This window comes from Canis lupus, chromosome 25 (assembly GCF_003254725.2).
Source record: "Canis lupus dingo isolate Sandy chromosome 25, ASM325472v2, whole genome shotgun sequence".
Taxonomy (NCBI): Eukaryota; Metazoa; Chordata; class Mammalia; order Carnivora; family Canidae; genus Canis; species Canis lupus.
The window spans coordinates 49335231-49901267 of NC_064267.1; the positions used below are offsets into that span (position 1 = coordinate 49335231).

Below are 566037 nucleotides of genomic sequence, written 5' to 3' on the forward strand. Positions count from 1 at the left end.
CCCGGGTCCCCAGGATCACGCCCTGGGCTGAAGGCAGCGCTAAACCGCTAGGCCACCAGGGCTGCCCCATTTTTTTCTTTAAACAAGGGCATCCGGTCATCTGTCCCCTCATCACTTAGGAGAGCACTGCATTCCGGCTCCATGCCGCCCTGGTGACCTCCGTAAGAGAGAAAGTTGCCACACACCCCGAGGTGCTTCCCCCACCGGACTTCGTCGATGTGTTTTCATATTTAAGATATCATCAGAGTTTTGACACACAAGTTTGATTCTAAGTTTATTCCTTAAAACATTTAAGGTCAAACCTCTATGTTTATTCAGGTAAGTGTTTCAGGAACCTCAGTCAAGATCTCAACTAATGAACTGAAAGTTTTCCGAAGAACATTTTTAAACATTTATATAGTCTTAATTTAAGATCTGCTAGAGCTCAAAAGTGTCATGTGGCAGAGAGACCATAATTTCTAATAATAAAGTATTGGGGACGATAAATTCACATGACCTTCTCAGGAAAGTTTATGACCAGGTCACAACGGGGCAGGGACTTTACGAGGGGTCGGGGCATGTGTGGTCACCAAAGGCTCCCCTGCACATTATTTAGACAGATTAAAGAAAATCGCACTCCCCATGCCTTGGAAGCATCTGCCACCCTTTCTAAAACGCCACTAACATCAAAGTGTGCCTTGAAGCTTAAGTCCCCAGATGGAGATTTTATTTTATTTTATTTTATTTTATTTTATTTTATTTTATTTTATTTTATTTATTTTTTAATTTTTTCATAGGAGTTCGATTTGCCAACATATAGCATAACACCCAGTGCTCACCCCGCCAAGTGACCCCCCTCAGTGCCCGTCACCCAGTCATCCCCACTCCCTGCCCTCCTCCCCTTCCACTACCCCTTGTTCATTTCCCAGAGTTAGGAGGCTCTCATGTCCTGTCTCCCTTTCTGATATTTCCACACATTTTCTCTCCTTTCCCCTATAATCCTTTTCACTATTTTTTATATTCCCCAAATGAATGAGAACATATGTTTGTCCTTCTCCAATTGACTTACTTCACTCAGCATCATACCCTCCAGTTCCATCCACGTCGAAGCCAATGGTGGGTATTTGTCGTTTCTAATGGCTGAGGAATATTCCATTGTATACATAAACCACAGCTTCTCTATCCATTCATCTTTCGATGGACACCAAGGATCCTTCCACAGTTTGGCTATTGTGGACATTGCTGCTAGAAACATCGGGGTGCAGGGGTCCCGGCGTTTCACTGCATCTCTATCTTTGGGGTAAATCCCCAGCAGTGCAATTGCTGGGTCGTAGGGCAGGTCTATTTTTAACTCTTTGAGGAACCTCCACACAGTTTCCCAGAGTGGCTGCACCAGGTCACATCCCCGCCAACAGTGCAGGAGGGTTCCCCTTTCTCACATCCTCTCCAACATTGGTTGTCTCTCGTCTTGTTAATTTTCCCCATTCTCACTGGGGTGAGGTGGGATCTCCTTGTGGTTTTGATCTGTATTTCCGTGATGGTCCGTGATGCGCAGCATTTTCTCATGGGCTTGTTGGCCATGTCTATGGCAGATGGGGATTTTAGTTGCAGAAAATAGAACCTAGACATCATTGTGTTAAGGAAACCTTAGGGTTTATTCACCCAAACCATTCTCCCTCAAGAAGGGAAAGTGAGTCCCATGGAGAGGAAGGGGTGTCATCCCCTGTCGTTGGCAGAGCACAGGGTCTTGACCTCACCATCCGGCTCTGTCTCTGCCCTTCTGCACAGCAGCCTGGTGTAATTGTGTTTTAACTTTTTTCTTTTTCTAACATGATAGAGCAGTGTTTAAATTGCCTGCGTTTCTCATTCTCAACGAGTCTATCTCAAGGTGGGAACATAATTATGTACAACAAGAGGAGCAATGGGTATAGGGAACCTCTCTACTATATTCCAAGCCTAACTTTGGGGGATTCACAACCATGATGAGAGAAGTCAAATCCTGCATCTTCTCCTTCTTAATTCCCACTTGTCCCCCTCCAATCTCATCTTAGCACTGACGGTCCCTGGTTCTCTGGTTCCCTGGTTCCATGGTTCCCTGGTTCTGTGGTACCCTGGCTCCGTGGTTCTGTGGTTCTGTGGTTCTCCAGTTCCATGGTTCTCTGGTTCTAAGATTCTGTTGGTTCTATAGTTCCCTGGTTCTGTGGTTCTGTGGTTCCCTGGTTCTGTGGTTCTGTGGTTCCCTGGTTCCGTGGTTCTCCAGTTCCTTGGTTCCATGGTTTCATGGTTCCCTGGTTCCGTAGTTCTGTGGTTCCCTGGCTCTGTGGTTCTGTGGTTCTCCAGTTCTGTGGTTCTCCAGTTCCCTGGTTCTCTGGTTCTGTGGTTCTCTGGTTCCCTGGTTCCATGATTCCCTGGTTCTGTGGTTCTCTGGTTCTCTAGTTCCATGGTTCTCCAGTTCCCTGGCTCCATGGTTCCCTGGTTCTGAGATTCCCTGGTTCCCTGTTGCCTGGTTCCATAGTTTCCTGATTCTGTGGTTCCCTGGTTCTGTAGTTCTCTGGTTCCCTGGTTCCATGGTTTCCTGGTTCTGTGGTTCTCTGGTTCTCCAGCTCCATGGTTCTCTGGTTCTGTGGTTCCCTGGCTCCGTGATTCTCTGGTTCCCTGGTTCCATGATTCCCTGGTTCTGTGGTTCTCTGGTTCTCCAGTTCTGTGGTTCTCCAGTTCCCTGGCTCCGTGGTTCCCTGGTTCTGAGAATCCCTGGTTCCCTGTTGCCTGGTTCCATAGTTCCTTGGTTCTGTGGTTCCCTGGTTCCGTGGGTCCTTGAGTCCATGGTTCTCTGGTTCCCTGGTTCCGTGGTTCTCTGGTTCTCTGGTTCCACGGTTCCCTGGCTCTGCGGTTCTCTGGTTCTCCAGTTCCCTGGTTCCATGGTTCCCTGGTTCCCTGGTTCCATGGTTCTCTGATTCCCTGGCTTTGAGATTCCCTGGTTCCCTCTTCCCTGGTTCCGTGGTTCCCTGGTTCTGTGGTTCTCTGGTTCTCCAGTTCCCTGGTTCCCTGGTTCCCTGGTTCCATGGCTCCATGGTTCTCTGGTTCCCTGGTTCTCTGGTTCTGTGGTTCCCTGGTTCTGTGGGTCCTTGGATCCATGGTTCTCTGATTCCCTGGTTCTCTGGCTCCATGGTTCCCTGGGTCCATGGTTCCCTAGTTCCCTGGTTCTGAGATTCCCTGGTTCCCTATTGCCTGGTTCCATGGTTCTCTGACCCTGTGGTCTCCAGTTCCCTGGTTCCCTCATTCCCTGGTTCTGTGGCTCCTTGATTCCGTGGTTCCCCAGTTCCAGGTTCTCCAGTTCCCGGGTTCTCTGGTTCTCTGGTTCCCTGGTTTTGTGCTTCCCTGGTTCTCTGGTTCCATGGTTCCCTGAGTCCATGTTTCCTGGTTCTGTGGCCTCATGGTTTTTAGTCCGTGGTTCTGTGGTTCCCCAGTTCCTTGGTAGGCTGGCAGGGCTTCTGCAACAGGCTCCTAGTTGGCTTTCCTTTTCCAGCTGCTCTCAAAGTAAGTCGGTCACCACCTCTTTCCTTAGACCTCTCCTTTGGTTCCCATTGCCTCCACCAGGAAATCTAAACTCAGTATTGTCCTATAAGATCCTTGAGAGCCTGGCCTCTACCTCCTCAGTGGGACCTCCTCACACCACAGTGGACACTCCTTGTTTATCCAGCATCTCTCCCAGTGGAAACTTCCCCACCTTCATGGCCCAGCCTGCCCTTCAGGTCCCATCCTATCACAAGAGCAGTGATATAATCCAGCTGGTTGATTAGGGTCCTTGGGCCCCAGGACACATGGTGAAGTCCAGCCAGTCAGGCTTCTATGCCCGACATCTCTGCTGGAGCTAGAGAAGATGCTATTTATTTAGCATTGCTGTCCCTGGAGGATAAGACCCTGGAGCACCTGTCATCTTCACGCACAAAGGGAAAACCTCCTTGTATCGAGAGAGTGAGCTTCCTACATAGAGGGAAGCAGAGCTGAAGGATGGAGAAGGAGAAAAGAGACACAACAGCATGGAAACTCCTGGATCCAGCTAAGCCTGAAGACAGCCTGAGCCTGACCTTCCTAAGTAGCGAACCAACAGATTCACTTTTTTTGTTAAGCACATTTAGGGTGTATTTTTGTCACCTGCAACCACAACCAAGAAAGTGCTGGCCACCGATCCCTGAGATCCCAGCCACAGAGATGTCCCCACTGCAGGGACACCTTTGCATTTCACCCTCGTGGGCGTTGACACACTTTCATCTCTGCCTGAATGCTCTTTTCTCTCTTCTGATGGTAGATTTGCTCTGTCTTTGCTGCTGTCTTTCCCAGCACCCCACACCCCCTGGTCTCTGTCCCCAGGCTTCTCTGAAATCTGGTTCATACTTTTCTATATCCTGCAAGTGGCTGCACCCTGGAGTAGCTGTTCACGGGGCTCCTACTCCATGCCACTTCTCAGCATCATACTAAACACACAGTGATTATTAATTAAAAGGCTCTTTGTTAGTAATCTCCTGTCTTCGATTATCTTCTCCCCACAGGGCACAGCGGGGTGGGGTGTGTGTTCTCACGGGGGTGTAACCAGAGTATGTGGTGAGGAGAGACGTCCACCAAGAGTCCCACCTCTTTGTCCCCATCAGTCAACAGCACCTGCTGGGCTCCGTCTGAAAGTGTGAAGTTTGAAGAGGAGTGGCTGGGGATGGGATGGGGTGGGGCGGGGAGGAGAGGAGAGGGCACAAGATGTGAACGACAAATTTGAAGATTAAAAACAAACAGGGCGGGACAGCAAGAGTTTTTATCTATTTGAGCCAACTATTCAAATTATATTAAACAACGGAAATGAGGTTTCCATTTGGGTAACCAGGACTTGCATTTATGGGTTGCATTTCTTGCAAGGGGCTCAGGGGGCAGAAAGCATGCCTTCCTGATTCATGAATTAAAGTGAAGCTAAATGAAATCCAGCAACTGTGGATGATAACCTTGCAATCCCCACAGCTGCAGGGCCTCTGGTGGAGGAGGATGGGGAGGCAGGCTTGTGGGGGACCCAGCCCCACTGGGCACATGAGTGCTTGTCAGGAGAACAGAAACAGGAGAGAGGAGCTAGCTTTCACAGCCTGGGTTCCTGGGTCACTAGGTGGGGTTTCACCCCTGACCCCAGCCTGCTGTGGGCCACTGGGTCTCCTCCCCTGAGGGATCAGCAGAGAACAGCTGCCCACCAGAGGCACAGAGACGGAGGGAGGCACAGGCCAACACGGGCACTGAGCCCCTCCGGAGCCCTGCAAGGTGTGCAGCAAGAGGGCCCAGCAGCCTCCTGCTCTCTGCACTTGCATTCAGCTTCTAAACAATGATGTCCAGCAATTTCCAACTGACAATGTCGGCTTGCACATACACGCTTATTTCTGCTCTCTCCCTTGAATCCATCTACATTGGGCTGAAGGAACAGAAGAGGCAAAACCTAGGTCTCAGAGGAAGCAGGAGAGGAGTCCACTGCAGGCATGCTTGGGCAGGTGGAAGGAGGCTGGAGGAGTGGCGTCCCACTCCACGGACGGTGGAGGCCCGGACGCCAGAGCCCAGGTCGGGGCACGGCCCGGACAGCAAGCTGGCTGGACCCCATGCAGAAGTATCCCCACCTCTCAGCCAATGTCAAGAGCAGATGCATCGGGACGCTGGGTGGCTCAGTGGGTGACCATCTGCCTCCGGCTCAGGGCGTGGTCCTGGGGTCCCGGGATCGAGTCCCGCATCGGGCTCCCTGCATGGAGCCTGCTTCTCCCTCTGCCTGGGTCTCTGCCTCTCTCTGTGTGTCTCTCATGGGTACATACATAAAATCTCTAAAAAAAAAAAAAAAAAAAAAAAAAAAAAAAAAAAAGCACATGCATGGTCTGGATCTCCTCCCCCATCCCAAAGATGCCAGGTGCGAGCCTCCCCCCTCCCTCTGACTCTGAAGGCAGAATGTTACCTTGGAGAATTCTAGCCAGAGCCCGTTCAGATGAGGGTGCCCGGGAGTGCAGAGGAGAGGAGAGGAGAGGAGAGGAAAGGAGAGGAAATGGGAAGGCCTGTACTGAAAACAGAGAGAATGTGTGGACATCCACATCCTGCATGATGAGAGCTCCTCCTAGGCCTCTTCCCCACCCTGGGTGCCGGGACCCTGGAAGGGAAAGTCTATGCTCCAGGTCAGGAGGTAGAAGAATTCTTCTCCGGAGATAGTTCCAGTCACAAAGAAAACACTGGCAAATAGTGGGGATCCAGTATTGCCCTGTCCCAGGGCAGACAGTCCATGAGCCCATGCGCTGTTGGGGAGGAGCTGCCAGTGACCCGAGTGACGGGGTGGAGTGAGTCCGAGCCCCAGGACGGGGCGTCAGAGCAGTGGCGGGGCACTCTCACTGCCAGGCTGGACAGCCTTCCAGAATATGGTAAAGACAGGCCTTTACAAAAAGTGAAACGAGCCCTTTTGGGGTTCTGAGAACAGGAGAGTCAGGTCTGATTGCATCCGCATGGCACCATTTAACTTGTCCAAGTAGTACGTGCTGGATTTCCTGGGACTGGCTGCCAAGTCCAGAGGCTGGTGATTTGGTAGGAATCCCTCATGTTAGTTAGCACGGATGAGGTTTGCAAAATGGTGATGTAATCCCACCATTCCGCCCTCATTTATTATCTGGAGTACATCTGCGGAGCAAGACATTTCCTCAACTCTTCTGTTACTTTGAAGTATAATTTGGTAAGAAAGGCTGGTTATGTGCTTGACTCTTTCCCTTTACTTACCAATTTTCAGAATCATGACTCAATTTCCCATCATCAGCCTAAGATGACCAGGAATTTTTTTTTATTTGATTAACATTATAAACTCATGGATTTTTTTTTAACCCTCTGATGTGTCTCCATCGTTGTAGTTTTGCTCTGAATGATGCTTACCTTGCACCATCTTTGGCCTGTGGAGGCATTTTTCAGTGCACTCCTGGGTCCTGCCATGACTCAGCAGCCACTGGCCGCTTCCTCGCTTTCCAGCACAGAGAGATAGACGCTTCAGGCTTATCTTGCACAGGTTTTCCCCTGATCTGAAGTCAGCCCTTTCTTCCAGGAGAGAACACAGCTTGAACACTGGTGGTGCTCCTTGCCACTGGATCCATCCAAGTTTCTAGGTCTTTCCAGGGGTCAGGGCCAGGAAATGCACCGTTTAAGAGAAAATACATCACGAGTTGATACTGATACTTCCAACAAGTTTAGAACTACACAGTCATGCCTAATTCTTCTCATTTCATATTTGTATCTCTTTTCTTCCAGGATAGAAATTTTGATTTCTCAAAACTGAAACATAATAACTGACTTGCCTTAGCTCACAGTTTCAGAATGACAATAGCAATATTGTTACTAGAAACATACATTTTTTGCAGTTCCTCTGGCCACCCTTGCAGTGGATCCCCGCAGGGTCGAATGACAGTGTTTACCGTTTTCAATGATTCCTGGGTGCTGTGGAAGCCCTGAGGGGGAAAAATTAGGTACCTTGTCTCATTCTGCTTTTGACTGTTAGGGTTTTTTTTTTTTTTCATTTTGATTCAGTTTTCTAAGTAACTTTGTAAAACATTCGTATGATTCTGAAGCCAAATCTATAAAACAAAGTTTATGCAGAAGAGCCTGGCTTGCATAGCAGACCCCTGCACTCTGTTCTCTCTCTCCCATTCTATATGCCATGGTTGCTCTTCTCACTCTTGTTTTTACCAAAATTTGGTATATATTCAAAGTCAAAAGAATCATAATAGGAGTTTGTGGCAAGGACAACTTTGATTTGACCTTAAAGGCATCAAAGCGTGTCAAAGGCCAATGTCAGTCCACATTACAAGCGAATGTTTGTGATGTCAAGAAGCTGCACACCCTGAGGACAGCCCTCGCGTGCACCTTCTAGACCCCAGTCCGGAGGCGGGGTCTCAGGCAGGGTCCCTTTGCAGAGAACAGCCCACACCAGCTGCTCCACTCAGGAAGCAACTTATCAGAGGACATGATAAAATTGCTGGGAGCTGAGCAAACAGGCTCCGGGCAGAGCTCACGTCCAGATCACACAACAGCACTGGAGTTGCTGCCTCGCTGCACCAGGAAAACAGTGGTTCCAGAACCATCCTGGGGTGGCGGAGCTGCTGCCACTGCACGGCCGCTCCTGCTGTGCTTACTCCTGAAAACTGATGCTCATGCCCTAACTCCAGACATCCAGAGACCACACACTGTGCTGCCGAGCAAAACCAAACACATCCACCTCTGGACTTAAAAGGGCAGGGCAGGGTGGATGGCCCTCTTTCCCCTACACATCCCAGGAGAGCACTCTTACAGACCAGGGCTGCCACAGTCTGAAAAGGGTCATCTTGGCTTTCCCTGCCCTGCAGTGCTGGAGGGAACAGAAGAACGATGGGCAGGACAGTGGGCACCCACCCACCCGATGCACGGGGAGGAGCTGTTTTGGTAACATTAGATGTGCAATAGTAGAACCGTTACTATGAAGACTTGTCCTATGCCTTCCTGAGCATTTTTTCTGGGTGGTGGTGTGTGTGGGTGTGTGTGTGTGGGGATTTTAAGGGGATTTTTTTTAAAGGCGACTCTTGCTTGTATGTGATGTGTGGCTTGGACATTAGATTTCAGCCTTTTGTCGGTATGCCTCTACCCTGCCAGTGTTATTGCTGTAATTTAGGCAAATGACTGGTTTTTAGATCCGACTTCCAGAAATTGTTCTGCTGCCCATCATCAGCAGGGAAGACAGAGATGGGGGCGTGGAGCAGAGCGGGGGTGTGGGGGGGCAGGATCTGCACCTCCTTAAATGCCCTCCAGCCTCGGGGAGCAAGTCTATCAACCACATTCATTTAAGCTGGGCCCAGACACAAGCTGAGAGACACACGGAGTTGGTGAAAGAGCAGGGGCGCACGGTCCAAGGCGCGGCGGGGAGGGCGCAGGCCCCTCGGACGGGCAGCCCAGGGAAGGCTGTGCCCCAGGCCGGGAAGCAGGCTTCCCTCGCCGTCTCCATCATCCTTCCATACGTGCATTTTCGAAGTCTGGAGAAGGATACAGAAAGCCAGATAAACCGCGAGCCTTCTCAGAGCAGGGGCGGGTGTTGCTGGGCGCGGGGACCCCCCAGGACCCTGAGTCTAGGATCCCGAAGCCCGCGGCGGGTTCGGTCTGCGGCCGGCGCTGTTCCACGGCCACCTCCGCCGGAGGGCCTCCAGGTGCCCGGCTCACAGCCGGGGAAGGTCCCCGGGAGCGGCCGGGCTCCGACGCGGTGGCCGCGGAGGCCGAGCGCTCCCGGCCCGGAGTTCAACTTCAATAAAAGGGCCCAGCCCGCCCTTGATCACGCGGCTTGCCTGACAGCCCGGCTCAGGCCCGGGCCTAATTGAGCCCGGGTCACCTGGGAATAGGTTCAAAGGCATCAAAGCCGTAAACCACCTCCAGGCCCCGAGCCAGAGCGGCCTGGCGAACAAAGAGCCCCCCCCCTCCAACCACTTCAAACGCGCCCGCGCTCGGCGTCCAGATGGCGCGGGGCCGGGGTCCGCGGTGTCGCCCCCCGCCCAGGCCAGGCCCCGCGCTCCCGCCGCCCCGGGCCCTCCGTGCAGCTCCCCGCCTGCCCTCCGGGCCCTGCCGACGCGCGAAGCCGCGGGGCGCGCCAGCCGGGGACCCCGCACCGGGCACCGCAGGCAGGGCCAACAGGTGGGCGCCGCGGGCCCCCGCGCTCCCGCAGAGGCTCGCTGTGCGCTCACGTTTGAAAGCGCTTGGAAGGAGGGTCTGCAAAGGGCGTCGGGGCTGGGGATCCTCGGAAAGCTGCGGTGAGAGACGACACCCAAGACAAAGCCCGGGCAGAGGCTTCGCGTGTGCGCGGGTCCCCGCGCGCGTGCGTGGGCAGCGGCGTCTCGGGGGTCTGGGCGCCGCGGTCTGGGCGCGGGGACCCCCGCCCACGCACATCCTCCTCCCGGGACTGAGTGTTCGGGCCCCGGCGCTGACTCGCGGCGCTCGCGGGGGGCTGGGGTGCCACGGAGGAGCACCCCGGGGCTCCCCGCCGCGTGCTCACCTCCTGGGAGCGCATCTAGGGTCGGACTGGGCCCCCGCGCCCCCGCGCCCCGGGGAGCTCCTGCAGCCGCGGCGGGGCCCGAGCTCCACGTTGCGGAGCAGACAAAGCGGGTGGGCAGTGCCCGCGCCCCGGGCGGCCGGAGAGCGGCCCGAGCTCCCGGCGGGGGCGCGGGCGGCGCGCAGGGGCCCGGCCTCCGGGGTGCCCGCCGCGGCCGGAGCCGAAGGGGGAGGCAAAACTGAAAGTGCCGCGCCGGGGGGCGGGGGCGGCCGGCGGAGGCCCCAGAGCTCGCCCAGCCCCCGGCCGCCGCGGCCAATCAGCGCGCCGCCCTCGCTCCTGACAACTATTTAGCAACCCAGCCCGGCTAGAGTTTCCAAAAAAGTTAGAATAACTTCCTCTCCCGGAGACCTCGGTTTTGCACAAGCCGGCCCTGAAACCAGAGCCTCGCGGGCAGCCCGGGGAGCGTGTGCTCGGCGGCCGCGGGCTTGGCCAGCGGCGCGCGCTCGGCGCCCGGCGCCCCCAGCCCCAAGCGCGCCGGGCGGGCGCCATGGAGGAGGGCTCCAGCTCGCCCGTGTCCCCCGTGGACAGCCTGGGCACCAGCGAGGAGGAGCTCGAGAGGCAGCCCAAGCGCTTCGGCCGGAAGCGGCGCTACAGCAAGAAGTCGAGCGAAGATGGCAGCCCGACCCCGGGCAAGCGCGGCAAGAAGGGCAGCCCGAGCGCGCAGTCCTTCGAGGAGCTGCAGAGCCAGCGCATCCTGGCCAACGTGCGCGAGCGCCAGCGCACCCAGTCGCTCAACGAGGCCTTCGCGGCGCTGCGCAAGATCATCCCCACGCTGCCCTCGGACAAGCTCAGCAAGATCCAGACGCTCAAGCTGGCCGCCAGGTACATAGACTTCCTCTACCAGGTCCTGCAGAGCGACGAGATGGACAATAAGATGACCAGCTGCAGCTACGTGGCCCACGAGCGCCTCAGCTACGCCTTCTCCGTGTGGCGCATGGAGGGCGCGTGGTCCATGTCCGCCTCCCACTAGCGCCGCGCCGCCCACGTCCGGACCCGCGCGCCAGGGTAGGTGCTGCGCGCGCGCCCCGCGCCCTCGGCAGCCGTGGGGCAGGCGGGCGGCCCGGCCGCGCATCCCTCCTCGCGGGTGGGGTGGGGTGGGGTGCGGTGGGGGGCCGCGGCGGCGGGGTGCGCTCTGGCTCGCAGCCGCGGGGCGGGGGGCGGGGGGGAGCGCCCGCGTCCCCGGGGCCCCGTCGGGGCCTTCTGCAAGCTTCCCTGCCCGGGGGTGCCAGTCGGGAGCGGGGGCGACGGGTGACAGCGTCCCTCGCATCCTCGCCGCTGCTGCGGGCGCCTGTGGGTGCCGTCGGGCGGGGGGCATCGCCGGGGCCGCCCGCAGGGGCAGAGGGAGGGGAGCCCGCTGTTCCCCGCGTCCCCGCTGCCGGGCGGGCCTGGCTGCGGCCGTGCGCTCCTCCCGGGGAGCCGCGGAGCGCGTGCGGACGCTCGGTGTGCGCGGACGGCTGCAGCAGGGCGTCCAGGCCGGCGCTCCGGGGGCCGAGCGGGCCGGGTGGGCGCAGAGGAGCGCGCCGGCGGCCAGGTGTGTGCTGGGGAGGGCGCGCGCGGCGGGGTGCGGGGGACGCTGCCCTGCGCGGGGGGCTCCCGGGCGAGCCCGGGTCGGCCGTGCGCCGGGAGCGCGGCAGCCGGAGCGCCTGGGCCGGGGCTCGAACCGCGCTGCCCGCAGGCAGGGGGGCCGATCCGGGGCTGCGAGCCGCTGGCTCGTTCTGGAACCCGGAGGGTCTGGGAGGGTGCGAGGGGTCCAGGCTGGGAAACAGGTTTGCGGGAGCCGAGGCGGTGCGGGCGGCCCTGCGCGGGGCCAGGCGAGGGGCTCGGGCTGCCGAGGGCATTTGGAAAGTCGGGTGCGCTCTGGGAGAGCGCTCGGGGCGCCCTGCACCCGCTCCCTTCCACCAGACGCCTTGGAGGGCCCTTCAGACCAACTCTCACCCCGGAGGCGCCGTCCTTTCCAGAAGGCTCTGCGAGGCTGGTGGGCATCTCCCTTCCAAGGGCTCTCCAGGGCAACGCCAGATGTGTTGGGGGGGAGGGGGTAGAAATCCTTACTACTTCGTATGCTGTAGTTTCTCGCTCATCTTGCAATGTTTTTATAAGTCTCTACTTCACACAGAAGGAATTTAGATTAATCCAGAGCGTGCCCCCGCCCGTTCTCCCAAACATATCTATTTCTTTCTTCTTCTTCTTCTTCTTCTTTTTTTTAATGTGGTTCTCTAATATCTGCAAATGTTTTTGCTCTGGTCGCACAAGGCAGATCTAGCGCAGGTGAATTTTGTTTTTAAAGTTTTTATTTCTGTGCCACTGAAAATTCTTTTGACGAAATTGCACCCCCGTAAGATAATGATCGTTTTATAGGTTTTGTTTTGTTTTTTTTTAAGAAAGAATTTTTTAGCAGAGAATAACTTATGGGAATCTCCTCCTATCTTTGTCAAAAACAGATGGAAAGTATCTCAATCACATATTTCTCTAGGAAAGAAAGTTTGGATTGGCTGAGTAGTAAAATGCTACAGGGGGATAATACATTAATTCTGGGTTTTGCTGCCTAAATTATGAGCTTCCATTAGTTAATTCCATTTACCCTTTATACCATCCATAGTTTACAGGACATCTGAAGTAAGGACAAACAGATGAGGAATGTCATCTTTGTAAAGCATACATGTATAGCTTTGTTTAAGAAAAATGTCAACAGAATTATCATTAAGACTTCCCTCCAGAAAATTATTTGAAAACAAATACCAGGAGATAGTACCTTAATGTAAAATTTAGTAGGATCATTTAAAAACCATTTTTAAATAACCACATTCCTCAAACTTAGAGAATCAGAGCTCACACTTAAAGATTATATAAAAATAAAAGGCAATACTTAATTATGTGTTGAGAATCTGGGGGGAAAGTCCTTAAAATATAACAGATAACATATTCAGCTGGAGAACGAATGATCTCTATGGGGGTCTATTTATTTTTATTTTTATATACTTGAATATAACAAATTCCAGTAAGCCAGTTTCTTTAGGTAGGTTGGTAACCACTCTCTACAAGAAGAGAAGGGAAATGTGGACATTTTTGATACACCAATAATTCTAGACACGTTTTGTTTTTACTGACCAGGCACGTTGGGCAAACATTTTTGTATTTTTTTAATCACATCAGTCTCTGTGAATATAAATACAATCTTGATTGGTCTGATTTCATGAAAATGTCACTAAATGGCATTTGTTATTTACTCGTAATATTTTAAAGAAGTGCTAGTTATACGTACCAGCAAAGAATTTCTAGACCTTTCAGTAAATTGCGTGTGATTTTAATGTATTAATATGAGAAGTTTTCACATATATGACAAAAGCTGCTTCCAGACAAACAGCAGCAACCGTAAAAAGCCTAAATTGTCCCTTGATATAAAGAGAAGCACAGAAAATGGTGGAGTTCGGCTGGTGCTAATATTTAGCCTGACTTTCTTCTTTGGCCTGGTTTTTAAACATACACGTACACAATAAATCAGGTGTCGTTGGGCAGTCAGCTGGGTTCATCTAATTGGGGAAAAAAAATATCAAAATAAGTTTTTAGTATTCTCATTAAGTGCCTCAGCTTTAGGATCAGGGTCAGGGGCACCTGGTTTGGAGGAAGGTGACGATTATCAGACATTTTTCCTATTCTCTGCTTTGTTGTTAAAGAAAACAAATCTTCCCTAACTCCTGCAATATGCACAGATTTTTTTTTTAGTAGGTTACTGTACTCAACAAACTACTTTTTTTTTTAATCCTCTGAGAACTTTATTACTTTGGAGAAAGGAGTATGATCCTCTCACCCTCTAAAAAGTGGGTAAGCCTGTTCCTGAACATTTACTTCTTGGAGGTATTTGTTAACTTGCTGTATTTGGAATGCTAGCTGGTCTCAAAAGCAAAGTAATTCTCCATGAAGAACGCACATGCAGAATCCCAGGAGAGATTTTGATTGATCAGAAGATGTGGAATGAAAGTCTGAGCTACCTGAAATGCGAGTATTGCTTTGTTATAAAATACCCGTCAATGAGATCCAGTATAGGGAGCTGATCCCCGTGATGTGGGTATTTTCTTTAAGTGTCTGTGGTTATTCTTTCAACCTTGCATGAAGACGTCTTGCTACGCATCTGGCCAGCGTGGGGGCTGGAGGGATGGGACTTTGAGAGTGGCTGTTTGAGGTCATTTGAAATATAGTACTTTATTGAAGTTTTCTGAAAACTGTACTATTTTCAGACAAGTCTTGAGCCTGAAAGAATTGAGTTTCCATCATCTTTGCTTCACTGTATTCTGGATGGACGGCACAGATGCCAGATTCCTCTTGCCTGGCAAAAAAGACCATAAAGTAAACTCTTTCTGAGCAGAGCACTATAACTCATAACTTTAGTTTAAATCTGGGCTTTAAAAAAAACAAATATTTTAATAAGCCAATTTTAAAGGCTGAACTTTTATGACAGTTTTTAAGCTTAGTATTTATATTAATCTATTCTCACTGGTGTCTTTAAAAACTCTGTGAATTCGTGCTGGAATGTCTGTTTATGTTTGTGTCTTTTCCTGGGAAAGGATAAATGTGCTGCAAAAAGCAAACCAAATACAAAGCTCTCCACCAGCAAAGAGTTCACGAATGAGGCAATAAAACTCAAAGAAGAGGTGAATAAGTTACTGTAGCCAAGAAGCGGCCATAAAGGAGAAGTAGAATCTAAGGGACACGGACAGGATGCATTCACAAGAAAAGCCAAGATGGAGTAGTAAAAACAAGGACTGTTTAAAAAGAAACTCTGCAGGGTCACCTGAGTCTACACGTGTGACAAGATTGTAGTGAATGAAACACACACACACACACACACATACACACATGAGTGCATGTAAAACTGGTGAAGTCTCAGGACTTCTGGAGATCATATCAGTGTCACTTTCCCGGTTGTGGCCTCGCATCAGAGTTTTGCAAGATGTTACCATTGGGAGAAACTGAGTAAAGAGTGTAAGATACTCCCTGTTATTTCTTACAACTTCATATGAATCTACAGTTTTGTCAAAATAAAAAGGAAAGATATTCCACAAGAATTTAAAATCTTTTCTGTATTCAAACTAGCAAATTATGTAAGGTATTATTATGCCTCATGCAGGAGTAATCAACTAAAAATGTGGTTTGAACCCAAATCCACCTTTTTCTCCTGATGTCATTTGCATGTTGTCCTTCTTTTCAAAATACGAGGAATCTCAAAATATTTCCACTATATAATTAAGGATGGCTCCTTCTTATTCTGAATCCCAGAAATCTGAGAGGAGAATTACCAATTAATACATTTTTTCCCTATACTAAGAAACAAAATATTTTTCAAAGAAATTTCAAAACTGACTGAAGATTAGCTTTTCAGATACTAAGTCGACCCTGACATGCACACACAATTCTGAAGCCCACGGTTTGAAAAAAATTATTCACCAAGAGGTTTAGAGATGAAAGTTTTAGTATTTAGAGCCATACATGCACCTCGAGGTGAGAGAGAATGAGAGAGAGAGAGAGAGAGAGAGAGAGAGAGAGAGAGAGAGAGAGAGGGAGAGAGAGAACAAACCCTAAATTCAGTCACGGTTATTTTAAAGTAATATTTGTTTGTCCTGGGAACATATTTTGTGTTTGGTTCAGTAGTAGACCTTTGAATGCAATTTAGCTATATTAAATGTGCCTTAATTTAATGTTTGTTTTGGAATGTGATACAGTGATATTAACGATGTGATTTTCGTGCTGATGTAAACTAGGTCACAATGGGATTTGTCTCCAGTGATTACTAATGGTGGTCATGCTCAAGGAGAATTGAGTCAGGAACTGGAAAAGCCTGACTCAATTCCAACATGAGAGAAATTTTTAGTAGTTAATTGAAAATAGAGTCATTTTTGAACCCAAACGGTGTTATTTTACATGCTTCTAACGTCTGTATTGTTTTTGTACATCTCGATTGTTCGGAATAACATGAGCCTGTGATTATGTGTAAGAAATCGGTGGCTGAGAGTGCTCAGGGCACGGGGTCTGTGGAGTCTGTTGCTTAGCACCCACTTCCCATCCCCAACGCTTTCCTCTGTCCCTTGACCAGGGCAAGGTGTAGATGACCCCAGCTTCTCATGACAGCCTCTGTAGAACTGTAACTTGGCTTCTTAAATCCTAAGATTGCTACCTTTAAAATTGGCACATGCCAGTCTGGTTCTGCAGATCAGAATTTCCCCCATCAGTTAAATGAAGGATAGCCCAAAGAGCTTTCAGTTCTCTAATTCATCTATTCTGGAAAATGCTTTTTCTTTTTAGCTCACATCCAGCCTTTAAAACAAACAAAAAAAAGTCATCTGCACCTTTTGGGGGAGAATTGCAAATTTAGTCACGTTGTCTGACATTAGTTTCATATTTCCCACTGTTTAATTTTGACAGAGAGAGTTCACATTTGTTTTTCGGAATGTATAGATTTGGTACATGACTGACAGGAGAGGTTTGGGCAGAAACCTTGATTTTAATTAACCCTTTGATGGTGACCAAACACCAAATCCCAACCCCATAGCTGAGGTTTGTGGTGTGGTCACAGCCAGAGCCTTTCCAGAGCGCCAGGCGGAGCCACTCAGCACAGGACAACCTAGGGCAGGTTTTCAGCTTTTTGCTTCAAGAGGGGAGGAATAGGGTTCCTTTATCTCACTTCCACTTGGAGGGAAAAAAAATGACCACACTTTTTGTTGTTAATGCTGTTTTTTCTACTGCCGTACAAATAAAATGCCACACCGACTTCTCTGTTAAAGTCTCTGAGTTTGTCCCTCTTCTTAAGAGATTCAAGGGATTTTTTTCTTTTTTTTTTTCTTTTTTCTTTTTTTCTTTTTGCCTGCTTCAGCGGCAAGTGGGGCTCCAGGAGGGACAGCTTGTAAAATAAACAAACTCCCTAAAAGAAAACACAGGCCAATAGTTTATAGTCTCTGACTCTATCTACTGCCATGGTGGCTTTCTTTGTGTGTTCTACTTTGATTTAACATTCTGGAAGTCAAAATGCAAGCAGGCAGCGTCTTCCTTCAATCAAGAGCTCTAGAAATAAAGATTGAGTTGCTATTTCCTTTCCTTAATCTCAGTTCTTAAAGTAGATTTGGCTTGCAGGGAGCGCGGAGGGATCAGAAGTCAGAAGCCATTTGCCTTGTTTGGCTTTTTGGACCTCGAGGTGCAAAGTGCCTGTTAGCTAGAGAGGCCTGGCCCGGTGGAGGGATAGAAGGCAAGCCGGCCTTCGGGCTCAGCCAGATCCCCACTGACTTCCAGAAAGCTGTGTGAACTTAAAATCCAGCTCTTTATGAGAGTGCCTTGATAAATATGTAGTGAGGTGCGTCTCCTTTCTTTGGGAAATGCCTGAATTATTGCAAATTGGAACGGAAAGAAGGGAGGGAGAGGCATGATTTTCCTGGAGACCTGTCCCTTTCATGTGATTGAGTTCCACAGATGAGCAACGTCTCCACTGAAGATTGATTTCCCCAAATTTAAACCATTCCAAGTTGCGTACTACGTATATATTGGTTCCTAAGTAATCAAAACCGACGTTCCTCTCTTTCATGGTGTCTGTGTGCCTGGGTGGGAGCCCGAGAGAGAAAGAGCTGATCTTTGCACGTTGTTTTTTTTTTTTTTCTGCCCAGAGAGCATTTCTTCTGCAGCCATGCCCCCTGCCACCCACTCCTACAGCCCGCACTCCCTCTCGTATTCTTTAACTGAGAACTCATCTGTGTTATTATTACCATTAGCCGAAACCCATGTCAGTTTTCATATTATAATCAGTAAGGAAGGATGAACAAAGAGCCTGTCCTTCCAGGAATAGCACCATCACGCCCAGGGGATGAACACACCATCTCAGGGTTCTCCAAGTTGAGTGGTTCCAAGTGTTCGGGAAGCTCAGCGGGGCTCAGTGAACGATGTACACCCAGGCCCCCTGGCCCCCCCCTCTGTGCTGGGTGACTCCCTCTCCTTAATTGCCCCCGTTACTACTTTCTAAGAAATTGTTGCACTGATACTGGAACAGAAGTGTCCCAAACAGATGTCTGTACCCTAGGAAATCTGGTGGGTCCTGTTTCTGTTGGTTTCTCTTGTGCAACAGGAGCGGCCTCATCCACCTATAGCTGCCGGGGGACCAGGTGGTGACCCCGTGGACGCGCCCACACGGGGATTCTGTGGCGTCTTCATAGGGTGGGGCAGATCTCGTGGAGTCGTGGGGTGTGATGAAGAGCCCTGCACAGGGAAGGATTTTAAGGGCAGAATTGACTTGAGGTGACTTGGTTGGATGTTAAAGTATTGCCAATTCCAAAAACTCTCATTTAGACTGCTTTTCGGGGGGTAGAGATGATCTTTTAACTAAACGACATGCGTAAGGTGGGGACTATGATATATTTATCGGCTCATCTCAAAGATTGCTATTATGCTACATTCGTTTTTGTTTTATGACATTTCCAAAATGAACAATTCCCTATCATTTCATTGTTGAGCAGTTTAATCTCCTTGTGCGTCTCCAAAGACTCCATAAACATTAATCTATCATCTTACAATTTATAATACGGAAAAGGTAACTCTTTCAGGAGTGACAGAGTAGGAGAAAATGAGGGTGTGCGCAGGAGGCGTGCTGTGCGGAGACCCTCACAAGGGACGGGGGCAACCAAGGAGACCGGGGCCCCTTAGTAAGAAAACAAAAGGATCCAGGCTTCTGTGCCGGCGTGCACCTCCCAGTGCTGGCTGCCGATGGATCACCTCTTCCCTCAGGGTCCCCCAGAAACCGAAGAAAATGCTTTATCAGAATAAGCATGCTGCCTGCCTTCCCAGAACAATGAAACCCAGCAAGGTGGCCTCAATTCTTCTGCCTTAATGCCCCAGGCAGGAGGCCACGGGGCCAGAGTGACTGGAGAAGGACCTACAGGGCTCTTGTGTCTTATTTGTTCCCAGGGGTCAACGTGGCTCTGCAAAGGGTATCAGAGAAGTGCCAGGGTGGCTCCTGCCTTGGAGGAGGGCCCCCACCCCTGTCACGAGATGCTTCAGGTGTCAGAGCAGAGGGCCCTGACAGGTGGTCAGGGATGGACACACCTGCTTGACACCGGGGCGGGGACCCAAGGTCAGCCTGGGTGGGCTGGGCTGTCCTGGGCTGCTCAGCGCCCCTGTGTGGCTTGGAGGGACCCTCCGAGGACAGTGCGGGGGAGCAAGAGGAAAGACCTCGAAGATCATTTATTTGCAAAGAGCTGCTCACTGCTCTGTGGTTTTCTGGGCCTCCGGGCAGGGCAGAGGCGGGCCGGGAGCTGCTCGCTGACCCCCACCTGCAGCTCATGCTGCTGAACTTCCCAGCGAGGTGAGCCCAGGGCTGACGAGAGCGAGCGGTGGCTCAGCATTTATTTCCTCCTCCTGGGGTTCACACTGTAGAAATCTCCCCACCGCCAAATTCTGCATGAGAGGCCTCTGCTCATCCACAGTCGGCTTCCAGAAGGAGACGTCAACCTCCCACCCCCGAGGTCGGCCCGCAGAGCGCTGGACGGTGATGGGACATTACTTCCCAGGGGGTCACACCAGACGGGCCTGCTCCTGCCTCCTTCCCCGGAAGTGTGTCCGTGTGCAGGTTCTCCGAACCCCACCCTCGGACAGCAGGCGTGTGGCCAGCGTGTCGGGAAAGACCCAGCGCGCACCCTTTCATGTTAATCACACAATCTCACTTTCCCGGAGCTGCGAGAGGGAGGGGAGCGGGGGTGGGGGGGCGGGTGTCCCTGGCCCCCCAGGGCGCTCCCCACCTTCTCCCGCGGGGCTGTGCACGCTCCTCCGGGCATCCCCAGGGCTCCTCCTGCCCGTGACTGCGCGCCACCCATGGGACTCTCCACGATGGATTTTGCAGTTTGTCGAAGTCTCTGCCTCCAGAATAAATCGTATGGAAGTCTTTCCCTTGGGAACCGTCGCCTCCACGGTCTTTTTCTATTTTGGGGAAATTTTAATTAGACAGAAACCGAAGCCTGTTGCCTTTGCAGGAAGAGGCGAGGCTCCCAAGTTAATCTATTGGGCAAACCCGTTGTCCTGCGTCCAGCGGGCCTTGGGGTGGAGAACATTCCTGCCCTCAACCCACGGTCGTGTGTGGCTTAGCAAGTTGTAGCCTCTCTGGGGACTCGGTTTCCCTCTATGTAAAGTGATGGGGTGGGTTCCTGACACCCTGCAGCTGTCCGTATCGTGGGAGTCGGTGTGACCCGGGCACTCCCCACTAGCTGTACACCCCGGAGGGATTGAAGGCAGGGGCTCCGGGGAACAGGTGTGCGCGTGTGTTTAGGGTAGTGCTGCTCACGATAGCCTCAAGGTGGAAGCTACCCCAACTGTGCCAGCTGGGGGAGAGCGAGAGCTCAGGGTCGCCCCACATGCTGTTCTGCTCAGCCAGGAGCGACCGCGGGGACAGCCACCGGCGCAGCGTGCTGCTGGCGGACGCGACGCTAAGTCAGAGGAGTCAAGACACAGGAGGCCACGTGTTGTATGAGTCCCTCTAAACGAAAAATCCGGAATAGGCAAAAGTGGATTCGTGGCTGCCAGGGCCTGGAGGAGGGGGATTGGGACATGATTGCTTAATGGGTGTGGGATTTCTGTTTGGGGTGATGAAAAAGTTCTAGAAATAGATAGTGATGATGTTTGCACAATAGTGGGAGCGCCGGGCACTTAATTCCACCGGATTTTGTACTTGAAAATGGTCAAAGTGACAAAGATCATATTATGTGTATTTTACATCCCCCAAGACGTGGACCGTGGGCCCCTCTGCTGCCCAGTAGGACGTGGGGGTGGACGTGGGCTAAACCCCCCGCTTCTCTCCGCTTTCCAGAGGCGCTGCCCGCGTTCGCCACGTGACTCTGTGTTTATCAGATGATTCTCCGCCTTGGGGCGGCCCTGCCTGGAAATGTTTCTCTTTCTCTTTCGTAATCTGTTTCCTAATGGGGACCCCCCCCGAAAAAGCACTCTGATCCCCCCCTGCCATTTATCCCCACGCTCCGATTTTAGCGGCATGTGGATGATTCCTCCAGAAGCCCCTCCACGTGGACTGAGCTCTCACGTGCTCCGGGGCGATGGGCCAGGGGTGGGGGGCCCGGGTTCTGCGTGGTCTGCGGTCCACCCAGCGGCCCAGAGAGGGGGCGTTTCCCCATCTGTGGCGAGAGTGGCCCATGAGCTCCCTGGAGCCTGTCTGCGGATCGGACCCTTTGAGGCTCAGAGGAAACGTCAAGACACTGATGCTGACTTGATGGCTCCTGAAACGTGGGGCCTCTGGCTCGGGGCTGCTCCTCTCAGCGGACCCCTCTTTTTCTCTGGTATCACTTAACCCAGGGCTGGGGACGGAGCACAGCGCAGTGAGTGTGCTTTTGAGTGACACGCTGAGTGCCGTGCCAGAGATGGGGTACAGGCCGGACCCTGGCATGAAATCAGTCCGGGCCAATTGGGCGGTTTTCTCTTTACTTTTTTTTCTCTTCTTCCTCCCCTGATCGCTTAACCCTTATATGCCTCCTGAGCCCCCTGTGGGACCCCGGGGACCCACACAGGAGCGAGGGGCAGCGGAGGGGCTCTCCTCTGAGGGGTCCTCAGCCACGATCCAGTTCTGTTTCTTTTTTAAACACTACCACAATCAGCATTTTGAGACACTCACAGGAACCCCAGAGATCGTGTTGGGCTCGTGGATTGCGTGTGTCTTGAGAATCCAGGCACATGGGCTCAGAACTGGGAGCAGACCCCGAGGAGTCTTAACCAGGAGAGTCAGGTTGCCCAAAGCACAGGATGCTGTTGTGTCTCCATTCCTGGCCCTCTGGCCCCCCCGGAGGGAAAACCTTCGGGATGGAGGGAGACAGAGATCCCCCAAACCCTGACACAGAGGACTCCACGGAGAGACAGCAGGGTGGGATCTGCTTGTCTACTCCCCTCGTTATGCTCCTGGCCTCACAGGAGCCGGAGTCACCTCCACCAGCCAGGTGCATCCTGTCTCGGGGATCCCATCTGTCGACACTCAGCTGCAGAGTGGACACGCTTTGATATATTAGTGTGGTGCTCACATTGACAGCATGGCACTCTGCTCTTCTCTCTCGTCACTTCTGCTTCATAGTGACCGAAGAGGAGGCATAGGTGTGCCCACCTGGGCGCTGTAGGCCGTGGGACATTGGGGCCAGCACTCCAGTCAAGACGGGGTACAAGGGGGGGGACGTCCATCCCTTGATTGTGCAGTTGGTTTTCACAAATACCATCCTGGTGACATGAACTAGGGTTGGCACCTTTGGGTGCACAACACACAGGGTGCTCCCTCCCACCCTGTCCCCTATCCTTCTTACTATCCCCTGAGCAGTTTAGGCCTTAGTATCACAATGACCTCAGCCTCTCCCTTAGCACATCTGCTGACAAAGCTGACAGAAAATCAGGCTTCCTGGTGAATCCCTGGGCATGCATCCATTTTACCCCATCCAAGCCTCATGGTTCGGTGGAGCATCAATCACCTATGACGTGTGGCCCCCCAGATGGAGGGCAGCAGGGACACCCGGGTCACTGTTCCATAGAACCCATCAGTGAACGTTCAGGGAACTTAAGTGACATTTGCTGATGGGAACCCTTCACAGCCTCTCATTCCTGATCTTTCAAAGTAGAGTAAGCATAAATTAGGAAGGAAAAAAAAATCTCTGATTAAATTAAAATTTGAAACTCTTGTATACCAAAAAACTATGATAACCAGAACTTTGAAACGAGCCAGGAAGGAAGCATTCACAATGTGTTGTGCAGTGAGTCAATATTCCTACTACACCAAAGCTCTTAAAAATCCGAAGGAAAACAAAATAATCACCCAGTAGGAAAAAAAAAGGGTGGAAATATGAATTCACAGGAGAAGAAATTCAGTTGCCCAATATACCTAGGAAAGGTGTTCAACTTCAACAGCAACCCAAGAAATTAAAAACAAACAGGTGGATACTTTTTTTTTTTTTTTTAAAGAAATTGGAAGAAAAGGTAATGATAATCCTGAGCATTGAGGCAGGTGTGAGGAACGGGGCCCCCTTGTCTTTGACCTGCGAAGATGAATTGTAAAATCTTTACAAGGAGACTTTGACAATAGATAAGGAAAGGTTGGAACATGGGAAATCCTGTATGAGCCAGGAATTGCACTTGCAGTCACTATCCTGGGTGAATAACGGTGGGTCTGGCCAGCAACGACGAGATTCCTATCGGCTTTGCTAATATTAGCGACACGCTTCAAATGTCCTGGGGGGTTGGTTGAGAATAAACTGTGGTCCGTCCATAGACTGGAGCACTATACAGTCAGCAGATTTTGTGCCGAAACACATATTTGATCATTGAGGGAAACGGCCCCATGAGGGATCTTAAGGATCATAAGTCCCCAGGGTTGAACATTCCTAGTGGGCTTGCACGTGCGTTTAGCATGAGAGCGGAAACCTCTGGACCAAGATGTGAGTCAAAGAATCTCCTTTTCCTTCTTCTTCTTGTGTTTCTTTATTTTCCAAATGTTCTGCAAATGCCCTGTCTTGCGTTTGCAGTTTGAGAAAACAGCGCTTTTTAAAGATAGAGGGGAGGGTGCACACCCACCGGTCGCTGGTCGGGACTCTGCGCGCCCTCCCCACGTCCCCTCCGTGAAGCTCCGCTCCTGCAGGACAGCCTGCTCCCCTGGCCCGACCTCCCTTTCACTATTACAGCTTTGGTTCTGCCCGAGGTCATATGAGAAAGGGGCCTTAGAGGCCTGCGTGGCTCAGCGGTTGAGCATCTGCGTTGGACTTGGGGCGTGACCCCGGGGTCCTGGGATCGAGTCCCGCATCAGGGAGCCTGCTTCTCCCTCTGCCTGTGTCTCTGCCTCTCTCTGTGTGTCTCTCATGAATAAATAAATAAAATCTTTAAAAAAAAGAGGGGGGTCCTTTAAAAACCTATTCTTGCACCTCCCGGCACTGTATGGCTCAAGACCCCGACCTGTTACTTTAATTTCATACATTTTTCCAGAATGTATCAACAGGGCCCAGCCTGGCTCCCTGGCTTTGGGCGACCGGGCTGCCTACGCCTTCCTGCAATTCCAGGAATTAGCGCGTCCTCATCCTTGTCCCCGCGTGGCCCCCACCCTCCGTGGGCTTTCTGTGTTCCCCTCGTCTTTGGTTTGTGAACTCTTCTCTCTCTATTTGGGGATAAATGTCCTTAATGATAAAGCACTCCCAGATTTCTGGATTAAGTGAGTGGAGAAAATACGATGAGTTTAGTAACTGTCCTCCTAACCCGAACTGGGAGGAGGAGGAGGAGGAGGAGCAGGAGGAGGAGGAGGGAGGAACCGCTCCTCACCTCTTGGAGGCCGTTGGGATTCACTGATGATTGGACCGAGAAGCTAGAATCAGTCATCCCAAGCTCCTGGCCTTGTGCGATGACCGGGAGTGCTGGGCCCGGAGGGGCGGATGGGCGTGCCGAGGGGGGGTTGCGGGGGGCGGGCAGGGGAGTGGGTTCGCCGCCATCGCTGCAGGCCAGGTCCTCCAGAGCCCGGCCCGCTTGCTTCCAGCCTCCTCCGGTGCCTGCGTCCCACCTGCGCCCTCCCGGGGGCCCCACGGCCACCCGTGTCCCCAGGCGGAGCCTCAGGCTCACATTTCCTTTCAGATTCTCAGCCCTAATCTAATTTGCACTGGGCCTGCCTTCTTTCACCCCTGGGCTGCATTTGATGCATACTTCTGGCAAAATCTGGGACCACCCTTGCCAGATGATCAAATCCTTTTCAGAAGGCTGACCGAAGTGTTTGTGAGTTTCCACGGCGAGCGCGGGGTGTGGGGAGCAGGAGCCCCGGGCACGCGTGCTCGCGGCTACCCCTGCCCGCGACCGCCCGTCCCGCGCGGAGCCAGCTGCGCTTTAATCCCCAGCCCCAAACCACAGATACCTTTTGCTGTCAAGACATAAAGAAACCAAGAGGTTAACGGCCGGGTGAGCCCCGCCGTGGGCCTCCTGCATGAATCAGCGCCGACTGCGGAGCAGAGCGGGTGACTCACACGGATGGCTTTTTGTCTTCTGGCCGCGCACATCAACAGCAGGAAGGCTTGAATGGGAGGCCGGGGTGCGGGGCAGAAGGTGGCCCCCGGCTCCCGAGGGCGGCCCCAGGCGGAGGGAGCGCAGGCCCTTGGGACCAAGACGCGGTGCCAGCAGAGCAGAGGCCAGTGCCCGCATGGGCACTGTGGGCCCAGAGGGACCCGGGGGGTGGGGGGAGGTGAGTGAGCCCCGGATGCTCTGTGGGGTGCTGGGCCCGGGGCCACCGGGGCCTGAGGTCAGCTCACCCTCCACGCCGCTCGTGCCTGCAGGCCGCTATCCTTCCCTGAGCTCCTGTGCACCGGGAAGGCGGCCCTTGGGGTTCCCCTCCTTTGGGACCCTCTGCGAGGTCCAGGGCTCCAGGCATATGTCAGGGCCTGGCCTCAGATGCATGGGGAGGCTGGGGGCTCTGGAAAGCCCACAGGGTGCAGCTGGGGTGACAGCAGGATTCAGCAGTGACTCAGTGAGGCCTCGGTGGCCTCCCCCCAAGCAGACCTGGCTTCAGAGTGGTCTGAGGAGCCTCCTCCTCTCCTGCTCCCAACCAGTATCCGGGGTAGAGAGACTGAGACAGAGCCGCTCTGCCCGGGGGCAAAGATGCTGAGGGCTGACAGCTGAGACTCTGGCACGCCTGGGTCACTGAGGGACCACAGCCCTGGGCCAGTAGGGTTATTTCGATCCTGGAAACAGCTCAGTGAGGTTGGTACGCTTATGCCCATTCCCCAGATGGGAAAATGCAGGGACCCAGGGGGTCAGCTAAGGGCGTCCAGTTAGCAGTGGGCAGAGGCAGGACTTGAACCCAGGCAGTCTGCGCCTTCAGCAGATGGTCTAGAAAGGGAGATTCCCCTTTGCCGTCAAATACGGCCCAGCTCCTGTTCTCGGAACGTGCCGTTCCCCTGGACGTGTCAGGTTCAGACGAGGTGGTGGCAGTTCTTGGAGAGAGAGGGAGAGGCCTGTGCCTGGACCCTGGCTGAGCATAAGTGGCATTTCCTACGCCCTCGGCCCCTGCCTGTGGGTGGGCAGCCTGTGCACTGCCAGCTGGAGGCTGACCTTGCCTCCCCGGCTGCCCCACGCACCTGTGCAATCTGGTATCAGGATTCAGCGAGGCAGGCCGAGCACTGTTCAGCCCAGACACAGGAGTCCCCGGGTCCAGAAATGGGCAGATCGCCCCTCCCCTCTCCCCTCCTGGGCATCCATTGGCTCTTAGTGCCCACAGATTAAGCCTTGGAATTGACGGGGCCCAGGGAACAAGATGAACCTCGGGTTATGCTGGTTGGGGGCTTGTTTTCCTGCTGTTATATTAGAAACACACTCCTTCTAATCCAAGGAGCCTCGCTACCTTTATAAATGGGTGGTGTGAATAAATGAGCAGGTTTGGTGGTCTTGGTCCGCAGGGAACACCCTCCACGGTCTGTCCAACGGGCAGCGTGTGATCATGTGATTCCCAACGATGGGACGGTACCCATCCCTCCCGGCGGTGCCAGCAAGGGACACAGGGGCCCTTCTTCCTGGACCGTCAGGACCTGCAGTTTCCTCTCTCCAGGTCATTCTTTAAAAAAATTTTTTATTTACCTGATTTATTGCATTTTTTAATATTATTATGACTTGTTTCTTTTCCAGATCAGTATAATCTCCTTCACAGCAAAATTGAGGGAAAGGAGGGAGATTTCCTGCGTCCCCCCACCTCCACACATGCGCAGCCTCCTCTGTTGTCAGCATCCCCCACCAGATGGTACATGTGTTCCGGCCGATGACCCCACACAGGCACAGCATCATCACCCAAAATCCGGGGTGCACATGAGGGCTCCCTCCCGGTGTTGTGCACTCTGTGGGTTTGGACCAACCTATAAGGACGTGTATCCATTACTATGGTATCATACAGAGTATTATCACCGCCCTAGGAATCCTCCAGGTGCCACCTGTTCATCCCTTTCTCCCGTCACCCCCTGACCCATGGTGACCACTCATCTTTTTACTGTCTCTATGGTTTTGCCTTTTCTAGAAGGTCCTATAGTTGGACTCATACAGTATGTAGGCTTTTCACCTTGGTTTCTTTCACTTAGTGATACACATTGAAAGATCCTTCCTGTCTTTTCATGGCTCAGGAGCTCATTTCCTTCCAGTGCCGAGTGATGTGGCAACGTCTGGATGGACCACGGTCTATCCATCCACCGACTGAAGGGCATCTCGGTTGCTTCCGAGTTTTGGCCAATTATGAATAAAGCTGTTGTAAGCATCTGCATTTAGGTTTTTGTGTGGATGTGAGTTTCCAGCTCCTCTGGGCAAATCCCAAAGAGTACTGCTGCTGGAGCGTGCGGTCAGAGTGTTCGGTTTTGTAAGAAATGTCACGCTGACGTTCCAAGCGGCCCCCATGTGCCTTCCGAGCAGTTCCTGTTGTCCCCACAGCCTGCCAGCCCTAAGAGTTGTCGGCGTTCCGGGTTTGGGTTTTTCTAATGGGCATCTCACTGCTCTTCAGGCCATTATTACACTATCAGCCAAGGCACCTTTCCAGGTCACCAGTGGGATCTAATCACGTAAGCTGTTAGTGGAATAATGTGTGTAATGTGCCCTATGCAGTGTCTCACATCTCCGGGCCTCTTGAATACGTTTTTTTTTTTTTTTGTGCCAACTCCGCCATGGTGCTGCCCCAGGTCCTCAGTGGCTGAGGGCCCTGCTTGCTCTTCTAGCTGAGCTGCCCCTCTGAGCGCCCCCAGATGAGCTCTGCAGGGTGGAGAAGGGGCCTTTCCCTTGCTGACCGTGCCCAGCACTGCAGCAGGGGCTGCCAGGGAGCAGGGGCTCTGCAAGAGGGGGAAGAGTGAATGAGTGATCAAGTGCCTGCCTCCCTGAACATCGCTTCTCGGCACCTGCACCCCCCCCCCCGCCAGCATGCCCCCACCTCCGTTCCTCCCTCCAGTACCCTAGCCCAGCATCTCCTCCTCGGGGGCCTGTGGTGGTCCTCCTGCGGTGTTTCGTGTGACCCCTGAGCTCCCCAAGGCCTGATACTGTTGCTGTCAGTGTCCCCAGACACATCCGCCTTCCCGTCTCCCTGTGAGTGGCCTGGGGACCACATCTGGGTTGTGTGTACGCCTGCCCGGTCCTGTCCACGGCCAGGCACCTGGTCCGTACACAGGACGTGTTTGCAGGATGCACAAATGCAAGAGTTGTTGGGGGGGGATACGCTGTGTCTGTGCTACGAAACCACATTTTCTCTGTGACAGGAAAAAGTATTTGTGATTTATAATTCCCTGGCTGCCTTCTGAGGAGAACACTCCTGGCAGTGTGGGGGTGTTGGGTTTGCAGCTGAGAGCAGAGTGAGCCTCGTCTTCTAAGGGCCTCTTCCATTCTGTGAGCTGGGGCCGTTTGCAGACGGGAGCTCTGGAGCTGGAGGGGCCACATCCCCTAAATCGCTGTGTGCAGAAGGGGGGAGAGAGAGAATATGAACTTCCACAGCAGTTGGGGGGGAGGTGGTGGGGAAAGAGGTACACGCGGATCTGGGGTGTGGGCCACTGTGATTTGGGGAGTGAAATATTGTATTGATGTTACTCCTGTGGCCTGAACACACACACACACACACACACACACACACACACGCTCTGCAGTGAAGTGCCCGTGTCTCTTCAGGGCTGGGGGCACAGCTCCGGGGGTGCACGGGCCCTGATGGGAGAGTCATGCCTGGGTACCTTTCAGTAAAATGGAACACAGCATGGTCTCCTGGTCTGCCCATCAGGTGCCGGGTGCATGGGGCTGGCACCGAGTGAGCTGCTGGCAAATACCCCCAGATGCTGAGAGCGGCGAGGGGTGACGGAGCCCCGTGCACAGGCTCGCTGCCCACTGTGGGCGCCACGTGGTCCTGTGTTACAGACGAAGTGCCTGAAAACCAGACGCAGAGACGTGTGAGGCGGTCCTCACCAGAATGAGGCTGCTGGAGGGGCTGGGAGGGGCCTCCCGGGGTCCCTGGGTGCAACCCCAAAGGAGGAGGACCAGTGGGGAAGCATGGGGTGGGGGCTCACACAGCTGGGCGGCAGGGTGGGGGCGCGAGGCCGGCGGGAGGCTGTCCCGTCCACAGGGGGCAAGCCCCCCAGGTGATTGGATGGAGGGATGGAGATACTGGAGCTCCAAGAGCGCTGCACCGGGAGGTGGAGACACACCTGGGCGCGTCCCTCCCACCTGAGCCCACACCCCTGGGGCGCCCCGGGTGCACCTGCCCGCAGCTCTCAGAGGACTAGGGGCCCTCGGACGTCCCTGGGACAGCTGTTTCAGATGAAGCTCTGTGGCCCCGGGCCCTCTCTGGGTCGACCTGAGCCTCAGCCTTGCCATCTGCCCGGGGCCGCCTCTCCCCTGATGCACACCATGCTTCCCGTGATTCTGCAGCTGAGCCAGAAGCAACTGGTGGCTGTGGGCTCCGGCTCTGGGGAGAGGTGCGGAGGCCTCTGTGCCCAGCCCCCACCGTGTCGCTGTGTGACACTCCCACTCAGCTGGACCGCAGGTCCCCTCGCCGCCCCTCCGTGGCAGCCCTGGCCGCAGCCAGCGGGACCACCTGTTCCAAGCTGGTGACTCTCTGGTGATACCAGGGCCCCACCCTGTCCGATGTGGCCGACTCACGCTGATACGGCTAGCCGGGCTCAGTGTGGTGATCTGCACAGTGTGGACGGGCCATGTCCTAACGGCTCCACAAGTACTGGGGAAGCCCCGCGTGCCAGGCCCAGGGCAGGGGCCTGCACAGTAGGGGTCCGGGATGGCCCAGTGACTGGGACGGGGGTTATTCATGGCATTTTCTACACCTGGGTGTGGGTCTCAAAGGGGTCATCACCCATCAGGCCTGGTTCATGTGCTGGCCCTTGGCTGGGTCGGGATTGAATTTATGACCTCTGACCCTATGGTGGTGTCTCTTTCCCCGTCTTCAGGGTCCTGTGATCTTGAAGAGAGGATGGTCCCCCTCCTGTGCTCTCAGGGGTGTCTGATATTTGCCAGGTTCCGGTTGGCTTGGAGACGTGTGGGGTGGTAGGGAAGAAACAAATGCGAGGGCTCGGCCCGGCCACAGCTGAATGCTCTGCGCATCTGCGCAGGGGTCCTGCCCGCTGGGAGCGGTGGTGGCGGCAGGGACCGACGCAGTGACCCAGGGCGTGCCGTGGGACGAGGCGGTGATGGACGAGCTGTCCGATCAGGTTAGAGGGGGAGAGCAGGGTGCAGCCTGGCAGTTCCAGCCCTTTCCTGCAAAGGGCGTGGCCGGGGGGAACCCGCAGGAAGAGAGCGATGTGTACCAAACTCACTTGAAAAGTGAGCGACGTGGATTGTTTGCCCCGGGGTGGGGAATCACGTCAAGTGCGGTGAGGAGCACTTTTCAAGAAGCGATTTCACAAGAAGCCCTGGCACCGGCTACTGCTGCAGCTTGTTTACCACCACTGGGACGGAATTTTATACTTTCAGAAAGAGCTCTCCGGGCTCTCTGGGGAAGTCTTCAGAAGGCAGGCAGCAACAGCAAAGATAGACAGACGGGACTCTGTCGAACTTCAGGCACAGTGAAGAAGGCCGTCTACAGGATGGGAGAAATATTCGCAAATTCTGTATCTGAGAAGGAAGGAGCTGACATCCTGAACGTGCAAAGAATGTCTGCAACGTGACGACAACGAACCCCGGATGATCTGATTTTTATAAAGGGCAAAGCGTCGGATGGACGCTTCTCCAGAGACGATGTACGAACGGGCACGAAGAGCCGCTCACCATCACTCGTCGTAAGAGAAATGCAAATAAAGCCACAGTGAGCTCTCCGTGCACACCGTCGGGGCAGCTCCTGCCGCGGAACAGACAGGTGAGGTGCCGGCGGGGCCGTGGAGAAGCCGCCGTCGGGGTGCGAAATGGTGCAGCTGCCGTGGAAGCCGCTGAGGTTTTGCAAGAAGTTCAAGGTGGGATCACCCTAGGATCCGGCCATCCCAGGTGTGTGCCCAGGGGATCGAAAGCGGGGTCTCTCAAGGGAATCTGCACGCCCGTGTTCGTAGGTGGAAGCAGCCTCCCCGCCCGCTGAGGGCCACGTAGCAACAAAACGTAGTGCGCCCCGTACAACAGAGTGCGTAGAGGGAGGGGCCTCTGGCACCTGCCACGACAGGGGTGGACCTGGAGGACATGATGCCTGGTGAGACAAGCCGGTCACAGCAAGACAGACACTGCACGGTTCACTTACGTGAGGTCCCTGGAGGAAGCAGAGTCACGGAGACAGGAGCTGCAGAGGAGGGAGATGGGCGATGTTTACGGGGCACGGGGGTCAGTTTTGCAAGACGAAAAAGTCCTGGAGATTGGTTGAGCGGCAGCATGGACGTTCTCAACACCATTGAACTGAACACTTACAGATGATGAAGTTGGGGGCGCCTGGCGGCTCAGGGGGTTGAGCATCTGCCTTCAGCCCAGGTCGTGATCTCGGGGATCTGGGATCGAGCCCCGCATCGGGCTCCCTGCTCAGCGGGGCGTCTGCTTCTCCCCTGCCTTCTGCCCCTCCCTGGCTTATGTGCTCGCTCGCTCTCTCCTCACATGAATAAACAACATCTTTTTAAAAAGCTAATAAAGATGGTAATTGTTACGCTGTGTTTTTTTAAGGTAGGAATATACGTTTTTTTTTTTCAGTCCAGGTACCTTACATACATCATCTCCTTTGACTTTTGCACCTTTCGGAGGTAGGTCTTTTCTCCTTTTCTGCTGAGATGTAGTTGACGTAGAACATCGTGACAGTCTTGGGTGCACAACACAAAGCTTTGATATTTGCGCATATTTGGAAATGGTCGCCACGGGAAATCTAGCCAACCTCACTCGCCGTAATAGTTACAAAGCTTTTTCTTCTTGTGATGAAAGCTTTTAAGATCTTATCTCTTAGCAAGTGTCAGACACGCGGTGTTCTTAACCGCAGTCACCACGCCGGGCACTACATCCGCAGGACTTGAGTGTCACGTAATTGGGAGTTTGTACCTTGGACTTCCTTTGCCCCTTTTGCGTATCCCCTTCCCCAACCACCGATCAGCTCTGGGTACCTGTGAGGTGTTTATTTTATTTTATTTTATTTTTAGATTCCACAAAGAAGTGAGATTATGCTATTTGCACCTTTCTCTTTCTGACTTATTTCATTTAGTGGCCCCAAAACTCATCCCTGTCATCAGGAATGGCAGGATTTCCTTCTTTTTATGGCTGAGTAATACTCCATTGTGTATACACGCCACATTTCTTTCTTCATCCATTTATCATCGGACACTTCGGTGGCTTCCGGGTTTTGGCGCTTGCAAATCATGGTGCACATGTGTTTTTTATTACGATTAAAACAAAACGTTGAGGAGGTGTTTCTTTTTTTTTTTCTGTCTTTATGATAGTCACAGAGAGAGAGAGAGGCAGAGACATAGGCAGAGGGAGAAGCAGACTCCATGCACCGGGAGCCCGACGTGGGACTCGATCCTGGGTCTCCAGGATCGTGCCCTGGGCCAAAGGCAGGTGCCAAACCGCTGCGCCACCCAGGGATCCCGAGGAAGTGTTTCTTACCATAGCACCAGGAAGAGGAGTGGCTCTTGGACTGGGCGTTCCCACCACAGGTCCTCTCTGCCCCCACTCCCTGAACAAGCTGGCCAACCCTGGGGGGCTTGACAGGCCCGAGGAGGGGTCTCAGGAGCACAGGCTGGTGCGTCAGGGCTTCCAGCATCTCCTCCCAAGTGGAAGTGATTCTCACAAATTTCAAAGAGGAGGTTGAGTCCAAACTCTCAGAGCACCAAAAAAAAAAAAAAAAAAAAAAATCAGAGCACCTGTGTGTCTTTTCATTTGTCTGTATTTAGATGTAGTAATTTCTCGGCCAGTCTGGGGAGGGGAGGGTGATAGTCTTTTCTTTTCTACGAGTTGGATTACATGCCTGTTAATTTGACTAGATGTGTGTCTTCAAGGTCATGCAAAATAAAGCTTCCAGATGCTCTAGAAACTGTGAATTATGAAAAAGCACATGCATGGGAGAGAGGCAGGCCTCGCCAGGGACGGGGGCATGTCACACCCAGCAGATGCCCATTGAGCCTTATGCACCTGGGCAGCTCGGTGGACAAGTGACCAGTGTTTCCCCCTTTTGCAGGTGGAAAATCTAAAGGTTGTGGACATACCACCAGAGGCACACACGCTCAGTGCAGGTGGGGAGTTCAGAATCACTGGTAGCACGAGACGGAGTTATTCCTTCTGCGTGTTTCTTTTGTGCAGTACACACATTTATTGAGCACTGACTGTTTGCAGTCTTCATGCTTGGTGCTGGAGACATAGAGGTGGGGTTATTTGCATTGTCCTATGGAGGATTTGCCGTCCAGCCAGGGAGACAGGTAGGTAAGCAACCAGTTAAGATACTGCAGGTCAGTGTTGGCTAATGGTGGTTTGCAAACAACGAAGAGAAGGATTCGTCTCCTGGACACCACGGGGAAGGCCAGGGGAAGGCATGGCGCTGAGGTGGATTTGCTCAGTCATGCAGCTAGTAGTTGTCATGTGCTTGCTTTGTGCTGGGCTCCACGTCACAGGCTGTGACTGGGTGAGGAGAAGGATGGTCCCTGGGTCACGAGCTCCCCCTGGCAGGGTGGGGACAGCAGACCAGACACACACCGCAGGTCAGCAGGCACAGGTGCTGAGGGAAGGTGAGGCGGGGAGCGGGCATGGGAATGGTGGGCGACTGGGGCTGGGCTTCTCTTGAGCAGGACCGAGAGCAGTGAGGACCCTGCCCTGCAAGGGTGTGCATGGGGTCGGGGTGGCTGGGGCGCCTGGTGGGTGTGAAGGAGACAGGCACTCTACAGACGGCTGGGCGTCCCTATGTGCACATTCCTAAGCACAACTCAGTGTCCTGCTGAACCACCCTGCCAGGGGAGGACAGAAGCAAAACTTGACCAAAAGTCACATTGTCTGGAAAGACTTGATAAGTGAGCCTGTAAAGGAATGTTCTGGAACATCTCAGCTCCAAAAACAAAATAATAAAATGTGTTTGTTCAGGTCTTGCTCAAGAGAAGCTGGAAGCCTGTGATTCATCTCTTTGTCTACTGTCCCTGACCCCCCAACCCATCCTGGGCCGGGGACTGTTATGCATCGGCTCAAAACCGTATCTGTAACTCGCTCTAAGTTTACCGATCCATATTTCCTCAAGAAAAAAAAAAAAAAAAGATTCACTTGCAGGTCTAACACCTTGCTGACACACGGGCCGTGTCCTGGAGACGTTAGTGGCCTGTCTGGACGACACCAGGCACAGAGGATGGGGAGCCGGGGCCCAAGGCAGGATGCTGGTAGGTGGGGACCATCTTCCCAAATAACGAGGGCCCGGGGGAATCGCAGACCACGGTGGCCACTCGGGGGGTTGGCAGCCATCCTCTGTCAAGGGGGTGTTCTGTTAAGTTGGGAGTTCCCCGATTCCCTCAGTTGGGGAACCCAACTGCCCAGAAGCTTAGTGTGTGACTAAATCCAGAAAGTGGAAACCAAATTTGCTTAAAAAACCTTGACTTGCCTGCTGCGGTTATCTTAATCACACATAAAGTGTTTTTCTTCCTTCCCACGTTCCTGGAGCTTATAATGTCCGACACAGCTATTTCATGTCTTTCTTTTGCAAAAGAATTGGGGGAACATGTAAGGATTCGGGCAGATGAGATGCTCCAATGCCCCTGCGCTCCTACGACAAGTCGCTCAGGTTTCGTGATGATTTGTGTCCTCTTTGGACAGCAGCCCACTGACTTTCTCCCTCGGATGCTGGTTCCCTTCCCCCCACCCCACCCCCACCTCCAGCTGCCAACAGGTATTTTTCTAAAGACATAAATCTTAGCCCTTTCCTCCTGTTCTGGAGCAGAGGCATCTCTCCCCAAGAGATGGAGGTGAGCATCTTGTGGGCGGCAGCTGTGATTCAGGTAGGGGGGCCTGCCCAGCCCCCCCACCCCCGGCTCCTGCGAGCTCCCCAGGTGCAAGTGAGGCTACACGAGGGGCATTCTGGGTTCCATTCTCTCTCTCTCTACCGCACTGGAGCTCCCCGCCCCGCCCTCCACGGGGCACCTGCAGTGGACTACGCTCTGTCCGTGACTTCATGTAGAACGCACGAAGGAACAAAAATAAATCAAGTCCATCGAGGAAGAAGCTGGTTGGAGCGCTTGGAAGGACGGCTCAGGATTTCCTTTCCCTTGCTACCCACAAGACTCAGGAAACAATGCAGAGACTATGGAATACGCTCAGCGGCTTTCCCGCCTCTCCAAATGCTTTGACCTAAGTAAGCAAACCCTGGCTGGAAAGAGGGGACATCTGGAGGCCGTCTGTCTCAGGCCACAGCGGACAGACTGTGGAGGGGGACACGGTGGACACTTGGCCGGTCAAGGAGACCTAATGACAGATGAGAGGGAAGGCCCAGCTGCAGGTCCTTGCCAAGAACGAAAAGGCCACTTCGGTGTGACCCACTGGGACAGGCTTCTTGCCGTTCTTCCAGAAGCTTCCTCCGTGGGGGGAAATGAATTTAGCTCAAAGATCTAAGAAGAGAAGAGAAGAGGAAAAAGAGAAAGATTAAGCATATGTGATAGCAGCCAAGCATTCTAACACAGGGTTCATCCTCACCCCTGATGCTTTATTTTTCACGTGGCTGGCATTGGCTGCGTGTTAGGAAACTGCAGAGTTGCACATCACCTTGAAATAGGGATTGGCTTCCACTGAGCTGGACATTTAGGGATAGATGGGAGCCAAGAAAATGCTGTGAACTTCAGCTCCCTGACCAGGGTCACGGGCGTGCTATAAATCAGGCCGGACAGCTTCCCATGATGTGGGCCGAGCTGCTGGGGGTCAGGGGTCTCTGTGCATTTCTCCCCTGTCCCCAAGCACCCAAACATAAATAAACAGATGGGAAGGCTACCTCACGGATCCTTGGCACAGACCTCTGGAATAGCGAAGCTCAGGCCCGAGTGAAAGTTGACTTCAGAAGATCCTGATGCAATCGAGAAAAAAATAAATAAAAGACAAAAAAACTGGTTTCTCGCGGGGCTCCCCCCTCTGGCAGGGCTGGAGGGTTGGGGCGGCCCCTGCGGCCCGCAGGGCAGGGCTCAGGTCCTCACCCACTGACCCAGCACCGCCTGTGGGCCTGAGGCCCTGGCTGGACCGCGTCCCTGGCCTGCTGAGCCGAGCTGGCTCCATCCCGGCCCCGAGGCTGCGAGCCTGAGGGTGACCCAGGCCCCGGGGACAGGCAGCGGCCGCTGGCCCTCCCAGAGGGAACGAGACGGGGGCTTTCCGTGGCTCATGACTTTCAGACTCCTAAGAGTTTCAAAATCGGGAAAAGCAAACGCCTAGAGGGGAAGGACTATCCAACGTTTGGTGAAGTGCGTCTCTAAGTGGCGTCGGCCTGCAGTGTGGTTTTTCTGGATGACTGTGTTCTTCTGTCAGAGATCACTCAGGCCATGGTGAGGAGCCCCTGGGGTGTCAGCTCCCCCTGGGGACCAGGAAAGCCCCCCTGCCCTGGGGACAGCCCCCAACATGCAGAAATGAGTTCAGAAGAGGAACACCTCGCAGGGCCTTTGTCATAGCGTGATACCTAAACCTGTCAAATGTTCAAAAAAACAAAACACACACACACACACACAAAGCAAGCAGACCCATCCCATTAGGAACTTAGATCAAATTCTAGATGAAGAATAAGAAAAATAAATTCTGTAATGTATCAAAAGAATAAGGCACGTGACGTGGAGGTTTTACTGATGGACTGTGGGGCCAGTTGAACGTTCAGGTACTTCCCTGGGGGGTTGACACACTCGGGCTAGATGTGTCCAAAGCATAGAAATTGTTCGTAAGCTTCATCTCGGTTTTGCAGTTCGGCTCATCTACGGTCAAAAAAAAAGAAAAAAAAGAAAAAAAGAAAAATCTATCTCAGTAAATACTAAAAATGCCTCTGAGGAGATTCAGCGTATTTCTGGTATCAAACCCTCTTTCGTGTATTTAAAATTTTCATAAGCTGGAGGGAGAAGATGCTTCCTCCCCGTCATGGAGTGTTAATCTCAGAAGCTGACGTGGCATTGGAGTCGTCGTTTATGTCAAAGTCAAGGCTTTTCTCACCAACATACTGCGCCAGGACGTTGCCTTGAACTTTTTAAACGATTCCGTAAAACGGGAAAAAGGAATTGAGGTGAGGTCTACTGGAGAGCAGAACAATAAACAGTATTATCTTCCAGGAATCTTACCTTTTACCTCATCTCCCCCGCCCCACCCTCCAAAAAAAGAAAATTCATTCAAAGCCATTACAACTGGGTAGTTCAGTGGTTGAGCCCCTGTCTTTGGCTCAGGTCCCGGGATCGAGTCCTGCATCGGGCTCCCTGCATGGGGCCTGCTTCTCCCTCTGCCTGTGTCTCTGCTTCTGCCTCTCTCTCTCTCTGTGTGTCTCTCATGAATCAATAAATAAAATCTTAAAAAAAAAAAAAGCCATTGCAACTAATGAGACAGTTTAGAACGGAGGCCAGTCACTAATTGAAGATATTTTTAAAAAACCCCTTCATGCACGCTAGCGATAAGCCATTAGATCATGTAATGAAACCCAAAGATGCCATAAAGCAAAAAAATATATATAATAGCTCATAAACACTATGAGAAGGGCGGGGGACCTTTCTTAGCTGCGGAATCCAGCAGAAAATGTCTTTGAATGAGGAGCTCCGTTTATTGCGAGGCTGTTTGGAATTACTCCTAATTGCGACCATGACATTTATTTCCCTCAATTAATTCAAATATTTAATATAATTTTTAATTCAACGAAATTCTTCTCGGGTCCACACATGAGACGTGCCCAAGAGTGTTTGACGAAAGGCGGTGGGGAGGAGGGGCTGTTGCTGGCAGCTGTGCCATCCCAGGGCCCTGGTGTCGGAATCTCTGGAAGGGGGCGCAGGTGGAGAAATAGTGGAAAATGGGATGAAGGACCCGAATGTCTGTCATACTCAGGTCCAGGTAAAGGGGACGGCTCTTGTGAGTGGGACACTATCCTGAGGGTAATGCCCGAGAGGCTGGGGTCCAGCAGGTGTATGCAAGAACAGCCGTCGAGGCTTTAAAGACTGAAGTTCTCCATGAACCACTGAGACCCCCCCCCTCTGGCTCTGGGGTGCCTCTCCTTCCAGATCACACCCCTCCCTCTCCATGAGCCAGTGAGCGGGGGGTTGATGTCGGGGTCTCGGCCCCACAGCCTGGCCGTGTCCCTCCCTCCGAGGCCATGAGCGCACCTGTAGGCAGCGTGATGGTGGCCTGCGGTGTCCTGATCTGGGAGTTAAAGGACCGCAGGAGACCTGAACCCCAGAGCAGCTTAAAGGGAAAGATGTGGGAGTCCCCGCCCAGACCCGGTGGCCTCGTGGGTGCTTAAGGCCAGGGGAATGTGCATCCCGGGCACATGCAGAGCAGCCCACGGGGCGCGGGTGCCACAGGGACACGGGCACCACCTCCTGCAGGCTCTCGGACCCCAACACCTCGCAGGTGGCAGGAGGTTGCAACACCCCCCAGTTTAGTGTGGGGTCTGTTCCTCCAGGAGGTGACACACATGGAGACGTTTCCGTGGGACAATAGTGACTGGGCAGGTTGAACGTCGCAGGGCCGCCGAGCTGCCTGCCGCAGCGGGTGGGGGCCCCGAGGGGCCGGCTGCCCACTCCGCAAGCTCTCCCTGCCGCCCACCCGCCGTGGCAGCTGGCTCTCTTCGGGCTGTTTCGTTAGACGTTCCTGCTGGAGGCCACGCCGAGAGCCCGTCTGTGAAACCCCCACGCAGGGCCGCCGTCGTGTAGAGAGGCTGACACCCAAGCGGTGAGAAGCAAGACGGTCATTTAGCGAGACTTCAACGGCGCAGCACGGCAGGGAGGGCTGCTGTCCCCGGGAGGGGCGGACACCCATTCCCTCCCCCTCTGGGCCTGTGCGCCCCTCAGGGTGGGGGTCTGGCCTCGTCTCCCCCGACCCGCACGTCCAGGAGACACGCGGGGTTCGTGGCCTCGGGGGGAGATCCGTGACCCGGGCTCGAGGGGCTGAGTGGGGGCAGGCGGGGCGGAGCGGCCCACGCGGACAGCTGCCCTGCCGGTGAGGTGTCCGCCCTGCCGTCTTCTAGGACTGTCCTGCGTGTTGCTGTCGCGGAGCCTCGCCGTCAGCGCTGCCCCTGTCGCTCTGAGAGTGGCTCCTGAGCTCTGGGCATTGCCCTGCGTCCCCTCCCCATTCCAGCGTGGCCCGCCCGGGAGGCAGGCGTGAAGCCCCCGCCCCACGACGTTGGCCCCAGAGCCAGGGGCCCGCTGTCCAGGTGCGGCCTGTGGGGCCGGGCAGGCAGGACTACTGTTACCCAGGAGCTGGGCACCGCTGGCTGGTGCCCTCTCGCCGCGAGCCCTGGCTCAGCAGACCCACGGCACCTCCGGGGCGGGCGCAGGGGGCAGAGTTCGGGTCCCCGTCGCGTTGTGCCCCCACGGCCCCTGCCCTCACCCATGCCCTCCGCCTGCAGGCACGGCCCCTCCCCGGCTGGGCTCACCTGTGCGGGCGCCGCCCCGGGACCGCCGCTGCCTGCTGCCCTGAGCTCACGCCCGTCCCGCCCGCTTCCGCTCAGCAGCCGCTCGGGCACGTGGCCGTCCGTGTCAGCGGGTGCTCGGGGCAGCGCCGCACGTCCCAGGGGTGCCCGCCGCCTCCTGGCCCGCTGCCCGCAGGGAGCCCTCGGGCCACACAGCGCCGCCCCCGGGCCCTCCGACTGGTTGTGGGTCTCACACACGCATGTGCATTCATGCACACGCCCGTGCTCGTATGCACACACGTCACATATGCGCGCACGCCCACCACATACACATGCACACGCCTACACTCGTATGCGCACATATCACATACACATGCACACACACCATACGCACATCCACATGCACACAGCTCGTATGCACACACATCACAAGCGTACACGCCCACCACATACACATGTACATGCACACACTCATATGCACACATGTCACATACACATGCACGCACACCATACGCACATCCACATGCTCGTATACACACATCACATAGGTGTGCCTGCCCACCACATACACATGCACACACTTGTATGCACACATGTCACATACACATGCATGCAGAGCATTTACACATGCACATGAACACACTCGTATGCACACACATCACATACGCATGCACATACTCATATGCACACACATCACATATGCACGCACACCACATACACATGCACATGCTCATATGCACACATGTCACATATATATGCACGTACACTATATACACATGCACATCCACACTCATGCAAACACTACATACACACACACACCACATATACCACATACACATTCATGCACACACCACACATATTACATACATACATATTCATGCACATTCACACACCATAACACTCATGCACACGGACACACACCACAAACAGCATACACAAGTGCATGCACATGCATGCACACACATGCACACACCACAATACCACACTCACTCATGCATATTCACACACCATATACAGTCATGCACACACACTCCCATACACACTCATGCACACACACCACATACACACATACCACATGCACATACGCGTACTTGCTTGCACACACACACCATATACACACCACATGCATGCACACACTCACATGCACACACAGCACAGACACACTCACGCACACACACAGTGCCATGCTCATGTGTCAGGATTGCACCGGGAGTCAGGTTTCCAGTCCAGGCCTCTCTGGCTCCGAGTCTGCTGTCTCGAGGGGCTCCTTCCCCCCTCCCAGCAGGAGCCGGGCCCCGGCGGCGGTTCCCAGTTCTCAGCCGCCCTGCCTACCTGCCGCAGGGCCGGCTCCCACCGCGGCCCCAGTAAATAAGACGTCAGCTGGGAATCACATCACCGCTGTCCTCCCGTCTGTGCTGCGGCCCACGGAGAGGCAGAAGCCGTGGTCACTGGCCGTGCCAGTGTGCCCTGCCTTGCAAAGCAGACAGCGCTCTCGAAGCATGTGTAAATTTAATTTGGGTTCGCGTTGACTCATGTTATTATAATTTCAGAGCCTCTTTGCCTCTGCAGCCACCAACACGCAGCTCCGCTTCCCCCCTGCCCTGGCCTCGCCACCAGGAGTTAACGATCTGTAAAAACACTTGGGGAGAAAGCTCCTTGCAGGGCAGAGCTGTGTGCAACTCACGGGGTCAGGGGTCATTGCCCCGGGTGACACCTTGAGCCCACAGGCCTGGATACCTTGTGGTCAACGTGGTTCCACTTTCCGCCTGGGGCACCTTGGGGACCTCGGAAGAGCACCATGGTGTCCCCTGGAACATTGTGAGGATGGGGCCGAGGACACTTCCCGCCCACGGGGGCCACCTCTGGTGGCCCAACAGTCCTGGCTGTCCCCAGAGCACAGGCGGGGGCCGGCGCAGGCCCGGGCCAGTGTAGACGGGCCCTTCACCACGTTACTCAGGGCAGGCATTCTCTGCTGATGGGAAATCCACTTCTGCTCCCTTCTGCAGCTGCTGCTGCTGCGGAGGAGCCCGGCAGGCCCACTTGACATTCAACAGGACAAATAAGAAGGGAAAACAGGAGGGGGAGGGCAGGAGACACCAGAGGAGGGACGGAGGCGGCTGACCTGGCCCCTCCATGGTGCACTGCTTCGGTTCCAATGGGAGGGAAGGATTGGGCTTTTGAAGACAGAGCAGGAAAACATTCAGGGTGAGAAGGGAAGAGTTTTCTAGAAGCCTGGCCAGGGAAGACCTCTGGGCACAAGAAGGGGTGGAGTAAGGTGGACCCCAGCCCCCTGGGTGTTCAGAACGGGGTGGCAGACACACGGGCTGTGCCTCGTGCGGAGGCAGGTGGCCCTCTGGGGCGAACAGGTGAAAGGGGCCGGGTTCTCGCTGGCTCCCAGCGGCACGGCGCCCACCACCGTGGCTTCCTCTCCTCGATCGTCTGCAACACGTCAGGAAGCGATGGCCAGGGAGGGGCGGCCTGCGGAGCCCGAGGGGAGAGCGGCGGGTCTGGATCCTGTCCATGCTTCCTCCAGCAGGACCTGGGGGACGGGCCTTCCAGCTGCTGTGGGCCTCCTGCCCTTCGGAGACCCTTCTGTTAACAGCAGCCCCTCCCCAGGACGGTTGCGTGAGGACCCTCGGTGCTGGACATCTGGGGAAACACAGCCTTGCTCGCCTTGGCCCAGTTCTTCCAAAGCACATTTTCAGAGGCCAGCTGCGCCCCCAACAGAATGGGTGAGCCAGCAGGGCTCTGGTCTCCTCGAGATTCTAAAAATCCATGAGGCCCCACCCCAGGGACCATGGAGACACCTGGGCCAGGTCCCCCTATTTCCACCTAGTGAGGAGAACCTTGAAGACAAGGTGTGACTCAGGTCACTCAGCAGGCTGTGGAGAGGGGACAGGAGGGCTTCGCCTGGCCGTGCTGGAAGCTTGTGAGGCAGCCTCATGCCCTATGGCAGGTTCTACAACTGGAGTTCTGAAATCCCTCTTGGTGTGGGGGGACCCCCACTCTGTGCTGGCCACACCACAGGTGTCCAGGGGTGAGCCCTGGAGGAGCTTCCTAGGCTGAGGGCTGAGCAGTTAGCAGGCCGGAGGGGTGTGGTTACCGTGCACATGCCCCCAGACAGGGCAGGGCTGGGGTGAGCAGTGCTGTCGCCCCCGCCCGGGTACAGAGACCTGAGACAGGGCTGAGGCTGGTGCGGTGTCACCTTTCTTGCAGATAAAGGCTGAGATGCAGGGTCCCGGGGTGGGGCAGCCTCACCCGCAGTGCCGGTGCAGCGGGACCAAGGTGGGCCTCCCTTCAGGGTCTGGCAGGTGGGGAGCCCACTCCCTGCTGCCGGCCGCAGCTCCCGGAGGAAGGTTCCAGAGCCTGAGCTGAACACACCCCACTTTCTCTTCCTAAATCGGTGATTGGCCACTCCAACTCCCTGGTGGTGGATGAGGAAGCAGAGGGAGGCCAAGGGTTTCATCAACGGAGCTCCGTCTCCGTGGAAGAGGACGTGGCAGTGAAGGAGACGCACGGAGCTCACGCAGGCCCACCCTGCCTGTCGGGAGCCCCGGCGGCCTCGTGCTCAGGCCGTCTGAGGCCCGCCCGGCGCCCCCCCGAGGCCCTGGTTCGGCCCGTTTCATTTCGTCCAGGCGAAAAGGTGGGAAATGAAGTGAAAAACCGGCCGCTCGTGGGTTTGTTGTGCACATTTGACCAAGGGAAGAGCATTTGATTTGTGACTCTGCCCGTAGCGTCCGTACTTACGCCTGCCGCGTCGGCCCGGGGCCCAGCAGGACGTGCCTGGTGTCAGCAGAGCAGGTGGGATTCCGTGTGGGGATTGGGAGTGAGGGCGAGAATTCCCCATCGAGGGCTCCAGGAATCCCACAAACCGCGCTGTAACGGCTCCGGACCGCCCCGGGGGGAACGAAGGGGATATTGGAATATGTTAGGATCATTTTCGAAAGGCAGCCAAGGTGGTTTTTACATTCCTCAAGTATGCTGGTAATCTTAGCCTACAATCATATTGCTAATGAGTTTCCCACTAAGACATAAAATGTGTAGTGAACTTTGTCCCGAAGACCAGCAGACCGGCGCCCCTGGTGCACGCCTGCCAGGAGCCTCTCCTGGGGTCCGCGTCCCCTCTCGCCAGAAGCGGCATTAACCCCACGACCCCCGTAAATATCCAAGGTCGCAGCTTTGCTTAGTGTTAATTATGGCTTTGGCTCAACAATTAATACCTACCTTCGAGCCAGGCTGTATCGGAGGGGACGTGGTTTCTGTCCACATCCTCCCATTGGTCCATGATATAAGGTATGCAGGAGAATTCAGACTTCTCCTGAGAGGATGCCGTAGGGCTGCTGGTGCTGCAAACGTGGGCACAACATGCACGGTGAGGCCCCATCCCGCCCTGAGTCCGCCTTGCTCACAGTTTGAGGGGCACACTTCTAGCTGTTTCCTGGGCCCACGGGCACGGGGATGCTGGGGGTGTGCAGGCTCCCGGCCGCCGTCCTGCTGTGTGACTCTGGCGCCTGTGGCTGAGCAGGGGCAGCGGGTCCAGGGGCAAGGCAGGGAGGCGTGTGACCCTGGAGGGGCTGTGTGTTTGCTCAGCGGGAGCTCTGTCTTCAGCACGGAGTCCCAGCAGCACGAGAAGCTTCTCCGTGACAGAGGCGTCAAGTGACGGCCCGTTGCCCAACCTGCCCCTCAAGGGTGGAAGCGAAGTCACGGAGGGAGAACCACCAGGAAAGCGAGGGAGAAGCGTCTCGCCCAGGCAGCCTGGAAGATGAAACTTAGTGCATTAGCGACACCTGAGAATACGCGTGAACGATGCACGGGAACCCCGGGCACAGGTGCCAGAGGACTCCGAGAAGGACCCGTCCGCTCAGGCGGGATAGGAGCCTCCCCCAGAAGCCTGAGCCCTCAGAGAGCCACACCGCCGCGCGCCCCACCGTGGCGAGCCCCCTGGAGTCACGGGTCCCTGTGGAGCTGTCACACCGGGGACCCCGTGCTGCCGTCCTGGGAACCGGGTGGCCCGTCACGTTGAGGACGGAGAGGAAAGTGAGGCAACACCTTCCAGTAATACCCGCCTACCCTCAGTGCCCCACATCGCCTCACTCAAACCGGGGTGCAAGCCAGGGGCCGAGGCCCCACTGGCGCTTATTGATTACATGCCGCTGTGCTCATCCCACTGGTTGCCTTTCTGTCTGTTTTAATGAATATTTTTAAAGAGCTTAGTTCTTTCATGGGTCCCCTTCCCCGCCATCAGTCCCCCGGCCATTGCTTGTGCTACCTGTGAATTTTCAGGAGTTTGAGCCCAACCTGTGGTAGAGGTTAGTGAAGTTAAATGACAGTTTCTTGAGGGACTGTCTGCTAATTATTTTGTGTTTTGAACCAGCCTTTATGAAAACAACCTGGCCTTGGCCCGTGGGGTGGACTCGGTGTAGCACCCGGATGTTGAATGTCTCCCTCCTGGCCCTCAGGACCCCTGCACCTGGGCAAGGCCATGTGACTAGTCCCAGCCAGTGAGCTTTGGGAGCAGGTGACAATAGCATTTCCAGGCCAAGTGCTGGAGAACCTGTGTGTGACACTCCAGTGTCTCGTCTGCTGCCCCCAAGGGACCAGGAGACCATATGTCCCAAACGATGCCTCTACAAGAGGGCGAGACTCCGCCAGCCTGAGTCCTGAGTGGCCGTGTGGAGAGGTGCCCCCACCACTCCGAAGGGGTGGGAAGAAGGCGCAGGACGGAAGCGGGTCTTGCGTTGCGCCCGTGAGATGTGGGGGCCTGTTTGTTGTCGCCGTAGAGCCTCTCGTGCCCTGACGGAAACGCTCTGAGAGGAGAAGAAAGACAGTCTCGTACCTCACGGGCCCTGGAGCCTTGGACAGGTGCGCTCTGCGCCGTAAAACGGATATTTGCTTAGAAGCATTGTCTGACGTGCATCATCTCCGACTCATTTTTCGGGGAGCTCGGTTCCGAAAGGCACTTTTCACTCAAGTCTTTGGCAAATCATAAAACTTTTCCAGGGTGTAACCATGGCTTCTGTTATTTGTTTGCTAAATGTGGATCTCTGTCTACACCAGATTTCCTTAAAGTAACTCACATTCGATGGTGAGAATGTGCGGTCGTTTCACGCTGCCCCTTAAGCATCGCTTGACTCCTTATCTTTGGCTCAAGATGTATTGGCTCGTTTTCGAGCCTCTGCCTCCGTTCCGAGTTTGGTCGGAGCTTTCTTTCCTCCATATGTGCTTGCAGGGTAGTGTTTTATTTTAAAGTGGATTCGTCCTGAATTCCTTGAGACTACACAGAACATCTGTATCACATCTATTTATTGACAAAGCTTGATTAAAGAGCATCTAGAGGGGAAGGTGGATTTCTGGATGTAGGATTGAAAGTAGAAGACTGGTTTCCCTTATAAACACTGACGTTGACACCGCTCTCTGGATTCGTGGGGCCTTCCTTGGCAAAAGACGTTATTATGGAATGTTAAGTCAGAGTCCAAATGATAATTAAATGCATTAAAAATGTGCAGATAAGGGAGAGGAGATTCGCACATGAGAAATACCCAGCAAATATCTGGACCCTTCGGCTGCTCAGCTCTGACACTGGTTCCTTGGTTTTATTTTCTGCCTCTGGATCTCTGCTCTGCTGTCTTTCAAATAGAAGTAATCGCTTCTGGCTTCCAAACTCAGGAACCTTCTTGCAATCCCTGGAAAAAAATACACAGCTACACGATCCCCATGTGCACCTGTGAGCCCCAGCCCATCAACCCAGGCGGATGCTGCGAGAGAGGAAGAAGCCAGGAGTGTTCTTTGACATGTGAGTGATCAGAAATGTTCTTTTAAGAAGAGGGATTCCAATGCCTTCCTGGGGTACCTCCCAGCTGCCTACTTCCCAGTGCTGTAGCAGGCCCAGGGCGCCAAGAGGTTCCGCATCCATCCGCTCTCAAATCCCCGCCATCCCGGAGCTCCTGGATTCAGCAGAGGGTTGTGGAGGCAAAGAAGGAGGCCTACAAGAGTAGCTGGGGCTGACCCAATGGTCACTGGATGCCCTCAATGGGCACTGGCTTCTGTGTGATGGGCCGGTTAGAAGCAACATGAATATCTAATATCCACCCCCAAATGGTGACATCAGTAATGGCTGGAGCAAACTTGGGACAAAGGTGACCCTCCTTAGAGGAGAATGGGTGGGGGTGTGTCTGCGTTTATACGTGGTGTACGTACATATGGTGTATACGCTTGCAGCATATATGTGCACATCTGTGGTATGTGATACTATGAGACACACACACACGTTTATTTATTGTATATGTGTCCAGATATATAAATACGAAAGGCACTAAAGTCACTGCCAACCTGGCATCCCTGTGTCTCCTGGGTCTAGACAGAGCTCCGTGCACGCTCTGCAGGGTAGATATTTTTCCCAAGCATTTCAAAGGAAATTCTATTTGTATTTGTACCATAAAATCAGACCATTTGATTTATTTATTTTTTTTTAATTTTTTTTTTATTTATTTATGATAGTCACAGAGAGAGAGAGAGAGAGAGAGAGAGAGGCAGAGACACAGGCAGAGGGAGAAGCAGGCTCCATGCACCGGGAGCTCGACGTGGGATTCGATCCCGGGTCTCCAGGATCGCGCCCTGGGCCAAAGGCAGGCGCCAAACCGCTGCGCCACCCAGGGATCCCCATTTGATTTATTTAATGTGCAATATACAGACACCCCGAGTCCTGATGAAGTCAGTACATGTGACATGGAGCAGGGTTTTGTTCCCTCCCACACCACTGGCCTCCTTTGCGACTGAGTGCACTTGGGGCAGATCTAACACTAAGTGAGCATCTGCCGTGTGCCAGGTGGTCACTCCCCTGTGGGACAGGTAAAACCAGCCCATTTGGTAGGTGAGAAAAGTATTGGAAAGGAGACATGGCCAGGCTGCACGCTCGCAGACACTGGCCACGGAGCATTGCAGGACGGGATGGCGTCTGGCCGGGGTCACACCTGCTGTGCAAGGCAGGAGCCCTCCAGAGCCAGGCAAAGGTCGGGACTCCCCCATCACGACATCCAGGGAACGCTTTAGTTTATTTTCCAATGCCTCGCTCCCAGAATCCCCTTGGGGGAGGGGTCCTGAAGAACAAGCGATTTCACGAAGCCCGTAGAAACACATTCTGTATACCGTGCAAAGAAATGGTGGCTCACTTAGAGTTTTTTTTTCCCCAGAAATGTGTGTGCATGCTCATCATTTCTCATTTTTTTTCTTATCCAAAAATATTTTGAAAAGAAAAAATGGGTTGCAGGGATTTATTGGAGTAGATTGTAATTCATAAATGCAGAATTTCAATCCAGGGATATTGAGTTTTTTAGAAATTGGGCAATAAAGAGCATGTTCCTGTATCTCGTGACTTGAGCCTGGGGGCGGAGAGCCGTCTGGGAGGAGGGCAGTGCTCTTTAAACCGTTGCATCGCGGGCTAGGCCGGGAAGGCTCTGGGGAGTACCTGTTCTCCCAGGCTGTGCCCTCCCATCGTCCACCGCTGTCAGAACTGCACCGGGATGGGTGACTCCTTTTCAGGCCTACAACGCACACCCCCCGAGGCAGGGGACCGTGCTGCTTCTTTGTGGGCTGATAAGACTCTGCGTGGGCACCCGCGCTGGCAGAGGCTTCGGGATCCCATGCAGACCAAAAGCGGATCGTGCACTGACGGATCATGAAATTAGAAGTATAAGCCTCAGAAATGAAATGCTGGGAATCACAGCTCTTCGTCTGAAAGATTCCGGTGGACACCCTTTCGGGAGAAAATATAACACACTTCCCAGAGGCAGCGCCAGTGTCAAGGGCTTCAAGATCAGTGGGGTAACCCTGACTGAGTCCGGAGGGTCAGGGCCCCTGGGTCACCCCCCTCGGCCGACAGCAGAGCCTCCCTGTGACACCATGGGCCCTGCTCCCTCGCCCGGAGGTCCTGGCTGCCTGGGCATCTTCCCAGACCTAACGCCCGCCTTGTTGCGTTCACGCGGGGGCCGTAGCCTCTTTGCCTTGCCAGCGTGGCTCTCGGCCTGGACTCCCGTCTGTGTGTCCTGCCCCGGTGATGCAGGAGGGTGACGACGTCACCCTGCAAGAAGGAGGTGGGGTGGTGAAAGGCATGGAGACAGGCCCAGAGATAGAAGTGAAGTTCAGAGGTCGGGGTGACCCTCGGCGGGCTAAGGCCGCGTCACCCGCGGAGCAGGGAGGCCAAAGACGTGCACGTTCTCCAGGGGGAGTGACCGGTCCAATAAGCCCCGCTGTCCTGGGTCTTTGCCGCCTCCGTCTCTGCCTGGCTTGTCCCTGGAGGGACCTGCGTGCCCCCGGGCACCTGCGCGAGTTAACAGCCGCTCACTGAGTGCGGGCGCCGCGTACCGGGCGCGTGAGGTGGCACCGCGGCCAGGTCAGTCCGTGGGCCCCTGACCCATTCTTCCCTCTGTCCGTGAGGCTGGCCGTCTCCTCATTCTCCAGCTCCTGCCCCCGAGGCGCCCCAGGGTGGCTCACGGCCCACCCGCACCTGCCCACGAGCAGGCCCTAGCTGAGCGGAACCACGTCTTCAAGCTTGCGTGCGTGCGGCCTGCTTCCAAATACGCCGTGTGTCCCAACAGAGGCCAGTGTGAGTCCCCGGGGGCTGGCGTTCGAGAACGTGCAATAGATCCGAAGTCACTGAGTCCCGGGCTTGGGAAGCGAATGTCCCTGCGGCTGAAGGGGTTGCTTAGCCAAGGCCACGTCCATGTCCACGTGCCCGGGGCGTCTGCAGGGCGCTGCTCCCCACTGGGCCCCCCGTGTGCTGTTGGATTTTCCAGGTGCATCGCCCGTGCCAAGTGTCCGCCGAAGCCAGGGTTCCCAGAGGTGGGAAGGACTGAGGATCTGAGCACAGCAGGTGTCCTCCCATCACTTAGGAAGGATTTGGGATTCTTCTGAATATGTCTGAACATACGCCTGATGTTACTACAGCCGTGTATCTTCTCCGGGTCACTCAAGGAAATCGATTTAGGTGTGGTCGTTTCTGTAAACGGTTTTGCATTTTGAAAGTTGCCTGCTTCTCCGGAGGTTAATTTTGGGAACTAAACGCTGGTGGCAGTAGTTTAGGGAAAGCTCATCGTCAGAGCTGATCCGTTCCTGGAAACGGGTTTATATCCCCGTTTTTCACTGTCCAAGGGAAGTCGTCTCAGGAATGTTCTCTCATGGTTAAAATTAGAACTACCCTAGAATCCCGCAATTGCACCACTAGGTATTTGCCCAAAGGATACAAACATACAGATTCGAAGGGACACCTGCACCCCAATGTTCATAGCAGCATTATCAACAGTAGGCAAACTGTGCAAAGAGCCCAGAAGGCCACGGGCTGATGAATGGATGAAGAAGATGTGGGGTGTGTGTGTGTGAGTGTGTGTGTGTAATGGAATATCACTCAGCCGTCAAAAAGAATGCAGTCTCGCCATTTGTAATGACGTGGTTGGACCTAGAGGGTATTATACTAAGTGAAGTCAGTCGGCCAGAGAAAGACAATCATGATTTCACTCACATTTTGAATTTAAGAAAGAAAACAGATGAACACAGGGGAAGAGGGAAAAGGGGAAAAAAAGGAGAGGGAAACAAGGTATAAGAGACTCTTAGTGACAGAGACCAGACTGAGGGTTGATGGGGGCAGGTGGGTTTCAGGTGGGGAGGGGACCAGGTGTGATAAGCACCAGGTGTGTACTAAGTGATGCATCACTGACGTGTACTCCAGGAACGACTATCGCACCATGTGGGAGCTACCTAGGATATGAATTTTATTCTTATTATTTTTTAAAGATTTTATTTATTTATTCATGAAAGACACAGAGAGAGAGGCTGAGACACAGGCAGAGGGAGAAGCAGGCTCCATGCAGGGAGCCCGACATGGGGCTCGATCCCGGGTCTCCAGGATCATGCCCTGGGCCAAAGGTGGCACTAAACCGCTGAGCCACCCAGGGATCCCCTTTTTACTATTTTTTAAAGACTTTTTAAAAAGATTTTATTTATTTATTCATGAGAGACAGAGAGAGAGGCAGAGACACAGGCAGAGGGAGAAGCAGGCTCCCTGCAGGGACCCAGACGTGGGACTCCATCCCGGGACCCCGGGGTCATGCCCTGGGCCAAAGGCAGATGCTCAACCACTGAGCCACTCAGGCGTCCCACAGAATTTAAATTTTAAAAAGAAATTTAAGAAAGAGGGAAAGGTTCTTTCACACGTCTGGAGTCTGTGGTTCCCCCCAGAGACAAGGTGGGGCACGCGGCGGACACGGGGAGTCTGGGTGGCACCCCCAGGTCTTGGGTCCTCTGCTGTGTGGCCAGCGTGGTGTCTGCCTCCCGAGCCTCCGAGTGTTCGTGTTGAAATGTGGCTGCGGGGACAGCTCCGGGAGGGCATGTTTGGGGGCTGGGCGGCGTGGGGCCTGGCCTGCAGGAGCCTAGGCGACATTCCTAAGGCGCCCGCCTGCCCCTGACGGTCCTTGGCCTTCCCGAGCTCACCTGTGACCCCACCTGCCAGGTGCGACCCAGCTCCTCTGGGGGGGCGGGCCTCCCTCCCGCAGGGCTGCTGCCAGCTGGCGCCCCCCGTGGGCTCTTCAGGGACCCACCTGCCGCCTCCTCTCCCTCTGCTCCCCCAAGTGTCCACATCCAGTCTGTCGTGGACAGGGAGCACAGAGCTGGGGGAGTGAGCCCCGGGTCTGGGTTCGAATCCAGCCAGAGCCAGTTGGCTGTTTCCTCATCATCCCTTAGAGGGCAGGGCGACGTCAGCCTCTCTCAGAAGCTGGGTGTGAAGCTCCCCGCCCCCTCCCGGGGGTCGGGGCTGGACATCCTGCTGGGTGGACCAACCCGACCTCGGGGTGTCCTGCAAACACCTCCACCTCGGCCTTGCCAGCTCTGCTCTCGCTGTGCCCCCACCCTGCCAAGCAACTTCTCTCCTTTTCTCTATTTTGTTCCTGGGGTCACGACCCCTCCTGTGGTCCCCGTGCCCTGCCCGGGGCCCCGCTGGTGGGCGTCTCGCCTTCTAGCAGTCCTTGAGGCCCACCCCACAGCTACCCGTGCAAAGCAAGCCTGGTCACACCAGCGTCCCCGTCACTTCACACCGCCCCCCCATCGTGGCCTTGTGGGGTCCTGCCCCCCAGACCCCTCCCCAGAGTCGCAGCTCTCCATTGCCCCCAAAGCCCCCTTTCCTCCCCACCTAAAAGTGTCCTGGGGTCCTTTCACCCTTCCTCCCCCTGGGGGACTAGAGGTCCTGAAAGCCCCAGCCCCAAGCCCCCTTCTGTGAGGAGCTACCCCCACCCCGGGCCCGCCCAGAGGTGTAACGTCGCCTCCTCTGCCTTGACTACGTACGTCCTCATACCTTTATCCTAGCACGCGTTAGACCTTGCTGTAATCATTAGGTTTGTCACATATGCTTCTCTCGTACGGCCGATAGTTGTAGATCTCGTGTACTTCCGTTACACCTTTATTAGAACATTTATTACGTATTTGTTACCATAGCTTCTGTTGTCGTCCCACGAGGGCTGGTGTGGGACAGGCAGCAGGTTGGACTCACGACATGCATCCGACTGGCAGCCTGACATCAGCGGACCTTGGGTTCCTTTGCCCTTGAGCCGCCGCCGCCGCGGTCCCCGGGGAGGGTTGTGTCCTCAGATCCTCATCTGTCAAGTGTGCAAAGACATTTATTAGGTCAGTGTTCCTTGGTCTGGACCCACGTGACAGGTGTAGGAATGAGGTCAGTCGTACGGGAAGGGATTTCTGTCTCGGGCCTCGGGGCTGAGCGGACCTGAGTTCCGGGGCGATTCTGCGCCTGCCTGGTGACTTGGCCCAAGTCACCTCCGGCCGCAGGTCCCAGCTCCTCATCTCTGCGGTGACGTCACCGGGTGGGTCAGCCCCACAGGCACTTCTTGCGGCACCAGCCTGCAATCGGGCCCTGCAGGCTCGTTTTTCACACCACCTTCTTTTGCTAGTGGGTTTTATTTGGAAGCTAAAGTTAGTGACATCTGGAGAAATCATAATTCACCGGTCGAGGTAGTTCCTGGATTTATTTGGAGGCCCCGAGGCCCGGGAGGAGGCTGCCCCCTCCTATGACCTGGTTACTCGGGACGGCCTCTGAGCTTGAGGGTCTCCTTTGCAGTGTCCTGTGACTCATGGAGGAGGAATGGGAAGGCCTCCCCCAGAGGAAGGCTGGACAGGATCAATACTGGGAGTCACTGGCGTGGACACGGGGCTTCCTGCCACAGCTCCCTCGGGAACTGAGAGAGCCGGCCTGGAGCGCCCTGGAGCCCCATCTCCCCGAGGCGGGGACCCCGGGGGCACCACGCAGAGGGAATCCGTAGGCGGAGGCAAGCTGCTCTCAGAAGCACTTCTCCTTGGCAGCCGGGCCATCCCAGACACCGTCGGCTCCGATCCCCGAAGCCAAGGCCAAGGACAGAGATGGAGACAGAGATGGAGAGAGCTCTGCTTCCAAGTTGGCGAGAGACTCCTACGCCCCCGAAGGAGCCAGGCCAACAGCTCGCCGCCGCCGCCGGGGAGCCGCGCAAGATGAGCCCCGGCCCCACGAACACGGGCATTCCAAGCGGGATTCCTCTTCCTCACGCACGGCAGGCGGGCCAGGGGTCAGACTCCTGAGCCGTGGAGCTAGGGGCGGGGGCACAGCCTGGGCTCGCCCTTCGGCCCCCGCCCCCGTGACCCCGGCCCCGGGCCCTGAGCGCAGGTGCCCCGCACAAGGGGCGTCTGTAAGGCCGGGCTCCCGTGGGAGCGAGAGCGGCCCGAGGGCACGGCCTGTGCGGGCCTCCCAGCAGTCTTCCCAGACGCCTCAGCACAGCCCGGACCAGGGGACACAGGGCTGGGCTCCCGGAGGTCCCTCCGGAGATGCGCCGCTGCCCTGGCAGCAGAAGCCCGTCAGCCCGAAGGTGTCCCGGGAACCTTGCGGGTGCGACAGGGGCGCCCCGGCCACCAGCCATCCCCAGCAGAGAAGCCCCTAGATCGCGCCCCTGGCCTGCTTTGCGGAGCGCTGTGGCCTGTGAGAACCCGTGGCCGCGGCCTCCCTCCGACTCTGGAGACGGAGCCCCGGCTTGGCCCAGGGACTGCACAGGCCACCCCGTACCGGACGGGGACCCTGGGGCGGGGGTGGGACCCAGGCGGGAGGGCAGGGAGCCAGAGGAGCCTTGTACAAATCTTACAAGATTTGGGTTTGCCTCAGCGAGGACAGCTTGCCTTTTACCGCCCCCTCGCAGCTCCACCATCATCCCCCAGGGGTGCTCACTGGGTCCTCCGACGCTCCTCAGAAAATCCAGGTCAGGCAACAGAGTGTGACCTGCAAGGGGACAGCTCGGTTCCTGCCCTCTGACTTAGAAGCGGATTCTTTGTTGTTTGCCATTGAGACTTCTCTATCCTTCTGCCCCTCTGGACCCTAGAACAGGTGCACAGAGGTTGGCAGGGAGGGGAGGGGGCCTGAGCCTTGAGGTTAACCCCCTCTGCCCCCTGAGGACCCCCGTGTGCTGGACCCCACCCAGCAGCCAGCAGCCAGCAGGGGCGGCTGCATCTCCACCTTTCAGGCCAGCCAGGTGAGCCTGGCACCTGCCCCTGGCAGGTCTGGGCTCCTGTCTGCCAGGGTTGGTCCGTTTGCACCTGACTAGAGCCGCCCGCAGATCCGTCCCGGAAGGAAGCAGCACATTCTCTCCTCTGAAAGCAAAGCCTCTTATATCCTGCATCTCGGGATAAGGCATTTGTCACAGGGACAGCCACCGGGGCAGGGCGGCGCTGGGGAGTGGGCTCGTGCCGGCCCCTCACTGGCACAGCTCATGCTGGCCGGGCTGCCCAGTGCCACCCTGCACGCACAGCCACCCGCACCCAGAGCCCAAATTCTCTGAAGGCGCAAAGCCCCTCAGCTGCGCAAGTGACCTCAGAGCCTCCAGGGCCTGTCACTGGCACCCCTGCTGCCCTTCCCTTAGGGGGAATGGCAGTGGGGGTCACAGGCCGGCTGCACAGCTGTGTCCACTTTGTGTCCCCCCAGCCCCTGCCTGTGTGTCTGGGGCTGTCAGGCGGAATTACAGGGACCTCCAGGCCTGGCCACCTGCCGGGGGGATGGCCCCCAACAGGGAGCATCAGGGTGCCCGCATCCTCTCCCAGCCTGGTCCCTGACCAGCTGCGTCTCTGCGCGTCACGGCGGGTCTCGGCTGCAGCAGGTGACCTTGCTGACCTGGGGCGTGCACGCCGCAGCCTGGGCGTGCTCAGCTGTTCCTGATTGTCTAGGGGCATCTTCGAAGAGCTGGGGATTTGGCAGAGGATAGACGTTGATTCCTGCTTCTGCGTCCTCGTGAGCTCCGGTGCGATGCGGGTGCTGCTGGCAGAGACTTGGAAGGCATGAGTGGAATGGAACCCGGTAGAGAGAGGGTCCTAGACGGCGGCTGGCACGTCACTCCCGCACCAGCATCACGCTGGGGACCATCCGATCTCTTCACCGCGGGCCTCTTTCCTGAGTGTTTATTGAGCACCTACTGTGTACCAGGCGGGGACCCAGCTGGGGAAGAAACAGCAGCCGGCCCTCTCGGGTGACCACAGTGTTGGACACGAACCAGGTGAGGCCCCAGGCCTCTGTCGTGCTATGGCTCCCTGAACCCCCACAGCACCGGGGGGGTGGGCATTTCTACAGATGCACAGGCTGAGGCCCAGAGAGCTGAAGCCACTTTCCCAAGGCCGCAGGGGCCGTGGGTGGCAGCGCTGGGATTCAGCTCGAGGCCTGAGCTCAGTTCCTGTCTTCCCAGGAGCTTCTAGAATGTTCGTGGCTTCACACTCCATGCCTCAGGATCTCCGGAGCTCCGAGCTCCTGACCCTTTCTTGCACCACATTTCCGAATACTAACAGACCAGCATTCCTGGAGTAAACCCTTCTGGGTTATAAGGAGGAGATTCTTCAAATCCACAGCTTGGCTTGGTTTGCTGACGTCCTACTGAGCGTCTCTGCATTCGGAGTCACGGGTGGCAGGACCTGGCCTTGGGTTCTTACGCCCTGTGGACAGGAGTCAGAGTGGTGTCTCTTCGGCATTTTATGGGGGAGGCTGTGCATGGTGGGGGGGGGCGGGGCCGCGTGGAATATTTTCTACCCGCCTCGCAATTTTGCCTTGACTAAGACTGCTCTTAAAAAAAATAGCCCTCAGCAAAATAAACAAACTGTAAAAATAAATAAAATAAGATGAGAAGTGTCTCCTCATCTGCAAATTCTGGAACAGCTTAACCAATACCGTCAGAAATGACCGGGTTCCGGAAGATTCTCCTTTAATGCCTTTGTAAAGCCTCCTGGTTCCGGATTCTTCGCAGGGCAGATACAGATCTTCCACAACCTGGTCAGCTTGCCTTACAGATGTTGGGAGGTCCGACTTCTCCGTGAGCCAGTTTGGTGAAGAGTGGGAAGCTGGCGTGGCAGCCGCGGCTGCCTCGGGCGGCCTGTGTGCGGTCCTGCCGCCCCCACTCGCCCCCCCGGGGCCCTGGGCTGGCCGGAGCGTGGGCTCCTGGGGCCCCGCAGAGACGGCTGCGCTTTACCCTCAGCCTCCGAGGCGTCTCCTACCCGCGCTCGTGCCTGCTGGTGTGGCGGTGGGACCTTGGGTAGGTGACCGCCTGCAGAGTCAGAGGCCCACGTCCTCGTCTGCGTGGAGCCCCGTTCCCGGGAGTGTTGCCCCGGAAGTGGCCATGGGGGGTGCGTTTTCCGAGGCCCCGACCGCCTTCCCCTGTTTCTTCTGCTCCCCAAACGGTCCCGGGGGCCTCTCCACGGAAGCGGCCCGGGCCTGGGATGGCCCGTCGGCAGGTGGCCGCACCCAGGAAGCCACCCGGGGCTGCTTCTGCGTTGCTTCCTTTCCCGTGTGGAAGCGCGGGCGGCATTCGGAGCTCCCGGGGCCCAGAGGCGCCTGCTGGTGGGGCACGGCCGCCCGCGTCGTCAGCTGGTGGACCAGGACCAGGACCCCTGTTCCTTTGTGTCTGGGACGGTCAGCCCTCCCTGAGCGTGGGGACACTTCCCTCGGCTCCTCGCTCGTGGCTGCGTCTCCTCCTTCCACATTCTTGGCCTTTTGCTCAGAGGCTGGAGACCTCCGTGACTCAGGGTCTGGTTTATTGATCGCTTTTCATCAGTGGCTATTTATTCTGCTTCCATTGCTTAAAACACATTCTACTTCCCTGCTTTCTGCCATTTCCCGAGCCCTCTCCTTGGTTCCTGCTTGGTCCTTCCCTCCGTGCAGACGTTCCTGGCGTCTCTCCGAATGACAAATCCCGCTGCTCCGAAAGCTTGTGCCCGAGCCCCAGGCCATTTGGGAGACGCTCAGCCCACTGTCTCCCCGCCGTGGTCCACACCCACCTGACGTGAACCATCCCTGGTTTTCTTCTCGTATTTATGGCCCGTAGGATAGATGTCAGCGAGTGGGAGCCGTGCCTCCAGCCAGCTCCGGGGAGCCGTGTTCAGATGGTCAGGAGGCTGTGTCCAGGCCCGGGGAGGGGACCGAGGGCCCCGCTGAGGAACGGTGCTGGGTGACTGTCCGGGCGCCGGGGGTGGGGGGGGGGTCTGGCCTGTGTGGGATGGGCAAGACCCACCAGGGTAGGTGGCAGTGCTCCGCTCCCCTGCTGGCTTCATTACTATTCATCTCCACAGGGCACATTCCCCACCCCCCAGCACCCCTGCCGAGTTGGGGGCTGGTCTTTGTTTTTGGCGTAGTGACTGGGAGGAGAGAGACCACAGGTGACAGCAGGAGCGGACTGGCAGGTGGTGGCCCTTCGAGTGACCTGGACAATGTCAGGGCCCTTGGAGGCAGACTCCTCCACTTTCATGCTGAAGGGGGCAGTGAGGGCCAGGGCAAGTCCTCAATGGCCAGGCCCCGGGTTTCTGTGGGCAGTTCCTGGCTTCCCGAACCTCCCCATTCTTCCCCTCCAGCCTCCACTGGCAAAATCACAGGGCAGTGTGTGTGTGTGTGTGTGTGTGTGTGTGTGCGCACGTGCACACGTGAATGCTATACTGACCAGAGATCACACATCTGTGCCCACTTCCCTCCACCCTTATTCACTGCCCTGCTTTTTTTGGCAGCCCAGCAAAGTTCAAGGTACTGGGTCCCTTCCCTTTCTGGCAGCAGAGGCTTACTTGCATTTCCTTTAAAAACATTGTCCCTGTCTACACTGGGTTCTAGTTGTTTTCAAACATGTTTTTTCTCCCCTGTTATATTTCTCTGGTTCATTTCTGGGCTTTTTAAACAACTAGTAGCATTTATGGCACATGATAGATGCTCAATATATGTTAGAAAGATGGATGAAAGGATGGATAGAAGGAAGGAGGGGCGGATGGGTAGATGGATGGAATGGTGGGTGGATGGAAGGGTGGGTGGATGAGTAGATGGGAGAATGGGTGGGGAGATGGAAGGATAGATGGAAGCATGACTGAATAGATGGAAGGATGGGTGGATGGAAGGATAGGTGGGTGAGTAGGTGGAAGGATGAGTGGATCGGTAGATGGAAGGGTAGGATGGAGAGATGGAAGGATGAGTGGGTAGATGGAAGATGGGTGGGTGGGTAGATGGAAGGAATGGTGGGCAGATGGAAGGATAAGTGGATAAATGGAAGGATGGATGGATGGGTAGATGAAAGGATGAGTAGGTAGATGGAAGATGGGTGGGTAGACAGAGGATGGATGGCTGGGTAGATGGAAGGATGAGTAGGTAGATAGAAGGATGAGTAGATAGATAGAAGATGGATGGGTAGATGGAAGGATGGATGGGTAGATGGAAGGATGAGTGGATAGATGGAAGGATGGATGGCTGGGTAGATGGAAGGATGAGTAGGTAGATGGAAGATGGGTGAGTGGGTAGATGGAAGGATTGGTGGGCAGATGGAAGGATAAGTGGATAAATGGAAGGATGGGTGGGTGGGTAGATGGAAGGATGAGTGGATAGATGGAAGATGGATGGGTAGATGGAGGATGAGTGGGTGGGTACATGGATAGATGATAGGTGAATAGTTAGATGGAACGGAAGGGGGAGTGGTGGGTAGATGTGTGGATGGACGGTGGGTGGGTGGGTGGGTGGATGCGTGGAAGGCCTTATAAGACACTCTTCCCCCTTCAGCCCCCTGCCTCACTTTTTGGAGAGTTTGCGTTGGTGTTTCACTTCCTGGGTCAGGTCCTGGAAATGAGAGTCAATGCAGACCCTTTCCTGTGCGTTCGTGCCCAAGGGCGTGGGCGAGAGGAGTAGAGGCGCCCTCCCAGGGTAGCCGCTGCTCTGCAGCTCTGCCCGCCACCCCCCTCCCCTGCAAGGCAGGCAGATGCAGGGACCGGACTGCACACAGGTCCCAGCGCACAGTTTCGGTGGCTGGTCTATGCGGGAGGCTGTCCTGGGCCCCAGCTGTTTCGTATTTGCTGCCGAGAGCACTGCCCATGTCCGCCCTGGGGTCAGGGCGACATCAAGGAGGCCAGGCCCACGGGCTCCCAGTCAAGAAGACTAGGGAACCTGCCCCTTTCTGCCTGCGCCCGGGCCCCGCGGGCGAGCACGCGGCACACCCTGAAGTCACCACTGCTGGGGGACGGACGGCCTCTGTCGTTTCTTGCTCTTCATGGACGGTCCGTGTTTCCCCTTGGAGGGTTGGCGCAGCTCATATATCAAAAACTGTTGTAATTATTCCCTCCCTCGGAGGAAGGCTCCCATTCAGCTTTCTCTCGCTGCCCCCCGAGTCATTATCTAATTACAACCACATTCTCCGAGAGCGGCCGTTGACTTTGTGCCGGGGCCGCTCAGGAAGGCCCGCGTAGGTGGGGTGCTGGGGGCTGGAAAGAAGGGAAGTGTGCGCGGAAGCACGCCGCGTGTCTGGGGGGCAGTGTCTGAGCGTCCTGGGACCTTTGTCCTGGCTCAGCGGGGGCTTCTGGAGGTCTCTGGGGCTCTGCGGGGAGGGAGCTGGGGGGACAGGGACAGGAGGAAAGGGCGTGCTGCCCCCTGCACAGGAGCATCAGGGACACCCCCCCACCCCCGATGGAGACGTCACTCACCCCTCTATCCAAAACCCTTCGTGTTTTGGTGCCTTTACACATCGTGGTCCCAGGCCGTGGGATGCCTGTCCTCCACCTCCACCGCTCCTGCAGGGACATTCCTCATGCTGACCCTTCTCCTTGGTAAAGCCATTCCTGACTCCTCCCGACCCCAGGCCCCTGCCGGCCTCAGGCAGCCCTCCTTCCTCCCCGTTCCTCCCCTCCTCCTCATCTCCTCCTCCCTTCCTCCTCCTCATCCTCTCCTCCTCCTCTCCTCTCCCCCCATCTTCCCCTTCCCCTCCTCCTCCCCTCCTCCTTCACTTCTTCCCTCTTCCTCCTCCTCTCTCTCCTTACCCCCCCCTCCCCTCCCCTCCCTCCTCTCCTCCTTCTCCTTCTCCCCTCTTCCTCCTCTTCTTCCTCCTCATAGTCCTCCTCCTCCAGGCTCAGCCCTGAGGTCTGTAGCCGCCCCCCACGGTGCATCAGGGCGAAGGCCCGTCTCATGGGCCAGCTCACCCCCACTTCCAGGGCAGCCCTGGCACAAAGGGGGCCCTTGGGGGGCTCTCGATGCATCAACTTGTCTCGTCTGGTTGTGACGTTGATCTGGCCCCGTCTGTCCACCCTCCTGAAGTGGAAGTGCACACCCTGTGCGTCAGGCCCCGGGGGAGGCACTGAAGGCGGGACCCAGAGCACCCCGCAGCCAGCCTTAAAGACTCCCTAACAGGGTTCAGGGGCTCCTGGGGAGGATGCCATCCTGGGGTCCCGCAGGGCCAGGCCATCAGCAGCCCCCCGCCCCCAGAACGGCCGGTGACAGGTTGGAAGTCGCTGGAGCCACGAGCCACCACCCTGGGGCAAGGTGTGGGCCGCCGTCCTCAGGCTTCCCCATCGGCACCCGGATGCAGGATGTCTCCAGCAGGCATAGGGTCCTTGACCGAACACGCCGGCGGGGGTACCCCCTGGCCCCCATTCCCCGTCTCTGCCACCCCCCAGTCTTCCTCTGACCCCACCGCCCAGGCTGCAAGGTCAGCTGGGCAGGAGCAGCAGGGGTCTGGGGGAGAGCGTGGCCCCGTCTGCACCACTCCCGACCCGAGGCCTCGCAGGCCATCCCCACGGGCCATGCTGGGGCGGCGGGGCTTGTGGGCGGGATGCGCTGCACGGTCACCCGCGGGCCTGTGGACGCCCCCCACAGGGGGGTGCCAGAGGCACGAGTGACCGCGGGATGAGATGGCCTCGGCCTGCGCGCACACCACACGCCACGCACACCCACATACACACCACATGTGTGCCACACACGTACCCACAGCACACACACCCCCACCCGTGCGCAGTGGGGTCTCACCTGCCTCCTCCGTGTCTTGCAGGCTGTCCTGTGGGGCCGAGGCTCAGCGGAATTGGGACGCCTCCTCGTCTGTCACTTCTGAAACCTGAACGACCTCAAGGGGGCCGCCCAGCCCGCTCTCGGCACAGCGTTCAGACAAGGGGACGGCAGCATGGAAGGGAAGACCCCGGACCGCGCCACCTCGTCCCCAGACACGGTCCCCACACAGGGCATGCCACTCGCGGTCCTCCTCGCCGGTGACATGCTCCTTGGCATCCTCGCCACTGTTTGGATCTTTTCTTCTGGGTTTTATTTTTTGTTGTTGTTGTTGGGGGGGAGGGGTGGATGTATTCTTTCTGAAAATCTCTAGATTCAGGAACATATTTACAAGGATTTAAATTTTGGATTTGTATTTCCTTCCAAGTGCCTTTTTAATGTATATTTTTTTAATAAAACAGAAATGCATTCCTGTACAATTCTGTTTAAACTGGACCAAGGCTCTCAGAAAAAGAACCTCGCGTTCCCCGCCCCGCAGCCTCTGCATGACTGTTCCACGTAAGCCTGGAATCCTCCTCACACCTCGCCTCTTCTCTTTCTCCTGATTTGCTCAGCTAACCATTTTTAAAATATTTTCTGTTTCAGTGTATATGTTGCTTATTTGTTTTATTTATTGAGATATTTTTAACGAGCTCGGTGACTGCAACGTGGCTGTGTACCCCGCCCCCCTCCCAGGAATAATAAAGACGTCCGTGCAGCCCGGTCTTCCCTGTCCTCTTCTGTACCTCGCAGCACGGAGTCGGCCCGGGAAAGTCGGGAAAGGGACAGTCGTTTCGCTTTAGAAGGGACGAGAAAGGATGTGAGGTCGTTTATGTCGTGGGTCGTTGTAAAACGTTCTAGAAGCCGCCGTCCCTGACGCCGCGGTCCGAGTGGGACGGGCCCAGGCCTGGGAACGCGGGTGAGGCTGGCCTCAGCCCCTCCGTGGGTCCGGCTCCTCGGCGGCTGCCTCCCCCGAAGCGCCCGCCGCTCTCCAGACCACGTCCCGGTGGTGAGATGGAGACCGTGTCCCTCGGGTGTCCCATCGCCATTGTCCGGGGTCAGCGCTCCCCCGCTGGCTCCCCCAAGCCTTCCCCGCCTCCTTGCCCTGCACTCATGCTACGCCGTCGTGTTCTCCGACTACGGCTAAGCCCTGTGCTCACCGTGGGTTGCACATGCACCTGTCCAGCCCCCAGAGCCTTGTACGCACAGCAGGAGGAGCACCTGTAGGTACAGGTAAGGCTGGGGTCCTTGCGCAGAAACCCCAGGAGGGCCGCGGTCTGCGGCTAAGGAGGAGGATCTGGCTGGGGGCTGGGTCCACGCGGGCCAGCTAATGGTGCAGACACAGGTCCCCAAGGGGCAGGGCGTCCCAGGCCCCACCTGCTGGCCTGTGAGCCCTTTGCCATATCTGCGGACACCAGCAGGGGGTGCGAGTGGCCTCCAGGTCAAAGGCTTCCAGCCTGGGAGCTGCAAGTCACCAGGTCACAGCCCTGGGGCGCGGGCGGGGGGACAGCTGATACAGAGCTGTCCACGGACGAGGGGCCAGCAGAGCCCCCCCCAGCTCCCACACAGGATCCTAGGGAGCAGGACCCATGAATCTCTCTCTCGGCTGGAACTACTGCCCGGTGCCCCTGGAAGGGCCGGAGCTCTTGGGACACCGGCCAGACCTCAACTCCATCGCCTGGCTGGCTCCTCCTTGAGGCAGCACCAGCTTCCCTCGGTGTTGGCACCACCCGGAGAGGCCTCGTGCACCCGTCTCGGGGCCTGGTCCCTCCGGCACTGACGACACATGGGCATGCACACCTGTGTGCGCACCTGTACACACACACGTACCCCGTGTAGAGGCTTCGGGAAGACCGAGCTGGGCAGCCGTGGCCCCAGCAGGCAGGGTCCAGGTCTGCCCTGTGCTGTCCTGCGGGGTCCTGCAGAGGCCTTTAGCCACGCCAGCACGTCTCCTTTGGGCAATTCCAAAGAAAAACGACACGAGATGACAGCACACAGTGTGCAGACGGGGTGTCCATGGGGAGCTGCTTTCTTCGCTTCCAGATTGCAAAATTCCCAGATGCCCGGCCTGCCCTGGGGGAGCCAGGGGTCGATCGAGCTCAGGGCCTCCAGCAGGAGACCCCAGGCCTTGAGTCCACGGAAAGAGCCAAGGTCATCTCCTGGGACCTGGACACCCCCTCTGCCCCTGGATCCCATTCCCCACCGGACACAAACACTCTGGGAGGGGTTCTCTCCACCTGCGGGCCTGGCCCTTATGAAGAGGACGGTCCTCCCCAGCCCGAGGCCTCAGCCCACCCCTCACCTGTACGCATCTCCCTTCCTCGACCAAATCAGCCAGCTCCTGATAGAACGGGAACGGCAGCCCCACAAGTTTACACTGAAAAAGGTCATAACACGTAAATCATGGGAAACATTATCCAGAAGGCACGACAGAGCCCATCTGGGTCCGTGGGAGATTAGCGTCTCGGGAGATGGACGGGACACACGTCCTGGGAAGGGCGCCCAACAGAGCCTTCACGTTTCCAGGATTCCTGTACAAACGAGCGGCCCCGGGCACCGGGCTCCTCCCCGCCAGCTGCTCCGCCCCCCCCACCCCCAAGGCACAGGAGCCGCTGGCCTCACTGCGCCCCCACGCAGGAGGAGGAGGCAATATTAATATTAATCATCGGTATTTGAGGAACTGCGTGGCCAAGGATTTATACTCCAGCTAACACTGTCACCTCTCCACTTCCTGCACCTAGCGTGGTGGTGGCACGTTGGCTCCATCCCATTCTCGTCGCTGCCCACGCGCTCCGGGTCCATCTGCCTACACGCTCCCGGGCCGACCCGCTCTCTCCCTCCGACTGCGGCCCAGGAGGATCAGAAGCGTTGCCGGAGCCCCTCCTCCCCAGCCTGGGCGTGGGCGTGGGCGTGGGGCGTGGGCGGGAGGGCCAACCTGCAGTCCAGAGCACTCAGGCCGTCTTGACTCCGTGACCCGACCCACCCCCCTCCCCAAGCTTAGACCGATGGAACGGGTCTGTCGCCTTGTCTGGGACATGTCCTGGGTGTTGTCGGTGTCTGGACTTCATGGCAGGGCGGGTGGGGAGACAGAGAGGTGAGGGAGGGGGCGTGGGCTCGGGGCGGCAGTGGTGATCACTGCCAAGAACCCTGCAGGTGGCCGGGGACCGAGCAATGTCAAGGTTCTTGCCACAGGTGGAGGACGGACACAGCCGCCAGGGTCTCCGCCGGCGATCTGGGTTATTTTGGCCTTGGGGGGCGGGGGCTCTGCATGAGGCGGTAACTCTCCTATCACCGGTAAACCCTGCGGGCCGTGGGCAGGCGCTCGGCTGGAGGCGCACAGGGCCTCGACAGACACCTACCTGGTGACCCCGGGGAGCAAAGGAGAAGCGGGAGCCGGGCTGGGCCCTAGAGAAGACCTCAGGGAGCCAGCACCCCACAGGGAGCTTAACTAAATGAGGGGACGAGCAAGCGCTAAGCACCCACATCCAGGGACTGGTTTCTGCTCCCCGCCCTTCTGGCGGGTGACGTCCTCATCGGCATCACGGATGCCCACACACCTGCCTCAGGGGTGGGCGTCGGGCTTGGGTGGGCCACGCACGAGCTACGCGCAGTTCAGTTCCTGGCACCCAGCGAGCGCCTAGAATGGAGCGTCCCGGGATGGGAGCTGCTGTTGCTGCCCATGTTCCCGCTCCCTGCCTCAGTTTCTCCCATAAACCCCGGTGGTGGACCCAGTGCCCTGGAAAAGCCCTGCAGGTTGGGTTATGGGTTGAATCGTGTCCCCCTTTCTCCTACGTTGGAGTTCAGGCCCTGATATTTCAGACGGTGACCTCACCTGGAGCTGGGGTGTTTGCAGAGGTAAAAGCGAGGTCATTAGGGTGAGCTCAGTCCCACGTGACAGGTGTGCTTGGAAGGAGAGATGAGGACACGGATCTGGGAGGGGGGAGCTGCGTGAAGACACAGGGAGAAAACAGCCGCCGGGAAGCCAAGGGGGGCAGCAACAGGTTCTCCCTCGGGCCTGGAAGGAGCAACCCTGCCGGCGCCCTGGGCTCGGCCCGCCCCCTCCAGGACTGGGGGAGAGCGAGCGAGCAAGCACACACATCTGTGCTTCAGCTGCCCGTGCGTGTGCGTGGCGCACTGTTGGGGGGCCCGAGACCAAGGCCCTGCCCGCGTGCCTGCTTGGTGGCGAGTGAAATGACGGCAGAAATGCCCAAGAGCAGCGGGGCGGGCCTGAGTGCCCGGCCGAGGAAGGAGGGCAGGGTGCTGTCGAGGCCACGGGGGCCCCAGCTTAGCAGCCACGGAAACGGAGGACACGGGGAATGTTTCCCGTGTTTCCCGGCGCCCCCAGTGGTGCTGACCCCGGAGCGAAGTCCCCCGTGGACGCGAGGCAGAGTGGCCGCTCCTGTCCCCGCCCCCCGACGGCAGGACGGGGAGGCCTCGCAGCCCGCCTTGGACTCTGCCCGCAGACACCCACCCTCCTCTTGCTGGAAAGGAGAGGGGGCTCTGGCTCATTGCCGGATTCCGGCCCCAAGGGGAGGCGCTCTGTCTGGGTCCCCACCCCACCCGCGAAGTTGTGCCGCCTGGCTGGTCGCCCCCCCCCCCCACGTCGAAGCTAGAACAGGGCGGCTGTGCCATAAACCATTCACAAGCAGGGCTTCCGCTTCAAAGTGCACCTCGGGGGTGGGGGGCAGAGGGCCGGGGTCCCCCCCTCCCACACCCAGTTGGGCCTGACCTCTCAAGTCTTCTGGAAAGTTCGCCGAAGTTCAGGAGCTCCTTTCCGGAGGTGGCGAGCAGAACGGGCCCCTGCCCTCGCCTGCCGGGTATCCCGGGCCGCTGAGGGACTCTCGTCTCCGCGTCCATCCTCGCCCGTCGGGGCCATTACATCTCCTGGCCTCCAGGCGGCACGACAGGGTCTGGTGTCGCGGGCTCCGTAGAACTTCCACGCTGCCAGGTCCCAGGCTGTCGGGGGGTGGGGGGCGGGGGGGTCTGCTCCAAGGGCGGTCCTCCAGCGCCGGACCCCAGCCGCCCGCCCTCGGGCCTTTATGCACTCGGGATCTTCCTAGTCCGAACCAGGCAAGTTGGGGCCGTCTCCTCAGGCAATAACAGAATCAAGGGCGTTCAGACCCGATCCCGAGGTCTCCCGTCAGGGGAGGGAGAGGCGCCGTCTGCACCTGCCGCGAATGTTAGCACCTGCCCCGTAGCACCTGCCCCAAATGTAGCACCTGCCCCATAGCACCTGCCCTCTAGCACCTGCCCCACAGTACCTGCCCTGCAGTACCTGTCCCATATGTAGTACCTTCCCTGTAGTGCCTGCCCTGTACATAGTACCTGCCCCACAGTACCTGCTCCGTAGTACCTGCCCCATACGTAGCACCTGCCCTGCAGTACCTACCCCGCAGCACCTGCCCCACAGTAGCTGTCCCATGAAGCCCGCGCTCTTGGACAGTAACCGTCCGTCTTCCTTGTATGAGAACTTTCTCCGCAGCCGCTCCCCAGAACACGCCGGCTCCTCCTCCTAAGGAAGGGGGGTGAATTGTCAGCATCGTGAGCCCTCCTGGACGGGATGTCAGATGCCGCTCCCCATTTAGAGGTCTGTTTTAAGAGGTCTCCAGACATAATTCACAGAAAAAGAGGCTCAGCATGGCGCACCAGACGGGCGTGGGCTGGAACCCCTCCGAGAGGGCCTGGCTGGGCGCCCCCGTGTCAGCAGGGGTCCCTGAAGAGTGGGGTGGGCTAGTCGTCCCCCCATGGCTGTTCCATGCACACGCCCTGGGCCCTCCTCCCCAGCGGCCCGGCCTCGGTGCCGGGTGGAGGGGCTCTACCCCCGCAGGTGCTCGGCTCAGCCGCGGCCACAGTGTCCCCCGGGTGGGAGGACGGGCCTGCCGGCACCCGGAGCTCTGCACGACGCTGGCCAACTGCACCAGGCCACGCTTCTCGCCCGCTCGATGTCGGCCCGAGTCCGCGTGCTTGGGCCAGGTGGCTCCACTGCGCAGCCCGTGTGGGCGGTGAACCAGGCTCATGAGCGGCCCTGGGGGACTGACACGGGGGACCCTCCTCCCGCCTCTCCATGGAGGGAGGCAGCTCTCACGGCGCTTCCATCCGGGCACAGCCCGCCGGGGCCAGGAGGCCGGACTGCCTGGGTCCCGAGCATCTGAGGCCTCCCTCCAGGGCCCAGAGTCACACTCCCCGGCAGCGGCCAGAGAGGCCGGGGATAAAGTAGGACCAGCGACCGTCCCCCGAGGACAGCCCGGCCCCCCCACTGAGGCCTCCCCACCCCCGCCCCCGAGCCTCCGAAATGTCCGCCGGCTGCACCCCACGCTGCCAGTCCGAGGCTCTAAGAAACACGGCTGGTTTCAGTTCTGCTTTCACCAGCAGCTTCTTTCTGCTCTTTCAGTTGCTCCGCAGCTGTCATTTGTGGTATGTGTCACGCCGTGTTCCCGGAATGAGCGGGACAGAGGCCCCGTTAAGGCCGCACTTGCGCTCTGCACCTCCAACTCCCGGCGGACCTTCCTCAGGGGCTTCATGACAATAAGCAGTCTACGCAGACACGTTTTCCCGGTAGTCTCACCGTGACTCGACCTGTTATGGGGGTTCTATGGGGCCTCTCATAGTAGGGCCACCTGGGCAGGAGAGCTGCCCACGGAAGGGGTGACCTCACGCAGCCTTCAGGTGGCCTGCAGGGACGGTGTGACCTGCTGCTCTGAGCTCAGACACGTGCTGAGGACACGTGCTCCCTGCGGTGACTTCAGGGCTAATTTGGAGTCCCCAGGCCTCACGTTCGCCCTTCGCAAGCCTACCCACCCACTCAGCAGGGAGATGTGGGGACGGTGCTTTCTCTGCACACACCCCAACTCCGTAGGATCTTTGGTTTCTCTTTGAAACAGTGAGCGCCCTGTCCGCAGAAGCCGGGCTCAGCTAAACGTCCTCGGCCCCCAAGGGGCAGCGGTTTCAGGTGAGGATGGGAAGGGCCAGCAGAGGCATCTCTGCCTCCCACGCCCCTCGGCTGCCCCCCCACATCCTCTCCGCCTCCCCCCATTTTCCTGGCACCTCCATATTCAGGGGAGCATCCCAGCAAGCCTCCCCGAGGGTGTCTTCAGCCGTCTAAACGATCGAGGAAATTGGGGCTGTGCTCAAAGGAGGTGCTTAGGAAGAGGGTCATCCGATGCTCCCAGGCTTTCCCAGGGGTGCCCCAGAGGAGCTCCAGCTCAAGGAGCTGCAGCAGAACGACTCCAACACTGCCCTGTGCTCAGGGAGGGCCGGGTCCTCGTGGTGGCTGGGACACGAATGGGCTCAGGGGAGGGCAGTGATGGGACCCTCCGTCACCGGGTGCTGAGCGCCCGGACATTAGAGCAGCAGGTGCTGGGGGGCGGGGGCAGGGAGGCCAGTCAGAGGTGCAGCGCTCTGTGGCGGTGGGAGAGAAGTGCACAGGGGCCGGGGTGCTCCCGCTCTGGACGGTGAAGGAGCCCCCCAGCGGGAGCAGCCAGCCAGGGCAGGTGACATTCGAGTCCAGGAGGGGGCACGCCTGTGAAGTGTCCAGGAGGCACTGGGGTTTGGATCCAGAACCTGGAATGAAGGGTCAGGGGAGGCTGTGCAGCTCCCGGCGGGGGTTGGGGGGGTGCGTGGTGGGACCAGGCCAGGTCGCCGAGGCACCTGACAGTGCAGTGATGCTGAGCAGGACGACAGGTGAGGAGGAGCGGCCACCACTCTGCAGGGCAGGGTGCATGGAGGGAGGGGGGCTGGTGCCCTGTGACCCCAGGGAGAGCCCACCAGCGGCTGGAATGTGGAGGGCACGGGGCGGCCTGACTCCAGGAGGAGGGAGCGCCTTGGGGACAGGGAGCCGCAGGGAGGCCCCGTGTGCTCAGGGATGGGGGAGCCTGGAGCCCCGGGCTGCGGTGTGTGTGCAGGAGAGGCAGCCAGGGGGACAGACACACAGACAGTAAGGGGAGGGGAGGGCACAGAGCTCCTCCAGGAGGAGAACGAGGGCCCTCTGTCAACCACTGCTGCACCGGAGGAGCTCAGGGGGTGCTAGGCAGGCGGGGAGAGGTGGCGGGCCTGACCACGGAGGGGGGCGGGCAGCCGAGTGGCCAGGTGCAAGCCCGGCGTCTCAAGGACAGGGACAGCAGGCCATGGGCTTGGGGGCAGCTCCCGGCCTTGAGGTGCTGCTGAGTCCCTGCTGGGGACCCCCTGAGCATCTCTGACCCCCCACACCCAGGGGCAGTGGCGGTGGGAGGCACCCCCCTTCTGAGCCAGCCCAACCCACGGGGCTGAACCTTGGACCGCTCGGGGAGCCCTTCAGACAGGTGCCTCCCAGTGCATGGCCCCCTCCACGGCTGTCGCCCAGGACCCCGGGGCACTTGAAGAAAGTAGCTCCGGTGAAGAAGACACAGAAGTGGCTCAGGGAACCTCAGGAGTCCCGCTGGAGATGACTCCCTTCCTTCAGGGCGGGGACAGTCAGCCTGGGGTGGGGCCAACCACGAGGGGAGCAGGGCTGAGGCTCCTGTCGCTCTGCATTACAGAGCTCCTGGATCACACGGCTCCTGAAGGCGGCTGACCCCCCCCCCCCGTCATTTGCATCCCTTTGAACTGGATTTCCTGTCTGTTTAGACTGTAAAAAGTCCTAAGAGAGTCCAACAAACAGAAATGAGATCACTGCTTGCCAACGATCCACATGAGCGCAGAATTTTATGAGGGGAAAAGGAAAACCTGTTTTGACATATAAGCATCAGAATAATCCACATCCAAGTAGGAACCTTTACAATGACTATGAGGAAAATAGAAACAGCCAGGTGCAAGGCTCTGGAAGTCCAGGTGAGCATGAGGGTAGAGACCACCAGGTGCAAGGCTGGGGGAGTCCAGGTGAGCATGAGGGTAGAGACCATCAGGTGCAAGGCTGGGGGAGTCCAGGTGAGCAGGAGGGTAGAGACCACCAGGTGCAAGGCTGGGGGAGTCCAGGTGAGCAGGAGGGTCGCCGGCTCCGCGCCCAGGCTGGAAGGGCCTGACTGTGATCCTGTTCCCGCCGTAGAAGGAGAGGAACAGAGACCCTGTTTTCTTTTTTTTTTTTTAATATTTATTTATTTATTATTTATGATAGACATAGAGAGAGAGAGAGGCAGAGACCCAGGAGGAGGGAGAAGCAGGCTCCATGCCAGGAGCCTGACGCGGAGACCCCGTTTTCTGATCCGACCTAACAGCCCCAGCCCGTGGCCTGTTTCCACCGCTCTCGTCCAAGAGGAAGGAGTCACTGAAGCTGCCAGGGTCCCAGGCCGACCGCGGAGCAAATCACCCCCACAGCCGCGAGGGCGGCCCAGACTCCTGCTGTCCCCCGGGGGACCTGCCCACGGGCCGCCTCTTCGGGGCCCAGAGACCGGGAGCAAGGTCAGGTGAGAGCAGCTCAGTCCCCGGCGTCCGGGCCCCTGGACGGACGTGTGGTCCCAGCGGAGGTCAAGTGACCTGGGGTCGGCAGCCTGACGGGTGGGCAGCTTGCGTTTCTGACCCACACGGTGAAAATAAACCCTCTCCCGGGGTCAAGGCCCCAACAGCCTGTCCTCACGCCCCTGTCGCTCCGGGGGTGACGCTGCCCGCAGCCGCCCTCTGCCCGGAGGGTGAGAGCCGCACAATCCAGAGGTGAGCTCGAGTGACCAGGACCTCGGGTGACACATCCGTCTCCCCCATGTCCCCCCTGCACAGCTCGGACCAAAGCCCTCACCCCTCCCACAGCGTGGGGTTACACGGTCACTCAGCACACAGCAGACCGCCTTTTCCCCCATTGATGTATTTTTTTTTTTTTTAGCAGATTCCCCAGAAAACGGTGTGTTACTTCTCTAGGCTTCCTCCGCTGACTGGTTACTTCTTTGGTTTGGTTCAGATTTTGAAAACACATCATTTCAATGCCAAGATTAACAAAAGCTGGCGCTTTATGATGTTGGAATTGACCCAACAATTCACAGATTAAAAACAAAAAACAAAAAAACTTCAGAGCCAATCAAGTTGGAAAAAGCTGCACATTCTGTTCGCTGGATGGTCCTGCCGACCCTGCAGACCCAGGTCCTCCCACTGTCCATTTGGGGAGTTGTAAGAATTCGTAAGAAACAAAAGGAAAATCTCCCTGCCTTCATTTTTATGTCTCCGGTGTTGATACTATCTCCCTGCCCACGGCTCTGCTGAGTAAACAGCCTCATCTCTGCGCGGCCACCCCCACCGCAGCGCCCTCCCCCGCCGGCCCGAGAGGGTGGAGGCTGGACCCGACTGGACGCGGCCGACCCCTGAGCTGCCACGACCTACTGACCCACCGTGGCCTGGGTGGCCCAGGTGGCCTGGTCGAGATGATGAGCAGAGTCCCCTTGGGAACCGGGGCGCATAGAGATGGATCTCAAGGGGCGGGAGCTGAAGCCAAAAGGATGTGTAACTGGAGCTGCAGCGGGGGCTGGGGGCTGGGGGCCGGGGGCTGGGGGCATAGAGCCCTGGGGAAGCAGGAGGGACGCTGACCACCGTGCATGTGAACACAGCAGCACTTGTCAAAAGGGGATGGCCTTCAGCTGGTCACCACCCCACTTGGGGTGTCCCCTCTTTCCATGAGAGAGATGCAAGACCTCATGATTTCCAAGCCTCTGAAACCTTTGAATTCTTTTTTCTTCCATGTTGGAAGCACAGTTTAGGTACGTGTGCTTGTGGATGTCTCAGCAGCGTCCACATCAGGGCCTGGGCTGGTGACATCCCAGAGCATCCGTATGTGGCCCTGGGCTGGTGACATCCCAGCAGCATCCCTATGGGGCCCTGAGCTGGTGATGTCCCAGCAGCGTCCACATCAGGACCTGGGCTGGTGACGTCAGAGCAGTGTGTCCTTATGCTGTCTGGTAAGGCACAAAGGGACAGGGGTGGACCTTGCCCTTGCCCTTCTCCCTCCGTGCCTGTGTCAGGCGCAGGGAAAGCCCGAAGGCCTGGCCGGCGTGTGTTGCTCCCACCGCAGGCCCGGCACTGGGCTGGCACCTGGGATCGGCGCATCCAGTGTGGAGTCAGCTGCCGCACGCGCATCTGCCTTGGGCGGGGTGCTGGCCCCCACTGCCTCCCCAAGTGAAGGGCGCAGCCCCTCCCAGGAGAGCTGACAGCCTGCGGGGGGGGGGGGGCCCAGGTGTGCGCCCCCCGCCTGTGCCACACCTGGACCAACAGCCCTGCCCCCATGCCAGGGTGTGAATGGGGAAATGACACACAAGTGGCAAAGGCCCATGGGTTCCTCCCTCATCTGCCCCAGCGCGCTAGAGTTTGACCCCAAGTAGGCAGGAGCTGAGTGCCAGGTGCGCGGGCCCGGGGAGTCCTGGAGGAACAGGTGGTGCAGCTCATGCCCTGGCACCCCGAAGTCCCCGTCCGACCCCGTGTGTCTCAGGAGCGCTTCCTCTGCGCTCTCCACCCTGGCCCGTGACTCAGCGGGGTCGCATTTCCCAGGCCCTTCCCATCAAGCTGCCTCCCCCTTTTAAAGGTAAAGTCCTACATTTACTGTAGTGTTTCTGGACAGGGGTTCTCCAGAGAAACAGGATGGACGGGGTACACACAGGTACATCGTTACAGGAATTGGCTCGCGGGATGCGGAGGGCCTCGAAGTCCCACGATCCACCATCTGCAGACTGGACTCCCCAGAAGGCCGGGGTGACGCTCCGTGCGAATCGAGGCGCATCAGCGTCCCAGGGCGGGAGGGGACGGCTGTCCCGGTGCACGGTGCACGCAGAGACGGAGCTCACCCGCCCTCTGCCTTCTGGGTTTATGTGGCCCTAACGGATGGGCTGGCGCCCGCCTGCCCTGCTGAGGCCACCTACGCGGTCTGTGGACTCCAGAGCTGATGTCCTCAGAAATGCCACCAAACAGCCCCCAGAAATCCTGTTTTGCCAGTTAGCTGTGCTTCCCTTGTCCCGGCCAAGCTGACGTGCGACATCAACCATCCCCAACTTCCTTTATAGGTGGAGAATCCAAGGTGCCTTGGTCACCGTGCTGGCGTTTTTTATTGTGATTTCTGTTCCTGGGTCGGTGCTCTGGGTGCAAACTGGACAAGGTTTTTGAGTCTGGGACATGCGCCCGTGGGGCTTCTTGTGACCTGGATGACGTGACCCGGACGCCCTCCACCGTCCCCCCCTCCCCCAGAGCAGCAGCCACTGTGGGCGGGCCATCCCCTCATCCACTCCCTGCCACGGCTCCTGTGGCCCCTGGGCAGGTCCCCCCCCCCCGCCCCGCCCCTCTCTGTCTTCCAGGGTAGGATTGCAGCCACCCCTGGCCCAGAGCTGTAGGGCGGGCAGAGAGCGAGTCAGGGCTCTTGCACTTGACCCTCCCATTTCCCCGGCTCTGCGTTGAACACGCGCACACACACCCTGCAGCTGTGAAAGGGGCATCCACGCCTTGGTCCTTCGCAGGTTTGGAGAAGCATATTTCCTCCGACCGGCACGCTGGCTCTTATCTGCTCTCAAACCGTTGCACAGGGACCTGGGGTGAAGACAAATTGCCCCAAGCAAGTGTAGTGCACTTTACACAACCCCCTCGAGGTCCGGGCGTTCCTGCGCACACGTGGGTGCCTCCTTCCGCCCCGCGCCGAGAACAGGGAGTGTGGGGGATCCCCACCCTGTGGGTTCTCGGTGGCCCAGCCGGGTGGCCCTCAGCTCTGCAGCCGCACGGTCTGGCCACAGCAGAGCCTGAGGCCCTTGGATGGAAAATGCACTCTTAGGTGCCCTCCCGTCTTCTTCGATGCCCCCACCTCTGCGCCAGGACGTGGATCCTTTCTCATCCACGTCATCACCACGCTCCGGGGGTGGCGCCTCCGTCCTGCAGCACAGGAGCCTCAAGAAGAGCTGGGGCGGCCAGCAGGGCCTGGGGGTGCTGCTCCAGCTGGAGGGGCGATGCGGTGGCCGTCGAGGGGCCGGGGAGCCCGGCATCGACGTGGGGGCCCTGGCTTCCACTGCTTTCCTGGGAGTCGGAACCCTGAGCGCTGGGAGGTCCCATCAGCCTCCTGCAGGGTGACCCTGCGGGGAAGCGCTCCTGCCAGGCGGCCCTGCCAGCGTTTCCTGGGAGCACACACCCAGAGCCTGTGCACGTGTGTGCATGCATGCGTGCACGCACTCTCTCACACACACACACACACACACACGCACACACACCCATTAATCAGAGCTCTGTCTCCATTATCGTCCTGACCTCGCGCCAGAGCTGCCTTGATCAAGGCGGTGCTCGCCTTGAGGACCGCGGATGCTTTCCGAGGGCTGGGAGGGTTTCGTCAGTTGGGCCCTTTCCAGCGTGAGTCACTGTCCGCCTCTTCGCCTTAATTAGTGTTCGGGGAGTTGCTGGTGTAACTCTGGTGAAGTCTAGAGAAATTAATCAAAGTGTATCTTGCACTTGAAACACACTCAGAACCACCATCCGGCCAAATCCCCCGGCACTGGCACCCGGACAGGCCAAGCCCCCCCATCTCCCCAGCTCAGCTTGTTTTAAATTAGTTTGCAATTTCCCACATGCTCAAGACTGGCCTTCCTCCCTCGATCTGGCACTTTCCTCTTCAGTATTTTCTTCTGGAAGGGTTTTTTTCTTTTTATTGTTTTCCCAACCGTGGCAATTTCTCAATCCACTGCATACCATCTGTCTCAATAAAACGGTTCTCACGGAACCTGGGCCCAGGAGGCCCCGGGCACATGCGTCTCTTGGCACGGTCCTTGCGCCCCCGTGCTGCCCGGACACGTGGCCACGCCGTGTCTAAGACAGAGGAGGTTTCCATCGGCCGCTGGGCTAGGCCTGCCCCCCTGCAGCCTCGCAGGTGCTGGAACACGGGGTGCTCGGTGCGCTGCCTCCAGGGTGAGCATCGTCATGTCCATAATGCCACCACCACCACCACCCCCATTTCACTTGGGAGACAGAAATACAAACGGACAACGGCCAGACCGTGCGTACACAAACGGCAGCCTGACCCACACCCTGTGCAAACCGGCCGGAAGCCAGACGCGCAGGAAGTCACAGCATCGTCCCTGGTCACAGCCCCGGGAGCCTGACGTTGTCTGGGACAATGGGGCCCCAGCGACCAGGCCCGGAGTAACCACTGACAGCTCCCCTACCTCCAGCCTCAGAACCAACCACAGTGACGGTGGCCGACCCCTTGCACAGCAAACTGAGTCACCAGCCCTTGTCTGTCTCCTGTGTCTTTGCGCCTGGCCACACGCATCACGTGTGAGCGAGCCCCGCGTCTCAGGACACGTGCGGCGCCGGGCAGGCCTCAGGGACGTGCGGCTCTGCTCCTCGGTGGTGCCCGGCCTCCTCGGGGAGCCGCGCTGTGCCTCTGGCTGGAGGGCTCTGCATGCCGGGGGCCGGTCAAACTCGGTCTGGAACGTTCTTGGAAGCTAATCTGGGGCTTTGAGGGAAACCCTAAGTTGGTGGCCTGGGACCAGAAAGTGGGGACTCAGGCTCCCCCTGAGTTCTCGGGTGGTGTGGGCCTCTCACAGCCCCTGAACAGTGCATGTTGCCACCGGGTCCCGGCCCCTCGGCCCACACGGCCCCTCCCGTGCACACGCCCGCACACCCTGCTTTCACCTGCTTTTGCTCCGTCCTGCCCCTCCCTGGGGGCTTCCCCACCTGGCCACTCCCTACACTGTCCAAGACAGGAGGTGGCTCTCGCCCTCCATCCAGAAGGCCTGCCCGAGTTCGGGGGGCCTCCCCTGCAGCCCTGCCCACCCCGGCGTGGAGGCACAGAGCCCGTACTGAGCCCTCCCCGGGAAGGATCCCATTGCCCGTCCCAGGCCTCCAGCCGCTGCTGGCGTCGGTGCCTGGGGGTGGAACCACAGACCTTGCTGGCCTCGCCAGGGGAGACCCTGCAGCTTTGACACAGGGACATGCCACCATGCAATCTGCTTTGCTAAGACAACTCTGGCAGGGGTGGCGGATGGAGAGGATGGAGGCAGGTAGCACATTGGTGGACAAGGCATTCTTGCAGTGGCCCTAGTGAGCCGCGGGGGCTGGAACCATTGAGGATCCGAAGTCATCGAGGTCCTGCCCCTTCTATGTCTTCTCTTCAGAAAGATCAACTCCATGGGTCGTTTGAATTTCTGCCCCTAATGTCCCTCAACTGTGCATGATTTGGTGCTAAATGGACTCCATGGGTCCTTTGAATTTCTACCTAAATGTGCATGGTTTGGGGCTAAAACGGGTCATGTTTGCCAGATGGGCAGCACAGTGACACACACGCATGTACACAGGTGGCAGGGGTGGGCACGGGCATTTGGAACGAAGCAAGGCACTCTTGAGCACCCCAGGACAGGGCGTAGGCTGAAGTCACGGTCCCGTACCCATTGATGGTGAGCCCCCCGCCGTGGAGTTAAATGATGAGGACGGTGGAAACAAACTTGACTTTGAAAGCGAGACCGAGTCCCTGAGCAGGGCCTGTGTGCTGGTGGTGCCGTCCCGGGGCAGCGCGGATGGGGCAGGACGCATGGGGGAAGGAGGCCTTGCCTGCCTGTCACAAGCTGAGCCCCCTTGCTCTCTGGCGGGGGAGACCTCCACGCTCAGGGAACCGGGTCCCTGGAGCCTGTAGCCACTGCAGCTGGGCGGGGAGATCTTTGTCCCCACGTCTGCTGAACACAGCCGGGCTCGGGGACGGCTTCCTGGAGGCCCGGGGGATTTAGAGCCCCCTGGACACAGGCAGCAAACTCTGCTCGTTGCCAGCAAAGCCCTGGCAACGGAGGGCGCCCCCAGCCACGGGGAAGGAGGTCCCCGCAATGAAGGGGCCAGAGCGGGAGACCACAGTGGTGGTAGACGGGCCCCACGGCCCCCTGGACCAGACAGGGGGGTCCACACCCTCGCAGGAGTCACGGGTCCCCTGGAGAGTAGGTGGGCGCAGGGACTTGGCGCCACCCGTGCAAACAACGCGGCTCCGGCGGGGCCTGAGAGTTCTCACTCCTGGCCTCATTTGGGTGACATTTTTATAGCCTTTCCCTGCAAAATGTAATCAATTTTTTTTAAAAGATTTTATTTATTTATCCATGAGAGACACAGAGAGAGGCAGAGACACAGGCAGGGGGAGCCCGACATGGGACTCGATGCCGGGACCCCGGGGTCACGCCCTGAACCCAAGGCAGATGCTCAACCGCTGAGCCCCCCGGTCGCCCCAAAATGTAATCAATTAGAAGATGTTGTGTTATCAGAGGTTCTATTGTCCTTACTCATCTACGGGAACCCTCTCTTTCCAGCTTCCTTATTCCAAAGCTTTGGGTCCTTTCCGACTTGGAAAAGGAGCGACTTTCACGAGCGGACCTCCGCGCTCTCCGCGCCTTGCTGACTGCCATGCCCCCAGATCAAAAAAAAAAAAAGAAAAAAAGAAAAAACCCTTGTACCTTACACTCGTCCAGCTTCTCTTCTCACACGATAGTCTCCAAGAATTCTCAGAAGCAAACTCTGTACCGTAGAAATGATTTGCTCCTTGAAAGGCTGAGACCAGCCAGTAACCCATCGGATGCCAGGGGACCGTGCTGCGCCCAGAGCACTGGTCCTCCGCCAGGGGCCGTTCCTCCCCGGGGCACGTCTGGTGATATCCGGGGACCTTTCTGGGGATCACATCTGGGGGAGGGTGTGACCAGTAGTCGGAGCCAGGGGTGCGGCCACACACACCCTGAAACGCGCAGGACAGCCCCCACCACGAGTAATGATCCGGTTCAAAATGTCAGCATCGCTGGGGCTGAGAAACGCTGCTCTGGGTGGCTTCCAAATATCCCTCTAATTTATTTTGTTTGGATGGGCTCTTGGCTTCAGGGACTGATTTCAGCTCTTTTCATATTTAAATGCATTCCCCCCCCCCCCCCACTATTAAATGCGATCTACGTGTGTTTCTACGAATGGGACCTATTTGCACTCTTCTTACCTTTCCCTCCTGCCTCTCGGGCCTTCTGGAGATCGCAGGCGGTGGACTCCGGGTGTTCATCCTCTGTTTTCGATAAAGGAGGCCTCTCAGGTCCCGAACTGTGCCCCCGGCGCTGCAGCATCACCCTCCGCCCTTCCGTGCTCTTCGTGCCCGTCTCCCGACTTCAGATCGTCCTGCTCTCGGCAGCGGTTCCCCCTCCGCCCACCTGTTACAGGGTTTCGGCACCAAGCGGCTGGCGCCGCGTTCACGTTTTCGTCACTCCTGCACCCTGCGCTGCCCTGTGACCCGAGGAAGCGCCGCGGGCTGCGACCGTCCTGCCTGCAGGGGCCCGGAGCGACCTCGCCTGCCGTCGGCCTGGGGGCTCCGTGCTCAAGCCTTCTCCTCAACCGTCCACGGGTTCCACTCTGCGGGGGCCTTAGTTCAGCTTTCATGAGACTGCACGTCGCCGGGCCGAGACGGAGGCCCAGAGCCCAACCCCTGCCCTCCGTGGCTCCGCTCTCCGGCAGCTGCAAGGCGCCCACGGTGACCATGTCCCTCCCTGGACACGCCAGAGGCCCCGTCCGACTGGCCCAGGCCTAGGCCCTCCCTCCTCTCCACGGAGCTCGGGGCCCTGGCTGGGGCACAGCACCGGGACCCTGAGACGTGGCCGGGGACAGCCACGCTGATGCCCCAGGAAACGTGGAGACCCTGGGCTTGCACAAGTGGTCCCGTCCGCCTCGGTGTCCACCAAAACCGTCTGCCTGCCTGAGGAGGACACAGGAGCTTCTCCGGGTGCAACAGCATGCCTTCCAGGGCCACCTCCCTCCTGCCACCGGTGCAACTCTTAGTGTCAGGTCACAGTGTCACCTGAATGGGGACGAGGAACCTGCCGACGGGTCCTGGCAGGAGCAGGGAGGGCCCTGAAGGTCAGGGGGAAAGGTGAGCTGTGCGAAGGGACCGTGCACGGGCAGGGGCCACCCGGGGGCAGCCTCCCAGAGGCCTGGAGAAACCCTGGTGCTCCGAGGAGGAAGGCGGGAAGGGCTGAGTGAGGGGAGGAAAGGTGTCGGAGCCACCCCGAGGCCGCTCCCTGGAGGCCTTTGCTTCACCCACGCTCGCACCTCTGAGGGGCCAGCATCCCGAAGGCTCCGAGGCTCCGTGGCAGCCATCCCCTGGGGCCAGGGGGTGGTGCTGGGGACACTGTTACTCACCTGGGCTCCCCACAGCTGCGGGGGAGCCGCCCTGGAGCATCAGAAGCTAGGCGGCCACGACGGCATGGAGAGTGGCCCGCGCCCCGCGAGCTGTGGGGGCACCTCCGGGGACGGGGCAGATGGCAGCCAGCGTGCGATCGCAACACAAGTCCCCATCCCTCACCCGGCGGACGTGATGGAGACGGGGGGCACGCTGTACCAGAGCAGAGAAAGCTCCCGACTGAGAGTCCGAGCACTCAGACGTGCGAGGAGGCCAATCCCACGTAGTCGGGCCCCACCGCTGCCCGCCTGCGCCGCCCGGGGCCAGCACGGACCTCAGACCTCGCCGCGGCGCTGGCGCGACCATGACCGCTGCCGCCCCTCGTGTACAGCTGTCGCCAGGGTCACAGTCGGTGCTCGATGGGGCAGCCTGGGACAGGGACGGGCCCCGCGGAATCCTGGCCACAGACGTCCCCGCTGGGGTGGCTCTCAGAGACCAAAGGCTCCTTCCATAAGAATGGATAAAGAAGCTGTGGTCTATGTACGCAACGGAATATTCCTCAGCCATGAGAAACGACAGATACCCACCATTGCCTTCGACGTGGATGGAACTGGAGGGTGTGATGCTGAGTGAAGTAAGTCAATCGGAGAAGGACGAACATTATATGGTCTCATTCATTTGGGGAATATAAATAATAGTGAAAGGGAATAGAAGGGAAGGGAGAAGAAATGGGTAGTAAATATCGGAAAGGGAGACAGAACATGAGAGACTCCTAACTCTGGGAAATGAACTAGGGGTAGTCGAAGGGGAGGAGGGCGGGGGGTGGGGGTGACTGGGTGACAGGCACTGAGGGGGGCACTTGACGGGACGAGCACTGGGTGTTATTCTACATGTTGGCAAATTGAACACCAATAAAAAATAAATTTATTATTAAAAAAAAAATCTTGATGTTACTGTGAGGCTACTGCTCGGCAGGCAGGCACCTGCGTCCACCCGCTCCTGGGTCCCAGGCTCCTTTTGAGAAAGAGCAGGAATGTCCCCGCTTGGCTTTTCCCTCCATGCACATTTGTTCTTGCCTTGTACCTTCATCACCATAAGTCCCAGAGAATTCTCCAGAAAAAGCAGTCTTCCCCACCAAACACTCGTGCAAAATCCACTTTTATTGAAGACTTTGTAGGGAGAGACAGAGGCAGGGACTCCCTGGTTTTCCAGGGGCCTTTCTGGGAATGCCCCCTCCTGCCTCGTTCTCTGGCACCTCAGCAGGTACGCCCTCCCCGGCCTGCCCTCCCCGGCCTGCCCTCCCACATCTGTGCTCCCACACCTGCACTCCCACACCTGTTCTCCCTGCCCTGCCTTCCCCGGCCTGCCCTCCCTGGCCTGCCCTCCCCGACCTGTCTTCCCAGGCCTGCCCTCCCACACTTGCCCTCCCACACTTGCCTCCCATATCTGCCCTCCCTGCCTGCCCTCCCCAGCCTGCCCTCCCACACTTGCCTTCCCGCATCTGTCCTCCCGTATCTGCCCTCCCCGCCTGCCCTCCCTGCTTCTTTGCCTGTGACATCCAGCTCTGACCTCAGCCCTACCAAACCACGGAGAAAGCCTCCCTAGTCCCTCTTAAACCAGCAGTTTAAGATTACTCCTGGGCTCCTCGGTGGCTCAGTAGTTGAGCATCTGCCTTCGGCCCAGGGCATGACCCGGAGGTCCTGGGATCGAGTCCCACATCGAGCGCCCTGCAGGGAGCCTCCTTCCCCCTCTGCCTGTGTCTCTGCCTCTCTCTATGTCTCTCAAAAAAAAAAATAATAATAGATTACCGATTACTGATGAGGCCCCCACCGTCCGGCTGTCCATCCCCCATAAACCATGGCCCCCGAGGAAAGGTTGGGTGTTATACCACTTTCTCCATCTCGGTACAAACGCAGATACTTGCTGAGCCGGGTTGAAAAGCGTTCCCTTTACCCCCTGCATTTGGTGACACTCACAAATCAGACCGTCTCCCAATGGGGTGACGAGCCTCCTGTTAGGACCGAAGCGGGACACAGATGCTCGTCTCCGGTTGTGATAGTTCTCGACTGTGCCCTTCGCTGCCAACTAAACGTCTGCAGGTTTAACTCTGGGGCCCCGGCACCAGCAGGGCCCTCTGCAGAGCTGCCCAAGGAGGGACGGTCCCCGGAGGCCGTGTCTCTCTGCCAGCCTGACGCAGGAACAGAGCGACTTCCAGGCCAGCACTGCCCCAGAGAACCTTCCAGATTACTCAGCATCAGCTCTTCAGTGGCAACTTCCTGGGTCACTCCCGCCGGCTTCCCCGTCCCTCCCGTGGCCCAACCCACTCCCACCCTCCTTCCTTCCCTTCCCGCCCTGGCAGCCCGGGGCGAGCTCTGCCGTGAAACCCTTTCTTTCCAGCTCTACGTGGCTACGAAGAGACTCTGAAAAGCGTGAGGCTCGTCGGGAATGGCAGCTGTCGCTCTGGCCGGGTGACTCTAGCTGGCGATCCGGGGGCGTCCCCCGCGTTGGGACCACAGCAAGGGCCCTGGCGGGTGCGGGCTGCAGGCCTGCCTGTGGGACACTCTTCCTCCGGACCCTCCACACGCGTGTGGAACGAGGAGCCGAGTCTCCCCCTCTGGCACGCGCCCTGCCTCTCCAGCCTCCCCACCAGCCCGGCTCCTGGTTTTTCCTTCGACTCCCATCCTCAGCTCTGCCCCGAAGCAGAAATCCTGGCGGCCACGTCTCTCAGGTCCTCTTCCTGTCATAAAAGACATTCCTGCTTTTAGTACAAGCTTTGTTTCTTTTTTTCCCCCAGCTGACCGCGATGTTCAAAGAACACAATAAAAAGAGTACCTTCCTTTTTAAAAAAAAAAATCAAGATTAAGAATCAGTCCTAAATTCCCACCAGGGAGAAGGCACTGAGCTCCTTCTGGAACATTATCAACTCTCATCTCTCCCTCCGCGTTGGATAAATGTCTCCTCCAAGAGCAACTGCTGATGAGAAACATGCATGCACACCGTGGCGTCACGGCCTTGCCCCAGAGGCCCTGAGGTCAGGGTCCCCTCCCAGCCTGCCCAGCTTCAGCGGGGAGTCTGCTTCTCCCTCTGCCTCTCCCGCCTCGTGCTCCCTCTCTCTCTCTTTCTCTCTCTGTCTCTCAAATAAATAAATAAAATCTTTTTTTTTTTTTTTAAAAAGGGTTTGACACAAGGGTCCCAGGCTGTAGGCGCCACCAGTCATCTCCTAGCCGGGGACCCAAGGCCAAGTTTCAGAATGTGCCCCTGCACACCCCTGCCTGGGATAGCAGAGGAGACTCCCCCTCCGGCGTTCCAGGCTCCATGGCCTCCTGGTCCCTGAGACACACCTAGGTAGGCAGATTTCTCACGGACACCTCTTGCACTTGGCTTCCCCGGATCAATACCCCCTGAGGTCATCTTTGAACTGCAGGGGCCCCAGAAAGAAAGCATAATAACCGACCAGAAAGTCTGCTGACCTTGGAGGCTGAAAGCTGGAGACTGAACAGGTTTCTCCACGGATGAGCTCCCTGCCTTGGACCAGTTCATTAACCTCACTGACCTTCAGTGTCTTCCTCTAGGACAAGAGGTAAAATCTAGGGTTAACCTGATGGACGGCTTTCCCCTCCTTCCCCTTAAAATAGGGATGATAAAATAAAATAAAATAAAATAAAATAAAATAAAATAAAATAAAATGGGGATGAAAATTCTCAAAATTGAGGCACCTGGGTGGTTCAGTGATTGAGCATCTGCCTTCATCCCAGGGCATGGTCCTGGAGTCCCGGGATAGAGTCCCACATGGGGCTCCCTGCCTGGAGCCTGCTTCTCCCTCTGCCTGTGTCTCTGCCTCTCTCCTTCTCTGTGTCTCTCATGAATAAATAAATAAAATCTTAAAAAAGAATTCTCAATCACAAAAACCAGCTGGCCACGCTAGAAACTTTGTATATGATGTGAGGTAAGGGTAAATCTCATTTTTAAATATGTGGATATGCAATTTTTCCAGCACCATTGCTAAAAGACTGTTCTTTCTTTCAGTGAATTCTCTTAGTATCTCTGTTGAAAATTGTGACCTTATCCGCTTAAGTCTTTTTCTGGATTCTGTACTCTGTTCTTTGTATCTACGTGGTTACCTTATGCCAACATTGCAGTTTTTATTTCTATAGTTTTATAGAAATCCTTGAAATCATGCAATATAAATCCTTCAACTTTGTTCTTTTTACTTTTTTACAAAATTATTTTGGCTATTGTAGGGCCTTCATACTTCTTATACAACTATAAAATCAGCTTTGTGATTTCAACTCCAAAGAACGCTGTTAGGATTTTTATTGAGATTACGTTATATGAGAGGTTGGTTTGAGGAGAATGGACTTTTCAACAGTATTGAATCCTCTGATTCATGAACATGGTATAACATTCCATTAAGGTAGATCTCCTTTAATTTCTGAATATTTTGTGCTTTTCAGCACAACAGTCTTGCACATTTTTGTTAAACTTATTCACATTATTTTATATTTTTATGCCATTGTAAATGATATTTATTTTTTATTTTTTTAAAGATTTTATTTATTCATTCATGAGAGACACACACACACACAGAGGCAGAGACACAGGCAGAGGAAGAAGCAGGCCCCATGCAGGGAGCCCAATGTGGGACCCGATCCCGGGTCTCCAGGATCATGCCCTGGGCCGAAGGCAGCGCTAAACCGCTGAGCCACCCGGACTGCTATTAATTAATATTAATGGATATTAATATTATTAATATTAATTTTTAATATTTAAATTTCCATTTGGTTCTTATTAACATATAAAAATGCAATTGACTTTTGAATATGGATCTGCTGTTCTGCAATGTTGACAAGCTTATTTACTATTTGTGGTAGCTTTTTTTTTTTTAATTTTTATTTATTTATGATAGTCACAGAGAGAGAGAGAGGCACAGAGACACAGGCAGAGGGAGAAGCAGGCTCCATGCACCGGGAGCCTGATGTGGGATTCGATCCCGGGTCTCCAGGATCATGCCCTGGGCCAAAGGCAGGTGCCAAACCGCTGCGCCACCCAGGGATCCCTGTGGTAGCTTTTTGAAGATCTTTTGGGATGTACTGTATAGACAATCTTGTCACCCATATAGACAGCTTTTCTTCTTCCTTTCCAATTGGTGTGAGTTTCATTTCCTGTTGTTGCCCTATTGCCCTGCTGGAGCCTCCAGCACAAGGTTAAATAGAAGTGTGAGAGCCTTACTCCTGCTCACAGAGGGAAAGCGTTCTGTTTTCTTACAATAAATTATGTTAGCTATAGATGTTTAGTAAATCTAACTTGTTGAGTTAAAAATTTCTCTGTTAGTCCTAGTCTTCTGGGAGCATCATAAATAGATGCTGAATTTTGTCAAATGCTTTTGCTGCATCCTTTGAGATGTGACTTGGGTGTTCTTCTTGTCACTCTCCTCTGGTGATCTCTCTTCTCCACTATCTTACAACTGCCTTCCCTCTCCAGATTTGGTCAGGGTGGTCTGCATGACATGGGACAATTTTGACCATTAGTCATTAACTGTCTGACCTATTGAAGCTGGACCTGGGAAAGGGCCCAAATTTCCCAGTGGGTGGCCACTTGCCAGGGAAGGCTCTTCAGGATGCACCTGTCCCAGTCAAGGCCCAGGCTGCAGAGGCAAGTGAGGCTTCCCTGGGAGACAAATCCTGGGCAGGAGGACCATGGGCAGAGACTCTGGCTCAAACTCACGACTGAAACCCCATGTCCCTTTGCAGTCAGAGGGACTTGAGGCAGAGGCCTCTGGAGTGAAAGGGATTTACCTGGAACTTGCATGAGATCCCAGGAACTGTTTTCCCAACTTATAAATAAAACCAAGACACTGCCCCCGCCAGAGTTGGAAAATGTTCAGGCCCAACTCCCCAGAGGAAGCCTGTTTTAATAATTAGGCCAGGAACCATCAACCAAGACATTAAGCAAGCATTCTCTAGCCAGAAAGGGGAAGCATGGATAGAAATGTGCTCACTGGGGGGTCTCATGAATGAGCCAGTGGGAATCATGATGACTTCTGTTTATGGCCTTTCTTCTTCCATCCCCCAGTCAGTCCTACATGATATATTCTTATTGACAAAGAGTCTGTGCAAAGAGATTATCACGAAGGACATTGGATACTGAAAAGAGCTCTTATCTCAATATTTAAGCAAAAACAGTTTGCCAGGATAAGTCATTAGCTGGGGAGGAGCAGCCTTAAACAGCTCATGGAGTACGGATGAGCCCTGCTGATTCTTTTCAATGTTACTGGAGCGTTTCCCACAATGACCAAGTGGTTCCAGATACATTCGTGGCAGATGGCATTCTTGATTGTGACTGCTCACCTCTTCTTCCTGGCGGACGGGTAGGTACCGTCGACCTTGAGCATGACCCTGTGACTTGCTTTGACCAATGGGCTATGAGTGGGCATGGCCTGTGCTACACCAAACAAACTCACACCAGCCTGCCTGTGCCTGGGGCCTTAGCCAAGAGGATGGGATGTCCTGGAAAGGGACTCCAGCCAGGGTCCTGGACCACAGAGACACATGGAGCAGAGACCCAGTCCACATGGCACATGAGCAAAGGATGACAGCACTCTTGGCCACGGGCATCAGAATTGGTCTATTATGTGGCCTCTCAGCAAATGCTGACAGATACGATATTGGAATCACCTACGGATAAATGTTTACTGTGATTTTTTTTCAGATGGGGTGTTTGTTCCTAGACAAGATAATTAAAACATACTTATTCTGACTTCAGTTTATCTTGTTCTGTTTCAGAAAATCGTCAAAATGTTCTATTTTACATTAACAAAAAGATGAAAGATGATGCCAGCCGTCAAACCAATTTTGACAACATATACCTTTCCTTTATTAAATGCATGGAAAAAGTTTGAGCATAATTTGTACTAAAGTATTGCTTTTTATGCTTAATAATCATCAATATTTATAACATACTCACATAATTTTGATCATTAGTCACTAATAGTAACTGCAATGATATTTTTAAATTGTGTTACGTTTTTTATTTTAATTCCAGTGTAGTTAACATAGTGTTATATTAGTTTCAGGTGTACAATATAATGATTCAGCAATTCTATATATTACTCAGTGCTCATCACGGTAAGTGTACTCATTATGCAATGAGATTTTAATGCAGAAGAAAAGGGGTTTTATTTTATTTTTTTCAAGACTTCATTTATTTATTCATGAGAGACACAGAAAAAGGCAGAGACATAGGCAGAGGGAGAAGCAGGCTCCCTGCAGCGAGCCTGATACAGGACTTGATCCCAGGACTCCGGGATCACGACCTGAGCCAAAGGCAGATGCTCAACCGCTCAGCCACCCAGGTGCCCTGAAAAAGGGTTTTACAATTTAGAGCTTCACAGTCATAGGAAATAAATAAGTTTCAAAGTATTGATAAATGACAGTTTGGTTTTTGATAGGAATGACAGGAAACAAAAATAATAATAGGGTGATGCATAAGAGACTTTCAAGCATGAAAATACACTAGGTTAAGGTAAACACCTGCGAGGGGAATGGTTGGAATGGGATCAGGAGTCGAAGAAGAAAGAGGAAGCATGCAAACTCTCTGCTGGCTGGAGCTGGTGATGAATGTCCTAAGGTGACATTAGCAGGTGTGATTCATCATGACATTTACGTTCTGATCAATACATTTAAAGTATTTTTTAGAGATTTATTTATTTATTTATGATAGACATAGAGAGAGAGAGATGGCAGAGACACAGGCAGAGGGAGAAGCAGGCTCCACGCAGGGAGCCCGACGTGGGACTCAATCTCGGGACCCCAGGATCGCGCCCTGGGCCAAAGGCAGGCGCCAAACCGCTGAGCCACCGAGGGATCCCTGACCAATACATTTAAAAGAGGAAGGCAACAGTTCCCTTTTAAATCTATCATTGATAATATCCTTGAAATTATAGACTTTGCAACCTTTTATTTACTTTTTTAGAGAGAAAGAGAGAAGTGGAGGAGGGGCAGAGGGAGAGAGGGAGAGAGAATCCTAAGCAGGCTCTGCACTGAGCCGGGAGCCCACGTGGGGCTCAATCTCACCACCCTGAGATCACGACCTGAGCAGAAAACCACGAGTTGGACGCCTAGAGGACGGAGCCCCCGAGGCTCCCCTAGACTTTGCAACCTTTTAACCCATGATTAAGATGTTAGATGCAAACTCAGACTGTATGTGGAATACACAATTCTCCCAAACTCTTTCAGGGAAATGTTTGAGGACCACGAATCCAAAGCCTGCCGGCCGGGGCCAGGATGAAGCACCCAGTGGGCCGGACTATGGTCCCTTTGAAAGCCCCACCTCCTGGGCCACAGGCTGCACCTGGCTGGAAGCCCTGGCCACAGCACGCGTGCTGACCGTGGAAGCAGGGAGCCCCTCCTCCGTCCTCCCCATCCTCTGCTGCGTCACTTCTCTCCTTGGACACCCCTTGCCCTGCCCTCGGGATGGAGGCACGTCCCTTCGCTGGGCAATGAGCGCCTTCCTGCCGGTGATTTGCTGATCCCAGGAGCCTTCGGCACAGGTGTCAGCACAGTCACCGGCGTCAGCGAGGCCTCGGTGGGAACGGGGGACGCAGACACAGCCCGGCGGGGAGGCCGAGGCTCTGCAGACAGCGGGGGCCGGGCAGGTGGAGGACCAGGCGGCCGCACCGCTGCCACCTGCGGAGCGGCCTGTGGGGCTCCCCAGCGCCACCTGCCCCCCCTCTCCGCAGCCTGCTCCCCCTGCCACCTGCCCCCCTCTCGGCAACCTGGACCCCCACCACCTGCCCCCCTCTCGGCAACCTGGCCCCCCCACCTGCCCCCTCTCTGAGGCCTGCCCCCCCACCTACCCCCTCTCTGCAGCCTGCCCCCCCACCTGCCCCCCTCTCTGCAGCCTGCCCGCCCCCCGCCACCTGCCCCCTCTTGGCAACCTGGCCTCCCCACCTGCCCCCTCTTTGAGGCCTGCCCCCCCACCTGCCCCCTCTCGGCAGCCTGCCCCCCCACCACCTACCCCCCTCTCGGCAACCTGGCCCCCCCTACCTGCCCCCTCTCTGAGGCCTGCCCCCCCACCTGCCCCCTCTCTGCAGCCTGGCCCCCCACCACCTGCCTCTCCCCACCACCTGCCCCCTCTCGGCAGCCTGCCCCCCCGCCACCTGCCCCCCTCTCGGCAACCTGGCCCCCCCTACCTGCCCCCTCTCTGAGGCCTGCCCCCCCACCTGCCCCCTCTCTGCAGCCTGCCCCCCCACCTGCCCCCCTCTCTGCAGCCTGCCCGCCCCCCGCCACCTGCCCCCTCTTGGCAACCTGGCCTCCCCACCTGCCCCCTCTTTGAGGCCTGCCCCCCCACCTGCCCCCTCTCGGCAGCCTGCCCCCCCACCACCTACCCCCCTCTCGGCAACCTGGCCCCCCCTACCTGCCCCCTCTCTGAGGCCTGCCCCCCCACCTGCCCCCTCTCTGCAGCCTGGCCCCCCACCACCTGCCTCTCCCCACCACCTGCCCCCTCTCTGCAGCCTGCCACTCCACCTGCCCCCCCCCTGCGGCCTGCCCCCCGCCACCTGCCCCCTCTCTGCAGCCTGGCCCCCCCACCACCTGCCTCTCCCCACCACCTGTCCCCTCTCTGCAGCCTGCCCCCCCACCACCTGCCCCCCTCTCGGCAACCTGGCCCCCCCCACCTGCCCCCTCTCTGAGGCCTGCCCCCCCACCTGCCCCCTCTCTGCAGCCTGGCCCCCCCACCACCTGCCTCTCCCCACCACCTGCCCCCTCTCTGCAGCCTGGCCCCCCACTTGCCCCCCTCTCTGCGGCCTGCCCCCCGCCACCTGCCCCCTCTCTGCAGCCTGGCCCCCCCCCACCTGCTCCCCTCTCTGTGGCCTGCTCCCCCCACAGCCCTGCCTTCTCCCTCCCCGCACTCCTTCCGCAAGATCCCTCAGCACCTAACTGCAGCGAGCCCTTTCTAGGGGGAAAGAAAAAAAGAATCATTATCAAATTTCTCCTCTCTTTCTCCTCAAACCCACTGGGATCTAAATTCAAAGAGAAGACAATCTGTTAGTTAATTTGGGGGAATTTTTATGTTTTCGATATGGAGTCTTCCCGTGGAGGGACGTGGGGTGACTCTCCATTCCTTCAGGTGTGCTTTAACTCACAATAAAGAACTGAGATCCACAAAGGGCTGCGCACGTTTCCTATTATTTTTATTGTCTTTTTCTGTCCAATGTGAACAGATTCTTTATGACATTTTTTTTTCCTCCTTGACTTTTTTAATGAAGTGAAACAGGCAGATTTTCTACTATAACATTATCCTGCATTTCTGGGCTATATGTTTCCTGCAGAGGGTGGGATATTCATTGAACACACCGAGAGGCTGATTCGCAAGTATTTGATTTCATATTCTTGGGCTTCCTTTCACGAGCGACATAATTTTTTTTTTTGCACTCTCCTTGTCAATTTTGAGAATGAACGTTATAGGGGATTGAAAAATGTATCAGGAAATGTTTTGTCTTTTCCTATGTTTCACTGTGTATAACACGGGAATTATATGTGTCCTATTACTATTTGAAACAATTTGCACCTAAACTTGGTACCTATTCGGAGATAACACTTTCATAACATTTTCAGATTTTAATGCTGTGGGTTTAGAATCTCACAGTTTCTGAAATGGACGTTTTACTTCATATATTCCTTCAAAATCATCCATTTGTTTAAGATGCAATATCTTTTAACATAACATTTTCCACCGTTTTATTATAATTGGTTCTTTCCTTCATTCCTATTTTGTTCTTATCTTGGTTTTTTTCTCTTTTAAAAAATAGGTCTAGCCAGCGAGTCTGTCCATTTCGTTGGTTTTATTTGAAAGAATCAGCTCTTGAATTTCTATTTTTTTCCTATTTGAAATTTTTAAAAATTGTTTTATTTTTCTTTTTTCGTTTTTTTATGTGTGATTTTCCTTTTATTTCAATGTTCTGTTTCTCATATTACGTCCATCTTATTTCATATATAAAGTATTTAAGTCTATGAATTTTCCTGTGTATGCAGCTTTGACCCCAGCAGTGAGTAGTGAGTTTGAGGATTCAGGGTCATAGTTGGCTTGTTTCCATGTACAACACGCCTAATTACTCTGTGTGCTGCTCCCACCTCATTATTCTTTAAATAATGTGCAACAGAACCTTTTCTTGGCCTCACCGGAGGCAATTCATTGCTTCCTCACCTGAATGCCCAGAGTGCCTTGTACCTCGCTGTAATCATTCATTTCATGTCTGTCCATCCCACTAAATTTCGAAAATCTAAGGGGAATTTTGGATCCTTAAACTCTTGACACAGTGACTGGTGTAGAAATAATAATTGAACTGATCCCCCACGGGAAGTGGGAAGGATAAGGTTTGTCCACCTGCTATAAAGGGTTTGGCAGAAAGGGACACGATGAGAAGCTCTTCCTCTCCTCTGTCCTGGCTTCGTGGAAGAGGACTGGAAGACGCTCTTTGCTCAGCGCTCCTTGGCAACCTGTAGACTTTTCTTTTCTCTCTTCCTCATGTTTCCTTTTCTCGCTTAGGAAGTAAATCTTCACTTTGCCCAAGACAGGCTTTGTGTCGGGCACCCCTTTCCAGCCCCTAGGCCATCACCGGCAGTCTCCTGACCCTGCTTTCTGCTCAGCAACTTGGCCACAACCAGCGATGGGCCTTCCAACCTTTCAACATTCTGGCCGTGATCAGAATGCTCAAGTATCTGAGCAAGAAAATGAAAAAAAAAAAAAAATTTTTTTTTTCTTTGATGCCTCTCCTTTCCCCACTTCCCATGAAAAGCCTGGAGACCTCCCCATTTCCCAGCATGGCTTTGGAAGAAAAGTCATTCCACAGTGGGAAAATGCTTAGGCCGTCTGTGTTGTGATGCTAAAATCCTGATGGGACCACGGACCTCAGGTGCCCTTGACCGAAATGTGTCTTACACACTCCTTTCTGCTGACCATACTTTTGAGCAGCACACCTGACCACTTCACTCCTCACCCTTGGAGACCTTCCATGGCTCCAGGGTAGGGCCAAGCCCAGCCCTTCCAGGCAGGCTCCCAGAAACCAGCCCTGCCCGCACCCCCCAGCCTCATGCCTCATTACCACCTTCACCTCCATGCTCCACACAGGGCCCAGCTCCATCCCCTAGACTCCTAGGTGTGAGGCTGTGCTGAGCCCCCCACCTAGCTTCCGTGGGCTCAGCACGCTCCCTTCTGTGCCCCGAGCCCTCCCCGTCACAGTCCCTGGTGGACTGTGGGCTCACCTCTCCTGCTGGAGGGGCTCATCCACTCTCTCTTAGAGCCACAGTGCCCACACGTGGTGGTGATTGCTGCTGTCTGTTGAGCGCGTGAGCAGAGATCTCTCTGCACAGAAGCCTCTGGAGGTATTTGGGGATGGTGGGTGACTGGCACAGGTGCTACTATATCCCGAGTACACCTGTCCAGCAGGCAGGGAGAGCCCACGTCAGGACTCCGCAGGCTCCTCCAATAAATAGATGCTGAATTTTGTCAGAGGCTTTTGCTGCATCCTTTGAGATGTGACTTGGGTGTTCTTTCTATCACCCTCCTCTGGTGACCTCTCTTCTCCACTGTCTTACAACCCTCTTCCCCACCCAGATTTGGTCAGAGTGGTCTGCGTGATGTCGGACGACTATGTATGGAAGCCGGACCTGGGAGAGGGCCCAAATTTCCCAGTGGGTGGCCACCTGCCAGGGAGGCTCTTCAGGCTGCACATAGGAGGGTGGGCTTGTAACATTTCAGACTAGAGCCCTCGCAGACCCACCCCGTCTGAGAATCTAGGACTTCCACACTGCAGCTCCAGGACACACAGATTGCCAATCCCGTTCATCCAAAGACACTTGCCCTGTGTGCTGAATGGTGGGCCCAGAAAGATGCGTCCACGTCTCAACCCCTGGAATGTGTGAGTGTGACCGTATTTGGAAAAGGGGCCTTTGTAAATGTAAGTTAAGAATCTCAATCATCCTGAACTAACTGGATCGGCCCTAAGTCCAGGGACAAGAGTCTTTACAAGAGGAGAAGCCATAGAGGACAGGTTCAGGGAGGGAGGCCGCCAGACGCAGGCGGGGACCCAGCCGTGGGGCCATGAGGATTGCTCGCAGCAGCGGAAGCTGGAGAGAGACAGGGCGGTGCTCTTTCCTGGGGAACCTGGAGGGGTCACGGCCCTGCTGATGCTTCGATTTGAACTTCTGGCCTCCAGGACTGTGAGAAAATACATTTCTGTTGTTTTAAGCCACCCAGTTTGTGGTGGTTTGTTACAGCAACCCCAGGAGGGTGACACACAGGCCCTGGCGGGCTGGCCCTCCCCCCATCTCCGGGCAGAGCCGGGGCCCCAGCTCCCCCCACAGAGCCACACGCGGTGGGGGACCTGGGGCCTGGGGGGCTCCCCTCCCGCAGGAAGGAGACCCTTCTCTTGTCAAGCTCACCTTCCCTGAGCCCCACCCCGCCTCCCTGTCCGCTCCCTCCCTGGCACCCCAGCCTGCGGCTCACTGACCCTCTCACTCATGGGCCACCCCCTTCCTCCGCCCAAGCATAAATTGCAGCAGGAATCTCGGTCTGTTTTTGTTTCCGGAACAAAGGCCTGCTCGTGGGTAGGTGCACAGTAAATACTGGTGAATGAAAGAACGAGAAGTTCGAGGGCGCAGAGATCAGGCTCGTGCTCCAGGGGCCTGGGGTGGGGGGGGTAGGGAGCGTGGAGGGGCAGCCACGTGGTCGGGGCTGGGGTGCAGGTGGGCTGGGTGAGCGAGGCGTGCCCCGAGCTGCGGCCCCCGCCCCGTGGGACGAGAAAGAGGCAGCCACGGAGGCTCCTGGAACCACGGGCCGGACGCCCCCAGTGAGCAGCGCCCACCCCGCTGAATGTCCCCGCTCCGCGTGGGTCCGTGTCAGGGACGAGGTGTAACAGCGGACGGAGAGGCCTGTGATATTTTCTCAGGAAATACCGCGCCGGGCGGGCGGGGAGCGCGTCCACGCCAGCTGACCTGCGAGTGGCGGGGCCGAGGGCTCTTTGTGGCAAACACCAGCGCTCTGCCCCGCTCCGCCCTCCGCCCCGACCTTCTCCCACCGCCGTGTGGCTGCCGGGCTGCTGGCGGCGCTGGGGAGGTGTCCTCCTGCTCCAAGGCGTCGCCCATCCGGAGCCAAGAAATTCCTTGGAGAGGGAAGGCAGGGGACGGAGGGCAGAGCCGTGCGACGGGCAGGGGGGCTTCGGGTCCCAGAGGCAGACAAGGCGCCGCGCCCACCCCACAGAGCACGGCCCCGTGGAGTCCTCCTCTCCGGGCCCAGGGAGGGGACCGTGCTGACCCCAAGGTAAGGTGAGGAGCCAGAGACTGGCTTGCATGGCCGGTGGCCCCCCGGGACCGGCTCCCTGCCAGCCCCCCTTTGCTCCCACCCCCCCAGGGCCTGCTGGGACACCCGCACACTTGTGAGGCCACTTTGCAGGGATCATAACTTCCAGGGCCCCTGGGCCTCGCGTCCTGGACAGGTAGGGGTTGTCATAGCCCTCAGGGACTGGGCGGTCGGGGCGCCTGGCCCGGCTCTTTAATCACGGGTCCCGAGGCCACCAGCGGCTTCACGCCCTTGGTTCTGGGCGGTCATTTCTAGAGCAACAGCCAGAGCTGGGACACGGCTAGAAAGTTCACCCGAACTGGACCGATGCCCCGATTTCTCCATTTAGAGCACAACTGCGGTCGCCGTTCAAACGTCTTGTCTGTCTTGGCCCGCAGCGAGGTGTCAGCGCCTTGCCCACGGAGGCGGTTCTGCGCGTGTGGCTGGCGGGGCCTGTGGCGTCCCAGCCGGGGCTCGCCCCCCAGCCCCGCCGCCTCGGTGTCCCCCACACGCCCAGGACTCCGCCCTTCCGTCCTTGCTTCCCTCCTTCCGGAGCATCCCGGGCAGGTGCGCGGGTCACGGGCGCGCCGAGCCTGTGCCTTCCCCGCGAGGACGTGTGTCCCGGGGCCTTTCTGTTTTCATCTGTCCCCCCCACCGCCCGGGCCACCGAAACGCCTGGGCGCTCCCAGTCTTTCCAACCAGAGACGACTTTACACTCCCGGCCTCTGAGGCGGCCGATTAGCCTCCGTCTTCACACTCACACACACGCAGAGTCCGGGGAAGTGTTTTCTTAAACCCACTGACCTGCATTCTCCTATCACGCGGCCCCCAGATCGAAAATGGCTTGAGCAGCAGCGCTGCCAAGGAAAACACGGCTCCTCACGGCGCCCGCTCTCCGCGCCGCGCTCGGCCCGCCCGGCCGGCCTCCCCCGCGGCTCCTGGACGCCTCCTCCGGGACACCCTCCTGGGTTCCTGCGGGGCAGACGTGGGGCTCTTAGGTGCCGCCCTGATGGGACTCACCTCTGCACCGCCTCAGTGATTTTATTTTATCTTTTATTTTTTTAAAAAGATTTTATTTATTTATTCATGAGAGACACACACAGAGAGAGAGAGAGAGAGGCCGAGACACAGGCAGAGGGAGAAGCAGGCTCCAAGCAGGGAGCCCGACATGGGACTCGATCCCGGGGCCCCAGGATTACACCCGTGGGCTGAAGGCGGCGCTAAACTGCTGCGCCCCCCGGGCTGCCCCAACTCAGTGATTTTAACGTCCCCCGTGGCAGAGGCGCCGACTGTCACTGCCTGGTTGGTGGGGAAAGCAGCCGCGAGCGGCCGTCCACGCGGGGAAAGGCGAATGGCCTCGCGGCTCCTGGGTGGCATGTTCTGGAGCAATTCCTCCGAGCCCAGCCTCAAATGCAAACAAACGGGGGGCAGCGCGAGCATCGGGGGCTGTGGGTGGAGTGGGGAGCCGGCGCGGTGGGTGAAACCGCCCGCCCTAGGGAGGAGCCTGTGGGCCCAGGACCAAGACAGACGCCTGCAGGCCGGGACCCAGGACCCGGGACCCAGGAACTGGCCTCCAGGCCCTCGGGAGGCTTTCCCGCGGTGGGGTGCTCAGCACGTGGCCTGGGGGGCGGCTAGAAGCTTCCAGCTGCTGTCCATCAGTGACCTCAGGGACCCTCGAGCTCCACGAGGCCTCGGTCTCCCTGTCTGTACAGAGGGGACGCCCCCCCCTTCACTCACAGGTGGTCGCGAGACCCAAAGGCACTGTGTGAGGAGACGCTCTGAATGTGGGACGTTGGGACAGACGAGGGCCGTCCTGCCTCGGGGCTTTTACGTGCAGACTTTGGAGAAACGGGGGGTGTTTGCAAGCCCCAAGCAGCCCTCCGCCCGTGTGTTTGCACACTCAGGACATGCCAAGGCTGCCTGGGCCCTTCAGGGACAGCCGAGCCCTCCGTGGGGCGCAACGGGGGCGCAGTGGGCCGAGGGCTGTGTGCACCAGGGTGGCCCGGCCCGGAGCTCGGGGGTGTGAGTCTGGCCCCCGCAGACCGGGGCCCTGGGGTCCAGGTGGCCTCTGGCCTCCCAAGTCGGCCCCCCCCCCGCCGCGCCGTCGGCTGCGCCGCTGCTGACGCGTGACCACTTGACCTCGCGGTTCCTTCTCAAAATACCCCTGACAGCTCCTTGGATGCAAGTGCGGTGGCACTAAATGAAAATTTATGTGACGGGCCGTCCAGGAGAGGGCTGGGGCCGCGGGTCTGTTTAGCAGCGACCCACCGACGAGGGAGCACGGGGCGCACCAGCCCGCCCAGCCGCAGTCCCTGAGTGGAGGGGACCCCCCCACCCCCCCGGCTTCCAGGCCGGTCCGGGGCCGTTCCCTGCCCCCTCCCTCCCACCCCTCCGCCCGGCCTCCTCCTCCTGGGGGGGGCCCCGCTGGGGGAATTCTCAGCCTGGAGCCACGGTGGCTCATGGAGCTGACAGTCTGTACCCACCGGGCCGCGCTTCTTTGGTGAAGCTGTAAGCGTGGGCCAACCCCCGCAGGGTTCGGCCGAGCACCCAGAAGACGGGGCAGGACCCCGACACCTGGAAGGGCGGCCCCAGGGTGAGGCCCACGCTTCACCCTCCCTTCCCCCGTGGGGGTTTCCAAGCACCTCTTGGCCTCCGGTACCACGTGGGGGGCGGGCAAGCCCCTAGGTGCCTTGGGATCCCCACACCGTCCCCCAGAACCCTCGTGCTCACCGTTCCCAGGACGCCAGCAGCCGGAGTGGATCAGATGCCCCTACAATGCACACAGGTGCCCGGGAGACCACCCCGGTGCCCGGACCTTGGGGTGGGGTGGGTGGGTGGGGGCGGGGGCGGGGCGGAGCTGGGGTCCGGAGCCCCGGACCCTGGGGATCCTGAATGGACCCTGAGCCTCGGAGTGCCGCTGTAGGGGGCCCGGACGTCAGCCCGAGGCAGGGGGGGCGGGGGGGCGGGTAGCACCTGTCGGGGCTCCGGGTCACATCAGGGCAACCTTGGCCCCACTGTTTGCAGGGCCTCACTCTGCCCTTTCACAAGGAAACCCACACCCACGTTCCTCCAAAACACCGTGGGATTTCTCCTGAGCTCGGTTGCATCAGCAATGCCTGCTGCCTTTCCTAATCCAGGGTGTGTGTGTGTGTGTGTGTGTGTGTGTGTGTAGTGCTGGTGGGATGCATGCGTGTGTGTCTGTGTGGTGAGTGTGCAGTGTGGTGTGTGGGGTGTCTGGTACGTGTAGTGTCTGTGTGTGCCTGGTATGTGCCTGATGTAGAATCTGTGTGTGTGTGTCTGTGGCGTCCACGTGGTATATGTGATGTATGTGTGTCTGTATGTGGGGGGATGGGTCTGTGGTGTGTGTGTCTGCGTGTGTGTCACGCTGTGTGGCTGTGGTGCGTGTGGTCTGTGGTATATAGGATGGGGTGTCGTGGTGTGCATGTGAGCATGTGGTATATAGGATGGTGTGTGCAGTGCGTGGTGTGGTCTGTGTGGTCTGTGGTGTGTCAGGGTGGGGGGTGCGGAGCAGGGCTTCAGGGTCACCCTGGCACAGGCGGAGCTCACGGGGTTTCCCGGGAACTGGCCAGGGGCGTGGGGGTGGGGCCCGGGGATGCGGACCTGGCAAAGGGCATAACGAATAAAGGTCGAAGGTCACTGTCACGGGGAACAGACTGGTCTGCACCCTGCTGTGTGCACGCGAGCCCCCGGGAAAGTGGTTTCCACCTTGGACCCCAAGGACGGTGTCCCCACTGCCTGGGACCCGGGTGTGACCGTCACCAGGAGGGAGACAGAGGCTGAGGACAAACACCTGTGCACCAGGCAACGTCCCCCCTCCTGTTCATGGCAGGTGACACTGGCGCGGGGGGCTCAGGTGCCCGCACAGCAGCTTGGACTCACCTGCTGGCTCCTCACTTGTGCCCGGGCTGTGGACACGTGTGCCCCTCACCGCCCCCCATTCCTCGCCTGGGACAGGCCAACACAGCAGCTCCCTCCTCGGTCCTCACGAGTGTCAGTGACACGATGACAGAGGCCTCAGACGGGGACGCCCAGCGCTTCACGCGTGACACCAGCTGCCCACTACGTCCTGATACGTACTAGGCACACTCACTGGTTGCCCGTGGCCACACTCGACTAGAAACTGCCTCCCCCTGCACACTGACCTCCCCCCTGCACACTCACCTCCCCCTGCACACTCACCTCCCCCTGCACACTCACCTCCTTCTGCACAGTGACCTCCCCCATGCACACTCACCTCTCCCTGCACACTGACCTCCCCCTGCACACTCACCTCCCCCTGCACACTCACCTCCTTCTGCACAGTGACCTCCCCCATGCACACTCACCTCTCCCTGCACACTGACCTTCCCCTGCACACTCACCTCTCCCTGCACACTGACCTTCCCCTGCACACTGACCTCCCCATGCACACTGACCTCCCCCTGCACACTCACCTCTCCCTGCACACTCACCTCTCCCTGCACACTCACCTCCCCCTGCACACTGACGATTCCTAAATCTCAAGGCTGATTGCTGCCCCCTCTGTTGGCCCCAGGCCTGGGGTCCGCAGGCACCTCCAGTGCAATGCGCTGGGTGGACCCATTCTCTGCGCCGGCACACAGGAGGAGCAGGACGGGAAAGGGAAGGCAGCAAGAGCTTGGGCTGAGGTTGAGGTGCTGCAGGAGTGGCACTCCAGGGACAGGCACAGCGGAGGTCCCTCCCCAGAGGCGCCTGGGCCACGGGGTGACCAGAGTCCTTGTGGGTCTGGTGCTGGGGAGCGGGATCTGAGGGTAGAGACCCCTGGGACAGGGCTGGCAGGCAGGTAGGTCCAGCGGGTGGGGAGGGGGGCCCCAGGCAGGGCCTCCCGACCCTGCACCCCCACAGTTCAGCAGGCTGAGGTTCGGGTGCCCTGGAACCCCGGGGCCGCTTCCCACTGAGCCAGCCCTTAGCACCTGCAATGCGGGGCACGGTGGCCTAGCCAGATGGGGGGCCTGCACCCCTGCCTCGGCCTGTGACCTGTGCCTGTCACGCCTCCTCCCTGCCGGCACCTGCCTGAGGAGGCCCAGGGCCTTGGCCGGTGCCCCGCTCTCCTGTGCCACCTGGTGGCTGCCATCCGCAACTGCGGTGGGCCTCTCTGCCGGGCGGGGTGGGGTGACCCTGGGAGCCACCGTGGGGTCCCCCAGGCTGACCCGGGGCTCTCTGCGCACCCCAGCCTGCGCAGCCTTGCCAGCCCCTCACTAGCTGCCAGCACAGGTTGTGTTGCTCCCCCCTGCGGCCCTGGCTTTGGACAGGGGAGGCGGCCTCTCGTCCTGGAAGTCGGCCCAAAAGGACGCCCCTCGCTCTGTCCACCGTCTTGCTCAGCCCCTGGGCTGCCCGTCCCACGCGGTGCCCTTCTGTGTCCCTGGGCGTCCCACTGAGCAAACCGGAGGCCAGGTCCTGGGGTGTCCTGAGCGCCCTCACCTATATACACCCTAAGCCCGTGTCACTGGGACCACCCCCCGGGGCCTGATGGGGCTTGCACCCCTGAGACCCCCGGTCCACCCAGGAAGGCCCTAAGCAGGGCAGGGACTTTCCCTTCATCTTCATTCAAAAATCTCAGCCCCCAGGGCAGCCCGGGTGGCTCAGCAGGTTTAGCGCTGCCTGCGGCCCAGGGCGTGATCCCGGGATCCTGGGATCGAGTCCCACATCAGGCTCCCTGCAGGGAGCCTGCTTCTCCCTCTGCTTGGGTCTCTGCCTCTCTCTGTGTGTCCCTCATGAATAAATAAATAAAATCTTAAAAAAAAAATCTCAGCCCCCAGACGCCATCACACTCGTCCCCCAAGACCCATCAAGTCTTGAGAACAGATTTCCAGTTGCAGCCCTCGGGGGTCTTCACACCTGCTCGGGTGTTTCAGGGGCTTGTGGGCTGTGCGCTGTGCTCCCCTCGAGGCCCCGCAGCCCCCGCATACTGGGGACAGTGAACGTGCACCCCGCGAGCCTCGTTCCTCCCGGAGCCCCCCACCCAAACCCCCCAGGACGTCTGGCATCACTGGCCTCCCAACAGGACAGGGTCGGGCCCTGCGGAGTTAGGGCACCAGCTGGTCTCCCTCCCATAACTGGAGGTCGCGAAGGCCGGAGGCTCACGGGCTGGAGCCTGGTGGCGAGCCTCTGTCTCTCACAGCTGTCCTCTGTCCCCACGGGCCAGGCTGGGTGCCCAGCTCCTTCCTCAGGGACCACGAGCCTTCTGTGAAGCTGCTAGGGGCCCCTTGGCATGTGTCCCCACCTCTAGAGTCCAGCAGAGGAGCGAGCAAACCCCAGGGTGAAGCAGAGAGGTCTCCAGGACCCCCTCACGCGGGACGAGAAGGCTGAGAGGTCAGGTGGGGGGAGCCCGGCGATGCCCAGGAACCCGTGTGGATCCCTTAACCTTGCAGGGCTGAGCTCTCTGTCTGCGGCAGGGGGGGGGCTTCCCCCAGCCCCGTGTTGGGAAGCTGAAACAGGTTCCTGCCTGGGCCCGGGCCCCCACGTGGGCAGCAGGTGCAGGAACAGAGGCCGAGGCAGGGGTTTCTCCTGGCTTCTGCCTGGCCGCAGGGGGAGAAGGGGTCACTGTGCCGTCTACGCGCAGGCGCAGAGAATTAGGGCGGGGACACGCGGTCAGCCAGGGGCCCCCCAATCCTGAGCAGCCCTCACAGTGGAGGTACACGTGGGGACACCGCTGTAGGGATGTTCCAGTACCCTGGCTCTGGCGCGGTGACCGCCGAAAGCCACCCTCAGAGACACCCTGCCAGGAGTGCGCCCTCTCCTCGTGTCTGGGGGCCTGGCCTGAGGGGGGTGATCTGGGCACACTTCCGGGCATCACAGGCCTGGAGCCGCAGCCCGGCACACCCAGCTCTGCGCAGAAGTGGGATGGGCCCCACGACGGCTCACCCCAGGCTTCCTCCCACCCCACCCCCGCCCCAGGCAGCCCCTTGACTATCCTGGCCACCTGGCAGTCCCCAGGACTGACCCCTGCAGACCCGGCAGTGGGGCCCTGACCCCCCCCCCCCACAGGATCTACAGCTCAGCTCAGCCTTTGAGACATCACATCAATGTCTTCTGATTCAATTAGAGAAAGAGAGAGAGAAAGAGAGAGAGAGATTGAGACATGGGGGCGGGGGCGGGGGGGTTCAGTCTGGAAGCCCCTGACTCCTGATGGCAGCTCAGGACATGATCTCAGGGTCACGACATCCATCCTTGCATCAGGCTCCGCGCTCAGCAGAGAGTCTACTTGAGATGCTCTCCCTCTGCCCCTCCCTTGCTCACACTCTCTCTCTCTCTCTCTCTCTCTCTCTCAAAGAAACAATTAGAGAGCGAGAGGGAGGGAGAGAGAGCGAGAGAGCTCTGTCCCATCAGAGCCACCTTGCCGTGCGCACGTGTGGGCACGTGCCTGTATCAGCACCTCGCCTTATACGTACGGGCACCTGCCACGTTAGGATACTCAGGCTCCGACACGTCCGGCAGCACATCCATCCGGGCGACTTTGTTCCATCCGTGTGATTCACAGATTCGATCAATGTGTTCAGCCCGTGTGATCACAGAACGATTTTCATATAATACTTACGAGCATTTCATATAATCCCTCTCCTACTAAACTAGAGATTCATGGGACCACAGTGCCCAGCTCATCCCAGGCTTTTGCCCAAGGCTGGGCCTGGACTTTGTTGGCTTTAGCAGTGAAAGCTCTGCGTCCTGGGAAACTGCAGCCCCCACACAAGCCAGGACGGTGGGTCACCTTGCACAGAACCCACTATGGGAAAACTGTTCTGATAAATCACTTCCACTTATTTCTTCCTTCCCTCTCTCAGTTGCTTAAAAGAGGAGGGAAAAAAACCCCACAGGAAAAGAATTCAGGATGGGAGCTGCTGGACCATGGAGCCAAGCTAAAAGCCTTCAAATTCGGGGGGAGGGAGTGAAATGGGAGTAGGGGTGGAACGGGGTGGTCACTTCATTATCATCAGGAAGGGAGTGCCCCCCCGGGGGAGGTGCGGGCATCCGTCAGAAGCCTCTGTGACCCTGTCCAGACACTGAAAGATTCCTGGATCCCAAAAGGGCCAAATAATTCATGAGGCTTATATTTCAACTGAGACTTCACAGTTATTTATTGGAAAAATATCTTCTCTACTAGGAGGGGAAGGGAAGAGGGCCTTTTTTCTCCTCCTCCTCCCTCCCCCTCCTCCTCCTCCTCCTCCCTGTCTCCAAGCAGCTTGGCAAGGAGCTACATTCCATCCCCATCCCCAGGTCCCTGGGGCCCATGTCTGTGACTCACGAGGCAGAGATCTGTCCCCAGGTGACATCACCAAAGAATCACCCTGGGCTCTTACAGCCGCTGCCACGGACCTCTCTGACCTGTGCCACGTCCAGCACGCAAGGGCTATGGGGGATTCGTGTTTCCTTTTAGACATGCTGACCTATTTTTGTAAACATTCAATTTATTGTACTCGTAGCATAACAATAAGATGGAAAAAAATCTAATTTAAAAACACCCACAATTCTCTCCACCCTAACAAATTATGTTCATTTTTCTCCCTTCCCTTCTGGCTATTGTACATGTCTGCATAGGATTGTTCCAGAGCCATAACCATGGTGCAAATACAAGTTTGTGCTTCGCTTTTTTTCAATAAGCACATCTTGAAAAATTCCTCGTGCTATTATTTCGCCTTCGCAATTATTTCAGAAAACGGCTGCGTACCTACCATTCCAGGAAGAGCGTGCATGGTCACTAGCCACCCTTGCCCTAGTTCGGGTTGAAGATCGACTCCAACTTTTACTTTATAACCAGTATCGTAATGCACATCTTTGTGCAGATAGCCTTTCCTCCGTCTGGGTAATTTATTGGCATAAATATCTGACGATGAAACTTGGATCAACTGCTGTATGGCATTTCAGACGCCTTTGAACACTCCGAAGACAAGAAGACACCATTTGTCATCGTGGCTGGCACAAGAGGACACGATGCTGATTTTGTTTCTATTCTTTTTTATAAATACAGATGACTACATAAACCATATGTAAAATTAAGAATAATTGCAGGGTGATGTCAGTGGGAATGGCAGAGCAAAGACCTCTGAAAACCTCCGTGTAAGCAACGAGAACGCTGGCAACAACGGTCAAAATCAACTTTTTGGGAACTCTGGAGATTAACCAAAGGCTTGCAGCAGTCCAGGGAGCGTGTATTCTAGAAAAAAAACAACAGCAGGATGTCAGTAAGCACTGCGGGCACCGTGGCACTTGCACTGGCCCTGCCTCGTGGTCCCCCTCGCCCCAGCTCGGCAGCAGCCGTGGAAGTCAGCAGCCCCACCATCGCGGTGGAAACCAGCAGCCCGGAGCCACTGCGAGCAGCGACATGGAGTTGGAGCTCCTCCAAAGCCCCGTTCCTGGAGAACTGTCATCACTTGGCCCGCTCATCCCAGTTCCCTGGAAAATGGCAGTTGTTTATCATCACGGCACCCTGAGATGGGAATGACTACCAGGGCAAACAACAATGACCAAAAATCTTAAAAGGAAAAACCAGAGGAAGAGATGTCCAGAGGGGGTTTTTGAAAAGCTCTGGCATATTCCTGGGAATTGGGAAGACCATGGGCCGCTGTAGGGCTGTGTGCACGCTCACGGTCCTGTGCATGCCCAGGGAAGCCTGGGTAGGCCTTGGGTCTCAGCAGCAGGTGAACTGAGGCTCTGCGCGAGCAGGAAGCAGAGGCTCATGCAGAGCTGTGACCCCCCTGCCTGACGGCTGAAGGACTGCCACCACACAGAGGGAGCCTTGGCAGAGGCTGGGAGACGGGCTGTTTCCAGGGAGTTAAGAAAATCTCTGTCCGGCCATGAGCTGCCCACTAACTGACCCCTGACTTCGGGGGTCACCCGTGACCAAGAATGTGGAATCGGTTGATTAAAGTCTCTACACAAGCCAGAGGGATTGGGATGTGGTTCCCAGAGGAGCGGAATCTGGTTCCCAGAGTTGACATATAACATCAGTTGAAATATTCGATTTCCAACAAAAAAGTATGAGACCAGCAGAGAGACAGGCAAGTATGACCCATAAAAAGGAATAAAAGCAGTCAATCAGGGACCCCTGGGTGGCTCAGCAATTTAGCACCACCTTCGGCCCAGGGCGTGATCCTGGAGACCCGGGATCGAGTCCCCCATTGGGCTCCCTGCATGGGGCCTGCTTCTCCCTCTGCCTGTGTCTCTGCCTCTCTCTCTACCCGTATCTCTCATGAATAAATAAAATCTTAAAAAAAAATCAATAAAAATTGTCCCTGGGGAAGCCCAGATGTTAGACTCATTGGACAAAGAACTCCAGTCAGCTATTTTTAATTTGTTTAAAGAACTAGAGGAAATCATGTCTAAAGATCTAAAGACAAGTGTGAGAACTTTGTTTCTCCAGATTAAGATGATCAAGAAGGAGACAGAAATTACTTAATAAGAAGAACCTCAGAAATTCTGTAGTTGCGAAGTATAGCAACCGAAGTAAACCGTCACCAAGGGGCTCAACAGCACATTTGGGCTTGAAGCAGAAGGAAGCACCAAGCTTGGAGATGCATCAGGGATGTTTTTCCAGACTGAGGGACAGAAAGAAGGGGACAGAAAAGGAAAAAAAAAATGCACAGAGCCTCGGAGCCCCATGGGACGCCATCAGCACAGCAGCATCTACACCGTCGGAGTCCCTGAGGGGAGGAGTGAGCGTAAGGGGGAAGGATATTTGAAAAGTAATGTGCAAAACTGCTAAACTTGATGAAAACCTTTACTCAACACATCTAAAAACCTTAATGAACTCCAAGTAGATTAAACGGGAAGAGATCCACACCTAGACACATCATGACCAAACGATCAAAAGCCAAAGATAAAGAAGAATCTTGAAAACAGTAAGAATCAACTTGTCACAAACACGGGATCTTCCACAGAGGCAATGCCTGGCTTCTCATCAACACCACGGAGGGCAGCAGGCACGGGATGACACACTCCGTGTGCTGGAAGGAGAAGACTGGCAACCAAGAATCCTATATTCAACAAACACAGCCTTCAAAAATGAGGAGAAATTAAGACATTTCAAGATAGGGACACCTCGGTGGCTCAGTCGGTGAAGCGTTAGCCTTTGGCTCCAGGTGTGATCCCAGAGTCCTGGGATGGAGCCCCTGCCTCGGGCTCCCTGCTCTCTCAAGGAAATAAATAAAATATATATATTTTTAAAAAGACATCTCTAGACAGAAAACCTTCAGAGAATTTGCCACTAGCCGACCTGCCCTACCAGAAACACTAAAGGGAACCCTTCGGGCTAAAACGTCAAGACAACACACAGTCACTGGAATCCACGTGAAACAATAAAGAACACCCATAAAGATAACTATATTGGGAAAGACGAGAGACAGTGTGTATGTATCTTGTTTGTGACTCTTTTTGTTTTCTATCGGTTTTTAAAAACTACGTAAAATAATTATAAATCTGTGTCAATGAGCTTATATATAAATGCAGAATTCGTATGACAATAATAGGACAAAGGAGGGAGAAAGTAATACTTCTATTTAAGAGAAGTATTTTAAAATTAAATTTGAAAATTAATTTTAAAATTAATTTTGTGGGGGCTTCTGGGTGGCTTAGCGGGTGAGAGTCTGCCTTCAGCTCAGGTCATGATCCTGGGCTCCCGGGATCGAGTCCCGCTTCGGGCTCCCTGCATGGAGCCTGCTTCTCCCTCTGCCTGTGTCTCTGCCTCTCTCTGTGTGTCTTTCATGAATAAATAAATAAAATATTTAAAATAAAATAAACTTTGTAATAATCTGAACTAGATGGCTATCCATTAAGATGTTAATTATAATTCTCAGAGCAATCACTAATAAGGTATCTTCAAAAATATATAGTAAAAGAAATGACAAAAAAAAACCCTAAAATGATACACTGGACATTGTTTAATACATGGAAGAAGGCAGAAATAGAGAAACAAAGATGCAAGATGTGTGGAGAGTACGGAGAGGGTACCCAAAGGGGTACAATTCAATGGGGAAGGAACGATCATTTCAACAACTGGTTCTGAGACAATCAGGCAGCCACATGCAAAAGAATAAAAGTGTATCCCTACCTCACACCATGTAAAAATTTTAACTAAAAAATAAATTAACCTAAATGTAAAAGCTGAAGTATAAAGCATTTAGAAGAAAATATGGGTGTGAATCTTCATGACTTTGGATGGTGCTGATGCTTTTAAATCTAAAAAAATATTTCAAAAAAATAAAAGACTTATTCTAATTAAAAACAAATGCAATTGCAAAAAAATTGCAAAGCTGATTCCCATGTAACCAAGAAGTAGGACATGGTCAGCCCCCAGAAGCCTTCCCTCGTTACATACTTCCGTCTTCCACCCACCCTGGAGGGAGGCCACTGTCTTCACTTTCGTACTGACCTCACCCTTTGCCTTCTTTATTCAAATGCATTATGTGTTCATCCCTAAATATGCACCGTGTAAGCTGTTTTTTTCTTTTTAAAAAAGATTTTATTTATTTATTCATGACAGACACACAGAGGGAGGCAGAGACACAGGCAGAGGGAGAAGCAGGCTCCGTGCGGGGACCCCTATGGGGGACTGGATCCCGGGACTCCAGGATCACGCCCCGAGCCCCCCAGCCGCCCCTGCAACCTGGCTTTGAAGGGTGTATTAGTGGAGCTGTACTGTGTGTACCTGCTGGGTCTTGGTCTCCTGCTCGTCGTGTTTGTGAGTCCCTCTCTCTCTCTCTCTGCGACTATACTTGGTTAAATCCTTTATCTGTTGAATAAAAATAGACCACAGAGAAAGCACCAGGCACGGAGCGCTCGGTGCGGGGATGGTGAGGAGCACTGCGGGAAGACGGGCCTGGCCCTCCTGCGCCCACGGGCCGCCGGCTCGCGGAGGTGCAGGTCCTCAGCCTTCCCGGGAGATGCCACTGTCTCCCAAGTGCCTGGAACAATCTGTGCTCCCCGGGCTGTGCACCAGGGCCCCACGCTCTGCGCCATTTAGTGCTGTCACGCTTTCTCGTGCTTGCCAGTCGGGCGGGTGTGTGGCAGTGTCTCCCTGTGGTTCCCTTTGCACGCTCACGATTGGCCATTTGAGTGTCTTCCTTCCCCAAGTGCCTCTGAAGCCTGGGTTCTCTGGTTTTTTGTGATCATGACTCTGTAGGAGTTCTTTGGTATGTCCTAGACACGAGTCCTTTGTAACACGCCTTGGTGGCAGATACCGTCCTTCACGCGGAGGCTTGTGTCTTCCCTCCCTCCGTGATAGCTTGTGGCGAGCTTCCGGTCCTGCGCGTGTTGGAGAGTGATGGAACTACCTTTTCCTTAATGGTTAGCTCTCTCTGCGTCTTATTTAGGAAATGACTTCCTGCTCGTAGGTCATAAAGGTCATCTCCCAAACAACCTGAAAACATTATATAGTCTGACTTTCGATTTTAGCCTCTGATCTGCCCAGAACTGATTTTTGTGTGTGTTGTGAGGTCGGAGTCTATCCCGTTATCAGGGCTGTGACATCGTCCCCAAAATGCCAAGGCCTACAGCAGTCCTCCAGCGCGGTCCCGGATCTTGTGGGTGAGGGATTCATAAAGGGAATGTTGAAACCAGGCAGGGAAGGGTTTCCGGTGTGTCCGTCTGTCCGTCTGATGTCCTGCAGTGTGTGGGTCCTGAGGAACCCTGGAAAGCTGAGCGCACCGTCGGCAGGCTCGTCCACTCACACACCTGGCCTCTGGTGCCGCCTGTCAGGTGGAGGTCTGTGCCCCTTCCCGTGGCTTCCTGTGGGCTCGGTGGCTGGGTCTCGGGGGCGAGCCCTCTGGCAGTGAGAGCGACAGGCAGGTGGACGTTGCGCTGCCTTTTGTGACCTGGCCTCGGCAGCCGCCCCGAGTTGCTCCCGCATGTGCTGCTGGGCAGGGCGGTACTCACACAGGTGGGCCCAGGCCCCCGGGGAGGAGAACACAGGCCCCCCGGGGGTGCCCGTGTCACCCTGGAGGATGGATGGAGATGGGAGACACGTAGGTGCAGCTGTCCTGGAAAAGACAAGCCTCTACGGCACCCGAGGCCATTTCCCGTAGGCAGAGCCAATGTTCTCAGGACCGTTTAGGAAAAGTTCATCCTTTATTCGACGACCTAGATAGTGACTTTTGGCACACGTGCAGCACCTGTAGGTGGGGGCTCTGTTCGGAGACGGTGTGCTCTGTTCTGTTGTCCTGCGTTTCCATCCCTAGGCCAGGATCCCTCGGTCTTAATCATTACAGCGTGATAGTAAGTCCGGGTGTTACGGAGCCGCTGTGGGTTTGCTTTTCGAAAACGTCTTTATTCTTCTTGGCTCTTCACACTTTCACATACATTTTAGCGTCATTTGGTGTCAAATTCCACCCCCTTCTCCCCCCCAGAAAAACAACTGTGGACCGCCTGATTGGGATTGCATGAAATCTATATACCTATTCGGAAAGAATTTACATTTTTTACATATTAGGTAGTTCGGATCCACCAACGTAATGTATATCCATTTATTTACGTCTTTTCAAAAATGTCTTTATAAAAGTTTGTATTTTCCCTCCGAAGAATTCTTATACATTTTTCCGCTTGTCTCTTGGAGCGTCATTTTTTAAAATATTAAATTATATTTTCTTTATAAGTTTCTATTTTCCCTTCCATAGAGTTGTTATGTATTGTGTTTTAGCTTGTTTCTCGGAGCTCCATTTTTAAAATGTCACATTAAAATATATGTTTTTATTTTCCTAGATGTATATATGTGTAGAAATATAGTTGATTTTTGCATGATTTTTTTTTTTGCATGCTGATTTTTATGCCCAAATTTATTCAAGTCTCATTGATTCTAATAGGTTCACCTTACGTTGTTTCATGTGCTCTTAGGCACAGTGCTAACATCCCTGGGTCCTCACGGTTCTCGGCCTGTCTTCCTGCCCTCCCGTCCACTCCTGGCCTCTCTGCACCGTCTGGGCCTCCTCGCCAGGAGGACAGAGAGCACATTTGCCCTCTTCTTGATTTTAAGGAAAAAGCTTTCCTTTTTTTCACCATTAAGAATGATGTTTAAATGTAGGTCACTTTGCTCTCACATTAAATTCATTTCCCTCCCATTCGTAGTTTGCTAAGGGTTTTAAGGGGATGTTGGATTTTACCACAACTGCTCTCTGGTCTGTGATGTGGTCATTTTGCTCCTTTAAACTGCTGATTAAATCTCTATGTTAATGCAGCTTTACCTTCTTGAGATAATCCCACCTTGGTATTCCCATTTCAGAAGAGTGACGCCTCCTGAAACTATGCAGGCCTCGGTGGTGTCTCTGCCCGGGTCTCTCCCCGTGACTGCCTCAGCCTACCTGAGGATGCTCTCCAACAAACACCTGGTTCTCCTGCCAGCGTTCTCCAGAGAAACAACCGATAGGATGCGTGACTTTGTGTATAAAGAGACTCACGATAAGGAACTGGCCCACACGGGTTTGGAGGCTGGCGAGTCTTGAGACCTGCGGGACGGGTCAGCCAGCTGGAACCCCAGGGGAGCCAGTGGTGGAGTGTTCCAGTCTGAAGGCCAGAAGGTGCAGGGCCCACGAAGAGGCAGCAATTCCGTGCGGCTCCAAAGACATGGGGGAGTCAGTCAAAGGGAGTCCCTGTCTTCCCTGGGAGGGAGTCAAGCCTCTTTTTCTCTTCAGACCTTCGACTGACCGGATGAGGCCCACCCAGACGAGGGAGGGCAGCCGCTTGATTTCAGTCTACCAGTATAAATATCCATCTCACCCAGAGCACACCCCCCAGAAACACTCAGAATAATGTCTGATCAAACATCTGGGCACCCGGGGACATAAAATCAAACACCAAACACGGGGCAGGCAAGTTCACCACAACTCCTCGCTCGCCTGTCAACTCCGCTCTTAGACGAGGCAAACGAAGCTGCTATTTGTAGCCGATCTGTCCCCCTCTTCCCTCAGAGCACCTTTTCCTGCAGAAATCAACAGAGACACCCCCCCCCCACCGAGGAGGGCAGGGCAGCGGTTCCTGGGAGCTCGCTCTGGCAGGGGGGTCAGCAGCCACCATCGGGTGGGGCCCGCGGAGACTCAACGGCCCGCAGAGGACCAGGGAGGCGGCACGGTGGCCCGAACGGAGGCCCCTGTGTCCCTGCGTGGGGGCTGTGACCCAGGGAGGCTGGAGGCAGCCGAGAGTAGCGGGGCACCCCCGTGGTTGGGGTGGGGGTGTGTATTCGGTGCTCTCGGCTGGGTCCTAAGTTGGACACGGGGACGGGCCTTAGGGAAGCTGTTGGTGGTGAACCGAGTCCTGGTCGTTTGGGGCCGCCTGTTCCAGGGGGATCGTGTCACCTCCCGGATTGCCGTGGGCGTGGAGGTCTGGCCTCTGCGATGACACGAGTCTGATTGCCGACAGCAGGCGGCTTCCCGAGCTGGTCACTGCACGCGGGCACCAGCCTCCTGCACGGCCTCTGCGGGGTGTGGGTCCAGGTCCTGGCCGCTGGCCCTTTGCATGCTCAGTCCCCCGAGCCGCAGCAGGGAACGGAAGAAAGCCCGAGGCCCACCTGGCTTCTCTGTTTTGAGCTGCAGAGGTGAGTCAGGACCCGGCATCCGACTCAGAGATGGAGCAGGGGCAGGTAACCCCTAAGTGACCCAGATTTGTCTCAGTGGCTTTCCCAGGGCTTCCAAGAAGGGGTCTGCGTGATTGAAGACTGGAGCTCTGTTTGCTTAGGGGCAAAAAAGTATTTTAAAACAGTGGCGATCAAAGTTTGGGGGAACCAGGTCCGGAAGGTGTCTCGCGAGTCTGAAATAAGCATGTTCACATCACGGCATGAACACATAAAAGTCTGGTTTTCCTAAGAACAGAAGTGCAGGGACCCTGAGCCTGGTTCAGTCCAAGTAAATGAGGATGTACTTACCCGTCATTTAAAAGATACATATTTTGATTTGTGCAAACAGCTTTCATCTTCTGCTTTTTTTTTTTTTTTTCTAAACATCACGGAACACTTTTCTACAAATTTAGCTTGAGTTCATTCAGGTTAGCTTTCATCGAAATTTCCTGGAGTTCAGGGGCCCAGAGAAGCCCCCGCCAGGGCTCCTCCGAGGTGCCTCCAGAGCAGTAATCAGGGGTCGGCGTAATTAGAGAGCGGGGGATGCCCAGAGAAACTTCCAGACAAGGCACCTTCGTCCCTCCTCGCCGCAAACGAACACGCTTTTCTTTCCCTGAGCGGCAGCCGCCGGGGGGTTGCTTCCCTGTGTGTGAGTTCACGCAGATGTACGGACACAGACGTGATGCCACGTATGGGGCGATCAGGGTTTCTAAGGCAAGTGTGCACATTTACCCCCTCACAAGCCCACTATCTTCACATGCAGGGGAAGGGAGCTGCTCCCAGGGTGGGCCCCGTGGGAAACACACCCGGAGGGGTGTGCACCTGGACACGGAGCAGCTTGCCCCTGGCCTTTGGGCGCCCGGCCTGCCCCAGAGCTGGGGCCCACACGTTACTCTGGTGGGGGTCTCGCCCCTCGGCTCAGAGGGGGGTCCTCTCCACCCCCGCCACGTCCCTGGCTCCTCCACCACACCCTCCGCACAGAGGGACCCTGAGCCTGTCACCAAGGGCCCACCCAGAGCCCACCCAGGGCCCACCCAGGGCCAGGCTCTAGGACATGCTGCTACCCCACAAACAAGCCCGTGTCGCTGAGGGTCCCTTCAAGGGACTGCACCTGGATTTTCCTCTTCAACCCTCTCTCCTGCCACTTCCACCAAATGTTAGCACCCTAGGTCCACCCTCCTCCTGCGTGTGTTGGGAAGCTAGGGGTGGCCCCATGGCTGTCCCGTGGTGATCGTGTGAAGCAGCTGTGTTGCCCCCAGGCCTGGGGCCCGGGATGATGGCCCATCCCCCATGATGAGAGCATCACTGAGCCGGGCCCTCCCTTGCACACGGGCGAGCTCCGTGCAGCGTCAGCAGTGGGAGCCCATAAGCTGTTGCTAGTACACCTGCGGGATCCCCAGGTGAGCAGGCCCCAGGGAGGCAGGACGCCCTCCCCGTGCTGGAAGGCACCTGCCACAGAGTCTTACTGCACTCTGGCCCAAGGGGGCCTTCGGGACAGTGTTTCCGAGATGCTTCTAGGACACGGGACACAGTCCGTAGCCCAGCTGGGAGTGGGAACGCCAGTCTTCCCCACAGCCCTCCTGCTACTCCCCCTTCCAGCCTTCCCCCTGGGGAACTGAAGGCCCCTGGTGAGGACCCTACTCCCTCCTCCCCCCTGGCCTGTGGTCTGCCCCTGCCGCCTGCCCTCGCCCCCACTGCCCCATCTCCCATCCAAACAGGAGCCAGGATCCGTGTGGCAGTGGGGGACCGCCAGGATGGCATGGGCCCCCAGCCCAGTCGCTGGGAGGTGCAGGGAGCTGGGGTCATTGCATCAACTCACCTGAGAGCACCAGCCTGGGAGGGAGGGGGCGTCAGCTGGGCCCAGCGGCCAGGGGTAAGCCAGGCCTTGCCTGGGAAGAGCAGCCCAGCGGAGCTGCCTGGCCCCACCTGGGTAGGTGCACTGGGCGGTGCACTGGTCCAGACACCCCAGGTAAGCGTGAGGGTAGCGGGTTCCTACCTCAGCAACCCAGGAGGTGCTCAGCTTACCTTCTTTCAGGTTATCATCCAAAACGCCTAAAATTAAAAACAATCCCAGGCAATTTAGAGAGAAAGGCTCACTTTCACCTGAGGGTGCTCCTGGGCTGAGGGCTCCAGGCTCGGTTCTGGAAGGCTAGGTGAGCGCAGGGGAGGGGAGGGGTGGGGCTGGGGCCAGAGGTGCCTGGTGCAGGGTGTGGGGCAAGGCAGAGGTGACACTCAGGATGCCCGGCCCCACAGCATGGGTAGTGTCCCTAGAGGGCCCTCCAAGAGCCCCTTTGGGATTCCTGTGCCTTGGGGTCAACAGGACCCCTTCCCCATTTGTCCTGTTTTCGGTTGGAAGCCGCACCTGCTGTCTGTGGCCTCCGTCTCCAACACCCACAGCCCCAGGTGCAGGTGTGAGGTTTGGAGCTGGAGCTGGGGGGTTGGGCACCACCCTGACACGCTCTCTCCTTCCCGCTGTGGAGCATCACCTGCGTGGCACCTGCCTCGTTCTCTGAGTGTGTCTGGGGACGGCCACCTGGGCAGGACCGGCACAAAGGCCCCTTTAGGTGTCATCAGAGGCCTGTGCGTCCTGCTTCGGCCCCCACCCGACTTCGAGTCTGCGCCTGCAGCCACCGTGAGGAGCTCAGCACATGCCCCAGAGAGAACCACCCATCATTTGCCCGATTTTCAGGGCAGAGGGCAGGTGGCAGCCAGGGCCAGCTGGCCTCCGAGGTTCTTCACGACCCCTGACCCCATGCAATTATGTCTGCTTTTTATTTATTTTTTTAAGATTTTATTTATTTATTTATTTATTTATTTATTTATTTATTTATTTATGAGAGACAGAGAGAGAGAGAGAGGCAGAGACACAGGCAGAGGGAGAAGCAGGCTCCATGCAGAGACCCCGATGCGGGACTTGATCCCAGGACCTGGAATCACGCCCTGGGCCGAAGGCAGATGCTCAGCTGCTCAGCCCCCTGAGCGTCCCTATGTCTGCTTTTTAAATGTGAGAAGAGCACAAAGCTGGGAGGACAAGGAAGGGCTCTCCCACCACCCAGTGTGGCCCCACCCTGGGGAGCACCGAGTGGTGGGAGAGGCAGCGCCCTATTGAAACATAATTTGCAAACATGAAAAACAATGTGAGGCTGATTTCATAGCCTGTGGAGTGGAGAGAGGGTCAACACTAAACAAAAAACCCCAAACCAAATACGCTTCTCAACTGGAGGAAGAAGCAGCTTTGCTAGTGCCCAGCACGGGTCTAATTAGAGACCTCAACTGGGGTTTTGCAAATGAATTATTTACAATTCTTCAGAGGGAAATGATTATAATAATAACCTTCGCAATTCCAAAATTGAGCTGATTATGTTCTTTTTCCTCCGCTCCAGAAATTCTCTGAGGTCTGTCATCAAGCAAAATGCAAGAAGCAGTGAGGCGAGCCTGCTCCCCCGGGGGCAGCACCCGTGGGCCCCTCGGGCCTCGTCAAGCCCACAGGGTCCCCAGGGCGCAGGCGTTCAACAAGAGAGATGCTTCGGGTCCCCCGTCTCCTCCTTTCTTCTGCGGCCCCCCCTTTAGTGATTTAAGGACGCTCTGCTGGCTCAACAGCCCAGCAAGTCCTAGAGGTTCAAAGAAGACATAAGAGCATCAGCTCCAATCAGAGGCACATCCTAAAACTGCCAAATTTCAAAGTAACCAGAAACCAAAGGGCGATTTGCTGCCGCCTTGGTTGGAAATTCAGGGTCTGCATGTTCAGAAGGCACAGCTGCAGAGTCACGGCCCCGCGGGAGCTGGAAACTGCTGGCTGGTCCCGCGGAGGCCTCCCACGGGTGCAGAGCCCACTCGTCTGAGTAAGACCCCTCGCCTGGGTGTCAGGATGGCCAGATGTCACTTGTTGCTGATTCCAGCACATTCCTTTCCAACTGGCTGCTTCTGCACGAGGAGCAGTCAGTCCAGAGATGCACACTTGCTAGCATCTCACACAAAGCCTGGGCCACAGGCTCTGCCCGAGGAGGGGTGGGCTTTTGCTGCGTGGACTGCGTTACACCTCTTCAAGGGTCTTTTCTATTTCTCGAGGAGGTTTCTGGGGGGGGATGGTGTTCTCAAACCTCCTTCTTCACCCTGGTTGATGGTGGTGGTGGTGGGGTTCGGAAAGGGAGTGAAGTCAGCAAAGATCTAAATGTCCTAGAAAAAAAGTCCATGTGGCTTCCTTTATAACTGTGGGTGGGAAAGCCTTTCTAGCCATCACCAAAATCCAGATGCAATTAAGGAAAAGTTGAAAAGATTAATGGCAAGCTGAGGGAAGATATTTGCAACATTTATCACAGATAACGGACAAATATCCTTGATATGTAAAGAGCTCGTAAAAAAAATCCAAGGGAAAGAAGACCCACAGGTCTGGTGGAATGATGGGTAAAGCCATGAAGAGATACTTCAAAATATAATAAGTGGCCCTGAATCATATGAGATGTTTAGCTTCACTCACAAGAATTAAAGCAATCATTAAAATGAGACTAGTTACTATTTCTCGTCTGTCAGATTGGCAAGGAAGAAAAGTGGAAAGCTTGATAATGCACACTATTGGTATGACCCTGGGGAAGCAGACATTTGCACATTGTTGATGGGAATTCAAAACACTCATCCTTCTTTTTTTTTTTTAAGATTTATGTATTTATTTCAAAGAGAGAGAGAAATAGAGCAGAAGTCAGGGGAGAGGCAGAGGAAGAGGGAGAGAGAGAATCCTCCAGCAGACTCCCTGCAGCATGGAGCCTGATGTGGGGCTGAATCCCAGGACGCTGAGATCGTGATCTGACCTGAAAACAAGAGTGGGCTGCTCAACCGACTGAGCCACTCAGGTGCCCCCAAACCCAGATCTTTCTAAAGGGAAATATGGTGATAATCTAACAAAATGGTGTATCTATTTGTCCTTTGACTCAGCAATTCTTATCCCAAGAATTTATCAGGAAGATACTTCAACTATACCCATATACATTTATATGAAATTACTTAATATTGCAGGGTGGGTGGGGTTTTTTTGTAATTACAAAATATTGGAAACAACCTAAATGCCCACACATAGGAAATATTTTGAAGAAACACCTGTACAACATAGTAGCATGCAGCTATGGAAAGAATGAGGAAGGTTGTTATGTACTCATGTGGAGTAAATGTCGAGATATGTTAAGCGATAAACCCAAAGTATAAATAAGTAAACACAGTGTGCTAACTTTTGTATAAGAAATGAAAGGAAATAAGAAAAACAATGTGTATATTTATTGTGCAAAAAGAAAACAAGATAAACCAGAAACTGATGAAATCAATTCCCTAAGGGGTGGTTGGAGGTGGAGGTGGGAATGGCGTTGAGAGGGCAGGATCAGGAGGCGTTGATACTTCTCTGAGTATACCAATGTGCCTTTTGCTTAGCTTTTGACTTTTGGAATCAAGTTAATATTTTTTTTTTACATATTCAAAACATTAAGTCAACGAAGAAGGAAGGAAAAAACCCAAAACTGTACACAAACAGAAACAAATGAACCCATCTATAAGTGGCTGACATAATTGTGGCAAATTGTATTTTCTGAAGATGACTGTGACCTTATCCCTTATCCCACAAATTCCTCTGGGATGGGCCTTGACATGCCCCCTGTCAAGAGATGGCATCTATATGTCCTCCCGCCTGCATCAGGGAGTGATGGTAGGAGTGATACTGGGCCAGCCCTGGGAATATGCCTCCATTCTCCTCTCAGAGCCCAGAGCCTCCATGTAAGAGGCCCAGGCTCCTCTGCCAGAGACAGAAGCCAACAGAGGACACATACGCATCCAGCAAAATCACTGGCACCATTTTGGACAGACGTTCCTGGTGAGTCTTCAGATGGCTTCAACCTCATCTGTATTCATAGGAGACATCTTGAGCGAGAATCACTCATCTGAGCACCATCAGCCCGCAGCACTGTCATGGATAGTAATAAAAATTGTTAAGCCTCAATTTTTGGGTGGTCTGTCACACAGCATCAGATACTCAGAACAAAACCACATAGAAAAAAAATAACTTATTTAAGTAACTTTAAAAGATAACCTCAGTCTAAAGAGTTAAAAGACATTTTTGCTGGGTATAAATCTTGAACATTAGCCTGTTTTTTTGTGAAACTACTTGTGTGTATTCCACGATTGTGTACATGAGTAATTACACTGATTTTTTTGGGGGGAAAAGGAGAAACAAATGTGGAGTAGCAGAAGGCGAGGAGGGACCTAGTGGCGCCGGACCAACTGGAGATGTGCTGCAGGGCTGTGTGCGTCCCCACTTACGGAGCATCTTGTCTCTGTCCACTGAAAGGACATGGGGACAGCGGCGCGCATCAGTAAGGAGGCACCAGTGGCCAGCCATGTCCCTAGATACCATCCACTTTCCACTAAAAGCAACCAGGGTTCCCAGGGGAAAGGGTCGATTCCAGGAATGAAACAAGCAAGACGAGCCTAGAACGTCTTATTCCACCAGAAAGTAAGAAAGCCCTCAAAACAGGAGGAAAGCATATTGCAAGGGAGGGGCTGCCCCCGGTCGCACCCGAGGCAAATGGAGCATGAAAATGAATCATGACAGCAAGGGACCAGAACGCGTCTCACACTTTTTCAAGAGGGTGAGCAAGAAAAAGACCATGTTTCGTGCTGGTGCTAGAAAGCAAACGGAAGGGAGGTTTCTTCCTTACAGTAGAGTATCAACTAATAAATGTTGAAGGAATGACAAGAGTTAGGAAATGGTAATTTTGCAAGCAGCATGGTGATGAACGATTCCTGCAAGAATCACCAATGGATGCTAAAACCAACGAGTAGGGGATCCCTGGGTGGCTCAGCGGTTGGGTGACTGCCTTCGGCCCAGGGCATGATCCTGGGGTCCTGGGATCGAGTCCTGCGTTGGGCTCCTTGCTTGGAGCCTGATTCTCCCTCTGCCTGTGTCTCTCCTTCTCTCTCTCTCTCTGTCTCATGAATAAATCTTAAAAAAAAATCTTAAAAAATAAAATAAAACCAACGAGTCTTAGGAAACAGTTTATTTCCATAGGTTCGATGTACGCCCCACAGACTATTTCTTAACTACTAAGGGGAGGAGTATTTTTTATGGTATAGAAATCTGGCAACACTCCTAGCCAAGTGGTCAAAACATCACCAGCCACGGGGCCAAGGGACTCAACATGCCTTGTGAAGTGATGCGCTGAGGACCCGTCAATTGTGTCATATCTTTGCCAAGAATGCACAACGTACATCGGATCCTAAAGAAACCATCAGACAAACTCAAGCGGAAGGACATTCTACAAAACAACGACCTGTACTCTTCAAAATGTCCTTGTCACAAGAGACACAGGACACAGCCACGCCACAGTGGCATCATTCGCAGCAGCCAAATGGCGGACACAACCCGAGGGGTCCCACCCGGCTCTCTGCAGCCACTGGGAGGCGTGTGGTGCCGCAGCTTTAGGGAGACCCTGCAAACTTCCACTCCTCCCAATGCTTGTGAGCAACCTGTGCGTCTGTTTAGAGATTCACGGCCCTGAACTCAACAAAGTCTTCACGACCCCCGGGGAGAAACATGAGCAGCGAGGCTGGATTTCTGAGGATGGGTCTACCCAAGGCTGAGACAGCCGCCCGGCTCGTGGTGGAGCTCAAGCTGGAGCCAGTCTCTAAAATGGCAGACACCTGTTCCCCTGCTCCCCCCCCCCACCCCCTCATCCCACCAGGCCACAGGTGGCTCCTGAGCAGAGACCTGGGGTCACTCCCTGAGAGCAGAGGTGGAGAGGAGGTAGCCTGGGGAGAGGAGTCCAGCAGGGTTGGGCTGCATGAGACCCGGCTTCCTGCCTGGCCGACCAATGCCAGCCTCTCCGGGGATCACCAGGTGGTTTGAATTTCAACAAGGGCCCCTGTGGGCTCCTCCTGGGGGCCTGAGTGTTCCCACAGAGGGGGAGGCGGGTGGTCTGGGTTCCAAGGGAAGCAGGGCACACTCCCAGTTTTCTTTTCCCAGAAACACCACCCTTCTGGGAAAGCCGTCACTTGTCCTGAGCCTGCGTAACCCCCTCTCTGGGGGTCCTGGACCCCTCGGGGTCAGAGGGCTGCCTCCCCTGGCCTCCCTGCTCCGTCCGTCACCTCGGGAGGCTCGGCACTGGCTGCACACCATCCGAGGCACCGTCTGAATACCTCGGCGTGCAGGTTCCTCCCTGGCCCTGGGGCTCCACTACAGCATGTTTTAATCAACGGTTCGGGGACAGCACCTCCCTGGGTCCTCAGCTCCCCGCGGGCAGCCTTGTAAAAACTGTACCAGCCGCCTGGCAGGCTCGCCGGGGCCCAGAGGCGCGCAGCTCCACGACATTTAGTAGTAAAACTTCCTGAACTCTCAAAACATCGTCCGAGGGCCACCCTCCAAACTCGCCGTTGTGGTCGGCATGTGCAGCAGAGAGATTTCATAATGTTTTTATTGTTTTGGAAAGGGCTTGCGTGACCTCTCTATGACCTAAAATCAACAGACATAAAGCTCGAACTTTCTTTAAAATATTACCTTTCCCTTCCAACCTTGAAACCTGGCCCGCCTCCCTGCCAGGGACCGGCGGTGAGGCCTGGCACACGGCGAGGGCCGCGGTGACCGTCGCGGCCGCCCCTCTCAGCCCTGGAGAGGACGCGGGGGAGGCGCTCTCCCCGTCCACGCTCAGAGCCTTTCCCATATCCTCTAGCAACACCGAAAAGATTAAAACTTTTAATCCCACCCTGGACCTGAAACTGTTGCTCTTGGCTGCAGAACAGCAAAGTAAGAGTAATTAATGTAGGGCCGGAGACTTAGGAAAACAACAGCCGGTTTAATGAGGCGGGGAGGGCCCTTTACGAGGGCCGCGGCACCCCACCCACCCCAGCCCTACAGAGTGGCCTGTGACCGCGCTCCTGAGGCTGTGCCCGCTGCGACTCCCCACGCATGGCCACCAAAGGCTGCAAACATTTCGTACACTTTGAGTAACTAAAGGGCAAAGCCGCCCGTGACGCAGGAGCCCCAGAAGGAAGGTCAAGGGAGGAGGTCAGAGGACCCAGGCCCCGTCTGTGTGCAGGACGCGCAGCCGGGCCAGACGCTTCCGGTTCTCCAGACCCGAATCCAGCCACCGGCTGGGGAGACCAGACCCCAGCCGTGCTGGTGGCGTGTCCTCTCGAAGGAGCCAGCCCCTCTGTGCACGTCTGCGTGATCCCCACCCAGGAACGCACAACCCACCCCTGGAACCCCCTCTGGGGCCTAGCCACACTTGGGAAAGCTTTGGATTTATGCTTTTTAGATAGATACCTTTAAATATTGGATCATCTCGGGGCGCCTGCGTGGCTCAGTGGTTGGGTGTCTGCCTTCGGCTCAGGGTGTGATCCCAGGGTCCCGGGATCGAGTCCTGCATCGGGCTCCCCACAGGGAGCCTGCTTCTCCCTCTGCCTTTGTCTCTGTCTCTCTCATGAATAAATAAAATCTTTTTAAAAAATATAAATAAATATTGGCTCATCTAAGCACTGCACGTCTTTTAAGTGTAGTCGTTGTTCAAATCTGGGGCAAGGACAATCCCTCCCCAGGTTGCACACACGTTCTGAGAAGCGGAGCCCGCGGCGGAGGAAGGCCTGGGGAGGGAGAAAGGAAATGAGCCGGAGGCAGCCCCGAGCATGGGCGCGGGTGGGCTTGGCGGGCTCCTGAGCGCGGGCCTCCTGGTGGACAAGCCAGCACCGCGGCCGCACCTGGGCCTGAGCTCTCGAGCGGGCAGGGGGCGCCTCGCTGTGCAAGGAGATGACGTCGGGCCGGCTAAATCACGGTCAAGGTCACGGCTGAAGGCCGCAGGAGCCGGGAATAAAAAACCAGAGCTGTCCCGCTCCAGCTGGGCTCTCCCTGCCGCGGGGCTCGGGCTTGCTGAAATCCCGACCACCGGCAACACTACCGTGAAGTGGGGAGAAACTCGTCACGTCCCCTGAGCGGCCGGTAGAAGCACCTGCCCGCGGGTGCTCCCCAGGGTGCTCCACCTGGGATCCTGGGGTCACCCTCACTGCAGCGTTGGTGGCGCATGTCGCGGGCTTGCTTCGTGGCCGTGGCTCCTGTCTCCAGGAGCAAAGACGCGCTCGGGTGTCGGAGTCAGCGAGGGTGACACACGGTGAGGGCTGGAGGCACAGTGAGCCCAGAGGACAGACGTGGGCTCCAGCTCAGAGCGGCCCCTGCTCCAGGGACCCCCTCCCAGGCCCGGGCGGTGCAGCTCACCTTCTGTCCCCGCACGCGGCTCCTGCCTGCTCCTGGCCTCTGTGTCTCGATGCCCTCGGTGCCCCCAGAAAGGACTCGCCCGCCTCTTTGTCTTCATCCCCTGCAGGAGGTCCCCGCGGAGCAGTGCTCTCAGGCCAGGGCAGATCCCAGGTCATCAGGGAGTCTACGGCCTTGGGATGACTTCCTGTCCCCCGTGCAGGGGCTACGGCCCACGTGACAGGGTCACAGGGTCAACGCCCTCGGGAGGAAGCTTGGGACAGGGGTGGGCACCTGGAAAGGTAAAAAGTGGGTCCCCTCACTCCCCCTGATGGTGACCCCCCGTGGCCAGTGGCAGTGCTGAGCCCACGCTGAGCATCTGTGTGAGAAATCCTCGTTTCTCGGCTGCACGCGAGCCTGGCCGTGCAGCTGTCCCCAAGGCCTGCCCTTCGTCGCAATGCACAGCGGTCGGCTCCCCGCCCCGAGGGGACACCATCCACCCCCTTACTGGCCCAGGAACATGCTCCGGCCCCTGAGATGTGAGCAAAGTGATGCAAGACGCTTCGGGGCCAGCGCCGCCCCGGTGGAGGCCACTCTGCGGGCCCGAGTCCCACCGTGGGTCCCCCAGGAGGACGCAGGCCCGGGGGCTTGCTGTGAGCTGCCTGTGTGCGGGGGTCAGCGGCTGGCCTGGGCCGGGGGGTCGGGGTGCCCGCGGGGCCGCCGTCTCCGGGGTGGTGCTGGATCGTTCCCAGCCCCGGGTGTCGGGTACCACGTTGCTTCCGGCGGCCGTTCCCTCAGCCCCTCAGCCCCTCGTGCGGGCTGCACCTGCCGCCAGCCCCCAGCCCCTGGGCTCCCGCTCCCGGCCTTCCCCTCCAGCCTCGGGCCTCGGGCCGCATCCTGGGCCACTCCTGACGCCCAGCCTCCGGGTCACCTACCGTCTCTCGCCTTCCCTCCTGCTCCAGTGACCGTTTCTTTCATTTCCAGGTCTCCGCGTAGATGCTCCCACTTCTACCAGTTCTGATGCTTCGCCTACGAATTTCTGCTACAGCCTGGAGCTCCTTTTGGGCTACTACTCGCCTGTTTCTGTTTGAGATGCTAAAATCTTACCTTGGGGTTGCCCTAGTGTTTTCATTGAACAGGGAACGAATGACTCTGTGGGTCTTATTTAACTACACGTTGTCCCTCTGCTGTCGGTCACCCCAACAGATCTGTGGGTTTAGGTTTCTAGATGCGTCTTGGGTAGAAGGTGGTTCTCTCTCTCCCTCTCTCTCCTCTTCCTCCCCCCACCTCCTCTCTGCACACTCCCTCCTTCTCTGCCATCCACCCCCCCAGCCCCCCACCCTGTCCGATGGAGGTTTCCCTGCCTCCGCCAGCCTCTGCAGACCCCCTCCTATGGCCGGTTTCCGAGCTCTGGTCCCACAGAGCACCTGGCACGTCCCAGATGCAGCAGCTGAGCAGGTGGTGCTTACCCGGGGTCCTAGTGGGGAGCTGCTCCCCACACCTCCCCGGGGCCCTCAACTCTGTTGAAGACGAAGCCACAGGAAGACCCCACTAGAACTTTCTTTCCACGGCCTCTTCTGGGTGGGGGCCCTATTGGCTCTCCGAGCCACCGTTCCTGCCGTGCCGTCGGTTCCAGACCCGGAGCCCAGCTGACACCCCACACGGTGCCCTGTCTGTGTGTCTGTCTCCGAGATGTCGGTGTTGTTTTGTCGTGTGACTACGACTTCTGATAATATGCTTTATGTGTTGTTTGCTAGCGCCTGAGCCAGAGGAGAGGCCTCAAAGCACGAAGCTACAGTGCCATGTTGTCCAGAGATCCAGAGGGTTCCTTTCTTGATTTTCTTAATTCAGTTTAAATCCAACTTTGGAGCCCCACCCTGTGGGGCTGGTGGAAAATGCAATCCCCTCCCCGCCCGAGCCGCTGCAGAATCAAGAAGCTTCCGTGGTGCCCAGACAGCCTGGTGGGCCTTGAGCTCTCGGCCCCCCGCCGCTCCCCGCAGTGGCCGCTCCTCGCCTCCTTCCTCGGCCCTCAGGGCCGCTGCTGTTCCCGCATCATTCCTGGTGCTCAGGAATCCTCCCCAAAGACAGGGACCGTGGGGCCTGGGTTGGCGTCCCGGGGAGCACAGTGTGGTCACCCACGGGGCTCCCTCCCTCCTGGACTCTGCTGCCGGGCGCTTCTCAGATCCGGGGCCCCCTGGGACCTCCCGTCTCCTCTCCACCGTCCCGGGGAATCACGCTCTCTCTTCCTTCCTCCCCATTCCTTGGCTTCAGGGTTTTATGAAATGGGTTTAGGTTTTTACAAAAGACAGAAAGAGCCGTTGGCTACAAGCGGCTTTGGCGTTCTGCCTGGAAAAAAAAAAGATCCCTGAGGCAAAAAAGAAGAAAAGAAAAGGGAAAAAAATTTACCAAGAAGCCTGGTGATCCACTTGAAATTGGATGAGGGAGAGAAATGCAGAAAGCACAGTGAGGATTAATAATCCGTCTCCCCAAATTATCCCGTCACACGTCCTGTGAGAGCTGGTGGATGGATGAATGAGCTGCCGTTCTGAGAACTGACAACCTTGGGGGGAAGCGGACAGTCACCGCGCAGAATTCCAGAAGCCCAGGAACGTGAGGGGACATTCTGTGCCAGGGCCACATCCCACCCAAGGGAGTCGGACCCGAGGCATCGCATTGCAGCTCCCGGCGACGCCGTCCGGTCACCAATGAGACCACGAAACGGCGACCGGCCTTGAAACTGTAGTCTGGGTAGGAGGCTGGGGGCGGTGCGTTTGCGTGGTTCAGGATGCTTACCCGCAAAGCAGCAGTTTCCTTTTTTTATCTATCAGCGTGTCTCCTAAAGAGGTAAGCGCCAATGATCTGGAAAGCTCACGGAGACACCACACCTCGCGGCAAGGCTGGATCCGGGAGCGGTCACCGCCTTACAGCGTCCTTGTGCAGTTTCCTGGCCAATGTCCTGGGGGCGCCCGGGGAGCCTGTGCCCTTCTCTACTTGACCGCATCTGTCCGTAAGGTACAAAGGTCTAGTGGGGTGCACAGTGTCACCTCCAAGAGCCGTGTCCACCGGGAACGCCGCAACGTGACCTTGGCTGGGCCTTCGTAAATGTAGTTAAAGATGCAGATCTTGGGGCCCCTGAGTGGCTCAGCGGTTGAGCATCTGCCTTCGGCTCAGGGGGTGACCCCGGGGCCGTGGGATCGAGTCCCGCATTGGGCTCCCTGCTTCTCCCTCTGCCTGTGTCTCTGCCTCTCTCTCCCTCTGTGTCTCTCATGAATAAATAAATAAAATCTAAAAAAAAAAAGACCTCAAGTAGACTCCAGACCTGTGGGAGTGTGAGTCTCCGTTGTTGTGAGAGGCCCAGTTTGCGGCACACTCGGACAAGCCATAGAGGAGGTGGAGGGTTCTCACGAGGCCGCAGGCCAGGCCGGCAAACAGGACCGTGCAATCTCCACCACCCTCGTCACTCCCGTCGGATCTCGATCCCGAGCTGGCCTGGACGAGAGGCCGCCCTTTCGAAGATGCTGTGCCAGGAATCCGCTCCCGCCGAGGCAGCGCGCAGGAGGAAGGGCTGCGGGCTCCGAGGATACTCCGAGGCCAGGAGAAGAGGAGCTGGCAGTTCCTAAGCGACCTCCGTAGCTCAAGGCTTCTCATTTGGAAAAGACATTAATCTTCCGTTCGGTAGTTCCAGAGGAGGCACCAGAACAAGGCTCCGATTGCAGCCCCCTGGAAGAGCGCTTCCAATGGGGGACAGGGCGCTGGTCCCCACGTCCAGCAGCTGCCCCGCGGGAAGGGAGGGCCCTCCGCCAGAGAGGGACCGCGCCACCCCGATACCTCTGGACCTGAGTTTCCGAAAGCCCTACATTCCTTGGGCGATTAGCTGCCGTCAGGCTAACCCTCGGTCATGAAACCAGAAATCTCCAGCACAGGGGGCCCAGGAATGCGCCCTTCTCACAGAGAGTGGTTGTGTCACCCGGGGTACCTAGTGCCTAGGTGTTCCCTGAGCTGGACACCCCCTGACCAAAGCTGACGACGAGTGGGTCACACCCAGGAAGGACCATGTGCCCAGACTCCAGAGCGCCTCGGCCTCCCCGCCTCGGGGTGGGCCCTCATCCCTTCGGGAAAGGCCACCATCTGCCTGCCCTTTCCCATCTGGATTTTTACCAAGATTAATATCAGGAGACAATTCCTTACAACAGACGCCCTGTTCAGCTCTTGTCTGATTTCCCTAAAACTGACCTCTGCCCCCACTGATCATCCCTGTCTAGCTCCTTGAGCTATTTGCTCACTTTGCGGGGTCAACCAGCATTCATGGAAGTGCTGGCGGGTTTGTGACCTGGTCTTTTGTCCTCTGTCACTAGACCGCAAGCTCCCCGAGAGTGGGGACTACCTCTGTCCTATGCGTTCATACAGCCCCACCCCCCGTGGGGTCCTGGCACACAGTAGGTGCTTAAATCCATCAAGATCAGGTGTGGCTGCCAGTGACGGAGACCCCCAAGGCAGTCTGGGTTTAACCACGCACAGTTTGGGCTCTCCAGGGAGCACCCCGTGCTGTCTGGGTGACTCTGCTCCACACGGTCACCCAGGATCCAGGCTCCATTCTCCCTCCGTTCCACCGTGGCCAGGCAGCCCTCCTGCGCTAAGGCGGCCTCCAAGTTCCGGCCAGTGTGTCCCGGGGGCAGACAGCAGGATGGGAAGAGCTGAGCCACAGCGACACAGCCAGCTCCCTCGAGGACGCTTCTTGGAAGTTGCATGCAGCACAGCCCTGGCCGGCCCCTGGCGTGTGGCCACACGTGCTGCCCGGAGCCGGAGTGTGGTTTCATCCCAGCCCCGCACGCGGCTGCAAAGGATTCCATTTCTAGTGAGTATGAGGATGGCCGGCAGCGCCCGCGGTGAGCCTCAGCAGTCAGGGCTTGAATCAGTAGGTGACCTGGGGCCTGGGCTGAACCTATGGAACCCCCCAGTCCCGCACATCGGGGCGGATGTGCTGCCGTTCGCTGGGCCTGGTCTGTCTGCACCTGTAGGCAAACCCCCGAGAACGGAGACGTCTGTTCTTTCTCCTCCAGTGTTTCCTCCCGGTCCCTGACCTCCCTCTCCGTCCCCCGGCCCCTGGTCCCCTGGCTTGCACACCAGCTTGCACGGAGCTTGTTGCCCGTGCCCAATGGTGGGGTGACAGCGGAGGGGTCATGATGCTTTCCCGTGGGGTCTGCTGAGGGCCATCTTCTGTCTTGAATGGTTTCCAGACGGGCTCTTGCTGCCTCGAGGCCCAGGATAGATTCACTGGAGGCACAGGGCAGGGCAGCCAACGTACTCCAATTGGGAAAGGACTCCGTACTGTGGCGCCCAGGCCCCGCTGACCGCTGCATCAGCAAACAGGTGCTCTGCGTGGAACAGCCCCACTCTGGAAGATCACCTACGTATCAGGGACGCGAGAGCCCTGGGCCGCAGAGACACCCCTTCTAGTTGCAGAACCACCCGACTTCCTCCCTCTGGCCCACGACGGTCTTTGTCCTTGCCGGGCCCTTCCTCCCGTGTTTCACAGGCCACATCCTCTTTCCAACCAGACGTGCAATCCACTCGTGGAGGACCTGCTAGCCCGTCTTATTGGGGTGGGAGGGGGACACACGGAGACGTTCATTGTCCATGTGAATAACCTGCACTCGCACTTTGCATTTTCAAGGTGAGGAACGGTTCTTCGTGGCTCCACAAGGGTCACACTGCTCCTGACCGCAGCAGAGGCCGGCAGGAGCCCCGGCAGGACGTCCCCACAGCTCTACCGAAGCCAGGGACGCTGCCGCTCGCTTGGTTGTGCCCTCGGTCCCCAGGGTCCCCGGGTTCTCTGGGTCTTCCTTCTCCATCCCGCCTGTGCCCGCTGCCCGGGCATCCCTCCGCGGCCCTCGGCTGCCCTCTGTGTCCTTCCAGGGCCGAGCAGGGTCCAGCGTGACCTGATGCAGCGTGTATCTGTTTGCAGAGCCCTGTGTTGCGGACACGAAGTCTGCTGCTATTCCCATTGTTTTGCTTTTTTTTTTTTTTAAGTAACATTGGAAATTTGTTGGATTATCGTTCCTTTCTGCAGAGAAATCAGAGACTGTCAGGTTTTATTCAACTTATTTAAAGTTTGCATAGAAGAAAGTGGATGTATTTAGATTGCTCGTTCGGGTGGGCTTTGACAAATCTGTACATCTCCTATCCGTTGACATTCCCAGTCCATCTCCCGGCCCTGACAATGACGGGTCTGGTTTTTATCTCTATAGATTCGACTTGTTGCTTCTAGAAATTTCATGTAAACGCCGTAACAGAGTGTCTGCAGAGCCCGTGACCCTCGCTGCAATAGAGCACCCGCCGCGTCTTTCCTCGACGTCCAACCTTGAGCCCCGAGTGCCGTCTCCAGACCTTTAACTGCACGGGGGGCGTTTCTTCCAGTATTTAATTATTCCCCTTTCTCTATCCGTTACTTTCTCCCCCTGCATCATTCTCAACTCTGGATTTCGGGTCTGCCTTCCAAGCCTTCGTGTTTTCCTGTGATGCCGCCGCCGCCTCCCCTTCCCGCCTTTGTCCATGGAGACTCTTCTGCTTCCTCTTCAGGGACGCGAATCAGGGTCCGCGTGGCCTTCTCTTACCTAATCATCACCTGCTGGGTGATTTAACGCTGAGTCATGTTCGTGAACTTTGGGGATTCCTTCCAGTGCTGGAATCTGGGTGGTCTTCTGTGCCCATCGGGAAAGAGGTATAGACCTCTAGCTCGGGTCCGTCTGACCTGCCCCCCTGCTGTTTCACTTGCCACATTTTCGGATGGTTCATGCCGACATTCTCCCCTGGATGGCGAGGGTCTCCGGGCCACACCGCATCCCGGGGGGAGGCAGCTCTTTCCTTCCCCTTTGTCAGAAATTGGGGGCTCAGGTCTGTTGCTGGAATAGCTTGAGGATCCGACGGGCAGGAAAGACCCAGGCGTCTCCCTCCACAGGGCCCTCGGCCCCTCCTGAGCCCCCGGAGGCGGTCTCCCTACAGCCTCTCCTGGACGTAGCTGCAGGGGCTGCGCAGCCTCTCCCGGCTTCCCGCAGGTCCTTGGTTTAGCCCTGGGTTCTGACTCTGCCAGTGCTGACCCCAGGCTCGCAGAGGGGAGCGTGTCCACCCCGCTTCCCCGGGCCCAGCTGTCCCTGCGCTCTGCAGAGGTCCTGGGAGGGGACAGGGCCCAGTTCAGGCCTCAGTGCCCCGAGCACCCTCCTAGTCCTCCTCTTCCCCTCGGGGGTGAGTTGACACATTATTTTCTTGCATAAAATTCATGTGTTCTGTCTCTGCTGAGCTTTTCTAGATGACCAGTGGCCAACAATATTTGCATATATTGTTTGGAAAACTAGACACAATCTTCCCTTCAAGGCAAAGTTGACATTTTAATAAAGGATGAGAGAAGAGCTGCTTCCCCAACCTCGCCTCCTCTTCCCCCACCCTCCTCCTGGTCCTCCTCCTCCTTCTCCTCCGTCTTCTCCTCTTCTACCCTCTGCTTCCTCCACCCTCCTCCTACTCCACCCTCCTCCTCCTCCTCATCTTCCACCCTCCTCCTCTCCACCCTCCTCCTCCCCCAATCTCCTCCTCATCTTACTCCTCCTCATACTCCTCCACCCCCCTCCTCGTCCTCCTCCTTCTTCTCCTCCGTCTTCTCCTCTTCTGCCCTCTGCTTCCCCCACCCTCCACCTCTCCACCCTCTTCCTCATCTTACTCCCCCTCATACTCCTCCACCCTCCTCCTCCTCCTCCTCCTTCCACCAAATCCTCCTCCTCATCCTCCTTCTTCTAAGAAAATGAATCTCTGGAGACTGCAGTTTGAACACTGGTGTTTGTACATTTTTTCACTGTTATGTCATCTTGTGACTTAAAACAATATTTGTCATCTACAAAAATTCTATCTGGACATTTTAAAAACCTAAGAACAGAATTTTCTGACCGGGTTGAAAATCTTCCAAATGATAAGATCTAGAGAACTTCAGGTCCATTGGTTAAAAAAGTTTGAAACACAGCTCCTCCCAACTGCAGGGGAGAATCATTAACATCGGTGAAGACAACCATTGAGGAGGAAAATTTTTAACCAAAATCTTTGCACGATTAGTGGATGGGATTGAAAACTGAACGCCTTAAAAAAATAAATTAAAAAAAAAAAGAAACCTGAACGCCTGAGTCACTAAGTGCAGCCCGTAAACGCATCCTTCCGTTTGTACCCACGCGGCTTGTAAGTTAGAACTGGATCTCGGCGTCGCTGTGTCGCGGACGGCTAGGCCAGGCGCAGCCGGCCCCACAGCCCACACTGAAGCCCACGTCTCTGTGCTCGGTGCTCCTCAAGCCCATTACACAGCGGGGCCGGAGTACGCACACGAGATAAAGAAGCAGAGGAAGATGTGCACTTGCTGAGTTTGGCTTTATCCCCTCGGCTCCGGATCTGCCCTTCTTGGCCGGGCTGGTGATGCTGGAGCTGGGCCCCGCCGCCGGCTGGCCTCCCGGGAGCCCTGCAGACACCTGGCGGCTCTCCGGTGAGCGGGGCAGGGCCCTGGGGCGCGGCTTCCCGGGCAGGTCCCGAGCCCCCCAGGAAGCGGGGTGTCTGCGGTTCCCCGACTCTTCAGGGTCCGGCCTGCCCCTCGGTGTCTGCCCTGCTACGGGACAGTGAGTCCTTCCGGTAAACCACTCTGCACTGCTGTCTCCTGACCAGGGTGAGGGCTGACGTGGGCCTGGACGGGTGACGTGCGCTGGCTTGGCTTGTGCTGGCTGCTTTTCTCACGATTTCTTGCTGTGCGTGTGTGGTTTGGTCAGAGTGTGGCTGGACTCTCTCTGGTGTCCCTTTAAACCGGCCTTCATTGCTTTAGCTTCAGGCCAGGAACATGCTTGTTTCCGAACATCCCTCCAGCCCTGCTCCTCCCGCCTCTTCCCCTGGACTCTCCTTCTCTGGAGCCTTAGCAGGGAGGGTGAGGGCCGGCGAGGGTGGTGCAGGGGACGGAGCCGTCACAGACAGCACGTGGCCAGCCCGGGCCTGGCGGCGGTGGGGCAGACCTGGCCGGCCTGCACCTGGGAAGAGTGGATGGGTGCGGGCAAACCTGCACCCGGGCGGCCAGGACCCAGGGCCAAAGGGACAGGCTGCTCACCACTCCAGGCCCCAGGTGCCAGGTCTCTGAGAGCCAAGCATGCATCCTCCAGGGCTTGGGGGACCGCCAGAGTGGAGAGGCCCCCAGTGAGCCACGAATCCCTGCAAGCACTGCAATAATAGGACCACTTGTAACCCCTGAAGGCCTCATGCTGGGCTCTGGGCTGATCAGAGCCTCCCTCCTCCCATCTATGGAAAAGAGCAGAAATATGGAGACCAGTTACCACTAACCAACTAACCACGTGAGCTGGGTGCTGTGGGGTGGTATCAGCTACTACCTGGTGCTAGGGTACTTCCAGGTACTGCTGGGTAGTACTGGGTACTTCTGGGTACTTCCAGGTACTACCCCATGCTGTGGAGTACTGCTGGGTGTTAATGGGTACTGTGGAGTGTGTGGGGTGCTGCTGGGTGCTTTGGATGCTGCTGGGTGCTGCTGGGTGCTGTTGGCTACTGCCGGGTGCTGCTGGGTACTGTTGGCTACTGCTGAGTGCTGCTGGGTGCTTCTGGATGCTGCTGGGTGCTGGGTACGGTACTGCCAGGTACTCCCAGGTGCTGCCGGATTGTGGTGATTTAAAGGCAGCGCACCGGCCAGGCGTCAAGCTTGGTCTGACAGAGGCGGCGTCTGCCAGGCTGGGACTTGCCCCTGCAGGCGTCGGGCTCGAGCCCCTGGCTACCGCTCTCCTCACTGTGACACGCCTGCACCCCGAACACGTGTGTGGGCCACTCTGCTCCACGCCGGCCCGGGAGATGCCGGGGGTACTGCCCAGGGCAGGGAGGGCGGCAGGAGGCCAGTTCCTGGGACACCTCATCCAGGGCCTGGTCCTGGAGGCTCCCGGGCTCGCCGCTGGCACTGCAGACTGAGAAGCTGCCACCAGCCACCTGACCCTCCGCGTGGCGGGAACCCAGCTGCTAACCAGGCCGGGCCGCCATCCATGGACCCTCGCCCCCTGGGGGGAAACCCGGCTCGGGTCACCCACTCTCCTCGGGGAGCCCCACATTGGGCGTCCGCAGGAGGCCGGGCCCTGCCACAGGGACTCACGTCACGGGCACGGGGCACCGCGTCAGAGCATGACAGCGCCTTCCCTGAGGCTGGCCCACGACCACGGCGGAGATCCCCTCGCCGCCCTTCTCTCATAGGGTCCCCGTGAGAGAGATGAGGCGGGGAGAGACAGAGACAGAGACAGAGACAGAGACAGACGGAGGTGGAGACGGAGGGAGACGGAGATGGAGACAGACAGACAGGGACAGAGAAATAGAAACAGAGACAGAGGGAGACAGAGAGAGAGAGAGACAGAGACAGAGGGAGATAGAGAGATAGAGACAGAGACAGAGACAGAGGGAGAGGGAGATAGAGAGACAGAGAGACAGAGAGACAGAGACAGAGACATAGAGACAGAGACAGACAAGACAGAGAGAGATAGAGACAGAGACAGGGAGATAGAGAGACAGAGAGACAGAGGGACAGAGACAGAGAGACAGAGACACACAGAGACAGAGAGAGAAGACAGCACTGTGAACACAGGCAGGATGCAGGCAGAGACACCTGCCACCCGGGTGGGAAGGTTTAGCGATGCTCTGAGCGTCCGTGTGCCTCCAGCAGTGTCCTCCGCCTTCCTGCCCCCGACGCACACGGGCCACCCTCACCCCTTCGGTCTCACCTACCTAGAGAGCGTCTCTCCGTTTCTCTTCTCCCCAGGGGAGATCTGGCACCTTCCTCTGGTAAAGTTCAACAGTCTGAGCATTTTCAGACACCGGCATCAACTCACACCTGCTCCCCAGACCACCCCCCCCCCCGGCCCACCTGGGAGCCCGAGATCAGGGCACCGGCGGCGCCCAGGACAGTGACGTGCTGACAGCAGCGACGTGCCACGGAGGACGTCCGGGGAGGCCGGAGGGAGGAGGCCTTGGACAGGCTGGGCCGTGGCTTTGCAGGCGGCCGTCCTGGCAGAGGGAACAGGCCAAGCCCGAGGGGGCAGCGGGTCCTGCTGGGGGTCGGGGGCTGCGGCTGGGGAGGAGGCCGGCGCCGAGGCCGTGGTAGCCGGGACTCAGGGCCCGCGGAGCCGCTGATGAGCAGGGGGCCCGGGGCGCGGCCCTGCCACCTCCCTGGGCCAGCGCTTCCGTGGGACGCAGCTCAGGTTCCGCACGGGGCAGGTGGCCGGTGCCCCGGAGCCCTGGGGCTCGTCACGGACGCCCCCGACGCCTGGGCCCGCTGTCCCGGTGAGGCTCAGTGGAGGAAAGGTTTCTGGAGCAGAGGGGGGCCCTAGGAGCCGTCCCCGGGGAGCAGCCCGGGGCCAGGGCACAGGTCCGTGCGTCGTCCATCAGGCTGCCCTGCTGCTTCCGGGGACCTGGTGGGTCCGCTGCGGGGGGGCTCTGAAGTGACCCCCTGGCCTCGCGTCCGCCGGGGAGCAGCTCATCCCAGGGGAACCCGGATCCGTCGTAATCTGCTCAGCAAAGCACTTCCACCTTCGGGATTTGGATGATGCACAAGACAGGCAGAGGCTCCCTCCACAAAGGGGGCTGCGCATTAAGCACTTGACTTATGGGGGAAATCCAGACATACATAACCTTCCTGCTAAAATGGGGGATGGAGGAGGATTCTATGCGACCTCAAGCTTCCTTCCATTTATTCCTGAAGAACAGACATTTATTTGGCTGTTTTTAAAGTCTCTTAAAAAAAAAAAAAAAGAGGGATCCCTGGGTGGTGCAGCGGTTTGGCGCCTGCCTTTGGCCCAGGGTGCGATCCTGGAGACCCGGGATCGAATCCCACGTCGGGCTCCCGGTGCATGGAGCCTGCTTCTCCCTCTGCCTGTGTCTCTGCCTCTCTCTGTGTGTGTGTGTGACTATCATAAATAAATAAAAAGAAAATTAAAAAAAAAAATGAGAAGCTTGTATGTACGTAAAGCTTTGGTGAAAAATTCTCCCTCAAAATGGGAAAATGGAAACAACCCGAATTCTCAGCCCTAACGACACAGCGGTACCCACCCCGGGGTCTCTGTGCAATGAAACACCCTGAAGCCCCGAGAAACCATGAGCGCGTTTCTAGAACCAGAGACCGCGAGGACGAGGTCACGTCGCGTTAAACACACGCGCACAGCGGCCCAGCCCACAAGCTTCCCCTGCAGGATCCTGGACCCGCGCGGGCCCACGGGAGCACCCGGGGACGACCAGGCCCGGCTGCCGGCCACGCTGCCCTCAGCAGCGTGTGCACGTGGGCCTGATCGGGCTCCTCCTTCGGGAACAGTTCTTCCTGGAGGGACACTGGTCATGGGGACCGGCCGGGGGGGCGGACAGCCCCAAGCCCCGACCTGGGACCCTGGCCCGTTCCTGCCTGTGCAGCCTCGGCTTCCCTGTGGCTTGGCGGTCAGGGGTCGCACAGGTAGGGCCACGCCGCAACCATGGACGAGGTGGGGGGAGGACCTGGGGCCCCGTCACCTGGTAACCGTGTAAGGGACGTAGGGGGGGCACCTCAAGCCAGAGCGGCCAGCCCAGGGCGGGGCGGAGTCGGCACCCGCTGGCGCCCGAGGTGTGGACGCAGGGGTTCAACAGGAAGAGGGACCATGTGCACGGCAGGGACTCTGTCCCTCTGGCTCACGGGCCGTGTTCCTGTGGCAACCGTGGGAGCCCCCCCCCCCCCCCCCAGCTGGGCCGTGGAGGGACGGGCGGTCCAGGTGCCGTGGGCACAGCACCTGCCACGCGTGCCGTGCACGTCAGTGCCACGCTGTCCCGTCAGAGGGCGGCGACCGGGGTGGGGGGCGCACACCACAGGGCTCCGCAGGCGGGCGTGGAGGTGGGGCGCTGGCCTCCCCCTCCCGTTCCTGGCTCGCCGGCCTGCGTGGGGCCCCGTGCTCACCCCTCCCCCGGCAGGCCGAGCCGGCACACTCCCAGGCGGACGAGGATTTTTACAACTCCCCTTCGGTCTCTTTACACCCACCTCCTTCCCATGCACTTCCCCCCACCCCCGTCCTCGCAGCGACAGCGTCCAGGCGGGCGGCCGAGTCCCGCAGCCCCCGGACAGCCACGCCGAGGGCCCAGCGCGCCCTGGCCCGTGGCCCCGCAGTGCTCCCCGGCCCCCCTCGCTCCTCCCCCACCCTCTCTCCCCGAAGACGAGACTTGGCCTTTGTCTTGACTATGGGGTTTCTGCAGGGAGGCCAGCAATCTGGCCGGAGGTCCCGGCAGCCGCCCTCGTCCCCTGCCCCTGCCCCTGGCCACGCCGGCTTTCCATCGCATGGGAACATCTGGCTTCGTGCACGGGGCCGGGCGCCGGCGAGCTGTCTGTCGGGGCGCCCACAGCTCCTAGACCCAAGGCCCAGGCAGAGGGACCCCAGCCCACGGCGTCTGCTTGAGCATCCCCGCCCCCCGCAGACCCTCGGCTGAGGATCCAACCGTGCAGGATTCTGATGCGCCCAGAGAGCTGGGCCGCCCTCTCTCCCGGGGCGCGGGGGCACGGGGGCTGCTGCCCGCGAGTCTCTGCTCCCCAGTGTTGAGCCCGGAAGCACTTCGGGGCATCACCAAGGCCACCAGGGAAGGTCTTTTTCCACTGCTAAGGCTATGGCTCTGCGGAGGGTCCCTGGACGGCTCTGCACAACCCCGCGGCGGGCGCTGTGCAGGGTGCTGCTCCCTGGGCAGTGGGCGGTGGGCGGTGGGCCCGGGCCTGGACGGCTCCGCCTGCCCGGCAGGGTGACCAGGCTTCCCTCACACACGCCCACGGAGCCCGCACCCACGGAGCTGGCACCGGGGGCTCTAAGGACCTGCTCACCGTGATTGTCGCCAAGATCCCCGGGGGGAGGCCCGAGTGTCCCCGGAGGGGGAGCAGAGACCAGATGCGAAGCCAGGCCCGGTCTGCCCTCAGGCCACATGGGATGGGGTCGGGAGCATGTCAGGTGGCACCTCCAAGTGTCCGTCAGGGCTTTCTGAGTCCTGCCTTGTCCTATGGGCACCCACAGTCCACCCTGAGGAGAAGCCAAGGCCCAAAGAAACCACTGACCCAGGGATGCCTCCCCTCTCTGCCCTCAGCCGGGATTCCTGACCCCAGGTGGGGTGGGGGCAGGGGGGACGGGGTGCAGGTGAGGGTGCAGGTGGGGAGAGATGGAGAGGCTGGGGGGGGGACACTCAGAACCACCTGCCCCTGGGCACAGGGCTCACCTCCGTGGGGACCCCACACGAACCCTCCCTGTGCACAGTCTATCTGCAAAGGGCCTGGATGGGGTGAGAAATGTGGGGGGCCCTCCTGTGGCTAAGGGGTGAAGGGAGAGCTCACCCCTGCTCAGGGGAGCCGAGCAGCCCACTGGGAGATGTCCCACACTCCCAGCTGCAGGGCTCTGAGGCGAACACGCTTCTCCTGCAGGGGACGTCATGAGTGCACACGCACACGCATGGACAGTCACATACGTGCACATGCATGCACATGTGCACACACCGCCACATGTGTGCACGCACATGCACACAGGCCCTGTCACATGTGTACACACAGGCACCATCTCATGTGCACACATGTATGCACAGGCACCATCACGTGTGCACATAGGCATCATGTGTGCACACACAGTCCTTGTTACATGTGCACACACAGGCACTGTCACGTGTGCACCCACAGGCCACACCACAAGTGCACACATGTATGCACAGGCCCTGTCATGTGTGCACACATGGGCACCATCACGTGCACACCCACAGGCCACATCACATGTCCACACACAGGCACTGTCACGTGTGCACACAGAGGCCCTGTTACATGTGCACATACAGGCACCTTCACGTGCACACCCGTAGACCACATCACGTGTGCACACATGTATGCACAGGCCCCGTCACGTGTGCACACACGAGCACCGTCACTTGTGCACACACGTGTGCACACAACCACATATGTGACATGCGCACAACACCGCCTTCAGAACATCACGGTTCTCAGGAAGCGAGCCTCCTCCAGTCGGAGCCCCCACACAGCCCCCAGGGCCTCCCCACCTCCTGCCTCCTTCCCACGCTGATTTACCGCCCCCGGGACGGTTCCCTGCAGAGCATGAAGAAGCCCAGACTCCCCGTGTTTCCTCATGGATTTCACTTCCTTGCCAGGAAAGTTCAAGGTTGGGTCAGATGCTTCTCCTTTGCACTGTGAGCTTCGTTTTCCCAGTCCCCTGCCAAGCCCCAAGGCGGGTCCGGGGCGTCCCTTCCGGGGGAGACAGAAGCCAGGGGGTCCCAGGGAGCTGAGCTCGGGCGGTGGGCGCCCCCCGCCCGGCGGCCCCCCTGCATCTCCGAGCTGGGCTTCCATGCCCTCGTGCCGGGCGCACTGAGTCTGCCCGCAGGTCACCTGGAGAGCTCACATGGGGCAGCCCCGGCTGCACTCTGGGCACGAGCATGGGGAGGCCGGTGTGGCCCTGACCTCGCGAGGCCCCCGGGGCCTGCGTCCTCGGCAGGGCAGCCTGCCCGGGCTCTGCGCCCCCCGACTGGAGCGCCAGGAGGGCACCTCTGAGTCGTCTCCCCACAACGGCTCTGGACCCCAGTGGAGTCTGGCACCCAGGGGCCTCGGCGAGCGCTGCCCACCTTCCCGAGGGGACGCTTTCCGAGGAGCATCCACAGACGTGGAGCCGGAGAGCTGAGCCCCCGGGCCGCAGGCTGGCTGGACGCTGCGAGAGACGCCGGGGTGTGCGGACGCCAGGGAGCGCTGGGAGCACCGCGATGAGCAAACCTCCAGGCCTCGTCCAAACCCAAACCACCGGCTCCAGGGCCCACCGCTCAACTCGGTCATTCTGCATAAATGCAGATAAATCTCCTGATGGGCATTTAACCTGCTGCCCTATTTTTTTACTCTTAGAAACAAGCAGCTGACAAGTGCGCTAGTAGCAGAAGTGCTGTCCCCGGGCATCCCCTGGAATCCCATCAGGTGTCGGAATCGCGGGGTCTCCGGGCTCCTTCCCGGTGGAGGTGGGGGCGGAGCAGACCGGCTCCCCAGCACCCCTGCACGCAGTGGGACTGCAACACCCGCCGGGCGGGAGGGCTGCTCTCCCGTCCTTCCCTTGAGGCCCAGGAGAGCCGCGTTTCCACGGTGCACGGCCTGCTGAGGCCCCGCTGGGCGGCCGGGAGTCAGACGGGCACAGCCCTGCGGGCGGCGACAGGGGGGCTGGGCCCACGAGGCCCCTGTCCTGACCCCAAGCCCCACGGAGATGCCAGAGGCGGCTGGCATACTGGCCCCGGGGAGGCTGGAGAAACCTCCCACCCCAGGGAGCCCGAGGAGTTTCTAGAAACAAGACTATATGATGCCAACTTGGAAGAAAATCCACAGAAGTTGGCCAGCCAAGGGGGCCTGGAAGCAGCTTCCTCGGGAGCCCCGGGAGCCCCCAGAAGCCCCACACCTGAGGAGGCCGCCTGGTAATGGAGGATGCGGGGCTGAGGTGGGCGCCCGGCCACGTGCATTAGGCCACACAGAGGGAGCCGGGCGCTGAGGGAGGCAGGGCGGGTGTGGGGCCTGTGTGCACCCCAGGGCCTGAAGCTGGGGAGGTAAGGACCCCAGGGACCTGGGAGCCCCCAAACAGGAAGGAAAACTGTGCCTGCCAGGGCCTGCCTCCTGGGGACCCTCTTCTGCCTCAATCCAGGGACCCTTCCTCCTACTTCCTAGGGACCCCGTCCTGCCTCATAGGGACACCCTTCTTGCCTCAATCTGGGGACACCCCTCCTCCTGCCTCGGTCCAGGGACCCATCCTCCTGCATCAACCTGGGGACCCCCATCCTGCCTCAATCCAGGGACCCCCCTCCTGCTTCAGTCCGGGGGACCCCTCCTCCTGCTTCAGTCCGAGGACCCCTCCTCCTGCCTCAATCCAGGGACACCCCCCCTCCTGACTCAATCTGGGGACACCCCCCTCCTGCATCAACCTGGGGATCCCTCCTCTTGCCTCAATCCATGGACCCCTCCTGCCTCGGCCCGGGGACCCCTCCTCCTGCATCAACCTGGGGACCCCCGGTCCTGCATCAACCTGGGGACCCCTCCTCCTGCCTCGGTCCGGGGAACCCCCGTCCTGGCTCCGTCGGGGCCCAGCTGCCCAGGCCCCCACACAGCCTTTCCACCTAAGCGTGCATCTCCGCAGCGGACGGCTGTGTTTTTTACAAGGTTATAAAAGTTCCCTAGAATCGCTTACGAATACAAAGATGTGCAGAAAACACTCGGCTGCGGGGCCTGTGGGTGTCGAGGAGCCAGCTTGGCTCACTCCCTGGCCAAGTGACTCACACAGCAGCCTCGGACCACCCGGACTCGGGCTCGTCGCAGAGGTGACAGCTTCCTGCCTGCCTCGGGGACCGAGTGGGGTCAGCTGGGAGGGGAGCCCGAGAGCCGGCCCTGAGCCCTCCCCCAGGACTGGGGGGCTGGCCGTGGGTTCTCGGGGTGGCCCCCGCGGCCCGCGTGCTCTCTCCAGCTGGGAAATAGATGGAGGAGACGGAGAGACGCGCTTCCAGAGACATCGATGGCTCAGAAAGATGTTCCTGCCTTCGTGCGCACTTGTCACCAGGACGGAGAGCCGGGCCGCCCGGGAGGGGCCGAGGCGGAAATCCTCCCATTCCTGGTTCCGGTTTGACATCTTCACTGCAGACTTCGCCCCGAGCACCGTCTGCGGAGCGTCTGCGCCGCCCGGCCACCCTGCGGACTGTGTAGACCAGGTCACCGTGCAATGCCTGAGTGTGCCCGCACCGCCCCGGGGAGGCCAGGGGGTCAGGAGACACACACCCCACATACGCCCGGATGGCGCTCGCGGGGGGTAGGGGCGGGGGCCGGGCCAGTCCCCCCAAGCCCCGCTCTGCCCCCAGAGCCGAGAACCCCACTCCCCAGAGCACCGCGGGAGGAGACTGTGGGAGCCGCCGGCGCGGGGTCAGACGACACCAAGTTGTGGAGACGTCCGTCCGCCTTGGACTCGGCCACGACACGGCTGCTGGCTCGGGGGAAAGGGTCGGCCCACGAGCATCAGACGTTTGAAAACGCTGGTCCTTCCTCACAGACCGTTTGGGGAACACTTGGCTGAAACGTGGGAAATAACAGTAAAATCAACCCCGGGGGCGGGGGTAAAACCGCGTGCCCCGCGCTGCCGCCCAGCGTGGACTCCTACCTGGGGGGAGCGAGCCGGTGAAGACATCTGTCCCCATCACTTCTCGCTGACGGAGCCTCCCGGGAACGTCACCCTGCGCGTGTTTATTAATTCGCAGCTACGTGAGGCCCCTCTCCTGGTTTTTGCGATCATTATGAAGACGAAGTAGACACTTGCAGAATAACGGATTCTTACATTTCAAAGGCAGAGACAATAATCGGGACATCAGAGCCCGGGAGGAGGGCCAGGCTCCTGCGCGCTGGAGGTCGAGGGTCGTCCCTACCCGGGTGCACCTGCACCCGTGCCGTCCCCCCCTCCCCCGAATAGCCGTGGCAATTTAGGGTAAAGGGATCACTCCTCAATCAATCAATCAGCAAATCGGCGGTCGGTGAAGGGACCCAGAACCCGTGCGCTGCCGACGGGAGCCGGGGAGGCAGCAGCGACCAGATCTTGCCCCGAGGAGGTTACGTGCCGGCGGAGCTAAGAGGCCACAGCGAGAAACACGCCGCGTTAGTAGGCGCAGGCCGCTGTCTTGGGAGGGGGCGGGCACCGCGGGCCGGGGTGCGTGAGCTCGGACTCGCAGGGGGGCCTGGGCCGCCCGGGGAAGCCGGGTCCCCGGGGAGGGCAGAGGGGGCACGAGCCGACGGAGAAGACCCGCGGGTGAGGGCGTGACGGAGGAGACGGAGACACGCGCTTCCAGAGGCGTCGATGGCTCTGCAGGTGCAGGTCACAGCGTGTCCTCCTTTTCCCAGGCGAGTTAGCCTTGTGCCGAGTTCAGGGCTTTCTTTTCTTTTCCGGTTCCTTCTTTCAAACCCCAAACCTGAGACCCACGAGCCAAGACCCCCAAGGTCCCCGTGGGTCGCCCTGGAGGCTGTGGGGAAACCGGCAGAAGCTAGTTTGCCCCTTTGCTGTGACTGCTGGGACGCCCCGAGCCTCCCCCGTCCCGAGCCATGAGCGGGGCCACGCGGGCTGCGTCTTGGATTCCACACGAGTCTGGTGCTTGTCATTTCACGCACGGCGGGGGGTGCGGGAGAAGCTGGGCGGGAGGTGGGCCGCGGTCAGGCCCCTGCGGCTGCCCGGGCTCCCCCCGCCCCCCAATACCCGGGGTCCAATCCCAGGGCCAGGGCGTCCAGTGTCCGTAAACTCTGCTTGGGTGGAACCACAGCCAGTCCTGCGGGTCCTTCCGGATGGCGATGCCGCCCCATACACCTGTCCCGGGCACACGGGCCGTCCCGCGGGCCCAGCAGCTGAGACAAGAGCGCGAGGCGCGTTCCCTGAAGCTTCGTGGTGTCCTGTTTGGGCTCAGTTTTCTCTGGCCCGAGGCCACGCTTGCTCCGTGACCGTGAATTTCCCGAGATCACCCTAAGCCCCGGTGCACGTGTGCTGCAGACGCGCCTACGACGGCCGCAGGGCCCACGCCCACGCCGGGGGCTGCTGCCCCGAGGAAACGTGTCCCGGACGCCGGCTCGGATCTATGAGCTGCCGAAGACAAGGAAACCCGCGTGGCACGTTGATCGCACCGCGTAAGAGCTTAGGGGGGTGCATGTTCATGATGCCCACTCGGAATCATCCCAGATAAACACGCGGGGCTCGCGCAGAGGTGGAGCCGGGACTCTTCTCCTTCGTCGGCCGCACCGCGAGTCACGCGATGACAAACGGAGGCAGGAGGCGCTTGGCTGAAGGAAGCCGTCGCCCAGAGAGCTTCCACCTGCTGCGGCCTCGGCCCGGCCGGCGCCGCCTGCCACGGAGGGCCCCTTGCCTGGGGGACAGCCCGGCCCTGCCACCTGCAGGAAGGGACAGGACGGCCCGGCTGCAGCGCCCTCAGGCCGGGCCTGCGGATTCGGATTCGGATTCGAAGCTCGCTGGGGAGAGGGGGGAGGCCAGCGGCGCCGCCTTACGCAGCTTCCTGTGCTTTTCATGAAAGAGAAACACACAGACACACACACACACACACACACACACACACACACACACACCATCTCCATCTGTTTTCTTTTTCAGATAAAATCTATTTTAGGACAGAAGTATGCGTTCCGCTTTACCATGCTCGCCTCCCCCGGCGTTTGGACGTGGCCTCCTCCGTGGGTGGCTGCAGCTGCGGCCCCGTCCGTCCCTCCAGCGCGCTCAGAGCCGGGCGGGGGTCAGACCCTGGGGGTGCCTCCTGCTCTGGCAAGCCCCGGGAAGCCTCATAAATAAAAGTGTGCGAGCCCCGCAGGTGGCCCGCGGCTGTCCGGGGGGCAGGTGGGGGGGCCCCCACCTCCCCAGGGCTCCCAGGGCCTCTCCACGGGCCCACTGAGTCCCCGGGTGAGGCTTCTCCCCAGGGGCAGCGAGCAGACGCCCGGGGCTTGGGCCGCAGGGTGGTTTAGGGTCTCCGGCGAAGGAGACTCAGGGTGAGACCAAGGACCTGGTCTCCAGAGCTTCTCCACACGACGGGCGGGTCCCTAGAGGTCCCCGTAAAGGTCCGGGCGCCCTCCGGGGCGGGATGCCCGGGGAGGCCAGCAGCAGCCGGGGCACCCGGCCCTTTCCATCCCTCCTGCCCTGGGACACACAGCTCCGCGGGGCGGGAGCCTTGGAGGGAGCCGGGCTCTGAGTCAAGGTGGGGTGTTGTCGGATACTGGCAGGATTCGCTCGACACTGGGAAAAATCAAGGGAAATAACAACGACAACAACAAAGAGCTTCGACAACAAAGAATGGAGGAAAAGAGAAGAGTGGCCTGGGCTCCCCAGGAGGAGGGTCTTTCCCTGTGGACGGGAGGGCTGCTGCACACCCCCCCCGCCCTGGGCTCTGCACACACCCCAGGGTGCCCACGCCGGCGGGGCTGCCTGCGCCCGAGGCCTCGCCATGCTCAGGATGCCCTCGGCAAGGGGAGAAGAGGATGCCCCCACCCCCCCGCCCTGGAGCTAACAGAGCTGGTGCAGGTGCGTCGCCAGGCCCCTGGGTCCGCGGGAGGTGCCAGCCCAGCCCTCAGCCGCCGTCGAGCTCTCGGTTTCCAGTGTGAGTTGGTGTTTCTCAATCTCTCGGGCTCGAGCGCCCACACGGCTGCTGGCGGGCCCACGGCTCCTCCTGCGTGGCCACCACCTGGGGGCGGGGGTGGTCCTGCCGGGGCGGGGGTGGCCTTCGGCAGCCCTGGAAGCCCTGCTCCCCGGGGGGGGCCGGGGGGGGCCGGGACGCCCCCCCCCCCTTGACCCCGGAGAGCCTTTATATCAGAACCAGATGTTTCCCCGCAGAGGGGAAGGGCCGGGCAGGGCCACACTCGGTGGCTCGGGGGGCGCAGCCTTCAGCATGGGGGGCCGGGGACGCCGCGCTCAGGCTCCTTCTCCTGGCTTCCCGCCGCCGCCCTCCTCGTCACCTCACCCACAAGCCTCCCGGCTCCAGGGCGGCCTCGCGACCTCTCAGCGGAGCTTTCCCGGCGGCCGAGTCGGCTCCCGGTCATCCAGTAGCCAGATCCCACTGCAGCGCGCCGCTGGGAGCCGGGCCGTGGGTCACAGGGTCAGGGGTGCTGGCCAGGGCCCGGGAGGGCTGTCCTCGGGCAGAGGCTCCCCAGGACGGGGCTGGCGGGCCTCACAAACGGCAGGTGAGCCGGTCCCCTCAGCCTGAGCCCCCTCTGCTCATCCGTCCGTCCATCCGTCTCCAGCGTTCTCCAGGACATGGCAGCTCTGCACCAGCGCACAGAGCCCTCCTGCCTGCATCGCACACTCGCAACAACCTCCCCCCCCCCCAAGCAGCCCCCCTCGAGCCGGGGCGTCCTTCCTCGGGTATCACAGTCGGGCACCTACTGCGCACCCCCTGGAGGTAAGGCGTCCACCCCACCCTGGGGAAGGTCGCTCCTGCTGGAGGGAAGCCTGTGTGCGGGCGCCGTGTGAGCACAGAGCCAGCGGGCCCCCAGCGGTTGCACGACGGAGCCCTGGGTGCCGGTGTGAATGTCCTGCCTCTGGGTTGGTGCCTGGTGTGGCCGCTGCGGGCCACACGTGGCCATTGTGTACGAGAGCGTGGCTAGTGTGACTGAGCGTGGCTGCGTCTTTCATTTCATCCCCTTTCTTTTTCTTTTTTTTTTAAGATTTCATTTATTTATTCATGAAAGACGCAGAGAGAGAGGCAGAGACATAGGCAGAGGGAGAAGCAGGCTCCATGCAGGGAGCCCGATGTGGGACTCGATCCCGGGTCTCCAGGATCACGACCAGAGCCAAAGTCAGATGCTCAACCACTGAGCTGCCCAAGTGACCCTGATACCATGAAATTAATGGAATAAGACATGATTAGATTCTTTATAGTAACTAAAGGGAGAAAATTATTTACTATGATTTTATTTTTATTTTTTATTTTATTATTTTTTTTAAATAAATTTATTTTTTATTGGTGCTCAGTTTACCAACATACAGAATAACACCCAGTGCTCATCCTGTCAAGTGCCCCCCCCAGTGCCCATCAGCCAGCACGGAGCGCGTACTTCGTCTCAGACGTACCGTTCCACGAGTCATCAGTTCCGTCCAACCCCTGGTTACTTTGGGTTGAATCGAAATGGCCGCGTGTGGCCCATGTACGCCGTGCATCCCAGAGCAGGCCCTGGGGGACCCGCAGAAAATGCCACAAAAAGGTCAGAATCGAGATGTGTTTCAATGTGGGATTTAAAATTTGTGAACGCTCCGCGAGATGCGCAAAGGAAATTGAGACCTGCTGGTGGAGAATGCCAGGCGTCGATAGACGATTGATGGAGTCAACGCATCCATAAGGGACCAGGCGTCACCCAAACATGAGAATGTCCCGGGCGGCGGTTAAGGACCCGAGCTCCCGGCTGCACTAAGGAGGCATTAGACACCGAGGATTTGAAAACCTAAGTCTGCACGTTAGGCTTCCCCCTTAAGAGGCGCGTGCGGGTGAGCCTCTTCCCGGAGGCCACACTCAACGGACGGGAGCTGGAGCTGACCTCTCAGGCCCTGGCCAGGTCATCGGAGGACAAATCCCGAGGGATCTGGAACGGAGGGGACGGGGTGCAGGCGGCAGAGACACCATTCCGTGCAGGGAAGCATTTTGTTAATGAATCAATAAGCCCGTTGCAGGGATCCCTGGATGGCTCAGCAGTTGGGCACCTGCCTTCGGCCCAGGGCGTGGCCCCGGGGTCCCGGGATCGAGTCCCACGTCGGGCTCCCTGCATGGAGCCTGCTTCTCCCTCTGCCTGCGCCTCTGCCTCTCTCTCTGTGTTGCTCATGAATGAATAAATAAAATATTTAAAAAAAAATAAGCCCGTTGCTGGTGTTTCCTCGAAGTCCTTTTCCCCAAATAAAAGGCCTCATCAACATGCTCATGCCCTTCCCACTGCTGAGGAGGCTCCGCGCGCAGAGGTTCCCATGGAGAGGTCACGCCCGCAGAGCCCATCTGTGAAATGGGGGTGGTGACCTGCCCACCTCCGGGCGGGAGCCCCAGCAGGTCCGTGGAGCCTGCCTCCGTGGCCCGCTCTCCGTGCTCATTCCCTCTGTGGGGCGGTGCCGGGCCAACAGCAAAGGCACAGGGGCGGCCTCCACGCGTGATGGAGGGCGTTTTTCTCCATAGGCAGCGGCTCCTGGGGGTCGGCCCCATCGGGAAAGGTCAATGAGCTAAAGGCCACCCTGCCCCTTGCAGCTTGGGCTTGGGACGCGACTCTTGAGGCAAGTAGAGGCTGCAGCGCCGAGGACTATGGGGGCACCTGGGTCTGGAAGCATCCCCAGCCACTGGGCGTCCTGCCCTGTGTCCTCCTGCTGCAGCAGCTTCGGGGACTGCGCCCCGCGGGCTGACCTGGGAGGCCTGGGCAGGGGGTGCAGCTGGGCGCCCGCGGCCGAGCCCTCCCAGCAGCACCGTCAGCACCTCCTTCCTCACTCGGGCTCCTGCCTCTCCAGGCCTCGGACGGCTGCAGTTTCCCGCCTGGAACCCCGACGGCCTCCTCGGCGGAAATGGGGTCGGAGCCGCTGACCGACTACTGACGCCCGCACTCAGACCGTGACAGAGACTAGAAAAACGGAGTGGTGGCTTTGCCCGCGTGTCCATCTCGCGGAGAAGTTGCCTTTTTTCTTTTGAAAGATTCATTTATTTATTTGAGAGAGAGAGAGAGAGTCGGAGGGCATGCATGTGAATGGGAGCGGGGCAGGGGGTGCAGGGGGAGAGGGAGGGAATCCCGAGCAGACTCCGCGGAGTGCGGGGCCCCATGTGGGGCTGGATCTCACGGCCCTGAGATCCCGACCTGAGCCGAAGTCAGGAGTCACACATTCCCCGGACTGAGGGACCCGTGCGCCCCACGGAGAAGTTTTCTCTTACAACACAGTTTACGCTGGGGCATGACCGATGTGCTGTGGCCGCCCCCAGCGCGAGGGTACGATTCCATGGTTCCCAGCGCGGGTATGGACCTCTGCAGTCACCTCCACACTCCAATTTCCAATTAATTCCCAAGTGTCTTCATCACCCCGAAGCCACAGAGCCCCCCTGCCCCGTGCCCCACTGGCAGCCCATCGCCGCCCCGCACGTGCGGCCCAGAGCAGCCAGCCACACGCTTTCTGCAGCCACGGATGCGGCTGCCGTCCTGCACGTTTGACTGGGTGGGGTCGTGCACCACGAAGTCTTGCACGGCTATTGCACCAGGTGTGATGGTGCTGACGCTCGGGGGTGTCGTGCGTGCGGCCGGACTCCGTCCCATTGACCCCGGCTGGTACCCCTCGACGGCGTCCCACCCCAGGCAGTGGACACCTGGGTTGTTCTCAGTCTCCAGTGGAAAAGCCCCCCGGAGCCATCCCTGCGAGACGTGTGCGTTCATCTCTCGGCGTCGTACCAGCCCGATCCGGCTCCCGCGACAAACTTTGCACAGACCGAGTGGCTCATCAACAACAAGCATTTATTTCTCAAAGTCCTGGAGGCCAGGAGTCCGAGATCAGGGTGCTGGTGGCTCCCGGTCCACAGGCGAGTCTTCTGGCCGCGGCCTCCGGTGACGGAGGGGGGACCGGGTGCCCGAGGCCCCTTCACAAGAGCACTCACAGGAGCCCTGACCCCATCCCGGAGGGCTCCCCGTGGCGACCCCGCAGGACAGGCCCCGCCCCCTGACACGGTCCCCTCGGGAGTCAGGAGCTCAACACCCAGACCACAGCGGGAAGGTACCTAGGAGCGGAGCTGCTGGGCCACGGGGCAACTCCGTCCCTAACGTCGTAGAGACCCGCCAAACCATTTCCCAAAGTGGCTACACCATTTTCCAGTCTCACCAGGGACAGGGCTGTCCCAAGCGACATTCCCGCTGGTGAAGAATGAGGGTCCCCATTTCTCCACCTTCTCATCGCGTGTGGTTGCCCGTCTCTTGGGCGAGAGCCTTGTGAGTGGACGCGTTTCCTCACGGTGGTTTTGATTGTGTTGACCTTAACGGTCAGTGATCTTGAGCACCGTCTCGTTCTTATTAGTCATTTTGTGCATCTTTGGTGAAATAGCTGTTTATAGCTTTTTAAAAAAGATTTTATTTATTTATGAGAAACACAGAGAGGCAGAGACATAGGCAGAGGGAGAAGCAGGCTCCCTGCGGGGACTCCAATGCAGGACTCGATCCCAGGACCCCGGGGTCACACCCTGAGCTGAAGGCCCAACCACTGAGCCACCCAGGAGCCCCCATTTATATCTTTTGCCCATTTTAAGTTGAATGATCTTTGTATTGAGTCATAAAATCTCTTTAGATAAACCGGATTCAAGTCCTTTACCAGATACATCATTTGTATAAATAAATCGTCCCGGTCGGTGGCTTGTCTTTTCATTTTCTTAATGGTGTCCTGTGATAGGGAAACATTTTTTGACTTGGTGAAGCCGTTTATCACATTCTTATTTGTATGGGTCACGCGTTTGGTGTCAAAACGAGGAATGCGGGGATCCCTGGGTGGCTCAGCGGTTTAGCACATGCCTTTGGCCCAGGGCCTGATCCTGGAGTCCTGGGATCGAGTCCCGCGTGGGGCTCCCGACATGGAGCCTGCTTCTCCCTCTGCCTGTGTCTCTGCCTCTCTATGTCTATCATAAATAAATAAATTAAATCTTAAAAAAAAAAAAAAAAAAAAAAAAAAACGAGGAATGCTTTGCCTCAGTCAAGCTCCCAAAGATTTTCTTCTGTGTTTTCTTCTCAGTTTTAAGTTAGGTCTACGATCGACCTTGAGTTAATTTTTGGGCGTGATGTGAGGTCCAAATTCACATGCGTGATGTGGGGCCCTAGATAGCCAATGGCCCTAGCCCCGTTGGTTGAAAACTCTCTTCTCTCTATTGCATTTCCTCGTCATCTTTGTTGAAAAAAATCAAGTGAGCATAAATGTAAGCATTTATTTATAAACTCTTCATTTTTATTTCACTATCTATACGTCTAACCCTGGGCCAATAGCCCTATAGTCATGATTAGTGTAGCATTAGAGGAGTGGCGTAAGTCCTTCTAGCTTTGTTCTTTTTCAGAACCGTTTTAGTCATTCTGAGTCCTTTGCATTTTCAAATAAGTTTTACAGTCAGTTTGCCAATTTCTAAAAAAAAAAAAAAAATTCTGCTGGGATCTTTATAGGATTTCATTGACTCTATAAATCAATTTAGGGAGAATTATGATCTTGAGGATATTGAGTTTTCCGATCCATATACAGAGAATGTTTTTCCAATTATCTAAATCTTCTTTAATTTCTCTCAGCAATGTTTTATAGTTTATAAGTTACAAGTCTTTGCATTTCCTTTGTTGGATTTATTCTTAAGTGTTTTTATTCTTTTTTTTGAGGCAATTGTGAATGGGATTGTTTTAGTTCCTTTTTCTGATAGGTTGCTGTTAGTGTATAGAAATACAAATGACTTTTCCATGTTGATCTTGTATCCAGTAACCTTGCTGAACTCATTTATTAGATTTATCAGTTTCTGTGTATTCCTTAGGATTTTCTGCTATGTCAGTTTGAATAATGGCAATAATAGTTTTACTTTTTGTGTCCCAGTGTAGATGCTTTTAGCTTTTCTAGCTTTATCTCATTAGTTAGAACCTCTAGTCAATGTTAAATAAACAAGGAGAGAATGGCTATCCTTTCCTTGTTCCCAATCCTCTATGGAAAGTGTTCAGTCTGTCACCATTGAGTATGATCTTAGCTATAGGATTTTTAGTGCCCTTTATAGGAATAAAAAAGTTCCATTCTATTCCTAATTTGCTGAGATTTTTTAAAATCAAGAACACGTATTCTATTTTTACTAATGTGTTTTGTGTGTGTGTATTAAGATGATCATGTTTTTTTTTTTTTTGTTTTTTCTCTTTATTCTATTAATGTGCTGTATTAGGGCCTTGGAAAGACTCGCTGCTTTCCTTTAACACACTCACACAGAACACTTTAATGACAAGACGTGTTGGTTTTCCTCATCTCAAGAAATTCTGTGACACCAGCTGGGTGATCTACAATTCAATTAAATTTTGACACTAATGAGTCCTTACAGACCCCACAGGTTAAGGACTCAGTCCTACGAGAAAGACCCCTCCCCTTCAGATGCCAATCACAAGTCCAAGTTGTCACTTGTGCTCCTGACTGGTTTCTTCCTCAGGTTTGGTAGTTTGCTAGAATAGCTCACAAAACTCAGGGAAATACTTATTTTTTACTATAAAAGGATGTTATAAAGGATCGAAAAGAAGAGATGCATAGGGAGAGGTATGGTGGAGGGGGTGTGGGCTTCCACGCTCTCTTCAGGTGTGCCACCTTTCCAGTATCTTCATGTGTTCAGCAACTTGGAAACTCTACAAATGCCACACTTTCAGGATTTTTATGGAGGCTTCAACACATATGTGATAATGGATTGTTAACTCAATTTGAAGCCTGCTCCGCTCTGCAAAGAATGGAGGTGGGCCTGAAAGTTCCAAGCTTCTAATCATAGCTTGATGTTTCTGGGGATCAGCCCCCATTCAGGGCTCCTTGACCAAGGGTTGACTCATTAGAACAAAAGATGCTCCTGTCATCTAGGAAATTCCAAGGGCTCTAAGAGCTCTTGGCAGATATTCCTATTATTCAAGAAATTACAAGGTTTCTGGAAGCTCTGTGTCAGGAGTCAGGGTCAAAGATCAAATATTTGCAGGAACTGAGAGCAGAGACCAATACCCATATTTCTTATTTCACAATTATGCTGATGGATTTTCAAGTGTTAAACCAACTTTGCATTCCTGGAATAAATCCTAATTGGTCATATAATCCTTTTTATATGTCACTAGGTTGCATTTGTTGATATCAAAGGTCTTGGAGTTTATGTTCATGAATATCAGTCTGTAGTTTTCTTGTGACATATTTTCTGACTTTTGTATGAGAGTACTACTGACCTCATACAATAAGGATTGCCCCTTCCTTTATTTCCTGAAAGTGTTTATGAGGGATTAATACACTTTGTTAAATATTTGATATGATTCACCAGTGAAGTGTTTTTGTGGGAAGATCTGTAATTACTAATTCTTTTTTTACTTGTTATAGGCCTATTCACTCAATTTTAACTTTTTAATAATTTATTTAATGTTATAATATTTGTAGTATGAGTGGGGTTTTTGGAAATTATAAATGTTAATAAATACAGCAAGCAGAATATTCAGCTGTTACTATATATTTATATTTGTTTCCAGTAAAAACTAGGAGTGATATTAATACCAGCAATATGCCAATTACATTATAAATAAAAATGAGTATACAAAATAATGTTTGAGTCAAATGAACTGAATAGAAAATAATACAAACACATTTATGAGAATCACCCAAATTACATGCATACCAGATACACCAATAGTGCTGAGTAGTATTACCAAGGGAAGAGAATCCAGAACAATCTTCAGAGGTTACATGGAGTCGTGCAACAAGTTAAGATGCCAGGAACCCTAAAGACGAGGCATTTTCCTACCTGCCTAACTAGCTGAGTCCAGAGACTGTGTGGAAGGCTAAGGAATGGTGAAAGGCAGACTGGAAATCCCTTTGTTTGAAGTATGTGGAAATAAGCTCTGCTTAAGGAAGGATTCTTGTTTTAAGCATATGGCTGGTCTGCTCCTCAAGACGTTTGTCTGATTTTAGATGCAGTGGGACAAGAGATTGTAGCAAAACCTCCAAGTAGTAAGGATAAGTCCATCTCCACCCCAAGTCTCTCTGGATATGGAGACAGAAATCTGTTATTCCTATAATCCAAAGCTCAGACACGTCTCCCCTCAAAATGCTGCAACAGGAGGTAAGCCAAAACTAAGTAGAGCTACAGGCGAGCTCTGCTCCAGCTTGCTTCTTCTTTTTTTTTTTAAGATTTTATTTATTTATTCATGAGAGACACAGAGACAGAGAGAGAGAGAGAGAGAGAGAGGCAGAGACACAGGTGGAGGGAGAAGCAGGCTCCATGCAGGGAGCCCGATGTGGGATTTGATCCCGGGTCTCCAGGATCAGGCCCCGGACTGAAGGCGGCGCTAAACCGCTGAGCCACCCGGGCTGCCCCCAGCCTGCTTCTTAAATGGATGTGGTGAATGGAGAAAAAGAAGTGCCTTCTCCAGAGAAAAATAACATGACCTCAGACTCTATGGTTCTTTTATGTACGATGGCCCGTACACAATCAAAACTTACAAAAGAGATAAAGAAACAGGCCAGTGGCACTGGCATTCAAGAGAAACAGCAGCCAATAGAAGCAGACCCTTGGATAATCTAACATCAATGGTAGAACTTAGGGGCTTTAGTATAACTATATTAAATAAAATAGAAGAAAAGATGGACAGAACGAAAATATGGGGAAATTTAAGAGAGAAATGAAACAAGTGTTTTCCAAACCATACTAAACCGGAAGGCAGGGAGCGTGGTGAAAAGAGGGAGGGGAGCGATTCAAGGAAAGTAACACCACTTGCCTTGCTCATGCAGCTGGACCTGAGGAACCCTACCCCAGTCCTACTGGCTTCCCTCCTTTTGACTGCCAGCGGGGGTGGGGGCGGCTGTCTTGTCTTCACATCCAACAAGCCCTCTGCTTCTCCGGATGTGGAAGGTGGCATTCAGCGATGCCCTGACAGAGCTGACCCATTATTGTCTGCAGTGGTTACAGTCATGCCCTCCCTTGGGCAGAGGTTCTTCCTTCTTCCCCTCCTTTGTGAGTTACCCTCCCAGGGAACTAAGCCTCTATTTCATAAAAAGACCAGACTGCATTTATCATAGATTTACCACCAGGCCCTGGGAAACTATACCCCCCAGGTTCCCTCACACCTGCTGTTCTGGATGCAACCTAGGCTGAGCCTACTTGTAAGGACTCAGGTGAGATTTGGAAGGCCGAGGAGAGCTGCTGTGGCCACGGCATGCAGGGGTAGCAAGAATGTATGTCCTGGTGGTCAGAATCCACATCTCAGTGTCTGGACATCAGCTTGGAACTGAAAGGCAAACATGGCCAAGGTAGGGGTGTTAGCAACAGCCGGTTCCTGGGCTTGGTCTTGGCTTCTGGTGGGATGCCTAAACCAACAGTGCAAGTGGAGTCCTGATGGTCACCCCACCTCCTAGGCCTCAGCGACTTAAATTTCATTGCATCTGCTAAATCCTGTTCTGCTTTTTACACCTGAAACAGTTTCTATGAACTGTGGTTGACACATCCCCCTCGTGAAGAATATCCTTGCATATCCTTGGTAGGACCTCGCTATGTGGCCACAGCCACCTGGAAGGGAGGGTGGGAAATACAGTCCTTTAACTGGGTGCATATGGCCCCAAATACAGTAGTAGTAAGAGAATGGAATGTGATCCCAAAAGATCCTGACAGGCTGGAACGGACACCCGCAGCTACAGAGCTGAGATGTCCCAGGGGCAGGTCACACCCTGCCCTTGAGAGTTCCTGGCTCTCCCTCCACCAACTGTTGGTGGACCTGGGCAGGAAAGCAGGCCCTTGCGGGCTCAGTTTCCTCATGGTGAAAAGGACAAGTATATCGGTGCCCTGGGGCCGCCACAACCAAGTCCTACAAACTCAGAGCTTCAAACCACGGAAACTTATTCTCTCCCGGTCCTGGAGATCAGAAGTCCTAAATTAAGGTTTGGAGGGGCTGCGGTCCCCTCGGCTCATGACCCCAGTCTCTGTCTCCGTCTCCTCTCCACATCACCGTCTCTTCTCTCTGCCATGTGTCTCCCCGGGTGTCTCTGATAAGGACACTTGTCACTGGATTTAGAGTCTTTACTTCATGACATTGACAAAGACCCTTTCTCTACACAACGTCACACTCAGTTTCCAGGGAAGAGAACGTGGGCGTGTCTTTGTGTTGGTGACCATTTAACACACTGCAAGATCTGACAACAGGACCTGTCGTTGGAAACATGTTGGTGCTGACACAGTGTCCTGAGGTCCCCTGCCTCCGTCGGGTCCTGTCGTCTCTCCAGCTGCTCCCTCTCAGCTCCCGTCACCCTTGGCCCCTCATGATCTCATCCAGGGTGGGGCTGTAAGTGCGGCGACGTGTTGCCTTGCTGGGTTCCTCTCGAGCTCTAGACTTGAGTATCTGGGTGTCTGTCTGTCACCATGTCCAACTGGAAACCCCACAGTTAAGGCAAGATCAGCTCATTGGAAGTGGGGCTCTCCCCCTGTGCTCACTCAAGGATGGCCGCCCCACCCTGAACCCCTTACCTGCCCCGCACAGAAGTCACCAGGAAGCCCACCCCAGTGCTTTTTCTTTCTTTCTTTCTTTCTTTCTTTCTTTCTTTCTTTCTTTCTTTCTTTCTTTCTTTCTTCTTTCTTTCTTTCTTTCTTTCTTTCTTCTTTTTTCTTTCTTTCTTTCTTTCTTCTTTCTTTCTTTCTTTCTTTCTTTCTTTCTTTCTTTCTTTTTCTTCTTTCTTTCTTTCTTTCCATTTATTTTGAGAGAGAGAGAGCATGAGCTGGAAGGAGAGGGAGAGAGAATCTCAAGCAGACTCTGTGCTGAGTGCAGAGCCAGACTCTGGGCTCCATCCCACGATGCTGAGATCATGATCTGAGCTGAAACCAAGAGTTGGATGCGACGCTCAACCAACTGCACCACCCAGGTGCCCCCACCCCATGGCTTTCCAGATGTATCCAGTATCTGACTGTGACTGCAGTTGGGCTCTTGGGCGGACAGTGATAGACACGAGGCAAGATCCAAAAGTCAAAGACACAGGTCGGACTTTCCTGGGGCTACAGCTGAAGGGGACACAGCGCCCACCGGAGTGGTGAGGCTGGCCTCCTGCATAGAGGCCCTGCTTATACAGGGAGCCCCCCACCAGGGTTCCCACCAGGGTTGCCCCCGGGGTTCCCGCCAGGCCCCAATATGCTAATGAGGAAGAGAAAAGCACCTCCTCCTGGTTGTTGATGCTGACAGGCAATGGGGGGGGGGAGGTTGGAGCCTCTGCTCATTTCTGCATCAACGGGGTGTAGCTGGGCTGTGTCTCTAAGTCCAGCTTGTCCCCTGGGCCTCATCTGGCTCTGCCGGGTGGGAGAAGCGGGTCCCCAGTAACAGCCAACAGGAGGTGCTTTCCACTTGGGGCTTGTTCCCGTGGTCCCCAAGTATCTCCCAACCGTGCATCATTGCCTCCTTGTGCACCTGCCCCGGGGCAGCCCCATCCCTGGTCCTCTGACTGCACCCCGCCCTGCCCCGTCCACACCGCTCTCAGCAAGAACACACGGCACGCCCCTAACTACAAGTTAGGCACCTCTCTTGTCACAGGTACTCCAGGCGGAGCTCCGTTCCACGGGTGAGATTGGGACCTTCGCCCACCCGGCTGCCCTCCCGACCTACCCCCCAGCCCGCCTCCCGCAGCCTACAGGGCCCTCCCCGGGGTCCCCAGCCCCTCGCCCTTGTGCTACTGCACTGGCCCGAGCTCTGGGAGCCTGTCCCACAGTCAGACCCTCGCTGCCCCCACTTGGCTCTGCGTTTTCTCCACCCGGCATGCCTCACCTTCCAGCGCATGAGACAAGTTCCTTTCCTGCTCTGTGGTGTGTGCCTTCCCATCCCTGCCGGAACATGAGCCCCTCCACCGACGTCCCTTCACCCATCGAGAGCCCGGCACACGCTGGCGCGGAGAGCAGGGAAGTTGGCGCCTCGCCGTGGGGCCATCAGGAGCAGAGCCACCTCGGGGGGCCTCCCTGCCTGGGAAGGAAGGGGTGCCCTGTGGGGTGGTGGGTGCCTGGGGTCCCCCGGGTCAGCGGCGGATCGAGAACTCCACCCGGGGCTGTCAGCACCCCCGCGGTGGTGAGGCGTCTCCTCCTACAGTTGTCCCCCGATTTTGGGGAATCGGATGCCTGGTGTTGGGAGCCGGGGGTCAGGGCTGGGGGACCCAGGGCGGGCCTGCGGACGTGGCTGCAGTTCCGGGCAGCACCACCAGGTGGCACTGGGGCTGCACAGGCCTCCCCTGCAGGGCCCCGGGCGGGTGGGGGGGCGTCCAGCAGGCCCCCCAGCGGCCCCAGTGCCCCCCCAACCCCAGACCCCGTGACCTCCTCTGCCCTGGGGTCTCCGAGGACGAAGTGTCTCCAGACCTCAGGGCACGTCCACCCGGTCCCTCTGCTGCCCCCTTGCCCTGGGCAGGGAGGGGAGGTCCCAGGCCCCAGCCCCAGGGGGCAGAGGGGGGATGGCCGCGGGGAAGGCAGTCCCCACACCCGCTCCTGGCAGGACTTCTGCGGATCCCTCCGGGAGGAGGGACCATGCGTGAAAGTGACCTTCACACGAGGTCGAGGGGACCGAAAGCTGCCCGGAGCCGATGGCGTTCATCTCTGTGCCCAGAGGCCGCAAAGGCAGCTCTGTGCCCCAAGCCAGCGTTTCCGGGGGACCGGGAGGAATTGGGGTTGGCAGGCGCCGCGATGCCCGGGCCCGGGAGGGGTGGCGGAGGGCGGAGGCCGGGCCGTCACAGGGACACATGCGTGCCAGGCTGCGCGCCCGCGCCTCTGCCAAGGGCCTGGCAACTTCAGAAAGCGGGGCGGCCACGCGTTTCCCCAACGGCCCTGAATGCACGGGGTTGGCCGCATCCTCAGGAGGCCCCCCGGCAGGTGTCGGTCAGTCGGGGCGGCAGGATTGTGGCCAGCGTCCCTTGGCGGACATGCCTGGTTGGCCGCCAGGTGCCCGCTCAGTGCCCGGCAGCACGGTGGCTGTGGGACAGGGCCCTCCTGGGTGACCCGCAGCCTGGCCGGTGGGGCCGGGGCACAGACCTGGTCACCAGGCAGGCCCGGGGCTCTGGGGGCGGCCCCCGATGCCCTGACTCCCACCGGCCGCCCTCGCCCATCGTGTCAACGGGGCCATGACAGCGCCCGCGGCCTCGCACCGTGGCCCCCGTGTCTCTGCTCTCCTGTCTCTCAGGACACTTGTCATGGGTTCATCACCCACTGCTGAATCCGGGGTGATCTCATCGGGAGATCCTTGTCTTGTTACACCTACAGGGAACCCTTTTTTCTTTTTTCTTTTTTTTTTAATATTTTTTTTTTTTAGGTGAGAGAGAGAGAGAGCATGAACAGAGGGAGAAGCAGACTCCCTGCAGGGAGCCCGATGTGGGGCTCGATCCCGGGACCCTGAGACCATGGCCTGACTGAAGGCAGATGCTTCACCGACTAAGCCCCCCTCCACCAGGCGCCCCTAGGGACCCTTTTTCTAAATAAGGTCACGCTCACAGGTACGTATGGGGGGTAGCCGTTGTGGCCATTTCGCCCGCCCTGCGGTCCCCGGGGGAAGGGGCTGGCTGTCCTCAGCTCCGCCCAGCCGGGGCCGCAGCTGGCTTTAGGACGCGCCTGGCTGCGGGAACATCGGGGCTCAACCCCCCCCAACCCCTGCCCACCATCCCCAGGCCAGCCGCTCACCGCTCTGCCCGCAGCAGCAGCCCCTGGTCACCTGGGGCCAGAACTGGCCTCCCTTGGGGCCCCTGGGGGCTCAGTGGTGGAGCATCTGCCTTCAGCTCCAGGTGTGACCCCAGGTCCTGGGATCGAGTCCCGCGTCGGGTTCCCTGCAGGGAGCCTGCTTCTCCTTCTCCCTCTGCCTGTGTCTCTATCTCTCTCTCTCTCTGTGTCTCTGTGTCTCTCATGAATAAATAAATAACATCTCTAAAAAAAAAAAAGAACTGGCCTCCCGCTGGGGCTACGTGAACCTGCGTCACCCGGTCTGCTCCCCAGGGGTTTGGGCGCGTGTCCCCAGGGAAAAGGGGCCTGGTCACTGCCGGGAGGGGGCCTGCGGCGCCTGGAGACCTGGGGACAGCCCAGCGTCCCCGGGAGGCGCTGGGGGCAGGGGCGATGCTGAGGACCAGCCAGGACCCAGGGCAGGCAGGGCTGCGGGGGGAGGCCAGGAGGAGCCTCACCCATGGGACCCAGGGCTTCCTGAGCTGCAGGCCGCGCTGCCCGGTGCCGGAGTCTGAACCTGTCTCGTGTTGACGAGAGCCCTTGTCCTGTGCCCGAGCAGGGTCGGGGAGAGCTGAGCAGACCCCGGGCAGGCTCTCGGAGGCAGGGCTCCCGGGCGGGAGGCCAGGGCTGCGGAGGCCTCTTGGGCCGGGCCGGCGAGGAGGGGCGCGGCGGAGAGAGCACCGCCGGGGGGGGGGGGGGGGGGGAGGTGTCCGCCCGCAGCACCCCTCCCTCACCCGCCCCCAGGGGCGTCAGCTGCTGCCCTGGGCCCGAGGCCTTGGGTTCCGCTGTCTGGTCCACGGAGGACGTGTATTTCCCCCTTCCCAACTCGTGTCGAGGCTGACGGCACCGCAGGGTGTGGTCACGGGGTCTGGGCTCCCCGGCAGCAGGCCTGGGACCCTGGTGTCCCCATGAGGCAGGCGGCCGGGCAGGGGAGGCGCTGAGCAGCCTCGGCCGGGCCAGGGCGGGCCCCAGGTGCCCCCTCTGTCCCGGGGGTGGGGGTGCAGGCTGAGGGCTGGGGCCTCCAGCAGGGTGGGCAGCGGGGGGATGAGCCCCTTCCGAGGTGCAGGAGCTCCGGGCAGCGAGTCCCAGAGGCCACGGTGCCCCTGTCCCCAGGAGCTGCTTTTTAATTTTTATTTTTAAAAGATTTTAAAAGATTAAACAATTTTTAAATTATTTTAAAAGATTTATTTATTCATGAGAGACACACGGAATGAGAGAGAGAGGCAGAGACACAGGCGGAGGGAGAAGCAGGCTCCCTGATGCGGGACTCGATTCCAGGACCCCGGGGTCACGCCCTGAGCCGGAGGCAGGCTGCAGAGACCCCAGGCGCCCCCCAGGAGCTGGTTGGTGCGACAGTAACGACAGGCAAGAGCCATCGGGTCTCTGTCATCTTCAGGGGCCTGAGCGGGCCCAGGGTTGGAGGGGCTCCGGGGCCTCCCGAACCCTCCGGCCTGAGCGGCTGCTCCAGGACAACACGGGGTCGCTGAAAGGGCCCCCCCGTGCCGCTGGCATCCCGGTGCTGCCCCCACCCCCGCCGTGCACGGAGCCGTGGCCCCCGCTCCCCCTGCACGCGGACCAGCGACACAGGGAGGCCTCTGCGCTTGCAGGGGGAGCTCAGGGGAACGTGCTGGAAGACGCTGCGGTTTATGGGCTCCTTTGGACGGGCTGTCGGGGGAGATGGGTCCTGTGGGACCGGGGTTGGGAGAGGTGGCTCCACCGGGCGCGGGAGAGGCCGCGGCAGCGGAGGGGGACTCCACGGGGAGCTGCCGCCTTCCCGGGATGCGCCCTTGGGGCCCGTGCTGCCTGCGACCCGCCCGACCCGGCCACGCCGCAGCTCCCCACACCCCGCACCCCGGCCCCGCGTCCGCACCAGCAGCTCCCGACCCTTAGGCACCTCCGTGTTTCCCCCTTTCCACGAGGTCCTGCCGAGACGAGCATCGCCATAGGAAAGGCGTTTTCTGCATTAGGTTCGTGGCCTTGGGACGGGTTCCCAGAAGTGGAATCAGCGGCTCGGGCACAGACGTTGGCGGGTCCTCACGAGCTTTCCCACGTCTGCCTCTGGCCGCCGACCCTCCCGCCAGCGCCGGCGTGTGGCCGCAGGTGGCCGCGGCATCCCAGCACCCGAGGGACACAAGCTCCAGACAGCGCTGCCCTCGCTGACGTCCGGGATCCGCACGAGCCTCGCGCTTCTCTGGGATCGGGCGGCGTGTACCCCCGCGGAGGCTCGTCTGCGATTCTGAGAATGAGCTTTGCACAGACCGGGCCAGCGGCGGCCCTTTGCTCAGAGACTTCGAATCTGCCGCTCTGTGTCCAACACGGGGGCCGTTTGCCTCGCGGCCTGACCCGGCCCCGCCCTTAGGAACATTTTAGGGGCGGGAGTGGAGGCTGCGGGTGCTGGTGGTGCCCCCGGGAGCGACCACTGGAAAGCGGGAACAGGCCGGGTCCGATCGCACGTCGGGTGCCCCCGGGAGGCGGTGGGGCTGCGACCTCCTCCTATGGGTCGGGAAACTGAGGCCGCCCTGGTGCGAGGCCATCCCCGCCTGAGCCCTCTTCCCGCTGGAGCCGCGAGGCTTTACTGGGAAGCTCCAGGCCCCACCCTGCCCACCCTGGGCACCTCCCTGGGAGCGGCTCCGGCTTCGTGCCCCAGGCTGGGCCAGGTGACCCAGTGGGGCTTGTCTGGGGTGAACCGGGCCGGCAAGAGGGGGCAAGACCCCCGTCCCCAGAGGCTGCTACTCAGAGGCGCCTGGTCCCGGGAGGGAGCCGAGAGGCGGAGCCCAGGGCGCTGGATCCCAGAGGACCTGCTTCCTGACCTGATTTTAGTGGGGACATTGGGGGCAGGGGGGGACAGGGGTCCTCAGGCGCCCTCCGTTCCCCGTGGGTGGGCAGGGAGCCCTTGCATTGGGTGGGTGGAGCCTGGGAGCACCGCTCCAGGCTCTCAGGGGGAGGGACCCCCGAGGCCGAGCTGGGTGCCCCCTGCAGTGCAGACACCTGTGTGCATGGTGCTGGCAGGCGGCTGTGGTCCGTGGGTCCCAGTGTGGGCGGACACGGACACCAGGGATGAATACGCAGGCGGCATCCAGGTGGCCCTGAGTTCAGGTCCTCCCCGGGCCTGATCCCGGCCAGGAGAGCTGAGGCCAAGCATCTGGGCTTTGAGCTTCTTGCAGTGGGAGCAGGTGTGAGGACACCCCACAGTGGATGCCCGTGGGTGTGGACACAGTGGGTGGAGCTGCCCGCGGAGCTCCTGGCCGCCTGGGGCCTGTCCTGCGTGTCCTCCCTTAGGAGGGGTGACGCCTCAATGTCCTCATTCCATCAATTTGGAATCCGGGCTTCCCCGCACAGCCGCCTGGGTGGCCCGGGCTGCAGCAGGACAGGCCCTGGGAGGTCATGCAAGCACCTGCAGGGGCACCGCCCACGGAGCTGGGCCTGCCCTGTGCTTTCAACGGTGGTTCCCCGTGTCCTCCCCGGGAACGCGTCCCCCCAGGGCAGAAAGGTGCTGTCGGGGCGGAGCCCCCGGTGACCTGACCCCGGCTGCTCTGCGGGCAGCCCCGTGTGGGAGGGGAGCCGGGGAGCACCGTCGGCGGCCACTGAGCCTAGACTCGGGCGTGCGGACTCGGCCCCTGCGAGTCGCCTCCGTCAGAGCGTGTCCCGGCTGCGGACCACGGGCCCTGGAGCCACCGGGACCCTCAGCTCTGGGGAGACGCCTCCTGCTTCCTCCTTCCTTCCTCCTTCCTTCCTCCCAGCTTGGCTCCGACCAAGACTCCGTTTGATGGTAAAGACGCAGAGTGTGAACGGAGCAGAAGTGAGTGAGGCCGAGGGCCGGGAGCCGCCCTGCCTCTGCGGCTGCTTTGCCGGCCGCCCCTCCCGCGCGTGGTGCTCCTGCTCGCTGGGCAACGGGGGCCGGGACGCGCGGCTTGGGCCCTCGGAGGGGCTCCGGGCTGCGAGGTGGGTCCACGGCCCTGCACGAGGCCTCAGCGGCCGCTCCTCACCCCAAGCCCTCTCATCCCTTACGTGGTTTTTCCTTCATTTCTTCTTCTTCTTCTTCTTTTTTTTATAAGATTTTATTTATTTATTCATGAGAGACACACAGAGAGAGAGAGAGGCAGAGACACAGGCAGAGGGAGAAGCAGGCTCCATGCAGGGACCCGATGCAGGACTCGATCCCAGGACCCCGGGGTCACGGCCTGGGCTGAACGTGGACACTCAACTGCTGAGCCGCCCGGGTGCCCCTTTCCCTTCATTCCTGAGACACACCCTGGACCTGGGCCTGGTGTCTCTCTGAAGGACCTTTCTGTGTTTCTGTAATGAGCCAGCCTCAGTTTCCCCTCGGGCATCGCTGCTCCCCACAAGCAGACCTTGTGTTTCAGGCCTGACCCTGCGCAGTCTCATGGGGCGTTCCGGTCCCCACCCCGGGTCTGGCATCACTTGGGGACCTCCCTGCGGATACGACTGAGCCCCTGGCTGGCTATCGGCACCACCTGAGCCGCGTCACGCTCCTGGGGGACAGGCAGGCCCACCGGCTGTGCCCGCGAGGCGCCGGGTGGCACCGCATCCTACACCTGCCCAAGAGCACAGGCGTCGGCAGGTTGAGAGCATGGGCCCCGCGCAGGCCCTGGCGTGGATGCCGAGGGGCACCACTGCAGAAGCAGGGACACAGCCCCGGTGCGGCGGGCCCTCTGTTGCGGGGACCTGCCCGTTTCTGAGGCCAGATGCCCGGTTAGGTCACGTTTGAGGACCAAGGCTGGGTCTTCGGGGGTCACCTCCTGAAGCATGAGCTGCCTCCGAGCCAGTGTGCTGGGGGCGCCCGTGGGGGGGGCAGACGGCCCACGGCTCTTGGCCAAGCACCTCTCTTAGCGGCTGCGTCCAGCAGTGGAGGGGAGGAAGCCCAAGATGCGAAGACTCGGGACCCGCAGCAGAGGGGCGGCCCCGACATGGGCTTCCCGACTCCGAGGACCCACAGCGAGCGGGCCAAGAGGACGGGGCCCGGGGGCTTCTGTTGCACCCGCCGAGCTGCCGCTACAGGTCGGCATCTCGGGGACGTGGGGTGACCCTCGCAGGCTCAGAGCTCACGTCGTAGTGAGTGAGGCCAGGCCTCGGCGGGGTCAGCCTGGCTCCTGTGCCTCGACACACCACGGGGGCAGCGGGGGGCCTGGCGTGGGGCCGCCTCCCGGGGAGCGGCCTACATGGTGGAGGAGGCCTGCCAACGCCCGGCGGAGTGTGCCGGGGAGTGGGGCCCCCACGTGAGCCCGCAGACGGCCTGACCGGCATCCGGCCCATCAGACCCACGATGTCCCTGGAGGAGTCGGCCCGGTGGAGGGAGAAGCCCGGCTGTGAAGCAGGAACCCACCACGAGGGGAGGGGACCCTGATGTCCACGGTGGGGCCAGGAAGCCGGCCTCCACCCGCCCGCCCTCCCAACTGGCCGTCACTGAACGTGGGGGCCCAGAGGGGTGTGGCCTTGGCTGGGGGAGCGGGGTGGTCCCTGGGGGTGGCAGGGGGCTGCTGGGTGGCCGAGGTGGGGTTTGCAGACCCGCCCCGTGGGGGGGCCCCAGAGTGTTTAGGGGAAGAAGATGGTGCAAGGACGGTGCGGTGAGGACCTGCCCACGGCACCTGGTCATGCAGGCAAAGGGTGCCAGGGGCCCAGGTGCGTGGGTGTCCGCGAATTCCCGACCCGCCACCGCCCGCGGGGCCCCGGCGCGAGGCAGCAAGGACGCGAGCACACGGCAGGAACCAGAGATGCTGTTTTATTTACACCACAAGAGCAACAAGCTGTCAGATGAGGTACAAAACGCTGGACTCCGGGTGAAGTGGAGCGGAGTCGGCCGTCGGAGGAGGACACCGTCGTCGGGGGAAACCCGCCCACACAGAACAGAACGAGAAATGAGAAAACCGAGAACGAAATCTCCAACTCCACGGAGCAAAAAGAAAGAACCGCTGGAAGGTCCAGACGACCAAAGGGAACGGGTTACATTACAGAAGAAACAGGTGGCCGTCCCCGCGTGGCCGCGGCGTCGCGACCCGCCCGTGAGAAGCTCTTGGGTGAACGGGGTCAGCGCCCCCTTGTATATATTATATATATGTCTCAGAAACTGGAAAATAGCGCCTCCACTATGGAGCACACCCCCCCGGAACCCGGACAAACAGAAACCGTCCGCCTCCTCCGTCTTGCACGCGGGAGGCTCCGCGTCGGGTGGGCCGCGCCCACGGCTCCGCGCCGCAGGGAAGGGGCGGCCTCCGGTCGAGGCGGGGCTCGCGCGGTCCACGGCTGCGCGGCGGGAGGTCAAGTCTTGGCCACACGGCACCCAAGGGCCACGAGAGTCCGCGCGGCGGTGCGTGGGGGCGCTCCCGGGGGGCCGCCGGCCGCCGCGCCCTGTGCGAGACCAAGGGGAATAAACGAAAACGGAACAAGACAGATGCCTCCGAGTCAGCTGAAGAGAGACAGGCAGTTCGCTTCGAATTCTGTGTCGTTTCCCTAAAACACTGTTTCCACATAAATACAATAAACTCTATTATTGGTAGGTCACAAGTGCTAGATAAACTTTTCTTCTTAATATGACAAAGGTGTAAGTAGTCCTTTTTAGTTCTCTTACAATAAAAAGTACAATTTCTTAAGAATAAGTTCGGTAAGACGCAAACGTTTTCCCCCTCCCCCACTCTCCTTCAAGGTTTCATGTCGTTTTACAGAAAAATCTCCATCTTTTGTGTCTGCAAATGTCGTGGGAGGGGGGGGCAAAAAAAGGCATTTTTTTTTTCTTCTTCCCCAAAGCTGCCGAGTCTGGCGTGCAAAATCTGTGTACAATATAAAGACATGCCGGTCGTACAGTCCATGCAACCTCCAGGTGTAGGAACTTAAAAAAATATATTCATATATGTTTATATATATATATTTATATATGTATCAATGCCCATAAAACGCACGGGCCCGAAAGTCTACAAAAAGAATGGAATGAGCACATGGCTGTGACCAGTAAAGAAGGAATGTTCTGATCGAAAAGTAAAACCAACAAACTCCGCCGGCGGCGTGGCCTTCGTGTCCGAGCCACGCCCGACGGTCCTTCCTCTGGAAACAGACTTTTAAAACAAGTGGAGAAAAACCGAAACACTCTGACCCAGTGGCCCTTCGGAGCCGGGGCGGGGGTGGGGGGCGGCCGCCTGCTGGTGGGGCTCGGGCACGGCGTGGCGGGAGCCGAAAGGGCGGGCGCCGCGCGGCCCGGCGGCATCGTGGGGTTCCCCGCGAAGGGACGTAAAGTGCTCGCTCGCTGACCCCTGGCCGGTGCCCCCGAGGCCTTTGCAAAAGAAGAAAAAGGCTAAAGGTGCCGGGGCCGGAGAGGGGAGGCGGGACGGGCGGACCCTGGGGCGCGACACCGCCGTGGGCCCTGGCGGCCGCCGGGAAGGGCTGAGTGTGTCGTCAAAGAAAAGAAAAGGCTACACGGTAATGCTTCGAGCGCGTCTGTGGCACTGGAGTGCACGGACAAATCCACGTGCCGCCAGCGTCCCGGCCGGGGTCGCCCCCACCGACCACCCCTCGGCCCGTCTATGGTGAAAAGCGTGACGTGACCGCTTCCTCCCTAAGAGCCACGGGCTGCGGGGTCGGGGCCGGGGGCCGGGCCCGCCACCGCTCTGCACCCCCCGGGCGGCCGAGCTGGCTCCCCGCGCCCCCAGCTCCCGCCAACGTGGGCCGCGGAGCAAAGAGGGAGGCCGGGGGGGGGGAGGAGGCCCCAGGCGCCCCAAGACCCTTGCCAGCCTGCTCTCGGGCTCCCGCCCTGGGCCTGACCGCCAGCCGCCGCCGACCCAGCCGATCCAAGGATCTGGATTCGTTTGGCCCACAGCCCGGCCGCATCGGTCTCCTCCGGAAGCTACCCTGGGTACGCGACCGATCGGGGACCTGGCCGGGGCTCGCTCCCGCGGGGGCACCGGGCCCGGGCATCCTTTGGAATGAAACTGGTGGCTTCAAGTACAAAGTGGCGGGCGGTTACCGTCAGGGCGGCAGGAACGAAGACCGGCTGGCCGGGAGGACCCGGGGCTGGCCCTGCAGCTCGCCAGGCGGCAAGGGCCCCCGGCTCCCCGCGGGCTCGGGCCCCAAAACCTGGGGGGGTGCAGCTCCCGGCCGTGCGGCCGTGGCGGGAAAACCCCGCGCACGGGTGGGCCTCGCTCCGGCCCCATGCAGTGCGGACATGCTGTAAAAGGTCTTTGGAAAACAATTGAAAACGCGTATCCCGACCACGTGGTCAGAGAAGTTTAGACGGGAGTCCCGCGGGTGCCGGAGCCCCGGGGCGTCAGGCGGGCGCCCTGCGAGCCTCCCCACCGCCTCCTCCTAATACTCCAAGGAAAGCCCCTGCTCTGGACGCAGCCGCCGTGACCGCTCGGCCCCCTTCCCGCGCGAGCTCAACTTTCTGGAAACAGGCTGATGGCCGTCCCGTGCGCGGCAGAACGCTGCTCGCTGTACAAAAATAAACGAAAATGAAAACAACAACAACAACAACAATAATAATAATAATAAAAACCCTTTAAAAGTTGTTTTTTTTTTTTTAAAAAAAAATGTACAAGCAAGAATTTAGAAAGAAAGAAGTTTTAGACATTATTACCATTCAGGAAACTGCTAAATGGCGAGAAAAAAAAAAGTGTAAAAGTTCACAAAACAATGCTTATTCAGGATCTCCTTGTGAAAAATTCATACAAAAATCAACAGCAAATTTATATCCTTTGCTATAAAAACTCATTAGGTACATATGTGCATGGAGGCTCGGAGCGGGAGGGGGGGGTCCTGTCCGAAAGGAGCAGAAGGAGAGCACACACCTGCCAGGTAGTTGCCCAGTGGCGAACGTGTTGGCGATCTGAAAGCTATCCAATCCGGAGTTCAAAAATACGTGAGTTTCAAACGAGATCCCTTTCCATAAGCACCTTGATGTCTGATTCACAAGTCATTCATTCGCCAGGGACCTTTACGATCTGCATTTATTATATATATATACTTCTTTTTTTTTTCTATAAATGCATTATAAATATTTTATCAAGATTTCATAAGAATCAAGTTTCTTAGCTTGGAATACATTGGAATATATATTATACATATATATATTTATTTATACCTAAAATTTAAGCAATACTTCATGCTACTTGCTTTTAATAAAAAGCATTCCGATCATAACACTGGAAGTGTGCCTAGGACATGCTTCACGACCAAATGGAGATGCTCAATTGTTATAGGATGTACGAGAAAAAGAACACTTTGGATTCGTTTAAAATTTGTTGGACTTCAAAACCCCCAACAGTATTTGCCACTTTGCTGGAACTACCTCCGTTCCTCTTAAACAGCACTAAGCAAGCCCGCCCCGCCCCCGCCCCGGGCCAGCGCGCAGCCACAGGAAACTGTCCCACCAATTCCTGCTGTTTATTTTTTCTTAAGGCATTGTTCCTCAGACGTCAGAAAACCCAGCCACAAAAATCCATCAGAGCAATAAAAAAAAGGCACAAACTCGCATCTTCCGATGGCTTCGAGAAACCAAAGCCAGTTCCCGCAGGCTCACGTTTCTGCGTGTGTCCCGTCTTCCCCTTGCACGCGCGCCCGCTCCGGCCCCCGCCCGTCGCGGACCCCGCGGCCCCGTGGGCCCCGCCGCGCCGCTGTGGCGCCCGGTCGCGGCCGGAGCCCAGAAAACGTTCTCTCGAACAAAAAAAAGAAGCTACAGGATGAGTCGAGTGGTTTACACGGAGACTGTGGAATTGTGGGTAATAATCAACTGTGAGCACCAGTTTTCATCGAGTCCGTTTTGTATTATTAGATCTTTGATTTTTCGTTTTCCTTCCCTCGTGGCCACGAAGTGGGCAGCTCTGCCGCGAGCCGCCACAGGCTTCCTTCCTCCGCGGCCTCCGTCGAGGGAGCCGAGAGCCCGGCCTCGCGTGTGTCTGTGCGTCTGCTCGGCCGGCGTGGGTCCCGGTCCGCGCTGGGCCGCCCCGTCGGGCAGAGGCCTCCCGCTGCTGCTCCAGCCGCGCTCGCTCGCGGACGCGGGCAGGCCGCACACAAACGGGAGCCGCTCTTGGCGGAGCTTCAAGACGGGGACAAACAAACAAGAGACCCGCAGCTCGGCGGGCGGCTACAGGGGCGGCTCCTCTTCCATGGGCTCCTCGTCGGGTCTGCGGCGGCGCCGGGCGAGAGACAGAGGGCCGCGGCGTGAGGCCAGGGCCACCCGGAGGGCCGCCCGCCCCTGCACCCCCCGCCCCTGCCCCAGAGCGAAGGCTCTTCGAGGGTTCCCACGGGCCTTTCACCCTGGAAAGAGGAGGCCCTGCAGCCCGCGTCCACCGTGGGGCCCGGCACCTGCCTGCCAACCCGCCATCCCTCCCCGCCCTCCTCCACCCCTGTATCTCTCCCCCTCCATCCCTGCAGCCCTGCCCCATCCCTCCCCCTGCATCCCTCTCCACTCCATCCCTGCATCCTTCCCCCTCTATCCTTCCATCCCTTCCCCCTGCATCCCTCTCCCCTCATTCCCCCGTGCATCCTTCCCCCTCTCCATCCCTCTCCCCTGCATCCCTCCATCTTTCCCCCATCCCTACATCCCTCCCCCCTCCATCCCTGCATCCCTTCCCCCTGCATCCCTCCATCTTTCCCCCTCCATCCCCATAGACCTTCCCCCTCCATCCCTCCATCCCTCCCCCCGCATCCCTCCATCCTTCCCCCTCCATCCTTGCATCCCTCTCCCGTCCATCCCCCCATCCCTCCCCCCACACCCGACCATCCCTCCCTGGGATGCCCAAGCAGGAGGCAGGGCCCAGTAGAGAAGGCACATGCCCACAGGACAGCAGAGGCCTGGGTGCCTGCAGAGGGTGGTCCTGCAGGCAGAAGGGCCCGCCGGGGGTGGGGGCGGAGGCGCTCACCTCTTCTCGGCGGGCTTCACGCCCACGGACAGCGAGGCCATGGCGGTGACAGTCTCGGCTTCCTCGTTCTCGCACTTCTGGGCCTCTACCAGAGAGTGCCCCACCGTGGAGCAGAGGCGCGGCAGGGAGCGCCAGTACTGGCCTGCGGGGGGGGGGCGGGGAGGGGCTGGGTTACTGGGCCTCCCCCGGCTCAAGCCTGACTCCTCACTGGCACCTTTAAAAGCACCTGTTGCAGGAGAGGAAGCCAGGCAGCACCCAGGCTACGGGCTCGCAAAGGCGGGGCTCCTGGAGTCGAGTCCTCCCCGAGGCAGGGGCACCGGCTGGGGGGATGGGGGGGCCGTGAGAGCGGGGCTGCCCCCGACTCCAGAGAGCGGAGCACAGGACGGCCCGGCGCGAGGGGGAGGAGACGAGGGGGCCGCAGCGCCAGGGGAGCGTGTGGGGGCCGGCCGCTCGGTGTTTGCTCGCACACACGGGGGCTCGTCAGCAGGGCGGCTGGTGGGGACCTGCATCTGGGGAGCACCGGGAGACCCACCTACACCGCGACCTCAGTGACCTGGGTCATCCCTCACCCCTGGGGCTCCCCGCCGAGCACGTGGCCCACACAACTCACTGTGGATCTCAATGACTTTCTCCATGGACCGGACAGCGTTAGCGTTGGGTCTCTGCTGTAAAACCTTTTCTGGGAGAGGATCAAGCTAGAAAAAAATATACAAATACACAGTAAACGTGACGGATGTCGACATAATCCCCGCACGTGTTCTGTTCAGGGAGGTTTGAAGTCAGCGTCGGTTTCTTGAGTGTATTTACGGGCAGAAAAGCAGCAGCAGCCAAATGTGGCTTTGCTATTTACTGTACGACTTTTTTTATTTTTTTATCATTATTTTTTAAAGATTTTATTTATTTATTCGCGAGACACACATACACACACACACACACACAGAGAGAGAGAGAGGCAGAGACACAGGCAGAGGGAGAAGCAGGCCCCATGCAGGGAGCCCGATGTGGGACTCGATCCCGGGACCCCGGGGTCATGCCCTCGGCTGAAGGTAGGCGCTAAGCTGCTGAGCCACCTGGGCATCCCCTGTACAATTTTTTAAAAAACGGAAGTGGATTTATTTTCTTTGAGGTCTTCTTCTCGGGAGACTGTCAGGTGTGCTCGTGAGCTCCCGGCTGAGCGGACACCGCATCCAGGAGCGGGCTGGTGGGCAAGGACGTCTGCTTGGAACCCACTGAGACCCCGTCTACACCACCCCGTAACACTAGGGAAACAATGACTGCTTTCTGGAAATACCACTTTCACATCCCTAGTCTTACACGTAAGAATGCTTGGTCATCCTGTCGATGGTGTTCTTCCAAAAATGGGGGAAAAGGTAAAAGAAAGAAGAAAGTGAGGGGAATCTCTGAGGGGGGCCTGTGCTCCCAGTTTTCCGGTCGGTGTGGACGGCAGAGGACGGGACGGAAGCCGCAGGGGACACCGGGCGTCCTCCACACGACACCTAAGCACGCTCACGGGGATACATCATGAAAACACAAAAGTAATTTTAAAGATCTTTAAATTACTAGACAAGCCTACAAAACTGGGGGAGATCTGCTGGGTTCCGGAAGGAAGCTGGAAGCTGCCCAGGGCGGTCACGCATCCCGGGACAGGCCTGCACGACAACGGCCACGGCCCCCCACGCGCCCCGAGCTGCCCGCAGGGACAACCGGTGGGGGGGTCTGTTCTGACCCTGGGCTCTGCGGGCAGGGACGGGCCAGGGTCTCCCTGGGAATGGGCAGGTTCCGCCGTCAGCGGAGGGCCGCGATGTGCGGAGCAGCCGTGCACCCTCTCGGGAGGCGCCTGGCCCCCTGCGGGCCACCCGCCAGTGTGGCCAGTTGGGTTCCAAGGGCTGAGTCCCCGGCCGCACACATCATGAAACACGGGAGTCGGCCGGCACGGGCGGGGCTCAGGAGAGACAAGGGGGGTCTCGGGCAGAGGACCCAGGCTCCGGGGCAAGCGCGGCTTCCCAGGCGGGGGACGGCCACGCGGAGGGGCGGAGACTCGGGCTGGAGGGGCCAGCGGCCGTGCGGGGGGGAGTCAGTGCCCGAACACGTACCGGGAGGAGACACGCGTTCCTCGAGAAGCATCTGAGATGCCTCGGGTACCCAGCCCCTCCCCGACAGCTGTCGCCTAGCCCCTTCCGACCTCCACCCTGTCTCCTCGGGCAGGAGCCGAGCCGCAGCCCCGGCCTCCCTGCAACGGGCCGCATGGAAGGGGGGAGAAGCCGGCTCGACGGGGAAGGCAGCCGACGCTGCTCTATGCAAGCGCTCGCGGTTCACGTCCCCAGAGAGAAGCTGCGCGCCCGGCACGGGCCCGGACAGAGGAGGGCACTGCGCCCGGGTCCCCCGCCCCGCTTCCAGCACAAGGGAAAACAGGACGAGCACGAGGGCTCTTCTGCAGCATAGCCGCGAGCCGTGCCTGATTGCTGACAACTGTCAATACTCCAAAAATGACAACCCAGGGCAGCCTGAGAGGGCGCGGGCACGAACGGTTGGACGCACAGTGGGGTCCTGGGCGGGGCCCCGACACGGCAAGGGCGGCCGTGGGAGGGCGGGTGGACCTGGGGACGTTCTCACGCGGGCGACCCAGGCTGGGACCCAGGCCCACGCGGTCACGCGGCACCGAGGCAAAGCATCCGAGCCAGCGCTGCCCGGAGTTAGAAGTCTAGTAAAAAAACGGCAGGTTTAGATCCTCAAAGACCACGGTCACTGAAATGATCAGTTTTAAACTACAAGGTAAATGATTAGTGAGTATCAGAAGTAAGATACGGACGCAGGATTACTGAACCGAAGCGGACGATTTAAAGCCGGCCCAGGAGAACGTCTGCGAATGAAATCACAGCCGCGGCAGCAATGACCCTGAATGCGCCGGGGACGAGGGGAGCGAGCGGGTTGGGTCCGTCTGCTCGGTGTCCCGGGGCAGGGGGAGAGGGGACGGGACCCGGGCAGGAAGAGTCATGCCTGAAGCACCTGCCTGCCTGGGTCCGTCAGGGCGCAGCCGCAGAGCAGGGGACGGGGGGGGGGGGGGACACGGCCAAGGACAGGACAGGAAGGATGGGCGTGGCCGTCAAAGCCCCAGAGACAAGGGCTGTCAGCCCAGGACAGTGAGCCGGTCAGTCAACACCGAGGGCGGGGCGGCCGGGGGCTCGTCGGACCCTTGATCTCAGCTCAGGTCGAGATCTCAGGGTTGAGAGTTCACCCCCACGCTGGGCTCGGGGCTGGGTATGGAGTCTTCTTTAAAAGATAAAAAAAAAAGAATGAGGATAAAATCGCGACGTGGGGAAGCTGACACCGCGTCCCTCCCGGGAAACATGTGGGGTGTGCAGAAGGCACAGTGATCCCAGGCGGTGGTCTGAGCGGCGGGAAGCGAGAAGCAGGAGAGGCCGCGCGAACAGGGACCACGTGAAACAACAGGAATGGTGTCGAATCGGTGCATTTAAACGGAGAAACAAGGAAAGAGGGCGGAGGGGCTGGTCAGGGGCTGCACACCCCCGGGAGGGCCGGAGAGAATGGACACACAGGACTCGGGCCAGCACCGGTCAGTGGGGGCAAGCGGGTGGCTTCTCCGTGTCCCACGTCCGACGGGCGTGCAGGGTTTGGTCTGCACCTCCCCCCCCGGGTCTGGGTGGCCACGGGGCACTGGCCACGTCACGGGTGCATGTGAACACCTGCAAGGATCGCCGCCGGGGAGCAGCAACGAGCCGCGTGTCTTCCCACTCGGCAGGGAACGGATGGCGCGGGGGGGGCCTCCACGTGGGCGGAAGGGGGCCCGTGCGGCACAGACTCGGACGTGGAAAGCGTCTGAGAAAAGCAAAGCAGCAGAGAACAAGGAGCAACCAGAGCAATGTGAGGCCCAGGGCAGACCGTGGCCTGGCGGCGAAACAGCACGACGTCCAGCCTCGTGCCATTTACGCAGGAAGCGTCTCGGAGCGGGGAGGCTGGAGGGCAGGACGCCGCGGGCACCCCGCACGATGCCCGTCAGCGGGAAGCCGGAGCTGCTCGTACAGGAGGCCGCCACGGGGGATAAAGGTTTCAGTTCATCAAAAGGATAGGACGACTTGAAGTCTGCACGTTCGGTAAAGTTGCTTGACGTGCGGGCGGTGATGCGGCCGGACCACGGGGTGGACAGTCGCGCCACGGCAGGACAGGCTGGCACGTCTTTCCCAGGCAGGCACAGAAGTCGGCGGAGACTCCAAGCGTGAGCGGCACCGCGGACGGGCCTGGGCGAACAGAGGTCTGCGCAGGCGGACCGCGCTCTGGCCGCCGGGGGGGGGGGGTGGCACCCCAGGACACGATGCCACCGCACCCGCTGTTCTTAGCTCAGCGCCGCCCGTCAGAAGCTGGGACCAGATGAGGGCCGCGGCCTTGAGGTTGGAAACTGAACGAGTGACCGATCGTGGGGCAGCGGGGTGACCGCGGAAACCAGGGATGCTCGGAGACGAAGAGCAATGAGAACGCCGCACACGGGAGGGCCCCGCGCAGCCTCAGATGCCCCCAGAACGAGGAGGCGCTCCGTGAGCAAGAGAGGAGAGCGGATCCGGAGAAAGACGTAAAGAAAATACAGGGAGGGGATCCCTGGGTGGCGCAGCGGTTTGGCGCCTGCCTTTGGCCCAGGGCGCGATCCTGGAGACCCGGGATCGAATCCCACATCGGGCTCCCGGTGCATGGAGCCTGCTTCTCCCTCTGCCTGTGTCTCTGCCTCTCTCTCTCTCTGTGTGACTATCATAAATAAATTAAAAAAAAAAATTAAAAAAAAAAAAAAAGAAAATACACGGAGAAGGAGCAGAAGCCAAGTTTGGAAAAGAGAAAGGACGCCGCAGCTGGAAGTGGAGTTTCTGGAACGGCTGCAATGGGCAAGGTCAGCAGGACGGCAAGGAAGCCACCGAGGCACAAATGACCTGCGGAGTCTGCGGCCGCTCACGGTGGCGCCCAGGGGGACACGGCCCAGGCCCGCCACCCCCTGCGGAGGTTTCGGGGAGTCAGTCATGGCTCATGTCACCCAAACGGTCACCGCTGGCCTGAGACGAGCCTGGCTGGGAGCGCGAGCGCGGGTGGGGGCGCGTGTGCAGGCGGGGGTGTCAGACGGGCAGACCCGACGGGCGTGGACGAGCGGCCGTCAGGCTGAGTTGGTGCAGGGGTGCAGGGGTGCAGGGGGGGGTGGGGGTGGGGGGATCTGCCTCCTCCCTCCTGGCCTGGCCCAGCGAGTGGGTGCAGACTGGTGCAGCCCTCAAAGCCTGCAGGGCCGAGGAGAGGGGCCGGCCCAACTCTCCCGCATTAGGAAGGTGTTAAGAGACCTTGATAAAACTAGTGCTTCCTGCTTTTTGATGTGCTGAGCACAAGAGCATCTTCCTGTTAGGAGAGCAAACACCCAGGAAGCAGGAACAGGCCTGAGCTGAGAGCTACGGTCTTTATTGTTATTTTAAAATAAGTGGCTGGACTACTCGGAAAGCTCCAGGCCGGGTGGAACGCATTACTCAATTGCCTTTAAGCTCCAACAAAGAAAAGGAGGAAAAGACTGCCTGATGTGCAGAACGGGTGCGTGAGGCCTGGACGCTTTAAGACGCTCACTGGTGTTCGATTCTAGGAGAGTCCGGCGCGCTGCCGACCACCTGGCCGCGAGGGAGACACGCGCAGGCCCTCGGGTCTGCTTGTGACTTAGCTTAAAGCACGGCTGATGCCAGGACTTGGCTTCGGACCTCCCGTCTGCCCCCCAAATGCCGTGTTGTCAGCTCTGTCCACCCTGCGCCCGGAGGGGCACGGGCCATGCACCCCATCCTGCTGCTGCTTTGACCCAAGACAAAGGGAACACCACCGACTGCAAATGGCTCGAGGACAGAGCCCTCCATCCCCTCCCTGGAGACCTGTCTACGCGGCATCATCCCGCCCTGTCTTGTTGGATGCACGTTTAATCTGTGCCTCCGAGGGCCTGCTTGAACCCCCTTTGCATCTCCCAAACCGAGCCCTCCTCAAATGCCTTGTGGGCCCCGCCGTGGGGTGAGCCTGCACCTGCTCTCAGGGACGTGCCTCCTGGAGGAACCCGAGCTGCGGCTCAAGCTTCCCGGCTGAGACAGTGCAGGGACGCAGCCCCACGGACGCGTCTATGGTGGGTGAGGGGCGTCAGCAGGGGCCGCCCTGCTCATGGGAACCGGCTGGTACCCTCACCACCTCTCCCTTTCCCGGGGCTTCTGGGCCTTCTGGCCTTGGCGTCTCCTGATGGGTTAGTGCAGCGAGTGGGAGGGGCGCCCTCCCCCGTGGCCTCCCTGGCACCCATCCTCCGGGCCACTCTGCTCTCCCAACCTTCTTGTGGACTGGACACCAGGACACCCCACAAGCGGCCCCTGCCATATGGGGTCAGGGGTCATTCGGGCTCCCGCCATATGGGGTCCTGGTGTGGCCAGTCCTCCTGGGGTGTGTGTCCTCCACCCTCCATCAGGGCCTCGTCACTTGGGCTGCCCTGAATCTTGGTGGGGACTGGCAGGAGGGTGGCCAGCACAGGGACAGCTGCACCCCACTGGACACCCAGGGAACCTGTCCTAGGGAGAGTGTCCTCGCACACTGTGGACCTGTAAACCCGGGACGGCATGGAGCAGAGCTCGTGGGCTGCCTCCGGGCGTCCCCCACGTGGGCTGCAGGCACCTGCTGCTGCAGGGGGGGCAGGACCCAGGGTGCTCTGACCGCACCCCACCCCGGGCAGCAGCTGGCTTGCCGCAAGGACCCGCACGGAATGCCACAGCAACACGGGCAAGCTGTGCTGTGAGGGGCCGGGACCCGCCTCACGCTCCTTCGGGGGATCGGGAGGTGGGTGTGTGACCCCATGTCCAGGAGCCTGTGGATGGGTTTGAAATTGTAGGAAGAGCAGGTTTCCGAAAATCAAAGTGGAAGCTACAGTAAGTTTTGTGTCATGAACTTTAGCCGCTTGGTGAGCTGCAGAGCATACGTCGGGCGGCACCCCCCTCCCGACACCCGTCCATCCATCCACCCACGGCCGGGCAGCTCTGCCCACTGGGAGCACAGCCGGGAGGAAGGGGCCCCGGGCCGGTGTCATTCCGGAATGGGACGCTCCCAGGACCGTCTCCCTTGAGCCCTCCACTCCCTCTCCCGGCCGGACAGTCTGAGCTCAGCCGTGCAAGCCAGCGGCTCCCTGACTTGGTCCCGCAGCCTCACTGGGGACAGGGCGCGGGGGCCCCAAGCCTGGGGATCAGCTGTGGCTTCGGAGCAGGGAACCGGGGCTCCATGCCCCAGCCTGTGAGACCTGCAGTGACGCGGCCCCCAGAACTTACCTTAGAACCGCCTGCCCGCAGAGAAAGAAGCTGGATTAGAATATTCTCCACCTAACCCACGGGCAGGGGAGCACCTGCAGAACAGGCCCCTGAACCACCCTACAGAGAAAAGGGCTCCCGGCCTTGCCCCTCATCGGATGGCCTCCCAAGCGGGTAGCGGTCCTACTACGGGTGATGAGCGCAGATGCAGCAGCCCACGGGCCTGGGGCCTGGGGCCTGGGGTCTGGGGTCTGGGCCCTGGGCCCGCGCACCAAGCAGCCCTGGGCCCCGGCTCCTCCTACCTCATTGCCCAGCAAAGCAGAAACACATGCTTCCGAGGCGTCGCAGATGGCCGTGAGGTCGTGGCCCCCCTCCAGGGCCAGAACGATCCGGCCGCCAGCCAAGCCCATCAGCTGCTTCGTCAGGTACCCGAAACCTGCAAGAGGAAACGGGAGATGCAAGCGGGGCCGCGGGCGGGCGCGGGGCCGAGGCCTGGCCGCCGATCAAAGCGCCCAGAAACGCGTTACATCACATTACAGAGACCCAGGGGGCCGGCGCTCCGAAACACATAATAGAAGCCAGGTCTGATTGTAATAAATTCATTGAAGAATTTCAGTTTGGGATTCTTTTTGATCTGTTTGAGAGTAGGAATTACGGTTTTGATGCTTTGATTGTATAATGCCGCAAATCATCTCGTTTGGGGGAAGGAAGGGACCCCGGGAGGAGCCCCTCGGCTGCACGCTGGGACCACGGAGGGGGGAGCGGGGGGAGCGAGGGTGCGGCCCTGCAGCTGCGCCCTCATGGCCTGGAGACCAGAGACCCCGGGGGTCTGGTCAGCAGTGTGCTGGGCACACGTGTGTGCGTGTCCGTTCGTGGGCACATGCACCGCCGTGTGGGCCCCTTCTGGACTCTCACGCCCCGTGACCGGCGTGTCTGGCTTTCACCAACAACCGCAGCGCGCCCCCTGCGCCACGTCCCCCCACCCGCAGAAAGCGCCTGGCGGCTAACGGTGATGACCATCCTCGCCAGGACCGACCGACGTGGACTAGAGCCGCCCCGATCAGCGGCCCCGTCGCAGCCGCAGCAGCACCCGGGGCCCAGGGCTGGGGGCACGTCCTGGCGGCTGCAGGCCCGTGAGGCTCAAACCTCCCAAAGGCAGCAGTGATGCGGCTGCGTCTCTGATGGAAACTGTGACAGGGCCCCCGAGGCCGCCGCGACGCCCGGACCGCGCCGTTCACAGCGGGAAGGCGGGCGGCAGCGTGGAGTCCAGCAAGTCGGGGGCCGCCTTCTCCCTCAGCATCTGCGCACTCTGCCTCCGTCATGTTTTGCTAATTCTCACGATATTTCAAACTTGCTCGTTATCATCACTACGTCAGGGTGATCAGCGATCACAAGTCCCCTCAAACTCACGATGGGTCGCACATCTCCGCAACAGTGTGACCTTTGATTACGCTGTGGACATTGGTTTGCAGACGTGATACTGCCCCACACCTGGCAGACCTCGATGTCCTGCAAATGCAACTGTTACCTGCGCTGGGAAACCCCTGATTCTCCGGCTTTGCCGTGTTGCGGCATCTGCTTCACGGGGGAGCTGGGCCTGAACCCCGGCCGAGCTGAGCCGGTACACGAGGGGGCTCGAGCCCACACAGCACAGTCTGGCCGCACGCGGGGGCTGCTGGGCACAGGGCTCCCTCCGGACCCCGCACCCAGGTCAGGAGGGCTCTGAGGTCAGTGTGGGAGCACGGCCACCCCAAGAGCGTCCCTGCGTGTCCCGGCCCATGCCGTGCGGTCCTGCTGTGCGCCCTGTGCGCTCTGGGGCAGCCGGCACCTGTTGTGTTTTTGCTAAGACACGAGGAGGAGGGTTTCCTCCTGTTGAAGGGGAGGCTCGGCACACAGAGGGCGCCTAATCCTAACAACAGCAGAATCCAGACCGTGTTCCCGCGCCATCTGCAGACCCGACTTACATTTGGCGGAGAGGTTGTAGCCGCCGAGGGGCGTGGGGTGGCCCTCCACAGCGTCAAAGCCTGATGACACGAGCACCACGTCTGGGGCAAACTCGTTCGCGATGGGCATGACCACGGTCCTGCAGAGGGAGGAAGGGGACACCGGGTCAGCGGAGGTCACGGCCACGGAAGAGGCCGACGGCCGCCGACAGAGCCTGCCCCGTCTGCCCTCGAGGCCAGCGGCACCCGAGGGCCCAGACTCAGGAGACCCGCCCAGCGTGCTCACGGCTCCATTTGCTGATACCTCAAATGTCCAGACCAAGGTCCCCAACATCGAGGCCCAGCGCGGCCACGGCACAGCGGGTCTTGAGCCTCCGTGGTATGTTGGAGGCGACCTGTAACCCCCACGCACCAGCTGCCCGGGCTGCGGAAGATGCTCCCACCCCTCACCCCTGCGCCCTGCCCGGCCGGTCTCGCCCTGTAGGGGGGCGGCTCTGCTCACCCCTACGCTCGCGTCACGTTTCAAGAAAGGCACAGCCACCTCCCGGCCCAGCAGCAGGGACCCCGAGCCCCCGGGCAGCCCTGGCCCGCGGGGGGCCCCCGGTGCCCTCCTCCCACCCCATCCACCCCTGGGGCCACAGACGCCCGGATGAGCCACCTGCACGCCCTTGCCGGGTTCATCTGACACCTGGGGTCCTTCAAGGGACAGCTGACGATCAAATTTAAGAGCACGGACAGGTTAAAAGTACAGATGCCATGGAGAAGTTCAGTGGTTTAGGGATATTAGGGAGACAAGGAAAACCGTTCCCTTGAAAAGGAGAAGAAACACTTAGGAGGAAGCAGCCGCCCGCGAGCACGCGGCCTCACTGTACCAGCGTCCCATGAACACGGCTCTGAGCCAGAACCGGGTGCGCAGTGAGAGGCTGGACGACGCCACGTGTCAGTTAAACTTGCTTTATTGGATTCTGAGTCCCTCCCCGCAGGCTTCCCGTCTCCCTGGTCCCCCGGGCGCGGCGGGCTCACCGCAGGTGCCGGCCCCCATCACCCACACCCCTGCACCTCGGCGGGACCTAGCACCGGCTCACGGCCGTGGGGAGTCTGGGTCTCCCCGGCTGCCGCAGGCCGGACCGAGTGTCTGCGGCTCCAGAGGGCGGCCTCCCGCTCCCGGGCCTCCACCGGCGCGCAGGCCCTGCTGCTCATCAATGACGGTCACGCCGGGCGCACGACGGCCCAGAGGCCCCCTCGGCGAGCGGCCCCACGTACCCGGCCCCGCCGCCGGTCCCTCCCCACCAGGTCGGTGGGGCCCCTGGGGCTATAGGGCCGCAGGCTGGCATGAGAACCTCCTCAGGCTCCTACACCTCGAGTTACAAAGTAAAACTCATCATGACATTTGCCCTTGAAGTCCGCTGGGCCAACTCCGTAAAGCACCCACTGGGACCCACAGAACGTTCCGCTCAGGAACGAGTCTGCGGTGATCCTCTTGAGAAATCCCTCTGGTTTCAGAGGGGCCAGTGACGGAGACTCCAGGGCACGACACACAAGGTTAGGACCTCGCTGCCCGTCCCCGCAGGTGGCATGGGGCACCCCCGGCCCGATGCCCGAGGACCCGGGGAGCGAGCCCTCAGAGAACGTCCGCGACGCGGGAGCGGCCTCCGCTTCCCTCTGAGCGCGCCGGGCGCCGAGACCTCCGCCGCAGACAGGCCGCAAGCTCACGCCGGGGCACGGGCCGGGGCTCGGCTCCTCTGAACCGCTCGCAGCTTCCCTCCCAGGCGGCGCCCACTGCACGCGGCCGCCCCCGCGCTGCCTCTGCCACAGGCCGTGCAGGCGGCCTCAGAGGAGCCAGGTCTGCGCCCTGGGGACCGTCCGGCAGGGGCTGCAGGGACCCCACCTGGGACCCCCGACCGGGCGCCAGCAGGCTTCCCCGCCAGCGTCGCCTTCGGGTCCCGGGGCCCATCGTGCGAGAGCGGCCACACTCGCCCCTGAACACGTGTGCGAGGTGTGTTCCACTAAAGCAGGAGGCGGGATGTCAGGCGCACTCTGACCCCGTGGCCACGAGGAGGCTGCAACGAAGCTCTCCGATTCTGAACACGCAAAGCGCAAACCAGAGGCTTCTCAGCCGACTGCGCTTCAGAGCAGGTGCCGGGGCCCGGGATACCTGACCCGCCGCGGCGGCCGGAGGCGACAAGTCCTGGTGCGGGCGGGCAGGACGGGGCGGTGCCTTCGCCTCGAGGCCAGAGACGCCGCTGCCTCCCCGCGGCTTTCCCTGGGTGGCTCCCGACGGCCCGCGGGCTGCTGCGCTCACCAGCGCCGTTTACGGCCGTAGCGGTTCCAGAGAGACGGTTTTTAAATTATTCTAATGAAGTTCCTGTTGCATAAACTTTGTCTTTAGGCAGAAGAAGTTTGAGCCACGTGTTGGTATAGATGCTGCAGCCAAGCCTGTCTTCAGGGAAAACCACAGACGCTCCGTGTCGACAGCGGCTCATTCGCAAAGCGCTTTGGGGGCCGTTTTGAACCAAGTGCGTACGGTGGGCCCAGTTCTCTGCCTTGAAGCACTGCTGAGCTGCTTCGTGTCTCACCCCCGCCCCCCCCGACAAAATAAAAAACAAACGACAGCGCTGTTGGGATCATCATCGCCCCTGGAGAGTCGCTGGCGTCTGCACTTGCCACGTGGCATCGCTGCGAAGCCGATCAAAACAAATCGTGAACCCTGTCGGTGTGCGTGTGCGAGCGGGACCCGGCCCATCAGCCGCGCATGAGTGTGGGCCGCCGGCTAGGGGCACGCACGCTCGTCCTATCCTGGTCCGGGGCCCCCGGGGCCGAGGGGGTCTGCAACGCCGCTGAGACATCGCCTCCCCTCGGCGGACTCTGCTTCCTCACCTACGAGGAGGGGGTGCACGGCCGCCCACATCCTCACCCCAGCCGGGACCCCCACGCGTCACAGACGCCGCGAAGAAAACGGGCATCCGGCCTCGCGTTTTAGTTCTAGAATGAAATTTTAACCAACGACTTGTCTGATGACAGATGGAACCGTTTACTGCAGACCCTCTCTCCGACCATCACCTTAGGGTGAGTTTCTGTGGGGCCGCCCGTGACCTGCTGCAGGGCAGCGTGAGGGCCGAGGGGTGGGCAGGGGCTTCCCGAGGCTGCGACCACCCACTGTCCGCTCAGAGGCAGGGCGGGCTCATCTCCCACACGGAAGGCCCCAAACCTGTGCTCATCGCAGGCCTCAGGCCGTGGCGCGGTCTGTGCCCACCCACGCCCGGGGACGCTCGGGAGCTTGGGGGCAGCCAGGGCGTCCGAGTGCCCCAGAAGCACGGTCCACGCCGCCCACCTTCAACATCTCCTTTCACAAGGCGCCCGGGCCGTCTGCCCTGTCGCGGTCACGTACTGTCGGTGAGGCTTGCGGTGACGCGTCTGCAGCCAGAGGGCTCGGGAGGCGGAGCTGCCGGATGGACGGTCGCCGTTTCCGGACGGACAGCCTGGTGCCCCCGGAGGCGGGGACTCGGTTTCAACCACCTCGGCTCCGGTGAGCGCCAACCCCTCCTGTCCGCTGTGCACACCCTCACTCGAGGGCAGGAGGGGCTGGCGCACCTGCCCTGCCATCTGCACCCGCTGCACTGCTGCACCCCTGCGCGGGGTGGGCCTGGCCTGAGCGCTCCGTCGGTTGGGAGAGGCCGGTCCCGGCCCACCAAACATCCCGTCGCTGCTGAGTCGGTGTCAGAACACAGCGAGAGCTGGGAAGCAACACTGTGCTCCGGCTGCACCCCCGCCCCACGCCGCCCGCCGCCCCGTCCTGCTCCGTCCGCCCCACAGGCCAGGCCCTCGGCCGTCCGTCCCGTCTCCTCGATGCCCCTGCCCTGCACGCCCGCGGCCCCCAGCCTCGCATGCTTCTGGCTCTCCGTGCTCTGCTCACCCAGACCTTGCCCTGGTGAGGTGAGGACACCCCTCCTCGGCGACAGAGGCCAGGGCGCCTTCTGGCAACCCCCGCCCCTCCTTGCTGCTCCTGTCTGGCTGTCCCTCGCAGGAGGTGGGCACCTGGCGCTGCTGGATGGGCGCACCCCTGCGTCCAGGGCCCCATCCACGTGGTGCCCCCTCCCCACTGTCACCGTGGGCCCCACCGGGCTTGGGCTCACTGCAGCTGCCCTGCCCCCACGTGTCCCCACCTCTGTCCCATCACCGTCCTCAGGCCTGTCTAGGGCCTGGCACTCTTGGCCGCCAGCCCACCCATCTCGCAGCGCCCCCCGCCCCTCTGCAGCACCAGGAGCACACGGCAGGGGCAGGGGCAGCGCAGCCTCCCCAGGGCGGCCCTCAGACCCCGGCTGGCTACAGGAGCAGGTCTGCACTTGGTCCGGCGCCGCGGCCCAGGCCTCTCCCAGCTGCTCCCCTCTTGTGCTTGGTCTCTGCCTCGGTGTCCCCATGCTCTCGCCTGGGTCCCTGCCCCACTCTTGGCAGGACTCAACTTGCCCTGGGCGCTCAACCCGAGCAACAAGTGTTTATGAGACGGCCCCTCCGGACCTGCGTCCCCCTCAAGGCTCCCACCAGACAGACGTCGAACATCCAGACCTGCCACGTAGGTCACCTGGGCACAGCCCCTGACAGGCTCCTCCACGACAGGCCACGGTCCTGGTCCCCAGAGGCGGCCCCGCACGCCGGCAGGTTGGCGTCTGCGGGTCCGGGTCCCTCCAGGACTCAGCCAGGAAGCTGCTGCCCCTCCGCGGGCAGGTGCCCGAGCACCGCGTCACTGCTGCCGTCCTGCGGGAGGGCTGGCAAACCCGAGCTTCTGCACTCTGCGGCGGCCCCACTGTGGGACGGCCCCGCTAAGACGTCCGCCTAGGGGAAGGGGGCTGCCCCTTGAGAGACGGCACTGCCGTCGGTAAGAAAGGTCCCGGGGTTTGCATCAAGTGTCTTTGCGACAGCGAGTCCTGGACGGAGGCAGAGGCTCTCGCCCGACACGGCGCTGTGGGCACGGAGGGCGCCGCCGAGCTGCACACGCCACGTGGCTGCGACAGGAGGCCTTCTGGGCGTTTCACCACGACAATAAAAAGCTAAGAATTTTTGTTAAAAAAAAAAAAAAAAAGCAAAGAAAGGCCCCCGCAGAAGTCCTTACGGAAGGAACAGAGGTTCAAAGAGCTTCGATCTTCACGTCACGCTCGAAAGGCTGGGGGACGTGAAATGAATCTGCCCAGTTGCTCAATTTAAAGGCAAATCTCAATTCATTAAAAGATTAAAGTTACCACTTCAAAATACCCGGTTTCTCTGACATCTCTGATAAACTTCACCAAATCGCATTTAAACCGGGGTTACGGTTTCGACGCACACGTAATCCCGGGCTCATTTCCTGCCTGCACGGCGACCCGCGGGCCCCAGACGGCCGACGGCAGGCCGGCGCGGGCAGCAGCGCATCGCGGTGTCCGTCCGCCCAGGGCCTCGCCTCCGCTCAGCAGACTTCAAAGCCCGTCTGGCGGCGCGCTGCTTTGAATTAGGGTCGCCGCGTCTCCGCAGTCCGAGCCCGGGGAGAAAGTGCCGCTCCTTCTGGATTTCATTAGGGGCACCTTCCTTATCTCTTCTTCATCTCAGGCTTGATCTCCTGAAATGCAACGTGGCAGGCAACGGGCCTGGGGAACAAGGTGCTGCCCCCGAGGCGCACACTGTCCCGGGGGCCCCCCGGCAAGGGGGGAGAAGCGCAGAAGGAAGGGGAAAGCGGATCCTGACCCTTCTTCCCCCACCGATCGATGCCCAGGGAGCCATAAATTGTAAACTTCAAAGCACTATTTTACATTAAAATCAATAAAAAAAAAAAATAAAAAGCAACCCAACCCTGAAACAATTTTCCCTTTCAAAGGAGCTATTTAAGCTTTGAAAAGTTCATTTGATAAGGTATCATCGTGTACACACTTGGCAGAGGATGAAAACAGGACGTCAACAGCAGCTCAGAGGAAGGGTTCATCTTAAAGGCTGGCCCGGGGCAGGGACCAGGGGCCGGGGGACTAGGGTGGGTGGGGAGGGCAGGGGGGCTGGGGGGCGAGGGAGGGGCAGGGGACTGGGCTGGGGACCAGGGGTGGGGGACCAGGGACCAGGGACCAGGGAGGGGGCCAGGGGTCGGGGGACTAGGGTGGGTGGGGAGGGCAGGGGGGCTGGGGGGCGAGGGAGGGGCAGGGGACTGGGCTGGGGACCAGGGGTGGGGGACCAGGGACCAGGGACCAGGGAGGGGGCCAGGGGTCGGGGGACTAGGGTGGGTGGGGAGGGCAGGGGGGCTGGGGGGCCAGGGAGGGGCGGGGGACTGGGCTGGGGACCAGGGGCGGGGGTTGGGGACTGGGCTGGGGACCAGGGGCAAGGGACTGGGGACCAGTGTGGGGTCCCAGGGGACCAAGGGGCAGTCCCCAGGGCTGGAGTCTGACCCCCGCGTGCTGGGCATCTCCGTCCCAGAACCAGCACACCGGGGGACGCGGTCCCGTGGAAGCCTGGCTGCAGCGTCCCCCCCCCCGCTCCCCGCCCACCAGTCCAGCACGGGCCACCCTCTGCCCAGCCAGAACCGGCCACGGCGCGCCCAGTTCCTCATCCCGGCAGGGCTTCCTCCTCTCACGGCGGCCGCCCAGACATTTTATTTTCCACGCAGCCCCCTAGGGCGGCCGGTTCTCAGGCGGTGGGAGGGTGACGCGGTGTTGGCCGCGGGGTGCTCCACGGACCGCACGGAGGACCCCGCTGCTGGTGCTGCACGGCTCGGATTTTGAGAAGCTGAGAGTCGACCGTGTACACCAGCAAACCTGCAGATGTTGTATCTGCTTGGGGGCGTCCCCCTCCCTTAAATTAGGCAGGCAGTTGTTGGGGTTACCTCACATCTGATCAGGAGCAGGAAGACACATCGAAATTAAACCCACGAGATCAGATGGGATCCGATTTGGGGGAAAGGCGCGCAGAGAAATCCCGTAGGGAGGTGATGGGCTCCGACTGGTACAGACCAGCCCACTGCTCGAGAGGCTGGCCCTGCGCCGACGTAATCAAATCTGGGCGTAATTTCTACAAACCACCGAGCAGCTGGGGGAGGGAACTCCCGTCCACAGAGCCACACGTGCCGCCAGACCCAACGGCCGCTCTGAGCGTGGAGACGGGCAAGGAGACGCTGTGAGGGGTCCCCAGGGGTCCCGTGGCCCATGCAGGGTGCCCACGGCGCGGGCGGCGGCGTCTACAGCAGAGCGCTTACAGACGAGTCCGTGTAAGGAGTCGCACCCACGGGAGACGCGCACACAGACACAGCTGCACGCTCCACGCACGCAGCCACGTGCACACATATCTGCAGACACGTGTACGCACACACTCACATGTGTCCATGGAGACACGTGCATCACACATACACACACCTGCACACATGTGCGTTGTGTTTAGATCAAGCAGGGATAAAAGCACAGACAGACAGAGGTCAAGGAAGAGGCAGAGAGGAAAATTCACTGGAAACCTCACGGGCTCCGATTCCTACTGTTCGGACGCGGTTTTCTGACAACGACCAAGAGCCCGTCAGGCTCTGCCGCCGAGCACCCTTCTCCCCAGGGCCCGCGTTCTGGCCAGACGGCGGGAGACGGCGGGAGACGGCGGAGGCCACCATTTAAAACGAGGCAGGAAGCCCGCGCTGCGCACCGTCCACGTTGGGTCGTGGGAATTACTTCAGTCGGGCCCAGATCAAGGTGAAAATCACCATTTGATGACAAAGGCAAACCGCGCTTATGGAAAATCATGCAACAGAGCTGCGCAAACGGGTGGACGCGGGGCAGTGGCCTCAGGACCGCAGCAATCAGGGAGGAAGGTGGTCGCTGTCGCTCGGCCTCTCAGGGAGGGTTTGTGGGGAGGAAAACAGGAGACGAGCCGATGTTTCAGAACCGAGCGGCCGCTCTCCGTGAACATCACATTTCCGAGCCCAGCCGGAGCTGCTCCCCAGGGCCTCGGCCGCTCTTACCATCAAGCCCCCAGGGCGTTCCTGGTTCTCCTGAAGCCCAAGACGCCAGCTGCCAGCATGAGGGGAGGAGACACTGCCGGAGACCCCCCCCAGCCCGAAGAACCAATGTGGGGGGGGGTGAGCCCAGGAGCCCAGGGCCCTGGGTCTTCAAATCTCAGCTACGCAAACACGCGTCTCTACGAGGTGCCGTGAGGGAGGCCGGAGGGGCCGCCCCAGATGCGCCTGGGTGTGTGCGTGAAGGAGGAGCCAGGCCAAAGAACATCACTAAACCAGCAAGAGCTGGGGACGCGGAGTGGAGCTCCCCACAGCTGTACATATGCCCCCAGGGCACAGGAAGCCAGGACTCTCACCTGAAGGCCGCCAAGTACTCCGCGTCTCCCATGGGGGGGTCAAGGCCACCAGTGAAAGCCATGTTGACGTTGAAGCCCACACCTGGCCCTGTGCCCACCTGTGAAGAGAGACACTCCTATCAGAGGCCCTCACCCGGAGACCGATGGGACCACCTGACCCCGGTGGCTCCCGGGCCCTCACCCGGAGACCGATGGGACCACCTGACCCCGGTGGCTCCCGGGCCCTCACCCGGAGACCGATGGGACCACCTGACCCCGGTGGCTCCCGGGCCCTCACCCGGAGACCGATGGGACCACCTGACCCCGGTGGCTCCCGGGCCCTCACCCGGAGACCGATGGAACCACCTGACCCCAGTGGCACAAGGTGGGAGTCCAGTTCGGTGCCTGCAGCAGAGCCCGAGTGCTATGCTCTCCAGCACGTGCCCCCATCGCCCCTCACTTGCCGACATTCACAGCGGAGCGCTGTCACAGACCGCGGGGGCTCACGGCCACTCGTGGGGTGGCCGCAGGAGCAGCCCAGCGGTGTGTGCAGACGGGCAGCTCTGCACTGCAGACACCAAGAGCGGGCAGCCAGAAAGGTCTGGGACTGTCCTTCCCCACCCCCTTCCAACAAGACCCAGAGGCTGATGGACCTTTTCCCCTGGGTGTTGGGGCCCCTTTGTTCCGAGTGAGGGCCGGCTCTGCTGGGGGACCGGGTGTCACGAAGGAGGCTCTGAGCCGCCAATCCCTGTCCCATGTGTCACGACAGGTGACAGGACAGCACAAGCGCCCAAGGGACCGACCAGAGGAGTGGCCTGGAGGTGTTTCAATCGTGCAAAGCAGGCCTGCAGGAGGGGGCACCCCAGGCGTCCTCACAGGCTGCCTGGATTAGAACCAGATGTCAAGTCCGTTTTTTTGTTTGAACCTCAGAGAAAAGAAAGCCCGTGTGTACACACTTGACAGGATACGCCTGACGACGGCCTGGAATCATCCGGGGTCAAGGGGAGCACCCGTGCACCCCCGCGCTCTACCCCAGAGCAGCCCCGCTCGGCCCTGCGACGGCCCGCTCACCTCGTCCGGGGCCCCGCTGCCCGGGAAGAAGTTCCCGTCGTCGTAGCGGTGAAGGGAGATGTACAGGACGTTCGGGTCGTTGTAGAAGGCCTGCTGGGTCCCATTTCCGTGGTGCACGTCCTGGGAGAGCAGGGACAGCTGGGTCAGCACCGGCGGCCCCTCCGGGCTCCCCGCCTAGCCACGCGCCCCCAGCAGGGCCGGGGGAGGGCGGGGCCGAGGGGGCAGAGAGAAGGGGCCCGGGTGCGTCCCAGGCAGCTTCCTCGCCATCGTCCCCACGGCCACGGCCGCTCCCGGCAGAGGAAGGGGCTGGCGTTTGAGCCCTACCCCGAGGCCACGACCGTCCCGACAAAACCATCTGACCACCTTCTTGCCCCTGCCACGTCTGCGAGAAGCGAGCCGGCCACAGCTGCCCGTTGTCGAGCACACGGGAGGTGCCAGCTCTGCGCCCGACCCTGCGGAGCGGCGGGAGGCCGTCGCTCGGGCTGGGGCGACAGGTGCGCACACGGCACGGGGTTCCAGGCCCCAGGCTCCAACGACAAACTGCTCATCCTAATGACCGTGCCCACACGTTAAAGGCCCCACAGTGGGGCAGCGGGGCTTCCACGAGGCGCGAGGCCACGCACGGCCCGGGCCGGGGCAGGAGCGGGCCCCCGGGACAGGCAGCCCGCCTCACACAGCGGGCGCACGGGGGCTGCGTGCAAGGTAGCGATCTTCACACCCTGGGAACTGCTCGGTACCTGGGTCATTGTAAAAGTCACCTACGCTCATTGGAGACGACGTGGCGGGCAGCTATAAACAAGGAGCTGCAAGGACAGACACCCGACCCCACCAACCAGGAAGCCTCCACGGCTGGGGAGACACACCCCCGACTCTCGGGACGCGTGCTCTCCGTGACCGAGGCAGCCCCGCATGCGCCTGTGCTGTTTAGTGGGGCGCGGGGAGCCCGGGGTAAGTGGCCCTGTGACCGTCGACTCTGGGCGCTCTGGCCGCCCCGGGGGGTGGACTCAGGGGCTGTGAGTCACGTGGCCATGAACTGAGCCACGTGGGACGCTTCGACAGCACGGCTAGGTGCTCCCTCGGGAGGAGCTGAGGCCCGGCTCCTGGGGACGGAGGCAGGGGTGCGCTGAGGGCCGACCCTGGGCAGTTTTCCCTGGTGTCCCCAGGCCTCAGCCGTCAGGCCCCGGGACCGGCGCGCAGCACGGGGAGCCTACTGGGTGGCCGGGCTGTGTCTGCGGTTCCTTTCCCAAATGGAGAAGGGCCCCGGGGTACACACGGTAACCCCCCGGGGCATCTGCTCCTCCTTCCCCGTGGAGCAGTTATTAAATAGATCATCAGCACCAAGTGGAAAAGGGAGGAATGAAACGAGCACCCTCAGCGTCCACCCCCAGGGAAGAAGCTGCGTGACTGGCTTTGGAGTTCAGACCCCACGTGTAGCATTTCTGAACCTGAGGTCACCCTCTTGGGGCCGTGAGAAGCGACACCGCCGTGGGAGCGTGGGAGGGAGGCTACGCCGGCACGGGGTGTCGCGGGCCCAAGCGGGAAGGCGTTTCGCCAGGGGGGCCTGAGGCAGGCGGCGCCACGTGGGCTGTGGGGGAGCCGCCCACGCCCGCCGGTGGACGCGGGAGGTCGAGGCCGCCCCCCACCCGCCTCTGACAAGGTCTGAGGACCCTTCTCCGACTGCTGCCCTGAACCACACTTCTGGACGTTTCAGGGACCCGGCTGACGGCAGCTGTGGGGCGGACTCGTGACCGGTGTGAGCTTTTATCTTCTGGTTTGAGGTAGTTTCCAGAAAGGTCGGGTGCCCGAATCCAACGTCAGTGGAGGCGTTGTGCCCGCCCTGCTCTGCACACGGGACGCGGCCCGCTCGGGGCGCACGTGGGCCCCCAGCCCCCTCGGGGACGGCCCCACTTACCCAGTCCACTATGAGGGTCTTGCTCACGTCCAGCCGCTGCTGGAGAAGCTTGGCTGCGATGGCCACAGAATTAAAGTAGCAGAAGCCCCTGCAGCGAGAGGAGAGAGAGGAAAACACGGTTCCCACCGGTCCTCACACGGAAGCGCCTGCAGCCCCGTGGGGTTCGGGGTGGAGAATGCACGGCTCCCTCGACCGACGCCACCGACCCGACAGGCCCCCCACGGACGCCGCCGTGCCCCGAGGTGAGAAATCCGTTCCCGGAGCGCCCGGCAGCCGCACACTGCCCAGCATCCCGGGGCCGTGCTCCCCGCGCACGAGGTCGCCTGTGTGAGCCGCTACTGCTCATCTGTCCACGCTCAGACGTGTGACACTGATGCACACTCGCCCCCCAGAGTCTCCTTCAAGAGGCGCAGAAGCCCGCTAACAACGTGATTCACGTGTAACCAAAAATCCTCTAACTGACGTCCGCTTTGCCTGAATTACCACAAAAACAGGGAAATCTGGGCGGCTTTGTGTCGGGAATGCGGGCCAGCAACCTGCAAGGCCCCCGACGGCGGGAGGCACGGGCTGGGGAGCCGGCACCCGGAGCGGCGAGCGCACACGCATCCAAACGCCCCCAACAGCGCCTCTGTGCTCCGTCGTGGCCCGTTTGGGTTCACGCCCCAGGACAGCCAACGGCTTAGGTTCAAAGTGGAAAAGTGCCTTCAGGGGAAGGAACCACGCGGGATCCTGCTCCTGACAGCATGGAGGGTTGTGGGTTGTGGCGTCCCCGAGCCCGGTGGTTTCTGGGGAACGGGGCCACCGTCTAACTGAGGCTGCTGAAGGGAGCTTGCAGCCACTGCCCCCTCCCCGGGCACGACGGTCCTGTCTCAAGCTGCGGTCTGACGCCCTCACGCCGGGCTTTAGAGGACAGAGGGCTCCTGCTCGCCTGTGAGCCACAGCCCAGGCTCCCTCGGGAGTGCAGGCTCAGCCTGTGGTTCCCCGGCCTGGTCCTAGCTGCTCCTGCACAGGCTCCGCTGTCGCCTCCCTGCACTTCCTGGCTTCCCAGCCGTGCTCCGTCCGCTCGGTCCTTGGAACAGCCCAGATGTCACCTCTCCTACCTCTACCAGCAGCATCAATGGCCCTTCCTGTCCCCAGAGCTCGGGACACCTGCTCTCCCACGGTGCCTGTCCTGCTGCCTGACTGGTTTCCCAGGTCCCACGAGAAGGCACGTCTAGAGGCACCGGGGTGACCCAGAGGTTGAGCACCTGCCTTTGGCCCAAGGTGTGACCCCAAGGTCCTGAGATTGAGTCCTCCTGCCTCTGTCTCTGCCTCTCTCTCTGCGTCTCTCATAAATAAATACATAAAATTAAAAAAAAAAAAAGAGAGAGAAGGCACGTGTAACCCACCCCCAGGCACCCAGGCCCACAGTCATTCCCTGGCAATCTGCGAGCCACACTTGCTAGCTCGGCCAGCCCTGCAGATGTGTGCACGGTCAGGGGTACCCAAAGCCCCAAACGGGGTCCAGACGCCTGGTCCCTGGGGTCACAACCTTGAGATGTCGGCCTCATCCGTACCAAACCATAAGCAGGTCAGCTGAAGGCTGCATGTCAGGTGACCTGAGGCATTTGGTCAGAATGTTCTAGAACAGTGAAGTGCCCCATGAACTCCGTCTGGTGCAATGTAAGTCCCCACCCAACTGCTTACAGCAGAGCGAGGGACGAGAACCTCTGGACTGACGTCTGCGGGTTCCTTTCTCTTGGCCCACGGTTCGACCCGTCACCCGTCCGCAGCCCGTCCGCAAGGTCACCCACGTGGCTCGGGGCTGCACCAGCTACCTGGGGCCGTGTTTGCGCTCAGGTGCAGCCCGGCCCTTCCAGAACAGGGATCAGAAAGCGCCACAGCCCGCCCGTCGCGGCCGCGTGTCTACTCACATGGGCGTGCTCTCCTCCGCGTGATGTCCTGGAGGGCGGACCACGGCAAAGCCGTTCTGCGCACGACGCCAGACGGGGGAGGGGGCGGAGAAACAGGGAGGAAGAGAGGAAGAGGGTTCACGTCAGTGAGAACAGGAGCACGGCCCACACCGCCGGGGGGCTCCGGCTGCGCGCGAGGGCACAGACTCGCACATCTGGGTCACGGACACGGGACGGGCCCTAGGGCTGTCCGCACCTCAGCGACGCCTGGGGCCCTGCTTTGAAGAGGTCCTCTGGCGGTCACGGTTACTGGGTAAGACGTGAATTTGTCCCTGATGGTTTATCTCTGCTGGAGCTGCTTAGCTCAGGGACCTGGCAGGAGAGGACGGGCTCCCTGGGCCCCCTCTGCTCAACACCAGTGTCCCCAAGAAGCCACTGATGGGAACCCTGGGTGCAGAGAAGGTGCAAGAGGCTCACCCCAGGGGCTCCAGCCTGGGTCCGGCCTTAATGGAAGCATCTCAGCTCCCAGGGGTGGGGGGGGGTGGGCATCGCAGAAACGAACCACCCACTGCTTGGAAGCAGCAGCCCCCGCCCCTGAGTCACTGAGGCTTGGACGAGCCGTCTGTAAACCGCTCTGTAGCCTCAGAAACAAAAAAGGACTTAAATGGGCAGCTCGCGTCTGGCCAGCGGGAAGCTGTGGGGTCACGGCTGGGAACAGCGCCCCCAGGGCTGGCGCGCTGGCAGTGATGACGGGGCTGGGGCGGCGGAGCTCAGCCTGCTGCAGGGACAGCTCCGGACGGACAGGGTGATGGACACACCGATGGGGCCCCCACCTCTGGCACTCTCAATGCCGCAGGACCAGCCTGTCCCCGCACAGCGGTCCCGGGAGGGCAGGCTGCGACCCCTGGGGTCCCCGTGCCCAGGGGGCCTGTTCTCCTAATCCTAACACTCGCTTTGCGTTTCTTGCTGTGCTGACAGCCGTACCATGGTGCAGGGCGGTGCGGTGCCTGCCTGTGCTGGGGAGAGGTCGGCAGTGCCAGGAAAAGGGCACTTGGTGAGCGTCTCCACCACACACGTGCAGCAGACGGGCTCCCAAGAACGTGTGACGATGCAATAACATTTATGGCTCTCCCTAAACCCCTGCCCCTGAACACGCGCCTCCTAACAGCTCGAGTGAGCAAAGGGGAGGGACGGGCCAGTGCACGTGGGGCCAGCCCACGGGCGGTGTGGTCAGGGGCAAGACTTGAGCCTTCGGGTGAGGACGAGAAGTTCGGCGGACGCGCACCCTGAGCGCCCCCCGCACTCGGAGGGCCTTCCTGGTGAGGTGCGCGCCGGTATTAACGGTTTCAAAAATCAGTGGTGCCCTAGATACCGCGTTCCAGACTCGGTGGAGATGCTGGAAGGTCTACACGATTCAAGGAGCCCGAGTTTCCAAACGAGGAGCACCCTGTGTTGCAGAAGCCAGGTGTGGAGAGAGGCCCCGCTCAGCCTGCCACACCAGCGGGCTTCTGTGTGAGAAGGAAGGGCTCCCTGCCACGGATTCGGGGTCCACGCGGCCGCTGACCTTCAAGAAGCCGCACGCGTGGGACTGCGGTGGAGCCTCAGAGCAGAATCCCCACAACTACCCGAGAAAGCTGCGCACACACGCGCCTTTGCCCAGTCCTAGATCCGGTGTCAGGCCGGGTCCCTCTACGCGCTTCTACCAAAGGGTCGCCAGAGACGGAGGCAGCAGCGGGTCGGGGTCGGCGGCTCGTCTACTGAGACCTGGACGCCGCTATTACGTCCACGTTAACGAGTGTGTTTTTAAGAACCTTGGTCTTCATCTCCAGCGTGGCCCGTGGGGAGGACACCCTCGCACACGAGAGCTCCCGGGCTGTTCAACCACGGGGACAACCAACCCCGGGGACCCCTGCACCGCCGCGTGTGTTACCAGCGCGGGCGACGCTGCCGTGGATCAGCAGGGACTCTCCCCAGGCACCGTCCCCGGTGCAGAGGGACCCCAGGGCGCTGAGCCCCACCCGCGCCCCCAGGAGAGCCCCGTTTCTGCAGGGTCCCCACCGACCTTCAGCTCCCCGGTGGCCACCTTGAAGACCAGCTCCACCACGCAGCCCACGGCCAGGCGCGCCGCCCCCGACGAGTGCACCTCGTTCCATATGGTGTCGCTGTCCACCTGTGGAGACAGGGGCCCTGCGTGAGGCTGAGGCGATGTCTCGGGGGCGTCACCCCTGCGCCCCACACCTGCGGGGGCCGTGCGGGGGTCGGGGGGCCTGCGAGGCCTGTGGGCTCTGCCTCTGAAATTCTAGCCCGGAGCCGCTCGCCTCTTTTACTAATGATACGACACACACAACTCACATTCGGGCTTTTTTTTTTTTTTTTTTTAAGATATGCCAACAAATTCTAAATAGGGAAAGAACCGTAGATGCAGCAGGGATGAGGCGTGTGTGACGTCAGCCCCTCCCGAGGAGCCACTGCTTTCCTCCGCTGCTCGGATGTGCTCAGGCTCAGGGCGACCGTGTCACCGTCACCAGGCCTCTTGCTGGTTAGGTTTCACCGCGAGCCCAGGGGAGCGACAGTAACGGCCGCAGGATGAGGCCTAAGGGTGGGAATCAGAGTCTCTCCACAGGACGACTTGCCTTCGTGCAGAGTGGGAGTGGGGAGCCTCCCTCGGGGCCACGCACCACTCTGCCCGGGTCTCTGTTCCACCTCAAACAGGGCAATGTGTGTGGCACGAACACGTCCGGGTAACTTCTGCTTGTGTGCTCGTTTATCTGGTTACGTAGGCACGTTAGATGTTTGTTTGTTTTTTTTTTTTTTTCCTACAGCCCTGGCCAATGTGGGCATTAGAGAAGACCAAGAAATTTCGGCAGCCAGCCCTGCATGTCAGCTGGGACGGGATCAGAGGGAGCAGATGGAGCACGCAGCCCCCGGTGCCAGGCCAGGGCATCTGGGCACCATCACACTCACGCGCCCGCCCTCCGTGGGGATGCACGCAGCCTAGCGAAGGTTCTGAGGCGCTGGGCATCTGCAGCCCGGTCACCTGTAGCGCGTCGGCCAAGCGTACGTGAGAGCCGCTGCTTCCCATATCAACCTCCTCGAGCACTGAATGCTTTGGGAGTGCAGGGACGGAGGCCGGGCAGCGGCACGCGGAGGTGCCCACCCAGGTCCCTCCAGGCGCGCCCAGGCCCCTGCCCACCTGACGGAGACACCGATCATTACGTGGGGCGGATGGATTTCCTCCAGTGAACTCTTGAAGCTTCATCTTCAAAGCAAGATGATTGAAAATACATTTATGAGGGGTTCAAGCCGTTTCCGGAGGAGTGTTGCCCTGTGAGGGCTGTTCTTTCCAATGACCGAACCTCTGTGTTCTTTAAATAGCTTCCAAATGTCCAGAGAGCGCTCTGCGCTTTGCCGACTCTCCGCGGCATTAATATTCAACTTTCAAAGCCCGGCTTCTGTTGTAAATAATACTGTGCTGCTCTTCGCGGAAGCGGCCGTTCAAACGCACGGTCCTGGGCCAGCTCCTTCGGCCGCAGAGCCCACTCCCGAAAATCGAAGGGGACAGTCCCCGAGCGAGAGTGGCGGACGGAGCCCGGCAGCTCCTGCGCCTTCCGCAAGGGTGAGGATGTCCGGGGCAGGTGCACCAGAGGCCGCTCCCCTGAGGACCGCTCGGATTAGTTCTCCCTAGGAGGTGCGGATTTGGGTCTTGTGCCTGAACCAGGGCCGGGAGGGAGGATGGACGGTGCTCCGCACGCTTCGCCAGGTCTCTGTGCGTGGGCACAAGAGGCCCCGTGATGTCCTGCCCAGAGTGAGGGACAGGGTCTGTGGCTGCCACTGCTCAGAGAGCCCAACGCGACTTCCCGCTGCTTCAGGGCCTGAGTCCTCCAGCGCCCCACGGGGACCGGACCAGCCTGGGATGGTTCCAGGAGCACCGGGCCCTGCCGAGGGGCAGGGGGTAGGACATTCACTGAGGCAGGAGTGGCAGCCACAGCAGAGAGCAGAAGGCCTGCTCCGCTTTCTTACGGGAACGACAGGAACGAGCTGAGGAAGACGTGGAGGATGCTTCCTGCAGGGATTTAAGGCTCGTGCTGGGGAAGGGGTGGCCAGTTGTGGGCACATCGTGGCCCCGGGGAGCCATGCAGCTGGGGGCACAGCCCTAGGGCACCAAGGGCACTGAGGGCCAGCGAGGGGTGGAGGGGGATCCAGCCACACCAGGTCCCCTCGAGGGGAAATGGGATCATCAGGAGGTGAGCAAAGCACAAGTCGCTTTGAACAAAGGTTACGGGGCTCAAAGCCTCTCCTGAGCACAGTTAAGGAGACAGGAGCTGGCGCGTAACCTTAAAACACCATCACACACACCCTAAATGTTAACTTGGACTTTCAGGAGAGGCGCAGCAGCCTCCTCCTGCCTGCGTCATCGCCACAGCGCCCACGCTCCCACCCACACTCTGGCTCCTGAGGTCTCCTTTGCATTCCTGACCCCTGAGGGGTGGCCCCCGCACGGGTGACATGGAGCCCCCACGAGCAACGTGCGCCTCCGCCCTCCCGGGAGAGAGGTGATCCTGGCACAGCATCCAGAGAGAACCACCCCGGAACCCCCCCACGGCTCACGCTCCCTCTGGCCCCACTTGGACCTGGTGGGATTTTGCACGGCTCCCCGCTCTGGAGGCCTGCGTGCCTGGACGTGAAGGTGGGTGCTGGCCAGCCTGCAGGGGCTCGGATCTGGATGCACACTTGGGTGGGGCGGGGGTGGGGGCGGGGGGGGGGGGCTGCCTGGCTCCAGGCCCTGGGGCCGACTGCAGCTTTCATTTGCAAATTTTAAATCCTGCCTCGCACAGCACTGCTGGCTGCAGGGCAGCCGAATCCAAGCCTTTTCAAGTCTGGCCAAAAATTTGCCCCGAATTAAGAGATTGCAGCCTACTTACAATACAAAATAAAATAACTCTAGGGGGCTTGGTGGTGGTATGAGTAAATGCCGTTTATTCTCTTTCTGACGGGATAATTTTCAAAGCAGCGAGTTTTGTAAAGACTCAGGAAGAAAACAATTTTGTTTCATTTCCATAACAGAATCCAGACCTCGAGCTTCACCCTGCGATCTGTAATTAGGCACACACTCTGCCGCCGCGCAGCTCCGGGCCGGGCGGCTTTGTGGTCCTCGCGTCTGTCCGGCCTCGCTAGCGCCGGGGGCCGGAACCCCGAGGCCGCAGGTCCCCGGGCGACGGGACGACGCAGGGACTTGCCCTCAGGGCCCGGGGCCTGCTCTCGCTGCACCCCGCCCCCATCCCAGGCGACAGGAGCCGGGAGCTCGCTCGGGCTGCGGACACCTGACCTCTGCGGCAACGAGGGACCGGCCAAACGAGGGACCGGCCAGATGGCGGGGTCCTTCCCGGCTCAGCATCCCCCCAGGGGCCGGGAGGGCCGCCTCTCCTCCCGTCTACCGGGCGCGCCTGCCTAAGGGCGCTGTGGCTCCTGGAAGAGCAGCGAACCCCCGGGCTGGCGGCTGCACGTGGCCCGCGAACACCCCGCTCCCCGTCCTCGGCCTCACCCGGGGCTTCGGGCCGGCAGAGGGCACTTGCTCTACCGAGTCGAGCGGGCTCTTCCCCGCAGGTGAGGAGGGGCCAGCGACCCGCACACAGAGGGTTCCCCGAGGCGGGCACGGGCGCCCACGGCCTTCCCAGAGGAGGCGGCCCCAGCCCGGCCCCTGGGCCTCTGAACCACACGTGCTGCGTGGGGCAGCCCCGCCCGTCAGGCCCCGTTTATGGAAAACACCTGGCAGCAATTATCCACTCGGCGGAAAACAGGGCAGCGATGTCTGCGGCCACCGGGACCCGAGAACAAACAGGACATTATTTACACATTAAAGCAGTACTTACCCCGACACCACCGCAGGGCAGCCTGACGAACACCGACGTTAGCGAGCCTGCGGGGAGAAGGACAGCGGAGGTCAGGGGGCAAGGTCACGGGCGCCCCGCCTGCACGGAGCCCAGGAGGGGGGCCTGGGAACAGGGCGCAAGCGGTGCCCGGCACTCGGGGGACACACACCATATCCATGCACCAAGGAGCAAAGTGGTTCCACAACGGGTCACCGTGTGGCCCGGGCTGCGTGGGGACAGCTCCCGTGGAGTGACGCGGACGTCTGCAGGAGCAGCCAGTGCTCTGGGGTGTGGGGGGCACCCGGGGGGGGCTCCTTCCAGCCTGAGCTCACGGGCATCACACACGACCACAACCACAAGGGCTGTGTCCCGAGCTAATCTCGCTGTTGACAGCCCGACCCGCTTCTCAGTGAGCTTCCCTGCGGCCCTCAGGCTCCCAGGTTCTGGGGCTCTGGCCGCCCTCCCCCGCGGGAAACGGCGATAGGCCCCGAATTCAACACCTGCGGTGCGCCCTTCAGACGCGGAGGGATCTCGTGGGCACGTGAACAGCCACAGCCCCCTCCCCATTTATAGATGGCCCCGGTCCAGGTGGACCCTGCGGGAGCTGGCCTTCGGAGGCCTTCCCCGGCCCGACACAGGCGAGCGCCCGCCCCCACGGGCTCAGGACCCGGTGACAAAGCAGCGACTGTCCTCTTCCTCAGTGTGACCCAGGGCTGGCTGGCCACCAGCATAAGACCCATGTGTTCCAAGGGAGAGGCGCCCCTCCAGGTGTAAGGCCTCGGATCCACGCGGTGCCGTCCCTCCAGGAGCTGACCCCAGGACAGCCTCTGTCTGCTGCCCCTCCCCCCTTACACCCGGGCCCCCGGCCCCCCTGCCCTTCTCAGCAGGTTCCAGCTTCAGACTCCACCCTCCAGGCCTGGCCGAGCTGTGCCCACGGAGGGCAGGCCCACTCCCGACACCTCCCGCCCGACCCAGAACGGCAGCTCCCGCGCGATGCTCAGGGATCACATGACTGGCACCACGGACGAGAACAGGTGTCAGGTCAGGGACCCGGCCTGTGCCCACCTCACCCTGACTCCCAGTGTGGACCACACCGGGCACCCAGCCACCCAGGGCCTTTCACGCCCCAGGCTCCAGCCGCCCGCACCCTCCTGCTGCTCCCGGGATGCTCACGCTCACCTCGGGCCACGGCGCCCACCGGGGCCAGCCCTCCCCCGCTGCCCCTGCAAGGCCTGGATGCGGGGTCCCAGCCCAGACCTGCTTCTCCCTGCGCCCCCGCCAAGACCCTCAGTGCCATGTCTCGCTCAGGGCCACTGCCTGGATCCGTGGCCCTGCTGCCTCGTCGCCTTCCCGACGGGCCCGGTGAGGTGGGGGCCGGTCTGCCCTCTCCGTGCTCACTGCTAGCCCACGGCCGGCAACAGGCAGACCTGTGAGGGGTGGGGGCCGGGCCCGCCAGGAGGAGGCGGGATGCCCGGGAGGGTGGCTCCCGAGGGCTTGCTCGGCCTGAACCGTGACCCTCTGCAGGGCCACCAGGGGCGGGGGGCGGCAGGGAGCAGGCCGGGGCAGGAGAGGCGGAGACGCAAGTCCGTTGCGGGCCTGCTTTGCCGCGTGTCCCCCCGCCTAACGGCCCAGGCCATGGAGCAGATCCCGGCGGGGGCAGTGGCAGCCCAGCCTTCAAGATGCCCGTGGCCCCGGGCGGCCCTGGGGCTGGAGCGGCCTCACGATGGCTTCTTCTCCCACCACGGCCGCTTCCAAGCAGGAATGTGGCGCTGGGCCGTGGAAGGGTTTTCTCCCAGATAACTCACGGGTCCGTGTGTGTGACTGTTCACACGTGTGTGCCCGGGGCCTCTAGACACCGGATTTCTGTTTTTGAAACGAGAGTCAATCCTGTCTATGCCGAAAACACAACTCCCCGACGTGTTCTGACTCGGCTCATTATCCAGCCATCCGAGATCGACATGGCTCACGAGCGTCCCGGGTGGGCGGTGAGCACGGCGCTCTGCGCAGGGAGGCCCTTCCAGAAGCTGCTGCTCAGGTGCACGGCCACTCGGTGCAGCTCATCTCCGCCCGGACCGAGCCTCTGCTCGCCCGTGGCCCCCTCTGGCCGCTGTGGTTTGGGGCCACCATCCCCTAGGCGAGGCCACAGCCGTCCAGGTGGAGGTGGTGGCTGGTGGAGGGCCCCCTGTTTTCCCGTCACGGCGGCTGCAGAGAGAGGCCCTGGGAGGCCCGCGGGCGTGGGGCAGGCCTGGCGTTCCTCCGGCGCGACCGCCGCTCCTCTCTCGGCCCTTCCCCAGCCCTGCCAGGCTCCCCTTCCAGCTGCTGCCGTCGGGAGGCACCCGGACCTCGGGGAACGTCGAGGGCTGGGGCGCACACCTCCGGCGTCCGCGGCCCCGTCTGCAGGGCGCTGCTACCTCGGTGACCACGCAGGGCTTCCCGCACACGCCTTAGAAATTGGGGGATTCCATACACAGAGGGCGGGAGCTCACACCGTAGTGCTCAGGTGCCCGGTCAGGGTTACGTGAGCGACGCCTGAGGTCACCGCAACTTGACTACGTCTGGAGCAGCCGGACTGTCGTCGGGACTCCTGGCTCGGACAATTATCACAAGTCTAAAAACCGGTCTCGAGGGGAGAGAGGGTAACTGTGTAGGTGTCCTCGTAGCCATGACAATGGTCTTAAAACAGTGTTTAGCACAAAAGAAAAAGGAAACAGGACGACGTAGGCTATCACCGCTGCACGCTACACGCACTCCCGACGTGCGCCTGGCAACACAGAAGTGACCACGAAATAGTCAGAGGGCTGCATCAGGGCGCGTCCGGGCGGGGGAGAGGCAGGTGTGAGGACAGCGAGGCACATTTCAGCAGAGGCCGGAGAGCACAGGGGGCCTGGGGGCACCGGTGATGTGGGCCCGACCCGACGGGGGGCAGACCCACCGGTGACCGGGGCCCAGGAGCAGCCAAGGAAGGGTCCGTGCGGGGAAGGCTCCAGGCCCTGCTGGCGACGCCCGCCCCTCTCTCGCCCAAAGGCCCCACATGCGCCTCGTCCCTCCCTTCTCGTCATCTGTCCCCCGACTCTGAAACCAGCTCAGGGACCTAGTGCAGCGGCCTGCTGGTGCGCTCCAGCCCTCTACCCCGGCTCGGGCGCAGATCACCCTCCCCCCATCCATCGTCTCCAGTTCCGGGCACGCAGGTGCCAAAGGCCTGGTGGTGATGGCCGTGGGGCGGCCACGGATGCCGCACAGCCTGCTGGAGCACAGCCCACGCCGGAGCCTCTGTGACGGCCGGTGCTGCTGACTGAGGCCGTCTGGCCAGCTCCCGGTGACCCCGAGGCCAGGGGGTTGCGGCTTCTGGGCCTTGGCAGCCCTGACGACATCATGGGGCCCGCGGGCTCCGCTCCCGCGCTGGAGGACAGCACTCAGGCCGCCGAGGTGCCGCCCTGGGAGGAGCGGTGTTTCCCGGGGATCCCGCAGGACCCTGGGGACCGGGCCGACCTGCCCATCACGCCTGCTGGCCTACACGCGGCCTCCTTGCTCAGCTCCTCCCGCTGTCCGCGTCCTCGGAGGTTCCTTTCTGAACCTCTGGCTGGCCCCAGCCGAGGCCCTGCCCTCGGGGCGCAGCTGGCACCCATCTCATTCCTGGACATTTGCTGCTGGGTTCCCATGGTCCCGTCCTGGGAGCTGGCGGCTCAGATCTCCCGCCCTCTGCACACGTCCTGCTCCGTGACCCCCGGGGTGAGGCCTCTGGGTGTCCCCGACGCCCTCACAGCTGCCTTTCGGGGGGCGTTCTGCAGTCCACACCGTAAACACCCCGTGACTCGAGGGACAGAGTGCACCAGCACCCGCTTCGCCACGGGGAGCTGGGACGGTCCCCTGTCCCAGGCCCGCGGTCCCCACACTTCTCCCTATGGTTCCACCCCCTACATTTACCCTAAAACACAAGGGCTGGGCTTTGAAAAACCCAGGAGCAAGAACAAATCTTGCCGTGTAAGCAGAGGACAGAAGAGCCTCGGTGAGGTGATGGGTCCCATGACGGGCAGGCTGGAGGGGGTCTCCGGGTCACACCCTGGACGGGCTACGGACCAGACCCGCACGTGGCCGGGGGGGGAGGGGGTGGCTCTGGATGTCCTTCTGAGCCCACTAGGTCGCAGCCCCACGTCCGGGGATGGATGTCTTGGGTGGCAGAAATGAGCCCCCTGCCAGTGCAGGCGGCAGGGCCTGGACGGGGTAAGAGGAAGCCCCAGGGGACCCTGGCCCCGGCCCACTGGTGGGTTCTCAGCCACACTGCTCCAGGCTGTTCCAGATGCTTCTATGTGGGGAACACAGCCAGCTCCTAGGCCCTCTCCTCCACCCCATGGGGCGGGCTGGGCGAGACTTACGCGTGACGTCCTGACACCTGGTGTGACGGTGTAACTAGGTGGGCTTGGAGGCAGTCAGGTCATGGGGGTGGCGCCCTTGTGACGGGTCAGCGCCTTACAAAGGTGACCCCACCAGGCTCCCTGCCCTCGGCCCCCGGGGAGGACACAGCGGGGCCTGTAGTCTGAAGAGCCCTCGCCTGCTGCGTGGCCCCAGACCCCAGCCCTCCGGCCTTCCAGGACTGTGAGCCGTGGACGGTCACGGCAGCCGGAACAGACGGGGCAGGCCTGGCTCTCCTGCCCGGGCCCAGCGTCCACCCCGGCGGCCTGGAGGGGCATGTGTGCAGGTGCCTCTGCTCCTGCTCCTGGTCACCCTTGCTGGCCGGGTCAAGGCCTCGGGCTGGAACAAGTCTGTGCCCAGAACTGGCGAGGCAGCACTGTCGTCATGGGGCGTTGGCCCCCGAGTGTGGAATTCCCCCCCCCCCCCCCCCCCCCCCCGTTCCATGACTGTCCCTGCTGCTCCCCAGAGGGTCTGGGCGGCCATGGCGCCCGTGGTTCTGGGGCTGGCTCGTGATTGCTCCAAGACGCCCTCCTGCTCCCCTCTCGCGAGCCCCTGGAGCCCCCGCAGCCAGCCCGCTCCCTGGAGCCCTGACTCTTCCTCCCGTGACTGTCTGGTGCGACTTTCGTCTCCAGCGTTCCGGGCTCTTCCTTCCTTGCTGCTCTGGTCCACACGACACGGACGTGCTATGTCCTCTTTAAGGGCACTGAGGGGACTCTGGTTTTCCTTCGTGTCCCCACCTCTCCCAGAAGCCTGTCCCCCGAGCTGCCCTGTTTCACACTCAATCTCCCCATGAAGCGCTCGCTTCCCAGGTGCAGGTTAATCCTCGGTCACCTGGTCTCAGATGGAGGCCCTAAGGGGCACGGGGAGATCCCGCACGCGGTGGGCTATGAACTGTGGGCTCCCTGCCTGGTGTCCGCGTGTCAGCTTCCTTGGGGCTGGTCACCTCGCAGGAGGGGTCTCACGTCTGCACGGGGCAGGGTCAGCACGCGGGGAGGCGGGAGACGGGCAGGCACCGCGCCCGTTCTGCTCCCGACGTTCATCCCAGCCAGGGAGCCCTGTGCCCTCTGCAGGCCCGGGGTTGGCGGGCGTGGGAGGGCGGGCCTCTCGAGCCTCGGGCCCAGCCCCTGCTCTGACCACTCCACACCGTCCGCCCCAGGCCCAGGGTCCCCGTGGTGGCCGACCCCGCAGTCGGTGGTCTCTGTCCCCAGCGCTGGAGGACACTTCCTGGCACCTGCCGTGCCCCTGCTCTCTGGCCTCCAGGCCCTCCTGCCGCGGGGCCCTCTCCCATCTCCCACAGCCAGTTTTCACGTCTTCTGAAAGCCTGGCTACCACAGGGCGGGGGCGGGGGCTCAGGAAGCAGCAAGGCTGCCACCCCGGGCGGGACACGTGGGTTTCCTCCCAGCTGTCTGCTCCCCACTCTCCAGACAAAGGCCACGTCAACCCCGTCCGGTGGCCGGTGCCTCCAGGATTTCCCGCACAGAAGATGCACAGAAGATGCGCTCCTTAGGGGTGAGGGTGTGAGTGCGTGGAGGAGCGAGTGCACGCACACACACATGGACGAATGGGGCGCCCTGCAGTGCGATCCGCACAGGACGGCACGAACACCACCTCTGGTGACACCGGAGAAGCCACCTGCCGCGTCGGTGCCGGTGGCCGGGAGGCTGGGGTGAGAAGTGCCCTGGGAGGGCCGTGAGCAGGGTGGGGCCGGCGCCCAGGAGCCCCCCCTCGGCTGCAGATGCCCGAGTGCCCGCCAGCGTGGAGGCCCAGACCCTGCCCAGGCTGCCCCCCCGCCCCCGACAGCAGGCTCAGGGCAGGTGCATGAGTACCCCCACCCACTGGCCTCTGGTATGGATGCCATTCTAGAACATTCCGCAAATCCAGTGGTTGTCACACTTTCTACACCACGTGCCCGACACAGACGTGGAGCCAGCCACCCCCCCAGCCCCCAGCTCGGTACCTGGTGCAGGCGCCGCGCACAGGGCTGTCCCTGCCGCCACCACCGCTGCCACCACCGCAGGGCCGGGGCCAAGGGGCGGGACCAGCGGGCGCAGGGCGGTAAAGGTAAAGAAGGCCTTGAAATACCTAGAAGTTTCTTACTGTCCAGTTTCTGCCTGTTGAGGGGGTTTGTGCCGTAGAGCAGGGTGTGCGCCTCCGAATGCACGGTCTGCAGCTCCTCCAGCGTGGCCTTCCGTCCGCGGATGCACTGTGGGGACAGAGGAAGAGGGGCTCACGTCTCCCCCGGGGCCGGAGGGCCGGCTGCCCCAGAAATCATTCCTAGCACACCAGCCCCCCAAAGGAAACCGATGAATTTTGTATCTACACGGACACAAAATTATCTGGTTCCTGCAAAACAGAAAGTAAACAGCATCCAACACGTTTAGAAATATTTAAAAAATGTTTTGGAGGGTTCACGCTTTAATTATAACTTTGAAGAACAGATTTAGACAGAAAATTCCAGCCTTCAACGCTTTAACCTTCCATCACCCAAATGATTTGGCATCAAATTGCTACTTTGCCTTCCAGCTGCCGGGGTCTGCGCTTCGGGTGGGGGCTGCACCCGGTGGGAGCCGCGCAGGGCGCCCCCCGCGCACACCCAGCCCCAGGCCGCCGGGCCCCCCGCATCAGCCCCTCGCGGGGATCCGCGCTGGGCCTGAAGTCAGCTGCTCCAGCTCCGCGTCCGCGTCCGCCCAGTTTCCTTTGCTCTGGAGACTCCTCCCGTGGAAGCTGCAGGTTCTTTTCGCATTTCCCCAGGAACTAACATGAACTCCGTCCTTTAGCGGGGCTCTGCTTATTTAACCTCTAAAGGGGAAGGTGCTTTACGGAGCGAGGGGAAAGCCAGCGTCTCATGCCAGCGTGGCCCTGAGGGCCGCAGCCCCACGCCGGGCGTCTAAGGACCCTGGAGGCCGTGGTGCTGGTGGCCCGGGGGCTGCTCTCGCCCCCACCACCAGGGCCACAAGGCTCACAGCGACAGCTTCCCAAGGACGCCCGAGGTCAGCGCCCCTGCACCTCGAGGACACCTGGCTCTGCGCCCTGACGTCACCACGTGGAAGCTGCATGCTTCACCCAGGCCTCTTCCCAACTGTCCTGACAACTCAGGTCTGACCCCACGACCAGCAGACCCCTCGCCTCCTTGGATCTCCTGGGTCCTCTGGCTTGGGAGTGGTGGCACTTCCTGCTTCGGGGCCAAAGTGGGGCAGAGGGACTGGGTGTCTCATTCTCCCCAGGTGTTCAGAGGGGTCGGGGATCTCACTCCCCAGAGGGGTCACGGGGTCCCACTCTCCCCAGGTGTTCAGAGGGGTTGGGGGGTCTCACTCCCCAGGTGTTCAGAGGGGTGGGGGGTCTCACTCCCCAGGTGTTCAGAGGGGTGGGGGGTGTCTCACTCCCCAGGTGTTCAGAGGGGTGGGGGGTCTCACTCCCCAGGTGTTCAGAGGGGTGGGGGATCTCACTCCCCAGGTGTTCAGAGGGGTCGGGGATCTCACTCCCCAGGTGTTCAGAGAGGTCGGGGGGGTCTCACTCCCCAGGTGTTCAGAGGGGTCGGGGGGGTCTCACTCCCCAGGTGTTGAGAGGGGTCGGGGGTCTCACTCCCCAGGTGTTCAGAGGGGTCGGGGGTCTCACTCCCCAGGTGTTCAGAGGGGTGGGGGGGTCTCACTCCCCAGGTGTTCAGAGGGGTGGGGGGGGTCTCACTCCCCAGGTGTTCAGAGGAGTGGGGGGTGTCTCACTCCCCAGGTGTTCAGAGGGGTCGGGGGGTCTCACTCCCCAGGTGTTCAGAGGGGTCGGGGGTCTCACTCCCCAGGTGTTCAGAGGGGTGGGGGGTGTCTCACTCCCCAGGTGTTCAGAGGGGTGGGGGGTGTCTCACTCCCCAGGTGTTCAGAGGGTTGGGGGGGTCTCACTCCCCAGGTGTTCAGAGGGGTCGGGGGTCTCACTCCCCAGGTGTTCAGAGGGGTGGGGGGTGTCTCACTCCCCAGGTGTTCAGAGGAGTGGGGGATCTCACTCCCCAGGTGTTCAGAGAGGTCGGGGGGGTCTCACTCCCCAGGTGTTCAGAGGGGTCGGGGGGGTCTCACTCCCCAGGTGTTCAGAGGGGTCGGGGGGGTCTCACTCCCCAGGTGTTCAGAGGGGTCGGGGGGGTCTCACTCCCCAGGTGTTCAGAGGGGTCGGGGGGGTCTCACTCCCCAGGTGTTCAGAGGGGTCGGGGGTCTCACTCCCCAGGTGTTCAGAGGGGTGGGGGGTGTCTCACTCCCCAGGTGTTCAGAGGGGTGGGGGGTGTCTCACTCCCCAGGTGTTCAGAGGGGTGGGGGGTGTCTCACTCCCCAGGTGTTCAGAGGGGTCGGGGGTCTCACTCCCCAGGTGTTCAGAGGGGTCGGGGGGGGTCTCACTCCCCAGGTGTTCAGAGGGGTCGGGGGTCTCACTCCCCAAGTGTTCAGAGAGCCCAGGGGTCCCACTCCGCAGGTGCTCAGAGGGCCCGGGGGTCCCACTCCCCAGGTGTCTGCTCCACTGTCTCGATCCTAAGGTCGGTGTCTGGCCTCCTAAGAAGCTCCCTGAGAGGCCCCTGGACTGAGGAGAGGCCTCAGGGACGTAGAGCCTGTCACGGGGTGAGGTCCCCTGGGGAGGCAGGAGGGCGGGGAGACCTCCTCCTCGGGGTGTCCGCCAGGGCAATGCTGCCCCCCAGTGGTGCAGCCTCAGGTCAGGCCCCCAAACAGGCCTTGTCCTGCACTCCTCCCCCACAGAGGGGGGGTCCTGTCCTCCAGGAGGGCCCCGGGGGCAGGAGGCAGGACCAGTTTCCGTGCCCCGCCCCTTCGAAATCACGGGTCACTGTACAACCTGTGAAGGGGGCTCCCCTGAACCGAGTGACCTAAATTCCCAAACATCCCACTTCTGGAGCAGGTGGACGCACGGGGGGCTCTGCGGCCCCCACCGCCCCGGACGTGCCTGCGCAGGCCCTGGCGAGGTGGGCCCGGGGCTGGGACAGGCGGGAGTGAGCGGTCCTCACCTGCGGGGCGCTGGCCTTCCCGGGTCACCGTGGGGCACCCCACGCCCATCCCCGCCCCCGTGGTGGCCCGGCTCGCCTGTGGGGTAGGTGGGGCTGCCGTCGGCCCCCCGTCCACAGAGCCCGGAGCGCAAGGGTCCTTGTGGTGGCCGCACACCCGGGCAAAGGGCAGTCGGGCTGCTCCAGGGAAACGCGGCCCCCGCCCCCAAGGACGCAGGAAGCTCAGGACGTGGCTCAGTGGGGCCTCCTGTCCCCTGGGGCCGGGGCTCTGCTGCGGCTGAGAGTGAGTTCCAGGCCCCGGGGCAGGGGCAGCAGGGGCAGGGGGCAGGGGCTCGGCCCTCGTCTGAGAACAACGGGGCACCAGCACCCCCGGGCAGCAGGGAGATGGCCGGTCGGCCAGAACCTTCTCACTGGACGGGCAGGTGCGGGGTGCGGGCCGAGCCCAGCCGGACTCTGCGTCCCACAGTCCCTGTCGCCGCCCTGCAGCAACGCCACTCCTGGGGGAGCCCTCCAAGCCCCAAGGCCCCCTGCACCCTCCAAGCAGCTTTTGGAAATACTCAAGTAAGAGAACTTTCAACAAAAAGCCAACAGGGCAGATTTCCCTCATGGCCTCCAGAAGGTGCCCTGGGGACTGAGGCCCTGGTGCCAACGGGCAGCATGGCCTAGAGGGGCTTCTCCAGGGACTCGACCAGAAGGAAAACAAGCAGCTGTGGGGTTCAGCAAGTGGTGGGCGAGGGTGGAGACAGCATGTAATGGGGGGGCCAGGGGGACAGGATGGGGGCAAGAGGATGGGGGACAGGATGGGGGACTGGATGGGAGGGGGCAGGAGGACAGGGGACAGGATGGCGGCAGGAGGATGGGGGACAGGACGGGGGACTGGATGGGAGGGGGGCAGGACAGGGGAGCAGGATAGGGGGCAGAAGGACAGGAGGATGGAGGATGGGGGACAAGACGGAGTGGGGCAGGATAGGGGGACAGGATGGAGGGGGGCAGGAGGACGCAGGGACAGGAAGAGGTGAACTTCCCCGAAGTGAGGACCTGGGTGAGGGAAAGCAGCCCCCCGGGCAGATGCCCCTGGTGGAACTGCTCGCAGCCCCCCGCCCCCGGCCTGGGCCCCGCTTACCTCACACTTGCCCCGGAGCCCCGTCTCCTGCAGCCGAGACCAGATGCTCTGGATCCTGCCGGCGTGCTCGGGGTGGCTGTTGGTGTTCCCGCAGGTACACTGGTGCTTCAGCATCAGGGTGTCGTACACGAGGCCTGGACAACGGGGGGGCCAGCCACGGTCAGGGGGGCTGTCAGGGGTTCCCGGCAGCCGCCCACCACCCACCCGGGACGCTGCCTGGCTGGGGCCCACCACCGGGTCCTGGTGGGAGACAGCGGCCAACGGCGTCCCGTCCACCAGGACGATGTGTCAGATCCACGTTCCCCAGAGACCAAGGGCGGCCAAGAGATGGAGGCCGAGGCAGGCGTCCTGCTCACGGCAGGTGCCGGGGGTCCCCGCCGGGGGAGCGAGGCAAGGAGAACGACCCGGGAAGCCGCCGCCCCCACTCCCCAAGCTGCGCGGCCCCCGCGTCACAGGGCCGTGCTGTCTTCCCAAACTAAGAGCTTTAGCCCCTAATCCAAGTCCATCCTGTCAGGGAGCGGAACCCAGGAAGCAGCGCTGCTGCTGATCTGAGTCCCCTGCGAGGTTCTGGGGTCAGAACCAAGAGAGACCCTGGAACCTTAGAACCTTCCAGGGCAGTCGGGACACCTGCGTGACACATGCACGAACAGGCCAACATCAGGGTGTTCAAAGGGACGTGACCGAGTCCTGAACCCAACTACAGCGGGCCTGGGGGGGGATCAGCACCAGGGACCCGGGGCAATGGGGATGCCCCCAGGGAGGGTCGCCCAGCCCGGGCTCTGCTGCAGGGGTAACGGGGAGGCTCCTGCAGGGGTGAGGCAGCGAGGACAGCCCCACCCCAAAGGCGAGAGCCCGGGGGGCTGGGCCGGCCTCACACCCTGGGGCCTGAGACCCTCGAGCCCCCCGGGCCGTGTGGGCCCCACACGAAGGGCCGATGAGGAAGGACGAGCTCACTGTCCCTGCGGCCCACGGACAGGCAGCTGCCCAGCCCGCCGGCTTGTCTCCGGAGGGAACATTCTCCGGCAAAGGCAAGGTGGGCTCTGGGCCAAGGGAGACGGTGGCATCAAGAAGCAGGAGGTGGGAAGGGGGCCTCAGTGACCGACGCATCTGGTTCCCCGGCCAGGCCCAGGCCAGGTGTGGGCCACAGGTGCTCAGCGCCGGACCCCCAGCCCCCAGCCCCTGCGCATACCTGTGGTGAACCTCGGTTTGGTGGGCGGCTCCTGCACAGACATGGGGAAGGTGGCAGACGCCGGGGAGGACTGCGCCCGCGACAGAGGCCGGTGGCCGCCAAAGGACACGGGGATGCCAGCGGCCTCCATGGACGCCTGGTAGTTTCTCAGCTGGTGGATCCGCTGCTGTTCCAGAAGGAGGGCTTGCTGGGGAGAGGAGACGCGGGGTTTGGGTGCTGCCAGGAAACCGCGGCTCGCGTCCAGCAACCCACGTGCCTGACCGTTGGCTCTCGGTGCGCAGCCCCGGGCTCGGCAGCCCCCGGCCGGCCCCGCCCAGGAGGAGCTGCTCCACATGCCAGACACGTGCGTGGGAGCACATCCCGGAGTGGGAACGCGGACTCCACGGCTGGGTCCCTGCCTCTCCCCCCGCGCCCCCACCCGAGGGCAGCAAGACGCTGGCTGAGTGAGCAACACACGTCTGGTCGGGTTCCAGCCACCCGGGGTCGGCCGGCCGCGCCTCTCTGAGGGGGACCCAGGTGGACGGTCCCCAGGACGTCCGCCACCTCAACAAAAATCGGCAGGGCAAAAAGGACTCAACTTCACGAAAAACTCCTTTTCACAAAATGTGTGTTTCTATGACAAGAGTTGGTTTTGGTAAGAGCGCGACACTGCCAGGACCCCAAACAGGCAGTTTAGCAACTAAGGGAGCTCCGGCGCGGCCGGGCAGGTGGGCGCCAGGCGGGGACAGCCACTGCCCCACACAGGCCTGCGCGCCCTCCACGCAGCCGCTGCCCCATGCAGACCAGCGCCGGGCCACGAGCCAGGCCGAGGCTTCAGGGACGGATCTCACATGCGGGGCCCTGCAGGGAAGCAGGTGCGCAGCGGCCGTGCGGCCCCCGAGGGACACGGGGCCTCCCTGCCCACCCGCCTGACTTCCCCGCCTCCACGGTGCAGCGGGAAGGGGCAGGGAGGGAGAGAACCCAACAGGTGCCCGCGCCCCCACGGGCCCGGCTCCAGGCGCCTGGAGCCCCGAGAGCCCTGCCCCCCGACGCCGGTCACCGAACGCTGGAGGCCTCGACTGGTGCCAGCTGCCACACGAGCCACCAGGGGCCCCGAGGCCGCTCTGCTCACTGGTATTCCTGGATGCGGAGAACAAGCGTCCCTAACGGTCCTGGGTCTGAGCAGGGTAAGGATCGTTTTCTAAATAAAGGCCGAGCGCTCCACCACCCGCGAGACCCCAGCCCTGAACGCTGGGGGGCGCACGCTCCGCTCCCCCCGCAGGCTTCCCGGTCGCGCTCCGGTGCCGAGGCCGCGGCCCCACAGCGGTCGGGGACGGCCAGGCCCGCCGGGGCCCCATGCGCACCCAGCAACGGCAGCGCTTCCCCCGACACGAGCTCCCGCGCTCCGGTCCTCGGGGGAGCAGAGGCGGGCGCCCGGCGGGCGGGAACGAGGCCCAGACGTCAGAGCCGGAGCGGCTCGGGCGAGGAACAGGAGTCGGCAAGCACCGGCCGCCCGCGGCACCCCGCCCACGCGTGCCGTCAGGAGCAAGCAGCCTCCCTGCGGCCCCCAACACGGGGCCTCCGACTCCCGGGCTGCCCGTGGGACACGGCTCTCGCGGACATGGCGGTTTTCATCTTCATTATAAATCGATAAGTCATCAGATTTATCCACGCGTCACCTGTGAGTTTGGTTAACACGTGTCAGTGTCTGGGACTGGGTCCGCGTGTCACGGTTCTTCCGGCTCTTTTATGACATCGGTCACCACGGCCTCCGGGGCCGTCAAGGCCCTGCCTGCCTTCCTGATCAATGAAGACATCGACGTGCCTCCTCCTACCCTTCACGCCGCCGCCCGGTCCTACTGACACTCGGTAGCGCCTGCATTTACGTCAACTCACGGTGCACACGCCTGAGACCGTTATCTGCAGGGACTCGGGCGGGCGGGCGTCCGGCTGGAATACGGGCGCACAGATGCCCACGGCGGGCGAGGGCCAGGACTAGACGTCACAGCCCACCCGGGTCCGGCCAGGTAGGAAGGGAAGAGGCCGCTCGGTGCCATGCCTGCCAGCCCCAGGACACTGCCCCTGGGGGCCCGTGGGACCAAGGCCCGGCCTCCTGGCCTCTCCCCCCGCCGCCCCGGGCAGCCCGGTCACCTGTCTGAAGAGCAGCTCCTGCTCCGTGGGCTGGCGCTGGCCCGGCTCCACCTCCCGCGGGGGCTCCGCCTCCTCGTCGTCGCTCTCGATGGGCTCCTGCTTCACCTGCACCCCGGCCAGGGCGTGCGCCTCCTTCTGCCCCGACAGCCGGTCCAGGTAGGGCTCCTCCAGGAGGGCCTGGTGCTCGCGAAGCTCCTCCTCCGTCTCCTCGGGGTGGCTCTCGGGCTGCCGGGCTGGCTCGTTCTGCTTGGGGATAATCTACAAGGCAGAGGTGAGGGGTGAGGGCGACGGACACGACGGGACAGCGAAGGCGTCACGAGCTGCACAGCTCCGAGCAAGGGCGCAGCACCCCGAGGGATGCCGGCAATCCCGAGCTAAGGCCTGCGGGCGCTGTTCACGAGCCCACGACCTGGGCGCCGGGCACCATCTGCCCGGGAAGGCAACAGACCGGCATGGGGAGCGCATCTGTTGGGCACCCGTGTGCCCAGCGCATGGAGGTCGCAGGTGTGGAGCTGGGGCTGCACCCGGGGAGCGGCCTGTGGCTTTGAGCAAATGCGACGCTCTTGTGGGTCTCCGTGGAGGAGCCGCAGGGCCGTGGAGGATGGTCTCCCGCCACAGTCTGCGTAGCGCCCGGTGGCGCCCTCTCCTTCCTCTTGCGCATCGGCCCGGGCTGGGAATGTGGGTCCCCCTGGAGGCCTGACCCTCAGCAGCTGCCGTGGGATGGCAAGAACCCGGGGGCAGGGGGGCAGGGGGGCAGGGGTTAGGGCTGGCGGAACAGGCACCTGCCAGGCTCCCTCTCTGGCCTTCCCAGCTGCCTGGGAGGAGGGCGTCTGCCTAGAGGCCTCCAGGCCCCTCCAGGGACTCAGGACACTCGGGGCTTCCACGAGGGCGGCCGGCTCAGGAAGGATTCCCGGCCCCGCTGTCCCGGGAGCTCTGGGCAGGGGCAGGGGCACCTGGGCTGCCACCATCTCCCTGGAGCTCAGCCTCCAGGCCGCGGTACAGAGGGAGTCGGGGCGGCCGTGGCCACAGCAGCGGCCTCCCCGTGATGCAGGGCACACAGCTGCGGGGCTGTGGCTCAGCGGTGACCAGGCGCCCGTGGGCTCAGGCTGCTCGGGCCGCGGCCACCCGCAGAGGCCTGTCCCTGCCTCGGAAACGCACTTGTGCCGTGGGCTGGCTGCACCACGGCGCTGGCTCGGGGCGAGGCTCCCACGGGCAAGCGCAGCTGCCAACCCGACCAGCAGCCCGACTCTCCGTCCTCCAACGCCCTTAGGCCCTCAGGCGCCCTTTGAGGCTTTAGTGAGGCCTGTATTCGGAAAAACGCATTCCCTGAAGGCCAGCCTGCAGCTGGGGCCAGAACGGAGACCACTGGCCGGGCTCGTGGGCAGACCACCCCAAGGTCTCGGGTTCAACACTGAGAAGGCTGGGGTACACGGCCGAGCCTGGGCGCCTCGGGGCTGGAGCACCGTGTGGGGTCAGCGGCAGGCAGCACCGCACCCCCAGCAAAGCCACCCTCTGGTGGCACCCATCCTCCAGAAAGCTCCCCCGCCTGGCAAAGCCCCACCAAACACCGCTGCACGTGAGGCTCGGGGCACGGACGACCCATGGAGCACTGGGGGTTGCTCCAGCTCGGGCCACAGCCGGAGAGCGCAGCCAGGCCTGCGTCCGTCCCTCCTGCTCGCAGAGACTCCTGGGCCCGGACTGGGGGTCCCTTGGCTAGGGACCTTGGGCAACCTGAAGCGGCCGCGCGGGGCTGCTCCGCCTAAGGGGACGTCGGGGCCGCGGCCGTGCCAGGAGGCCGGGGGAGGGCCAGCCGCACACCGTGCGGGGAATGGCTGCGATGCTCAGCGTGTCCCGAGCAGGGTGGCCGGGTGGGCGGCCTCAGAGGTACCCAGGACTGGGCGCCCTGCCGTCGGGTGGCGAGCCCATTGGGAACTCGTTCTCCCAATGAAGGGCGGAAGCACTGGTGCCAGACGGCACTAGGTAACGTCGTGGGCTCCCCGAGATCCCCGCAGCACGCCGTGGAAACACTTCCATCAGCTGTCGTTCAGTCTCGCCATCAATCATGTAACAGGATCCCGAGAGATGACCCAGTTTCTAAATCCTCCTTTGCGAGAACACGCCAGGAACGAACAGGTGTTTCCCGTCTTCCTGATGCCTCCCACCCTCTCAGTCGGAGAGTGACACACGGAAACGAGGGAGCCACAGTCGGCGCCGGGAGGGTGGACGTGCGGGGCCTCCAACACTGGGAGTGAACAGACTGGGGGTCCCCGTGTCGCCCCCGGGGAGCACGTGCCTTTGCTGTCCAGGTGAGGGCGGGGGGCGGGGGGCAGCCCGGCTCCATGGGGGCCTTGGCCGGGCCTGTGCCGGGGCCTGGCTCCTGCCGTGTGTCCCCTGCCACCCTGCAGTGGGGGCACCACCCTAGGCTCGCTTGGGCCGCCGCCAGCTACCATCGTCAAGGCACTACGCACGGCTGCTCTTTCCTGCTCCAAACAGCTCTGTGGGTGGCTCTCGGGACGGCGCGGGTGCGCACAGCCCTCAGCACCGTAGGCCACCGGGCGGGCACGTGCAGGTACCAGGGGCCTGCAGAAGGTGCCCTCGGGGCTCCGTGTCATCGTAGGGGGCTCTCGGGCCTGCTCATAGGAGTGAGTACCCCCAGGGCCCGAGGAGGCCCCACACGCCGAGACGCCCACCCCCAGCCCCTGGCCTGTGTTCCGGCTGCACACGCCGTTCCCCGTCCCGCCACGCATGCCACAGCCTGGGCTCCACGGCTCCTCTCCCGGCCCCGGGCTCCCTGGAGCTCCGCCAGCGGCCGCCGCGCCCGCACACCCACCTTGTTCATGTGCAGCTGCTGCTGGAAGTGCTGCTTGTGCTTCTCCAGGAACTGCTGGTGCTGCTGCTGGATCACCAGGTGCTGCAGGGCCGGCGCGTTCTGGGGCAGCGGCGCCGACTGGGTGCGCCCCAGCGGGCGGTGCTGCCGCAGCTTGTGCATGGACGGGGACACACGGTCCGCACCCACCAGAGGCTGCGCGTGCAGGGGCAGCGCGCCCAGGCCTGAAAGACAGCGGGCTGAGGGTAACACGGGGGCAGACGGCGGGGGGCGGGCCGTCGGGGACCCCGAGAGCTGCCGTGCCCCTGCTCCTCCCCACAGCCCCGGGCGCCCACCGTCACGAGCTGGGAGCCTGAGCTGCGAGCACGGGCTTCGGGGAGCAGGGCCGCCGTGTGCAGGAGGCTCTCCCGACACCCAGGCCCCTGCCAGCAGCGGGCACTTCCGAGTGATGTGCTCCGAGCCACCGCCCACCCACCGGGGGCCCCATGTCACCCCCAGACGCCCCGGGCCCTAGAGACGCGCTTCCAGGGCTTGTTTTGGCCTGAGCAGCACCACAGGCGGCCAGAGTGGCTCGTGTCACACCGAGACCCGCCGCGGAGGCCCCGCTGGCCTGGTGTGTCCCGGAAGGCCCTGGAGATGGCCCTTCCCTGCTGAGCCGGAAACCACGTTGTGAGGGAACAAAACGACCTCAGATCAGATCTTTTAAGGGTCTTTTCAAGCAGTGACGTCACAAAGACGGTATCAACGCGCGTGAAAATCCTGAGGCGTCTCGTCAAGACCTACTGGTTCCTGCAAAGGTTCTGCCCACACCTACCTGCCCGCCAGCTGCCTGCCTACCTGCCCGCACCTACCCGCCAGCTGCCCACCTACCTGCCTGCCAGCTACCCACCTACCCGTCCATCTACCTGCCTGCCTGCCCGCACCTACCCGCCAGCTGCCCACCTACCTGTCCACCTACCTGCCTGCCTACCTGCCCACAAGCTGCCTGCCTACCTGCCCATCTACCTGCCCATGCCTACCTGCCTGTCAGCTGCCCACCTACCTGCCTGCGCCTACCTGCCTGCCAGCTGTCTACCTGCCTACCTGCCCATGCCTACCCGCCTGCCAGCTTCCCACCTACCTGCCCACCAACCTGCCCGTCTACCTGCCCACCAGCTGCCTCAAGCACCTGCGCCTCGACTGAAGGTTTAGGAATCCGTATGGATACGTGGTCCTGTTTTAATGTGATCCGAATCTTATTTTAAGAGGCCACCTCGGGATCCCTGGGTGGCGCAGCGGTTTGGCGCCTGCCTTTGGCCCGGGGCGCGATCCTGGAGATCCGGGATCGAATCCCACATCGGGCTCCTGGTGCATGGAGCCTGCTTCTCCCTCTGCCTGTGTCTCTGCCTCTCTCTCTCTCACTGTGTGCCTATCATGAATAAATAAAAATTTAAAAAAAAATAAATAAATAAAAGGCCACCTCTTCAGAGACTCAGGATGTCCAACATCTTTTCTTCTGCAAGCTTTTCATCCATCTGCAGTTTCACTTTTGCAAACTGTGGGTTTAGGCAGTTTATCGTTTTCCTGTGGTTTTATGGACGAAAGGGTCGACTAAACCTGCTCCCCGCGTGCCTGCTGCCCTGGCGGCCTCAGGTGGATGGACACACACGGACAAGGCTCAGGGGGAGGACGACCCAGGTCACGTCTGCCTGGGACAATGAGCACGTGACCCGAGAGCACGGCCCCCGGAGCTGCCGGAAGAAGCCCCGATGGGCAGGTGCCCCTGCCCGTGTCCCCCCGGGGAGCCCTGTGGTCTCAATTTGTCCCTTGTACCTTCACGGGTGCTGAGTTCTAAATTTTGCACGCAGACAGCAAGAGCACACACACAGACAAGATCCAAGCCTTAAGAAACTCCCTCACTAGCCTTCTGACAAGTCGGTCACCTCTGTCCCTGGAACTGCCATCCCCCGTCCAGCCCACTGTTTTTTGCAAACAGGAATCATCTTAAATTTCATTCTCTGTTTGGCTACTAGATTAAGGTTAGTAACACAGAAGACTGGCTCATTCCCAATCAGGTCTCCTAAAAATTTAAAAAAGCAAAACACAAAGCACATCCCTAAGAAGGGGTTTTGGGATTCTTGCCGTTGACCTAGGTGTCACGAGGGTGAACGCGCGGAAGCCCGCCACGCAAAGCTGCGTTTACGGAATCAGAGGGGCCGCGGCTTGGTGGTGGATGTTTCTCCGGCCTCAGTGGGCACCGGGAAGGAAGTAAAGCACGTGACGGGCAGCAGAGCCGCGCCGGGTAAGCTGGACGGCCCCATGTTCCACAGAGAAGCTTCTCTGGGCTCCAGGGCAGGAACCCGACTCCACAGAGGTCCGCTTTCTGCTTCCAGGGCTGGTAATGGAGCAGGAACAGGAGGCTCCGATGGCCCCGTGTGACCGTGAGCCTGGGTCTGGTGGCGCCTGCTGCCTCCCCTACGACGAGAGGCTCCCCCCAAGCAGAGGGCTGCCTTCACGCGGGGTGGACGTGCCCTGAAGACACAGGCCGCCATCCCCGTGGAGACGAGGGCAGATGCCGGGAGGACCCTGCTCTGGGCCACCTCACCCACCCCCAATTTCACTATGAGCCTCGTGGGGTGTAAAGTGCAGGGGGCTGTCGCCCTTGGGGCCTGGTTGCATTATAGGAAACTGAACGTCCTAACCTGTGAGTAGCAAAGCCCTTACCGGCCAGGTTCCTTCCCACTGACCCCTTAGGTCATGAACAGGGATCTCAGACGACAGACCATCGTGTAGTTCTTGGTATCTATCGTAAAAGACTTTTATGTGTAAAACCACACTACGGTGGGATTGAATTCCGTCCTAGGTGACCGCTGCCTGCAGGGGCCCGGGGTGTCCAGCTGGGCGCGGTGTGGGGGCAGATGCTGACCCGCGGCTCCTGGGCCCTGCTCCGGACAGCGGGCCGCGTGGGGCCTCTTTCCCTGAGCACCCGGCTGTGAGCTCACCCGAGGCTCTGCTCTTCCCGCCCACTGCCCTGGCACAAGTCCCTCTGGGGCCCAGGACATGGACAACACCTCTCAGGACGTGCTACACTCAGCTCTAACTGGTGAGTTTGCCAACGAAGGCCCCACTTAGACGCGCCCCACCAGACGTGGGGGCGAAGAGGCAAGGAAGGTGCAGACTCAGGCTGCCCTGGTGATCTGGGCCGTTCTGAGGTGTTGGCCTTCGTGCTGGCCTTCACGCTGTGGGGTTCTGGTTAAGGAGGTGAATTCACACTGGAGGAGCCGAGCCCTCTTGGCCTGCGTCCTTAGAAATCCATTTCATGCACTGCATGGCCCTACCGGCCACAGGGAAAGCCTTAACGACCCTTCAAAAGACAGTAGGCCGGGCAAGACTTGGGTCTAAGCCGCGGCTTGCAATCCAGGCTGCACACGAGCAGACCCGAGCACCGCAAGGACGTCCGGGCGTGGAGGGGCCTGCGTGGACCAGTCGGTCTGCTGGAGCTTCTGAAGGCCCGGCCACGGCTAACAGTCCGGGCTAGGCCCCAGCTAGAGAAGCACCCACGGCCAGTCGTGCTCAAGCCCCTCCCGGGACTCACGTAACCACTGCTGCAGGAACCAGCAGAGCCCGACGCTCAGAGGTGCAACCAGGGCAAGCTGCCTGTCTGCTCCCCTCAGCCCCGGCGTGGGCCCCGAGCACAACGCCACGTCCACCAGGTACAACACCTGCTCCTTCTTGCTCCCGAGCCGCCCACCCACAGTCTGGTGAGCAGGAGGCAGAGTTTCAGCAGACAAGGGCAGAGCACACGGGAGGAAGGTCACACGGGGCGGAAGCAGGGACAGGGCCTGGGGCACAGCCAGCCCATGAGCCGGTCCAGGGGGCGAGAAGGGCGGCCCTGGCTGAAGGGCGAGCCCACACCCCGTGTGCCACGGGCAGCAGGGGGCTTGCTCCTGTGCCGCCGAGAGCCAGGCCTTCACGGCCCCCCGCCCCGTCCAGCATGAATGCGCCACATTCACGTGGTCGGCAGCCACGGCCACACGGGCACCCACTAAGCCCCACGTGGGCTGAGAAGCCAAACGTGCACTTTGCTTTCGGGTCTTAACTCCCATCTTCAGCTTTAGTGGCCACATGAGGCCAGGGCTCCTGCCCGGACGGCTCTGCCCTCGGGCCTGCAGGGGCAGGAAGCCCTGTCAGGGGCGTGCGTGCTCCCACAGAGACTCTGCTTGCAGGCAGGGGGTGGGCAAGGACGGACGGGGCGGCCTGGGGGACGTGAGGGCGGCAGCGAGGTTGAAGGGTTAAAGTTCTCAACCCAAAAGTAACCACCACAACCACGGCTGACGCCTAACGGGACACCACTGTGTTAACACGCACCTCGTTTAACCCTCATAAAACTCAGCGGACAGATTACCTGCTTCACTTGTGGGGAAACTGAGTCACGGCACCAGGGAGAAGTCCCAAGGTCAGGGAGCTGGGACAGAGCAGAGATGAAGGCATCGTGTTCTCGGGCATGGCCTTGCCTCCAGCTGGGTGCCCAGGGACAGGGAGGGGGCCTGTGGGTTCGGGGGCCGGGTGGGGGGCCGGCACACAGGTGCTCACAGGTGCTGGGCAAGGGGGCCAGAGGCGGGCGAGAGCAGGCCGGGCTGCTGCCACAGACGGGGCCGGGAGACGGCCCGCGGAGCGCGGGGCAGCAACGTGGCCAACCACAGGGGGTCAGGCCAGCGAGGGAGCTGCGGGGCTGAGGTTCGTGTAGGACTGTCCCTCGCGTCCTGTGGGGAAGACCGCTTCCCAGCGAGCTGGGGGATGCGGCATTAAGTGCGCTCTGTGAGGGTGTGAGGGGCACCGGGGGCTCGGCCGGCCGTGTGTCATGACCCCAGCGTCCCGGGACCGAGCCCCGCAGCGAGCTCCCCGCTCGGCGGGCAGGCTGCTGCTCCCTGTGCTCCTCCCCCTGCTGGTGCTCTCTCCCACTTTCCCTCTCTCTCAAATAGGTAAATAACTTCTTTAAAAAAAAAGAAAAAAAAAAGCATGCTCTTTCGTGGTGGGTGACAGCGGCATGTGGGGGTGGGGATGAGGGTGACACGCAGACACGCGCCCGATGACGTGAGCGAGCAGGGGCCTGGGATCACGAGGAGGGTCCGGTGTAGCTGATGTGCTGATGCAGGACACGCGATGGGGATCCGGGTGCCCCTCAGGGCTCAGTGTCACGGACTCAGATGCAATTTTAGATAAAACCCTCCAGACCCTGTGCTCATGACCCACTGCCCAGAGGTCAGGGAGACGCACAGCTGCCCCGGCTTGCCAAGGACCCCTCAGCTCTGGGGATGGTGACCCCACTGCAAGCATCGGGGGGACCAGACAGACACACGGAAGGAAGGAGCGCTGATGGACGACGGAGCTCGCCACTTCTGCGGACACACAGACACACAGGAGGGCAGGACGCGGCCCCTTGCGCCCACAGGTTAGGACTCCGTGACCCACTGAGCACCTTGTTTTCCTCCCAAATGTCAGGGGCTGTGAAAGGGGGCGGCTCCGAGCTTAGTTTAGATTTTAATCCTGAACAAACGAACACGGCTTCTCTGGGAAGCCGAGCACGAAGCCGGGGACGATGCAGACGTGAGGGACGTCGTGCAGCTGGGCACGTCGTCTTGCAGCAAATCCACACATTCGTCACCGCTGACGCTAACAGGATTGTTGCCAGGCAAATCTCTAATTTCCTATTTTTCCCCCTAAACATAAGCATCGCGTAGACGGAGCACATTAAAATGGGTTTCCTGCGAACAGAAACGGACCAGCGCCTAGTCACCTGCGGGCTTCCGTCACACGTTCCCCTTGATCCAGAGGCCAGCGCAGACGGGAAAGCCGTCTCTCTCTCGAGGCTGCACGGCAGGACGCCCGACGCCCAGTTTTGCGCCGTCTACCTCGTCTTGCAAGCGAGCCCTGGTTTATGAGATCCCACGCCCGACGTGGGAGGGGGTGGAGAGGGGTCTCCCTGCGGGCCCGCCCCAGCCCCCGTGCTCACCTGTGACGAGGGGCGTCTGTGCAGGCGTCTGCTCCAGTAAGACCATGTGCTGCAGGAGGGGGTTGTGCGCAGCCCCGCCATCCCGCTCCAGGGGCGCCGTGCTCAGGTAGGGAGTGAGGTGGGTGCCGGGGAAGAGGGGGATCCGCTGCTGGAGGGCCGGGAGAGCGAGTCGCTCGGCGTCCTGCTGGCCGGCCGCCCCCTGCAGAGGCACAACCGTGACGCCGGGGGCCGGGGGCCGAGGGCCGGGGCCGGCCGTCCCCCTCCACGTGCACCCGGCGACGCCTACTCACCGCGGAAGGGCCGGTGGCGGGCAGTCCCAGCGTGATGTTGGGCAGGGACGGTGACGTGTACAGGGGGAGCGGGGCCACGGAGCCTTCTCGAGTCACGAGTCTGTGCGCCAAGCCGGTCTGGAGACAGAACACACGACGGCCGTCACACGCGGTCGGGTCTCCGACGAGCGTGGCCAGCGCTCGCCACGAGAAATGACGGCAGGAAAGGCTCTGGGGGGCCCTGCTGAACCCTGAGACGCCACCGTATAGACGTTCGTCAACACGCTCAGCACACGGGCGAGCAGAACACCTCAGAGCGGGCCACCGAAACGTCGATTCACAATCCATCAGACTCGTTGGCTCTTTTTCGGATTGCTAATTCACTAAACTCCCGAGGAAATCTATGGGATTTATATATTTTAAAATATATTCTTGGTTGGGAAGGTCTTTTCGCACATGACATCAGAGGCAGAAACCAAAAACGGGCATTAAAATAAATCCCTCCCAGAAAAGGCAAATAACGGTCACAGCAATGTTGGCCCTGTGTCGGGCAGAGAAACCTGAATATGTAAAGAGCTCATGAATCAAATAATTATTAACAAGGAGAAAAGCACATAGAAAGGCAAATGATGAAGCGCTGATTATTAAGGGAGAATAAGCTCATGGAACAAAAACTCAACATCATCAGTAAATCTAAAAATATGTTTTAAAACCTATCGAGTTGGCCAAGAGTCTTACAACTGAGCATAGGCTGTTGGCCCCAGAACAGAGAAGCACGCTGCCGGGTGGGTAAGAGCTGGTGCTTTTTCTTTGTGCAGGAAATTGAGCAATCCACGTCAGAAGCCTTGAAAATTTATCTGACTTCTGATCCTAAAACTCCACTCATAGGACGGACGCCTACGACATGATGTCGGTGTGGGGAGGCCCCAGGAGGGTCACGGCCGCGGCGCCCACAGAAGCAGAGGGCTGCGTGTCCCACAGTGTGTCCAAGGCTGAAGAGACGAAGGGACACGGGGCTCTCGGGAGGGAGGCGGGGGAAAACTTCCTCGACTGGCTGGAATCTCATTGATGTTGGGTTGTTGAGTCAGGAAACCGAGTTGTAGAACGGGCCGTTTTCTCAAAAGCAGAGAGAGAGGGAGGACCAGGGACAGACGGGAAGGGGTCATCAGTGGGAGCGCCCTCTGAGGATCTCAGCGTGTCACCCACTCAACATCTTTTTGCTTCGAGGATGAGGTTCTTTGCTGCAAGGACGCCGTTTACACCCCAGCATCCCCCGGAGTAGATACTCGTTGGCCGTCACGAGCCGAGGGGCGGAGGGAAGGTACACACGGCGTCGCCGGGCGCCGGCTGAGGCTCTGCAGAGTCCGCAGGACAGAAAATCACGGGAGTGATGGGCGTCGACCCCGTCCTCGGAGCTCCTCTCGCCGGCGGTACGTGACCAAGAGGAGAAACACTCGGTGCCTTCAGACCTCAGGCCCAAGGGAACAATCACCACGTCGCTGTAGACAACAGGGTGGACCAACTGCCGCCCGGCTCCCCGCGGGGGTGCCGCGGGCCTGGTCGCAGCCGCCATGAAGCCAGTCCCCTGAATATACCGGGTTCCCAGCGCTCGTGAAAGTCACGCTTACGCAATGCTGCAGCCTGTCGGGTGTGCAACAGAACTAGGTGTAAAAACACAATGTCGGGGATCCCTGGGTGGCGCAGCGGTTTAGCGCCTGCCTTCGGCCCAGGGCGTGATCCTGGAGTCCCGGGATTGAGTCCCACGTCGGGTTCCCTGCATGGAGCCTGCTTCTCCTTCTGCCTGTGTCTCTGCCTCTCTCTCTGTGTCTCTCATGAATAAATAAATAAAAAATCTTTAAAAAAATAAAAAATAAAAAAAAATAAAAACACAATGTCCTCGCCGTAACTGAAAGCCACCTCGCTGCTATAAAATGCTGGCCCCGTCGGAGCACCCAGCGAGCCGCCGTCCCTGCACCGAAGCAGGTCCCGCCTGGATGTCGCGGCCGCCGAGGGTGTGGGTGTGGCCCAGGCCGGGGCGTGCGGCAGCTTCCTGAACTCAGACGACAATTTGCCGCGTGGCTTGACTTCCCCTCGCGGCCTCCCTGGCACGCGTGGCGCTGCTGGACGGCGCTGCACCTGCAGGAGAACGTCCTCCGGGCCTGGAGCCCGGCTCTGCGACCGCCGCTCTGTCCCCGGAGCGCAGGGAACCGCTCGGTCCTCCGCCGTCACCGCAGCGGCCTTCCCGGCGGCATCACCCGGACAGATTCCATCTTGGGAAACCACCTTCCCTGCTCATCCGTGGGAAGCAGCTGCTCCCCGTCACGCTGCCCCAAAGGAGGGCGCGACCGGGGCCTGACTTCAGGCTCCGCTTGGAACCCCGGTTCCCCTGCCGTTTCCGGCTCATCTGCAGTGACTTCCCCGCGGAAGCTTGAACCTTTGGCTTGTTAAACAAAAAAAAGAAAAAAAAGCAACATCTCCAAAGCGTGATAAAGGGGCGTGTGCCTGGACCACCCGAAGGCGTGGGCGGATGCCCCAGGCCCTGCGGGATTCCCGAGGCTGCTGCGGAGCGTGGCCCCGTTTCAGGGTCGCGTGGAAACACCTTACACTCTGTTCCGAGGCCATGAGGGCAGAGCAGGGAGGAAAGGGTTGTTGGCGCCGGGCGCTTGGTGCACGCTGTCCTGGAGCAATCACGGAGCTGCCTCGCTCTGCTCACCGGGAAGCCGCGCAGGCCTCACCAACAAGCCCCGAGGAAAGTATTTTCCCTCGACAGAAACATGTTTTCTGTCACAAGTAAGAGAAATATCAACAAGCGACGCTTCAGGAAGAACGGTGGAGACTGCCGAGGAAGGCACGGCCCCACTGGATGGTAATTATCCGAGAACAAAATAAGCAGACATCCTAATGTCTGCAAAGTTATAATTTCCTCTTTATAATCACTTTTTTTTTTTTTACCTAATTTATTTTTAGAAATAACGCAGCCTTCTGAGAACGACTTGGATGCTGATGGTCCGCATGCGCCGTTGGCGGCCTCGCTCTGCCCTGCGCGTCAGCTCCGACGCTGCACACCGGGTCGGGGCTGCGGGCCGCACCCCGCCTGGCGCCCGGGGTTCTGAGCTGGGGGAGCCACCGGCTTCCTCTGTGTACGGGGGCCCTCGCGGGGCAGCGGTGACGGGGCTACAGGCCGGGGGGCCGCCGGGTCCTGCACGGTGGTCTCGGGAGTGCTCGGATGCTCTCAGACCCCGAGCCCGCGGAGGTCACAGGAGAGGACGTCAGAGACCACCCTGCCGGCCACAGGGGCCCTCGGACGCAAACAGGACCAAGGGCCCTTTTCACTCTCCTTGTCAATCCCTTCACTTCTATTACTTTGTGGCAGCTTAAGTCCTATGAACGCAGGACGTGCAGAAATTAGCACGTAATTGAAACCGGAACAGTGCAGACCCCCGTCCGCCAGGCACCGCACAGGAGGAGCCGCCGGCTCCTAAGTGCCCGGGTCAGACAGCAGGGGGGACCGCCGGCCGGGGCTGGACCGACCCGGGACGCGGGCTCCAGGCCATGGCAGCCGTGACCTCGGGGTTCAGCGCAGGGGTGTCAAAGCCCTGTAATAACCTAATAGGTGCTTACACAGGGGCCTGGGGAGACGGGACGGAAGGACGGGATGTGGGAGGACGCGAGGTGCGAGGAGGCACAGTACGACCTCGGCTGCCGCGTCCTCGCGTCACGGTCCACAAACCTGCCGGGGAAAACGCTCAGCGCTGGCGCCTGCGTATCCCAACTAAGGTCTGTCAACCCTTGGCGAGGGCAGGATTCCTTTCTAGGCATTTGGGAGCGACGTAAGGGACCTTATCTAATGAACTGTAGCCTCCTGCGACTTAGCAGGAAGGACTCAGGAGAGCCTCCCACTCGGTGGGACCGTCTGCGGCAGGATGCGGACAGCGCTTCGGGGCGAGTTTGCTGGAAGACCTGGAGCCGGGTGGCTCCCCCCGCGGTCACCCCAGGCCCCTGGCCACGCTCGGCGAGCCTGACGTCCTCTCGCTCCTCCTGCGTACTGGTCTGCGCCCGCCTCTCCCAGTCCACACGGCTTCCCGCACGGGAGCGGCTGCTGGCTGCCCCGGCCCTCGGTCCCCAGGGCCCAGCACGGGGCTGCCCCGCGGCAGGAGCTCCAGGGACGCTTGTGCAATGAACACACAAGGCAGGTCCTGGAAACTACTGCCCAGAAAGTCACCCTGGCCCAGGTCTGGCCCAAGGCAGCCCCAGCAGGCAGCCCGGGCCCCTCCCCCTCGTCTCCCCAGGACGCCCTCCCGCCCTCTGCCAAGTGAGTCCACAACCCTCTCCGCGTCCACATCCCTCTTGACCTGCAGCACACCTGGGGTCTGACGGGCAGGGTGAGGGCGACTGGCCCTGCGGCCTGAGGCTGGAGGTCAGCCTGGCGAAACGGCCAGACGCCCTCAGCACACGCCCCGTGTCGCTCTGCTCGCCCCAGACACACGGATGCGTGTTTGTTGGCTGAGCGTTCCTAAGGCACAGCGAGTCCCTCCGTTCCCATCCAACACCGGTTCCTACGTGATTCTGTGTTGTTCCCGCGTCCGGCCACCGTGCAGAGCCCCGGGGACACTCGGGAGCGGGGCATCCGAGGCCCTACTGGCACGCGGTGTGTGCTCTGAATCGGCCTAAATAAATACGCTGGGAAAGAGGCCGGGACGACAGGCTGTGTTTAAAGCCATGTCCCCGTCAAGGAGGCGCGGCGTCTGTGGCAGGAAGGGGCCCCGTGCAGGGAGCCTCCTGACCTGGACGGCCAAGGCCGGGGCAGCCGCAAAGCGCGGCGCCTCAGGGAGGCCAGCTGGGCCGACGCAGGGAAAGGCCCGAACGGAAAGCGCACACTGACCTCGGCCGGGATGCTCGCCACGGCAGGTGTGATCCCGTTCTCCGCGCTGACGTTCCCGGAGCTGTTGTTGGGGGAGCTGGGAGCGGAGCCGGGGGCGCTGCTGCACGCCGAGTCTGTGGGCGGAGAGACATCCGTGAGCCGCGCCGTGCGGGGGACCCGGGCACTCGCGCTCCTGGCTCGCTGACCGGCAGAAATCACATCACGAAAGGACGTGCCCTCGGCTCCCAAACGGGGGCTGGGGGGCTAGTTCCCTACTTTTGGTTTTACTTCCCTGTGAGCTCTGCAAACGCTCAGCTCCCGAGAGGCCCCCGCGGAGCCTTTAAGCTGCGCGCGTTACCCGCGTCGTCCTCCCGAGCTCCAAGGTGGTCTGAAACGCTCACCAACAACCTAACAACAAAGACCAGGAAGCGCAGAAGGCGCAGGACCCCGAACGGGGAGGGGTCAGCTGCTGTGCTCATCGCCAGGGCCGCGGCCGCGGGGCTCCCTTCCCTTTGAATTAACTGCTCTCGTGTTTCCTACGCGACATCAAACACCAGGGGAAGGCCTGCTAGCAGCGGCGTCTGACGGGTCCGCGTCACCTGAAATCACTCGCCGAGTTGTCCCCCAGGTAACTTTACGGGGGGCGGTGGCCTGGCCCTGCCAACGGGACCAGGCCCCTCTGCAACTGGCCGTGCCTGAGGCATATTTGCCCCCGCGCCTCCCTGCCACGCCAGCCTGGCCACGGTGCTGACGCTCCACGTCCACAGGCCGGCCTCCCCGTGTCCTCCTCCTTTGGGTTCATGGCATTTTGACGATGGCATCACCATGGGTGGCGAGCTCTGTGGTCCCCGGTCCTCTGACCAGGCAGTCGTCAGCACAGGCTCACCAGCGGGCCACCGGCCGTCCCAGACACAGACCGCGAGCTCGGACCAGGGCCCCCGCCCCACCCTACACTCCAATCCAGGGCTCACTCCTCTCCCTGGGAAACCACGTTTACTTGTTTGTCACTAACCCGGAGCCCCTGAGAACCACCCCCGACCCTGGGCCGAGCCGCTGCTACACTTCCTGCAGGAAGACAGATCCCTGATGGACAGAGGCCACCACTTTGCCCTTGGGTGCCGTCCCCGTGGCCCCGCGGGCCGCCTTCTCCGCGACCCTATCCCAAGCTGCACACAGGGTTCCACCACAACGCCCTGCAATGTGTGCCCCCCAGCACGGTGACCAGGTCAACACTGGTCAGCGCCACTGGGGCACCATCCAGGGTGCGCAAAAGTGCCCGTGAGCAGTATCGAGTGAGCGCGGGTGGGCGCACACGTGGCATGAGCTTGGCGGTGGGATGGACGCACAGAAGAAAGACTGGAAGGAAGTGTGCCCTGCTGGGAGCTCCAACGGCTCAGATGCGTGTGCTCACGGGCGGCTCATTTGCCATCCGCTCCCGTGGCTTGCACGGCCTTCGTGAGCAAGGGGGAGAAGCAGCTGTGAACCTGGCCCGTCCCGTGGCCGGTCTCCTGCCAGCTGGCCCCACGCCCGCCCCTGCCACCCCCTGCCTGCAGGCCGGCCGCTGTGCTCTCCCCCAGGAGACACCACCTCCCGGTGCGGCAGAGGGGCTCCCCTGGCTCTGTGGGGACCGGCTTCCCTGATCTCCGTGTTTTCCCGTCTCCTGGAAAGGCAGCGCTGCATCCTGCCCCGGCGGCCTGGGCTCCGCGAGGCCCGAAGCCCGTCTCGTCTTGCCCCTGTGCCAGCCGCACTCATCCGCCTCGCATTCCGCAGCCTCTCCTGCCCGGGCCTCCTTGGCGTGCGCTCTGCACGTGCCACGGCCCAGCACCGGGTGTGGCGGGCACGGTGTGTTGGGTGGGCCCCAACGTGATGCTCGGGCCTCTCAAATGAGATGCTGAGCTCCTGGGAGGCGAGGACCCGTGTCCCTATTTCTGCGCGCAGCCCGCTGCTGACTCAGCGGCATTAAACGGCCCCAGGCTGACGACGTGAACACGGGAAGAAGCCTGTGGACGGTTCCGCCTCCCCGACTGCGGGGCTAGGAATAGACACGCGGCCGTCCTGCCCATCGGAGCTGCCGGCCCACGGCCAGGCGCTCCTCAAAGCAAACAGAGCTGCATCTGTGCTGAGACGGGGCTTTAACTCACGACTCTGACTGGAATCCCTGGCGGGCGAGACGCGGTGACGACACTCCCTGTCTTCCGACCAGGCCTGTCTACACTGGAACCACCCCAGCACTGAACCCCACGTGGAAACCACAAAGGGCTCGGGCCCTTGCACACAAACCCTCCGGGGCAGGTGCTTGGAGGAGGCTAGTGGGACGGGCCGGGGGGCACCTCGAAGCCTCCCCCTCACACAAGGGTGCTGGGGCTCAGTCGGGTGTGTGCGGGGCGGGTCGCCGGCACAGGATGACAGCACCGAGAACCTCGCGCCGACAGGCAGGCGGCCACCAAGAGCCCGGGTTTTCGAATGGGTCGCTGTGCCCTGTGCAACTACGTTTCCTCCTCCCCCTTAACCGGTGCTGACTCCAGGAGTGTGATGTGCGACGGGGGTCGCACCCCGAGATGGGGTATCGCCTCGGGGTGGGGGTGGGCGTACTTCAAGGTGGGCTGCACCCTTGCGGGTGCGTCTGGGGAAGGGGGAGCAGCCTCGGGCAGGAGGGCGCCCCCAGGTCTGGCTGTGCCGGGCGCATGTCGGCAGGTCCACCACTAGGTGGGGGCCGAGAGCAGCGCTCGCTCCGAGCCCCCAGGACCGCGCGCGTCCTCCCCTTCCCACCTGCGGGACTCCCGCCAGGGCGACTCGGGATGGGCAGTGGAGCAGATCGCAGCCATGTGATTCACCACCAACAGGGCAGGACCGGTTGAACCTCGGCAGAAACCTCAACTGCAAGTTCCCGTAAACGCCCTGTGCAATGTCGAAGCGACTGCTCTGGCGGAGCCGGGGCCCGGGGGCCGGGGCAGGCGCCTGTGCTCCTGGAGACCCCTGCCCGGGCCCCCGTGGCGGCTCTTGACTTGCACCGCCAGCCCCCAGGGCCGAGAGCCGGTGCAGAGGTGCGGGTCTCCGAGGGGGTCCGGGAGAGCCTCGCGGGGAAGGATGGTCCGGGCCGGGGCCTGGGGGGGGCCACAGCTCCCACAACCCGCCTGACCTACCTGTGACGTCCAGCGGACGCTTTTTCAGAGCGGTGACCACTGGCCCATCTTTTCTGCGTAGCAGGGGGCTGCTCCGTCTCTCGGCCACCTTCTGCTTTAGCCTGGACCGTAGTTTCAAATTGGGTTCAGAAGCTGCGAGAAAAGGAATCACGGTTATAGTCAGACGGTCACGACTGGGGGCCAGTTGCTCTCCCTGGCGGTGAGGAGTTCGGGCGCTGGGGAAGCGCTCGGGTACCACGGATGTGCTGCGGGGGGCGGAGCGAAGGCAGCGCTCCTCAGGCCGGGCGGGGTTTGTGGTCCACTCGCCAGCCCCGCGCCAGCCCCGCGCGAAGGACAGAGCCTGCCTGATGCCTTCGGCTAAGCTTCTTCGGGCAGGGTTAGGCATCCGCGCTGGTCATCCGGGGCGCTGGCCCACCAGCGTGACCACCGCTTCTAGATTATACGCTTCCTCGTTCACCTGCCTCGCAGACACCCCTCAGCGTCCAGCAACCCGGAGACGAGCCGCCTGCCGGGCTCCGGCTGCCTGGGGTGCTACGGCCATCCTCCCGGCCACACCTGCCTGGGGGTCAGCGAGCCCCCGTCTCCCTCACAGGCCACCTGACCGCAGGATGCAGCCCTTTCCGCCTGGATTGGTGCGTCATCGGCTCTGCTCGTGCTTTGCACACCCGCGTGTTTAGGATCAGTGGTTCCCGAGCCCCTGCGCCCGGAGCCCGGGGCCCCCGCAGACCCGTGCGGCCACACCGCTGGGAGGCAGAGGCACTGCAGCGTGAGGCCGCCCCGGGGGCGCGGCTGCCTCACTACACCCCGAGGTGCCCCCGGCGGCGCACCTGGGCAGGAATATCTGCAACTCCCAGGGGCATCCGCTCTCCGGGCCGGAAGGGGCAGATGACCTCCGCCGCGACGTGCGAGTTCTGAGATTTTACTGGACTAGTTTCAAGTTCCTACCACTTCCATGTGAGCTCGCTTTTACCTTTTTGTTTGTTTTTCATCAGGAACCCTGCTGTTTTTAATCTTTCTGGAACAGGAAGTTCACTGCTCTCCAGAGCACCAAGCAATATCACCGAATTTCCCTCTGGAATCAGAGCTAAGACGGTTTGGGTTTGTTTGAAGCGGGGGGGGCGCACGCGCATTCCTCGGCACAGTGACTCGGTCCCCCGGGGAGAGGGCGGCGGGGTGCTGGTGACCGGAAGGGGTCTGGGAGCCAAAGGGCAGCCGAGGGCCCCGCGACGGGAAGGGGCAGCGGGCCAGCTCCACTGGGCTCCCCGGAGGAATCGAGGACGTGCCTCGCGGCGCTGCCAGACCTCTCCGGATGCCCCACCTGCTGCGGACCGACGGCGTGAACGCAGGGAGGTGGGCCCCCCACCCCTTTCGGTGCCTGGTGTGGGGCGAGGCCGTTCACCTGTAGGACTTCGCGGAGGAAAGGGGGAGGACTCGCGCGGAATACGGAAGGTATTCTCCTCGTATGTACTTTGAGACGACTGCAGGTTTACATGTTTCATCCACTTCTACTTTTATGCTGAGTTTCTGACCGTTATTTGACACGAGGAAAAAGCCACAACCCCATCTGACCAACAGGCAAGAAAATCTCAGCCGTCCTCCCAGCACCAAGCGTCCCAACGACCTGGGGGCCGAGCTGGGGTCGGACGCTGCTCTGAGACTGCAGGATGGCGCGGGCCCCTGGCGAGAGAGCCCGTCGGGAGACGGCGTCGGGGTGGACGGGTCACCCTGGGCCAGCGGCAGGCCGGCCATGGTACTGGGTCCGGCACCCCGACCCCCAGGCCTTGTAGGCCACCCTCGATGTTCAACACACCTGGTTGAGTGACGGCACCGGCAGGTCATCACTTGGGCAGCCACGTCCCGTCCGAGTGATGTGTGACCCACCGATGGGACCGGGCAGGCCCCGAGCCCCTTCCCACCTCCCACAGCCGCTGGGCTGGTCCTCAGGCCCCACCCCACCCTCTCCTGACCACGGCTCACACCCCGACCGGCACCACCCGAGATGACTCCCCCTGCCCCACACTTGATCGTGAAAAGTCTGACACCTGAGGGATCTGTACAGCCTCCCCGATTCCAGGTGAGCCTAGTGATGCTCTTTGCAAAGGTAGACCCGACACAGGGCTCCCCACCCCTCCCGGCGCCACCCCTCTGAGGGCCGCACCTGACATAGGGTCGGGACACGTGCTGAAGATCCCGAGTGTCTCAGGACGAGAGCAGAGCACTGAGCTGAGCTGAGCGAGGCAGGACCTGCCTGCAGCCCAGCGTAAGGCAACAGGGGGGCTCGGGGCTGGGCCCTTCCCCGTCCCTCTGGGCCTCCCCAGGACCACCTCCCACGGAGCCTCTGGGTGCAGGGCCAGGGACAAGGGGTGGGCAGCAGGCAGGGGGACCAGGAGGGGAGGGAGGCAGCCACTTCCTCATCTCTTTCCCACCCCGAGGACCATGGCTGTGCTGGGAAGGGCTCTGAGGTAGAGCGAAGGCCCCACTACCCCTCCTTTTCTCTGGAGAAGGCTCATTCTCTGGCAGCCGCTGGTCCGGGTGCTGAGCAAGCTGAAATGTGGGGTTTGCAGGCCCCACGGAGAAGACACAGTGACCCGCGGCCGAGATACTCGTAAGCAAATTTCTTGAAACGTGCAAAATGCCTGCAACCCCAACAGCTCTGCTCGGCAGCCAGAGCGGAGAATACGAGCACGCCGCAGCCCGCCCAGGGGACCAGCAGACCTGCTAGATGGCACCTGCCCCGCGCAGGGCCGCACACCCCCCACGGGCTCCACGGGGCAGCTCCCCACGCACCCAACGACCTCGAAACGCACGCAGCTCCCTACGTGGCCAGCGGGGGTAACTAGAACTGTATTTTGTTCCTTTGAATGGGGCTGCAGGTAGGCGTGAGGAAGACGTGTTCTGGCAAAGTGGCTCCCAGCAAACGAGCGCTAACAAAACGGAGGACGCTGGGTCCCCGAACTCAGCCCCTGCTCCTCCCAGGGGAGGTGGGTCACCGGGGAGGTCTGTCCTCAAAGGCAGTCAGGTACGTGGCACATTAGGTCAGGCTAAACCTTCCTACTCTTACCTTAAAATCCCACACCGTCCCCAGCACCTGCGCCTCCTTGGGCAGGAAGCACCTGCGCCTCCTTGGGCAGGAAGCACCTGCGGGTGAGGAGAGCCTGCCCTTCAGGAGCCCCGGCACCTACACCGATTCCAGCCAGCCCTGGCCTTCCCGGAGGGTCAGTCACAGCATAACAGCTACCGGTACCGTGTACGGGTCAGTCGGGCAGAGGGGACCTCAGGGCCCGTGGCTTGTGCACAGGGGTTGGCGCGTCTGCAGGCAGGTACCGCTCTGGGGGCAGGGGCTGGGCGGGCAGGGCGTGCAGAGCAGGTGCTGGAGCCGCTCCCCTCCCGAGCCCCTGCCCACGGAGGACGGGAGCCTCAGGACAGAAGTGCCGGCGGGGGAAGGAGACACTGGGAGAGAAAGGGGAGAGACTTGGAACACGGGAGGGAAGAGGTCCAACGTCACGTTACTAGCAAAGTCCGGGCAGAGCGGGGAGGTTGGGGCTGCGCCGCGCTCCACGTGACGGCGGCCCTCGCAGGCCCACCCTGCAGAGTCCTGGAGCACTGCGGCCCGGGGGCCTGGCCTTGGCAGCGCCGTCGGATTCTGCAACAGCCACTCGGAGGCACGACGAAGACCCGACAATCCTGCAGGGTGGCAGCTTCTGTACCAACCAGGTGATCATATCAGCCAGACACGAGCCGGAGCAGACACGGCCACCCTGCGCGGACTCGGGTCCACGGCCCGTGCAGCTCCTAGGAGGGCAGCTGCACCCGCCCGAGGTGAGGGAGGGGCCGCTCAGGAGTCCAGGGGGAGGCGACGGGGTAGGGAGGGGCAGGTGGGGCCTGGGGTGGGCGTGTGCCTGCGGCCTGTCCAGGCCCCAGGGGAGCCTCTGGGCCTCCTGCTGTGCGGGGGCTCCTCCACGTGAGTTAACCACACGCACACAGAAAACTAAGCAAACGGTAAAAGTGATCAAGTTCAGAAAAACACGAGTTGTGCCAGCAAAGAAGCACGGGCGAGGTCACCCTGCATTGGTGTGTACTTTCTGTCTGTCACCTGTCACAGGGAGGGGCGCGTCCTCAGCCTTGTGGAGCGCTCCGGTTTATGTACGTTTTTTTACTTTGAAGACGGTTAAAACAAACAAAAAAACTCTGGAAAGCCAAAGGACACGCGGGAACGTGACTTCTGCAGCACACGTGTCAGATGTAGGACTGATCTTAACACATCAAGGGCTCCTACAAACCCACAAGAAGAAATACCCCAGACAGAACTGGATGGGAGACTGGCCGGCAGACTTCTGTCCACCGGACGCCTGGGGACCTGCCTGAGTGTCCCGTGGTTCTGGACGCCGCGCACGGCGGTGGACAAGCCTGGGCCTGCTGGCTCTCCGAGCTCTGCGCGGCTCACGGGCCACACGCGTGGCCGGGAACATGACCCAGGAGTCGGGTCACAGCCACCCAGATCCCTGCTGCACTGCAAAAGGCAGACGTTCCAGCAGGAAAGACGTAAGATACACATAAAGATACTTGAGCTTTACTAACGGTGACGGGATTGCTGCTGAACGCATCGCAGGGAGCGGGACTTACTCATCCGTCGCATGGGCTCGGGTGAACGCGGTGGCGCCTTAATGAAGCGGAGATAATGGGCTCCCCGGGGCTCTGGCGTGGTGGGACGTGCTCAGCATCCCAGAGCGTGCAAACCCCTGGAGCTGGCGGCCCTGCTCCCCGGGATCTACCCTACAGACAGGCTAGCACAAGGGAGCAGAGGTAGTGACACTAGAAAGGACTTACGACTTTATGGACGAGTATCAGAAAAATACAGAAAAAGGCGCCGACGGTGACACAGTCAGATGGCAGGACGTACACAGTAGAATAGTAACTGACTAATAAACTCACGGGGCAAGACACGAAGCAAGTGTTCTTGAGAGCAAAAGGACAGCCGCACACGCTCTGTGCACAGATACGCCGTCCTGCACGCGAGCTAAGAAAATATCCGGACAGACAGACAGACACCAGACTCATCACGGCAGCTCGTCTCTGGGACGTAAGAGTCGGGACGTGTGTGTGATTTGTCTGTCATATACACACGGCGTGTGATTTCTTCATAAAGAAAAACACTACACGCTGCGTGGTGGTGTGTCTCCGCCTCAGCCCGCGTCTCCGCAGCTTCCCCCCGTTGCCCACTGCACGGTGAGGCGTGTGAACTGGGAGGGTTACTTGGAGAGCCCGTCGGGGCCTTGTCGTAGGAGGGGGAGGTCGGGTCTGAGGGACGTGCAGGTGTACAGGACGGGGCACAGAACGTGTGAGCCCACCTGCCTCACGGAGAAGCTGCCTAGCACTTGGCCGTGCAGATCGTGTCTGAAGTTTCCTAGGAAAGCACAATAAGGCCTTTCGAAGAACCCCCGGGACGCACTCCTACACATTTTTTAAGAGCACGACGTCGATGGAAGCCAGCCCCGCACAAAGCCCGCGAGGCCCGAGGGAGCCCAGTGGGGAGCCGTGCCCGGGGCTGCAGCGACCGTCCCACTGCCCACTCGCGGAGCGGGGAAGGGCACAGTCCACGGGCCCCGGCAAGAGCCCGAGGGCCACGTATCACACTGCAGCTGAGCACACAAGACGCCTTGCGGCTGAACTGCGGGGTGTGGGAGTCGTCCCCTCCCGCCCCAGGGCTCCAAAGCTGGCCCCGAGCGGGACCTGGACGGCGCGGTGCTCGCAGCCCCCCGCCCCCTCTGATGGCAGAGGCCACGTCTATGAACCGCCCCCTCCTGCTGCCCGGAGCGTCAGCCACTCCCCATGCTGATCGGAACCCAACCGTGAGGACATCACCGAGTCGCCGGGGTCCAGGGGGATCCACCGACTTGCTAGGTCTCGTGGCTGCAGAGATCGCAGGTAACCCACCCGGGTCTCCACGGGCTACGGAGCGGGACCCTGGGGCCCAGAGGCCGCACAGCGGGGCAGGGCTGCTGTGGAGACTGCACGGGGGCCTGGACCTGCAGTCTTTGCCCTTCATGTGCCTGGGACCCCCCATGGCCTGCGGTCCCCCGCCCACGGAGCAGCGCCAAGCCCGCCACCCCGGACGCACGAGGCAGCTGCTCACAAAACCACCACCAGACAGAAATGGGTGGCAGAGCGGATGCTGCCCCGGCGCGGGCACAGCACACTGCCTTGGTGCCGGCACGCCCGGGTCAGAAGCCCCGGCCGGGCCATCCTGGGGAAGTGTGGGCAACTGAGTCTGGATGCCAAGCTAACTGCGAGGTGACCGGGCAAGGCACTTAGATGTTAGGATTGAGAGTCCACTCCCAAAGGTCACTGCTGGCCTGGAGGCGTCGCTAGGGAACATGCATGGTCCCCACGGGCAGGGACTCCGTCCCCTGGGTGTCAGGGCGCCCCGGACGCAACAGGGGAACAGCAGTCATGGGGGGGTTGTTTCAGTGACTGGGGGCAGTATGTGGGGGGATGCACGGTGACCCACGCTCCTGTGACGGCAGCACAGGACACCTGATAAGGAAAGCCAGGCAGGTGATGGGGGGGAGCTGGTGCTGGGCCTGCCTTGTCTCCCCCTCAACCCCCTGGGCTCCTCAGGCAGCTGTGTGGGTGGCCCAGGGGACCGTGCTGCAGCCCTCCTGCCCCACCCCTGTGGCCCTGCCACCTGCAGCACAGGATCGACCCAGCAGCCCCCGGGAAGTCCCAGCCCGTGACGGGCCAGGGTGGGCCAGGCTGCCTGCGAGCTCCCTCTGCCGAGTGGGGCAGCTTCACCCACAGACCGGGGAAACCCGCCGTTTCCCACAACTTGGAAATCAGCTCCCATTTCCTACAGACTGCCGCAAACCCGCGAGGTGCTGAGCTACGAGAACCTCCCAGAAGGAAGAGCCACAGGAGCCCAGGCTGGTGCAGGCACCATGGGGAGCTGTGACCTGCACCTCCCAGCCTCCCGCCACCTCATCTGGGGCCGAGGACGGGTCTGCGGGCAGCACAACCGCTCTCAACGGGGCTGACGTGGGCGCTCCTCCCTGAGCCCCAGTCCGGGGTCTGCTTCCTGAAACGGATGGTCAGCGTCCTGGACAAGGGGGGTGAGTGGCGCACTGCGCTCAGTGCTGCGGTCCCAGGGGTCACGGTCACAATGGGAGCGGCTGGAGATGGGCAACGACGGGCAGCTTTGTTTTGTTCCGCCCTGGGCTTGTTTCAGCAGTCAGAAATCACAGAGGACAATTTAAGAGGCATCATAAGAAAACTGACGGCAGCTAAACATCTTTAGAAATACCAAGTCGGAGGAGCTACCAGAAAAAATACAATCTCTACACATCATCAACATGACAGAGCGGGGCTTGCTTTGAGAGTGGAAAAGCATCCTTTCTTCAGTGTGAGCGTGGAATGCTTTGCTTAGCCAGCAATCCCGGCTGAGCGGCTCGATGCCCACAAACCCCAGGGAGCACCCGCTGACGGGCGCCGGGGCGGGGTGTGGAACAGTTTGCAGTGAACCTTCAGTTACTAGGTTTAGAGAAGCTCGGAAATTCAGTCCGGGTGCTCTGCACCTCACCTGCTCCGCACCTGGGGGATGACCCAGCCCGGCAGGCGCAGGTGGCAGGTGGGAGGGAAGGGGGGGGGGTCCATCAGGGAGAGAGGCAGGCCCAAGCCGGGCACTCAGGTGCTGAAGGGGAACCAGGAGCCGGGACGTGGGCCTGAACCCCCAGCAGGGCAAGGCACCCTTTCCTGCAAGGGAAAGCACGGATTTCCATGTGGTCTTGCCTCGGGGGAGTCCAGCAGTTCCTGGCCAAATGGGGGGCATTGAGGGAGGGTCTAGGGGAGCGAGTCTGGCGTGAACGGGCTGTTGGGTAGGGCGAGGCTCGAGGGCACCCCGACAGCTTGGGGAAATGACAGCAGAGCCCCCCCAGCCGGCCCCCCCTCAGTGCTCTGCAGCTTCTCCTCCCGGCCCAGGAGGTGGGTGTTTACAGATGGCAAAACAGGGAGGCACAGAAGGCGTCCCCCAGTCACAAGGCAGGAAGTGAAGCAGCAGGATCTACACCCAGGCCTCGGCCCTGTGGCCAGCGTGAAGTCACTCCCTGACCGTGCAGCAGTGGGGATGGTGTGCCTGGAGCCCCAAGAGCAGCTCTGCACTTCCCGGGCGCAGCTGCCCTTTGGGGACTGAGGGGCGGGCGGGCGCTGTGCACGATCCCCATAATCCAGTGCCAAACCCAAACCGTGGGATTATTTAAGTGTATGTCACACTTATGAAAGATTCTAATTTTAATTCATTCCAGGCATTCTGTAACTAAGACTTCACATTTGCAGTCGTTCCTGCGACCGATTCTCATAGAAATGCACAGGTATCAATTATTTAGAAATAGTGACGTCAAGTGTTTGAAAGTGGACGCTTCTGGGATGACACAGGGCACCTACCTACACTCTGTTCCCTTAAGTGGTTTAAACATTTCCTCTGAAATCTTTATATGATAAATATTATTAATGTCCTGGTGATGCCTTTTTGGAAAATTGATAATGCAATCAAATCTTAATTAAGCTCTGGAGCACTGCACGCTCGCTGGCGCTTCCCCGAGTGTGACGAGGAGCCCTCGTTCCGCAGGGCAGCAGGGGGCTGGGCCGCACGGCAGGGCTCACGGCTACAGGTGTGACAGGCTGTGCTTCCCGCCTGGGCACCAGCGGCCACAGAAACCGGGAGAGAGGGCAGGGGCCCGGGAGACCAACGCCACAGGCCGTGCAGCTCCGCGGAACAGCAGTGGGTCAGCGCGCCCGCGAGGACTTTGCTGCCCGCATCCGGGGCCTTGCAGAGCCCCTCGCTACAAGCCGTCATGCGGGGTCCGTGTCCTGTAACAGGAGCCAGCGTCCAGGTGGTGCCGGGCTTGTCTGGCTGGAAGAACCAGAGCAAACGTCCCCGATGGCACCCCCACTTCTATGTTGACTGGGGGGTGGTGTGAGCTCATGCCAGGGAGCCACGTGAGGGCCACGGCGGCAGGTGTTGTGCATTGTCCTCTCCTGGGACCTCGGGGGCAAGGCCGCTCGGCAGGAGGTAGGTGGCTCCGCTTGGTGGCCAGGAGCTCAGCCTTCTGCTTCCTCCACTGGGACCCCGGGGGCCACCCTCGCCACCCCCAGGGCAGGAGGAGGCTCTGCCTTCCTGCTCGCTGTAGCCACCAAGGGGTGGATGTGGGTGTGGGTGTGCAGAGCCCCATTTTACTGATGAGAAACAGGCCAGGGGAATCTAGGGAATCCACCGCTGGGTACTGAGAGCTACAAAGCTCGTGGAGACCTGGCCCCTCCTCATGCCCTTAGGCTGAGGGAGACCCCCGCTGCTCGCTCTCCTCCAGGGCCAGGGCACCCGGGGCGGGCACCGCCTTCCTCTCTTCACCCCGGGGTCCCTCTCCCGGCACGGTGGCCGCTGCTCCCCGCGACCTCCCGTCGTGCTGATCGGAGTTTGGTTAAATACAGCTCGAGGTTCCAGAACGGGGCACGGGGCCACTTGGAAGGACCGAGCCCTGCTCCTCACAGAGACCTTCCCTCTAGCGAAACCACCACCGTCCTCGGTGGACGAGCGAGAACCACACGCTCACGCTGAGGAGAGGACAGCGGGCACCGCTCTCGCCGGGGAGGGTCTCCGGCCTGTGCCTGCGGGGTCCTCGCCTGACTCGGAGGGGCTCCGCCGACCCCTCTGCCATCCTCTCCCAGTCCCCAAGGACTCTGGGGCCCTTGCCCGTGGCTGTCCTCGCGGCGCCTCTCCACGTCACGTGTCAGTCTAGCACCGGGCGCTACTCGGCGGCCGCCCTGCCATTCCTGGCTCTGGACTCGGGCTCTGCTCCCCGCGTGCCGCACCGCGTGATGGGGCACAGCTCTGCCTATCGGGAGGCCCCCCCACGTCTTCCGTCTCTAGGTCGTGGGGGCAAAGGAACCCCCAGCCCCGTCCCCCAGTGCCTCATCACTCGGGGGAAGACGCTGCTGTGCGACTGCCTTCAAGCATGTCTGTCCAAAATCAACCCAAATCCTCTGGATAGAACAAAAATTGTTTCCCAAGAAAGAGCTACAGCACACAGGCCTCACTTCCACTGCGCGCGGTGCCTGGAATTCCCCAGGATGCCCTGCAGCCACAGGCTCCACAGGCTTGTCTGCGGCCAGGTGCCCCTTACTCCACAGCCTGCCCGCTCCTCGTGGGAGCAAAGCCTCTGCAAGACGCTCCTCCTCGGGCCCCTGCCCTTCCGGCCACCCTCGTGCACCGGCCACGGCCACTCTGATCTTTCTGAAAAGCCACTGCCCACTTACACCATCACCGCTGGAGAAAGTCCAAGAGAGCCCGTTGGAGCGTGAATACCCTTCTTCTTCTGCTGCGACAGGGCCGCACAACCCCGAGGCGTCCTCCTGAGATGTCCTTGCAGGACACAATGGGTTTCTTTCTTGAGCAGACTTCCTCCCGCTCTGGGAACCCCCAGCCACCCCCGCTGCCCAGGCCCTGCCCAGAGCCAGCGCCGAGGGCACACGCTGGCTGGCCTGCCCCCGCGAGGCCTCCCGTCCCTGAGCCCCCCGGGGATGCTCTGGGCTGTGCCTAGCGCTGCACACCACCCAGAGAAGAGCTGGGTGTTCCGTGCTGTTTAAAGAGGAGTCTGAGTTTCAAAACGTAGGTGTACATACGTGAGGTTCATTGCTGTTGGTATGAATCATAGGGAATGCTTAAGGACACCATTTAAAAATGATGTTCTAATAAAGAAAAGCAAATACTTAACCATAAGCAGGGATTCCCTCTAAGTGCAGGAGCAGAGCCCAAGGCACCTGGGGGGTGTGGGGGGTCCTGCCGAGAGCCCCGCCCCCAGTGCTCCTCGTGACCTCGCCATGGCACTGACCTGTTTTTCTGAGCGGGAAGTCATCTTTGGTGTCGTACATTCCCAGGACCGGGTGGTTGTAGGAGGCCGACACCCCGCTCTGGGGCGGGGAGCTCTGGTCGAGCGAACTGTGCTGTGTTTTCCTGGAGAGAAGAGGCCAAGACAGACAGTGAGTTAGGCAGGGGTGGACTGCGGACGCCCGGCGGACACATCGCCCCATCGGCTCCACCGCCTCCTCTCTGGGGCGAGGCTCAGATGAGACCAAGACCACCGCTGAACGTGGGAAACGAGGCCGAGCCCGGAGACAGGGGAGCAGGGGCCCGTGCGACGCCCGGCGGTCACCGGTCACCGGCTCCTCTTGGGGCTGTGGCATGGCTGTCCCCTGGCCCTCAGGCTGCAGCCAGCCACAGAAGGGCCCGTCCTGGGGCAGATGAGGCCGCTGTGTACAGGACCAAAGGTGCAGACATGTGGGGCGCACCGGGAACAAGCAGTAGGCAAGTCTGGGGTCCCCAAGGGGGCCTCCCTTCAGCAGGAAAGACCCAGGGTTTGTATGCACCCTCAGAGGAACAAACCCCCCTCCTCACCCCGCCTCCCTGGGGGGGTCGGTGGCAGTCACCAGCCTCTTGTGCCTGGACGTGCGACCCCCCCACCAGCAGGCACCCCTCAACATCCTTAAAATGGCGAGACCGGATCTGCCGGGAGGAGGCTGGGGCACGGGGCGCTGCTGGCCCCGGGAGGACGGACCATCCGCGCCTTCCTGGAAGCACCCACCCGAGGTGTAATGGATTCTGTTGAGTCTTTAAACTGTGTAATCTGCTTAATGACTTGAAACAAATTTGCCAACTTACTTATTTGGAATTTGTTAGACTATTTATTTGAATACACAGTGCTCCGTAGCCATGCACCTGGTGTTATTTGAATTGAGACTGTGAGCTCTTAAACGCTTACAGGTGGGTATTTAAATATTTGAGAGCAAACTTGTGCAGAGAATGTGCTGATCAGAGGCCCAGCCAACGAGCACGGCCCGACATCTGGGCTGCGGGGCCGGCCAGGCTGCGTAGCAGGAAGGAGCTCCCGCTCCCGGGACAGGTGCACCCACGCGCCTGCACCCGCCACGGGGTCACCTCCGCAGGCAGGAAGCCCGCCTGTCACTGTGGCTCCCCGCCTCGAGGACATTCCCCGACAATCTCATTAACGCTCTGAGGGCAACACGGTCTCGCTACCAAATCCCATCCTCCGAGGTGTCCTTGGGGGGACGTGGCCTTGGCCAGCCGCACACGTCTCGGTGCCAAGTCACCGTCTGGGAGAGAACGTGCCTTCTCTTTCGCGAGAAACGGGGGGAAGATCTGTGCGTGCGTTATGGGAGCCCAAAGTATGAGCGGTGATTGTGGGTAGAACATTATTACAAATAATAACTGCTCTTCTTGGGCTTACACCGTACACCGTTCACGATTAAGCTGCAAGCTGGAGAAGCTGTATTTGTTCAGGAGCCAAGAGGTCTTCTCTTCCAGTTTGATCTCTGGAGGTGCTGTCGGTGTGAAAACCCCCCTGCTCTCGGGGGGCCTTCAGAGCTGCAGCAGGAGCCCTGGCCCGGGCTCGAGGCACCCCTGCATCGCCCCGGGGGAGGGTCTGAGCCAGGGCACCTGCGGCTGCTGCACTCACCCCACTGCCGTGCTACGGCCACATCCAGAGACTGTGAGGGAGTGACGCCCGTCACCACAGCCGCGCTTCCTCAACCCTGCAGACCCCAGGGCCAGAGTCATCCCCAGGCACCTGTCCCCACCCCCCAGCAGGGCTGCTGTTCCCGGCCCCACCCCGGACGAGGGCGTGCACCCCAGGAACGAGGACCCGAGGGTGAGCCCAAGTGAAGTCCTGTCGCTGGCCGCATGTGCACCCCACACTCACAGGCTCTCACGCTCACAGCCTCACACGCGGCATCGCGTTCCGCCCTCCACCTTCACATACACCCCCCCGACACGCTCACTCACATGCACACACACACACTCAGCGCACCCCACCCCATACACACGCTGACACACTCACAGACCCTCACACCCACACGCCTGCCCACAAACGGGGGCGGCTCCCAGCCCCTCCCCAGGGCCTGGCAGGAGGCAGCGGGCAGCACCTGTGCCGGGATCGGGGAGGACGGTGACGCCTGGTCTTCAAGGCCGCACTTACTGAAGCAGGAAACCAGTGCTGCTCCGTTTTCCTGCTCAGCCCTGCTTGGGCCGTAACACGGAGTAAAGCCCAACACGCGTCCAGACATGGAGACTCCGTCATCGATTGGCCTTTCCTCTTTTCATGGGGGGAAATTCACAGATTTCCACAAGTGACAGATTCACGCAAGTGACAAACAGAACGTGGACTCACTTAACCAGCCCCGCCCAACCCAGGGCGATGTGGGTCACACGTGCGACTTCAACGGTAAGCGGCCACGTCACAGTGAATAAAAACAGCCACGCTGCCGTCAGTAAGCTCCGTACCCCACGCACCCCGAAGCCATCATCCCCGCATCCATCAAGCTAAAGGTTCCTCCTGAAATGCTTCACGGTCTTTCCCCCGTGCCGAGGCTCGGCAGGCAGGGGTATGGCACCTGCGGGGCACCTGGTCCAAGCGTCCCCGTCTCTGTGCTCAGACACACGCGGTGGAGCCGCCACGGCAGTAAGGACAGGGAGCAGGGTGTCCCCACGGGCACTGCCTCTGCCGTTCAGTGGGCAGGCTCCACGCCCCCTGCCCAGCTGCCGGCCGGCCGTGTCTCCAGCTCAGTCGTGCCGACTCCCGAGCTTCATCCCAGAGCAGGGCTCCGCGTGGCTCCTCTCTGAGCGTCACGTCTCCCGCGTTCACCTGCTGCTCTGGTTCTTCGGCGCTGACGCCTAAGGCAGCTGTGACCACAAGAACACGAGTCCACGTGCACAGCACTAGCAGGAGAACGAAGGGGTAGGGGGACGTTCGCCTTCATGAGAACCGCTCGAGCGTTTTCAGCTGGCTGCGCGCGGGTCCACGGGCTCCACACCTTCACCGACGCCTGGTTTGCTAAACTTCCGCCGTCCCAGTGGGCGTGAGGCTCGATCTTTTCACACACTGGCTCTGTGTCTATCTTATTTTCTGAAGTAGAAGTTCAAACCTTTCACTTGTATTTTTCTCAGTAGATCACTTGTCTTCTTATTGAGTTGTAGGAGCTCTTTATATATTTTGGATACCAGCACTCTGTCCGGCACAGGCATCGTGAATACCTTCTCCCAGTCTGTGGCTTGCCTCTTTATTTTCTTAACGGTGCCTCTGAAAGAGCAGTTTCTAGTTGTGACGAGGTGCACGGCTGGAGTTCTTGGCTTACACTGGGTGACTGCGGTGTCCTCAGAACTCTGTCCCCCTCCGCCCCCAGGGTGTGAGAACTTCTATGTTTGCTTCCAGGAGTTTTAGCTTTCGTGTTGGGGCTGACGGTTGTGCGGATGACTGTGGGCGGAGTGAAGCTGGGGTCAAAGTTCCTTTCCCCGCCAAGGCCCAGTGTCCTGGCCAAGCTTGTGCCCAGGGCAAGGGGATGTGACAGCCTTTCCATGAGGCTGGGTATAGGGTGACAAAACAAGGCAGCTGCCAAAGTCGGTGCAAACAGACCTGGCCTCTGGCTGACTTCCCCACGTCCGGCCTGCGTGCCCCACATCCCTCTGAGGGAGCTGAACCCAGGGCAGGCCCGAGGGCACGAGCCCTGCTCACCGGGGAGCAGCCGGGTCAGGCCCTCCTGGGAGCCCCCAGCCCAGCCTGAAAGCACCCGCCCTCCCCATCTTCCCCTTCCCTGCTCCCAGGAGCTCCTCCCTCCGTTCCAGCCTCTCCCTGCAGCGCTCCCTTGCTGTTGGGGCGGGAGGTGATGCGCTGTCCCAGCCCTGGGCTCCGTCTATCACCTCCGAGCCCCATCACCCCGGAGAGGGGCTCCTCTCCAACCAGGGGTCCCCCACCCCAGCCTCCTTCCCGCCCACTCACCGGGGAGCCTGGCACCAATGTCCCTCCACCAGCCAAGAACTTCGAGGTGGTCACCCCACGACTCCCGCTTATCAGCACACAGCCTCCTCCCAGGCTGACCGTCCCCCAGCGTCCACCACCTCACCTCCCCTGAAAAGACCCTCTTCCAAAGGGCTCCTGTGTCCTCCCCGCCTGCCGACCCTGACCCTGGCTGCTACTAACCGCTCTGCCCCAGCAGGTCTGCACCTCCACCCTCTTGCCGCCTTTGCAGGCCTGTGGTCCCTGGTCCCCCCAGTGCGTCCCCGTCGGAGGCCCCGTCCCCCGCTCGTCTTCCTGTGGTCTTCAGCGCAAACCCCACGGAGACCATCTCAGCAGTTACCCAACCTGCTCTCCTCGGGGTGCATCCCCCAGCCGGCCTGCTCACAGCGTTTCTAGGGAGTCCTGCACGGCTTTCCACGGACGCCGCTGCCCCTGCTCTGCGTGGGGATCGTGTCACTGGCTGAGCCGTGTGCGCGCCAACAGCACGTGCAGGTGTGACCGCGGCGTGTAGTGGGTGTGCAGGGCAGAAGGCCAGCGGTCTCTGCCTTGGAGTGGAAGCGCCTCTGAGGTGTTCTGCTAAGCGGTGCCATGTACTGGGACACGTGGGGTCATCCCGGTGAGACTGGTGGTGCTGGTCTTGGTACAAATAGTTGCCCACGTGGGAGCTCAGGTATAGATGATGTTTTTCCCCAATAGAATGAAGGATAAGCATATTTTGATTCATGAAAACGACCCTATGGGTTTTCTGTGAGAAGTGAAATTACCCTTGCAAAGGGGTGGGGGGGTGGGACTGTATTTCCAAGCAAAACCTACGAAGCACCTTTGCGCGTTGTTTCAAGCCACAGGCACTCGCCCCTCGGTTCCGGGGCCCGAGCCGTGGCCAGCCCCTCTGCAGCAAGCTCGTGCTGAGGCCATCCCGCGGCCCGCGGGCACCGTCACTGACCTCTCGGCAAAGACCGGGCAGCCCTCTTCAGCTGTTGGTGTGAACAAGGCTCTCTGGTGGCCTCTGTCCATTATGCCCACTCTGGGAAAAGGTTCCCAGCGTAAAATAAAACATGCCACGGATGCTGCGGACTTACCCGGCAGTCACTAAAACACGGGGTGGACATTCAGTAGGTGCCTACGGACACTGGAGACCAGGCTGCAGCTGAAGTGGACCCTTTCGTGGCCAAAATATATAGTGAGAAGAGTGACAGCCAGCTGGCCCCACGCGCCTCCGTCGGTTCATTTAAAGATGGGCGCCTCTCCGCCTGGATGGCCGCCGTGTGCATGAACCGCGGATGCATCAGGGCCCCCCGTGGTTGGTACGGTGCTTAGACAGCCCATCAGTCCACACACACCCCCCACCTCATGGGGTGAAAAACGGGGGGCCACTTGGCCCCAGAGAGGAGGCCCCAGGGCCCTTGCACACCCCCACTTACCCGTACCAGTAGCGGGGGTCGCTGGAGATGCAGTGGTTCAGGTTCCGGTGGGCCAGCGCCTTCTTTTTATTGAGGACAAACTCCTGCAGCTTCATCTTCACTTCCGTGCTGGCCACCGCACCTGGCACAGGAGAAAGTACACACAGGTGACTGGGGCTCCGGGCCGGGCAGGCGGAGGGGGACACGGGGCCGTGCACCCGGGACGGGCGTGGAGGCCCGGAGACGGGCCAGGCGGTCTAACTCGGGATGCTGCTGATGCCTTGACGGCCCCTCCAAGAAAGGACAAGGACAGAAGTTCTAATAAGAGGCCTCCCTCCCGTGAAGGTTTTACATAATTGCGCTCCGTCTAAGACGCAGAAGAAATCAGCATAAAGACGTATTGTTACCTAACACGGAACCGCGCTGGGGAAGCTAATAATGTTACATAAAAGAACATTCTGAATTAAGCGCTGGCAGCACGGTGCTTTCTCTCTCACCGGCCGCGGCAGCAGAGTCTGGGAGACAAGGCGCGTGCACACCCACGGCCGCCGTGGTGCTCCCGCGCACGCACTCTCACTTGGTTTCTGCTCGCGGCAGGGGGGCTGGCGTCGCTCCCCGCGCCAGGCCTACCCTTAGGGCCGTGCCGGGCGGCCCCGCGCGACTCAGAGCCCCAGCCAGCGCGCTCCCACGCCCCAGGCTCTGCCCCGGCGCCGCGCTCGGCCACGCAGCGGCCCTGCATCCGCCCTCCCGCGTGAGCGGCTAAGTGTTTCCTGTTGTTGTGCAGAGTCCAGCCAGGATCCCTAATGGTGGAAAAACACTTCAGGAGGTGAGCAAAGCACAGTTCACATTCCACAGAGCCGTTTTCTGACGGCAAAGCATTTGCAGATCCTCCGTCTCTGTGCTGCCGTGAACACTTACGAGCAGACATTGTTCGTATTTAGGATTTGCTTGGGAAAGATCAACACAATCGATACAGCTGACAGAGTAACATTATAGCCCTCGAAGCACCCTCTGATCCCTTTCCACATCGCCTTCCTATACTGACCATCATGTGCCACTCACGGGCGGGCACCCCGCGTCTTAATGAGGATTCGGGATCACCACCTGGCCATCAGGGCTCAGGATCACCACATGACCCCGTGTCTCCAGCCGTCACTCTTTGGGATCCCTATATAGCCCTGCACCTCTATCAGTATTTGGGATCACCACGTGAACCCACATCTCTGTCCAACAGTGTTGGGATCACCGTGTGACTGTCTTCATCCGTCCTGGGGACTGTCACCTGCTGCAAACGGGAAGGGTAACTGGCATTCACCAGGTCCCTGACAAGTACCCGGGCAAGCAGTCACCTTTCCCTCTCGTGATACGCCTTTATGTCCTCGGTTTATTTTTCTTTCAGAGAATTCGCGTGGTTTGTTTGGTGGCGGTGCTGTGGGTCTATGTGTGTGTGTTTTAAATGTTTATCCACTTGAGCTGTATGTTTTATGGCAATAAATCTACCATGAGCCTACTACACGGCAGGTCTCACACATTTAAAATTCCCATTAACACTGTAAGTGGGCATCCTCACCCCGCAGCGGTCTGGGGGGGCATGGAGGGTCGGGGCGCCTCGGGGCGGCAGGGTCTAACGAAGCCGCTGGTTCCAGGGCCCCGGCTCTGACTCCTCTACTTCTGTGGGCCGGCCTCTGCCCTGCTCTCGCTTCCTTTTAAAACGTGGATGATATCCTGAATGTGTGAGACGCTACGTGTGTGCACGTGAGCGTACACATGTGTGCTTACGAATATAAACACACATGCACCTATATACCTGCCCCCCGCCCCTGGCACTGAGCTCCTAAAGCCCTTGTACGTTCATAAATGATAAGAACACTAAGGACACCTCTTGATCTAATGTGGCGGCTGGACTCTCAGGTGGCTCCTGGACGGGGCGGGTCCCCAAAGACCAAGCCAGGATTAGAAGCTGGGAACCTTCAGCCCCATTGTGTGTGTGTGTGGGGGGGGGGGACGGGGACTGGAAACGGAGTTAACGACCGGTCATGAGGAAGCCTCCATATAGTCCCAGCAGGATGGGGTTCGAGAGCTCTCCGTGTTGGCAGACACGTCCACGTCCTGACAAGGTGACCCCAACTGCCCAGTGACAGGAACTCTGGTGCTCGGGACCCGCCCGGACCTCGGCCTGTGTACACTTCACCTGGCCGCCCCTGTGTCCTTTGTCACATCCTTTAAGAACCTAGTAAACTGAAGTAGGAACCCCCTGAGTCCTGAGAGCTGTTCTAACGAATTAAACGAAGCCAAAGGCGGGGGGGGGGGGGGGGACGACTCGTGTGACCCACGGCCGGTTGGTCGGAAGCACAGTGGACAACCCGGACTGGCACGTGGCGTCCCGAGCAGGGGGCCGACTCGGGACGGGACACTCCCCGTGGGGTCTGACACCCCAGGTGGGCAGAGTTGGAACTGGCTGGCCTGGAGGACCGCCTCGGGTGGCGAGGCCCCGCTGGGAGGGAGGACTGTGCAAGTGCGGCTTTCAGGACAGCGTGACTCGGTGCGAAAGTAAAGGACAAGCACAGCAGGAAAGGACGGGACCTCCCCCAGCAAAGGAAGGGACGCTGGGATCTCCCCCCATCTGACATCCACGTGCGTGTTTTCGCGTAGCCTGCCCCAGTGTTCCCGCCGGGGGCTTGGAGGCTGATCCTTTCGCGGGTCGGATACACAATCCGTTTGGTTTCGCCCTTGTTTCTCTGGTGCTGCCGGTGCATTCACTCAGCTGCTTGCTGTTGCTGGTTTTCCACGTTTCTCTCTGATACACGGGAAATGGGCCTTGGTGTAGGAGACTCGGCGGATACTTTGACAAATTGCTCACAGGTTGTTAAGGTCCCTGCGAAACAGCCTTTCTTGCCACTGTTATCGCCCCGAGGATACGTCTCATTCACAAACTGACTTCGTCTGGCTGTAGGTGTGTCTGCGTTCCCCGAGGCAGCGCACCCCGCGGTGGCGTCACAGAGGCCCTTCTGTGTGTCGGGCCGCGGTCGGACGGCCCCAACCCCTGGGGGACGGGTCCTCCGCAGCTGCAGCGCGGCCTGAATGAGCTCATCCAAGGGGAGCACAAAGAAAGTTCACTAAACCGACTGCAAAGCACCTTCAGAAGCTCCCATCATGACACATGGGCTTTTGTCTGGGGCCTTCCCAGGGTCCGAGGAAATGACCCCATTGGCTCAAGAAGAGAGAGGCTCCCCAGGGCCCCGTGTGAGCCGAGCACCCGGCGGGCGGAGGGCACACAGGATGGACACGGCCAGGCCGAGGGAGGTGCCCAAAGGCCCCCCGTCACACCTGCTTCTGAGCATCGCTGCTCAGTGCCTCCGAACGCAGCGAGCGTCGGGCCGACACAAATCGGGACACCCGGGGCCCATGTTTCCTGCCTGCAGTGGACTCCGAAATCGCACAGACGGAGGGTCTGCTTATAACACACCTGGAGACGCGGTCACCTGGCGCTCCTGACGGCGCAGCGGCACCAGGCACATGGCCCAGAAACCATGCCAAGGGTTAGCCGTGTGGGGACACGATGTGCCCGGGGACACCTGGAGCGAGAGGTGACTCAGGGAGGAGCAGGGCGCGCGGCACCCCAACGGGGAAGCGCAAACTTGCTGATCCCTGTGTGAGCTGAGGGTAAGCGGCTCAGGGAATCACGCATAACGGGGAGCCCAGGTTCCCCCTCCTTGGGCGCTGCTGCCGCGGGAAGGGATCAGACCACCGGGGGAGGAGGGGGAAGAGGAGGAGGACCCAGCGGAGGAGAAGATGCCCCCTGGCCTTCAAAGCTGCGGTTCCGGGCCAGCGCACAGAGAAAGCAGGACAAGGAGAGGACGTCAGCACGGAGCTCGCAGCCCCCAGCGTCCCCAGCAACGCCGCCCTCAGCTTCTCAGGGAACCCGTCTCCACAGGAGGGACGCCTGGGATTCCCGCAGCACTCGCGGGACAGGCCGAGCCCAAGGACCATGTCCGGGAGCCTCTGACTCTCCCCCCGCTGGCAGCACGGGCCCCGGAACTCAGGGGGCAAAGGATAAACCCCATCCCAGCAGGGAGAGCATGAGATAAACCCCAGTGACAGGCAAGACGTGGCCGGGGGCAGCTGACCCCCTGGAGGGGACACCAACTCTGTCGCCGCCCGGGGCTGGTGCCTCCTTAGCACGGGCCAGGACTTGTCCCCTGAGCTGTGCCGAATGATGAAGGCTCAGGGTGGGGCGGGCACCTTACCAGGCTCTCTTGGGACCAAATCCAGAAAAACCCACCTTGGGCACCTGGGGGGCTCAGCGGTTGAGCATCTGCCATGGCTCAGGGTGTGACCTCGGGGTCCTGGGATCGAGTCCCGCATTGGGCTCCCTGCATGGAGCCTGCTTCTCCCTCTGCCTGCGTCTCTGCCTCTCTCTGTGTGTCTCTCATGAATAAATATATAAAATCTTAAAAAAATTTTTAAAAAGAAAGAAAGAAAAGCCCACCTTCCCGAACTCAGGAAGGTTCCTTCCGACGTTCCCTGACAAGGCCAAGTCCTCTCTACCAGAGACAACAGATGGAGACATGGTCACAAGGGCGGGACCCCCCAGGGCCTTCCCAGCCCCTCCTCCCAGGGACGATGGCACGGGGGGGGGTGGGGTGGGACTGGAGGGCAGCATGTCCCCCCATCTGCGACAGGTGTGGCCGCAACCCCAAGGACGCAGGGCCAGGGCTGCTCCACTCGGGGCACCACGGGGGCCCCTCCTTCTCCGAGCTTCACAGGAGGGGATTCCAGAAAGAGCATCACCCCCGTAGCCGGGTCCTCATCATCTCCGGGGCTCCGGCACTTCGTGTCCTGCCTGAGGCTACTGTCCATCTGTCCGCGTGCACGGAATCCCCGCGCTCTTAATTCTAACCCAGTAGGCCTCGCGGAGCCGCTCTTCTGACACTTCCGGGAACACTGATTGAGAACAGTTTTCTCCTCTCCTTTTTTATTTTTCTTGTAAATTTGCATTTTCATCCCGGTGAGCGTCCAGGGTGCCGCGTTAGCTCCCAGGGCCCCGTGCAGTGGCTCCACACTTCCTCACACCCCCAGCGCTCACCCAGGGTCTCCCCACCTTAAGTCCAAGTCACAGAGTCCACGGAACACATGCCACACACAGATATCCAAACATCTCTAAGTTTCACTTAAAAAAAACAATAATAATAATTCCTGCTAAAAAATTTTTTTAAAAAATTAAAAAAAAAAAATTCCTGCTGCTTATCAGGACGGAGCTGCCGGGGTCTGACCCGGTCGGGTGGCAGGAGGGGCCGTGCAGGCGGGCGGACCGGGACCCCCGGGGCTCAGGAGGGGACGGCGTCTGCACGCCACCCATCGGGATTCACCCACTTTTCTTGTGCCCACCTCCCGTCCAGCCTCCCGGCCTCTGAGGAAGGCCCGACGTCACTGATGCGACATAGAATGATTTTCTGGATCAGGTGTTGGATCTTTTCACTCCAGCCTTTTGGGTTTTTTTTTTTTTTTTTTTTTAAAAAAACAAAGTGAATGATTGGGCGGCGCTTGTAAACAGCAGCGAGCAGGCAGGTCGCCGCGTCCGCCCCAGGCTGCTCCCAGAACAAAGACTCGCCTTCTGCAGGATTCTCCTTGGAACCCGTGTGTCTTAAGATTCCTAAATGTAGTTCGTCTACGTAGAACTGACCTGACTAAAGATCATGTGTCCGTGCTGCGTGAGACGGAATGCCACCAGTTCTAAGAATTCACTGTTCTTTCGAGCGAAGTAGCATTAACTGGTATCAACCAGCGACGGAAAACTGCGGGATTATTTAAAATCAGAAATACTGTAAATGTTTACGAATGTAACAAAACTTTAATTAAATACTCAATAGGAAATTCCCTTTCTAAAAACCCCCAAGAAACGACACAGATGCCTTGCGCTGCGTTTTCAAATGCTCCCAACTGGGAGACGCCCCGGGCCATTTGCATTCCCCCACAAACGCCCTTTTGCTGGGGCACACAAGGCTCTCGTTCATAGGGGCCCAGCCCGCCCGCGGCCCCGCTCACATAAGAGCCCCCGAGTGGCGTCCACCACAGCGGCCTGCCAGGCCTGCCTTCTCACAAGACCACACTCAGGGCTGCAAAGCCTACACGAGCGTGCCAAATACCCAAACTGTACACAGTTTATTATTAATAATAAAACCTGACCACCCAAATCCACAAATTGAAAACCACCAGGGTTGCTGCTAGTGACGAGCGTGGAGGGAAGCAGAGAACATTCCAACGCTCCACTTGGGGCGGGGAGGATGCTTGGTAGGTGGTGCAGAAATTGTTTTTGACGTGTAAACAGATCTGAAAGGTTTTCTGAACTCCAATCTTTTCACATTTTGTGAGGCTTAAGATGTTATTTTTATTGGAAGATTCTGGTAAACTACGAGGAACCAATTTAGCCCAAGCTGCTTTTTAGCAATCTGAAAACCTGGTTATTTGCTGGTTAGTTGCGGCACGCTTCAACCAGCTGATACTTAGAGCTTTAACTTCCATCCTTAGGTAAACAGCGGCTTCCTTACTCCAAAGCAAAACACACTAAGGAGGGTGCGCGGTGAGGCCCAAAGCACAGGAGCTGGACGGGGAGCAGGACCCAAGGCAGAGGCCGCGCTGTGTGCAGCCCCGCCGCGGCTCTAACCCCCGGGGGCAGCCCCTCCCCCTCTCGCAGGGCTCCTACGAGGCCCAGGTGCTGTCACCTACGGGGACGGGTCTGCAGAACAGAAGGCAGCCCCAAGGCCGGCGGCCGAGCCCACTGGAGCCGGACTCCCAACACGCAGCGAGAGGACTCTCCTGGGCCGCGCACCAGGAGGCGGCAGGGAGCTCCAGACGCGACAGTGCTAGAGGCCACCCGCACCCTCCACTGCCGAGCAGCGCATGGGGCACCTGGCGGACGGACGCCACATGCCAGCCAGGAAGGTCCCTTGACACGGAGGAGTCCGCACACCCCACACCCAGGCAGTGGCTGGGCCGGCAGGGGCTCTGCGCCCAGGGAGCATCATCGTGCCAGCGGGCTGGGCAGCGGGGTGACCCCTGTGACCCCGCCCGCCCCACCTGCAGCCCGAGCGTGCAGGGTGCCAACCCAAACCTGCAATTTAGTTTCCCCTGATGGCCTTTTGTCCTCGTGCGTGGAGTCTCGCCTGAGGGCGAGCACAGCCCGCGGGCCGCCACCTCATCCCGCAGGGGCGATAGCGTGGGGTCCGCTGCTCAGACCTAATTACTTTCAAGTATCTATGAAAAATTAGATCTCACGCGGAGTAAAAACTCTCCTGATTTGCTTCCTACCTTGAAAATCTACAAACCGTTAAAATAAAAGTACATTTAAAGTATATTGTTTCAACGGTAAGATACGCCGCAGCAACTAATGATCATAAAAGGTATCAAACCAATCACTAAAAACTTACAAGTAGGTAAGTGGAGACACAACTGAACAGGGAAAGGACACATCGGTTGTGTGTTTCGGGAAAAAAGAACAGCCTTTCTGCAAGAGAATGCGTACACACACGTGCACGATCCGCGGCACGAACACGGGCGGGCTGCGTCCTGACCCGGGTCCAGAGGAGACGGGTGGGTCGGGCGGCACGACGAGCGGGACCCCGCGCTGTCAGGCAGGTGCCACCCGGCGGGGAAACGGAGCGACGCGCGTCTCCGGCAGAGGGCTCCGGGCCAGAGCGTGAACTGAACAGCGCTCCCCACCCTGAGAAGGGGGCGACACCCCGGCGCGAAGACGAGGGGGAGACTTGAGCAGCAGGACCTTGACAGGAGACATGAAACAGGCTGAGCCTTGGTGGCTAAGGCCCCCGGGGTCGGCGCTCCCTGCAGAACCAGCTGACGGCCACGGGCGCTGCTGGGGACGCGGGACACGGGCACTGCCCTGCAGGATGGGACGGCGCCTGGGGACCGCCCGGCCTCACCTCTGAAAGGGGCAAGTGCCATCCCTCAGGTTGGGCCACGCCCCCTCACACCTGCCTCCACGCCAGGAGACGGCACCACCCCCGACGCTCCAGTTAGTAGGTTAGGAGGTTAGGAACCGGGCAAATCCCCAGCAGCCACAGGACGGAGAACCTTGAACTTCAGGGTGTGCCATGAGCGGGGATGGAGCAGCAACCACCAGCAGACCCACCACATGGGACACGAGGACACGAGGCACGAGCGTGATGTCGAGTGAGAGAAGCACGAAGTCCTACATATTAGCAAGTCCGTCCATATAAACTTCAAAAGCAGCTGTTAGGTTTGGGGAGGGGGGACGACAGGTAGTTTGGGAAGGAGGGGGCAGGGCCTGGAGGGCCTGGGGCCGGATGCTGCCCCCGTCCTGGTCCGGGGCTTTACCGGGAGGCCAGCCCGTGAACTGTTCCCTACACGCTGAAGGGTGCGCCCTGCTGTGCACCGTACACCAACATGAAAGGTTCTCAAAGAATTTCAAATAACGGACTTGACAGGGATACTTTACAACACCTCGTGCTGCTGTGTGTACGTAGATTAAAATCTAAACGCCAGGCTGTTAAGATGGTTTGTCTCCGTGGCCTACCACCCTCAGTAGCTGGACGTGATGGATTTTTGAGGCTCACGTGCGTTACTGAGCGACGTGGAGACCGCTACTTTGCTCCCAAGCCCCGGAAGACTCAATCACCCTATAGGCCGCCACTGAATCCCGATACTGGAGAGAATCTGGAGAAACGCGCATCTTGGCTTATATTCAGTATCAGCAGGGAGCTAACGAGTGCAGCTGAGCACCGATGTCTCGGGCACACACGACCCGGCCCTGGGGACGTGACGCCCTCTCACTCCGCTGCCCGGGTCCTGGGTGCGTCACTGGAAACGGGCTGCCCGAAGGAAGAGGTGCAGACGCGCCTGAGACTCGTGTGCCTTCAGCCGGGGCCTGGGGCCGCCCGTGTGGAGGACACCGCGCCCATGGACACTGGGCCTTGCTGCGCCCACTGGAGGCGCTCTTTGCACAGCTGCTGGCAGGCAGCGGGGCTGTGGCTCCTCCCCAAGGGACATGGGACCCCCCCCCCCCCCCCGGCAATCTTCCAAAGGGGGAACAGCACACAGAACCAGCTCCTCTCCTCTCCTGGAAGATAACAGACCACGCGGCTCTTCAGACACACAAGCACAACCTGTGCGTAAAGCAGACGTCAGGGTCAGGAGCGCCGACGTGGGGTGAGGCAGTGTGATCCCCGCTCACCCCGGGGCTATCCACGAGCCAGGCCGGGTTCTCCAGTGCTCAACAACACGCTCGCGAGAGAGGGGAACTCTGAAACGTGTAGGACTGACTCGCGGGTGAGGCCCACTGTGCACCTGCCGCGGATGCTGTGTACCCCCAGGTGAAGGCAGGGGTTGGACGCCGTCGCCCAAAGCTGAGGGTGACACCACGAGCGCCGACGGGGGGTGGCTCCCTCTCCCCCCACAAGGCTGCAGCTTTCGGGGGCCGGGAGCATGACAGTGGGGGGAAGAGCCGCCCTGCGAGGCCCCAGTGCTGTCCGCCGCCCCCCCCCCCCCCCCGCCCGGGGCCCGCCCCGCACACTCACTCTCTTTGCCTTTCTCCTTGTTCTTGAGCTGCTGAAGCTTCTGCTCCCGGTGCTGCTTCTCCAGCTCCTGCTCCTGGCGATGCCTCTCCAGCTTCCGCTGGTGCTCGAGCAGCTCCTGCTGATGCTTCATGGCCAGCAGCTCCTGCTGTTGCTGCGAGCAGGGAAGGAGGAGACAAAGACGGTCAGGGACTCACCCCAGACAGGACCGCACACGCACACGCACACCCACGATCAGCAGAGGGCCACGCGTCTCCACGCAGGTGTCGTCCCGGCGCGAGGCTGTCCTTGCACAGCCAGCACCTCGGACACACGGAGTACGGGGGCTCGAAGCCCTGCACGCACGGCTGCTGGCTTGCCAAGTGTTACAAACAAACATAAAAACCACTGAGCTGCTAGAAGAAAACACCCATGAAGATCCGGGTGCTCTCCCTGGGTGGGCATGGTGCGTGGGGAGCAACACGGCTGCCTTGCAAAACTGGGAAAAGCTGCTCATCCAGGTACATGCGCGTCCGCCCCAGGACCCAGCAGCCTTGGCCCCAGACTCCCGGGCCGCGCGGACACGTCTGCACACGGGCGGCTTGCTCACGACGGCCCGGACTGGACGCGCCGTGGACCCAGGCCAACTGTGCGCCCATTTGCTGGAAAGCCACCAGCAACGGGAGATCCCTGATAACACGGACGGGCTGGGGATGCACAAAACACCCAGGCTGATGGTGCCGACGGGCTTGTGGGGAAAAGAGTCGCCCTCAAAGGGCCCCCGTGTGAGGTTGTGGGGGGGACGTCCGGGGACCCAGTGGCAAAGCCACGGGCTGCGTGTGCACCCCACTGAACACCGCGAGCTCGTACCCCTTCTCCTTGTTGTGGGTCCTGGTTCCACGGCCCCTCTGGGCAGGCGGCTGTCGGGTTCCCTGTGTGGGACGAGGGTGACACTGGCAGCCCCAGCAGCCCAGAACTTTCTAGTGAGGAAATCTAACACAGGTGTCCTCCTAAATCTGAGCCATCAAATGTCTAGATGGGGACAGCGGCACATGTGTCTGGTGGCTCACGGGGACTACGGTGCCTACCTAGTGACCAGCCGGGGACATCGAGGCCCGTGGGGGCCAGTGGGCCGGGCCGGGGGTGGCTGTGCGGGGCAGGATCGGCACCCTCGCATCTCCCGCTGTCCCGTAAGGAAGGCATTGTGCTCCCAGGTCAGCAGGTTACGACGGAAGGAAACGGGATGGGCTGGCACAAGGGGGCAAAGTTGAGGGGTTAGGGGTCGCGGCAGGGCGGCCAGGACGGAGTGAGGCCTACAGGGCTCTGTCCCCAGCACCGCTGCCCAGGCCCCCGTGATGTGCTGGAGGGTCTCGGGGCGGGGGAGCAGGGAGGCCACCCAGCATTCTGCGCAACTGTCCCTGCGCCCAGCAAGAGTCGTCAACAGGGAGATGTGTGAACAAGCCCCGGGTGTGAGCGTGGGCGCGTGATGGAGCCCTCACGGGGATGTCTGCTGCCCCGGGGAGTGCGTCCCAGGACATCGGGTTCCTGCCGGCCCCTCACCAGCCAGCTCGTGCTCCGATGCCTGCTGCACCGGCACCGGCCAGCTCTGGGGGCTCAGCACCGGGAGCCCCTGCTGCGGGGGGGCAGGTCCAGGCAGCAGAGAGGGCGCGGGCCCCGCTTCCCCCCAGAGGCCGCAGGGAATGGGGAGAGGTGCCTCCCCGGGGCCCCGCCTGGCCTCCTGGGCCCCGTTCCCATGATGCCATCGCCACAGTGTAGAAATCACCCAGTTTCTGTTCCCGACCGGCGCACCGCGTAAATGAACCGGATTTCAGGTTGCTTAGGGCTCTTTTCTGCGGAGACGCGGTACATCACCCACCATGCCTGAGACTTCTGCGAGGTTCCAATCACATCACACGAAAAACGTTAAAAAGAAAAAGAACATCATTACAGAGATCTAAAAAATGAGCACTCGCCTTCTCCAAACAGAGCCTACACCCCAGGAGTGGGAGCACGTGTGCCAGCCAATAAAAGGGACGTTCACCAAAACCTCGGACGAAGGCGGTGATAACAGTTAATGAGCAAAGGGAACGAACCGCCAACGTGTAAGTGGGGACCGCGCGTGCGGGACGCCCCGGGGCACGGGGCAGGCAGGCTGCAGGGGGCTCCCCGCCCGGCCTCCAGGCAGACCCCGCGCACCGCCCTGGCCCTCAGCCTCCCGCCTGGGCCCTGCTGCGGCGGCAGTGGCCTGAGATGCCCACAGGACTCAGGGCCAGGCTGCTCTCACACAGCAGCGCCCCAGCAACTCTCACTGCAGGGGACCCACGAACCCTCCGCGGACTCAGCCGCATCCCACCTTCTGTAAAGGGAGGGAGGTGTTGTGGGACCCAAGACCAGCGCAGGGGGAGGAGGAGGAAGGGGAGATGCGTCCGGGATGGGGCCCCACGCAGAGTGTGTGTCCGGACCCCAGGCAACGGCATGCCCTTCCCATGGGACGGGCTGCTCCGGGACGGCAGGTGGGCCGCAGGTGTGACGGGGAGGGCCAGGAGGAAGGGGCCCAGGGACACCGACAGTCCTTTTCAGACCTGTCCTAGGAACAGAAATCCCATTCTGAAGGGCCCCCTGACATGAATGGGAGGCAGGGGGCCGATTCCTGGCGTTGCTGGCAGAGGAGGGGCAGGTGGTGCGAGGCAGGGCAGCGGGCAGGGCAGCCCCGGCCGAGGGCACCTCTGCGGATCCTCAGGGCCGCAGGGCCAGGTGTGGCAGGTCAGACACACCCCGGGCCTGCGTCGTCGTCGGGGCTCCGCTGCGTCCTCGGAACCTCCAGAGGCGCACAGCCCGGAGGGCGGCCCCGCGCGGCAGCCAACTCGGCGGGATGCTGAACGGGAGCTCCTACCATCAGGTGCCCCCTTCCCCGGCCTCCCCACGCCCCGAGCTGCCCTCACGCCGCCCCGGGTTCCCTTTCAACTGCTTGGTGTTCGTCTGATGCGTAAATGAGGGGCAGGCGGGAAATTCACTTAATAGAGTCTCAAAATATTTACTTTCCAGCCAGAACCCAGAAGGAAAGTGAGATCTTTCAATTATCATCACAAAAATATCCCCCACCAGATACGGGCGATTAGAATTCACAGGATGATCAAACTCCCAGAGACGATACGGCCCTGGAGTCTTCATGGAGGTGGCAGCTACGAACGAGGACGTGACTCGCCCCGAGCGCCCCAGAGCTGCCCTGCGGCATCCGGTGGAGGGGGCAGAGGCCGGGGCAGGGACACCCCCACACCGGGGCCCTGGCGCGAGCCCGGCGGTGGCACCCCTGGTGTCCCCACGCACGTCGGGCCCGTCTCTGCATCTCGTGACAAAGCCATCCTCTGTGCTCCCAGCTTCTGGAAAATGAGGCAGAGGCACAAGGTGAGGGACGCCGCTCACGTCCGGCACTCGCGGCGAGGCCCCGAGGGAGGGACAAACGTGCCCCCGGGGCCAGCCTTCAGGCAAAGTCCACGTGGTCACTCGCAGCTGCTGCCTCGGCCACAGGGGTGGACGTCACACTGTGCGGGCGGAGGAGTCTTCGGAAACGGTTCTCTCGCAGATTGAAACGCGTGCGAGCGATTTAAAGTACGACGCGCACCAGTCACGACGGGCACCGTGACTCTAACCAGAGTTTAGTGCTGAATTTTTGTTTAAGGCGACGCTGAGCTCAGGATAAAAAATCAGATCCCGAGAATGCAGTTTCTCCGATCCGACTCGGGCGTCTCCCGGCCAACGCTGAAGCGGAAACCCCAGGGGATCTTCACTCGCAGGGATCCGCTGAGACGGAGCCCCGCGCCCCCGACGGCCAGGCTGGGTCGGCTCGCACGCGGCGCCCGGCCCAGCAGAGGAGCTTCCCGGGCCCCGCGAGCCAGCTCCTGACCCGCTCGGGGCCCTGCCCCGGTCCTCGCGGCCACGGAGGACGAGGGGCACACGCCTAGCAAGCCGGGGCCCGTGAAAGCGCGTGACTGCCACCCGCATCGTCCCCACGGGCTGCTCACAGCGCTGAGGAACCGGCCTCGCTGGCCCGGGGCCCTGAGAAATGGTGACGCTGACACCACGGGGGCTCGAGGAGCCCAGCTGCCGGGGGCCCGCCCGGGAGCAGGTGCGCTGTGGTGGCCTCACAGCACATCGGGGTGACCCGAGGCCACGTGTGCACCGGGCGGGGGGCGCCCAAGGAGGTCACACGGCCACACGCACGAGGACCCCAGGGCCAAGGGCCCCAGGAATGAACAGTGGCTTCTTTCTGAAGTCGAGGGTACCTGCCTGGTCTTAAGCGTACACGCGGCCTCCTGCAGACGATGTGCAAGTAAGCACGACCAGGGCAGCCGCCCCGACCCCGCCTCTCGGAAGGTACGGGCCGGACACCCGGGGCCCCCGCAGCCCAGTCACACGCCTCCATGTCGGCATCACGCAAAACCAGCCGTGAGCACTGTCCCATCTCCCTGACGCTAAGTGGCCTCAGCAGGAATATCCCTCAGGTGCCTGACTAACCACTAGCTCCGACCTGCTCCGTGCCCGGTCGCCCTACCGCTACGCTAGGCCATGGAGGATGCGTCCTGGGGACCGTGTGAAGGGGGCACGTGGGGACCCGCCAGCCAGCCTCCGCGGCGCCCCTGCTCCCAGCTCGGCCCCTGACCGCACACGATGGCTGCGTCCCCCTCCGCTTCACGTCCTCCTTTGCCGGGAGCCCGGGCCGGCGGGGTGCCACACCTAGACACAGGACACCAGGCCAGGAGGGAGGAAGGAGGGGCGACAGGCTTCACAGACGGATGGCTGGTGCCCGGGGCCGGACCCACACGCCCACGTCCCCGCCGCGCACACGAGGCCAGCGCAGGCCTGCTCTGCTACTGAAGCAGGTCCCACGGGCCTTCCTCACGCTGCGTTGGAAAGGAAGGGGGCAGGCGAGGGTGCAGGCCTGCGAGCTGCCTCTCCCCAGGGCCCTCGCCTGCCCCCAGGGCCTGGTGTCTGCCTCACTAAACAGAAGGACGGACAGTCGGGCACGAGTAACTACCACCTGCTTCCCTGGGTGGCTTAGGCGGATCCTTCAACCCTGTAAGAGCCTGGCATGGCCAGTGCCCACAGAGGGGCTCGCTAGGAGGAGCCAGACCCCAGGACGGGAGCCCACGTCCACCCCGAACCGGACCCGGGGCCTCTGCACGCTAGAGCCCAGTGCGCATGGTGCGTAATTTTGTTCCAGACGCTCCGGCGGCTTCTGACATCACCCGCTCACTTCTGGGTGAGCACGGGGCAGGCCCAGTGACCCTCACCTGCCGCAACACAAGGTTTGATGCAGAACGACACAAACAGAGAGCCTCCTCTCGAGGCAGGGGCTGCTGCTGACATCCGGGGACACGTGCTGTTCGGCTGTGGGTCCCACGGAGCCTCTGGGACGCCAGTGTTGCTCCCCACAGGGTCCTCAGAAATGGGGCCATTTCCATCTCTAGCTCCCCGGGTATCCCGGTCCAAATCAGAAGGGCGTGTTCAGGAGGTTCAGCACCATCCTCCCCTCTTGCTTCCTGGTCCAAAGCTCCCCACAACTGGACGCTCAAACATCACAGTGACAAACAGCACCGGCCTGCAGCATGGCAGTCCCCGTGGGAAGGTCTGCGTCACAGACGCCCAGCACGGGGCACGGGCCAGGCCCACTGTGGCGGCTCCAGAGGCCGTGCGGGGAGCAGTGAGGAGAAGGCGGTGCAGGGATGCAGCGGGGCAGTGAGGGCAGGGCCGGTGCAAGCCTGGCTGGCCTGCACGCCTTCCGTCCTCACCCACCGGGTCCCCACTGCTGGAACTCTGGGCTCTCGGTCGGGGCTCGGCCTCAGAAGGGCCTCATCGTGAGACCTGCGCCCGGCCCCACTGGTGGCAATCCTGGCTCCTTCCGGTCCACGGCGTCCACCCAGAGATACTTCCCATGAGGGCGGTGGGCTGGGGACAGCCTCCACATGCGTCTCACCCCTTCCCCCTTTGCTGCTGCTGACTGGCCCTCCGAGGCCACGGCGGATGAGGGAGCCCGGGAGGGTGACGGGCCAGACCCAAGACGGCGGGTCGAGGAGCAAGGGCCGGAGAGGCGAGGAGCTACATCTGCTCTGCACAACCCGGGACAAGGTTTTCTCTGCGGCACGTCAACTCCTAGAGCGGCCACCTCTGGGAACACACAGAAAGCTGTGCTCTTCCACAATCACAGCAGCCACACTCCAGAGGGCACAGTGAAAGGTGGTGCTTTCTAACGCACGGCAGCGTGATGCGCCCCCAACGCCTACTCGCAAAGGAAAAGCGGGGCCCAGCGTGGAGCCAGTGTCGTCAACAGCCGGCGGGCAGTGGGTCAAGCGAGGCCGTCCACCTGCCTTCATGACGGCCTGGAAACCGAGGCGGCTGGTTTCTAAGCGGCTCCTTCTGTCGCCACACCAGCCGGGTGCAGGCAGGTTCGGGGATGACGCAGGACTCTGGGTGGCACACGGCGCGCTTTCCCAGGAACCCGGCTTGCAACAACCCCCTGCGTCCTGCTGGTTCATTAACCGTTGCCTCGGGTGACCTGGAACCCCGGGGGCCTGGGGCAATGTCTCATCAGCCACCTGGGACAGGTAATAACGAGGGTAAACATCGCGGCGGGGCTCCCAGGGCCGTAAAACCAGGTTTCCTTTCAATTCCACCCCCTCCTGGCGAGGAGACTCGGGCTCTCAAGGAAACGAGCGGCTCTTGGGGCTCTGTCCTGCCTCGGAACCCGCTCGGGTCACACGACCAGATTTACATACACACGCGCGGACAAGTTGGGCCCTGCTCGTGAAACGGGCTGCAAATTCAAGCCGTGTGGGAGGACTTTTCTCTTTCACCTGTCGGGCTGGAAGCGCCCTTCGAGGCTGGGAATCGAGTGGGAGCACGGGCGTCCCTTCCTTTTTAAAAGTTTGCGTTATGTCACTTTGCTTCTACGTAAGACCTACGTTAGGACCTATTTTCAAAAGAAACCTGAAGAGGACTTTTTTATGAGAAAAGGTGGAAAGAGCAAATATGTGAAAAGCGTTGGTCCTGCAGCGAGCCGTCACTACGGGGGCAGGAGGGCCTGCTGCGCTCCTTCCCGGGACCCCTCTGGGCACCGCGGTGTCCGGCCGCCAGAGCTCGGAGCTGTGTCCGTGAGCATCTGGGCGTCACCTCAATGGACTCTGTGCGTCCGTTAGCAAGTTGTGTCCTAAGAATCAGAAAAGCCCAAGAGAGGTGATTTTTTTAGATCTGGGAACACTCAAAAAAGTTCCCATATAACTAACTTAGTAGTGATCGTTTCTTTGCTGTATGGCATTTGGCTCACAGAGTTGCCATCCTACAGGCACGTATCAGGGAGGGGCCAGCGTGCCCCAGGGGTGTGCTGGGGGGGGTCAGTCCTCCACGGGGTGGGGGGCCTCCCCACGCCCGCCCTGGCCAATACTCACCAGAGCCTCTCCACACACATGTTTGTATGGTCCCTCTTTGTACCCTTCCCAGAGGCTTTGAGCCAAAATGCAGGAGAGAAGCTCCCAGAAGCACAGAGTGCCCCAGCAGCCGCCCACTTCCACGACCTGCCACAAGTCGGCCCTGGGCTCCCGTGAACCCAGATCCCTCAGAAAGCAGAAACAGGCCTCCCCGGGGATAGAGGGGTCCCGGCCCACACCCCCTTCCGTCTGTAACCCGGGCCCTTGTTGGCTGGGGACGGGGTCTGCACCCCCCACAGTGCTCAGAGCCGCCCCTCCCCGCCCCGCCCCGCCCTGTTCAGTCTGGTGGAGGCTTGGTCGCACCTCACTGCTCCAGGTCACTCTGCCTTTCTTATTAGAAACGCAACAGAATGACTGATGGTTCAGTCGCAGGTCAGCTACTTCTGGGTTCATATTTAACTACCAGGTTACTTATCAAGATCCATCCCCAAAGGTCCATATTCTTAGGAAAGCCCAAGGACAGCCTGCTGCTCACTCGCCCGAACACTCGCAAACATTAGGGAATTAAGTAGAGCTCATTTCATTTCTCCCCCTTAATGGTATTAGCCAACATGGGATACGTAATGTTTTTACAAAGACATGGTGGTCTTGACTTTTTTCCATTCGACTGGTTTTTATTCGTTTGAGCACTTTGTGTATATAAGCAAAATCAGCAAAGTAACTGAGCAAAACAGCCTGTGTTTGGGCCCCCCCGGGGTCAGCGTGGGGCTGGCCACAGGAACAGTGGCAGGGGCGCCCACACCTGCGCCCAGGTGCCCGCTATGAAGCACCCCAGGTGTGCACGCACAGGTCTTCAAACAGACCCACGTGGCAGTGGCCTCGCCTGCCGGGGAACACTGCCTACTTTAGGTATTTGCCAGCAGCACACAACCTTGAACACCCAGACCCTCGACATTTATCCATCCCAGACAAGTATTATATGGCGCTACTGACACGAGGTGCCTGGAAGAGTCCAATCCATGGGCTACAAGGGTGGCTCCAGGCCGGGGCAGGGGTCGGGGGTCCATGTTTCATGGGGACAGTGTTTCTGTTTGGGGAGATGAGAACGTTCTGGGGATGGACGGTGCTGACGGCTGCACGACAACGTGAGCACACGTAACGCCACTGAACTTCAACTCAGAGGCGGATAAAATGGTACGTTTCATGCTATTTCTCCGTAATACACAAGTGAGTCAGGTTGAGAGGTTCCCCTGAATTAAAGGGAGCTGCCATGTAAGGCGGCGGCCCCCAAACCAGGCGTCCCCCCGGAACTCAACGCAGATACTCCAACAGAAGCGCACACGCCGATGCTCACGGCAGCACAACTCGCAGCCACCAGAAAGGTGCCCAACTGTCGGGCACCTGTCGGATGGAGGCACCGACCGAGGAACAGCCACACAGTGGGATATATCTGGCCCTAAAAAGGAAGGATGCCCCGACGCAGCTGCAACGTGGATGAGCCTCGAGAGTCTTGCGCTGAGTGGAAGAAGCCAGACAGAAAGAGCCGCGCGCTGCGTGACGGTGTGCACACGGCCCGTCCGGAGTGCGCGAGCTCGGACGCAGGAAGGACCTCGGTGTGGCCGGCCCCAGGGCCACGGGCAGTGCCTGCTTAATGAACGCGGGGTTTCTTCTTGGGGCGATGAAAATATTCTGGCATTCCCGCGTGCTCATGGTTGTGTAATACTGGACGTGTACTAAAGTGTACACTTTAAAAAGATAATTGATAAATTTTGTGTTCCGTGAATTTTACAATCCCATGTGTTTGATGCCCAGATAGTGCCCTCTACTTAAAAATACCCCTCTACCGAAAAGACAGAGCATGCAAGAGAAAAAAGCAGCAAAGAAAATGACAATTAGTAGAAAAAAATTTAAAAAGTCAATATTAACATATAGAAATGATGCTACCCACAATCCAGGAAGCGCACACATGACGTGAGACAGAATGGACGCAGTGTGAAGAGGTGCCAGCAGTGCGTGAGACCGCCGGGGGTGGTGGTAACCCCGCGCCCCTGCACGGCCCCCGTGGGTAGGGGAGGGAGGACTGGGGGGAGCCCGGGTGCCGGTGCCGCCCATCCCGGTCCCTGCTGCACTACTATCCTGCCCGTGGCATAAGCATGGGGTGTTCGGGGGCTGGGGGTGTGCGAGACAGAGCTACAGACGGACACACGCTCGCTCAGGATGGGCACAGGCTGTGGGGAAAACAGGGTGGTAGGTGAGGAACCCCCCACCCCGGGTCGGCAGTTCCATCTCTCTCTGTCTGGACGAGTGCATGAAACATGCAACATATGAAAAACCAGAAATGACCTTAAAGGTCAAGTATTTTTGGTTGTCAAAATTCATTATGGTTCATTGGGAGACTCCAATAAACGTGAAAACCCTATGTTTGAGGCATAAGCAATGACAGAGAGAAATGTCGACAATATGGTAAATACGATCCCGTGGAAGTACACACACACACACACGTGCGCACACGGCTTACACACTAGGAGACGACAGGGACACACTTCAAACATAAGAGCTTCCCCAGCTCCAGTTATTCAATAATTAACGATCAGAGAGAGGTTCTTCACGCGCCGACGTTCCTTGTGAACACGGCAGCGCCCGGGTCTGTGGGGACCCCTGTGTGCGGGACCCCTAAAGAGGAGGCCGGCACCCGGGAAATGTGGCATTTGCCCTGCTCCCCTCTGAAGACCAAGCAGGAGCAGAAAAGAGTATTTCTGGGAAGAGATACAAATCCACAAGGACGAGGCTGCGGAAGGGCTGGTGGCAGGTCTCCAGCGGGGAGTCTGTAGGCTGCAGGGCACGGGGGAGGGAAGGGCCCGACGCACAGGCCGTGGCTGCCACCGGGAGCCCCAGATGCAGGCGCTCTGGCAGCGCCCCTTACAGGGTCAACCTACACTCCCTGAGGGCTCGCGATGCCCGTCATGAGGCCAAATGCTGACGGGCTCCCGATACAAAGACATATTGGCCAAAAATGGAAACAAAAACAAAAACAAAAAACACCAATGAGAGCATCCCTGCCCATGGATGGAGGTGAAGGGATGCACACCTGATCCCAGAACCGCGGCCGGGACAGGGACTCTGGCCGGCGCTGGGGCTTCCAGTGTCCAGGTCCGCAGCCCTGTCCCCTTCTCCCCCCACGGTGCTCCCGACTCAGCGAGTGAGTGCTGCCCCGGGGCGCGGAACCCCGTGAACCTGGCTGGGGAGAGGGTGCTCCTGGAGAAGGCGGCTGTACTGCTGGGCCCCGTTTACGGCGTGCCCCCCAGTGTCCATTGCCTTGGGTCCACATCAACCGTCACTTTGGCCTCCAGACTTGCCTTGGCCAGCGGGCAAACAGCCTCTGGGATTTGGGCTGCTGCTTAAGACATACTTGCCCTCCGGTGAGCGTGGAACCCTGAAACCAGCAGATACTCCACCGGCCCCTAAGGGCCTGCAGCCACCAGCCCAGAGGGTGAGGCCACCCCCGCGGGCGGCTCAAACACCCCTCAGCAAACCAAAGGACGGCCGTGCTAAGTGTCGAGCCTGGGGGTTTGTTACGCAGCAGCAGCTAACGAAGACACTACAGGGCAGTCTTCAGACCCTTGGAAATGGCGGCTGTCACCCCTCAAGCAGGAAGGGCCTCCTGCCGGCTTACAGGAGGCGACTCTTGTCCTCTGTGCATAAATGAATGCTGAAATCACCGATCCTGATCTGAAGAGGTACCACCGCCAGATTTCAGGTACCTTAAGACATAAAAAGCATGTTATCGCATCGTTACCCTTAAAAATCACGCGCAGCCCAAGAACCACAGGACCGGGAGCCCCGAGTGTGACCAGCCTCTGCCCACAGTGAAAAGCACTTACAGGCTCCCAGGCTGCAGGACGGGATTTCCTCGGGGACACGGAACCAAGCCGATGGGAGGGGGAGAGAGCCAAGAGCTGAACCAAAGGGCACGCGGTCACTTGGTGTGTGCAGCAATACGCTCCACGGACGCGAGAACGGGGGCCCCGCACAGTTCTCTGATCAGAGTGGCCTGAGGACCTGGGGGCGCCCAAAGCGGCGTGTCTGCGGGGGCCTGAGGGTGCAGGGGAAGAGACTCACGCCCCTGCGAGGGCGACATCGCCACACGGGGTCTTTACTGGAAGGGCAAGGCCGGCTGTGTAGAGACGGGAGCACAGGCCGGGACAGACGTCAGGCCCCGGGTGCCAGTGGGAGGCAGGGACGGGCGGGCTCTGTTAACGCTGCGCTTTTTGATTTGAAACATGAGAAACGTGTATTGCTTTGATAAAATTAAAAAAAAAATTAAGAATAGCGCCACTAACTCCCAAAGGGGCAAGTCTAGCTAACAGTCTTCTAATCACGTAGGCAATTCCAGCTGATGAAACAGTCAGTGGTTTTCTGGGCACAAACACGCGCGGCCCCCACGCGCACGCTCCCCTCTGCCCCAGCGATGCCGCTCGCCTGGGACCCTCTGGTGCGGGCAACTGAGTGACGTCCAGGACGGAAGGGGACACGTGCCTGGGTCAGCCACAACCAGCAGGGTCTGCGTCACGTGCAAGTGCCACATGGAGCTCGGGGACCTTAGGCAAGATCGTACTTACCCCAAGTTAGCAATTTAACTTGTATTTTCAAGACTATTCCCTTAATTACAAAATCCTATGCAAATTCACTGATGATTCAATGACACAAATCAGACTGTGTGTTCAAGAAGCCTGACAAACCGCACTGCCAAATGTCACCCACGACGTGAAGGCTCATGAAGAGCGTTTCAACATCCAAACGGAAGCCAACTGAAGTTTCGGCACCATCAGAGGGCAGACCGCCTCACGACCTCCATTTTACGTGAAAAAAAATGAAACAAATGACTGAGATGCAGAGAACATGTAGACTTGGGATTCTCCCTGTGATTTTGAGAGCCAGGCCTAGAGCTACACCTGTGGGCCTCACCTACGGGGGGGAGGGGGGGGAGGTGGCCTCAACTGTAGGGGCGGGGCCACATCTGTGGGGGCGGGGCCTCATCTGAGGGGGCCTCACCTGTGGGCTCAGAGCATCATGGGGGTGGGGGGGGCGGCGGGAACTCACCTGTGGGGAAGGGGCCACACCTGTGGGAGGGAGGCCTCATCTCTAGGGGAGGGGCCTCACCTGTGGGGTCAGAGCCTCACCTGGGGGGGTGGGGACTCACCTGTGGGGGCAGGGCCTCATCTCCAGGGGCCTCATCCAGGTCGTGAGACCATGTGTGGGGGGCCATGTCTGTGAGAGCTGTTTGTGGGGCTCCCCACACCTCTTAGAGCACCCGGCCCCGTGGGTGAGGGGTGCTCCTGGGAGACTTCTGGTGAGGTGCACCCCGACAGCCAGATGCTCCCCGCACAGGCCCTATGGCACCTGCTCTGGAGCTTGCAGGTGCTGATGTGAGGACTCAGGAGAGAGACTCTTCCATCTGCACTCTTCCAGGGACGTAAAGCCCTGAAGCGCCACGTGGGGCCAGGGGTCGGGGAGGCCAGACCCGGCAGGTGGGAAGCCCGGCCTCGTCCTGGGGCAGCAGCACCCACCCCTCTCAAGGGTTTCCAGTTTCCTGCTTCCTGGTCGACCCGACGCCCCCTCTCACACCGGGGCCTTGTTTATTTCTCAATTTCCCATTTTCTAGTAAAAGCTACAAATTCAGCGGACACGTACGTCTTCCTCAAATATCAGACAGCCACGGCCGCCAGTTAGGGCACAGTCTTGCAGCCGTACCCGCGCAGGGCAGGTGGCGGCGCCCGAGTTCTCAGCCCACCTGGGCCAGATGAGGGGCCGTGTGCGGGGGGCACACCGGGATAAAGGGCTTTGGGGGCACACGGTGCCCTGGCCTGAGAGGGGTGGCCCGGGCTGGGTACAGGAGAGCCACGGGTCTGCTTGCAGGGCGGCCCCAGGACAGAATGCAGCGGGCAGCCCTCTGCCACGTACCAAGAAGCCTGGGGCGAGGCCGCTCTATGGGCTGCAGGTGGTCACTGGGAAGAACGCCAACGCCCGGGACTTCTGGCTGGCGAGCATCTCTCGAGGCCAGCCTCGGACACTCTGCTCTCCCCGGCCCGGACACCGGCCAAGCGTGTGGGACGGCCCCCAGCCGGACAGCAGCCCCCGGAGGCCCACGTGTGGGGCAAATGCGGGGCATGGCACCTGCTCCCGTGGGCTCCCAACTGCTCCACCCCAAGCCCAAGAGCACTTGTGTAAGAGCAAGGCATGACGATGGCTGCTGGGGGCCGGTGTGCCCAGAGGCCGGCGCCGGCAACATGTGTTACACAGGACCCCGGGCTGCCTGAACTCCAGTCGGAACCACAGGGCCTTGACTTGCCGCAGCTCAGGGACCCATCCCCACCCTGGCTTGTCCTGCGCCCACCCGAGGAGGCCACCAAGTCAGGGTGACGGCAGCAGAGGCAGCTACGGCAAAGCTGAACCCCCAAAACCCAAAGCAGCGGTCAGAACTCCCAAGGCCCAGGGCGGGCCATGCAGCTTCCCTGCAGCTTCCCCACACATGCTGCTCCCGTGAGGCCCGAGGACAGACTCTGGAAATGTGCCTTTGAAAGTGTGCACACGTGGCTCAGCGTCCACAGTGGGGACTGGGAGCTGGTGCCAGGCCAGCTCAGGGGCATACGAGGCCTGGGACGCAGCCCGTGGAGCCAGGTGACAAGGCTGGAGGCCTCGCCCAGGGGTGGTGCCAGGAAGCCCACGCACGGAACCGACCCCCCAGCCCTGGCACGCCGACCTCTCCCTCCCGTCTGCGATGGAGAGCATGAAACGAATCCTTTGATCGGTAAGCTACAGACCAGGAAGGGGGGAGACCCTGCGATGGGAGGAGCTCCTGGCTGGACGCAGACACAGGTGCACCAGATTCTGCAGCGCCCGGCTAAGGCCTGAAGAAGCCAGAGCTCAGCAGAGGGCGTCTGCCCAGGGGCCGCGTGGGGCTCCATCGAAAGGCCGTCCTAGAAGCATCCGGTGGCACAGCGAGCAGGCTCTTAACCCTCACAGTGGTGCCGTATCACACAAGCCACTGAGCACACGTGGCCACGTTGTGCCTGAAACTCAGCTGGTCCAGGGGGAGATGCGCTCCACACGTACGGCCACAGCAGTTTCCAAGACTCAGGGCGAACGAAAGTTCTAGTACCGACTACACGTTGAAATATCTCGGAAATGGTGAGGTTAAATGAGATATATCGAGACTGACTTTACCTTTTCGGTAGCCAGGCTCCCTGTCTCCTGGTATCAGGATGTGCCAGGGTTGGGCTGCACGACCAGTACAGTAAGGCAGGGCAGGGGGTCCGTCCCTTCCAACCAGGCCACGGGAGACACTCGGGCTACACGGTGGGGGCTTCGTTGGTCCCGAGGCCTGAGCCTCCCGCCCACAACCACGTTTGTGGGCCTGGACGTGGTCCCGCAGCCCTGGCCACGGCCTCACGAGGGGCCCCGAGTCACGGCCAGCAGCTAGGGAGCCCCTCGTTCTGACCCCAGAAACTACGAGATAATGCCTGTTTCTGTGTTAAATGGCTAAGTTTGGGGTATTTTGTTACAAAGCAACCGGTTACTTATACAACCTGGGCTTTCCTGCTTTGTTTTAGTGTGGCTACTGGACAACGTAAGATCACCTTCATACTTTTAATCTGTCCTGCCTGGATCTAAGGGACGGGGTGCCTCTACTTGGTTCTAAATTTATATTTAGATTAAATGTAAAAGCAAAGAGAATATTAGTATATTTTTCTCAATTATAAAGACCAATGAGAGAAACTAAGACAAGACAAGAAAAAAAAAAATCACAATGCTTTATAAATACACCACCCCGGGGTGGTCGCTGCTAATATGCTGGTGCTCGTGCTCACAGCTAATTTTTCTGTTCGGGGGCACAGCTTGTATTTTTGGATGAAAGCAGGTGACGAGCACGCCCCCCCCCCCCTCAAGTTCCGCTCCTGCGCCGTGACTTTCCCACGAGGTGCCGCAGGTCGTGTGGCTGCCGGGTGGCCTGGTCTCGGCACAGCGAGGGGCAGCCCGTGTGCCACTGCGGCATCGCGGCCGCCGGCCCGGAGCACGCCTCGGCAGCAGCACGGGGACACCGCCAGGACCCGGCACACGGAAGGCTCCCGCGGGGGCGCAGGGGCCCCACCAAGCGACTTACTTTTATGTGCTCGTGCAGCTGGGCCTCGTGCTGCCGGGAGAGCTGCTCGTGCTGCCTCTGGAACTCGGCGATGAGGATCTGCCTCTGGAGCTGCTGCTTCTGCTTGAGGGCCAGTAGCTCCTGCTGCAGCTGCTGCTCCCGGAGGGTGGGCTCCGCCACGGGCAGCGCAAACTGGTGGTCCAGGCGGAGGTCCATGGGCACCGCCGGGGGGGCGACCTGCAGAGGCAGCGCGGAGGCCACATCCACTGTGGGAGAGAGCACAGCACAGAAGCGCCGGTCACTGCAGCGGCACGGCGACCCCCGGCCCCTCCCTCCCCGACACCACTGCGAGGGGTGCCCGGGGCGCTAGGGTGCATGGAACCCTCGGGCTGCCTCTTCCCCCTCTCCCCCAACAGGCTCAACATGCAGGACTCGGGGGCCTCGAGGCCTTCCGTTCCTCAAGTGCAAGATCACAGAAGCGCGTGGCAGGTCAGCCCAGGACACCCGCTGGCACGGCCGCCCCCCGCCCGGGAGGCCCCGATGCGCCCGAGGCCCTCCTGACGTCATCCCTGCAAGTCAAGGGAGGGAGAAGAAAGGAAGGGCTCTGAAGAGCGCGCCAGCGAGGGGAGAGGCAGGCCGGCCTGTGCTCGGGCGCTCGGAGCTGCTGGGCTCCGTGTGCGGCCCGCGGGGTCTGGACAGACGGCGGCCAGCGTTTCCACGGGGAGGCGGGCGCCCTCGGCCACCAGGCTTCCCCGCCAGGGGCGCGCCGGCCGCCCGCACCAGCCTCAGCAGGCCCTGCGCTTCCGCGCCTCGCACAGAAGGGGCTTTTCCTCCTGGACCAATGTGCCCCCGACAAAAGCTCAAGTGATTTTGATTAGAACCAGGAGCTAAATCAATCTTAATGGCTGCACATCAATACCAGAGCACAGTGAGGGAAAGCACGCAGCCAGTTTTCAGCGGCGGCCACCACGTCACCGGCCCACGCGGTGCTCCCTTCCCGGCAGGGTCACATCTGCAGCGCACAGGGGTGCAGAGGCGCGGCCAGGGGTGCCGCCAGGGACACGCTGTGGCCTTTCTCACACGTGCCATGAACAGCCCCCAGGCTCTGCCCACATAACCCCTCTGAGTTCCAGGGGCAGCCCAGCCACCTGCTCCTGCAGCACACGGCCGCACACAGGCCCCCGAGCTCCCCGGCGTTCCAGAAAGTCCCCCACAGCCTGCTCGGGGTCCACTTCCTCAGGGGACACGGTCCAGACCCCAGAGCCGGGGGCAGGAGACTGCGGCCTCCCCTCCAGGGAGCTCAGCCCTTGGGTGGGAGACACACGCAGCAGACACGGGCCACCAAGGACCAGCTCCCTCTGAGGGTCGGGCTGCGCCGTGCACCTGACCTTGCTCCAGCGTGTCCGGGGCAGCCCACCCACGGGCCCTGAGACCACGCGGCCCTCCGGTCCCAGCCATCACCTCGTTCCTCGGAAGCCCGGGTTCTGCAGCCTCACAGCCCAGACTTCCTGGTTAAACGGCCCGAGGGGACCCGCCCCCCAGGACGGAGCATTTCTGTGGTCACGGCCCAGGTAGCAGGTGCCACGCTGGCTGCTGTGATGAGGCAGGGCAGGGAAACCCCCGGTCCTAGTCACCCGGCCCCTGACCCCAGCGCCCTGGATGGACACGGGGTCACAGAGCCCACGAGGCACAGCGCGAGGGCAGAGTCCTGGACGCCGCCGGGGACGAGGCGTGGACCCGCAGGCCCCCAGACAGAAGCTCGGGGTCTCCCTCCCCCAGGACCCGAGGCCACTCCCGCTGCTCCCCTGGCCTGGAGCCCCCGAGGCCGGGACCAGCTCTACTCTGCGGCGCGCCTCACCCCGACCACAGGGGATGGAGGGAAGAGACGGAGCCGCCCCGAGGGTGGTCGGGAAGTACGCGGGATCCGACCATCTTAACGAAGTATCCGACTCTCCGGTCCCTGGGCCCCGATGGCCAGGGAAGAGGTCAGGGTCTGCTTATCTTCCGTTTCTTCTCCCCGTCGGTGAAACGCGACCCCCAGCCGTGTGCACGTATTTCCAACTGAGTCTCGGGCTTCACGTGTCAAGACGGTTTTGTGTGGTATTTACGGGAAATAAATCTACACAAATATACTGTTTTCATGAACAGGGAGCAGCAGCATCCCTCCCACACCCACCAGCGCAAGCTGGGAAAGACTGGATTTTATCAATGTCCTTTCTTTTCTTGAGCACTTTTAGTATGAAATATCAAAAAAAAAAAAAAAAAAAGGAAAACCATTTGAATAGCACCAGCTTTATGAAACCTCACTACTTCCCCCACTTGCTCCAGACTTTCTATAAAGGAATAGACACGAGGGCAGGGAGGACCGGGCAGCGACCATCGGACAGAAAGGGGAGCAGGACTGGGCTTCCCCCAGAACCCGGCACATGCTCTTCTTCCTCGTTCACAAGCGTGTTGGGGCGGGATGACCGTGGCCGGCTGGTGGGCTCCGCCCTTGTGCCCCCGGGTATGGTGCGTGGTCAGGAGGCGGCTCCCAGGACCCGCCCCACACACGCAGGGACAGGGCAGACCTCCCAGCCCCCAGCCCGCCTCCGCTCTCTGAGGACAAGCCCGGCTGTGTTTCCGGGTGACGCACACACACACGGGCACCGGGCCACGCAGCCTGCGACCGCTGGAGCGAGAACAGTCCACCTGCCCGGGCGAGAGCGGCCCCCCGTGTGTCCCACTCCGCTGGCCTGGCTGAGCTGCAGGTTTCAGCCCAAGGACGAACCACGGAGGAGTCCCGAAATGAGCACAGCCCCCCCTCCCCCCTGTAAGCTGCATGGCTTCACCTGCCCGGGGCAGGCAGGTCAGGGGCGCCCCCACCCTAAGGGGCCACGGGCGCCCCGAGACGCAGGCCAGAAGCCCCTCTGCTGCCCACTTGGGCTTCCCTTCTCCTGATTCTATTGTACGCAAAGGCGGCCAGGGGACCACCAGAGACGTCTCGGGGTTAACCTCTTCAGACGCTCAACGTAAAAGTCCGTTCAAGCGATCCTTCGTGTTAACTTCAGAACTACGACAGGCAGAGCTTCTCTACGGACAGGTCCTCCGGAGGAGCCGGGGGCCGGGGCCGGGGCCGCTGCCCGGCGAGGAAGCACCGGAGAGAGGGCCGTGGGCCGACAGCACACGCGGGGAAGGGGCCACTCGGGGGCCGCGGCTCCCTGGCCCAGCAGGCACGGCGTGAGCAAGGGCCCAGAGGTCAGGGCGTAAGTGGAGGGTCCTGGGGACACAGGATGAGCCAATCAGGGCAGGGCTGGGGGCGCGGACGGATGCTGCAGGTGGACGCGGGCCTGGGGGGGCACGGGCTGTGCATAGCCTCCACACACAAGCCGAGGTTCACCCCGTTCCCTCAAAGTCTTCCCAGGTTACCTGAGTCTGGAATCATGGGGGATCTTCCAGGGAAGCACCCCCTGGCAGCTCCCTCCAGCCCTTCCCGGGGGTGGGGGGATGCTGGGGCGGGGAGGGGCCGTGGATGAAGGGGAGGGGTGTACGCAGGGCTCAGGGGGCGAGGAGCTGGGCTCTGCTCATGTCACCAGGAGGGCACGTGGTCCTCACTGCGTCGTTTCTGCCGTATTCCCCAGGTCTCACAACGGGAGGCTGTACTGCCTCAGTTTACCACTCTGAAGTCTCAACTAAAACTCCCTTCTTCTGCCAAAGAGTTAAACGCGGAGCAAAGAGAACGGACGGCTTATCACGACCCACGTCGGCTGCACCAGAGCCGGCTCCTGCCCTTTCCTCCTGTCGGAAAACAATGCCGCGCTCACGGGTAGGCACGACGGCCAACGCTGGGAGCGACGCGGGACAAGGAGACGCTGGAGAGGCCTCCTGGGAAAGGCGCCCCCGCCCCGCTCCTCCGCGCGGGCAGGCAGGCAGGCGGCCGGAGCACAGCCGTCCCCGGGCCCCGTCCCCAGCCCCCCCGCAGGCCGGGGGGCACTGCGGCCACAATCCCTATTCATCCCGGTCGCTGGCGGGTGCGTCAAACAGGACCCGTACTATTTCTGTATCAAAAACTATTTGAAATGCCGTGAGTTCTCAGCAGAAGCTGCGAGGGCTCCTGACCCAGCGCGCCCCGAAGGAAACAATACAACCTTCTCTGCTTAAAGAATGCAGCATCAAAACAAAAAAGCCTGTATTCTCATGAATATTTTATGTGGAGTAGAAAATTGCTTTTATAGGTTGGGCCTTGAGAAACATATTAATACAATCAGACTCGTGACGTTAGTAAAAGCACAAAGACCATATTCAGGGTTTCAGGGCGAAACGGCAAGCCCGGGCCGAGAATTCCAAGTTCTCAATCAGAAACAGGGAAAATCTGTTAGTCTCTCTGTTTTCAAATAAACAATCGTCAGAAAGGACACTGTCGTTTCCATGACGGGGTTAGATCCTCCTTCCCTAGCGCCGCTTCATGCCGCCGTATCGATAGGGAATAAAGGCCGGCACTATTCTCCAGAAGTTTCGGGTCTGCCCGAGTGAAGAATGACTCATTCACATCGCGGGGGGAGGCCGGCTATTCCAACTCTGTGACTAGGATCACCTCCCGCTCTGACATTCTGTCCATGGGACGGGGGCGGGGGTGTGGGGTGGGGGGAGCGCAGAGGGAGGGGGCGTTGGGAACGCGTTGACCGTGGCCCTGTCACACGTGCGGAAGAGCACGTCCCCTGGGGAGAGCAAGGGCGATGAGCTGGACACCCCACGTCCCCACCGCAGGGAGCAGCAATCGCCCCCAAATCCCATGCCTGCCCCCCAGCCGCATGCTGGCTTGGCCAAGCACCCCCTTTTCGTTATGCTCACACCCTCCACCCGGGTGCCCCAGGCGCTCTTCTTTCGCTGATGGCGGCGACAAGAGTGAGGAAGGCTCCTGGGAAGACAGGAGGTCTCGAGTCCAGTCTGCCCGCGGCGCCGGGGACCGCTGGCGAGGAAGGGCTCCGTCTGGGGCGAGGTCCTGGGTGACCCCCAGGAAGCCCAGCGCCACCCCCACCCCCAGTTCCTGCCCCTGCGCCCACATGGGCGGCCTCCAGGCCTCCCCGAGCGGCGGGGCGGGGGCGAGAAGGCCGGGTCGGCGGCAGACGGGAGTCGGGGGCGGCTCACGGGCTGGGGGCCGCAGCGCGAGGGGCCAAGTGGGGGGGGGGTTCGCGTCCGGCCGGGCGGCCCGGGGTCTCCCGCGCAGCCGCCAGCGGGCTCGGCCTCCCGGCCGGCAGGGCCTCCTCGGTCCCCGCGCCAGCCAGCTTCCCTCTGCGCTCCAAGCGTGTCCCGAAGGCACTCGCGCTCGTCCCGCCCTCCACGCTCCGCTGCTTCGGCTGCGTTCAGAACCCCAGCGGGAGAATCACCCCTTGGGGTCGCGGGAGCCCTGCTCCCTCGCCTTATCCCCAGAATCGTCCCTGGAAGCCGGGACGCCATCGGACCTGGGCCCTTGGCTGTGAGCGGTTCCTCCCTCGGGCTGTTGGTGAGGCCTCCTCGTCCCCACCCAGTGTCCTCAAGGTCCACAGTCACATGGCCGCGGGCGGTCTGGGGCTGTCCTCGCGCCGCCCGCCGCCCGCCTTGACCTACTGTTCGTCTCCACTCTCCGCTGCTGAAACCTCATGCTTGGGGAACCTGCTCGAACGACCCTCCAGCTTCCTCTTCCATTTCCTCCCACCTGCCTCCTCCTCGCCTTGTGCTCAACTCTACGACACTCCCTTGGAGGGACACTCTAACCTTTCCGTGGGTTTCTGTGATTTCTGCTGGGACGTTTTTAGCAGACGGCTCCCGGGGCCACCTTCTCCCTGAAGAGCCTGCCCTAGAAGTCCACGGCCGTCCTCAACTCGCGCGTGGCCCCAGGCCAGGGCCTCTGGATTACGTCCTCCAGAGGGAAAGAACCTCCCGCTGGCCACCCCCCACCGGGGCACGTGCCCCCAGGGCACGGCGAGGAGGATGTCCAGGAGTCTCCCATGGCTGCCTCAACGCCCCCTCTCTCATTCACACCCCAGGGGGCGGGCGCGGGTCTGGCTTTCCCTGGTCCGCCCCAGAGCCCGTGACTGACCCACCTGCTCTCCAACTCCCAACCCCAAGGCCGCTTCTCTTGGCCGGTGCTTGGGGCCCGTGACCCTGGTCTGGGATACGCTGGGGCAGACCGGCCATCGAGGCGTGTTCTCTGTAACACTTCAGAACGTATCTCTGAACCAACTCTATTAAAAACCACAATCAGATACCATAATACGCCCAGAGAAATGACCAACTGTTCCATGATATCATCAAACAGCCACAGAGCATTTCCACGCTGTAGCGAGCTCACACATGTTTTGTAAACTTCGATCAAATCAAGACCCAAATAAGGCCGCACGCTGTGCTGGCTGACGCTCGCCTCCAATGCCTTCTCCGCTAAAGGTCTGCTCCTTCTCCCGCCGGCACCCCCTCCAGCTCACGGGCTATGGACACCGATCGTCCACCCCGTGGAGTCTGCCCTGCTCTGGACCTGGCGGGCCGCGCCTGGGCTGCAGGCTAACGTGGCCCCCCGGCCTGCGCGCCCGTGACCTGGACGCGGGGTCTGGAGGCGCCGTCAGAGTCAAGACCACCTCCGCGCACGGTTCCCCAGGTGCTCCAGGAGCTGCTGTGTCTCCACGTCTCTTGGGCCCTGACCGCTGCCGCGGCGAGGTCTTCGGAGGTGCGAGGTGGGCTTGCCCAGGGCCACCCTGGCCTCTGGATTCGCCACCTTATTTCTGTCATCAGGAAGGACCCCGAGGCAACTATCTTCTTACCCTGACAAACAGTTTTTAGAAGGAAGGCAGGGACACTGCCTGATTCTCTTCCTTTATTTGCCAATTTTCAAAAATAATGAGCAGTTTGCAGCATCCTCCAGATGTGAGCGATGGGAAGGGTTCTGTTTTTCAAGATCCAAGAAACAGGGCCCACTGCGGTTCCGCGCGGACGATGCTCTAACGTCCCCCCTCCCTGACCGACGAGGGCCCCGGCGTGGCCCACGAGCCGGTCCGAAGCCGGCCGCAGCCCTCTGTTCTGCTGTGACGAGACGTGCCGGAAATCCTCACACGTTTTGGGATCAGCTGTTTGTCCAAGGAGAAGTGGGTCCCTTTAGTGGGAAGTGGTGTTTAGAGACCACAGCCTCGCGCTGCCCACGTGTCCTGTCTGGGCGAGCTCTGCTTGGGACCCATCTGTGTCTCTCCTGAGGTTTTTGTGAATTTCACAAGAAAAAATTTGTCACGTGCCTTCAACCTGCCATCTCGCCGTGGAACCTCAGAACGCAGAACCTATTAAAAATATCCTTCAAAAGGACTGCACCTACATGATCAAGTTCCATTCAAAATACTGATTTATACGGATTGTCACTTCCCCCAAAGCGTTCGTAACTGGATGACAACTCTTCTATTTAATGCTGTGCTGTGGGTGTGGGTGTGTGTGTGTGTGTGTGTGTAAAGGGGAGATGAGGTGTGGAAGTCAAGATTTTAAATGTAAGGATTTAAAAATATTCTGGAGGGAATGCATATAACGTAAGCTCCTACCTTGGCTCCGTATATAACTAAGCACATAGGTTATTTCTCTGTGCCTCACTGCGATGTATGCGTGCGATGCCAAGGAAAGAAACTTCTGTTAACAATTTACTGTACGCTCAAGTATGCCTGAAACATAAAAATAAAACGATTGTGGCACGAGAAAAGGCAATTTTGTTCTATATTGTTTTGTTTCCAATTGACATCTACATGTAAAGAAAGAACTATAATCCAGGGAGGTATTGATGGATCGTGACAGATGTATATATACGGGATGGTTTTTAATCTGGTGTGGGGCAGGGAGAGAGCACGGCACGCAGGTCACATTGAGGCGACCCTTTGAAATGGTGTTTTTTGTGCATGTGATTTCCTTGCAGGGCTCTAGAAATCAAGCGGACACTCGTAGGCCCTGCTGTACCCCCTGCTTCTGCCTTCTGGCCAAGGAGGAGGTTGAGAACTCTTCCAAGTCAATGAGAAATATGGTGACCGCCCCACGTGCAGGTGGCACAGGACATCCCAGGGCAGAGCAAGCGTCCCCCTCCTCCTGCACCAGCAGGTGATCACAGGCCCCGTGGGCTGAGCCTGACCCGAGGCTGGACAAGCCACTCCCCGGGATGCTGCCCCCGTCGGGCGGCCGGGGGCCCTGAGTCCACGCGGCCTAAGCGTCGTGAACAGCGGACGCGGAGCCAGCGAGCTGCAGGGCACCCTGGGCGGCCGTCAGGCTGGGCGCACAGCTCACCCGAGAAGCCAGGGCTGCGGGTCAGCGCCCCCGACCGCACCCCCCACCGCCCCTGTGCCTCCGGCCTGGGCCTTGCTCACCTGGCTCACGACCCAGAGAGGTCTTCCCTGTAACTACTGGCTTGCTCGGTGCTCTCCGTGAACAACTCCTGCTCCTGAGAAGCTCCCAGGACGGGTCCAGCGGGGGCCGCCCCGCGAGGCGTCGCTCGAGGCTGACACAGGGCCGCAGAGGCGCAGCCCCCGCCCGGCGCCGGGAGGACACGTTAAAAAGTGCAGCAGAGCCACACGTCGCCTGCCGGGCACAGGGATGACTCGGGAAACCTCTGATACGCTACCTTCAGCACGAAAGACAAAAGCTACAGTCGACACCGGGGTGTGTTCCCGTCCATGGTCTCTTTATCCCCCTACTTCGGCTTCCTGCCGGCTCGCGGCCTCCCCGGACCGTGTGCCCCCACACAGCACAGACTCTGGGCCACAGCCTCTGCCACCCTGCAGGGGGCGTCCCCACAGCTGGCGAGGGGCTCCCCGTGGCCTGGCTCCCTCGGGCCAGCCCCCACGCGGCCTCTCTGCTGTCTGCTGGCCCCAGGGAGACTGTTCCGGCAGGGAAGGCAAGCCAGCGGAGCTGGAGGAAGGGTTCGCCCTGCAAACACTGCCTTCCCGGCCACATCCCAGCAAACCACAGTGGGAGACATCGGGGCGGGAGGGAGGCTGCTTCTGGGAGCCAGCTCTGCGGTCTGCAGCCTCAGCAGCGGGGCGCCACTTCCAAGGAAGCTCAGAGAGACATCTACCCGGGGCCGCTGGGATGTCAGCTCACAGGACACCCAGTGGGGACACCTGGGCTCTCCAGTTGTCCACAAGTAGGTCAGAGTCTGCAGACACAAGGCCAGCATGCGCAGTTGGGAGCCGTGGTGACTGCGTGGACTCTGGGGCCCGGTGGCCTGGGAGGAGGCCCCTGGTAGCGACAGGACAGTTGCTCCCTGCAGGGCAATGCGGGCCAGTGTGCGCAGTGCTGGCACGTGGCTGGTGCTGCCTATGCCAGAGCCGGACGCCCCCAAGCCAGTCACCCACCATGGAGGCCGTGCAGCTGAGGCTGGCAGCCAAAGCGGGAAGGGCACCCGGGAGAGGTGTGCGCAGCTGGGCCCGCCCTGCCTCACGTGCTCCTGAGGCTGCGCCCCAAAACCTGGGCCCAGAAGGTGATTTTTTGCAGCGTGATAAAACGGGGTGGTCAGCAGGCCAGGAGCGAGGCCCAGGAGGGGGCCAGCGCAGCCCCAGGGGTGTGCCTGTCCGGCCAGCATAGCCGAAGGGAGTCTGTGGAGAAGCACGAGGCACGGGGTGGCCCGCAGCCGGCTGGGCAGGGGTGAGGCCCCCACAACCCAGGCTCCGGGATTCTGCACGCAGGCCTGTTCTCCTCGGCACCAGCCATGCTGCAAATCTCGGGCTGGCAAGCACTGTCCTGGAGCGTCCAGTGGCCGGTGAGGGGGACAGGGACACCCTAGGGGGACGACTCTCTTCACGTGAGTGGGGACTTCACTTTTTATAATCAAGTTCTTTCTAGCAAACTCAACTGTAAAGGATCAAAACTTGTTGATCATGCACAGATTCTGGGACATTCCATTCTGTACTTTAACCAGCAGTGAAGAAGTGTGACTGGAAAGCATCATCATGATGGATTATGCTTCCAGGATCCCAAAGAAGGGACTACGGTGGTGTCTTTGCTTCTCCTAGATTTATGAATCAGTACAAGTTACTCGTTTTTTCAGCTGGAAGCCCTGTTAGAGAAACAGACGTGGGGGTTTAGAAACAAATAGACTGGAGTGGCCATCCCGGGACCACCTTCTTTAAAACTGGTGTAGGCACAGCGTGGGGGAGAGAGGCCTAGGTGCATGGGGGGAGACACACCAGCCCATCCTCGCACCACCCGCAACTGCATGTCACCTGAAGTCCCAGGAGTGCACGCACATCCAGAGTGGGACAGCCCAGTCCCGGCCAAGGCCGCCTCCCACAGCAGGCCCTGCCCCTGCCCAGGCCAGGCCTCCTGCTCTGCACACCTGCTGTGCTCATGGCTGCACAGGTGAGGGGTCCTGGGTACCCACACACCCAGAACCACAGGGTGACAGGAACAGGAGCCAGGAGCACTGGAGCTTGTCGGGGCCCCACACAGATGAGATGCACAGACTTTCTAAGGCAGAGGGAGAAAGGAATTCAGGCTCCTGCATGTCCTCAGAGCTGGGTGCTGACCCTGCAACAGCGGCCCCGGGTTAGGGCAGACCTCGCTCCCTGCAGCCCAGTCCCCCTCCTCCTCTGGGGAAGAAACATAAGGCTCCCGTGAGACGGGGGCAGGGGTGGAAGACAATGAAGAGAACAGAGCAGACCTCAGTCCTCTTAACATCTCGGTACAAATCTGAAGTCCAGTGATGCTGCCGCTCCCTTCCTCGCCCCTGCCACAACCCCACTGACTGCACAAACTGCCCACTCCAGACCCCTCTCCCAGACACGGGTCACCGATGGCCCGGGACCAGCAGTCCTGCTGCCTGGGCTTCCCGCCTCCCGGCCAGGTAGGACCACAGAGCTGCGGTCCCAGAAGTCCTGTTGCAGAGTGCGCTCCTAACTGCGAGCCTCCACTTAGGTCAGAGCTCTGCAGACCCAATATTTGAACACAGCTGGCTGAGAATTTTCCAGAACTGATGGGAGACATGAATCTGCAGACACAGAAAGCACAACCAAAGCAGGGGAAAACAAAACAAAACAAACAAATAATAAATTAAGATAATTTCAAAGTGGGACTGCAGATACCAAAGAAAATGTTCCAAACACCCTGAAATAGAAGAGCGAGTGTCCTACAGAGGGATGAGGTGGTGACCAAGAGATGGTGACCCACCCCTAAGCGCGAAGAGACAACTGTCCAGCTGTGCTTCCGTCCAGAGCGATGTGCGATACAGGAACTGTCTTCCAAGAACAAGCTCGGGACGCATGCAGACGTACATCCAGTTAGAAATGAGGACGGTTTGAGAATCAAACACGAAGACGACGGTGAAGACGAATCCCCAATAAACACTGTGCAAGACGGGAACGAACACAGCATCTAGCTGTGGCATCAGACTCGACGACAACGAAGTACTGGGTAAGGGGCAGGGAGGGGGCCTGGCGAGAGTTGTTAGTGTTCTAGTTACTTCCATGGCTGAGCAGGCTAGAAACACTGATGCCTTCCAGAGCAGCGGGGGCCCGGAATCAATCAAAAACAATTTTAGGGAGAAAAAAAAAGAAATGTGGCCACTCACCACACACATCTCACGCACACACTCCGCACGCCCACACCCCGCGCATGCACACACGGACAGCTGGGTAACTCCTGAGGGAAGAGCACTGCATCTAGAAAGTCTTTGCCAAAAATAATCACACCTGAATCTGATCAAACCTCTGGCTCTAACTACTAGCTTATAGGGAACACAGGTGACAGAGGTCTATTTAAAATGACAAGACAGGAGATGGATGAAATCAAGGAAAATTTAAAACATGGGAAAACTGCACAAGACAAGCCACTTCATATCTTCAAAGATGAACTGCAAAGGTCAGAACAAAACAGACACAACAGGCGGAGGGAGAAGCTGTGGAGTCAGCCGGAGACTGTAGGAGACACACCCATCACCAGGTGTGAGTGTTAACTGGACCCGGAGGCAAACGATACACTAAAAATACATATATATTCTACATACCGTCCAGACATAGAAACACTAGGTGAACATCTTAATTGTCAGTCTTGTCTAGATGGAAGGACGGCATCATAGGTACGCTTAATGCGGAGTCCCTGTCTTTCAAATGAGGCGACACGGTGACGGGGACTGAATTCAAATCAATCAGGAGGGCAGAGGTGGCAAGTAAGTGAGGGCACAGATAGAACACGGCCACGCGTCCGCGGCACCGCCCAGGATGACTGATGGCAATGGCTCCTTCTAGCATTTTCTGCACTTTCGAATGTATCTAAAATTTTCTGATACAAAGTAAATTTTTAAAAATTGCATCTCTAAACATGGGTCAAAGAAGAGATCATAACAGCCGTTTAAAAATAATTAACATGGGGACGCCTGGATGGCTCAGCGGTTGAGCATCTGCCTTAGCCTCAGGGCATGACCCTGGGGTCCTGGGATCGAGTCCTGCATCAGGGTCCCCGCAGGGAGCCTGCTTCTCCCTCTGCCTGTGTCTCTGTGTTTCTCGTGAATCATAAATCTTTTTTAAAAAATTAAAAATCGTTAACATGGAAAGAAAATGAAAAAGTACCTGTAATAAATTACGAGCTTCTCCTCTTATTGTACTAAGAAAAAAATCGACAGCTTTACATAGTCACATGTGACAATCATTAGCATGCAAACTAATAGGCTTGATTTATCTCTAAGATGTTAGAAAAAACAACACAAGAATAAATACAAGGAAAACAGACGGAAGGAGATCATAAGTCTATAAATGAAATGGAAAACAACCATTACATACATTCACGTGTTCCAACATGATACAAAAGTGGTTCTTTAAAAAGGCCAATAAAACAGACAAACTTCTGGTGAGAGTGGTTTAGAAAATGACAGAGAGCCACAAATTAACTGTGGAGATGGCAGACACTGAAAATATGACAAAATACAACAAACAACTTTCAGGCCATAAAGCAGACACATTTCTAGAAAAATAAAACTTTCCCAAATTGACAAAAAACAAAAAATAGAGTAACTCTATGATCACAAACTACATTGAATTGATACTTTACGATCTTCCCACAAGGATCATATTAGAGACCATATTGCCCACCTTTCGAATAACTGATCATTCAGTTTTAAAGAAAACTTCCAAGGAAACAGAAAAATAAAGATCACCCCTGAGCTCCTGCTATGAGGCTAGTAAGGACCTTGTCATGGAAACCAGGCAGAGACAACATAAAAAGTTACGGCCTCCGTCATGAACACAGCCACAAATATCCCAAATAAATTATTAGCAAGCTTAATCCAGCAGCCTATAAAAACAGATAAAAGATGAAAAGAAGTGGAATTTAAAATGAGAAATGCAACATCTGTACAGAACATCCATCAATGCGATTCACTACACTAATAACGATCACCTTGATCATCTTAATAATGAAAATAAGCACATTTATAAAATCCAGCAACTGCTCACATTATAAAAGCTCTCGGCAAAGTAAGAAGAAAAGGTAATTTCTTTAATCTGAAAAAGGGCATCTGTAGAGAAACCACAGCAAATACTGCTTTTAATGACGAACCTTGAACAAGACACGGCTCCAGCCAGAGAAAGCACAGGCAGTAACACCATGCACAGAAAAGTATGGGACCAAACCATCACGATCCGCACTCAGGCCTGCCCGTACGGAGCCCCCCGGCCCTCGGCCCCACAATGAATCACCGCGAAGCCAGCAGAACTTACAAGCTGACACGAGGTGCGAGGCGAGATCGACATGGGCAAACCGGCTGCACTTCAATATCATCCAACAAAGAATGAAGGCCTAATAGTTAAAGGAACACAAAGTACCAAAAATTTTATGGCTGAAAATTATAAAGGCCGTTCAGAAATATTTTCAACAGGCGGAGGACGCGGAGAGATGGAGCAAGTTAGGGACGAGAAGACTTACTGTCGTGGGGACGCGCACACTCTGCAGGCTGAGCTGTGGGCGCGGCGCATGGGCCCCCGGGGCGGGCCCCGGGATCAAGGACGGGGCAGGAGGGACCCCGGAGCAGAGCAGGTGCCCCTGCCCGCAGCCCGCGCAGCCCGTCCCCGGGCGCGGCGACCCCGGACACTGCCGGGCGCAGGTGTCAACGGGACGGAAGCCGCCCCCACTCACCGCAGCCCAAAGTGAATTCCGCAGGAATTCAGGCTCAAACGTGGAAGGCAAAGCTCGAGAACAACTCAAGAGGCCAGAAGCGCCAACGCCCGGACAAGGTGGATCCGCCGGGCGACATTTCCAGGCAGGACTGCTGCTGTCGGACACCGTTTACCGGGGAGGCTGAGCCCTGGCGACGCTCGCGGGCCCTGCGCGGAGGCGCCCGAGGCCTCGGTCTCCGCCGGCCAAGGAGACGCTCCAGACCTCCAGCGGAGAATGGGGAAAGTGGAATAAGATGAACAGGCTTCTCAGGAAGGAGGGCTCCTGACGGCCGCGGCACCTGCGTGACCCAGGCGAGCCCGCAGGACACCACGAGCCCCCGGGGGCGCGGGAGCCGCCGGCGGCATGACGAGGAGGCCCTTCGGGGGTCACAGGCTTGCCCTCGGGAGGCCGAATCTGGGTCCTGGGACCCAGGAACTGCAGGCCCGAGTGTGGTCTCCGTACGTGGGAAATCCCTGCGCGTGGGCAAGAGCAGGGCCAGCCGCAGCCGTCCAAGGAGCCACCGGCAGAGCAGCGCGGGGATGGACAGGGTGAGTCTGCTCAGCCAGACACACGCCCCGGAGCAAGAGGACGACAGGCCGCCGGTGCCCGTCCCGGTGCGACAGCACCGCTCCAGGCAGCGCACGCCTATGGCCCGCCTAGTTTCTCAAAGAAAGCCAGTCAGGGACAAACACTAAAGTGAGGACAGGGTGCGTCGGGTGCGGGCCGCGACTCCCCGCATCCCCTACTGGCCTCTGGGCAAGAGGCCCGGGGCCCCGGGGGCAGGTGAGCCGTGCAGAAACCCGCCCGGGACAGTGTCTCACTCCACTTTGCACCTGGAGTGATACACCCGGGGCTCTTGGGTCTCCTGGCGATAGAGGATGGACCGGCGTTCCCAAATCCTACCTCCCAGCCTTCTCAGGGACAGAGGGCACTTCACGTGTCAAGAAGGTTCACACGCGGTCCGGGTGGGTGCAGGTGGCGGGGAGGTGGGGCACGGGGCAAGGCCCTCCCCGGGGGACCGTGCTGGCCCCCTGCCCCCTGCAGGTGTCCCCAGCCTGGGCCCAGCCTCTCAGCCTCACCCCACCAATGCGGGGCCCCTTCCTATGGTAAAATGTCACCCCAAGGGGCGCAGGCGTTGGCTTGCTAAGACCTAGTTCTTGACGGGAGGGATGAAGGACTCCTGGGGCTACAGAGCCAGGAGGAGGAAGCACGATGGCCCGACCCACTCACCCAGCTCCACTTGGCCACCGTCACTTCCTCACGGGAAACTTCGTCTTAAAGTCCATTTAAACTGACCTGTATGAATCAGTTTTAAATGAAAATTTCTGATGGGGAAATAACCATGTTTCCTCTGTCTTCCTTCTTTTCGTAGGATCAGCACAGATCTGCTGCCCTCCGGTACAAAATCCAGCTTCCAGAAAGCCAGGAGGACCGAATGCTCTGCCCTCCCGAGGGCCTGGCGCGGCCGCTTCTCCGGGAGTGCGACGGTCCCCCGGGATGGGCCAGGACCCCCCGACCCCTCCCCCGGGCCGGCCCTGCGTGTGGATGAGGAGGTCGACAGCTCAGAGCTTTCCCTTCCTGGACAGTACCTTCGGGGACACCTGCCTTCAAAGCATGTCCAGTCACGCTGCGTAACCTGAGCGAGGGGGCTGCCGGCCAGCGCAGGGCACCTGTGCTGGGCCTCCGTGGGGGCTGTGGGCCCTGACCCAGTGACCCGGCAGCTTGGGCTGCAAAAACCGCTTTGCGCCCCGGCGGACACTGGCCACACCCCGTCCCCAGGATCCAGCACGTTACCTGCCCCCCCGACCTGTACACCAGCTGCTCCCGCCACCGCGTGGGAAGACGAGCAAACAAGGCGGTGGCGCCGTGCCCCGGTGAGAACCCGGCGGGGAGCGGGTGGGCCCCCTGGGGACGCCGAGCTCACACCCCGACCTGAGTACAGGCAGCCCGACCTCCTCAGCCTCCTGTTTCAAAGAAGTCATTTCACGGACTGCAGGGTCATTTCGAAAATAATCTCCTTGGCGGCTGAAAACCGCTCGTGCAGCCTCTGCCGGTTCCTAAAGTGACCACGGAAGGCGTGGGGCGGACAGTTATCTGCTCCACGCAGATTTCAATTCTGAAGTCCGGCGACAGGGCTTTCTTAAGAAGAAATGGATGAAAGGGAATGCGAACTGAGATGTCGAGAATTTCTGCAGGATTATTAGGAGTCCAATTAATCTTTAACTTAGATTGTGAAAACACAAGGTTAAGAGGCCTTTCCACCCAGTCGCCGCCTGGCTGAGCCGAGGAGGGTTCGTTCTTGATTCTTGAAGAACGGCTTGTGAGGAACACGGGCTGCTGGCACTTACCCTCCCCCTCCGAAGACTCCACTCTGGGGACAGCCAAATGACCGAAATCCTTCCCAGGAGCAGATCGTGCGAGGAGACAAGAGCCGCAGGATTCTGGGAGCTGGGAAGGGGCCCAGCGATGCAGAGTGAAGAAGGACCCGGCCCGGAAGCCAGGACGGCCAGGGACCTCGGGGCCGGGGAGGCCGCGCTACGGGCAGCCTTTGACCCCACGGCCCGCCCGCCCCCCGCACGCAGGGACTCCCAGAGCAGCGCCGAGCGGAGGGCGGGAGCTGGGTGCTGGCCCGAGGCAGGAGCGGTGACAGCTGATACACTGCAGGCCGGAGTGCGGGGGCCGGGCCTGCGCCCCAGGGAGGAGCCGAGAGCCCAGGAGGGAAGGGCCAGGTCATGGCACCGGGGCCCGAGGAAGCGCCAGGCCCCTGCCCAGCGACCGGCCAGAGGACGGGTCCCGCCAACACACCCGCCCAGCTTCGTGGAGACTCACCCTTGGATACGGGCCGAACACTGAGGAAAGCCTCTACCGTGAAAAACAAAAAAGCGCCCTCTGCACAGCCCGCAGAAGTGCACTGTCTGCTGCCCCTCACACCCCCCCCGCCGAAAATGCAAGGGCTGGGAGGTGGCTGGGTGGCCCAGCTGCTCCCTATGCCCCCTGGCCCCGAACCCAGAAAAGTGCGGGGAACATGAAGGTGGCCCCGATGCTGAGGGAGGAGGAGGGAGGCAGGGCCTAGCACCGCTCAGCAGCCCCCAACCCACCAGAGAACATCCTTCGAAGTGCGGCCCAGGGGCAGACGAGGGTCCTAAGCACCCACAGCCAAGGGGACAGACGCTGCTCACTGGGCGCAAGTGCCGTGGACTCCTCCTCGGTGGGAGCTGATAAAGAACACGCTCCACCCGACACCCAAGTCCCCCGCCGCTGCCAGGCGCGCCTGAGGTGGGCCTCCTGCCCGCCGCCTCCAGCCAGCCACTGAAATGTGCCCCCCTCGGGCCCAGGCCCTCGAGGAGGAAGTCCCGCAGCCTGGGCTCACCTCCAGCAAGCCCGCGGGGGCACCTGCATGCTCCGGGGTCCTGGGGACCCACCCACTCTGTGGGCCACATAGTCACACCAGGCGTTTCTTCAGCTCTGAACGTGGCCAGAGCCATTTTGCCAGCTCTGGCGACAGTGGACGTGCTCACCCTGGAAAACCAGCCCAGGGACAGCCCACAGGCTCACGCACTGAGCACATGAGTGCTGGCTGACGCCCAGCCTTCTGGAGCCTCTCCAGACAGTCCGCAGGGGACAGGCACAACAAGCCCCCAGACCCGCCCTCCACAGAGCGCACAGCCTGGAGGGGAGGCGACCACAAAGGAAACGAGTGCGTGAACCACGCAGCAAGCGGGACACACGGACACTGCTAACCGCCTGCTAATCCCCATTTAACCGATGTGCAAAACGGACAGGTGGGGAAGCAGAGCAATCTGCCCAGGTCACAGTGATAGGAAGCAGAAAAGCTGAGCCCGGGCTCCAGGAGCGCCACAAGGTCATCACGTGCATTCATCTCCTGTGGCTCTTCCTACACACTTAGTGGCTCCAAACAACACAGATTTATCCCACGGTTCTGGCGGCTCCAGGGGAGAATCTGCTCCCGGCCTTTCCCAGCCGCCAGGTCCCCCTGTCTTCAAAGCCATCAGTCACTGCAGCTGTCCTCACGACTCCTTCTTCCACTCTGACCCTCCTGCCTCCCCATCTGAAGGACCCTTATGATTCCACTGGACCCACCTGGGTAATTCAAGATCATCATCCATCTCAAGATCCTTAATCACACCTACAAGGTCCCTTTGGCCACGTTAGGTCACATACTCACAGATTCTGAATTAAGGCGTGGACCTTTGGGTGTTGGGGGACACTACCTATGAACCAGACTCTGGCTTCTGGGCTGAGCTGGAACAGGGGGCTACAACAGAAGCAAGGAACAGGTGGGGAGGTGCCTGCGGGTTCTAGGTGCGAGCCAGTGGTGGCCGGGCTGCCGTCGTCACTGACGGAGAGGGGGAGTAGCCAAGCTCTACACATACTTAATAACTAACTTTACTGAGCACACGGCCTTTTACCCTTCAGAAATGCACAAGTCACTGAATTTCTAGTAAATTTACCAAGATGTGCAAGCGTCACCTTGAACCCATGTTAGAACGTTTTCATCACTCAGAAGGGACTCCTCCTTCTGCGCATGCTTTGCCGGGCAGCTGATGGCATTTGCTAGTTGGGAGAATGGGCTATGGAGACAGGATTTCAAGGGCGAATCGGGGCTTCAGAGGATGGTGGAAGCACTGAGTCTGGGTTGGTACGGGCAACCAAGAGTCCAGTTTCAGACACTCAAGTCTGAGGTGCCTACTAAACACCCAGGCAAGGACCCAAAACAAGCAGCTGGCTCTTGAATGTGGAATCAGGCAAGATCTGGGCTAGAGCTAGAAATCTGAATGGGAGCAGAACCAAGATGCTGTTCTGGATTGTGAATGGATGAGATGGGGCCACTGAGATCGCCACGGGAGTCAACAAGAATGAGAAGGCATCCAAGGGCCCAGCCCTGGGGACACCTCAATGCTGAGGTATAGGGGAGATGAGATAATATCTGCCCAGGAGTTAAAGGATGAGGGGCCAGGACAGTGGACAGGTAACCGGAGCGTGTGGTTCTGGGACAAGGTACTTCTAGAAGGGGTTGGTGGACTGAGTCAATACTGGGGAAAGGCCACGCAAGATGAGGGCTAGAACATGGCATCCTGGGATTTGGCAAAAAGTCATCAATGAATATAGGGACCCTGTGCTGGGAACCAGGGGAAAACTGGATTATCTGTGAGATGCTACAGCCCCCGCCCCGGGTGGCAGGGGCACAGGGGGCAGGCACAGCCAAATCACACAAGCTTGTCTTGCCTACAGATGAACAACAGGCAGCATCAAAGACCAATGCCTCCTCGGGATCAGAAGCGGGTAAGGGCTCAAGAGGCAGGAAGACAAGTACCATCCCCTCAACCCCATCTTTCTAGGTCAACACCACCAAGGGCAGTGACACTGGAAGACCCCCCTCCCAGCACAAACGTTGGAACTCTGTCCATATCTCCACCCCACTCCCACCAACCAACACAGAACCAGGAACAAGAGCTCCAAACCAACCCCCGACCAGCAGCGGCAAGACAGTGCAGACCGGCCACCTGGCTGGACCAATGCCCTGGCACGAGGTGCTGGTGAAGGCAGCCACACTGCGGGCTGCACCAGCTCAGCACCATCTGGGTTCGTCAGAAACCACCATGAACCCACACGAGCCTCTCTGGATGGCAGCTGGAGAGGGAGAACTGAAGCCCCTGATGGATTGATACCTACTCCCTTGACCCAACTCATAGAAGCTGTGCCGTGTCCATATCATGCACTCAATCTTTAAAATTTATTTTTAATACATTAAAGCCTAATTTGCTTAACAAGTAAAACATATGGTCTTAAGTACTGACATCTATACACAGGCTCATAGGTCATGCAGTTTATGCATTTTAGTTAGGACCACGGTAGGCACAGCTTCCCTACTAGTAATGGCAGTAATTTCTACATCACATGTGTTTATGGACATACACGCACATACACTCACACTGAACATTCCAGTCAAGAATAGGAATGACATGGGGCCCCTGGGTGGCTTAGTCCGTGAAGCAACTGTCTCAGCTCAGGTCATGATCTCGGGGTCCTGGGATCGAGCCCCACAACGGGCTCTCTGCTCAGTGTGGGGTCTGCTTCTCCCTCTCCTCCCTGCTTGTGCTCTCTCTCTCTCAAATAAATAAAATCTTAAAAAAAAAAAAAAAAAAGGAATGGCATGAATAAGCAGGCCACGCCAATGACCCTTCAATGATACTGCCACGTGGGGAGCACCCCAGGCTCCCCTGCGCTAGGTGCCTCGAGAGCTGTACGAGGTGCTCTGACACCCACACCTGCTGTGCCCTGGACCACAGCCAATCGACCTGAGGAAGTGGAGGCTTGCTCCGTCTAGCTTATGTTATGCTGTGGTGACCGTCCTGGGGAAGCGCTCGGCGGCCTGTCTTTGAGCAGTAGCCTCCGAAGCACAGCGTCTGAGGGGCTCCTTGGTGCAATGCCACTCTCCCTACTAGCGTGACACCCACCCTCCCTCTGCCCTTAAACTTCCTCCCCCTTGGGGTGACTTGCTCCCACCAGGACCAGATCAGGGAGGGCTGCACTGTCGCGGCCCCCACACAGGAAGGGGCGTGCAGCGGCCCAGCACTATACCCTGTGGGGTGACCGTCCCACACACGGGTTCAGTCCTGGGCAGCACTGTCCCGCAGGTAAGCAGCATCATCTCATGTTGTTCCCACCAGTAAGAAAGGTGGCTCCCTGCCCCCCACCTGCCTTACTCACAGGCCTTCCCAACAGGTGCCGACCTGCACATGAAGAAGGCTCTTTCTGGGCACCCCACATTGTCAAGAATTTCTAAATGCCCCAATCCCTGGTTTGGCAGACCAGAAGAAAGCAGCAGAAGGTATGTTTAAACAAGTATTCCATTTCATGACATTGCTCCCTCCTGCTAGCACAGGATCTCCAAAAGTGGTTCATTAAAAAGCCCTCCTCATGAAAACCAGACCCCCCCCCCCCCAGCAGCCCCAAGGACAGAATATTGGCGCAACCACCAGATACTCTACGGCCCGGGGCAGCAGCAGAGACCAGGGCGTCCTCAGCGAGGGTCCCCGGGCCTTGAAGTGAGACCCTGCTTCCAACCAGCTCCATGGGGCCCCAGAGGCACGGGGAGGTTTCCAGAAGCCTGATGAGCATAGTGCCTCTTCTCCTTGTAATGATGGCCACACTGACTGGGTCTCTAGACCCAACTTTTGGGAAGCTTTAGGTCAATGTAAAATTCCTTGGATTTGAAAAGGAAAGGACTGGAGGGTATTATGCTGAGTGAAATAAGTCAATCGGAGAAGGACAAACATTATATGGTCTCATTCATTTGGGGAATATAAATAATAGTGAAAGGGAATAGAGGGGAAGGGAGAAGAAATGGGTAGGAAATATCAGAAAGGGAGACAGAACATGGAAGACGACTAACTCTGGGAAACGAACTAGGGGTGGTGGAAGGGGAGGAGGGCAGGGGGTGGGGGTGACTCGGTGGCGGGCACTGAGGGGGGCACTTGACGGGATGAGCACTGGGTGTTATTCTGCATGTTGGCAAATTGAACACCAATAAAAAATAAATGTATTATTAAAAAAAAAAGGAAAGGGTAATCCAACAAACGATGGGGAAGAAACGCAACACATTCATTTTCGCACCTTTCTCAGCAATAAACCAATACCGTTCCAAGGGGAGTAAGTCAATAAATGGTAGTGATGATTGTTACTTACATGGTATGAAGAGAATTACCAGAACTAAAAATGACACCACCACTAACGAAACCACAGAGAGAAGGGAAGGGGTCGGAGACGGCGCAGTGTGCGGATTTATCTGTCATGGCATCAACAGATACTGCATAAAGCTGCCGCGCCAAGAAACAGCTCTTTATTTAAATATATGAACTTACAAAAGGTCCCATAATAAGATCTAAAGAGAGGACACAGCCTTACACATGGCCAGAAGGACAACACAACTACACACAGTGAACCACAGAGGTGGCCACAGAAAGCCCATGTACGCGAAGCGGCAAGAATCGAAGCATTTAATTCAGAAAACAGAACATAGAATTGGATGGAAAAACACAAAGCCAAACACATTCATTGTGCCACCAAATGTAAATGGGATATATTTCCTCAAAATTGATCAGATTGGGTAAAAAACAATATATTGTGTACACAGAAGGCAGCCAGAGGTACAAGACTCAATCTGAACCCCCTCCCCCCAAAAAAGTGCATGACAGGTGAAGAGTAAGAGAAAGAAATCGAAGGTGAAAACACTGGTATTGGAAGATTTAATCCAAAGCAAATGAGAAGTAAGGTGGAGGCCCATTTTGTAAGTCTAATAAGGTGTAGGATTTACCACGAGAACACGGCCACCGTGGGGATGTGTGTGAGCAGGGGACACACGGAAACCTGCGCAGACGTGGACACAAAGACAGTCCTGGCGGGGGGTGTGGGCTCGCTCCCGCACACGGAGGACACCCGCGACAGGAAACACAAGCACACGGGGGGCTGGGTAAGACAACTAACGCTTCAGCACGATTCGCTTCAAACTCTGCATCATGAAAGAATGTATGCTTTCTGCTCAAGCCCCCACGGGACAGTCACAGAAATCAGTGCCACAAGGAGAACACAGAACATTTCCAAACACACGCAAAAAAAAAAAAAAACAAAAAAAAACACACACGGTACAGACAATAATCCCTGAGCGCACGGCCACGGAACGGACAATTAACAAAGCACGCTGAAACAGAAAACAAAAACTATAGGAATACTAAGCCCTTTTCTTGTAAATATTCAAAAAACTCAACATGAAGATGATGAAAATGTGAAAAAAAAAAGGAAAATGAACAACATTGTGGATCGAGAATTCCAGGGGCTGCCTGAAGTCGAGCTCAGAAAGTAATTCATAGTCTTACGCACTTAAGCAATTAAAAAAAAAAAAAAAAAGGAATCGAAACAAATAAATTAGGCAGTGGACTCAAAAAGTCAGAAAAAGAACCGGAAAATTAAACCATATGCTGTTCAAGGAAGAAGAGTTGGAAGATCATGCAGATTACTGAAGTTCTAGGAGTTACTGATTCGGGGCACAGAAACTCGGGAGAACGGAGGAGGGTGGCGCGCGGGGGGCAGTGAGCGGCCGCACAGACCCGGTGCTCTCAGGGGAGGGGACGCAGCGCGGTCCCGCTGAGCAACGCTTCAGGAACTGGTCCCAGCATTTCGGCAAAACAAAACAAAACAAACAACGCTCTTGTTCTGGGAATCTGCAATGGTGCGCAGAGCCACGGAGGAATGCGGTCGACACCCACGCACCCAGCTTCAACAAGGATCAACATTTGCCGTCGTGTTTCATCTGTTAAGATGCAGTTTTCCCCTGTAATTCCACGGAATAAAATAACCTTGAACTGGCAAAAGACGGAAAAACGGTCGAGGCACGTATTTTTGAAAAAGTTTCTTCTCGTTAATGACTATGAGTTTTAAAAACAATGACATTCAGCGACGTTGCAAAGACCGCGCAGCCACGTCCCACGTCCCCCTCGGCCGAGCCCGCCCTCGGCTGCCGGCGGCGTGAAAACCTCACGCGGAAGGACGGCTACTTCCACGTCTGTCGGTACCGTCAGGGGTCGCTGGGAACGCGTGATGAACGTCCGAGTGTCGTTTTCGGGCCCGACCCTGCATGGCCCGTGCAGCCTGGCTCGATTCTCTACTGCTGAGCATCTTCTCAAAAACGTCCCAGGGAGTGACAAGCTCAAAGCCCCGAAGTCACCGCGGATCCCCAAGAACCGACCCCTCCCGTAACAGATGGCCCGGGTGGTGTTTTCCTCAGAGGAATAGCTGCGTCCGCCACGCAGAAAGCCTTGCTGCGACACGCGTTCCAAATCTGACTCTACGGAAAACCCAATTACTTCAGCACAGGCTGCCGTCGGGGGGCCCCGTGACCCCTCCTCGCAAGGCCTTGGAGGGACACCACCTTGCCACCAGGAATCCTCGTGCGCGAACGCTCGCGGCCTCTCACTTTGGTTTTCCGGGTCTTCGCGACAGCCCGTGATGTTATTTTAATGGCATCTCGTGTGCATAAGTCCCCGTGCGCTGGCTGTACCGGCGAGGGTTCTATCTGGAGGGAGCAAAACCATCTGGACTCTTGGGCTCTGCGAGTTAACGATGAAGCAAGTGTTAGGTTCTCCCCCACTCCCTATTCCAGAACTATCCTTAAAGCTCTTTAGAAAACCCTTTTGATGTTTCTAATTTTTCTGTATCCTGCAGGAAGAAAAACTGCTTTTTGGAAATATTTGCAAGCTCAAATTGAGCAAGAGCTGTAAATAAAAACCTGGCGTACAGTTGGGGACTTGGCTTCCAAGAAGTGCACAAATGTACTTCCGGGAAGCTATAAATAGACCCAGGCCTCGCCCCGGGCAAAAGATGGTGAAATGTCCGTACATCCTCGGGGACAAACGTGCCTGTTAAAGCAAACGGGGCTTCCCGAAGGGAGTGACGGCTGCAGCGATGCACCTGATGGCGGCGGTCACAGCGTCCTGGCATGTGTCACGGGGCGAGTGCTCCGGGATCACGCGCGCACGAGGCAAGAGCACAGCGCACCCCCCCATGGCCATGCCTGAGACCCCCGCCCTCCTCCCCCTGCCCCCCGCCCCCCGAGGCCCGGGACGGAGGGTGCTCCTGCAAGGTGCTGGCGGCTGCCCAGGTGACCCAGCCGGCCGGTGTGCACGCGCGGGATCCGTGTGTCCCCAGGCACACAGGCTGCCCCCTGCCCCCCGCCGCGCTGCCTCCCTCACCCGCCCCACAGCCCGGGCTCGGCCGCGCTCACACCGGCACACACCACGACTTCTCAGAAAGCCACTGGACTACCCTAAATTCGGCGGATAAAAACCCAGCATTTCCAAGAGGCAAGGGGTCGTCGTGGTGGAGGAAGGTCGCAGGGCGCGAGGACAGCGGCGGCCGATCCGGGAGGCCGAGGTCACGGCGCGCGGAGAACGCCCCCCCCCACCCCTCGGGCTTCCCTCGCCACACCTGCGAGCGTCGGTGCACGCATCCCCGGACAGCGGGAACGGCAGGCCAGGATTACCCAACACCCACAGATGAAATATTTAAAAATAGAAGGTGTTTCTTCCACTTGGCAGAAGGAGCCGAGGGCAGCGGCGAGGCCGCGGGAGGTGGGGCTGCACTTCCCGGGGCGCTGGGCCCCTCCAGCAGGAGCCCCCGGCAGCACCGTGCACCCCACCTGACCCCAGGCGCCCCGCCCCACACACCCGACAGGGAACGCAGCAGCTTCCGGGGGGATCCCGGGCAGGGGGCCGCCCAGTAGGAGGCTAAGACGTGGGGCTTCAGTGTGTGTGGGGGTGGGGCGGGGGCGGGGGTTCAGACTCCGCCAGTCTAGACGGCAGACATCCAGCCCCTTACTGGAGTGTAACCGGGGCCGTTCTCGTGGGGAGGACGAGGCCCAGCCGCGCGAGGTGCGGCATGAAGGCAGGGGACAGGCAGGGACAGCGCCCTGCTGCCGCCGTTATCCCCACGACCGCTGGCGACCTGGTGCCGTGGTGCAGGCCTGCTGCCAGCGTGGGGATGCGCCCTGGCTGTCACCGCAGATCGAGGGCCCCGGGGAGGCGGTGACACCACGAAGTACGACGTGGTGAAAATGCACCAGTAACGCAAGCGAAAAGCGTCTACATAAAGCTCTCGGACAACGTCTGCCCTATAGACACGGCGACTTGCGCCGTCCGGCCCGGCCTCCGCTGCGCCCCACGTCGGGGGTCACGCTCACAGCCGCCCTCTCCACATCTCCAGTCCGCACGGCCAGGACCAGACCTCACCTTCCCCCGTGGGGGCTGCGTCCAGGTCCCCCCTAAACTCACGGCAACCCCACCGTCCACGGGCCAGAGCCCAAACCCTGGGGTCACGCCTGCACTCCCGGTTCGTCCCACCTCCTTCCAGTGCTTCCAGAATCTGAACCAGGCTTGCCATGCGCACGGTCTCCCCTGCTTGCCCAGGCTCCAGGCTCCCTGTCCCTCACCCTGCCCCGAGGGTCCACCACCGCCAGTGTGTGCAGCATGAGCTGCGGGGTGTCACTCCTCCGCTCAGAGCCCCCAGAGCTCTCCACTCCTCGGAGGGCCAAGCAGGGTGGCTGCAAGCCCTGGGTGACCCGCAACAGCCCCAGCCTCAGCCCCAGCCAGGGACGCTCCTCCTCGCCCGCCTCCGGGCTGGCCGGAGCCCCCTCCAGCCGCTCACCGCCAGCAAGGCCTGACCCGCTCCTCCTGTGCCGGGGGTCAGCTACCGCCGTGGCACCTCCACCAGGCCAAGTCCCGCATCCCTGACTCCTGCCCCTGCTTCCTGGTGACACGGTTCACTCGCTGTGGCGCTGGCCGCCGTCTCCCCGGGGTGACCCGAGCTCAGCAACGAGGAGGGGTCTCTGTTTCGTTGGCAAGTACACGTAACCCGAGGGCCTGGGGCAGAGCCTGGCGCCTGGAGTCCCACGGAGGATGGCACGAGGGAGTGAGCGGGCGCAGCGAGCCTTCCCTGGCCACTTGGCTGACGACGGTGGACACCACGCCACGAGGACGCCCGTCTGTGCTCGCGCTTGTCCCTGGCAGCACCTCCGACCCCCCGCCCCAGCAAGCTGGAGTCGGCAAGCACACGGGGAACCCAGCGCCCCCGCACAGAACACATCCTCAGGCACGTACTGAAGACTCGCGGACCCCAACCAGAGAGCAAGACTCCACGAACCTCACGGCCCGCTCGTCTCTCACCCCGAGACACCAGGTGAGAATCAGTAACGAGACTGCATACCTTCAGACGAAGAACGCTTCTAAATACCGCAGTTTTTCCGAGAAAACAGGACCATCAGGCAAAATTTAAAGAGGCTACAAATTAAACACTTCAAATTAGAACTCACCAAAAGCGCCTGTGCCCTCAGAGACGCGTGTAACCGAGTATGCGGCCATCAAAAGGAAGAAAGGTTAAAAATGAACGTGCCCAAAGTTCAACCTACAGGTTTAGAGCATGAATATGTGATTGACGCCCCCAAAGAGCAGGAGGCGATGGGACAGGAGGTACCGTGCACCAGAGACCCCAGAGGCACAGGCCGGTCTCTGAAGGACACTGAGCACGCAGAGCTGACGCCGCGACACAGCGCTCTCGGCCCCAACGCCCCGGACCCACCCGTCCCCCAGGATTCTCGTGCAAACGTCCAGGCTCCTGCCACCCCCAGGGTGCCCGTGCCGTGGGGCTGGCCTGGGAGCGGGTCCCTGGGTCCCCTCGTGGTCCTGCCCTGAGCCCGGCCGCGCACAGGGGGCCCGGGATCACCAGCCCCTTCCCTGACGGCTCCAGATGACAGCAGCCAGCGGCCACCTGCTGCCTCCCGCCCGCTCTGGGCCGCTCGGGAGGCCTGGGGGTGCAGAGGGTCGGGTTTGGGTGCACAGCACGCCGGGCGGTCGGCACTGCTCTGAGGCTCCAGACACGGGGACTCCTTCAGACGGGGTGGCCGCCGTGTGGCTGAAACGCGCAGTAGACCGACCGCTGGACGCCAAACCCTGTCTCAACCAGACAGTCCCAGCAGGACGTGGGCACAGCCCCTCCCCGGCCCCGGCTGGAGTCACCTGGAGACCCGTGAAGGGTCCGCGGATGCTCTGGGCCCGTTTCCGTCCCGCTGCACTGCCCAGACGTGCAGGACGGAAAGCCGGTGAGGAAAGACGTCCCCGGTCCGTCCTGGGCGCGTGTCTGCGATGGGGGATACCTCCCGTCACACCCCACCCCCTTCCTGCCACCTAATCACCACCTCCCGACATCCCCGGGGACGGTAAGGGGTGCCGTCCACACAGCCCGCGGGGTCACTGCCACCATCACTGCGTCCGGCTGGTTCCAGGCGCTCGGGCTTGGGGGACATTTCTCCGACGCCCCAAAGGCCCCGCGGGGCCGCGGCCAGCGCACCCTGGCTTTCCCACCACCCTATTCCCTGCTCCAGGCCACGGTCAGCTCTTCGTCGTCCCGCAGGCCGACGGCAACAGCAACAATAGAGTTTAACGGGCTGGAACGACACGCTAACCTCCGCCCAGGGAGGAGCAAGACACGGAAAGACCCCGGAGGGGCTGCCGCCAGCGGAGTGGGCCTCGGCCGCGGCAGTGGGGGTGCGCCCGGGGGAGGCAGGAGCACCACCGTTTATCCTGCCCCCCAGGGCCCAGTAAAACTGTACGGATGGCTTAAAAAAATCACCAGCACAAACGCAGACAAAATGCAAATAGGAGAGAGAACAAAGGTGTCAAAGCCAGAGAGAGCGCGGCTGGAGGGTGCCTGCCTCACGAGGTGCATAAACCAAACCCCACCCAACGGCGGGGACTCCGCAGTTGGCAGCAGCAGCTCGCACAGCTGGAGAAGCCGGGGGCTCGGTCCCCGGACAGGTGAGGTGCTGGGTGGGCGTCCCCACACCCGGACGGCCCCCGGGAGGGCGGGGGCCCCGTCACACAGCGCGGAGAACGGGGGGCACGGGCTGGGGGGCCCGGGGGGGGGGCAGGCCTGGGCGGATGTTTGCAGGCCGCCCCCGGGTGGGGAGGGTGGACAGGGAGCGCGCAGGCCGGCGCAGGGCAGCGGCCTGTGTCCAGAACCACCTCCCGGAAGTGCCGCCGAGGCCCCGCGCACGGCTCCTCACACGCACTGCACACGTGCACGACTCCGGTCCGCGGACGCAGCTGCAATGACCCCGGGGCTCTGCTCACGCAGGCTCTCAGGTGAACCGGGTGGAGGCAGGGCCGGGGAAAAACTCGCAACATTTATTTAGACTGAAATAATCAAACCGTGGGAATTCTTCTCTCCATTTTTCAAACTGCAGGATTTTGCTTTGTATCTTTCTGTTCTAGATTTCTTTTTTCCTCCAAAATTGAAAGCAAACAAGCAAGCAGAAGAGCACAGCAGGCCCCCCGTGCCACTGGGGCACACGCGCATCCAGCACGGCAGATGTGCATGGTGTGCCCCCTGTCCCCGCGCCCCCCTGCGTCTACGGCCGGATGGGGCCGATCCTGCAGCACCGCCTCCCGCCTGAGCCAGGCTGGGCGAGTCCAGGTGACGACGGCACCAGAGGAGGGTGGTCGGTGTCCGGCCATCCCCGACTGGCACTTCAGCAGGATCCTTGACTGTCCCACGGCGAGCCCAGAGGCCCCAGCCTCACACACACACACGCTCATGTACACGCGGGGCAGCAAGTGTGAAGTATTACCAGGAGGCCGTGGTTCCCAGGGGCACCTGCTGGGTGAGGTATCTATCGCCTCGGTGCCAATAAGGGAGATTTTCGGGCGCTTTCCCAGGGTCACTCAGGGGGGTCTCCTATGCCTCATATTTGCATTTCCCTCCCCAGATGCATTTTCTCTCATCGAAACCAAACAACAGGACACGAAACATGCCTGGGGGGCAGAGAAGCTTCTAGCCTCAAGCAGCTCCTGCTCCAAAATTCAGGACAGCGCAGCGGCCAGACACCCTCTAAGATGTGGGAATCCACGGCAAGCACCACACCTCACTTTCTGTCTTAGTTCTCTAGAGTTTCGGCAGTTTCTTCAAGGGTCCAGAATTTTCTTTTAAAAACTGCACCTTTGTTACAGAGCCTCAAAACGCACCCTCCAGCCTAACTGACCAACACGTGTGTTAGGGGCACAGGCCGGCAGGGCGATCCATGCTGCCTGCACCCTGTACCGAGGAACGTGCCGGAGCCTCCCGGGCCACAGCTCCCAGCCTTGGGGTGGGCGCCCCGTGCCCTTTGGGTCACTGATGCAGGCTCTTCCCAGCAGCACAGAGCAGAGGGGGGTCTTGGCCCATAATTTACAAGCTTGGGGTCCTGAGGGCTCTCGAGCCTCGAGGACCCCCGTCCCTCCTTGTGAGGCGGACGTGCTCAGGGCAGCAAGGGCACTCGGCCGCTGTGCCGGGTACACGCGTGACGGGCGGCAGCCCCCCTGCAGCCCACGCGGTTCACAGCGCTGAATACACGCGTCCTGTTCTCATTCAAGCCCCGCTTTCCCCACTTTGCGCCCGGATGACGGAGGCGTTATTCTCCAAGCCCTTCTCCCAGTCAAGGCTGCTGAGCGTCTACACTGTGCGGTGCTGAGGGAGCCCCCCTCCAGCTCTAGAAGCTAACACCCAACACGTTCGGTACGACGTCTCTCTTCCGCAATAAACACGCATCGTTTTTAGAATCAGAGAGAAACGTCTGCTACTCCAAATAAATGACAACGATTCACAAATGCGTGTCTTATGGGTCTTCCACATCCCCTATAACCCAGGCACCTGCTCAGGTGGGTGTGTGATCCCGGGGCACTTCTCGCTCCCCGAGATGCTCGCCTCTCCCCCTCTCACTGGGCTGATGCCGTGGCTTCCGCAGGACTCCCGCCCGGCCACTGGGCCTGCACCTCAAGTCCCCACCCGGGGAGGGGAACAGGTGCAGCCGCGTCCATGACCGAGCTACTGCACCGGAACGGGATGCTGGACGTGCAGTAACCGTAAGGAGACCTGTCGTACCCGAGTGGCACGGCGGGCAACGGCCGTACGGTCTCTCTTTCGTGATGCAACTATTTCACAATTACGGATTTTAAATCAAGAAAAAGGAAACAAAAAGAGGGAAAGGCTTGTTTACATAGAAGAAGTGATGTTGGGGGGTGGGGGGGACGTTAAGAAATCAGAATCAACCCAAACTAAATAGCATTTTGGCTTTTTCCTTCTACAATGGACTCTTCGAGCGTGAGAGGTCATTCGTGCCTGAATTATTCCGCGCCTCAATCCCAGATGGCACAGAAACGAAAGACAGAACAGTGCTCTTCTATCGGAAGTGAGACTTTAGAAGGAGTCAGGGCATTTCAAGGCAGCCGGGATGAGGGAGCACCAGGCCAGGACGCCGCCATTCCCAGCAGCGGGGAGCGCCAGTCCCGAGGAGCACAGGCCCCCACGCGGGCCGCGGAGTCATCCCTGCAGATGACAGACGTGTGTCGGTTTGTTTTCATGCCGCCGAGCGGCACAAGGGTGCTTCAGATTAAGCTCGACGGTTAGGAAATCCGCCAGGGTCAACTGGGGTTGGCAGGGACGTTATGGGAGAATGTTTCTGCTCCGGCCGTGACAATATGGTTGTCAAGAAGTTTTCGTATTAACTTCCAGATCCTATTTTCCGGTGGAACGTAGTTGGCGGGGGTTGGGATGCGGAGCACGGAGGGGTGAAGAAGAAAGGCCTTTCGCTTCAGCAGCTTCAGAAGCACACCTCGGCGTGCAAGCTTCGCGAGCGGCGTCCCCCGCCGACCACCCGTGCACGCGCCTCCGCCCTCGCAGGCTGCCCGTGGGCACGGCTTCTACGACACCGACCACCAGTGACGCAAAAAAACACAGCGCGACAGCTGAAAACACAGCATCATCCGACTCTGGCTAATGGGAAGCTGGCTACCAGGAAGTTAAGGGACCTGCTTGAATTTCATGGGGGCACACTCCCCACGACACCACTCCTCAGGCTGGGTGGGCCCCGCAAAGGAGAAGAGGTGAGAGGGCCCATGGGGACTGTCCGGGACCCTCACAGCTACGTCACACGCCGTCCTCAGCGTCTGTCAACGGGACGTGAAGAGATGACATCCCCGCAGGAGCTACTAAAAATCAGACATATTTTTGATCCTTCTAAGAATCCTGCATCATTATCCCCAAGTCCGGAATGAGTGATCAGCCTGAGGCCACGGCCACTGGGTCAGCAGGTCCCCAGGTCCCCTCAGGACGAATCTGAAGCCCACAGGGGCTGTCTCACACTAAGCCAGAGGAGTCGCACAGCAGGTCTCAACGGGCAGGGTGCCCTCCCCAACCCAGAAATTCACCTGGAGCACACCTCTTTCTGGTCCACGTGGAAACGACACGTCCTTACCGCCTTCCCAGCCCAGCGGACCGTCCCCAAAGCCTCTTCCTCTGCCCCATACCTGGGGGAGCCCTAGGAACCTGCCTTAAGACCCACGACCACACAAGGGCTCCGCGTTTCAGCACCAGGAACACGGGCAAGCGGAACCCGGAGCAAGTGACAGTCAACCCAGTTCACTCTACACGGGCTGAAATCAAAACCTGAGCATCTCCTGCTGTTTTGAAGCCTCCCTCCCGGGAGCTGGGTCAAAAGTAAAGGCGAGGGGAGAGGTCAGGAACCAGAAGACGGAGTGGGCTGGGAGCATGGCGGCAGGTGGCCAGGCGAGCGCCAGCCCCGGGGACACAGGGCGCCAGGGCACCGTCCAGGGGCACCTGCAGAGCAGCGACAGGAGCTTTGTGTGCAGGGAGATGCCAGGAACGGCCCTCGGCAGACCACGGAGAATCACCGTGCAAACAGGGACGTCCCCTCTTCGACAGGTCCAGCCTCCACTTAAGGGGCAATGGGGAGGTTTGATGGGGGCCGGGGCAGAGCTCGGGGCCCGCCACCTCCCCACCCCGGCCGCGGCTGCCCACGGAGCAGGAGATCAGGGTGGCACCCAGGAAGGCTGGGGCCCAGGGGGTGCTGCTAAGCCAGCACCGCCAAGACCGAGGCCTGGGCACGTGGGAAGGCAAGGGTCCGGCAGGGGGCTCTTGAGACGCCGGCTGGGGAGTGCAGAGCACCCGCACACCCAGGCCTTCAGGAGGTGCTCTGCTCTCAACGAGGCCGAGCGGCCTGTGCAGGACAAACGGTGCCCAGTTCCTGGGCTAAAATCCTGGAGGACACTAGATGGGGCCGGGGCGGGAGGGCTTTTACAGAAAAAGAATGTTTCCACGGCCATCCAGATTTGGAAAACGTTGCTTAAAGCACGATATTTAGAAAGATGATACACATGGAACGAAAGACATAATCATGGCTGCTGTTCTTTTGTTAATGAAAAAAAAAAAAAGAAACCAGCAAAAGGCGCTTCGGAGACCATGTCACTGGCCGGCTCCAGCAGCGAGAAGCCCGGGCCGAGGGCAAGGCGCGGCCTGCCACCGTCCTGTGGCTGCCAGCAGCCCGACCGCGCCAGGCAGGGAAGCTCTGGCCCCAGCTCAAGCCCAGAGCTCTTTCCCACAGATCCTCCTGCGGACCGGGTCTGGGGTTACATCTCAAACAAGCAGTTGGCACCTCTGGGAGGAACACACCCTTCCGAGCCCAAGATAGAGAAGATCCGCATTCTCTGCCACTTAAATAGCATCAAGCCGATGATGCCCACTTCGCTTCCACGACCAACGGCCTCTCTTACCCCAGGAGCCCACGGACCCGACGGCCCACCCTGCTCCCCGCAGACCCCCGTGCGGTGGGGCCTCCGAACGCCCCGAGGGGGAGCCCGCGCCCGCCAGGCTGGGCGTGCTGACTTACCCGTGCTGGGCATGTGGTTCACGCGGGCAGGGTTTAGCAGCTCCACGGGCTGGTCTCGGCCAGAAAGTCCATCTGGAGGACAGAGAAAGCATTTGGCTTCAGAAACTGCTCTCATTTCAATGAAAACACTTTACACTCCGAGTCTGCAAGGAGACTCCTCGCAAACAATGGAAACGCGTGTGTCCTTCTTACTTTGAAAAGGAGCACAGGTTTGATTCCATCACACGTTATTTTTGTTTGCTGAATCAGAGAACATGAAGGACCCTTCTCGGAATGACCAGAATAGCCCCTGGGGGGAAGGATGGGCCGACGAGAGCTCGGGGCCTGCGGACCTCTGTCCTGCCTGGCCGTGCAGGCCTACTCCGTGCGGCAGCCACGTCGCCCCCACTCGCGCGGACCCAAACGGCTCTCCTGCGGAGGCCCGAGCAGTAAGGTGACAAGGACGCACACGGGAGCCCCTGCTCTTCCTCCCAGATGCTGACACACGGCCGGAGGTGCTAACAGCCCCGGGCCTGGAGGCCCGGCCGAAATCAGCTGCGGGGTGCCCGGGCGGGGGGCGGGGTGCTCAAGGAACCGAAGACACCCGAACTCACTCTCGGACAAACGCCTGGCCAGGTACTCACAATCTACAGACTCATGTCTTTAAATCCACTTTCCGACCGGATTCAGGGACGGCTTCTATCTCCCCAGGCTGAGTGCAAAGATGGAGCTGGAAGCCGGCCACCACCTAAACCCAGAGCAGGCTGCTTTTAGACTGCCTGAGATTTTCCATATTCTCTCAGATAGAAAAGAAAGAAAACTCTGGCAAAACTTCCAGGAATCACACTTTTGGTTTAAAATTAGCTCCTGACAAGTGGTGTAAACCGGCCTGCAGTGACAGGCACGTCATTATAGACGCTGACGTGGCGGTCACTCTGCGCTCCCGCTACGGGCTAGAGGAGAAGGCTGGTCTCACGGAGCAGCCAGGAGCTCCCCGAGGCAGACTTTCAAATCACGACAAAGCAAATAACGTCGGATCCACCGACTGTACGAAAACCTCGCTTTTTACCCAAAATGGATAACACCTTGCACACCCTGCACATTTAGTTACACAACCCCCATGTGTCTCTGAAAATGTTCAAAATCCAAGGATGAAAATAACAACCCCGAGGAGATCCAAAAGTGTGCTCTCGAGATCTGAAGAAAAGTCCCCCACCGCTCCGCCAAGGAAGCGAGGGAAAGGCGTGGGAGGCCTTCTCGGGGCCCTCCGCACCCCACAGTAGGGAGAGCCCACCATGGGGTGCCTGGGACTTCTCTCCCCAGACCAGCAACCCCTCCCTGACTCCAGAGACGTATGGGAACAGTTACCGGCAGTCACCAGGCACCGTGGGGCGGAGACAGTCCAGGCTCCCAGGCCGCGTCACCCCTGGTGCAAACACCAGGCCCCAACGCTCACCCCAGCTACTTGCACGAGGGCTTCTCTCACGGACCAGGGCCACCCCTGACAGCCCAGGCGCTGACCTGCATGCCTAATGCTATGACCTACGACCGCCTTCACTGCCATTCACAGGCAGACTGTGAGACCTGATGGGCATCTTTTTTTCTGAAAATAAATTACTGAAATTTATTTTGTTTATAAATACAGCAAAAACTTCATTTTCAAAAATACAAAATTCATAAAAGTGTATATATATATATATATATATATATATATGTATATGTTTTTTAAAAGTTTGAGTTCCACTGTAAATACTTTCAAAAACACCAGAAGGCCCCTCTAAAAATCCTAATCCAGCTGCAAGTCTCCAACAGGTGAGGGTCAGGAGCAAGGTGCTGGGAAAACCAGCCCATTCAGGGCTCTGCAAGTAGGTTCAGAGGAGGACCTCAGCTCCCAGCTGAGCAAAGGCTCCAGAACCAGAAACAGTTTAGAAACCACGAAGCCAGCGCTCGTACAACGAGGAGACTCCAAATTGTAGGAGCAGTTAGTAGCAGCACCAGGCCAGCATCCCGCCTTATATAAAGACCTTCCCTTGAATTTAGAATCAAGCTGTTTATGTCTGCCCCAAGCCCCAAAGGTCGAATTACTCCAAAGCCAGATGCATAAATGATGCATAATAACAGGTTACTTTTATCCACACTATGCGGAGGAGATGCATCAAATCTCAACGCAATCAATTCAGAGTGTAAGTTAAAAGATATGTGGTTATTAGCGTGTCCAAAAGTATCGCCCGGGTGTCTTAAATCAAGGTATGGCTTCGCTGAGTCGGCTCATCCTCAGAGTTTCTGGACGCTGGATGGGGCATGTCCCGCTGAGCTGCCGGCTAGAAACCAATCACATGCATGTGCCAGCTGGCCCACCAGCACACGGTGCCGTCTGACCTGGGCATGCTCTTGTCCTGCTGTCTAGAAAGGCCGGGCCCCGGGACCCGGAGAGTGGAGGAGGGCACGGCCTATGGCTGTGATAGGTTTTCATCACTTTCTTCCCCTTGAGTCCATAGGGTCTGCTCTGGAACCCACTGAGAAGGCCGAGCAGGTGCCACAGACGCGTGCCAGGAGAAGCAGGCCGCCCGCCACAGGGAGCCCCCACGCCGCCCCCCACAAGGAGCCTGCCCGGCCCGCGCTTGCACAGTGTGGATCCTGAAGCAATTTCTATAACAATTGCTACATCATCTTCAACACACAAAACACAGAAAAACTTCACTGAATAAAAAAAGTCCACCCCGTTCCCTGATGCACATAATTAAAGGGGATCCGTACTTTGATGCTGCGCAAAAATTTGTATTTTTTTGCACCAACAAAGATACATGAGAAATCCACCTACAGGTTACCTAATGAGAGGTGGGGAGGAGAGGTGAGGGCAGGAGTGGGGGCAGGGAGGGCGGAGGGGAGAGGAAGAGAGGGCAGGGGAGAGAAGGGAAGCGGAGAGGAGAGGAGAGGAGAGGAGAGGAGAGGAGAGGAGAGGAGAGGAGAGGAGAGGAGAGGAGAGGAGAGGAAGGGAGGGGAAGGGCCTGCACACAGGACCGGGACACACGCCACACGCCTGCGTGGTGGGCACCATTGAGGGTCCCACTAAGGTCATCTGCCCTTCCCCGCGGGCCCAGGACACTGAACATCTTTCCACGCGCCTCCTGGATGCTCTCAAATCATGCCTTGTGCCCTTTCTAAAAAAAAAAAAAACAGAAACAAAAACAAAAACACTGGGTTGTCTTTTTTCCTCACTGATTCAGGGGAACTCTTTACAAGTCCTGACCGTGAATTCTCGGGCAGTTACATGCCGCGGACATCGTCTCGGAGACCGCCTTTCTTTACGGTCACATGCATCAATCCTTTTATGGCGTATCCTTCCCTACCTGGAGGCTGCAAAGGCATTTTACCATCCCGTCACCTGCACGTCCCGTGGCGCTCCCTCTCACGCGTGCCTCCCATCTCTCTGGTCTTGACTTCTATACACCGAGTAAGGAAGGGTTCTTTGGGTTTTGTTTTTTTGTTTTGTTTTGTTTTTTTTCAATGAAAACAGCCAAATGTCTCACCAACTATTAAGACGCCTTACTTTCCCGGCTCATCAGCACACTGGTTCTATCAGACACCCAATCTCTGTCCTATTGGCCAATCTGCTTATACCTGTGCCAATAATCACACCGTTAACTCCTCACATCCGGCAAGAGTCCTTACTCTCTTCTTCAGACCCACCCTGGGTTGATGTGGGCCCTTTACCACATAAATTTTAGCATCGGCTTTTCTTCCAAAAGACAGGCAAAAAAAAAAAAAAAAAAGAAAAAAGAAAAAAAAGGAGAAGGGGAGAGGTGGGAAGGGGCTGGGATGGGACTAACTCGCTCTGCCTGCGACCACACAGCACCTAGAGTTTGGGAAGAACAGAATCTCAGCAAATTACATCTTCTAATCTGTGAACATGGGATATCACTTCACTTCATTTCTGTCAAAGACGTTTTAGAGTTCTGAGTGCAGAGGAACTGAAAATCTTTAGATTTATTCCTAGGTGTTTGCTGTTTCAAGTAAAATATTCTACACAGCACTATGAATTTAAATTTCTACTCGTTGGTCGGTAGACGGGCAATAAACCACCACATGTGGGTTTTAGATCCCAGCATCTCGCTCCTCTCATCCCTGTCGATCCTTTATCTGCAGGAAACGTGACTTTCCATGTGCAGGATCATGTGCCTACGACAGTGACAGTTTGGTTTCCCTTTTATTTCTTTTTCTTGCCTTATCCTGTTGGCCGGGAGCGATGCTACATCTGCACAGAAATACTGAGAAACACTCTCGCTGTTTCTGATCTCACCCCTTCCTCCTCCTTGCATTTCCCAAACCTCCCCAAACCGAGGGCTCTCAGCAACACAAGTGGGGATGCCAGCAAGCTCTCATGAATGTAGCAGAACCGGATACATTACTCTCCTCAGCTGTGCTAAGAGGGGCTTGTCTAGGGTAGGTGGGAACGTGCCACCCGCACCCCCGGGGGCAAGTGCCCCCCACCCCCCTGAGCAGCTGGTGGCCACACACATAGTCATGGGGTCCGAGGCCTCCAGCAGCAGAAATCATGCAATGTCTTCATTCCAGCCAATTTTCCTACCCGTTTTTATTTTGTCATACGAACTTTTTATTTTAGAACAGTTGCGGATTCACAGAAAAATCAAACAGCAGACAGCGTTCTCACACACCCGCTTCCCCCACGACGGGCGCCTTCCACGAGGATGGCGTGTCTGAGCTCCAGTGACCTGAAGCCCCCCGCGGACTCGGGTTCCTGGGCTTTCCCCGCCAGCCTCCCACCCAGGATCCCACACGACCCCAAGCTGTCACGGCTCCTTAGGCTCCTCCGACTGCCCTTGTTTTTGATGACGGTGACCATGTGCAGGAGTACGGGTCACGCATTCTGCTGACGGTTCCCATCACGTGACATCACGTGCTACCAACGTGACACCTCACCCGGGTCGGTCAGCGGCCTCGGTCCCCTGGGCAGCGTGGGTCGGTCAGGACTCCCTGTTATAAAGGCACTTGATTCCCCGTCCTTAGAATGTTCTCTGACATAAAGCCCCTCTCTGTCGCCTGCGCTGCTGAGAACGGTATCGGCTGCCCTTCTGCATCCACTGCCCAGGATCAGCGTGAGGGACAGGCTCCCGGGGACGCAGCGAGGAACACCCGGCTTGGACGGCCGCCTGGCCTCTGGGTCCCGAAGGAGGAAGCAGGGGCGGGGTGCAGAGGGCAGGGCCGGTGGGGCACGCCAGGGCCGCTGCGGGCGCTCGGGCCAGCACTCACTGCCACCGGCTTGGCTCAGAGCCCCGCCCGCCTGCACCCAAGGTGGGACCCCGGGCTTCTCCACCTCACTCCTCAGACTCGGGGCGCGTCTCTGAGGCAGGGAGAGCAACAGGCCCCGCTGAAGATGTGCTGAGAATTAATTCTGCATCTCAGGGGCGACCCTGGGCCTGGTGAGCAGCCAGCAGATTTTCTAGCAGTAAGAATGACAGTGCCCCCCGCCCCCTCGCCATCATCTAATCCGGTGTGATGTCAGCTCTCACAGGGAACATGCTAGAATGTATGCCAAGAAGGGGTTCTTCCCCATAAATGCCCGAGCTCCAGTTGGGGTTTTGGCTTTCTCTCTGCGCTGGATCCGCTATCACTCCTGCGCACGCTGTGATGAGCGGGAGGGTCTGGGGGGCGAGGCAGCTCGGCTTCCTGGGCGCAGGTGGGCACTCGGCCGGGGGGGGGGGGGCTCGAGCTGGGGCGGCCGCCACACACTGTGCTCGGAACGAGGGCCTGCAGGCCCAGAAGGCATCTGGTCCTCCCCCTGCCCTTCCAACTCCGGACGCATGTGCACCCCTAGGAGAGACCGGTGCCAGTGGGGGTCAAGGTGCCTGGCTTCGGGTTGACAGCACTGAACCAACGCCCGGGGCCTGATGCTGAACAAGAGAAGCCCGGGTTTCCATAAAAATGAACATAATGAGAAAAGTCACATCCCTGCAGTGGGGACACTTGTGTTGGGGTGTGTGCTGGTAGGAAGCTCAACGCAGGCAAAAGGCTAGAAGAAACACGTAGGCCTTTGTATGAGGGACCTCGGTTCTCCCGCCTGGTGAAAGGACTTGTCTTTTCTTGCGAGCACGGCAAGAAAGCCCCGTGTGCTGCAGGCCCGGCAGCAGGAAGACAGCCTCTGGCCCTCCGCACACAGCAGGTGTCTGCACAAAAGCCCCGCAGGAGAGAATCGCCGCAGGAACGCTGCCCCCCACCTCCCGCGGGCGTGGCGGGGTGCACACCTCCACACCAGCCCGCACGTACTCTGTCAGGACGTGGATCACTGGCGTCAGGATGCAGGGGCCAACACACCTTCCTACGATGTCGCTGCATCTCCCTGCACCGAACCCAAGCGAGCTACACAATTACAAGCTGGACACCGGACCCCCTCGTTTATTTAAATTATAAAAAGGGTTCGCTATATTGAAACGTCCCGGCTCAGAGGTAGAAATGACTCATCAGGTCAGCAAACTACTCAAAGGGCCCCCAGGCCCGCCCCTGACCTGAACACCCGGTGGGGTCTCCGACCTCCACCCCAGGAGGACTCGGCGGGCCAGGCTCCCGCCTCCTCTGCTCAGGGACCCGCCCTCCGCGACCACATGCAGCGGTGCCCGAGCCCAGGGCGGCCGTCACCCCTCGGATGCCCCACGAGCTCAGGGCGGCCCAACAGGCACTCCCGGTGGAGTCCCCCGCGCGGCGCCCGCTCCGGAACACCAGGCGAGGTCTGCGTGGCCTGAACCTGCCCGCTCACAAGAACCCATCCCCAGTGCGCTACGTGTTGTGGGTTCCTGAGGCAAGTCCCGCGTTCGCTTCTGTGTATTTATCAGAAAACGGTGGAGATGGAAGACACAGTGTTTCTCAGCAATATTTCTTCCTTCGGGAAGACGTTCCCAAAGTCCAGGCTGACCTATGAAGTATTCTTCTGCTTCACCTAAAATCGAAACTAGCTCTAGCTCCCAGTTTACAGGAAATACGAGCTTAGAGGGACGTGGTGAAGAGACGGCAGGAGGCTGAGACCGTCAGGTGTGGATCGGGAAGCCGCCCAGGCCGCTGACCAGCTCCTCCCAGGGGCCCGGCGGCTGCGGATTCAACCCCAGACACGGCCCCAATCCCAGCATCCGGATCTGCACACGCACCTGCGACAAGACTCTTTTTTCTGGGACCACCGGTGAAACCTGAGCGGTGGGTGCTCAGCTACGACGTGATGTTTGGGAATTCTTCGTTTTGTTGAGCGTGAGGAGGGGATTGCATCTGTTAGAAATACGTGCCGTGGTATTTATGGGAAAATGCTGTGGCATCTGGGATTTGTTTTCAATTCTCCAGGAAATAAAGCTTGGGGAGGGGGCTGATCGGGAGGCTCTGATCCAAACCACAGGGTTTTGAAGGTTGCAGACGGGCACCGGGGCTCCCTGTACCTTGTAAGGTCTCTCCTTCTTCTGTAAGTGAAATTTTTTACTGTATTTTCAAGAGATGCCAAGAATAAAAATAAACCGTCACTTTGTATTTGATAGCGTTTGTCCTCGCTTAACTCCTGCTAGGTCATCACCTAACCAGCTTCCTGACAATCTTCAGTATTACCAACCCTGAGCTGTGCAAACAAGAGCCAGCAAACCCTCCTGGCTCACACGCAAGCCAACACACGGCCCGTGGGCATCTGAGACGTGGCGACCGACGGGATGCGCAACGCGGAGCCCAGGGTCCGGGACGCACTCCCTTGTGGGGACGGCCTCACCTGCTCCAAGAGCGGGGTCTGTGAGGCGCAGGCCACGGCCTCCCCCAGAGACACGCTCTGCTTCCCTACACACCCAGCCGGGCGCCCTCCCCGACACCGGGGGCTGAGTCAGGGCCAAACGTCCCCACTGCTTGGGCCCGGCCGCTCGGTCAGCTCGCAGGAAGGTCGAAGCGACGTGAACAGGACGAGCCACCGAGGGAAGCATCAGCCTGCTACTCACAAGTTTAATTTGGGAAAATTCAGAAGTGGAAACACACTGCCTTGCGGGCCCTTTGGGGACAGGGTCCACCAGCCAGAAAGTTCTGGAACCGGGAAAGAGTGCCCGAGGAGCTCTGACCACAGGCCTCGAGGGCGAGAAAGGGAGCGGAGGGAGGCAGCATGTCTGCACCTGCCGGGAGCTGCAGAGTGGGGTCTGTCCTGTGCCCACGTCCCCAGCCCCGCGGGTCCCTGCTCCAGACATGAGCTAGACAACACTGACGGAGCACAGGACAGAGAGGGACAGGGCGGGACAGGGCGGGACAGGGCGGGATAGGGCAGGAGCGCCCGAGGGCCGGGCCAAGCGCAGGCCGCGGGGTCCAGGCCGCCGTGCTCCGCAAGGCCAGGCCAGGCCCGCTGTCCTCCCCGGGCAAGGGCCACACTTCATGGAGGGACGTTCCCAGCGAGCCTCAGGCCGGCCCCTGGGGACTGGTCTGGCCCCTGCCCGCCCCCCAACAGCTGTGGGCCGCCCCCGCCCCATGGCCCAGCCCCGCTGGGGCGGCGAGAAGCGACTTAGGAAATCAGGAGAAAGCGTCCTCGCCCGCCTTTGAGAGCAGATCCGTCCCGGCTCCTGCGAGGACGTCCGTCGCCCTGTGGGGGACATAAGCGGTGGGTCCCTCGGACGCTGTTCCGCGGAGCACCGGGGGCATAGGGCAGTCACCGCGTGTGAGTGTGCAGCTTCCCGGAGTCGCACGGGAGGGAACACAGAAGCCACCGCGAGCAGGGGCGTCGCAAAGGACACGCGAAGCCGCGAGCGGCCCGAGGACTCCCGGAAGCGCCTTGTAGACGGGGTCCCTTACTAACTAAACCAGGAGGACACAGGGCCACGCGGTTGCTGGCAGACGAGCCCCGCAACCCGCCCGCAGCGCGGCCGCACGTGTGTGGGGCCCCGAGGACGGGCCTTTTCTAGTTAAGCCACCGCGGGTGCTTTCCTGCAAGTGTCCTATTTTCTGAACTAAGAGGAGGCCGGGGCCCCCGGGCCGGCCACGGGGCCCCACGGGATTCAGGGTCAGACAGGCTTGGAGGCCTCGTCGGCAATCCTGTTAGTTAACCTCGGACTCGGTTTCCCCGTCTGCACGCTGATGCAGGAAGTAAATAAAACAGCGGGTGTGGAGGACGGGGCGCTCCGGCTGCCCTGCTGTGACGCGAACACGGCCCGTGTGCACGCAGGATGCGCGCTCCAGCCCCTGCCCAGGCATCCGACTGGGGCAAAAGCGTCTCCTGAACATGTGAGTCAGCAACTCTGACCACTGGGTGGCCAGGCCGTCCTCCCAGGGCGCTCTGCACACTGCCGAGCGTTGAAACCTCGCTGGAAGGTGTTCGTGGTTAGGTGACAGGAAGCAGGGAAATAGGTACATACCCGTAAGCAGCTCCCGAGGAGTGCCTCACGGGCTCCTAACAAGGAACCGACAACGGCCGTTTGGAGAAAGTCGGCTCAGGCAGGGACACCGGGGACCGCCCGGGAGACCCAGGCGACATGGGAAACGGAGCCACAGGCCCTGCTCACCCTTCCCCAGCGGTGCTGGCTTCTAAAAGCCTCTTGGTTCTTTGCACAGAAAAGGGTCCTCTGCCCTCCTTCCTCCCAGGCAACGTTTCAGCAGCAACGGAGCACACGGCAGACGCCAGCAGCGCTCGCTCAACGCACCAGGCCTGGGTGGGGGGTCTGGCCACGGGGCTGACCCCCACACTGCCCGAGGGGCACTGGACCCAGGGTGGGGGGGCTGGCTGTGGGGCTGACCCCCAGCACTGCCCGAGGGGTGCTGGGCCCTGGGGTCGGGGGGGGCTGGCCGCGGGGCTGACCCCCACACTGCCCGAGGGGCGCTGGGCCCCGGGCCTCACCCAGAGAACCCCGGCAGGGCCAGCGCACCAAGGGCGGCCAGCAGGTGCGTGGGGAAGGCTTCCTCCCCTAGCGCCGTGTCGGGCAGCATCTGCTTCAGTTCCTCAGGAGTGTATCTCGCCCCTCCAGTTCCGTCCCTGCCAGACCTCGCTGGAGCGCACGACACCAACAGTGGAGCCTGCGCCCCTGACCAGAAACCGGGGCTCCCTGGGACCGGGCACTCGCTGTGGCACCGGGGGCCAGCTGTGGTCCGTTACCCTGCTGGGTCCTCAGCAGGCAAACAGCAGGAACACCACTTGGTCCCCATGGTAACAGCAGCCAGGAGAGAGTGAGGAAGGACCCGGGTGACGATGACGACGACAGAGCAGCTCTGCAGCCCGGCCTCGCCTCACTCACCCTCATTCACTTGTTGAGCAGACGGCGCTGAGCTGGTTATTGTGCAACTGTCCCACCTCTGCGGACACGGTCTTGGACAACACCAAGTCCCCGTACCCCAACCTTCCGCCAATGAGGAAGAAACGGCACGCACAAGCACATGGCGCGGTATCATGCGCTGGAAACAAAATGCACTCGGAAGAATGCGACTGGGGATCTTTAGATAAAATGATCAAAGAGGGCCCTTGTGATGTGGCAACACCCGAGTGATATGCAAGAAGGATCCATGGCAACGACCTCATCCAAGGCAAGGAAACAGCAAGTGCAAAGGCCCTGAGGTAGAACAGGCTGGGTGGGTTCCACTCAGCAGGCGCAAGGTGAGAAGAGACAGGGCCGGGGAGGGCACCAGGGCCAGGCCACAGGTCCTGAAGGTCACCTCAAGACAGAAGTCCTCACTTCTGTCCTAAAGGCTCATTTCAGCTGCCGTGTGGAATAGTAACCAGCCCCAGGGGCCGGAGGAGGGAGACGGAGGCAGGAGGAAGAGCCCAGGAGGTGTTTCCCGATCCCGGGCTGGAGAGGCTGGTGGGCACGCAGCAGAACAAGGGGTCTGACCTGAGACCTGTTCGCAGGTGAATCCACAGGACCTTCCACGGGCCAGATGCGGGATGTTGCAGGACAAAGCACTCCCCGGGAAATGGGACACGGAGAGGAGGGCGGGCGGGCGGCCCCAGCCCACTGGGGCAGCTCCCGGCACAGACTGACGGAGACCGACTGCTCATCCCCGGGAGCAAACGCAACTTCTAACCACTTCTGATCGTCAGCTGTGACTTCCAGGGCGGGGGGGCGGGGGGGCGGGGGAGAGGGCGACGTTCAGGATTTGCGTCTGTGCTTCAAAAGGCAACTTTATGTTTCAGTCTAGCCTCCCTCCAGAGCTCGGGGAGCCAGCTGACGGGCCCCAGCCCCGCTCGCCACCGAATGCCGCCGCCCAGACACCCAGCATGTTGGGGGGGGGGGCATCTTCTGGGATACGGGCTCCTCTCCTCCACTGAGGGAGCTTCGGAGGAGGTGACACTCGCTCCACGTGGGAATCTCATGTCAGGAACGAAAGGGCATAAAGGACATTTGAGGGGTGAAAACAGGGTTTCAGTTTCCCGGCTGACTGCTTCATACCAGGGCTCGTGCCCCCCCCAATGCCAGGTTAGTCTGTCCTCACGGCAGCAATGGCCCAGGAGCCAGGGCTCTGTCTCGGAGAGCTGCCTGCTGCCGGGGGACATGCCCGGGACGGCAGCCGCGCTGGGGGCACCTGTCACGCTCGCCAGTTGCCACGTTTCCCGTTGTGATGCAGAGACATCCTCTGGTTCCACCAAATGCCCTGGCTCCATCTCATTCATTCTCTGTGACAAACACAGTCGGGGTGCCAAGTGTGTCCAGACCGGGCATCAGGTGCTGGGGACCCGGCACGTCCTCGCCCCCAACCCTCGGTACCCACGCCTCCAGCCATGGACACGTACTGGGGGACCCAGACCGCCGACCCCTGGAAGCAGCAGGGGTGACCGGGCATTGCAGCCAGTGCCAACGTGACAAGAAACTGGTCAGTGTGACCCGCACAGCCCCCGCCCTCCCCAGCAGCTCCGTGAGGGCCACTCCGCGCACCTGGCCACCCGAGCTCATCCTGGGGGCCGCCGCAGGCTCCAGCCTCCGTCCGGCAGCTCATCTGGGGCAGTGGGTACAGAATCAGAATACTGTGCCAAACTGCAGGCCAGAGCTGTGGAAGCATCCAGAAGTCCCCCGTATCAGCCACAACACGGCACATCCGGCTCTCGGACATCTCCACCTTTTCCCCCCAGAAGCAGGCACGGCAACCTGGATGGGAAGGCCGGTGTTCAGGAGCCTGACGCTGCCAGAGGTGCCAGCAGAAGGGGCACGACAGGAGGGTGTGTCGTGAATGATGCCAGGACGCGGGGCTGGGAGAGGCCGTCCTCCACGGGGGTGGTACCCCCTGCCCCACAGCCCCACTGTGTGCCCCACATTTCATCTACAACCTGTGCTGACCTACATGTAGCCATATCACAGGCACCTGGTCTTCCAGAGCCTGAGCTCAGGGTGCCAGCAGTGAGGCAGCCTGCAGTGCTGGGGGGCTGGGGGACTGAGGGGTTGGAGGGCTGAGGAGTTGGAGGGTTGGAGGGTTGGGAAGGCTGAAGGACTGGGGGCTGAGGGGTTGGAGGGTTGGGGGGCTGGGGAGCTGAGGGGCTGGAGGCTGAGGGGTTGGAAGGCTGGGGACTGGGGGATTGGAGGGCTGAGGGGTTGGAGGTTGGAGGGCTGGGGGGCTGAGGGGTTAGAGGGCTGGGGGACTGGGGGCCTGGGAGGCTGAAGGGTTGGGAGGGCTGGGGGACTGGGGGCTGAGGGGTTAGAAGGCTAGAGGCCTGGGGGTTGGGGAGCTGGAGGGCTGGGGGCTGGGGGGCTGAAAGAAGGTGTTTCAACAGGAGTGGTTTCGGCGTCATAAGCCTAAACCACTGCAGAAGTCTTATTTTCTACAATTTCTCTAGCACCTGATACAGAGCACACTGTGGTAAAAAATCCTCTCTTCTAAGCTTTTTTAGACACAAGTTCATAAGGGGGGTCACACAATCGCAGCCCCCAGATGCCCGGCTGTCGGCACTCAGCACCCCGGCCGCCGTGCGGAGAGCCCCAGGCCCCAGGGCCCCGGTGACACCGCGGCCACCGCAGCGCCGCCCCCCGCGCCACCGGACACGAGCCTCCCGCAGCCGCCGCCCGCCACCGGCCGCCCGGTGTGTGCCTGGTTCCAGGATAGTCCCGCCGCTCCTGGTGGTTCCAGGCCCCGCAGCACAGCTGTCGCTTCCCGGGCTGCGGGCTGGAGGGACCGGGCCGCCGGCAGTACTCACGACGGGACTCCCTCCGCGGTCCCAGCCTCCCCGGATCAAGACGGGGTAACCTCATCATTACTCCTTTTATAACGGTTTTCATAGAACACAAACTAGTTTCTAAAAATCCAGTGATTACACCGTATCAGGTTCTATTTTAATCTTCTAAAAATAGCGCTCCCGCTCCCGGGGGAGCAGCCGATGCCGATCCACGTGCACTCTGCTCACACCGGTGACACGGCACGGACGCTCGTCCGTTTTGCACTTTTTGGCCCGTGGTTTGTGCACGACGGCGGGGGAGTGGGACCGCGGGCAGCACCCCGGTTCTGGCCACGAGCTGGAGGCGTGGGCGCCCAGCCCCACCGTCCGCATCCATAAAATGGGCGCACGGACACTCTTCACCGCACGGGACCAAGAGGATACGGAGGCTCCCTGGGGAAGCCAAGGCTGCGGCCTTTGCTGCCGCCAGAAGGCTGCCCCCCCCGCCACCCCCCCGAGTGCCGGCGGTAAGCAAGGAGGGGCATTAAGAGGCTCAAGGGAAGGCGCAGAAGAAGGCAGCCTTGCCCGCCAGAGCTCGGAGGCTGCGGGGGCCCCTCTGGAGGACGGGCCCTCGGCTGTGCACCCAGCACCCTCCTGCCCGGCGCCCCGCACCCCGCGCCCCGCTAGAGAGCCGCACACCATTTCCTAACAGCCAGTAAGTTAAATGTGGCTTTTTTAAAACCTTCCCAAACTATGAAAGTTTCATTGTCTGAAGAACAGAAATCATATCCACATTTTTAGACTATATTCCCTTATCTTCTGTGTTTTAAAACTGAGAGATGTTTGAATTACGAAAAATGCAGAAACAAAATCATTTCTCTCCTGCCTCCTCCCACACACCTGTGCAGACCATCGGACTCTCACCGTCCTCCCCTTCCCTGCGAGGAAGCCAACAGGTAGGGCTCGGGAGGGGCCGCCGGCCCAGGCGGCTGGAGGCCCCACCAGGTGAGCCGCCCGCACCTCGCCCCCCCAGGGCGCGTCCACCTGCTGTGCCTGGCGGAGCGGGAGCCTGATACACGCTCCCATCCCAAGACTTCACCCACTTTACAGATCACGTGGAAATGAAGACTCTCTTCGGTACCTTCATTTCATAAGACATCGCAATACTTCTAGGAACAGATTCATTTCATATCGTTCGTTCAACCTTTAACCAAGATGAAGAATCACGTGTCACCCACATCAGTCTGTGACAGTGCAAAAATCAGAGGACAAAGGAAATTGGTAGAAATTACACCAAAACAAAACCAAAAAAGCAGCCTTTCTTCATCTCCAACCAGTTCCTTTGGTTTTTACACCTACAGAGACAGATTATGTCCAACTACGTGGGCACGAAGGGAACCTGTACTAACAATGAGCACCTGGAGGGAAGCGGGAGGAGATAATCAATCGATCATATGAGCACCCTTAGGTGGGCCCCTGGCTATGAATGATCCAGCATTTAACCACACACAGTCAGAAGAAAGGGCAAGCCTTAAACCTGACTACAAAACTCGAGGAAGCGGACAACAGTTGAGGTTGGGTCCGTGCTGCTTGGCCGCTGTTCTGCACGAGTAGGGACGCCTGTGGCGTAAACCATGTCACAGTTCAGAAAGCACAGATCCCGTGAGCGTCCAAAGTTCCTTAGAATTTTACCTTCCTGAACCCTCCTAGAGTAAGGACCCCTCACCCCCCACCACAAGAATACTGAAATGGTGACCATAAGACAAAATGAAATCCCAATTCCACATACAGATTTGAGCTCAAAAGAAAGAGAAGACCCCAGTTACCAGGAGGGAGAAACAAAATACGGGTAACTCTGGCAAATGCACGAAGACCCAGCTGCCTGACCCTGGGGCCAAAGAGTCAGGAGAACTGGCCCAGCACCCTGGACCGAGACCCTGCATGAAGCCAGAAGACCTAAGAAAACGGGGCTGGACAACACACCCTCCCCATCCTGCCCTGGGCCCTCGCCACAGAGGCAGAGCAGGGCTGCTGGGAGGTCTCAGGCAAGACCCTCAAACACACGTGGCTGTGACCTCTCCCAAGTCTCATCACTTACACAACTCTGGAATCCCAGGTCTACAAATTAGGATGAAAGATTAGTCCAGAGGGGTGCCTGGGGGCCTCGGTGGTTGAGTGTCTGTCTCTGGCTCAGGTCATGATCCCGGGGTCCTGGGATCAAGTCCCACATCGGGGTGCCCACGGGGAGCCTGCTTCTCTCGTGGGGAGAAGGAAAAAGGAATCCTCTTGCACTGCTGGTGGGAATGCAAATTGGTGTGGCCACTGTGGAAAACAATATGGAGGTTCCTCAAAAAATTAAAAATAGAATTACCTTATGATCCAGGAATTGCCCTACTGGATATTTACAAAACAAAACAAAACCCATGGAGCACCTGGGTGGCTCAGTGGTTGGGTGTCTGCCTTTGGCTCAGGTCATGATCCCAGGATCCTGGGATGGAGTCTCCCATTGGGCTGCCTTTGGGGAGCCTGCTTCTTGCTCTGCCTGTGTCTGTGCCTCTCTCTGTGTGAGTCTCTCATGAATAAATAAACAAAATCTTTAAAAAAAAAAAAAAAACTGTCCAGAATTGCAAAGGCCTATAGCCCCAGGAAAGCAAAGAAAAATGTCTCTTATGAGACACCCAAAGATGGAAGAGGGGGGCGGAGGGGAGGGAGGCAGGGTAAGAGGGGAATACCCTTCCAAATAAATAAGTTTACAATGAAAACTGAAAATCACAAATGATGCATGGGTACAGGCCTCTATGCCAGACTTAGCCAACATAACAGAGAAACGACTGTAAAATATCCACAAATATTAAAACAATATGGAAAAGACTACAAAACATGCTCTTTTTTTTAAAGTAAGGCATTCAGTGAGGGAAAGAATATAATGAAAGAAAGAAAGAAAGAAACCCTGGAAAAATAGAAAGTTTTTTTAAAAGAATAAAAATAATTTCCTAAAATTGAAAAGAGCAGGTTAGATACAGCAAAAGACAGGAATAATGAGCCGGATGACAGATCTACATAAGTGACCTGAATACAGAACAACAAAAAAAATTTTTTTAAAAAGGCAAAAATATAGGGATGGATAAAAGAACGAGATGTGCGAGTTCTTAAAGTGAAGAATGGAGAAAATGCACAAGAGATAACTGTCAAATAATGAGACTATTCCAGAATCGCAGACATGCAAGAACCCTTAGATTTAAAAAGCACGCTAAACCCAAAGCAGGGTAAGGAGGCGGGAATCCACACCTAGACACACGCTAACAAAATATCAATACATCCATCCATCCTGACCAGGATCATAAAAGCCCCGGGACAGAAAGGCAGATCACCCAGGAAGAATCAACCACTGGACTGAGGCCTAACTTTCTGACGGGGACAGAAAATACATCTTCAAAGAAGCGCTGAGTGTGGTCCGTGTCTCCTAGAGTTCTATGCCCAGCTAAACTATCACTCAGGGAAGAGGGGACAAGAGACACTTCTCTGATAAACAAAAAGTGAGGGTGTTTACCCCTCGGAAACCACTGCTGAATTAACAACTGAAGGGTTATTTCAAAAAGAAGAAGCTCATATCCAAAAGGAGACAGAAAGACGCTGGGAGCAGCTGCGAGGTGCACCGTTGGCAAACAAGAGGTTAACACAGGGTTCTGCATGCTTGCAGAGGACTACTTCCATTCTGTGCAATGCGGTTTCCCCAGGCTTGTTTCAGGTGTGTGGGCTTCAAAGTCACTGTCTAAAACACCGAGCTGGGTTCCTCTTAAGAACAACATAAATCCGGGCAGCCCGGGTGGCTCAGCGGTTTATCGCTTCCTTCGGCCCAGGGCGTGATCCTGGAGACCCAGGATCAAGTCCCACGTCGGGCTCCCTGCATGGAGCCTGCTTCTCCCTCTGCCTTTCTCTCTCTCTCTCTCTCTCTCTCTCTCTCTCTCTCTCTGTCTCTCATGAATAAATAAAATCTTAAAAAAAAAAAAAAAAAGAACAGCGTAAATCCTAAAAACAAACAAGGTTCTCTCTTAGCTTTGACAGCTAGGAGACTCATGGGCAAACTGGTAGTTGGTGTTTAAAGAATCATGCAGGACTTACGACATGTTCCTTCTGGGCTCTACTTCTTGACGGACCGTGACTTTTCCTTTGCTCTGGTTTCCTTACCTTGACTCTTCCACAGCCCTCATTAACGAAATAAGAATTAAATATAGCTGTCTTTTAAATTGCACCACTTCACATACCAAACCAACCGTCTGGCTTCTTTTCATTATAAAACGGAGGCAAGCGCTGAAATGTGGCCCAGTTTGAGAAACTCTGCAAAATTCTTTGCAGAAGCAAAGTTTAGTGCCACCAAGAAGAGGGGAATAGCTCATCAATCCCACTTTTAAACACAAAAATCTACCAAGAATATGACTGACAGCAATCAGTGCAGGGTTCCACCTGACACCACATTTGCATGTGGAGAGCCCTTCTCTGAAATCAGCTACACTTGTGCAAAAGCAACTCTTTGTGAAAAATAATCAGCAAAAGATTGCTTATCCTTTGCTACACTCAGAAATTAGTTAAAAGTAACCAGCTCTTGGAAAAGGATAAACCACTTTATGCAAATACTTTTGCAAAGGCTCTTTATTAATGCAAATATTATGTTTGTCTTTTATTTGAATGCAAACAGCATCTGTTTTGCACAGGCAATGCCATCACTTTGTAGTTTGTGCTGAGCGGCTCAAGTGTGTTCCAGCTGCTTTTTTAGAGTTTGAAACAGATTTCCAGAGAGCCAGAGTCACAAAAAGTTCACAGAAGAGAAGAGCAAGCAAGCAAGTGTGGTGGGGGTTCCTGGGGAGGCTTTTTCCCTCTTAAGGCAAGAGAGCAACAAATCCAAGAATGAATTCTGGAATTTACTTCTGGAGAGGTTTGTCTTTGTGTGGGGGATTTTTCTTTTTTAATAGTTTTGGATAAGGAAAAAAAATAGGATTGCTTTTTATAAATTCCTTTGCTAAGAAAATATACTCAAAAGAACAACACATGTTGGAAAGGAAAAACTGGGTGGTATCAGGCTTCCCTTAGAGCACCCAACCCAGAACCAAGCTGCTCCTCTCAGAAAGCTGCAATCTCACCCCAGAAGAAGGTGAGCGTGGTGATCCAGAAGGTTCCCTGCCAACACAGACATCCTAAAGCCACAGGACTAATACTTTGCTGCCTCTGCCACTAGCTTGAGAGCTGCTAACAGGGAAAAAAATCTCATTAGTTTTTGTCTCCATGACCCTAAAACAATGACTAGTTCAATAAAAATAGAGACTGGATGGGTGGATGGGTGGATGGATGGATGGAGGGTGGGTGCGTGGGTGGGTAAGTGGGTAAATCATACTACAAAAGGGGAAACAGATATGACAAGAAACGACCTGAGGTCCTTCAAATTTCAAATACATTCAACTCCCAAATCTCTACCCAATCGAAAATACTGGAAACAGGGGCACCTGGATGGCTCAGGTGGTTAGCATTTGACTCTTGATTTTGGCTCAGGTCATGATCTTAAGCCCTGCACTGGGCTCTGTGCCCAAATGAAGAGTCTGCTTAAGATTCTGTCTCTCCCTCTGCCCCTTCCCACCTCTCTCTCTCTCTCTCTCTCAATAAATAAATAAATCTTTATAAAAAAAAAAAGAATATTGGAAACTGTCTGACCTCAACGCCTTAATAGTACTAAGTCTACCATCCTATTTGTATGGAATCCAAATATATCAACATCCAGACCCAACAGACCAAGTGTCTTCACGGAATGCGCTCTGAAGAAAGAGTAACCTAGATAGTTTCAGATGTCCCTCAAAATAAATATCCACTCACACATAAATTTGCCATTAAAACTACAAAATAGCTATTCGGAGAAATTATTCTTTGGGTAAATAACAGACTAAACTTAGCTATTAGTTTCAGACTAGTTAGCACACTGATTTCCCCAGATGCACCGCGACTCATCTTATGCTATTCCTTTCTTCCTGTAACTCATACAGGGAGGATTTAGTTTTTGATAAAATGCACTCCGAACATCAATATCTGATGGATGACTTCTTCAGAAAACACAAATGCAAGATAAGGAGGAGCTGGGTCATTGGCCTCGTCCCATGACAGGGAGCTAGATAAGCTAAAGCTGTGCCGCAGAAACATGGCCTGAAGTGCACATAGTAGGGCTCTGTTTCCAGGCCTGGGAAAAGAACAGCAAACTAAGTTCAACGAAAGCAAAGAAATAATGAAGCGCAAAAATTATGAAATAGAAAAAAGACATAAATAGTTAGGGTTAATAAAACCAAAAGTTGGTTCTTGCAAAAGATCAACAAAATGGAAAGATCTCTTATAAAAACAATTAAAAAAAGATTCTGATGGTCACACCTGGGAAGGGGATCCTGCTTCCATCCCATGGGTTGATTCCAGACATGCTGCCAAACGTGCCCTAACACATAAGACAGCACCTCAAAACCCAGGACTAAGTGGCCCAAAATAGCAATAGTGACAAGGTGAAGGAGCCCTGCTATTCCCACAGGAATTACAATGACAATCAGGAGAATCTTATAAGCATCCTTATGCGAAGAGGTGACCTTTAACACACTGGTCTGATCTGTACAGGTCCACTTACAGATTTTTTTTTTCAAACAGGCCAGTGCTTGAAATTGTATTTTCTTTTTATTTTCTTAATAACAATCTCTTTTCAGTCTCATTTCTGTAGCTTACCTTGTGAAAATACAGTATATATAATACGTATACAAACTGTGTGTTAATCAATGGTTTATGTTTCAGTAAGGTTTCTGCTCAATAGACGGCTATTCATAGCTAAGTTCCTGGGAGTCAAAGGTTCTATGTGACTTTCCGCTGCAGAAGGGGCAGCTTCCCAAACCCTCATGGTCAACTGTATTGATAAAACAGAAAAACTGCTAAAAAAAAAAAAAATACAACTTACCAAAAGTAACATCAGAAGAAACAGAAGACCCAAATAGTCCAATAGGTTTTAAAGAAATATAATCTAATTTAGAAGAAAAAAAGAAAGAAACTTCCCCCCAAAGACATCTCCAGACACAGACGACTTCACAGGAAAGTTCCATCAAGACATTCAAATAAGAGATAATTCTTACACAAAATCATCAAGAATATAAAAAGAGAAAACACTCCCCAACTTTTTTCATGAGACAGCATTCCTGTGACACCAAAAATGACAAGATAATTACAAAAAAAAAAAATTAAGTGTCAAACCTATTCTTTAACACAAAAGCAGCAATCATAAAATATTAGCAAACTGAATCCAACGACATATAGAAAGAATATCACTTTTTTTTTTTTTTTGGTCAATATGGTTTCAGTTGAGAAATGAAAGGTTAGTTTACTATTCAAAAGAACTCGGTGTAATTAACCACATTAACAAAATAAGAGAATTTAGATCATCTCAATAGAGACAAAAGAAACACTTGACAGGATTCCACAGAGCCCCATGGGGGGAGCAGGGAGGCGGCTGGGAATAGGAAGCCTTGATCCCTAGAGAGCACTCGTAAAAGCAAACAAACGGAAGACCTACAGCAGATGCCAGTCCATGGTGGTGCAGAGATCAAGAACCAGACAAGAAGGCCCACTATTCAAGCCACACCAGTGCCCCCAGCTAAGGCACTAAGTCAGGAAAAAGAAATACAAGAAATGGAAAGGACAAATAAAACTGCCATTGTCTGTAGTCAGCGCGTACAAAACCCAGAAGATTTCCCAGACAGTACTAGGATTCAGCAAGGTCAGTCAAAGGTCAATACACAAAAATCTGTGGTATTGCTGAATACCAGCAACAAACACAAAATAAAAACTGCTAGGAGATAACCAATACAGGAGCATCAGAAAATACCAAATATCTGGGAATAAACCTCACAGAAGAGGTGGAAGCCGTCTCCGCACAGAACGAGGAAACATGATGCGGGAAGGGGAAGACCTCAGGGAATGGGGTCTCCTGCCGGGTCCAGGTGCCCTCACTCCTGGCTCAGACATCTACCAGGGGATGTCCCACCTCCCCATCCCGTCCTTCCCTCCTCCGGACCCACTTAAAACACTCTTGCCGTGGTGATGCTTCTAGAACAGTAGCCCTTCGAGGCCACGGCCATGACCGGCGGTGCGCACACGTCTGGGCCCCAGGACACGCCGTCGGAGTATCACCGACTCCTTCTCAGGGGCGATGTTACGGGTTCTGTTCCATTTACTTTGGAGCTGTCATGACCCACTCAGCGGGCTTCAGTGCCATGAAGGGAGGTGGCCCCTGCCGCCCAGCCTGGGACCGTGCTCTCCTCTCCCCCAGCACCTCGCTCCTGTGCCTGCGCTTTCAAAGCCCGGCAGCCCCCCAGGCCGGCTCCAGGCCGGCTTTCCGGAGGGGGCCCCACCATGCCCTCCCCTCGCCCTCTCAAGGGCCTCTGCCTTTTCTCCGTCTTATAGAATCTATTCTTCTGGGCCCTTAACCGCAGTGAGCTGCACGTATGACACGTCACTTGTACCACACTCCCCGTCACGGTGTGCAAAGTCCGTTTCCCGGGGAGTATTACAGATGGCGAGCACCCACTGAGGACAAGGAAAGTTCAAACAGGGACCAGGGGTCTGAGACATGTGAGCCGTGTGCACGGACGAGCAGCTGCCTGAGACCCGTGCCGGGCAAAGTTCCAGCTGGGGACACGGTGGCAGTGTAACGTCCTAGGATCCCCAGTGGCTCGGGGCACAAGGGACTCACATACCTACTCCGAGCCTCTGCTGAGGAGCAGCAGCCCGGGGGGCGGGTGGGGACGGGCTGAGAGTACCCAGCACCTTCTGTACAGAGTACTGGCCAAACTGCCCACTCCTCTGGGCCCCAGGGAGGCCAGAGGGGTCAGAGATCTCGGAGCGCGGGGTACACGCTGCAGGGACTTCCTGAAGCCCACTCTGGGTGCCCAGCAGCCTCTGCTCAGCCCGGGCGGGTGGGACAGCGTGTGCCCCAGACCCCAGGCTGCAAGCAGGAAATGTGGCCTTGGGGAGAGGAAGGGGCCCAGGGAAGGAAGACGTGACCTGGCTGTCCTTTAGAGCTGCCAGCACATCCGGTGACCTATGAGAAGAACAGCTGGCAAGGTAGAGGCCCCCGGGAAGGAAGCTGGGACTCGGGGCGCCAACCCGCAGCACCTGTCTCTTGTGCCCGCCACGCTGTGGACTCCCACACCCCACCCCCTCCCAGGGCACTGCCTCCGGAGGCCGAGGAACGCGAGTCAGGGCGGCTCGGCTGGAAGACAGCAAGGGGGGGTCCGTGCAACGGGTCCCTCGGCGGGTCTCGTGTCCAGGCCCGGCTGTGAGTGCCGGGGACACACCCACTCGTGGCGGCAACCCACCTAACAAGGTGTGCAAGGCCTCCCGTGAGAGCATGGACTCGAGGCGGACACGGGTTCACACCAGGCCCCCCGCCTGGCAGCTGTCCCTGCAGCCACATTCCTTAGTGCCCTCGCTTCTCCCTGTAAGACGGCGAGGACAGCACCCGGATCTCACGGCCTCCCGTGAGGACACATCAAGTCATTACGGATACGGCGTCCGGAATAGGGTCTGCTCAGTGTCTGATAAATGGACTGAGCTTCCAACATCTTTTGACCGAGCACAGAAGGCCCCAAACTGGCCCACTGACCACAGGGCTCTTCCTCCCACAATCCCAACACTAAGGCCAGAAGCGCCTCCAGGAAACTCATGGCACAGCACATTGTTCTTGGGAGCAAAAGCCTTCAGTGGGTCCCTAGCACCTGGGGGATCTGGTCTGAAGTCCCCGCTGGACAGCAGAGGCTCCTCCACGGCCCGCTCAGAGTGCCAGGGCTCCCCTGCCCACGGCGGTCTCACGCAGGCCTCCTGCTTACACGCCGCCACCCTGGGGCCTCAGCCGTGCCTCACCTTCCCCTGGAAGGCAGCCTTCACGGCACCGTGCTAACGGGTCTGGCCTTCCTGGGTGGGGACTCTGGCCCTGAGCCTGGGAGGCAGGGTCACCCTCAGCAGCAGCCACAGAGAAGCCAGAGGCCTGAGGGGCTGGCCCGCCGGGACGGAGTCAAGGTCAGCCCAGGGTCTTCACGTGGACATTCCGTCCTCTGCTCCTGTGCGTGTGTCCTGGGGAGGAGGAGGGGTTGCTATCAGAGCAATGTCACTTAGCCCACCTGCAAGAGGTACAGAAAGCACGAAAAGTGCACCTGAGACGGCCCCCTGTGAGCTCAGAATTCATCTCAGAAACTTGACTCACTCCTGAGCAGACTCAGGACCCACAGAAGATGCTAGAGACCAGAACAGGGAGGGGCGGGGGAAGGTCTTCAGACCAGAAATGGGAAGAAGACTCTCGATCCAGAATCCCGGCTTGGAGACTCGCAGCCCTGATCACTCCCTCAAGTGCATGTGGGTTCCTGGAAGCCGAGCGCAGCTCGCAGACTGCTGGTGGAGAACATCCCGACAGGATGGGACGAAACACCAACGACGACCAAAGCCCGACAGCTTGCTAACTCGCCCACGGCAGCCCCTCCACGGAAAACCAGGTCCACGGGGGGGCCTGCGGCTTCTTTCTCAATGGGAGGCTTCCAAGAGGATGATGCCCATGGGCACACCTTCTCCCTCCTTCGAGAGCACGGGAGGCCGGAGAGACCCAGGAGGGGCTTCCTAAGAAGGCCGAGACAGCAGCTGCTGCTCCAGGGGCAGAAGGGGTCAGAACGTGCTGGTGGCCACTCGCAAGTGGGTGACCGCCCCCAAGCCAGCCGGCACCAGAACCGCCCCCTCTGCCTTGATCACAGGGGTGGGCTCCCCACAACCCGGCAGGAAACCCTACCACCAGGGCCCACGGCAACCAAGGACTCCAAGAAAGTGTGTCCAGAGGGGCCCAAACCTGGGACATCTGGGAGCCCTGAGAGCGCTGTGGGGACTGTCCCTCCCCAGGGGACGGCGACTTCCCCTTGAAGGTGTCAAACACAGAGGCTCGAGGCAAGTCTGCAGGTACGTGGAGTCACCCGGGGGCCCCATAGGGACACAGCTGAATGGCTGGTCCCTCCACAGGGTCGGCACCAAACAGCCGGGAGGGGACCCTGCCCAGCTGCACCGCCGGCAGGGCTGCACGTGGCTGTTTAGCAGCGACCATTTCCTGCTCTGGGGTCTCCGTGGGGGGATCCTAAATTTCCGTGATGCGAGACAGAATCTTAGTGGGATTACAAAACCCCTGGCTTAGTACCAGCGGCCACAATAACATACTTTGGAGACAGAGGAGCAATTTGGTTCTCCGTGGAATTATAAACCGAAGGGTGGCGTTCTTCCTTGAGATCTTAAAAAGAATTAGGGAGGAAGAAGAGAGAGAAAAGCTTCTGTCAAAGAGATTAAAATCTAATTAGAAACAGATTAGGATCTCTTCTGATGGCCCTTTTGGTGCTTGACCCAATCAGGGAGGAGGTGATGGCGGCACCAGGAGGCCCCTCTCTGCCCCGCCCCGCAGTGTCCGGAGCTGGGAGCGACACGGCTTGTCCCAGGCCCTCTGTGCCAGCGTCAGAGCGCTCGGCCTCACCCACGCCACGGGCACGGGGGCCGGGCTCTGAGGCCTGGCCTGACGCACCAGGGAAACTGGACAGCCCGTTTCTGGAACCCAGCAGCCCGCCTTCGATGAGCCGGGGCCCCAGGTGAGCAGGGCTAGAGGGGCAGCTGTGTCACTGGCAGGTCAGTGCACCTGCGATGGTCTAGAAGCCTCTGCATTCCACGGAAGGCCACAGCTAACCCCCAGGACCTGGGAGGGGCCCGTTCCATGGATGGATGGAGACATTAGTCGCTGAAGGACTGAGGACTGGGCCTCCCTCCATTCACAGGTCCTGTGGCCGTCACACTGCCAGTCACGGCTTCATACGCAAAGAATAAAAACACGACACGTCCTTAGTGTCTGGTTCCTGTCCAGTGCCAGCCTCTGCACCTGGACATCAGAGTCATTCTAGTGACTCGGCCCCTGAACGGCCGCCCTGATGCCGGAGCACCCAGCTCACACCCCCTCCTCAAAAGTGGGATAATATGCGCGCCCCTGGGGGCAGGGCCCGGCAGCCTCCCGGCACCGACACCCGAGGAGCACTGCTGGGCCTGATGGACGCCCGCCCGCGGCCACGGTCAGAGAACAGGGGAGCCGGCGGTGGGAGCAACGGAAGAAGGCAGGCCTGAGGGGCTGTCCTATAAGCGCACAGGACCGGGAACAAATCGGGTCGGGGTGGCTGGGAGGGCTTTGGGGGCCTCGGCCACGTCTGAAAGAGTCTCGAGGGCCCGAGGGGCAGAGGAGGTACCGCTGCACCTGCTGCTGTGGCTGGGATGGGATGGCCTGGGCTACCCCTGCTCGGCCGCCCGTCACCTCCTGGCCACCCGCCTCCCAGGGCTGCCCGGGGACCCCGGGGAGAGATGACAAGGGTCCACGGTCCTGGCAAGGAAGGCAGCCCCCTGATCTCACTCGAATGGGGAGGCTCGCAGCCAGCCGACCTGGGGTCCCCTCTGGGCGCCCGGCAATCCCAAAGCCCGGGCACCACGGGAGCACCCCCGAATGCTGCTGGGACTCCGGAGAGGGAAAGCAGGGCTCCCCGAGACGCCCACGCTTCGCCTCCATCCCTTCAGCCCGCCCTGCGCCAAGACGCTGGAGCATCACTGAAGGTTAAATTAGGCTTCGGTTTGCAAATTCCAGCGCAGGCACTTCCAGAGGCAGCTCGCGTTTGTGAGCCGAGAGCGCGGGGGCAGGAAATGGGTTTTGTTGGGCTGGTTTTTAAATGTCTGTTAAGAATGTGCTAATGCAAGATTCCGTGTGAAGGTCACCCAGCAGATGCGATGGTTTATCTTGGACACAGAAATGTGGTCACCCCGTGGCACAGACGGGCCGGCCGGCCACACGTGACGGAACAGGAGAGACGGCCTGTGGGTGAATTGAGTCTTCTCCTGTCTGCGGCCAACAAAGGGCTCGAACAAGCCCGCCTGACACACCTCCCGCACCCGCACGTGTGCAAGGCAGGGCTGGCGCCGGGGCCGGTGTACGGACAACCTGGCGTTCCTCCGGGGAACCCGAAGCCCCTCGGGGGCTGTCCCCGACCATCCCCGGAAGAGAGGGGCACAGATGCCAGGCCTGGTGGCGTCTCTGTACTAAGGCTGCACCTCGCCGTCCACGCCGTCAACGCCCGCGTGGGGGCCCGGGACTGCGCCTGGGGGCTGGGGCAATACCTCCCCTCCTCACTTCCTACCGAATGGGACACCGATCGGGACACCCCCCGCTGACTGTAGCAGGGCGACTTGTCTGCCTCCATCCACACGCTGGAAGCTGCCTCAGAACTTTCCAGGCTCAGAGAACCCCCCGCCAGACTCTCCTCCCACCGCCCAGCAGACCAGAGGCCGCGGGCGGGCACCAGGGCACAGGCCGCAGAGCAGGCAGGGACTTGGGGCTCAGCCGCCAAAGAGGCCTCGCTGAAGCCAAGGGCCGAGCATGAGCCCCAGGACCCACCTGCCTCCCGGGGCTGCCGTGGGCTCACCCCCCGCCTGGCGTCATCCAAGGGAAGACCTGCACTGGCCCGGGTCAGCCCGAGCACGAGGCCCAGGCCCAGGCCCAGCACACAGCCGCCTGACCCCCGGTGACAAGAGGCCCTACCCACACACAGGTGCCAACCTCCACGGCCAAGCACGCCAGTCGGGAAAATCACGGCTTCTCACAACGCCCCAGAACCGTGAAATGCTTCCTGTTCAAACTTGTGACTTCTCAGCAAATGTGGCAACAGACTTTCTTATCAGGAAATCACGGACACTGTCAATGGGTGTGGGTTCAAAAACAGTCCCTCCTCCCAAGAGGCCAAGGCCTCACGGGCCGTCTAAAAACAAAGAAAACCCCGCTGTCTGCCACCCCCGGGCACCAGCTTCAAAGCCACAGAGCTGAGCTCTTGGCTGTCCCCGGGGACCTCGGGGGCACAGCGAGGGCAGCCCCAGGGGGGCGGGTGAAAGGCGAGTGGGGCCCCACTCTGTACGGTCGCCGGCACCCAGACTCCCTCCAGGTCGGAGCCAAGGCCTCGCCCAAAACTGATCACACCTGAGATGCACCTGCCAGGGACACAAGGGCCACGTCACAGCCTGGCCACCACCCAGGGTTCCACCACACGGGTGCAGTGAAGGCTTCCCAAGCCCGTCAGGACGCACTGAGGGCAGCATAAACCCACGGCTGGTCCGGGGAGGGCCCCACACACGACAGCCACAGGCCGGATGTCAAACCAGGGCCCCGCAGCACTTCCGGGGGAGGAGCTCCAGGAGGGCGTGAGGGGCCAAGCAGACCACGGGGGCTCTCGCATGCGAGGGCCTGCGCACGAGCAGCCCTCCGCCTCCACGCGTTCAGGGCGCAGTGACGGGGAGGAGCCCTCGCTGGGCACCTGCCCCGGATGCATCGCCCTCACCAGCCTCCCCCTGCCCAGGACCAGAGACCACTCAGGTCGGCCGGGGCCATCTTCAACACAACGTCAATCTTTACTGTTTCTCCTCGTTTCTAGCTTCTGGATTTTCAGACAGGAATTCCTCGTGTTGCTAACACACAGTCTTTGACATGCCATCTCAGAATGAAGGCGTTTTCCTAAAAAGACAAAGATTACGGAGCATTTTTCAAAAACTGCACCCCAAACAAGGAGCTATACTTGAATTCCATGCACCCGTCAGAATTTTCTGTAACACCTGTCTGAATTAAATCAGAGGTTTATCAAAGAATCGGGACATAATCACTCGATTATCTTTTTTATCTGCCTGGTTCTCCATTCATTCCCTCCCGAGCTCCTTTTCCTCACCAGGAGCAAATGGCATGGGAAGAAGGCAAACCCATGCTAGCGGCCCAGGGCCAGGCCCAACGGCCGGCGGAGCCCCCAGGACGGAGAGCGGGGCAGTGCCGAGGTCCCAGGGACGAGAAGAAGGTTCAGAATTTCTCGGGGTGGGTGGGGGTGGGGGGGAGCACGATTCTGAAATGATGCTGCGTACACAAGCCACAGCTCCGGGACAATATTCATCAGGAAAGTGAACAAAATGCCCTCCCCGGAGTTATCACAAAAAGAAATCAAAATACTTGAGACGTGCTTGCTTTCACCACGCATTTCCACAAACACACTTTATCTCAGAGCAGCCTGGAAAGACAGGGCCCTCCCCGACCAGGATGAAGCACCTGCAGGCCCCGGGAGGGAAGGGGTGCCGGGTGGGGGACGGGGTGACCAGCTGACCGCCAGCCTCCTGGCAGAGAGCAAACGGAACGAGGTGTCCCAGGAAACCGCACAAGCCAGGGTAGGAGAAAGGATCCTTTTAGCCTTTTCATCCCCTGGCAACCGAGAATAGGATGGAAGAGCAGAGCGAGAGGCTCGGAGGGGAAACCAGCCGCGGCATTTACGCAGAGGCTCGTGGAGGGCCCAGGGCACGGGGCCCCGCCAGGCAGGGGACCCAGGGAGCAGCTGGGGTAAGGCCCCCCTCGATCAGAGCCCTAAGGGCACCCCAGCCCCCAAAAAGGAAAGGGAGGGGAAACAGCTGGGTAGCAGGACAGAACTCGGTTGCCCGTGAGCCCTGGAGGGCGTGGCAACGGCCAGTGCACCTGGGCTCCAGCCACCTGCCTTCTAAGCTGCTGCGGGTGGGGAATTTCAATCAGAAAACACTCCTGATCTGTATCAACAGGTACTTTATTCTAGAGACGGAAGCCCCCACGCTCCCCACACTCCCTCGTCGCTCAGCTGCACGTACAAACACGCGCAGGCAGGTGCAAACACAGTAGGGTCCGGGGTCCCAGCCTGGGGAAGCTGCAGTAGGGCCGGTCCCTCTGCTCAGGATTCCCGACCGAAGAAGCAGGATGATGTCCCTCCCTCCAGGTCCTCCCCCCGGGGCGGTGGCTATGACCACCCTGCTCGGTCCCCACAACCCACTGCAGGCTCCAAAGCCAGGTTCCTGGAGGGAGGTTCGTATCCAGGGTGACTTGAACAACTTAAATGTACAGGACACCACGAGTCTTCCCAGGACGCTACCACCGAGAGGGCACACTGTGTGCACACAAGGCCGGCCAGGGTGACTCAGCTCCTGCATCCTGTCCTGTCCTGCTTCACTGATCACACATCAGGGCCTGACCAGGCCTCCTGGGCACCTGCTCTTCCAGCGGCACAGCTGCTGTGTCGTCCCCTTGACCGATGTCCCGACACAACATGCAGACGGCCCACAGCTCCATGCAGGTGGCCCTGGAGCTCAGCGAGCCACGCCGCCTTCTGGGGCCCGGTCATCCCCAGGGCCCGGATGAGGGTCCTGGGCCTGGAGGCAGTGCCATCAGCTGTCCTGCAGCCACGCCAGGGCGACCGTGGGAACGCTTTGCTGCCTGCCCTGCATCAGTATGTGTGAAAATCAACCAGTAATGAAAACAGAAACGCACTGATGCTGACGGCATCACAGCGGAGACAGGGGCAGGTCTGCAGCCTCTGGGGCCCTGCTTAGTTGTCCCCGGGCGACCCCCTGGAAAGGGGAGAGCAAAGCTGACAGCGTGCAGGGAACCAGGAAAGTCGGCCATGCAACAGAGCAAACCCATAAAGAAAAGGAGGAGACGTCAAAAATGAGAATCGAGAAGTGCCAGATGTCAGGGGGCTGAGAAAGTAAACATCTGCACCCCAGTTGGGGGTCTGAGGACACTTCTCAGGCTCCTGCGGACTGAACCACTGTCCCCGTCCCAAAGAAGTTCCACTATACTCAGCATTTTTTAAATTCATTACACAAACAGAGAACTATCTGTATTTTTTAAGTCACTAAACCAGTCACTGAAGGAGAAGGAATAAGCCAGCCAGCCGCCTGCTGTGCACAGAGGGGACTCTGGTGGGGTCAGCACAGGTGGATGTAAGGGGCCTTCGCTCAGACCGGGACGTACCCGGACCTCGGAGAAACCAGACCGATCTCTAGGCTGGCAGGCTAGCTTTGGGTGAGAAAACGCAAAGCGACCCTTCCACATTGATGGTGAGCTTTTGGATTAATACTAAACATACCCTAATCAGTTGTACAGCTCGAAACATACTTGTGAAGCAAAGGACTACGTTTCTTCGACAAAGACACAGACCTCTGCCCTTTGTCCGCTGAGGGAAACGAAGTCCTCAGAGTTAAAACTAGTACGAAGGCTGGCGTGCGTGGGGCGTGTTCTGTTTTTAAACGGCCAGAGACGGCGGCAGCCTCCCCTAAAGCTACCCCAGTTCCACGAGCTGCACCCCCAGTTCCACACGTTGTCACCTGCGGCATCGCCGGGAGCGCTCACGGGGCTGGACCACCGCTGATGGAGCGCCTCCTCCTTAGGGTGACTGTTGGCAGTGAGGAGAGGACAGGCGTCCTCTGGGGGGCTCCCGCCCACTGACCGGGAATCCTCCTGGCTCTCGGGCACGGGCACGGGCAGGAGGCCTGGTGGCCAGGCCCGGGGACAGGAGGCAGGTGATGGGGCGGGGGGGACTAGCCTGCACCCCACAGGCCAGCTGCAGCGCCCCTGCTCTTCCCCTGCGTCTCAGGATGAGCATCTCCACGCATGGCGTTCTGATGGCTCTGTGCCCCGCAGCCAACCCACCAACCCCGGGAAGGTCCATCTGCACGCTACCGGGGCCTACGGAACGCTGCGCGATTTCTGTTGAGAGTGGGAGAACCTCTCCACTGCTGGGATATTCAGCAAGACCAGTCTCAATGAAAATTCACAACGTGATGCCAAATTCCAACAAAGTGCACACAATAAAGATGAAAAACCACGGTTAAAAAAAAAAAATCAACAAAGAAACTCAGTTCTCTCTGTGAAGCCTTCAATTTGCTTGGCCATTTTCCCACGGACATTCAATTAAAACCAACTGTGGGAAAAGCGAATTACAGTTGGAGCCCTGCAGAACCTAGCAAGGCAATGAAGGAACAGCCCGAGGAGCCTTTTAGCATTTACCTCCGACACGAGCAGAAAGCCAGGAGCCCTAGGAGGAGGTCCACATCATCACTTCCAAACCAATCTGACTTCAATAAATACCTCTGACATCAAAAACACAGGCAACAAAAGAAAAAAAAAATGCATTTCATCAAACTTAAAAAAAAACGTGCTTCAAAGGAAGACACGGTCCAGAAAATGAAAAAGCAAACCACAGAGTATTTGCAAATCCTATCTGATAAGGGAGCTGTATCTAGAACATACAAGGAACACTTACGACGCAGCAGTAAGAAGGCAAATAACCTAATTAAGATATTGGGCGAAGGATGTGAGGGACACTTCTCCAAAGAGGATACGCCAACGGCCAATAAGCCCACGAACAGATGCCCAACGTCGTCAGTCACCAGGGAATCTCCGGCTGAAGCCACAGCCAGGCAGCACGCCGCACCTCGAGGCCGGCCGGGGGCACGGGGGCAGGTAAGAGCGAGGGCTGGCCTGGCGCACCTGGAGGCGGCGGGACGGCCCCGCCGGCGGAGCGCACCGCCACGCAGCTGCTGCGGAGTCGGGCCGGCGCTGCCGCCAAGTTACGCGCGAAGTCAACACACGCACGATCCGGCAATCGCACCCCCAGGCACCGGCCCAAGGAAACGCAATCCTCGAGAAAGCCCGTAGAGGACGGCCGCGGACACGCCGTTCACCATAGCCACAAGGAGGAACACATGTCCACGGGCGGATGAGGAGGGGGCGGAAGCGGCCTCTCCACGCGAGGGGGAGCCCCTCAGCACGACAGGGGAGTCCTGAGGCGCGCCCCAGCAGGGCGAGCCCGCAAAACGCGCTCAGCAGAGGCCGCTCCGGCAGATCGCAGGCGTCGCTCCTCTAAATGAAGGGCCCCGGGGAGCCAAACCCCGAGAGGCAGAAAGACTGGAGGCGCCCGGGCGAGGGAGGCGGGCCGGTGGCCGCACAGGTACACGCTGTCCCCGCTGCCAAGCCCCCTGCTGACCCGCGACGGCGCCCCTCCTGTCGATCCCCTGCAGCCTCGGGGTGCACGGAGGCCTGTCCAGCAGGAGCCGGGGGCGTGCAGTCCTCTCCGGGTCCTCTGGGCACCACCTCCCGCCTCTGGGATCATACTGCCTATGCGGGCACCACTCCCAAGCTCCCGTGCCCTCGCGCAGCGCCAGGGCCAGGATGCGCCAAGGCTGGCCGGGTGTGAACAGAAACCTCATGCCGGCTCCCCGCCGTCGTCCCTCCTCCGAGCCGGGAGCACCACTGGAGCAGCGGCTTTCAGCCGCGACCCTGTGGCTGCCACCCAGACCCCTCAGGAAGCTGGCATGAGGCACGCGCAGGCGGCGCACGAGCTCAGCGCTAACCCGGGAGGAAAGCCGGGCTTCCAAGGACACTCCGGTCAAGTCCTGATGGAACGCGGGGAAGCAACACCATCTGGTCCTGAGCGCCAGCACGCCGCCCCTCCTGTCCCCGGCAGACGGGAGCCCCCCGCTGGCACCCACGCCCGCTGGCGGGAGGGGCCGGGGGCACAGAGCAGCCAGCAGGGTGCGGGGGCAAGTCCTGGTGCCGGGGACGCTCACTGTCCGGACGGCTGTGCTGACGCGAAGGCGTGGGTGAGGACGGAGCAACGGGAAAGCCATCTTCTCCAAGCACAGCACCGCTCGAGCATCATTGGGGAGCGCGGGCAGCGCAGGACACAGGGCCACAGGGCGCGTGGGGCAGGCCCCGGATAGCAGCACTGACCCGCACCCCACTACGACCACCGTTACCAACAGTGCTCCAGCGCCACACGAGCCCCCGCCTGCCCCGGCCCCACCCCTAGGCACACCTGCCCCATCCCCGGGCACAGCTGCCCCACCCCTGGGCATGGCTGCCCCACCCACGGGCACACCTGCCCCACGCAGCTGAGCTCAGCTGGTGCGGCCGGGCGGCTGCAGGAGGGCTTGCTACGGCGCCCCGGGGCTCAGACGGGCGCTGGGCCTGGCGCTCACTGCTGTGCCCTCTCGTCCTGAGCTGCACCTACATTCCTGGATCGGCTTCCTCCCCACCCGCTGACCTGCACAGAAGCCCCTCCAGGTAGCCAGCACCGTCGGAGGCTGCAGGCTAGGCATGCCCCCCACGGACGTCCACATCCTCCCCAGGACCTGAAAACAGGTGACCCTGGATAGCGGAAGGCACTTGGACATGTGATGAAATCCAAGGCCTCGGGGTACGAGGCTGACTGCAGGCTGATGAGCCGGGGACGCCTGGTCGCACCACAGCAAGGAAGCTCTCAAGATGACAAGGGTCCGGGCAGCCCCAGTGGCTCAGCGGTTTAGCGCCTGCCTTTGGCCCAGGGCGTGATCCTGGAGACCTGGGATCGAGTCCCACGTCAGGCTCCCCGCATGGAGCCTGCTTCTCCCTCTGCTTGGGTCTCTGCCTCTCTCTCTGTCATGAATAAATAAATAAAATCTTTAAAAAAAAATGACAAGGGTCCTATCGACCCACTCAAGGGCCAACCTGCGGGCTCCCACTGGCCAAAGTTGGGGCAAGCTGAAGGTCAGTAAGGATGAAAATACAGGAACGTCCCTGAATCTGTGAGTTCACCACTGCACTCAGAAATAAGTTGATAAAACTCGTTAGTCCCCTGGAGAGAACACGAGGGAACGAGCTCGTCGCTCTGAAAGCGGGTCCGTGAAGGAGGCCTCTCCTACCTGAACCCTCCTCCGCTCATCTCCCACCCGATGCATGAGGAGGGGCCGTGCGCCCCAGCATCCCTCTGCAGCCCCAAGACGACTCCACATTGGAGAGAGTCCCGGCCTTTTAGCATCTGTATCGCTGCAAGAATCGCTTCCGGGCGGCCCGGGGAGGGACCCGGCGCAGGACCGGCCCTGGATGCCGCTGCTGAAGCCCAGGGAAGGCCACCTGGTCCTTCAGGTTCTGTCTTCCACTTTCACAAATGTAGCACATTTTACATAATAAAAAACACAAAGAGACCCAAGGAAGGGGCTGGATTTGGACTCGGGTGTGCATCTGTCCTGTGTCCTGGCCGCTGTGTCTGTTGGGCTCACGGTCATGGGAGGCCGCACTCTCGAAGCCCGTCCAGAGAGAAGCTTCCAGAAACAGAGCGCCTGCGAGCACTTCAGTTGCTCTAATTCCCTGGAGCAGCCCAACGTCGGCATGTTGCCGTCGACGGCCGGGAGGGGGCAAGACCCAGGGCAGCTCCCCGTGCCCGGAGGCCCCCTTGCCAGGAGGGCAGAGGCGCGGGCTCACGGAGAGGCGGTGGTGGGACGGCGGGCGCGGGGTGTCCTCCTCCAGAGCTGTTCCAGCTGGGATCAGCCAGAGCATCAGCCACGATCCAAACTACGATCCTAACAACAGCCAACTTTACGGTAAAAATGACAACGTACTTTGCCTACTTCCTACGAAACTACACAGACCAGCGAGCCACAGGACCGGGGTGCCCTGGGCCGCGGGGCTCCCTCGGCGGCCACCGGGCAGGGCTGCCTCCGTGCCCACCGCCAGCGCGCACCTCAACCCGGGGCCCGCGGGGTCAAAGTCACGGCCGCCCCACGTGGCCTCCCGGGGCGCCCCGCGGGACCGGGCCCTGCCCACTGGGGAGCAACCCCCCGTCAGCGCCGCGGGGGCGGGGCCCGGCTGGCATCCCGGCTTAATTAAGTCCTCCTTACAAGGAATCTTTTCAAAGGGCCATGTCCTAAAATGATTTTGCGACAGGGAAGAAAAGACCAGCGGCTGTGCCCGAACCAGTAAACATTCCCATAACTGTAAATGTGTCCCGCTGGCCGCAGGATTACACATAGGAAACCAGTAAAGAGCAGAAAGAGCCATAATTACCACTGCGCCCATCTCCTGCGTGGCTAACAGCGGTTTCGGGAGGGGAAGCGAGGGGGCGGAGGGCCCGGGCCGGAAGCCATCCCAGGCCCGCAGCCCAGACCACCGGGGCGAGCGGCGGGCCGGCCTTCTGAGGCTGTCCCTGGCCAGTGTCCCCCACGCTGGACGCCAAGCTGCCGGCACAGCCTTGCTCACTGCTGCTTTCTTCACATGTGGTTTGATTGACGCAAATCAAGAGGCAAGCGGATGATTCATAATCGTCCCAGCACAGGGCTCGCACAGAAATGGCAGGAGCTCAAGACTGCTGAGTCACCAAGAAGCAGCCCCGGGTTCCAGGAGGCCTGGCCCGTTTGAACTTTCACGTATACGCACACAGACGGGCTCCTAAGACCGTGACGGCGGGCGCGTTACCAGACAAAGAAACACCCAGACCCTAGGCCTGCGGCAGACCACGGCTGGGCAGGGTGGCGGGAGGCCCGTACCTGCGCCGTCGGTGTGCGGGGCGCTCCCGGGCGGGGGTGCGGGTGCCGGCTGCCACCGCCACCTGCCTCAGGCGGGGAGCAAGAGTCCCCGAGGGGGTGAGGCCTTGGACGCCAAGGGGCACAGACGAGGTGGCGGGTGGGCCAGCTCCTTCCAGGCGCAGCTGGCTCAGAGAGCACGGTGCAGGGGTGCTGAGCACAGGAGCAGCAGATGAGGCCGGAGGAGCGTGTGCAGTCACGGGGGCCAGATGCACTCCCTGGAGGTAGGGGTGGGGAGGGCCACGGGAGCACCAGGCTGGGCGGGGACAGCACGGGAGCCCCAGGGACGCAGGCCAGCCCCGGCGTGCTGGTCCACTAAGGCAGGCGTGGCCCGGCCCGCACTGACAACGGAGGGGTTCACTCTCCAGCCTGCTTTCAGCCCCTTCCTCCTCCCTCCCTGGGGCGGGCTGCTGGGCCCAGGCCTCTGGGCAGCTGGCAGCGTGGAAAGGGAGCCCAAGAGTGCTGCCTGGCGAGCTGCGCTACGGTCACGGAGGTCCTGACCACCCCCCAGCCGGCGAGGAATGTCCCCACGCGGCCGCGGGTGCCTTCCCCAAAACACATTCATCAGCTGTGGAGAGACAAGGCCTCCCTCCCGGCTGGAGGTGAGGCTCTGCGCGGCCTGCGGGCTCCCTGGACACAACCCCCTGCAGAACTGAGCCTCGGGGCAGAACCCAACAGCAGTCGGGGGGGGCGGGGGTGACACCAGGACCAGGGGAGGCCTGAGGGCCGTGCACACCGTGCCTGCCTGCACACCCTACAGAACCCGGGCCCCGACCGAACACCCGCACACACTCACGCACACATAGGTGCACGCAGTGCTGTGGCATCGGGCGGGGGGGGGGGGGGGGACACTGCTCAGGAGCCGGCTCTGGGGCACCTCCCCTCGCTCCTGGGGCCCCGGGAAGCTCGCCTGTCCCCAGGCCTCACATGCATCTGCAGGCAGCGCGGGGACTGTCCTCGAAACTGCTCCGGGCCCTGAAAGCCACAGCTGTCCACCTGGCCCGGGAGTCCTGGGGCTGCCCCGGGCACTGAAGGAAGAGAACCCACGCAGGATCCCTGCCCCGTGCCGCGGGACAGCCACACTCCGGGAGGATAAGGGCCCAGCAGCTCATCGGCTCTTCAGCTCCCCCCCCCACAACAGGGGTCGAGGGGCCGATGGCAGGAGGGGAGGCAGGTCTTGTGCCCGGGCCCAGGAGGACACGTGAGGCCACACCTCCCAGAGGCGCGGCCGGGTGGGCAGGACAGAGCACCCTGGGGGTCCCCGCAGTGTCGCCGCTGCGGCACACCATGACCTGCAACGCTCGCATCCCATGGCCCAGCGCGAATTTCCCGACACCTCTGCCTCCGCGGCAGGGACCGGGTTTCTGGGGGCGCCTCCGTGGGCCGGCCAGGTCGGAGCCCGCCCACACCACGGAGGGGGCGCAGGTGGCTCAGCCAGCTCAGCGGGCAGGTGACCCCCCCTACCCCAGACCCGGGCGGCAGCCTCTGGCCTCCACCACGGCCAGCACTCAGCTTCTCAGGGAGGGCGGAGACGAAATAAATAAGTTAGGGAACTCTGCTCTCCCGCTGGGCCGACCTCCCACGCAGCGCCCACCGGCCACGGCCACCTGGAGGCCGGGGTTCTGGGAAAGCAGCGTGCGTTCACCGCGGGCTCAGACCGTTCGAGTCTTCAAAGCCCTCCACCAGGGACGGAGGGCGAGAAAACACATCACAGGACAGCGTCGAGCCAGGTGGGTGAGAAGGACGGGGCTTGGTCAAGCTCCGAGGGGGCCCCTCCGCTGAGAGGTGCCTCTGCCAACCGGGATCTCTACAGGGCTATGTGGAGTACTACACCGGTTTAAAAAATACTTGACAATCCAATTTGCAAAAAAAAAAAAAAAATTTTGAGCACGAAGACATCTTTGCATCCGTCAAAGTACTTGCCCCAAGTTCTGGCCTGCTTTAACTTACCTTCCAGGAAGGTTCTGGAGCCTCCCTCAAAAATTGCTCCCCTGCCCGTAAGCACTTATGCAGCACGCCTCCCCCGGAACAGTTAACAGTAGGATCCAGGGTGCAGACAAGGAGAAGGGCAGGGCAGGTGTGGCCACAGGTCCCCAGGCAGGGGAGTCAGGAGACGGCAGCACAGCGCGGCCGCGCACACGCCGACCCCCCAGCCCCCCTCCCGTCTCCGAATGCCGGCCTCAGAGCACCTTCAACTCAAATTTAAGAACAGCTCTTACTTGGAAAAGCAAAGCCGTGACCTGCAGTCCCCGGGGGGCTCACCTCTAGCAGAGGACACTCACTTCCAGGAGCTGAAAACCACGACTGAAGAGATGAATTATTCAAGGAGTCCACGAGCCGGCTACAAGCTGATCCCCAACCCCCTCGGCACACAGCACGCGCACCAGGTGGCCCTCTACCCATCTCCCGGATGGGAAAAACCAAGGCTCCGGGACACCAAGCGATGTTCCCATCACTTAGCATCTAGGCCGCAGGGCCGGGGTTCTGACCCGGTTTGCTGACTTCCCGGTTTGCCTTCTTCACTGTCCTCCCTCCATGATCCGGGGCAGAGGGAGGGCCGCTGGGGGCGGGGGGGGGGGGGGGGGCGCGGCGTGGTGGAAAATGACACCAGTGAGCGGCGGCGGAGCAGCGGGCCTCCAGCCACACCCAGCGCGGCCGACACAGAGGACGGTCTCCCGCGAGTGGGCGACGAGCAGACCCAGGCTGGGCCCCGCCGGCAGGGCCACGGGCAGACGCAGACGGCGGGTTTGCGGGCCGTGTGCCCACACCCTGAGCAGAAGGGACACGGACGGTGCCAGCCAGGTGCGTATCTAACTAGAGGTAATCACTGTGGGAAAAACCACCACCGCCGGGCCCCCTGGTGGGCCTCCGCCCGGCCTCCTGCGGGATGTTCAGGAATGTCAGAAGGAGCCCTGAACGCCACACTTCCGATGTCCCCCCACCCGCCCGACGCCCCCACCTTCCAGACCCAATAACCTGGGTCCATGGGGAGCGTGCATCCCCTCCCAGGGCCGTCTGGCTCCGCGAACCTGGGCGGACAGGACCCGGGATCCCGCTCTCCAGGGCCAGGGGCGCTGGGCTTCCAGCTTGTCAGCTGAGGGCCGGCGCACGTGTTGACGGAAGCTCCTTCTATCACCTGAGACGCACGCTGGCTCTGTTTTGTCAACCATGGAAAACATGTTGGTCAAAAAACAAACAAACACGCCATCTGGAAATTTACATTTTACATTCTCTCTTTTGTAATTATGCCAACAACCCACGAGACGAGGACAAAAGTGACATGCCTCACGCTCCTGCAAGGCTCAACCACAGCCAGCCAGCCCCCCACCCTCAACTCTTCGTCCCCGGCGGCCTCGTGCTAACCTCCACCGAGAATGTGGGTGACCGCGGAGCGGCTTCTGGGCACCAGCTGCCTGGTACTCAGCACTCCTGGTACACACGACCCCGAGCCCCGGGGTCCCTCCAGGGGCCAAGCCAGGGCAAAGGACACACGACCCATGAAACAGGCTGCTCGCCCTCCTCGGGCTCCAAACACTGAGGCCTCAGAACCACCTGGGAGGACGGCGAAGGAAACCGAACCTTCCTGGGAGTGCCTGGGGGACCCTCCTGCCGAGGGACACGGGGGCACTGCTGTCCTGCCCCAGAAAATGTGTCACTGGTCCCCAGCGTCCACTGTGGACAGCTGACTCCAAGTCTTCCAAGTGTCCCGAAGCAGGGGGTGTGCCATCTTAAACGGTGCAGTCCTTCTAGGACTTTCACCACTGGTGGCGTCCACGCAGGCCGTGCATCCGCAGCCGAGGACACGGAGTAAGCCCGGCGGCCGGCTCCCTGCAGCGCTCGGGAGGTCTGACGATGAACTACCAAGTGCGCAGGTCAAGAAGCGTGGGCAGCAGCCCCACAGGGTTGCACGAGTGCAGCTGGGAGGGCTTCTCGCGAAGGAGGGATTAGAGCTAACACCTGAACCAGGTGGGCACCGAGGAGTCCCTAAAATCAGGAAGGGAAAGATTCCAGGCAGAGGGAGAGGCCGGGAGGGCAGGGGTGCAGGACAGCGGGGCAGCAGGGCCCCTCGGGGGCCGTCTGGAGGGGCCCACCGGCTGGGCAAGCAGGCACCTGAGCACACTCGGCCCTTCCACCGCGAAGGCACGGAAGAGCCCAGCCAGATCAGGGCGCGATACGGGCAAACAATCCAGAGGCGGTACGGCCCCCGTCCTCGGGACCTCTGGCTCCAGTCCGACTTAGCCATCAATCCACGTCCTTCCACCGCAGTGGCCGCGCTGGGCAATGAGCTGGCAAGGACAGTGGCCGCCCATCTGCCCACCTGAGAGACCGGCGTCCTGCAGGAGGAGCCATCAGAAGGGGTGACCAACCGCACGTCCAGGCTGGTGAAGGAGAAAACGGGAACCCGCTCCTGGACGCCTCGCCCGAGCGCCTGGACTGGAGGGCGGGCCCGCGGGGACACGGAGAGCTGCGTGTGTCAGCGGTGTGAGACGGAGCTGCCCCGGACACGGAGCTGGACAGCTGGCCCACACGGCCGCCCCCGCGGCGGAGAAGGCCAACACCCGGGCGCACGTGGCAGGGCCCCCCAGCCAGGGGTGGTGCACACCAGCGCCTCTGCAAAAACGGTGCAAAATATCCAACTGCTGCCAACAGCGCGCCAGGTCCACTCTCCCCTCCTCGTCACGAGCCACGGAGACACTGAGAAGCACTGGAAGGACCCCTAGGATGGGCTGCTGCGGCCAGGGGAGCGGGGCCCTGCTGGACTCCAGGGCGCTGGCAGCAAACAGGAGATGGGGACACACCTGTCGGCGTGGGCTGCACTCTCCTCCATGTGGCCCGAGCATCCCAGTTTCTCTGGACCCCAGTCCCCCTCCAGGCAGGAGGGGAGGAGGAGCCGGGGTGAGGGGCAGGCAGTGAAGCAGGGTAGGGGAGGGTGGGCCGGGACGGGACGTGTGCCCACATAGCGGCTGCTTGGCCCACTCAAGCAGACCCAGCTACAAGCCTCAGGTGAACACGTCAGGACTGTGTCTCTGGGGGGAGAGTGGGGCAAGCACTCCCCCACTGGCTCCCACCCCTCAGGGCTCAAGGGTGACCCTGTCGGGTAGCTGCCACCTGGGCCGGGTGGCATGCATGACCGCCCATCAAGTGCCCCTGGGCGTCCATGGCAAGAGAAGCAGAGGCAAGAGGCCAAGGAGATGAGGCTGTGCTGGCACCTGTGTGACTCTGGGAGGCACACACCACAGGTGACACCCCAGGGGCAGGTGGGAGCTGAGGCCGAGGGACTCCCCAGGGCACAAAGCAGCACCAGACACGTGGCAGCCACACATCCCGGTCTGCATTTTCACACTCCAGAGCGTCCTCATGGGACATTACCTGTAAGCACATCTGCCAACACCTGGGATCACGCGGGAAGTGACAAGCGGGGGGGCACACGGGGGCGGGGAAGGTGACACTGCTGTGTTTTTAAGATAAGCAAGTAGAGTGTATTTAGAGGCTCAGCTTCCTCAGAAGGCAAGCCAGAGACAAATGCCTGAAATTCAAGAAAAAGGAGAGGTATTCCTGGGGAAAAGAGAGACTGGGATCAAGGGCGGGATGGGAGTCAACACATGACGTGTATGACGTACCCATCAACCTGACAATCCGCTGAGCAGAACACGCCCACCATCCGTCCTGACAAGGCCGCCGGCTGGGCGCCTGCACAGGCCTGGCTCAAAGTCCGAGAGCAGGGAGGGCAGAGATGGGCGGGGGGGGGACGGGGAGAGCCCCTGGGGTTGGGGTACAAAGTCTGGGGGAAACCGGGAAGCAAAAGGGGATGTTGGCTCCTGCAGCCTGTGCCGTCCTGGGGAGGAGGGGTTGTGGACACAGCAGATTTAAGGGGGGGCCACATGGGGCAGGAGAGCACAATGAGGTGAGGTGCAGGCACAGACGCCCACGAGGGGGACACGGCCGCTCCTGGCATCTCAGCTTCAATAGAGAAAAATGAAGAAGGGCCCAAGGGTCTGAGCGTGCTCGGGCCCCAGGCCAGGCTCATGGGGACACTCTCTTCAAGGACACGGCAGGTGGACAGGTCCCCCAGCTCTCCCATGAAAACCCAGATTCTGAGTAAAGTGGTGTTGCTGGACTCACCGGCGGGGAAGGGACCCCCAAGGAGCCAGAAACAGTGGAGAGATAAAAGCTGAAGCAGGGGGCGCTGGTCTGGGCTCAGAGGCGGGGTGCCGGTTAGGGAGCCCCCCACCCCGTGGGCGCGGCATTCCCAGCCGGACACCAACTCTGGACTACCTGGGAAGCCCACGGAGCTCCTGAAGAAGGCCTCATCCATCCTGACCCTTGTTCACGCAGGGAGGCCAAGGGCGCCTGGGCTCCGAGCAGAGACAAGCAAGCACATGAGAACGATGGGAGGGCAGGGGGTGTCGGCGGCCAGGGTCACACACACCTGAGACACAAGTACTGCTGGGAACAGGACACACGCTACTATTCCTGGAACTCTGAAGGAAATACTCCCACTAATGTGTCATCCACTCAAGCGCATTCTTCTGTGTAGATGTTTTGAGTTAATATAAAGTTCACTAAGATATTTCTCAAAGTCAAGAAATAAAAAAAGAATGTGACAAAACTGTCAAAATCAATCATTTTAGGAAAAGAACAACACAGACTTTCAAAAATAATTTAAGTGAACTGATGATGGATTTAAAATCATTTAAACGATTTTTTTTTTTTTAATCTCAATGGGTAGTTGAAGCAGTGGAAACCGTGACAACTCAACAAGAAAACAAACTGAATTAGAAGACAGTGATGAAGAATATAGTCGACAAAAAAGAGGCAAAACTGGGAGTGAGAACTCAGGGAGAGCTGGGGGGCGGGAGGAAGGGGGTGGGGGCAGCACCCACGTTCAGGACTGGGGACGGGGCTGGCGGGGCCAGGTCTGAGGGCTGCAGGCTCAGGATTTCTAGGGCTGATGAGAGACACAACACACGGGCACAGGGGAACATACACCAAGGGAATAACTGCGTCCGCACCCCAGACACACGGTCACACAGCTGTGACAGGGACATGAGGGCGCCACCAGCAGCCAGTCAGAAAAGGCGCCAAGGCAGAAGCAGCCAGAGGCCAGAGGAAGGGTCACCTGACGGGCACGAAGGGATAAAAGAGGATCATCTTAAGATCCTGTAAAACGATCCTTCCAGAATGAGGGCAAGTCAAACATTCCCAGGTAACCCATACACACCTGCTCCCCGCCAGAGCTGCCGGGGCTCCCCTGAGGGCTGGGCGCAGGGAGGGAGGCAGTGACCCGGCCTGGGGGAGGCCCGGGACACAGGACAGCTGGACCCAAGGTGCTGAGCTAAGGCGTGGACGGCTGGCCCGGGGCGCGGGAGGGTGTGGACAGCCGGACCTGGGGCACCGAGCTGAGACGGGCCCGGCCTCGGGGCTGGGGATCGAGCGTCGTGGAGGGCTGGGTGGAGCCGAAGTCTCACTGGGATGGTGCGTTTGTTCAGGTAGGAGCCAACATCTGACCATGAACGGAATCCCACACTTCACTCGGATGTCCTTAGTGTCTCCCTAATACCCTCTTTATGTCCCAGATCCTATGCGGGACCCACACGACATTCCGCGGTCACGGCTCCTTCGCCTCCCTTCAGCTGGGACTATTCCACGGACTTGCCTTGTTTTTGATGACCTTGACCGTTTTGAAGAACACAGGCCAGATATTTTGTCGAATTTTCCTTAATTGGGACTTGTGGGGTGTTTTTGTCGTGATTACACTGGAGTGTGTGTCTTTAGAAAGAAGACCAGAGGGACCAAGTGCCATTCTCCTTATACCCTGCGAAAGGGGCCCGCTGTCAATGTGACTTTGAACAACCAGAATGAAGATAACAATGCTGGGTGTCGAGCCTACGGATACACTGCACACGAAACCTGAGGGAAATGCGTAGTTTACACCAGCTGCGAGCCCATGAGCTGCCCACAGGGCCTCCAGAGGGAAAGGACAGCCCACTACACCCTCTGGCAGGTGGGAGGAACCCAAGAGCAAAAGGAAAACCTAGAAAGCAGACTCACACATCAACAGTGTCTAGAGTTAACTCTCAAGAAATTTAATAAAACAAAGACTGACCGAAAAAGAAGGATAAATAATGGTTGACACTGAAAACGACACACACTACAAATTCAGCAGAGATTTCAAAAGGTAAGAAAATACCATGAACATGTCCACGGCTATAAAAATAAAAATTCTGGGGATCCCTGGGTGGCGCAGCAGTTCAGCGCCTGCCTTTGGCCCAGGGCGTGATCCTGGAGACCCGGGATCGAATCCCATGTTGGGCTCCCGGTGCTTGGAGCCTGCTTCTCCCTCTGCCTGTGTCTCTGCCTCTCTCTCTCTCTCTCTCTCTCTGTGACTATCATAAATAAATAAAAATTTAAAAAAAATAAAAAATAAAAAAATGAAAAAAAAATAAAAATTCTGAAATAAAAATAAAATACAATAAAATAATAAAAAAAATTCTGATGAAACAGGCCAATTCCTAAAAATGACCTTCAATACCCCTAGAATTAGAAACTCAGACTATTAGTAGCTACTAGAGATATTACCCAACAGTTAAAAATCAACCCACCAAGAAAACATGAACCCCAAAAATCTAAGAATTATTCCAATCTTGCAAGACCGTTCTAACCTTATGCAAACACTTCCAGAGGATCAAACAATTTGACACTGAAGAGGGAAAATCAGGAGCAAAAGCAACTCTTAAGAAAGACAGAACAACCCTACAGCACTGCCAAGCCTAATCGGGTCAGATATAAAAACCCCTGTATTGATCACAAGCAAGATGGGTCTACAACGAAAAAAAAAAGGATGGATAATCCAACACTTGAAGAGATTAAAGGGAAACCACATGATCCTGTCGTGGGTGCTGTGAAAGCACCCAGCTCCCCAAACACACTCATCTGTGAGCTTCACTGCGGGGGAATCTACGCTAACCTCTGGCGACCATCCCTCCGAAGCGGGGACGTGTCAGAGGCCTTCCCTTGAGTGTCAGGGACGCCAGAAGGAAGCCCCGTTTCCCGCTCCTCCTCCAAGCGGAACTGGGATTCTCAGCCAGCACAGTGAGACAAGGAAAATAAACACAGTAATTAGAAAGCAAATCTGTCATGGTTACAGTTAATGTTCTTTGTCTCCGAAACCCCAAAGATCTACAGGAAAAACTTTCAGAAATGCTAAGACTTTGAGAAAGTGATTGGATATAGAAATAAAATGCAAAACTCAACTGTGTTTCCATAGACCAGCAGTAGAAAACTTAATTAAAAAAAAAAAAAAAAAGGTATCGTCTACAACAGGAAAAACGACCCTAGAACCCACCAAAGAATAAATGTAATGTAACACATGCAAGGCCTGCGTTGAGGGAAATTATAAAAATCTGTTGGAAGACATTATAGACGTGCCAACCAACAGATGACAAGCACGTGGCGGATGGGCAGACTCGATACCATGCAGATGCCAATTCTCCCCAAATTCACCCATATAGTCAATGCAATTCTACTCAAATTACCACTTGTTTTTTTTTTTTTTTTAAGATGTATTTATTTGACAGAGAGAGAAAGAGCGAGCAAGTACGTAGGGAAGGGGTGAGGTGCAGACAGAGAACCCCAAGGAGACTCCCACCAAGCATGGAGCCCCACACGAGGCTCGATCTCACGACCCTGAGACCATGACCTGAGTTGGATGCTGAACCGACTGAGGCACTGAGGCGCCTCCCCAGCACTGGTTTTTCAAAGGAACGTGTCTGGGTGCTGAGGTGTGGGAGTCGTCATGCCCAGAGGCCCCAGGACCCAGGCCGGAGGTGAGGGCAGAAGACGGAGGAACACAGGGAACCTGACCTCCGCCTCAGCAGGCAGGTAGCGTCCCCATCCTGGGGTTTCCTACAAATGTTATCAAAATGGGAAAAGAAAACCCCGGACAGCCTGGGTGGCTCAGCAGTTTAGCGCCGCCTTTGGCCCAGGGCGTGATCCTGGAGACCCGGGATCGAGTCCCGCATCGGGCTCCCCGCAGGGAGCCTGCTTCTCCCTCTGCCTGTGTCTCTGCCTCTGTGTGTGTGTGTCTCTAATAAATAAATAAAATCTTTAAAAAAAAAAAAAAGAAAAGCAAACCCCTACCTCACACCATACACTCAAAAATCGAAGGCTTGAACTGGAGACGAAGCTTGAAGGGTCAGGGGAGGGAATACACACGGGACCTTCAGGGCCTGGAGGCACAAGAGGTTTCTGCTGTTGCTGTTTGCAGTAAAGCCCCAACCACAAAAGGAAAGGCCGCGCCAGCTCAGGCCAGGTGTCATTTAGGAGGACCACTTTCACAGGTAACCTCTGTGTTTCCAACAACGGAAGTGGAAGCGAATGTTCCTTCAGTCCCAAAGCCTCCACTGAAGTCCAGAGGCATGTGTGCCCCGCACTGTGCTGTCGAAAAGGGACAGACGACTCTCTCCAGCCCAGGAGAAGGGGCAGCAGGTGGGGAAGGAATAAGCAAGCAGACCTTTCTCCACCTGCTCGGGGACCTGAGCCCAAGGACTTCCCAAGGTCACCCAGGACTCCGTGCCCCCGGGGCCTAGAGCGTGCCCCGCTGCTGACACGGGGCCCCCCAGCCCCAGACAGGGGCACACACACCTGCCGTAACTTCTGCAGTCCCGCTGAGCTGACCCCATCCTCCGGGAGTCACCACCGTGGCTTATGTTTTAAAAAGTGTCATAATCTTCACTCACCACTTTGGCTTTAGATAAATCAAGTGAGAGAAAAACATAAATGAGGCCGTCAGCTACAGGGAATACGCGTTGCTTTCCAGTTGGAGCTTCCAAACAGAACAAAGCTTTCAAGAGTTAATACGGATTCAGATCCCAAAAATGGTTTTTATCCACAGTAAGTCTTTTAATTAAAAATCCCAAACGTCTCAACAATTTTTACTAAATTCAATTCATTATTTCTTTTCCGAATATGAGCTCACATTTTCCATATTATGAGACTTTACTCCATCTTCTGAGTTAATTCCTCCCCAGCCATCGTGTTGGAATGTGGGGGCCCCCTGCAGCAGTGATGTGGGACACAGGGCCCCCATCGGGGGGCCACCGAGCAGCAGCGAGCGGCCCCCTTTACACTGTTGAAGGACGCCTCACCATGTGCGAAAGGCAGGAAGGTGGTAAGACTGAGGACCTCGGGAGCCTGCGCTATCACTGAGAGGGGGCTGGGGGGACACCACGGGACATCACCCACACCTCACACACGCATCACACCCATCACACCTGTCACATACACATCACACAGGTGTCACATGCCTCACACACGCCTCGCACACGTCACATACACACGTCATACCCATGACACACACACAGCACACAAGGATCACACACAGCACTACATCCCGCTGCCACACTGTCGGCACCACCGCTGGGGCTTACGCCACTCATGCAGTGACTGTGCACAGCCTGGGGAGGACGGCGGCAGCGGTTTTTACTTCCAAAGTTTCACCCAGCTGACGACAGAGCTAGCAGGCGGGCAGCCACAAGAGGCAGGGGGCAGCTGAGGGGGGGGGGAGGTGGCCCCAGGGGTGTGGGGCGCTGGGGGCCCACGGGGCCAGGACAGGCGCAGGGGCTGGGAGGGGAGGCTGCGGGCACGCGGGACAGAGGACAGCCGTGACGGTGCCCCGGCTCACTGAGAACAGCCGGGCTGGGTGCGTGCCACTGCCCTGGGGGGGGGGGGGGGGGCTGGGGGCACGCGGGGGCTCCGGGAGGAGGGCGCAGGAGGGCACCCGGGAAGGCTCTTCCTGGAGCTCGGGCTCTAAGGGGCGCCGGCGAGCAGGAAGCCCCAGCAGGGCCCGCAGCCAGCCTGCTGCTGAGGCCTCGCAAAGGAAAACAGCTCTAAAGGACAACCTACAATTAACACGGGGACAATTATCTTCCTAATTTAGGTTAATTTCTACTTCGTAGCGCGGGCTGGCAGGTGGGGGGTGCAGCACTGGAAGTAGACGTGGGTGCTTTGTATGGTGTTCCAAGTCCACACGTTCCACATAACGTAAAGACTGAAAACGTCCAGCAGCACCTTCTAGAAAAAGGGCCTGCGCTCCAGAGAGCCTGGTACAGCTGAACTCCACTGGCAGCGCTCCTGGAAGCGGCTGGCTGCATTTGCATGAAAATAGAACCTTTGTTGTGCAGTTCCTACCCCCCCTCCTTTGTCTGTGGCCTCCCTGTGGGGTCCCCGGGCAGGGATGCCCTCCCACTGGCAGGACAGGCCCCCCCAGGGGGCTCCAGAGGTGCCCCCCAGGCAGAGCCCGGGTGTGCAGGAGCTCGGCCGCGGCAGCCTTCCCGGAACACCTGCCAGGCCACCCCCTGCTCCATGCACACGGTCCCAGGGAGGCGCAGAGGCCCCCCCAGGCCCGGCCTCCAAGTAAACCAAGTGCCCTGGCAGCTCTTGGGCGGTGAGAACACAAACCCTTTCAGCATTTGTTGTTTGTTCGAGGCGTGACGCAAAGGCCTGCGAGAGCGTCTGCGAGGAGAAGGGCAGCGGAGGGTAAACCCGGTCGCAGCAGGGCGCCGAGCCAAGGAACCCAGGGCCCAGGCCAGGCCCGGCCAGGCCCAGAGCGGCTCGGGGTCACAGCAGCACAGGCCTCTCCCCTGTGTCAGTTAAAACGCACATCTTCAGGTGTGGCCAGGCCAGGCCCCCGCGCCAGCTGAACGTCAAAGCCGAGAGAAGCCAGGGGAAGCGCGGTTCAGGAAGCGCTCCGAAGCCTGGGGTGTGTTCTGGGTCTTTCTTTTTTCCTCCTTCTTTGGAATGGGGGCGGGACCGAGGCAAACCCTCGGAGCCAACGAGGCTGTTCAATGGGGGTTTGGGGTGGACGGTCCCCTCTAAAGCCAGCCGATTCGGGCAGGGAGCTCACAGCTTCAACTTTAGTTACCACCCAAACAGTAAGTGGGAAACTCTATCAGATGCAGTTTTAATTTTTTTTTAATTGAAAAGAAGCTGCACATCCTTCGAGAAATAAAACGGAACTGCCTCCCTGGCCTGCGGGTTGGGGTGTGGGGCCAGCAGCAGCTCCCTGGTGGTATGGGGTCCCCGGCTCCCTGGGAAACGCGACTGGCCCGGGGCCACCACCAGTCCACCCGGGAAAAGGCTGCTTTCCCAGCTGTTGCTCCCTCGGTCAAGCCTCACGACTGCTCTTCCCAAGGGGACCCCACAGGCTACGGACTCCCTGAAGTAATGCAGTGGAAAGGCCACTCTTAGAATGAGGTCCCCTGGTTCTTAGCCCTCAGGGGGCCTCCCCACCCCAGCTTTTCGGGTTAATTTGGAAACATCCTGCAAGGCCCTGGGGTTCCAGAAAACCCCATGTTAGCAGAGCTGCTCAGCACCTTCCCGGTGGATGTGAACCCCCAACGGCAGCTCCCAGAGGGCAGGGTCCCCAACTGGCCAGCCCAACCCTCTATGGACACGGGGCAGTTAGAGAGCTGGGCAGGGAAGGGACCAGCGAGAGCAAAGGCCCGGGGGGACCGGGCAAAGGGGCCGTGGGTCGAAAGCCAGGACACAAGCCCATCGAGGAGCCTGGAGCCACCACCACGTTCCTGCAAAGGGACAGCCACGTCCCCCTCCAGAAGAGGTGAGGCTGCACACAGGGAGCCACTGGACATGCCCTCACCGCTGCCCCCTGGTCAGCTCCCTCTGTTCACGTCCGTGCACACCGAGCACGGAGACACTGAGGGTGATGGCAAAGAGCAGGCCTGGTTGGCCCGGGGTTCTGGGTGTGTGAGGCTGTCTCCTCCTGGAGAGAGGAAGAGTGACAGCCAGCAGGCCACGGAGCACTGTGCGCAGGTGCCCCGAAGTCCACTGTGGGCAAGGCTTGGACAAGAGGGCACGGAAGAGGGAGCACAGGGCAACCTGCCTGGGAGCACGAGAGGACAGGCCGGGGTGAGCCCGAAGACCTCCAGGTGGCCTGCTCCCTCGGGGCCGCTGGGAGCACTGGGCCAAGGGCCAGAAAAGCTCGGCTGCTGTTCTTCCTCAAGAGGTGAGCATCGTCACCAAGGAGCCTCAAACACGACGCGTCCAACGGGGGAAGCGCCCAGGTCACCCGCGGGACGACACCCAGGCAATACGATTTCACGGCCACCAGCCACTCAAAGAGGGTCTCCTTACCATGTGGAAAGACGGTTAAAATAAGATGGTGAGTGTGAGATGCCAACGAGCAAAATCTTCTAGTCATCAAGAGCCCCGTTGTAGGGAAACCAACAGGGCACAGAAGAACACAAGAGGGGACAGGACAGGAACAGGCTCCTATGGTCACGGCGCTGTCCACAGTGACAGGTGACAAGAGGATCAGGACAGATTTTTTTCCCCATCTGCAAATATGCTCATTCTTTTAAGATTTTCCTAAAACAAGTAGTTCCTACTTCGATGATTAAATAGAAAAGAAACAAAAGCATCACTGCTGTTCAAAGAGAAGGCTCCTGTCATGTGGCTTCCGTGTGCGCACCTCCCTAAAGCTTCTGCTCTGGGTCCAGCTGACTGCTCCCGCGGGGCGGGGGGGGGGGGGGGGGGGGGGGGGGGTCATTTTACTTCCTCAATAAAACGTCCTAAAAAATAAATAAATACATAAAAAATAAATAAAAATAAAAATAAAAATAATAAAATAATAAAATAAAAAATAAAATAAAATAAAATAAAATAAAATAAAATAAAATAAAATAAAATAAAATAAAATAAAATAAAATAAAATAAAAAACGTTCTCACCAAAACCCACAGAACAGACGTGCCACACCAAAGGGTTTCTGCATGTGCCCACCGGGAGGGGCCGCGGCCGCCTCCTGCCAGCCAGGCTGAGCGGCTTCGGGGTCCACAGGCCTCGGCCTCCACGCTGCCGGGAGCTCCTGACAGCAGGAGCTGGCGCTCAGGAGCACTAGGCTCCCCCGGGAGCTGACCACACCTTCACGCACCACAGAACCGAGGGCGCCAGCGTCCCCGATGTCCCCACTCTAAGGTGGGGACACTGAGGCACAGAGGCTCCAGAGCGACTCATGGCCCTTGGGCGGGAAAGGACTGTAAGGTCCCGCACAGCCAGAGTGGCAGGTGCGTGTGCAGGCTCCCGGGGGCCTCACTACCACCTGGGACAGGGCCCCCGCCCTGGAGCGCCACTGCCCGGCTCCCTCCGTCTTTCCCTTCCAGTGGGTATTGTCTCTTTCTTAAACGGAGGCGACCAACTAAGTGCTGACGCTTAGATTCTAAAGGTTGCGACATTTCCCGCAGCCTCAGAGGCCTGTTGGGGCTTCCTGGGATCAGGGTCACAACTCTGGCTGGCATTTAAAAGAAGCCTTGGGAGCTTTGTTGCAGGCCTTAGCATTTATCTGATCATTTCTGGCTCTTCCTCGGGGAACGCAGTCATTAAATGACAAACCTCCGTGGTCCTTCCCGGTGGCCTGGGGCTTCCCTGGGGTCGCAGGTGGGGCACAAGAATCAGTTTGTCTACCTGAGCCCGGAAGATTCTTGGAGCAGATAAACTCAGAGACGCTGCTCGCCAGGCCTGTCTAAATCGGAGGATCTTGGAACTATTTGCTCTCATTTCCCTTGACATTCAATATTTGATTATTCTTGCCAAAGAACGGAACAGTGATCTAGAAGGCTTCCAAAAGATGTTCCCTGGGGCACAGGAAAAAAATAACAAAACTTTCATTTCTGTGTATTTTTATATGTAAAAAAAGAATTATCTTTATGCTACTATCAATGTAAAGACTGGGCTGCCCACCCCCCCCCGGCCCTGTCAGGGACCCAGGGAGGCCCCCAGAGGCCAGGATGGGGGCATGACAGAGTCATCTGGGCCTGGGTCCCCTCTCTGCCTGGGAGGCCTGACCCAGAGGCTCTGTGTCACTCTGCTGGATGCAAGGTGCAGGACACGTGACCAGCGGTGCACCCGTACCCTCAAAATTCCCATGGGTAGGCAACTACCTAAACCTCCAAAGTGGGGGTGAGGGGTCCTGCAGCTCCATGAACGCTCAGAGGGTGCAACCCCGCTGTCCTGCGCTGTCCTGCCATCCCAGGAGCGCTGCGTTCCCTTTGCTGCTGACCTGCCGCAAGATGCTCAGCTGACCCAGAGCTCGGCACCAGCCCTGAAGGACTCCATGGTGTCTTCTTTCTTTCATGATGTCAAGTTTTCCTCACGAGAGGGCAGCCCCTATAGCCCTGCCTTCACCTGCTGCTCCTGGCCAGGCCCCGGGCTACCCAGCACACCTGCCCCAGAGGCTGAGGCAGTTGCCATGGCCACACTGCCTGGGGGGCCCCGCACTGTCCAGGGGGGAGCCCCACACTCCCCGAGGGACCCCACACTGCCCGGGGCTGGAGCCGCACACTGCCCAGCCTCCTGCAGGAGATGGACACCATCCACCGACAAGTTCAAACCACAGGCAATTCCATTGTTGCCTCCGGTAGCCACGCGATGGTCAAGAAGCTGTCCTCATTTGCTTCCTAATCGGAAGCCTCCAAGTAAGTGACCAGGGGCACAGAGTCCAGAGCAAACTTTAAAACAAAGCACAACAGAAAAGCAGTCTGCACATCAGCACAGGTGAGGGCGGCAGGCGGAGCTGCCCACGGGCGGTCTGCGGGTCACTGTCGCACTTCAGGAGCAACAGCAACTCTGCTCACTAGAGAAGGGCCCCCCTCCTCCTGGTGCCCACGCTGTCTGTCACTGGGGGACAGTCCACCGGTCCCCTCTGTGCTCCGCGGGATGCACGTCCAGCTCAGGAGCCACAGGCACAGGGACCAGCAGCCTGGGGGGACGGGGCACCGTGGCCGGGAGGCCAGGCTTTGGCAAATGCACCTGCCAGGACATCTCTCTCTGGAGCATCCCAGGAGAAGCAGGAGCAAAGCTCTTCCCGAGGCTTATTTAAAAGCGGCACCCGTGTACACACAGCGTGACAACGGCAACCCCGGACATGCCAGCATCACGGGCATCTCGTTCAGCAGGGGCTGCTTTCCGCCACTCTCTGCAGCCCCACGCCAGCTTCGTCAGCCTAGGACCTGGCCCCAATTTTCTTTATAATTCACATTTTTGTTTAAAGTTCCCTAAGTCCTCATTAGAGTTAATAACCAGAATCGGCCGCTCCATGGCACAGGAGCACTTCGGAGAGACGTCAGGTGGCACTGCCCGAGTGAGGCCACCCCGTCCCCAGGGCCGTCCCCAGGGCTGCCCCCAGGGCCGGCTCCCGGGTCCCGCTGCTCGAGGCGGGCCAGCGCCTGCGCACGACGGTTTCTTGCGTCTCCTCCGGAGCCCAGGCTACCCCAAGGGGCGGGCACGCTGTCCGCACACGCGCAGGTGCACTGGACGGCTCCGTGGAGGAGGTGCGCGGGGGGGCAGCCAGGCCTGCGGGTGTTTTCTCCTGCCCGGTCTTTGCAGACACCTTCGCTGAACAGAGAGCTCTGGAGCTGAGGCCCGGACCCAGCGGCCAGTGTGAGTGGCCACGAGACGGTGGTCCCCTGCCCCTGCTGCAGCTTCCCCACCTGTAAGGGAAGCTCACCTGAGAGGACGCGCTCACGGGACAGTGCCACCTTGCGTGCACGTCCGTTCACGGTCAGCCCCACTTGCTACTGGCTCACGGGGCTCCCAGGCCGCAGGCCACACGGACGACACGCAGACCTTCCCGCAGGAGCGAGCTGCGCCACGGAGACGCCAGCCACTGCGGCCCAGGCCTCGCCCGGACAGCTCGAAGCCCACCCGACAGGCTGGGGCCCGGCCCGCTCAGACCGCGGCGCCTGGGGACCCAAAGCCGAGGAGACACGCTCAGCAAGACGGCGTTCGGCTCTCCAGAGCTCGGAGAAAACGGAGGCCTAGTGAGCGACGGCGGATTTTCACGACATCAAGGTCCCTGGTGTTCTTCCCCGTGGTGGCAGCGTGCGCCCGGCCCCATCACCGCTGTCACCGAAGCAGGCGGCGAGGAGCCAGGAAAAGGCAGGGATGGAAGTAAAATGTGGGAGAGGCCCAGGCGTCATGGGTCGGTCAGTGTGACGCAACCGCGACGGGCGAACGTGCCCACCATATGGTCACACGATGACATAATCAATGGCCGAAGCACAAGAAGCACCAAACCACATAACCCTCCCCCCAAAAGCGAGGCACGAGCTCAGGGCAGGCAGGGGGATGTCTGGGCGTCCCGGCAGCAGACGAGCCTGGGATGCGAGCCCGGCTCCCGGGGCCATCGGGCCGGGCCCCTGGACAGGCCGTGGCCTCGCACAGGCCGGCACAGCCCCGGAGCGTCACGGGGAACCTGACTCACGGTGGGGGCCCATCGGCGCAACAGCCCCTCACTCGGGGGAGCCTCCAGGGCACCTGAGGCCGGAGTGCGAACTCCGCCAACACCCTGGCCAGCCGCCGCGCCGTCACCACCCCCGTCCGGCACAGGCACCACAACTCGCGACTCCCGAGCGCGGAGCACCTCGTGGGAGAAGCCCATCTACCTCTCGATGACCCTCGGGCGCGGTCAGCCCCGTCCACCACCCACCGCCCCCGTTCCAACGAGCAGCACACGATGATCCACGTCACAGGAACACTGGCTGCATCTCACCAAGCCCCGGGTCCCCCGTCAGAGCGCACGTGCCCGGAACCCAGCAGGATGGAAACCCTCACTCCACCTCCAGGGGCTGCATGTGGCGTCTCCCTTCACGGAATTATTTCCATCCCATTACCGGGAACGTCGCATGAAGGAGGCGGACTGCGTCACACGACGGATGACCTTATTTCCTCCCCCAACACGTAATGGGTCGGGAGACACCCCTTCTTCATCAAATATTTACAAATTGGGATGGAGGGGGCGTCTGTCACCACCAACAGTCCCCAGAGGTCAGCACATCAGGGATCGAAATTCCTTCTCGGAACAGCAGAGAGCCGGCTGCGACCCCAAGCTACGCCAGGCGGGACGCAGCACGCATGGCCGGGGGAAGAGCACGCCGGCTCGGTGCGGCTCACACGCTCACCGGGCCACATAAACACGACGAGGGGAGCCCGGTCCAGAGGCAGAGGGCTGCCCTTCACGAGCGGGGCAAGGACGAGCAGCGACACACGGTCACGTGACGTCCGGCGGGCGAGGGGCCGCGCTTACTTACTGGCTGAGGCCCGTCCCGTAGCACACACGTCAACGAGAGTCGATTCCCCGAGTGAGAGGAAGGGTCAAGGGTGGGATCGTGGAGTGAGGTCTGTCTACACTGGCTGGCTCCCAGTGACTTCAGAGCCCCCAGACTGTGTAAAGTCCATCTGGATGTCCGTTTGCCTGTGTGTCCTGCTGCCCCGCCCGCTCGAGCTGGCTGCTCCCGGGGTGTGTAACATGAGAGGGACACAGCTGAGGACAGAGCAGATGGGAAGGGGCGGGGGGCGGGGGTGGGAGGGGAGGGGGACGGGGCGGGGGTGATACGGCCTGAGGACCTCCTCGGCTGAACCCCCTCGATGGCCCCCTTGTACGCACCACTGAGGGCACGTGTGCCCCTCGTGACCACGTGAGCCCCGCCTGGAACCGTCGGTGTGCCCGTCTGTGACACAGGATCTCCCTCGTGCCATCTCCCAAACAGCCTGGAGAAGAGCCGTAAACCGAGCACTGTGCCGACACCGCCCAGGCCACTCACTGTGAAAATATTCCCAGCACAAGCAACCCTCTTTTTTAATCCAACCAGGAAATTCAAACGGATTAAGCCTTCTATTTTCAAATAACTGAATAAAGAACAGAGCCTCAAGTCCTCCTTCCAGAGCCTTCCTTGGTGTGGACTCTAAGTGGCCACTAGCCACAGGTGGCTACTTAAATTAAAATTAATTCAAATTAAATTAAATGTAAAGTTCTGCTCCCCGGTCCCCCCGGCCACATCTGAGCGCTCCGCCGCCACCCAAGGCCAGGGGCGACCGTGTCTGGCACAGCAGCTACAGGCCACTTCCACCATCGCGGAAAGTTCTGGATCAGAGGACCCGGGAGGTCCCTCGTTCACAAAGCCATCTTTGTGTTGTGGTGTCTTTTCCTCTTCCTCCAAGTGAGCAGGAAAAAACAGCCTCGCAGCGGCCGCCGCCTGTGCTCCAGGAACGTGGGGGAAGCGGCCCGAGCGTCCTGCGGACGGGAATGAGAACACACGAGTGGAAAGAGCACACCTCCGACTCCCCGCGAGGCCCGGGCAGCTGTGAAAACGCCCAGTTTTCCCCTCACCAGTTCTTACAGACTTTTTCCAGAACTCTCTTCTTGCTTTTCTCCTTTTCCATGATCGCACATCGCCTGAACGAGGGAGGAGAGAGCAAAACGCCCATGACTCACTTCACGCGTCTGTCCACATAAACCCGTGTGGCTGCCGCAGGACGGGGGAGCCGGTCCTCACCACGGCCTGTGAGCGCCCACGCGGCCTTCCCTCCGGGCCATCCGGGCTCACGGGCCGGGTCCGGCCCCCCCCACCGTGTGCGCCCTGCGGGAGCCCACTCCCCGCGTGTGCTGCTGTCCCCTCCCTCTGCCCCCGGGCGAAGGGCCCCGCAGCCCCCACGGCCGGAGGCACGCTCTGCAAGAGGGAGCAGCTCCTCTCTCCCCAGGTCCCGGCCCCGGGACGCCTGCCTGCCCCCAGCCGCCATCAGCAATGGTACCGGCTTTTGTGGTGCATCTGTACAGTTCGCGAGGCTCTCGCTGCTGCAGAGGCTCCTCCTGCCTGTCCGGCCCGGACGGAGCCGTCCTCCATCTGCCCTCAGAGTTACTCAGGTCTCTCGGGCAAGAGCGGCCCGCAGACCCAGAACGGCCAGGCGAGGCCCTCCACGCGGGCCCACGCTTCTGAATGCTGCTGGCCCCCGTCCACTCCCTCCTCCGTGACGCACACACGAGGAAGTTGCCATCCACGCTGCAGCGCCACCCGACGGCGGTGGCTGGGCAGATCGTCCCAACACGGTGTGTTTTGCCATCAGAGGACTGGCTGGGGTCGAAGAGATCACGCCTGAGACCGGGCTACCCAGCTTTTCCTTCTTAAAGGTAAAATAAATACATAAGAAGGCCTCCGCGTCCCTCACTACCATGTCATCCCCGCGTGGAGTCCGGGACAATTCTGCAGCCGTGGAAAGGGGGTTCGGGCAATCACTGACGCTGTGAGCCGACAGCTCACCGAAGTGACCGGCACACCCCGGTAGAGCCACAGCCGGGACCCCGCGGGGCTCACACCGTTAGAGGGCTCTGCTCTAGTTGGAGCACATTTTCTGCACAGGAGCGCGTGGACCCTTCAGGGGATCGGCAGGCGGTGGCCGAAGGAGCTGTCGGGAGGCCGCTTCCAGGGACCTCTGGGCGGCCCGCTTCCGAGTCAGGGCAAACACAGCGCCGGCAAATTCGCCCGTGGTCACGCGGGCCCAGGTCTAAAGCTGCCGAGCTGGGACGGGAGTGGGGAGTCGGGCCCCTGTGTGGAATCCAGGTCTGCGGGAAACTCGCGGAAGCCCTCAAGGCAACGCGCAGGCCTGCCCCGGCAGGACCAGGGAGAAGCGCTTCCTCGTGGGAGGGGCCTCCACGTGCTGCGTTAGCCCACGGCCCCGAACACCTCAACCAGTACCTCTTCCAGCTGCAGCGTGGAAGGAACCACAACGCCCAGCGACATTCGGCATCGCTGGCCGGCCCCCCAGGAAGACAGCACCCACCTCTTGGCCTGAGGGTAGCAGTGCCAGGTGGACGGGAGGTGTTTTAAACGAGCACCCGCTGTGGGCGAAGCTGTCGGTGGAAGAAGTCATCTGATAATTGCTCCCAAGAAAAGCAAGTCACCTCTCTCCCCTTCCCCAAAAGTGGCTCTCAGGTTGAATTCTTCCCATCAGAGTCCTTGCGGAGCGTGTGGGACACGAGGATTCGTATTCCCAAGAGGGGGCCCAAGAGACGGTCACCCCGCTGTCCTGAGCAGGGCCCGGGCCTCATGACCGGCCAGGGCAAGGGCAGGCACGAGGCGGCTGGAAGGACGGGGCTCCGGGAGGCCACCAGGACGTGACAACTAGAAATACCTGCTTCTTGCTTTACTTTTGTCTTCCTCTAGTACCTGGGTGAGCTTCTGCTTCCCCTGGTCGCCCAGACCTGGCGTCTAGACAAAGGGGGCCGGTTTCGTCCCTGGCTGTGTCCCCGCACCTCTGGGGGCGGGAGGAGACCTGCGCCCTGCAGGGAGGCGGCCGCTGGCCACAGGCACGGCCCAACTGCTCCCCCAGGGATCTGCTCACTGCAGTTGTTTGGCTTCGTTCTCCTCCTGAAACCCTCTGGTCATAACATTTTCAGTGCTTCTCTTTGACTCACAGTGGAGGAAACCAACCAACCAGTCAAGCTGCTGCCCCCATGGTCTGCTCGTCAAGTGACAACTTTAAGTCGCCCCTGAACGCCGTCCACGTCATTTGTAAAAACAGCTCATTGGTGAGCTGCGTCCTGCAGCAACCGGAGCCCCACTCCTCATTCTTAAAAAGAAGCTTTGGCAGCTGTGCTTTCTGCACAGACAGCGGGGTGCTGCGCTCACCCACAGCCCCTGGGGAGGCCCGGGCCCAGGACCCTTTGGTGGGGGCCTCTGGAACCCCCGCGATGCCCGAGGTCCCCTCCCTGGGGTCCCTGTCAGCGTTCAGCCTCGAGGTTCCCAGCTCCCGCCCCGTCGAGCACCGACTAAGGATGCCCCCCTCTGTGACCAGTGGCCCCCTCAGGCCCTCCGCGCCGCCCCCCTCCCCGGGTCCCCTGAGCTTGCAGCCCAGCTCCCACATCAGGGGCCTGCATCTCCACCCCAGCCTCCCCGCCGAGGCCTGCCGACCTCGGGTGCTCAACCCTCACACATCCATGAAACGAATGCCGCAAATGTGCAAGGCGGAGCCAGGAAGCCCTCGATCCACGAGGCCCTGGGTGGGCACGGACGGGCCTGCGCCTGGTGCAAGAGGGCTCACTACCTGCCTGAGGGTCGAGTGGGGTGCACCGTGCAGGCACCGGGCGGATGGTGAGGGAGGGACGCTAGGTGGTGGCACGGTGTTCCTCCGTTATTAGTAACGTGTAAAGCACACTCGCACGCCAGGCCCAGCCGAACTCCCGAGGCTTCGGGGAGTTACGGTGGAAGGCACATCACAGCGTACGTGAAAACGTCCTAAACGCTCAGTGTGTCAAAATAAATAGTTTAAGTCTGTTTAAACTTCTTGCTCCTTCAAAAGACGTGCTGTTTCAAAGGGAGATCCGGGCCTGAGGGAAAGTTCCGCACAGACGGCGATGTTGCCCTGTGCCGGCTCCGAAAACACCGTGGCCTTCCGCTAAGAGGCCCCGGGGGTCAGGAGCCCAGCCGCCCGGCTGTCCCCTCGCGCCTGCAGACGCTGCTCGTCCCTGTTTCCCAGCCTGTTCAGTGGGGATTAGGAATGACGCTGTACAAACGACGCCTATTTTCAAGTGGAAAAACAGGATTCTGCCTATGGTCTTCTAGAGCTAGCTAGGAGAGGGAGGGAGAGAGGGAGAGGGAGAGGGAGAGGGAAGAGGAGAGGGGAGAGGGGAGAGGGGAGGGGGAGAGGGGAGAGGGGAGAGGGGAGAGGGAGAGGGAGAGGGAGGGGGAGGGGAGGGAAGGGAGAGGGAAGGGAGAGGGGAAGGGAGGGAGAGGGAAGGGAGGGGAGGGGAGGGGAGGGGAGGGGAGGGGAAGGGAGGGAAGGGAAGGGAAGGGAGAGGGAAGGGAGGGAGAGGGAAGGGAGGGAGAGGGAAGGGAGGGAGAGGGAAGGGAGGAAGCAGGAAGGGAGAGGGAGGGGAGAGGGGAGGGAGAGGGAAAGGAAAGGGAAGTGAAGGGAAGGAAAATGATTTGGGGCCCAGGTCTTCACGGTGACACACAGGGCGGAGCCAAAGGCATCGGTGAGGTCCACACAGTCTGGACGGCACCCTTTCCTGGGTCACTCAGGGAGTCTAGCACTTTCTGGGTCCCCGAAGGCTCAGCGGGTGTTTCTCTAACCCAAGTATAGGTGAGAAATCAATTAGAATAGCACAAATAGAGCCACATTCATCTTACTTGTTTTAGGTCTATTTTGCGGTGCTCCCCAGCTAGAGGGACAGTGACCCAGCGGTAAGCTTTCACGCACGCTGGTGGCCCACGGGTTCCTCAACGAGGCGGCAGGTGTACCGGCAGCTGATGTGAGGAGTCTGTGTGGCAAGCCTCTATGCTCAGTGCATTCTCCGGACAGTGACAGGGACCCCGCTCACTCCCGCAGCTTTAAGAAGCCTGGTTCAGTGAGCGCTGGGGGTCTGCACCCCCTTTCCTGGGGAGCCCGGGTCTCCCTGAAGGCCGTGCCACGGGGGTCCTCCCCAGGCCCTAAAAGCTGATGGCAGGACAGCCCGCTCCTGCCCCGTCCTTTGTGGAAGCCACTCTGCGAGAGAGCACGGAAAGGGGCAAAGGGCTTGTTTTTTATTTATCCTTTTTTGTATTTTTGCATATATAATGCTATTTCTGCATGAATTGTTTTCAAAGAGAAAGCCAAAATAAGTTCTACAAGTTTCCAGATTTGTAGGCAGGATAAATAAGAACTCAGTTTGGTTTTCAATCATGCTCAAATTATTTGCATATGTGCAGCTTAGTTTCATTTAGTTACTAAATTCCAGCCATCCCTAGACTAATGGACCAATGAAACTTGCATTTCCAATTTAAATGTATTTATACACACACACACACACAGCGCACACGCCAGTTAATCTGCACAGACAAGTCCCTAACAAACACTTTTCCGAAGCCCCATTACCTAAACACATTTGGGAACACAGCTGTCGCTGCCCTCACAGGCCATGAATCTGAACGACATCCAGGATGACCAGGCAGGCAGCAAACACAGACAAGTATCGGGTTCCGGGCTTTCAGATGATAGAGGACTGTGCACTGCGGGTAAACGCGGAGGCGCGGTCATTTCCCCACAGAAGGAATTACCCTTGCTCCTCCAGACTGCCCGCAGGACAGAATCATCACACTCCAACAATCAGCGGAGGAGGGTTCAAGATCTCGGAGAACGCCCCCCTCAGCCTTGCTTCTGGAAAGTGATGATGGATCTGGGTTCACAGGTACCGGGCTCTTCCCCGGTAGTCCGTTCTCTGAAGAAATCCCCAATGTCTGCTGTTTTCCTGACACCTCCCATCTCTTCCTACACTTAGAAGGCAGGCAAGGCTCAGCCCCGCAGGACTCTCGCGGCCCGACGGTCGGATGCAGGCCGCTGACCCGAGGCCAAAGGTCAGTGATTGGGACCGAGGACAAGGAGGCCCTCGGAGTCACTGGCTGAGGCGGCGGACGCCTGCTCCCGGGCCAAGTGGTCCTGGGCGAACACCGGTCTGGGCCCCTCACGCAGACGGACCAGCAGTGCCCTGACCACACTCCGCCTCACTCCGCCTCACGGCCTCGGTCCCCACGCAAAAACAAGCACACGTAAGTAGGACAAGATGCTCTTCATTTAAAACAAGCCATCGGACATCTGCTCAACGACAGGGCTGGCCTCCCGGGGCAGGGTCCCCAGCACAGCCCGCCAGAGGGCAGGACCTAGGCCCTCAAGCACGGACACTGCCTGGCCCCAGCACCCACCTGATTTGCACGGTGACCGGGGGATACGGTGTGGGGACGGTAAGAGCAAACGCAGGACCCCCACCCCGGGGTACCCCAGACACTGGCCGCTGACCCTCATCTTGTTTCCCACCCAGCCCCACACCATGCAGGGACTATTCAAAGAGAACCTTCTGGAAAGTGCTTCTGAGATGCATGGGGCGTTTGGGGGTGCACGAGGAGGGCCTGAACCCCGTGCCGCCTCCTGCTCCGCCGCCCTAGGGAGCTATGCACCCCCGCCCGGCAGGACAGGGAGCCGCAGGGCCCACGGGAGCAGTACCGGCTGTGCTCCTCAAGCTCATCTTCTGGCCTCACACCCTCCAGGGGCCGCGCTGCCAGCAAGATCCTTCTCAGGCCGTGTCCATGCATGCTTTGCCTTCTTATGGCATCAGGTGCCCGGAAGGGTCTGGAAACCTGACACGAGGGAGGACAAGAGCCCTGGGCACACAGCCTGGTACCCGGAGTGGGCTCCGTGCCCCAGCAGCCGTCTGTGCGGGTGGGGTCCGAGCCCGAGACCCTTAGACAAACATGGGCTGTTTGTAGAACCACGAAGAAGGGGTTATATCTAGAAACAAAGCACCTCAGAGCGTGAGACGAGACGTGACTGCAGCCTCCCTGTGATGCCCCACGGCCCCTGCTGGGACCTGGTGGGACGTAAAGGCTGGCAGCCGGACCAGCCAGAGGCCCTGGGGCTCTGCATGGTGCCATCAGCCCCGCACTTGCCTGGAAAACGGGGGCCCCCTGCGTCACCAGCTCTCACGGCCCACCGTGGATCCTAAACACGGCTTTCTAAATGGTCAAAGGACAACTCCTGTTTGAGAAAATGATTTTAGGAAAAGTTCTACTTACTTGGATAATTTTCTGACAACCATGCTTAGTCTTCCAAATGCCACTGGGTGGGTTTTTTTTTTTTCAAGTTCTCATTTTGGACAATCATAACAGAATAAAGCTACTGGAGTGTTTTACATTTTCTCCTAGGACCAGGGGTTTAGGAACGGCACACAATCTCACTGTCAGGGTGAGGGTCTGCCCCGGCCTCTGACGTTCCCGCACAAACTGAAGACCGAGGCCCAGGAGCATCAGGCGGCGAAGGCCCCGCGTCCCCCCCGGAAGAGAAGGCCACAGCCAAGAGCTGGAAAGAGCCAGAGACGTCCTGTCTCCTAAGGCCCTGCCCCACTGACCCCGGGCACAGCATCCACCCTCCCTGGGCTATTTCCTCACAGTGAAATGGGGTCATAAGAGCACCTACTTTCATAGGTGTGCTTTAAGGATTACGTAGGAGATTTCACTCACACGCTTAGCACTGGCCTAGCATCCAGGGAGCACTCCACGAATACCGGCCATCGTTTCAGAGATGAGAAAGTGAGAACCCAGCGGGAAGGTTCACGCTGGGGACTAGAAGGAAACACAGACCTGGCTCTGCCTCCCTGAGCTGGGTCCCTGGAACCCAGGATGTCGGGATGACCCTCAGCACAGCCGTTCCTAACAAGAACTTAATTCCGCGAGGCTTTAAAGCAACCCAGCGGTGACAGACGCTAGCCAAGATTCCTAGGTTTTGTTTCCAGAGGATCTTCTTAGCAAAGTGCCGAACCTACAGATCTCTCTGGAAGATCAGCCTACGAATGGAAAATAATGGTAAAGGAGGTATTTTCGGTTTTTAGACAAAAGTGAAACATGCACCCACCATCCTGACGGCTGTCGCTGCCCGAGAGGGAGGCACTCTGTGTCAGGGCAAAGACCGGGGCTCGTGGCACCCGGGCAGAGAGCGCAGGTGACGGGGCCTCCCGCATCCCAAGAGAGGTCGGCGGCGCCCCGCGCTGGGCACAGGGGCTGGCGGGGGGTCCCGGTGCCCACGGCGCTATCTGCGGGCGGCACACGCGCCCCGGCCACTTGCCTGGTGCACCGCGGACCCCCTTACACCCCACACACAGAGCACGGAGGCCGGGGAGGAGGCGGCAGACGGACCCCGGCTAGCAGGTCACTAGGCCACGCACAGCCACCTCCGCACTTACGTAACAGGGCGCGGAAAATCCCGTGCAGTTTCTCAGGAGAGCGGATGGCACTGGATCGGGGCCTCAGTCAGCCAAGGCTTCGGTTGGGTCCAGGCGCCCCCCCCGGAGCCCGTCGTCCCGGGGCCGTGGGCCTGGAACGGAGGAGAGTGGAGCCGGGCCCTGCCGGCGCCCACTGATGAGGACTGCGTGGCCCCGCCCCGACATCTGGTTTCTATTTCATCCCCGTGTTGTCACATTACATAACAAGCAGATGCTGCGCGGGGTCACCGCAGCCTCAAGGCTCCCGACTCCCAGGGAATGGCCGGGCCGCGGGCTCGGGGGCGGCGACAGGCCCGGGGGCAGCGGCGCTTGACCGGGGCGCTCACAGCGAACGCCCCCGCGGCGAGACCCGGACGCCGACTGCTCCGCCTCGGACCCCCGCTCAGCTCCGCTCCCAACTCCGTCTTCCCGCTCCACGTGCAGCTGCGAGGAAGGCGGGCGCTCTCTGCGGCCCGGGGTCGGCCTCCCAGACCTCAGCCCCGGGGAGGTAGAGGACGGAGGCTCCGGAGGGTCCCCGCGAGAGAGCGCCCGGAGCCCCAGCAGCGAGGGTGGAGCGGGGCCCCCGGGCGGAGACGCACGTCAGGCACGCGGAGGGACGGCCTCAGAGCAAGGGTGCCAGGGCTCCGGAGCCCCCCGGGGATGCTATGCTCCCGCACCCCCTCCGCGAGCTTGGAAAGCAGCAGCGGTTCTTATTAAGGAAACGCACCACGTGCACCACGCGCACCACGTGCACCACGCGCACCCCGACGGCCGAGGCTGTGACGCTGGCAGGCGAGGGAGGCGCCCCTCTCAGGAGCCTGCTCCACAGCGGCCCCCCAGGGCTGCCATCTGCCATCTGAACCCACCCGAGCCGACAGGCGGGCCAGCGTCAAGTACAAGGGTGCGAGGGGCACAGGGTTTCCCACAGTCGCCTGGAGTAGCCCAGTCAGCTTTGGGCAAGAAGGAGGAGTCCCCACGGCAGAGGCCCCCACCTGGCGGTCGGGCATCTAGGGGGCTTCGCGCGGGGCAGACATCTAACCACCAAGCCGCAGGGAGTCTCCTCGGCTGAGTGGTCTGGGCAACCACCCGCCTCCAGGTGAACCACCCTGCACAAGCTCTAACCACCAAGCCGCAGAACCGTCCTCGGCTGAGCGGCCCAGGGCGATCACTGGCCTCCTGGTAAACCATTCTGCACACGGGGAAGTGAGAATTTAAAATTTTCTCTTATGAATACACAGACGCGGCTGAGGCTGATCTGACTGGCGAGAACTGCAGTGGGCCCCTGCCCCGGCGGTCTGGACCGCCCAGCCGTGGGCAGAAGCCCCCAGCACTACCCCGTGTCTGCCATCTGGCCCGGGCCTGGTCCAGCGCCCCGCAGGGAGCAGCGCGCAAACTTGGAAGGACGGCAGTGGCGTCCAACGGACTTCAGATCCTGCCCTCCTCGCTGCACCAGGGGCAGCAGACACCTGCTGGGGGAGAGCTATTTCAAGCGCGACACTTAACTGGCAAGCGGCACAGTCCAGCCCCAAGGGCGTGCAATGTCACGGAGGACCCGAGGCTGCTGCCGCGGGAAGGCCTGGCAACGCTAAGGCATGTTCCTTGAGCCCCGGAGGAAAACAGGCTCAGAACTTCAGGAAGAAAAAAACAGCACAGGACAGCGGACAGCACCCACCCCCTGCCAGGCAGGGCCGACTCTGCCTCCCACCGCACCCCCAGTTTGGAAAGGCACTGCCTCCAAAGGGGAGAAGCAAACAGGGGCCCCAGGCAAAAAGCAGGGCCTTAGCCCCTGATGTCACGGAGCAGACCAGACCTTGCACACGAGCGTCAGGAGTGCAGAGCAGGGATCCCTGGGTGGCGCAGAGGTTTAGCGCCTGCCTTTGGCCCAGGGCGTGATCCTGGAGACCCGGGATCGAATCCCACGTCAGGCTCCCGGTGCATGGAGCCTGCTCCTCCCTCTGCCTGTGTCTCTGCCTCTCTCTCTCTCTCTGTGACTATCATAAATAAATAAAAATTTAAAAAAAAAAAAAAAAAGGAGTGCAGAGCAGAGCAGAGGCTGCAGAGGACATCCTGGAGGCCTACGTGGTGACGGCCACACCCCCGGCTACCTGGGAGGGTCTCCTGGAGGAAGCCCTGGGAATACGTTGTTGTTTTCCTAACCTGGGGGCGAGGGGGGTGGGGGTCCCACCTAGCGCACAGCGGGGCTGTCTCTCTTGTGACATGGATCTGGTTACACAGGGTCAAAGGGAACAGAGAAGAGCCCATTCACGCCAGCAAGGGAGGCCAGGCCTGGGTCACTGTGCGCAAAGCGGAAGCCCCTGAAACACGCCTTTCCCCAAAACAGACACATGGGCAAACTGCTTTGATGGGACCCCTGAATCACTGCTGCCCTGCTGCAGGGGAGCCATGTCCAAAGCCACTGCCGGGCCATGGCCGCTGGACAGTCAAGAACACCCTGCCTTTAACCTGCCTGCGCCGCGTTCCTGGGCCAACGTGCTGCCATACGCTAAGAAAGGCCTACGAGCGAGCACTCAGTGGGTACCAGAGCTGTCGGACACAGGGAGGTCTTTTCAACCACCTCCCACTTCACTCAAAACTAAAGCCACAGTGTGGGAGCAATGATGGGCCAGAGCAGCACAGCCTGCTTCCCATCCGGCCCCCCCTCCCAGGCTCCCCACCTGCCTCTGCTTCCCCTTCTGTCCTGCGGGGGCCCCTTCCTGCTGAGCAGACAAGGCAGGGTCTGCATGTTAGCAGGTGCCATGGCCAGAGACATGCTCCTCCCCTCCACTGTCGCCTACTTCAGGTTCAGATCCGTCATCTGATTCAGTAAAGTCTGGGCTCCTCTGGTCGCCAAGGATGAAGGCCATACCTGTACCTGCGTGAGCAGTAATGAAGATTGGGCGGAAAGCCCCTGGGGCAGCTCCCAGAAACCAGAGAAACCCTGGCCCTCTCAAGAAAGTAGGGTGCCAGGCAGCCCCGGAGCCTCGGGGACCAGTGCCACCGACGGTCCAAGGTCGTGGACTGCACCCCGCCGGCCTGCCCACCTCTCTCTTCCCGTTTGGTGCTGCAAACTGAACACAGCAGCTCCCAGGCCCATGTCCCCCGTTCAGCCACCAGACACCAAGGGGCCTCCTGCCCCAGCTCCAATCTGAAAGACTCCCAGAGAAGGGCGCTGCCGCTGGTATTCCCACCTAAGACCACACTTTCCTTGGGGTTGGGGGCTACACTGCCTATAAAAATAGAGGGAAAAAAATTTTTTTTTTTAGTAACTTAGAGAAGCAACCAGTACCCACTAGAGGCTGTGCAGCCGCCAAGCCTGCCTTGAGAACACGAGACAGGGTGCTGGCCTGAGCCCGCGGGCCAGGTCCCCAGGAAAAGCTGCCATGGCCACTCCGGGGGCTGAGCCTGAGCAGGGCCGCCTGGCAGGGCCCGGGAACTCAGGACAAAGGCGACAATCACTGGTATTCCCCTCCGTTTTTCCTTAAACAGCCACTAAGGGAATGAGTCCGTCAGGTCCCGTTACAAACCAATCCCATAATCCTCTCTGCATCCGATGCCAATGGTGTTTGCCTACATGTACGGAGGAGCTCACAGGCATGGGATGGCTGCCTGGCCCATCGTGCTTTCTGCCAGGACGAGCAGCCTTCGTTCTATCTCACAAAGAAGAAAACGAAGCTCCCAGAGTGTCCCAGCGCCTGGCCCCACCGGGGCTCCCTGCGCTCCTTAGCGGCGGATGCCCATCCTCGCGCTCAGCAGCCTTCACGGCACGTGAGCAGACGACCGGAGTCATCGGCACACTTGTTCTGCTCCATGTCGCAACGTTCGGCCCTGGCAAAGCAGCCAGCCGGGCCGGTGCGGACTGTTGTGCCACATGCCACACAAATAGCAGGATGAAGCACCCTTAAGCCAGCGTCAGCTGTCTCCATCCACCGACACACAACACCGAGCATCTCGTTCTGCGCGTCCGGGAAGTGGAGGAGCCCGAGTGCTGCCAGCAGGTTGGAAATGACAGATTCGAGAAATGAGAGGACGCCGAATACCGAGGACTCTGTTGGAAGGAAGCCCCGCGCCGTGCGGCCAGGGATGGGCTCCGGGACCCTCTGCCAGGTGAGGGGCAGGGGGCAGCGTGGGGGCAGCGCGGCCCCTCCCCAGTCACACACGGCCACAGAAGCACTACTAGTTCATGTTTCTGTTTTAAACATTAAATGTGTATTTTAAGCTGCATTTCACACGCAGTTCCCATGCTCGGCTCTAACAACTCCACAGCAGCTTGTCCCCAGGGTGACGCAGCAGGGGGACCTGCGGGCAAGGCCCACCCGATCCCAAGACCCCTCCCGGGGCTAAGGAGCTCAGGAAGGATTACTTGACATGCTCCCCAAGAGCAGAGATCCCGCGGTCCCCTCTGGCAGTAACATCATGTGCTGGGAGAGAGAATACTGCTCAACAGAAGTCTCCACGAAAAACCCAAAGTCACAAAAATCACAACCAGACAGTCTCAGTTTAGACCTGAGGGATCCCAATAGGAGGGTAAAGTCATCATCATCAGTCAATGGAAAGGCACCGGACGCAATGCGTGCTCACTCCTGGACCTCCAAGGGCGGGGACGGGTCACCACCCTGGGCTGGGCAGTGGCCTGGGGGGCGGCAGGGACGCTGCCCACCTAAGCCACCGCAGTGCCCTCACCATGCCCTCTGCCCTGTGCTCCAGGTCCACGAGGGCCAACGAGAGACGCCACCATCCCTGCCCCACAGCCAGTGAGGAGCCACGCGAGCCCCACTCCCGACGGCGCATAACCTGCGAGGAACACGGCCCCGCGCGAGCACCTCCACCTGCGGCCGCCGAGGGGTCAGTGTGCAGGTGCACACACACGGGCACACACGTGCGCACACACACGGGCACACACAATTTTACATCCTCCCCTTCCTTCCTCCGTTATTTGAAAGAAGGCCAAGGCCAGATAATAAAAAGTCTTCCCTATCGTCCTCCATTCTAAAGCAAACACTCGACTGTTATTTACAGTTTTGTTCAGAAAAATGAACCACTGCACTGCTACAGAGGAAGCCAAATTCAGGCTTTTCCTTGCGTGTCCAACTAAATTAAAACTCTCATATCTGCCTTCCATAAAAATGAGCACAGTCGCTGGAACAAGAACCTCGGCGCTGTTGCCAGCACGGCCCAGGGAAGTGCCACTCATCTCTGCAACCGTCCTTCGGGGAGCTCACCCGGCACCCGGCAGCCCAGCACAGACGACGGGAATCTGTGGCCTGCCTGTCCACGCTGGCCCCACGGACGCGGCCTGGCAAAATGGACAGAGAGCTTCGGCAGAAAGCAGGGCCCCCGGTCCGAGGCCCAGGGCCGGCACGGGCAGGTGGCCTGAGGCAAAGCGCCCTCCTTTCGGGCCTCGTCTACACGATGAAGTCTCCTGGTCCTGCCAGGACAGGTGCAATCACGGCTGGCAAGTGTCTCTGCACCTCTGTCCTCGCACTGGCCAGGGCACGCGTTCCTGGTCAGTGGGGCTGCGGGGCAAGGAGCCGAGGAGGGCACATCCCGGGAAGACAACTCGGGTGGCCTCGCCCAGCACATGCCGGGTGCCCACGGGCTGAGGCAGAAGCCGGTGTACGAAGCTCCCTCGCCAGGCCCAACCGCTGTGCGTGGGCCCGGGAAGGCGAGGGGAGGGAGGCCGGACACACCGCAGGCTCCTCGCCCGCTCCCCGGCTCCTCCTCCGACCGGCACCCAGGGGTGCTCGGCAGCACGGTCTGGCTTCTGCTCGCACTCATGTCATAGTTTTAAATATACTCTTAATAGGCAGTACCAGCAGTCCTCGACGGGACCAGCGACACAGGACCGGCAGGGAGTCACCTCAGCAGTGTGGAAGCGAGGGCTCAGAGCAGAGCCCGAGAGCCGGCCATGCTCCGGGAGCGTCCTCTGGAGGCCGAAGGACGGGCATAGACCCCGGCCCGCTCTTCACATCGGGCAGCGCGGTCAGGAACCATCGAGGTCTTCCTCGTCACTTAGCAGATGTGACTGGGCAGGCCTCCGCATCCCCAGGCCAGCCGCCTGACGTCATGGGAGACAAGGTTCGCTCCTCGTGAAAATAAGCGTCCTCAGAAGAAAGCCGAGCGGCCCAGAGAAGCCTGTGAGTCTGGCAACGTGGCGTCAAGTGTTTAGATCCTTCTCCAAGCACAGCCGAGCTGGCACGGGAGTGAGGAACCCTCGGCGGGCAGGACCTCACCCCATCCTGAGGCTGCCACCTGACTCGGGCCCCCGCTAAAGACCAGGAGACCAAGCCGGGGGCTGAGCAGGAGGGGACGGGGCCATGGACCCCCAGGGAGGCTGGGAAACCTCCCTGCGAAGGGACACACCCAGGAGCCCTGACACCGTGGGGAGGGCAAATCAAGAGACATGACTACCCCAGGGTCCACGACACAGACCCCTGGCAGGGCTTTGGGGGAGAATCCGACAACCTCCGACACCTGACACAGACACTGGGGCAGATGCATCTGGAAGTGCATCCCAGGTGACGCTGCCCAGGCCTGCGCCGCTCCGCACCAGGCAGACACAGACACACATCGCCCCTGGATGGGTGTGTTCCCAACCCCCAAGAACGTCGGTACAACAGTATGAGGCATAAAGTCACAATCTAAAATCAAACGCAGGGGAATGGCCCAGGGAGTGGAGGTCAGGCCAGGGCAGACTCCAATTACAGGAAAATCTGATCTGACCACAAACTGCATCTCAACACCAGGCGTGAAGAAACAAACAGGGTCATCCAGGGAGCGAGTGGCTGTCGGGGACTGTCACTCAGCAGCTGCGCAGCCCCGGATCCCGTAACCTCTCTCTGCCGCGGTCTCCACCTGCCAGAGGGGCCGTAAGAGCCCGAAGCTCCGCCGGAGGGGCGCGCAGGGGGAGACTGAGACTGCGTGCCACCTGTCCTCACTAACATCAAAAACGGTCAGGCACGTCGGAAAATGACCCAAATACAGCTTGTAAGGAAAAAACGGTTAATGATTAAAATTAAAAACTAAATGAGTAAGTTGAGTAATCCATCGGCTACGGCTGGAGAGAAAACTGGAGAACCGTAAAATAGTGCGGAGGAGATAACCAGGAGGGGGACACAAAGACACGAGGGAGAGGTACACGCGGCTGGGGGCCGCAGGGCAGGGGGAGGCACACTGACCCGCGCCAGCCCGAGGGCCGCGACGGGACAGACGTGCACCAGGTGTGGGAGGGCCACTGACGCTTCCAGCCGGACCGTAAAACAGCCCGGGAGCCACCGTGCTTGAGGCAGCGGAGGACGGACACACAGACAGGCAGACCGGCCAGCGCGGCACAGGTGGCGTCTGGACCGCTCGCTGTTTAACCGATGGTGCTGGGCCCCCTGGGGAGCCACTGGAAAGAGATACAACTAGGTCCACACCTCACACGCACGCGCGTATAAATGCCTCTCGGACCAGGGACCTGCCGTAAAAAGTGAACTAACACAAGCCCCAGAACAAGACGTGGGGGTTCCTCCTATGCAGGGAACAGAGGAAAGCTTTCCCATTGCAACTCAAGAGCCAGAAGCAGAGAAGAAGGGGAAGGGGAAGGGGAGGAGGAAGGGAGGGGGAGGGAGAGGGAGAGGGAGAAATTGGTAAACGTGAACCGTGCCGGGGTGGGGTCGGGGGCGTGCTTTTACATGGCAAAGGAGCACTACAAAGATTTCAAAATCCAGTGGACAGATTAGGGGAAAGTATTTGCAATCTACCTCCCAGATAAAGTCTAAAATTCCTCATGTATTAAAAGTGCTTAAAAATTGTGGGAACGATGACCAGAATCCAGATAGAAAAACAGGCCAAAGGCGTCGGGAGAGAAAGAGGCCTTCACACGGACATTCCGTTCCTTATCTGTCAGATTGGCAAGAAGTAACACCCTTTGCTCTGCAAACCGCGTGGGAAGAGGCGCAGCGGGCGGGGGCACGGGACCGCAAACCGGCGCAGGCTTCCTACGGGCACGTTGTGCAAAATCGAACCCAAGGATGCGTCTGCTCATCTTCCGTAGACATCCGCCCGCAGGGGCAGCCTGGGGGTGCAGGTCCAGCGGAGGCAGCACGTGCGCACACGCTCGTTCCCGGGCAGTGCAGGCGGGGGCTCCGTGGGGGGGGCGGCAGGGCTCCGGGGCCGCTCCGGTGTGCGACAGCGCGTGCAAGAGCGCTACCTGTGATGCTCCTCGGGTGCAACACGGAATCCAAAGTAACATACGTGTGTTTGCTCTTCTCTCCTTCAGGGCGGAGCTGGGGGCAGGCGGCCCCGGGGGAAGCCGGGCCACGCGGGGGCCCCACGCCTCTCGGTCCCATTTCTCACCCACCACTGGCTGCAGGGACGGCACGGCACTCCCGTCTCACACACTCAGAAAGTGAAAATAAATAAAATAAAAAGGTATGAAGAGAGGGAAAAACTGAAATGCAAACAAACAAATGAACCAAACCACATCTGAAGTGAGTAACACAACCGCGGAGGCCAGGACGGGGCGCGACGAGCGACCCACGCAGCTCGGAGACGCAGGGCTCGGGCCGTATTTCACGGCACCCGCTGAACAAACACCCAACTCGGTGAGCGCCTTGCTCTCCCCTGGAGGCACAGATTGAGGAATTCTTTCGGAGCCTATTCTGGGATTAAATCAGCAAGTACCGAGATTAGGGAAACAGGGAGGGAGGGTTCTCACTGTGGGAGGAGGGGTGACACTACGGGAAAGAGGGGGTCACCGGGCCTTGTGGAGCCACACAAGGTAGAGGTAGAAGTGGTGGCCTTGGCTCTGCAGGTCACGGGACCCACCTGGGGGGAGAGTGTGCGTGGGCTCCATGGGTCATGGGGACCCACATGGGTGGGAGGGTATGTGTGTGTGCGTGGGCTCTGCGGGTCACAGGGACCTACCTGGGGAGAGGGTGTGCGTGGGCTCTGCGGGTCACGGGGACCCACCTGGGGAGAGGGTGTGCATGTGCGTGGGCTCTGCGGGTCACGGGGACCCACCTGGGTGGGAGGCCGTGCATGGGTGTCCCTGCACGCGTGTCCACCTGCCAGCGTGGCCTGCTCACAGCCAGGGACAAGGTCGGCACAGCCTGCGGGCAGAGCTGGCTTTCCAAATGCTGGTCCTGAGAACAGAACTTGACAAAGACCCAGGGGAGGGCAGGGAAGGCCCACGGGAGGCCCAACTACCGTCCTGCATCGCGGAGAGCAGTGCGGGGCGCCAGTGCGCGGGGACCCGCGGGAGGGGCCGGCATGAAGGGGCCGCCATCGGGCAAGCTTGGACCCTGTGGGCACCAGAACAAATCATGTTAAGGAAGAATCAACCTGGCTAATAAAATAAGAATCCATGGCTCCAAACTACTTTAGATAAATAAACAGATAAGAAATAAATGAAGAAGAGAGGGAAGTTCTCAGTAGGAGAAAGCCAACCGCTGCACATGGTGACAACTCGGCCACCGTCGCCACCACACCCGTGGCTGCTGAACCCGGGGCCACCGCCGTCACCCAGGGTGCTGAAGCCAGAGGTCAGGGCTTGGGGAGCAACACGGCATCTGCACCTCCCACAGCATCTGCCACAAGATTCTTATCGACGAAAAAGGAAAGGCTGACTCTCCAGGGAAGCCCGGCAGCAGCACCTTACCCCAGTGGTCGGGTCAGCACCCCCAGGAACGGGACGCCGGCCACCTGGAACCCGGCACAGGACGCGCAGAGAACAGAGCATCGCTGTGGTGGCTCCAGCCCTGGGGGCGTCACCGCACTCCGATCATGGACACTGCAACATCCCATGCTCGCTACAGCACGGCTGTCTGCATCTTCCAGAAGGTTCATGTCACGAAACATACAGAAGACCAAGAGGCTGGTCCGGAGGAGCCGAGGGGCCAAGGTTTTCTCCAGATGTAAGGCTTTATGAGGACAGCTGGCAAAATCGGATGAAAGCCTAGGATTTTATGACGCTGCTGCATCGTTGGTGGTTTTCTGAGTCTGATCACCGCACCGCAGAGCTGCTGAGAGGCCGTCCTTGTTTCGGGGTCATACGTACTGGACGACATGGGGCAGAGAGCACCCAGACCAACTTCCAAACGGTTCCCAAAAAAGTTATCTGTATAAATAAACATCTATAGCAAATCTTTGCACTATTCCTGTAACTTTCCCGTAAGTCCGAGATCACAGCACAAGTGGAAGTGAAGAGGAAAACCAGGAAGGGAAAGGATCGGCCGTGCACACGCTGAGCGGAGTACACGCCGGAGCAGCTGCGTGGGACACACCGGCACGGCCACGCAGAGCCCACGCCGCTCGCCCCGACCCTGAGCCCCCTCCCCGCTGGGGCAGGGCGAGGCGGCCCGAGGACGCACGCGGGATGCTCACCCGGCACGTGTGACGGCGGCTGCAAACAAGCTTCCACGGGAAAATGAACTCACTGTGAACGTTCAGAACGCGGATTATTGAGAACAGTCATCAACAGCTACACGCACACGGAGGAGCCCAACACACGGGATGCCCTCCTCCATGTGTGGTCCACGACCTCGCAAAACTAGAATCGTAGTGCGAGGAACGCGTTCGCGTGTAGGTTTTAAAGGCTGGGGAAGGATGAGTGAGCACGTCACGGCTCTGAGCACACCTGCCTCTGGGGGCCGCGGGGACCCTGTGCCCCCTCTACTCTCCTTCCTGAAAGGGGGCCCACAGGGCCTAATGGTGACGGGGTAAAACTCTTCAGGATCACAGTGAAAATTAACTGTGCGGGGAAACATCCAAAGAGAATGACAAAGTGGCTACGACAATGGCCGCTCACCACAAATACTGATCGTGGGCAGAGCAGCCTCTGCCGGCGACACGGCCGGGTCCCCACGTGCGCAGAAGGAAGTGGAGTCGTCGGCGACGCTTCTGTCATTGCACGTCTGGAGGTTCCTATCACCAAAACCATCTACCAGTTTTGGGCTTTTCTGATAATTAGTGGCAAATATGAAACAGGTGGATTGTCGTCAGGGAGTCCTTTCGGCCTGAGTGAACCTATTTTGGCTTTGCACACCCTACGGACACGGCCCGCATGGCAAGCGACACCCGGGGAGGTGCCAGGTCCCCTGTCCACGTGAGCACGAGGCCTCCAGGGCTTCCCAGCCGTGGAAAGCTGACTTCCACTTTCTCTAATCTCTAACCTATTCAGAAAAAACTATATACTTCCTCCCATTTGGGGGATTTTTTAAAATTATGAACATTGGAGGACTTATTACTCTGGTATTCTTCCCAAGCATTCTCCTGTACCCACGTGAACTCTGTAGTTTCCCTGCAGTGACATCTGCGCCATAACCCTCGGTGTCAGCCATATACTGCGGTCTCGCCTTCCTCCCCCGCCGTTCTGCACAGGGCCTACAGACCCGTTCAGAAGTAAAAATTACTTATAACCTTGGTTTTCTTGTTGTTTCCAACAGGTTCTAGAATTAGGGCACTTCCATCACATAAAAAAGGGTGACGCTTGCAGAAGCTCAGAAGCCATCTCCAAGAGAGCCGACACGGGGTGAACTTTGAGAAGATACAGAGGGGTCCCTTAGGGAGCAGGTAATTCTAGGAAACATTCAGCTGGGACCAACAAGTCCCAGGTTCATACTAGTTTCTCTTACTGACAACCGGCTCATGTTGCTTCTTAGCAGGGAAAGGATGCTGCTCCTCTGCGTCGGGTGTAGACGTCGGATACGCCGCGTGCTCTGGCGCACGGCTGACAGCGGCCAGCTGACCGCGGCTAAGCGCTGAGACCCTTCCTTCTGGGTGACCTCCTTCTAGGTCACTCCCCATCCTAGTGGTGCGGAGGCCCACCTGTGTGCACTGTGCACAGGTCCCTCCCGGCTGATGGCGCTGCGGGCCCCAGGACCCCTTCATCTGGGCGTGCGCGGTGCAGGGCGGCAACAGTGTGGGCGCCTTTGTGGCAAAAATAAAAGTGTTCATTTATCGAGAAAGTTTCTACCTCAACTTCCTATTGGATGTGTTTTCTTCTTTGCTCTTAGACCTCTCTTGGCTCTTCTATTTGTTTGCTTTACTACTCGGCACTTCTAACGCTGTCATCATTTATTCTCCGAGTGACCGTGTTTATTGGGCAGTTTGGGTTCAGAAGAAGCATTTGAAAGAGCCACATTTACTACGGTCTTTCCTGAAGTCTGCCTTTGTGCAAATTGACAAACATTAAAGGAGAACAAAAATCCTAGTAAATTCCTTCATCATCAGCTACATATGTATTTGTGTAATAAACCTTAACAATATATAACTAAATGTAAGATAAATAATACGGGGGGGGGGGGGGATCCCTGGGTGGTGCAGCGGTTTGGCGCCTGCCTTTGGCCCAGGGCGCGATCCTGGAGTCCCGGAATCGAGTCCCCCGTCAGGCTCCCGGCATGGAGCCTGCTTCTCCCTCCTCCTGTGTCTCTGTCTCTCTCTCTCTCTCTCACTATGTCTATCATAAAATAAATAAATAAATCTTTAAAAAAAAAAAGAAGATCAATAATACAGGGATATAGAACAATCACTTTGAATAGCTGTAACTCCTGCCCAGCGGTGCTCATGGGCCCGAGGCGGGGTGATTGCATCTGTCGTCCCTGAGGCCCACCTGAGCACCAGGTGGGACCACAGAGAGGCCCAGACCTCTAGGTCCGGAGCACCGCCCCACACAGGTGCACACCCCCCCATACACACCCACACAGGAGCAACACTTGCCCTTGCCAGCACACTGCTCCTCCTCGCCTCCTCAGGCCTCAGGGTCAGAACACCAAGGACAAAGTAATTTTAAGTGCTTTTAAAAAATATAAGCCGATCAACACCAGCTGGCTTAGAACAGCAGTTCTCATAGTTTTTAGGCTCAGAGCCCCTCCATCCTCTTTAAAACTATGAGCACCCAAAGGGCTTGTTTATGTGGCTATACATATCGATATTTGCCACATTACAAGTTAAAACCGAGATTTTTTTTCAACGTTCATTTAATTCATTTGAAAATGACCATGTCACTGAATGTTAATGGAAATTATATATTTTTATGAAAAAAATAGGTGTCTTTTCCAAAACACAAAACAAGTAGTGAGCAGAGTGGCATGGTTTGCAAGTCTCTGTGGGATCTGGCTTGGGGGAAGTCAGCGGGACTGTCACATGGGCTTGGAGCATCGTCTGTTGGGATGGGGGGGCGGGGTTCAGGTGGAAGGGACAAAGGCAGCCCACTTCACAGAGTCGGGGCTGGAGGGCGGGCGCAGTCCCAGCCGGCGGGGCCTGCAGGCTTCCTGGTTTGGCGGCACGTGGGAGCGTGGCCGTGACCCCCACCCCAGCGAGCTCCGTGCACCTGGCTGCATCAGGGGCCACCCTGCGAGGGTTCCTGACCCCGCCCGGGCCCACGACATCGGGACCTGGTGGCGTGGAAAGCAGCGAGCTCTCCTGGAGGCTGACGCGTGCCATTAGACGCTATGGGTGGAAGGGGGGTGCATGGCTCCCAAATCCCTGTTCCCACTTGCGAGCTGAAATGTCATCGCTGGCAACACACACTGTCAGCTGTTTTCCTTAAAGTGACAGCCGAGCTTCATTTTTAAGAAATTATCTGGCAGGTGGCCAAGCCTGAACACCCACAGTTTACCCATCAGTTATCCTCCCAAGTACAGATGGTGTCCCACGGAAGAAGGGCCCGTTCGGCGGGCCACCCGGCCACCACACAGCTCTCCCGGGGGCGCCGCCACACCAGCCGGTGGCACAAGGGCCTGCCTCGTCACGCAGGGCACCAAACAGACCAGCACCTCCCGGGCAGAGGCCTACGTGCTCCCTAAAAGTGACGACTGTCCTGCCTCACCAAGAACATCCTAAGTGAAACCGCTCCCTCTGTGCCCACGCCGGGCAGTGACGAACCTCACGAGCAGGGGCCCCACGCCTGCCGGGGCACCAGCAGCTTTGCCCATGGCACGCCCACCCACCGGGAGAAATGTCAGCCACGTCTCATACTTTCATCAGTACAGCCTTGACCTCGCAGACCATGGGGGCCGTGGGGGCGCCGGGGCCTCGCAGCCACACCCCAGCACCAGGCATCAGGGGAAAAGCCCAGTGAAGCAGAACACACACTCTGAAAGGAAACACTAGGAGTCTCGGGATGAGGCTAAAAGCAGCTCACACTTGCTAAAGTAGAAGAATCTGCTTACGAGGAAATGGGGTTTTGCACCCACTACCACCCACGCGGGTACTGGGTCAAGAGCCAGCAGATCTCCTTTTTCACAGTTCTTCACTCAAGTCACTGCACACGGTCTGTGGCAGAGCCCAGCTCTGGGTCCTGCTGCAGGACGCGCCCCCCAGCCTCTCTGCCATCTGTGGGAAGAAGCCCCCACCGCCTCCAGGCCCCACGGGCCCAGCTCGCAGCCGCTCAGGACACATGCCCCTCTCCTGTCCACCTGCAGCCCGCCAGCCCCACCCCCAGCCCAACCCATCTGCCTCTCACCTGGAATCCTGGAGGCGGGCACCCAAGAGCCTGATCATGAACACTTAGGTGTCACTACCCTGGGCAAAATCCCTCAAAGCCATCCTCAAACCCAGAATCAACCACACTGCTGGACGGGTCATGCACTTCCCCAGTACACCCTCTGGGCCCCACCCTGCTCACTGGGACCAGCGTCACCTGAAACCACCCTGGATGTGCTAAGTTCTGAGGCAGGGGAGCACGAAGTGCCTACCAGGACCCCCTGAGCAAGTGACCTCCTTCCTCTAGGCCTCTGCTTTCTCATCTCTACATGGGGATGCCCGCGGGATCATAAACCTACTTCTAGGCTCTTGCAAGAATTAAATCTGCAAATACGTAGAAAGCACTTAGAAAAAGTGCCAGTTACATCATAGGCTCACCCAATGTTAGCCATTTTTACTATTATATAGTAATTTACTTGTCTACTGCGTGATGTCCCAGGAGCACCGAGGGACACTGGAGATCCCGGCGCTTAGAGCAGCCTGGCACAGGGGACAGGCTCAATCAGCGCCCCTCGACACCGTGAGTGAGGTGGGACAGCGGCACAGGGAAGCTCTGGGACGTTTGTGGAATTTCCGTCTGCCCTGCTGCACGGCCACTAGGCACCGGGCCAGTCTCCGAGCACGCAGGACGGCGGGGGCCGGGAGCTGTCGCCGCGGGCCTCGCCTCCCGTCCGCCGGTGAAGGCGCCCTGCAGACCGGCTGCCGCTGGGCTTCGGAGCGGCGTCCTCACAACCGGCCATGGCTGCACGGCTCCACCAGCTGAGGGCCAGCCTGGTGCCACGTGCCCCCCTGCGTGCGCCACCCCATCCCAGCAATGCTATTTCTAGGCCGTTTGCCTGAGAAAACGAGAATAAAAGCAAGCAGCCCCAAATTCAAAGACATAGATCTAAGAATGTCCCGCGGAAGTGTCATTTACTAGAGAATAAAACCCTGAAGTCCCACCAGAAGAGGACCTTTAGGGGCAGAAGGAGTACGCGGCGACCACGAGCACCCCTGGTTCTACGGGGCGCACGACAGGTGCAGACACACGTGTGCGCGCCGATGCCCAGAATCCGTGCGAGGCGGAACGTGTGAGTCTCCCCACAACACGTCCCTCAGCCGCCTGTGAGCCGCTGCGGACACGAGGGTGTTTTCTTTCCTTTCCCAAGTCTTTCACGACTGTGCGAATTTGAGACGACGACCTGAGCTTTTAAAACCAGGGAGAGGAAAGTATCTTCCTGTTGATTAAATAAACTGCTCTCAGGAACACAGTCAGTGAAGCTGGCCACCCTACGCGAGCCCGCTCCGTGAAGAGCCGCGTCCGGGGGCTGTGTCACCTCTGTGTCGGGTCCCCCCGCCCGCCCCGAGCCCGGACCGCAGCCACAGGCACGCCGCGTGGGGACGGCGGGCCCCACACCCACGGGCCTCTGCGGCCGAGAGGTGCCCGCCTCCCGCGCGGGCACAAGGATCACCAAGCTCTCGGTTTCTACAAAGCTACTGAAACGTTCAACTTCCGAGAAATAGTGCAGTTTTCAACATGAAATACAGGCTCCGTAGCTTCCCTGTCACGTAAGCTACAAGAAGCGCGTCTGGAGGAGGACACACACACCGCGCGGGCAGCTTCGAAGCCGTGACAAAGGCCACTGTGACTTCTGAAGTGCTAAGCATCAGCGTGGATGAAGGTGCGACACTGGCAGCTACGGGGAAGCACAGAAGAGCCGTAACACAACCACAGGCAACAGGGTATCTGAGCAAACACAAAGCCCTGGGCCGATCCTGGCGTGGACACCCTCCCGCCCCGGGCCACGCGAGGCCGAGAGACCCGGCCGGAGGCGTCCCGCCAGAAAAGCACCTCCCCACCACTCAGCGCTGCGGGCCCACACCCTGTGCTCCAGAGACAGAGAAGCTGCTAGCACAATAGCAGCCTGGGTCTTATTTAAGTACGAGAACAGCGATATTTAAATAAAATGAATAAATCCCGTAATAGTGAAGTTCCCTGTGCAGCCCACGGCCCTCGGGATTTGCCCTGGCAGGTGCTGGGCCCAACCCAGGTGTCTGTGACGTGCCAGCAGCGCTCCCCCAGGCAGTAGCTCACCTGTGACTGTACAGTGGCCACCGTGCCCTGGGTCCCCGGGAAGACCCCTACCCATCAGGGCCCGTGCAGGCAAGCGGAGAGAGTGGTCTGCAGAGGCCACCGCACGCGGGGCAATGGCCAACGGCCGGCATCACCAGGGAGCCTGCGCTGAACTCCCCTGCCTTCCGTAGCAAGCCATGGAGGCCCCCCTCAAATCTCCAGCCCTGCAGAGGTGGGCAACACCGGGAGGGGGTGGATACGGCGGCAGGGACCAGAGCTGGACGGGGAGGGGCTGTAAACGTGGGTGAAAGATCTGAGCGGACACGGGCCTGGGTGCAGCTCAGCATGCTTCCACGGAAAACAAAAAAGCCTCCAGAACTTTAAAAGCCAGCCAGGTCCTCCTCAACAGTGGAGCTGGGACCACCGGATCCACAGGCAAAGTGTGAAGTCGGACCTCCACTCCCTCACGCCGCAAGCAAATATTAACTCAGGGTACACTGATGAGCTAAATATAAGAACTAAAATCATAAAACGGGAGAAATTCGTGACCTTGGATTTGGCAAAACATGCGCAGATGTGATACCAAAACACACGAGCAACAGGAGAGAAACGGACAAAGGGGACCTCATCAAGACGGAAAATGTTGTGTTCAGGAAGAGGCATTGCAGAGTGAAAAGAGCCCCCAGAATGGGAGAAATATTTGCAAAGCAAATCTCCAGAGTACAAATATATCCCACAACTCAGCAACAAAATAACAATTGCAAAATGCACAAAAGACTTGAACAGACATTCCTTCAAAGAAGCTGTGCACACGCCCAACAGGCACATGAAAAGACACTCGATTCATCGGACATCAGGGAAAACGAAGGTCAAAACCACAATCAGATACACTCCGCGTCATCGGAAGGGCGGGCGAGCGTTAAAGAGAAAAAGCTAAAGCAGGTAGCGAGAAAACGAAGCCCTCCCGTGCCGCTGGGGGAGAATGTAGAATGGTGCAGTCGCCGTGGAAAACAACGGAGTGGTTTTCCCAAAGTTAAACCTAGAATGACCATCCTGCAATTCTATCCCAGATATACACCCCGAGATCTGAGAGCAGAGGCCCCACACCCACGCCGGCACGTCCATGTTCTCGGCGGCATGAGTCAAAAGAGCCAAAAAGTGCAAACCACCCACAGGTCCATCCCCGGGGGAATGGATAAGCAAAACGCGGTCCATCCACGCGGCGGAATATCATCCAGCCTTAAGAAGGAGAGGCATTCCGACGCGTGCCACATCGGGGACAAACCCTGACAACACTGTGCCAGATGAGCGAAGCCAGAGACGAAGCACACATCCTCTGACTCCACCTGCGAGAGCCCCTGGAAAAGACAAATTCACAGACACGGGATGGAAGCTGAGGTTTCTCGGGGCTGGGGCTGGGGGCGGGTAGGGACTCCGTGTTCAGCGGGCGCAGAGTTTCCATCTGGGAAGACAAGGAAGCTCGGGAGATGGACGGTGCTGGTGGCTGCACAACAGTGTGAATGTACTTAAATGCCACGGAACCGTCCACTTGAAGAATAGCTAAAATGGTCGGTTTTATGTTATTTATATCTCACGACAACAACAAAGAAGCATTGTGAGCAAAGAAGTTGGGCTATCTGTTGGTAAACAGACTACAGTGATACCCAAGCATCAAAAGAGAATAAGGGACCCTTTATTAAGGGATACAGAATAATCTTCAAGAAGTAACAAATGAAAAGCACAAAGGGTTGAGAAAAAGCAACAGATGACAGTGTTTTTTGAGACCTGGATGACTTACCCAGGAGCTCCTGGGCCTTTCCGTGGAGCAACCCTGCGAAGCAGCAGCTTGCTGGCTCTCCCTCCTGCAGGGCCACCACACAACCCCTGGGGGCCCGCCCTCCCAACGGCGACGTGGGGCAGGTGAGCGCTCCACACGCCGGCGCCGATCACAGAGAAGACACACCCCGGTCATGTTCCTGAAGAGAAGCGCAAGGCCAACCCCTAGACTCCACCTCACAGGCCCTGTGGGTTCGAGCGCAGATACAAAGGACAGGGGCGACCACATCACTCACCAAGGGTCCCTAGCGATCTGCACCTGTTTCTGGAAAACACCACACTCTGTAACGATTAACTAACCTAACGGCCTTCCCGAACAAATGTTTCAGAACCTGTGATGTGCAGAACCCCAAGGAAGCCACAGGAGCCTGCGCTCAGACGTGCAGGGCCAGCGCTAGCTCTGCCCTCCCCAGGCGCCCGTTTCTTCAAGCACATGGCTCAGCCTCACTGTCCCCGTCCGGAACAGCAGTAGCACGTGTCCCACTTACATGAGCTAATGGCATAAGTGAGGCACGCTTGGGCCTCATGAGCATCCTCTCCTTCCAGGGGCCCAGGGGATACAGCGGAGAAGAGGTGTGGCCCTGCCATCCTGCACACAGTAGAATATGCAGTGGGTTCAGGACACCTGCTCTCTGGTCTGCTCTCCCGGGCCCAGGTGCTCAGGGAGCAAGGCTCGGCCCTTGGCTGCTCAACCAGAATAGGGCAGGCTCTTCTCGATTTTACACAAAAGTCAATATTATCAACACCCCGGATCTGCTTATCATTTATGATTCTTCCTTAAAATTAGGGTCCTTACCACAGCTTCTGTGCACAGGCTAAACACAAGAAGAAACCAAAGATCCTGACATCAGACAGTCGGCTCAGCTCCCTGGCCGGACACGGACTTGGTCGACGGCCGCCGTTCTACGGGCCCTAGACACAACTCCCCGAAGTGTGCCCCCTGCCCTGCAGGAGACCCACCGGCCAAGTCCCACCCAGGTCCTGACCCGTCCTGCTTCTGCTAGCGAGCAGCCCCAGACAGCTGTGCACCGCCCAGTTAGGGCCTGGCCTGGCAGCGACCGCCCCAGGGCCCGATGGCCGTCATCTCCCCTCCTGGAGGTCAGTGCAGGTCCATCCCAGGCCCCGTCCACCACGCGCCCCTCAGCAGCAGCCCGCTGCGGCCTCCCGGGGCCGTCCTCTTGCATGCCCACTGGGAATGCGAGCCCCTTGAAGACACCCTGGAAGCCACGACGTTGGCCTCGTCACCTGCAGCAGGGCCCCGGCACCACGGCCAAGTGCCTAAACCGCCCGTGGGAAAACCCTTCTGCAGGGATGTCTGTTTCGGCCAGAGCACATAACTAGTAAACTGAGGCCAGTGGGGGCTGCAGTCGCTCGTTTCTGGCCTCTTCTATGAGCCTGGCAGAGCCGGGGAGGCTGCCTCAGCTGAACAGGCTCCCACAGAAACGGCCGGGGCCGCACGCTGCCCAGCAGCCCCCCGACGCTGTCCCGTGCCGCCCGAGCGCCCAGACAGCGGGGCCAGGCCGCACACCCCCCCGGGCTCCCAGAGGCTGAAATAACCTTCGGAAATAACCTTTCCAAAGGTGACAGAGACCCACTGCAAGAAGGCAAATATTCCCCACCAAGAACACACGGCTCAGCGACGCAGGTAACGGGAGGAAGCGACACAGCCGTGTGGGTAAATGAATGCCACCTGCGGGCGCCGTCCCCCGGGCCGCCGACAGGCCGTGCACCGGGCCGCCCCCTGCCTCGGACGCGGGGGCCCCTGCACCGGCGCTGGGCGCCTTGATCTCGGGCCGCCGGGCCTGCAGCTCGCCGGGCCAGCGTCAGGAGCCGCGGGCCGGCTCGCTGTTTATGTCTGCTGCAGCCGGCGGAGCGCTGGTGACGACTCACTGACGCAAGAGCTCCCGACCCGCATGCCAGGAATTAATCAGGGGAAGAGGAATTCTTTTTAAGAAACCACTTGGCGGCCACTGCCCTGCCTGAAAGGCTGAGTGTAAGCTGAGCTCTTCCTCCAGGCCCGGGCCGCCAGGGAGCAGCAGCACACCCACCCGGGACCCGGGCCACAGGGTCGGGCAGGCAGAGCAGGCCGGCAGGGAAATCCGGGGCCCCGGAACCCCAGGACCCCGGGACCCCAGGACTGGGGAGAGGAAGTCTTGCGGCAGGGCCTGCCCCCCACACCCTGAACCTCGCTGAACAGAAGGAGCGTGCACCTGCCCTCTCCGGGCCCAGGCCACACTGGAAGGCCTCATTCTCACGGTCAAAGTGGACCACTGCCAGCTGTGTGGACCCTGAGGAGGTTTTCCTACTGGAGGACTGGGCTCCTCCAGTCTCTCTCATCTGTTGCTAAAACCCCTCTCTTAAGAGTTTACAATCACTAATCACCAAAGAGCAAAAAGTTAAAACATACAGGTCTGAGCCCAGTCCCTCGGGTCGGTGCGGCAGGGCTGCCCCGGGGCCAGCTACGTACCCAAAGGGCAGAGGAGCTCCCGCCTGGTCCTGCACACCTTTCCACGCCCAGGGCTCCCCTGCCCACGCTGGCTGTCTGTGCCGCCTGTGGCCCCGGGGCAGCTGCTGCAGGTAGAGACCATCCCCAGGTGGTTATCAGCGGGGAAGGGGTGGCTGATGTGCATGAACAGCCCCACTCAACTCTGCTGTCAGAAACGATGTCACAGTCATTCTGAAATTTCAAAGTGGAAGGACACAGGTGTTTGTATCTGTCAAAAAGGGCATGAGTCTGACGATGCTGATGATGCTGAAACTTGCCAGACACTCTGGGACCGGTTCTAGGCTTTGGATGGGTCTGGACTCCTGTGATGATGCCAGCGGCTGACATCCTGGGCACAACCGGGCCCTGGGCGACACGCCTGCCTCGTGCAATCCCCACAACAACCTTCGTAGATGAAGCCTCCCGTGCCCTCGTCTTCCAGAGAAGGAAACCAAGCGCAGAGGGAGGGTCTCTGCTCACCTGCAGGGCAGGGGCTGGGGCCAGGCAGTGCTCTTGCAGAGGTGATATGTGGAGAGCACAGGGGAGAAACAGAGACAGGGCACTGTGAATGGCCCTGGGTGGCCCGACTGCAGGTTTTCCTGATCTCGCATCCCCACCTGTCACCCAGCATGCCTTCCATCTAGGAGGATGCGGGGGGGGGGGGGGGGTGGCGGAGGGGGGCAGTGGCAGCTACGGAACAGGAGCTCCTGCCATGCCAAGGTTCGCTGGAGTGTCACCCTCGCACTCAGAGAGAATGCGCACAGCTGTGGGTCTCCACGTCCGCAGTACTGCGGTCAGGGGGCACTGTCCCCACTGTGGCTAACGACCCACTGACTCCTAGCTACTCCAGAGAAGCTCCCATGTCATGATGTCATGAGGGCTGCCCCCGCCACCTGAACACTGACAATGGAGTGAGGGAGGTGGGACCGGCTCTGGCTGTGGCACCTCCCAGACCACAGGTGGGAGCTCAGCTCTAGGGGTTCCTGTTGCCTGGACGGAGACACCCCAAGCACGACAAGGGGGTCCACAGCCCATGCTCCAAAGGGCACCCTGAGTCCGGAGAGGAGACACTGTGGCTGATCACCTGCAGCAAGTGACAGCTGTGTGGCCTGCCTCGTTTCAAAGGCCTGAACGAGGACTATGGGTGAGCGCTGCCGGCTGCCTGGAAACAGGCCTCGGGGCCCAGCTCGAGCATCCGGAGCTGCAGAAGGCCACAGGGAGTGGTGCAGCCAAGCAGGAGCGCCTGAGTGCCACCCTCCGTGACCACCATCCCCTCCCCCGGCTCCAACATCTACTCTCCATCACCAAGGGGAAACAGACCGCCATTAACCCTGGGGAGTGGCGCGTGTTTACAAGTCAGCCAGCCTTCACACTGTGTTTGTTTTGTTATCTCTAAGGAGGACGCGGATTCCAGAAAACTATCTTACTGCAATGCTCAGATGGTCTTCTGGTCATAAGGCCTCACCTCCTGCAGGGGCGTGGGGGTGGGGGTGGGGAACTGGCCTCCTTAAAAGTAATCAATCTGTAATTCAATTTGTAAATAAAATTTTATTTATTTGTAAATCATTTAAATTAGCACTCATGAATAAAATGTACTTCTAAATGCAACAGACCAAACAAGGTATTTATAACCTAATCACATTATATGAAATGCATGAGTTACAAAACAGAAAAGGTAAATTTTAATGTGGAAAAAATCCCCCTCCAAAGCGTACACCCCCCACCCCATCAAAAATAAAATCTTTAAAAAAGAGGCGCTGTCTTACACTCCTACCCCCAAGGATAAAAATGTGCCGGCCTGTGGCTTACTTCCAAACGTTCTGGCCTTGGCTTCCACTTGAACGTGAGGATCACAGAATCTCAGAGGGGGAAGGAACGAAGATATCATTTAATACAGCCTGCTGGCTCAACCCATGGTGAAAACAAGGCCAAGAGAGACCAAGTGGCACCTTCGAGCTCTGCCCTGCCCAGAGGGAAACCCGATGCTGGCATAGTCGTGACATTAAAGGCACGAAGAGTAAAGTCCTACAGATTATTTCTCAACCCAAATCCAGAATGAATTCTTCATTTATATTGGGGGAAAAAAACAACTTGGTAAAACCGAGGTAGGGAGGAGCCAGGCAGGGCAGGCTGGCAGGAAGTACTCCACAAGTGCACCCTGCACTCAGATCTGGGAGATTTTACCATTTATAAGGTGTGACATAAATCACCTCATAAAATACCTAAATAAAAATGCTATAAGAGCAGCTCAAGGCTGCAGATAAATTTCAGTCACTTTAAAATATGCCCAGTAGTTATCTCACTGCAACATAAAGATCAATACAAGCCCGCATTCACCTGGAAACTTAAGTAAGAATGAACATGGATTAGGGCAGACAAACCACTGATCACAACACTGGGAGCGTGCTACCGACATGGACAGGTAAACCTCACCTCTGCCCTGGCACAGCAGACCAGCTGCTATCACACTAACCCTCGGCCGAGGCCTAAGAGGCCTGGCTGACATACAGGATGCAGGCAAGCACCACGGCGGCTTCAGTCAGAGAGATGCCGAGGCAGCGAGGACCAGAGGGGCCAAGATGTGAGAGGGAGAGAGTGATGGGAGGGCCAATGTGAGCCCACATCCCCCCAGAGGCGTGTGCGGACATACGAACAGACCACGGGGAAGGAGATGGGGTCAGAGCCTGCCAGGTGGAGGGGTTCCTGTGGACACCTGAGGTCACAGCTAGGGCGCTTGCACATCAAAGGAAGGAGCACCAGGCTGGCCCTCACCGGCACCGAAATCAGACATTTCATAAAAACTGTATTTGGTTATTCCAACAAGAAAGTGTAAAATTCTAAATCTGAACAGACTTAAAATAGCTTCAAAAGATTTAAAAGCAAGGGACAGAACAGGAGGAAGAATACTAACCTGTGATTACAGCAGGGGTTTAAGTACCACTCCCGGCACTAGCAGGAAAAGGAGGCCGCACACCAGTGGAGCTGGGGGCCGACCCCAGAAACAGGGAGCTTGACGCGGCCGACGCCACCGGGAGGACAAGTCTTACCTGGCGCACTCACTGCCCACGTATGTTAATGAGCACAAAATCAACCATATGGTGGCAAAGCAGAACTCAAGGAACTTTTGAAAACTGAAATTATATACAGGAAATCCAGCAACCAAAGTGAAATTAAACTAGAAATCAATAACAAAATTCGCAAACAGGTGAAATGAAGAAATATTTTCTGAAATAACCCCTGGGTCACAGAAGAAATCCAAAAGGAAATGAGATGTTATTCTAAGATGAATTACAATGAAAAATGACACACTTGTGCAATCAGACTAAAGCCATACATAGGTTAAAATTATAGCTTTAGGTCTAAGTAGTACAAATGAAGAATGTCTGAAAAAAAGAATTCAATGACCTAAATATTTCACTTCTTAAAAAAAAAAAAAAAAAAAAAAAAAAAAAGAGGCAAAGTAAATCCAAAGAATCAAAGGAAGCAATAGCAAGAGCAGAAATTGAGTTTTTTAATCCAATAGAGGTAATCAAGAAAACTAAACACGGCAGCTGAAAAATATTAGCATCCTAAGCAAATGCAGTGAAGAAAAAAAGAGAACAAGTAAACAATATAAAGAACGAAAAAGGAGATGTCCCCTCAAGTCCTACAAACGTTGCAAAGATGATGCAAAGGTATTTGAATAATTTTATATCAATACATTTGAAAGTTTAGATGGAATGAAAAAAATTCCAAGGAAAAACCAAACACATTAAAACTGACACAAGAGGGGTTGTGATCTCAGGGTCCTGGGATTGAGCCCCATGTCAAGCTCCCTGCTCAGTAGGGGGATCTGCTTAATATGCTCTTCTCTCTCTGCCCCTCCCCCAACCAACACACTCTTTCTCTCTCTCTCTCTAAAACAAATAAAAATCTTTTTTTAAAAAAAAACTGACACAAGAAAAAACAGAGTATCTGAATAGTCCTGCAACTGCTGAGGGTGCAACTTACAAAGAAAACAGGTTCCTGGTCAGAGAAACTATCAAATTCTTCCAAATATCTAAGAAAGAAGTAACATCAATCTTATATAAACTCTTCAAGACAATTTGACAGCGGTCAGCAAGCTATGGCCTGCAGGCAAATACAATCTGTGGCCTGATTTTGTACCATCTGCTAAGAAGGACTGGTTTTTACGTTATTAAATGGCTGTTTAAACAAAATTTAAAGAAGAAAAAAAATGCAACAGAAGCCGTATATATGGTCCACAAAGCCTAAAATATTTGCCACCTGACTCTTTAAAGGAAAACGCTGTCCACCCTGGGATTAGGCAAAGAGGAACAAGCTCCCCACGCTTTAAGTGGCAGCACTACCTGGATGTCAACACCTGACAAGGCTACCTCAAGAAAAAGAAAAATCACAGGTCAATCTATTTACAAATCTGGATGAAAGAAAGTACGCCAGATGTAAGCAAGACAAATCCAGTAGTACATAAGAAGAGTAATTACTAAAATCAAGTTGGATTTATTAAGACCTGTGAATCTTAGCATTCAAAAAATCAACAGAAAATTCATTACAAGAGTCAAAGAAAGGAGAAAAATTACGTGCTTAATAGATGCAAAAAAAAAAAAAAAAAGTCTAATATATTGCCCTAAATCAGATCAAAATGTCATTCTGTAGGCAAAAAAAGGTCAAATATCTGCAACGTAATATGGTCCAACCTGATATTTTAACACCTACTTCTGAGAAAAACTCAGCAATCCTGAGAACAGAAGAGAAATGCATTATATGAGAAAGCCCATTTACACAAACTTACAGCAAATTTCGTACAAAGTGAGGAAATGCTGAGAACTTGTCCCTTGATTTTTTAAGACAGACATGTGCACTATCACCAATTCCATTTAACATTTGCCTGAAGGCCCTAGACAATGCAATGACACGAAAGAAAGACAAAATGCTTAAAAATGAGCAAAGAATGAAACATTCAGTATCTATAGACAGTAGACCTAAAAAGCCCAAAAGAACCTTCAGATAACCCAGTTCAATACAAAGCAAAGCTTGCAAGTGGTCTACAGACAGGTGGCTTACAAAAATTTATTACATTTCTAAATACAAATCCACAAACAAAATTTGAAAAACAAAGCAGCATCAAAAAAAAAAACAAGTAGAAATAAATCTAACAAAAGAAACGAAAGACCTCTATGCTGGAAACTACAAAATGGGACCAAAGATATTAAAGAAGACCCAAATAAATGAAAAGATACACCAGCTTCAAGGACTAGAAGATTCAAAACAAACTGCTCTTAAGGCCAATCAATATTATCCCAAAGGAGATCCCAGCAGGTATTCTGCTGACATTGAAAAGCTGATTTTAGGTCATAAGGAAATGCAGAAGGTTCAGAAGAACCAAGACAAGCTTCCAACCGGTCAGAAGTTGGAAGAGCCACATGACCAGACACGAGGCCTAATTGCAAAGCTACGGTTAGTAAGACAATGCTGGCCAGCACACATATGGACAAACAGACCAACGGACCAGAACAAACTCCAGACACAGACCTGGGCGTATCCAGATACCTGACTGAGGACCAGGTGGTGCTGCGGGGAAGTGGAGAAAGGATGAATCTTTTAAATCAATCTTCTGGGCCAAATGAAAATCCAAATGGGAAAAGTAACCTTCAGTTTCTATCTCACGTCATGTTCTTTTTAAAAACCTATTCCAGGTGGACCATAAGTGTACTTGTGAGTGGTAAAACAAGGAAGCTTCTAGAAAATAATACAGAGGATCTCCATGACCTTCAAGTAGGCATAGAAAAAAAACATCAAAAAAATGCACTATGCTAAAATTAAGAACATCTGTTCATCAAAAAAAAAAAAATCATTAAGGGAGAAAATAGCAAAAAAATAAATAAATAACTAGCAAAGAACTCATTTCTCATTTATATAAATAACCCCTACAAACCAGTCAGAACAATAAAGACCACCCAATTTTTAAAATGAGCAAAAGACCCGACCAGGTGCTTCCCCGGAGAAGGCATCCAGCTGTCTGGTGCACACAGGAGCGGTGCTCACGGTGGCACAAAGAACGACAATAGCAAGCATCGTGGAGGGCGGGCCCCGGTGGGCCTGAGTGCAAGCACGTACGCACGCATCTTATCAAAAGAAATACACGTTTCTGGGGACCAGCAGCTGTACCCGAGAATGCTGCAGGAACATTCCAGAAGAGCCCCAAACTGGAAACCGCGCAGCACGCATCCCCAACGGAACGCACGCACTGTGGCACGTGCATACAAGGGAACATTACACACCCACAGAAATGAGCAAGCAGTTCTAAGCCCCAACCGCAGGACATGTCACAAACACACTGGTGAGTGAAAGAAGCCACACAGAGTAAACGCCTTATGACCGCGTTAACATAAAGTCTAAAAACAGGAAACACTAATCCAAGGTGTCAGGAGCTCAGCAGGCGACTCCCGGGGGGGCGGGGGACGCAGTGACCAAGAGGGGTACAGCAGGGCTTCCGGGGTGCTGGGTGGCAGTTACAAGTGTCCTCCTCGTGTGATGCCATCGAGGCAAGCACCCAGGTGGCCCAGGGCACCCCAGCAGGGAGCTCACTCGGGCCGGGCACCCCGGGGACAGCGCTGCTCACAGCAGCCACAGCTGCCAACAGCGACCCGCCAAGGGACCGACACTAGGTCCGCCGACAGCCGGGGAAGAAGAACAAGGCCACTGGTCCCGTGCTGATTTACAATCACCCCCGAAGGAAGGGTGCAGAGGCCCAGGCGCGTCCAGCACCAGCGGCCGCGGACAGGGGAGCGAGACAGGGGCTGCGCTCAGCCCGACTCCAAGGGGGACCCCCGGCGGCTCCGGACACGGCCACCCAGGCCCGCCGGCCCCGACCAGCAGCTCACTCAGGACTGCCCTCAGGGCCTCGGCCTCCCGGGGCCTCCCTCCGCCCCAGGAGACCGACGAGGGACGCACACGGCCCCCGGGCTCCTCTGGGCCGCGACACACCGCTCGTGGGTGACAGCCCGACAGTCGCAGGGCCAGGGCAGGGGTCCCACGGGCGCCTCTTGCTGCCGCTGCCGCCCCCTGGCGCTCGGGTGCGGCCCAGAGACCCCGCTCACGGGCACCCGTGCACCCACGTACCCGCGCACCCACGCCCCAGCGGGGCACGCGCTCCCACCCCGCCAGGCCTGGGCGTCCCGGCCCCACGGCGCCCGCCTCGGCGGCCAGAAGCCGCTCTGGGGACAGAAAACCCCACTGACGCCAGCTACCTCCCGCCTAACGGGAAGAAATCGGGGCGCGGGCGCGGGCGAGTAAACAAAGGGAGGCCCACGTCGGCAGGCCCGGGAGGGAGCCAAGGCTTCCACCTTAATTACACGTTGTGGGACACGTTGTGGGAAGAGCAGCCGTCAGATGGCCGCTGCCGGGCCTGCCGCTCCCTCCCCTCCTCTGAGCTCCCAACTGGTCTCCGGGAAGGAGGACGAGTCAAGGGCGACAGGGAGCCAGGAGCCAGGCTGCAGGCCCCGGCCCGGCTGCGCGCCAGCGAGCTTTCCAGGACCGGCGAGAGGCCCTGGGGCTCGTCCCCGCCTGGGCCCGGGCGCTCGGACAAGTGACCACGGAGAACCAGGAACACTGGCTTGGTTAGGTCACCGCTATTCCTGGGGGGGGGGGGATGACAAAGGGGAGGGAACCCCTCAGACCTTTAATCCCAGGGGTTGCTTCGAGAACAGAACCAGAAATGGGTCTGAGCAGAGGCCTGAGCGCAGGGACGGCCTTGGAGGAAGGTGAGGCTCGCCCCACGCACCGGCCGGCGCCAGGCTGCTCACAGAGAAGAGGCGATTCCAGAAACAGCAGAGATTTCCTTCTGCTCCCAGCTGGTCCACGCCACCGGCCGCATCTGTCCCCCCTCTGTCCCCAGCTCCGCCCCCAGGCAAGTTCATCTGCGACCCTCCAGGGCACCTCCCTTGCAGCCCAAAGCTGATGCATCCCCAGGCCTGCTGCGTCTCCTCCCCACCACCCTCACCTCCCTCTGCCGGGCCAGGCGGCCTCCTCCCATCACCCCCTCCCCTGACCCGAGCCTGACCTGGGCCCCCGCTTCACTTCGCTCACGAAGCTCCAGAAACCCTTGCTCTGTGATGCCTTTTCCGACCCGGGCCGAGCACACTGTGATTCCCGGGCCTGACCGTCAGCTCCCCAAACGCAAATGTCCGACAGCCCGGATTTTCTAATGCTGCTGAGTAACCGTCACACCCAAAGTCTATTCATGGTTGTCTTCTAAATCCAGAACTAGAAGCGGATATTCAAGATTCACCTACCACTATATAAAAATAGGAGCAAGTGAACTCCTATCCTTTCTCTTGGGCAGTTTTCTAAATCTGCGGGGGTTGCCATGGGATTTGTATGGACTTCCCAACTGACAGAGACCACTGTGTTCAAGGAGATTCTCAGCTCAGTGGATCCAGAAGATTCCATAAGCATCCAAGGCAAAAGTGAGACACAGTCATGGGGAACATTTCAAAACCCACAGCCAGAAGGTTCTGGAGCAGGATTCTTGGGCCACGCGAGGCATGGCCTGAGCCTCCCAGCTCATCCTCCCACATGGAGAGTCTGCCCAAGCTTGGTTTCAGCTTCTCTGCGACAGTTTTGTTTCCAACAAGAACAAGTGTGTAGCATCGACTTGAAAAATTTCCAAAAAACATTGTGAAGGCACAGGAAACCTGTATTTAACAAAAACTTGTGAAAACTATGTTTTTAGTTTACGTAAAACAAGAAAATACAGAACCTGGCTTTGTAGGAAACAATGGTAAAGATGTTATCTCGGTTAGCGATTTCAAGCCATGTCTCAAAATGAATATAGGAACTCATGCACTGAGCCACCTGCCTCCTCCTGTCCAGGTGAAGACTGGCTGCCCTCTTGGATCCAACTCCTCCAGGTAAGAATGAGGATGGCCACCCACCCAGGTGTGGCAGGCCAGGCCCAGGTTATCATGAACGTCCATCCCCTTTCTATTGTAAAAGGGCCTGGTTTGAACTAAATACACGACTGCCCTACTTGGAACCCTACACCCCAGTGCCGCAGTGCAGGCCTCTCGAGGGAGGACGAACGAGATCACCTACCTACCTGCCATATTGCCACCGTCTACGAAACCATGAAACCACAATGCAGGTGTTGGAGGCAAAAACCAAAGCCAGGTGCCCTTCTGAAGGGCCAGGGCCTGGTACGAGGCAACACGGCCCCACCATGAGCGAACAACCAGGCCAGGCCAACAAATCCCACAGACATTCCTCGGGCGTAGGTGGCATAGTTGGCACCAGCTGCCAGTGGACACAGAGCTGCCTCTGCCCGGTGCTCACCCTGCCCCTCCCCCTGCCCATCCCCCAGTGGACGCCCAAAGAGCTCAGAACTGGAAACTGTTGTGAAATGCTAAAATGATGTTCTTTCAGGCAATTTAAGCAAGACAAGAAAGACACAAATTGTTCTTTTCTTCTCATAGATGGTACTGATGTTTGAAACAATATCCTTCAGCCAAAGCAGACTCATCCCACAGCACCACACGCACGCGCACACACACACACACACACACGCACGCACACGGCCCAGAGTCCCCCAAAACCTACTAGGAAAGGATTACAAATGCCACCTCCTTACGAGCTACAATTAACGCTGCACCCACGCCAACCGGTCTACCGAATCCACACATAACAGGATCCATGTACAACCAGTAGATGTAAGAACACCCACAAACACAAACATCCTACCCTGTGGTCCTCAAGCATCACGTCTTGTGGCCCCTTGGAGAGTTCAAGGAAAGCCCGATCAAGAGCAAAGAAAGTCAGCGTCGCCATCCAGCCAGGGCTCCCAGGCTGCATGAGTGTGACCTCAACAGAGGCACTGGCCCCTGGGCGTGGATGTATCTGGATGGGGCACGAAGAGGCTGGCACCCTACCAGGGAACAAGCAAGAGCGGGAAGCCCCCCATCCCGGCCCAGCGTCGTCCTCTCTGACACGGCTGCGCTGGGACGGGCTCGGCGGCCGTCCAGGACACGCGGTCCCCCGGCTCCGGGCTGTGGCTGTCACCTGCCGGGCGCTGCCACTCCCTCACGTCCAGGACGCCCCCAGCCCTTCCAAGAGCCAGGGCCGTGCCGGCCACGGAGAGGCTGACGGGCGCGCGTGGACGCGGGCCCACCCACCTTTCCACACCCCTAAGAGGAACTGCGCTGCCCAAAACGCTCCCGAGGAGGGGAGGAAAGGAAGGCAGCAAATCAGAGAGACAGGCAAGGGCGGGCGGCCGGTGTGACTGTTCCCAATGAAAATGTTGGCTTCCCAGCTCTCCAGTTCCCCAGCGCCTCCTCAGACTTCCTAAAACCTCCTCTGTCTACTAGTGCCCGGGAAAGACATCGGTGAACACCGCCTTCCTCCCCTTCCCTGGTCCTGTCTTGAGACTAAACGGAGGCAGTGGGCGCCGTGGGAGCGCACGCGGGCCCCCGGGACGACGAGCGCCTGTGCCCTGGCACGGCCACGGGGCACTGCGGGTGTGCAGGCCGAGACGGCACCGGGCCACACAGCTCTCCGAGCACCGAAGAACGGCCAGCAGCTTTGCGTTCTGTACGTCAGCCCCCCGGGGGGACGCGGAGATGTGGCCTGAAGAATCGGCCCATCGGGCCCCGATTTGGATTAGATCAACATGAACGGACCGTGAGGAGCGTCAAGAGCCCTGCACATGCTGTTCTGAGCTGAAGGGAGGGTTCCACTACCTGCACCCGCCCTGGAACCTCGGTGAGCTGTCCGCGGGCCCCATGGAATTCTCTGGAACTCCAACAGCATTTCACAAATCCCACTGAACTGACCAGTCGATGAGAAACACGGTTATTAAGCCCAATTCCTACGAACGATTTCCTAAGAAAATTCATATACATTTTGAAAGGAATAAACTTTGGCCACAAATGCAAACAAACCACAACAGAATAATCTTCAGCTCTTAAAATGTAAGGTTTCCTCTTGGCTTTAGCCCTCAACAACCGGGTCTGAAGGAGGGGCCTTCTGGAAAACATGGCCCAGAGTTTAAAGTTTTTAAAAGTGGGGCAGCTGGGGGGCTCAGCGGTTGAGCATCTGCCTTCAGCTCAGGGATGAGGGCGTGACCCCGGGGTCCTGGGATCAAGTCACCCATCGGGCTCCCTGCAGGGAGCCTGCTTCTCCCTCTGCCTGTGTCTCCGCCTCTCTGTCTCCCATGAATGAGTACATGGAATCTTAAATAAAAAAATAAAAAAAAAAAATTAAGTGAACAAACTGCCACCAACCAAGAAGTTCGGGAGGAACGGCTCATCAAGGACAAGTAATCCTCCCCACAGAAGGTGGGCAGGGAGAGAAGGAGCTCCTTTGGGCCGTGGAAGGTAGTTTCGTGCAGAAAACACACTCCTCCGTTAGAGACCTCTCAACACTCAACATCAAGATGCTTAAACCAATCCTACATACTTCTTTACAAACGTTATTTGAAATGGAAGAATTAGATATAAGACGACTATGAATTTTATTTTAAAAACCCTATCACTTCTCAAGCAGCCTCGCCTACCCCCTACCCCCTCTCAGGAGGGAGCGGTATTGGTGCAAGTGAGGAAATGGTGGTAACGCGGCAGCACGTTGTTTCTCAGGGGAAAATCCCCAAAACTCTGAAGTTGCATTTCAGCATGGAATGTTGCAGCCCCAAGTCGGGATCCTGGCATTCAAGGGACAGCAGCAGGAACACAGGGCGGAGGAGGGGGTGATAAGGACCCAGGGTGACAGGGAGCCTGAAGTCCAACAGGACAAAGGTCACCCTCGAACCTCTGGATTTACGACCCTGAGAGATGACCGGAGCCGCGAACCCGTGGCTGTCCTCCTGGGGAGCACCCGCCCGGCTCCCCGCCCCCGACAGGCTCCCATCCGCCGGCGCCCTCAATCCGCGACCCCGAGAGGCAGAACTTATCTTTTCTGTTTGTGTTCTAGAAAGGGAATGAAGGGAGGGGCCGGTGCGAGCTAACATAAGGCTGCTCTTCATCACACACGGCTTATCGCTCCTTAAAGGGCAATATGCCCAACATCTTACTGATTAAGTGGCTAAGAGCAAACCAATTTAAAAACACAAAGCCAGATATGCTCCTCAAAGTGTGCCTGTTAGATGTAAATTTCTCTTAATTGTTATTTTCCTAGAAGTGACTACTTTTTATCATGGAATAAGCAAATAAAAGTCTCTTAAGTGGAAGTAAAATGAAAAGTTCCAGCCCAAATCTCCCAAATTAACCAGGTCCGCCAGTCACCCAGTCAGCCTTCCGGTCCCAGTCTCTGAGGACCGGCAAAGAGAAGCTCAGAAAAAGTCCAGAAATACACACGAGACACATCACAAGGGACACCAAAGCCAAGTTTAATTGTGGCAAAACCACACTCATTTAAACCAACAGAACACAAAGCGTGTGTCCCAGGAGAGGGCACACAACCCCTTCTCGGCACCCGCAGGGTCCCGGAACCAAGGTTATTAGGACCACGTCACCCCTCCTGCCCCAGAGCCCAGAGCCCACACTCATCTCCCTGCTCCCAGTCTCCTCTCTCCGCCGCACCAAGCTCTCCCCTCCAGGCCCCTCGGCCCAGCCCACCTGTGCCCGCCTGGGCAGGTGAGCTCGGGCCCTGCCTTCTGACCCGGCTCCCCTGTCCTGACCTCACCCATCCCTTCGGGGGGCTCCGTGCCCCAGCCCACCTCCTCTCACCACATGAACCGTACTACACGGCCTGGGAGCTCATGCACGTCAGTGGATCAACTCCTGACCGGGTCCAGGGCACCCACGTCTGCTGCACAGGGGCGCCCGTCCCCCAGGGGCAGACGACCAATTCCGGTTCCAGCTTGGCCTCCTGTTAGCTGCCTGACATGAAGTCAGCAGTAAATGCCGGTCTCCTCGTCTACAATACAGGAATCACAGGGTGCTAGCTCACCTCACAGGGGTACCGTGCAACTCAAACGGAACAGGTGCAAAGCACGACTCAAAACGACCACGCTGTTCCCTCCGGCATCCTAAAAGCATGACATGCCTTGACATGAGGCTCGCAAGGAACCCAACATGGATTTGTCACTACTGCTAAGTTTTAAACGTCTACAGTCCACCAGAGCCAGATCCGTGGCCCCGCGCAGCCGCATCTGGGGGTGGCCGCACACCTGCACACCTGTCCGCACCGGACCTGCCCCCGCCGCCGAGCGCTTCAATGACGCCCTTTCTGTTCCACTGCGCGCTGCGCTCAATGGCTCCTAATCATTCTCGCACTGGGTTTTCTATGTCAAATACATACCGCGAGTTCATTCTTAAATTTCAATATCATTAATCATCCAACATTCAACATCTCAGAACTCCGAAATTTGCATTTCTACAATGGCGGCTTTGAAAAAAAGGACATAAATGCAAATGTTCCACATACTGTATAAGAATTTTCAGAGAATTGCCAAAACAAACCATCAATGCTCCATTGACAGTGAATTTTCTGAGCTCTTCATAACGACTGAGTATTCGTGATTTTTAAAAGACAAAACACAATTTGAGGATTAAAAAAAAAAAAAGGGAAAAAAGTAGGTTGAAAAAGAAGTCGTTATGTCTCCATCATTTCCAGAACAAACCTTGACTGATTGAGATCCCGGATAATGATAGCATGGGGGACCGGGGATGGTGGCGGTTCAAGAGCTGCAAATGTTCTCATGCCGGGCGCTCCAGGAAGGCCCGGTGGGCACACGCTGCTGCCGGGACACACACCGGGGCCCTCGGAAAGCAGGCAAGTACAGGAGGCGCTAGGACCTCCCATCTGAACGCCAGCTGGAGCCACTGAGGCAACTCCTGCCCCCACCCCCTCATACCTGCATTCGGCCTGGCATTGGGAACCCGTCTACGACTCCCCCCACCCCGACCACATGTCCCGGGGGCCCGTCTTGCTGTCCCTGCCCAGGCCTCCACACCTCAGCCCTCGCCCCGATGCATCAGCCACTGGGGGCTCTCCCGCCTTCCCAGGTCCTGAAGGAGCTCTCCTCCCCGTCACTGGTGCTCCCATCCTCTGGCCCTGCCCCCTGCCCTGAGCTGCAGGGCTCCCACTGGCCCGCTGCACCTGCTGCCTACACAGGACCCTCCCGAAAGCCCACGCCAGGGCCTGCCCAGGCCCCCTGCGAGGCCACTCCCGGCTCCCACCACCCGCCTCGTGCGGCCTGGCCTTGCTGCTCCGGGTCCACGGCCCGTCTGTCACCAGCAGCTCCAGATCAGTGTCTTCCCTGCGTTAATTACGTGTCCTCAAAATTCATTTCCTCCCCTCAAAACTTTGTAATATTCCTGAGACATTCAATCATTGCAAAGCATGATATAAATGACATACAAATAAATGTTCCCTTCTGAGATAATTTCTATATTAAAGCATAACAACCTTGGCAGCCAAACTGGCTGAAACAAAGAGATTTAGGATCAAACAGAGGAAGAGCAGAGTGTGCAGATAAAGGAATCCCAGAGCCCCAGCTCAGACAGGCGGGAGGCACAGCCTCGTCCCGGGAGACTTTCAGGATTCGAACTCTACGACAGTTTGAAGAAATCAGACTATGTCGAAACTCACTGATCACTAAATTATTGTTAACACGGACTTTTTAGCTGCTTTTACGGGAACGGGGGATTTCACACTGAACCAAATACTAAGAAATCCAAGAGTGGTCCAAATTGAAACACTGATCTTAAATACCCAAGTCTTCCTCAAAATAGTTCTCCCGCTTTTTAACTAAATACTGTACACCCTCTCACAGAGATACAGGGAGAGATAGGACACTTGAGTTACTCCACTCCAGTCCGGCTCAACCGGTTTTCTAGCAAGAGCGTGGTTTGGAAGACCACACACAAGTCCTCGCAACTCCACGGCGGGCTCCCAGGGGTGGACCGGGAGCGAGGCCCCCACGCGAGTCCAGCCTCCATCGGTCTCGTACCAGGGACTCGCCTCCCACGCAGACGCCGCATGTCCCGGGGAGCCCATCCTGACCGGTCTCGGCACATCCCCCACGGGGAACGGTTGAGCGCGCCGAGTTAAGCAAGACACCTAATATCTCAGTACCTGCTCTCAAGCTCCTCACTATCAAAGAGGAGTTCCTGCAGGCCGGATTACCCAGGCCTTTCCGCAGGCTGCTCACATCATTAGGAATAGTTATTCAGAGCAATAAAAGCCCAACAGCTAACAGTTTTACGTCAGAGAACCAGGGCCTGGCTCTGGCAAAGTTCAGAAAGAACAGCAATAAAATCATAATGCATACCTCACCCAACACCAGAGGGAGTTTTAAAGAAAAACAGGGAAGAAAAAAATCACACACATCAAACAAAAGGGTCATTTTATCATCAGGGCAAAGCCAGCTCACAGGGAGGGACCAAACGCAGCCGGGCTGTCCCTGGCCTGGCGGGGCGCGCAGCAGGCCCCAGGGGAGCACGGGGAGGCGGACACCCAGCCAGGGAGTCTCAGTGCTGTGCCTCTTAGCAGCAGACACAGGCACAGAAACAGGACTCGGCCCCTCGGGTGCAGGAAAAGTGACACAGAACACCTAGAAGTTTCCCATTCGAAGCAGCAATCTGAACTGTTATTTCCCTTCTTCCCATAAACCCACTAAAACCGACATAAATAAAAAGACAAAAGGGTTTGTAGCAAAGCCAGATCATGGCAAAACAGCAGCACCAACACACAAGAAACTTGGAGGGGGGGAACCTCCTAGAAAAATACAAATCCCGTGGGATCACAGTGACGGGAAAAGGAGGGCGGGCAGCCCCCGACCCGGGCAGGCGGCAGCTAGAGAAGCAGAGAGAGCCACAGCTCAGCCCGACTCACGGCCCACCACGCTGCCAGGTACGGGGCCAGGGGCGCAGGGCACAGGCCCACCCCACCCCACGATGCACGTCCACGCCGACCAGGAGGGGCGAGGCTCGGGCTCACCCGGCAGCCCTGCCCACGGCGGCCCCACGGCACGACACACACCATCAGACGGGGGCAGCGACGGCGGCGAACACCAGCGGGCAAATTCTCCACGTAAACGGCAAAGGCTCTCGGAAGGAGAACCTGGGAGGCGGAGGCGAGTGTGCAGACACATGCTGGTCAGCTGAAGAAGCCACGGGCACGACTGCTCTTAAGAGACATAATAAACTTCTGGGCAAAGACGCATTAAATGAAGAAAAATACTACGTATTTTGTTAAGAGAACTGAACCACCAAGACATACAGTCATTAATTTTTAAATGCAGGAAAACACGCTGAAATACATAAAGCAGAAAATGGCCAGGAATGCAAAGAATATTGCACATTTTTGTGGAAACAGCACCAAGAAAAGAGTAAAGCTGTGGGAGCTCCATCAGCGGGTGAAGTTAGCGTGTGCGCGTAAACAGCCCACCGAGCACACACGCGTGTCAGTACACACTACGTGTGAGTGAGGAAACTTACGGCGCATGCAGACTTCTTCCGACACAGACACAAGAACAAAAGAGCACTCTTTCTCTCCAGATGCGTGGGTGGCGTGGACCAGATCTGGCCACGTCTCTGCAGAACCGTGCAGAACGGTGATGTAAACCCAGTCGCCGTCCTCCAGCACGCTGACAGCAGGGGACGGACTGCACCCACCCAGCGCTGGGGCAAACATACGTCATAAGCTGTAACCGACAAGGGAACCTGGGACCGCGGAGCCTGGAGGCCTGGAGCCACGTGACAGTGGACCCGCCGATCACGCCCCCCAACCCAGCGACTCTACTTCTTGGCGGGAGAAGTGGATAGAGACACTTGCAGGAGTGTATGTGCAAAACACACCCACGCTGATTGTCTGATGCCAACTTGGGGCTGCTACAAACAGTGCTGCAACCACAGAACCATCCATCAGTAAGCTATCAAAAATAAGTTAGATTTATATACATACCGGCATCAAAAGACACTCATGATACATTAAAACGAAGAAAAAAAAAAAAAAGCAGAGAAAGAGAACACAGAACCCCACATATGGAATGATTACACTCTATTCAAACGTTTGCACCCACGCCCCCCTGTGTTTACACACAGGAACAAGGCACACACCCCCAACGCGACGGCGGCCGCGCTCTGAGCAGGAGGAGAGCTGGCCACCACTCCGGGTCTACTTTACACACTTCGATCCAGACTGCTTAATTTTGCTTTATGCTTTGTATCAATCAATACGTGAACAATTTAAATCAATAAAGCTTTCATATCTAAATATAACCGGGAATCCTGCTCTCTGGAGCTTCTGACAGCTCTGATCAGAGCCAAAGGAAGGTGTGAGAATGTTCTGGAGCAGTCCCAAAGGCAGACACCTAGACCCTACACCTCTGCCCAACGGCACTGGGCCAGGCCCCAGGCACACTAATGGAGATGCGGTGCCACTGGGACACCTAGCATCTGTCCGGGCCAGCCACCACCTCTCCCTCACATGGATGCAGGGCAGACCCGACAGCTAAGGGCCCTTAAAGGCCACGCTGCACTGGGCGGCAGACGGCACTGGTTCCGCAGGAGGCCAGGCCCGCCAGGCAGCCCTCCAGGCCTTAACCAGGTACATGCACTGTGGCTCTGCAAGGGGACGAATGTGTGTGCCCGGGACACCTTTCTGAGGCTCAGAGCCCCACAGACATGGTTTCTAATCAATCCATTTGGCCACTTACTAGGTCTGTTGACCTTAGACCAGTCACTTCCTCCTCCAGGCCTGGGATTTGCAGGGCACCCTGAAGGCTCCACGCAGGCCACATGCTCTGTGCAGTGCCTAACACAAAGCACAACACCAGGGGCGACTCCCGAGGCCATCGAGGCAGACGCAGACCGGAGGCTGCCTCTTAGACTTGACCCAGAGGCCCCATCACAGAAACACTCCACCCCACAGGCTCCCTCAAGGACAAAGAAACTGAATGAGGAAATAACTCTCCAAATCATAGACGGCCCCAAACGTCACCTTGCTCGTAAGTACAAGTCTCCTCCCCTGGCATCAATGGAGACCACACACCATTTGGGCCGCATGCAAATTGAAGCCAAAGACATGACCCCAAACCACCGAGATGAAGAACCCACAGTCTAATCTACACTCAGTGGTCATAAACCAATAGTGGCCACGCGGCGAGCCAGAGCGGTCCCACGATTGCATCTTCTAGAGGAGAGCGGTGCTGGCCGCCAAGAGAAGCGCGGGCCTCGCCTTACCTGGATGGCTTTGGGAGCTCATTGCTAGCAGCGTCTACTCCTTTAAGCGGCTCAAAGCGGCTCACAACTTCCACGTAAACGACAGCTCCAAAGAGCCCCCAAGTTCCACGGACACATACAAGTGCAGCGGCAGGGAGTGTTGGCGCGCAGCCTCGGGAACCCCCAGTCTTGCCGACCACGCGGCGCAGGCCGAGGCATCCAAGAGGCGGGCAGGGCTCCTCCGCGGCTCTCACGAGGTGACCTGCGTGGTGAGAGAAGGAAGAGCGGTGTCAGTGACGGGGGGACGGCTCTTGGGGACAGCGACTCTAACCACAGAAACAACGCGGTCGTGCCCGCTGATCTTATCACGGGTGTGCAAACGGGCCCGTGTGGGATCGGTTCTGCCGACACAAACCACTTGGGGGCTTTGCTAGCAAGCAGGTGTGAAGACACGATACGGAGCCGCGGCTGTCAGCCCGCCCGCCCCCACCCGGCCAAGGCCCAGACGTCCGCACCCCTGTGGCCACGGCCTCCACTCGGCTTCCCCCGCCGCGCCGGGCCCCTGCTCCATGGTTACCGGCCTCCCGGTGTGCTTCCCGTTCCTCACTATAAAAGCATCTGTGCTCATCACCGCTAAGTGTTTCGAGTCCACCAGGACGCCGTGACCGGGGCCAACACTCAGTCCCGTTCGGACCTGTGTCCATGCTGTTTCTCTTTGCCTTTCCCACACGAAGCACCAGCTCTACAGCCGTGTACCCCGTTCTCTGGGCGGGTGCTAGAGCCAGGAATGTTCCGATGTCACCGGCAACTCACGGTACCACCACGTCCAAGGCTGCTTCCTATTCCACGTGCGGCAGAGGCTGCCCGCCTGCCTCCCCCCTCCCAGGGGCTGCCTCCCCACCTCAGGTGGCACCGTCCTCAGAACTGGGGCACAGAGGATGCAAGCCAAGCTCATCAAATCCTCTCCCCGAGACCGCCGTCTGCTGTAGAACACAGCCGCCCAGAGACATGTACGAGAACCCCTAACCGGCTCGTGTCGGCCCGTGTGTCTATGGAGGCGTCATGGATGAGCTCTTACACACTCGCCCGTGACTCCACCATCACAAAGTAGAAACAAACCAAGAACGCTGTAACGATGGAAAATCTACTGACCCTGACCCCCTACCCCTCCCCGCTGAGGCCTCTGTCATGATGTGATAGATTCCTGGTCTTCATTAAATCATTCAAGGATCCTTCCTTTGCCTGTTGCTGAAACTCAGAGAACCCTAACCAGTGCGCCAGGAGAAGGACTGCCCTGCAGACTAGCCATCTCAGTGGTTTCCATGACACGTCATCCGTAACGCCATGAGCGATGTCCTCACAACTGTTGTCCTGCATCTGGTTGTTTCCTCGGGAAACACAGTGACATTTTATCTCACGTTCGAACTTTTCACTCTATCTCTTGAGCAGAAAGATAGACCATTGTCTTGAAGACAAGGTAAGCTGTTCCTTTTGCAAATGGCAGATGGCTCCTGTGGGTCACAGCTTGGCTGGGTATAAAAGTCTGAGGACACAAGCAACTTCTCCCTGGAAACCTTCAGACCCGGCCCCGCCCTCGGCACGGCACGAAACCCCACGTCCAGCTTGAGGACATCTCTTGCCTAGCTGACCCCGGGGGACTGAGCTTGGATGCTGCTGCTGCTGCCATCTTCTTCAGTCTGGATTCTACGAGAATCTTCCTCTTTCCTCTTGAAATTCATAAATGTTGCCAGAGGGTACAAGAGCCCATTCTCATTTATTTTGCTCCAAACATGAATCTTTCAACACATACAGGTCTCTTTTCTGCTCCAGAGAATGCTCTTCAACAGGGCTGGGATTACTATTATGGGGAAACTTGTTCTGGCTTCCTCGGTGACCCGCCCTGATCTGGCTGGCATCCCCCCTCATCTCTGCCTCTCCTGCCACTGGCCCATTGCTGTTTACCTGGCATTCCTGGGCATCTTCTCAACTATGTTCCCCGCAGCACGGCTGCTATTTTCCACGGCATCAGTTTGATTCCTTACGGCCTCTACTACCGACTTGAACTAAACCCCAGACTCCCCGTTTACAACCATTTCCCTGCACAAGCCATTCCTTTCTCTCCTCCGCTCACACACCCCCTCTGCCTCGCCCGTCCATAGAGCCATGGCTTCTCACCACCAGAGTCTTTTGAAATTTCTGTTTTCTGATTCTGACTGTGAACTGCTTTCAGAGGCGTACTCGTCTTCTGCATTTCCAGGTATTTCCTTTTTCACCACATTCTGGGAGACCCCATGTGGGGATTTTCTGTTCATTCATCCTCAAATAAGAATAGCTCCAGACAAGACTTGAGTTTTGCCAAAAGGCCACGTGTACTTGCTCCTACCCCATCCCGTGTCCACTGTAACGCTGGCCAAAATCTGCTTCTCAGAGCTACACCTCTGGCAGCTGAAATGCGCAGTCCCCAGCCCAGTGCCCAGCAGGCTCCAACCCAGTGCCTCTTGCCAGACTGAGATGGACTCTCTTCCCAACAGCGGATTAAACACAAAACAGAAATTTCTGCTAGGCTACAACGTACATGTTGTGGATGATCCTCGCCCTCTGCAAAACTCTACTAAAAATACCACGGCTTATGAAAAAAAATAAACAATGAGGTTGGAGTGGACCATTCGAAACTGCAATTTAATAACCAGGACACCACAGAAATCAATAACAACACTAATAAAAACATGACCATAGTGTTTGTAAAAAGACATGTAAAATTCCTAATAAATAGAAAGTCCTGCAAATGTAGAATTTTACTGTGGCAACAGTTTTATGAGGGAGAATAAAAGGAAGAATTGAAGCCTCTGAGTTATGGAATCGGGGACAAAACGTTACGATGGAGAAAAACCGTGCGGCAGAGCACGTGGCCAAAAGGGGCAGGCAGGAGGCAGAGCTGGGGTGGGAACACACGCACACACAAGCAGCAGGACACTCCTCGTGGATTACCACGCTCAGCGGGACAGTCCTTCGAGTTCAAATCCTGTTCCCTGATAATAGAAATCATCCACGTATAGCAAAAAATCAGGTATGACCCAGCTCAACTTCCGCCCTGCAGACACCCTTTCCCATAAACCGGCAGCACACGAGCCGCTCCGTGTTATGAAAGCAGGCTTTGTTACAGGACAGACTGTATGAAGTGGACTCATTTCCGAGGGCTGCCATAACACCACACCACAGACCAGGTGGCTTAAAACAACAGGAATTTTATTGTTCACAGTTCTGGAGGAGGAAAGTTTCGCTAAGTCTGCAATCAAGGTATCGGCAAGGACATCCGCCCCCTGAAAACCGTAGGGAAATCCTTCCTGCCTCTTCCCAGCTTCTGGTGGTTGCTGGCAATCTCTGACACTCCTTGGCGCGCTGCCTTCGCCACCACATGGCTTCTCCCCGTGTCCCTGCCTTCACACGGCCATGTTCTTCTAAGAACACCAGTCGTATTGGATGAGGGGTTCAACCCACCCAGTATGACGTCATCTTAACTAATAACGACAGCTGCAAGAACCCCACGTCCAAAGAAGGTCACATTCCGAGGTCCTGGGGGCCAGGCCTGCAGTGTATCTTCTTGGGGAGGGAGAACACGAAGGCACGATTCCACCCCTCCCGCCCGGTGTGCTCTGCACCGTGGACTCTTCCTGGCTGCTCCTGTAGCCGCCTCCCCCACTGCCTCCTCGTTTTACAGCCCTCTCATCAGGCCCAGACCACGTTCTACGCAGACCAACTCTTTCTGGAGCCTATCAGTATCAATGAGGAACACACCTCTCCTCAGTATCAATGAGGAACACACCACACCTCTGTGAGGAGCACAGAGCCACGGGGCTTGCCGGGCAGCTCCATGTGGCACAGGGACAGGTGCTCAGTGTCCTGCTGGGTTCACAGGGTGACTCTGTAAATCCCAGGAGACGGTGGGGAAGGAGGGTTCCCTTTGTGCTCTCAGGTGAGCCACCGACTGCATCACTCAGCCTGGGTTCTCCAGCTTCAGGCACGCTGAGGCTATCAGAAGAGGCTGCACCCTGGGTCATTAAGTGAAACCAAAGAGGCCTCACCAGAAACGTCCAGCCAGCTCTTTGCGGGAGAGCAGAATGGCTAAGAGCACAGGGATGAAAACCAAAACTGCCCCAGGCCCGGGGTCTGAACCTCACATCACTATTTTAGCACAGGACCTCGAGCGAGGTACTTGACCTCCCCGTGTCCCATGTGCTGACCCACGGGAAGGGGAAGGCAGATGGGCAAACAGCAGCATCCTCGAGGCAGGACTGGACATGGCTTGGAGAGAGGACGTCATGCACTCTAAATTGTACAACACATCTTCCGCAAGCACTACGGATCCACTACAGGCTGCCTACAAGGGATCCACTTTAACTGTAAAAATACTAATAGGTTAAAGTTAAAAGATGGAAAAAGATAAATCATGGAAATACTACTCAAAAGCAAGCTGTGACAGCTACAGTAGTATCAGACAAAGTAGATTCTAAAGAAGGACCATCATCGGGGTTTTCACCCCAACAGAGAGGACGTAACCACAACATTCATGCACCAGTAGCAGAGCTCCATACACGAAGCAAAAATTAATAAAAAGGTAAGAAGAAATGGACAAATCTATTATAGTTGGAAATTTCGACTCTGCTCTCAGTAACCGTGAGAACAAATAGACGGGAAATCACTAAGAAGAGAGAAGACGAGACCGCAACAGTGTTGACCCAACACCATCAACAACACAACACTCATCTCGTTCCTCACGTGGTTTTTTTTTTTCCCTCACGTGGTTTTTTAAAAGTGAACACAGAAAACCTGCTGAGACAGACCAAAGAAATAAAATCTTAAAAAAAAAAAATGAAAACAAAAAAATCAAACCATGTTCTCTGAGTAAATTGAAATTAGATGTCGAAAACAGAAAGATAGCTGGGAACTCCAAACAACTGGAAACCAAATAATAGACTTCATGGTCAGAGAGGAAATCGGAAGCATCCCTGCCCTATGAAAACCTGCAGTACTTAGCAGGAGGTCTGTAGCATCAAATCCCCGCATTATAAAGGGAGGTGTCAACTCCAGCACCTCAGGTTTCACCTTAAGAAACTATATAAACAAGAATAAATCACAACCAAATAAGCAAAAAAAAATAACAAACAGCAGAAACCAGTGAAATAGGGAAAAAAAACAATGATCTAAAAATCATTGCTTAAAACCAAAAATTGATTCTCCGAGATCATAAAATCGACAAACCTCAAGCTGAACTGACAGAAAAAGTAAAGAGAGAAAGAAAACACAAGTTACTAATATCAAAAAAAGCGAGAGGGGATTAACCACGGGCCAAACAGATACTAAGGGGACACTAAGAGCATATGGGAAACGGCCTCGTGCCAGCAAGTGTGACGGTGTTGATGAAATACACGAAGCCCGTAAGGGACCCGAGGGGGGCTCCCGAGGAGCAGAGGGCCCCGAAGAGGGCACCCGCACGGCCGCGGAGCCCTGGGGGAGCCCCGGAGGCGGAGCTGGGCCTCCCGGCAGGCGCAGGCAGGGCACGCAGAGGGGACGGGCGCAGGCAGGACGGCAGCGCCGGGAGGACCCCGTCTGAGGCCCCAGCCCAGTCCCGGGGCGCCCGGCTGCTGGGTGGGACACGGCGACACGGGGACTCCAGGGCCCGGGAAGGGCAGGCGGGCGGCCCGAGAGCCGGGGAGAGCCGGAGGGACGCAGCTGCGCCTTGTCGCGGGCTCACGCTGCCGACGTGTCCCCGCAGCCCCGCCACCCCGGGCCGCTGTAAGCCCGCGACAGCCGCAGCGGCCCGGCCCATGGCGGCCGTGCGACCCAGCGTGCCCCAGCCGTCCTGGGGCCGCGCCAGGAGCCACCTCGAAAGGGCTGAGGCCCCGCCAGGGGCAGGCGCGCTCCGCCCTCAGAGGCCCCGGAGACGTCCAGGGCGCGTGTGAGCCCCAGAGCCCCGGGGCGGGCACCCGAGGGCGGGCGCGGCCAGGCGGGCGGGAGGCGGGCATCGCGCCACCAGGGCCACCCAGCCCGGGGAGCCTCAGCGGGGACGCCAGGCGAGACCAAGGGGTCAAGGGGCGGCCGCCCCACCCACGGTGAGCGCAGCCCTGCGGGCGAGGCCGTGGCCGGTGCAGCCCTCGCGCCTCGCCCTCCGCGCGGGCATCTCCTCAGGCGGCGCCTCCTGCACGAGCCAACGCAACACGCACAACACACGGCAACACACCAGGAATTTACGGTTTAAATGAAATAAAATCCAAGCCCAATACAGCTCCTTTTGTCTCGAGGTAAACGTCTCACGACACTTCACTCCCCAACAGATTATTGCTTTTCTAAGAAAACCACGTAGCACCTGGTACCGAGACCTCAACAGTAACGGGGGCCCGAGGTTTCTGGAAGCTACTCACGACGGGCAGCGCCAGCCGGAATGCGCCGTCTCTGGCTGGAGTATACACTCCTGATAAAATTAAACAAACGCTGAACGCATCATGACCTGAGACACCGCTGCTTTTACGACTGCGTTCTTCCCGGATTTATGACCTGAATTAAAAGACCACATTTGGAAGGGTGAGCAGGAGAAGAATCTGGAATTCTGACTCACGGCACCTTTAGGGAGACAGGCACGGGCGCTCTCCGTGCTGGGCAGTCTCTGACACAGAGCACGTATTTATATAAAGACATCTCTCGCTTTATTTTTATTTCTGCCCCATACAGAATAAATGAAAGTAAGTGCGTCACTACGGCTTAATTGTGTGCTAATATTTCCTTCAACCAAATGTCTGGCTCTAGGATTACCTATAGTTCACTCCTGCAGCTGCCCTTAAAATGTTTCGTTGACCTAATTTCACAGAATGAGCCATAAACCTTCCAAAGAGTAAAAGTCTTAGAAACTATAAATCCTTAAGGGAACATTCTTTTAAAAATCGTATTAAGTGACCACAAAGAAATGTGGCAGGGCAGAGAGGACACGTCTCCTCGCTCGCCACAATCCCCTGCACCCCGTCACACGGGCAAACGATGACCACGGCTCAAAGTCCGAGCTCCTCCCCGCCACGGCCTCAGCCTGCCCGGCTGGTGGGAGAAGAGCAAGCTGTTCGCCAGAGCCAAGCCAGCGCCAGGAGCCACAGGAGCGCAGCAGCCGACGGCACCCCGGCGCAGGACGGGCACCGCAGACCGTCAGCTGCAGGCGACAGGGAGCCGGGGCTCGGGTCCGGAACGAAGCCAAGACACCCCTCTCACCACGTCCACTCAACGCCATACCGGAGACGTTAGCCAGGACAGCACGGCGAGAAGTGGCGAAGGGCAGGAGGACCAGAAAGGACAAAGATCCTGCCTTATTTACGGACAGTATCCTGCGTACACACAAAACCCCAAACGGTGCGCCAGTCACTATCAACATCCCTATGTGAACTTATTTGACAAGATCCCTGGGTACAAGGTCGATGTACAAAAATCTACTGTTTTTTAACATACATGCTAAAAAAGGAGGGGGGGGGAGAAGCAGCTTTGAAAAAAGATGCCATTTACAGCAGCATCCAGGCAAGAATCCGGGCCTAGATGGGCCCAAGGACTCGTGAGAACGTTGACTGTGAAGGGAGGATGCAAGATCTACACGGACGGGAGCGCACACCAGGTGCCCAGACTAAGCAGTCCTCGGTTCAGTCTCGGCCACGATCCCACCAGAATCGGCCTGAAAACTGACAAGTGTATCTTAAACTGCACATCGAGGAACGAATGACCTGGAACGGCAACCTTGAGGAAAAACAGACACGGAACACTCCCACTACTCAATACCAAGATTTGTTATAAACCTACGTAATTAAGAGGCTGGTGTAAGAATGGGCAAAATAAGGAACAAGACCTTCTAGAATGAGACCAACACAAATATAGTAACATGAGTGCGATCCACGGGGAAAGGGGGCCTTTCAGGGACCAGTACTTGGGCTACTGGAACCTACACAGAAACGGAAAGGAGCCAGGACCCGGGCAGCACCTCGCTACGGAAATTAGCAGGAGACCCGAGCACAGACTCAAGGCCGGACAAGGAGGATGAGCCTAAAAGGCAACAGAGAAAAATATCTGCAGGGAGACAAAGAGGTATCAAATCGATTTAAAAACATTTTTTTAAAGACTGACAACAAAGGAAAGAAAAGGATACATTTTACTGCACCAAAATTAAGAATGTCCATGTATCCAAAGACCAGCGGAGGAGGGAAAAGGCGCCCAGAAAGCAGAAGAGACTCTGCCCAACACACCCCCAACGTAGGGCTGGCATCCACAATATAGAAATAATTTGTATAAATCGTTAAGAGAAAGGCAGACAACCCAAATAAAAAACGGGCAAGAGACGTGAACAGATACTTCTACCAAAGAGGATTCCAAGCGGCCAATCCCCCCATGAGGAAGCGCTCGCTCGGCATCTATAATCGCAGGCAAATAAATGCACATTAAAACCACAAGGGCACACTAGCAGAGCCAAGCGGTGGCAAGGATGCGAAAGGACGGGAACTCTCGCACTCGGCCACGAGGGTGTGGATTCCAGGGTGGACCACCGTGGGAATACGGACCGGGCATTCGCCAACCTGTTCCCCAGCAAAGCCACTCCTGGGTATGCACACAACAGAAATGCACACGGTGACGACACAGCAGCCTTATCTGGATAGCCGGAGCCTGGAAACCTCCCAAATGTCCATCGACAGCAGAGTGGATAAATAAATCTTGGCAGAGCCCTATCGCGGAACAGTTAGACCAGGGCAAACAAACTATACCTGCTCGCACAGCACGGTCGTATCCCACAATCGACGCCGGGCAAAGAGCGGCCACACCGGGGACACACCGTGTGCTCCGTGCGTATACGCTGCGGAAGCAGGTGGAACTACTCTGTGCTGCTGGGAGACACGACACCTGCCCCCGGGAGGAAGTGGAAGGAGAAAAAAGGGTTTGCGGGGTGTTGGTCACGTTCCGTTTCCTGATCCAAGTGAAGATCAGCGAGAAAGTTGACGCTGGAAATTCACCCCCTTGAACCCTTCCGGCCTGGAGACAGAAGGAGAACCAGCTACTCAAAGACCATCTTGATTCAAAGAAAGATCCAAAATAATACCTACCTGGTGGGTCCATTCCACTTACACTATCGTACCTACATCTCCCAGCCAGTGGATAATTATTTTACGGTTCTTGCTACTATACTCTTACAATCAGCACATAGACAGCAAGTATTCGCCAAATTACCCCTCCTGAGACAATTACACCTCTCAGAAATAGGACAGCACCTCAACCTGAGTCCATGAGGACACAAACATGGGATGGGCAATTCAAACTGACGGAATATATGGAAGTCCCAATATATATGGAGGCCCCAGGTCAAGGTATCGGACAGAAAAAAATACCATGAAATGATTTTTTATTTAAATATTTCGAATTAAACACATCATGTGAGCATAATTAAAATGAATTTAAAATTTAATAAATTTTAATCAAAAAACAAACTCTTGATGGAGTCATTTTCCTAAGTCTTATTTATATGGTGAGTTTTATTAACAAGGATTATCTTCTTCAGTACATATCCTTAATGAAATATGGGCTGTAAAGTCGAGCAATTATGTCCTATAAGAGCGTCATTTTTTGATAGATGGTCACGCAGCAGAAGACTAAAGATTCTTTTCCCACAATTTGTTGGGACAGATTTATTTTTTAGATTCAGAACAGGCTCTACACTTGAAAGTAATAAAACACTATTTCAGTGTATTCTAACAGGAGTAGCATATGAAGCATCTCATGAAATCTGAGTAATGCAGGCTCCACTGAGCACAGCCCAGATCCCTCCACCTGCTCAGGAGGGCCCACAGGCAGACGGCGGAAGGGTAAAGGGATAAAGACACCCGCACAGCCAGGTGCTCTCACCCACACACTGAGGCACACAAGCACACGCTCACACACACACACCAACACACCTGCACTCACAAGCATGCGCTTGGGCACATAAGCACACAGGTATAAGCACAGGCTCATGCACACAAACACACACGCACACACAAGCACGCATGCATGCACACAGATGCATGCACATACACTTGCACACAAGCACACAGATGCATGCATGCAAACACACGCTTGCACACATAGCACAGATGCAAGCACAGACACATCCACACATACACTTGCACACATGACGCATGTATGCACACAGACGCATGCACACACACACTTGCACGCAGCACACCTGCATGCACACAGATGCATACACACACACTTGCACGCAGCACACCTGCATGCACACAGATGCATGCACACACACTTGCACACAGCACACCTGCATGCACACAGATGCATACACACACACTTGCACGCAGCACACCTGCATGCACACAGATGCATGCACACACACTTGTATACAAGCACACATGTATGCACAGACGCATGCACACACACTTGCACACAGCACACATGCATGCACACAGATGCATGCACACACACACTTGCACACAGAAGCACATATAGAACAACAACCTGTCAGGAACAGCCTAACATTGATTCTATCTAAAAAAAAAAAAAACAACCAGCCTCCCAGCCCTCTGGATCCTTTTTTGAGGTGACTACGTCTATTTACTGATAAATAACCATATCTTAGTTTTAACATGTATAAACTTCTTGACAAAATAAACTCGTTAGACTAAGAGTTCAAATGGATAAAGCATCCAGATAAAACAATACACTTGTTTCCCTTATCTGCTAAATAAAATAATTTTAGAAAAAAAGATTCTGAAAGGCAGGCAGGGAGCCCCAAGTAAAACTCGACAGATCATTTGGCATCAAAGGGCTGTGAGCGCACACACGGGACGGCTCTGGCCAGGGGCATCCCAGGCAGAGGGTTGCAATCCCCTGAAGGAACACAGGACTCGGAGGGGGGGACACAGGTCGCCCCGGGGCAGGCGACACGCAGCCCCGTAAACCTTCCACAGCTCCCACCACAAACGCAAGTACCCAGCACTTCAGCAGCGAGAAGCCAGGAACCTGCCCTCACTGACGGTCACATGAGAATGAGAAATAGCTCGGTGACCATGGACTCCGTGAGCCAAGTGACTGGTCAACTCCCATTAATAAAGGTTAAACCTCTTCCTTGCCCTGCTCTCAACCACAAGGAAAGCACTGTTTCCAAAAGTGGTTGTCAAAGAGTGGAACCAGGTCCCTGGGGGTCCCCAGGACCTGCACAGGGGGTCCGAGGGGCCCAAGCTGTTTTCACAGTAACACTGAGATGCTGTTTGCCTTTCTCACTCTCGTTCCCTCACAGGCGTACGGCGGAGTCTTCCAGAAATCACAACAGATTAAATGTTAGAGGCGGATATGAGAATCCAGCTGTCCTCTACCAAGCCAGACATTACAGAAACGGGCAAAAATGCTAAATGATGCCTCTCTTCTCACTACATTCTTCGTTTAACATAATAAACATTTTTCATAAAAAAAAAAAAACATTGTCGTATTACTATGTAATGGATTTAGTTTTAAATGGATATTTAGTTTCTAATGTAGTAAGTATCCGTAGACATAAGCCATTTAAGCAACAGCTCTCTGGGGTCCCCACTCGTTTGCAAGAATGTAGAGAGATGGGAGACCAGAGTTTGAGAGCCGCTGCCACGCAGATGTATCCCCAACGTTCCCCTTAGGACAGACAGAGTCCGTGCGTCTGGGTGTAGATGCGAGAGACAGGGCCTGGGATAGGTGAAGGCGCTCGGCTGGGAGGAATTCGGGGAACAGTGATAGAGGGCATGGAGGGCATCGTGGACGGACGGCCCAGGGCAGAAGCCAGCCCCCATGGGTGCTCCCCCTCCGCTCCATGGACATGGTCCCCACAGAGCAGACTGGCCTGCTTGCCGGGTCCGCACAGGCTCGGGCAGAGAGTGGGGTCCCCCAGATGAGAGCAGGGGAAGGGGCAGGGCCACTGGCGCCTGAGCAAAGAGGGACGCAGTCCCCCCACCTGTCCCCAAAAGGCTGGCCTCTCCTTTACTACCTCTCACTACCTCGTGGTGCACATTCCTCCCGACTCGGGACTGTGAACAGGTCCCCATGAGGCCGGAGACCAGGTCCGGGGCAGGCAGCACTTCCTGTTTCCACAGATGGGGCATCTGCACCTGGAGCGGGCCTTCCCAGACCCCAATTTCTCTGAACTCCAGGCAACTGAACCCACTGAGTCAGGCATGACTGTCAGAAAGGGGAGGGGGTCCAGTCGCCCTGGATGTTCCCCCAACGCCACCCCAACCCCCGGGGTCAGCACCGCCGGCCGACCTATCGAGTGGGACCCAGAAGCCGTGGATCACCCGGGCACCCGGGCACCCGCACCGGTGCATCCCTGGGCGGCACCAGGAGCCCGGGCCGGAGGTAGAGGGAAGCAGGAGCCCCGTGGATGCTGCAGCCCCGGCAAGCTCCGGGCTCAACTCCGGTCTAGACCCGCGTGTACTGGCGCCGATCCCAGAACGTGCAGGTCAGAGCCGGAGGAAGAGCACAGCCAGGCGGGGCGGCAGGCGGTGGCCGCGGGGGCATCTCCGGCCAGCTTCGTCCCCAGAACGTGACTGTCGGCACAAAGAGGGGGCTGCCGAGGCCCACTTCCCAAACTGACTTCTCATCGAAGCTGTTGACAGGGAGTATTTTTGTTATAAAGAGAAAAACAGAGCTATTTTTATTTTAAAAGTACAGGAAAAGTGCTGCAGACAATCAAGACCCGGAACAACAGCCAACCTCCGCCCTGCTCCGGGCGTCCCCCGTCCGGGCCCGCGCTCGGGAGAGCACCTGCCCCTCCCCTGTGGGCCCGTGGCTGCTTCCACGGAACACGCAGGGGGCCACGGTCACCCTCGGATAGAAAATCACCCAAGAGACGAACCGGAAAGAAGGCATCACGGTGGAGAGAGGGCACGAGCGCTCAGAGTGCCATCCGTGTCCCCGCGAGGACTTCCCCCGGGGACAGAGAGCCCCACGCTGCCACAGCAGCAAGGCCTGGGGCGCTGGGCTCCTAGGACCACCCCCTCCTGTGTCTCATTGAGGGTCAAGGGAGAAAATAGGTATAAACCCCAAGTGCGGGGACGGGGGAGGCTTCGGCATGTGCTCGCTCCACAAGCACCTGTGCGTGGATGAGAGTGAGCGGCGGACTTCCACACCTGGCTTCCAAATCCTGAAGGAAAACCACTCTGAGGCAAGAATTCTGTACCAAACCGAGGTATGGATGAAGTCAGGGGACGAGTCCCTAAGGATGGCGGGAGGAAGGGGCGAGGGCCCAGACATGAAGTCGGTAAGTGGGCGGTGTCTGCGGGAACCCGAGGGGACACAGCTGAAGATGCGGGACCAGAGCCAAGAGAGCACCAAGAGCTACACCCCGACTGGTGGGTCCCTGCGGGCAGTAAGGGCACCTTGGAGAGCTGAGGATCAGCCGAGGACGTGCAGGTGTGAGCAACACCAGTGTGGCAGAGCGGCCAGCCCACGGCGAGGACAGAGCAGCCAAGCAGGAGGTGGCCAGGGAGGCTGGGGGCACGGGGAAGCAGGCCGCGGTGGGCAGGGCACAAGGGACAGGAAGGCCGGGATGGCGGGTGCAGACCACTCACCACTTGTCCTAATGGCCGGGCCTGGGCATCCCGTGGCCCACGGTGAGCCACATGCCACTGCCTGGGGGACAGACGGGAGAGCTGCCTCCGGACCAGACGGAGCACCTGACCTCACCGCCTCGCACAGCGTGGTGCGCTCCACACACCGCCTCACCTCCCATCAACAGCACCCGGCAGGGCACTCTACAGCCTAACCCACCCTCGGGTGCTCCCAGACGCTCCACTCGTGTCAACACAAGGATCCACACGGCAGGACCAAGGAGGAGTGTCATCTGGAAGATTACATGGGGGCGGGCGCTGTGCACTGGCCCCAAGCACTGTCAGGCGTTCTGCGCCAGCGCTTCCCCGGTGACATCCAGGAGGCCAGAGGGATGTGAGGCTCCACCTCTCCCAGGTACTACCCACCTGGACTGTGGGCACGCTTGTCCAGCCCAGACCCAGCCCCGACCCTTGTGGACAAAGTGTCAGAAAAGACGATGTGCGCCTGGTGGTCGCCCTCACGCGAATGGAGGTGTTACCACGGCACGGTCCTCTTCACAGCGGGGACCCCGCCTCGACTCCCACTGTGCTGCCCCAAAGCTTCGGCATATACTTCAATTTAGGCCCTTCAATGGCCCTAAAACAGGTAGGCAAATTCTGGGCAACAGTACTCCACCCGCAGCCCCTAAGGAACTGTCTGGTCCTAAACCCCTTGGCAGGCCCTCTAGACAGCACCCTGGCCCATCACCATGCCACGAGACAGGAGGGGTGCTCTGGTGACAGCCCGGGCCTAGACATGTGGTGCATCGGCCACTCTCCTGTGCAGACACCTGCCACACCTCGGACCTGCCACCAGAAGCCACTGCACCCGACAGACCAGGAGAAGAGGACCCATCAGCCACGGACCAGAGAGCAGGTGCTACTGGTCTGCCGTCCACCTCTGACGCTTGTTGGCCCCACCAAGCGTCCCTGGATACAGCCCGGGTGACCACATGTGGATGACAGTTAAAAAAACAGCAGGGGCTGGGGTGGGGGGCACTGGCGGTGTTGGTCAAAGGCACAAGCTCCCCGTTATGGGACGGACAAGCTCTGAGGACCTGACGCTCGGCACAGGGATGGTGCGTAGTAACCCTGTGCTGTGCCCTGGAAATTGCTGAGAGCAGGTCCTAAGTGCTGGTGGCGGCAGGGGTGTCTGCAGGGGCCAAGCTCACCGCGGGAGTCTCACAACCTGTGTCACACCAGCACGCTGCACGCTTTGAATACATACGACCCTATCTGTCGGTGGTGCCTCCATAAAGCTGGGAGCCCCAGCAGAGAGCAAAGGGGTATACGCTGCTGCCACAAACCGTGACGGTGCAGACATGGGCTGGCTGGGGGGAACCCCGGGGAACCGCATCCACGAGCAAGCCCAAGGCGGAATGTGCCCGGCAGGACAAAGCACGGCTGCACCGTGCTGACAATCAGAAAGCGCCAGCGCCTCGTGGACCAGTGGCCTTACAGAGAAGGCGAGGTACTCCCAGTCAGCTAGCTCCTCTGGGACAGCCCTAAACAGCCAGGCTTGGCCACCAGACCGGACCCTATTCCCACGAGCACTCACAAGGCCAAGGGACGTGCCCGGCCTGCAGAGCTGCAGCCTGCGGCGCCACCTCCTAAGGACAGCCTGGGCCACACTGCGTCGGGGCCACTCAACCACAGCCGAGGTGACGGCAGCCTCGGCTGCTAGGATCCTTCTTCCAAGTGTGCCTTATCCCCTCGCCTCTGGTCTCGCCTCTGAAAGCAGTCGCCTTTGGCACAGACTGTGCCAGCCCAGGAAAACGTCACCAGACAGCTCTGCTTTGCCTGCATCTGTCCCGTCGACACAGGTTAATGCACCGGCTAATTGCAGGGCTGTGTTCACGTGCCAGTGCCAGAGGACTAGCCCCACAGGCCCCGACGCCCCGACCACTGGGGCAAACAGGGCTTGGCCCGGCCGGGAAGGAGGCACCCCTGCAAGTCCTGGGGCCCACTGCAGGTGCGGGAGCCCCGAGAGATGCAAGCAGGCCACATCCAGGGAAAAACAGAAAAAAATGTGGTGGCATCGGATATATTGGCAATTATCAATAGACAAGTCCTCAAACACTTTGCACCTCAGCAGGTCCCCACGCAGTCCCAGACCGGCCCACCCAGACCCCAGGCTGTCTCCATGCAGTCCCTATACCTCAGTGTCAGCCCATCCCTGCACCCCTCTGCATCCCCAGTGCCCTGAGCCCTGCGGCCCCCGGGAGACAGCCTGAGCCAGCCGAGCGCCCACCAGCTGTCAGGCCACCCTGACTCTGCTCAGCTTCTTCTCCGTCCACGACACTTTCCTGCCTTCACCCAGGCCCCCAGGCCTGGCCGTGAGTCCACGCGGCCGTGCTGAGCTCCCAGCTGGGTGTCGCCTTCCCTGGGGCTCCCCTCCACTGCAGGGCCACCCAGTCGCCCCTTGCACTGCAGATGGCGGGTCCCTCTGCGCCTCTGACCTCTGACACAGTGCTGCCTCGGCGTAGGTCTCAAGGGAGGAGGGAGGGCAGGATCATGCCCATGAGCAAAGTTCAGCAGCTGAACCAAGGCGCTGAGCGTTGAGGGGCGGGGGGTGGGGGGACTCAGCTAAGCCCTGTCCTGGGCCTGCCTGCCATGGGAGACGAGTTCAGACCAAAGGCTCCCGTCTGGCAGGTGCCAGGGAGGCCAGCTATGAAACAGGAGAGGCACGTGGGGTCGGCGAGGCGGGACAGGCCAAATGTACAGCCCACGAGCCACGTCATTTAGGGAAAGGGAATGACACGGTCAGGCTTGGGGACACGGAGCACAGGAAAGGGACGGAATGGGCTGCAGAAGGCCAGACCTCTGCTGCAACCCGCTCGGTGACATCTCCAGGGGCTCCCTGGAAGTTGGCGTGTGCAGACACACACGCTTGTGTCCGCTTGATGTGCTATGTAACGTCACGGTATCACGCAGTACGCGGTGGGTTACGTCTACTTACTACCTGCGGTGTGATATTAACACACGGCACCTGCACGTGCACACGTATTTTATTAATCTGCATACACGTCTAATTACCGTATACACAAATCTCTGCCTCTTCCCATCTTTCCCGTCACAGTTGGTAAATGCAGAACAGTAAGAGCCACCGATCTTCAAAGAATCCAACAGAATTTATGTCTAATGGGTACAGAGATTAGGTTTTACAAGACGGAGAAGTCCTGGAGTCGGGTTATGCGACCTCGTGTACACACTCAGCACCACTGAGCTATGCACCCAGAACGGCTACGACGGCAAATTTTACGTGATGCGCTGCTTACCACGATTAAAAATGAAGGGTTTTTTATGAAAGCTAGACCTACATACACACAAACTCAGCGAGCGGCCCCGACGGTGTATTACGCGGCCTATTTCCCTTCCTCGTCCTCAACTTCACAGAAGCAGATGCGGAGGGAGTGTCGCTGTCCCCCTGGCCCCGCAACCTGTCCGAGAAATGCGGACGTGCATGGGTTACCCTCCCCGGAGCACACAGGGCCCTGACTGTGGAACGGCGGCCCCGGGTGGGCAGCGCCTCCAGGTCACCAGTGTCTGGTCACCTAAGACAATGACTGGAAGGGGCCACACCAAGCCCCCACCCCCCCACCCCCACACACCGGGACAGGTGAAGTGTACTCCAGGTGAGTGAGCTGTCACCAGACACGGGGCTAACACGCTGCACTCTGAGGACAGACACGCTCTCCACTCCAACAAGGTACCACCGGCCAGCGGGGCTGGGGACAGCGGGGCCGGGGACAGTGGGGCCAGGGACTGCAGGGCCAGGGTCAGTGGGGCCAGAGACTGCAGGGCCGGGGTCAGTGGGGCCGGGGCCAGAGGGTCCAGTGACAGTCGGGCCAGGGTCTGCGGGGCCAGGGTCCGCGGGGCCGGGGTCAGCGGGGCCGGGGACTGCGGGGCCGGGGACAGCGGGGCCGGGGACAGCAGGGCCAGGGTCAGCAGGGCTGGGAACAGCAGGGCCGGGGAAAGCAGGGCTGGGGTCAACGGGGCAGGGGACTGCAGGGCTGGAGCCAGCAGTGGGCACTTGGTGCTAGCATGTTCTGAACGTGGGGTTTACCGCTCAGCAAGACCCTCTCTTCTGATGCAGTCACCACCACAAAAACATGCCTCTTTGTTGTCTCCGACTACATCTGCATGCAAAACACACTCGAGCCAGGAAAATGTAAGTTCTGGGGAATGGAAACCCATTTTTCAAATGTGAAAGGCAAAAGAAAAGAAAGAGAAAGAGAAAACAAGGTACATTTTATTCGCGTGCAGAAAATGTAAACGAAAGCTGATATCCTTTCTTCACCCTGACCCGGTAAATGACGTAAGGAAACTGTCCCCGGCGGTTTCAGAATTACGATGTGAGTCCTAAGTGCGGTGGGCACCAGCCCATCTCGGTCCAGAGGCGTGTCACTTCCCTCGGTGCTGAAACAACTCAGCTCTGGACGACGAGAGCCCTGGGAGAGGAGCCCTCGAGTGGCCTCCCGCAGGCAGGGCGCTGGCTGACGGGGCGTCACCAGGCCACCACCCGGCTCCCCGTGGCACAGGCTCACGGGCGCGGCAGCTCCCCAGGCAGCGCAGGCCTCCGGGGCGGACCCGAGTGACGCGAAGCTCACGGGGCCCCGCGGGGCGACAGACTGCGATGTCACCTGAGGTCCCCGGATCTCTGCGCTCCTCGTGGCAATCAGCCGTGGCACAGAATCACACCAACACTAGCTGGTTTCCCAAGCGAGGCAGGGCACGCACCCACGTTAACAGATTAAAATTAGGCACCCTAATTATTAAACTGTCACTGTAAAAGCCGGAAATACCATTTTTTTAAATGAATAGAAGAATTAATGGATTTTTTTTATTTGCCTGCCTTTGTGATACCCAGCCTGTCTCTTCCTATCAAGGCACCCATCAAACATGCTTCTGCCACACATGCACATTAAATCATTAGTACTTTCCCCAGTTACAGCAACCGCTTATTGGTATCGCCGATCTCCTCTCCCAACTCAGTTCCTTAACGTTAGTGACACCGCAGATGCTTTAATAAGCAACACTCTCAGGCCATCCCAGAGAAATACTTCCCCTTCCACACCTTTCTGACCTGTAGCTCCCACCCGTAGTGGCCTGTGCCAGTCATCCGGGGGTGGCCACAGGGCTCTCAGCTCCACGCGTCCGAGAGGGGCTTTCGCCCAGAGGGCCACGGGCAGGGGGCCTCCCAGAGTCCTCCCCGAGGCCCCACTATGGGGAGGCCACCTCCGGTGGGAGTTTCTGCGACAGCTCACACTTTATCCAAACACTCGGGTGACATGTCCACTCGGCCCCATAACCACCACGTTCTACGCTTGTTTTACTGCGGCACCCATCGTACCGTACCGTCCACTGGCTTCATTCCCTTCACGCCAGGCTTCGGGGCCCAGGGGACACACCCATGTCCTGCGGCCCCTCCGTGGCTCCGGTGTCCCCGTGCCCCGTACCCACCTCCCTGCGGTGCCCTCACTGCCCTCGCCAGGCGGGCGGCCCCGCACTGCTTCTGCTGGCGAAGGTCACGGTCACAGAGTGGCCCCGTCCTTCACACTGCAACTCGGACGTCTCCGAGTTTGGAACCCGAAAGGAGGAGAAGAACACTGGCCGCTGGGAGAGCGAGCCAGGCTTGAACAGGCCTGGTGGCACTGGGCGGGGCGGGGCGGGGCAGGGCCAGGAACAGAGGCCGGGCCGGTTTCTTCACCACTCCAGCCAGAACAGGTACCTCCACACCCGGCTCCTCGGAGAACCCAGACACAGCCACACCAAGGACACAGCCCACGGTGAAACAGCAAAGGAAAGTTCGTTTCCAGATCCCACATGCTGGAAGCTGGCCCGGCAACCACAACATCTTCCTTTCTCTCCCAAGTCCCAAGTCTAGCACCGCAAGGAAGGGGCCCCCCGGTTCCGATATCTGCTGCCGTGCTCCCCCCCCGTACCCCGGTCCAGCTGTAGCACCCCCCCTGCAAGACGGGCCAGGGCGGGGGGCCCGGGATGCCTGCAGGTGTAGAGGACGGCCTCTCCCGGTGGGCAGCACAGGCCAACAAGCACAGAAACGCCACACGGGAGGGAACGGGACCGCGACTGAGAAGGCCGCGCAAGACGAAGACAGGGTAGTCTGAGCATCCGCTGCGTGTAGCGGAGCGCGGCACACTTTCACCTTCCAGAGCTGGGGGGGGCGGGGAGGCACGAACACCCCGGAGGCAGAGCCCCAGCAGGGCCTCGCTGCACACCCTCCTAGCATTCTCAGGCTTACACAAACTGCCCAGGACATCAGCCCGCGGGTCAGGGAGCAAGAAGGCCTGGAGACGCTCCCAGCTCCTGCTCTTCCACCCCGAGCACAGCTCCCGGGTGAGCCCAGGTGCAGACATGGGAACGTGGGAGCCCGTCAGGCGGGCCATCTATGGGAAGAGCCTCTTCTCGACTCTCCCTCATCAGCAGGCACCTCGGCACCCCAGCCCAGCCCCACAGTGGGAGGCGCTGGACGGCAGAAGTGGGCAGCGAGACTGGGTGGCCACACACACCGTCTGCTTCCTTACGTCTCACCCAGGCCTATGGGAAGGAGGCTGCAACTCGGCGGCAGCACAGCTCGGCGGCAGCACAGCTCGGCAGCAGAGCCAAGGCTCAGCAGCGGAGTCAAGCCTCAGCGGCAGGAAGTACCAATGCACATGCCTGGCCTAGCGCTACAGATTTCCGGCCCCGGGACTTCCAAGGGACAGTGTGACAACAGCACGACTCACAGCCCCTAACAGCGGCCTCCTCCTCTGTTCCTCCTAACAAGGCAGGAGGGGGACAGAGTCCAGGAGAAACGATGGTCGGGCTCTGCGACTGCAAGGGCATCACGACTACACCCGCCACCAGTGAATCGAAAGGAAACCACCCACCATCCAAAGCGGCGGCCTCGCAGCACTGTCCTGGACACCTAAGCAAGCCCCTGGCGCAGGTGCTCATGGAGGCCCAGGGCAGGAAAGCCCGGAGAACGGGGTGGAGGCAGCTCCGTGGGGCCAGGCAGAGGGCCATGTGAACAGGGAGCCAGGGGCGCAGCGATGAGAGGAGTGGGGACCACGGGAGGCCACCGCCAGAGCCAGGCAGGAGCCCTACCTCCAAGAGGAATACAGGGCCCGGGCCCAATGTTCCCCTCGAGGTCTCGTGGGCCAGCGAGCTGATGTGGACCAAGGAGCGCCCTCCACTGGAAAGGTTCAGGAGGAGCGTGGCCCCAGGGGGCAGGTCCCGTGGGTGCCCGGGGCAGCTGGAGGCTCAGGAGCCAGGAGGACCCTCTGAGTGACAGGCAGGAGCCCTCCAGGGGAGCTGCGAGGGTCACTGACCACGTCCGTGCCTGATGCCACAAGCACACCAGCTCCAGGGGTGCCCCTGGGCCTCAAGGAACCCCCTCTCCAGTCCAGGACAGAGAGAAGCCTGTCCCAGAGGCCCACAGGCAAGGCTGGCCTCAGCCGCGGCCCAATGGGACCGCGGGCCCGACAGGACAGACATCAACCCGCCTCCGTGCAGAGCTACGGCAGCCGGCCTGCAGCCCGGACCTGAGCGAGCCGGGCGCACGAGGATGGGGAAGTGGGTGAGAATTGCACGCCGTGGAGGGAGAATTTCATCACCCAACCGTCACCAGGGCACCTCATTCCAGAAACTGCCATTCCTCGTTAAGTGGTTGGTGGCCCAAGGCGAGTTGACATCAGGCCGCAGGAAGCACGGAGAGGAGCCAGCCTCTCGTAGTGTACACGTGTTCCATGTGTGCTCGTGCTAACACGCACGCGTCTGGGCATGTGTGCACGTGTGTGCGTGTCCACATGTGTACACGTGTGTGCGTGCCTGTCACTCACCACGTCCATACATCCCAGACCTTAACCGTGAGCTAAAGAAGGGAGGACGGGTAGACGTGGCCACCACGAGGTCCCCCGCCGGAGCAGCTGCCCCGCCCCCGGGCACCAGGGTGGCCACAAGCAGGGGCTGGGGCGGGGCGGGAACGTCTTGCAGCCGCCCAGATGAGGCCTGCACTGCCGTGGCCCCACCATACGCGGTGCAGCTGTGCACCTGCCCGGCAGGGTCCGCACGGCCAACACAGAGCCCAGGACGGCCTCCTCCACCCGGACCTCGGTGAGACCCCCTGAGGGAGGGGCGCAGGGCTGAGGCGCTCTGCCTCTGGCCGGGCCCTTCCCCGGGAGACCACCAGGCAGCACACCGCGTCCCCAGCTCGGCCAGCCCAGCAGCATCGTGTCCTCATTCTGCACAAACAGGCCTGGACCCGACAGGGAGAGGCTGCTCTGCAGCCTGTACGTGGCCGCGCAGGGGTGCACACCTGGACCCCTTTCTGAAATGCTGAGCCCCTCACTACCTGCCTTCCTGGCCCACACGCACACCGCACAAGGCGCCCTGTCCCTCGGGGCGGACAGCGGCACGCGCGTTCCCTGCAGGGCCGGGGGAGGGATGCGGCCTGGCTCAGACCACCCCCCCCCAGCCCACCACCCTGCTTCGGGGGCTGGCTTGCTCTCGCGCCTGCGGGGACTAAGAAGGTGGAGGGGACGAAGAGACGGCACTCTGTCCCACCACGGTGCCCAGCCCCAGAGAAGGATCCAGAATGCAGCTGGGTAGGGCCCCCCCCCGGGGGGGGGGCACAGGAAACTCCAGCCGGGCCAGAGCACCTCTCCGTGGCAGGCGTGGGGGCGGGGCCGCCGACCCCGTGTCTCGCCTCATCATAATCCTGCCACTGGAGACTCGCAGGCCCACTTTGCAGCTGAGTATCTGACCATTTGCACAGCGGAGGGTTGTGAGGCCGGGATCCTGCCACCACAGACCTGACCTCAACCTGACCTCAAGGCGCGCTCTCTGCACCGCACCCCCTGCCTGCAGAGCAGATGCGACCGTGACCGGCAGGCCTTTCGGAGCCACCAGGCCTGAGTGCGCTTTGGCGGGCAAGACCTGCCCCCAGCCCTCTGAGGACACCCCCGGCACGTGCCCACCTCTGCTGGGCGGAGAGCTAACGTGGACGCAGCCCTCCTTCCTGGGCCGCTGAGGCAGGGGCATCAGTCAGGGGCCCTGACGTCTCAGCTCCACCATCCCCACTCCCAGGGCCCCTCCCAGGGGTGTGGGCACCCGGACAGCTGGTGGAGGGAGAGCACGGAGGAACCTCCCTGATGGGCTCTATCACCCCATCCACCTTGCCAGCTGGCCAGCTCCAGCCACACGCCGTGGGCATCCAGGGCCCAGAGCAACCCAGGAAGAAGGGCACGAGGCAGGCCAGTGTGTCCCAGCACCTGGACCCTGCTGAGCCCTTCCCCTGGGACCCGCACAGAGGGTCCCTACAGGACTCCCTGGCGTGAAATCTGTGATCTGTACGGCACGGCGCACGGCGACCCCCAGGAGGGCTGTGCTGGACCTGCTGCGGGGGCCGCGGAGAGCGGGGTGCTCCACGGAGAGCACTGTGCACCGGGTCCCTCCTCAGCACCCATCCCTCCTACCACACAAGGGAAGCTGGCTCCTCAACCAGCTTCTGGGAGAGGCTGAGCCACTCAGCACAGTCCACACCCGTAGCCAGCGACGGTTCAGAGGGGGCGAGTGACCTCAGCCATACCAAGCAGAGTAAAACTCATAGAACTTTTGCTAGGACAAATATGCTTTCTTTCCTAGTGGCATGGACCAGTGTACACGCAGCCCCAAGGACAGCTGGCAGGACCCTCTTAGGCAGGAAGGTGACTCTCCCAAGCAGGGAACAGAAATAAGCCCATCCTGAGGACATGGTCACGGAGCTGGATCAAGCCGTGCCTGAACTCTTCTTTCACCTGACTTTCAGGGAAAGCAAGTCAGTCAGTTCCCTGCAGCACACGGTGCTCTGTGAATCCGCCATGGAGAGCTGTGACGGACAGCTACTGGAAACGGCAGCGGGGCGGCAGCAGGTGGACCGTCGGTCCCGGTGCCCCGGCTGGTGCGCCTGCTGGCGGGGCACAAAGGACAGCGGGGAGAAGCGGAACGGGCACCCCCCGGGCAGCGGCACGCTCGGGGGCTGCTCCCTCTTCCAGAACACCGGGGAAGCCTCACGGATGGCGACAGCCCAGCACGCAACGTCCGCCGCTCGTGTTCACGATCCCCCTTGGGGCTGCAGACCTCGGCACCGCCGGCCTGGCGACGGCTCGCAGGGAGGTCGAGGCCCAGGCCCGAGCCCTGTGTGCGGGAGGCAGACTGGCCTCCGGGCCCTGCCGCACCCTGGGGCTGCCCTGCCGGCGTGCGGGGGGCCGGGTGCTGCTGAGCGCCCGAGCACGGGACCTCTGCAAGCTAACAAACAGCCCCCGGCCCGACGGAGACAGACACCGGCTCCCACACATGCCCGGGGGCCTCCGGGGACGGGTTCACCCTGTGGTGACCTCGGCAGACGTGGGCCAAAACGCCCTGCGTGGGCACAGGGACCTCAGGGAGCCCTCAAGTTACGTGAGGGACACCGAGGTCACCAACACTCCCCTTGCACACCACCACCTTCCTGAAACCTGCCCGGGAAGAGGCGGAGGAGAAGCACCGAGCCCTGGGGACAGGCCCGTGCCCTGCAGCAGCCCGTCTGGCCTCCCCTCCTCCAGGCAGGACACCTGACTTGCACAGACAGGGCAGCACCAGCCCCGCAACGAGGTCGCACGAGGGAAGCCGGGATCTCAACCCGGGTCCGCCTCCACAGCCGCGTCTGTCCTCAGCACCCGAAGCCGAGGAAAGCAGAGCGTCCCCATCTCTGGAAGCCCCTCCTGTGCACCACAGGCCACTCAGCACCCTGGAAACAGAACTAGCACATCCGACAAGTCACACCCCACCCACACCCACGACAAATGCACCCGGGTTGCTGACCCCAGAGCACAGTCCCACTGTGCACCCATTGCTCAGCCCCGTCTGCTACTTAATTAAAACAATTCTGGGGGTGCCAGGTGGCTCAGTCGGTTCAGCATCCTACTACTGATTTCGGCTCACGTCACGACCCCAGTGTTGTGAGCTCCGTCTGTAGCACGGAGCCCGCTGGAGTGTTGCTCTCTCCCTCCCCGCTGCACCCCCCACAAAAAAAAGAATTTTGAAAATAACACTTTCCTCAAAATGCAACACGTATGGATGAACATTATCCAATCTGACACAGAAAGACGTCCTTATTCGGGGACAGAGCTGGGGATGCACTTTACACTGTTGTTTGCTGACCCCCGTCCCAAAAGGTCAACCGTCCCATCAGCCCAGAAAAGTGAGTGGAACAGCAAGTCTAAGAGGGAGAGCCGGGTGTCAACCTGGCAGGGCCTGACCCCTGCCGTGATCTGCCCACCTGCTGGGGCCCTGCTTTCCACCCAGATACCCCAAGGACACGGTCCCTGTGCCCAGAGAACCCTTGTAGGGGGCCAAGCGGTGCTCAGACTTAGCCTTGATTCCCGCATATAAAACCAACAGCTGGGTTAGAGGCTGGCTCGGGTCCCTTCCAGAATGTTCTATGCTGACTCCTACAGAGCTCGGGCTCTCCCAGCTGCTCTAAGGAGTCCTGGACCCAGAAGAGGGCTCTCAGTAACACTGGCTGAATAAGGGAAGGACCCCCGCAGCCCCCCGGTGTGGGCCCTCACTTCTCGCCTAGAGCCCTCTGCGCCAGCGGCCCAGGCTAGGCGCGCCCCAGAGGTGGACCACCCAGGGCCTCACGGGAGGTGGTGCACACCCACGTCCCCACCCATGCTGCCTCCTCCAGGCTGGACCCAGAGAAGCCAGGTGCCCAGCGCCTCGCAGGAACCAGAAAAGACAGAAACCTCGACGAAGCAGGAGCAGACTGCACGGGTGAGCGAGGGTGGAGGACCGCGCCCCGGGCAGCCCCCCAGTGGGTCCTGCTCAGCCTTCCTCACACGCGGGCTTGGGAGCCTCACAGCCACGGCCCCACAACTCTGGCTAAAACCCTCCACTCATCCGGGCGGCTCCACGGCCGCGGTCCCCCAGCCCCCCCAGCTTCCCACGACCTGGTGCACCTATGCGAGCTCACCCCATCTTCTTCCTGTTCCCACCAACGTCTACGCTGCATGGCAGAGGCCAGGGCTTCCAGGTCAAGGTGGGGGGAAGCTCTGCATCTGCTGCTGAGTCCTCCCAAGAGTCCTCCCAACGCAGGGAGCCTGCCCTGCGCAGCGCCACCCCTCCGCCGCGACACCTGTACGTGGGCTGGGGGCGGCTGAGGATGAACATAGTAACTGCGCCCTTAGAAACTTGCAGGATGCTGGCTCCCAGCCACAGCCACCACCCCCGCTCCCCCACCAGAGGAGCCGGTGGGGGCGCCCAGAACCTTGGTCTGAAAAAGACGGGCTCCAGCGAACAGCCCCCCAGCCCCACGCTCCCGCGGGACCGCTCAGCTCCGTCGGGCCAGGCCTTCAGGCCCTAAGAACTGATTTACTGTTTCAGGCTCCGACTTCCGTCAACCGAAGCACTTGACGCACAGCGGAGCGCCGCACCAGCGACAGCAAACGACCGGCCAGGCCTCGCGCCTTGGAACGGAGCGGACCACGGAGCGCCCGCTGCACACCCGGCCCAGGTACGTGACTCCGGGGCGAGGTAAGAGTGACCGCGCCACGTCACGAATCCCGACGTGAAGCAAACGGACAAATGTCGTTCTCCCCAGCCGCGGCTACCCCGGAGCCCCGGGCGACCCGGCAGAGGGCCAGCTGCGCCTCCCCCATCCCCGAACCCCTTCACCCGGATTCACGGCGCCTCCTTAACGCACGTCGTCTGCAGAGCCAGGACCGAGCAGCCCGGACGAGGCGGGGAGGAGACGCCGAGTTCCAGAGCGCCGTAGGGGCAGGGGCAGGTGCGGGGAGGCCCGGACACGCGGCCGCCGGCTCTCCAGGCCCCGCACCTGCACCCTCCACAGGGCGCGCCCGCGTGCCCCGCAGCCCCACGGAGCCCAGCCACGGCCGGGGGCGCTCACCTACCAACGTCCCAAAGAGCGACTGAAACTGCACGACTGGAGCCCGTCGGGAAGCCGGCCTGGTGTGAACGGGGACCTAAGGGTCCGCAGGGACGGGGGGACGGGACGGGAAAGGTAGTGCTGACAGACAGACAGCGCGTCCACGCTCTGGGCGGACAGGCGGCTTGCAAGGCCAAGGCAGCGGAAGAGGACAGGCGCCGTCGCGGGAGGCTGGTCCCACAGAGGGTCGCAGAACACTGGGAAGCCGCGAGGTGTCCAGCAAGGGAGTAAGGGGTACGGATCTGCTGCTGGGGGAGGCCCCTGAGGCGGCCACTTGCAGCACAGATTGCACCACAGCTGCCCAGACCCAGGAGGCCAGCTCCCCGCGAGGAGAGCTTACCGGCGAGTCACGGCAACAAATCCCCTAAATTCTTCTAATGCTAAGCATATTTATCAACTTCCCAAGGACTTGGTTTTTCTCCTTTATAAATAATGAAGTCGAAGAGTGTTTTTTCCCCAGTGATCATAGCAGGCTTTAAAAAACAAAAAAAAAACAAAAAAAACGCATTACTATTAAAAAGTAACAACACACACCCAGGGCAAAAACCTACACTAGTAACATTTATGAAAAGTCCACAGAGCCCCTCACACCCCATTTCCCTGACACCCCAGAGGGCCACCATTATCACTTCAGAGACCCACATAGTTAAAAATAAAAAATAAATAAATAAAATAAAATTAAGTAAAATAAATAAAATAAAATAAAATAAAATAAAATAAAATAAAATAAAATAAGGGATCCCCTGGGTACTACTGTCCAGGCCCTACTTTCTCATCACACTGCACACTTCTGATCCGTGAGCCTGCCCATCTGTATTCCACGGGATGAAAATACTGAAGTGTATTTATTAAGTATCGCCTTCATAAATAATGCAGTGATAACCTCCCGCACGCATCTGGATATCCAAGCACTTATCGTATTCTTTCTTAAGAATAAATAGTCCCAACAAGCAGAACTGCCAGGATCAGAGAAATGACCAATTACATTTTTGACTCATAAAACTTTTCTGGAGGGTAATAAAGTAATTAGGCTTTGCTCTCCAGGGAGCAAATAATAGTAACAGTCAACACTTACTTTGTGCTTACTATGTGCCAGGCCCGATTCTAAGCACTTCCACACAGTGGATTTCCATTTCACAGAAACCATAAAGGAATTGTTATCCAACCAACGGGTGCCATCAAACAACCTTTGCTGATGTGATGGGCATAAATGGAATCTTTCATCTGAAATTCTCTATTAATAAAGCTAAGACGTTTACATTAGCTACTGTGACTTGTATTATTTATAGGCTTTGCTCATCTTACAATAGGAATGTTCATCCTTTTCTTATTGGTTTGCAAAAGCTCTTTACATATTGGCTATTAAGCTCATACAGGCACATCTTGTTATATATTTTTTCTCTTATTGTCTCTTAACCTCACTTATGGAACCTTTAGCCGGAAAGAATTTACTTTAATTCTTATGCTGTTAAACCTGTGTGTTTCATCTTTAAGGTTTCTGGCTTGGTGTTACAGTAAGAATAGACTGAATTGGTCGGTTTTTCAAAGTTTTTGGTCCTTAGAATGCTTTCTTCCAATAAAATCTTCCAAGGCAATCCTGCAGACAAACTAGTCAAGGCCAAAATGCATTGGTTGAAATGGACGTGGAGCACAAGGTGCTCCATCCTCGCCAACCCCCAGGCAGGCTCACGGGGAGATCCGAGCGCAGGATCCAACAACCACAAGCCGACAGGAACCGTTAAGATCCCTTCCCTCCTATAATGTCCTATAATGCCACACACGTGACAGTGGAGAAAATCTTAATGATGTCCCAAACCCTAGTGAACCCAGAAGATATTCCAACCGGTCACCTTCGCAAAGAGGCTACGCTCTCCCGCGTCCCTTAACAACACTGAACGTTGCAAGACCATCCCTCGGTGGCCTGGCAGCAGAGGCACGGAGGAGAAGGAATCGGCATCTGGGACTTGACAGAGCAAGGAGTACCAGATGCTCCATTTCCACTTCTCTCTCGGGTTCCTCCTCTGCAAAATGGGCAGAGAAGCAGCCACTTCATAAGGCTGTGGGAGAGAGAAACGGGATCTAGACGGCAAGTGCTCACGACAACACGCGGCCCCAAGCAGGTGCTCATTAAACGTCAGCTACGGGTCTCTCACAACCACTAGCGTTACGATCTCCCCGCTAGGAAAGACAGTCTGGTTTCCACGCCGACTGATGCAGATGGTGATCTGCCCCGGTGCCGCGGGGAGGAGCGCAGAAGAGGCAACCCGGGCAGGGCCCTGGCGCTTCCTTCCAGGAAACCAAGGAGGAGGCATGTTAGAAAAGGCATGCCAGCGGCCACCGGTGCCACAGCCCACCCCGCACCCCTGAACAGACCCCAGGCAGAGAAAACCGATCCTAGGAAGAGAACTCACAGATCTTACTTCCAGACGTTTTTTTTTTCCCCAAAAGGAACACTCTGTAAACATATGCCGCGAAGGTCTGTTAAAACGCGGCATCAGTTTTGCCAGGGAACCCTCATCTGACTTAACCGACAGACGCGACACCGTCCTCTGAGGTCAAGACCAACGGCCCTGAGCCCACGGCACAGCCCCGCACATGCGGACCGTCTGAGATTGAAACAAAAACTGCCTCCCAACTTGCTGCCTGTCCCCCACCCCCACCCCAGGAGCCATGAGAGGCTGCACCCAAGCGGGGCAAGGACTGGAAGCCTGGCGAGAAGAGCAGGGGCTCAGGCCAGGCTTCACCGGCTGCAGAGCGAGGACAGAATCCGAAGCTCGCTCGCACACACACGCTCACACACACACACACACACACACACACACACACACACACAGGGGGCTGGGCCAGCCCATATCCCCAGCTGCAGTCATCGATTCTGGTCCAGGAACGCAAGCCCGGCCACAGCCTGTCGCCCGCGGCCTCGCGGCACAGCAGTTGTCTCCCGTTCTCTGCGTCTCCCCCGCTCCCTACATCAGGTATTAATCTATTACTCGGGGCAGCTTCTGAGCGATGAAAGCCCAGCCGTTTTCAATAGAGAACGGTATGGACGGATTCTACAGGAGTGATGAAATGTTTCTTCTGCTCTGGCAATTAAGACGGCACAAAGTCGCCTTTCCTCTGGTGCCACCCCCAACATCAAAGGATGAGAAATTCAAAGCCATTCATGCTGCATTGAAACCTCACAATGAAGCTGGGAAATGGAAGTCGATTACTGGGCATAAATATGCAGTAGTTAAAAGGAAAGAGTTATAACGAAATTAAACTGCAGCAACCCCACAACGTGTGGAAACTTCCAGAACTAGAGTGCCCCTGGTAAACACCAAGAGGGGCGTCCTTGTAAAGCAGGTTTCTGGTCGCCGAAAGTCCAGATCGGTCACCCCAGGTGCACGTGGCCAGGCCTGCCATGCTGCTCTGTCCACCTTGCTACAGGAGCAGCCCCCCCAAGGCCTCGGAGAACGCGGCATTTGGACAGTTTGACTTTGCACGGCTGTGAAGCTGCTGACCACAGAACATTCTGGCTCGGGGCTGCCTAGGCCACATCTGTCCTTGGTCTCTAGGCCGTCCAGGCCTCCACGAGTCCACAGTCATCCGCCCGCCCTGCACGCACATACACACACAGCCTCGGGCCCCCCACCCCACCCCCTGGCCCAGCCCCAGGGCTCCCCCAGAGGCACTCAGGCTGCCAGCTTGCAGAAGAATGAACTAACCCTAAAGAGGGCAGTGTTACATCTGCCTGCCGTATAAATCCCGTTTCTCTCCTGATTGATTACCGCTCTCGTTAGGAGGGTATTTGATCTTTAAAATAAAAGCCCAGAAACACAGAAAGCTATACAAGTCTTACAATGTGTGGTTTTAAGGCAGGAAAATACTTCCCTCCCACACGAATGTGAATTCTGGGGAAAGATGCCACAGATCCAAGGGAGTAGAATATCTGGGAAAGCTTGATCGGTCTTAAAAATAGATAATTGAACACAGATTTTTTAGAATTCTCAGGAGCTACCTGCAAAAAAAAAAAAAGAAAAGAAAAGAAAGAAAGAAAAAAGAGAGAAGAAAAAAAAAAGGAAAAATTTAAATCTCGCCTATTTTTGATACATCCAAAACTCCATTCTGATGAAACTTCTAACAGGGTGGCATTTCTGCATTTCCAATTATAATAGAGTAATCGTGTTGCCATAGCGACTGCAAAATTCTGCAATAACTTTTGTTGCTTTGTAATTGCTGGAGTGTATATATTCGTGTACGAGCAGCTGAGTTTTCTCCGGATTCCCGATTCGGCGCCTCTCCTTTGCCTCTAACCCGGGCCATCGCAGGGTGGCCTGCCACTGCCACCGCCAGGGCCACTGCCACTGCCACCGCCACCGGCCGCCCGCCTTCCCTTGGCACATCGGTTTCGGCAGGAGGACAGGAGGACAGGAGGACGGTCCCCGTCACACTAGTCCCCCCAGTGCCATGCAACGCGCGTGGAATCATCAGAGGCAATTAAGGCTCCGGGAGGCCACGGTCATGTCACAAAAGAAAAAGTGAAACCAGGCCAAGGTGCAAACACCCCCGGGCCCTGCACCAGCAGCAGCACCAGCACCAGCACCAGCACCAGCAAGCAGCCCAGCCTTCCCCGCCTCTTGCTGGGCGCCTGGCGCTGGCTGAGGGCTGTGCACAGGTCTACTCCCAGGCCTCGCACGCTTAGGCGGCCTGTGGGAATAAACAGAAGAGGCTGAGCAGAGGAAGCAGAGGAAGCAAAGTGACTGCCCAGGCCCTTCCTCCCTCCCTCCCTCCCTCCCTCCCTCCCTCCCCGGCTCACCGAGGGCAGGCGGCGCTGCTCCGGGCGTGCAATCCGGCAGCTCCCTACAGTAATGCAATTAAGGTTTACTCGAGAAAGTCGTCGGCTCTTAAAAATAACTGAAGTTCCGTCTCTGCGACGCTCTGGTCGGAAAACTGTGTCACGGCAGGTCACACCGACGGCGCGCGAGGAAGCCAGCGCCGCTCCGCCCGCCGCCCCGAGCGCCCGCGGGTCTCGCCCCCACCCCCCCCCCCCGCCCCGGCGCGGGCCGCATCTGCACGCGGGGCGCCGGCCCCACCCCCCGCGCCCCGGGGCACGACCCGGGCCCTCCCGCCGCCGCCGGCCCCGCGGACGCACGGTTTTCTGCAAACTCACAGCCCTGGACAAAGTTACATAAACGGCGGCCGCCCGCGCCCCCCGCCCACCTGCGGGCCCCTCCCCGCCCGCCCTCCTCCCTCCTCCCCCCTCCCCTGCGGGCGGCCGGGGCGCGGGCAGGTCGGGGCGCCGGGGCGGGGGGCGTCCACCTGCCGGGGCGGGGGCGGGGGCGGGGGCGGGGGCGGGGGCGGACAATGGCCGGGGCTGCGCTTACCGCGGCGGCGGCGGGCGGGCGGGCGCTCTAGCCCCGCATCTCGTCCGCCTGCGCCTCCAGCGCCGCCACCACCGCCACCACCACCGCCACCAGCGCCCGCGGCGGGCGGGCGGGCGGGCGGGGACAGCGGGGACGCGGCCGCGGCGCGCGGGGCCCAGGCTGCTGCTGAGGCGGCGGCGGCGCGGGCGGGCGGGCGGGCGCGCGGGCTCGGGCTCGGGCTCGGGCTCGGGCTCGGGCGCGGCGGCGGCGGCGGCGGCGGCGGCGGGGACGGTGCTCCGCGGCGGCGGCCCCACAACCTCCCCTCCTCATTCACAAAAAATTGACCCACGTTGAACCATGATGCCGCTCCCCCCTCCAGCACGGAGCCGCGCGCTGATAGGCCGCGCCCGCCGCCCGTCAGCCGCCGCGGCCCCGCCCCCCCGCCGGCGGCCCTGCGCCCATTGGCCGCGCCGGCCTCGCGTCACCGCCCCGCCCTCCTGCCCGACTTCTAACGAAGGGCTCGTCAATTACGGCTCGGCCCCGCCCTCCCCGGCCGCCCGGCCGCCCTCCCATTGGCCCGCTGGGGCCCCGGGTACCGCCCCGCGGGCTCCCGCCCCCCGTCCCGCGGCGGCCAATCGCCGGGCCGCAAGCCCTACAAACGGCAGGGACGCTCCACCTCTGCCCGCCTTCCCGCGCACATCCCGGACCCCATTGGCTGCCCGAGATGCCGATCCCCGGGGGCGGGGCCACCGGAGGACGCTCCAGGCGCCAGCCGCCGGACCCTTCGCGGCTGAGAAAGCGCCGGGAGCCGGGCGGGTCGTGAGTGTCAACGTGGGCGCTCGCCCCGGTGAGCTCCACTCGGCAGCCGCGAAGGGCCTGTCCCGCGCCGGCCCGGCTGTCGGGGCCGAGCGCCGCAGCGCCTAGCGGGCGCACTCCCGGGCGCAGGCGGAGGCAGGGCTCCGACCGGGCCTCGCCGCGGCCTCCATCTTGGGTACTGGCGGCGGTCACGTGGGGCGGCGTGCTCCCCGAGACGCACGGGCGGCGCGGAGGCCGAGTGCGCAGGCGCGGCGGGCCCCGCCCTGCCCCGCGGCGGGAACGCGGCCTCCGGGGCGCGGGGCGCGGGTCCGGCGGGGCTCCCCGCGGAGGTGGGGCCGCTGCGCCTGCGCCGCGGGCGGGAGTCGTCGGGCCCGCGGGGGGCCTGCTGCTGCGCCGGTCGGCGCCGAGTGCACAGCGCGGAAAGCTGCGCGGCCCGGGTGCTCTGGGCCGGGTGCTCTGGGCCGGGTCCAGCGGCCTCCCAGAGCCCCGCCGGCCCTGGAGACCCCGCGCGCTGGCGGTCGGCGGGTGCGCAGCGTCCTTGGGGACCCCCCGCCCCCCGGCCTCGGCTCCCGGACCCCCGCGTGTGCCCCCCGCGGGAAGGAGCACCTGCGGCACGTGTGCAGTGGGGGACGGCGGGGGCGCCGCGGGCCGGGCCGGGTCACCTGGCGGGGCGCGCACACCTGCGTGCTGGCCTCGGCCTCCCTTGGCCGGACCACTAGGTCCCTAAGGAGCTTCCTCTGGGGGCACGTGTGCGGGGCGTGCACACCTGCGAGCTGGCCTCGCCCTCGGATGCACTGATCGCTCTGTCCCTAATGCGCCTCCTCCGGGGCACGTGCACGGGGCCCCCAGTGGGCAGGGCGCGCACACCTGTGAGCTGGCCTCGGCCTCCCTTGGCCGGACCACTGGGTCCCTAACGCGCCTCCTCCGAGGCACGTGCGCAGGACCCCCAGCGGGCAGGGTGTGCACACCTGCATACTGGCCTCAGCCTCCCTTGGCTGGACCACTGGGTCCCTAACGCGTCTCCTCCGGGGCCCCCAGCGGGCAGGGTGTGCACACCTGCGTGCTGGCCTCGGACTGAGTGTCCCTAACGCACCTCCTCCGGGGCACGTGCACGGGGCCCCCAGTGGGCAGGGAGCGCACACCTGTGAGCTGGCCTCGGCCTCCCTTGGCCGGACCACTGGGTCCCTAACGCGCCTCCTCCAAGGCACGTGCGCAGGACCCCCAGCGGGCAGGGTGTGCACACCTGCATACTGGCCTCAGCCTCCCTTGGCTGGACCACTGGGTCCCTAACGCGCCTCCTCCGGGGCCCCCAGCGGGCAGGGTGTGCATACCTGTGTGCTGGCCTCGGACTGAGTGTCCCTAACGCACCTCCTCCGGGGCAGGTGCACAGGCCCCCCAGCAGGCAGGGCATGCACACCTGTGTGCCGGCCTTGGCCTGGGATGGACTGACGACTCTGTCCCTAACACCCCTCCTTCGGGGCGTGTGCACAGAGGCATTCGTCGCTTTCCATAAAGGGCTCTGCAGTGAGTGCACAAATAAAACTTTGTGCCTGGCAGGTGTTTCGGGACCCAAACCGGTGGCTCAAAAAACTTGAGAGCTTAATAGTCAAAGTTCGTTTAATCCACTGTCTCATCACTGTAAAGCGCCTTCTTTCCTAGAAAGCAGAATCCAGAGGGGTCATTTAACCCAATCCAAGGGTTTGATTTGGTTCTGTTTTTTTCCCTCAAGCGCCAAAATGCCCTTACTGGTCCGGTCCTGCTAATGTGAACCTGGACCCTGGCCTTATACCAAAGTGCACGTGCAGCGGGAACATGGCCCAGCTCGAGACCTTGGTCAGGACAGAGAAAATCCATGGAGAAGTGGGCAGTGATGATTATTAGGTCCTGGGAGGTTACCTTCCATGGGAGAGGAGGCCAGGGCAGGCCCGTGCTGCCCTCCGGCTCCCTCCTGCCTGTCATCCTCTAACAGAGGCCACACTCACCTTCATTCCACTGAAACCTGAGCCTGGCTCTGAGTTTAAGGGCCCAGTTGCTTTTTCAGGGGAGAAAAGTAGGATTTCTGTTGTAATGAAAAAAATCTCTGCCTTGTATTATTTCATCAGGAACAGGGGGTGTTCTATCAACTCTCCAGAACTTAAAATCAGAAAACAAGTCTGTTTTCTGATGGATTATCCATTGCAGAGTAATCCTGGAGACAGACAGAGCTGAGAGCTGATGGGGTCTCTGCGACCAAGCTGGCGTGTGGGGTGCTGGCAGAGGTGTGTGGGTGCTTATTTTGAGGGCCTTTCCTTTTAGAAATGAGCAGAGATTGGTTTTTAATGTTGTTCTTGATCATTGATGCCCAGAGGAAAAAAATGCAGCTATGTCAGGAAAAATTGAATTTTCAAAAGTGAAAATGCACAATTTTACAGTATTTTAAATGTATTGAAATAAGTAATGATTAGAAAGCCTTGGGCATTCTAAGTAGAAATGACTGTCCTAAGACAGCTTAACTTTGAAGCAAATGAATAGTGAATGGCAGAATTTTAAAACAAAAGACCTAGCTAAAGAAAATTACCACTGGTGGCCTGACTGATGACCGAAGAGGTACACTTATCGAATGTTCCTGAAAGGTGAAACAGAATCCCTGGCAGGGTAACATTCAGGTGATGAAAATTAAGTTAGTCATTTCACAGATTATTAAAAGGTATACAATAATCGGGAAACCCATACACATCTAGTAAGATTAATTTTACAGGGATCCCTGGGTGGCTTAGCAGTTTAGCACCTGCCTTTGGCCCATGGTGCGATCCTGGAGTCCCGGGATCGGGTCCCGCGTTGGGCTCCCGGCATGGAGCTTGCGTCTCCCTCCTCCTGTGTCTCTGCCTCTCTCTCTCTCTCTCTCTCTCTCTCTCTCTCTCTCTCTCTCTCTGTCTATCATAAATAAATAAATATTTTTTTTAAAAAAAGATTAATTTTACAAGCACAAAATAAGAGACCCATGCCTGGAGAAACAGTCACATGGAAGAAGTCTGGGATCTACTCCGAGGAGGGATTCATTAAGAAGTAGAATTGCACTTGGGGGCGTGCAGTCACACTGTGTGCCCCTGAGCCTCACCTGCAGGCCCGAGCACGCCTCAGGAGAGGGCAAGAACCCCACTCGCCTCTTCTGGGGAAGAACGTAGGAGCCTGAGCAGCCGTGTCTGCTCTTGGTCTCCGAGAGAATGTCTGGCTGAAAGAGACCGTTCACAGCCAGTACGAAGGATTGGGACGGTAGAGGTGTGCACAGCGGAAGAAAGGTCTCTAACGCTGAAGCCAAGGGGGCCGGTGGGGTAACAGCCCCAACACCACGCAGCCTCCAACATGGAACTTCGTACAAAGGCATTTTCCAGAGAGTCCCAAACTCAGAGGGGTTTGTCTCAGAAAGAGAATGAATCCCAACGCTAAGTGAAGGAAGCAAATCCTTCAATCAAAAATAAAAACAGCCCCCAAGGACTCAAAAAAAAAAAAAAATCCAGAAGCTCAATAGAGTGACCAAGTATGAATATATTTTAAAAAAAAAGAATAGAAAAAAAAAAAGAATAGAAACTCAGTAGCTTTTAGATATACATTCAATCAATAATTATAAATGCTACTATTTATCGAGTTTTGCTCTGTGGCAGGCATTGTGGTTAGCACTTTGCATGCATGAGAAAAACATGATGGAAAATCTCCAATCACGTTAGCAAAAGAACATTTTAAATATCAACACATAACATTAAACCCCGGTGGAACTTCACGGGACTGGGACTTGACAAACGGTTGAGTTGTTCACCTGGAAGAATGAACATTTGAGAACAGTCGAAAAGAAGAGTAATGAAGGGAAGCGCTCCCGAGAGCAGAACTTGTTACCGAGGCTCCGCAATGACAACAACGGGGGGGGGGGTGGGGGAGGGGGGCTGGCCGCGGTGGATGGAAAGCCGTAGGAAGTAAGGAAGCGGCCCCAAGCACGGGGCTGAGATCTGTCGGCCCGCACGAGGTCTGTCCGTCCGTACTCCTCGTCGGGGCAGCCTCCAGGCTGCCCAGCGCTGCGGCAAAGCCCCTGGCCGGTATCTGGACCGTCATCCCTGCGGGGGCTTCACACGTCTAAAGGCGGCCTTTCGAATCCGCGAGAAGGCAGCGTGGTGAGGACGCTTGCTATCATCTGGAGGAGAGAGCATAAGCCTGGGATTCCCACCTCGTCAGATGGAGATTGAGCGAGAAGAGCGGTGACAGTGCTGAGCCAGATCCGTTGGTGGGCATGTCATAGGACCGGGGACTAGAAGGAAGGCCGCCAACAGCGGTTCAGGGAAATCCTGGCAAATATGACCACGTGACAGTTAAGGCCTGAGGTGTAGTCAGCAAGGAGCCAGGTGAGTTTCCACGTGTTCGTACACGGAGTGTTGCCTGACGAAAGGTGAATGGACACCGAAAATACCATAAAAGCCCCATGCAAAAGACTATCCGCTATAGGAGTCCATCGATACTGAAGTCCAGCGCCAGCCTAAAGGGCTGCGGGGATAAAAGTCGCAAGTCGGCTGCGCTCTGAGGGCCGCAAGGGGAATGCCCGGCGGAGGAGACGTCTTTGGGCTGAGGAGCCGATGCACGTCTCTGTTGGGGTAGAAAGCCCACGGGAGTAAACAGGTGTCAGGACCTGTTGAATTTAAGAGCTGTGCCTTTCTTGGGGAAATTTGACCTCAAGGGAAAGAAATAGCGGCAGCAGTAGCTGCCCCAATTTGGGCGGATGTGCAGGGGTGGAACCTTCTGGTTCAGCCAAAACATTGACGTAAAAGACAAAAGGAGCGTTTGCAGCGTGTTGCATAAAGGCTTACTCTGCACAGTGAGAGGGCTTTGCCTTCAAGCTGAGGTGCAGCGAACATCACAGAAGCGGAGACGTGAACAGCAAACACAAAAGAAATGCCCAGGAAACGTAACTAAATGTCCTCTCCCCTAATAATAAAGGGAAAAAATAACAGTTTACTTGGTGAAAGCGTATGTGGACAAACAAACACGATTATGCACAAACAGTGTCAACTTGTGCAAACGGAGACAGCTGCTTAAGCAGACAGGTACGGAAAACCTGAGCGTCTCGCATGCACTTTCACCTACTGACTTCAGCCTAGAACATCCCTCCAATGAATTAAACCATCAGTGTCGATGAAGATTCAGCTACAAGATTCACAGCCGTAGCGATAAGAAGATGCATCAATTTGCGGACCTATCCGTACAGACAAGAGTGTCTGTCTGTCTCCAAGTTTCCAAAAATAGGAGAGTGACTGTCATGGAAAGAAACCCACATTAAAGTTTTCCGTGAAAAGGAAGACTATTGAACATCATGACAGCACGGCACAGTCTTTATAAATGAAAACATTTATAGACGAGGAGAGGACGGGAAGACGCCCATCAGGATGTTCCCAGTGCTTCCTTCTGAGTGTGCAGGGGAGGAGACGTCACTGTGCTCTTCTTGCCCGTCCAGCTTTCTCAACTCCCCAGTGAACATGGATTACTTTTGTACAAAAGGGAAATCTCTAAAAGGATACGAAGTTAGCTAAGGATGCTGCAGGGCCCGTAGCTGAGGGGGTCAACTGGCCGGTCCCCGGAGCACGGGGTGGGGGGCCAGGTGCCGAGAGCTTTGCCACCAGGCTTCAGGTGGAGGTGGCAAAGACGGGTCAGGGTAGGAGCATGGGAGCGGCCGTTGTGAAGCCCCCCGGGCTCCTGCCCCCCAGATTCCGGGCTTGGAGCCTCACTGAGCGGGAGCTGGCCTTGACCGGGCAGACAGCCGAAAGCTACCAAAGGTGACAGTCTTGCTCAGTTTTGTTTTCATCTGTTATGTTGTTTGAGATAAAATGTTGAGGTCATCGGCATATGGGTCGGAACTGAAGTCCTGGAATTGATGAGGCCGGGGAGGGGCGCCGGTGGGAGCAGGAGGGGAGCTGTGGAAAGCGGCGGAGGCCAGGCCAGCAGGAAAGCACTCAGGGAAGCAGCCCACGGAGTGAATGAGAGACGAGAAAATGAGTTTGAGCATGCTTGTGTTTTGAGGAATTTAATTGCAAAGCGCCTTAGCCCAGGTCCCTGCACAGCAGAGGTACACGGGGCTCGGCGCCGGCAGCTGCTGGGAGCGTGAGCCCAGGGGCAAGAGTGGTGGAGGACGCGAGCTGGAGACGGGACAGGCAGGAGGGAGGGCCCAATGGCAGGCTGCAGTTACCTGGGCCAGAATGTCCACCTGGGGGAGGCTGTGGGTGGGGGCATTTACTCAGGGTGACCACCCTGGTCATCAGTCTGCACTGCTTGCAGGTCCCGCAAGCACAAGTCCCAGGAGTCTCCTGGGAGTGCCCTACCCTGAGCATCAGAAAAATTCTGGGACAGGAGACCAGAGGCATTCACGCCAAGCAAGGAGCTCGGGGAGGGGGCACCTGCAGAGCCCCTGCAGCAGTGGCTGGGATGGGAGGGGCCCCTTCAAAACTGCAGGTCCGTGCCAGGCACGCAGGCAGGCAGGAGGTTCAGGGTCACGTGCCATCCTGGAGAAATTGTTTGTAGCAGCCCCACAGGCCCAGGAGTGTCTGGGTGTGGACGATAAACCACATGGTCAGCCAGGCCACGCAGCAGCGAAGGAGAGAGTCGGGGAGCCCGTATGGGAAGACGTCGGAGGAGGAATCCATTTTGTCCCAGTGCAGGAGACCCCTGCAGGTCGGTGGCCAGGGAAAAGGAGCCTGTGGTGGCCCGAGATGGCCCCAGAGGGCAACTGGAGGACAGGCTGGGAGTGCCAGCCCATCCCTAACGTGGTCCTGCCGCAAGGGTCTAGAGGAGATGCCCGTGTCACATGTCTAAAACCTTAAAAAATGTGAATCAAGCTAATGAACTGTTCATTAAATATGCCCTGTGTGTCCCCCTGTGACACAGTTGCTCTCTAACTGGAACTCCAAGCATTCCACACCCCTCCCATGCCAGCCCCTGGGCCCTGGCTTGTCCCCTTTCTCTTCCTACCTCTGGCTCCATGACACACCTGAAGGTGCTTTACTTCTGCACTCTGGACACCCCAGCCCGCTGTATCGAGCTCTTCCCTCATCCACATGCGTGGCCTCCCTCAGCCCTGAGGGTGGCAGCCCATGGCGCCAGCCACCTTTAGGAAGGATGAGCTGGGGAAGGGACGCCTTGCATGGGTTTGCACAATGGGTTCTGGCCATTTGGACAGGGACTCATGGGCCCCAGTTATGTGGAGCAGAACCCAGAACAGGGATCCTGGGCCCCCACAGACTTCTCATGTGGGAGAAGGGCATGCTAGGGGAGCGAGTAGGTGCTGGAGAGCATGAGCCCAGGCCAGGGGTCCCCTTGCTCAGCTCTAAGGCAGGTGCTAAAAAGCCCAAGCAGAAGAAACCTGAACCAGGAGAAGACTAAAAGATAAGGAGGAGCATGTGCACTCAGATACAGACACGTTTCTAGGTGTGGGGACATGTGGTAAAGGTGGAACCTTCATTTTATGATAGAGATGCTCCCAGCTGAGACGCGAGAGCCAGGACAGGCTACGAAAAACAGCAGCAAGCAGCCCAGAACGTTCCTGCTATGAGCCCTGCATGTGAGAAACTGCGCTGGTGGGCTGGGAGCCGAGCAGGGGTGTGAAAACGGCTGCTGATGACCCTGGAGGACCCAGCCCGAGTCAGAGGCAGTGCCTCTGTAATGGCACCAAGCCACGTGGTCTGTTATTTCTGGTAGTGCTCAGAAGCCCAGGTGCAAACAACTCATACGGTTGCATGATGCAAGGCTGCAGGGCTGCCCTCTGGTGGATTTTAGTTCCTGAAACCTGCAGGGTCCGGGTACCCTCAAGCCAACAAGGTCACATCAAAAGTGATCCAGGTATGAGACATACTCATGGGGCAGTCTTGGCAGAAGCAAACAACTCTAACAAGGGAAACATTCTCAACCCATAGATAATGCCTCACTCAAAATGAGCTCACAACTAAAATTATAAAACCCGAAGGAAGTAGTTCACCATGGGCAAGAGTCAGCAGATATGCAAAAAGCAGGATCACATCTCCCCTTGCCCCAAGAAACTGAGATAATATACAAGAGTTTAATGTACATGTGCTAGAAAGGTCTAAGGTAGTTAAGGAGGGATTGAATATGTAACAAAAGAATAAGGCTCTAGGGAAAAGAAAAGAGGTTTTTTTTTTTTAAGATTCATTTAAGAGAGCAAGTGTGAGAGAGTACAAGCAGGGGGAGCAAGCAAGGGAGAAGCAGACACCCCGCTGAGCACAGACCCCCCCCTGCCCTGCCCCCGACCAGCGGGGCTCGATTCCGGGCCCCTGAGATCATGACCTGAGCGGAAGTCAAATGCTTAACTGACTGAGCCACCTACAAGCCTCAGAAAAGATGAGTTAAAAAAAAAATCTCTAGACATGAAGAATGTAGCCATTAAACTTAAAAAATGCAACAGTGAGAAAGATAAACGCATATTAGGAGTAAAAGAAAACGTTCTTCGCAAACTGGAAGACAGATCTGAGGAAATTAGGCAAATGAAGACCAGAAAGACAAGGAGGTGGAAGCTAACGTTCGACAGGAGGGTGGCCACTGCGCGGTGCCCTGAGTCCGTCCCCTCCACCCGAGTGGGCCCCAACCCCGCTGCTGCAAGAGTTGCCTGCCAATGGCTCACAGCTGCATCCTTGTCCGGAGAGCTGTCCTTGATCAAAGGGAGTCCTGCTCACCTGGAAAGACTTGGGAGGGTACCCTTCGCCGCCCAGAGATTCCCACCCCCCACCCCCCACCCCACGCACACACATACAGGAATGTCTGACTGACTGGGATAGACAAGACCAGTCTCTGAGCTACCAGGCATGCTTCTGAGCCCTCACAAGACAGGCCTGAACCAAGACCAGAGTCTAACTCTAACTTGCTTGGCTCCTCCCCTGCTCTGTCCTGCTGACCCTCCCTCCTCCTGAGAGCAAGCCCACAGCAAACAATTTGTACAAAAATCCTCACCTCCAGCTCTGGTCCTGTAGGATCTGATCTAAAGGCATTTCAGGAGGAGAGAATGGAGGAGCCACATAGAAGTTCTTCCTCCTGTAGCACATCTGTCTCACAGTGGGTCGGAGCGGTTTGCAGACCCACCCTGTGGTCATTCCCCCAGTCCCCAAGCACGGATGGTATTAATTCATGGTACACATTAACATTTGTTTTGCGGCCTAGAATGTGGCCACGGCCAGTGGTCATAAATGTTTCATATATGCCTGGAAAAAAAATATGTTTGCTAATTTAAGAGTTTCAGAATTCTTTCAACATGTGAACGTTAGTTTCAGCTTGGGATGGATGTACTTAGCAGACACCAGAGCCCCCTGCTTTCATTCCCTCGCCTGTGGAATAACAGTTACGGTGGGAAAGGCCAAGAGGAAAGCCTTGCAACACAACCCACCCTGCCCTGGCCAAGGTAATAAGTCAGCCGAAAGAAAATGCTGAGCAGAGAAATTGTAAATGTCCAAGTAAATCTAAGCTCCTGCTAAGCGTGAGCCCTAGCAAATGATGGTATAAAATAAAATGATAGATGCTCTCTGGTGTATAATAACTAAGTGGATCTGGTAAGGCAGCAGGGGACTTTGGAGGTTGAGCATTTTAAGATCCTTGTATTGTCTGGGAGTTTGACTTTAGCTGTTGTTAAGCAAAAAGCACTTGTTACAAATTTTAAAGAAGGCAATGAATGACCTGAAATAGAATGGACAACTTCCATGGCAGTGAGGGGCCCAGGAGAAGAAAGGAAGGAAAGATGGGGGAGGGGGGAACCATCATTCTAATAACATGTAGGGAAGAAGATTAAAAGAAGCACGGAAAGAGCATGTTAAACAGAAAACCCCGAATAACACTGGGAACTAAATCTAAATAGATCAATTATCACAATGAATATAAACAGACTAAATTTTCCAGTGAAAAACAGATTGTCACTTTCGGGTTTAAAAATACAATCTTTCTTCCTACTGTTTATAAATGATAGCCCCAAACATGAAAGGCTGATAGTCTGCAAGGGCAAAAAACCCTCACAATGTTCTAGGTCAACACTAATCCAAGGAAGTCCCTGTTATTATAATATCGGTTAAAATCGACTGTAAGGAAACAATGCATTAGAGGCAAAGCAGTCACTACATAATGGCAAGAGAGACAACCCATCAGGGAGATGTATCAATTTAAACTTTTGCATCTTCAACTTGGACTCAAAACCATATAAAGCAAAAATCTGAAAAGTTCCCTGGAGAAGTAAACCCACTGTAGCAGAAAACACTAGTGTTTCAGTAACTGCTATACAAGATTTGAATCACAAAATTAACAAGTTTATAAACTAATGTTCCACATACCGAAAGAATTCTGCACTCTGAAATTAGCAAACATGTTCCCTACAGAACATTTACAAATGCTGGCCACAGCCAATTTCTAGGGCACAAAGCAAATCTCAGTGCATTCCAAAGAATCAATACCAAACAGACCTTCTTTTACCAAAATGTGATTGAGTTAAAACCTGTTACAAAAAGATAACTCCAAGAACATCCATAGGCATACTATTGGAACTAATAAGAGAGCCCAGCAAGACTGCTGGGTATAAGCATATTTCAAAACCCATTGTATCCCTAAGGCCAGCTGGAAACACTCAGAATCATAAAGATTTGACTGCCAATGCAAAAACCTCAAAAACCTCACAAACCTCACAAAACAAAAGTTGTAGAGATACTTATGGGGACAACTATGGAATTTTATTGAAAGATACTAAAAAGGCACCCAATTAACCAGAAGGGCACACCAAACTTCATTTTAAAAATATGCATTAAAAATAAAAATATGCATTTTTTTACATTAACATCTCAAATTGGATATATCTAAAAATTGAGGATGCTTTGTGTCATAGGCCATTGATCAATTAGTAGCACTTTTTCCTTCTTTGTAGCCCACGAGATAATGGTGCATCTTTTGCTCAATGGCACCTTGTATTCAATAAATGAATACCATGTCCATGGATGGGGAGACTCGAAACTATAAAATTGGCTCTTCTCCACAATGAATTTTATAACTTCAATGCGTTGGGGGTGGGGGCAAATTGCTTCTGAAAATCATTGAAAAGCAAAGAGCCCAGAAGAGTCAAGGCAATTTTGATATGTACATGGTGGGGGGGAGGTGTATTTACCAGATGTCAGGATCTCTTGTAAGCTTTAGGAATTTGACCATGTGGCCTTGGTTCAGGGATAGAGCAGTGTAACAGTATAGAGTCAGACAGACTTACATGTGTAAGGAAACGTGATCTGGGAAAGAGAGATTGCATTACAGAGCAGGGGCGAGGTGCTACTGAATAATTGATGTTTGGACAAATGGTTAACCACACTGAAAAAAAAAAACAATACGATTCCTATCTCACATTAAACACATATGCATTAAACACATAAACTTGCCAGAAAAAAAATATATATCTACCTGTGAAAACCAAAACTTTAAAGTTTTAGAGGCACATGTGGGATGGATAGTTTTATGATCCATGGAAGAACTTCTTTTAAAAATTTCTTACATAAAGCATAAAAGGTAGAAACCATGAAGGAAAATATTAACAAATTTGGCATCATCGTGCAACAACATCAGCCATTAGGGAAATGCACGTTAGCCCACGATGAGATACCACTTCACACCTGTTTCAGTGGCTGATGTGAAAACAAGCGAAAACAATAAGCCCTGGTGGGGACACAGAGCAATTGTAGCTCTCACATGTGGTTTGAGGGAATGCAAAATGGAACAGCCGCTCCAAAACTCGACTTTACAACTTTTGTTCCCAAAGGTAAACCACATACTTATCATAGGACTTGTAATCCTAGTCCCAGGTCTTCACCCTCCAGAAATGAAAATGTACACGCACACGAAAATCTGACACATAAAAGTTCACAGCAACTCCATTCCTGATAGCCAAAAACTGGAGACAACCCACAATTGCCAACAACTCAATTGCCAACAATTGAACGAACAAGCAAAACCCTGGTACACGCGTACGGTGGCATCCTGCACGACAACAAAGTGGGGTAAGCTATTGTGGATACGTACATGTGTGCTCGTGCATTATTCTTTCCAGTTTCCTGTAAGTTTGAGGTATTTAACAGTGGCACACAAAATAGAATGCATACGTACACAAGTAATCGAATTATGGAAGATGCTTGAAAGAACGGAATCTTTCTCTTTCAAGATTTTATTGGTATTTAAACACAGGGCAGTTATTTATTCAATGCTTGTCTTCCACATTAGACAAGAAGCCCTCTAGAACCAGGTCTTCTGTCCCATTGCCATGCTTTTTCCACTTTGCCCAGCTCTGGCCCTCCACAAATGTGGGTTCCATGAACAACATCATTTCTGGGATCCAGAGAAGTCAAGAATTGTGTATTATTTTAAGATAATGTTCAGGAGCATTATCAGTTGTAGCATTAAAGTCTCGACTTTCCCTCTCATTCCTATCGGTCTTAAGAGTTAAATTCTATGGGCTCCACGGAAGTCAGTTATCTCTATAGGAAAATCAAATTACATTTTCACTAACAAGCAGTTTCTAATTTTCAGACACAGAAAAAAATTCCAAAATATAACGATAATTCAGATGAATATATAAATGTGGGCAGTTAATTTGCTCTTCAAGTGACCATGATATGTTGAGTTATTTTTGTTTAGAAGGGAGGAAATTCTCACTAGCATGAGAAATAGTGCTTTATTATGATTTCCCTTTTAAGTGAAAAGTCTTTTATTATTCCATGAATCTTGTTAACATTTGACCCCCAAAATATTGCCATCGCTCATAACTTAGGCTGATTGGCAGACCCGCCTGATCCGAATTTAAAAGTCTACACAGTTCCTACGGAGAGAGTACACAGGCAGTGCTTCCCTCATTGAATCCCTACCACAACCTTACCCTGCAGGTGCTCCTATTCATCATACAGGTGAGGGACAGGCCACCTGGGATGAGAGAACCTGCCTGAGGACACACGTCTAGACTGGGAATTCTGTGCGGGGAGGGGAAGGCCAAGGAGGCAATCCATCCTAAGTTCACTGCTGTGGCGCAGCACGTAGTAGGCACTCAGCACCTGCTGGGTGTGACTAATTCAAGAAACACCTCTTGAGAGATGGAGGTAGAGACTGGACTCAGGTCTAGCTGGTTCCAAGCATTCTCTCTTTTAAAGTTTTTTATAAGCACCGTAAGTCTGGTTTCTCTTTCTTCTATCCTGACCCTTTGGGCATTTTCTTCCTAAAACGTTCTAGTAGAATAGGAATAATTAAATAATCTTTCCTTCATTAAAGTGAAAAATCACTCTGCTCCATAAGCCAAAGGTAGGAATCGTTTAGAAACAGCTTCCCCTTCTGCTTATGCACAGCTGGGAGCCTGTTCTCAGGGGGTTGGCACGGAGCCTCCAGTCCTTACACGAGACACCCTCCAGCCCGAGACTCGAGCAACAAGCCCCTCGCCACCGCTGAGCGCGCTTCACAGCCGCCCTGCACTACTATAGAAACTCAACAATAGGGCATCTGATTTTTAATTTTAATTTTATTTTTTCCCCACTAAAATATTCAAGTGAGAAACATTTGGAGATTTATATTCAGGGCACAAGACCAAATGGCGTCTGAAGCCTTTCTTTGTTACATATAATTAATTTTTCTTGGCTTTTTTTTTCTCCATCATGACAAAGCCAGATCTGTACCATTCATCCTATTTATAGGTGAATATTTCTCTTCCCCGAAGATTCTCAGCAACAGCCATCGAGCTGCTGGTGGGGAGAGAACGGGTCTGTTTCCTCTCCTGTCTTCATATCATAAACTGGAGAAACAAACTGAAGCAGGAATTTTGAGTTACTGACTTGGATTTAAAAAAATAATAATAATAAAACAACAGACAAACAACCAAAAAAAGCCCCTTGGTTGGCTTCCATCTTATCGAAGGAAAGAGACTTGAATTCCTTCTGTGTCACTTTGAATGGTCAAGAGAAGCAACTTCCAGCAGCCAGCGGTGGGGGTCGGGGGGAGTGTGGGTAGGAGATGGAGGTGGGACAGAGAAAGTATTGCTTCTGTCTTTCCTTGCGTTTTTCTAGGGAAAAAAAAAAACTCTTTGTTTCATATATATATATATACACACACAAACCACCCACAATTAGAATCTAAAGAACTGTAGAAAAGAAAACTGCAGAGAGAATGTTATTTTTCCAATAAAAGATAGATGTGATCTGGCCCCTGGGTGTTGGTTTTAAGTGGAGATATTGACTTCCAGCTGACTGATGAGTAGAACATCTTTCTCCTGAAATATTGATAGTAGATTACACGAAACCACAAACTATCTCCATAAAGCACATCATTTCTAATCCTAATGGTGTTTTCTTTCCTCTGGATGACTGCTACATTCATGATATGATGGCTTTATTCTATCTTGGGGAAAAACTTTTTACCATACTGCTAAATTAACTTGTCAAAAGGCTTCAAACTTCGGAAGCTTTTACAGCTCAATTCAATGCTATTATTCAAGATTGAATGGGAAGGGCCGCGGACTGTAAAAGCTTGCAAAAAATAAATTTCACAGGCTTTCGCAGACTGAGTGAAATACTTACCTTTTGTCCAGGTTGTAGATCTTTATTGGGGAGTCTCAGAATAGCTACATTTTGCCTATAAATCCTCGCCCTCAGCCTGAAAGACTGTACGTTCCGTCTGTTGCCCTTGGAGGGCCTGGGCCGCGCACGCACGTGCCCTCTTGATAACAAGTCATCCCTGCAGAGCACAATGGGGCCTGGAGTGCTCTCCAAAACGTGGGGCAGGAGGGAAGACAAAGGTTGCCAGCTCCCGGAATGATCCTTGAGTTCTTTTAGTTCTTTTATTCTCAAAACAGACTCACAAGCGATTTGATAGCCAATTACTGCTTACAAATGCAAGCCAACGGTCCTTGTACTTTCCAAGGGCCATGTCTGGATCAGGGGGGAAGGCACATAAAGATACGGCCGCAATTGATGTCAGTGCTCTGGCTGAGACGGGGCCATTTGGGACAGCAGGTGAAGCACAAACAGCCAACGATACGTGGAGCCTCAGTGCCAGACCCCAGAACGCCCAGACCACCAGGTGGTCAGGTCAGGGCCACCAGCCGTGCATGGATCCGTTGGCCTCACAAGGTTGTGCCCACGAGTGGCTGGGAGCAAGCCCACAGCCGTGCACCTGGGCACTGAAGGTCTTCCAGCGGTGGGATTGGGAAGACAGTGGGCCCGATTTGCCTTTCCCTTTTACACGGAGTTTCTGTTCTCACCAAATCACTTCTTACATAAATGCCATTAGTGGATGCTGGGCTGGTTTTTTTTAGGTGAGTAGCAATGGGTAGGTTACCCTGTAGTCTTGTGGAGTAAGGTTTCTACGATCTGTCTTCCATCTACAAGAACTTATTTCGATGCCAACTCAAAACGCTCAAGATACTCATAAAAAAACGTAGAGTTGTGTGCCTGTACCCCGAGGAGATGACAAGACACGTTGTCCCCCTGCCCAGTTCTCATGTGTAAAGGCGACTTTAAATGCCTTCTCTCTGATAAAGCCTTCTTGCTCCCTCAACCAGAAGAAATCTTTTGTCTGAGCTTTTTTGGGAACGTACCATTATTTCTTTCACTGCCCAACAAGTCCCATCTTGTGTAAGGGTTATTTGCATGCACGCGTTACCGCTCTCAGACTAAATGTCTGTGGGTCCGAGGGTGTCATCCGTCTTCCCCTCCCCCAAGGCCCCTCCCAACAGCACACACCCACCACGTACCTCTGGGAGCGAGGCCTGGACAAGAGCACTGTGGGAAGCTCACCGAGGAGTCTAATGGGCATCGAAGATCGCAAAGAGCTGTGCTAGGTGACCTGCGAGTAAGGAAATCCCCTGGGGTTCCTGCAAAGTGCCAGGAAGACTCAGGAAATAGGATCAGAACTGGGCTTTAGTGGATGGGTGTGGCCCAAGCACTTGCCCTGGAGAGGAGGCCTCCAAGGGCTGGGCTGGGCTGGGCGGAGAGTGCAGGGCCCGTGCAGAGGACAGCGTCTGGACCCGGCTTTGCAGGGCGGCAGCCTTTTGGAGCAGCACTGGGTTTGCAGCCCCAGGGGAGGGTTGCGGCTCAGCCTGCTGCCAGGAGCACTCGGGTCCTGGGGCGCTCCCCTACCCCGGGCCCCCTCACTTCTGATTCCCAGCCCCCTTCATGGCCATTTCATAGGGTTCCCACTCATTCCTACTCAGAGACTCCAAGCAGCTTCCCAAAGTCCCACAGTGACGAGGTGAGAGAAGGGATGGGCCTTCTCTCAGCCAAGTCCCAAGAGCATTTACCCGCACCCCACACTGCCTTCCAACAGCTACCCGATCCTGCAAAACATGGCCCCGGGGCTGTAGCCCGAATCTGGGCACATGGACACCTGCAGCCCAAGTCAGAGAGGATTTTCTGTATTAACAATGGACTCTTAAAAGAAAAAAAAAAAAAACAAAAAAAAAACAATGGACTCTTGGATTTACCAGAGACTCTCTTAATTATTGAAGGGTTTATGGGTTTTTTCTTTTTCTTTTCTTTCTTTTTCTTTCTTTCTTTCTTTCTTTCTTTCTTTCTTTCTTTCTTTCTTTCTTTCTTTCTTTCTTTCTTTCTTCTTTCTTTCTTTTTTGGTTGTTTTTTTCCCAGTGGAGGTGTCACGGTGAATCCATCCAAAATCTAACTGGGAAATTCAAAATCTGATTTGCTATCTTTGTAAGGATGTTGGTTTCGGCAAACGGCACTCGGGTACACTTACCGGAGTCGGCAACCGAGGCGGGACACGTCGTCCGCCGTGACTGCGCCTGCTGGCCTGGCCCTCCCACCGTCAGGCAACAAGAACGAGGCAAAGCCAACCAAGGAAACAAAAGCAGTCACCTAAAAAGGCTCCCAGTACTTTGAGGAGAACGTAATCCTTGGGGATGCAACAAGCAGAATGGCAGTCAAGCAGCAGGAGGGGACAGTCCTCCTGAACAGCCAGAGGGTCAGGACGAGTGTGTGGTCTCCACCGCCCGGAGCCATTTCCTTCAGAGGCCTCGTCAAGAGTGGCCTTGGCCATGGTCGCCAATGTGGGGAGCTCCAGAGGGCCGGCCTCTTCCCCGCCAGGCACCAGCCCTTCGGGGGATGCTCTCCCAGTGAGCAAGAAGCAACTCACAGACCTCAGGGGCTCCACGCAGGCTTTCCCCCCACAGCCCCACCCAACAGCCCCTGCTGGGCCCCACCAAACAGCCCCTGCTGGGTCACGAGGAGCCCCATCGGAGACGGAGCGCCCTGCACCAGCTGGCCCCGGAGAGCCCAGCCTGGGGGTCGACAGAGGGACCCGCGGCCGCCCGGGTGCCCATCAGGGGCTGCAGGACAGGACCCCCTGGGTGCCCATTGGGGACAGCCTGGGGGCCGGGCACAGGGCCCAACCGGGTGGGAGTTAACTTTTCTTAAGTGTTTTTTAAAAAGAGTGAAGAAGATCCAGAAACAGCATTTGTGAGACTAAGACAAAGACTAAAGTCTCGAGGGAGAAAAACTGTAGGTCCAAGGGTGATTTTAGAGAAGGGGGGGGGGGGGGGCTTGAGGACACTAAGGTCTCCCTGCTACTGCAAATGAGGGTTTTGTCAGAGGCATTACTGCACGGGGAGCCTGTGGGCCCGGCTGGGGCTCCGAGGAGAGAAGCAGGGTGGGAGGGTGACCCCAAGGCCTGCAGGGCGCTGTGGGACCAGGCACTCGTGCTCTCTTGGTGGTGGGCACGGAGAGAGACGGGAGAGGCGGCCGGTTGGGGTCGGCGGTGTCCTTGCCGGGCTTGCAGGGCACAGGCTACTTCCCAGCTGCACGAGGGCCTTGCGGAGACAGTGGTTCCAGGGGGCAGCCCACTCCAGTCCCGGGGCCGCGGGGCTGCGTTGCCTGCGAGCAGCTGACCCTCCGCACGCGGCGCCCAGGGGGAAACGCGCTGTGCTCGGGCCGTGGGCCCGGCCACCCGCCCCCCCGCCCCGGTAACCGCCAGTCGCCTGGGAGGACACGCGGCCACCGAGCCAGCATCCCCGGGCGAGGCTGGCGCAGCCCCTACCTGCCCCAGGAGGAGTCGCAGTTTGCACCGAAGCCTGGAGTCCGGAAGGTTCTGGTCCCCGGGCACCCACAGCCTCGGCCCGACGCGCCCCGCCTCCCTGGCCCGCAGCGCCCGGCACCGGGTGGCTCCTGCTGTCCCACCAGGCTTCTTGCTTCCCGGGCTCACCGACTCCTGGACGCCGGGGCAGTCCTGGCACCTCTTCCCCGGGGATCCCAAGCCCCTGAGAAGCAGGCACGAGACGCTCGGAGTCCGTGGTGCCAGCAACATCTTTTGGACACGGAGAGTCACGGCGGTGAACGAAGCAAGAAGACCAAGGCGTCGGGAACTCCACCCGCACGTCGATGTAACGGGGGCTCTCCTCCCGGGACCTTAGATCCAAAGCGTCCAGACAGCGTCTGTGCGCTCTCCTCACCCTCTCCTCCCCATTCTTCGGGCTTTGGGTTCCATTCCTCCTCCCTCGCCAGCTCGCGCTCAGGCATCTTGTGAGCAGAGTCTCCGCAGGAGACCCAGGGGGCTGGGGGAGAGGCCCGGGCCGTGCAGCTCCACTGGCGCCTGGTCCTCGCCCCCTCGAGGGGCAGTGCACAAAGGCCCGAGTGGCGGCTGCACCTGAGCCGCGAGCTGTGCAGTTATTGGCCTGCGACCTTGGCGCCACCCTCTGCAAGGGCCTCCCCGCCGAGTTGTGGCTCCCACACCCACATCCCGGCTACACTGCAGCCGAGGGTTGAGGGGGCCAGCGCGGGAGGATGGCCTCGGTACTGCCTCCCCATGGGAGCCCTCCGTGGTTTCTGGTCCTGCTCGGCCACCACGCGCCCCACAGAAGCCCCTCCCAGCGCCCACAGCACCCAGGTTCTGGTCGATGCCACCTGCCTTTCCTTGGTGTCACTCACATCTTCACACCACCGGCACATGAGTCGTCTCCTCCGTCCCCTTTGGAGCAATGGCTTGGAGCTGACTCAGGGGGACGGGACACCTGGCATGGCCGGTGAGAACACGAGGACAGGGGCTGTTGCCCCAGCACCCGTGTCCCCTTCTTCCCTGACCGCAGAATGCCATTTTGTCCAGATCCGGGTTGTGACATATGCGTCTCGGGGATGTTCCTCCCGCCTCAGCCTGAGGCTTCATCCTGATTGATTTGGCCCCTTGCTGGCGTTTCATCTCTCTTGTCGGGGGGTTGGTCCGGGACCTGCCGGAGGAGTCCCAGTGCTAACGAGCTGGGCCTATCACCAAGGATGTCTGGCCTTCCAGGCGACAAGGAGTGGCCTCGGATACCACCCCCTTTGCTTTTTGCTCTTGACTAATTCTTTTCACCTGAACAGGGATGTGATGCTGGCCTGTGGTCGTCAGGCACAGCGCGCAGGTGAACATTGATTCGCTAAGGACGCTGCAGCAGGTTAGGAGGAGCGTGTGTTCCTGGACGGCACCGAGGAGGAGCCCTGGGCTGCCCGCCTCCAGACTTCCTGTGCGTCATGAATTTAAGCTGCTGAGCCTGGGCGACTTGCATCGGGAGCTCACACCGTTCCAAAGTGGTAGGAATCACAAAATGTTCGCGCCTATATTCAGAGGTAAGAGGGCCACGATGAACATGACTGAGCCCTCAGTAGGACTCTAGAAAATGTCCTGCTGAATTGCTCACATTTTTATCCAGAATAAAACACCTCGTAGTTGTCCATTCAGCAGCGCACAAGTCTGTGTCTCAGATGGAAACAGATGCAGATGTGACCCGGAGGACCGAGGATCAGCATCCCCAAGGTGTGAGGTCCGGGTGCCGAAGAACAGACCTTTACGGAGAGTGACGTCAGCGTTCAGGTGCGTGCGTGGTTAACGATCCTCGAATCCCCTGGAAGACAGCGGGGCTTAGCCGGAAACGCAAGACGAGGGATTCAGCTTTGTTCCTGGTGACCCTAAGGACGCGCACACGTCTGCTAGCCCCCAGCTCCTCCTTCGGTCTTGCAATCCGAGCTCTGCCTCCGGTCTGTCATCTTCCAGTAAAATCCGAACCAGAATCAGGGCAAACGATCCTGGGAGGTCCCTGCAGTTTCCCCATGTCGCTGCCCGACAGGCTCCGTCTTCTCTGATGCATTTCGCGCTAAGGGAATGAAAACAAACACAAATCACTTTTACTTTGGGTCATTACCTCCGAGCACAGTTGTGCCACTGAGACCCCCTCGGTCTTGGAAACAGATACTTCCACACGACAAGCTCTGTGCGTAGTTCCTTACTCACAGAGTGGTTTCAATTACAATAAAAAGAAAATACACTGTCAGAAACTGTAATTTCAGGATCTCAGAATGAGGCACGAATGCCAACTCTTCAAATTTAGTTTCTCAGCATTTTTCCACAAAATGAAGTGTTCGTTTCTGTAAACTTCTTAACGGTCTAAAAAAAAAAAGTTATGTAAAGGAGGTGAAATACTGTGATTTCATAAACCGTGCGCATTTTCAGATGTGTGTGAGGAGGACAGAAGTCCCTTAGGACTTTCTTTGCTTTTATTTTCCTCTATTGACTTGTGGTTAGAGATGATTCGGGGTTTATAAAATATAAACTTTTTGTCCTAATTCAATTAACGTGGATTTATTCACATGTAATCGACCAGGTTTAATAATTTAAATTAATTATTATCGAAACTTTTGACAGCATTAATCATTCCTCAAAATTATGTTGTCACTGACTTTTCTCACTGATTTTATTTTTTCTGTGAGAGGGGAGTTTTGACATCCCACCGCTGAGTGCCCAGCACAAAGTAGAGAATGCCTAGCGCATAATAAGTGCTCAATAAACATCGGTACGTGACGATTATTTACGGTAGAAATGTATTTTACCATCACGGTGGCTTCTTTGTAACGCCACATTTCACATTGAACTCCGTATTCAGTATTTTTTAAAAAAATAAACTTTTGGGTTTTGCTCGAATTGCAACATTCCACAAAATTTCATAATTCTTGGATTCCAATAGAATTTTTCATAGAAGATTTCTGTTCCTGGGCATCGTCGGGATGAAAGCACGGGGCTATTTATTTTGCCGTTGACACGGCGACTGCGAGCCGGTGGCCTCCCTGGGCTGGTTCTGCTGGCTCGCTCGCCCATGCCAACTACAGCTGCCAGTGTGTTTATTTTGGTCGTGTATTTCAAAGGACCATTTCTACCCTAAAGTAAACAAACATAATAGAACAGCTGTGACTGATAAAAACTCCCAGGCATAATCATCACCCTCTTGTACATATCCTGTGGTTTCAGATTTAATTTTAAAAATTTCCCTTAACTCTTGACTCACGATCGGTACAGTGGGTTCAATGGAAGACGAGGGCCAAAGTGAGCTCCTCCCCGCATCGGGCGCAGATGGGGGAGGACAGTTGGAGCCACCTTCTTTCCTCCTGCACCAGTGGACACGGACGAGCACGGACAGGATGGGGGTGGGGACCAGGCGACCCTCAAAGGGGACACCTGCACATGGCCGGAGCCAGGCTCTGAGGCCACGCAGCTCCTCAGGCCACCGGCGGGCAGGGAGGGGGTGGCCCTTGGCTGCTGTCCCCCTGTCGTTTAGTTCGTCCACCAGGTGCAGTTGTCAGCTTCCTGAAGAATGAAAGATAGGCTGAAAAAGAGATCATGAAGCCGTGAGATCCCTGAACGTCTTGTTTGCTCAACAAATGCTACATTATGCCTTACCTACAGCTGGAAAAAATGTTCCTTAAAAAAGAAAAAAAGGGAAGAAAAAAATGTTCCCTTCCCCAATCATCCCCGAATCTGGGATTCTTTTTAAATGACAATAAACAAGCACATGGATACTTTGGATAGAACTGACACATTCTGGCAGATTAACAATGCTCTTGTTATTTTTTTTATTTTATTTTTATTTTTATTTATTTTTAATTTTTTAAAGCGTTTTTTTAATTTTATTTTTTATTATATTTTTAATTTTTATTTATTTATGATAGTCACACACACAGAGAGAGAGAGAGAGAGAGAGAGAGGCAGAGACACAGGCAGAGGGAAAAGCAGACTCCATGCAGGGAGCCCGACGTGGGATTTGATCCCAGGTCTCCAGGATCGTGCCCTGGGCCAAAGGCAGGTGCCAAACCACTGCGCCACCCAGGGATCCCTTTATTTTATTTTTAAAAAGATTTTATTTATTTGTTTATTTAGAGAGAGAGAGAGAGTCCAAACAAGGAGAGGCGCCGAGGGAGAGGGAGAATCAAGCAGACTTCATGCTGAGCACGCAGCCTACGTGGGACCACAATCCCCTGACCCTGAGATCATGACCGGAGCCAAAATCAAGAGTCAGATGCTTAACAGACTGAGCCACCCAGACACCCAGACAATGCTTATAAAAATTGAAATATTCCTCAAAAAAAAATTAAAGAATTACCTACCGTATGATCTATCAGCCCTACCTCTGGGCATACACCCAAAGGAATTGAAAACAGAGACTCCAAGATACTTGTCCACCCAAGTTCACAGCAGCATTGTTCACAACAGCTAAAACGTGGAAGCAAAACAGGCGTCCACAAATGGAGGAGGGGGAACCCAAAACGTGGTCCATCCGCCCCACGGAATATTATTCAGTCTTCAAAAGGAAGGACGCCCTGACACCTGTCACAACACGGGTGAACCTGGAGGACATGATGCTGAGCGAAACAAGCCAGCCATGAAAAGGACAAACACTGTATAATTCCACTTATATGAGGTCCTTCGAGGAGTGAAATTCACAGGGACAGAATGTAGAATGGTGGGCGCCAGGGGCTGGGAGGGGGCTGGGAAGCCAGTGTTGGATGGAGGCAGAGTTTTGGTTTGGGATGTTGACAGGTACTGAAAATGCGTAGGGGTGATAACCACATGCACAGCTACGTGAGTCTACGCAATACCACGGAACTGTACACGTAAGGTCGATTAAAATGGCAAATTTTATAAGAACATTTTACTACAGGGATGCCTGGATGGCTCAGTGGTTGAGCACCTGCCTTTGGCTCAGGGCATGATTCTGGGGTCCTGGGATCGAGTCCCACATCAGGAGCCTGCTTCTCCCTCTGCCTGCGTCTCTTCCTCTCTCTCTGTGTCTCTCATGAATAAATAAATAAAATCTTTTTAAAAAGGAATGCTTTACTACAATAAAACATTTTTAAAAATAGATACAATTTAAAAATTGAAACAAGTATTTGGAAAACAAATTTCAGAAAATTCTTAGTGGTGAAGAATAAAGCCCATGTGATTATTCATAAATTATCTGTCTCATGTGACCTCCCTTCCTCCTAACAGCAGATACACAGTGAGGTTCCCATGTTAGCTGACAGCTGAAGAACCCCACTTCCCTACTCCTCAGTTCCATGCTCTGGTAAAGTCAGACTCCTCCACGAGATTTCTGGGCACACCTGTGGCCTCGGAGACATGGGAACCTCGGCAGCTCCTGCCGGTGACTCAGCCTGTTGTATGGGGCCACTCCCGTCTCTGCCAGGGTCGGAGGGTGGGGATGCAGAACCCAGCACAGCCATGGGTCCCCAGGAATGGGATAGGGACCAATGGGTCAGTCATGGCTGAGTCCCTTCTGCATCACCCATGATGGCTTTGTGATATCTGGCTGGCAGGTGTCCCATACGGTCCTCTTCCTAACTCATCCTAACCCTTCAGGCACCTTATACTTACACATGAGTTTTAGGAACAATTTTTCAGGATTCAGGTGAAAGATTGTTGGGATTGGGGTTAGAATTTCATTGTGTCTTTAGATTAATTTAAGGGAGAGTTAGTGTCTCTGTGATTGAAGTCTTCTAGTCGATGAATGTGATTTTTTTCCTCTACTGTCTTAAGATGAGCTTAAATAAACAAGCCGAAACCCTTCCTGCAGTCTTATCATTTTCTTTACACTGACAAGGCACCCATCCTTTTGGATGGATTTCTTCCTAGGTGTTTTATCACTTGGGTTGATACTGGGAACGAGGGCTTGCTGGTTGCTGAGAGCCTCCCGCACACTGCACCCTGTGTTAGCGGCAGCTGGAGAGGTGAGTGCCTGGGCTGGACGGCTTCGTTCTCTTGGGTTTTCTGTCAATAATCGCATATCTGCAAAGAATGACAAATGTTTTTTCTCTTCTTTTTGAGTTATTCTCTGCATCCCTACTTCTTACTGTTGTATCAGTGCAAACCACTCGCAAAATGCAACACGGCAGTGAGGATAATGAGTATGTTTTCCTTTTTTCCAACTTCCATGAAAAATGTGTCTGCTATCTCACCACTAACTGTGGGCATTGCTGTAGATTTCTGATAGATGTTTTTTATCAAGGAGTTTTCCTTTATTTTTGGTTTTCTTAGAGTCTTGTTTTCAATCATGCACATGTAGTTTTAATTACTCATAGCCGTTTTATTTGTCAAAAATAAAAACTTAGAGGCTCTTCTCCATTACTCTATTATTCTAGAGAGTTCTACTGACACATTTTTTGAATGTTGAATCACCTCTGGATTACTTGGGTAAAGAGAACTTGGGCATGATGTATTTTTAACTTTTTAACATATAAGGAGAAAAATCCATAAAACATACATTTCCAGTTTAATGAATTACTATGCATTGAGCACCAGAGTCCTCACCATCCGGGTGAATAGAACCACCCCACCCACTTGCCCCTTTGTGCCCCTAAAACCAGCCACAATCCCAATTTTTATTGTACTCACTTCCTATTCTCTTTATACTTTTCAACCTAACTCTACGCCTCCAAACACTATAATTTCATGTTACCATTTTGACTTTTACATAAATGGAATCCACCATGCGGTGTATTTGACTTGATATCTGGCTTCTTTCCTGATCCTTCCATGCTGTCAGTTGCCAGAGTCTTTAGTCTGTTGTTTGTGCCGGTTCTCATTCATGAAGTCTTGTTTACTTATCCGCCTGGTTATCTCCGCTGGTTTGGTGATCAGTGCTTTTTTTTTTTTTTTTTTTTTTTTTTTTTTTAGAAGGAGAAGAAAATTGGGAACTGTGTTGTGCTTTCTTCTTCTTTCCTGTGAGTCATGTGTGAAGCCTGTGTGAGTCACTGGCAATCCACTGATCACCTTCATCCAAGTTCAGGGTTTGAGACACTTTCTGCACCATGATGATTCAGAGCTGGATACAAGAAGTCGCTTACTCAAGTGCATCCTGACTTCTAGGAAGAGGCGTGCTGGAGCCAGCTAGCACTGGCTCATAAGAGCTGATTCTGCCCATTTTTTCCCAACTATGTGTTCAGTGAGGTTATATTGGTAGCTTGAAATTGGCTCTGCTGGGAGTATTTACACCATGGAAATTAGAAAAGAGAAAGAAATCAGGGCTTTTTGTATTGGAATCCAACTGTTAAAAATTTATTACCATTTGATTACTACTAGAATTCAGTTCTTTGGGGTCTCTACCTAAAGTGTGGGGTTGTTTATAGGCTCCCTGCCTTGGCAGGCCCAGCCCCCAATAATTACCCTTCAAGCCTGGCAAGGCTGTTAAATGCACAAATCAGACTCTTAATCTCATCTTCCCCATGAGTTAAAGTCCATCCATGCAGAAGCAACCCTACATGTTGGTCTCATTTGGGCTATTTCCCAGTTTGGGCAATTATAAATAGAGCTGCTATAAACATTTATGTATAGGTTTTTGGGTGGCATGCATTTTAATTTCTCTAGGACAAACACAGTGAGATTGCTGCTCATGTGTTATCTGTATTTTCAAATTTGTAAGGAACTCCAAACTGTTCTCCAGAGTGGTTGAACCATTTTGCGTCTCCATTAGCATGCATGGCAGGGTCAGTTGCTCTGCACCCTTGCCAGTTCTGGATGCTGTCAGTTCTACTTATTTATTTACTTGCTTATGTATGCATATATGTATTCTATTTTTATTTTAGTCATTTCAGTAAGAGTATAGTGGAATCTAATCATAATTTTCATTTGTATTTCCATAACTCCTTGCAATGTTGAGGACCTTTCCATGTACTTATTTTCCATTTGTCTATCCTCTCCAATAAAGTGTCTGTTCAATTCCTTTGCCTATTTTAAAACTGGACTGTTTATTTTCTCACTTGAATTTTGCATGTTCTCTATATATTCTGGATACAAGTCCTTTGTTGGATGTATGATTTGCAAATATTTCCTCCCTCATGTTTATATTTTATTCAGTTTCTTTTTATTTCTATTTTTGACTTAGAAAAGTAGATAAATGGAACAGAAAACAGAACTCACAAGAAACAACCCACGAATGCAAAAACATAGGGAAGGAAAGGTCTTTTATTTATTTAACAAGGAATGCATGAATACGTGAATGCACTTTGACCATCTACCATCATCAACATGTCACCAAATAAAGGATGTCGTAAAACTGATAAAGGAGAAGCAATATTATTTAAAAACAAATGGATGGGGGCAGCCTGGGTGGCTCAGTGGTTTAGTGCCACCTTCGGCCCAAGGTGTGATCCTGGAGACCCAGGATCCAGTCCTGCACCAGGCTCCCTGCATGGAGCCTGCTTTTCCCTCTGCCTGTATCTCTGCCTGTCTCTGTGTCTCTCGTGGATAAATAAATAAAATCTTTTAAAAAAATGGATGTTTAAAAATTAAAATTAATATAGCTAGCTTTATGAAAAATATCTTGCATCCGTACACACACACACACACACACACACACAATTCCCAAAGAAATCTTATTTGTCTAAGCATTTTGTGATTTATTAAACTTTTGCTAAAAATTTAGCATTCGGCTGAGCATGATAGAATGTTACCAGTCTCAGCAGGCAGAGTTTCTTAGACTGGCCTCTCGGGCATCCCTGCATCCCTCTGGCACCACCACCCTCTGGCCCTCAGACTTTTGTTCTGTTCTGCCTTCAGCACCCCTGGGAACCACTGGCTCTTCTTCACCTTCAAGTACTTGCCAGTGGAACTGACTACTTCTTTCCCTGGGGAGAGCCAGGCACACCCCCTGCCCCCCCGCTTCCTGTCTGTGCAGAGTGGCCAGCCATGTCCTGGGGTTTTCCTGACCTTTCATAGGGCATGTGATCGAGCATCCCAAACAGCCACGAAAAGGGTCTGAGGATGCCACCTGGAATCAGATAGACTTAACACATTGTGGGGAAATTACTGAACAATCAGAAATAAGAGATGAGAGGGAGTTGGGCAGGTAGATTCATTTTCCTTCTTCCTCCAACCGACTGTTCTAGCACATTTATCTGTTTAGCCTGCCCAGAGACACCCCACATGTACAGTTGGAAGCACCTGCCAAGCAGCCTCAGTGTCCCTGGGTGAGGCTGTGGACAGTGTGTCAGTGTGTCACAACTTTGCCCCCTTCTCATTGTGCTGTGGTCTATTGCATCTTCTCACTCTTGCAAGCTAAGTACCAGCACTTAACCCTTGCCTCAAGCTCTGTTTTCTAAGCAGCCTTGAATAAGGAAGAGCATTAGTTTTTCTCACTTAGCAAGAAGTCTAGGGTTACCCAGTCTAGGGACAGTGAAGCTGCTCGCGTGTGACCTCAAGGACCCAGATCCCTTCCACCTTTCTGTTCACCTCTTGTAACTTGTGGCTCTTTCCTCAGGTCATGATAGGGATGTTGCCTCTCCATCATGTATTCACATTTCAGGAAGGGAGAAAGGGGAAGGAGAAGTGGTAAAAACATGCTGTATCCTGTAAGGTTTCCCTCATTGTTCAAGGACAGCAGGTGCTGCTCAGGTGCCACAGGGCAACCCTGACCTTCAGGAAAAGTTGGGAGGTTGAATGATGAGTTTCCATTCTCTCCAGTGGAGGCTCCTGGGGAGACAGGGGACTGGGGTGAGTGACTCAATTTGAAGGGCCTGAGGAGACTGGGAATATCTCCCCACTCCCATCCTCTGCTCTCCCCGGGAGCACACCGGGTCCTCTGGGCAGGTTAGGTTTTCTTCTTTTGGCAAAATGAAGACTGGGGGGATCTGTAGTAGAAAGTTAAAAAAAAAAACACTTAAAAATTTTTTTTGCATAAACATTTTAAAAATGAGAGCTCTCACATAAACACTTAGATTCCTGGGTTTCCTCAAAAGCACTGGGAGAGATGACGGGTTTCTGCCACACACTGATGGGGCTGCGAGAAGGCTCCCCTCCAGGCTGTGCATCTCAGCGTCCGACACCTCGGGGCTGGCACCTTCCTTCCTGGCTGGCTTCCGGGAGCTTCTGAACCCCCATCAAGACTCACCTTCTGCAGGAAAGTCTGCGATAAAGGTGCATTCGGCCCTAAACACAGTTCTGAGTCCAGCTGCCAAGAGAATTATACTCCCTCTATCTCATACACACATGAGTCCTGGTCCCCTTTTCCCTTGAAGTGACGTTAGGCAATCTGATAAAAATTTTTTTTTAATCTCCTGGAATTAGTCTCAGAAGAGTAAGAATGTCATGTTTTATTTTTAAAAAAGATTTTATTCATTTATTCATGAGACAGAGAGAGAGAGGGGCAGAGACACGGGCAGAGGGAGAAGCAGGCTCCCTATAGGGAGCCCGATGCAGGACTTGATCCGGGGTCTCCAGGATCACGCCCTGGGCCTAAGGCAGTTGCCAAACTACTGAGACACCCAGGAATCCCCTGGAGGTCGTGTTTTAGACGGGAAGTTACGACTTCACTATTCGCACCGGGTCATCACTGTCCTTAAACTTGACACCATTCATAGCCACGAAGGATTCACGATTGAGCATTAATTTGTGTAAAAGATGGCTCATTCTGGACTTGTCAAAAATTGTCTTATATTATTGGCTTTTCCTATTTATTTTCATTTACTTCAAGGGATCATGCCTGACAGAGACAGCACACAGATACGTTTTTGTAATGTTGATGAACCCACAACAGGTTTTGAACAGACTTGACGGGTACAATGATAATAAAAGAGATCGTCTCATGACCTCTCTCTGTTTGTAGGTAAAGATCCAGAGTTGTATATAAAAATACACTTCCCAGCTTTTCTCCACTTCCCTTTGTCGTCTTGGCTGTCCTTAGAATATCATAAAGATTACATCTCTTCCTGTGAGCCTTAGGTAAAGGCGGTATTTTAGAATGTATTTGTCATATCCATGTTTGACAGATGCATGATGAGGATCTAAATAGTGCAAAGGATTCCTTTTCTATAGATGTTTTAAAATCCTTAGTCAATTTTCCTTCATGCTAATTGGAAAATCAAAAATATATTTCACATAATCAAACAAGGATGAAGTAACAGAATGCTCTCAGGTAATATCTTTTTTGGCTTGTACGACTATGCCTTATGGAAAAATACCCTGGTTATAATGAACATCTTATTTCGGTGTGACGGGGATGATTCTTCCTGGGGAATTACGAAGCAGAAAGAATTATTGAAATGATCACTGTCTCCTATTGCACAATTATGCAATGCAATTATGCAGTAAATTCCAATAATTATATTTCAATCGAGCTAAAACATTTCACCGAGTCCAGGTATTACATCATCTTAGGCTATTTTCAAATATACGTAGGTATCCGAATTTCCTGTCGTGGGTAATCATCGAGAGCGTTTGCTGTTGAAGCAGCAACAATCATACCTGCCGTTTTGATCGGAGGTGGGTCAGGGGTTTGTGATTTTGGAAATTAATGAACTTACATAACGAGGTGAGCTTTACGAGGTCCTTCGTTACGGCACAGAGCCACATCCGTCTTCTGAGCGTCGCCAAAATGTCCAGGCACGTCCCGCAGCTCGAGTCTGACCGAAGCTTGCACGACCCCGGCAGTGTCCCCACGGCGCACGTGTCACAGCCCCGTCCCGCCGGAGACCCGGCTGTGGCTGCCGGCACCCCCGCTCTCTTGGTAGTCTTGGTGTGTTCATTCATAAAGATTTCATAAGCGAAAGAGTAGCTTTGGGCAGATTGGGAGCAGGGAGACAGACTCGATCAACTACTCATTTCATTCTGAATAATTTCCCCAGAAAATTTCCAGTGTTTCTGTAAATGTGGAACTAACTGGCTTAATTCAAAATTTTCTGGGGAATTGGGTATTGAAAGTCAGAACTTCTATGATATCTTAACACAGTGTTCTGTGTTTCATTTCCGTGGGGACCTCCTTTAATGACTGTGTTTTTTTAAAAGTGAGAAAAGGCAAGTGAAAAGGAGCAAGGGAAAGAGAGGAAAACTCTCGCCGAAATCTCAGGCAATCTCGGAGACGTTTCAGTCAATACACATTTCTGCTGCTTTTAATTTACAGCTGCGCGACGCGGAATGCTGAGCCGCCACAATCCAGACGCTTTAGAAGGCGACCCACTGCATGTGCACAAAATTGCTCTGCTGCCCGTCTCTCTTTTTGGAGCTCTGATGTGTGGGTGATCCTAGGAGGACGGCGTGGGAGACGCCCGGGGGGCAGCCTCCTATTCTAGAACCTTCCGAGCATGGGCTGGAGGGGGCAGCGTCATGGGTGTGGCCCGAGGCCCAGCCTGCAGGTCTCGGGGGCAGGTGCTGACCTGGGCGGCAGGACGCCCCGCCTCTGCGCCCTGATGGAAACCTCCAGCAGGCCCAGCATGGTGGCCCCTTGGCCTCCGGGACACGGGAGGGGACGAGGCAGAGTGAGTTTGGTGGCCCCGAAGGAGAAAGGCCCCACTCCCCGGAGTGGCTGGCAGGAGGGAAGGTCCACAGGTAGGAAAGGAAGGAGGTGGCGCCTGTGCACCAGGTGGGGGGCTGTCTGTGCAGGTGGCACTCATCCTCCCCACGCCCCCCCCATCCAGGTGGGCCTGGCTCACGGAAGCCAGGACCCGAGCCCCGGCAGCAGACCAGGGCCCGGTCCCCTCCTTTCTGGAGCTCACGGGCAGGTCCTGGCAGGACTCACCTCCTTTCCACGGCCGCGCAGCAGATGCTGGAGGTGCTCCAAAGCCCTGGGGAGGGACCGCGGGGCACCCACGAGGCCTCCTCTGGGAGACGGTGCTTCCATGAACGCCGCACATGTCCTGTGCTGGTCACCCTCAAACATCTGTGTGGAGCCCGGGGGCGCCGGTCGGGGGCTCGGGCCCCAGGTGCTCCCGTTGGAGAACTGCGTGGCCCCCGAGGACCACGGTTGGCTACCCAGAACCCCTCACCCAGACGCAAGGCATGAAGAGGACCCACTTGCAGGGAAATATGGATTCCAACCGATTTTTCTTTCCTGGGCACTGATCCCTCAGTGCCCTCCCCTTCCTGTCCCTTCTAGATCTCCTGGAAGGCATCCCCAGCCCCGGCTGGCCTCCGGCTCCCTCTCTGCCCCGTCCCCCTCCCCGTCCTGATGCTCAGCACAAAACCACAGACGCGCTGGTCAGGCTGGGCCAGTCGGTGGTGGCAGGGGAGGTGGTGGGGATGACCGGCCAGGGCGACCCAGACCTGGGGAGGGGGCGAGAGGGGCAGCTGCACAGATGCACAGGGGCGCAGAGGGAAGGGCAGATGGGCGAGCTGCAGTGTCTCTCTTCAAAATAACTTGTTTTTCTTTTATAACAAAAGCAGTACAAGCTTCCTGGGAAACTGTATACAATAGATTAGCAAGAGGAATAAACTTCTAATAACCCATAATTTTACTGCCCTGAGACAGACAACCTTCCTTCCCTTCCTCCCTCCCCTTGCCCCTGGTCCCACTGTCCCTCCTCGCCCCATCCCTGCCCCTCCCGCCCCATCCCTCCCTCCCACCACCACCTGGGTGTACCTGCTGGGTTGTCCGTTCCACCCATACTCTGCACTAAGGAAGGTACATATATCACATCCTCTTCCCTGCTAGACTCGAACTGAGTTGCTGCTTTCATGGTACTCACACTTTCCTGCCCTATAATTCGTAGTGGCTGCATCGTACCCCATCCTGTGGGTCTACGCCATAACTTAGTCAATTCCCTGTTATTGGACATTAGGTTATTCCTCAAAGTTTTTTGAATGATAAGTAACATTGCGGTGAACATACTTATGGCTAAACCCATGATTTTAATTTACATTTTAACTATCAATTCAATTTCCCCCTTTTAAAATGTATTTTATTTTTTTAATAATAAATTTATTTTTTATTGGTGTTCAATTTGCCAACATACAGGATAACACCCAGTGCTCATCCCGTCAAGTGCCCCCCTCAGTGCCCGTCACCCACACACCCCCACCCCTGCCCTCCTCCCCTTCCACCACCCCTAGTTCGTTTCCCAGAGTTAGGAGTCTTTATGTTCTATCTCCTTTTCTGATATTTCCCACACATTTCTTCTCCCTTCCTTTATATTCCCTTTCACTATTATTTATATTCCCCAAATGAATGAGAACATACAATGTTTGTCCTTCTCCGAATGACTTACTTCACTCAGCATAATACCTTCCAGTTCCATCCACGTTGAAGAAAATGGTAATTTCCCCCTTTTCTTAATTAAAGATTTTACCTTTAAACAATCTCTACACCCAACACAGGGCTGGAACTCATGACCTGGAGATGAAGAGTTGCACTTTCCACCAACTGAGACAGCTGGGAGCCCCTAACTTTAAATTTTCGGAATACGCAGACATGGGGGCACCTGGGTGGCACAGTCGGTTAAGTATCTGCCTCTTGGTTTTGTCTCAGGTCGTGATCTCATGGGGCAGACTCCGTGCTCGGCGGGGGCGGGGAGGGTCTGTCTGCTGGAGAGTCTCTCTCTCTCTGCCCCTCCCTCCATCAAGCCCTCCCATGCTCTCTCTCTCTCTCTAAAATAAGTAAAAAAACCCTTCAGAACATATAGATATGTGTTTGAGAAGATGTGTGCACACACGGGTGAGTATCGTGAACCTCTATGTGCGATGCACTCATCACCCGCCTTCAACAACAGCCAACTTCTGAGGATCTGGTTTTTCCTGTAACAGGGGTTGGCAAGCTTCAGGTCATGGGCCAAATCCAGCCCCCTTGTCTTTCATCTGCTCTTGTTAATAAAGTTTTATTGTCACACAGCCAGTGAGAAAGTGTGAACAGGAGGAGCTGTTGCCGTCCCTCCCAGGGCCTCGTGGGTTTACCAACAAGTGACGTGTGAAGTGCGGGGGTGAAATACTCTCGGCCGTCAGATTTGTCAGCAGAATCAGCTGCTCAAGCTGTGGTAGTCGTGACTGCTGTTAGCCATTTATTCCAGTTCTTTCTTTTCTGGGCACACGTTAGCATTGCACCTCCTGGAGCCTTGTGGCTGGTTAGGAACCATGACCAACTCTTGTCAACCAGCTAGGAGCACAGGTTGAGCATTCAATTATTAATGGCAAGCCAGCCGGAGTTCTCTCCTGGTTCTTCCAGAGTTACTAGAACCATCCCGGATAACGGCTGCTGATCACCTGGGTCCTGCAGGGAAATCGATGACACAGATCAGACTTGAAGTGTCAGCTGACCCTTGACGGCCATGTAGAAGGAGCAAGAAAGCAACCTTTGTATAGGCTGCTGGAATGTCAAGGGTCTTTGTTATTTATTTTTTAATGAGAGACACAGAGAGAGAGAGGCAGGAACGGGCAGAGGGAGAAGCAGGCTCCTTGCAGGGAGCCTGACGTGGGACTTGATCCCAGGACTCAGGGATCAGGATCTGAGCCGAAGGTGGACCCTCAACCCCTGAGCCCCAGGCGTCCCATCACCTAGCCTGTCCTGACTGATACTTTAATCTCAAGCTGAGAACAACAGAGGACCTGATAGGCCAGGTCTCGGTCCCAGTTACTCTCCAGCCCTGACTGTTCACCAAGCACACACACGCTCAGACTCACATGCACATGAGATAGAGACAACAGCCCCCAAGGACGCCCCAAATGCCCTGGATAGCTCAGCGTCCTCGAGGGGCAGTTCTGGGTCCAGGTCCCCCCGGCCTCCAGCATGTGCTGGAAGAGCCTAGACTCGGGGCTGAGGCATGGCCCCCGCTCCACTGTTTCCAGCCAGGTAGACTTTGGCACAATTACCAGCCTCCCAGAGCATCTGTCTCCACCTCCCTCAGATCAGGGTGGCCGTGTCTTCCCTTGCAGTGGCAGTGGCGCCCGTCGGAGTGGACAGTGGTGGCCCATGGGACATGCTCGGCTCTTGGCACCCAGGCTTCTACAGTGTGATGGGAATAGTGCGCGTGGATGCTGGCACAAGGCTGTTGGACGTGTGTTGGTGCCATGTGCTGCGTCATAGGACCCAGAGTGCTGTCATCCCCTGGGCCGCACTGCAGCACGGCTGTCCCCCCTCGGGCCCTCGGCCGGGGCTCATGGGCGCAGCTGGCCAGCCCTCTCCAGTGCGTGCCCGCTCCTAGGGCAGGGGGTCCCCACTCTGTGTGCGCCCCGGCTCCCGGGCAGGGCTGGCAGGTGCCATCCTCCCCGGACACTCAACTAGGCCTCTTCCTGCGAGATCCCGGCCGCCCCAAGGAGCCGGCGGTCAGGCTTCCTGGGCAGATGACAGGCTGCAGAACCACAGTCCCAGGGAACGGCCCAGGTCCCGATGTGGCTGCTCCGGGAGATTACTGAACCGCGGAGCGAATGCGTCTGCACAATGCGTCCTCACACATCTCGCCTCGTTGCCCACGGGTGGGCCGCCTTTGGGAGAAGGCCCAAGGGAGGGTGCGTGTGGGTGACCTTGCAGAGCAGAGGCCACTGCCGCCGGGGCCCACGGGGCTGGCCTGGGGCCGGGTGTCTCTGGTTTCTGGTCACCACGGGCGGCAGGGCTATTTTGCACACGGTTGTCGGGCGAGTTTGCAAATGCGCCCTGCAGGATGGAGCGCGAGTTAGCCGGGGGTCCCCAGCGAGACGGACTCTGGCCTCGGGGCAGGTGGGGAGCGCAGCTCTGGGGGGCAGCGGCCTCTGTGGGTCCACCAGCTGTGCCATCCCTGCAGCCGACTCTTGGCAGCCGCAGGACCTCCGCCGGCACGGGGAGGAGGGCGCCCCCCGAGGCCTAGCTCTGAAGGCCAGGCCAGCAGGGGCCTCGCCCTCCCCCTCTGGCACGCGTGCCGGACCCCTGCCCCCTCGGACCTCGAGACGCCCCGACAGGCCCTTGGGTGTGACGGGGACTTCGCTGGCTCTGGTGGCCAATGAGGCACCGACCAGCCGAAGGAGCCCGTGAGGAAGAGGCGGGTGTGCACTCTACTTGGATCACTCCTCCCAGGGGAGGCCACAACCTATTTTTAAAGACTCACGTGGAAAAGCCTTCTTGCAGCTGTGGAAATACTTGCGGGGTCAGTGTCCCCCGGGAGCAGGGAGCGCACTAACAGTGACGGACGGCATACGCGCTGTCCTTGCAGAGCCTGCCCTCCCCCCGGGGTCCTGTGGCGACCCCAGGCCGCACCGGCCCGCACTTCCTTCCGCATTTGTCTACACGTCGAGTGCAGCCGCGTGGCCGTGAGCCGTGAGATTCCTGACGCCGACCCCCACTCGAAGGAGAGACGCCGTCGGAAGTTGGACAAAGCTGATCGGGGCCTCTGGATGAGTGTCCACGGTGACATCCAGAGCAGCCCTTGATCACTGTGCTTCTGTTTGGAAGTCCCGGAAGGTTCCCCGGCCTCCCATGAGCTGTCATCACAGTTCCCCTCGCGGCAGCTTCTGAGGGTTCCTCAGAATAATGTTTAGGGAGGGCGTGCGTCTTTCTCCTTGGTTCTCCCGTGGTCCTGGAGGGACCACCTCACGTGTGAACAAGCGGAGCCTCGGGGCTGTGAACCCCGCTCCTTCTACCCATCAAATTAGGCCTCGGAGGCAAAGAGGCACCCGTGTGCATGAGGGACAGCGTCTGAGGGAGCTTCGCTCTTCCTCCCGGGCAGGAGCTGGACATGGGGATACGCGTCACAGGGATCCTTGTGTTGCTTGTCTTTGGCTTGTGACCCTGGGTTCTCCTGCCCCGCTGGCCTGGAGGAGGGGATGCTCTCCTCTGAGGCGTGGAGGAGGTGCAGGTGGGCAGGACACCGAATCCGCCCGCAGAGACCGAGCGGTGGGCTCCACCCCCCGCAAAGGCCAAGCCAACTTGGGTTAACCATTATTTTGGATTATCCAGGTTTTGTGTCCTTTGTGGTGGGCCTGGGCATGTCTCCTCTGAGAGCCTCCCGCTCCCCCGTGGTGGCGGCGTGGGGGGCAGCGCTAGGAGGGCGCCTCCTCCCAAGGGAGCCCTGGGGGTGCCGTGAGCTCCCACATGGGCTCCCCCCAGCTCTGATGCACGGTACGTGCTCGGCGGATGCCCCGTGTCGCGTGCAACTGCGAGACCGTGTGCGTGGCTGGGAAGGCAGCGGCAGGATGCAGAGGACACGGAAGCCAAGGCCGCGCACGAGCCCAGACGCCAGGCAGGGAGGTGCCGAGGGCGCTGGAAGGGAGGTCGAGGAGAAGCGAGCCTGGGGTCTGGCCCTGGATCGCGGGCGGGCGTGCTGGTGGGCGCTTAGCCCCCAGCTCTCCGGAAAGGAAAGGAAAAAGCCCTGACGTGTGGCATCTGCTGGCGTCTCTGGCGCACACGCTCCCATTGCGGCCGACGTCGAGCTGCTGATATGGTATCGCCAAGAGCAGACAGAGCTGGGAAGATGCACTAGAGTCGGAGCTGCCCGGGGACGCAGCACAGGCACCGGCCACCAGGGACAGGGGCACGGGGGTAAAGTCCATGGGGCGCTGCCCGCCTCGGGAGCGGGGGCTCCAGCACGCCGCTGCACGGGCACATCTTGTGTTGCTTGTCGGATGTGTGCAGAGACGGGACCAGCCTCTCCCACCCAAGGCCTGGCCACAGCGGCACCAGGACCTTCCGTGGGATGGACGGAGGGAGCGCAGAGGCCAATTTGTTCAGTCTCTCGATCAAAGCAGGACGCTCTTGGGAGGCGGGCCTCCAGCTCCGGGCCTTGCAGGGGAGCCCTGGTGCTGCGGGCACTCAGATTCACCGGAGAAAGTCCTCACTGAGCCGAAGACCACGTGTCTCCACCTGCTTCCCTCCACCGCTGCTTTGCCGTCCGCAGCTCCACCAAACGCGTCTCCTCCATCGCGGGGAAAGGCGTCTGGTGTCTGGCGGTAGCTCTCACCTGCGCTAAATTTTCTTTCCTCCAGCGTAACGTTTCCAGTTGTAGCCAGGCGCCTGGGCTCCCAGCGCTTGCCATGGAGAGCGCCGTCCTTCGTAAACAGGGTCCTGGGGGTCGGGGAGAAGGCGTCTCTAGGGGAACCAGCACGTATCCTTCCTGAACCTAAACACATTCCTTTACAGGCCCTGATAACCCGGAAGGTTGTTATAAATCCCTACAAAGTTGATTTTATTGCAGTGAAAGACAGCTTTCAGAATCGTCGGTGATAACAGCCCCACACCCTCCTGTGCTGCTGTGCACCCCTCGCCCCGTGGCCTGCTCCCGCGTGGCCGGCTTCCCCGTCACTGATGTCCTTCGCCTGACTTTTCTGGTTCTGCTGCTTCTCCCGCTGTCCCACTGCTCTTCCCCTGAGTGCTCTCCGCCCGGGGCTGCCGTCTTGGTCCAGGGGCCGCTCTTCTACATCCTTCAAGGCCAGGGCACCATCTGACTGCTGGGCTGACACAGCCAGGCCGCTCCCTCCCACCGCCGCCCCCCCCCCCCCCCCCCCCCCCCCGTGTCACTGAGTCCACAGCCCACAGCAGCCAGACGGCGGAGCCCGGAGTGGACAGGGGCCAGGGTTCCATGTCTCTCTTTGACGAGATGGGGCCAAGATGCTCCTGGAGCTGAAATAACCCCGTCGTCACCCAGGCCGGTGGCGGCTATACCGGTTTGCTGCGAGCTCAGGTGGCCTGGCGACCAAGCAGGCAGGAAATGCAGGTCTGCTCCCTGCTGGCTCATGGTCTGGGGACTGCTGGCTGGCGGGTCCCATTCGTGGAAGCTCAGACGCCGCCTGCGGGCTGCATGGGCTGGGTCCCGGCCTGGCTCCTGCACCTATAAGCTGTGTGTTTAAACCCCACCCATTGTGGGGAAAAAAAAAAAAAAAAAACACGCTTAGGAAGAGATGCCCAAGACGTCAACGTGCAGATTCACGAGTTACCTGGAGCAAACCACCCAGGTGGAGAAATGGAGCAAAGCTCAGCCCCAGGAGCCACGGGGGATGGTCTTTAAAGGATGAGAACTGGGGGGTGGAGGGGTTTGAGGGCTTCCCTGGCTGTGCTGTGTCAGTAAAGCTCTCTCTGGCCGCGTCTGGTGTGTGCTGCCTTCGTCTCCCCATCTGTCCAGGGGGGTCAGGGGCTCCCACCACGCCGCCCTCTCCACCCTCGGTTGCGTGGGGCAGATGGCTTCACGTGGGACAAATCCATGGTGTGGGAGCTGGGACCTGTCACCGACAGTTCTGTTTGGGGCAGGGCGGAGGGGGGATCCCTCGGCTGAAATCCAGGGAGAGGCGTTTAGATGGAAGCTCACCTCAGGAGGGGGCCCCTCGTGGCTCGGGGAGCCCCTGATTCCCATCCCCTCGGAGGGCTGGTGCTCGCACGCGCGCCACCCTCTCCAGCTTTGTGAAGTCCAACCCGAGTCCCCGGGTTAATAAAGTGACTGACTGGTGTTTGGGCCTAGCGACCCCCTCGTGGCGGGGGGAGGACGATTACCTGTCCATAAACGGCTGCGTCTGCCTCGCCGAGCCGTCCCTTCTGCCGTTGCCTACACCCCGACCACCGTGGAGGAAGCACCTGGCAGGGCCTAGAAGGGAAGGACACGTTTTCCTGGGCTGGCCGTGGAGGCGCCTGCTGGGACTGGCCCGTTCTCCAGGATGCCTGACGTCGGGCACCGTGAGCCGTGCCCTGGCTGCCCGACCGGGAGGCACCCAAGCTCTGCCTATTGTGTGTGGCAAACATCTCTGCCCTCTTGCCAATCCGAGCATGTTGCAATGAGCTGTGGGAGCCCTTCCAGCTGAAAGCATTCTGCACCAGAGGTTGGTATTTGCATAGCAATTAGTTTGTATTCCTACAAAAATTTTCATGGATTCAAGTTGTTCATAGAAAGAATGAACCAGAGGGTAAACTGAACCACAGATTAAAGGGCTCATGTCAGGCAATTCTTTGAACAGTTTTTTTATGGTTTTGAACCATCATTATTTGTAATATTCTCTGAAAAGCCAGCAAATAATTGTTTTCCCCCTACTGAATTTGTTCTTCCCCTCTTAGCAAATATTGATTCTCGGGCCCCCCCCCCTTCCTCCAAAGTCGGTCCTGAATGAAACCGAGATTAACAGGGCCGCTTTTGTTTAATACAATGAACAAAAACTTGTGTTTGGAGGGTTCTTGTCCTGCCAAAACATCTGTGCAAGGCCCAGATGGCAACCAGGCTCTGGAAATAGGGACCGGGAGTTAAATGCTTCTGCAGAGTCAGCAGAGAGAGTGAATATTGCTGCATTTTTATAGGCCCTACAAAAATAGCAACTTTTGAAAACTTCTTGGCAACAGAGTGCTTTTTTTTTTTCTAAAAAATCTGCTAAGAATGTGGGACTTCCCCATTAGATAACCGAGTAGAGAAAAGCCCGATTTATAATCAGAAAGTCTGCTCATGAGTGCCGCCCCAGCACTCTGTGTCTCTAATGCACGCTGATGCGGGTGACGGGCGCCGACGGACGGACGGGCCCTGAGGTTTCCGTCACTGATGGCAGAGACCTTCTTTCTTTCACTAACGGGAGGTTACGAAGAGGGACTTTGTCGGGAATGTCAAATGGGAGGTTTTCGTAAAAGGCGAGTGCCTACCGTGTACCAGGCCGTGACTACAGGGTGAGGATGGAAGGAGGAAGGGCCTGAACTCACGACGTCGTGCGCAGCGCAGTGTCCGGGAGGCCTCGGTCCGGGAGGCCTTGGTCCGGGAGTTAATGGCGCGGTTCCATCCCGAGGGAGGAGAAGCTTCTCGCCGCCCCCCGGGGCACGGGAGAGCCATCTGCCTTCCTGCTCGGAAAGCAGGTGTCTCCGGTCCATCACCGGAGAGTTGTGAATTTGAAACCAATGCAATCTTAGTGCCATATACCTTTGTTCTTCTTTCCCTCAAAATCATATTAGTGAGTCGCATTCAAGTGCGGCTATTGTTGAGTCTTATAAATTTTATTTAAATTCAGTTAACTAACATATAGGGCATTCTTAGTTTCAGAGGCAGAGGTCGGTGAATCATCAGTCTTATATAACACTCAGGGCTCATCCCATCACATGCCCTTCTTCGTGCCCGTTGCCCAGTGACCCCATCTCTAACCCCCTCCAGCAACCCTCAGTTTCTTTCCTAGAGTTAAGAGCCTCTCATGGTTGGTCTCCCTCTCTGATTTCATCTTGTTTTCCTTTTCCCTCCCTTCCCCTATGCTTCTCTGTTTTCTATCTTAAATTCCACAGAGGAGTGAGATCATAGGGTGTTTGTCTTTCTCTGACTGACTCACTTCGCTTAGGATAATACCCTCTAGTTCCATCCATGTTGGTGTAAATGGTAAGATCCCGTCCTTTCTGGTGGCTGAGTCATACTGTGTATAGACCACGTCTTTATCCATCATCTGTCAGTGGACATCTGGGCTCTTTCCATAGTTTGGCTCTAGTGGACGTTGCTGCTGTGAACATTGGGGGGCAGGTGCCCCTTCTCATCACTACATTCATATCTTTGGTGAAATACCAGCAGTGCAATTGCTGGGTCATAGGGTGGCTCTATTTTTAACTTTCTGAGGAACCTCCATACTGTTCAGAGTGGCTGCACCAGTTTGCATTCCCACCAACAGTGCACGAGGGTTCCCCTTTTTCCGCATCCTTGCCAACATCTGTTGCATCAGGAATTGTTAATTTTAGCCATTCTCACTGGTGTGAGGTGATACCTCAGTGTGGTTTTGATTCATATTTTGTTGGGTCCTTTTTATTGTTGGAGGGTATTTCGGTGTTGACCTCTATGCAATCTATTTACCCATTCCTGGTTCATTTAAGTTTTCCAGGGAAGCTATCTAGACCTGGAGTTTTCTTTCTCTCTCTCTTTTTTTTATTTTATGTATTATTATTTTTTATTTTTAAAAATATTTAATTCATTTATCAATGAGAGACACACACACACAGAGGGAGAGATAGTGGCAGAGACACAGGCAGAGGGAGAAGCAGGCTCCATGCAAGGAGCCTGGTTTTGGACTTGATCCTGGGACCCCAGGATCAGGCCTTGGGCTGAAGGCGGCATTAAACCGCTGAGCCACTGGGGCTGCCCCCTCTCTCTTTTTTTAGAAAAGATTTTATTTATTTATTCATGAGAGACAGAGAGAGAGGCAGAGACACAGGCAGAGGGAGAAGCAGGCTCCATGCAGGGAGCCCGATGCAGGACTTGATCCAAGCACCCCGGGGTCACGACTTTCTTGAGGGGAAAAAAAAAAAAACTCATTAATGATTCAATTCCTTTAATGATTACAGACTTGCTATTTCTTCTTATGTTTTGATAAGTTTTTAGGATTTTCAAATTCATTTGTAAAAATTACTGGAATTTTTATATAATATCCTCTTATTACCTTTTCCATATCTGTAGGATCTATAGTGATGCTCCAATTCTCAGTTTTGATACTGTCTGTATATGCCTCTGCCTTTATTTTAATGATCCTCACCAGAGTGTTGACAATAATATTAGTTTTTTTCAAATAACCAATGTGTTTAGCTGTTCTAATAAATGTTTCTTTTTTTCTTTTATTAATCTGTGGTCTATTCATACTATTTTTTCTTGATTTTTTTGTTGAAATTATTTTATGTGCTTTTCTCAATGTACTGAGACAAATGATTAGCTCATATATTTTTAGCTTTTCTTCTAACAGACATATAAGGTGATATTTTTTCCTCTAAATATTGCATTATCTGCATCTCAAAGTTTTTGTATGTAATATCTGTTATTGCTCAGTAGAAATAATTTCTGATTTCTTTTGTGATGTTTCGAACCCATGGGTTATTCAGAAGTGTATTAATTTCCACAGATATGGGGATTTCCAATCACCTTTGGTTATTTATAGCTTAATCGTAGTGAGAGAACTTGCCCTCTGCGATTCAGCCCTTGCTTCATGGCCCAGCGTATGGTCGGTTTTGGGGGAGAATTGTTTCATATGTAGTTGAGAAAAAAATGGATATTCTGCTGTTTGTAGGCAGTATGCTCTATATATGTTCACTGAGTTTGTTAATTTTGTTGTACAAACCTGTATCCTTCTCAGTGTGGTCTGCTCTATTTACCTGTTACTGAAAGAAGTGTCTTAGAATCTCCCACCATGAGTATGTATTTGTTTCACTGAGGCTCTATTAAAATTGTCTTTGTGTGTTTTGACATTACATTATGAGGTACATACACAGGTGACATTCTGTTGTCTTGTGTATTATTTCTATCTTTTTTAACCCACAGTACATTGTCAAAATAATTTGGTCTGTTTGTTTACCCCATCCACATCTACATTCTTTACTTCTTGAGGTTTCAAACTTTTATCTGAGATTACTTTCTTTTCCTCTTAAAGTTTCCTTCAGTGGGGGTCTACTGGTGGGAAATTATCTGTTGCATCTAGTTTGTTTATCTGAAATGTCTTTATTTTTTCCTCATTCTTGAAAGATATATTTTCTGACCGTGGAGTTCTAGAATTCCAGATTGCCATTTCCCCCTCAAGACATCAAAGATTTCATTCCCCTATTATCTGGCTCGAATTTGTTGTTACTAAGTTAGCTAACTTGTGTTCCTTTGGATAAACTAGCCTGTTTTTCTTTTTCCTTACAGATTTTTCCTTTGTCTCAAGTGAAATGTAGTCTCTTTACAGAGCGCATCCTGTGTTAGTGCTTTATGTTCCCTGTATCAGTATTTCTATTATATTTTCTATCTGTTTCTCTGTGGTACATTCTACATAATTTCTTCTGAGTTTTCCAGTTTCCTAATCCTCTCCTCAGCTGTATTCAATAATGTGTTAACTTTAAAAAAATATTTTATTTATTTATTCATGAGAGACATAGAGAGAGGCAGAGACACAGGCAGAGGGAGAAGCAGGCATACTGCAGTAAGCCTAATGTGGGACTTGATCCCAGGACCCCAGGGGCACGACCAGAGCTAAAGGCAGATGCTCAACCACTGAGCCACCCAGGCACCCCTAATAATGTATTAATTTTGTGTCGTGTATTCGTCATACTGATTATTGTATTTTCAATTTCTATAAGTTCTCTCTGAATCTTTTTCAAGTTTGCTAAGTCACATAGTAAAGTTGTCTACATACTACAGAGATTCTCAAATTTCTACTTTTTTCTTTAAACACAGTATATAGACTTGTTTTTAAATATGCGACCAGAAATGACAAGATCTGGAGCTTTTCAAGTCTGATTTTGCAATTTGTTTTTTCTATGTGTCTCACTGAAGGTGACTTGTTTTGTTGTGTCCCAATTAGTATTTTCTGGGAAGCACTCTTTTCTTAAAAATATGGGTGGATATTCTTTGAGGCCTAAGATGAAGATGTACTCCTCCAGAGAGAGAATGTGCATCCATTTCTGTCCAGTTTTTAGGGAAAGCTTTAGTATAGGAATACTTTAAATTTAAACCATGAGGTTTTGTTGAACCACACACGTGATGTGAACTTGGCTGCTAATTCTACAGGAGGCTGGTATGGCTACCATTTCTCAGGGACTGTGTTTCCTCTGCTTTGATCAGGAGCAGGGTGGTTCTCTCCCCAGTGCCTTCTGGTTTTTCCATACCCAGGAGGATATAATCCTTTGTAGTCCCGACTTTGAGGATGTGAAGGATGGGAGTCTCCAGTCACACTCCCGCAGGGAAGATCACTCTTTCACTCCCCCACCCGGCTTTCTCCCCTCTCATCTTGTACATCCTTGTTTTGTTTAATTCTTCCTCCGTTTAAAACCCCATTCACTCCTTGTTAATTTTAAAGTCAATGTTGTTCAGATTTATCTACATACCTACTAATTTTGCTGTTCTTAATTCCTGTATGTATTTTCAGCTTTCTCTCTGAAATCATTTTCTTTCCTCTTAAGGAAAACTATGGAGTTTTCTTCAGTAATAGTCTGCTGGTGATTAATTCTCTCAGTTTTTGTCAGAGAGTATCTGGTTGTTATTTTACTTTATTCTTTTTTTATTTTTTATTATTTTATTTTTATTTATTTTTATTTATTTATTTTACTTTATTCTTAAAGGATTTTTTTTCACTGAGAATATGATGTCAGGGTGATAGTTAACATTCTCTTAATACCTGGAAGATACAGATCCTTTCTCTTCTCACTTTCAGTATTTCTGCCAAGAAGTCAGTTGTCCATTGAATACTTGCCCTTTTGCAGATATTTTCCCTGCCCCTTGTTGCTTTAAAGATAATTATTTTTGTGTCTTTCTGTATTTTCATTGTGAAGTGTTGAGGTATGATTTATTTTTATTTACCTAGTTTGGAGTTCACTAACCTGTGTGAATCATCTTTAAATTGATCCCTTTCATCAGGGAAAATTCTTGTCATTATCTCTTCAAATATTTCCTCTGCCCACTCCTTTTCTCTTGTGTTTTTCTTTTGCTTGTAAACTTGATGCATTTTAAATTTTCCTGCTCAATTCTTCATATATCTTATCTGGTTTATTTTTCTTACCTGTACTTCATACTTTATTTTGGATACTTCCTTTCTGTCTTCTAGCTCACCATTTTTTCTTCAGCTATTCTTTCAAAATTGTTGTGAAACTCATCCAATTTAGTATTTTTGTGAAAAAAAATAGTTGTTTGACTTTTCAGTACTTTTTATGATTCTGAAGTCTTTAACAAATATTTTCCAATTCTCTGCCAGATTTTTCAATATTGTCTTTAACCTTCTTGAACATAACTCTTCCAGAGCCTTTCTTCATCTCAGTCTTTAGAACACATGCTTGTCTTTTTCAGTTGGCTCTTATTTCTGCTGGGTTTTGTTCATATTTTCTTATCTCCTGTGCCTGCTTATCTTTGATTTCATGCTAGGCATTGTGCTTGAAAAGTTGTCATAGAAGTAATCAGAGAGCTAGGATGATGTTAGATTGTTAAAAAAAATATTTTTGTGTCTGGTTGTGCCTGAAGATACTAACAATGTGGGGCTCACTTCAGATTTTCTGGGTGATCCAGATGATCTTCAGAAACACCTGCAGTTTGTCCAAGGCCTCTTTCACTTCTCATTCACCCTCACCTTCAGATACAGCATTTTTATTCCTGTCCTAAATGTTGAGGAGCTTAACAGTACCTCCACTCTCAGTGGGCCTGGTCTCTAATTTCTGTATCCCTAATGCCTGAGGCTGTCAAAAGCATGAAAGTGGATTCAAATGTGGGGCTCACTCCTGTAGAATTCTTTCTTTCTCCAGATCATAGTCTGATAATGTTTCATTACCTTGTATTCTTATGTGTATTATCTCGCATTCATTATCTTGCTAACATCTCTAAGCAGATGTTTTTCTTAAATGTTATTCAGCTTCTCTGTTTGTCCTCAGAGTGGAGGATTTTCCAGAATCACTTAGTTTACCATTCTTGGCACTGTAGGCTATTGTATCTTTAAACACATACATCCTTTGGTTAATGACTTCTAATTTAATAGCTTTGTTCTAAGAAACATGATCTATGTGGGTTTTAAAAATTTGCTGAGACTGCCTTATGACCTGGTTCATGGTCAATTTTTACATAAGTACTTCATCTGTACTTGGGAAAAATGTGTCTTCTCTATTTTTTTAATTGAATATTTCTTTTTTAAAAGATTTTATTTATTTATTCATGAGAGACACACACACACAGACATAGACATAGGCAGAGGGAGAAGCAGGCTCCATGTAGGGAGCCTGCTGTGGCACTTGATCCCGGGACTCCAGGATCATGCTTTGAGCTGGAAGGCAAGCACTTAACTGCTGGGCCACCCAGGCGTCTCTTCTCTATTTTTTTTTTTTTTTTTAAGTAGGCTCCATGCTAGCCATGCTAGCTTTCTAATTAGTTCTATGACAACTTTTCAAGCACAATGCCTAGCACAAAATTAAAGATATAAGCAGGCACAGAAGATAAGGAAATACAAACAAAACCCAAAAGAAATAAGAGCCAATTGAAATAGTTCACCAACAGGCTGCGATGTTGTGGAGGCTCCTATAGTGAAGACACCACCCCCCCTTCACTCACCATGTTGTCCATTCCCAGTGAATCCTGGTGTGAGTGCACTAACCAGATTCTCTGGATATGGGTCACTGGTGGAATTCCCATGTCCTATCTTTGCCCCCCAGTAACTGCTTCCAGATTCCTCCTCCATGCCTCTCCCTTAGTTGGTGCAATCTCAGAAGCTTCTACATCTGAAATGAGGTGTATTTGCTAGGCATGGAGCCTACCACAGGGCTTAAACTCATGACCATGAGATCAAGACCTGAGCCAAGATTAAATTGGATGCTTAACTGACTGAGCCCCCCAGGCACCCCTCTCTTCTCTAATTCTTTTTTTTTCTACTCTAATTCTTAAGGATGGATTTCTACATGTGCTTTATAAATCAGGCATTTTGGGGTACCTGGATGGCCCAGGAGGTTAATTGTCTGCCTTTGGCTCAGGTCATGATTCAGGGTCCTTGGATCAAACTCGACATCAGGTTCCCTGCTCAGTGGGGAGTCTGCTTCCCCCTCTACCCTTCTGCCCTGCTTGTGATCTCTCTCTCTCTCTCAAATAAATAAATAAAATCTTTAAAAAAATAAGTCAGATATTTTATGATTACATTCCAATATTCTATATACTTATTAACTTTAATCTTATTAGCCTGTTAATAATCAAGAAAGATATATTGAAGACTTGGTATAAATCTTGCCAAAATTTCCTTATAATTCTCAAAACATATAAGGCAAAAGTTAATAGACATGCTTTCAGAATTAGTTTATCCTCTCAAATGCCTCAGTGACCATGAATTTGGCTTTGTAATGTTCTGTCCTGTTTTACACCCTGGGCTTGTGTCACTGGAGTCACTGCTTTTGTTGCCCACCTACCCTTTTGTTGCCCTGCTGCTGCCTGCACATGTCCTTCTGTTGAGTTTGTAATGTCTGCCCATGTGACCAGCCAGGGTGAGCTCTACTGCTTTCCCTTCTCGATGCTTTCCCATCGAGCTGTCTCTCTCCCTTCCCCCAGCACGGTGGGCTGCACAGCTGGGCTGTGTCCAGGTGCAGTCAGTGGGTGGGTGAGCTTGCTGGAGGAGTCCCTCTACCTGCATGGCCAGGAATAGTTCACCAACAGGCTGGGATGTTGTGGAGGTTCCTATAGCAAAGACCCCCCTTCACTCACCGTGCTGTCCATTCCCAGTTAATCCTGGTGTGAGTGCCCTGACCGGCTTCTCTGGATATGGGTCACTGGTGGAATTCCCACGTCCTACCTTTGCTCCACAGTAACTGTGGCTTCCAGATTCCTCCTCCATGCCTCTTCCTTAGCTGGTGCAATCTCAGAAGCTTCTACATCTGAAATGAGGTGTATTTGCAGAAATGTGGGAGGGAGGAGAGAACCGGTGGCCAAGGGCATTAGGGAGGCCCTTTTGTTTTCCCAGTGTTTGCTCTGGTGGCCACGCTTCTTCCATATTTTCACTCACCAGGAGGCTTTGCCTGGGAAAGCAGGAGCCACTAACCACTACCCCTGCTGCCTGGCACGGCTCACAAAGTCTGTCCACGTGAATCTCTCAGTCTGTCTCCAGCCCAGCCTGGCTCCTGGGACTGCCTGCTCCAGGCTGAGGGGTCTTCCGATAGTTCCTTCCCAGCGCACGCCTCTGGGCCCCGGGCTCATTACAAGTCAGATTCCTCCAACCCACTTTGTGCTCAACCAACCCCACCTATGTCCTGTATCCCAGGATTTCTAAGTGTGTTTCACTGACACTCCTCCATTTCCAGGTGTTATTGCAGATTATGCTTTATTTTACCTTTATTTGATTGTTTCAGGGAGTTTTCAGAAACTGGAAGCACGCACATGGGCACAAGATGTTTGAGGTCTAGGATTTTTGTTTTTCAGGAAAACAAACAACAAATAGACAAACCCCCAATTACCAAACAAGAGCTGAGAGGTAGCGTGTCAACACACCACTTGACTCTGAATGGAGAGACAGGCTGGGAGTCCTGTCTGAACACCTAGGGCCTTCCCACGTTCCTCCCTGGAGCCTCAGTTTACCTGTATCTCTCCCTGCAGAGATATACAGAAGGAGAAAATAATTGTTTAAAGGCAAACCCCAGACAGGCTGGTTTTCAATCTTAGCTGCTACTTCCAGGGAGGTATTTAATGGGAAACAGGGAAAATCGGACACAGAATGTCATATAAAGAAAGTGGGGAAGTCCAGCAGGGAGTAGTCGGCTCAGACCATATCTGCCTCTGTCTACAGCCCAGATAGCCATCCCTTTGAAGCTCTGAAGATCAGCCCTGAAGGCCACAGGAATTCTGGGCATCAATAGCAATGAGGAATTGATGTAGGTGAACAGACCTCAGGTCAAGAAAATCTGTCCACACACAATTCTATTAATTAGAGGAAGGTGTGAGAAGGAGGGAGAAGATTACACAAAACCCTGGGTCTCGGAAACCAGACCTGGCCAGCTCCAGGCCACCTGGTTAGGTGTTAACTCTGGTTAAGACATAGTGGGGTCCTCTACTTTGGTATTTCTCAAACTCACGTGTGTACACAAATATCTTAGAGATCTTATCAAAAAGTAGGTTCTGATTCATTGGGTCCGTGTTGTGGCCAGGATGTGGCTCGAAAATCTGCCTTTCTAACAAGCTCCTAGGTGATGCTGGTGCTGCCGGTTTGGGGGCCACGGGGAACCCGTTCATCTCTTGGTAGAGCTCCGTGAAGACCAGCGATTCCCCCGGGTGATCCTGACTCTTCTCGTGATCACGCAGACACATCAGATTTGGTATATTTGTTCAAAACCAGTTTCATGCCTTTATATCATTCTCGCTTTCCAGATGACAAACCTGTACATGGATTTTATTACCTCTGGATTCTCAAAGCTGTACATAGCTAAGATTTTTCCACTGACATCGTCAGTGTCACCGATATTGGCGTGATGACCAAACACCTTTGTAATTTTGGAAATCACTCCTCCTCTTCAGAAATAACAGTAGGTAGTTGTAAAACGATAGACGACACCTAGCCCGGGCCCCTGGTGGCCTCAGGGATCACTCCTGTCCCATTAACCGAAGATAATAATCACGAGATTATGATCCCCAAAGCTTAGGGAGGAACTGGGGAGTATTGATCCATTCCTGTTCCTGGAATTTATAGGCTGCTTCTAATCCTAGCAGGCAGAAGGCTGCGAGGAGCCTTGCATCTGTGCTTCCCGAGCTAACCGGGGAGCGTGCTTGCCCTGCTTGGCGTTTCGCTGCTGCAGCAGGGGTCAGGGCTCAGTCATTCCAATCGAGTGGCCTTGGCGGTTGGGAGGGCGGGGGACTCACTGACAGCAGGAGCTTCCCCCCATTTCCTGGCAAATATGAATCCTCCTGGCGCTCTTCCCCAGCGCCCCTTCTCCACATCATTTTGGCTGTTGCAGGAGGTCATTGCCCAAGCCATTTAGGGGCTTCCCGCCCAGCAGAGGGTCACCGTGAGGCTCGGGCCACACCACGAACAGAGTTCTGGGAGAGGCCGCCTCTGAGGGTGTCGCAGGGACACATGGGGGCCCCACCCAGGTGACTGGTCACTGTGCCGCCATCCCCGGGAGTCCGCAGAGGCCGTGCGCGCTTCCCTCCTGCTCAGAGGCTCCTGCGGGTCATCGCCGGAGGACCGGGAGGCACCTCTGTGGTCCTGGCGGGAGATGAAGGGAGAGGGATGAGGGGAGAGGGTGCGCGGTGCAGGGGCCACGGGAGCAGACCCAAGCCCGGCCTGGAGGGTCTGTGGACCGCCGGGGGGTGGGGGCTGCCTCGGCCCCGGAGTGGCCGTTCATCTGTCCGGCGCTGGCCCAGAATCCCATCCCCCATGGAGAACACACTTACTGGGTTTCTGGGATTTTCTATCTTTCACCAGGGCCCAGGCATTCCTCTCACAACCACCCACCCGGCAAGGTCCTCTGTTTTGCATCCCCAGCCCCCAAATCCACCGGGGGAAGTGGGTGGGGGGGTGGCTTCGTCACATCTGGTTAGGGGGACGCTGACATTGCCCCAGCTTGCCCACTCCAGGACCTTGGATCTATCCCGTGCGCTTCTGATCAATGCAATGAAAGGCCTGTGGGGGCAACTGAGGCAGCGGGTGAGCGAGTGCCTTTCCGGAGGTTGTGTGCATCTGGGCGAGGTCAGGTTCTCTGAAGCACTTGGAGGGACCCCCACCCAGAGCAGGACAAGACCCCGCGAGCCAGGGTCCCTCCTTCGGGAATCCCCGTCCTGGGAAAGCGCTCGGCCCGTCCCCCTGCGGGCTCCTGTCGGGTCCCCGGACAGCAGGCTCCAGGCCGTCCCAGCGCCCGCTGCCAGGCTGAGCCCGAGCCCGCGGCCACCGCCGCACACGGCCACTGGCTGCCTTCAGCGCGGCCTCGGCCCCGGTGACACGGGCTGCTGCTCCCGGGTGGCGCCCGGCCCTGTCTGCAGGGGGCCTGCCCGGGTTGCCATGGGCACGGCCCCCAGGAGCGCAGAACCGGGGGTGGATGTGGGGGCCTCACCCGGGGCCTCGGCCCCAAGCTGCTCATTATGCCTCGTGTTTTGTGTTAAATTACCTTCCTCCGTGAGAGCGTGTTTTATTCCCACTCTAAGTACTGTTGACAGATGTGTTAATTCATGTATTTAAACAGATATTTAGCAACCAGCAGAAGATTCAGCTAAAAATAGGTCATCGTTCTAAATAGGCTCTTTGACACCAGGCTGGCGCTCGCGGCTATCAACACGGAGCACAGGGAGGCCGTTTTCAGCGTGAGGTGGGTTCCGGGAGGGCATCGGCCGGGGACCCCCGCCTGAGGTGTGTGCTCCCCTCGGGGGACGGGGGTGCGGCCCAGGAGGGAGCTGGGCACGGGGGGGCGCTCCGGGCCTCTGGGGCCTCTGCTCCCGGGACCTGCGCCCGCCACGGCTCCCCCTTGCTGTTTGTAAAATGAGGGGTTTGTGCTGAGTGTCTCAGAAGTGCCCTTTAAACAAATGCTTGTGGTCCCAGGCAGGCAGGGAGGCCCGGAGTGAGGTGGGTGGGTAGGCCGAGAGGCAGTGACCTCCCAGGGAGAGGCAGGGCTGGTCCAGGCGCGTCCTGGGCGCGGGGAGCCAGCCTGGGACCCGCAGTTCTGGGCCCAAGCCCACCTGCCTGGCCAGGACGGATGCCCACCCACCCCTTGGAGACTGTGTGGCTCATTTCCCGGGGCCCACAGCCCACCCCGGAGGAAAGACTGTCTCCCAGGGCTACAGGGGATACCCCTGCCCCTGGCTTCCGGGATACAGTGTGGACGCTGAGTCGGGGTCTCAGGCTGGTGCCACCGCTCTGGCTGGATGAGCTTGCGGGGGTGGCTCCTTGGTCCCTCCTGGCCACCTGGCTACACACCTGGGGGGTCGGCTGGACAGAGAGGCAGGAGAGGGGCCCTCGAGGGGCCTGTGACCGTGAGAATGCCCTGTGGCCACTAGGGCTGCAAGAGCTGGACGGCTTGGATCCCAGGGCAGCCCCAGGCCTCTCTCTCCATCCCAGGCCGAGGATGGCCACTCTAGCAGATGCCCCCTCAGAATCCTTCTCAACACAATGACCTAGGAACCGCCTAGGTCAATGAATCAGAATTGGCAGACAAGCGGAAACCCATTTGCCATGTCCGCAGAGACGGAAGGTCAGTCTGGTCTGGGGGTCCTTGCTCCTGAGGTCCCTGAGGAGCCCGGGTCAGGACCTGCAATGGGGGGGGAGTGGGGGGCTCTGAGCATAACTGGGGGTGACAGCAGGGGGAGCCAAGAATGGAGGGGGCGGCAAGGGGACTGCCCTGGCTGGCGCTTGGGCGTGGGCTCTAAAGTTGTCCTTGGCAAAGAAGGAGGCTGGAGAAGGAGCAGGTGTGTGGGAGGCGGACACCTCCATGGGTGCTGTGGGCTCCCCCGCAGGGCTGTCCAGTGTCCTCCGCAGAGGGGCTGGTGCAGTTGTCCATGCTGGGAGGTTGCAGCTGAGGCTGAGGCCCAGGTCAGCTGGACACAGCCTTGAGCGGCCGGGAGAAGCCCACGCAGCCGCGGCCTGGGGGCCGGAGGAAGATGGGGGATGTAGAGGTGTAGATGTAGCCTTCCTTCCTCCCTTCCTTCCTTCCTTCCTTCCTTCCTTCCTTCCTTCCTTCCTTCCTTCCTTCCTTCCTTCCTTTCTTCTTTTTTTTGGTGAGGGGGAAGGAGCTCCCAAGCAGGGAGGAGGGAGGGGCAGAGGGAGAGGAAGAGAGAATCCCAAGCAGGCTCCACACCCAGCTCTGAGCCCGACATGGGCCCCATCTCATGACCCCGAGACCATGACCTGAGCCGAAATCAAGAGTTGGAGGCTTAACCGACTGAGCCACCCAGAGAGGATGCCCTGAGAGGTGGCATTTCGAACGTGCTCCCAGGTGGCACCGATGCTGCTGGTCATCGAGAACCACATTTGGGGTAGAAGACTCTGGACTGCACCTCTGTGTCCTGGGGCAGGGGAGGTCACAGGTTCTGGGAACAGAAGAGGTCGGCTAGGCTGTGCCCAGAGCCCTGGTGGGCAGCTGGCGGGCACCTACCTGGTGAGCATCTAGCAGGCATGTGGTGTGTAGCCGAGGGGCGCCTGTTGGGCATCATTTGGGCACCTGGTTGGCCTGTCTGCAGATCTCACTGGCTCCTCGACCCCCGCCCAGAGCACCCCAGTACTCTTCGCGGCCGGGGAGCTGGACAGGCAAACAGTTCTTGAGTCTCCATGCTGCATAAGCCACGTGGGGCCCATTAGGACCACAGCTCTCGGGGTTGGGCCTCCTCGCAAAGGTTCGTGAAAGCCCACACAGGGTGATGCATTGGAATGCCTGTGGCCCTTTAATTAATCTTTCACGGCCGATTTCCTCTTGGTCCCGTAGGCTCTCAGGCCTCTTCCCCACCTGGCTCCTTGGTCCTGTTCGGTTATAGATCCTGTAATCGGGGGGAGCAGCTAATTAAAAGGATGCTGGCGGGGGGTCGGGGGGGAGCTGGGCCCTGAGCCACTGGTGGGTGTGGTTTTCATTTCGGAACGTGCACTGGCAGGCGTGGCCGTCTTCCTGACTCTGGTCCCCGACCCTCCCACCGCCAGCGTCATCCCCGATCTGGGGGCAGGCGGCTTCTGGGTGGACCCGTGTCACTGATCACTTCCCCTTCTCTTGGTAACGTCAAGGTGCTAATTATGTGTAGCAGGAATCAGCTGGGTACCAAGGCGTGAGCCAGAAAAGGGAAAACAATCCCCTGGTGACACCGACGATTAGCGTAGCTGGTGCTGTGGGGCCTGCCTGGGCGGGGGGAGGGGGGGTAGCAAGTGTGAAATGCCTGCGTCTCCGATTCACTAAAAGAGCGCTCCAGGAGCTGAGGGTTGTCAGCTGTGGGGGGGGTGTTTGTTGTTGGGGGGGGGGACTCTGGGGAGGTGATGCTGGGCCTGGGGCCTGACTGAGGAAGGCCGTGAGTCTGCACCAACTTTGCACGCAGCCGGGCCTCCTGGCCGAGGCCTGGGTGGCCTGGGTGCCCCTGTCCTGGAAGGAGGTGGGTGAGGATGGCGGTGCGGGTCGCCCGCGGCAAGGGTCCCCCAGGGGCAGGAGGGGCCGGGGGTTCCTGCAGGGGTGACGGGCTGCGGGGGGCATCAGCAGAGGGTTCCCAGCACCTGATCTCGGGGCCAACGTGTGCACTCGGGCTGCTCTGGGAGGAACAGGCTGCGTGGGTGCGAGTGTGGTGTGAATATGAATGTGGTGTGCAAGCGTGAGTGTGTGTGCTATGTGGTCATGTGTGAGTGTGCGGGACTGTGGGTGTGAGTGCACGTGTGAGCCTGTATGAGTGAGTGTGGTGTGTGCATGGATGCACGTGGTGTACGTGTGAGTGAGCGCATGTGGGCGCATGTGGTGTGTGTGTGTGAGCGCGTGAGTGTGAGCGTGCGTTGGCGTGAGCGGGAGGGCGGGGAAGGAGGCGGGTGGTGGTGGCGAGTGGCTGGACGGCTCTGTGTCCCAGGGGAGGGGACAGCGGGAGGGCCGGGCCGGGGCAAACGTCCCCGCGTGGGCCCGAGAGGCAGCAGAGCCGGGAGGCCGGGGCCCGGGGGCGGGTGGGCAGACTGGGGGGGTGGCCCTCAACATCTGCCGTCGGGCGGGAAGAGCCAGAGCCGCCGCCGCCGGGCATCACATGATCTCCTGCCTGCAAGTGTGAGAGCAGCGCCCCCGTTGTCCCCCCCAGCCCCCCCAGGACCCAGGGCGATTACCCGGGGAGGGCGGCTCCTGTCCCTGCCGCTGGCACCGTGGGCCGCCCCTGCTCGGGGACCGGACCTCTGCACCGCACAGCCTCAGTTTGCCCGGGGGGAAGCCCTCGCGTCCTGCGTGACGGCCCAGCCGTGACAGTGGGCGGCGAGCACCCCGGGGGGCGACGGGGCGGCCTCCTTCCCACGAGACCCGTGAGGTGCACTTGGGCGGGCGTGTGGCCGCACCGCCCTGGCCGCTGAGCCTCAGAGCCGGCTCCTGTCTCTGGGCCCCATCCCGGTCGGGGGCTTCTCCCACCCTCTGGCGCGCTCGCGTCTGGGAAGCCTCGGGGGACGTGTGATGGCCGTCGCCAGCGACCCCCAGGGGAGGGGGAGCAAGGGGCAGGACTGGCACCCGCACCTTGGCCTCGCCCACCACCGGGCTGGGCTGGTTTCCACCGTGGCCCCAGGACATCCTGCCAGATGTGAAGGACCTGAGCCCCCCCACACCCCGGGTCCCTTCTGGCGTCTGCCGTTTCGAGGCCCCCGGAGGAGGCCCCCCAGTTTCTGATGCGCACGGGGGTGTGGAAGTCTCAGGAGGAGAACGAGGCTCTGTCCCGCCTGGAGGACTCCCTGGGGCCGGGCAGGGGCGAGGGCTTCCATCCCGCATCCCCACTTTCCTGGTGAGCGGGTGAGAATGGAGAATCCCAGGGGTTCGCCCCTGGCCCCCAGGGCGGCGGGGCCGGAGTGTCGGCGCCCCGGACGCCGTCCTTGGAGTACCCACTGTCCTCACAGCGATGGGAGAAAGAACGTCCCCCCTTCTCGGCGGTTCTGAGGCCCTGGCACCCGAGATGTCGAATGGAGACCGCGAGCGGCCCAGCTCGGGAAAGCGGGGACCCCTCTCAGGACGGTTTGTTGGACGGTCGGGGGCGTGTTCTCTTTGAGGCCGACGGCCCAGCGGGACCAGCCCGTGCGCGGCTGACACCCTCAGCTGACAAAGGGCCCGCAAGTGGCGCCCGGCCTGCTCCGCGGGTCACCCGCCGCGTCCTTGGGCCTGGGGTGGGCCCCACACCTGCGAAGCCGGCGCCCCGACAGCTTCCGCCTCCTCCCCGAGGGCCCTCCCGCTTTCCCGATCCGGGACCTTCCGTGTGCGCCAGCCGCCGCTCTCCATTCAACACTTTGCAATTAAGATGAGTGTGTGGGGCTGTTTAAGCCACAGACACATCCAGTGTGAGCCGTGTTTACATGGCAACTGGTGACCACTTAATTACATGGTAATTACGGTGCAGCGGCGGGGCGAGCGCACGGTAAGTGCCGTGTCATTAGCCCTGATTGCCGCCGTCTTCCGAGCGCGGGGAGGCTGCACCGTAATTGCTTTTGGACCTTCCAGATGCGGGGAGACAGAGGCACGGCCTGTAATTACCAAGGACGAGTGTGACGTGGATCCAGTAAGCAAACGCGGGGGCTGCCGCGTGGAGAGGGGGCGACATCAAAGCCCTGCTGGGGAGGCGGCCGGGGGGCCTGGCTGGCGGGGGAGCCACCTCCACCGCGCTCCGGAGGCGCCTTCCCGTCCCCCGGGCCGGGGCACACAGAGAGCAAGGGGCGCAGGGCACGGGGCCGCTCCCGCGGGGCGTGGGGACCGGGGGACAGCGCCTGGGACACGATTGCACCTGCAGTGGGGACGTTTGGATGGATTTTAAGGAGGGGACACAGTTTCCAAGGGTGACTCTGGCTGGTGTGGGGGCCACAGAAGGAGCCTGGGGCAGCGGGGGTCCCCGTGGGGGGTGCAGGTGGCAGCCAGCAGGAGAGAGCTGGGCCCCCGTCTCTGTGTGCCCGTGGGCCGTCCCCTCTCCCGCAGCCGGGTGCCCGAGTCTGGCATCCTTCCCTTGCTCCGGGCAGAATCTCTGTGGGTCAGCTGGTCCGAGCCCTCTGCCCACCTGCACGGCACGCTCCTGCCCAGGTATCGGTCCTGGGCTTCCGCTCCCCGAGCTTCCTGCCCATGTGACCTCTCCCCATGGGGTTCAGAAAGGCCCTTCTAGTTCTCTTTGTGGGATCCCTCTTAAATCATTGACAACTGTTAATTGACCTGATCCACAAGGCCGTGCACGACCCGTCCGTCCCATCTCCCAGCACAGCCCCTTCTTCCGGGCACCCCAGCTCCTCATTTCCCAGGCCACGCTGTGTTGCCTAGGACCTCAGGGCCTTTGCACAGGCTACCCTCCAGGGACTGCTCTTCCTTCCTCTCAATTTCTTCTGTTTAACTCTTCTTCCTCTTGCAGATCTTAGCTCGGGCCTTGTTTCTTGGAGGACCGTCACAAAGCTTCCTGTTTGGGTCAGGTTCCTTCGTCGGGTGCCTCTTATAACCAGGTCCTTCCCTTGCTCACAGTCCTGCACGACTGTTTGGTGGCTGCTTGACTTGTACCCTGGACGGGATGCACAGCATACTTGCTTCCCTGTCGGCCCTGGGGCCCGGGCACACGGCGGCCGAGTGGCTGGCGAGCCTGCAGGCCTCGCGGTGGACTGAGGAGAGGCCCGGGGGCCTGCTGGGCCGGAGCCCCCTGAAGCACCGCCGTCCCGCGGCCCGTGTTCAGAGGAGCGGCGGGAGGCTCTGGAGCAGGCCCGGCTCGCCACGCTCTGGATGGGACTTGCGGCCGGCCAGGGCTCCTGCCGGATGGGCCTGGGATTTTTCCGGAGACGGGGCTGAAGACGGGGCGGGAGGTGGGCGAGGCCGACAGGGTGCTCAGGGCGCAACGGCACCACCTCGGCCGTGAGCAGCGCACCCAGGGCACTGGCCCCCGTGGACTCGGAGACTGGAGGGCGCTGCGTGGACCCAACGGGGTCAGGACGGCCACTGACTCACGGAGTACCGTGTGCCGCGCTCAGTGGTCAGGGGTGCGGTGAGCTGAGGTGTCCCCCAAACACACTGTTCCCCCGAGAGTGCGGGTTTAGGGGTTCAGAAGGGTGAGCCTGAGCCATGGGATCAAAGGAGCCTGGAGAAAACGAGACTCATGGCCCCGGGTGAGCGGGGAGAGGCCCCCGGGTCAGCAGGGAGATGGTCCACACGGCCGGGCTCTGGGTGGGTGGGTGCTGGGAGGAGGGACCCTGCAGAGACCGGGTGCTGGAGTGGGGTGAGGGCTGGGGTTTGGAGGGGTGGACGGGAGGGTACCCAGTAGCAGAGGGAATGTCGGGGAGACCCTGGGTTGCACGGTGGAGAGGAGGGGGCCTCAGTGGAAGGCCGAGGGGGAACGGGGAGATGGGCACGGGTGGGACCAGCCCTGGGTGTTGCATCAGGTGACGGATCACAGGATTCTGCTCCTGAAACCACTGATCTGTTGTATGTGAACTAACTTGAATTTAAATAAAATAACTAACTAAATAAACAAACAAAATGGTGAATTTCACACTGTGTGACCTGTACTTCGATTACAAAAAAACAAAACCAAAACCAACCCCATACAAACCACAACACCCAAACCCCAGCTTAGAACCGTGGCTCCTTGAGGGCTTTTGGAAAGGGGAGAGGTGGGGGCCCCTGGGGACAGGCTTGGGGCACTTGGTGGTGTCACGGGGCCCCGGGACTGTGGGGTCAGTGCTGGCGAGGCTGTGGGCAGGGGTCCTAATGACCGCTGGCCGGTTCTGAGCCACTACAAGGTCCCCTACAGCTTTGCGTGTCCCTTCCCCTGCCCCCCTCACCCCCACCTCTGCCCTGCTGCCTCTCAGGACACAGTCAGCCCCGGGGCCAGACCGATTCCCCTCCACCTTCAGTGTGGGGCCTGAGCGGGGTGCACGTGGTGCTGGGGGGGCCTGTGTCCCTGGGGGCTCTGTACCCAGGTCCCACCCCACCACGCGGGACAGACGCAGAGCTATTGGGGGCATCTGTTGTCCCCTTTGCTGGCGACAGAGGAACAAGGCTGCACCGGTGAGGAAGCTTCCCAGGCGGGGTTGTACGGCTCCACCAGCCTCTCTTGGGGCCCTCGGGGGACCGGCTTCCGCACCCCTCTACTTGAAATTTAAAAAGAAAAAACCTGCAACAGGGAATACGTATCACAGAGTGTCCTTAACACGCAGACGGCGAAGCCTAACAGTGACCTGAGCCCCTGGGAGCCCAGCACCCAGCGTAAGTACCGGCACAGCGGTTCTCCAAGTGGGGTCCCTGACCCGCAGCATCAGCACCCGGGAGCTTGTTAGCAATGCAGCGCCGCCGTGAGCGAGCGTAGTTGCAAACTGTGTACGTGATGAGGGGTTGATACCCCGAAATGATAAGGAGCTCCTACAACTCAATTAGCAAAATGGCAAAAAAAAAAAAAAAAAAAAATTAAATAAAAAAAAAATCCCCATAAATACCCTGAGTGAAACGTGGACAAAGGACCTGAATAGACATCTCTCAAAAGAAGACACACGCGTGGCCAAGAGACACGGGAGAAGGTGCTCAACATCGCTCAGGAAACGAGATCAGAACCGCACACCTGTCGGACTGGCTACTGTCGGGAGGTCAGAAAGTTCATGGGGGCGGCGGGGGCCTGGGGGAAAGACAACCCTCGAGCCGGGTTGCAGGCTGGTGTAGCCCCTGGAAGCAGAGCACGCACCTGTGCCGTGCCATCGGCAGTCCCGCTTCTGGATCTTTCTCCAAGGGAAGTGAAAGGCGGGTCTCCAAGAGCCTCGGGCATGCCCACGTTCACCGCGGCCTTACCCACGACAGCCAGGGTGCGGGAGCCACCGGAGGGTCCTTCGGCGGCCGGGCGGGTGGCGACGTCGTGAGCTTTAGGAGCTCCTGTCATTGCGACAGCGGGGATGCCCCTGAGGCCGCTCTGCTAAGTGAAGTAAGCCAGGCACAGCAAGACAAACCTTGCAACTGTCCCGTGACCTACGGGATCTGACCCCGCTGAAGTCACAGTCGCCAGGGCCAGGCGCCGGGCGGCCACCGTGCAGCGTGCTGGCGGGCGGCCACAGCCCTGGATCACGTACGTGGCATCTGCTGCAGGTGTCCTCACCACAAAGCAAGGCGTCTTGGACAGAAAAATAACTTGTTCAGGATGTGACGGGACGGACGCGCGCATTAGCTTGGTCGCGGCGGCCAGGCCGGATCTCGTGGGCACACGCATCGAGCCTCACGGCGCACACGTCCAGTACACGCGCCTTCATCCGTCATGTCACCTCCAGTTCGCAGGAAGAGAGCTCGGATGAACTAAAGCAGTTCTAGGGAGAGTTTTTGAATCGATGAGATCCCTACGCTCTGGGGAAAATGAGTCCCCCTGACCGGCTTTATTGGTCGCGTAATTCTCCGTGGACGTGTCTCGGTCAAATGCACACTGACAGTGATTATCTGACCTTTGTCCCACTGATAGAAAATACTCAATATTTGTGCCAAGTCGTAGCTATGGCGAGTTTAGGCAGCATTTTAAGTAAATCTGTTTCCCTGACAATCTCTGTGTCGGCAGACGCTGCGTTCATTCGGCGTTAAAAATAGCTCATGAGCACTGCTTCGACCCCCATTTTCACGGGCCTGAGTCATATTCTTAGCAACAATAGCGTCGCTCGATCTCGCCATCAGAGGCCGCCCGGAAGGAAGGGCCGGCCGTGGCAGGAGCAGGGCAAGCACAGGTAAGGCCTGGGCAACAATGCTCCAGGTGGCCCACAGGTGGACTGACGCTGCCCGCGGCCTCTGGATGTGGCCGTGGACGCCCTTGTTAGTCATAAGTTTCAACACTGAGACGAGCCTGCCAGGAAGCAACCAGGGCAGAGAGGGGACAGTGAAACATAGAGCACGCCGACTTCGAGCCCGCGTCGACACTCTGCTAGACTCGCCGCGTGTCCCCTAGAAAGCACACGGCATCAGAAATCTGAAAGTCCCAATGCCACGGCGTCCGCATCGCGCGGCTGTGGTGAGGCTGTGACCCACGGGCCCTGGAGCCGTTGCTAGAACCGGGCACGTCAGAGGACCGTTTCCCGAGGTCCGGGTGCTATGTGCTCTTCTGGACAGTCGGAGGCATTGCGGGATTCTGGTCCAATAGTGGCCTCTGTGGGGTCTGCCCCTGGGGCTCCGGGGTGGGTGGCCAAGCACCAAGCCACCTGCTCCCCCTTCTCTCCAGCACCTTCAGCTGAGGCCCCCGAGTCCAGAGAAGCCCAGAGTTCAGGGATGCACATGAGAACCTTCTCCGAGTCGGGCCCGGGGTCCCCGGCGATGGCGGAATGAGCTTGGCCTTCGCTTACCTTAGAGTGCCCGCTGCCCGCTCTGCGACGACTTCAGCGTCGTGATTAGCACTCACACCTGCTGTGCGCTCAGTGCGGATCAGGCACGGTGCTGCGTGTTCTACTTGTCTCCGAAATGATTGAGCCACGATGCGAATCAATAAGAAAACTATGAGGAGGTGTTAATAAGGGAAAGAGAGAGAGAGTTAGTTTTGGATTTTGGATAAAACACTTTCCCTAAATTTTAAGGAAGAAGGAAAGCAGTTACTTGGAACCTGGAACCAGTAACCCTAATCTCAGATGTTTCTCCGGCGTGAGTGTCTCAGAGGATGGGCAGAGTTTATCTTAAATGTAAGCATGCCTTGCACCCGCTCAGCAGCGGAGGGTGTTGGGGGCGGGAAGGCGGCTCGTCGGAGCAACTGCAGACACCACGCCTGGCATTAGACTCGCCAGAACCACGTGTCAGCGATGGAGACGGAAGTGGGTCCAGGAAAAAAAGCATAAGAATGGATTTAAAACATGAGAGACTCCTAATTCTGGGAAATGAACTAGGGGTGGTGGAAGGGGAGGTGGGAGGGGGGTGGGGGTGACTGGGTGACGGGCACTGAGGGGGACTTGGCAGGATGAGCACTGGGTGTTATGCTACATGTTGGCAAATTGAACTCCAATAAATAAAAATTAAAAAAAAAAGAATGGATTTAAATAAAGGAGCGGGGTTCGGAGGTGCTCTGAGACTGGCACCCAGAGAGAGAGCCAACCTGCAAACAAGAGCAGCGCCTGCAAAAGCAGCACAACAGACAGCTGGGAAATCATGGTGCCACTGTTCAGGGACTTTTTTTGGAACTGGAAAATTTTAAGGTTGGAAAACGAGGGCTCATGGACTCCTGAAGTACTGTGGCAGGAGCAGCTGACGGGATGGGATACATCCTTGTTAAACATTTAACGTCACAGAGAATCTTCCAGAAGCCAGGGGTGATGAACCGGGCCCTGCGGGGTCCCCTGGCCCGGCCCACCACCCGACACATATCTGTGGGTGAAGGCTGAACCCATCAGAAAGGTCTGCAGGCAGGAGCAGAAGTCGGTGCGAGGGTGTGGAGCGAGAGGGTCTCTGCCCCGGGAGGGCGTTGCCCAGCTGCAAAGGCAGGGCAGCCACCAGGCCCCGGCTCACCCGCCGCGTCCCTTTCTTCTGAGGGCGAGCTCCAGATCCCTGAGCAGTCACTGCCATCGATGAGGCGACAGGCAGATGTCAACCGCCCTGGGCAAACAGCAAAACCCCAAACCGAACGGAGGCCCCGGACAGAGGTTGCTTCTGAGAACCCAGCGAAAGCAGGGAAGCCGGGAGCCGGTGTCGAGGGGCGCAGGGGAACCTCAAAGGTGCAGATGTGTTGCATCAAAGCAGCAGATGGAGGCGATTTTATTAACTTAGAAAACTCTATCTACAGAGAGAATTAAGAAAGTTTGCAGATAGGCCACTAAAGAGAGCCAACAAACCATGAAAGAACAAGAGAAAAAGGATCAGAAGAGAAAATCTATAGGAAAAAAAAACACAAAATAGGGTGTGACCCCGGGGTCCCAGGATCGAGTCCCACATCGGGCTCCCTCCATGGAGCCTGCTTCTCCCTCTGCCTGTGTCTCTGCCTCTCTGTGGGTCTCTTATGAACAAATAAATAAATTTTTAAAAAGGGAGGGGACGGTCCAACAAGAGGCTGTAGGAACTGTAAATATTCATGCACCCAGCACAGGAGCACCCAGATATTAAACAATTAACAACAAAAATAAAGGAAGTAATCAATAACAGTGTAATAGCAGGGGACTCTGACACCCGCGTACATCAAGGGGCGGATCGTCCATCAGAAAATCAGCAAGGAAACCGTGGCTTTGAATGACGCACTTGGCCAGATAGATCTAGCCGACGTATTCGGAACATGCCACCCTAAAACAGCAGAACACACATTCTTTTCAACGCACACGGAACATTCTCCAGAATAGATCATGCATTAGGCCACAAAACAAGTCTCAACAAATCTTTGGAAGACTCGTAAAAGTCATAAAAACAAAGTTTGCATAATGCTTCGGAGTCCTGACCAGCAGAGTTGCAATTAGATTTGTTCTCTAAGTCTGAGCAAAAAAAAAAAAAAAAAAAAAAAAAGGAGACGTTGAAATCCTGGAAAAACAAAGGGAAGGGAGAAGCAGGACAGGGTGCAGCACGGATCCCAGAAAGCCCAAGTGGGCCCCTGCCCTGTGGAGGGGTCTCCAGGAAGCAGGGAGGTCAGGGGGCGGGAGGCAGGGGGGGGTGGCCAAAGCCTCACCTGTGCCCGACCTGGCCAGCCTGCAGGGCCATCTCCCTCATTCGCGGACGGGTCCCTGTCACCGCGGGGGTGGGGCCCAGCTGCACGGGGCCCTGTGCTGGTCTGGGCCTGAGGTTCTCTGTGGGGTAAAACCATCATCGTCCGCAGGACAACCGACAGGGGACCTTGCTGAGACGGCAGAAGGGCTGAGCCTCCTCCAGGCTGGTCCTGCGGAGGCTCTAATCAGCCCTAACCCCTGCGGTGCCGGGGTGGGGGGGGGGCCAGGCCCTGGAGGGGGGCGGCCTGCGGCTCTGGCTCCCTGCCTGGGCCCCTTATAGCTCCTCCTCCAGGTGTGGTGGGTGGACCCCAAGCCGGACTCTATTCCTTCCCTTCTCTGCCGATAAAGAGAAGAGTCGCTGCCAACCTGTTCTGCAAATGGGGGGACGCTGGAAGATTTATCTTTTGCAGGAGGAGTAAGACAAATAGGAAATATTATCCCAGAGAACTTGCACGGGGTAATTATTTATGAGTGTATTACCAACCATATGGGTTCCCACACTGGTTCGAGGGGGTAATGATTTTTATAATTACCTGTGTTTAGAAATACCTTCATGCAAAGAAGTAAATATGCCTCCTACCGAGAGCAGAAGCCGTCTTCCCTCTTCCGTAATTAGTGAGCTTTTCTTCAGCCAAAGCCTGAAATTACTTTTGGTTTCTCAGGGGCGGCATGGCACAGGGCTGGGATCTGCCCGAGGCTTAGGGCCTCGTCGCCTCCGATCTGAGTGTCCTCCGGGGCTGACGAGGGCCACCGTGGGGTGGGGGTGGGGGGGTCGGGCACAGGCCTGCCTCGGGGCACAGGATCCCCGCCCTGGCCACGGCCCTGGTCCCCGGAACCCACTCTCGCCAGGGCTCCATGTGCAAGGGCAGGCTCTCCGTCCCCGTCTGTCCCTGGCCGCCCCCCCCGTCCCCCAGCTGGCCAGTCCCCACTTGCTCCGACCACCTGTCCAGGGCCACCTCCTAGGCGCTCTGACCTGCCGCTGCCCCGTCTGGAGCCTCAGCCACCTCTGTCCTCCCCGAGAGTCCCCCCGAGCCGGCAGCGGGGGGAGGCAGGTAGGACGTTGGAAGGAGCGGAGTGAAAAGAAAGCGGGTTGATGTTAAAGCTCTGACCTTTATTCCTGGGTGGTGGCTTCCTACCTTTTTGGGGGGTTGGAGGGAGGTAAACCCTTTTTTAATGGATTGATGGGCATTTTTTTTATAAATTTATTTTTTATTGCTGTTCAATTTGCCAACATAGAGCATAACACCCAGTGCTCATCCCGTCAAGTGCCCCCCTCAGTGCCCGTCACCCAGTCACCCCCACCCCCCACCCTCCTCCCCTTCCACCACCCCTAGTTCGTTTCTGAGTTAGGAGTCTCTCATGTTCTGTCTCCCTTTCTGATATTTCCTACCCATTTCTTCTCCTTTCCCCTTTATTTTGATGGACATTTGTGACTTAAGAACAGCCATTTCTAGATTTCTTGCCCCCTCCCCAGAGTTCTGGGTCAGTTTTCTGGATTCACGGCATGCGTGTGCGTGTCCTTGTGTGTGTGGTGGGGGGTGGGGAGAGAGGGAGTTGGGGAGGGGGGCGGGGGGGCTGCTGGATTTGGACTTGGACTGGGGGGGACTATACGCCCGCCACTGAGCCCGTGGCCGGCCTCAGCCTATGGGAGCCTGCGTGGCCGGCCGACCTTGAAAGGACACACGCTTGTGTCTCTGTGTGGCCTGACACGAGGTGAGTGCCGCATGCACGGGTACACGTGTGTCACGCGTGTGCGCTGGCACCTGGGCCCGGGCACAGGGGAGCACCTGACAAGGGCCACTGCTTTCTGCCCGGCGCCTGATTCCGTGGCCCGCGGGGAGGTGGAGGCAGGGACCCTGCCGTCCCCCAGTGCGGGGAGGAGGCTACAGGGGAGCGCCTGCGCCTTCCCTTCCTCCGCCTGCCCACGCTCCAGCGGCTCCGGGTAGACACGTCAGCCTTGAGCTCTGCTGCTGTCTGGAATCAAGCCATGCCCCCTCGCAATCCCTCCAGAATCTCCAGAAATGTCTCCCTGTTCTTAGCTGGCATTTTTATTTTCCAAGAGCGACTTGTCACAACACCCGAGGGTGCGCGCTTGTCTCAGATGGCCCTCCGCTCCAGTCACGACGCCCAGTTGTGTGCAAGCACACGCGCTCTTCTCGATTCGGCCCTGAGCGTGGCCTGTGAGCTTTGCCTGCTGTCCTAAGGCGCCTGGTCCCCAGGGCCCCCGGGGCCAGGCCCTGCCGCTCCCCCCGGGCTGGCGTGGAGGCCGCAGGTGCCGTCCGTCCTGGCGGGGGAGGAGCGGGCTCCAGGGTTCGAGCCCACGGCTGCAGGCGAGGTGCGAGCAGCGTCCAGGGAGCACCCCCGGCGTGCAAGCGTGCTCTGGAGGGTGCTGAGCCTCTTCGGGGGCGTCAGCCTGGTGGCAGGCAGGGGGCTCCGGTCGGCCCGGGCCTGGCCGCGGTGGCACGCGTGGGTGTCACGTGTCTAAGTATAAGGGCGCCCAGCTCAGCTGACCCCGCGGCCTGTTGGCGTCCCCCGGCTGCCCAGCAACCCCTTGGGGCTTGGTCCCCACGGAGCAGGACGTCGGCTCTGAGCGCGAGGCCCCGGCGCTGCTGCTCCTGATCCAGGCCTCTGTGCACCTGTCCCCTCACCGCCGATCCAGCCCTACAGGCTTTCTGAGGCCCCGGGTGCGACAGGCATGCAGGGGCCTCTGCAGCCCCAGAAAGTCCCCGGCTCGGCTCCTGTGTGCGGAATCGGACAGACGCAGCAGCCACTCCACCTAATGAGGGAAGAACACAGATGGCTTAGAGTTAGGTTTAGGGTTAGGCATAATTAAGGGAGCAGATGGGGAAATTCAAGTTAAAATTCAGTAAAATTTTAATTAAAAGATTATGTGTTTCCACCCTGAGATCCCGCAAAGATGAGCTCAGATTTCATGCCCTCGCCGCCTCCCCCAGCGCTACGCCGTGTGGACGCCCAGTGTCTGTGGTCCAGCCCCGCTCCAGCCAACAGGGGCCCACGCGGTCCTGGGGGCCGGGGAACATCGGAGCGGGGCAGTCAGGAGAACGGGAGCAGCTGGAGGGTGCAGCAGAGGCAGGGCCCCAGGCCCACCACGGCCCCGCTGGCTCCCGGCGCTCCCACATCTCCCACGTGCCCGGGCCACGCTGCCTGCGCCTCTGTGCCATGCGCTCTGGGGACGTGCCCCGGCCTTGCTGGCAGGTGGGGAGGTCCCTAAGGTCCTGTGGCTCTGGGTGATGCCCCGCTGCTGGGACCGGCGGGGAGCCACGGGGCTGCCCCGCTGGGAAGTGCCTCTGGGGCCAGCTTACTGAGGAGCGAGGGAAGTCGCCCCTTTGGGGTTTAGCTGCGGCTGAGGCCCTCTCTGTGAGTCCCCGGGGGCCCGAGCCGTCGTCGGCTGGGTGTCCACTCCTCACCGTGTCTGACCTGCGTCCTCTCCAGCCTGCCCTTCTCAAGCCTCCTGCGGCTCTGCTCCAGGCCGACGGCAGCCCACCGGCCCGCCTGCCCCGGGGACTCTGCCTGCCGGGGTCCCGGCAAAACATGTAGGAAGGCGCGTCACCGTCAGCGGATCGACCTGTCCACCCAACCTCTGTCTGTGCATCCGTCCGCCCACCCAAACTTTCCTCCCCAGACAGTGGATTCATAACCTCAAAATGTGGGTAGGATGGTCAACCATTAATCTCTCTTCACAATTTCAAACACAAAGTAGGATTTTTTTTTTAAGATCAGGGACAACTATGTGATAGGAAATGTTAATTGCCTTTAAAAAAAGATTTATTAAAAAAATTTAAAAAATTTAAAAAGATTTATTTATTTATTTATTTTTAGAGAAAGGGAGAGAGGGTGGTGGGGAGGGGCAGAGAGAGGAAGAGAATCTCAAGCAGACTCCCCACTGAGCGTGGAGCCCTACCTGGGGCCTCGATCTCAAGACCCTGAGATCCGGACCCGAGCCAAAACCAAGAGTGGGACGCTTTAACTGACTGAGCCACCCAGGTGCTCCTAAAATATGAATTGCCTTTTATTGGACACTTAGGGGGCCCTCATTACACTCAAATGTGACATTACTTTTCTCAATGTTAATGTTGGTGTTAATGTCGGTGTTAATGGTGTGGCCAAGATCTGTCCAGGCTCACCTTTCTCCTGTGCTCCACCTCTCTTAGAGAAGAATCTCAATCCGAGCACATGTTTAAAAAAGTGCATTTGAGGAGGGTTAGCCCACACTGCAAAGGCCGTGTTTGCTCTTTCAACGCTTCGGTGCTTGTGGTTCTAGCATAATCGTGATGGGAGGTGGTGGTGAGAGGTCCCTCCCCTGCTGAGGCTCTTTCCTGCTGGGCACAGACGCTTCTGGAAAGCAAGGTTTGTGGGACCTTCCCTTAAAGGGGAGAGAGGTTGCCTGCAAACACTGGAGAAATCCTGGTTGGAAGTACGAGATGGTCCAGCTCTAGTTAGATGTGTCTTTTTTATTATTTGTATTAGTTATCGATGGCTGTGCAACCAATCACCACAGGTGGAGTGGCTTGAAGAACACACATTTGTTTCTGTGGGTCAGGATCCAGGGCATGGCTCAGGTGGGTCCTCTGCTCACGGCCTCATGAAGCTACGATTGAGGTGTGGGTCTGGGCCGTGGTCTCATCTGCGGGCTCCTCTGGGGACGGATCTGCTTCCCCACTCACGAGCTTGTTGGCAGCTTTGTGGACTGTTGGCCTGAGGCTGCCCCCAGTTCTGTGAGTCCTGATGGGGCACCTGCTTCAAGAAACATGCAAGCTGACAAGTAGAGGGTGTGAGCAAGTGGAGAGTTGCAGGCTTATGAAATGTAATCACAGGAGTGACATCCGTCCATTTGTTGTATTGTCATGGTTAGAAGTAGGTCACAGGACCTGCCCACACTCAGGGGGAGGAGATCACAGGAGGACGAGGACCCCTAGAGATGGGGGTCACCTGTGCCATCTACACACTGCTGACCACATGACTCATGTGCGAAATTTCTTTCAAAATTAATGATATTAAATCTGTATTTGTTATGTTTACAGAAGATAAATTTTTCTTTGCCTTTTTAATTTACTTTTTTAAAAAATTATTTATTTACTTGATAGAGAGAGAGAGAGCACAAGCAAGGCAGGAAGGGGGGAGAAGGAGGAGCCGACCCTTCACCGAGCAGGGAGCCCAATGTGGGGCTGGATCCCAGGACCCCAAGATCGTGACCTGAGCCGAAGGCAGACGCTTCGCCGACTGAACCACCCAGGTGCCCCGTATTTAGTTTCCTTTGAAATAACAGTGTTTTTTGTTACCATGTACCCAGGTTTGTAGTGTTTTCCTTGATGGTTTTCCTTTTTGGGATTTGGGACTAGAAAGGCTTTTCCCTCACCCAGATCAATCACACAGACCGATATCCACCTACGTGCTATATGCTTCATGTGTGATCTCATGTTGAGTGTTAAACTCTCTGTCTGGATTTATTTTGTTGTCTCTGGGTCTACCTCCTTTTTTCCCCAAATAAGTAAGCCAATTTTCCCCAGCATCATCTGGGGACTTTGACTCATCTGTCCTTTGCCCCCACCCTGAGGTCGGTTTCATGATGAGTGAAATAGTATGCCCGTTGCAGGTGTTCCTGCTGGTCAATAGTAAGACTGAAGCTAGCCCTGTCCTCCGAAGGCCTGGCAGGGAGGGAGTGTCCTCTGGCGGGGCAGGGTGGGACAGGGCATGGCTGGGGGATTTGAGAGCACCACCCCTGGGCGTCTGGAGCTGCCCATGTGGGCTCGGAGCCCCCTCCAGCTGGGGAGGGGGCAGCGGAGGGCACGTCGGACAGCTCAAGGGTGTCCCTCCCGAGGCACCTGAATGGCGATGAACAGGCCACCCTCGGAGGAGGAGCTGGTGTTGAGCTGGGGGCAGCCTGCATGAGCGCGTTTGTGGGGTGCATGAAGCCTTTCTGGTGCTCCCAGGGCCACTGACCCCATGGCCCACAGACCCCACATGGACCCTGCGTGTGGGTGAGAGCAGCCTTGGCGTCGCCCTAGGACCTTCCCAGAGAGCCGACCGCGGTGGCAAACGTCTGAGACAGAAGGAAGCCATCGGTTCTGTAGGAGTTTGAGGGTCTGAGGGTCAGGGAGGGACCCGCCAGGATAGAAACACCAACAATCAAGCCTTGGACCCTCACCTGTTCCAGGGCCCCGTGGTGTCAGTTCCGTGGCTGCCCTAATGAATGACCACAATCGGGGACACTCACAGTAACAGAAAGCGCCTCTCTCTCAGTGCTGGGGGCTGGGGGGCCTCCATGCAGGCTTGGGCAGGGCTGAGCCCCTCCGGAGGCTCTGGGCAAGGCCCTTCCTGCTTCCTCCAGCTTCTGGGGCCGCAGGCGTTCCTGGGCTCTGGCACCTCTGGTCTCTGCGCCTGTCTTCCTGGGGCCCCTCCTCTGTCTCTTATAGACCAGGCGCGGTCGCCCAGCTCAGCCCGTGTGACTTTATCTTGGGATCTGCAAGTCCACCGGCAAAGCCTTAGCCAAGAAGCTTCATAGGTTCCAGGGGCAAGGGCTGGCCCACATATTTTGTTAATTGTTTAATATCTGGGCGCTCCCGTGTTGGGTACATGAATATTTACTGTTGTTACAGCCTCTTGTTGGACCGTCCCTCTTTTTAAATTTTTCTTTATTTATTCATGAGAGACACAGAGAGAGAGGGGCAGAGACACAGGCAGAGGGAGAAGCAGGCCCCATGCAGGGAGCCCGACACAGGACTCGATCCTGGGACCCTGGGGTCACGCCCTGAGTGGAAGGCGGACACTCAGCCACTGAGTCCCCGGGAGTCCCTTGGGAAGAGTCTTCTGGGGAAGGATCTCGGGGTGTAGTGGGGGCCAGCTGGCGTGTCTGAGGGTGTCCTTGGGGCGCGTGAGGTCCCTTCCTTTCCTTCAGTTCAGCAGCAGAGGCTGTAGGGCCAGAGCCGCGACGGCCGGCTCTCACCTCCACGGCGTCTCCCTCGGCCGGGCGGCGAGCGGGCCCCCGGTGGTCGCGTGCCCCTTCTGCCCTGTGCTGCCCCTCCTCGCCCGTCCCGTGCCTCCAGGGCCGCTCGGAACCACGCTGCTGTCCAGGGGAGGCCTGGTGTGGGCCCCCACCCGCCCCTGAGCGGGAATTCCACCGCGAGGGTGGCATTCGTTTCCCGTGGGCACCGGCTTCCCCGGCTTTAGCACTGCCGCCGGGCTTTGTGAGCTAGGCGTCTATTCTTACCGTGCCATTTACTTGAAAGTCAGCAAGGCAAGAGTTGTTTTTTTTCTTTTAAGATTTTATTTATTTATTCATGAGAGACACAGAGAGAGGCAGAGACACGGACAGAGGGAGAAGCAGGCTCCATGCAGGGAGCCCGATGTGGGACTCGATCTCGGGACCCCAGGATCACGCCCTGGGCTGGAGGCGGCGCTAAACCGCTGAGCCACCCGGGCTGCCCGGATTTTTTTTTTAAGTAGATTTTATTTTTTAGAGCATTTATAGGTTTTCAGAAAAATTGCACAGAAAGTACAGTTTTCTTATGCCCTCCCCTGCACCCCCCCCCCCAGCTGCCATTGTTGACATCAGGCATTAGTGTGGTGGGTTTGTTGCAACTGATGAACCCAGACTGATACGCTATTATGAACTGAAGTCCGTCCTCTACTTTAGGGTCCTCTCTGTGTCCTAAAGTTCTGTGGGTCTTGACAATTGCCATTACATGCCCGCCTCCCTACAAATGCCCTGCGTGCCTCCTACTCGGCCTTCTCTGCCCTGAGCCCTGAAACCACTGGTCTTTGCACCGTCTCTGTGGTCGGGCCTGGTTTGTTTTCCAGGTTGGGAGAATGCATCGTGTGTGTAGAATCGCAGTGGGTGGGGTGCCCAGAGAGAAGAGTGGGGATGCCAGGGGACATGGCACAGGGTCTGCTCTCAGAGCAAGGCCCTGGGGAGCCTGGAGAGGTGGGTGTGCCTCTGATGGAGGAGGGAACGCTTTGTCCCGGTTGGGCAAGGGGCATAGCAGGTGGGGCCTCCTGCATGGCGGCTGTGGGACTGGAGGTGGGGAGGGAAGGGAGAGGGAGCAGGTGGGTGGCAAGGAGCACGTGAGGCCCGTGACCATGCTTTGTAAGTGACCAAATCCCCCAAAACGCAGGGTCAGGGCTGCCGGGCTGGTGTGGCGGGAGGACAGGGTAAGGGGGTCACGGCTGTCTGTGGCGGCGGGAAGGTGAGGTCCGTCAGGGGCTTCCAGCGAGCAAGATACCAGCAGTGGGGCCGCTTGTGAGGACTCTGAGGTCGCGTCTCCTTTCACTAATCCTGACCACATCTGGACAACGCGCAAGAATCAGGGGCCCCCATCTTGGGGAAAGTGAGCTTTGGTCTGCGTTTCTCTCAGTCGGGGGAACCGAGCTCTGGGGCTTTTAAAGAAGCAGAAGTAAGGTGAATGAGTCCCCTCCAGGGGCATTCTCCCCTGAAACATGCACCCGGAACAAATGCCTCTGCACAACACCTCTTTCCAAAGAATCCTTTCAATTCTTATTCTTTGGGTAACATTTTGTGTTTTCATAAAAGCCATATTCCATCCGCGTTATTCTGTAGCACTCACTCGGAGCCAGATCTATTTTTTAAAAAGCATTTGGCACTCTGAAGTGTTACATGTGGCTTAGTGAAAACAGCAATATGCAGAGATTCAAAAGATGTCACTCCATGTTAGGTACAAAACGTGATCAGCCTTACTTATCGTCCAACACAAACACAGAATTCAGAGGTGGCCTTGCGGGAAGCAAGGGGACCTCTTTGTCGGGAGGAGAGCCCTCGCACGAGCATCACCCTCCAGGGCTACAAGTCCTGGTGTCTTCCCAGTGCACCCACGAAAAGGGACACAACACCTCTCCTAGGCATGTCCTGTAGGGAGAATGGCTGCTCAGGGCCAGCCGGTTGGGATTCTGTAGGATTCCCTACATGCACCCTTGCATCTGACAGATGGGGCCCACCAGACCCAGGATATCTGCTTCTTTGGTGAGGACATCTCCCCGGAGACGCGAACCTTGGTGCCTGGCCTCCCTCTGGCTTCCTCCACCAAGTCCTCACCCCTGTGGTCTTATCGGGTCCTCGTAACCATCCTGGTAGGGAGCCACCTGCAGACCCGTGACCCCCAGCTCCCGAGACTCAGTGGAGGAGGCCGGAGCTCATCAGAGGTTTTAACCCCCCCAGAGCCCATGTGTGTTCAGCCACAACAATAAGGAAAACTCTGATCCTGGCCACGGTGAGCACCTGCCCCAGGTATGCACTAGGCTGCCGTGACCCTCAGGGTTGGGGTCAAGACGGCACACAGTCGTGTTACTGGTCCAGGGAGCCGGTTTAGGATGCTCCTGCAGGAGGGCTGTGTGTGAGAAGCGACTGTCCTCCCAGGGAAAGCCTTGTGGTATTTTGGCCAAAATAAAGCACTAACCATCAGGCTGTATTTCAGGGGAAGCTAGTTGATGCACAACTTGACCCCGGTACACTCGCTTCTGAAAGCCAGCCAATCAGTGACAGCGCCGCCTTTCTGAGAGCAGCCAATGACAGGCCCGGACTTCTGACATCCAGCCAATCAGCGATAGACCCATCCTTCTAAAAGCCGGCCAATCAGAACAGCCGAGCTCTTAGCCAGCCCGCCAATCAGGAACACCCACTCCTAGGTAGCCGGCCAATCAGAACAGCCGAGCTCCACTGTCCTAACCCAGGAGAACAGTGTCACTTAGGTGAGATGCCACAGGTGAGGGCCATCCTGCTCCCGGCCACCCCTACCCAGGCTCTCAGCTTCAGGGAGGTCACCTGCTCACCCTTGCTTCGTTCAGGTGCTCCTTGTGACCCTGAGGGGCCCTCCCACCGCATCTGTGCCACACGCTGGCTTCACCACCTGAGTCCTCCTCACAGGTGGCAGGTCAGGCTTTGCCATGGGGCCCAGCACCCAAGTGGGCTGGTGCTCAGGTGGGGCTGGTACTCAGGTGGGGCAGGCACCCAGGTGGGCTGGTGCTCAGGTGGGGCTGGTGCTCGGGTGGGCTGGTGCTCAGGAGGGTTGGTGCTCAGGTGGGGCTGGTGCTCAGGTGGGCCGGTACTTAGATGGGGTTGGTGCTCAGGTGGGGCTGGTGCTCAAGTGGAGCTGGTGCTCAGGTGGGCTGGTACTCAGGTGGGCTGGTACTGGGGTGGGGCTGGTGCTCAGGTGGGCTGGTGCTCAGGTGGGCTGGTACTGGGGTGGGGCTGGTGCTCAGGTGGGCTGGTGCTCAGGTGAAGCCCCCAGGCCCATGGCCAGGGCAGAGGGTGTGCCTGAGGACTGAGGGCTGGGGGAGACCAGCTCTGACCAGCGTGGACAGGAAGTGGGGCCTGGCCCTGCCCTTCGTCCTGCTGGCCGGGCCCAGGGACAGCTCCTGCTTCCCAGCACCCATGGCTTCCAGAGAGGGTGGTGACAGCACGTTCCTGAGCACCTGCTTTATAAAGAAATCCACCAGGTCAGACATTTTAATTTTATTGAATAAGGCCAAGGGATAAAGTACAGATGATAAAGAACAGGCTATAAAAGCCCGAACCAAAAGCAAACCCCTCACCCCTTATGCACGGATATTCCTGGTGTTCACAGTGCGAAGTGCCTGCCGGCCCAGCTCCAAGGGCCGGCGGCCCAGACTCAGCCCGGTAAGCGGCCAGGAGAACGGCCCAGGGAAGCCAGACCAGGTCCGTGCTGTCACCGCCAGAGCTGGCGTTGCCTGGCCTGGGCGCCACGGTGACCCACTGGAGTCTCGCTGGGACTGAAGTCCAGGAAGCGGCCAGACGTCCGGCATCCCAGCAGACCTCCTGTGAGCCCGGCCCCCTTGCAAGGCCTCGGTGGCCCCCAGACTGGCCTCTACTCACCTGTCGCCTTCCACAGGTCTCTCATCTTGACCCCTGGCCAATGAGTCCCGGAGCCACTGCCCTGAGCCTCACGCCCCCTCCCAGCCTCCTGCTCCCAGCGCCTCCTCCCTGGCAGGGTCCTCAGCCATCCCAGGGGATACCCCACCTGCATCCCGAATTCAGGGTGAGGGTCCTCTGGGGAGCGCGCAGAGCCCTTGGGATCAGCGATCGGCCCCACGCACGCCCAGTGGCTGAGGCGCCACGTGCCCGCGGGGACCTGTGAGGGGGGCAGAGGGAGGCACAGCCCGCGGGGTGGCGGAGCTTGCCAGGAACCGGCTGCGGGCGGAGCCAGCCTGCCCGGCCCCGCGCAGGGCCCACCGCGTCCGTGCGGCCTCCGCTTACTCCTGGTGGAACCGGGACCATGAGACTCGAGGGGGCCCTGGGTGATTTGAGCGGACGGTGATTATAAAGGCATCGAAGGTGCTGTTCAGGCCGGCGTGCGTTTACGGAACACACCCGTGGTGCGTGTGCCCACGCAGGGTTCTGAGACCGTGTGGACCGGACTGCCCAGTCATTAGGAGCAAGGTTTGAAGAAACATAGACGTTCGGGCGTGAGGAATGCCTTGCTCACTCCCGCGTTGCCCACGGCTCCCTGCCCAGCACACGGGCCGCGGAACTCCCACCCGACGCGCCGGGATGCGGCACAGTGTGGCCCGAGTGACACCGTGACTGTCCTTCCGTGTGGTCTGCGCCTCCTGTGGGCTGAGCTGCCCGTGTCGGTGTCCCAGCCAACGGCCAGGGCCCTGCATCGGCCCTGCGGGGACACAGCTGGGACTTCCTCGTTTGGGGCCTTCAGGGAGCGCCCCCGCGACCCTAGGTGTGGGAAGGGCTCGGGGCCTCCCCGAACGACCACTGGCTTGATGGGCCATGTCGGTTTTATCTCTGCAGCACTGGTTTAGTGGCTACGGGGTTGGTGGGAACCTGCACAAATAAAATGGGACCAGGGAATGGTTGGGACTGGAGCCCCCGGTCCCGCTGGACGCTCACAGAGCCGAGCTCGGCAGCGATGCGTCAAGGAGCCAGCCTGGCTCGGCTGGAATCCGGTGGCCTCGACTCCGCTTCCTTTCCCCGGAGAAGCGGGCGCCCCGCTCCCCCCGTCTGCCGGCATCGGGGCACGCAGGTTCTGTCCCAGCCGCCACCTTCTCCTCCCGTGACTCGGGCCGCACGACACTGGTGCAGCAGAGCCGGCCGAGCCGAGGCCTGCAGGGGGACGCAGGACGGCACCGGGTCAGGCGCGGGCGCAGGGGCGCCGGCAGCGGGGCTCGCCCCCCCCCCCCCCCCCGTGTCCACAGGCCCCGGGCCGCCCGCGGCTCCCCTCCTCTGTCCTTCCTGGGTTCCAGTCCTCGATTTCCTGGCAGTTTGTCCCTGACCGAAGGGCTGTATGAGGAGAAGCCGGAGACAGCCGCACGGAGCCGGAGGGAGAGTGGCAGGCGCTGGGTACCAGCCAGCACCCTGGCCTTTTCAGCTCCGTCTTAATTTGCCAAAAAGCGCGCCCCTTCTCACCCCAAGCATCTCACTAGATGCTGAAAACCTGATGCCCTAATGTAGTGGATTGCAATTATTCTAAATTAGGCAGACAAGCACATTTCAGAGAGTTTTTCCCCATCTGTCTAACTCGAAGGCTCTGCTGTTTGTAATGAGTCATTTCTTCAGCACAGAATTCTGGACCGAGAGGAATTTTCGTATTTCAGTCTGGCCTGTTGTCTGGATGCTGAGGCCCTCGCTGTCCCCTCCCAGGGCCAGGGCATCAGCGCTGAGGTGGGCCCCCGGCCGGGACGGCGCTGGCCTCGCCGTGGGGCCCCTGGGGAGATGAGAGAGGAAGAGGAAGCAGGTGGATTTATGCAAGTGCTCCCGCCTCCGGCTGTCACGGGGTGCGGGGACCCTCACAAGAGACATAGCACCGGGGCCCGTGTCCTCAGCCTCTGGAGGACGACTCGTGAGGTCCCCGCTCTCCCGGGAGTCCGGGTCTGGGCCACTGCTGGATGGTGGTGGGGTGACACTTGACCTCAGGGGTCTCTGGACCCCATTTCCCCAGCTGCGGCCGGGGCCACCCCAGGCCCTGGCTCTCGGGGGGGCCCATGGTTGGCTCAGCTCGTGCGCGTGGGGCGATGCGGCACACAGGGCCTGGCCCATCCGTGGCTGCCCACGTGGCCGCCAGCCTGCTGCGAGGCCCACCCGTGTTTCACTTGGAGCCACTTCCCCCTCTTTTTAAACTCCGAGGTGAAGTTCACACAACCGAGAACGTGCGTATTGCGGCAGGCGTTTAGCACACGTGTGAAATGTGCAGCCGCCGCCTCTGTGGGGTTCCCGAACGTCTTCGTGGCCCCGGAGGAAAACCCACACTGGTTGAGCTGTCTGGGAGCACTTTCAACTTCCCTCTCGAGCCTTCCTGTGCAAGAATGAGGAAACTTCGCCCAACGGTCGGCGGTGAGGGTGGGGCCGGAGCCCCAGGATGACTCGGCAAGGGCGAGGGGGTGGGCACGGGCGCCCCCCTGCCCTGCGGCTGCTGGGGTCACTTTGTGCAAATTGCTCAACCTCTTTAAAAAGGAGCTCCTCGTAATCCTACGTTGCAGGGAGGAGGCGGGACCGAGCGGGGTGCACTTGGGCTCTCAGTCCGCTGCCGCCCCCTGCCCTGCCCCTGGCAGCGGGCCCATCTCTGGGGGGGGGGGGGGTTGGGTGGAGAAGGCACTGGAAAGAGGGGATTCCTTGCTGGATTTCCCTTTTGGGTGGAGATCTCTTCCAGCTGAGCTGAGGACCGGGGGCAGAGGGACTCCGCAGGGGTGGGGAGGGGACGCTGTGCTCAGTAGGGAGGGGTGTGCATGTGCTGGACGTCCCACACAGGGCTCAGCCGCCGCGGCCCCCGTGGACTGGCTCCGCAGCCCCCCAGCCAGCATCCTCATCTGGTGCGCAGGCGGCCTAGCTGGATTTTCCTTCCAGGCCAGTGGGCTGCCCGTCCTGACCCACGCCGAGCAGTCCGGCCGAAATCCCGCCCCCCTTGCTGCTTGAACACTCCCCTAGACAGGCAGCTCACTCACTCCAGCAGCAGCGGTGCTGTGGAGTAAGGGGATGCAGGAGCTCCTGCAAATCCTAATCAACACGTGTTGGTTGGAAGGGGAACTGGCTTCGGGAGAGGCGGGCAGAGGCCCGAGGGGACAGAGGATGGGAGGCTCATGTAGGGTGGGCCTCCGCTCCTCCCGGGCCGAAAGCTGTCAGGACGCTGGTCCTTTGTGGGTCGTCCTGCCCTGATGTGCCCCGGCCCACGGCCCCCCGCCTGCCTCCTTTTGCCCTCCAGCCGGGAGGAGAGGGGTCTCTGTAGTCCCAGCCCTGGACCCGGCGGTGGGTGCTTCTCCGTCCGGGCCGCCGGCCCCCACAGCTGCCCGCAGGACGCCGCCAGGACTTGCCTGCAGCCGAGGGACGTTTCCCAGGATTCGGACGATCCGGTTAACCCGGGACAGAAGCCATGGTCTTCGCTGGTCCTCTGCGACTGCAGGAGCAGCTCTGGTGTGACCTGCACTAGTCACCTTCCCAGGAAGGCTAGGACGCCTGGGGGCTGACTCCTAGGGGGCGCCCGGGTTGGTCCACGTGCCCCGTCTGTGTGCCTGACCCACGTGCGAGGTGAGCTCCAAGTGCACACAAGGTTCACGCTTACCGGCATCTACGGACAGGACCCTGATTTCCCAGGACCCTGATTTCCCGCAGGACCTTGGGGCACGTGCCCCCTGGGGGCAGGAAGGCAGAGCCGGGACCCCGGTGGTCGCTCCCCCATGCTAGGGGAGGCATGTCCTCCTGGAGGCGGGAGTGTGTTCTGCTGCAGCCCCGTGTCGGGCGGGGTGTGGGTGCATCCCCAGCGGGGGGCTCTGAATTCACCCCAATCCATCCCAGGCAGGACTGGCCCTGGGTGATGATGTGGCCGCTGGAATGCCGCCCAGGGTGGAGGCCAGCCCTGAGGAGGGGCTGCCCATGGGAAGTTGGTGGGGTCTGCATTGGGGGGTGGGGGGCGGCCAGGCTGGGTGTCTGTGCAGCAGCTACTGTGGTCAGGAGCTGTGGGAGGCCCTGGGAGGGGCAGGGGTCCACCACCCGGAGGGGGCAGGAGTGGGGATAGAGGCCTGAGCAGGTGGGACCAAACGGGGTCTTGGGGCACCCACGTGGGAAGGCAGGGGGCGGTGGGCCCGCAAGCGGGGGCGTCGGGGCACTGGGCGCCTGTGTCCATGAGCGTTCTCAGAGACGCGGGACTCTGTGCGCGAGATCTACCGTATACACGGTGTACCTGCATAGAGCATGTGCTATCTGCGCCTCGGAAGTTATTTATTATTATTATTTTGTGAGTTAACATAGTGCAGTATTGGTTTCTGGAGCAGAAGCCCGCGGTTCATCACTTACATGCCACACCCAGTGCTCCTCACAGCAGGTGCCCCCCCAGTCCCCCTCCCCCGGCTAGCCCACCCCCCCACCTCCCTCCATCGACACTCCGTTTGTTCTGTTAAGAGTTTTTTTTTTTAAGACTTATTTATTTATTTTATGATAGACATAGTGAGAGAGAGAGAGGGGCAGAGACACAGGCAGAGGGAGAAGCAGGCTCCGTGCAGGGAGCCCGACGGGGGACTCGATCCCGGGTCTCCAGGATCACGCCCTGGGCTGAAGGTGGTGCTAAACCTCTGAGCCACCCAGGGATCCCCTGTTAAGAGTTTTTTTTTATGGTTTGCCTCCGTCTCTCCTTTTCTTCTTTCCCCACCTTTGCCTATGTTCATCTGTTTTGTTTCCTAAATTCTATATATGAGTGAGAGCATGTAACATTTATCTTTCTCTGACTTATGTCCCTTAGCCTAATACCCTCTAGTTCCATCCACGTCATTGCAGATGCCAAGATCCCGTCCTTTCCGGTGGCTGAGTCATGTGTATAGACCACGTCTTTATCCATCATCTGTCAGTGGACATCTGGGCTCTTTCCACAGTTTGGCTCTTGTGGGCGTTGCTGCTGTGAACATTGGGGGGCAGGTGCCCCTTGGGATCATTATATTTGTATCTTTGGGGGGTAAATACCTAGTAATGCAATTGCTGGTCATAGGGTGGCTCTATTTTTAACTTTCTGAGGACCCTCCACACTGTTCAGAGGGGCTGCACCAGTTTGCATTCCCACCAACAGTGTAAGAAGGTTCCCCTTTCTCCACGTCCTCACCAATATGTTGTTTCCTGTGTTGTTAATTTTGGCCATTGTCACTGGTGTGAGATGGTGTCTCATTGCGGTTTGGATTTCTCTTTCCTGATGCCCAGTGATGCTGAGCATCCTTTCATGGGTGTACTGGCCATCTGGAAGCCTTTAGGAAAGGTATGTATTCATGTCTTCTGCCCATTTCTTTTTTTTTTCTTTAAAAGATTTGTTTATTTATTCATGAGAGACACAGACTGAGAGAGAGAGAGAGGCAGAGACACAGGCAGAGGGAGAAGCCCGATGTGGGACTCGATCCCGGATCCTGGATCCCAGGATCACGCCCTGAGCTGAAGGCAGGCGCCCAACCGCTGAGCCCCCCGGGCGTCCCTTTCTGCCCATTTCTTAACTGGATTACGTGCTTTTTGGGCATTGGGTTCGGTAAGTTCTGTACGGATTCCAGATACGAACCCTTCATCAGACGTGTCACTTGCAAATACCTGGCCCCTCGCAGGCTGCCCATTCGTTTTGTTGATTGTTTCCTTCTCTGCAGAAGCTCTGTATCCCGATGAAGTCCCAATAGTTCATTTTTGCTTTTGTTTCCCTTGCCTCGGGGAGTGTGTCTAAGAAGACAGATGGAACTTTTTACAAGGAATGGTCTCACATGATGACGTAGGCCGACAAGTCCCCAGGCCCGCCGTCAGCGAGCTGGAGACCCGGGAGGGCCCGTGATGCGAGCCCCAGGCCCCAGGCTGCAGGCTCAAGGCTTAGGAAGCCCGGATGCTGGGCTGGAGGTCACGGGCGGGAGAAAGGCGCAGGCAGGCGGGAGGCATCGTGTCTCCCTCAGTAACTCCCCGAGATGCACGAGCCTCAAAGCGCGGGGATTTTCTGTGTCTGAAAAGCTTAGGTTTCTTGCCAGGCACTTCTCTGTGTCCCCGGAGAGATAAGCGATCTGGTGCACCCAGAAAATCCAGGACCGGCCTGAGCTTCGGCCCGGGTGGGTTCAGTTTCCTCCCCGGGCTTTCGTGCCTCGATTGCCTTAGGAAGCCACTCCCGGCAGCCTCTCCCGGGGCCAAGGTGCAGCGCCGCGGGGTTATCCTCCGGAGACAAGGTGCGCCCGGTGCTGGACCCGTGAGCGGCCCAGCCCGGCCCGGCCCGGCTCAGCCACACGGTCGGTTCTGCTCTCGGCCGCAGCGCTGCACGCGGGCGCCCGGGGATCGGATGCTGCGATGCCTCGTGGACCCAGGGCGCAGGCCCCTGGCAGACACAGCAGCTCCTGCTCAGACGGTGGCTGTCGAGCTGCGTCTTAAATCTTTACCCCCTCAAGGTGCAAATAATGGAAAGCATTTAACAGGTGATACATTACATATGCCCTTAAAAGTAGACCTTCCCTCTTATAACTTTTTTTTTAAAGATTTTATGTATTTATCCATGAGACACACACACAGAGGCAGAGACCCAGGCAGAGGGAGAAGCAGGCTCCCCGCCGAGGCCCGATGCGGGACTTGATCCCAGGACCCTGGGGTCACACCCTGAGCCCAAGACCGCTAGGCCACCCAGGTGCCCCCATCTTCTAACTTTTTATTTTTTTTATTAGTTTTTTAAAGATTTATTTCTATTTATTTATGATGGACATAGAGAGAGAGAGAGCGAGAGAGAGAGAGAGGGAGAGGCAGAGACACAGGCAGAGGGAGAAGCAGGCTCCATGCAGGGAGCCCGACGTGGGACTCGATCCCGGGACTCCAGGATCATGCCCTGGGCCGAAGGCAGGCACTAAACCGCTGAGCCATCAGGGATCCCCTCTTCTAACTTTTTTTTAAAAAAGATTTTATTGTTCAAAACCCTGCTGGCGACAGAAACTCCAGTCCTGAGGGTCGCAGTGCTGCTGACTTTGGGGGCCAGGGGTCGTCCAGAAAGCTGCCAGAAAGCTCGAGCGCTCGCCCGGCACTTGAGGCCAGAAGAATGATCACGCGAGGGCTGCGCTTGTCGACCCTGCGGGGAGGATCTTGTCCTACTCTGACGCGCGACTTTCCTGTTCGGCTTTGTTTTCCCGGAAACCTCCAGTTCTGCTCCTGCCTCCTGCCTCAGCCGGAGGGCACAGCCTCGGCCGCAGGGAAGGCACCTGCACAGACGAGCCGGGATTCCAGGGAGGCCAGGGCCGCGCCGCCGGGTGGGTGGACGCCCCGCCGTCCACGAGGGGCAGGCCTCGTGCTCTTCACAAAGCCTGTGCCCGCTCCTGGGGTGTAGACTCGCTCCGTGGCTGCTCTCCAGCCGGCGCTTCAGTACCGCACACCCCCCGGGCCTGGACCCCGGACCCCGGACCCTGGGCCCCTGCCCTGAGCCCCCCGGGCAGGGCCCCCGGTTCCCAGGGAGAACAAAGCAGCCGTGTCCGTGCGCTGCTGTTTCTTTTCCTTTTCTTCTCCTAGTTCTTGGGGTGTCTGCTCAGGGGTGCTGATGATTTGGTCTGGGTGGTGGATTCCCCTCCTCTGTCCAGGAGGCGGGGTGGGGCGGGGTGGGGGGCTGCAGTGTGGCTGGTGGCTCCGGGCCGGGACCGAGACTGTGAGCAAGAGGCTGGAGCAGGGGAAGGGGCTCCGTGGTTCACCCGGGAGCCATCCCGATGCTGAACGGGAAGTAGACACATGGGCAGGTGCAGGGCTCACTCCCATCGGGGGCCTTGCGCCAAGGCCATGGGTGTAGAGGGAGGTGCAGGACCTCAGCCAGCATGCCCTGCCCCTGCTCTGGAGGCCACGCAGCCGCAGAACAGGCTCCGTGAGGCCTCAGAGTGGCCGCGGTTAGTAAGGTCCGAGGTCAGCACCTCCGATCTCAGGAGGCCGCTGTAGTGAGAAGCCGCTGGAAGAAGGTGGGGATCGGGCGGGCCCGGGGTCCAGTGGCCACTAGTCCTCCTCAGGCCAGCCTGTGAACTGGGTCCTGGATGTGCCCATCTCACAGGTGACAGCAGTGAGGCTCAGAGACGTCGTGTGCCTTGTGCCAGGCACCCCGCGGCTTGGGGGAAGCGCCCACTGTGAGCAGGTGGTCACGCACCATGTGCACCGGCCCCAGTGGGAGTCCCGCCTGCCATGGGAAGGAGGACGAGGCCAGCACACAGCCCCGGGAGAGGCTCTGATCAGGGCAGGCTGTCCCCGTGGGGCCGGGTGTGCGTGCACAGGTCAGACGGCGGGTCACCGAAGCCTAGCCTTGGCCAGCAGCTGCTGCAGATGGCACCGGAAGCCATGAGCGCCCTTGGCACCGGGACCCAGAGCACGGAGCGCTTTGTGTTCAGATGCACTTACACAAAAGTTTCTTCTAAAAAAGATTGATCTCTTGGCCCAAGTGTGGCGTGGATGTGGTTTAGGTTTACATTAGTAACTTCTCTGTGGCCGTTCATCCTAAACAGCCGGTCCTTCCTCCCTGGCCTGCCTCTGGGCCCCTTGGGGTCCTGCCCCTGCCCGACCCTCCCTGGCCCTGGATCCCTGAGCCTTGCTCGGTCATGGCCGGATGCAGGCCTGGATCAGAGCTTCCCGAGGTACGGTGCAGGCCCCCTCGGAGCTCCCGGGTCTCCCCGCTGAGTGCACGCTGAAAGGGCACCCTGCGAAGCCCTGTTCTCGGGCTGGTCCCGGCTCCTGGTTCGGCTCCTGCTCTGTCCCATGGCCTGGGAGGGTCCACGGCCTGACCCACACCTCACAGCAGCTAATCTTTGGGGTTCTGTTGGGAGCTGAGTGCTGGAGCCACAGAAGAGAAGGTCCACCTGGGACCTGTGATGTGCTTGCAGGTGTAATGAAGGATTTCTAGATGCGATCACCTGGGTTACTCACTGGGCATTAAGTCCAGTGACAAGTGTCCAGGAACGCCAGCGGTTGCTGACGGCCCCCACAAGCCACGGGAGAGGCACGGAACCGAGTCTCTATAAGGAACCACCCTGGAGGCGTCTGGACCTCAGGCTCCTGGCCTCAAGACCTGTGAGACCATAAATCCCCATCCGTCTAGGCCACCCTGTTTGTGGTCGTTCGTTAGCGCGAATTCAGGTTCCCACACAAGCTCTGCCCCAGGAGGACTCCGTGGCCCCCGGCATCCGCTGCTGCCCCCGCGAGGTGAGGGAGGACGTGCGGGGCGTGCTGGGGGCCGGCTCCTTGCGCAGCGCCCGTGTGTCCAGGCGGAGCCTGCAGGGCTCTGCAGGGGGGGAGCAACGGGGGGTCTTGGGGGACACTCACGCACGAAGAAGAGAGTTTCAATCCTCCATTCCCTGAAAAGTCAGGTTGGAGGCTCAGGAGGGGGAGGGGAAGGCCAGCAGGTGGATGCTGAGCCCGCAGGGAGGCCTGGAGGGGGAGGCCGGCCCGGGGCCCGGAGGGTGCCGCACCTGCCAGCCACTCCGCCGGCCCGGACAGCACAGCGTGGACAGGTCGGTGCCAGCCTGGGATGTCGGGGCGGCCTGGCCCCTGGGTCCGGGGTCCCTGCCCGCCCAGCAGGCCCACGCACGGTTCTCTCTGCCATCGGGCTTCATGTCTGTCCCTTGACACGCAGAGAAACTCCCCAGCGTGTCCGACTGAAACTCGTCGAAAACGTCGCAGCGAAAGGTAGTTAACTCTGCACCAGACCTGTCCTGCCCGTGCGACGCAGATGGCGGTCGGCCGTGCCACACACGCCCCGCGGGTTCTCAGACACCAACACCCACCCCGCGCTCTGCCTTTATAATTCCCACTTGTCACCGAGTGACAAGATAACACTGGATAATCTGGTCATTTTCTCCCAACTTCCAAGGAGCGTCTTTATTAGCAGGTGCTAAATTGCCACTCCAGCTGCTGAATAGTAACAATTAACTCCATTAACATCACAACAGCTGTAATTTTTGAGGAAATGAAAACCATTAATAACGACTACTGAGAGCTAAAAAACAAAGCCAAACAGAAAACATAGCATCCCCTGAGGCTGAAATTACCAATATGGGAGAAGGATGGTCCCAGGCTGGAGACAGGCCCCCACCCCCCTGGCCCCTGGGGGTGGGGGTTGGGGTGGGGGGCTCACCCCGCCTGCCGGGCCTGCCCCCACCATGCAGCGGGCAGCGGGAGTCAGGGCCACATCTTCCAGGTCAGACGGCCCAGGACCCTTGAGGGCCGGACAGAAATGGGTAGGATAAAGGCGACACTCTGGGGGCACAAGTCCTCGGCTGGAGAGACCTGTGCACCTAGGGGTGGTCCTGCGGACTCCGTGTCTGTCCCCTTCGTGTCTACACCATGCGCGCACATGAGCGTGCACACACATGTGCTCACAGACACATACGCACTACGTACACAATCCACATGCCCATGGACGTGTGTGTGCACGCGTGCATGCCCTCATGTGTGTGGGCACCAGGCACATAGTGCACCCACCCCTGTGCACGCATGCATGTAAGCACTCATGTCCTCACATGTGTGTGCGTGTCCGGTGCACACCCAGGTTGTGGTCATTACACTCAGCCCCCAGGACCACTGCCCTGGGGCCCTGCACAACCGTGGGGATGCTGTGTGACACACGCACGCGCACACATGCTTGCACACTCGAGTGCACGCACAATGCACCAAAGCACACCTGGGATCCGGGCCCTAGAGGGACACGTCCCCGCGTTTCTTGCTCTGTGGTCGGGGCTGTGTGGTTTGAGAGCTGCTGCCCGTGGGCTCAGGGAAGACCTGGCGGCCCAGGTGCAAAGGTAAAACGAGACAGGTGACCCGGCTGCTCCCATCTTCCTTCCCAGGGAGCGCGAGCGGACGCCATCTCCGCAAAACAAAGTGTCGTTTCCAAGAGGTGACCTAATTTTCAAAAAATTAAACCAAAGGTCAGCATCGTTGACATAACTTTCACTTAAGATTTCAATATTGAGGGATCCCTGGGTGGCGCAGCGGTTTGGCGCCTGCCTTTGGCCCAGGGCACGATCCTGGAGACCCCGGATCGAATCCCACGTGGGGCTCCTGGTGCATGGAGTCTGCTTCTCCCTCTGCTTATGTCTCTGCCTCTCTCTCTCTCTCTCTCTGTGACTATCATAAATTAAAAAAAAAAAAAAAAGATTTCAATATTGAAAAACACTGGTTCAGGGAGGTACCTGCCCGCCCGCCCCGGGTTTGCCGCTGCATTATTTACTCCAAGATTTGGAAGCAGACAAAGAAGAGGCGGCGTTTACACACAATGGAGTGGAGCTCAGCCTTGGGAAGGATGAGATCTTGCCTTTAGCAACACCCTGGGTGGAGCTCCAGGGCGTCAGGCTAAGTGAAATAGGTCAGAGGGAGACACCCTGCCACCTCACCCGGAGGTAGAAGCTAAGAAACAGAACAAACGGACAAAGAGAAAAAGAGACAAACACAAAACAGGCACGTAAACAGGGGGGGCACCTCCAGAGGGGAGGTCGGGGACAGGTCACAGAGATACGGGGATGGGGACAACCCTTGCCGTGAGCTCAGTGATGCGTACACCTGTTGAGTCACTACGCTGTTCGTCTGAAGCTAACTCATAACTAACGCAGGTTCCTTATACCTCAATTAAAAAAGGGCAAAAAAATTCTGTATTTTTTGTAGGTTGAATTTGCCATCAATTTATTTTATTTTATTTTATTACCATGGATTTTAATAAATAATTTTGAATTTTAGGTTAAAAGATCTTTGTCTTTAATTTACATATTTGGTTAAAACCGTTGATAAAATGTGTGTGTGCGTATGTCTGTGTATGTGCGCGTGTGGCCACTCGGGCACAGGCCCAGGACCCGTGGACACGCAGGCCCATGTGCATGCAAGACACACACGGTCACCCACATGCACGCACAGACTCACAGCCGTGTGTGTGCACGCATGTGTGTCTCCGCCAGCCTTGAGCGTGATGGCTGTGGAGCAGAATCAGGTCTGAGGAGGGAGTGAAGGGGAGGAGGCAAAGGTTGGGGCCTGTGTGCAGAGGTGGGTCAGAGCTGGAGGGTACAGGGCCTGGGGTGAGGGGAGTCCAGGCAGGGCTGGGTCAGAGCTTCAGGGTGCAGGGCCTGGGGTGGGGGTGGGGTCTGGGCAAGGATGGGTCAGAGCCAGAGAATGCAGGGCTTGGGGTGAGGGGGTTCTGGGCAGGACTGGGTCAGAGCTGGAGGGCACAGGGCCCGGGGTGGAGGGGAGTCTGGGCAGGGCTGGGTCGGAGCTGGAGGGTACAGGGCCTGGGGTGGTGGTGGTGTGTGGGCAGGGCTGGGTCAGAGCTGGAGGGTGCAGGGCCTGGGGTGGTGGGGGGTATGGGCAGGGCTGGGTCAGAGCTGGAGGGTGCAGGCCCCGGGGTAGGGGAAGTCCAGGAAGGACTCGGTCAGAGCTGGCGGGTGCAGGGCCTGAGATAGAGGGGGTGTGTGGGCAGGGCTGGGTCAGAGCTGGAGGGTGCAGGGCTTGGGGTGAGGTGGGGTCTGGGCAAGGCTGGGTCGGAGCTGGAGGGTGCAGGGCCTGGGGTGGTGGTGGGGTCCATGCAGGTCTGGGTCAGAGCTGGAGGGTGCAGGGCCTGGGGTAGTGGGTGGGTGTGGGCAGGGCTGGGTCAGAGCTGGAGGGTGCAGGACCTGGGGTGGTGGTGGGGTGTGGGCAGGGCTGGGTCAGAGCTGGAGGGTGTAGACCCCGGAGTAGGGGAAGTCCAGGAAGGACTGGGTCAGAGCTGGAGGGTGCAGGGCCTGGGGTAGTGGGTGGGTGTGGGCAGGGCTGGGTCAGAGCTGGAGGGCGCAGGCCCCGGGGTGGAGGGGTTCTGGCCAGGGCTGGGTCAGAGCTGGAGGTTGCAGGCCCCGGGGTGGAGGGGTTCTGGGCAGGGCTGGGTCAGAGCTGGAGGGTGTAGGCCCCGGAGTAGGGGAAGTCCAGGAAGGACTGGGTCAGAGTTGGAGGGCACAGGCCCCGGGGTGGAGGGCTTCTGGGCAGGGCTGGGTCAGAGCTGGAGGGCGCAGGGCCTGGGATGAGGGGGGTCTGGGCAGGGCTGGGTCAGAGTCTGAGGGTGCGGGGGCCTGGGGTGGTGGTGGGGTCCATGCAGGGCTGGGTTGGAGCTGGAGGGCGCAGGGCCCAGAGCAGGGGCTCCGGACAGCAGGGGAGCAGATGGCTGGGAAGCCAGGGAAGGGGTCCGGGGTGACTCCGCCTCTGTGTTCAGAACCCTTAAGAGACGGGCCGCGGTACAGTAGTGCCCGGCTCCCCCCTTGGGACGGGCGCAGAGCTGCGGGGTGTTCCGGGGCGCAGATGCCCTGGCCCGCAGGCGCCCCCGTAAACCCCCTCCCCGCGGCCCCGAAGCCGCCTGCCCTCCTGGTTCATTCCCTCCCCTATATTTCCGGAAGCCGTGTCGGGGGCCCAGAGGGCTCCTCCCTGATCTTCAGGTGGTCCCGGGCGCCCTCCGAGCATCCTGTTCCCTCGGGAGAGGCAGACGTGCGCCAGGAATAAAACTCACCCCGGGGCCCGCTCGGGATCCCCCCGGGCGCGTTATTCAGAATAGCAATATCAAGTCGTGGCTAAATAAGCACATCACTTCTAAATTAGCAGTTTTCGGGGGAAAAAAATTTACCGCGTGCCAACTTGCAGATTCTATAAGTTTCTGTTTAATCTTACACTAAATTTAAAGAGGATTTAATTAGCAATTCATTTCTTTCTCTTTATTTACATTGTGTGTTTCTCTTGAAATGAGATTTGAAATGAATTCTATTTTTGTCTCGGGGCACAGTGTTAAGTATGATTGAGAGCAGCGCTCCCGGGGAGCCGCGGCACCTCTCGTGTAGGAAGCGCGGCCCGAGGTCCCACTTTCCTCCCGGAGATGAAATCGCAGCGGCCCCTCCGCTCCCTCCGCTCCCCTCCCGCGGGTGCCTCGGCCCAGGGACTCTCGGAGCCCGGGACCTGCGTGTGTGGCTCCTTGGGGCTCCGGCTGCCCCTGCCCCCCACCTGCTCCCTCAGGGACAGGGACGCCCGGGGGGCCGGCAGTCCCCCTCGCCCCGCGCAGCAGCAGCACCCCGTCCTCCACCCCTCCACCTCCTGGGCCGAAGCGGGCCGGGCTCCTGTCTAGACTCCCAGACCTCGCAGGCTGCTCCACGCAGCAGGTGCCCAGACCCTGGGAGGGGGGTGGTGTTTGTGGCCTTGGCCAACGGACGGCGAGAGGGTCCTCCAGAGGTGGGTGTGACCCACGCGTGAGCAGGTTAGCTGCCCTGGGGACTAGTCATCTGGAGCAGCCTCTCTGACCTTCCCCGGGGGTCTCGCTTGGCCCGTGCAAGAGGGACGCGTGTGGCATGTGTGCGTGTAAGTGTGGGCATGGGTGGGCGGGTGTGGGTGCACGTGTGCACACGGGCATGTCTGTTGCGTGGGTGGATGTGGGCGTGGGCACGCACGATGTGTGCAGGTGTGTGCAGCGGGACTGCAGCTTGGGGAGCCTGGTGGGAGGCGGGGAGACACCCTCGCGGCTTTGGCCCAGCTGCCCTGGTCTGCAGACGCTTCTTGGCTCCCTGTTTGCTGCCCAGGGGCTGGAGCAGATGGAAGTGGGGGTGCCCAGGGGCCGGGATGGATGGGTGCAGGGTGTGCCCAGGGGCTGGGGCAGATGGGTGCGGGCGGTGCCCAGGGGCCAGGATGGATGGGCGCCGGGGTGCCCAGGGGCCGGGATGGATGGGCACCAGTGTGCCCAGGGGCCAGGGCGGAGCTGGTCCTCAAGCGTCTCCCCGCTGCACGGCCTCCGCGCTTCCCCGGCGTCCTCACACCCCCGAGGCTCTGTCCCCCGCCTGTTCCAACCGATTGTATCATCGCTACTTCTGGGTTGGTCTCAAATGATTTTTCTCCTCATTCCAGGTCATATTTTCCCGCTTCTCTGCAAGTCTGAGGAGTTTGGACCGGAAGCAGGCGCTGTCGGCTTGGGCCTGCGGGTGCTGGCACCCTGTTCCCCCAGGGACGCTGCTGCACGCTCCGCCCCGGGAGGCCGTGAAGCTACAGGACACGCTGGGACCCTTCGAGTCTTGCTGGTGCCCGAGCGGCGCGGCCTGCCGAGCCGAGCCCCTGAGCGCCCCACCCGACGCCCCGGGACTGGCGTGTGGGTGCTGGGCGCCGACCCCTCCGGCTCTCCCAGGGGGTTCTCTCTCCCGTCTGGGCGGTTTCTCCACATGCATGCCCTTACCGGTGCCCAGCGGGGCACTAGAGGGGCCTCTGCGCGTCTGCAGAAGGGGCCGTCTTTGCAGGGGGGACGGGGGCTCCCCCGGGGCTCATCCGCCGAGTCTGCCGCCCTGTGCCCGTGGCCTGGAGCCCGCCTCGGCCCCCCATCCCAAGCCGTTTTCCGGGATCACTGTCCTTTGAGCCCTGATGCCCAGTATCTTGAAAACCCTTGTTTCTATAGTCTGGTTTTTCCAGTTGTCCAGGCAGGGCCGGAACCGAAGTCTTACTTGCCATGTTACAGGTTTGGATTTATCCCGAAGCTTGTGGAGGCCCCAGGAGCGAGAGGCCCGGTCTCTCAGCCCGAGGCCATGCTACTAGATCCAAATAGAACATTTTCTTTCTCTCCAGAGCAGACCTGTGGTTCCTAGGACGTCCCACCCAGCGCGGGCAGCGGCACAGCTGGGGCCCCAGGGGTGGCCTGTCCCTTGTGGAGCATCAGGGGGACTACCGGGAGGCTGGCGGCAGCTTTTTGACTCCCCTCGATGCGGTGAAAGGGCCCATTATGGAATCAGCTCCAGGGCCTGAAGGCGGACGATGCGTGATTCTATTTGCTGGACCTCACCCCAGGGTGGCCCTGAGAGGCGGCTGCCCCTCCTCGCTCCCTGGCTGGTGACCGCGTGTCCTAAAGCCAAAGGGACCGCCCTCCACTTCCTCAGAGGTGCCCATCCTGTGGCCCCGGTGCCGCCTTTGCGTCTCCCCTCTGCACCCCCGCTTCCCGGCCCCCGGAGGACTCAGCGACATCTCAGAGTTTCTTGATCTTCTTAGAGCTTCTTGGAATGTAAGCCTGGCACGCGCTTTCTGATGCTCAGAAATGTTTGTCGAATGACACAGTGTTGCCCCAGACTTACTCATTATTTATTTATTTAGTGGTTGGTTTGCAAATACCGGTGTTTGGTGGAGATGAGTATGGGTGACGCTTGCTCTGATTGTTTAAACCTGCATTCCCCCGCTCCCCCGTGGCAGTCAGAGTTTTGCTGGCGCATTTGCCGAGCGCAGAACAAATCCAGTTGGACCCTAGGGCGTTGGTGATCCTTTGGCCTGACAGGTTGGATGAACAAGGATGAGCGGTGAGTTCACAGGCGCAGGGTCTCGTGGGATTGAAGTTACGAGGGGCTGGGGGGCCTGACTCTGTGATGTCTGCACCCAGCTGCCCCCAAGGGCATATGCATTTCCAGTAAACTATGCCCATGCCTGCTGCAGGGGGGCCAGGCCGCGCTCCGCCAGCCTTCCCTGCGTCTTGGGGCACTTGGGGCCGGTGGGCGGCAATGGGGGAGCTGATGGGCCCCAGAGATGACCTCCGGGCTTCTTCTTTCGGAGAGCAGCCTCGGTCAGGTGGTCCCTCAGTCGCCCCCTGGTCAGTATAGCCCTGGGCATCACATGGCAGGCCCATTTCTTGGGCCAGGGTCCACCATGAGCCCCCAGGAAGCAAGGACGCCTGCAGGGAGGATGCTGGCCTCGGAGTGGACGTGCCCCTTTCGAGCCCTCCTCTCCCCAGGCAGCTTTCCCATGGCTGGGAGTGGGGGGGGGCTCCACTCATCGCAGGGTGGTCCTTGGTGATGAGCAGGATCTGCCTCCTTGTGGCTTCCTCGTAGACGAAACTCTATGCCTTTGAGAGTCAATTCTGGGCCCCAGGCAGTGCTTGGGAAGAACATCTGTGCAGCACGGTTTACACAGCATTTCCCCTCTTCTGATCCACAAACGGCTACGGGACAGGTGGCCCCGGCCTCATTCTGTTCAGTTGCAGACGGGGGGGCCAGAGACGCGCTCTTCGCTTGGGGCCACCAGCCAGGGGACCCTGGAGTCTGGTCTTCGCCCCTTTGCTTGTTCTCAGCTGCCCTGAGACACGTGGCCTGGATCCGCTGGTCTACACAACAGGCATTCGTCCCTCACAGTCTGGAGGCTGGAAGCCCACGGTCAGGTGTCCCCAGACTCGGTTCCTGCGAGGCTCTCCCTGGCTTGCACACGGCCGCCCTTCACCATGTCCGCATGCGATGGGGAGAAAGGAAGCTCTCTGCTGTCCTTCCTTACGGGGCTCTCGTCCAGGGCCCCACTCTCATGACCTCATCCAGCCGTGATAATTCCCAAAGGCCCACCTCCGACCAGCATCCCATTGGGGGATGGGGCTTCAACGTGAACTTGTGGGGGCACCTGTTCAGTCTAGAACAGGTGTCATCCCCGGTAGGAGCGCTGAGGTGCTGGGGGGCTGCCCGGGTGTTGCTAACCGGCATGGGGACAGGAGGCTCCAAGCCTCTCAAGGGAGAAAGCACCTCGTGGCCCCCCGACTCCGACACAGAGCCCCCCGCCCCGGCCCCCTCCTGCCTCCATAGCAGGGTCACTGGGGCCTCAGGGCAACTTCCCAGGAAGATCTGACGGGTCTCTGAGTCCTTCTCACCTGGGCCGCCCCAGGCTCTTCAGTAAAAAGAGAGAATCCTAAGACGTCTTGCACCGGGGTCTCTACATCTATGCCTTCACCTCCATCTTCTCCCCTACGGGCTGCCTCAGCCAGCGTCCTCTGGAGAAACGGGACCCATAGGACACACACAGACATGCTGAGCTTGGAGGTCTGGGAAGTCCGGAATCCGCGGGGCTGGCCGGCAGGGGAGACGGGGTGAGAGTGGCCTTGCAGTGTGGGAGCAAGAGTCCAGTCCTTTCTTTTAAGATCTCCAGCCGATTGCATGATGCTCAGCCACATTATGGAGGGAAATCCACTTTACGTAAGGCCGGCTGATTATAAATGTTAATCTCATCTAAAAAAATAAATAAATAACCTCAGCAACATCTAGACAGATGGTCGGTCGACCAAACAACTGGGCATCATGTCTTGGCCAAGTTGACACATCAGATCAACCACCACAGGGATTAATGGGGTTTAGACAGGGACCCTCCCCATCAGTGCAGCAGATTTTTCCAAGAAGGGAGCAAGGGGCTCACCAGCCAAGGGTATGGTGTGTGGTGGCCTCCTGGGGCTCTCGGGGGGCCCACGGCTGTGCTGGGGGCAAACATCCTGCTGGAATAGGAAGGCCTCTCTAGTGGGCGCCCGTCTCCCCACCTTTCCTCCCCCCACAGCACGGGCAGGGCAGTGAGGTGCTCGGTGGGATGCTCAGGACCCTGCTGCCAACTAGGCAGCACCAGAGGCAGTCACAGAGATGGGCAGAGGGGGAAGCAGCCGGTTCTGGAAACTTCCACAGACTCTTCTCTCTGGCGTGGTGCCGCGGGAGCCCGCCCTCTCAGCCCAACAGCTCTGCTGGACGCTCTGGGCCTGGGGGTGGGATCACAGGGGGCCGGCTCCCTCCGTCATCCGAACCCTCAGGAACTTACAAAGCTCAGGATTCCTGTTTCGCATTTAGGGCAGTGGGTGGACGCCTTGAAACTGGAGAAACTGTTACTTCAGCTCTTAAAATTGTTGTGGATTAACAAAACTTTCCCCTCGGTGCCGCCACCTTTGGAACGAGACTCTTCCTTCGGGCTGGACAGCTTGGCTCGGCTGAGTGGTGGGGAGGCTCCCTCGGGCCGGCCTCCCGTGGAACAGTCCTCATCTGGGATGCGGCCAGAGATGCTCCCCCCGCCCCCCGTCCCGCACCCCAGACCCTGGCTGTCAGTCCTCAACTTGGTCTTCCTCTCGGAGGTTTGGGAATTTAAAGTGTCTGCGGTGTGCGCTGAGGGTGTGGAGCGGAACTCCGCGTGAATCGGGAGAGCCACCCGCCCCGTGACGGCGACAATCACTGCTGTTGTCCCTGGGGCCCGGGCCGGAGGGGCTGGGGCCTCCCCGCTGGCACTGCCCTCGCTCGACTCACGCTGAGCGTCAGGGGTTCGACACAGACCCCCGAGCTGCAGCCACACGACGCCGTGGAGAACTTGGGTGAGCGCCTAGGAGTGGGAGGCTGCTCCAGGCGGGGGCCTGGCTCCGGGAGGCTCACTGGCCTGGCAGCAGGTCCTCTTCCCAGCAAGGGGCAGAGTGAGATGCCTCCCAGGCCTGGGGCCAGAGTCCGCCAAGAACGCGCCTGCAGGATGCCCCCCGCGACGGCCCCCGGCTCCAGGAGTGGCCACCGGGAGAGCCAGAGGGGCCTGGGCAGGCCTGCAGGGGCGAGTGGGGAGCGCGGCTGCAGATGCACCTGGGGGGGGGCACCCAGGACCTCACTTCAGTGGTCTGCCCAGGTGCCCAGGTCACCTGTCGGATGGATGTCGGATGCGTCCCCAAGTCACTCTCAGGTATCCCCTGGCCAGAGTGTAGCCGTGAGCTGCATCATGTGCGTTACCACACCAGGTGTAGGCAGGCGGGGCCCCTGGAACCGTGCAGGACCGGGGGGCAGTGCGGCCCCCACACACAAGATGAAAACCAGAAAGGCAGCCCCGCTCGACTGCTGGTGCAGCCCCGCTAACCACGGGCCCTCTTGTCACCCCGACTTCCCTCCATCTGCAACCTGCTTTGAACGCCCTCAGACGACCACGTCCAGGGTGCATCTTGTTGCTCGGCATCTGACATCTTTTAAGGGAATAAGAATCAGGCTCCATCTGAGCGGGAGGAGGGATCGATTCTGCTCTGCCCCACGCTGCCCGTCTTCTTGTCAACAGGGAAGATCTACGATGGTTTTACTTAAGATGCTTCTTCCCCCAGAGATGGCCGCTGTCTGGGCTCTGCTCAATCTTTAATAGCTCCTGACTGTAAAGTACGCGGCGAGCGTCCTCCTCGGGCGGGGCCGCAGGTGCTCGGCTCCCCCTCAGGAGAGAAGGCGCGGGCCTGGGGCAGTGGCGGGGAGAACGGGGCGCCCGACGTGCTTCCTTCCATGTGCACAGTGGGCCTTGCCGGTGGCGGAGGCCAGAGGAGGCTGCGGGTGTGGGCGCTGCTGGAGGTGGACGCACCCCCGCCTGCCGTCCTGCTGGGCCCTGCCTGCTGCCGCCGCCGAGCCTCCAGCATTCACGCAGGCCACGCGGACCCCGGAGCCCTTGCAGCCCCCTGCAAACGGCCCTGGTGCCGTCCGGGCTGCGGGAAGGTTCTGGGTCGTCCCGCAGTCATCCTGGAAGGATCCAGACCTTGTTGTATGATGGGGGGACAAGGAAAGAGACGTGAGCTTGCAGATCAGGAGGCGTCCGTGACGTCCGGACTCCTTCCTTACCAGCCCCCGACTGTGTGCCCTGCCCCACAGTCACTTCTGAACGGAGCTGCCAGGGCTCAGGAGGGCCAGGTGCATTAGCACGTCTGAGAGGGCCTCTGCGGGCAGCTAGCCTTGGCTTCCAGCTGGAGATCCGGGCCTGGAGGGGCCTGTGGGGCTCTGGCTCTGCTGCCGGAGGGTCCCACCCTCTGCCCATGGGCCCCACACTGGCCAGTGGGGCATTTGCAGCTGTGGCTTGAGGCCACTGGGCTCAGGCCTCCACCACCACTGTCCCCCACGTCTCTGTCACCTGCCTCACGGTGGTCACAATGCCCTTTGCAACTGTAGAGGTGAGCCTGGCCATCTGGGAGGCCTGGGGTCACAGGGAGAATGGAAACCCCAAATCCCAGGGTCCAAGCACTCGAGGGTCCCACCCTGTGGACAAGCGTGGAGGCCAGAGTCATCAAGATTGTGAGTGTCCAGGTCACTCCTTTGTAATCCTCCTGTCACCCCTGCCCCAGACTTGTGCCTGCTTTGCTTGGTGGCCGTGCAATTCAGAACCGAGCCACCTACTGTCTCTGGCCACCATCTGGGGCTGCTCCTCTTTCCTCTTTATCTAGACTTGGTCTGTCTCCTAAAAAATAAAATAAAATAAAATTGTGTCTGTTTAAGATGTAGGACGTGGTGTTTCCATATATGTGTTCGCAGTAGGATGATCACCACAGTCAAGCCAATAACGTCTCCATTAATTCACGCCCCACTGATTGATCTTTGTGTGTGGTGGACGCACTGAGATCTACTTTCCAGCAAATTTCCAGAGTACGGGACGGTGCTGTTTATGACAGGCAGCACGCTGCACGGGTGAGATCTCCAGAACGCATTCATCCTGCACGAGGGAAATTTGTACCCTTTGCCCAGCACCCTGTTGGGCGGGGGGGGGGGGGACGCAAAATGGTGCAGCCGCCATGAAGGGTCCTCAAAAAATTAAAAATATCCAGGCATCCCACTCTGGGCATTCATCCCACAGAAAAATGACATCAGTACCTTGAAGGGATATGTGCACCCCTTGCATTCACTGCAGCGTTATCCACAGCAGCCCAGACGGGGAAGCAACCTGAGTGCCTGCTGATGGATGGGTGATGGATGGATGGACGATGGATGGACGGACGGATGGATGGACGGATGGATGGACGGATGGACAGATGGATGGACGGATGGATGGACAGATGGATGAATGGATGGATGGATGGACGGATGGATGGATGGACGGATGGACGGACGGATGGACGGACGGACAGACGGACGGATGGATGGATGGATGGACGGATGGATGGTTGGATTCACGGATGAATGGATGGACGGACGGATGGACGGACAGACGGACGGATGGATGGACGGATGGATGGACAGACAGACCGACGGATGGATGGATGGACGGACAGATGGACGGACGGATGGATGGATGGATGGACGGATGGATGGATGGACGGATGGATGGATGGATGGATGGACGGATGGATGGATTCACAGATGAATGGATGGACGGACGGGTGGACGGATGGACGGACGGATGGACGGACAGAAGGACGAATGGATGGATGGACGGACGGATGGATGGACGGATGGATGGACAGACGGACCAACGGATGGATGGATGGATGGACAGAAGGATGGATGGATGGATGATGGATGGATGGATGGATGGACGGACGGATGGATGGATGGATGGATGGACGGATGAATGGATGGACGGATGGACGGATGGATGGATGGACGGATGGATGGATGGACGGACGGATGGATGGACGGACGGACGGATGGATGGATGGATGGATGGACGGACGGATGGATGGACGGACGGATGGATGGATGGATGGACGGACGGATGGATGGATGGATGGATGGACGGATGGATGGATGGACGGATGGATGGATGGACGGATGGATGGACAGATGGATGGATGGACGGATGGATGGACGGATGGACGGATGGATGGATGGACGAACGGATGGATGGATGGACGGACGGATGGACGGTCAGACGGATGGATGGATGGATGGATGGATGGACGGATGGACAGATGGATGGACAGACGGACAGATGGATGGATGGATGGTTGGACGGACGGACGGACAGATGGATGGATCAACGGATGGATGGATGGATGAACGGATGGATGGATGGACAGACGGATGAATGGATGGATGGATGGACGGATGGTTGGACGGACGGACGGACAGATGGATGGATGGACGGACGGACGGATGGATGGATGGACGGATGGATGGATGGACAGATGGATGGATGGATGGATGAATGGTTGGATGGATGGACAGATGGATGGATGGACAGATGGACAGATGGATGGACAGATGGATGGACGGATGGATGGACAGACAGATGAATGTAGAAGATGTGGTCTGTGTGGACCATGGAACATTATTTAGCCACAAAGGAGGAAATCCTTGCACGATCTCACTCTTTGTGGAATTTAGAAGAGTCCCACTCATCGAACCAGAGACTGGAGCAGGGGTTTCCCCGAGCAAGGGGTGGGGGTGGGGGGGCCTGGGGAGACTTGGTCCGTTGCTCCCACACCTCCAACTTGTAAGCTGCTTTAAGTCATTTTGTGAATTGAACGAGGGGAATCCATCCGTCCCTCCATCAGGCATCAGTCAAGGAATAGCACGAGCACGGGGACTCCTCTGAGCACAGCGCACACCGCTCACCCCCTCATTCGCCACATCAAGTAATTGGTTGATTGGCGGGACCCTGTGGTTCAGAGAGGCTCTGGGCACCCTGGTGCTTTATTCTGGGTGGGTGGCTGGTGTTTCCCACCCCGTCTGCCCACCTGACTCCCAAACCGTCTCCTGTTCCAGAGCTAGAGCGAGCGGGACGTGCGTGAGGCGGCGGGAGGGCCAGCCTGGAATGGGAAGCTTGCTGCCGACCACGCGGGGCCGGCCGCCCAGCGCTGCCCGCATCATCACTCTCACGCACAGCCCGGGTGTAGGCACGTAGAGAATCAGCCTGCGGCCCCGCCAGCCGCCCGCAGTCGAGGTGTGCTTGAATCGGCAGCACCGTTTACCAACCTGTAGGACGGCCCCGCATCCTAATCTGGGCGGGGAGGTTTAGTATTTTCTGCCACAGGGTCATGGGTTTCATCGTCATTCCGTCAACAGTAGGAGTCACAAACCTGTTAACCTGGCCGGTCCTAAACCCGGAGAGGCTCTTTCTGGGTCTTCTGAGTCGGGGGAGCAGCTCACCCTATTTACCTGGTTTTGTTGAAAATGAAGTGGTTCAAACTGAAACGAGGGCCTCGGGGTCGGGCCTGGACGACAGGCGGAGGCAGAGGGGCTCCCGTGTGTGGGCATCCCAGCCCTAGCAGCTGGCTACCGGCGATGTCGGAGGCCAGAAAGATCTGGACAAAGCATTGCTCTGGGCCCTGTGACTCCGCACTTGTCCCCAGGGACGACCGCTGTGCCTGGCGTCAGAGGCCCGCCCGGTAGGCCCTCAGGGAGCCCCATTCCCCTCCCTGGGCAGGATGGGAACAGGCACGCCGTCGGCCCCGGGTGCTCAGACCCCCTCCAGGTCCCTGAGGAGCTTCAGGGGAAGGTGCCTGGTGACCAAGCCGCCGTGGGCTGTGACCACCAGGCTCAGAACCAGGGCTGGGCCGCCAGGAGCCCCGGTGCTTCCGCTGCTCCTCTGCCGTGGGCACGACAGCATTTTCCAGCTTAGAACGTGCCTGGAAGACTGAGGGACACAGTGCAGGGAGCACGTCCCATCCCGTCGGCTGGAGCCGCGCAGGTGCCCCAGCCTCGGTGCAGGGAGGCCCGGAACCATAGCGCGTCTGTGGCAGACAGGGGGACAGTGGTGAGCCTCCGCCGCGAAACCCTATCCGTGGCTCCCGTCGTGGAGGAGTCACCTGCCGTCCTCTGAACGCAGATATGTGACAATCCCAAACAACAAGTGTTCACAGCACGTGGAGCGGTGCGCGGGCCCCAGCGGTGACATTCGCTCCCCGGCACCGGCACCGCCCCCTTGACGAATGAGCGCCTCCCTGCACCCCCGCCCCCACTGCCCCATGTACTTGGGTTTCCATGTTCCTATGTAACGTCTCCCCAGCTCCACCTGGACGGCGGTCCACCCGCGAGCCCCCACGGCGGCCTCCCGGGCCCGGGCCCTTGGTCCTCGGGGTGGCCTGGCGCGGCCGACGCAGCCAGCCTCCATGGGGGCACCTCTTCCCTGGACCCCGCCTCTTCCTCTCTAGGGCTCTGCCTTGGGGAACATTCTAGCTTCTTGGGACCTTCTGTGTCTGGATCGTTCTCCTCCTGCGTCTGATTGTGCAGAAGCTGAGCATGGGATTGCATGTCATGGACTATTTTAACTGAGCTGCTGGGGCGCTCCGGGGGCCTCCCAGCTCTACACCGGGGGGGGGGGTGGGGAATGCTCGGAGCCTCGCCCCCTGCACGCTGTCCGTGGGGCCCGGGCGGGTTTCCCCTGGTTTCCCGGGTTCTTCTGTCCCGACCTGCATCCGTCGCGGGGCTCGGGGGCCCGTCCATCAGGCGCCGCGGACCTTTGGCTTTGGGAAGGCTTCCTGGGCGAAAACCCTGATAACCTGTCGCCTCCCCATTCTCTTTCCCCTTCCTCTGGATCCGTGATTCCGCTGTTTTAACACGTTCTCTCGTTTCCTCATCTTTTCTCTCCTACTTCCCGTCCCCCAGCCCACGTTCGGCAATCCTAGCTCAGCTTCCTCTTTCAGCCCTTCCGTCGAGCCTTTCTCGGTCCAGCTATATTTTCTGACTCCCCGAATCTAGTTTGCTCCCTGCACATTTGTCTTTCTTTTACAGCCGTCGTTTTAGCTCCAGGAATGTGGCATCTTTTATTTTTCTGAGGATTTTTGAGATGTGACATTTCGTCTGCTCCCTGCAGCATCTCTGTCCCTCCAGGCCCTTCCTGGCCTCTGCTGTCCCCCCGAGGGTGTCCAGTAGGCCGGGCGGCCCCGGACTGCCCACCGGCCAGACAGGAGCGGCAGGTGGCTGCATGAGCTGTTTCCCAGGGCTGGTCGGGCCCCGACGCCGGCCCGAGACCCTCCTGGCCGCCGGTTCTACCCCTTCCTGCGCAGACCTGTGTGAGCTCAGCCCCGTGGCCCTCAGTTTCCCGGTCTGTGAAATGGACGCGACGATGGTGCCTCCTTCACGGAGTTGCCATGGGGATCCGGGGAGTGACAGGTGTGATGGGGCTAGCCTGCGTCCACCCTGCAGTCCTGGGGCAGACCCGGCTGGCAGCCCTGGTCTGGAAAAGGCCCGCGTGGCCTCTGTCCTGTTCAGATGGGCTCCAAGGCCTGCACTTCGGGTTCCCGGCTGCTCCTGTTGGCGTCCCCTGCACTGGAGGCTGCGGCCTGAGCCCCTACATCTGCGCTGTGCTCTGGGGCGTGGGGCGGCCTCCTTCCTGTGCCGTGGGAGCCGCGTGGACGTGGGTCCGGGGAGAGGAGCTCCCGAGTCCTCAGAGCCCCGGCCCGCGGCTGTGCACACCTGTCTCCCACGCCTTCCGGCACCACCGCACCCTTCTTTAGCAGTTTGGTGTAACTCACACCAGGCCTGGCATCCCGGGAGGGGCGGGTGGCCCGTCTGTCTCCCCGCAGGGAGCCCTGGGGGCTGCTATGTGGGAGGCTGGCCCGACTGTCCCACAGCGTGTGCCCTGCCGTCACCTCCATGGGGGCGAGCCTGCCTCAGGACCTTTACTAGGTGCAAGCGGGCTTCACGCAGCCTCGTGCCATCCGTCCGAAGCCTGTCACCCACTTACCTGATGGGGGCCGTGCACAGGCAGCCTGGGGGGGAGCGTGGGGGTTCTGTGGGAGGAGCTCCCAGCGAAGCTGTGCAGACCTCCGCCCCCCCACCCAGCGCGGGGTACCTGTGCGTGGGCCATGCACACGAGCGTGGGGCTGGGGCTGGGAGGGCGCTCTAGAGGGCGACTGGCCCGGCAGGGCTCTCTGCAGCCCATCCTGTGCTCATCCTCGGGGGCGCCGAGCGGAGGCATCGTCTGCTAGAGTGGGTGGTGCGGCCCCGTCCACAGCTGATGCATTCACACGGGGCACCTGGTCTGGATGGGACCCCGCAAGAGGCAGCCCCCTCCAGAGACCTCTCTGCAGGGATGTGGGGAAGGGGCTCGGGGTGCCTCGAGGGGCAGCCCTCAGGGAGACGCTGCTGTGTGCCCCTGGCTGGAGCCCCGGGCCTCTCGAGCTTCTGGCTGCAGCCTGACTTCGCTCCTGTTGGTCCGGGGAGAGCAGTCCGAGCCTGGCCGGGCTGAGGCCGCTGTGCGCCGGGTGAAGAAGTCCACACGGCCTGGCCCACGGGGCTGCAGCCGGCCATCCCGCTCAGGACAGGCCGCGCGGGGCTTCCCCACCTTCCTCCGCGCTGCTCTGCTACCTGGCTTCAAACAGCGTGCACCTGTTCCGAGTCCCGGCTCCCTGGAGCTCTGGGTGCTGGGGCCTCGCTGGCAGGTCAGGTCGGGGCCTCGCTGGAGCAGCAGGGCGTCTCCAGGGGGCAGGGCTCCCGGCTGCAGGGTCGGGCAAGTGGGCGCTGGGTGCTGTCCTGCGGGTGGAGCCCCCACACCCCACGGAAAGGGGTCTGCATACGGGAAGGGGGCGAGTCTCATGCTCTGCTTCCCTTCATATGCACGAATGTGAACTACACGGAGGAAAATTCAAATGTAGAGTCTGGGGTTGGGGTGAACGGGAAAAGCTGCCCACAACCTCCCTGAGTCAGAGGAGCGGTGCTTTTCCAGGGACTGTCAGAACAGACATCTCACTGGGGCCTTTGGGAATTTCGCTTCTGGATTTCCAGGAAGACCTTCTGGAATGTTCCTGATGGAGACACAACCGCAGGCAACCCAAGGGCCTCCGAGCGTGGACACACTGAGTGTGGTTGTGTGGTTGCATCTGGGCATTTCTCTCGCTTCCATTTCTGCACCTTGTGAAATTAGGGGTCGGCCTGGCCAAACTGGGGCCCCCTCCAGACACAGCACGTCTGATGGCACGTCCTTCCACGGCTTCGCCCGGTGGAGTGGAGCCGAGCACGCCCAGGGGCTCGGGGCGGCACGGGGGGCCCTGGGTCAGCACGGCTCTGAAACACGCTCAGTGGGGTTCCGGCCAGCTCTGGGCCGTCAGCCCCAGGCCTGTGTCCATGCGGGAGGGCAGGAGCATCCCCGGCGCACAGCTGGGTGCCCAGAAAGGAGAGGCCACGGGAAGCTGGCTCTGGCGCACCGTCACCAGGGCGAGTGTCCTGTCCCCTCTTCCTGTCCTGCGGGCAGACCTGCTCCGTGGGGTCCGACGTCCGAGGGAAGGTGAGGCTGCAGGACAGGAACGCCGGTGGGGCGGGGGGGGTCAGCCTGTTTGCTCCTGGCAGAGAGGATGCAGGGATACGAGGATTCACTGTCTGCTCCGGCGAGGGTGTTGCTGGTCAACGCCTGCGAAGGTATCAGCGGACACATGGGTGGACCGTGCCCACCGGGGGGTGCAGCGGGCTCCTGACTTGCGGGTCCCAGGGCCTCACTGATGCGGGGCTGGACCCAGGCCATCGTGCTCCAGGGATGAAGACTGAGGTGGCCCGCCCGCCCAGCGGGGCCAGGGTGCTGCGCAGGCCACAGGGGCAGACCTGGTGGGGCGGGGGCCGGGGGTATGCGGGCGCCTGAGAGCCTTCCTGGGGCTTCTCTGAGCTCGCGAGAGAGATGGTGAGAGATGGTGAGAGATGGTGGCAGGAGCAGGAGCGCCTGCCTGTGGGCCTCCTGGAGCTGGAAGCTGCACGGCCCCGCTAGCACGAGACCACACATTTCCCAGCTCAGGGCCGCAGGGGGCTGCTCCCCTGGATGCAGGCCTGGGGACTCTTTTCAAACTTCACTTGGGGGCATTTTCCATTGAAGTAAAAAAGAAGCCACTTAGGGAGTGTCTCCCCTTCCTTCTATTTTCACCTCCGAGTCCTGGTTCCGGGGCAGGCTGCTGGGCGGGTGAGGGCGGGCGAGGGCGGGGGCCACCCCACCTGCCTTCCCACTGAGGTCCTTGTGTCCTGAAGACACAGGTGCCACCTGGGCCACGTTCCTGCCGCTGGGGCCGGAGGAGGCTGGTACAGGTGGCACAGGCATGGGTACGTCTCCCCCAGAGGCCAGAAGGAGGGTGCACCGGGTGCAGGGAGCGCATGCAGCAGCCCGGGTGTGTGCAGCCGGGGCCTGAGCCAACAGGGCGGGACAGGCTCAGGCCCTGAGGACGTGTGGGGCCTTCCCCGGGGAGAGGCTGTGCCCCCATACGGCTGACCCTCCCTAGGAGGCCTTCGGGGGGTTGAATTGCAAAGAATAAGAGCGAATTTAGTGATGTCTCTGCTCTGAGATAGCCCAGGGCTGCAGAAATGGAGCTTGACACACGCACTGCCTCGGAGTGACCCACGAGGCGCGCTGTTAGCGAAGAACACAAGTTGTAGAGAAAACGTGGAGCGCGACCCACTGGTAAAAGTCTCGGTCTGCGTGTCTGCGGCTGGACGGCACCGCGGGGCTCCCGAGAGGTGACGGCCAGCGTCCCCTCCTCCCCGCGGGGCTCTGTGGCCCCTGCGCGGGGGCCGGGCGGCAGGAAGCCTTGTCACGGGGAGCTCTGCAAGCTCGGAAAGCTGGCCTAGGTCCCTTCTGAGTCCCCTACGCACTGTGCCAGCTCAGCCGGGACCCAGAGCGCCCTGGGGTCCAGCGCAGGGCAGGTGGGGGCGCCCGGGAGCCACAGCTGACCCATGCAGGCAACACCAGTGACTTTCAGGCTGGTTCATTACCCAGAATAAAGCAAATGCCCATCGGATCCCGTCCCCATCTCTCCATCTCCGGTGGCCAGGCAACAGCGGGGCGCACAGCCAGAGGCAGGAGCCAGCCTGGCCCCCCCGGACGCCAGCGTCCCGTCCACCAGCCCCGCCGGCCCGCGAGCTGAGAGGTGACGGAGCGTGGCCGCACCCCCGGCCCCCGCGAGCGTGCAGGGCGGCAGGAAGGCCCGGCGTCTCCTGCGGTGAGAACCCACTTCCTGTTCTCACCACATCTCCTCCATCAGCGGTCCCTCCGGGAGGTGCACCCCCTGAATTATGCATCTCGTATTGACCTTTCCAAACCACTTTTGCCTGCAGTTCGTGCGGGGCTGTGGCTCGCTGATGGGAAGGGGCCTCGCAGGGCAGAGCAGCGGGTCGGAGGGGTGCGGAGGGGTGCGGGGAGCGGGGCCCAGCCGCGACCCCCTCTTGCGTACCCGTGTGCGTGTGTGCCTGTGCGCTGCCCCGATGAGCCAGGCGGGTCAGGGGTTCTGCAGGAGCCGCAGCCCGCGCCCTGCTCACTCCCAGCCTCTGGGGCGTCTCCGGGAGACGGCTGGGGACCCTTGATCTGGTCTCAGCATCTCACTTCACAGGCCCCCCGATGGCAGAATGCACGGTCCCCACAGTCATGGGGGCTCAGTGTCCTGGGGGGCGGGCTGGGAGGGGCGGGGGCCCACCCTGCAGCGGGCGAGGAGCTCTTCCCAAACAACAGGCCGCCCCCGCCCTTCCGGGAAGGGAGCCGTGCAGGGTTGTGTCTGGAGGGTAAGGCTCTTTCCACTGGCTCCTGGCAGGGGTGGTGGCGCGGCGGGCACTGAGGCGAGACCCTGTCCGGTATGAGACGGGGATCAGGACAGTTGGATCAAGCTGACTCAGCAGCCCCTTACCTACCCACTCTGCTTCTCCATTCCCAGGGCCACAAGGGATCCAGGTCTGGCTGCATCATCACTTGGAAGCTGGGCACCGTGTCCCGGCGACAGGCCCCAGGGCCTTTGCCTGGAGCACCCTCCCCCATCCCGCCCGGGAAACTCGCCCGTGTTCTCCGAGGCCCAGCTCTGTTCTCCCCTCCGGCGTGCTGTGCTCGTGTCCCCGCCACAGCGCGTCACCTTCCTGGCTCGCACGGCGAGCCTGTGTTCCCGAGCCTGTGTCCCCGGCACTACTACGCTACGTTACTCAGGTTTTCCAACCAACGGACCTGCTTGAAGAATCCGAGGTACAGAAGGGTTGACCCCTGCTTCCATGTACCAGACACACTTTCGAAGTACGGGAAATCGTGTCCTGAAAATGGTGAGCTGGGTGGGCATGGGTGGGCGCAGGGAGGGTGCAGGGAGGGCGGGGAGGGGGCGGGAAGGCAGGGAGGGTGCAGGAGGGCGCAGGGAGGGCCTGGGGAGGGTGCAGGCGGGCGGGTGCATGATCTCAGCCGCTGTTTCCCGGCGGGCCAGCCTAGGCCTCCAGCCCAGACCCTTAAGGAGCATGGGGAGGGCGCTGGGGCTCCGTGGGTGAGCTCAGGGGGTCCTGTGGGGGGGCCCTGCCTGCCTCTCCCTCTGGCCTCTGGCCCCGGGGCGATGTTTCCCGCTCCCCGGTTAGCCGTGCAGCCTCCGCATCCTGCTTGGCACGCGGCTCCACCTGTGCTCCCTCGGCCCCAGCAGCACCTAAGTCCGCTCAGGGGGCTCCGCCCCGTCCTCCTCCGGCAGGCCTCTCCTCGCCTGCGGGCACCCAGTCCCGTCCCTCCCCACGGCACCCGGTACGGTGGGCCGAGGCTCGGTGACTGTGGAGGCGCGGATGCCACACTGCAGGGTCCTCCTGGTATGGACGCGCCCTGGTGACTATTCCTGCAGGATAGAGGAGCACGCACGCCCGGGGACGCCCTGTTCCTGTCGGGCTGGTTCCATGACTGCTCAACTTCCTGCCCAAGGGCTCTGCACCCACTTTCTGGCTGCACCTCTTTACCACCCCAGGTAGAAGGGCTCCTTGGGTGGAGCTCACCCCGGCCTTGCTCATCTCTGGGCACTGGTTGGTTCACTGTTCACCCATCCAACCACCTGACTGTGTGGTCGGCCCCAGTTAGGTGGGTGACAATTCCTGAGCTCCGTGCACAGGACGGAGAAGCAGCCTGGGGGTGTGCGGAGCTGGAGCCCAGAGCCCCACTGCCTGGCTTCAGACCCCATGGCAGCTGCGTGGCAGCGGGCGGGCGACTCTATGTCTTAGGCTCAGTTTCTTGAGTGACGAGTGTGAGGGCCTCGTAGGGCTGCCGTGAGGATCAGGAGTGTGCATACAGGGGTTTAGAAACGACCCAGGGACGCTGGGGGGCTCAGTGGTTGAGCATCTGCCTTAGGCTCAGGGTGTGACCCCGGGGTCCCAGGATCGAGTCCCGCGTCGGGCTCCCTGCACGGAGCCTGCTTCTCCCTCTGCCTGTGTCTCTGCGTCTCTCTGTGTCTCTCATGAATAAATAAATAAAATCTTTTTTAAAAAACCAACAGCCGGCCCAGCTGGGAATAAACATGGACCTGTTGGCTGGTATTAACCTGATTGTTTGAACAGTGATGGCAAAATGGGGTATAGACATGTTAACGGATTGACCCAGAATCACTTGGCCCCAAGATTCTCGGGCACTTCTGCTGGGGAGAGATGGGGAGAGATGGGGTCCCCCTCCCGCCTCTACCTGCCCGGTAAGGAGATGCTGGGCCAGTTCTGGGTGCAGGTGTGGGAAAGGGCCGCCCCATTTCCTGTGTCCCAGACACTGGCTCCAGGTCGCACCTGCTGGGCTGAGCTGGCTGGGGAGAGCCCGGAGGAGGGGACCCCAGGCCTGGCCTCGCAGAGGCGGCTGCCCCCACACGCCAACTCGGGGACAGAGCCGCTGGGCAGGGAGTCCTCCGGTAGCCGGGGAGCACCACCCACGCCACGTGTAAGCTGAAGAAACGAGGCGGCTCATTTTGCAAACAGACAAACCCAGCCTCAGTTTCCCGTCCCTCCTCCCTGCCTGCTGGCCCCACCCACTGGAGGAAGCGCCTCTCGGGCGCTGAGGGCTGCGCCAGCCCCCACCCGCACTGTGCTCCCGCGCCCCGTGGACCTCTGCCTGTAGGGTCGTTCCCTGCTCCCTCGGGCACATCTCGGCACCCATCCCTGGGTCCGCCGGGCACCGACATGCGCCAGGCTTGGGGCAGCAGGAACGAGGGTCCTGCCCTCCCCCTTTTGTGTCTCTGTGCCCTTCCCTGCGAGGCTCCTGTTGTTTCCCCTTCCCTGGGCCAGGTCCTTTGCTCTTTAGACCAAAAGGCACTCAGAGAAGCCCTTCCCGGTGCCCCAGAGTGGCCCGGAAGCTGCTCCGGAAATGCAGATGCCCAGGCTGCCTTCAGGGGCACCTGCCGCCGGGATGTGGGAGGGGAGGACTTCCCTGGGCAGGCCGGACCCCTGGGTGCTCCAGGGCCCGCACGTGGGCATCTTGACCCCACTGCGTGCCGGGGACACCTGCTCTGAGCACCTGCCCATCGCCGAGCGTGTGGCCGAATGCTCCTGGGGCGCACGGGGCCTTCAGTCCTAACCCTGACTTGGTTTCCACCTTGCACCGAGGGGCTGCCTTGGTCTTCTGTGCCTCTGGTCTCCCCTTCCTCCGAGATGAGGGTGTGTTCAAGGCTTTGCGAGCTCCTCCGAGCTGCCCTGAGCACAAGCACATGCCCACAGTGTGACCCGCCTTCCCGATTCAGCTTCTTGACTCTCACTCCTGATCGTAAGCCTTGACTTTCAGGGAAGACTTGGGGGTCCCCCGGAACCTGCCCCTGTCGGGGTGCAGAGAGGAAGCTGGCCTCCCGGAGAGGTTTCCAGGGGGAAGCAGCACGGGGGCAGGTGGGTTCAGCTCACCTGCAGAAAGCGATGTGGCCACACGCACGTGTCCTGGCCCATCCGACTGCGGCCTGTTCGCTGGGCGGGGGGTGCAGGCTGGGCGGGGGGCAGGCTGGGCGGGGTCGGGGGCAGGCTGGTGTCCAGCCAGGCCGCAGAGGCAGAGGGAAGGGCTGTGCCTTTTCCATCTCCCTGAGCCGGCTGTGCTGACCGGGCCCCTTTCTGGTTTCGCGTGACGGATTCCCGTGGTCTCTTACTAAGACAGGGTCATCGGACAGCAGGTGGGGACGGACAGGGGGTGGGCATTAGAAGGGCCCCAAGAGTAGTATTTGGGCCACAGCCTCAAATGAGGACACACCTCACCATCGTCATCACCACCGGGACGTCGTCCTAGGGGCCCCATCGCCATCTCACCTACCCCCCGACGACCACACGAGGCGGATGGTGTCGCCATTCCCGTTCCACAGATGCGGACACCTAGACCCGGGCGGGTTAGGAAGCTTGCCCAGGGCCGCACAGATTAAGGGGCAGACTCAGCATTCGAATCCCGGCAGGCCGATCGCCAAGCCTGTCCTCCCCCATGCAAATTCGAGGAGCAGCGTGTTCAAGAGCCACGAGCGGTTCAGTGCACGTGAGGGGAACAGGGCCATGGACGAGCGCCGCAGAGCAGGAAAGCCTTGTGGTCAGCTCCCAGACGCCCATCAGCAGGTAAAGAAAACTGACCGCAGAGGGGAGAAGGGGCCGGTCACCCGGCAGCGGGGGCCGAGCCCGGCTGGCACCTGGGTGCCCTGGGTTCCAGCGCGGCCCCAACACAGGAAGATCCCGGCTCCCCATCTGGCTGCTGAGCGTCTGTTTGCTCTCAGAAAACTGCAGAGTAAGCAGCCACTGAGTTGTAATTAACTTTTCCTGGAGTAATTAAAAACTTGAACTATCCCAAATGGTTGCAATTTCCTCATTTGGGGTCTACGTTCGGTGTAGAGAGCGGTTCCAGGGGGGCTCTATCCGCGAATGCCTGCAGGGAGCAGGTGGGTGGGTGCAGGCAGGCGGGATCCGGGTTCCCTCCTGCTGAAGGTTATCGGAGGAATCCTCAACCCAAGGCCAGGTGATTTTCATCTTCCTGCCCCCGTAGACCTGGCAACAGGACCCCAAGGACCTCCCCAAGATTTCCTGGAAGATCTATAGGGGCACCCTCTCATTCGGCAAGAGGCAGGCCCAGGCCCCCACAGCCCACTGTCCGCTAGCTTCTCCTCGAGGACCTGGCACGGAACACACAGGGTGGGGTGGCATGGGGTACGGGTCTGGACTTTTATCTAAGGTCCCACAGATTGCTTTGCACAACAGGGGCCCTGCTGTACCTGGGGCCCTCCAAACCAAAGGCACGGATTGCTTCATCCATGCAGCGGGTTGAACGGTGGCTCCCCACCCCCGCAGAGGACAGGTTCCCATCCGAATTCCAGGAGCCTGTAAATGTTATCTTATTTGGGAAAAGGATCTTTGCAGATGTAGTTAAGTCGAGGATCTTGAGATGAGCTCAGCCCGGATTATCCAGCTGAGCCCTCAGTCCCAGGACACGGGTCCTTATATAAGACAAGTGAGGTGGAAGGGGGGCAAGAGGGCAGAAGAGGGGAGAAGGTGGGGAAGAGGAGGAAGCGGGGGGCCACGCAGGCCGGGTCGGATGCTGTGCCTGCAGACTCTCCCCGGAGCGAGGGCAGCTCGCTAGATCTCCTAGATCTCAGACTTCGGGCCTCCCCAACTACACGATGACAAATTTCTGTGGTTTTCAGCCTCCAAACGTGCGGTCACTCGTTATAGCAGCTCCAGAAACTAATACGATCCCCGTAGCTGGCTGCCGGGCGGGTGAACATTGCTCTGCGCCCCCCTCCCCCCTCTGTCTTTGACTTGACACTATACTCGGTTTCTTCTTAAAAGTTAGTTAGTTTTGAGATAATTGTAGATTTACAGGCAGTCGTAAATTTAGTCCTCTTGCCAACAGTAATATTGCCGTTAGGGTTTTATTTCTTTCTTTCACCGAATTGGAATTTATTATCGTAATTTCTATGTCAGTGTTTGTTTAGATTTATCTGCATTTTCAGTCTTTGCTCACTTGTTTCTCTTTTCTTTTCTTTCTTTTCTTTTCTTTTCTTTTCTTTTCTTTTCTTTTCTTTTCGTCCCTCGAGACTTTTGTTCTGGGACTATTTTCCCCCGGAAAACTTCCTCTGTTGCTCCCCTAGGGATGGGGCTGCGGGAGACGGCTCCTGTGCATCCTATGAATCCTAGTGCTCAGGGTGTGTGACGTAGTGCGATGAGCCCCGGGACGAGTTGCAGAGACTCAAGATGTTCTTCCCAAATGACCGTCCCCCTGAGGATGGTCTAAGTGTCAATTAAATGCACCATGAACGGGTCTTCCTTCCGTCAAATTCTCCAGGTGGGCTCGACCGTCCAGCGGGGAGGCCACTGGGTACCGGTCTCTGCCCTCCGTGAGTGATGGGCCTGGGGCTGCACACAGAGCCTGTTGTCAGGTCATCCCACACATCCACTGCCCAGGGCACGCGGCTGAGATCTTCCCTCTTGGTGTCTTACTGTGTCCACCCTGCTGTCGGCCTCACCCCTGGGTCTCCCTGACTAGCTCTGGGCGTTCATCCTGGGCACACTCCTGGGGCCCGGGCTCACGTCCGGCCTTGCCTTTCCCGCTCCCAGTGCCTGAGGGTGCATCCTGCAGGCTTCCTGCCTCACTGGTCCAGGGAAGAGGTGCGCTGGTGGTTTCTGGGCTCCCTTCCATTTCTATTCCCCTGCGGAGCTTACCGGCCTCTTCAGGAGGAAGAAGCAGGTCACCCTGGACCCCATCCTGGGTGAAGGTGGAGGCTCCCGGCAGCCGGTGACAGGTGCTCAGCGGGCTCTGTGGGCCTGCACGGCTGTGCCTCCCCCTGAGCTCAAGCCTCATCTCCTCGCAGGTTGGAAAGACCACAGCGGGATCTGGACCCTGGTTCCCATCACCCTTGTCCTTCGTGCAGACTTCAGAAAATACGACGCAGGTACAAAATGAAAGAGCGGCTCGGGTTGTTCGAGTCCGTAGGACGGCAAGTGCCTCCCCCCGAAGCCCGCTACCGTTTGCTCTTACTTAAAGAGGGTTGAGTTACGGAATATAAACTGGATAAGAAGTTCATCTGTGATGAATGAGGTTTGGCTGGTGTGAATAATTGCTGCATAAGGAAGAGGATTTTCACCTCCTTTATGCCTCCCGGCGAATCCCACTGATTCAGGAGGACGAGGGCGAACTGAGAGATAGTTGGGTGCGTGGGAAGTCGCTCGGGCAGCGATGGGCCGGAAGTCAAGCATTGAGGTGTTCCCTGGCCTTACCGGGGACTCTCTGGGGCCGAGCGTCTGTGATTTCGGTGACTGCTCAGAGGTTCTCCGGAGCCACAAGAAGTGCGGCTCTCAGAATAGCTCTTGGGGGAGCGGGCGCCCAGCCACAGCTACCCGCACCCCCCGCACCAACGTTAGGAACACAGGGCTTCATTCTGGAGCAAAGGGCCCCGGACGTGCCGCTAGAGACCTGGATTTGAGACCCACGCCGGCCCTGCTCCAGGCACTCACTCTCGAGGCTGGATCCACCTGTGAGCACTTTGCAATAGAAATGCATTTATCTCGTGGTACATTAGTGTCCTGTTTTGGGGAGACCGGGAAGGATAAACGGTAGCGAGGGAAGATGAACCGGCGTCTGCAGGACAGTTTCCTGGACGTGGGACTCCGTTTACAACAGGTGCTCGTAGCTGCAGGGAGAGGGCCGGGCCGCGGGTGTCAGCTCCCCGCAGGATCCCCTGCCGAGCCTCAGCGCACACGAGGGGCTACATCACGGCTGGGCGCCTCGAGATCCTCGTGCCCCTTCCCAGTCCCGCCCATCCGGCCTCCTCAAACGTACCCGCTTCCTCCGGGTTTGCGTACGTGACCTCAGGCGTGCGTTCCCTCAACGTGGGTGCTTCTCGCCGAGCACCTTGTTGATGAGATTTATTCCCATCATGTGTAGCGGTAGTTTGCCCACAGCGACCTCTGTGGAATGGGTGCAATGTCCCCCGGGGCCCCTCGTGAGCGTCAGATTAGGTCGGGTGTGCGTGCTGGGAGGGGCGGCGTGCAAACACAGGGAGTGGCACTGCTGTTCTCATGGCCATGAGCGTGCACCAACCCCCAGTCCTGGATCCCACGGAGACCGGGACTCGCTGTCAGCTCCTCGAGCTCCCGCTGGTGCGTCAGGAGGCCGACAGCGGCTTTGCCAGCACCCCTGGGAGACTCGGGGGGTACCCTCGGGACTCCTGGGCCAGCAGAGCCTCGAGCCACAGCCGCTCCTTCTCCGAACTGCTCAGCCACGGCGCCTGGGGCGCCCCACAGAGTCCCATGTGGTTGGCGCCCTCCTGCCCCCCAGAACCGTGGGAAGGAACGAGCAGGGAGCAGCAGCCAGTGGCCGCCCCGGGGGGCCAGCAGCCAGTGACGTGGGGCGGGGGCTGAGCCCGGCGGGGCAGCCGGAGACGCGGACAGAGGCCGGGCTCCCCGTGGAGACCTGCGGCCCGCGGCCTCTGCCACCGCCTTCGCCTCGGAGGACGCAGCCGAGCCCCGGCTCCCGGGCACGTGGGCAAACTCAGAGGAGGGTTCTGGAATGTCCACAGGTTCACCCCCCTCCTCCTGCCACCGCAGGCCTGCTCCGCTACGCGTCCAGTGGGAATATCTTTCATTATCTCCCCTCTCAATTTAATTAATCCACATCCCGTAATGAACCTTGAAATTTCTATTAAACACATCATTACGAATCAGCACAGAGCTGGTGGTCGGCGGCGGCTTCTCACGGCCGGGTTCCCGGCCCCGCTCCGGGCCTCGCAGCCGCCCCGCCAGCCGCGCTCCGTCTCTCCTCGGGGAAGGCTGGGGGGACCCGCGCGACCGTCGCCGTGCGGGTGTCGCTCCACGGGCCCGGCCTGCAGCCCGGCAAAGTCAGTGCTGCTGCGGACGGGCTCGGGGGCCCAGGGCGGCGAGGGGTGGCCGCGGGGCAGAGCGGCCAGGGCGGGTGGCGAGCGCTGGGACAGGTGTGCACCCCGAGGCCTCCCGCCCTCCCTGCGGGGCACCACAGACACGGGTGTGGGTGCGTGGGGGGTCCGGGTCGCCCGGGCTGGCCGCGGCCCCGCTGTGGTCGTGGGGCCCGGTCGCAGCCCCTCCAAGCGCGCAGCCCCGCTTCGCCGGCTCTCCGTCCTGTTGAAACCCCGGGAGCCCGAGGCTTCCCTTCACCGGGTGCGGCTCAGACCGCCAACCTCCGACGGGCCCTGGAGCCCTGCTGCTCGCCCCCTACCTGTGGGCTGCCTCTCCATACTGTCTCCTTCCTCTCCAAGCCGTCTCCTCCCTCGGTTTCAGAGGGACTCACCTCCTCTTTCGCGGAGGACCTGGAAGCTTCCAGAAGCTCCTCATGCCCCCTCTCCCAGATGCACAGCCCTGCCAGCCGGCTTCCCTCCCGTCCGGGCAGCAGAGCCTTGCCCCTGACAACCGCACCTCCCTCCGTCCTTGGAGCTGTGCCCTCTCGATTCTCAGGAGCTCCGCCCTGACAGCCTCTTCTCCAGCCTCCGCGGAGGCCGTGGTGGCCGCCCGACCCTCCAGCCACAGCCCCACACTCCAGGGCCTCTCCCCGCCCCCCGTTCTGTGCAGAGGCCGACAGCTCCCCTGCTGCCACCCAGCCTCTCGTGGCCCCCCTGGGGCCTGCCCCCCGCCTCCTCGGCCCTTGCTTGTCCTGCTCGCTGACGGCTCCTTCTGAGCCAAGATGTCGCAGAGCTGCCTCCTGCTCCCAGGGTCGGGGCTCATCTAGAGCCTGAGCACGGGGTTGGTGCAGGAGGCAAGGTGAGGCCCAGGGGGTGGAGGGAACTCTGGGGAGCCTGGCCCTCACTGTTGAAGAGAGGCCTCTGCAGGTGCAGCTCGTACTTCTGGGCTCCACTTTCTCACCTGACAACAGGGCAGCTGCTCTAGAAGCTTCTGAGGTCCCTCAGTGGGAGTCCCTGAGTGCCGGGGGCTGGGCTGTCCTACCAAAGCTGAAGTTTGCGGAGGCTGTGGTCTGCCGGCAGCCCTGCCCCCTCGCACCACCTCCTATCTCAGGGAGACAGCTCCGTCCCTCATCCCTCCCTGCCCCCCTTCTCTTCCTCCAACAGCTTCCGGTGGGGGGGGCACCCACTCCGTCCCCGGCTGTGCCCAGGGCCGGGAACACGAACGTGGAGCAGGAGCTGGGCCAGGGCCCTGCCTGGAATCCCGGTTGCATGGGGAGGGAGGCCCACAGGCGACACAGAATCTCAGTGAAATGCAGCAGGAGCTTTTGGGAGGCCTGGCACGGAGCCACGAGGGGTCCCCGTTCGTGCGGGGCTGATGGGTTCTGGGCCCGGGAGGATGGGAAGGGTTGTTGAGGCAGCAGAGATGGGCAAGGACATTGGGGCCGGGAGTTGACAGGCGAGGAGGTCCGAGGCGGGGAAGCTCGCTGCCCTGGAGGAGGGGACAGCTGCAGCCCGGGGAGCCAGGAGCTGGGCCTCGTCTCGCCGCCCCGTCCTGGTCTCTCGTCTTGGAGGGGCTGAGTCCCTGGGGGTTCATGCAGCGGCTTGTGCAGGAGTACCGGCTGCCTCGCCCCGTGGCCTCCTTGGGGCCACAGCTCTGGGACCGGGGCTCTGCCCTTTGCGTCCTTGGAGTGTTAAGTTCTCCACCTGCACTCGGCCGACACCCGGCCCCACGCTGAGGCCGACCACCACGGGGCTGGCTTCTGCTCTGAGGCTTCACACGGAGACCCTGATTCCGGGGGCTCTCCGCGGCACCCCTGGACACCAGGGCGACTCCAGGGCCCTCTGAGCCCCTGCGGCAGGCGGCATATCGTCCTGGTGACGCATGGGGCAGAGTCCAACGTGCACTTCGATGCGTCTCTGTACCCCAATGGGCTCCAGATTCTATTTGTTTGTGAGCCCAGGGCAGGTTGAGGGCCCTTTCCAGATGACTGTGCTGTGTGACCTGTGGCTGAGCGGTCGGCCATCTGCACGGGCCAGGAGGGAAAGTGGGCACTTGGCTCTGTCCCCACGGACTCCAGTGACCCGAGGCCTCCCTGTGCTGGTCAGGCTCCACTTAGCTGTTTTACAAAAGCTGGATGGGACACCCCTTGGCCTCCACTGGGCAGGGACGTTTGCCACAGGGTGCAGCTGGCTGTCCCCTAATGACGCCCACACCCACGCTTCTTGCTCATGGAGGTGGTGTGAGGTCCCAACGAGACACCACGAAAAAATAAATAAGTTCTTGGAGGCTTTCTAGAGGAAGTCATGCATAGCAGCTAAATGCAATGTGAGACCCTGGAACAGGAAAAGGACATTTGTGGAAAACAGATGAAACCCAAATAAGGTCTGTAATTTAACTGACGCTAGCGCTAGCGTCCTGGTGCTGATTCTCAAGGGCGAGCAGGGCGTCCTCGCCGGGGGAAGCGGGTGGACGGCGTCTGGGAACTTTGGGCATTGTTTGCGACTTTTCTTTCTTTCTGTCTTTCTTTTTTTTTAGATTTTATTTATTTATTCATGAGAGACACACAGAGAGAGGCAGAGACACAGGCAGAGGGAGAAGCAGGCTCCATACAGGGAGCCCGATGCGGGACTCGATCCCGGGACCCCGGGGTCACACCCTGAGCCGAAGGCAGATGCTCAACCCCTGAGCCACCCAGACGTCCCTTGCAACCTCTCTGGAAGTCTAAAATCATTTCAAGGTAGAAAGATTAAAAAAACAAGTCACATTATTGATACTTAGGACACAAAGGGAAGTTCTCATCTGACCCTCCCTTGCAGCAGGTTAGCGTGAGGGGGAACGTGGGATCCCGTGAGTGCGACCCCGCCACCTGCCAACCCATCTGCCCCGGGAGGCGCTGCGCTGGGCCTCGCTCCTCGGTGGGGGCGGGGGTCACAGTGGCCACCTGAGCCCGCAGGGGTGAGACTCCGGGCTGCAGGACCATGGGCCCCTCCAGCCCTCTGTCACCTGTTATTTATGATTCCTGTTGTTATTGTTGTTTTTGTGACTCTCTGCCTGGCCCACGCCTTATGCAACACAGAGCTTAACAACTTCCTCGGGGAGCAAGCTGATGGCATGGAGAACGGCCCGGGAGCCCCCCGCTGCCCCGGGGTGACCCTCCGGGAGGCCACGCAGGACGCCCCACGAAGCTCCTCGGGGCTCGCTGCCTGCCAGCGCAGGCCCCTGAAGGGGCAGCCGGGGAACTACTGCCTGTGGACGGCCTTCTCATCCCTGGTTCTTTTGGATTTGGCCTTGAGGGGAGCACGGCCGGAGGCAGAGGGGAGGAAGGCTGATCACCTTGGGGTGTCCTCACGCAGCGACGTCCCCCGGGGACCCCCTGAGTTCCTGCCTCCAAGCGGCGCTCGGTGGATCGAGGGTTCCTGCAGGGTCCCCCCCGCCCCCGCCATCGGATGCGTCTCCATCCACGTAAACAGGAGCCGCGGGAGGCGGGAGGCAGGACCATCGGCGGCGGGCCAGCTGGAGGGACGCTCCCTCTTCCCGGCTCCCCCTTCCCGTAGGAGAGCGAGGCCCCTCGGGGCCACCAGGACGTCCCCGGCGGCCAGTGCTTAACCTCACGGACTTCACGCTCCAGCGCCATCCTGGAAAACAGCCCGGGGGACGTGGACTCGCTGTCACCTCAGAGGGCGAGCAGCCCCACGGGCAGTGATGGTGAGGGGACACAGCAGGTGGGGGACGGCAGCGGCCAAGCGGTCCGGGCTGTGCAGGGGTCCTCGGGAAGCCCCAGGAGTGACTGTGGCTCGGGGTGTCCGGATGGGGGCGGCGGGGTTCACCCAGGGTCCCTCCTCTGTCTGGCAGCCGTGTGGTAAGGACTCAGGGCAGCACGTTGGGGGAATCGGCCACCCCATCTACCTTTGGTGGGGAAGCGGATTTACACACGGATGTGCTTCTGCACATGGGAAGCTGCCGTCGGAAGTCAGGCAACTTGCCCAGGGCCACAGATCCAGGAGGCGGCAGGTGCGCCCACCGGTCAGCGTGGCCTCCAGGGGAGCTAAGGGCGCGCGGGCTCTCGGGTGCTGGGGGCTTCCCGGTGTCGGAGGTTTCCCAGCCACGGAGCCAGGCGAGCACTTGCACCAGTCCGGCTCATCCCAGTAAACCCCCAAACCTACTCCCACCTTTGTGCCCTGGCCCATCCCACAAAGCAGGGGGAGGACCTTCAGCTGCTGCCTCGGCCCCCCAGTGCCTTGACCCCACTGCTGAGCTGGGGGTGTCTGTCGCTGAGGTTTCCGGCGAACAGGTGAGCAGGACAAGCCCGGGTGTCACGAGCTATCCTGGGGCTCCTGGCCCGTCGTACGGTCTCTGAGGTCCCGTGCCAGGTGCAGGAACACAGCCCCCACTTGTCCCACTTTCAGTCCTGCTGACCGGGGGCGGGGCAGGTGACTGCCTGTCAGGCGTAAGGGGCTCACGGGATTCGAAGCAGGGGAACCTCAACCTTGAAGAGCCTGTGGAGCTTTCACCTTTCTCTCCCGGTCACTGCCAGTCCCCTCTGGGGCGCATCCCATCGCCCCCCCCCAGCTCCCAAGGTTAAGGCCGGTGAAACCCGCCCGTCCACACTGCTCAACAGTAGCAGGGAGAAACAATGCCATCCACGGAAGCCTGAGCAGCAGCGGGAAAAAGAAAACTCTAGATTCCTACAGGTGAAGGGGACGCCGGAGCCAATGGCGTCCACCAGGCTGGAGACGTGCGGGGTGGCGCTGGGTCTCCCAGCCCCATGGGAGCCCACCTCCCCGTCTCCTCCCTCTTCTGCATCATGAGGAAGTTAGAGAGAGGGAGAGACAGGCGCCCAGGACAAGACACTTGCAAGACGCGGTCACAGGTGAGCCCTCGAGGAGCCTCCTGAGATGCACATTTGAATCTGTGATCTCAGAAATTATGAACCGGGCGGCTCCAGGTAGGCTGCAGAGTGGGGACAAGTCTGTGCTGACTACACGGGCGACAGTGGACAGAGAGCAGGAGGTTTCTCTGCAATGCACCCTGGCCTGGGCGGCTGCTGGGAGGCGGTATGGGGCACCGAGCTCGTGTCCTGAGCCACCCCTGTGTCATGTCTCAGTAGATGGATGTCAGGGGTTTGCTCGGGGGACGCCGCAGGGCTGAGAGCCATGTGGGCACAGTTCGTGCAGCGCGGGCTGCCCAGAGACGAGAGGTAAGTCCGGTGGGGCCGCGTCAGGTTGGCACAACAGCGACGCAAGAGCGGTGGGGGGCCCCCGTGTCAGGGCCGGGCAGGCAGCTGCAGAATTAAAATCCAGGGGGCTGGCCCAGAAACAGACCGACGAGCAGGATTAATAGACTAGGAAGCCCAGAAACAAATCCAAGTGTCCTTAATAATTTACTCTGTTATTAAAGATATATTTCAAGCCAGTGGCACAAGGATTGATTGCTCGGTAAGTGCTACTGCACCCTCTGCCTAGGCCTTTGGGGAGAAAAATGAAGTTTGAGACTTTCCTCTATATTTTACGCCGCATATATTCCAAGTGTGTTTGTTCTCTCAGTCTCAATATTTAACAGTCACATAATCTCAGGAGTGTGGGAAAACTTTCTAAGGACTCAGCAGACATAAAGCAGGAGACTGACAGATTTGACCACATATAGGTTTTCGTGATATCTGAAGTGTTTGTGGGGCGCCGGGGCGGGGGGGGGGGGGCATCCCAGCGGGAGACAAGCAGGCAGCAGGTGTACCTGGGAGGGCTCCACAGCAGGAAAGGGAGGGGAGAGAAGCAGGACTGGGCAGCGGGAGAAGGTGAGGCCAATGCAGTCTCAGTGGAGCCCACAGTGGAGCCCCCAGAGATGTCAGAAGCAGGTGGCCCTTCAGAAGCGCCCTGTGTTGGGGCTGGGGCTGGGCTACCTATCCCCACCCCCACCCTCCAAATGCTCTTGTCATCCGATGAGCCAGGAAGAGGGGAGGGCCTCCTGGAAGAGACAGTCTCTGGCCACTGAGGCAATGCCAGCCGAGGGCTGACCATGGCGGGGGCGGAGGGCTCTCCATCGGCAGTGCCTCAGCCAGGAGGGGCCCAGGCAGCCCCAGAGCACCTGCCACCTGCCACCGCCGTCAGTATTAGCCAACACCACATTTTCAAACGCGCCAGATAAAGAAATAAACGTGTGATACTTGGCAAGATTGCAAAATACATGACAAATCACTAAGAGACACCGTGGGCATCCCGGGAGAAAAATGGGCAACAGACACGAACAGGCAATTCATCAAAGAAGCAATACGAACGTAACCACAAAGACGTGAAAGCGCTGTTTGGCCTCACAGAGCATGGAAACGTTATTGGCTGGCAAATTAGGAAAGACTTAAACACTGACCCTACAGGCTGATGATCAGGAGCGTGATAGGCTCTCGCCCCTACTGGAGAGTTACACGTTTGTACAGCTTTTCTCAGAGGCAGTTTCCTCAAATGCACACAACATCTTTAAATGCCTGCTTAGGTATGGACCCAAGTCCGATTATGAAAAGTCCTTTCTCCACCACATTGATGGTGTATGTGTGTGTCTATTTCCTTACCCTACTCCATATGTACCATTGGTCAGTTCATCCCTCCCTGGGCCAACATCACATTTGCTTAGTTACTAACTACCCCTTTATAATAAATCTTTTTTTAAGAAGATTTTATTTATTTATTATTCATGAGTGACACACAGAGAGGCAGAGACACAGGCAGAGGGAGAAGCAGGCTCCCTGTGGGGGGCCCGATGACTGGGGATCCTGGGACTCCAGGACCATGCCCTGGGCCGAAGGCAGATGTTCAACTGCTGAGCCACTCAGCCGTTGCACTTTATAATAAATCGTAACATCTTAACGTTCTTAACGTCTCGTGCCTGCTTTTCAAGATTACCTTGGATGCTTGTGAGTATTTGAGTCAGCTTATGAACTTCTGCAAATATCTGCCGGGATTGTCACTGGCGATCCCTTGAATGTATCGAGGAGTTTGGGGAGAATTGTCCTCATCAAAGCAAAGCTTTCCATTTATTTAAAACTTCAAATTTCTCCCAGTGACTAGAGGAGAGGTTCTGTACAGCCCCGGTTGGATCTATCTTTACATAGAATTTTCTGTTTTCTTCCGTTTCTCTCAGTCGTGTTCTGTGGATTTCTGTGTAAAGTTTTTTTTTTAATTTTTAATTTTTAATTTTTTTAAAGACTTTTGTTTGTTCATTTGAGAGAAAATGAGAGTGAGAGAGATCACAGAGGGAGGGAGAGAAGCAGAGTCGTCGTTGAGCAGGGAACCCAATGCGGGACCCTGGGATCATGACCTGAGCCAAAGGCAGATGCTTAATCAACTGAGCCACCAGGAGCTAAAGTTTCTGTACATCTTTTGTTAGATTTTTTCCCCCAGATAAATACTGTCTTTTGTGAATTTCTTATTCTGTGTGCATTACTCACATGGAAATACAGTTGACCTTTGCATCCTGATTTTATATCAGGCAATTATACCAAATTCACTTATGGATTATGATAGTTTACATTGGTCGACTTTCTCTAAGGGTGCTTTTTATGGCTTTATTGTTTAATATGCAATTGATCAAGCTTGCCGTCTTTTCAAATGCTTTTTGGCAATTTTGATGTATTTCTTTTTTTCTGTCTGAACTCTAGAACTCTTCTGACAATGTAAAAACAAAATTTCCTTTGGAATTTTCAACGGAGATCGCAGTAGATCTTATTTAAGATCTTATTGTCACTTTTATAACATGCACATTTCTATCTATGTACGTTTGCAGGAGGTGTGTGCATTTTTTCATGTCTTCATTCATCTTAATATGTTGTGGCTTCAAGAAGAGCGGAGCAGTTAGGGACGGGAGGAAGCGCAAAAGGATGCTTATGGACGCTGGGGGATGGGCTCCCGAGAACTCGCCATCCTGTCCTCTCTGCTCTTGTGAATCTTTGAGACTATCTGCGAAAATTAAAAACAAATCTGCCTGCCTACTCACCTCGTCATTTGCTTCATATGGGCCCTTCATCTTCCTTTTGAAGCCTGTTCTTTTTATTTATTGCAACTGTGACCAGGATTGCTCTCCGTATATATTTGCTACCGTTGGTTTGCGCTGTCTTTATAAGCCATAAGCAGCAAAGCAGAGGTTGAATGTAGCTCTCTGTTCATTGATTCCCATAAATGGAACACAAAATTCCTGAGTGCTTTTCAATAATTCATGGTTTTATAAACATGGAAATTCATTTCAATGTGTCTTGAGGAGAATGTTGCACTGAGTCCCCCAGGGCTTCGAGTGCAGCTCTGGCATCCTGGGTCTGAGGCACAAATCGGGCAGACATAACGCCTCCTCCCCGCCCCTGTGCCTTCCTGGGGGGCTCTGGGGCTGGTCCATGCTGGGATTTTGTGAGACCCCATGAGACCGTGGCCTGGAAGCCACGTGGGAGCCCCACCTTGGGGATGGCCGAGGGGCGTCCAGGGAAGGCACTGATGGCTCCGACCCTCGGGTGGGTCCAGCTGTGGAGGCCAGCAGGTGCAGAGGCAGCTGGACTCCCCCTCCCCACAAAAGGTGTTTCCCCGGAGATCTCCGGTGCCACCCCTTGTACGGGCCCCAGTGCCCCAGAGCAGCCCTTACTTGCATCCAGATCTTCCACTTGCTGCGTGTTTCTTGGGCAAGAATCTCACATTTTAGAGTCTTGGTTTTTGATGATGTTCACAAGTTTCTGGCGCAAACACTTTCCACGTTGGCTGAACCCCACCGTGGGCTGTCCATCACGCTTGGGTTCTGTCTCTTGTTCATCGGATACCCACAGCTTCTGTGGCAATGAAACATGAAGTCATTGTATTTTACAGATGAGAAAGGCCAGGCCACATCTCCTTGCCCCAAACCACATGGAGAAAAGTCCAAAACAAGTTGAGACGCAACACGGAGTGATATCACCGCCACCAAACGGCTTGTGGCTCCGAGCCAGCCGGAGCTCCTAGAGCTGCTCTAGGTCGTCTCTGTGGCGTCTCCGCGGCGTGTCCGCGGCGTCCCCACGGGGCTGGCCCAGGAGCACTGCCCCCCCCATGAGGCGGCCCAGCTGGGCGGGCCAGTTGCTCAGGCTGAGGACTGGTCTCCTGTGCTCCTGCCTGGCCTGTAGCTCCAGCCCCAGCGGCAGGTCGTCCTGCAGCAGGAGAAGAGATGGAGACTGTCCTCCGAGGCCGGCCCTGCCTGGGGTTGACTCATCTGTGGCCTGGGTGAGGGTGTCTGGGCGGCCGACCTGACTTAGGATATTTCCAGTGCCTCAGGTGGATCTCCCATTTTGCACTTTCCCCAACAGACTCTAATTTTCTTAAAATTGAGATATAAAATCTTCTTGGCATTTTTTTTAGATACTTCTACTTCGAGTAGAATTTCAGAATCAGAAATTTGAAGTTGCACAAGCCTTCCAGGAGAGGAATTGGGGTTTAAAGACATTGACCCCTCCCTGTCACGACTGTTAGTGACATTCATCCTCATCTGTCGTTTCCCCTCTGATGACTTTTCAGGAGTTTAAACCACACGTGGCGCCAAATCTGTCTGTGTGTTCCTTTATGATTCTGGATCTCATAGCCTGATTTTGAAGACCTTCGTTACCCCAGGATTATAAACATGCATTTCCCTATATTTTCTTCTGCTTGCTTTTATAGTTAAAAATATTTGGAGATCTTATTTGTCAGGAATCTGGGCCTGACTACAACGTGAACAGAAATAAGATCTGGTTTTGAGATGGGAAACGCATTTCCAACCCTGTGAAACGAGAAGTTTCCATATTGAGTTGAAGCGCACCTGTATTTTATATAATCTTATAATATGGTAAACGGCCATTGTGGAGTGTGTATTGAGCGGCCTGTCCATCCCATTGATCTGTTTCTATATTTCTGCACCAGTATCTAATTGTTCTGATTAATATCGCTCTACAGTTTGATTTATTAAACAGGGAATGTCTCCCATGACAGTCTTAATTTTCATGAATTTCTTGGCAGTTTTTACATATTGACGTACACTTCCAGCAGAATTTTAGAATCCACTTTCCTAGTAAAAAAAAAAAAAAATTCCTTTACCACATTCATTTGAGTTGGGCTGAATTTCATAATTAGCCTGGGAGATTTCACATCTTTACCCAGCACATCTCGCATCCGGAAACAAGATGTATCTTTATTTAAGCAAACCCCCATGTCCGTCAGGAAAGTTTTATCATTTTTGTTACGAGGACTGTGCGTGTTTCTTGTTAAACATGTTGCCAAATATTTTATGGCTTTCCTTCCAAATATAAGCACAGCTTCTCCTCTGTGGCATTCTGCATTTGTTAGTGGGGTGCCCGAGCGGGGTGTGCGTTCTGGGTGCCTTGATCTGGGGTCTGCACGGCTCCTCTGTGTGGATAAAGCAGAAGGCGCTGGCCCCGGGGGACATAGCCACTAGCCCAGGAAGGGCAGTGAGGGGCCCCCTTGGTCCTGGGGATACAAGGTGTGGACAGGGCTGGTTCCTCCTGAGGCCCCTCTCTTTGGCATGTAGACGGCCACCTACTCCCTGGTCGTCCCTCTGTGTCTGTGTCCTAATCTCCTCCAGGGACACCAGTCATAATGGATCAGTGGCCGCCCACTCGACCTCATGCGACTCACTTCTCTGCAGCGATTCTCTGAGGTACTGGGGCTCACAGCGTCAACCGATGAACGTAGGGGGACCAATTAGGCCACAACAGGCTCTAAAGGCTTCTCTGCGGCTCCCTTGACTTGTCTACATGCAAATGATACCATCTGCAAATAATGGTAACTTTATTTCCCTTTTCCAGTATTCTGCTAAGAAAAATCATTGTGGAAAACCTCGTAAATGAAGCCGAAGGCGGCTTACCGTCCTTCTGACGTCATCCTTGAGCAGTACCTAATGGGCCCAACTGAGGACTCTCTGATTCTTTAGGGGAATGCATCCATGTTTGACACATTATTTGCTGGGCGGTGCCAAGACTTTGCAAAATTTCCCGTGACCTTGTAGATTTTTGTTCAGTGGGGATGCGAGTGACCCCCGACTCTTAGGAACAGGCACTGCAAACCCCACGGTGCCGCTGCCCTGCAGGACACTCCAGTTTTATCGCTGACCTGGCAACCTGGTGTCAACACTCTTTCCCGTTGCTTATAAACATCCATTTCCCGAAATGCTCTCTGTACCAGCTTAGCCATCTTGGCAATTCTCTCATTAAGGAGTTAAATAAATCTCTGACACAGTTATTTTTGGGAGAGTCTTTCTTTAAACCACACTCGGACAGATTATACACGCGTACTGTGTTTAAGACTGACCCAAGGAGCATTGATTTGTGTTGGAAATTACAGCCTTGTTGTCTCTGGAATAATTTCCTTGAAGCATTAGGACAATCCATTATGGTCTACTTATTGTACATCCTCCCCGCGCTCTGAGTGCTCTTCTAGACTTTCTTCCAACGAGAGCAGCGCCCTCTTGCCCAGTGAGCGCGGATTTGTCCATATACGGTAACGGGATGTGCGCGGCGCCTCGCTGCCTCTTGCTCCAAGCTGAGCAAATTCTGCACGATGGTGGAGCTGATGGCAGAGCTGATGGCTCCGGGCGCCCCTCGTTCCATCTAGCGTTTTTTGTGGCACATGCTCTTGACCCGTGCTGGCTGGCGAAGGGTCTGTGGGCGCTGGAATTAGATCCAGTGCAGAGAAACACAGTCGTGCCTGTACATGAAAATCCTAATTTTAAGGAAATTCTGCAGCATTTAAGGAGAAGCTGGGGGATCCAGAGGGTGGGGACAAGAGGGTGAAGGGGGATGGTGGACGGAAGGCTTTAGAACTAAGCGCGTCCCACCCCACTCAGCCCGCAGGCAGATCCAGAGCTTAGGATGGAAGAGGTCAGCTCTACTGCGACGTGCACGTGGCCGTCGGGGCTGTGAACATCCAGGATGGCCCTCCCCAGTGCCAAGGCCATAGGTCATTCTTCCCCTCGCCCGCCCCTCCCCGCATGTCCCCTGTCTGTCCACGCCCTGTCCACACTGTCCTGCTGTGTTGGCCTCGCCCTAACGACAGAGGTGAGAAGCAACGAGGGTGAAAGCAGGTGCCGAGGGATGGGAGCGCCTCGGAGCTCCGGCCTCACCTGCGCGCCCGCTGCCGGTTTCTGAGAGCTGCTCGGTGCAGGCTGAGTGTCCAGACACCATTTGCTGGCTGGGCTTTGCTTCCCTTCGCTCCTGGGGACTCCCCGGAGAAAGGAGACGGTACTCTCAAGGGCTGTCTCTCTACCCCTCTTCTCCAGAACCCAGGCCGGGCTTGCACGGCCCCGCAGAGAATGACAACCCCGTTGTGGGGGGGGGGGATCACGGCTGCCTGAGGATGCTGGGGAGGGGCTGCAGGCGCCTGGCCTTGGCCTTCCGTTCCCCCAGGGCCTTGCCCAAGGTCTGGGGGTGGGCAGGGGTGTCAGCCGTGGAGAGGAGATGCAGTCACGATCTGGCACCTGCCCAGTCCCTCTCCCACAAGCTGCTGACACGTCAGGGCCAGTGCCCAGGTGGGAACGGTCAGCCCAGGGCTGTGACGGCCATATAGCCTGTCACCATCTAGACAGGCCTCCGGGCCTGGCTCCGGCCACAAAAGGCTGTGTCACGTCCCTGTTGCAGCCCGTCTCCCCCTCCTTTTGGCCGCCGAGGGACCATCTTTTCTCCCTCGTTCTGTGCCCCTTGTCCCCTGCCCTGAGACAGCACCGAGCGTCCACAGACCGTCGTGTCCCCTCGGCCGCCGTTTGTCACCCCGAGAGCTGGGGCAGGTGTCACTTGGGCTCCTGAAGGTCAGCAGAACCGCCGCTTCCCCAGGGCCCACCCTGGGCCCCTGCTGCCTGCGGTCTCTGCGGGGCCCCCACCCAGCTTCCTTGGAAACACCATGGTGTCCCCTCTCCCGCTCCTCACAGCAGATCAGTGTCTAATCTTCTCTGTCATGTCCATCTAGTCACACATCTAACTTGAGTTTCCTGGAATTTAGGATTGAAGTTGTCTCCCTTTTGCACTTCCTTTGCTTTTCCATCAGCCCCTAACTTTCTACGCACTTGCCTTTTGATTACACGGTTCGCCAAACACCTATCGGTGGCTGTGCGAAGGGTGTTTGCCAGTCGTCCCCGAGGACCTGGGGTGCGTGTCTCCTGCAGGCAGAGCGGGAGGCGACGGAGGGAGAGAGCAGGGGCGTGAGCGGGGAAGCACCGGGACAGGGCTGTCCCTGGCCCTGCGGCCTCCTCCTGGTGGGCCGCTCAGTCCTGCGGGGTCTCTGGTTCAGGAACCACCGCCTCACACCTCACTGGGATTTTCTGTCTGTGTGAGGAAGCCAGAGACAAAATAGAGAGCACCAAGCTCACATCGTGCACGTCCTGTTCCCAGGCCGCAGGCTCCCTTTGCCTCACACCTGCTCGCGGTGCTGCTTGCAGCTGGGGTCGGTTTGCACGGTAACAAAAGCACCTGTGAGCCTGATTCTGTGGGAACGAGAAGTTCCCCTTGTGAAGCAGAGGGTGGAGAGGGGGGTTCAGAGGCCCCACGTTCCTAGGAGGTGCCATGGGGGCCGGGGACAAAGGGGAATGACCTCACTGGCACAGAGCATTTTATTTTATTTTATTTTAATTTAATTTAATTTAATTTAATTTAATTTTATTTATTTTATTTATTTTATTTTATTTTATTTTATTTTATTTTTAAGATTTTATTTATTTGAGAGAGAGAGAAAGCATGAGCAGGGGAAGGAGCAGAGGAAGAGGGAAAAACAGATGCACCACTGAGCTCCAGGAGCCCGACATGGGGCTCGAGCCCAGGACCCCAGGACCATGACCTGAGCCGAAGGCAGATGCTCAATCCACCCAGCCACCAAGGTGCCCCATACACAAAGCATTTTAAAGAGAAGTTTGATTCTTTTTTTTTTTTTTAACCTGGAGTGCCTATGCTTTTTCGCCATCCTTACGTGCACTTGGAACATGTATATATTTTTAATCTTAGCAATTGTCGTTTTGGAATTCTTCATTCATTTATTCTTTCAACATTGGCTGAGCACCTGTTGAGTTCCAGGCACCCTGCTGGACTCCGTGAGGGCAGTGGCACGTGGCGGCGTTCTGACCCCCCAGAGCTTGCCCATGAGAGGACAAGGAAACACACAGGTGTGTGTTCTTTGCTCCCAATACAACAAGTGGCCACACATGCTGGCTTGCACAGTGTGAATTAACGATGGCACAGCTCTGGAGGTCAGAGGTCAGAGGGCTGAGGTGGGCATCCTGGGGCTGATGCCCTGGTGCTGGCGGGGATGCTTCCCTCGGAGGCCCTGGGGCCGCTTCCTGCCTTTCCCAGCATCTTGGCCTAGGGTCGCTCCTCCATCTGCAAAGGCAGCAGCACGGCATCCCTCCGGCCCTGCGTCCACAGCCACATTTCCCTGGGCTCTCCCCTCCTGCCTCCTGCTCCTCTATAAGGATGCCGTGATTACACAGGCCACACTGGGTGACCCAGGACACTGTCCCTGTCGTAGGGAATCCTCCCTAGCTCGGTAACAGGACGCAGTTACAGGCTCTGGGGATGCGGCTGTGGACATCTCTGAAGGGCCATTATGCTTAACTGGGACAGGTGCTACGGAACGACGGAATGCTGCATGACGGCCGGCCACAGGCAGGATGGCCAGGGGAGGGACACTGTGACCCTTCGGTGAGGATGTAGAAGAGGCAGTTAGGAGAGGAAAAGGAAGTAGAAGGCGTCCAAATTGGAAAGGACGAAGTAAAACCACCTCTGGTGCCGGTGGTGTGACGTCATCTGTGGGCGAGCACCTGCTAGAGCTAATAAATGAATCCGGTAAAGTTGCAGGACACGAAATAAAAACACAACCTGCTGTTTCCGTCCACCAGCCCTGGACCATCTGAGAAGACAACAAGGAGAGCAAGCCCATTCGCAGGAGCAACAAAAACAATAAAATACAGGAATAAACTTAACTGAGGAGGTTAAACTTCTCAGAATCACAAAACGCCGGTGAGAGAAATTTAAGAAGAAACAAGTAAACGGAAACACGCCTTGTGTTCGTGGGACTGGAAAACCTGGTGTTGTTGAAACGTGGTCTTCCAGATTCAACGCGATCCCTTTCAAAATCCCAACCGCGAGAACTGAGTGACCGAAGCCGCGAACGAGATGCCGGTGGCCGTGGGGCCCTACGGACAGTCCCAGCCGAGCTGCTTTGACCGCGTGAAGATGGGCTTTGTGATGGGTTGCGCAGTGGGCATGGCGGCCGGGGCGCTCTTCGGCACCTTTTCCTGTCTCAGGATCAGAATGCGGGGTTGGGAGCTGATGGGCGGCATCGGGAAAACCATGATGCAGGGTGGCGGCACATTTGGCACATTCATGGCCATCGGGATGGGCATCCGATGCTAATCCGGGCAGTGGTTGCCCATACACCTACCCTTTCCCATCAGTCCAGCTCATGTACTATAATAAAACAAAATTCTTTGAAAAAAAAAAAAACAAAAACAAAATCCCAACTGCCTTTTATATGGAAATAGAAACCCCCCCTAAAATTCGTATGGAAGCACAAAAGGCCACGAGCAGCACAACCACCTCGAGAAAGACAAGGCTGGAGGCATCACGCTTTCTGATTTCAAGATATATCACAACCCTGCAACCCTGGTAATTAAAACAGCGTGATGCTAGCGCGTGAACACAGACACGGAGACGGATGGAACGGAACAGAATCCAGGGAGGCACCCAAGCACCTGAGGCCACCCGGTCTTTGACAAGGCTGCCAGGAACACACAGTCGAGAAAGGACAGTCTCTCCAACAAGTGGTGTGGGGGAAACCCGCTGGACGGCCGCTCGCGGAAGAGCGAGGTTGGATCCTACCTTACACCAGACATGAAAATCAACTCAAAATGAGTTAGAGACTTAAGAAGTGGAAGACTTGAAACTGTAAAAATCCTGGAAGAAAGCATAAAGGGAAAGTTTTGTCGTTGGTTCCGGCCGCGATTTCCTGGATATGAGACCAAAAGCGGCAATAGGTAAACGGGACTCCATCAAACTATAAAGCTTCTGCACGGCAAAGGGACCCATCACCAGCGTGAGAAGGCCACTACGGAGTGGGAGAAGATATCTGCAAACCGTGTATCTGATACAGGGTTCATGTCCAAAATACGTAGGGAATTCATACAATTTAATAGCAAAAAAAACCTAGAGAATTCGATTAAAAGAACTTGAATAGACATATTGCCCAAGAAGACGTACAAATAGGCACCAGGTACACGAAAAGATGCTCCACGTCACTGAGCATCTGGAAAATGCAAACGGGATAACAGTGCACACCTGTTAGGATGCCTTTCTCGAACACCTGATGATGATGAGTGTTGACGGGGATGCGGAGCTCCCGGGACCCTCGTGCCCTGTTGGTGGGAATGCAAATGGTGCATCTTCTCAATGGAGAATGCGATGGAGGCGCCTCAGAAAATTAAAAACAGAATCGCCGTATGATCTAGCAGTCCTGCTTCTGGGTGGTCATCGAAGAGAACTGAAATCCTGATCTCCGGAAGATAACGTGACCCCTGGCTGCACGGCCACGGCACTCACGTAGCCGCCACGTGAAGGCAACCCGAGTGCAGCGTAGAAGACGGTGCGGTGTGGACACACTACACAACGTGATTCGGCCTCTCGCGAAAAAGAGGATCTGTGGTAGGTGACAGCACGGATGACCCTTGAGGACGCCATGCGGGGCGAAACAAGCCGGTCACAGGGGGACAGATGCTGTATGGTTTTACCCATGCGAGGGACCCAGAATCATCAAAGTGGGAGAAACGCAGAGGAAATAGTGGTTCCAGGGTGCTGGGGGCGGGAGGAATGGGGGGCGTCCTCAGTTATAGGTGTGCAGGCTGCCAGGTGGGTGAGCTCTGGGGACTGCGGCCCAGCTCGGAGCCCCAAGTGCACAGCCCTCGTTGCACATTGAAGCTGGTGTTCCAGGGTGTGCGAGGGCTCCGAAGCATGGGGACGTTGGCGGGGGGAGCTGGGGAGGCATCGTGGGCAGCCTCCAGCGCGGATCTGTTTCTGCGTAGAGGTCAGGTCCACTGGCCAGGGTTAAACCAGAGAGGACCCGGTCCGGTTCTCCTTCTTCAGTGGCTGTGGGCGGAGAATGGGTGGACGGGGACGAAGACAGGGTGCGCGGTGCCGGGAGAGCTCGCAGGAGGCCGTGGGCTTGGCCAGGCCCACAGGGGAGGGGAGGACATGCTCAGGACGTGTGGGCGCGCCATTCATCAGGCCCCCGTGGGAGGTTAAGTGGCAGCGGGGCTGGGAAGGCAGAGGCGTGTGGAAGCTTGTAGAAGGCACGCAAGGAAGGGCCACGGGGTCAGAACGGAGGGTGGGCAGCTGGAGACCCCTCGGAGCCCGTGGACGGGTCAGGCGGGCTCCCGTCCGTCACGTGAGGAGCTGCGGGAAAGCTGGCCTCGTGGACTCGAGTTTCGAGATCGAGGGGGCTGCAGGGCAGAGAGCAGAGGGGCGTCTGGCTGGACGTACACATCTGCGCATCCCACGCATGTAGGTGGCGACCGAAGGCCCCGGGACGGAGGAGCTTGCTTGGCAGGGAGGAGGGGGCGCAGGGCCCACCCTCGAGGAGCTACGACGCGAGGACGCTGGCCACTGTGTGCAGGAGGAGGAGGAGCTTTGTGGGGAGGACCGAGGAGTGGCCAGAGGGGAGGGGGCTTGGCTCCTGTGTGGCCCTGGCACACAAGGCAGGTGAATGCTTCTGGGAGGAAGGTGCGAATCCCGGGGCTGGAAGGTGTGAGGGGGCTGCTGGGCGGTCAGGGGAGCTGCCCTGAGGAGCAAGGAGGAGGAGGGGAGGGGGACGCACACAGGGAGACTCTTCCTAGAGGTCTGCGAGGGGAGCACGGAGCATGCTCGGAGCCCGGGGGCGAGCGTGGGGCGAATGGCGGGTTTCCCTGGGAAGCTGCAGGCGGCTCTTGCATTTCCCCGGGGGGAGCCTGCGCCCGCCGCCTGGAAGCAGGGGTGCCCCCGGCCCCAGGCTCCCCGTGTTCCCACCAGGCTGCCGGGGCGTGAGCAGACCCCGCCGATCTGTGCTGTCCACCCCGAGACGCTCTCCACGAGGTCCTCTCAGCTGTTCTTTGCACTTTCCTCTAATCCTTTTTCTTTATTTTAATTTTTTTTAATTTTTATTTATTTATGATAGTCACAGAGAGAGAAAGAGAGAGAGGCAGAGACATAGGCAGAGGGAGAAGCAGGCTCCACGCACCGGGAGCCTGATGTGGGATTCGATCCCGGGTCTCCAGGATCGCGCCCTGGGCCAAAGGCAGGCGCCAAACCGCTGCGCCACCCAGGGATCCCTATTTTAATTTTTTATTAGCATTTTAAATGTTCAGATCACTTTTTCTTTTCCTGATAGGAATGTATGTTGTCCGCCTTCCTCCTTCAGCCGGAATTTGTAGCAATGCCACGGCTCTCCCTGCGGGGGCCACACGCGCACGTGAGGCTCCATGAATTGACCTCAATCAACCCGGTTCGGAATAAATTGTTGACCTCTGGCGTGTGCAACCTTACGTCATTGACAGTCACTCAAATAGCAAATTTCCACCGCACTTAATTACATTCTGGAGCACTTGCCTGATAAGATGCCCATCGTGTTTACGGGCGCACAAAACCCGGAAAAGCCGGACGAGCCAGTCAGGCCGGTTTGGCGGAAGGAGAGGGCACCCGGGGCTTTATGGAAGCTCCTGGAGCTCGAGCTGGGCTGGGCGTTCTGAGGTCTGAGGCACCGCGGGCAATCCGGGGGCTGGCGAGGCCGACACTGGCTTCGGGTCCGGAGACGGACGGTGCCGCACTCGGGGCAAGGTGCACGCGGGCTGGGAGAGGCCCCGGGCTTCTGCAACAACCCTGAGCCTGAGACTATGTTCCTGTAGCTCCTGGTTGCAGTTTCTGGAAGCTTCTGAACCTGAGGGATGACTCCAGACACAGTGCTCGCCGCCTTTTCCTGGGGCCTCGGACGCGCCCCGCGTGAGACACACCATGAGTCACACGGGGCATCGCCGGGTGCGGATGCTCGTGTGTAGTTCCCTGCGGTGCGTGGTCCGCATTTCTGAAACCATCTGCCTAGAACACGCGGCGCTCCCGCTGACCCCTCACCAACGTGCCACGGATTCCTGGATGTCCTCGGCTCCAGTAATCGGGACAAGAGCCGATGCGCGCCCCGTAAGGCAGGCCTAATGCCCTTGACGCTTTCTGCCGGCGTATCAAGGTCACGGATTCATTTAAAGAATCCCAAAGGGCATTTGACCTCAATTTTTATAATTTCCTCACTGAAATTCACGAGAAACTTCCTAGCTGTTCCCCATTATCCCTTTGTTGCTCAGAAAAGTGAAAGTTTAAATGGCAATTCTCTTTAGAATTTGATATCTCTTCCCAAACATTCTCGGTTTAATTGCTAACGGATTCTTAGAAAATTGAATCACTATATTACATTGTTTACACGCACCAGCGGCCTGGGAGACGGCGGCGGCCGCCCCGCGCAAGGTAGCGGTGTCTGCGTATCAAGCTGTGAGTGCTTTATTAGGAAAGTTCCTATCCAGGAGTTTCCTTCTTTTAATTTTTTTTTTTTCCTCCTCATGTAGCATCTATGCCCCAACCCCCCAGATTGGGTCAATGTAGGCCGCAACCGGGATTTCAGTTTCTCCATGTCTCCCAGACCGCCAGGCCGCAGCGTCCTGTCCGGCCTTCCCGTGGGGACGCCTGGCTCTGGAGAAGCCCCCGCCCCGTCTGGAAGAGAAGGCGGCCCGGCTCGTCGGGTCTGGCCTCTGCCGGACGGAGCGGGTGATGGGCCCCGGGGTGAGACAGAACACGGCGCAGTAGGTCAGGGCTGTCGCCCCCATACACCGCGGACGCGAGTCAACCGGCTGGTTTCTTTCCCCAAGAACGAATCCGATGTCGTCCTGCACCAACACAGGCCCCCGATGGCTCTCCCCGTCGGAGGGGCTGAACTCCGCAGCGGGGTGCGTGGAACAAGGTTGAGGTTCCCCACCCCTGCTTGCAGGGTGACCTGTGGCT

General features: G+C 58.3%; 4 protein-coding genes and 2 long non-coding RNA genes across 23 annotated transcripts; 4 read left to right on the forward strand and 2 right to left on the reverse strand.

Moving 5' to 3' along the window:
* Nucleotides 1-896: 896 nt before the first annotated feature.
* LOC112669994 (uncharacterized) lies at nt 897-10158 on the reverse strand. 5 transcript variants are annotated; one of them, XM_025463654.3, is made up of 4 exons: nt 10025-10158; nt 8778-9017; nt 6898-7463; nt 897-5816 (listed from the first exon to the last, which is right to left on the reverse strand). In XM_025463654.3, the coding sequence occupies exon 4, from the start codon at nt 3160-3162 to the stop codon at nt 1972-1974; it is 1191 nt and encodes a 396-aa protein (XP_025319439.3). In that variant the 5' UTR covers nt 3163-5816; nt 6898-7463; nt 8778-9017; nt 10025-10158; the 3' UTR covers nt 897-1971. The 5 variants fall into 5 exon arrangements, with proteins under 5 accessions (XP_025319439.3, XP_035576781.1, XP_048957207.1 ...); XM_035720888.2 differs by lacking the exon at nt 10025-10158 and having other exon boundaries at nt 6898-7126; nt 7366-7463; nt 8864-9467; XM_049101250.1 differs by lacking the exon at nt 10025-10158 and having other exon boundaries at nt 6898-7126; nt 7366-7463; nt 8778-9466.
* A 231-nt stretch (nt 10159-10389) lies between these two features.
* Nucleotides 10390-61588, forward strand: TWIST2 (twist family bHLH transcription factor 2). Of its 2 annotated transcripts, none has more exons than XM_025463661.3 (2): nt 10390-10903; nt 60878-61588. In XM_025463661.3, the coding sequence occupies exons 1-2, from the start codon at nt 10569-10571 to the stop codon at nt 60942-60944; spliced, it is 402 nt and encodes a 133-aa protein (XP_025319446.1). In that variant the 5' UTR covers nt 10390-10568; the 3' UTR covers nt 60945-61588. The 2 variants fall into 2 exon arrangements, with proteins under 2 accessions (XP_025319446.1, XP_025319445.1); XM_025463660.3 differs by having other exon boundaries at nt 10398-11086.
* Nucleotides 61589-67174: 5586 nt separating this feature from the next.
* LOC118355504 (uncharacterized) lies at nt 67175-71283 on the forward strand. 2 transcript variants are annotated; one of them, XR_007405889.1, is made up of 3 exons: nt 67175-67819; nt 69959-70247; nt 70658-71283. It is a non-coding gene; the product is annotated as an uncharacterized LOC118355504 (long non-coding RNA). The 2 variants fall into 2 exon arrangements; XR_004818070.2 differs by having other exon boundaries at nt 67182-67819; nt 70661-71283.
* Nucleotides 71284-160710: 89427 nt separating this feature from the next.
* On the reverse strand, nt 160711-433739 carry HDAC4 (histone deacetylase 4). 10 transcript variants are annotated; one of them, XM_049101240.1, is made up of 27 exons: nt 433641-433739; nt 401716-401956; nt 299783-299854; nt 266401-266645; nt 250843-250993; nt 241313-241433; nt 235917-236038; nt 225040-225171; nt 221918-222030; nt 217057-217173; nt 216767-216965; nt 210778-210998; nt 207948-208205; nt 205818-206004; nt 204629-204762; nt 200604-200724; nt 194112-194158; nt 190304-190411; nt 188263-188318; nt 186350-186437; nt 184438-184557; nt 183388-183485; nt 175111-175229; nt 173449-173582; nt 166462-166546; nt 165852-165993; nt 160711-165113 (listed from the first exon to the last, which is right to left on the reverse strand). In XM_049101240.1, the coding sequence occupies exons 2-27, from the start codon at nt 401735-401737 to the stop codon at nt 165074-165076; spliced, it is 3252 nt and encodes a 1083-aa protein (XP_048957197.1). In that variant the 5' UTR covers nt 401738-401956; nt 433641-433739; the 3' UTR covers nt 160711-165073. The 10 variants fall into 10 exon arrangements, with proteins under 10 accessions (XP_048957197.1, XP_025319420.1, XP_025319418.1 ...); XM_025463635.3 differs by lacking the exon at nt 433641-433739 and adding an exon at nt 433073-433278 and having other exon boundaries at nt 200619-200724; XM_025463633.3 differs by lacking the exon at nt 433641-433739 and adding an exon at nt 433073-433278.
* On the forward strand, nt 361961-374648 carry LOC112669999 (uncharacterized). 3 transcript variants are annotated; one of them, XR_003142718.3, is made up of 3 exons: nt 370348-370922; nt 374123-374249; nt 374339-374648. It is a non-coding gene; the product is annotated as an uncharacterized LOC112669999 (long non-coding RNA). The 3 variants fall into 3 exon arrangements; XR_007405887.1 differs by lacking the exon at nt 370348-370922 and adding an exon at nt 361961-362301 and having other exon boundaries at nt 374123-374648; XR_007405886.1 differs by lacking the exon at nt 370348-370922 and having other exon boundaries at nt 373518-374249.
* A 127378-nt stretch (nt 433740-561117) lies between the features above and the next one.
* On the forward strand, nt 561118-561482 carry LOC112670157 (reactive oxygen species modulator 1-like). The gene has a single exon (XM_035716376.2). It carries the CDS (start codon nt 561142-561144, stop codon nt 561379-561381), a length of 240 nt encoding a protein of 79 aa, XP_035572269.1. The 5' UTR covers nt 561118-561141; the 3' UTR covers nt 561382-561482.
* The last annotated feature ends 4555 nt before the right edge of the window (nt 561483-566037 follow it).

Coding starts and splice junctions, on each gene's coding strand:
- LOC112670157 (XM_035716376.2), top strand. CDS start 561,142: ATGCCGGTGGCCGTGGGGCCCTACGGACAGTCCCAGCCGAGCTGCTTT.
- LOC112669994 (XM_025463654.3), bottom strand. CDS start 3,162: ATGGACCCAGGGAACCATGGAGCCAGAGAACCAGGGAATCAGAGAACC.
- HDAC4 (XM_035718250.2), bottom strand. CDS start 283,979: ATGGCTCTGGCCACGTTCAGAGCTGAAGAAACGCCTGGTGTGACTATG. Junction 225,172..235,916: donor CTTCCCGCTCAGAAAAACAG/GTCAGTGCCATG, acceptor CTTTTCTCGCAG/CTTCTGAACCCAATTTGAAA. Junction 222,031..225,039: donor GCGTCCGCTGGACGTCACAG/GTAGGTCAGGCG, acceptor CTCCGCCCACAG/ACTCGGCGTGCAGCAGCGCC.
- TWIST2 (XM_025463660.3), top strand. CDS start 10,569: ATGGAGGAGGGCTCCAGCTCGCCCGTGTCCCCCGTGGACAGCCTGGGC.